Source organism: Homo sapiens, chromosome 8 (genome assembly GCF_000001405.40).
Source record: "Homo sapiens chromosome 8, GRCh38.p14 Primary Assembly".
Taxonomy (NCBI): Eukaryota; Metazoa; Chordata; class Mammalia; order Primates; family Hominidae; genus Homo; species Homo sapiens.
Window position 1 is genome coordinate 73372667 of NC_000008.11, and position 570477 is coordinate 73943143.

The 570477-nt window shown below is 39.6% G+C and overlaps 2 protein-coding genes, 2 long non-coding RNA genes and 3 pseudogenes across 15 annotated transcripts, besides 21 other annotated features; 3 read left to right on the forward strand and 4 right to left on the reverse strand.

The window, feature by feature from the left end:
* Nucleotides 1–47407: 47407 nt before the first annotated feature.
* Nucleotides 47408–68852, forward strand: STAU2-AS1 (STAU2 antisense RNA 1). The gene is made up of 3 exons (NR_038406.1): nt 47408–47573; nt 66266–66438; nt 67124–68852. It is a non-coding gene; the product is annotated as an STAU2 antisense RNA 1 (long non-coding RNA).
* STAU2 (staufen double-stranded RNA binding protein 2) lies at nt 47703–374814 on the reverse strand. 7 transcript variants are annotated; one of them, NM_001164380.2, is made up of 15 exons: nt 374117–374174; nt 367090–367202; nt 365618–365683; nt 336366–336496; nt 315988–316147; nt 300441–300576; nt 244626–244785; nt 243009–243116; nt 241078–241290; nt 231060–231197; nt 222500–222631; nt 210104–210164; nt 179346–179653; nt 49948–50036; nt 47703–48799 (listed from the first exon to the last, which is right to left on the reverse strand). In NM_001164380.2, the coding sequence occupies exons 4-15, from the start codon at nt 336477–336479 to the stop codon at nt 48706–48708; spliced, it is 1713 nt and encodes a 570-aa protein (NP_001157852.1). In that variant the 5' UTR covers nt 336480–336496; nt 365618–365683; nt 367090–367202; nt 374117–374174; the 3' UTR covers nt 47703–48705. The 7 variants fall into 7 exon arrangements, with proteins under 7 accessions (NP_001157852.1, NP_001157854.1, NP_001157853.1 ...); NM_001164382.2 differs by lacking the exons at nt 315988–316147; nt 336366–336496 and adding an exon at nt 155025–155138; NM_001164381.2 differs by lacking the exon at nt 336366–336496.
* Nucleotides 148000–148139: an enhancer, noted in NCBI's record as "active region_27532". NCBI's record gives its function as "activates an Ori minimal core promoter by ATAC-STARR-seq in GM12878 lymphoblastoid cells {active_cell/tissue: GM12878}" and the evidence as "EXISTENCE:reporter gene assay evidence [ECO:0000049][PMID:35858748]".
* Nucleotides 215553–216054: an enhancer, noted in NCBI's record as "OCT4-NANOG hESC enhancer chr8:74500454-74500955 (GRCh37/hg19 assembly coordinates)". NCBI's record gives its function as "activates a minimal SCP1, AML or CMV promoter by ChIP-STARR-seq in naive H9 embryonic stem cells {active_cell/tissue: H9 hESC(naive)}" and the evidence as "EXISTENCE:reporter gene assay evidence [ECO:0000049][PMID:30033119]".
* On the forward strand, nt 278315–279474 carry VENTXP6 (VENT homeobox pseudogene 6; annotated as a pseudogene).
* Nucleotides 292808–293102: a silencer, noted in NCBI's record as "tiled region #7553; K562 Repressive DNase unmatched - State 12:CtcfO". NCBI's record gives its function as "represses a minimal TATA promoter and a strong SV40 promoter by Sharpr-MPRA in K562 cells {active_cell/tissue: K562}" and the evidence as "EXISTENCE:reporter gene assay evidence [ECO:0000049][PMID:27701403]".
* Nucleotides 298471–298660: a silencer, noted in NCBI's record as "fragment chr8:74583372-74583561 (GRCh37/hg19 assembly coordinates)". NCBI's record gives its function as "represses an EF-1alpha promoter that drives an FKBP-Casp9 reporter gene in an ReSE screen in HepG2 liver carcinoma cells {active_cell/tissue: HepG2}" and the evidence as "EXISTENCE:reporter gene assay evidence [ECO:0000049][PMID:32094911]".
* Nucleotides 309125–309325: a silencer, noted in NCBI's record as "peak7072 fragment used in MPRA reporter construct". NCBI's record gives its function as "represses an SCP1 promoter by STARR-seq MPRAs in K562 erythroleukemia cells {active_cell/tissue: K562}" and the evidence as "EXISTENCE:reporter gene assay evidence [ECO:0000049][PMID:32103011]".
* Nucleotides 373577–373636: a silencer, noted in NCBI's record as "silent region_19288". NCBI's record gives its function as "represses an Ori minimal core promoter by ATAC-STARR-seq in GM12878 lymphoblastoid cells {active_cell/tissue: GM12878}" and the evidence as "EXISTENCE:reporter gene assay evidence [ECO:0000049][PMID:35858748]".
* Nucleotides 373747–373926: a silencer, noted in NCBI's record as "silent region_19289". NCBI's record gives its function as "represses an Ori minimal core promoter by ATAC-STARR-seq in GM12878 lymphoblastoid cells {active_cell/tissue: GM12878}" and the evidence as "EXISTENCE:reporter gene assay evidence [ECO:0000049][PMID:35858748]".
* Nucleotides 374217–374306: a silencer, noted in NCBI's record as "silent region_19290". NCBI's record gives its function as "represses an Ori minimal core promoter by ATAC-STARR-seq in GM12878 lymphoblastoid cells {active_cell/tissue: GM12878}" and the evidence as "EXISTENCE:reporter gene assay evidence [ECO:0000049][PMID:35858748]".
* Nucleotides 374387–374676: a silencer, noted in NCBI's record as "silent region_19291". NCBI's record gives its function as "represses an Ori minimal core promoter by ATAC-STARR-seq in GM12878 lymphoblastoid cells {active_cell/tissue: GM12878}" and the evidence as "EXISTENCE:reporter gene assay evidence [ECO:0000049][PMID:35858748]".
* Nucleotides 383433–383522: a silencer, noted in NCBI's record as "silent region_19292". NCBI's record gives its function as "represses an Ori minimal core promoter by ATAC-STARR-seq in GM12878 lymphoblastoid cells {active_cell/tissue: GM12878}" and the evidence as "EXISTENCE:reporter gene assay evidence [ECO:0000049][PMID:35858748]".
* On the reverse strand, nt 407430–506196 carry UBE2W (ubiquitin conjugating enzyme E2 W). Of its 6 annotated transcripts, NM_001001481.4 has the most exons (7): nt 506142–506196; nt 497603–497635; nt 457715–457806; nt 452481–452583; nt 437808–437963; nt 432985–433060; nt 413553–421449 (listed from the first exon to the last, which is right to left on the reverse strand). In NM_001001481.4, exons 1-7 carry the CDS (start codon nt 506154–506156, stop codon nt 421436–421438), a joined length of 489 nt encoding a protein of 162 aa, NP_001001481.3. In that variant the 5' UTR covers nt 506157–506196; the 3' UTR covers nt 413553–421435. The 6 variants fall into 6 exon arrangements, 3 of the variants coding, with proteins under 3 accessions (NP_001257944.2, NP_001001481.3, NP_060769.5); NM_001271015.3 differs by lacking the exons at nt 413553–421449; nt 497603–497635 and adding an exon at nt 407430–407851; NR_073119.3 differs by lacking the exons at nt 452481–452583; nt 497603–497635 and adding an exon at nt 423125–423248.
* Nucleotides 458816–459028: a silencer, noted in NCBI's record as "fragment chr8:74743717-74743929 (GRCh37/hg19 assembly coordinates)". NCBI's record gives its function as "represses an EF-1alpha promoter that drives an FKBP-Casp9 reporter gene in an ReSE screen in HepG2 liver carcinoma cells {active_cell/tissue: HepG2}" and the evidence as "EXISTENCE:reporter gene assay evidence [ECO:0000049][PMID:32094911]".
* RN7SL760P (RNA, 7SL, cytoplasmic 760, pseudogene) lies at nt 461107–461376 on the reverse strand (annotated as a pseudogene).
* Nucleotides 471186–471913: an enhancer, noted in NCBI's record as "H3K27ac hESC enhancer chr8:74756087-74756814 (GRCh37/hg19 assembly coordinates)". NCBI's record gives its function as "activates a minimal SCP1, AML or CMV promoter by ChIP-STARR-seq in naive H9 embryonic stem cells {active_cell/tissue: H9 hESC(naive)}" and the evidence as "EXISTENCE:reporter gene assay evidence [ECO:0000049][PMID:30033119]".
* Nucleotides 499828–499987: an enhancer, noted in NCBI's record as "active region_27533". NCBI's record gives its function as "activates an Ori minimal core promoter by ATAC-STARR-seq in GM12878 lymphoblastoid cells {active_cell/tissue: GM12878}" and the evidence as "EXISTENCE:reporter gene assay evidence [ECO:0000049][PMID:35858748]".
* Nucleotides 500588–501087: an enhancer, noted in NCBI's record as "H3K4me1 hESC enhancer chr8:74785489-74785988 (GRCh37/hg19 assembly coordinates)". NCBI's record gives its function as "activates a minimal SCP1, AML or CMV promoter by ChIP-STARR-seq in naive H9 embryonic stem cells {active_cell/tissue: H9 hESC(naive)}" and the evidence as "EXISTENCE:reporter gene assay evidence [ECO:0000049][PMID:30033119]".
* Nucleotides 504879–504928: an enhancer, noted in NCBI's record as "active region_27534". NCBI's record gives its function as "activates an Ori minimal core promoter by ATAC-STARR-seq in GM12878 lymphoblastoid cells {active_cell/tissue: GM12878}" and the evidence as "EXISTENCE:reporter gene assay evidence [ECO:0000049][PMID:35858748]".
* Nucleotides 505405–506282: an enhancer, noted in NCBI's record as "H3K27ac hESC enhancer chr8:74790306-74791183 (GRCh37/hg19 assembly coordinates)". NCBI's record gives its function as "activates a minimal SCP1, AML or CMV promoter by ChIP-STARR-seq in primed H9 embryonic stem cells {active_cell/tissue: H9 hESC(primed)}" and the evidence as "EXISTENCE:reporter gene assay evidence [ECO:0000049][PMID:30033119]".
* Nucleotides 505405–506428: a biological region, named in NCBI's record as "H3K27ac hESC enhancer GRCh37_chr8:74790306-74791183".
* Nucleotides 505669–505928: a silencer, noted in NCBI's record as "silent region_19293". NCBI's record gives its function as "represses an Ori minimal core promoter by ATAC-STARR-seq in GM12878 lymphoblastoid cells {active_cell/tissue: GM12878}" and the evidence as "EXISTENCE:reporter gene assay evidence [ECO:0000049][PMID:35858748]".
* Nucleotides 505949–505998: a silencer, noted in NCBI's record as "silent region_19294". NCBI's record gives its function as "represses an Ori minimal core promoter by ATAC-STARR-seq in GM12878 lymphoblastoid cells {active_cell/tissue: GM12878}" and the evidence as "EXISTENCE:reporter gene assay evidence [ECO:0000049][PMID:35858748]".
* Nucleotides 506139–506428: a silencer, noted in NCBI's record as "silent region_19295". NCBI's record gives its function as "represses an Ori minimal core promoter by ATAC-STARR-seq in GM12878 lymphoblastoid cells {active_cell/tissue: GM12878}" and the evidence as "EXISTENCE:reporter gene assay evidence [ECO:0000049][PMID:35858748]".
* LINC01617 (long intergenic non-protein coding RNA 1617) lies at nt 506316–510408 on the forward strand. Its single transcript, NR_147034.1, has 3 exons — nt 506316–508031; nt 509361–509496; nt 509664–510408. It is a non-coding gene; the product is annotated as a long intergenic non-protein coding RNA 1617 (long non-coding RNA).
* Nucleotides 520545–520624: an enhancer, noted in NCBI's record as "active region_27535". NCBI's record gives its function as "activates an Ori minimal core promoter by ATAC-STARR-seq in GM12878 lymphoblastoid cells {active_cell/tissue: GM12878}" and the evidence as "EXISTENCE:reporter gene assay evidence [ECO:0000049][PMID:35858748]".
* GYG1P1 (glycogenin 1 pseudogene 1) lies at nt 531933–542440 on the reverse strand (annotated as a pseudogene).

Below are 570477 nucleotides of genomic sequence, written 5' to 3' on the forward strand. Positions count from 1 at the left end.
TGATCTGGATGTGAGACATGGAGTCAAAGGGGATCACTTTGGAACTTTAAGGTTTAATGACTACACCATTTGGATTTCAGACTTGTGTCGGGCTTGTAGCCCCTTTGTTTTGGCCAATTACTCCCATTTGGAATACGCGTATTTACCCAATGCCTGTACCCCCATTGTATCCAGGAATAACTAACTTGCTTTTGATTTTACAGGCTCATAGGCGGAAGGGACTTGCCTTGTCTCAGATGAGACTGTGGACTTGGACTTTTGGGTTAATGCTGGAATGAGTTAAGACTTTGGAGGACTGTTGGAAGGGCATGATTATGTTTTAAAATGTGAGGACATGAGATTTTTGGAGTGGCCAGGGGAAGAATGATATGGTTTGGCTGTGTCCTCACCCAAATCTCATCTTGAATTGTAGTTCCCATAATCCCCATGTGTCGTGGAAGGGACCCAGTGAGAGGTAATTGAATCATGAAGGCAGTTAACTCCTTGCCATTCTCGTGATAGTGAGTGAGTTCTCATAAGACCTGACGGTTTTATAAAGGGCTTTTCCCCCACTTTGCTCTGCATTTCTCCTCACTGCCGCCATGTGAAGAAGGACGTGTTTGCTTCCCCTTCTGCCATTATTGTAGGTTTCCTGAGGCCTCCCTAGCCATGCTGAACTGTAAGTCAATTAAACCTCTTTTCTTTATAAATTACTCAGTCTCAGGTATGTCTTTATTAGCAGCATGAGAGCAGACTAACACACTACTCATATTTGAAGATCCTTCTCTCCCATCATCTCTCCCTGCAATGATGGTCTTTTCCTCCTGCAATGATGGTCAGCCTCATTTGGCTTTTATGCTAATTTTTCTATCAGTTTCTTCCTTTATTTCATGAGTCTTATTCTCCCAACCAGTAAATATTTGGGTTCAAAGAGCATGTTTTATTTGTCAGTGCCATGCCTGACAAATAATGCCTTACAGTGTGCATGGTTGATAGTCGATTGATGAGCTATTTCTCCTCTGTCGGCAGTGAGGGTTTTAGGTAGTTTCCACTTTACATACAAGTAACAGGCATAACACAGGTTAAAATTTGCTCAGGCAAAGCGTAGAAAACTGGAAATAGTCATGGAGCAGCTCTCTATATTATTTCCATAAGTATGTATTGAATGCCTGCTTTGTGTCAGGTGCTGTCCCATGCTCAGCAACAGGAAGGCAGTTGCAGAGTGGCCACTCTCATTAGATCTACAGCAAAGTGCTGGGGTCACAACTCCAGCCCCATTGCCCAAGAGCAGTATGGTCTTGTACGAGAAACTTAACTTCTGTGTGCCAAATTTTTCCATCTGAAAAATGGGGATAATAATACCAAAAGCACAGGCAAGAAAAGAAAAAATTGATAAATAGGATTTCATCCAAATTAAAAACTGTACATCAAAAGACACTGTTGAGTGAAAGGACAACCCACAAAATGGGAGAAAACATTTGCAAATCATGTATCTGATAAGGGATTAATATTCAGAATATATAACAAACTCCTATAACTCAACAACAAAACCACAAATAACCCAACTCAAGATGGACAAAGAGGCCAGGTGCAGTGACTCACGCCTATAATCCCAACATTTTGGGAGGCAGAGACAGGAGAACTGCTTGAGACCAGGAGTTTAAGACCAGGCTAGGCAACATAGCAGGATGCTGTTTCTAAAAATAAAAATAAACAGCCAGGTGTGGTGGCACACGCCTGTAGTCCTAGCTACTTGGGAGGCCGTGTGAAGCAGGAAGAATCTCTTGAATCTAGGAGTTTGAGGCTTTAGTGAGCTATGATTTAGTGCAGGCTAGAGCTGCACTCTAGCCTGGGTGAATAAACACAGGAAAATATGCTCAACACTACTAGTCATTAAGGAAATGAAAATCAAACCACAATCAGATAACACATCTCACCCATTAGGATGGCTATCATCAAAATGGTGGAAAACAATAGCAAAGACATGGAATCAACCTAGATGCCCATCAATGGTGGACTGGGTAAAGAAACTGTGGTACATAAACACCATGAAATACTACACAGCCATAAGAAAGAAATGATGTCCTTTGCAGCAACATAGATGCAGCTGGAGGCCATTATCCTAAGCAAATTAACACAGGAACAGAAAACCAAATACTCCATGTCCTCACTTACAAGTGGGAGCTAAACATTGAGTACACATGGATATAAAGATGGGAACAATAGACACTGGGGACTAGTAGAGGGAGGAGGAAGGGAGAGAAGTGAGGGTTGAAAAACTACCTTTTGGACACTATGGTCACTACCTGGGTGACAGGATCATTAGTATCCCAAACCTCAGCATCATGCAGTATACTCATGTAACAAACCTGCATATGTACTCCCAAAACTAAAATCAAAGTTGAAAAAAATGGTGGAAAATAACAGGTATTGGTGAGGAAGTGGAGAAAGCAGAGCCCTTGTGCTTTGCTGATGGGAATGTAAAATATTGTTCCCACTGTAGAAAACAGCATCATAAGTCCTTAAAAAGTTAAACGTAGAATTACCATATGATCCAGCAATCCCACTTCTGGGTATATACCCAAAAGAACCCAAAGCAAGGACTCAGACTACCTGCTCATGCTAGTAGCAGTATTCATTCACAATAGCCAAAAGGTAGAAGCAATCCAAATGCCCATCAATGAATGAATTGGATAAATAAAATGTGTATACATACATATATCATATATTTACACACATACATACATATACGAATATTACTCAGTCTAAAAAAGGAATCAAATTATTTTTCCCTCCTCTACTCTGAAGGAAGAAAAAAGAATGAAGTTCTGATACATGCTACAACATGGATGAACCTTCATGCTAAGTGAAATAAACCAGTCACAAAAGGACAAATATGATTCCACTTATGTGAGGTACCCAGAATAGGCAAATTCATAGAGACAGAAAGTACAATTGTGGTTGCCAGAGTCTAGGGGGAGGACAGATGGGCAGTTATTGTTTAATAAATATGAAGTTTCTGTTTGAGATAGTAAAAAAGACTGGAAATGGGTAGTGATGATGGTCACACAACACTGAATGTGTTTAATGCCACTGAATAATAAACCTAAAAATGGTTACAATGGTAAATTGTATGTGATGTATATTTTACCACAATTTAAAAAGCATGGATAATAATAGTCTACTACACAGGTTGTTTTAAGGATTGAATAAAATATTATTTGTAAAGCACTTAGAAGAATGCCTGGCACGTACAAAGTTTGGTTAAATAAGTAGGTGCAAGGGTAAGACCAATTGATTTAATTCTAGGTATTATTTCCCCAAACTGAGCCATGCTGCTGCCTAAACCCTGCAATCACAAGATAATTTCCTTTTTTTTTTCCCCCTCCAGTCCATGTAGGTCCCACTTTTCTCTGCACCTCTGATATGGTTTGGCTGTATCCCCACCCAAATCTCCTCTTGAATTGTAGCTCCCATAATTCCCACGTGTTGTGGGAGGGACCCAGTGGGAGGTAATTGAATCATGGGGGTGGGTCTTTCCCTAGCTGTTCTCTTGAGAGTGAATAAGTCTCATGAGATCTGATGGCTTTATAAAGGAGAGTTCCCCTGCACACACTCTCTTGCCTGCCATCCTGTAAGACATGACTTTGTTCCTCATTCGCCTTCCGCCATGATTGTGAGGTCTCCCCAGCCATGTAGAACTGTGAGTCCATTAAACCTCTTTCCTTTATAAATTTCCCAGTCTCAAGTATGTCTTTATTAGCAGTGTGAGAACAGACTAATACAACTGCTGACCTATGCAGTGCAGTAGTCAAGTCTGTAGCATCTCTGTCATCCTCTACTTGTTTCAGCATGTTAGTCCTGTCCACTCAGGTTGGCTGCAGGTTTTTGAGGACAGAGACCAATCCACGCATCTCTGTACAGAGTTTGGCAGTGCTGGGTCCATTGTCACCAATAACGAAACAAGTGTCATCCAGTAGATCCTCTGAATTCAGTTCTGCATTTGTGGCTTATCAGAATAAGGTGAAAAGGGATGAAAGGAAAGGTGAGCATCTGTCATACACAGTCTTCCCGCAGCTCATTTGTTCATTCATTAGTAGTGAGCATGATTCTTTTCCCATATACCCTGTTATGAAAGAAAATAAATGTATTTTCTTATAGCTGTTCTGAGTTTCCAGCAAGGCTCCCTGGGTGTAGGAGAAACTTACTTGCAGTCAATCTAGAGTTTTCCTTCCATCTCCCCAGGTTGGATCTAAGAGCTGGAGAGGCTTCCATTGCTCTATAGCTGGGGAGGGGAGCTGGAGATGGAGGCCTGGTCCTAGGTGTGATCTAACCTCTGTGAAGGACTTGCTGAAACATTCCCGGCTTCTATGGCTGGTCACAGCTGTATCCACCCACTTTCTCAACCTCAAGGCCTCCAAGTGACTGTCAGTTCCCTGTGCTCTTAGGGTGCCACAGCCAGCCCGAGGGATGTTCTGCAGCTGGGCCCACAGAGCAGGCTGTCCACCATTTATGCCACCCTCGGGCTCACAGAGAACATCCTATGGCTCCCAGGTGAGGCCTGCACAGCCATGTCTGCTCTGGGGCCTTGATTCCACCTCCTCCTGGGCTTAAGCAGAGGCTGGGGCTCAGCTCTCATCTCTGTCAGGTTCCTCAGACACACCTGGGGTTTCTCTTGTCATGTGTTCACCTGGGATGTGGCTTGTAGGAATGATGCGGGAGAGAGGGCAGGGGATTCATCCACGCTCTCCTGGCTTCTCACTTCTCTGCAGGACATCTAGTTCTGATTAGAACAATACTTGTCCTAATCAATGGTTTCTGCCCTGAGTTTCCTCAAAAGTCCTTCCTTCCCAGTCACTTGTTTGCCAAGACAATCAGCTCTATTCTGTGGCTGCCTAAATGGGGTATAGCAAGGGTTATGGGGTAGAAGGAAGTGTTGGGGAGAGAAGATGTTAATATTTTTAAATTATGAAATGTCTCACACTCATCCATCTGACAAATATTAATCGAGCATGCTTTCCACATGACGGGCACGGTGCTAGTGCTGGACAGACCACAGAAAGAAAAATGGGGACATCACTGCTCTATGGAGCCGACAGCACAGTGCAGAGCTTCCAGTCTGGAGGCAAAGAGCTATGGATCCCTCCTATGCAGAGGAAACTCTTAGCAGAAAACTGCAATCTCAAAGGATTTAAAAATGACTTCTTAGACAGAGGGCAAGAGAATCCATTCAATTTTTTATTTTATGTTTTTTTTGGACAGAGTTTTACTCTGTCACCCAGGCTGAAGTGCAGTACATTCTGGGCTCACTGCAGCCTCTGCTTCCCTGGTTCAAGGGATATTTTTTTTTTTTTTTTTTTTGAGACGGAGTCACCCAGGCTGGAGTACAGTGGCACGATCTTGGCTCACTGCAAACTCCGCCTCCTGGGTTCATGCCATTCTCCTGCCTCAGCCTCCCGAGTAGCTGGGACTACAGGTGCCTGCCACCATGCCCAGCTAATTTTTTTGTATTTTTAGTAGAGACGGGGTTTCACCATGTTAGCCAGGATGGTCTCGATCTCCTGACCTCGTGATTTGTCCGCCTAGGCCTCCCAAAGTGCTGGGATTACAGGTGTGAGCCACTGCGCCCAGCCTCAAGGGATCTTTAGGCCTCAGCCTCCCAAGTAGCTGAAATTACAGGCATGCGCCACCATAGCTGGCTAATATTTTTTTTTTTTTTTTTTTTTTTTTTTTTTTTTTTTTTTTAGTAGAGATGGGGTTTTGCCATGTTGGCCAGGCTGGTCTCAACCTCCTGACCTTGAGTGATCCACCCGCCTCAGCCTCCCAAAGTGCTGGGATTACAGGCATGAGCCACCATGACCACCCTGCCATTCAACTTTTATTATAAATAAGAATTAAAAGAAAAGACAGCCCCTGAGAAGAACTAAAGCATTGTATGGGCCACACTTGTGTGCTTACAAAATGCACACACACAAATACGTGGTGAATAAAATACCCATCTCTCTGAGCAACGGCATCCCACTTCCTTAAACTCTCCTCCATTAGGATTAAGATGCTTGGAGGTGGGGAAATGTGTGTGGGTGCTGCTGCTTCCCTGATCCCTTTTTTGAAAATAAAGGAATGGAGGATCGGGGTCCTCTCACGGGCAGGTGTGTTTCAGCTCCCAAGGCCTCCGGCAATGGGGGTAGCCAGGGAGACCAAGGGTGTCAACTAGGGGAAGAGAAAGTTGAACTAGAATGAAGAGAGGAAACCAAGTCCTGCAGTGCCCGGGCTCCGGCCTCAGGGTGTCGGGCCAGCATGGCCCTGAGGATAACACTGCCCAGAAGGATCCTCACGGAGGGGCAGGGGACAAAGCAACACAGGACACCAGCTACATTCTGAGAAGAGCGGAAAAGAGATTATGAAACTCCCTGATGGCCCAATACGGAAAACGGGGATTTGCTTCTCTAATGCCACAGAAATGCATCCAGAAAATACTAATTTTTTACTCTGATTTATTTATGATTGCGAAGGAAAGGCATGTTGATTTCCGGCTCTCTGTGATGTGCTTTTGTTGATGGAACTTTTTTTTGAGACAATACAATTGACCCTTGAGCAACATGGGTTTGAACTGCGTAAGTCTACTTAAATATTCAGGTTTTCTTCCGCCTCTGCCATCCCTGAGACAGCAGAGCCAACCCCTCCTCCTCCTCAGCTCGCTCAGTGTAAAGAAGATGAGGATGAAGACATTTATGATGATCTACTTCCACTTAAGGAATACTAAATATATATATTTTTCTTCCTCATGACTTTCTTAATAACATTTTTCTCCAGCTTATTTTATTGTAAGAATACAGTATATAATACATGTAACATACAAAATTCGTGTTAATCAGCTGTTTACATATGGGGAAGGCTTCTAGTCAACAGTAGGCCGTGAGTAGTTAAGTTTTGGGGGAGTACAAAGTTATACACATATTTTTGACTGTGCAGGAAGTGGAGACTAGTGCCCTTAACCCCTGCATTGTTCAAGGGTCAACTGTATATCACACATTAAATTATTAACAGAAAAATAAATTTGTAGGCCAGGCACGGTGGCTGGAGCCTGTAATCCCAGCACTTTGGGATGCTGAGGTGGGCACCTGAGGTCAGGAGTTCGAGACCAGCCTGGCCAACATGGCGAACCCCTGTCTCTGCTAAAAATACCAAAATTAGCTGGGTGCAGTGGTGTGCACCAGTAATCCCAGCTACTCGGGAGGCTGAGGCAGAAGAATCACTTGAACCTGGGAGGCGGAGTTTGTGGTGGGTGGAGATCGCGCCACTGCACTCCAGCCTGGGTGACAGAGTGAGACACCGTCTAAAAAAAAGAAAAAGAAATGTGTAAAATATTTATTTGAGGAAGTCTGCATTTTTCTCAAGCAGTTCTTACCAGCTCCAATGAGAATCATGCCAGAGGAACACAGCGGCATTCTTGTATTTGTCAGTGTTGGTTGTGTGGCCCTGGGCATTGCTAGATACTGGGATAAAGATGGGTAAGACAGAGCCTGGGTCCTCAAGGAACTTAACAGCCAACAGGAAGGGGAAGATAAATACTCAATGAGGAAGGAAAGAAGTGTGTGAAGAAGGAGGAAGAGGTGGTTACATTCTTGGAATAGCTTGCATACTCAAAACTCTCCAGTGGCTCCCATCTTGTTCTGAGTAAAAGCCAATGGCCTTTTACTGAGATGGCCTCCAAGGCCCTGCTTCAATGGCCTCCAAGGCCCTGCTCCACCTGCCTGGCTCTTTTCCTCTCAGGCCTCATCTCCTCCTCTCTCACTGCTCTCTTTTTCCCCTTCTTCCCTCCAGCAAGCCAGCCACAGTGGCCTTCTGCCAGACACAGCAGCCTCAGAGGCTTTAAACTTGCTGTTCCTGCTGGAACACTCTCCCAGGGACGGCTCAGGATGGCTTCCTAACCCCCTTCAGGCCTTTGTTCGGCCATCACCTCCCTGTGAGGCTCTCCTCCCACCCCAACATACTGCATTATTCCTTCCTGCATCACAAACCCCCCAAAAGCATTTGGGGGACCCTCAGGGGCCCATGGACCCCACTTTTTGAGAACCACTGAACTGCAATTCTCTCGAGGAGACTTGTTTAAATCCAACTCCACTGCCTGCCCCTTAGAGATGCTGTTTTAGTGGCTCTGAAGAGGAGCCTGGAACTCTGCATTTTAACAAGCAGCTCAGAGCCAGGCACGGTGGTTCCACTTATAATCCTGGCACTTTCGGAGGCTGAGGCAGAAAAATCACTTGAAGCCAGGAGCTCAAGGCCAGCCTGGGCAACACAGTGAGATCCTGTCTCTACAAAAAAATTAGCGGGGCGTGGTAGTGTGTGCCTGTAGTCCTCGCAACTTGGGAGGCTGAGGCGGGAGGATCAGTTTCAGGCCAGGAGTTCAAGACTGCAGTGAGCCATGATCACACCTCTGTACTCCAGCCTCAGAGACAGAGTGAGACCCTGTCTCAAAATAAAAAATAAATACATATATAAAGCAGCTCAAGTGATTCTAATGGCTAACGATATGATCCAAGGCCACATTTTGCAACAATAATGGGAAGCCATTGAAAGGCTTTTAAAGTGGGAGTGACAAAATTAAATCAGGCCTACAGGGAGCCCTAAGGGTCTTAATCCCAGAGAAAGATCCGAGGAATCTAAATCAGGTGCCAGAAAACTACACCCTGGAAGGTGAAACCCTGCCTGCTACCTGCTTTTGTAATAAAGTTTTATTGGAACACACAACCACACCCGTTCTTTTATATACTGTAATTGTCTATGGCTGCTTTTGTACTAGAATCGCAGGGTTGCATCGAGTAGTCTCCCCCCTTATCCAAGGGAGATATGTTCCAAGACCCCCAGTGGATGCCTGAAATTGAGGCTAGATATATACTATGTTTTTTCCTATACGTATGTACCTATGATAAAGTTTAACTTATAAATTAGGCACAAAAACAATAGTACGAGATGAACAACAACAATAATAAAATAGAAGAATTATAGCAATATACTGTGATAAAATATTTTATCGTACTATACTCACCTATTTTTGGATTGAGGCCAGTTAATCGCAGAAAGCAAAACCATGGAGAAGAGGGGAACTACTGTAGTTACAACAGAGAGTGTGAGGTTGGCAAAGCAAGAAATAATTACCTGACACTTTCCAGAAAGAGTTTGCTGACCTCCAGTCTAAAGCAAGAGCTGGAAGGCAGGGAGAAAAAGTGACCAGTATTTAGAGACAGGATTAGAGGAGTGGGTGGGATGCAGTGGGGGTGGGAAGGGAGCTGAGCCCCTGAGGATGGGTCCTGACTTTCCAGCTCAGCCCACGGGGGAAGGTGACAGCAGCAGATGAGATACATGTTTTTGCAGGAAGAAGCCCAGAGTTGAGTGAGGATGGTAAGTATGTTTGGGAACACATGTTCCATATATTCTCCTGGCTTAATGTACAGCTTCATTGAGATTTTCTCTACTTTGTCCCTATTGGCTTGGTATTTACTTTCAGAAATAAGACTAATAGCTATAGCAGAGGAACCCTAGGCACTAAGAGAAAATGTGTTATCTCATTCATCCTCATCACCCTAATGAAAAGGTACAGTCATTTCCATTTTACAGACCAGAAACATGAGGTTTATTGGTTAAATGACTTGCCCAAGGACAGATCTGTCAGACTCTAGAGTTCTTAACACCGCCTTTTGTAAACCCGAAGATCCGCATACTTTGTATGGTTTACAAAAGCAATTTTTAAAAGGCCACTGCTGAGTACAGGTAATGGAGGATTCTGTTGTTGGTGTGTTTCTGTCCAGAGTTTGCCTGTACCCTTTGCTTCCTGTTTCTAAGTCAGTTTCTGATCCATACCAAAACATTACACTTAATCCCATCTACAGTAACGGAATATTTTTATTACTAGTTGTTGTGGAGCCTCGCCAAGGCTTTTGATAAGCTAAATAAAATAGACTACATCCATTGGTGATTTATTCCCTCTCATTGATTCCTTCAAAGCTGGAGTAGGGGATGAGCCTCAGAGCAAGGGAAAGTTCTGCCATCAAGGTCTAATCCTCGGTGCCCCCCACAGCAGCATCGGGGCAAGCACTTTATAAAGGAGATGAAATGCCCCCCAAGCTGGTGATGGTCCCACTGAGTTTCAGCACAAACTCCACTTTCATCACATTAAAGCCTGAGTTTATTTCCCAGCCAAGAGGAAGAAAAAAGAAATATTACTCAGATACTCCATTTCTTTTCCACCTTAGCTAAACAGCACTGCAAAGCTGCTACCAAGCAGTAAAATAATGAAAAGAACTGGATTTATTTGCCAGGTTACTTCAAGAAAGGCCATAGAAAAATCTCTCGATAACCTGGGATTACTTTCCTACAAAAGATCAAGACTGAAAATAAAGGAGAAGGTCGTAACAGGAAAAACAGTAAATAATATTTGTTTAAATAACACAGTAAATGATAGTTCTAGAAGATATCCACTTCCAAATTTGTTACTGTTAAGAGCCTGCCCCAATCGCTGACTCCTCCCCTAATCTCATCCCTTCCTGGCTTCTCACTGCAAATAAAATGAAATTTGAATTCCATACTGTGGCCTTCGATCCCCTAACGATCTGGCCCTGGTCTCCACATTGGCTTCTGTGGGATCCTCAAGGCTGTGTCTTCTCCACCTCAAGCCTCTGACCCTCGGACCTCTGTCTGAAACACTCTCTCTTGCTCTTCATTCTCTGGGTCTTGGCTCCAGCTGGACTCCTGGAGAGGCTGTCCGGAAGTGCTCAGTCTCTCAGCACTCTCGGTTTTCTTCCCTTGTAGCATTTATGACAATCGAAATATCTTGTTTCCGTGTTGGTTTAATTGTCTCTCTTTTGTCCGCCCCACTAGAATGCAAATTCCCTAAAGTTAGAAACTGTGTTTGCTTTTCTTCTGATAGGTTTTGACTAGAATAATGTTGGGCACATATTAGGCATTCAAAAACTCTTAGCTGAAATTCCACACCTTTGCCCTTACGTTTTATTTTGTCTCATTTTTGTAAGTCTTTGAAAATATCTGTGTGATGTTTCCCAAATTAGTCTGTAAGTTTAAAACAGTTTTAATCAAAATCCCAACATAGTTTTTCATAGCCCTTGACAAACCAATTGTAAAATTCACAAAGAAGAGTAAATGTTTAAGAATAACCAAGATAATTGTCCCAAAGGGAAGTGGAGTAAAGATTTACTGCATGAGAGATCAAGACACATTACAAAGCTAAGGTAATTAAAACAGCATGGGATTGGCACAGGAACAAATAAAAAACATAGATCAGGAGTATGGACATGGGACGTTGGTGCATGGTAGAGTTGATGTTTCAAATCAGTAGGGAAAGAGCAGATTATTCAATAAGTGGAGCTGGGACAGTTGACTAGCTGTGTGAAAGAAACAAAAATCATCTTGCATCTCACACACACACACACACACACACACACACACACACACAAACTTCAGATGGCTTAAGAGCTGAGTGTAAAAAATAAAACATTAAAATTATTACTAAGAGAAAAAATTATTAGAAAATATAGAAATTATCATTATGATCTTAGCAATACTCTGGAAGTAATATTAGGGAAGCCTTACTAATCTAAGGCCCCAAAAATGCAAACTATAGAGAAAAAAATGATTTTGACTACATCAAAATTAAGTCTTCTCTCCAACAAAAGGCATCATAAAAAATGTCAAAATTTTAGCAACATGACCTGGCACGGTGGCTCACGCCTGTAATCCTACCACTTTAAGAGGCTGAGGCGGGCAATCACTTGAGCCCAGGAGTTCAAGATCAGCTTGGGCCACATGAGAAACCCCATCTCTACAAAAAATAAAAAAATTAGCTGGGCATGGTGACATGTGCCTGTAGTCCCAGCGACTTGGGTGGCTGAGTTGGGAGGCTCAGTTGAGCCTGGAAGGCAGAGGTTGCCATGAACCAAGATCGCGCCACTGCACTTCAGCCTGGGTGACAGAGCAAGCCTGTCTCAAAAAAAAAAAAATTGCAACTTGGTGAGAATTTTTTTTTTTTTACATTTTATGAAACAAAGGACTAGGAAAAAAGTAGGAATGTAAATTAATAAGAAAGAGACCATCAAATTTAAAAATGATCATATAATATATATAGTTTTAAGATGGAAATGTAAATGACCAATAGAGACATAAGTTACTCAGTCTCCTTAGCAAACAGGGAAATGCAAATAAAACAATGAGATGCTAGTTCACACCTATGGGACTGGCAACATTTAAGTCTGATATTATGTAGTGCTGGTGAAGATGTGGGCAAAGAGAGATCTTCAATTGAAATGTTTCAATTGTAGGTTAGCACACTCTGCTCTTTGGGGACAGCAATTTAACTGTATCTGTTATAATTAGAGTTCCTACTCCACCACCCAGCAATTACACTTCTAGGCATCTTCTTTAAAGAGACCTGAGCACAAAGAGGTACATGGAAGACTGTCAATGCAGCATTGCTTGTTAATGTGAAAATTGTAAATGTATATCATGAAGGCAAATGTCTAAATAAGAAAATACACAGTACATTAAGAGAAATGAATCAGGTCTATAGGGATTAATATAGATAACCCTCAAAACCTATTACTAGGTGATAAAAACAACTTTCAAATTATGTATACAGTGTGGTAATCATTTATACAAAGACGCCCACATGAAACAATACTATGCATTTTCTGGGGTGCATATAAATGCATGCAAAGTGGTGAAAGTGGTCTGGCTGTATACCCACCAGTTCATGACCATGGTTTCTCCTGGAGAGAGGAGGAGTGTGGTAAGATTGTGGCAAGGTGCTTGAAGAGCACCTTAAGAGCTAAGTGTAAAAAATAAAACATTAAAATTATTATTAAGAGAAAAAATTATTAGAAAATGTAGAAATTATCATTATGATCTTAGTAATGTGCAGTGCTATGTGTAGAAGAATGTATTCATCTATCTCTTGTGTAATTGAAATGTTTAGTAAAAAATACTTTGTATTTAAGAAAATAAACTAGTCCTCCATGAGCTGGGTACATAAATTGAGAGTAACCCATTAGAAAATTGTATTGTGATTTGACATTGCCTCAACATTCAATCTCATGATCAGTGGGCTCATCTGGAGAGCTTAGACCAGCCGTTAAGCTCAGCAAGAGTTTTCCCCAGCTGGGGACACAAGAGAAAGGTCAAGAGATTCCAAGTGAGAGCAGGATTCAACGCATTGTTCATGTGAAGATGGAGTGGGCACGTGAGAAAGAATGTGAATGGCCTTTAGTGGCTGAGAGAAGGTCCTGGATGATGGCCAGCAACAAAACAGAAACTTCAGTCCTGCAACCACAAGGAGCAGAACTCTGCCAACGGCCTGAATGAGCCTGAAAGCAATTCTCTCCCTGAGCCTTGAGATAAGCCCAGCTGGCATCTTGATTTCAGCCTTGTGATACCCAGTGGAGCCCACCTGGCCTTCTGACCTATGGAACAGTGTGCTAGTAAATGAGTGTTATTTGGAAAAAAAGCAAAACAAAGCAAAAAAACTAGAGTAAAACACCATGATCAAGAATATGTTTTCCTGGGATGGATCTTTCCCAAATATTAGGAAGTTGGTACCCACATAGGCCCTCCTTCAGCTCTGTTTTCTTTTGTTTAAGCCTGTGGTTCTTAACTGGTATGGAGAAGAGGTGGGGAGTGCTCCCTTCCCAGGGGATGGTTAAACATGCTTTTAGGAAAAAAAAAATTGTAGGCATTTGAGATTGTCACAATGACTGGGGGAGGTCGCTTCTGCCACTTACTGTGAGCATTGAAGAAGCTAAACCCTAAACATCTCGTAATGCAGGCACTATGCTGCCCCATGAACGGTCTTGCCATTTATGAAAAACGTTGGCTTTAGGTGAACCAAACTGAAACTCACATATGTAAAAAGGTCTGGGATTTTCTTTTTTTCTTTTTTCAAATCCACAAATGTAAAATTGGTTGGAGAGGGCCTATGAAACATTTCCACACAGGCTGCTCCTCTGTGCAGTTGGGGCCTTATCATCATCTAATAAGACTTAATAGTGGCTGAGCCAAGCTTACACATCGCTCAAAATCAACGGGAAGGAGGAAGGGTTAGTGCCATTGGCAGCCGATAGCACACCCAAATTACAGTCCTGTTTACTTGTGGGTCGGTGTGAATTTATGAGGAAGGCCACAGGCAGGGCGTGAAACAATGAGCTGCTGCTTGTGGTGTAATAGATTTGCTGCTGAATATGCGTTACTGGGAATGGAAACTGGAGTCTGGAGAAGGCACCACAATGTCCTGGGGTGCAGGGCAGTGTGTTGGCAGCCTGAACTCAGCCCCACAATAACTCAGCCCCCATGGGCAGTTGGGCCAGAGAGATTTATAGACCCCAAGGAACTCGTGCGACCAAGGTTGCTCAGAGGAGGCAATACATTGTGAGATTCTGACTGTCAAATAACATGTTGGGGTTTCTTCAGTGGTCCCAAGACTTAGAGATTACATCTTTAACACATCAATAACTTAGCCTCTGGTTAGCAAGGCTCACTGGGGCATGACTAATCAGTAGATGAAAGTGTCTTTGTGGGGATTAACTTTAATGAAAAGAAAAAGGATAGTTATTTGGGGAGTTTGAAATCTTCCATAAATCAAAGGGAACACTGACAAAGCAGGTTCATAAGGTAAGAATGAAGCCATTGTGGGGAAGATTAAGGAACAGCTACTTTTTATATAAATCACAGATCAGGGCTACATTGGTTGAGGATTCCATGGGAACAGGATTGTTTGACTTCTTCAGGTGTAAAGGGGTGATACTTGGGGAAGCTCTGCTCTCCTTAAGGAAAAGCAGATGTCCTGTGTCATTAACACCTTCCTATTGGCTTCCAGAATATCTGGCAACTGGCTAATTAAATATTTGAGGGAGTGATCTCCACTTATTCCAAATGCAGCTTTCAAAATACATCCTGAACCCATCCCTTACTAAAGGGCCCTGTAATTCAAAGTCTATCCAGGAAACCATGGGAATGACTCCACGCAGCCCATGGACTAGATAAGAAAGATGATTCTCTGTCTCCCTGAGAGCCATAAGAATGAACCAGAGATGGTCTCCCCCGTAATCAAGTGATCAAGTTTACTCCACCAGTAATGGCTGACATCATGACCCTCTGTGGGGTGCACTGAGAGGGACACATCACCAATGTCCTCTTCCTGCCAAAACTGTGTAACCTAAATCTCATCATGAGGAAACTACCAGATAAACCAGGTTCAGGTAAATTCTACTAAACAACAGGTCTGTTCTCTTTTTTAAAATGCCAATTTCATAAAAGACAAAGAAAGTCTGAGGAACCATTCCAGGTGAAAGAGATAGGATGACTAAAATGCAAGGTGTCAACCTGGGTTGGATTCTTGTCAAGACAAAAAAGTATTCCCGTAAAACAGCATTGAGACCATTACTGAAATGTGCATATGACCCATGCTTTAGATGATACTGCTATATCAATGTTAAATTCCTGACTTTCATAATTGTATAGTGGTTATGTAACAGACTATCCTTGTTTCTAAGGGATACACATGGAAATATTTTGGGGTTAAAGTTCATGGTATCTGCAACTGACTTTCAAAAGGTTCAGAAAATTGTTTTCATATATGTAGAGAAGATGAGAGAGAGATACAGCAAAACATTAACTGACAATTGGTGAATCTAGATGAAAGGTATCCAGGAGTTTATTGTACTATTTTCCAACTTTTGTGTAGGTTTAAAATGTGTTCAAAATAAAAAGCAAAAAATGGAGCCAGGTATATTTAAGAACAGTAAATGCAGTGTAAATGCACAGAATATTCAAACAGCAAAAATGCAGTAAATGCATAGAATCTTAAAACAGCAAAATGTCTAGCTGAGTTCTGGTTGTTGCAGTCACAGTCCACCAGGGAAAGAGTGTAGCATGAAAGAAATGCTTCAAAAAGTATCCATTAAGAATGCTTTTGGGCTGGACATGGTGGCTTATGCCTGTAATCCCAGCGCTTTGAGAGGCCGAGGTGGGCGAATCACCTGAGGCCAGGAGTTCGAGATCAGCCTGGCCAGCTTGGCAAAACCTTGCCTGTACTAAAAATACAAAAATTAGGCGGGCATGGTTGTGTGCACCTGTAATCCCAGCTACTCTGGAGGCTGAAGCAGGAGAATTGCTTGAACGTGGGAGGCAGAGGTTGCAGTGAGACGAGATTGCACCACTGCACTCCAGCCTGGGTGACAGAGTGAGAGTCCATCTCAAAAATAAAAATGCTTTTGACTTCAAGTTTTATACAACCCAGCTTGAGCAAATAGGAATCTATCTTTCCCACACTAGCTATTCTGGAGCTGGGGAGGAGACTTCTAGGCTCCTGTCTTTTCACTGTGCCATTTTTAGTGAACTGGCTTTTTGCCCGCAGATGCAAAGTGGCTACAGCACTCCCAGACATCAGATCTTATTTCTAGGAGGGAGGAAGATAGAAGAAGAAAGATGGGGCAACACCTGTTTAGAAAAGCAAAAGCGGTCCCATAAACCTCTGTGACGCAGTTTTAGGTAAATGTGTTCAAAACACATCTATTCTCTGCTTACCCCTTCCTTTGACCATGAAATTACGGATGGTCACGTTTCAGAGAAAGAGTGATAACTAGAAGCCCAGAGGCTGGCATCAGTTCTGGTTCTGTTTTTCACTCTATAGATGTCACTCAACTTTTTCTGGGCCCCAATTTCCTCATTGCAAAATGAAAGAGCTTTAAACTGAATTATCTCAAGTTCCTTTCCAGCAATAACAATCTATGATTGGATAATCTTTCCTATTGTTTAAGGGTGCTTTTGTCTGAGGTTCACCAAACGCTGACTTAAACTGGCTTCAACAATTAGAAAATTTACTATCTCACGAAAGAGGAAGGCTGGGTAGGGCTGGATTCAGGGTGTTTGATTTAACTGCTTAAAAGCAGCAAACAGCTTGCACAGTTCTTTTTTTTTTTTTTTTTTTTTTTGAGACAGAGTTTCGCTCTTGTTGCCCAGGCTGGAGTGCAATGGTGCAATCTCAGCTCACCACAACCTCCGCCTCCCGGGTTCAAGTGATTCTCCTGCCTCAGCCTCCCGAATAGCTGGGATTACAGGCATGCATCCCCACACCTGGCTAATTTTGTATTTTTAGTAGAGATGGGATTTCTCCATGTTGGTCAGGCTGGTCTCCAACTCCCGACCTCAGGTGATCCGCCTGCCTCGGCCTCCCAAAGTGCTGGGATTACAGGCTTGAGGTTCTTTCTGTTTCTTAGCTTCATCCCCATGCTGCTGATGTGGCTGTTCCCGGTAGTGGATCCAGATAAGACGATGTGCATAGGAAGGAACACAGTGTCGTGTCCTTAGTTTTCTTAGAGGAGATGGGTGATTTCCTCAGAAGCCTCCTAGCAGATTCTCTTATGTCTTATGAGACAGAATTGGTTTCTGTGTGGGTCCTGAACCATCATTGGCAAAGAGGACAGAATTTCATACAGCAAAAGGGATGGAAATGACAAATAGGTACAAACTCTGTGTCCTCCCATGACAGAAGAGCAGAAGAGAGTAAACCCACTCACTCAAGCCCTTTGACAAGGGCTCGAATCCTAACCCTATTCATGAGGGCTTTGCCCTCATCCCATCATTACCTCCTAAAGGCCCCACTTAATGCTCTCACATTGGCCATTAAGTTTCAACATACAAATTTTGGGAAGCACATTCAGACCATATTACCCCCCAAAAATTCACATGTTGAAATTCTAATCCCTCAAGGAGAGGGTATTAGGAGGTGGGGCCTTGGGGGGTGATTAAGTCATGGGGGTGGAGCCCTCATGACTGGGACTAGTGCCCTTATAAAGGAGACCCCGGCCGGGCGCGGTGGCTCTCACCTGTAATCCCAGCACTTTGGGAGGCTGAGGCAGGCGGATCACGAGATCAGGAGATCGAGACCATCCTGGCTAACACGGTGAAATCTCGTCTCTACTAAAAATACAAAAAAAAAAAAAATTAGCCGGGCGTGGTGGCGGGGACCTGTAGTCCCAGCTACTCTGGAGGCCGAGGCAGGAGAATGGCGTGAACCTGGGAGGTGGAGCTTGCAGTGAGCCGAGATCGCGCCACTGCACTCCAGCCTGGGCAACAGAGCAAGACTCCGTCTCAAAAAAAAAAAAAGAGAGACCCCACGGGCTGGGCGCAGCAGCTCGTGCCGGTAATCCCAGCATTTTGGGAGGCCGAAGTGGGTGGATTGCTTGAGGTCAGGAGTTTGAGACCAGCTTGACCAACATGGTGAAACCCTATCTCTACTAAAAATACAAAAATTAGCTGGGCGTGGTGGTGCACATCTGTAATTCTAGCTACTTGGGAGGCTGAGGCAGGAGAATCGCTTGAATCTGGGAGGTGGAGGCTGCAGTGAGCCGAGATTGCATCACTGCACTCCAGGCTGGGTGACAGAGCAAGACTCTGTCTCAAAAAAAAAAAAAGAGAGCCCAGCGAGATCCCTTGCCCCTTTCACCATGTGAGAACATAGCTAGGAGTGTGCAAGCCAGGAGACGGCCCTCACCAGAACCCAAAGGTGCTGGCACCCTGATCTCGGACTTCCAGCCTCCAAAACTCTGAGAAATACATTTCCGTTGTTTACAAGCCACCCAATTTGTGGTGTTTTGTTATAGCAGTCCAAACAGCATAAGACAAGGTCTATGTAGCCACAGGGGTAATTACGATGGTTGTTTTCATTTCTGTAATCTTTAGCTATATGATCTTATTCCTACACATTCGTTCTTCTTACTTGTATGATAAGAGCTACAAATTTTCCTTGAACATTAATGTTGAGTCCCTAGGGTGTCCCATCTCTAAGAGTCTCCCTTTTACATCTACGGGTTTTCTTACTCTAATCATTCTCTGCCTACCTCAAGAAACAAGTATCCTCTAGGAAAATCTGGGGCTCTTCTCCCTTAAAAATGACTTTCCTCATAGCCTAATCAATATCCTTTCTATATTTGGTTTTGATACCTCTCAAGAGTACTTCGTGACTTGGGGTAAGTCTCAGTTTTCCATTTGTTAAATGGGGCTCAGAATGTCAACTTTATAGACTTGTAAGAATCAAATGTGATAATGTTTGTGGCAGTGCTTTGTAAACTCTTAAATTATATATTGATAAAAGTTATTACTAAAAGGAGGTTATATTATCAATTGTAGTGGTAGAAACCTTCAAAGAAGGGGCTTATCTTTGAGAAGATCAAAGTCTAATAGATGAAGGCCTGCCTTGATGTTATGCATAAGTGAAGTAGGTACTTCCTATGTGGATTTATACTCTAGGGACTGGGAAAAACAATGAGGTAATGAAGGCCGGGCATGGTGGCTCATGCCTGTAATCCCAGCACTTTGGGAGGCAGAGGCAGGCGGATCACCTGAGGTCGGGAGTTCGAGATCAGCCTGACCAACATGGAGAAACCCTGTCTCTACTAAAACTACAAAATTAGCCGGGTGTGGTGACTCATGCCTGTAATCCCAGCTACTTGGGAGGCTGAGGCAGGAGAATCACTCGAACCCGGGAGGCAGAGGTTGCAGTGAGCTGAGATCGCTCCATTGCACTCCAGCCTGGGCAACAAGAGTGAAACTCTGTCACAAAAAAAAAAAAAAAAAAAAGAAGTAGCTTCCATCAGCCTCCTGAGGGCCAATATTCTACCATTTACTTTCATTCTTTAGCCTAAGTCTTTGGTTACTCTTCAAATACAAAAATTCAAGTTTCAGGGTTTTTTTGGGACAATAGTTTTTGGTATGTATGTGCAGGCTATTTTGGAAGCACAGATGGCCTGCCACACTTGGAAATGGAGAGTTGGGAAGAAGTTAGAGAGAGGTCCCAAGGACCCTAATAGCCTGAGTGGATCCATGAAGAGAACAGCCACAGAATGGGGAGGCTGAGGGAGTGGCAACAATGCTGCCGTCATCATTTTGTCCTAAGTCGGCCCTGGCGCTAGCACTGCCAGTAAAGCCTGAACTTCCGGAGTTCAGGTTCTAGTCCCAGCTCTGCTGCCAACTGGCTACATGACCTTGAGTATGGCACATACTTTGTCTCATTCCCCATTTAAGATCCTATTATATACCTTCCTTTTATAATTCTATGGCTAACTAGGAGTCCTTTGAGGCCCTCCTACTACAGGGCAACTATATTCTGCATTAAACACACCCTTTGATTATTGTTGCTCCCAAGAAGTAAGTGAAGCTTCCCAGGCCCCATCTACCCTAGCTCAAGCTATGGATGCTAGGAGCTGGGACCAGAAGAGTAGGCAGATCTTAATGGTAGATTGCCATGAGTGTAGATTCCTGAGTTTTGGGCCCGAAGATATGTAGGGAAGCTGAACCTTGGATTTCAGTGCTGAGCTGAGACTCTTTATGTACCATAGTGCCTGGTAGAAGCAGGACTCGAACCTGAGCACCAGAAACCCAGGTTTTGCTGGTGGTGCTGGTGCCAGAAGCAACTTGGGTCAAAATGGCAATGTCAGCACTGTTTCAGTCCCCTCAGCCTCCCCATTACGATCTTTCTCTTCATGAAGCAAAATCCTTTCTTGAAGAAATATTGCTCAGTTTAGACCTGCCAGATTCCCAGAGAATAAGAACAATGAGCTCACAATCAAAAACCAGTAAGTACGTGAGAAGATAAACCACTCTCAGTGGAGTAAACAGAAACTATAAACAACAGATTTTTGGACCACAAGGACTAAAAATATTGGAATTGTGAAATATGTATAAAATGTTTTTTAAAATAAAGACTGCAGTCACAAAGATAAGTAATAATCGATATCAGGACAAGACAGATTTTGAAATAAATATATAACTTCTAAAAATTAAAAATATAAAATTTTAAATATAAAGCCTAATGGAAGAGTTAAATATCAGACTAGACACACCTGAAGAGAGAATTTGTTAAATGAATGCTATGTTGGAAGAAATTATGCAGAATGCAAGGCAAAGAAAGATTGTCAGACTGGATTAAAAATGCAAGAATAGGCTGGGCACAGTGGTTTGTGCCTGTGATCCCAGCACTTGGGGAGGCTGAGGCAGGAGGATCACTTGAGCCCAGGAGTTCAAGAACAGTTTGCACAACATAGTAGGACCCCATTTCTACAAAAAAAAATTAAAAATTAGCCAGGCTAATGTTGCCCAGGCTGGTCTTGAACACCTGGGCTCAAGTGATCCTCCTGCCTCAGCTTCCCCAAGGGCTGGAATCACAGGCATGAGCTACTGTGCCTGGCCAATTGTGACTTTTATATTATAAACATTTTACCAACATTTTCAAAAAGTGAAAAAAAAAAACTTCAGTAGTAAGAGAACAACCTGATTTTCAAATAGTCAAAGCAGTTAAGTAGACATTGACCAGAGAGGTATATAAGTGACCAGTAAGCACAGGAAAAGATGCTGACTTTGATTAGCCATTATGGATATGCAAATCAAAACCACAATGAGATACTAGTACACAGACACTGTGATGTCTGTAATTTTAAAAATTAATGCTACCAAGTGTCGGTGAGTACGTGGAGAAACTGAAATTTTCATATATTGCTGATGGGAATATAGAATTATACAGCCACTTTAGAAAACAGTTTGACAATTTTTAAAACTAACAATTTTTAAAAATTTGACAATTTTTAAAAATAACATATACTTAACTATATAACACAGCAATTTTACTATGAAAAAGTTGTCCACACAGACTTGCATAACTAGCATCATTAATCATAACCAAAAACTAGAAACAACCCAAATGTTCATCAACAGGTGAATAAATGACATCTGATATAGCCATACAATGGAATAATAGCAATAAAAACAAATGCACTATTGATGCATGAAACAACATGGATGGACCTTAAAACCACTAGAATAGATTTTTTAAAAAACCAAACACAAAAGACTGTGTATTGCATTTGTATGAAATTTCTAGAAAAGGCAAATTCATGGAGATCAGTGGTTGCCTGGGGCTGGGAGTGAGAGTACGTATTGGCTAAAGCAGGTCATGAGGGGACTTTTAGGGGTAGTGAAAATGTGTGGTTGCACAACTGCAAATATTTACATGCACCAAACTGTACACTTGCAATGGATGAACTTTATGGTATGTAAATTACATAAGAAAACTGTTAAAAAAGTAAATAGATTGGCCGGGCACGGTGGCTCACGCCTGTAATCCCAGCACTTTGGGAGGCTGAGGCAGGATCACGAGGTCAAGAGTTCAAGACCAGCCTGGCCAAGACGGTGAAACCCCTCTCTACTAAAAATACAAAAATTGTCCGGGCGCAGTGGCAGGCGCCTGAAATCCCAGCTACTTGGGAGGCTGAGGCAGGAGAATCGCTTGAACCCAGGGGGCAGAGGTTGCAGTAAGCTGAGATTGCGCCACTGCACTCCAGCCTGGGAGACAGACTGAGACTCCGTCTAAAAAAATAAAATTAAATAAATAAATAGATTAAAGAGATGTAACAACCAAATACAAATGATCTTTGATTAAATCCTGGATCCAAAACCAAAACTTATTCAAGGAAATTCAGGGACATTTTTGGAAATATGAATGTGGGCTCTAAATTAGATGGAATGGTAATTTTTGTAGTAGTAGGTTATGTAAGAGAAAGTCTGGCTTAAAAGATGTCTGCTGAAGTCCTTAGGGATGCAGTCTCAGGGTTCTACAACTTGTTTTCAAATGACAAAAAAAAAAAGAGAAGCGATAAAACAAATGCAGCAAAATTTGATGTGAATATAAATGAAGGGAAAATAGATGTTTATTGTATTAATATTCAAGCTTTCTTTAGATTTAATTTTTTTCCAAATAATATTTGAGAAAAGAACAAGAAACACATGCTTATTCACAATAATGAAACTAGAATACCAAAGAAAAGTAGGAGATATTAAGAGCAGACAGAGGAAAAAAAAAGACAGATTATCTACAAAGGAATGACATTTAGAATAACAGCAGATAAGAGCAACAATTTTTTTAATGATTTAATTAATGTTTTTAAGATACAGGGCCTTACTCTGTTGCCCAGGCTGGAGTGCAGTGGTGTGATCCCTGCAGTCTTCACCTCCTGGGCTCAAGGCATCCTCCCACCTCAGCCTCCTGAGTAGCTGGGGCCACAGGTGCATGCCACCACACCTGGCTAATATACATACATACATACACACACACACACACACACACACACACGTGTGTGTGAGCCGCACCTGGCCTTGATATTTTTTAAGATTTGAGAGAAAATAACTTAAAATCTACATTTGAGTACCCAGCAAAACGGTCTTTCCCAAGAGAGTGGACTGCACAGGACATTTAATAAGAAACATCTGAATCTAAAGGACTATGCTTCCGCAAGAAGGAAGGTTTACCCATAAGGAGTTTGAGATGGAATGCTGGGAAAGAAAAGCAGAAAACATATGTGTAAAAATAATAGTAAAAATGGTCATGTGATATCACATTTGTATGGTTGATAAAAGGACAGATTAAGACCCTGGACCACAAATAAATTGGGAAGGGATGATCAGAGGGAAAACATTCTAAGATGGTTGCATTCATTTGGGAGGGTAAAATATAGTTTAACTTTAGACTTTGTTAAGATAGATGGGCATTGTGATATTCCAAGAGAAACCACTAAAATACTAAAGGAAAATATAAATTCCAAACTAGTAGAAAGAATAAAAGTAGGGGGAAAAAAGAGAAAGAACCAAAATACCTAATTAAACCAAAAAATATATCAAGTTCAATAAAACAGAACAAGGAAGTATAGAAACCCCAGGAATTATAGACATTTAAAAAGCAAGATGGAGAAACAAATCCAAATGTACTGCCAACCAAAGTAACTGGAAATGTATTACATTCATCAGTTACAAAAACAGAGATTGTCAGATTGAATTAAAAATAATTCAGCTGTATGTTGTTCACAAGAGATGCACCTAAAATAAAAGAACATGGAAAATGTCAAAGGAAATGAATGGAAAAACATATGCGAGGTAGATGCTAACCAAAGGAAAGCTGGCATAGCCATATTAATTTCAGAAAAAAATAGTATCAGGACAAAAATCATTTTAAAGTATATATGAGGACGGGTACGATGACTCACACCTGTATTCCCAGCACTTGGGAAGGGTGAGCCGGGCGGATCACCTGAGGTCAGGAGTTCGAGACCAGCCTGGCCAACACAGTGAAACCCCGTCTGTACTAAAAATACAAAAATTAGCTGGGTATGGTGGCGGGCGCCTGTAATCCCAGCTACTCAGGAGGTTGAGGCAGAAGAATCGCTGGTTGGGAGGTGGAGGTTGCAGTGAACCAAGATGGCGCCACTGCACTCCAGCCTGGAAGACAGAGTGAGACTGTTGCAAAACAAACAAAAAAAAGTGTATATGGTAATAATGACTCAGTTCAACAAGATGACATAGCAATTTTAAACATAAAAATTAGAGTCTCAAAATATATAAAGCAAAAAACCTATAGAGCTATAAGAAATTTATGAGTTCATCTTGAGAGTGGCAGATTTCAACATATTTCTCAATTATTGATAGATCAAGCAGACTATATATATGTAAAAAATAGGAACAACTGAAATAACGATGCTCTAACTGACATATATAGGACACTATGCCAATTAGGGAACACAGATTCCTCTGAAGAATACGAAACATTTGCACAAATGGATCATGTAATGGAAGTCTCAATGAATGTCAAAGAATTTCTGCTTATTTTTCCTCATTGCAATTAGTTAGAAATCAATAAGAAAAATATAAATAATAAAGAGAAAAATACTTTTAGATCTAAACAAATTAGTAAAAATAGTAGTACATGGCAGATCTTGTGGGATGCGGTCGAAGCTTTACTTAGAGAGATATTTAGGCCTTAAATATTTGTATTAGCAAAGCAGAATCAGCCAGACATGGTGGCTTGTGCCTGTAATCTCAGCACTTTGGGAGGTCGAGGCGGAAGGATTGCTTCAGCCCAGGGGTTAGAGACCAGCCTGGGCAACATAGCATGATCCCCATATCAAAAAAAAGAAAAACCTTAGCCAAAAATAACAACAACAAAAATCAGTGCTGCATGTGGAAACTTGAAAAGAAAACCAGAAAAGCTGGAAGTTAAGTGTCTAACTTAAGAGGTGGGAAAAAGAACAAAATAAATCCAAATAAAATAGAAGGATGATAAAAGTAAAAACAAATACAAAGCAAACCTACAGTAGAGAAGATCAAGAAGCTAAAGTGACTGCTGTGTTCTGAATGTTTATCCACCCCTCCCCAGCCTGCACTCGATGTTGAAATCCCAGCCCCCATGGTAATGGTATTAGGAGCAATGAATTTCTGTTGTTTATGAGCTTATGGTATTTTGTTACAGCAGCCTGAACAGACTAAGACAGGGACAAACTTCTTGTCACTTGTCTAGAGGTGTCATTTGTCAAGAAGAAAAAGCAAACAGAAAAGATGTCAGAAATGAAAAGGGGACATAAAAATGGAACAAAAAATTAAAAACATAATCAGAAAATATTGTGAACATATGGAAACTAATTGAAGCCAGGATAAATGGCCAAATTAATAGGAAACCAAAAATAATGACCCAAGAAAAATTAGAAACTGTGAAGAGCCCTAAAGCCAATCTAGGAACTGAATCAACAGCTAAAATTTTCCCACATTTGATTTCTTCAATAAATAAATAATTATTATTATTATCATTATTTTGAGACAGGGTCTTGCTTTGTGGCCCAGGGTGGAGTGCAGTAGAGAAATATCGGCTCACTGCAACCTCTGCTTCCCAGGTTCAAGCGATTCTCCTGCCTCTGCCTCCCGAGTAGCTGGGACTACAGGCTCGTGCCACCACACTTGGCTAATTTTTGTATTTTTCATAGAGGTGGAGTTTCACCATGTTGTCCAGGCTGGTCTCAAACTCCTAACTTCAAGTGATCCGGCTGCCTCGGCCTCCCAAAGTGCTGCAATTACAGGCATGAGCCACCGCCCCCAGTCGTTCAGCACATAAATTATAAGGGAGAGACAGAATGAGAGAACATAGAAATTTTAACTAACACAGCAACCAAACCCCAAATGGAATGTATAGACCTTATTTGAATCTTGATTCAAACAATAAAATTGTAAAATATGTATGAATAATTGAGGAAATTTGAACACTGACTAGATATTTAACAATATAAGGAATTATTGTTACTTTTGGTATGATAATTATATTTTGGTTATATTCTAGATGTCCTTATATTTAAGAAATACATCCTGAAATATTTGTAAATGAAATGATATGACATCAACATACTTCAGTGGGGAGGGAATTGGGATTATTGGTGACAAAAGATTGGTCATGATTGGATCATTACTGAAGATGGGTGACAGGTATATATGGGGTTCAATATTTCATTTGCTCTACTTTTTTACATGATTGAAATATTTTATAATAATACTTACATATAGAAACATTCCTACATCCATACCTGTAACTTTCATATATATACATATACATGCACGCACACACACACACCTGGTGTCAGAGAGGAAGTGGGGTAATGGGGAATTCTTTTTTTTTTCTTTTTTTTTTTTGAGACAGCATCTTGCTCTGCCACTCAGGCTGGAGTGATGTCGTGCTATCACAGCTCACTGCACTCTCAACCTCCAAGGCTCAAACAATCCTCTCTCTTCAGCCTCCTGAGTAGCTGGGGCTACAGGCGCGTGCCACCACGCCTGGCTAATTTTTGTATTTTTTTGTAGAAATAGGGTTTTGCCATGTTGGCCAGGCTGGTCTCAAACTCCTGGGCTCAAGTGACCCACCCCCTTCAGCCTCCTCAAGCGCTGGGATTATATGCGTGAGCCACTGTGCCCAGCTGAGTGGGGGAGCTCTTTATACATTACTGATAGGTGTGTAAAAGTAAGTCCAAACATTTTTGAAAACTATCTCCAATTGTTTGAGAATTTGCACATCTGCAGGTCCTACTAATCAGCAATTCTATTCTTTGCACATATGCACACTGACAAAAAAGTGGATACATTGATGGAATGGTATACCCGTAAGTGAACATAAATGTACTACAGCTACATTCAATGTGGAAGTATCTTAAAAATGTTAAGAGAAAAAAAAGAATCAGAAGACTACATAAAATAGTGTGATATCATTTTTATAAAACTCAAGAATAAGCAAAAGTAAGCCATATGCTTCCATTTGTGTGTGTGTGTGTGTGTGTGTGTGTGTGTGTGTGTGTATATATATATATATATCACAGTTTCTTTATCCACTCATTGATTGATGGGCATTTGGGTTGGTTCCATATTTTTGCAATTGCAAATTGTGCTGCTATAAACATGCGTGTACAAGTATCTTTTTGTATAATGACTTATTTTTCTCTGGTTAGATACCCAGTAATAAGATTGCTGGATCAAATGATTTTATACATGCAAAGCAGTGATACAGTGATACAGAGATACACTCCCAAATTTAGGATAACAATGACCTCTGTGGAGGAGACCTGGGGCTCCTGGATGGGGAAAGAGCATCAGGCTTATGCCTTATTGGCAATGCCCTAGTTCTTTGGGTGATGGGGCCACAGATTTTCATTATATAAGTAATCTGTATACAGTAAACACATGTGATATATATGTATATCTATATATAAACAAATATTTTTAAGATAATTTTTTTCAAATAAAAAAAAAATCCCACGACGTTTTGATTGGCCGCTCCCGTGGGACTGCCCTCTCTTGGTGAAGCTGTGCTGCATTTCTTAGAAATCACAGGGTTAAGTGCACAGGATCCTGACTCCTGCAATTATTCTGTGGGTTTGAAACAGAGCGTGTTTTACCAGGCCAAGAGCCCACCCTCTGGCACCCCTCCTGGTTCCTTCTCACTATTCATCTCAATCAGTCTGCATTCAGTGGCTTTATAATGTTCCAGAATTTTCCATGAAGATAATTTCCAGATGAATGAGCCATGGGGTTTGGACAGCAAACTCATTGGCTCACTCATTGCCTCTGCAGGACTACCAGGGAATGGTCTGGCTATTCTCACCACCTACATGACCTGCCCAGGCCTTGGAGCTCACTAGCCTCATCTCCCAATGTCTTGGTAAAGAGGGGAAGCCACAAAGCCATCTCTGCCTCCTGTAGCTGAACTTCAGCCATCACCACTTTCTAGCCTTGGGCAACTACACAGCAGGGCCTCCTGGGCTCTCCACACAACCACTGCACACGGAGAAGGGGTGGCACTTAATGGAGGCCTGACTCAGATGTGTGACCTAGGCCGACCTTACTCCAGAGCAGAATCCTAGTCCCATGCCTAAATCTGGTCCTCCACTACTTTTGTAAATAAAGTTTAATTGGCACACAGCTGCACTCATGCATGCATTGCCCATGGCTGCATTCTTGCTGTAATGGCATAGTTGAGGAATTCTGAGAGGCCCTGAGGCCCACAGAGCTATTTACTATCTGGCCCTTTTACCAAGCCACTTTGCTAACCTCTCCACCATTCTGCAATGCCCAGGACTCTGTTTACCCCTTGACAGGGAGCCCCCTGTATCAGACCTATTAGCTGACAAAAGCGAGAAGTAGCATGTGGGGTGAGGGTAGTTGTGAGTGACTGTCCTCACCTCAGCCTTCAGAAGACCTGGGTTTGGGTCCCTAATCTGCCACTGACTGGCGAATCACTGAATTTCTCTCTGCTTCATCTACCCATCTGATAGATGGAAAAGACAATCCCTGTGACAATACCAGTCACTCTGCCTTTCCCTGTGAGGATCAGATGAAATACTATCTGTCTGAGCTTCTCAAGCTGAGAAGCACAGAGTCAAGAGCAGCAGCTCTCCAACCTCAGCAGGCATCAGAATCACCTGGAGGGCTTGTTAAACTGTAGCTTGGGGGCTCTGCCCCCTGAATTTTGGATTCAGTAAGTCTAGGGTAGGGCCAGAGAAAGTTGTGCTTCTTTGAGAATCTCTGCCCTAGTGAGTGGTTCTTCACCATGGCTGCACATTAGAGTTACAAGAGAGCTTTAAAAATCCACAAAGAAATAAAATACCTAGGAATACAGCTAACCAGAGAAGTGAAAGATCTCTACAAGGAGAACTAACAAAACACTGCTCAGAGAAATCAGAGATAACACAAACAAATGGAAAAATACTCCATGCTCATAAATAGGGAGAATCAATATCGTGAAAATGGGCATACCACCCAAAGCAATTTATAGATTCAATGCTATTCCCATTAACCTACCAATGACATTCTTCACAGAACTAGAAAAAACTACTTTAAAATTTATATGGAACCAAAAAAGAGCCTGAATAGCCAAGGCAATCCTAAGTAAAATGAACAAGCCTGGAGGCATTGTGTTACCCGACTTCAAACTATACTGTAGGGCTACAGTAATCAAAACAGCATGATACCAGTACAGAAACAAACATATAGACCAATGGAACAAAATAGAGAACCCAGGAATAAGGCTGCACATCTACAACTATAAAATCTTTGACAAATCTGACAAAAACAAACAATGTGGAATAGACTCCCTATTTAATAAATGGTGCTGGGATAACTGGCTAGCCATCTGCAGAAGATTGAAACTGGACCCCTTCTTTACACCACATACAAAAATCAACTCAAGATGGATTAAAGACTTAAATGTAAAACCCAAAACTATAAAACTCCTGGAAGACAAGCTAGGCAATACCATTCAGGACAAGCAATGATTTCATGACAAAGATGCCAAAAGCAATTGACACAAAAGCAAAAATTGACAAATGAGATCTAATTAAACTAAAGAGCTTCTGCACAGTAAAAGAAACTATCAACAGAGTAAACAGACAACTTGCAGAATGGGAGAAAATATTTGCAAACTATGCATCTGACAAAGGTCTAATATCCACCATCTATAAGGAACTTAAATTTACAAGAAAAGAAAACCAAACAACCTATTAAAAAGTGGGCAAAGGGGTCAGGCACGGTGGCTCATGCCTGTAATCCCAGCACTTTGGGAGGCCAAGGCAGGCAGATCACTTGAGCTCAGGAGTTCAAGATCAGCCTGGTCAACATGGTGAAACCCCGTCTCTACTAAAAAATACAAAAAAAAAAAAAAAAATTAGCCAGGCATGGTGGTGGGTATCTTTAGTCCCAGCTGCTCAGGGGGCTGAGGCATGAGAATTGCTTGAACCCTGGAGGCAGAGGTTGCAGTGAGCCAAGATCATGCCACTGCACTTCAGCCTAACCAAAAAAAAAAAAAAAAAAAGTGGGCAAAGGACATACATATATATTCTGATATTTTCCAAAAGAAGACATATGTGCAGCCAACAATCATATGAAAAAAAGCTCAGCATCACTGATCATTAGAGAAACGCAAATCAAAACCACAATGAGATACCATCTCATACCAGTCAGAATGGTTACTATTAAAAAGTCAAAAAATAACAGATGCCAATAGTGGAGAAAAAGGAATGCTTATGCACTGTTGGTGGAAGGTAAATTATTTCAACTATTGTGGAAGACATTGTGACGATTCCTCAAAGACCTAAAAACAGAAATAACATTTGACCCAGCAATCCCACTACTGGGTATATACCCAAAGGAATGTAAATCATTTTATCATAAAGACACATGCATTGTGTATGTTCATTGCAGCAAATTATCCACAATAGCAAAGACATGGAATCAACCTAAATGCCTATCAGTGGTAGACTGGATAAAGAATATTTGTTATGTATACATCATGGAATACTATGCAGCCATAAAAAAGAACAAGATCATGTCCTTTGCAGGAACATGAATGGAGGTGGAAGCCATTATCCTTAGCAAACTAACGCAGGAATAGAAAACCAAATACATGTTCTCACTTATAAGTGGGAGCTAAATAATGAGAACACATGGATACATAGAGGGAAACAACTCACACTGTGGCCTATTGGGGGTGGGAGGAGGAAGAAGATCAAGGAAAATAACTAATGGGTACTAGGCTTAATACCTGGGTGACAAAATAATCTGCACAACAAACCCATATGAAGCAAGTTTACCCATGTAACAAACCTGCACTTGGACCCTTTAAGTTAAAACAAAAGCTTAAAAAATCCAGATGCCCAGGTCACAGCTCAGGACAATTAAATCAGAACCTCTGGGAGAGGGGCCCAGGCATTAGCATTTTCTGAAGCTCTTCCAGTGATTTCAGTGCACAGCCAAGGTTAAAAACAACTGACAGTGTATTAGCTAGTGACACTGGGAGGAATATCTGGGTCTTTTTCTTGTTTATTTATTGATGCTATAAGATTTATACTTTTAAAAAATCAGATTGAATACAGATACATTATGGAATAAAATGCAAAATATGCATGAATTTTCAGGCATTTTCTGTTTGCAATGAACTGCTTAGGTTACATCCTGCTACCAAAAAGTATCTTGCATTTTGAAAGAAGCTGAGGTTGCGCTGCCTTATCCTGAGCAATCTTTGTCTAAATTCCTACACAAATGTGTATCCAATGCAGCCACTGATAGCATCCTAGGGCTACCTTCTCTTGCATCCAGCTAAATCAACTTCCTCCGAAGTGCACTTGCATCTATTTCTCTCCTCCACCATCCAAGCCACCATCACTTCTCACCTGTATCCTGCAATGGCCTATTAATGAGACTTCTGGCCGCTCTTCCCTACATTGCCTACTGACAACAAGAGCAGTTTTATGAAACGTAGAGCTAGTATGTCTCTCCCTTGCCCCAAAACTGACAGCTCTTTCCCATTTACACAGAATAAAATCTAAACTCCTCACCTGGTTTATAGCTTCCACCCACAGCCCACCTCCACACCCGTGTCTTGATTCACTCTCACTGAAATGCCCTTGACACAGGGCTTCGCCCAGCTCCTCAAACAACCCAAGTGCAGCCCCACCCAAGACCTTTCCTCACCCCAGCACTTTTCCCCACATCTCTGCATCCTTCAGGACTCAGCTGAAAAATACTGGCCCGCGAGCACTTCCCACCACCTTAGCAAAGGCAGTCAGGCTCTCCCCACCTACATTACACTCCATCGCAGCTCCTCTTTCACCCTGTCCCTTTCCTTTATAACAATGATCACAGTTTGTAATCATTTTTTTTTCCTTTTCTTTTTCTTTCTTTCCTTTTTGGACTGTCTGCCACTCCAGAATCAAAATTCCTTCAGAAAAGGAACCGAGAAACTTTGTTCTCCATCCTGCCCCTAAAACAAAACACTGCTCAGTCAATATTTATTGCATTAAGGTTAATTTAGTGTTTTTATCAACCACCCTTGACTTCTCCATCTTGTCACCAAGGGACATGATATGCAAGGGTGCAGCGTCCATGCCCGTGGTGGGGAGGCAGGAGTGAGTGAGGCTCAGGCTCCGAGGGGGCTGCTGCCCTCATTCCTGCCAACTGTGGTCAGGTAGGCCCATGGTTGCCAGATCCAGATTTTTATGTGATCTTAAAATCTTGGCAACTAAACTAAACTTAAAAAAAAAAAAAACACCATTGGGAGGCCAAACAAAACACACAACACATCTGTGGGCTGCATTCAGCCCAAGGGCGGCCAGTTTGCAACTTCTGCTGAAATCCAGATGGACCGAATTTCTCTTGTGATCTACCAGCTCAGTTACCCTATCAAAGGAGGAATGAGGTTAGATGTGGTTCAGATTATCAGTGTTTCCTAAGAAAGGACAGTTCTTTGAACCATGAATTTGACTATGAACTTCAAGGGCTGTAGACTCTGTGATGGGGCGAGCTCGGCCAGCCTGTCATTCGATCAACATTCCTTCATCCCTGGTATGTGCCGGGACCAGGCAGCCCTTTGGGTAATGGCTGATCAAAGCCTTAAGCCATGCTGCCTCCAGCCAGGCCCCCAGTGCACCCCTTCCCCACTGTGGCCCCCACTGAAGCCCAAACTTTACTCCTGACCTGATCCTTCTCACCAACAGCAAAACTCATGGCTCCCACCTCACCTATCCCCTTCCTGGCCCCTTAGAAACCTGCTTGCCCTCAAGGACACCACCTCCTCCCCCACATCCTTGTCAGAGGAGACGTTCATCCTTCCAGCTTCCCCTTCCCCAACAGTGGCAACCCTTAAGGTAAATGCAGTAGTTTGGGGTAGGGGGTGGCCAGCACAGTGACTTTGTTTTGTTTGCTTCATTTTACTATGATTCCTCCATCACTTATCTATCCATCCATCCCTCTCTCCATCCATCAGTAAGCTTTCCTTTCTGAGGCATTTCAAAGCAAATTGCAGACATCAGTACCCTTCGCCATGCATGTTACTAATATTCAATATTTGTTAGTGATTTCTTTTTATTTGAGATAAAATTTGCCTCCAATGAAATGCACAAACCTTAAGCAGATAGTTGCTAAGGTTTGACAAATGCATACAACTGGGAAACCCAAACTCTTGTTGATATACAGAACATTACCATCATCTCAGGGAGTTCCTGAATGCCCCTTTCCCACTCACTGTCCCCACCCCGTCCCCCAAGAAGCAAGCACTGTTCTATTTTTCACCATAATGAGTTTTGATGACTCCAAGACTTCATATAAATGAAATCATGCAACATACACTATCTCGTGCAAGGCTTCACGCAGTGTTATGCACTTGAAACTCATCTGTGGTATCTTGTGTATCTGTAAGTTGCTCCTGTTTATTGACAAGTGTGCCATTGTATGTTTCTCCGTTTTCCTATCTATGGGCATGTGGACTGTTTCCCGTTGTTGGCTATTGTGAATAAAGCTATTATGAGCATTCTTGTGCAGGCATTTTGGTGTTCATTTCTCTTGGGTAAATACTTAGGTGTGGAATTGCTGGGTCACAGAGTCAGTAGATGCATGTGTCACCTGGCTGTGATGGGAGTTTCTGTTTGATCAAATGATATCAGCAATCACAACTCAGTTTCTTCTATGGGCCAGACCTGGTTGGATATTTCCAGCAAACGAAAGACAAAGCACTTGGCCTCAAGGAGCTTGCAGTCTAGTGAGGGGGACTGATGAGCACATGTGACTACTTAAATGACAACACCTGGGACATGGGGCTCTTCATCTGTTAAAGAGAGAATGAATGAGGATGCCCTGCTGAGCCTCATGTTCTGAGCAGGGAGAGGTCCCAGCCTCCAGGAGGGCTTCTTGCAGGAAGCAGTACTTAAGCTGCACCTGGAAAGGAGGGCAAGAACTGGGCAGGGGGAGGAGAGTCATGCTAGGCTGGGGAGGCGAGGAAAACTTGGGGGCAGGACAGGGCCAGGCATGTCCCAAAGACAACTGGCCTGGCCTAGAAGGGCCTGGGGAGTGGAGTACCGTAAAATCAGGCTGCAGGATGTTCAGGGCACAGATCTTTGAATTTCAGAGTAAGGAGTTTCGGGTTTTGAAAGACTCTTCTTCCCTTGTAGAGCACAGTAAACTGGGTTATCAGTCATTTTAGCCCCCAAAACAATACTCAAAACATCTGGACACAGCCGTGAAATGTTTAAGTTTCTTAGAATTTCCAGTTGCAGAAAAATGAATCTGTCATTCCAACACTGCTCCAGTGACATCTTGGTTTTACTTTTTAGTTTTTCAGTTAAGTGGTTAAGCTTCACAAGAATTGCATAGAGCTGGGAGTCTCTTGTCCTAGGATCAAGTGGTTACTACAATTGCTTCTCAATCACCCCCACTTTGGGACTTCATGCCCTGCTCTCTGCTCTGTGCTGCCTACAGTTCTGAAGGCTGGAAAAGCAGGATTTTGGCCACAGTAGTTAAGTGAGAACATCTCTAGTGCTCATGTTCCATCCTCAGCAGCCTGGGCCACAGAACAACATGCTCCAAACTGGCTGGCATTGTCTTGAGGCTTCTACATGACAAGAAAGAGATTGTGCTCGAGGATTTTTGCATTCTTTCCCGGTAGGACAAATCATCTCTGGGCAAAAACAAATGGCTCCACTCCTTAAAGTCTGTGTATCTTTTCCAGACTTAGCAAAGAAACTACCAGCAACTAAGCCTAGCTGGGTCTCTGACTCAGAATCCTATAAAGACACTTAGATGGCCTTGGGCAGGAGAAAAATCTGTTGACCAGCTCTTGCGATCTTACAACACACTTGGGTTGGCAAGGCTCCAAAGTGGCCTTCTGATGTGATTGGCCAGGTTGTAGAAAGTGGGCCGCCTTGGGAGGTGCACCCTCAAAGAAGAAATGGAGGACCGCCATGTGAATAACCGACTTTCCTGCAGGCCTTCACACACCATTTATTCTATTTAGAAGACAAAGCTCACCAAAATAACTCAGATAGGTTCCCTGGGTCCAAATCTCAGATTTCATCACGCTGGAGAGTACAGGGAATAATTGCCTAAATTTCCTGGGGTGGCCAGACAGCCCACGGCTAGAGGGCAGCTTGTACGGAATAGTAGCGCCTTTGCGATTTCCTCTCCCCTGCTCCTATCGAGTAGACTGTCCCAGTTTGCTTGGTGTTTGTGGTTTCGGCACTAAAAGTCCCATATCCCAGGAAACCCTTCAGTCTTGGGCAAACTGGAATGGTTTGGTCATCCTGTAAACAGCAGTAATCCTAAAAAGCACTTTTCTCTAAATAAAACTTGGGCTTTCTAAAGCATCGGTTAAAAGAAGTCTTCTCAGGGGGATGTGCTGACAGCTACCACCCCAAATCCAGAGCCACCTCACCACCCAGCGGGGGTGGCTGAGTGAGGCACAGCCATGGCCCTCCTGCAGCCAGGCTGTCAGTAACTTGGGCCCTGGGCCCTGGAGGATGCGCTGGTGGTCACGGGAGAAGAGTCAGGGCCATGGTTTCGGCTGCAAAGACGGTTTCTGGATCAGTTTCCACAGTCTTTGATGAGGCAATAGATCTTACATGGCTGTTTTATTTGCAGATTTCAGAGGAAGCAAATGATCTACAACCAGTGAGCCTGACTCTGACCTGCGGGTAGGAGGTCAGGTCATTGCAGCCCTTTGGAGGCCTTCACTCTGTGCTGGGTTAGGAGAATGTGTCCCCTCTTCCACCTAGAATAAAGATGACACAGCTTTGGAGGGTGATTTGTTGCATCCTGCAGGGTGAAAAGGAGACAATTCATCTATGTAGCTTTTATTTCTGGAAGGTCATTCTCTTGTATGCCTGTTCCTCTCCACTAGACTTAAAGGGTCTGAGATTCTTGCTGCCAAGGAAGCCACTTTTGTCCTCCAGATATGTCAGTGTTGCTCCTCAGGCAGCAACCTCAGAAGCCAGTGCAGATCAGAGCTCTGAGTGATCCCTCTCCTAAACCGCATTTGAGGTATGGTAGAAGTTTAGGGAATCCCATCGTTCCACGGGTATTGGGCCAACTAGTCTGAAGCAGATGTCATAGTCTAAACACAGATAAAGTATAAAGTGTTCCAGGAGCTTCCTCCCATCCTCTATCCTGCCCTCTACCACACACACACACCTGATATTGTGACAATGCACCATTAACAACATCACCAATTGTCCCTCGAGGATGCAAAGCTGAGCTCAGTGCCTACAGCTCTCGGACAATTGTGGGCACATGTCCTCTCCCACTCATGCCAGCCAAGACACACAATGTGTTCTGCGTTACAGACTAGACAGGGGGTCTGAAGAACAAGGAAATAATTCAGTCTTGCAGGCTGGGGTGAGATTGCGAATCAAAAGAACAATTTATGAGATCATTCAAACCTGGATGTGAAATTAATACCACACGGGATAACTCACCACAGACCACCTTGTTTGATTTTATTTTTTTCCTAGGAATAGGGTCTTCCTCCTGCTATCATTTATGTTTCAGACATTATAAAAACAACACAACCCTCTTGCTAGAAATTCCTGTAAGTCTGAAGTGCGAAGAGTTATGGCAGTAGCCTGAGCTTGAAGCAAATTTTGTCTGTTGTAAATGAATTCACTTTAGTTGAAGAGACTAAGTGTGTGTGTTAACCATTATCAAAACCCAGGAAGAAAAGTGCAACTTTGGTCAGGGTAGTTGAACCAGAACTTTCCAAGTCACTTGTTTAAAGCTCGAAGCCCTGGTCCTCAGGACCCCACTCTACTGGTCTCTACTGGTGAACTGGCATGTTCTCTGGGCTCCCATGAGACAAAAAGGAAAGCGCGTCAGCCTTTTGTCATTCCTTCCTAACCTGCCACACGGTCCAGGAGCCAAAACGAGTCCTGGTCCCACCCTGGAAGAGCTCAGGGCTGAGATTTTGAGGGGTTTGGAGCAGGCCACAGGGCTGAACAGGGTTCACAGGGCTCCAGAGGCTGCAGAGACTCAAATCCATGGTGCTGAATTAAGCCACAACCCCATAGTTACTGGGATCAGGTGTCACATCATGTCACTAAAATAACCCTCAGTGCAAGAAAGAAAGGGAACGTAGTCATCTGGGCCCACCTAGTCTGGGCATTGGGCCCTCTCCTATGGAGACTGAGACAAAAAAAAGGCTGCTGCTTTCAGCCTTCTGTGTAAAAGCGGCCCCGCCCCCAGCGGCTCCGCTAACCCATTTGTAGAAGGTCCTCTCTTCTCCAGGTGGCTTTTCCCAGTCCCTCTGGGCCTCCACCCCACACCTGTGACATTCACTGCACTGGATGCTCCTACAACAAGGAGACAGAGAGGCCAAAGGAACGCCAGCCCTCTTGAGCTACTTGAAAGACATTGTGGGCAGGATTGTGTGCCACACAGATGGATGCTAATGGGTAATTTAAAGTTTGCTTTTGTCAGTTTACTCCTGCAATTGGGAAACAGCTGTATGGAAAATACGAATTAAAACAGTTCTGGTTATCTACAAACTATCCCCCCACTTAGTGACCCAAACCAGCAACTCTTCTGTTGTTTCTCAAAAGGCTGGGTGCTGACTGGGCTCTGATGGAGGGCATTTCTGCCCCATGTGATGTCGGCTGGGGCTGAGGTCATGTGAGGCTTCATTGGGTTGGCACATCCCAGGTGACCACTCACTTGACTGGCAGTGGGTCCCGGCGGTGAGTTTGGAGCTGAGCTGAGGCTGCTGACCACAGTGCCTACGTGTGGCCTCTTCGTGTGCCTTAGGCTTCTCATGGTCACTGGGTTCCAAGAGTGAGAGTCAGAAGAGGGAGTGGCCCAAAGAAGGAGGAGGCAGGAGGCTGGACTCAGAAGGCAGGTCCTGAGACGGGCACAGTGCCACTTCCCCTGGGTCCTACTGATTTAGCAAGTCCAGGGCCAGCCCAGCTTCAAGAGGAGGGAAATAAACTCCACTTCTTAGTGAAGGGATTGACAATTTACAGCCACCTTTAACCCAGCACCATAACCTAAAGTGTAGCCTTTCCAGAGAAGACAATGTATGCTAGTCTGTGCCCATACAAACCCATCCTCTCAACCTACACAGCCCTTGCGAAGGGTCCCGAAGCCAGGCTGACTTCCCATGGAGTTTAAAACCAGTATTCCCAGCCTGGGCAACATGGCGAAACCCAGTCTCTACAAAAGATCAAAAACTAGCTGGGCATGGTGGTGCACACCTGTAGTCCCAGCTACTTGGGAGGCTAGAGAGGAAGGATCACTTGAGCCTGGGAAATTAAGGCTGCAGTGATGCAGTGAGCTGTGATCACCCCACTGCACTCCAGCCTGGGCAATAGGATGAGACCCTGTCTCAAAATAAAATAAAACCAATACTCCGCTCATGGCTCTTCCCTTGAAGTAGAAGCACTGTCCTTAGAAGGTGAATCAAAACTGGTGGAGTTAAGACCACAGCCACCAGAGCAAAGGACAGCTCATTGTCAAGGTGGGAAGAAGACTCCCCCTCAGGACACCTGCGTGGGGCAGCACCTGAGGGCTGGGCAGCAGCAGTTGCCATCTCCGAGGGCAGTCACCACACTCCCCAGTCACAGGCCACTCTCTGAAGGAGTCACTTGTTTTCAAGTTCCTGTGGGCACTGACTCCTGCTACAGCACTGACAGCCCAAACAGGTGTCAGCGCTGGGTGGCGAGTGGGCAGAGATCGCTGACAGCAGCATCGTTTCTTCACTCAATATTTGGATGCACACTGCCAAGTTGTCCTCTAGAAAAGCTGTGCCAATTGCTAGTCCTTATATCTGGTGTACTGGTATAGCTAGGACCTGGACAACAGTGGGCTTAGGACTTAGCTAGAGGAGCTGTCTAGCACCCCAAAGGAGTGTCAGGCTCCCTTCCTTGCATCCTCCTCCTCCTGTCAAAGTCACCCGTGACCTGCTGGTGCCAGTCCTGACGGGCTCCCTTCCATCTTTGCTCGTTCACTTACCTCCTCATTGTGGCGATTGATGCTCCTGTCCACCCCATCCCCATGGCTGGCCTTTTCTCTTTACTCCAGTTCCTTCATGAGCTCCTCTCTTTTGCCTACCCCTTGAACATAACATAGATGCTTCCCAAGGCTTTGCCCTTGGCCTTTTGCTCTTTTCTTATTCCAAGGGGGGAATGCTGTTAATTCTCATGTCACTCATTACCACCCGGGGGCTTACTGCTCAGACACCTTCTCTTCAACTTAGATGTCTCTTTCCATATTGTTTTGTGTTTTTTTTGGAGGGTTTGTTTGTTTGCCTGTTTGTTTTTGGAGGCAGGGTCTCGCTCTGTCACCCAGGCTGGAGTGCAGTGGTGCCACCACAACTCACTGCAGTCTCAACCTCCAAGGCTCAAGCAATTCTCCTGCCTCCCAGCTGGAACTACAGGTGCCCGCCATTACCCCCGGCTAATTTTTGTATTTTTTTGGAGAGATGAGGTTTCATCATGTTGCCCAGGCTGGTCTTGAACTCCTAGCCTCAAGCCATCCACTTGCCTTGGCTTCCCAAAGTGCTGGGATTATAGGCATGAGCCACAGTGCCTCTCTCAATGTTTGATTCTACATCCTCAGTTACCAGTGAAGATCTTTCTTGGGATGTCTCACAGGCATGTCAGACTCAACAAGTCCAGACCTGAACTCCTTGCCAACGTGCTCTTCCCTGGATTTCCTGTCTCCATGACTGGCATTGCCACTCGGCCAGGTCCCCACACCAGGGCACTGGAGCCAGCCTGGGGGACCTTCCCATCTACACCCCCACAGCCATTTGGTGATCAGAGCCTGTTGAGTCTGCCTTCTTTGTGCTTCCAACTCTCTCTGTTCTCCCTCTCTGCTACTAATGCCCTCATTCAGACCCTTATTACCTCAAACCCTTTGGAAATGATATTTTATCACCCACTATGCAGTGCTTCATGGGTCTCTAATCTTCTTTTATCAATGCACCAAGAAACAATGTAGAAGGACAGTGCAATGGCACTGTTTGTAACCAGATAGAGTTACAAAGAGTGCGTTTCCCATACTGGCCAGGAGGGATGGGCTATTTACAGTTCCTTCTCTTTACCTCTAAGAAACATACCAACAGACACTAAGCCCTGCTTGGGCCTGATATTTCAGAACCACCTCAACAGCCTTGGTTTCTCTGACTCTGGGGCTGTGTGTGCCTTCCTAGGTCATTGATAGCCTTCTTCTCCCAGCTTCCCCTGGCTCCCCAGGGAGCCTAGGTCAGGAAGTGCAGCAGGAGGTGTGTGGGGAATGTGTAATCCCTTTTTCAGAAATATTGTCTGACTCATGCATCTTTCTCACCAAACCAGGCCCAAGAGGCATTTGGGGCCACAGGTATGGAGAAGGCATCTCAAAGATGATCCTAGGGTCTGGGTGGCTCACAGGACTCTCCTGCAGTTGCTCCCTATTCTGGGTCTGAAATCATTCAGTTTGGGGTAATACTTGCTTGTATGCATGGTTTATTATTATTATTATTATTATTATTATTATTATTATTATTCTTGAGATGGAGTTTTGCTCTTGTCACCCAGGCTGGAGTGCAATGATGCGATCACGGCTCACTGCAACCTCTACTTCCCGGGTTCAAGTGATTCTGCCTCAGCCACCCGAGCAGCTGGGATTATAGGCGCCCGCCACCATGCCCAGCTAATTTTTTGTATTTTTAGTAGAGACAGGGTTTCACCATGTTGGCCAGGCTGGTCTTGAACTCCTGACCTCAGGTAATCCACCCACCCCGGCCTCCCAAAGTTCTGGGATTACAGGCGTGAGCCACCGTGCCTGGCCATTACTTGTATGCATGTTTTATGATGTCTTTAAGAAACCAAAATTTCATGATGCAAAGCAGCTGTGCCTTATTCCTCTCTGCCCCTTTCTCTTCTTAGCACCTGGTTCTAGTTTCTGGCACACAGTCATTGATCAATAATTATTGACATTCATTGATTGGCTTTTGGTCAATCATAACTTATGTTTATTGAGTACTTACCTGTGCCACATACAGTTCAAAATACTTTAGATATATTAACTCATAAAATTAACTGATTGAGTCCATGTAACAACACTGCTATCCTCATTTTAAAGCTGAGGGGAGTGAGGCTTGGAGAAGTGAAGGTAACTTACTAAACACGTAGAGTGAATTAGAGGGAAAGCCAGGAGCTGAATCTAGGCAGTCTGATCCTGGAATCCAACTCTTAACCATACCCAACACTGCTTTTGTGGTACAAGGTGAATAAGGATTATGCATCAGTAGTTGGAAAGGTTGTTGGTGGTGAAAGTGGTGTGGTAGGGGGGATGTTGGCTCATAAAACCTCAACTGTCACAGGGATTTACCCCAGAAAAAGGAAACCTGCGAACTGGATTCCTATAGCACTTTGGTTGTATTAGGTTGGTCAGGTCACAGATTTGAAAAAGCAGGAGTCTGGGTAAACATTCTATTATTATATTTTAGACAGGGTCTCACTCTGTCATGGAAGCTGGAGTGCAGAGGTGCGATCTCAGCTCACTGCAACCTCCGTCTCCTGGGCTCAAGCAGGCCTCCCACCTTAGCCTCTCGAGTAGCTGGGCCTACAGGTGTGCACCACCATGCCTGGATAATTTTTGTATTTTTTGTAGAGACGGGGTTTCTCCATGTGGCCCAGGCTGGTCTTGAACTCCTGGGCTCAAGCAATCATCCCCACCTTGGTCTCCCAAAGTGTTGGGATTACAGGCATGTGTCACTATGCCCGGCCTGGACACTCTTTTCTATATTAAAGCCCGGGTGATTGGCCCAAGTGTCCCCATGAGGCTTATGAGAAGCAGGAGATGCTGAAATCAATTCCTATTGAAGTGCATCTATTTCTACCTTCTTGCATTTTCTCTCCATATCTGGTTCCTCTTTCATCTCCCAGTTGAACCGGAAGCCTTTGAGGGTAGAGACCTTATTTCAGGTTTCATTTGGTTCCTCACAGTGACTAACTCAAGGATGAAGACTCAATCCATATTTGCTGGCTCACTGATAGATTAGAATTTGGTTAAGTTTGGAACCTAGAAGGTAAGATATGCTTAGCCAGACTAGCCAGGCTAGTCGTCTCTTCTCTTCCTATGACAGAGGGAGTAGCTGCAGTGGAGCTGAAGGCACACAGCTGTTGCACATTATGTTGTGATGACTGTGAAAGCAACTCCAGTTCCAGACCAAAAAAAAAAAAAAATTTAAAGGTGCTGACTTTCCCTGATGTCAGAGATGACCCATTGGCTAGATTCTCTCCTCAGACTTCATATCCAGGCCTGGTCTTTGCCAAAGATGGAAGTTTATTAATTACCTTGAGTTGGTGAAGTGGGATCTAGTTCCCTCCCCTGTACTCAGAAAATATGGAAGGACTAGTGGCCAAACACCACTCTGGAAAATTACTACCCATGAAGGAGATTTTGTGGCAGGCTCAAGAGGAAATGGAAGATTTTGACTGCTCATTCCTGAGCTAAGGAGAAGGCATTTAATGACTTACCTGTAGGGAACACTTAGTCTGCTCCCATCACAGATGCCTTCTCCAGAGCTTCCTTTTTCCTCATTCTTCTCCAGTGCTTTTTTTTTTTTTTTTTTTTTTTTTTTTTGAGACGGAGTTTCACTCTTGTTGCCCAGGCTAGAGTGCAATGGTGTGATCTCGGTTCACTGCAACCTCTACCTCCCAGGTTCAAGCAATTCTCCTGCCCCAGCCTCTAGAGTAGCTGGGATTACAGGCATGAGCCACCATGCTGGGCTAATTTTTGTATTTTTAGTAGAGACGAGGTTTCACCATGTCAGGGTGGACTTGACTCCTGACCTCAGGTGATCTGTCTGTCTCAGCCTCCCAAATTGCTGGGATTACAGGCTTGAGCCACCGCGCCTGGCTCCAGTGCATCTTGGCTTCCTCATCCATTTCAGTTTTCCATCCAAATTTCTGATTCTTTCTATCATCTGCCTCCTTCCATCACCTCAAATAACCAAGTCTCCCTTCTTCTTTGGGCTCTTCTGAAAACTTATGAGCAAAATTTGAAAGAGAATTAGATCAAGTTTGCCTCTGTCTCTCCCAACCTCAGTTGTAAGAATCACAAAGTCCCTTATAGTTAAAATCCACTCAGGCTAACAAAGCAGGGAAGTGGCCTTTGGTCTTTGGGTCTGTAGACATCGCTGAGGATGAACAACCACTCCACTGCCTATGCTTCTCATTATCCCTGTGTGCCTGAGGAAATGAGGCTTTTTAAAAATATACTAATTTGAGATCTCTGGAAAAATCTCGGTTTTTATTCCAGGTAATTTTATGACTCATTCAGGATAGTTATGTGGTTCATCAGACCTTTGAAACTAAAGACTGAAAGAATTAAACAAAACCAAACAAAATACTACAGACTTCGCAAACCTGAGAGCAATCTATGACATTTGAGAGAAGTAACTCAGTTATTTAAGCTTCACTGTTAATGTTGAAAATAAGAAGTAGCACGTGGTTATAATAAGCTTTGCCCTCTGAAAACTGTGGGAAGTGGCTGAGGCAGATATTTATTGGGTTGTCTCCCAAAACAGTGATTATCTCTTCTCCGATGATTACTCCACCGTGCCCCATAAGGGTAAGCTTGGGGCAGCCATATTTATGCAATGTGGGCTGGAGTGAATGCCTGGTTCAAGATGGGTCAGTCAGTGGCTCCTTCCTAAGACAATGGGAATGAAATCAAGAGGGACATTCAGTGTTTCTTCAGGTGGCTGCAAACTTGGGTTCTATTGGTAACCCTGTTCTCTGATGTGTGTACTTGAGAAGCAGGGCTAGTTTACAGAGAGATAGAGAGGGAGAGGGAGAGAGCATGTGGAACTGAGAGAGAACTTCCAGGTTTCCCCACAGCCTTCCACTTCCTGGCCCCAGTTCCTTTCTACATTTTTGCCAGGAGGTTCTGTGAAGCATCCCTCTGGCTTTATAATAAACTTCCCCTTGCTGGTTTGAATCGGTTTTTATCACTTGCAATCAAAAGAATCCTAATTGGTATAAGAGTGATATTTTCCTTCCAGGTATTTGATTAAAAATCACATGTATTAGAGACAAAATTTAAATATAAGCCTATCACTATAGAGGTACTAACAGAATCACTAACAGGAAGATTGGTCTAGAGATGCAGTGCTTTTAGGGGCCATCATTTAACACACGTGGAAACTGAGGCCCAGGAAGGCCACATCCCTTGCCAAGGTCAAGTCTGTGTCCGAACCAGGCCCCTAGACTTGACTCCAAGACCATTACTCTTCCCCTAATACTCATTCACTTTGATTGAAGTATTGTATTTACATTCACAACTTGTGCACTTTTAAAAATAGTCGATATAGTCCTGCATATTCTTATCTCCAATTTTTGCTTGAAAAGCTGAAACTTGAAGATGCTAAATGACATCAACAAGGCTACACACTAACAGAACTAGAACTAGAAGCTTTCCCCCAGGCAGAAGGTTTGCCCCAGGAGGCCAGATTTCTCCGTCCATGCATGCAGGTCGACATTGATGCGGTTAGATGAGCAGATCTATCAGGTAGAGTTTTTGGGGTGATTCATCTATTCAACAAACATTTATTGAGTACTTACTGAATTAAGGTGGGCATTGTTCCTGGGTCAGGAGATATGGTGAGGAATAAATTAGGTTGATTGGTCTTCTGAGTGTTTGTGAGCTTAAAGAGCTTTAAACCTAATATATGTATATGTGGGAGGGGGGGTCCACAGATGTTTGGGTTCTGGGTGGCAGTGAGAGATCCCCACTCAAGTGTAAGTTCCACGAAAGCAGAACTGGCTTATTTGACAGTGTCACCAGAATAAATAGCATGGTGCCCAAAGCATGGTAGAGTGAGTGAGGGAATGAATGTGACCGACCCAGAGAGCCAAGGAGGTGAACAACTACTACAGCACAGTGACTCTGAGTACAGAAGGCTCAATTATCCAGGCTCATCTCCTTATCTGTCTGTTTTTCCCAGTTGCTAGAGTGTGACTTCTTTGGAGTGAAGTTGTTTTGTTTGTTTATTTATTTTCTGAATTTCCAGCACACATCAGAGTGCGCTGGGGATACAGTCAAGGAAGCTCTTAATTGGGACATAAGAAGCAAGCTTCCTCAACATGGTAACTTTTAAACAAGTCTTGGCAAGGTGAGATGGAACTTGGGTAGTGTCTGCCAGAAATGGACAGTTGGGTTTGATCAGGTCTAAGGCAGTCTCTGTTTTGACCCAGATATTACAAAGTCCCTCCTCACGAAGATATGCACATGTGATTGTGGAAACAGTGGAATGTATCTGGGATTAGAATGAAATCTGCCAGCTGATGGAAGGAATATAAATACAGAAATGGGAACATGGGGGAAGGATGGTTCCATGGGTCCGAAGTCCTTTGAAGTGAGGGCTTTTTGGACTTGCCATGTTCTTGATTTAAAAATGTCACGGTTCCCCTTGGATTGCAAATATAATATCTGACCAACAGCAAAACCATTGTCATGGGTGCCTGCCTCTGTGTCATGTAAAAAAACAGTGAGATTTAACATGTATTTCTTCAATGGGTGTTGAGTGATAAATCATCCATTCGTCCATTTATTCAATGTATGATTTCTACATTTATCTGGTGCCTATATTATGGTGGGTCAGGCTATGGGCAGCTCAAAGATAAATTTACAGAGGACTATGCAATTAACAGCTTGTCAGCTCTGTGTACAAAACTGTTAGATTCTCTATCATTCTTGGCCATAGTGGTAAGAGGTAGCCTTTGGAAATTAAAAGGTACGAAACAAACTTTAGGCAATTGCAGTGATAACCCACCTGCAGCAGGATTTAAGTACCAGTCAGTTGGTCTGGGCCACGTTTCCAAAGTCACTAGGAGCCCTGAAAACCTCTGTATAATAAGGTAAGTTTTTCATTAAGCTATTTTTATTTTATGGTACAGGAAATTGGTTGAAGCTGTCAAAAAGAATCACTATTAAGCATGTTTTCTGGGGAGAAGAATTCTAGGACAGCTTATCAGAGGGGTCACCCCAGGAAAGGGGAGAGATGTCTGTCACAGCCTGATGGGTGGTGTCTCACCATTGATCTCTGGCAAGTTGTCCTGGAAAGGATGGTCAGAGTTCCAAAGTACAATATTATATTTCCAATTAAAATGTAAAAATAAACCTTTTTCATAAAACACATTGGCCTCGGCTCTGGAAAGCGACTACAAAGCCCAGTGCTTTGATTGAGACAAGCTGAAAGCAGACACTGTAATTGATAACGGAGATAAGTCAATCTGTGTCCTTTAGAGAATAATGAGTTCCATTTTTCATCAAAAAGATCTCCTTGTGCCGAAGAAACATACTTTCAATAAATCTACTTAATGGTTTCCCTCTAATGATATATAACATTGCTCTTTGGAACCGAGCGTTGCAGCGGGTCCCTGCCAACAACTGCAGGCCACCCATCATCTGCATTGGTAATTCAACCCAAAGAAAACCCAGGCGGTTCCCAGGAAGTGCTGCTGTGCAGGAGAAAATACCCGAAGGCCTTCCTGGACTCTGTGAGCAGGTAGAGAGGATGGGATTTGAATAAATAAGCTATCACTAAGCTTGAGCTCCTATGCAAATTTCCATTCCCTCGCCCCCACCACCATTGCTGTATTCATGGATATATCGGGTCTAAGGGTGACTTATCTAAGGATAAGCTGTGTCAGACAGCTCAAGAGTTAAATCCTTCAGATACGTGCGTCGTGAGAACTGATTAGCTGGGTTTGTTCCCGGAGCTCATTGCTCTCCTATAGACCTGACAGCCTTGGTGTAGTTTGATGTGGGCTGCCGGAGGGAGCCTGTGTTTATTGCATTGGGTAAACTGAAGATCCACTTCAATGATCCTGCCTGAAGCAGTCCCTCGCCCCATTTGAGGGTCTAAACCTCAGGTGGCGAAGGCCTAGCAGAAGGAAGGGCCTGCGCCCTTCAAAGGGAATGATTTAGGGCCATCTGCGCCCTGGTGTCAGGCAGCAGGACTGGGTTTCCATCCAGTTTACCTTTGTGAGCCCCAACTTTACAAATGTGCTGCTTTTTTTCGCAAGGACTCAGCTTTATGTAACATAACCTATTTCCTCCAAGGGCACCCAGCCCTCCCAATACTGACGGACTTCCCCACATGGGAATCATTAAAAACAACCCTAGAGTTATTTCCTTATGTTGCTGTTTGTTTATTCTCCAGTCGCGTGTGAGTCAGCCAGATCATGATTTGTGGTGGTTTTGCTTGTGAAATCTTACATAATTATATTCCTATTGTCATGTTGGGTCGAGCAGTTAGACCATGTAGTGTTTTCTCATTGCACAATGTTTGCAAATCAATAAGGAGAAAGCCTGAACAATGCGATGACGTTGGCCAGGAACCCGGCCCGAGTCACCCAGGAGGCGGCTCTGCAGTTTCTCAGGTACAGCCTATCCATTCTCTAATCCCACTGCTGGGCAGTGACTAGGCCGGGTGGTGGCCTTTCGGATGGGTTTCACGGAGGTGATATTTAAAAGATGAGAGTGAGAGAACAAAAGAACAACAACAGCGCTTCACACAGAAACCAACCACATTTTTACTGCATCTGCTCCACGCTGGATTCCAACATGCTGGCCCGGAGCGTGGCTGGCTGGAAGCAACTCCAACAGGTTTTTCCCTTCCCCGTCATGTACATTATTTATTTTTGATCCTACTCACTGTCCCAAGTCCAGAGGCAGTTACAAAAAACACTCTTGATGCAAACCGTGAGTGGCTACAACACACGGATGGGGGTGGGCGCGATTCCCACAACAGGGAGTGGAATCCGGGAAGATGATATATAGGGGCAAGACGCCCCCTTACTTGCTAAGAGTATATGGAGCTCAAAACCCACAATTGCTTTGTTTTGTTTCTCAGTTCCTGGAGTATGTTGAAACTACTTGCTCTTAACATTAGTTCGTATTTTTCATCAGATATCTGACCTGATTTAAAACATGTTTGTTTGCATACATCTTTTTGTAGTGCACCTTATAGTTATTCCTACTGATATAGGATGAAGATTATAAATATCTGCATAAAAAGAGAAACCATGTGACTCTATATGAAGACAACCATCACATTCCACAGCACATCATTGGTTCATTTTCGAATTGTCAAGCAGTATTTGAAATGAGAGAGAGAGAGAATATAACTGAACACAAGCACCACGACAAAACAATCATAACAACAGAACCAAACCCAACTTCTCTATTATTAATCATGTTAAAATTTTAGCTTTGTTTCTAACACTTTTCTTTACTTGTTATTTTAAGCTCCAGTAGCAGGATCAGATTTCTGCTGCCTCTAGGCAAATGAGTTATGATCTGATCTCGAGTTCCAAGGGAAATGCTCAAAGTTTTATTTTTCCCCAGTTGAATAAACAGTACCATGTATATTATCTCTCGTGTTAGAATAGTGTTGTCTTCACATAAGACTCAAATAATGGTATTAGTCATTCATTTCCCTGAACACAGACACCCTCATGCGTGCTGACAGGTTTATAAGGATGCGGTGGCAGCCGCGGGTTCTGGGAGCTGCTAGACGGCCGAGTTTGATTTCTTGCAGTCCTGAGCGATGGAGCCCGGGGGTGCCTGGTTATTGTCCGCTTTCTCTCTCAGATGCTTGGCTTGTCTGAAAGATTAATACATTAACAAGAGCTGAAGGCCTGGGGTTGCACATCTTCAGACATGTTTATTAGCAGATGGCACAGAGGATTCAAAGGTCACCACAAAAGTGACATTTTAAAGTGAAACAACAATATTTATGTTCAGATAGTCTACTGATGAGATCATGTGGAAATGTTTTTGATTAAATTAGCTTATAAATGGTTGACAATCTATAGACAACTTAAAATGCCATGTCTGTTTACCAAATGTTTTCTTCTCACGCTCTCACCTTCTAAATATTAACAACCAAATGCTGTTTTTTCTTATTAAAAATTTTTTGGAATGCTCATTTAACTGTAAGATCAGTGTATCTGGTTTTTACTTCCTGGGTTGACTATTTTTATTTTCTTTTAAACCTAAAAATGTTATCTCCTGCATGTGTTCTGAGATCCTACCTGCTATTATTACTGCTTGGAAAGAGGTTGAATTCTACTATATAAATATAACCCCTTTCCATTTTTTTTTTTTTTTTAGTATAAATTGAGTCTCTGGAGAGACCCCAAATTCAGTCTCTTTGGTGAGACCTTCTGTTCACATCTCATTAAAGCAAAGCTATGAGCTGGATTTCAGAAATAATTACGACAGCTGCATCTTTTGCCCGTGTAGCCCTTGGGAGCCACACTTTGTGGCAATGTGTGCTGGTGTTTCATAGAAAACAACACGGAAAACCGAATGCAGCCGAGGGGAGGGGCGCCTCCTCTCAACTTCTTTTTCTTTTCTCTCCGCTTTGCCCACAACTTAGCAGGAATGTGAGTGAAAACTTTCACCGCTGAAAATGGCTTAGCCAGACAATGCTCTACAGTATGAAGTGAAAAACAATGTTTTGTAAGTTTTACAAGTCTCTACAGTCAGGACAATGCACAAATATTTCCAACAAAGCAATGAAATGCAAAATCAGTGACCAATTAGTAGGTTAAAACTTTCACAGAAATATTACAGGAGATGTATATGGCCATATATACTGGTTTTCATTTCTTTACATTTAATTGTATTATTAATAATTGTGTAAGATGTAGATACTATTGTCGACTTTTTAAAACATTATTATCTATGTCTTATCTTTTGTACAGTTACAATTAAAAGTGTAAGAATACTGACAGGGGATTTACTCACTTTTCAAGAGAACCTTTTTCGATATTCATTGCTCCATCGATTGGATCCAGTCCTTGTTCAGAAAATTGTTTCAAGGCACTTAAGGCTGCCTAAAAATGAAAACAAACAGAGAGAGCCATTCACTGACTCTAGTGTAATGAACAAGTAACTGAAAGAAAGCTGAGATAGAAAGACTCATTTTCATTAGTCTACATAATTTTTTTTTGCATTGTTTAACAAAAGTACACTAGAAAGTCTGCATGATCAGGCAGCAGTGTATATACATAACCGGAACTAGAAGGGCTTTAAGTCTCCTGCCTTATCCCTTCTCCACAGTTTTGCAAAATTGTGATGTTTTATCTGCAAACATGGCAACACCTCATATAAGCTTAAAATACTTCCATGGTGACATTGCATAATTTCTCACGTTACTGAAACTACACATTCTCTTCTCTCAGGTGTGACATCCAAATTTTCCACCTTGAGTATTCTTTCCAAAGTAAGCATAAAGGTATTGTTCAAATTGATAGACACTTAGCCCCAGTCAAGGTACAGAATGTCAGCAGAGGAATGGACAGTAGGTCCTCATGCAGACTGAGGGGATGGATGGTAAGATGGGATCCTGAGAGGATGAGGAAAGAGAGAAAGTTTGGGCTGGTCATGTTCTGGGGAGGCAGGCCTGCCGGGCAGAGCCTCCCGAGGTGTTGATAGGCTCGGGGTGCGTGGGAAGCCGCAGGGTGTGAACAGGCTGGTGGAGCCTTGCTGTATAGCTGGGAGGCACCAAAAATGCCATGCTGATAAGATCTACATAACTTGTTGACACTCTTGTGCATGTTCCAAACTGTTATTTCTTTGAGTAAGAATTTGGGTCTTCCTCCCCTCCCCCAAGCCCGACACTGCTGAGTGAGATTGGAAGGGCTCTGCTGAGTCTGAGATGGGCATGAGCAGGCAGGGCTGTTTTCATCCTGGGGCATCCCGCTGGGTCACACTTGGGGCATCTGTGTCTTCTCAGCTGCCTTTGAAAACGAGCTAGCTCTTGGCGGTTTCCCAAACTTTTATCTGCCAAGAGCTCCTTTAGGGTAGCTGACTAAGTGCATGATTTCCTTTAAGTTTCTTTATTCAGAATATATTTTGGAGGTGTGATTCTTTTTTAGTTAATAGTCTTGTGAGGTTTACAGAAAACTTGGGCAGGTAGTACACAGAGTTCCCATATTCTTCCCTCCCCTAAATACGGTTTCCCCAATCATTAACATCTTGCATTGGTATGGTACATTTGTTATAGCTGATGAACAAATATTGATAGCTTATCATTAACTGAAGTCCATGGTTTACATAAGGGTTCACTCTGTGTGGTACATTCTGTGGGTTTCAACAAATGCCTAATGGCATTTATCCACCATTAGAGTATCATATAAAATAGTTCCACAGCCCTACAAATCCTCTGTGCCCCACCTATTCACCTCCCCCCACCCCCACCAGCCCCCTGGCAACCACCAATCTTTTTACCATCGCTACAGTTTTGCCATATAGCAGTTGGGATCATACAATATGTCACCTTTTCAGATTGGCTTTTTCACTTAGCAATGTATATTTGAAGCTCCTCTATGTCTTTTTTTTTTTTTTTTTTTGACTGAGTCTTACTCTGTCGCCCAGGCTGGAGTGCAGTGGCACGATCTGGGCTCACTGCAACCTCTGCCTCCTGGGTTCAAGTGATTCTACTGCCTCAGCCTCCCAAGTAGCTGGGACTGCAGGCCTGCACCACCACACCCAGCTAATTTTTGTATTTTTAGTAGAGACGGGGTTTCACCATGTTGGCCAGGCTGGTCTCGAACTCCTGACCTCGGGTGATCCACCCACCTTGGCCTCCCAAACTGCTGGGATTACAGGTGTGAGCCACTGCACCCGGCCCCTCTTTTTGTGAACGATATGGCTTTTCATAAATGAGCTTCGTAGCTCCTTTTTATTGCTGAATAATGTCCCATCGCATGGATGCACCACAGTTTGTCCGTTCACTTATTGAAGGACATCTTGATTGTTTCCAGTTTTTGGCAACTATGAATAAAACTGCTATAAACATCCATATGTGGAATTTAATGTGTAATATTCATAATACTTTTTTCTTTCTTCTCTCTTGCTTTTCTATTGTTGCTTTTTAATCACAAATCCTATATCCAAGCAAAAGTCGGCATGCGTCCTTTCTTTTTCTTTAGATTACTCCTTCCTTTCAAATCTTTAAATCAGGCTTCCTAGATCAGAGGTGCTAATGTGAGTGCCCATGCAGATCTGCAGCCCTGGCCCGGGCATCCCGAAGCAGGGAGGATGTGGTGCTCAAGTCTCAGTTATCATCATAATCTCTTTGGACCTGGAGTGCTGCAGGGAGAAGGTCAGTGATGCCACCCCATAGCTCCTGATCCTGGCCCATGCTCATGCTGGACAACAGCCAGGTGGGTTTTGATGGGAGGTAGGCGCTAACTTCAGTGGGGTGGGAGCTGTGTGGCCATCTCCCTGGATACTGTTATAGGTCGAATTGTGCTCTTCCCCCAAATTCATATGTTGAAGTCCTAACCCCCAGTATCTCAGAATGGGGCCTTATAGAATGTGGCCTTATTTAAAAATAGGATTAGTACAGATGTAATTAGTTAAGATGAGGTCATACTGGAGTAGGGTAGGTCCCTGATCCAATATAACTGGTATCCTTATAAAAAGAGGAAACTGGAACACAGACCCACACAGGGAGAACGCCACGTGAAGATGGTGGTAGGGGCTGGAGTGATGCCGCAGCAGCCAAGGAACACCAAAGATTGCCAGCAAAGCACTCGAAGTGAGGAGAGGGGCCTGGGACAGATTCTCCCTCACAGCCTTCAGAAGGAACCAGCCCTGCCAGCACCTTGATCTTGAACTTCTAGCCTCCAGAACTGTGAGACAATACACTCCTGTTGATGAAGCCACTCAGTTGGTAGTACTTTACTACAGCAGCTCCAGCAAACTGTACAGGGACCTCATAGCTTCTCTTTAAGGATAGCAAAATCTCTCTCTCTCTCTCTCTTCTCTCTCTCTCCCTGTATTATTTTTTGTTATAAAAATAGTTTTTTGTTACAGAAAAGTCAGAATATATAGACAAGCAAAAAGAATGTAAAAAGTATCCACAATCCTGCTCACCATTCACATCTTGGCGCACGTCTTTCCATATCACTTGTTTTTTTTCTCTCTTTTTTTTTGAGATGGAGTCTTACTCTGTCACCCAGGCTGGAGTGCAGTGGTGTGATCTTGACTCACTGCAACCTCCACTTCCTGGGTTCAAGCAATTCTTGCACCTCAGCCTCCTGAGTAGTTGGGATTACAGGCATGAGCCACCACACCCAGCTAATGTTTGTACTTTTAGTAGAGACAGGGTTGCACCATGTTGGCCAGGCTGGTCTTGAACTCCTAGCCTCAAGTGATCCACCTGCCCCAGCCTCCCAAAGTATTGGGATTACAGGCATGCGCCTCTGCCCCCAGCCTCCATATCACTTAGTATCCTCTCCCCATGTCTACAAACTGTAGCCTGGATCATGTCTTAACACTGTAGGTAACCTGCTTTTTTTTTTTTCAATGATAAATAATAATTGTACACATTCATGGGGTGGGTAACAATGTTGCAATACACATAATGCATAGTGATCAGATCAAGGTAATTAGTACATCAATCATCTCAAACATTTATCATTTCTTTTTGTTGGGTTCATACAATATTCTCCTTCTAGCTGCTTGAAACTATAGAACATATTACTGTTAACTATAGTCTTTCTACAGTGGTATAGAGCAATAGAACTTATTCCTCATATCTAGCTATAATTTTGTATCCTTTAATAAATTTCTCCCTATCCCTCTCTTCCCCCTACCCTTCCCAACCTCTAATATCCTCTGTTCTACTTTTTACTTCTGTAAGATCAACCTTTTTAGCTTCCACACATGAGCAAGAACAAGTGGTGTTTAACTTTCTGTGCCCTGCTCATTTCACTTCACATTCGCCCAGTTTCATCCACATGGCCATAAATGACAGGATTTCATTCTTTTTTTACGGCCGAGTAGTATTCCATTGTATACATATACCATGGTTTTTTGTCCGTTCATCTGTTGTGTGCTCTTTTCATTGAATGTGTGCAGTATCAACAGAAACATTTCGGTAGCATCATTTCTCATGACTGCACAGTATCCTATCGATATCCTGTGTGATACCAACACTGCATCAAATTTCCTATTGGTTCAATCTTTATGCATCATCTCAATACTTTCCTTATGATAAATTCCTAAAATTGCATTTCTGAGCCAAAGATGATGTCCATTTTTAAAGATTTTTTTTTTTTTTTTTTTGAGACAGAGTTTTGCTCTTGTTGCCCAGGCTGGAGTGCAATGGCGTGAACTCGGCCCACCACAACCTCTGCCTCCCGGGTTCAAGCGATTCTCCTGCCTCAGCCTCCCGAGTAGCTGGGATTACAGGCATGCACCACCACGCCAGATTACTTTTGTGTTTTTAGTAGAGATGGGGTTTCTCCATGTTGGTCAGGCTGGTCTCGAACTCCCGACCTCAGGTGACCCGCCTGCCTCAGCCTCCCAAAGTGCTAGGATTACATGCGTGAGCCACTGTGCCCAGCCTTAAAGATGTTAATATGAGCTCTCTATCCACCCTTGGAGAGGTTGTGCCGGCAGCAGCAGTGGGAGGAGGGTGTTACTCTAGGTGCTTCTGGAATTACCTCTCAGAACCATTTTGTGGGTCAGAGAAGCAAACCAGTTTTGTCATCTTTTGGCCCCACCTTATTTTAATGTGTTCATCCTGGTTGTTGACCTTCTTCACTAGACTTGGCTTTGTCTGAAGTTTTGCTGTTTTCAAAAATTAAACTCACCCTCAAAAGACTGAGGTTTGGACAGTTCTCCCCACCCTCCCTGCAAGAAAGGAATTCACAGAGGAATTTGACTCTCAGGGAGCTTTGATTCAGTGACTCTGAGGTCCTTTTAAGTCCTGAAGTGCTAAGGCGGCTATGCTGAGGGCAGTGCATGTGCCCACAGCCTGTGTCCATCAACCGGGGCCCACTGTCCCACCTCACACATGCGCGTGGGGCGCTAAAGGCCAGGCTCACTCACTTGTAGGCTCCAAGGACCAATCCATGCCAGACCTTTTTCCAGATATTCCCATTTTCACGGAGTGGGCTCATGAACTTCAAGTTCTTTGTATATTCAACAGTTTTAACAAAAGACCAGTTACTTTTCTTCTGAGCCATTAAAATGTGAATTATTGGCATAAATTCTGAAATTTATGAATTTCTTCCAAAGTGGACAATTACATTTGAAATTTTATTATTTTTTGTAACATAATGATAAATTATTTAACATTTTCTGTGATGACAACACCTGAAATATACTCTCAGAGCAATATCAAAATGTGCAGTACTCAACTGTTAGCTATATTCACCACACTGTGCAGTAGATGTCCAAAAAAATCAAACTTATCCTTTTTATCTGACTGAGACTTTGTACCCTTTGACTATCATTTTCCCATTCCACCTACCCCCAGCCTCTGTACCCACCACTGTACTCTCTGCTTCTGGGAGTTCAATTGTTTTATATCTCACATATAAATGAGAACATGTGGGATTTGTCTATGTTTGGCATATTTCACTTAGCATAATGTTCTCCAATTCTATCCATGTTGTTGCAAATGACATAATTTCTTCCTTTTTAAAAGCTGAACATATTCCATTGTGTCTATATACCACATTTTCTTTTTCCATTCATCCATTAATGGACATTTAGGTTGATCCCACATCTTTGCTATTGTGAATACTGTTGCAATAAACATGAGGGTGCAGATATCTCTTGACACACAAATTTCAAACTTTTTAGGTAAATACCCAGATGTGACAGTGCTGGATCCCAAAAGCACCATCACAGAGGGCTACTGAGAGCCAGGAAATGGAACTGTGCAATGTGATACTGCTGAATGGGGTTCCTACGAGCTCTAGGGCTTCTCGGTCCTGTTTTATTCCTAGCAAGGGCAAAACAACAACTAAAAACAATTTTTAAAAATCTTTTAAAAAATCGTTTTTAGGCTACTTATAGCCTGTTTTCACTAGGTACACTGGGAATACTTGGTTCTTAGTGTGGCCTGAACACCAGAACCAAATGACCTGCTTCACCCAGTCCAGGACCCATGGCACCTGCTCTCTTCCATCTGAAGAGAACTGCATATATGAGACGAAGGCCAGGTCTCAGGGAGCAGCTTCAGCGTTTTAGCTCTTGCAAAATCTCCTGGACGATTTTATCAACATGCCAGGCAGGTCCCCCGTGCACTGTCAAAATGATCGTCATCCCTCCAAGAATGTCCTAGAGTCTGGAATGGCGGCGTGCTCTCTCACTTGATGCCACGAATGGATTTTCAGAATTCTTGCGTGGCTGCTCTCCTCCACAGGTATGCTTAAAAGCTTCCAAGGGGCAGTCCCTTATCTACCTGATCAGATAACTCAACCCACATCTCACTGATAACCCTGAATACAATAGCTTATAAGTATGAGAGGGATTTCTTTTCAATTTATAAGAGGCAGTGGTGACCGATTTATCTTAACCTATGTAAACAGTAATAGCTACCATTCGATGAGCATCACTCCGCCATTGTCATGGGACTGGCCCTTTACCTGCCATGACCTGAGTTGTTATCACAGCCTTGTGAGATAGTTCCTACCCATAAGGAAACAGAGGCTCAGAGAATTCAGTAACCTACTTAAGGTCACACAGCTAATAAGTGGCAGAGCAGAGATTTGAAACCAATCTATATTCTTGCTCAGGTCTTTTTTTTTTTTTTTTTTTTTTTTTTTTTTTTTTTTTGAGGCAAAGTCTCACTCTGTTGCTCACGCTGGAGTGCAGTGGTGTGATCATGGCTCGCTGCAGCCTAGACCTCCCAAGCTCGAGTGATTCTCCCACCTCAGCCTCTCAAGCAGCTGGGACTACAGGCAGGCACCACCATACCTGGCTAAATTTTTTTTTTTATTTCTAGTAGGGACAAAGTCCTGCTATGTCACCAGGCTGGTCTCAAACTCCCAAGCTCAAGCAACCCTCCCGCCTTGGCCTTTCAAAGTGCTGGGATCACAGGCGTGGCTCATGTCTCTTTATTTCCTCCAAATTTAAAGCCGCTCACGTTCCAGATACCTGATTTCAGCAGAGTTTCTTTTAATATTAATATTTCAAAATCACTCATTACCTCTTCCACACTCATTCTATTGTTTCTCACAAATAATTACTTGAGGTAAGCTCATAAAATTATCTCCATTTTCTAGAAAAGGGGTTGATTGTTTTGTGGGGAGCACACAGTGTCCCGTCAGCAGTCCGCTTCCAGCCCTGGGTTGACTTCCGAGGCTTCGCTCAGCACTTCCGTAACACTTGCAATTTTGGCTAAAACTAAATTACTAATTATTTTGTCACTTGGGTTTTGTTACCCAGTGGCCAGAGACAAGACTACTGGATTCTCCATTTCTTCACATTCTGAGTATCTTGTTCCCTCCTCCATTTCTCTGAAAATTCTTTTTCATTTCTTACTTTCCTGTGGTTTCTAGCAGGAGGGAGAAGCCCCAGGGTTTTGCTGGGCTTGTGGCATGTAGGATGCTGCAGTGAGAAGAGGCACTGGGATTGCAAAGGTGAAGCGAATAAAAATCAAGGGTGAAGGGTTTAACTGTGATGTACAGATAGCAACAAGCTCAACATGTTCAGGAAAACAGAGTGGGCAGGGCCTGCCGACCAGGTACCCCTCTCACAGGTACGGACAGAACCCTCAGAGCGGCTGCCTCCCTGCTCACCATGAGCTCAAGGAATCAGGGCTCTCCTCTCACACTTCATCACCCCCTATTTTCCCAGAAACAACACTTTACAGATTAAAGAACGCTATGGAAAGAGATGAGTTTGCTTCTCTTTCTACAGGATCATGCCAATACCTGTAAGAGCCACACTACCTTTAGCAAGACCCAAGTATATACTGAAGCTGGCAAGCAGAGTGAGCTTTTGCTATCAGATTGATGATTTCAAAGAACATATAATGTAGTGGCTTTGTGAACAAACACTGAAATTTAACAGTCCACAAAAATGTTTTACTACATACCTCCAAACCTGTTCAGAAGATGGTAAAATCAACAATATCCTCATGTTTAAACTACTCTAACAGAATAAATTGTTAACTTGCTAGAGGCCAGTTGCTTTAAAAATTCAAAGCATTATAAATATGCTACATAATATTAAAAGACACTTTGGAATGAGAGAAAAAGCAAATAACCTTCATTTTGGAAGACATACTTGAAGCCTGATTAAGAAGCAAGCTCTAAACTTTGTATTTACTGAGTGGGTAAATTGATAACAAGGTGTTTAAATCCTACCATCTGCAGTTCACTTTCAACATGGACAATTTGCTGTGTAGTAAGTGTAAACTAATCTTGGGGAGTTGTGGGAAGAAGGCAAATCTGGGTTCCTTAATGAGGAACATCCTGAATGATGCTTAAATCCAAGCTGTGTAACTTCCCACACGCCGCAGATTAGAGAATTTCAAAGATACACTAACATAAGCATCCAGAACGCTCCATAAGTCTTTGGCCATAAACAAATGGACAACTAAATGATTTCATTTCCCAGCTCAGAAGATGTTTTCCTAGCAAATCAAAACAAACACATTTAGCATCTACTTGTATTTTACCACAGCCTACTAACTGGAATCTTAAACTCAGCTTTATGACAATTAATATGTTCCAGGATTTTAAAAAAAGAAATAAAAGGTACATCTAAAGCAATAAATGTAGCTTCCTTTGAAGGAGAAAAATTAAAGAAGCATTTTAGAGAAGTGGATGACATTTCCTTTCCTTATTCCTGTCTTTTCAGGTCAACACATATTCATTTGCATGTGACTGTGTGTGCGTATCTGTATGTGTGTCCGTCCCTTAGAGGAAAGCATCTGCATAGATACAAGAAATATTTTTGTCCCCCAAAGATTTTACAACTGTTTTGTGAGTAAAGCCCCACAGGTTTTAGAACAGGTGTCTCTACCATTTCATGTATCGCTTGTTTTGTACGTAGTTATAGCAATGGAGAAACATGATGCCAATAAGATACTTTTCATGCCTATTTGTTGGCCTTGGTTTGCGCACGCACGCCTGTGTGTGTGTGTGTGCTCACAGAATGGAGGTGAGTCCAGTCATGTCTGTAATTTCTAACTTTCCTGTTGTCAATTAGCAATTTGCAAATAGTGTTGAAACCAGCCCTGCTTCTTTCTTCAGGACTAAACAGTTTGTAACGACAATGTAGCAGCATTCGGCCATTCTCTGAGAGATAATGGCAGTCTTCATTAGCAACATGTGGGTATTAACTTATCCCCTTGTGACACGTAGTTCTTTGTGGAGTCTTTGAGCATTGATGTCCAATGGATCTTTTTATTTTGTCTTTTTCCATTTCAGTCTTTCCCCACTGACGTCATATTCTGGTTCCCAGAAATAGACAAGTAGTTCCCATTAAAGTCGATGGTAACAAAATATGTCTAAATGTGGCCTTCATTTTTTAAGTGTTCAAAGTTTGGTTTGTTTTGCCTTTTCTCCCTGAAAAGCTTGTTCATGTTGAACTCCTCCTGGGAGCTGATCTAACTGCTAGATTCACCTCAAAATGAACACAGTAGTCATATATGCAGTTAATTAAATCCGTCTCCTTTCACAAGGAAATGAGAGGTTTTGAATGTAAATGTCTTCATCTGCAGTTGAGTATTCTCCTAATTTCTCATCCCAGCAATCTCTGATACTGAATCTATATTAAATCATAAAAATAACTGAAAAACCAGAAGGTTCTTCAATAAGCTTGAAAGTTTATTGTCCAAAGTATGTCAATATTAATATTTCTAAGTTATCCTTTTCTTTCTTTGAAAGGTCTGTAATTAAATACTGTGTCTCTTTTTATATAAAATAAGAGAAACCAAAAAGACATTTGTATATTTCTAAACTTAAAACTTTACGATAGGCTCTTCAGTCTATTACATTTCAGATGAATCAATGATATGACTTTTTGTTAAATAAAAAAAGGATTATATTGAGCTTGAGTTAACCCACTTGCTGCCCTGTTTTCTAATAATTTCATTATAGCCTGCACTTTTTATTCATGCTTCCACGATCCTATCAGTTCAGGTAATTTCCATAAAATTGGTACTTTCTAAAACGGCTTACCCTTGGAACAAAGGAGCATCTGCCTGCTAAGGTGGTGGTTACTCATAAAAAAAATAGAGGAGTAGGTGGTCGGAGAGACACATAGATTTTAGACAGTTGCCTAAGATGAAGAACAGGTGTTTTCACTCTAGAATTTGGGGAATTCATTTAAAATCGAGCACTTAAATCACAGACCTAGCCACTGCCTTTATTTCTGCAGTCAAGCTCTTAGAAGGATGATGGTGTAGCTGCTAGCCTTGACAACAACGCAGAGTGGAACTGACAGCAGGAGTAACTGCACAGAATGTGTTCTGTGCTTAGAACAAATGTTGAGTGCAGAGTCCTCGCTACTAGGCCTTCCTCTAACCAGGCTGTTTTCCTAATATTATTCCTTTTCAAATTCCTGGGTTTTGTCATTTATTTATTTATTTATTTTTTGAGATGGAGTCTTGCTCTGTTGCCAGGCTGGAGTGCAATGGTGCAATCTCGGCTCACTGGAACCTCCGCCTCCCGGGTTCAAGCGATTCTCCTGCCTCAGCCTCCCAAGTAGCTGGGACTACAGGCACCCGCCACGACACCCAGCTAATTTTTTGTATTTTTAGTAGAGATGGGGTTTCACCATGTTGGCCAGGATGGTCTCGATCTCCTGACCTCATGATCCGCCCACCTCGGCCTCCCAAAGCGCTGGGATTAAAGGTGTGAGCCATCACGCCCCGCCTTTTTTTTTTTTTTTTTGACAGAGTCTGGCTCTGTTGCCCAGGCTAGAGTGCAGTGGCACAATATCAGCTCACTGCAATCTACGCTTCCCGGGTTCAAGCGATTCTTGTGCCTCAGCCTCCCGAGTAGCTGGGATTAGAGGCGTGCATCACTATGCCTGAGAAATTTTTGTGTTTTTAGCAGAGACATGGTTTCGCCATGTTGGCCAGGCTGGTCTCGAACTCCTGGGCTCTCAAGCGATCCATCTGCCCCAGCCGCCCAAAGTGTTGGGATTACAGGCGTGAGCCACCGTGCCTGGCCTATTTAATTATTTTTGATTCAACACAAAGTCCCCTTTGTCACGGGGCTTACTGAAACAGAGCTGCGGGCACATCCACCTGCTGCTGAGGCACGAGTCCACACGGCACGCTCACTCTGTGTGGCGGGCAGAATCGTAGCGCCCCAGATGCCCACGTCCTAATCCTCAGAGCCTGTGAACACATTACTTCCCATGGCAAAAGGGACTCTGTGCATGAGATGAAGGTATGAATGGTGACGTGGGAAGGTTAGCCTTGGGTTCTCCCGGGGTCCACTGCAATGACACAAGTGCTTAAAGTCAGAGAACATTTCCTGGCTGTGGTCAGAGAGAAAGATGTGGCTAGGGACAAAGGGTCCAAGAAAGGCAATGTTGCTGGTTTTGAAGATGGAGGAAGAGGGCTTTCAGCTTCTAGAGGCCACTCACATTCCTTGACTCAACACAAGGAATGTGAGTGGCCGGCCTCTAGACGCTGAAAAAGGAAAGGAGGTGGATTCTCCCCTAGAGCCTCCAAAAAGGCAGTGCTGACTCCTGATTTTAGCCCAGTGAGACACCTGTCTGACTTCTGGCCTACAGAATTCCAAGATCACACATTTGTGTTGTTTTAAGCCACTAGGTCTGTGGCAATTCGTTAAGGTAGCAAGAGAAAATGAATACACTCTCCCTGTCACCTGAACAAGGAAGGGAGAGGGCTTGGCATGTGGAGTCTGTTAGACTTGGATTAAAACTCCAGCTCTACTGCAGACCAGCTGTGTGTCCTTATGCAAGTCATTTTATCTCTCTGAGCCTCTTTTTCATCATTTGTAAGCTGAAGGCTACGTGACTGCACCGGATTATCTGAGAGGTGAATGCCTTGACCATAGTGGTGTTTAATAAATGAGGGCTTTCATTACACATCTTTCTCTCTTTTGCTCTCTCTTGAGTCCAACATCCAGTCATGAAATTCTTTACACTCCCTTTCTCACTCCATATTAATTTAAGTTCAATTTCCTTTGTATTTTTGTTCATTCCTTCAGCCCATTGCTCTCTCACTTGTCTTCCTAAGAGAATCCTATCATTAAGCCACTCTCTCAATCAAAAGCCATTAATAACTCCCGCCCCTAGAATCACATTCCATATCTTTGCCCCAGCATTCAAGGCCCCCATTGGCTGGCCCCATTCTACCTCACAACCTCATTGAGTGCCAGTCCATTTCCCAGAGTGTGAACCCCAACCCAGGAGACCAGTCCCTAGCCTCAGGAACACCTGGCAGATGTCAGCGTTATCCACACGCTCCCTGGCCAGCTGGTATGGAGATGCCCCCCCTGGACCTTCTGCCCTGCTGAGGTTGGTCTGCCCACTGTCTCCACACCTTCGCCCCTGCAGTCTTTTCTGCTTCTCCAGGTGGATGTCCCTAATTTCCCACCTGCCTCCCTCTGGGTTCCTAACAGTGCCTGCCATTTGCCTCTCTAAACTGTGAGTCACCTTTGATATGTTTGCGTCTTGTCTCCCAGGTAGCTGGTAAACCCTTGGCTGGTGGGGCCCCTTCCCTCTTTGAAATCTCCACAGTGTGTCCACAGAACATCCTCAAAAAATATTCCTCAGCTGATGACCCATCCACTTCCATCTGAAGTTCCCCCAGGAAGACAGGTGCTCGCAGACAGGGGTCTTATTCTGTTCTGTCTGTTCTCAGAGCCAGCATCTTGCCCTGGTTGGCTTTCCTCTCAGCAGGTAGCACTCCATATTTCTCTCCGCCTCTAACACACCCCTCAACCCCACCCTTGGGCTCTGCGGCCAAAATGCAAAGGGATAAAAAGTCCTAGGAAGCAGGACTGGGTTGTATCTATCTTGTCCGAGAGAAATGTTCCTGCCCCATAATTTACCTCCAAGGAATATGGATAATAGTTACTGTCTTTTTGAGATGTCAGTCATCTGAGATCTCAATCTTCTCTCATCTTCGAGGTCTGAAACAAGTGTTTTGCCCTCTTCAGGCCAGTCTGGGGTCTGCAAAGGAGATGCCTGGGAAACCTTATCTGGGAGGACTCCACAATTGGGGTTTTGCCTAAAACCTTGGTGGTGGCACATCCTGAACCAGAGGGACCTGAGGGAAGCACCTCTCGCCCGAGAGGAGCCTGGGTCTGTAGGGCAATCATGGCTGAGTTCTGCCTCCACCCCTCACCCCTCACCACTTGGAAGGTCTGTTTGAGATTTCTTGGTCCTTTGATATTCGACTCCAACAAAAATGTGAAGCATTCCTGCTGAACATGGGCACAGACAGCTCTACTTAGGAATTTCATTTTGGTTTGAGTAAGCAATTGATAAAACCTTACATTACGGTTATTTCATCATTTTTGCTGCACTTAGCATATTCCTGGATTGCATGTGGGAGGGCTGGGGAGAGGGGGTGATGGTCAAACAAGATAAGCTTTGAAGTTCTGTTTAATTCTGAATATTGGTTTTATTGAAATAGAGGCCCCAGCATAAAAGATGGTAAAGGCAGTTTCTCTCAGTGGGTGAGGGATGCAGTGAGCCTGACGTTTTTCTTGGGACATTTGGTGGCCATCCTAGTGGTGGGAGGACAGCAAAGACGGAGCTAGAACAGACCTTTGCTCCGTCCCAAATTTCTCTCCTTAACCTCCTCTTATACCTGATTTTACACGTATATTTATCTATTTATATTTTTCAGCTTTTAAAAATAAAAGTTCTAAACCTTTGCAAAAGTACAAAGGATAATAATACACTGAAGCTCCCTCATCCATCACCCAGATGAATTATCAGTATTTTGCCAATTTTTTATTTATTTATTTATTTATTTATTTATTTATTTTGAGACAGAGTCTTACTCTGTCACCCAGGCTGGAGTGCAGTGGCGCGATCTCGGCTCACTGCAACCTCCACCTCCTGGGTTCAAGCAATTCTCCCTCCTCAGCCTCCCAAGTAACTGAGATTACAGGCATGCACCACCACACCCAGCTGATTTTTGTATTTTCAGTAGAGACGGGTTTTCACCATGTTGGCCGGGCTGGTCTCAAACTCCTGACCTCAGGTGATCTGCCCGCCTCAACCTCCCAAAGTGCTGGGATTACAGGTGTCAGGCACCGTGCCTGGTCTATTTTGCCAATCTTGTTTCAGGTGTCTCACTCCATGTTTTTCCTGTAATATTCCAAATCAAATATCAGGTAAAGATACATGCCATTAACACACCTAACAATATTAACTCTAAATCCTTTATATCATCTAAATTCCTATGCGAACATTTCCTTGATAGTCTCAACAATGTCCTTTAAAGTCAGTTTTTGAATCTACATCCTGACAGTTCACACACTGTATTTGATTGATTGATCCTTTAAGATCTAGGAGTTCTGTTGTGGGCAGGATAAGGGCCCCCAAAGATGCCCATGTCCTAATCCATGTCACCTGTGGTATGTTACTTTACCTGGCAAGGCAACTTTGCAGATATCATCAGGTTAAGTACCTGGAGATGGGACAAGTAGCCAGGATTATACAGGTGGGCCCAATCTAATCACACAAGTGCTTAAAATTAAAGAACCTTTCCCAGCTGAGGACAGAGATAGAGACATGATGATCGGAGAAGGGTGTGAGGGATGGGTCATTACTGGCTCTGTACTTGGAGGAAGGGGCCATGAACCCAGGAATGCAGTGGCCACTAGAATCTGGAAAGGCAAGGAAACGGCTTCTCCCCTAGAGCCTCCAGAAAGGAACTCAGCCGTGGGGACACCTCAATAGCTCCAGCGAGTCCATGGGAGACTTCTGACCTATAGAACTGCAAGATCACACATTGCTGTTGGTTTAAACCACCATGTTTGTGGCAATTTGTCACCACAGTCATGGAAAAATGAATATACATCTTTTTAAGGGGGACTGAAAGTCACACTGAGGTGTAAGGTTGGTGATGGGCCCAGGGAAAGGTAAGGGTCTGGCTGAGATGCCTGGGGAGGGGAGGCTGGGCCTGAGAAGAGCGGCCCAGGTGCCAGGGGACCTTCGGTTGCCTCTGCCCACTCCTCACGGGCCAGTCAGGCAAGAAGAGAAGAGCTCGCCCTCCTGCTGCAGTGGCCTCTTCGCAGCAGGATCAGGCCACCTCCCACCTACACCCTTCAGCAGCCTCCCCTGCCCTTGGAAGGCAATCACGCACCATGCCCCCGTTACTCCTCCGCTCTGTGCTGGGCTCCTTTCTGTCCCTCTGCTGGGACAAGCTCCCTCCTGCCTCAGGGATTCCCGCTGGCTAGTCCCTCTGGCCATCCCTTCTCCACTGGCTGCTCATCAGCTCCAGGTCTCAGCTCCAGGGAGGCCTCCACTGACCACTCTGTCTAGAGTGTGCCCCCCAACAAATCACAGGACTGTGCTTATTTCCCTCATAGCACTTGTCTCAGTCTGTCATTATTTCTGAAGGAAGGGGCTGGCCTGTCTGACTCACTACTGGGGTATGGCCATGCATTCAACAAACACTCATGGAGAACCAGGCACCACGCTGGGCGCTAACAGACAGTCATCACCTTTCCATGGCATGTGTCCCAGCAGGGAGACAGGCAGGACAGCGACGGCAGTGGAACCAGACAGCTGTGAGGAAAGGACATACAGCAATGACACCAAGAGGTGGTGCTCAAGTCACCCTGGAGGAAATGGAGGTGTCCCAGAGAGGCAGCATTTGGGGTGAGCCACAGGGAGCTGGGGCGCAAAGCCACTCAGATTGGCTGCAGCCACCAGGGCGAGTGGGAATCCAGGACACCGTGAGTGTCCCAGGCAGTTTCAAAGCTGTGGTGCAGTAAAGGGCAATGCCTTATTCTGGGGAAGGCTGGGCCAAGCCCAGGGAGTGGAAGCTGCAGGCAAACGGATTCGGGCTCAAAACAGGAAGGAATCTTGTGTCCAGCGAGGGCAAGCTAGATGCTAAGACTGGGTGACGCCTACTACCTTGGGCCAAATGTCAGATGGGAGGCAGGTGGCTGTGTAGGCCTCTCATCTTTCAGGCTCCCTGATACTCAGGGTTAGGCCCGCTAACGGGGACAAGGCCACATAGGTAAACAGCACCAGCAAATTTGCAACGTGAGAAGGGCTATCAGAGAGGTGGCGTTCAGAACTACCTAATGTGTGGGGAGCTTGATTTGCTGGTAAAAGCTGTCTTCCTTCCCGCTGTTAGGAGGACACATTTGGACCTGACCTTCACCACTGGTCATGTGAGAAAGCCTCTATACCTGGTTCCTCAACGTCTCCGTTTAGAAGACTGCATCAGCAAAACCATCCTACCATGGGAATTAACTGATGGATGTGTCTGGACTTCCCAGGGGGTTCTCCATGGACAGTATTGTGCTGGTAAATATTTAACAACTGACTCTTCGTGGGGAGAAAATCACTAAGTGTAGCATCTGTTAACACCTCCACCCTGGCTGATGCGCAGTTGGGAAGACATGTGCACAGCTGGCACCGTGAGCTGGCAGGAGCTGCTCCAGCACCCGCATTGCATGCAAAAGTCAAGCACTATCTCCAGCTCCCTGAATCCTGTGTGAAGGCAGGACAGCAAGCTGGTTAAGAGGCTAAGATTTGACTGGGCATGGTGGCTCATGCCTGTAATCCCAGCACTTTGGGAGGCCGAGGCGGGCAGATCACTTGAGGTGAGGAGTTCGAGACCAGCCTGGCCAACATGGTGAAACCCCATCTCTACTGAAAAATACAAAAATTAGCCTCACATGGGGGTGCACGCCTGTAATCCCAGCTACTCAAGAGCCTGAGGCAGGAGAATTGCTTGAACCCGGGAGGTAGAGGCCGCAGTGACAGGGGTGGGAAAGAGGCTGAGATTCGCAGCTGAACAAACTTGGGCTCAATGAGCAGCTCCAACTCTTACCGGTCATATGACCTTGAGCAAGTACAAATCTCAATTAGTAAATAGGAAAGCATCTTCTGCTGATGAAGCATTCATTCTGTTCTAAGGACTTGCCATCTCCTAACTCACTTAATCTTCACAGTAACCACAACAGGTTGGTTTGACTCTCATTCGCAGTTAAAGACGAGGAGACGGAGACCTAGAGGAAGTCATTTGTACAAGGCCATATGGCTTGCTCCTGATAGATCTGGAATTTGGACTCAGGCAGCCTGGTTCTGGAGCTGAATTCTGAACTACCTATATCATCCCACCTCAGTCCAGTGAGAGAACGTGTCACCTGAGTGCTCAAGATACATCAAGAGCCCGACCATGTCCTGGAGCCTCTTAAGAGCGAAGCTCAGGGTGCAGGACCTGAGAGGGTGTTAATCAGCCGCTTCCATTTTTTTCTTAATATGGGAAGACCAGATTTTGCTTGGCTTCTGGAAACCGCTGCCATCTTGCTTTTCCTCCTACTTCAGCTCTTGGTCTCCTGTGCAGCTGGCTTTTCCTTCTTCCTGACTTTTCAAGCCCATCCTTGGACCTCTTATCTTCTCCATCAAAATTCTCTCCCTGGATGATTTCACTGAGGCCGATGGCTTAAATCCCTTAGAAATACTGATAGCTCCAAATCCCTATCTTTAGCCTGGCCTCCTGCCCTAGAATTCACTTGTCTAAGTGCCTAGTGGATTTCTCCACTTAGATGTCTCATAAGCATTTCAAACCTGCCCAAAACGAAACTTGATTACCATCCCCAAACCACTCTTCCCTAAGAAAATGGTGTCCCCGTTCCACCAGTTGCTCAGGCAAAAACCCTAGCAATCAGCCTCACTTGCTTTCATTCTCTCTCATCTCCCACATCAAACCCATTAGCAAATTCTGTTGGTTCTTTTTTGAAATGTACTCGGAGGCTACTTCTCACCACATGCTCTGCTATGGTTCTAGCCCAAGCCACTGTCAGTCTCTCCCAGAGACACAAGCTGTACCTTCCTAACTCGCACCCCTGTGTGCATCCCTGTGTGCATCCCTGCTCACCCAAAGCCAACCCTTTGCATATAACCAGAGTGATTTTTTTGAAATGTAAATAAGAACCGGTCACCACCCTATTCAAATCCTCCAGGGGCTTCTCATTTCTCTTAGAACAAAACCCAGACTCCTGACTACAGCCCCAAAGCCCTACATGATCCTGCCCCATTTACAGCTCCAGGCTCATTACCTACCTCGTGCTCCCAGCCCACGGATCATCGCCTACCACATGCTCCCAGCCCCCGGATCTCCAGCACATCAGCCTCTTGGCTCTTCTTAGAACTCCCTGAATTCACTCCTGTCTCAAGGACTTTCCTGTGCTTTTCCTTAGACAGGAGACACCCCTCCCAGTTCACATGGCTCACTCGCTTCATCCAGGTCTCTTCTCCAGTGTCCCCTCCTTGTGACCCCTGGATCTAAAGGAGTTGAACCACCCCACTCCTACCCTTATATTCTCATAGCTCCTCACGCTGCCTCACTTTTAGCAAGATTTCATTAAAATTTTATTGCTGTCTAAAATTCTATTATATATTTAACCATTTACTTGTTTAGTATCTGTGTCTTCCATTAGCAAGTAAGTTCTGGCCAGGCGTGGTGGCTCACACCTGTAATCCCAGCACTTTGGGAGGCTGAGGCAGGCAGATCACCTGAGGTCAGGAGTTTGAGACCAGCCTGGTCAACGTGGTGAAACCCTGTCTCTACTAAAAATACAAAAATTTGCCGGGTGTGGTGGCATGCACCTGTAATCTCAGCTACTCGGGAGGCTGAGGCAGGAGAATCGCTTGAACCTGGGAGGTGGAGGCTGCAGTGAGCCAAAAGAAAGAAAGAAAGTAAGTTCCATGAAGGCAGAAATTTTCTGCTTTATTCATTGCTGAATACTCAACATCTAGAATTGTAGACCCTCCATAGACACTTATTGGCTGAATGACTGAAAGAATGAATGAGTGGTTAGAAACAGTACCCATGTGGAAGAATATATAGCCACCTCTTACACACAGTTTCATTAATTCTCAGAAGTTTTCTATGGCAATTAGGGAGCAGATTATTTCGCCCGTTTATTGAAACCCAGAACTAACGATTGATGTTTAAAGACTAATCCGTCTGGAGTAAGTAGCTGCTGAATGTTGGCCGTTCAAATGAAGTAAGTTAAGTATTATGTGTCTCTAATGTATTTTAAACTTGTTTTATGTCAATTATATTATCACAACTTTGGAAGAAACTTTATTAGGACAAACTTTAATATTTTTTTCTAGAAAGTATTTTTTTTAAACTAACACAAATGCAAAGTCACTGTAAAGTTCAAGAAGTAAACGATATCTTCTTTTAGTTACAGCTGAAAGGAAAGCACATCACTAATAATACCAAACTTGGTTTGGCAATTTTTAGAAACCCCATTTAGGCCAGGCGCAGTGGCTCACACCTGTAATCCCAGCACTTTGGGAGGCCGAGGTGGGCGGATCACGAGGTCAGGAGATCGAGATCATCCTGGCGAACATGGTGAAACCCCTTCTCTACTAAAAATACAAAAAATTAGCTGGGTGTGGTGGCGGGTGCCTGTAGTCTCAGCTACTCGGGAGGCTGAGGCAGGAGAATGGTGTGAACTTGGAAGGTGGAGCTTGCAGTGAGGCGAGATTGCACCACTGCGCTCCAGCCTGGGCGACAGAGCGAGACTCCGTCTCAAAAAAAAAAAAAAAAAAAAAATTAAAAAGTAATGTTTAAAGTCTATACTTAAAATAACCATTTCAAAGAAAAAGCTAGTATCCTGATTTCTGCAAAATATCCTCATTAAGACAATTTAACCATACGAAGAGATTTACTCTGTGTTTGAATAATATGGTCACAAGTGGTCTCCCTTACCTACCTCCACCCCTAAATGAGAAGAAATTTAGTATACTCATGGGGATATGAGTTAGGCCTGCCAAATACTTTTGGAAAAAATTCTGCTAAATTGTTTCTAGAAACTGCTAGTACTGTTAAGAGGGTTGACACATTCTAATATAGCCAAACACAGTTTTTTCTAATTGCTTGGCTGCAAATGAACTTGTAAGGTTAAAAGTATAAGAATTTATTCCATGATCAGTGATGGAATCCTAATCCATCTTAAGTTGCGTGCATGACAACTGGCATTTCCTAATATGTATTACGAGACAGAGAATTTTTTAAAATTTTTGCCTGAGGGTACATTCCCTTTCAAAAGCAGAAGATTTTCTTCTTTTGCTTTCTCAAGATATCACGCTAAACTTCATTCTTGATGGTTCATCGATTAAGGAAGCAAGATAGAAAGGAGAATCCATGATAGATTTATAAATTTGGGGCAAAATGTAACACAAAGCATTCCAATACGCAACTTCAAATCAAAACCTCAACTTGGGCAAGGGATGTTATATCAACCAACAGCATTCTTTAGAAATGCCTGACATTCAATTGGATAGAATTATATATTGAAATAGATTGTAGGCATATTGCGAATGTTTTTCCTCTAGCATCTGGTAGTATCAAAGCCCAGGAGGAAAAAAAAGGGTGACTGTGCCAGAATTAAAAAGCTGCCTCTTTGGATAAATATGTGGAAAGGTTATGAATTAATTTATCAAAAGGCTAGAAGAATTTGCTGGAAGTCGGAGGGAGAAGCGGTTTCTAAAAGCAATAAGCTATTTGGAATTTGGCAGCATGCAACTTAGTGCTTTGTATAGCTAGTATTATTAGCCAAATAAGGGTAAAATGACATTTCAAAGGAGGAAAACGAATGAATGAATACATGCATAGAAAGCAACAAGGCAATATCCTAATTTGTAAATGTAAGTAGTAGTCATAGTGTCTGAGATGTAATGTGGGATGAGCCCCAAGGGAAATCAGGCACCTTCTCAATGAAGCCTTTTTAGACTTCAAAGAAAGTAGTGGCTGGGTGCAGCGTATCACACTGTAATCTCAATGTTTTGGGAGGCCAAGACAGGAGGACTGCTTGAGGCCAGGAGTTTGAGACCAGGCTGGGCAACATAGTAAGTCTCTGCCTTTAAAAAATAAAAATTAGCTGGGTGTGGTGGCATATGCCTGTAGTCCTAGCTACTTGGGAGGCTAACGTGGGAGGATTGTTTGAGCCCAGGAGTTTGAGGCTGCAGTGAGCTGAGATTGCTCCACTGTACTCCAGCCTAGGTGACAGAGTGACACCCTGTCTCTTAAAAAAAAAAAAAAGTAGTGACTTGTGATTTGTGATCTGGATACCAGTTAAAGTTAGCTAACTGCTAAACAAACACTCCAGAACCTCAGTGATTATGGAAAGCCCAAGTAGGTGTTCCTGGGCAGTAGACCCTGGTCAGTCAGGGACCCAGACTCCTTCCATGTTGTGACTCTGCTCTCCTCTAGGCTAGCATTATCGTCCTCTCCTTTTAGCCAGTGGAAGAGAAAATAAAATGGAAGGTAGTGCATAGGAGGATATTATGAATGAAGAGTGACAGCTGGGTGCTGCGGCTCACGTCTGTAATTCCAGCACTTTGGAAGGCCGAGGCGGGCAGATCACTTGAGGTCGGGAGTTCGAGACCAGCCTGACCAACATGGAGAAACCCCGTCTCTATTAAAAATACAAAATTAGCCAGGCATGGTGGTGCACACCTGTAATCCCAGATACTCTGGAGGTGGAGGCAGGAGAATCGCTTGAATCCAGGAGGTGGAGGTTGCAGTGAGCCGAGATCGCATCATTGCACTCCAGCCTAAGCAACAACAAGAGCAAAACTCCATCAAAAAAAAAAAAAAAAAAGAATGAAGAGCGAAAGCCCTCATATTCCATTGACCAGAACCCAGTGACATGACCACACCTAACTCCATGAGAGGCTGAGGAGTGTAGCTGTGAGCTGAGAATTCTGAGGAAGCAGGTGTGAGTAATTAGTTTCTACTGCAAATGGTACCATGACATTGTACTCACTTGCTGAGGAATCTCTGTTCTATCCCCCCATGGTAAATTGTAAGTTCCTAGAACAGGATAGAGTTAGGTCTTATGTATCTCAGTATCTTTAACACTAACACTGGCATGGAGTTGATGCTCCATTTGTAGTCAGTGGATGTGGCTGTCTGGCTCACAAAGCCCAGCACAGTGACCTGGTGATGTTAAGACTGGTGTTCTGTGTTTTAATATTGCCAAGAAATACTTGCATTTTTCTCCCCTCCTCAAGATGGCTTCCCTGTGAAGACACTTCCAGAGGACACAGGGACCACATGCTAACAGTAGGCAAGGGGCACATACTTTGTTAACTCTCATTGTGTCTTCAAGCTAGGAGAAGCCTTCAGAGGAAGGCATCCTCGCACTCTTCACCTCTAGAAGGAGCGCCTAGATGGGGAGGCTGTGTTCCTGGAAGACAAAGAATAGGGCGGAGGGTTTCTAGTGAAACCCAACCTCATGAATAAAAAGAGAGCCAAACTCGAACCAGACGTCCTTATCAGCCAAGAAAGAAGTCAGAATTTACAAGTGAGTGAGCAGGACTATAGAACTTTAGACAAATCCAGAATCTTATTCTGTCTCCATTTTATTTCACTTAAAACAGGAACAGCCCCCACATGAATATTCAGGGACCAGAGAGGAAGGGGTTTCTGCAGGGTTGCACTCCACTTTGCAGTCAGGCTAGGAGAGGATGAATCCTAAGGAAGAGATGGCGGCAGCAGTCCCTTATTCATTTTTTTATACGAAAGTACAAAGCAAAACAAAAACAAAAACAAAATCACAAAACACAAAACAAAGCCCCCAAAACAAAATTACAAAACAAAAAAAGTGCAAAATTACAAAACAAAAAACAAAATTTTAAGCTTTATTTTTTAAAACACAATTACCATCAAGGAAAAATGGATACATTGGACCTCATCAAATTACAACTTATGCTCTGTGAAAGACTCTATAAGAGAAGGAAAATGACAAGCTACAACAGGGAGGAAATATTCGCAGACCACATATCTGACAGAGGGCCAGTATCTGGAATGCATGAAGAACTCTCAAAACTCAACAGTGGAAACAAACAATCCAATTAGAGAATGGGCAAAGGACATGAAGAGACATTTCACCAAAGAGGATTTACGGATGGCAAACATGAAAAGATGCTCAATATCACTGGCTACTAAGACCATATTATACACCTGTTAAAACAGCTGACATAAAAAGTAGTGACACCACCATACGCTAGAGAAGATTCGGGGGAACTAGATCCTCAGCCACTTCTGATGGGAATGTAAACTGGCTCAGCCACTCTGGAAAAATAGCGTGGCAGTTTCATAAAAAACTAAACATTCACTTACCATACAACCTAGCTATCATACTCCTGGGCATTTATCCCAAAGAAATGAAAATTTATATCCATAAAAAAACCTGTACACAAAACTAGAAACAACCAAAATATCCCTAAGCATGTGGTGGGTTACAAATTGTGGTGCATCCATACCATGGAATACTACTCAGCCATCAAAAGGAACAAACTATTGATATAACTTGGATGGACCTCAGGGACATGAAGCTGAGTGAACAAAAGTCCATCTCAAAGAGTCATGTTATTATGATTCCATTTATGTAACATTTTTATAATGATAAAAGCATAGAGATGGAGAACAGATTCATGGTTGCCAGGGCTGGGGATGGTGGGGAAGTAGGTGTGAGGGGAGAATAGACAGCACGAGGGAGAGCCTCATGGTGACAGAATAGCTTTGTATCTCGATCGCTGAGTGGTTGCACAAATCTTACACACGTGATAAAATGGAACAGAGCTGCAACATAAGGTGTGTTCTACTAATATGGATCTCCAGGTTTTGGTACTGTCCTACAGGTCAGTGAGATGTAACCACTGGAAGAGACTGTGTGCAGAGTACGTGGGACCTCTCTGTACTATTTCTACTACATTCTGTGAATGTTTAATTATATCTAAATGCAAGGTAAAACAAGAACAAAATTAAAACTGTGCTTTTGGAAAAACAGTATTTTACATTTTTAATTTAATTTAATTTAATTTTTTTTAAAGACTGGGTCTCACTGTGTTGCCCAGGCTAGTCTCGAACTCCTTGCCTCAAGTGATCCTCCTGTCTTGGCCTCCCAAAGTGCTGAGATTACAGACGTGAGCCATTGTGCCTATTTTTAATTTTAAAATTAATAACTCTCATTGTAAAGTGTTTAAGACTATTTAAATGTTAAAGGAAAGTCCCCCATACTGTCTCACCCTTCAATCAACTCCAATCTCATGTCACAGAATAACTACTATGAACAGTCAAGTGTGGTGTGCATCTTATTTGTTATATTCTTTTCTGTTTGTTTGTGTTTTTGAGACACAGTCTTGCTCTGTCACCCAGGCTGGAGTGCAGTGGCAAGATCTCGGCTCACTGCAACCTCCGCGTCCCGGGTTCAAGCAATTCTTCTGCCTCAGCCTCCCAAGTAGCTGGGACTACACAGAGGCATGTGCTGCCACGTCCGGCTAATTTTTGTATTTTCAGTAGAGACAGGGTTTCACCGTATTGGCCAGGCTGGTCTCGAACTCCTGACCTCGTGATCTGCCCGCCTCGGCCTCCCAAAGTGCTGGGATTACAGGCATGAGCCACCGCAACCAGCCAATTATTATATTCTTATATACACATATATGGACTTTTGGTTTTTTCCTCAAATGGAATCACTATGCTAACTCTTCTGCAACTTTTTTTTCCCACATAATAATAATACATCTTGGACATCTTTTCAAGACACCATAAACAGCTCGATCTCATTCTTTTTAATAGCTGCATGGCATTGCATCATATGGCTGTGCCATAATTGATTTAATCAGTCCCATAATAATAAATATTTAGATTGTGTCCAGTTCTTACCAAAAATGCTGCAATGGATATTCCTCTACAAACATTTTGTGCAAATACTACATCTATAAGACAAATATATGATTTTGATAGATAATGTCAAATTGCTTTCTTAAAAATTTGTAACAAGTTGTGGGTAAAAGCAGCTTTAAAGAGAACAGGAGGGCAGCTGCATCCCCAAGGGCCTGGAAGGGAAGGGACCCGAAGGAACCTCGCTGACCACGAGGTGGAACCCCTGGAAGAACCAGGGCGCCTCCCACCTGTACTGGTGGGGACACCAGGCTTATGGAAAGTTAGCAGTCGTTTTCCTTTTCCTCCCCCCTCTGGGTGGCTAGGGGACACTTCATCTTTATCAGGAAATGAAGTGAGATTATCTAACATGAGAGGATCTATCTTACCACCCTCTGGAAAGCGACAGCAGGGCTAGTCTTTCCTCTCAAGACACACCGGGACATTCCCATGAGTGCACACACTGGCTACGGCATCCATCGATGGGATTTTTAGCCAACATCTTCCAACTTCACTTCCTCGTTTCCACCACCGACCCATTCCCAAAACAATTCTAGTTTGACTTTACACTGGACTAACCCGGGTGCAAAGTGACTGGACCCTCCCAAGGAGGACCCTAGGCAAAATCCTAAAATGGGCCTGCCATAAACTGATCCTCTCCCTCCCAGCTGCAGGTACCCATGAGTGTTAAACTAGAGAAGGCAAATGTTGGCATAATCATATTGGCTTACAGGAATTCATGGGTCAGGGACCATTTTGGGAAGGAAGGATATAAGATTTTAACGTTTGCTAAAAGGAGATACAAGTCTTTTTTTTTTGGAGTCTCGCTCTGTCCCAGGCTAAAGTGCAGTGGTGCGATCTTGGCTCACTGCAACTGCTGCCTCCCAGGTGCAAGCAATTATCTGCCTCAGCCTCCCGAGTAGCTGGGACTACAGGCGCACGCCGCCACGCCCGGCTAATTTTTTGTATTTTAGTAGAGACGGGGTTTCACCCTGTTGTCCAGGCTGTTCTAGAACTCCTGAGTTCAGGCAATCAGCCCGCCTCGGCCTCCCAAAGTGCTAGGATTACAGGCATTAGCCACCACGCCCGGCTAGGAGACACAAGTCTTAAAAGGACTGAGCGACACTGATGTGTTCCTGAGCTCACAGTTGCTCAGAAACTGGGGTCTCAGTGAGGTCATGGGACTCATCCACGTCACGGGGCTGGAAGATGACCCACCTGGCCTTGAACCCTGGTTATCTGTTTCCCAAATCAGAGTTGGTGGACAGAGCAACGACAATCCAGCTGGAGCGATGGTTCAGGGTATGTGTTCACCCAGCCCTTTCGGGACGTCGCGTGCCTGCACTGTGGGAACGCAAGTGGACAGCCGGTCCCTGCCGTGGGCGCTAGGGGCCAGTGCTCAGCGCGGGAATATTCCCACCGCCACGTGCGCGCGGACAGCGGGTACTCTGAGGAGGGGCCTGCAGCCCGGCTGGGGCTGGGAAGACTTCCTGGACGAGGGGCAGCCCGGGTTTTCCTCAAGGATGAGCTGGAGTCGGCCCCCGGCGCAGGAGCAAGGTGCCGGGAGAGGGCCGAGCTGGGTGAGAGGCCTGGGCCAGCCAACAGCGGCCTTCGAGCAGGGACCGCGCAGCTCCGTGTCCCCGCAGTGGGAGGGCGGCGGGCAGGGGCCGGGCGAGTTAGGCCGCAAGCATCTGCTGGGGCCGTCGCAGCACCATCCCACAGACCGCCACTGAATCAACAGCAGCCAGTTCTCCCTGGGCTCTGGAGGCCGGAAGTCCAAGAGCAGGCATCAGGATGGGTCCCTCCTTGGCCTGCAGGTGGCGGCCTTCTGGCTGCGTCCTCCCAGGGCCTTCCTTCTGGGCAGCACACCTGGCTGCTCTGTGTCCTGATCCCCTCTTCTGAGGACACCAGGCAGATTGGATTGGGGCCAACTCTTATGATCTTATCGCCACTTTACCTCTTTCAAAGATTTTATCTGCAAATACAGCCACATTCTGAGGTACTGGGGGTTAGGGCTTCAACGGATGAATTACAGAGGTGGGGGCACAATCCAGTCCGTAACAAGGCTTTTGTGTCATTTCCAGGGGCACAGATTCTCCCAGGCACCAACTGGAACCAGGGCAGCAGCGAGCTCAGATTTGTTTTTGGAAGGCCTGTCTGCCCTGGGGCTGGGTGGGCAGTGGGACCACCGGCAAGAGGCCTGCAGGACAGATTAAGCTCCCTCTTGACTAAGCTCCTACACCAGCCCACCCCTTTCTTGTTACAACCACTTTTGCTGCTTGGCTCTCTGGACTCCTGAGGCCCAGGAGGGCTTAGGGTGGGGGTGAGGCGGGGAGACACCTCTCCTGGCAGCCCCCTCACTACTCCTGCCTCTGGCAGGAGGAGCTCTGCAGGGTCACTATCTGGACCCAGCCCGTTGGGCACCTTCTGCAGACTCAGAAGGGAGCAGCACTTCCCCACCAGGGCTACAGGGAGGGCCAGATACCTTCCAAGAGGCAGTCCTGGACAAAGGCAGCAGGATATGCCGGGCTGGCAGAGGCAAGGGATCAGTGGACAACCAAATGGCCTTCAAACCAACAGAGGATGGGTAAATTTGGATGCATGGATTTGGGGGCTTTATGAATTTAGACATTTTAAAATATGTATTAATAAGTAACAGAAACTTACTTCTTTAGGCACAATATTAGAAATATTGGAAGTATATTAGAAGTTATTAAACCAACTGGAGATCTTTTTAGCCAATGTTTTAAACACATTTATGACTAGAGCAAAAACTTACTTTCAAAATATTGTGATAGTTGTATGTCGACATAACTTAGGAAAATTGCACACATTTTTATCTTATGTAGTTTAAAACTATTCTTCTGTGAAGAGGTGCATAAGTTTCACCCGATTGCCAAAGAGTCCATGGCTCAAAAAAGGTTAAGAATCCCTGTTTAACCAAAGCCACGGATGAGATGAGGTGGAGTCCAAGGAGAGGAAACTAAAGACTCATTTTACCCTCTAGTAATAAGACGTTTGGGGGCTAGGACTTCAGAAAAGTTCAACTGCTCTGGAGCAACTGGAAAGTTCAGGGCTTCAAAATATAATACAGGTAAAGAAAAGCAAAGTATTGGTATTCTTCTGATGACAAATGTTCTTTGATTTTCATCATCCTTCTGAACACAAGTCACAAGTTTGAAAACCTGTATAATGCTGATCATCTCAAGTACCCTCTGCCTTCAATCTTGGGTGTGTTTATTTGAAACCTAACAATGTGTGCAAAACCAGGAGAAGGCTGGGGAGTGAGGGATTTTGCCAAAGTCACACAAGTGTGTGTGCTGTTTTTGCTCCAAGCTGATTAGATGCTTCTATTGTTATGTATCAAGACATCTCAGGGTGTGGTTGCCCTAAAGGAGACAGTGAGGCAAGAAGGTGACGGCATTTGTAGTTACCAGCCACCCTCCTGCTCTTTTAGGATGTTTGTGTATACACACCCTAATGCCAGCACATGAGGATGTGGAGACCAGGCCCAGGAGGAATCCATCCTCACAAACACTGAAGAACCCAGTTATCCGTGTGCTGATCCACACGCTGCCGGCAAAGCCTGTAGCTGGCAGGCATCATGCCACATTTCTCTCCCAAAGCAACCCTATAAACGTAATCCTTGAACAGGGCCTTCTCATTTCCAGCAGCTCTTTCATAATTTTGTGCTTTCTACTTTTTGAAATGTTGTCTTGGCTCATCCCACTTGAACCTACAGCCGTCAGCTTCTTTAATAGGGGTGTCTATAAAGAACTGCCCTAAAATATGCTTTTCCAGTGCACTTAATGTCTTTCCAATTACATCCAGATGTGAAAAGCTGAAGGAACAGTTCTCAGGACTGGACAAGATGACATAAATCTTGCAGCTGACAGAGATCCCACTGAGCTCAGTTGGGGAAACTCACAGAGAACTTGTTTGGGGCCAGAAAAGCGGCTGGGTATAAAGACAGATGTGTACACTCGGATTCAAAAAAATATGTTAAGAGAGAGAAAGCGTTCCTCTAACACAGTGCCTACAAATACGGCTGAGGCATGAAGCAGGCTGGGCTACCCACCCCCCGCAACTAGATCAAAGGAGGTGATTGAAAAGGCTTTGGAGAGAGCAGACCAACTCAGCGATGCTTCCTGGTCTCCTTAATTGCTCTTCTCAGGGTGAGGAAGGTGGGCACTCCTGACAGACCTTGCTGGAGGAGAACAAGGGCTGTTTGTGCAGCTGAGGACTTGGCTTTTATTTTTTTAATGATTAGGTTTTGTACACTTTCCAGAATGTTCCTTTTAAAAATAGTATATTCTTCCTTCTCTTCTCCAGATGCTAGGAAGTGCAGGTTCAACCCAAACCGTGTCTATTTCAAAGGGACACAAAAACCCAGAGCTGGAGTTAAAGGAGCTTGGCGGCATGCTGCCCAAGGACTGAAGGCTTTGGTTTTCTTTTACCTTCCCAAGTAATTTTGTTTTTGAAGGTTGGAAAACAAATTCCACAGAAGGATCAGCTTCTGCAGGATACAGCCTGGAGCAAGGCAGAGCAAGGAGCTGGGTGCAGGGCTGAGCCAGGACCAGGGCAGACACGGTCTCTCAGACAGGTGCCGCCCTAGACAGACAGCTCCTGATGCATCCAGGGGCTCGCTTTCTAGTATTTCAGGTTCCCAGGGGAGGAACTGAGGGTTTTCTTTTTTCTCTCAAGAGGCTCCCTCCAATTATCCACTGCCTCTTCTCTAACTCTTCTCTCTCTCTCTCCCTATCATGACACCCGGCTCTGTGACAGAGGACAGAGGGGCTTCGCTGCACACTTGCTCTGAGGAGGCTCAAAGGGCCCATTTGCAGCACCTGGTCAGGGCCACTCTTGCAAACCTCGCCTGGGCCCAGCCCACCCAGTGCTGGAGAAGCCCTGTCCTCCTTGGCTGAGACCTTTTGCTTTTCCTGCCATGCATCCCACGGAAGGCCTGATGATGGTGCATTTCATTGACAATTTTATGACCCTGGCCATTTCCCCCTGTAACAATATCTTTAAAATGGCTCCTTGTCTTCAGGTGGGTGAGAGCAGGGCTGTGCTCTTCCCTCTCCTTCCTGTCACTAAACGTCTGTGCCTTAAGCAATAACACTGAAGTAGTAGAATGTGAGTTCTGGATCACAGAACTGCACACATAACTTTGACCACTTTTGTTTCCATCCTGAGATAAAAGCCAAAACGTATTTTTTAAATTTATGTTTTACATCTTTTAGTTGGGCATTGCTTTTCTGAGTGAATTCTAAGTATTGTAAAGATGTCTTCAAAGACAGACAACCTCGACTCTAAAGAAATTAATGCAAATTACAGTGTATCTCAGTGACATGCTAATTTATAGCACCGTAAAGGTACAGTTCAAAGCTCCAACGAGCCAGAAGAAAGTCGGTGGATTGATGGTTTGCAGTAAGAAAGGTTTAGAAACAATAAAATGTAACTAGGATTTTAGTTTGGAAATGAACTAGGGGTCCATTTGTTCCACGTTACTGAGTTTTTAATTTAGATCTGCTGTTAAAACCTAATGCATTTTGTATTTGTGGCTAGTAAATGACTCTGACTCGGTGTCTTCAAGGAGACATTGAAAAAGAACAGGAACAATTCTCAAAGATAAGACTTGCAGCTGCAGGTTTCTTAACAAAAAATATAATCTCTAGATCTCACCTCTAAAATGTGATTACAAAGCAGAAAAGTAAAATGAAACAAAGAAACAAACAAAAGAAACACCTGTGATTTTTAAAAAAGAGGTTGGCAATTATTGTAAAAGGGAAAATGCATTTCTGTAGAAGCAAAATTCACTTGTAGTAGCATATAAAATATCATGCTGTATATTCATGAACTGGCAATTATTAATCCCAAACACGTGAATTTGAGTAAGAATGTAAAAGCTATCATTTGATGTTACAAACAATGACTATGTAAGCATATCTTCCCATTTCTTTGCTCAGTAATCCTATCATTTACACTCTACATGGACACTGAATGTGCAAATAGATTCAGCAAACACACTCTAGATTCTAAGAGCTGTCTGGGAAAAATCAAGGGGCACCTTGTTACCTACCCAAACCAAACTGGTGAAAATTGGCACGAGTGCTTAGGTGCTTTGAGGCCTGAGTAGCTAAACCAGTTTGAAAATAGATACCTCTTTTTAGAGCACAGAAGGAGAAAAAAAATTTTTAAGAGGCAATTAATTTCTTAGGATAAGTAGATTTTTGTTTTAATTTTTATACCAACAAGAAATTAAACTCTGGTAGTACAAATAACATCTTTTTTTTAAAAAAAAAAGATACAAAGCTACTGATCAGGCATGTATCTGTTTTGTTTTAAGAAAGCAAATTCCCGGGTGTGGGTCAGTGTAGCCCTCTCTCTGTGAGGATGACAGTTTTCTGAAGTGACGACTTGCTCCAGCAGCCACTCCACTCCAGAGGGCTGAGCTTCAAGCTGCCACTTGGATGCATGTCTGTGTAGCCAGAAAACAAATGTACACTTTTACTAAATGTTGTGTTCCTTTTACTCAAGATCACCTAATTCTAAATATATTTTTTACAAAAAAAAATTCAGAATATTAGACTATTTAAAAATTAGTTATCCTTAATGAATATAAAGGTTAATAAAATTATTTCTCAATAGAGCAAGCTGTAAAAAAGGAATTCCGTTCCCCAATCTAGCAGTCACAAATTCTGCACTTTAGGCTGTTAGTTTTTAAAATGCCACACATTCATAAAGTTGTGTTTTGCTACACATGCCAAAATATTACACAGTAGCTGTGATATGACACCAACCGGACAAATTTAAAATTTGTGGAACCCTGAAGAATTACATTTCTTCTTGGATTATCTTATTGCTGATTTCATTTGCAGCTGTAACCTAATTTTTACAATGTTAAGTGGGCCTACCTTCAACTCACATAGTTACTTTTGCTTCTTGATAATATGATCATAAAACCGAATTTGAAAGACTTCCTTTTGTGATCTGTGTATCTGTATGGAGGGATGTTTTCTCAATCCCTGAATCAGAGGTGGCAACAGACAAGGGTAGTGAAGATTAGGACTCAATAGAATGGGGTCCTAGGTCACTCTGTCCCAACAGGACATGCCAATCATTTATCCATCCACTCTCTTCTTCAACACAGAAATAGCAATCACAGACCATGATGACATCTTCCATTTGAATGGCATTTTACATTTTCTTATTTTTAAAGAGAGAAGAATAAGAGTATTAGGCAAGGAAAAGACTAACGATGGCATTCTTTCAAGCCGTGATTAATATGCATGGTCTGTAGATGTATATTAACACACACAGATCATGGATTTAAATGACTTTATAGTAAAGCCACAGTAGGACTGTGCCTCCCCACAAGACAATGGTGCCCAGTGAGAGCTGCAGCCTATGCAGATCTGGGAAGCTGTGGCTGTGGAGAGGTCGAGTGGTCCTCCCACCACTAGGAGAGAGGTAGTTTAGGCAGGACCTTGGAGTCCAAGCCAGCTCATGCTTAGAGATAGGATTCAGCTTCAACTGGAGATGGAAACATTTAGCCAGTTCATCCTACTCAGTGTTTGCGGCATGACCCTAGAATTCTACCATGTGCAACCCTACCAAAAACATGCCTTGGTGCAGGCAGAAGGGCCATCTGGATCCCATCTCCTCATACAAAGGTGCAGGTCACAAAGCCTCCTGCCCGCTCTGCTTGGGCTGGCTCTGAGACTCACAGCTATCTATCTAGAGACTCACAGCTATCTGATGGTAAGGAAGTTTACACTTGCAAAGGCTCAGGAAGGAGAGGTTGTGAGATTGATTTGGGGAATTTAGCAACTTGGTCTCTGGTCAAACTACTACTCTCTCAGGGGCTGTGCGGTCAGGGCGAAGGTTTTGGGAGCCAGGAGTACAGGTTGGGAGTCAAAGGCCATCATGTTTAGGAGGCTCACTGTTGCTGCAGCAGACACTGACACCAGACCTCCCTTGACCTAGAGAGAATGTGGGACTTGTCCCCATTGGGCTCTGGGGCAGCCTCAGCTCAGGGCAGTCCAGAGCAGCCCAAACCAGGAGTGCGAGGTATGTTCACAACCTCCAGAGACAGGCCCAGGGGTGCTCTGTGCCTCTGCTGAGGTTATTCCCTATCCTTAAAAGGCCCTAACCTCTTATCTTCCTCTGAAAAACCACCGTCATTTCCTCCCCTAAAGTGCTCTCCAAATTTCGTGTCTGTCCTTTGCACTTCCAGAATGCTTTGCCCATATATCTGTTATAGTTTTTTTTATTTTTTTATCACACTGATAATATGTGAGACTACAACGTGTCTCTGTACACCACCTGGCCGTGGTCAAGGGGGGTGATGTACATATCTCTCTAGCCCCAACACATAACCTAAAACATAGTGGATGTTCAGTACATATGAGATGGATGGACGGACGGATGGATGAGAAGCTGAGGTTTAATGTCTGAGTGTGTCATCCAAATCAAAGTTCACTGGCTGTTTTTAGAGTTTAAGAAGATGGATTAAATGTCTAGACCCATGTCAGAAAGGATCCATGTACTGGTACAAATGAATGACGATGGGACATGCTCTCCAGTGGGCAGACTCAGGCTCAGCAGTGAGACAAATACCCTTAAAATCTTCAGATCTGTGAACAGCACGTGTTTCTATCTTGTTGTCATGGAGCATTGTTCAGTTAAAAACCGAAAGTCAAACGGAATAAATAAATGTGCCGCAGGAGATTAGGCACAAAAGGGCAATCGAAAATATACAGTGTGGTCTATTTAAAACAGGTCCCAGTTGGTGATATAGAAGACTTTAAATAGGGCCTCTTTAAAACAGGTGAACCTAAATTAATCCAGTGTAAGAACTGGAACCTCTCATCTTCCATTACATGGAGAAAGAATAACTGAAATCTGCCCAGAGTTATCAATCATTCATTCAGTCAGGTATCTTTTGAACACCTCCTAAGTGTACAATATAGTCCCTGCTTTGCTGAGGATGTAAAGAAATTGGAAATGTGGACATGAAAGAGGAAGAGTTTGCTAAGTGGGAGGGGGAGGGAGCAGGTGCTCCTCATGGCAGGAAGGGAGGGGGCAGAACAGTCCTGGTGTGGAGGCAGGAACGAGCATGGGGCCCATATTCGGAGGTCTTGGGGAGTTTCTATTGCATTCCGTCTTACCAGATAATTATTCTCTTCCTACCGTTCCTATGTGGGTTACTGGAGCTGATAACATTCTCTATGTTTACAGCCACTGATATTTTCTCTATGATGACATATGTTTCAAGTATAGAAAAATGTATATGCAAACACATTTGGGCATCTATTTAAACAAGGAAACAGTACAGGGGCTGCTAGATTCAAATTCCAGGAGTTGTACAGAACATTTTATTGAGTAGGGAATCACACGCAGTGTACCGAGTAACAACATTTACCAAATGAAACCAAGGTCTCTTAATGTTCCCAAATCTTTGATTCTCTAATACAATAAATATATTGCTACTCAAACATTCTTTTAGCCCTGACATCTTTAACTTGCATTGGGAATTCTTTGAAGTTGAGTTTTCCTCAGGACATATTATATCCATAAATTAGATTTTTTTCATAATCCTCTCTGGCCTTTTCTAGCTCATCAAGGGCACTGAAAGGGATAGAAACGATGACTGTGCAGTCAGATATCTGTTTTCAAATGGAAAATGGCGAGAATACTAAAGAGATCTACCCCAGCTTAGAAACACACAGAAAGAAATTTCAACAACCAAAAACCACCTCCCTTCAGATGTTACTATCTACATGACAATCAACAATCCAATACACTGCAGGTTGGTGTCCAAGCCCAGGCCCTTGGAGGCTGCAGCCCTCCCAAGGACCCCATTAGGATAAGGGCCAACAAGGCTGCCCCCAGGGGCTGTGTGGCCTCCACACTCTTACACTCTTACATGCATAGTTGAATCTTCATCTCGAATGAACCGCTTAGGCTTAGGCACCCTCTCATATTTCCATTGGTGATGCTGTCACAAGGGAATTTCATTTTATACTTTCCAGCCTAAGAGATTTGGTACAAAAAAGATATGCCGCCAAAATAAAAAGATGGGGGAGGAAAAGAACATCTCCCACGTCCCTATGACGCCAAGGCTTTGCTCAGAATTTATTTAAGTCTGGGTTTAAATACCATTCTTGGCTTTTTCTTTGGTGTAATATTTGTATTTGCCTGACTCTCCTCTCCATTGAAGTATCCCTATTTTAGCTGTTTTTATTCACATAATTTCCATCAGGATAGGCATGATATGCAAAGTACTTAACAGGTAGGGAGTGCATGGGCACCAACTGAGCAGAACTAATTGCCACCCTGGGCTGGGGCAGAGCCTGAGATACTCCCTTGTTGCACTGGGTGTGATCCCTTGAGTAGCTGGGTCTTGTGGAGGTGAATGGGGTCTCAGGAGAGGGACCTAGGCACGGGGTTGGAGGAGGGCACTGAGGACTTAAGGCCATAGCTACTTACCAATAGCAGATAATTGGCAACATGGAAGTATTTCAATATTTTAACAACCTATATGGACATACTAAGGCACACTAACACCAACCTGCTGAATATCACTCCCATTAAAATCTACCCTTAAATTTCATTCCTAAATTTGACTTTTAAAATTTCCTTCCCAGGAACCTCACAGGAAGAACTACTTCATTAAAATTCTCAGCTTTACTTCCATAAAATAAAATTGGTCCTAGGATTGACTTGGAATTTTGGTTTTCACCATTATGATTTTCCTCATTAGACAATTCAGCTTCATGATAATGGATTTGAATCTCATGGTTTCCACTTTGATCCCTGTTCAGTATTATTCTAAGAAATCCAGGAATCGTACTCTTATTCCTTCTTTCATTTAATGTACAAACACCTTTTTACTTTATCAGTTCTTTGGGCTTAATCCTGTCTAGTAAGTTTACAGAAACAAGAAAGAAAGAGAAAAAAGCCTGCAGTTTCAGTAACAGTTGCCAGACATTCTCTCCCAATACTTGTGAAGCAAGGCTCAAGGAGAAAGCTAAAAAACTGAGAACAACAACAAAAATCACCCAAAAGTAGCTACAGTGTAGAAGCTTCTTTTAAAAAAAAATTCACTAACTTGAATATTTTCTCTAACTGCAAAAAATGTTGGTTTATTCTGAACCCATTCAAAGATATGAGAAAGTTACCTCTTGTTACATGAATCTGATCCTTGTCAGGTATATTCTCAAAAGAGGAAATCAGCATTTTATCCAGATATATTTGGAACCAAAGTGGTATAAACCAAGCTCTGAATACAGAAAGAACAGGAAGAAGTTGATGCTGGTCAGTGGGTGGGTGGCACTGGAGAAGGGCAGTAACACTTGACATTAATTATACATTGCCCCATCCGATCCTAGTCAGGGTATTTGCCAAGAAGTTCTTACATTCCTGTGGCCAGGGAACAGGGCCACACTAGAGTTTCGTGGAAAACAACAGTGCATTATAAAACATTTAAATCATTCCAACTCCCTACAATGACTAAATGATTTGACAAAATTATTTTATCGAATGGAAGCCTACTTTCATGAAAGTAATCACATTTTCATCTTAAGGATTTTTTTCAAAAAGAACTTTCCTATATTCATTTTTCTTTAACAACTAACGGCTGCTGTTTTGGTGTTAACTTGCCAAGGTTTTTATATTACTAAGGTAAATGCAGAGACATAATTTGAAAAAGAATAATAACATTTAAAGGGTGCTCCTACTTTGAGAGTGTATAGTCACAGAAGAGAAGCCAAGAAACCAAGCTCCTCTTCTAACATGAAGAATAAATTCCTAGTGAATACAGATAATATGAACTATTTCAGATAGGCTTTATTATTAGATTTGCACCAAAAAAGCCATATTTTTCCAGTCTATAGAAATAGCCTTTGAGAATACATTTTCCATATAGAAATCAGAAACCCCTAAATACATTCTGAGAGCCATCTTGAATGTCCAAACTTTTTAAAAGGGGAACTTTAAATAGTTGGAAGCACTCTGGTTTCTGGAGCTGCATTTTTACCCTTCACCCTGTCAGGAAGGGGGGCCTCCTGTGTGAAGTCGCCTCTCGTTAAGGTGATCCCCTCCGCGAAGACCTCAACCAGCAGCCCTACCATGTGCAGAGCTCCCACTGAAATCAAAACCCAACCTCAAGCTCACGCAGCTCCGCCTCCACATATCGTCACATCCCACACATGCTGCTGTCATCACACCCACGCTGTTGTCACAACACCCAACGGGCTGTTACTAAGGGCCCTGGTATGCTGCTGAATATATGCATTCAATAGGAATTTTCAAAACATATTTCAGGAATACTTGTCCTTGGTTCCGCATCATCTGCTCAATGCAGCCACTGTCTCTGGAAGGAGCAACTCCTATCGGGCACGGCTCCTTTGACTCTTGGGGCCTCCTGCGTCCCCAGCCCCAGCCGTGAATACACAATGGAGATCAGAGGAATGCTGCAGGAGGAATCTAGGGCAGTGCTTAATTGGATCATTCCCCTTCTATTAGACCATTCATATAGGTCAGCACATCTCACTTCACCCTCTCCCTCTACTCAGCAGTGGCTGCCAACCCAAGCTCAGATGCAATTCAAGTTATGTATCTGTATCTTCTTAAGATTCCCAGGGTCTTAGCCTGAGGTACCTGACAAGTTATGTTTCTGGCAAAACATTCCTTCTAGCCTCTTCGATGCTACGGAATAGCTGTGGTCTCTATATTTAATCAAACAAAAACTAGAAGAAAATGGGGGCAGGAGGGCATTGTTGTTGTTTTGACTAAAGTGGTTTGGGCAAGGTCATCTGTTCCAGGTTAGAAGAGAGACATTATTTGACAGACAGCACAAATTACTGATTCAATACTTGGGGGCTCTTAATTCTTGTTAAACATGTATGGTGAATTACTACAGGGGACGAGAGAGGTTTTGAACAAGTTTAAACACATTTGACGACATCTAGCTTAAAAACTCCTTGTCACCTTTCCTGGAAATTGATGTGAGTACCCAACAGAGGTAAAGGATGGCTAAATAATTATTACATTGGCCTTTTGAGGAAAATGCCTAAGTGGCAGGGATGACTTGTTCTCTGCTAAGGCTCTGAGTACTCTTAGATCCATGGTCTTCTAGACTTGAGCTGTCTTGTGCATTCTCTAGTTGCTTTGGAGGTCTCCATTTTGGTGACAACAGAGGCATTATCAGTTGCTTCTGGAATGACAGCCATAATTATTTAGTGCCAGACACTATACACAGCTTTATTTTTATATATATTCTTCAAACCAAAGTCACAAGGAGCTCTAAGATTGTCCTAACATTATCTTATGGTAGGTTGGTCACATCCTTCAGATTTCTCATACGCTTCTGAGAGCAATTCATTCCAATGGTTTAGCCATTGACACAAGAACCAGCTTAAGACCGAGAGCCTGAACTGTAGCTCTGAGCTTCTGTTTCTGGGGTGTGCCTGCTCCTCTCCTCTCTCCACACTATTTTCCTTCTTTCAGTTGAGTTCACCCAACATACATTGGGTAACTGTGTGCCAAGTTCTTTCGAATGTATTGGGTAGTGGGTGGTGATACAGGCTGTAGAGTCAGACCAACCTGGCCTGAAACCTGGCTAGGAGACTTAGGGGAAGTTACTTTACCCCTCTAAGTCTCAGTTTCTTCAATGACTATCCTCAAATGAGACAATGCACACAAAGTATTTAGCAGAGTGCTTGGCACACAGGAGATGTGCAGGACATAATATCTCTCACTATTACACAGATATACACGACAGATCAAAAACAGCTCATGAGCTAGTGGGAAGGAAAACACTACAGGCCATCTGAGTATTTCCTAGTAAGGGCTAGTTTCAAAGGAGTAATAATTATTCCAGCCTTAGTAAGTGGGTAGGTGGAAGATGGGGCTCAGAGGAGTAATACAGGAAATGATACCTGAGCTATGCTTTATTGGATAAGCAGTGGAAGCCATCCTCTGTGGTTTGAAAGACAATCATAAACCTTGTAGAGTCATAAGTAACATGGCAAATATGAGGTGACTTTGGAAGCTCCACACCATTTCTTCTATGTATTAAATGCACATGCTAAGGAGAGGATACCACTTGCATCATGTCATGCTGGTGGCAGCAAAGAGGCCAACAGAGAGCACAAGCACAAGCACGGCAGCAAGTAGGAGGAGGATGGAGACTGTGTAGGAGGGAGAGAATGAGGTGGGGAGAAGCAGAAGCCAGGCAGGAACGCAACCGCGGGCTTTCACCAATCTGTGGAATGTAGGGGAACTCAAACTCAGAGCCTGCAGGGATGGAACTGGACAGTCCCCAAGAACTCTGCACTTGGGACTCTGCCCAGCCGTGTGGCCACACCCAGGGCCCCAGCTGTCTGGTTCTCAGCAGCTCTGCCCAGGCTCTTCACCTTTGTCAATCCGATCTTCCTGCTTCTTTGTCTGCTTTGATTACCTAAGCCATGCCTGCCACATCACCCCATCCCTCCATCTTTTCTCTTATTATCCCCCATATAGAATGACTTTTTGTTCACATCTATCGGTAAAAAAATTTCACCTATTTTATTTTTATTTACTTATTTATTTGTTTTTTTGAGGCAGAGTTTTGCTTTTGTCACCTAGGATGGACTGCAGTGGCATGATCTTGGATCATTGCAACCTCCACCTCCTGGGTTCAAGCAATTCTCCTGCCTCAGCTTCCTGAGTAGCTGGGATTACAGGTGCCTGCCACCACGCCCAGCTAATTTTTGTATTTTTTTTTCTTTTTTTTTAATAGAGACAGGGTTTTCCCATGTTGGCATGTTGGCCAGGCTGGTCTTGAACTCCTGACCTCAGAAGATCCACCCGCCTTGGCCTCCCAAAGTGCTGGGATTAAAGGTGTGAGCCACCACACCTGGCCTATTTTATTTTTTTGACAGGGTCTCGCTCTGTCACCCAGGCTGGACTTTAGTGGCATGATCATGGCCCACTGCAACCTCCCCCTCCTGAGCTCAAGCTGTTCTCCCACCTCAGCCCTCCAAGTAGCTGGGACCACAGACATGCACTACTATGCCCAGCTAATTTTTGTATTTTTTTTATAGAGAAAGGGTCTCCCCATGTTGCCCAGGATGGTCTTGAACTCCTGGGCTCAAGCAATCCTCCTGCCAGGCCTCCCAAGGTGCTGGGATTACAGGCGCGAACCACCACAGCTGGCCAATAAAACATTATAAACCTAAAAAATATGTAAAAGATTTTCCTTATTCCTGCTGCATCTATGCACTTCAAGCCTTGCCTATATTGTGATATGCCAAAATATGTGTTAGTCAAATTTAATGTCTTTATGATATCTAGTATTAAAAAAAGACAACTTCTTTGAGTGCCTTTAGAGTATACACAGCAAAGACTATGGGATTCCAGAGGGTGTAGCCAATGATGGTGAAGAAACCTTCTCTGAACATGTTTTTGCAGAATAATGACTTCTTTGAAGGCAGTCATATGAAGAAGCAATGGGAAAGCCCCTTCTTCTTCCTTCCAGGATGCCTGCCTGCCGGCCTCTCCACTTGCACTTCCTGAGGCACAGTGGAGAAGCAGAATCTGGTAGACTTGGGTTTGACCCCTGGCTGTGTGATCATGGACAAATTATTTAGTAGTTATGATGCTTACTAGAAAGTGACAAGATGAACACTGTCCAGTTTTATCTGACTTTGTACCTTCAATGCAGTATGCTGGTCTTTAGGAATGAAAATGGCCATAGACCTTGTGCATGGCAACATGCATGTGCTGGACTTTTGCTGGTCTATTTTTACTTTCTTTTGACCTGCCTCGAACTGATGAAATACAAATTAAAAACACTTTTATAACAATGTTGTCCAGAAAAACTGTATTCCCCATATCTACTTCATTTCCTATGTGCCAGTTCTGGAGAGTAAATATGGTTTCTGTATGAATTTCTGAGTACTTGTTCATAAAGGATACTGCTTCATAAGAAAGACTACAGAAAAATAAATCACTGTAATGATTACAGAAGCTGGTGTTACTAATGTTCACAGTTCAGGTTGCTAAGTTTTTCTAAGTGCTCAAGGCCTTAGTCTGATGCTCTTTGCTTTAGGTTTACCGACTGATGTGCAATCCAACATTTGGACCCTTACTTTTATGAGAAGCATGTTCAGAAAAAGAAATCAAGGTATATGTACTTCATTTGGGGAGGAGGCTTTCAAACAGGAAATTTCCTCTGTTCCTTGTTTATCTCATATCTGGAATGAATAAATTTCATTTTTGTAAAATGATTTCTGCTGAGTGGCAACCACGAGGATATTCATGAACTGTGGTATGCAGGACGAGATAAGGACAGTACCTTATGTCTCCTGGAACTGACTTTGAGGGATCTTTCATTTTCTCCTTCCACACAGATTTGCTCACCTTGTGTGTACTGAGAAGGAAGTGGGGTTGGTGGCTACAAAAGACTTCAAAGTGGTGTTAATACATCATAATTCTTCTCACTGAAGGCCAGATTTATTAGGAAACATCTTTAGTACACCTATTTTTTCCTTTTGGTAAAGAATTTGGATTTCGAGACAACAGTTTACAATGGGCCTGATAATCTAGCAATTTCTAGCTTTTGAATAAACTTTTCCGGGATATTGCCTGAAGTAAAGGGCCCTGTTTTTTGTTTGTTTTGGATTTGTCTTTTTGCACACAGCTCCTAAGAAACAGGCTGGCAGATAGATCAAGCAGAACCCAGTTTTGAGAGGCTACCCAATCTTCTAAGCTCACGTCAAGCTAGCAAATTGGTTCTCAGAAGTCTCCATTTTCCCTCAGAATTGTCTCTGAATGAAGGTCCTTGCGGCTGCTTACTGTTCTTTTAGAGGGTGACACCTATTCTCTATTCTCCTTCACTTTGAATATCATTTTTCAAGCTTTCTGAGAAGCGCTGTTACACTTCTATGAAGAGACTCCAACTGCCAATCTTGAAATATTCTTTGAAACCAGTAACACCAGGTGCTCTGTCCAAGAAGCAAAGGAGGCAGCTCCATATAATAGACAATGCAACATTTGTTCACAGGCAGCATTGGATTTAAATACGCACACACAGAAATGCACACGTGCATGTGTGCACGCGCACACACACACACACACACACACACTGCAGCCTTAATAGCTCAATGTTTCTCTTGAAACACTCCAAGGGTTTCAGGAAATGCAAGGAAACTTTCAAAAACAAAGTGTAAAAAAAAGGAAACAGAATAATCAAAGGAAAGATTATAAAAGGAATCCAAATTGAATATAGCTTGTAATAACATGCTTAACAGAAAGGAAGTTGGGAGGTTAGATGAAGTTATATCACCAACCTGCAAATAAAAACGATCTCTTTCAGAGTGATTAAAGATCTACTCTTTGTAAGCAATTTCAGAGGCATGGATTTGTTTTGTGATATCATATTAAGAAGATACAGCTAAAATGAGGTCATTGCCCAATGGAGGATGCCACCATTTTCTCAGCATAATTTATGTATGAAACCAAAAAACTTATAAGAATAAACAGCAACATGATTCTCTGTACTCTTGCTGAGAAAATACTTAATTTCGTTTTGAGTTTTTAGACAGTCTTGCTTATCAAAGAGCAGAAAAATGCAAAGGAGAGAAGTCAGGTGAAAGAGAAATGAGCCCACCCCGGCCCACACTGACAGCTGAGCTGGGCCCCTCAATTTCCCGGCCACGGAGGCAGTGTGGCCAAATAGCACTGGGGTGTCCTCTTCAGTGCTCAAGAGTCATTTCCATTTCTTTTGGGTGCCTATTTTGTGTTTTCTAGCACACGCAATAATATCGTAGTAAGTATTTAATGGCATTTTTTACCACAGTTCCTTTACAATATCCTAGAATATAGCCCATTGTCCTTAATTTCTATATTTAATAGGAATGTTTTTGACTAGAAAATATGTTATACTCACTTTCTTTGTTAGTAGAGGTATTAGAATGCCTCACGTATTACTGTATTTCTTAATTATGTCTTCAAACTAATTATCTCTTTCTAACTAGGCTTGGGTGGCTGCATATAATTTTTTGTTTGGGATGTTTAACTTCCCTCTTTGCTTTTATAGGAGAGTGTTTTTAACCTCTTTCTGCTCCTTTTTTGAGTTTGTTGTGACTGATGCTGAACACCAATCATTCTGTGTCTGCATCACTGGCTTGCTTGGTTGGAATCCTTTTAACTGTGTGTGCTCACTGGCGTGTGCATATGCATTGCTTGATTAGACCATACAGGACTTGGTGTCCCCTTCCCTTGTTGTCTTTCATTCTATTGCAGCCTATTTCTCACCCCTGTCTTCATTTATTTATTTACTTATTTTGAGATGGAGTCTTGCTCTGTTGCCCAGGCTGGAGTGCAGGTGCAGTGATCTGATCTCAGCTAGCTGCAACCTCTGCCTCCTGGGTTCAAGCGTTTCTCCTGTCTCAACCTCCCGAGTACCTGGGATTACAGGCGCACGCCACCACGCCCAGCTAATTTTTGTATTTTTAGTAGAGACAGGGTTTCGCCATGTTGGCTCACCCCTGTTTTCAAAGGCAGTGTATACTGGTGTAGGGTCATGCCCAGATGCTCTCATCTTAAACTCTTGACTAATTCATCGAACACAAGAAATGCATTCTTGCATTTTAGGATAGCACACTTGTAGACCTCACAAATGTAAATGGAAACCCATACATTACATTCCTTTAAGCCAAAATACCATGGTTCAATCTTAGAACTGGTTTTCTGGGTTTTAGACTCATGGAGTTACCCATGCATCTTTATTATTTTCAGGTTCTATTCATTTTTAATGTGGCTAGAAACTGGAGTTCTGTGTCTTTAAAAAAAATAATCCCTGGTGTTTGTAATAAAATTCCTCTAGAGGAGAGGTGAAAGGGCTTGAGCAACGCCTTTCTACCCTCTGGCTTATTAGAGAGGATGAAGGTTTCTAGGCAGGATGAAAGAAATAATCCAGGAAGGAAGCCAGGAAGAAAAAGGGGGTGGAGGTAAACTTAAGCCAGTGTCAAGAGGTTGGCGAATGGAAGAATGTGACACAGAAGAGGGGGAAAGGAGAAGCCACTCTGATAAATCTCACCATCCTTCCTTAAAGGCCTGTTTCAAAGGCCTCTTGCCATGGAGTTGCCCTGGCCTTTCCCACTCTCTCACTCTCCCACCTCATGTCAGCCTCCACTGGAATCCCAGAACGTTTTATCTACATCTCCCTTACAGCCCTCATCAACTTCTACTTTGTGCTGTGGATATTTATGTGACTTCCTGTAAGCCCTCCACTGACTCGCCATTTAATAAACCATTATTGAGCACCTCTCTGGGTGCCGGGCGCTTTGCTAGATGCCAGGGATACACAGACGGTTGTGGCACCGCCTCAGCTCTCAGGAGCCTCCCAGTCTTGGCATGGCTCTGGTCTACCAGGCCCACCATCCATTGTGCCCACCATGGCCTGTTAGTGCAGTCTCCCCTGCCTGAAATGGCCTTCCTCTCCTTTTCTCGTTTGTCTTTCAAGGCCTTAGACATAAACTGTTCAGGAAGTTTTTTGGGAAATGTTGAGTTCCTATAGAATATGCACACACCTCTTTCAGCACTTCCCATAAGTTGACATCTTCCATTTACAAGTCTATCTCTGCCACTGGACTCAGGGCAGAAGTCTCACTTTTTAATCTTTGATTCTCCAACTTCAAGAGCTATGCCTGTTCTATGGTAGATAGCCACTAAATATTAGTTGAGTTAATAATTGATTAGTTCTTCTCGGCCGGGCGCAGTGGCTCACGCCTGTAATCCCAGCACTTTGGGAGGCCAAGGCAGGTGGATCACGAGGTTAGAAGATCAAGACCATCCTGGCTAACACGATGAAACCCCGTCTCTACTAAAAATACAAAAAATTAGCCGGGCATGGTGGCGGGCGCCTGTAGTCCCAGCTACGTGGGAGGCTGAGGCAGGAGAATGGCGTGAACCCGGGAGGAGGAGCTTGCAGTGAGCCGAGATCGCGCCACTGCACTCCAGCCTGGGAGACAGCGAGACTCTGTCTCAAATAAATAAATAAATAATTTAAAAAAATTGATTAGTTCTTCTCACACTGTCCCTCTAAGGTGGGGTGGGAAAGATATCATTTGTCCCCTTTTACAGCTAGGAAAACAAAGGGGCAGAGAGCATCAATAACTTGCCTCCAAATTTAAATGATGGTAGAGCCAGACAAGAAGCCGTGTCTGCTCTATTCTCCAGGCTAAACAGATCTGGTATTAGAAAAAGGTGTACCTGTTTCCCCTGTGTCCTTTTACAAACCACTGCTCAATGAAATAAAAGAGGATACAAACAAATGGAAGAACATTCCATGCTCATGGATAGGAAGAATCAATATCATGAAAATGGCCATACTGCCCAAGATAATTTATAGATTCAATGCCATCCCCATCAAGCTACCAATGACTTTCTTCACAGAATTGGAAAAAACTACTTTAAAGTTCATATGCAACCAAAAAAGAGCCCACATTGCCAAGTCAATCCTAAGCCAAAAGAACAAAGCTGGAGGCATCACGTGCTACCTGACTTCAAACTATACTACAAGGCTACAGTAACCAAAACAGCATGGTACTGGTACCAAAACAGAGATATAGACCAATGGAACAGAACAGAGCCCTCAGAAATAATACCACACATCTATACTATCTGATCTTTGACAAACCTGACAAAAACAAGAAATGGGGAAAGGATTCCCTATTCAACAAATGGTGCTGGGAAAACTGGCTAGCCTTATGTAGAAAGCTGAAACTGGATCCCTTCCTTACACCTTATACAAAAATTAACTCAAGATGGATTAAAGACTTAAATGATAGACTAAAACCATAAAAACCCTAGAAGAAAACCTAGGCAATACCGTTCAGGACATAGGCATAGGCAAGGACTTCATGTCTAAAACACCAAAAGCGATGGCAACAAAAGCCAAAATTGACAAATGGGATCTAATTAAACTAAAGAGCTTCTGCACAGCAAAAGAAACTACCATCAGAGTGAACAGGCAACCTACAGAATGGGAGAAAATTTTTGCAATCTACTCATCTGACAAAGGGCTAATATCCAGAATCTACAAAGAACTCAAACAAATTTACAAGAAAAAACAAATAACCCCATCAAAAAGTGGGCGAAGGATATGAACAGACACTTCTCAAAAGAAGACATTTATGCAGCCAACAGACATATGAAAAAATGCTCATCATCACTGGCCATCAGAGAAATGCAAATCAAAACCACAATGAGATACCACCACACACCAGTTAGAATGGCAATCATTAAAAAGTCAGGAAACGACAGGTGCTGGAGAGGATGTGGAGAAATAGGAACACTTTTACACCGTTGGTGGGACTGTAAACTAGTTCAACCATTGTGGAAGACAGTATGGCGATTCCTCAGGGATCTAGAACTAGAAATAACATTTGACCCAGCCATCCCATTACTGAGTATATACCCAAAGGATTATAAATCATGCTGCTATAAAGACACATGCACACGTATGTTTATTGTGGCACTATTCACAATAGCAAAGACTTGGAACCAACCCAAATGTCCAACAATGATAGACTGGATTAAGAAAATGTGGCACACATACACCATGGAATACTATGCAGCCATAAAAAAGGATGAGTTCATGTCCTTTGTAGGGACATAGATGAAGCTAGAAACTGTCATTCTCAGCAAACTATCACAAGGACAAAAAATCAAACACCGCATGTTCTCACTCATAGGTGGGAATTGAACAATGAGAACACTTGGACACAGGAAGGGGAACATCACACACCAGGGCCTGTTGTGGGGTTGGGGGAGTGGGGAGGGATAGCATTAGGAGATATACCTAATGTAAAGGACGAGTTAATGGGTGCAGCACACCAACATGGCATATGTATACATATGTAACAAAGCTGCACGTTGTGCACCTGTACCCTAGAACTTAAAGTATAATAAAATATATATATATATTTAAAAAAAAAAAAAGAAAGTGTGTCTGGATGGAGACTGAGTAGAAGGACTGAGTAAGGAGACGGGACAGATGTGGTAGGAGGCCTATTCGGCAAAAGAGAGGTCACTGAATCACAACCACTTCTTGTTGTCTCTAAAGAAGACAGGTTGGGGGTTAATGCTGCTGCGTGGATTCTATCCACGGTCAGTTCGAGAAAGGAAAAGAATATGGGTGAGAAAAACAAGGGTGAAAAGCAGATTAACAAGTGGCTGCTACTGGATAAGAACTCACAAAAAAATATCCAGACAGAGGGCACCTGGGGAGAATCAGATTAAACCTCGAATTAGAGCGAGGTTGTTTGACAAACAACACTGTGACCCAGGAAATATGGGAAACCGCTGAGCAGATTTATGAGTGAGTTTCTAATTGATGTGGCTTTTAAATGTGCAGATATATTTTTGTTTTTATATAAGGGTAAACAAAAGGCAGCACAAGCAGTGGGAGGGGCCTGACTGATCCATCTGAAGCGAGAAGCCCTGGATTTAGGTCTCTCAAAATGTACAGGCTCTGTGACTTGGGCAAGTGACTCAGCTTCTCTGAACCTTAGTTTCTTTTTAAACAGTGGGTAAAGGTGATGCTTTTGCAGGGATGTGGTGAGGATCAACTCTTCTTTACACTAGTGAATTCGCATTTGTTTTTCAAATGATTACATTCAGGGTTGGATTAGGTTGTTGGCCAGCTTTCTCAGAGGCTTCTAGGCAGATGTGTCTTCATGTCTCCTTGGGAAGGCTTCAGTCGTGTGGCTATCCCTGACTGCAAGGGAGTCTGGGAAAAAGATCCCCAGTTTTGCTTTTCCTTTGGTTTGGCTTCTATAAAGGGAAGAATTTAAGGCAGAAGAGAATTAGGAAAAGCTTTAGATTAGTCAACATAGGCTATAATACCCAATACAGGGTAGCAACAGCACATGTGTATCTGCACAGAAGAAAGGGATTATGAGACTAATAAAGCAAAGTCGTAGGCTGGGGAAGGTGAATCTAATTAAATAGTAAATTAAAAGTAGTAGAGGCCAGGCGCAGCAGCTCTCGCCTGTAATCCCAACAATTTGGGAGGCCTAGATGGGAGGATTGCTTGAAGCCAGGAGTTCAAGACCAGCCTGGGCAACACAGCGAGATCCTGTCTCTACAAAAAAAATTTTTTTTTAAATTAGCTGGGTGTGGTGGTGTGTGCCTGTAATCCCAGCTACACTGGAGACTGAAGTGGGAGGATTGCCTAAGTCCAGAAGCTTGTGGCTGCAATGAGCTATGATTGCACCACTGTACTCCAGCCTGGGCAGCAGAGTGAGATCCTGCCTCTAAAAAAAAAATTTTTTTTTAAATAATAGAGATAGTGGCATGAAGAGCCCAGTAAGAAATTACTGAAGCAGTGCCACCACTAGTTTCTAGGAAAAATAACACATAGGCATGTTTCCTGCAAAACTGAGTAGAGATTGAGTTACTTTTTCAGGGTCTCCCTTTTTCATCATCTGACATTACCATTTGCTTTTTATGTCTTCTCTTTAACCTCCACTCCCCTCCCCAACTCCTAATAGTTTTTAGTTCCTCTAAATCAGTACTCCCTAATGCTACTTTATAGTGAACTCGATTTTCCAAGGTTTTTTTCCTCTTTCTTTCCCCCAATAACTCAACTGTCTTATATTTAATTTTCTGACATTCTAATTCTCTCTTTTTTTTTTTTTTTTTGAGACAGAGTCTCACTCTGTTGCCCAGGCTGCAGTGCCATGGCACAATCAGGGCTCACTGCAGCCTTGACCTCCCAGGCTCAAGCAATCCTCCAGCCTTGGCCTCCCAGGTAGCCAGGACTACAGGCACACACTAATATGCCTGGCTAATTTATTTTTTTATTTTTATTTTTTTTTTAGTAAAGATGGCGTTTTACTATGTTGCCCAGGCTGGTCTTAAACTCCTGGACTCAAGTGATCTGCCTACCTAGGCCTCCCAAAGTGCTGGGATTACAGGCATGAACTACTGTGCTCGGCCTCATATTATAATTCTTGATTCCTCCTTCTGTAATTAAAAAAAAAAAAAAGGCTGGGCATGGTGGCTCACGCCTGTAATCCCAACACTTTGGGAGGCCGAGGTGGGTAAATCACCCGAGGTCAGGAGTTTGAGAACAGCCTGGCCAATGTGGTGGAACCCTGTCTCTACTAAAAATACAAAATTAGCCGGGCATGATGGCAGGTGCCTGTAATCCTAGCTACTTGGGAGGCTGAGGCAGGAGAATCGTTTGAGCCTGGGAGGCGGAGGTTGTAGTGAGCTGAGATTGCGTCACTGCACTCCCGCCTGGGCAACAAGGGCGAGACTCCAACTAAAAAAAAAAAAAAAAAAAAGAGAGAAGAAGGAGAAGGAGAAGGAGAAGAAAGAAATTCACGTTAAGACGTAGGTAGGTTAGCACTCTCTTGTAATACTTGCATTTAAGTAGGGAGCATTGTACGACAGAACCAGTGGAAGAGGGACTTTCAGATCCCTTGAAATTTGTCAGATATTACATACCTACGTTGTTTGAGCTAAATGCTAACACTATTAACAAAACCCAGGAGTGGAGGTGCAGGAAGGGAATGCAGAATGGATTCGCCTTTCATCAGTGTGTGGTGTGATAGGACAGGGCGGTAGTGTACTAGAATTGGGTGGAGAGGGACAAATCTGTCAAAACATGAGAAGAAAAACTGATGTGCTAAGAAGAGATGACATTACGTTTAAAATAAGGCTTCATGAAAAGCTATACAGTTGGGTAACACCCAATCAAAATAGTGCCGCTAATGGACTAATGATGAGCATGGAGATATAACTGTGAATTATACATGGTAACTGAGGGAGGGGAGTGGGTGTAGAGAGAACAGAACTGGGGAAGGATATATAAAGGGAAAGTGAAAAGTTGGCCCCACATACACCAGGCCAAAGTTACAGAAAATGCCTTTGCTTTGCTTATTCTTCAGTAAAATACATTATTTTTTTCTCCTGGGTGTTCAACTGTAAGTGTGCACTATTAGAAAACCATCAATAAAAAAATTGATAAACGAGGGAATAATTACTTAAAATATAAAATAATTACCAGCTTTACAAAAGAATTCTCTTCAAGGCTTAAGTGCCATTTAAAATAATGTTCAACATGCCAAAGAAATTTTTTTTTTGCATATAGTACAAACTTCAAAGAATTCTGTTTCATAAAGTAAGGATGGCTCATATAATAGAGAGATAAAAGTTGCAGTGGATTTGGTTCAGCATTAAAAAAACAAAAAACATACACTGCTAATAGATAAAGGAGACAGAGAAACACAACCCACCTTCGGCTGTATTAAGGGGTCATTTTATATGTTGTGCCAGTAAGCTCCTGTTTCACCAAGAAGAATTCATTAAGTGAGAGCAAGTCAATGAAAATGAGCTTTATTAAAAAAGAACTGATGTAATTAAAGGTATTGGTGAAAACTAGCTCAGTTATGAAGGGGAAATGACTCAGCAGCAAATTTAAGAAATGAAACCATATACATTAGAATCTTTTCCCAGTTTTAAGTTATTTCAGAAAAAAATATAACACTCCACACAATAGCCAAGGTGCACGCCAGCATGAAGGAGGAAGAAGTGCTTATATAAAACTGTCATTCTTCACATACTAGTGAATTATAGCATTCATATGCTGGCAGGCCGAGCAGTCAATGAGGAGAGTAAGAAAGCCTGAGACTCAGGCTGACCCGGCTTCAGATGGGCAGTGGTGACTTTCATCAGTGCTGTTCTACATGGTACAGTCTAAATGAGAATACGTGACCTCTGAAATACTCAAGAGCTGTATACTGGGGAAAATACGCCTAAGACTCTTGGAGCATCCCAGATCCAATAATATTTCTGTCAAAAAAATGTATAGGTAAGTCGAATGATAGAATATCCACAGCAGAATGGCTGTGCAATACGGTTTTGAAAAAGAATCATCCTATCCAAGTTTATGTGGTCTTAGTCACATGGCCTGAATATGGGACAAAAATCCACACGCCTCAAGTCCAAGCAATGTGCACACTGGGCGTTTTTGCAGACCTCAGATATATGGATATGCGATGAAGCCAGAGGGCTGTGTGAGGACTGGCACCTTCTTCCCCGGGAAGCCCTCAGCTTAGTGTTGTCTTGTGATCTGAACATTGGCCTGGAAGGAGAGAGAAACGGCCAGAGGCTTGGATTTGCCAGTGATGCCACATGACAAGCCACTGCCTAGTCTAACACCTCCTAATACAGCACCATCACAAGGATTAAGTGCTCACTAGCTAAAAAATAAAATTAAAAGGTGGATCTGAAGGTGCTTTGAGTATTAGAACACTTAGACCCACCTCACCCTCATGCCAAGGATGGCAGGCAGAAAGCGGGAGGAGTGAAGAGGAACATTGTGAGAAAAAAGGAGATGGAAGAAGGTTGGAAATTTCCAGCTACAAAATAATAAATAACCCATAGTAGACTAAGTTCCAAGTGGGTGGCGCTTTGCAAATGAGAATGTCATGTTTTCATACACTCTGTGATCCACATAACCTTTTTGCCCACCTCAGAGAGTTGCTAAGACCAACCAATGAAATATTGTCTGCAAGAGTGGTTTTTGAACTACAAATCCCTTAATAATTTGCTGTGGTATGTGGTCTAAATGGTTAAAAAACAAAACAAAACAAAACAAAAAAACAAAAAAACCCACAAAACCTGGGAAGCTTGAAGAGGAATACCTGAAAATGGTTAGGCCTTTAGCAAGTCCCTGGAGTCTGCAGGCATTTTCTTCTTGAAATGTCTGCCAGCATGCGTTGGAACTGAATATTCTGGGGTAATAAAAGGGATATTTCACCTTATAAAATGCAAATAAAAGTTGAGTGATCAAGTTTGGGGGATGGGTTACTTCATGATCTAATTACTGTTGACTTATTGTGATATGTAAGGAAAGAGCGCTAGAAAAAGTCTCAGTGCATCTGAAACTTTATCTTACCTAAAGAATAAAAAGACCTTCAACACTTTCTACTCACAATCCGCTGCTCTATTAACAAACAAAAGCAAAACCAAAGCCCACCACTTTCTATCTCTGAGCATTGTTATGGTTGGGTGTCTCATGGCTTTGTTCCATCACTCCTCAGGTAGAGGAGGTGTATTCTGTTCATCTTAATGGGTGTGTCTTTTAGGGGAGGAAGAAAAAAAAAAGTAGGCTGGTTTGAATTTAAGTTAATCCCTGCCTTCTGATATTTATACAGCTTATTTTTATTTAATGTTCCAACAGACAAGTAGCCTATATGCCAAAGTAGCAGAAAAGGCAACATTTAAAAAATGGGCCAGTCTCCTCAATAGAATTGGGTACACACGTTCACCAAAAGATAAAAATAACAGTGTACGTCACAATATTATTCAACATAGCTAAAATCTAGAAAGGTTACATAAATTATGAGACAGCCACATAACTGAATATTATACAGGCATGAGAAGAATAACCTGTGACTATAAACAGATACAATATTGAGTGAAAGAAACAGAAAACAGATTCAAGATTGAGTCACCAAAGAGTATTTACAGTAAGATTTCACTTACGCAAAGTACAAAAACAAACACAACTAAATTATGTTGTTGGGAGACAGAACAGTGGTGACCTTTGGGGAGAGGGTGTGACTGGAAGGGGATCATGGGGTGGGGGCTTCTGGGAGGCTAGCGTGTCTCCTGAGCAGGATACTGATTACACAGGTGTGTTCAGTTTATGAAAATACATTAAATGTACACTGATGTACACTTTTCTGCAGTATATTGTATTTCAGTGAGAAGTTTTTCAAAAAAAATGGAGCAGCCTTCTAAGTTGGCAGGATTCAGTTAGACTTGCTTTGACGTGTGCTCTGAGGCCATCTGTTCTCAAACCCCCTGTTCCCACAGATCAGGATGCAGCTGAGGCACAGAAGCTTGATTTGCTTCGAGGCTTTGCAGCTGAGACCCGGAACATATGAATGAGTATTTTACTCTTACTGTAAATCATTGAGTCAGTAAATAGATCTATAAATTCAGTGGATGCTATTTTAGTAATATGGATTTTGTTCCATTTTTGAGATGTCTTAAAAACCTTAGAGATTTCACATCTCCTGTACGAAAGAAATCATCTATAAAAACGGTCTATTGAATTTATTTAAGTCAACAAAGGATTTTCTTACTGATATGTGATCAGGGTCTCATTTAATACTAATTTAGAAGGTCCCTTTGGAAACAATCATGCTATGATTTTAACTCCCTCATTTTGTGGGTCAGGAATCTGATACCCAAAGAGGTTAAATGATATGCGTATGGCCATGCAAATATTCCAAAGCAGAATATGGACTAGAATTCAGGTTCCCTAACTGCTAAACCAATTTACTTTTCATTCTAGCTTTCTGGCTTCCACATTATTGTTGATTCACAGAATTATGAACAACTAAAAACAGATGATATAAAATTGACAATGTAATGACACTAAATGTTTACTTCATTGTGACAGTCATATTTTCTAAAGAGCAGGGCCAATAAATTACGTGGCCCTGAGTAATTACTGGTTTTTAGAAATTAGCTAACACCAGTTTAGAAATTAATATGTTAACAGTACTTGAAAAAAATGGAATACTCTTATATTGGAAATGATTGTTACCAATGGGAGCGATATGGGCACCTTTATTTTCTTATTCAAGAACATACCTTGTCAGAGGAGCACGAATGACCTCAGAGCACCCAGAACAGAATTTATCAGGCCCTTCTACACACCTCTGAGGACATTTAGCTGAGATGAATCTGGTGTTATTATGGAAGTTCTTGCCTTAAGAACATTTGGATTATTTTTATCTTATGATGCTCTTTCAAGGACTATTTACTTGCTGTGGGTCATTTCTATTTGTAAATGGTAATAGTCACCTGAAATTGAAACTGTATTTACCCATGTCCATTCTGTTTCCAAGAATCTAGATTGCTCTAACTCACTTGCTATAGAACAAAAGAAGTTCATTATTTTTCAACTGCCTTACTTTCTGTATTATGGGTAATGTACTATGACTTTGTATTATGACCCTTATCAGATTAAAAATATATGTTTCCTTGATCACAGCTGTATAACATTTATGGTCTGATTCAGTACACTTCTAAGAATAGGAAATGCAAGATTAAACTAGGCTTTAAAAACAACCATTGATGAAAATGAATTAACAACGTAAATATCGAGGCAGACGTTAGTATCTTACCGCATTCTCATCCTAAGGCCCTCAGATCACTGGGGGGTGTAGATTGTACTTTCCTCTCAAATCTGAGGAAATGGTTACATCTTTCATGGCATTTATACCCACAGATGACTTGCTGGCCAAAGGCCCAGTGGACACATGGAGACAAACGCTCGTGAGAGCAGCCAGACTAAGAAGTGGCTTCTAGGTACCATAGAAATGTCAGCATAGTGAGAATATTGCATATATACCATCCCAGTTCTAATTAACAACTGCAGGGGCATAATGTGAAGTTAATTCATTCAACAAGTATTACTGAGCACCTACTCTGGCAACTGGAGCTCAAATGAGATAATCCACGTGAACAGCAGGATAACACTTCCTGTGACACTGAAGAACTGGAAGAATTAACCGGGTAGGTGGGGGTGGAGTGGAAGAGAGTAGTGCCACCTGGGGACACTAAGAGGTTCAGGAGAGTGGAGCCATCAGACGGGAGGGGAAGAGTTGGGGCTACAGAGATGAGCAGGTGGCAGAGCATGGACAGACCCATCATTCTTGTTACAGAGGTTGGTTTTGATCCTTTGGACAGCAAGAATTCTAAAAAGCAATGCTTTACACACCGTAGGATCTCATCTATTAGTTAGCTCTGAAATAACTTTCATGGGGTCCAACCAGCACTACTTTTTCAACAAAAGAGATCAAAATAGAATAGGATAGAAAAGGACAGAAAACATAAAACTTGTTCACATATATATATTGATATGAGTATTGGGTCATGATGTTAAATTCATTTTTTATTGTGAGTCACAGTCCAGAAAGTTTGAAGGTCACTTCTTTGAAAGCATTTAAGCAGAGGAATGATATGAACAGCCTTGTGCTTCAGAAAATCAATTTGGCTGCTGTGCAGAAAGGACTGGCGGCAGGCCTGAGTACAGGAAGAACAGTTGCCATAGTCAGGCTAAAGAGGACAATGCTAACTGAGGGCAGGGCCAGTAGACGGACAGAAGTTCTACAGAGGGATACCAGGAGGGATACACTGAGGAGGACAAGATTTAGCTGAGGAAGGTGTCCAAAATGCAACCTGGACTGTCTAGGTTTCTGCATTAGGCAATTGGGTGGGTCTTGCTGCCCTTCTTTGTGGCAAGTAAGGAATGCCAGAGCAAAAGCAGTTTTAGGGACAGAAGAAGATTATTAGGTTGAGACATGTTGAGATAAAAAGTTGAAAACATGGAGAATAAGTACAATTTTGATAACTTTATAGAAACAAATTCATTATACTGCTCTACAAACCAATCATGATCAAGTGTCTATTGTCTGACACACTGAAGTGTGATACTAATGTTAGAAATATATATATGTATATATATATATTTTTTTTTGTAGTAAGAAAATGCAGTAAGTACAGAAGGGATTTGCAAGTGCTCACAATTTGGGGACAAGTTTTTATAAAGATCTTTTAAAGCAAATGCAAGAACACTTACAGATAAGGGCTATAAAGATTAAAGATAAAGTATATGAGCATGTACAGGGGTGTCCAATCTTTTGGCTTCCCTGGGCCACATTGGAAGAATTAAGAATTATCTTGGGCCACACATAAAATACACTAACACTAACGATAACTGATGAGCTAAAAAAAAAAAAAAAAAAAAAATCGAAAAAAAAATATCTCAAAATGTTTTAAGAAAGTTGATGAGTTTGTTTTGGGCTGCATTCAAACCTGTCCTGGGCTGCATGTGGCCCATGGGCAGCAGGTTGGACAAGTCTGATCTAGCACAATACCTGACGCAGAGTAGATGCTCTAAAAATAGTTTTTTTTTTCCCCTCCACTTTTTTATACCTTGTCATTAAGTCTCAAGATGCAGCAATGCAAACTATTTACATAAGTATATTTCAAGTCACTTGATAGCTAGAGTTAGCAAATGATGCTCTGATTCACAAAACGGTTTATGTTCTTTGTTTTACAAGGGCTGCCAAGAAGTTAATGGGCAAATTCATGATGCATCTCTAGTAAATGTACAGAAACTCAATATATGCATTTTGCATATTTCACCTATCCTATTTTTAAGCCTTTTTCTCAATTCCTTCACCCCCCAAAAATCATTAAGAATTGTAAAAAATCACTTTAAATATTTTTCTGAAATAAGCCAAAGCCTATAGACAGGTGGGTAGATGGATAAATAGATTAGATAGACAGATAGATGGTTGAAACTGACGGATGGCTATATTTTAAATTATTAATCAAATATCTACGACTTTGGGTAGCTGAATCAGTTGCCTGAACCTTGGTTTCTTTTATTAAAAATGTATTACATATCATAATGTAGAGAGAAAAGTATAATGAACCTCCATGAACCCATGCCCCAGAGTCAACAATTATCAATTCATGGCCAATTCTGTTTCATCTATACCTTCACCCACTCCCCCAACCCCTGGATTAATTTAAAGCAAATTCTAACCACTACATCATTTCATTGGCAAAATGTGTTAGTATTAATCTCCAAAGAACAAGGACTCATAACTACATCACTGTCGTACCTTTAAAAAGTTAGTAATTCCTTAATACCATCAAACATCAGTGTTCAAATTTCCCCTACTGTTTCTTCATTTTTTAAATAATTTGTCTGAATTTTAGATACTGATTATTTCTGGGTCAACTTATAAAACGATTTCTCAGAAAGTTAAACTGAGGACCAGAATAGAGCTTTCCCAAGGAACCTTCCCTTCACGGCATGAGACTGGGATTCCTCTAGCTGTTCATTCAAATCCCCTCTCTCTTCCTGCTTTCTCCCTATTCTGCACACACACACACACACACACACACACTCTCATACAATGGGGGAAAGCTTTAAAACTTGTGCTACATGTTAGGCTGTATGAAAATGAATGTTTAACATTAAAATAAAAATGATAATACAGTAGAAAAAAATAAACAAGCACTTAAGAAAACTAGTCTTAAGAATTATCAAATTTTTAATTAATGACAACTATCAAAACTTTGAGCAGGATATCTTCCAACAAAGATACACTTAAATATACGTGTGTGTGTGTGTGTGTGTGTGTGTGTAGACCTAAAAAGAACACTTTACTGTGCATTTTGAAATAAAACATCCTACTCCAAAGTTTCTGAAGTTTTATATCCATTATATCTCTCAAAGTATCTTCAGGAACGTAGACATATTAAAATGAATCGCTTCAGGAAAAACAAAAAAAAGCATCCCACACTGTCAGATGCATCTTTCCTTCTACTGCTCCCGTCTTCCTACTGGTTTCCCTGTCTCCAGTCTTTCCCTCCTTGGTGTCATCTAGATGACACCATCTAGATGACATAGATGCTAGCAAAGTTTGTTTTCTAAAACACAGAACCAAAATCTCATGTCTTACTTAAAAGTCTTCCATTGTTCACCACTGTCTACAGAATAGAGTTCAAATTTCTAACAGTGGCAGTCAAAGACTAATATAATCTACCCCCACCCAATTCTCCAGTCTTCTATCCCACTGCCCTTTCCACCCCAATATCCTCAATGCCCTGGCTATGTTGGAATAGTCCCATTCCCTGAACATGTCTTCCTTATGCCTCTGTGGTTCTGTTCATGTTGTTCTCTCTGAGATACAATATTCCCTATGTATCCAATGTATAATAAATGTGAGCTTGCAATGAAGAGATAAAGGAATAAGACATGAGCTTTTCTCTCAAGAAGCTCACAACCTCATTACAGACAGAGATAAGTAACTTTCAAGAGAGGTGTGATAAGTACAGACATATTAAGATGTTCTAGGTTTGGTGACAACACGAAGAGGGATTTTGCTGTGGACATGAGACTATTAGCATTTGGAAACACAATGTGCAGAAAACACATGGAGAAAGGAGGGTCCAATGGATGACTTAAAATCCCCCAAAAGTGGACATGTCAAATTAATATATAGCCACGGGATGGTTATATCCAAGAGATAACTGAAAATCATTTGCAGCTGATCACAGGTAATGCCTGTGAGAGACTGTAATTGCAAACTCAAATGTAATCAGTTTGCTTCTTTTAAGAAGCCTTTGCTATCAAATAAACACGAAATATGTAGGAACCAAACTGGAAGTGCAGGATGGTAAAGGGAGGCTGAGCAATCTGACTTACGCATGAAGAAAATGAAGCAGTTACTTCCAACAAAGAATGAAGCATACTAAAGTACACACTCAGAGAAGGAAGAAATTCAATGTGATACTAACAAATCAAGCTGGCTTAAACTTAAGTGTGCCATACTTGCTGCCACATTCACTCTGACATCGTTTAAATCATGTAAATATTTTAAAATTCTTGTCATAAAAAGTATAACACATATAAAAGAATACATATATGCTGTTTTATTTCAAACTCACACATACTACACACAAGTATTCATGTACCCACCTGCCAGGTTAAGAAATAGAACATTATCAGTACCTTGGAAGCCCTTAGAATCCTCCTGTCCAATTGCCTTTCACTCTCTCCCTCTGAGTGGGAACCACTGTCTTGCTTTTTGTATTAATCATTCCTTTACTTTTCTTTATAACTTCACCACACACATTTTTACCACCTAGAAAACACTTGGGGTTTTAGTTTTGGAACCCTGCACAGCCAGCGCAAAGCCAGAGTCTAAGGAAAGCACAACATTGCCATTATAGATGGAGGGCTGGGAGAAAAGAAACAGCAGGGGCCTGCCTCATCTGCCTCAGGTTCTCTGAAAAGTCAAATTGCACTTGGGAATTCTGATACATGCCAAAGTTTGAGAGCCACTGGCTAGGGTCCCTTCTAGCTTCTGATTCTAGAATAAGTATTTGGATCAAAATAAGCCAAAAAAACAAAAAAACAAAAAAAAAAAACACTTTTTTTGAGTGAACCAAACTAAAGCATTCTCTAGCGAGAACGGGCTTTCTGCAACCCCACATTTATATAATGTTGCTCCAACCAAAGGCTAAATTGTTGTATGTTAGTTATATACTAATAACAACTATGCAAAGAACTAAAATGTTTTAAATAGGATTGTATTTCAAAAATATGGGGAAATATTCATTGCTTTGAATTTTTAGCTGTGATTCTTAAAGGTAGGAAATACTGCTTGTTGAAACATTATAATGAATTTTCACTACATGTAACCAGTGAGTTTTGGGGATGAATCACAGTTGAGTATGACTCAAAAATTCCCTCCTCTTAAAACAACTCTATAGGGCAGCGCTTTTGTTTTCCTTTAGGTCTAGTACAGTAGGTGGGCCATTTTCTGAGTCCAGTTTCCCTACTGTGAAGTTAGTCTGTGTGTATATAGTCTTTTGAGTGCTATCCCACAGAGGTGGGGTTCTTTTTCCTTTTATTTGAATTTACTTTTATACCTGGAGAGATTCTTTTGGCTGCGGCTGGTTTATACTGTTTGAGCGCCTCCGAGGTGTGGGGCCACACTTGGTGCTTCACACCTATTATCTCATCTAATCCCCACCATAACCCTGCTGGATAGGTGTTGCATGCCTCATTAGAGACAGGTAGAGCACTGGCCTGTGATCGCATTGCCAGGAGTCTCTTGGTGAGCTGGCAGATAAACTCCCTGACTCCAACTCCTGGAGAATTCCCACCGGGGCCACCATAGCTACTGGCTACAACTTCAAAAAAAATAAAGAATAAAGAAAACAGAAAGATTTATGATCTTAAAAAAAAACTGTCTTTTTTTTAGTTGAAAAATTTAATAGACATTTGCACATATGAACAAATTGGTTTATTTTCAGGTATCTCTAGGTATGAAAGGAATCCAAAGGAAGGAGAAGAAATCCTTCGCCTTGGCACTTTGCAAACTGACTACTTGCAAACACACACTCTCATACGAGCAGTCTATGCCAAAGAAGCTCTTTTAGGAGACAGTAACAGAAGTGATCTCAGTATTCTGCCCTGCATTTAACATAGACCACTTATTTGTGTTAAAATGTATTTAAGTTTTATTTTTAACAGAAGTCTTTTATTTGGGTTACAAGCTATATATACTATTAAGAAATTTATTTTCATGGTCAGAGAAATTAAGAATTACTAATTGTGACAGATATTTTAACATGTAGCAATAACTGGGGGTTATATTTATAGTTTGTTAATTGATTGAAAACACTCAAAAATAACACTTCACAACTTCATTTGCAGGATCATGTTGAGAAATTAGGACCAGCTACTGTGTACTTACACCAAGGTTCAGGTGTTAAAGTACAGATGCTATTTAACCAACTGAGATGACTTAATTGGTGGTTTTCTCTATAAAGAATGGTAAACAGAGCTCCCATATCTCTTATAATTTCCTTGTATCAGAACCAAAAATAATATTTAATATTTGCTTTGCACCTTACACAATAAATTTTTAAAAAGCCCCATACACATCAGTGGTCAGCAAAGAATGTGCAAGCCTATCACAGACTCTGGAGGGTGGAGTTGCTGGACTTTTTCCTCTGGTCTCTAGTAGCATAAAAATGGAGTTACAGAAAAAGTGCTTTCAACATGCTGATAAAAGATTAAAAAGAATCACTTGGCCTGAAGGAATTTTAACAACATAACATTAAGGAGAAAAGAAGCTGTAAAATAAAACCAAAAAGCATGTCCACAAGAACTTAAAGAAATCAGGGGGGAAAAAACCTCACAAATTGTCTAGGCAGTCGTGAGCAATCATTGACTTGGTTTGTTATAATTTTAAATTAACTTCCCTTAAAATATGTGATTTATATGTGACCATTTATATAGCTCTTATCTATGATTTCAAAGGTGATCAGTTCAAAGCTTAATGAATTTTCTTGATATTGAATTTTTCAACCTTTGAAATCTTATATTTCAGTAATGTACTATTACCTTAACATTTAAGCAAAGCTGCATGATCTAGAGAGAATTCAATCTCTTCTGATGATTAAATTTCAGTAATTGAACATAAAAACATTTGGAACAAGAAGGACTGTATAAATGAACTGTCAGCATATATTACAACATTACAATGTTGCTTAGGTAAGAAAATGCTCCTTGAAGAAGTTGGCACAACGAGAAGCCAATAGGAAAAACAGAGGAAGTAAGCTATCACTGAAATAATGAGCAGGAATTCCATTAAGGCTCCAGGCCAGGTATGTGAAGGAGGTGTGATTGATACGCAGGACTTGGAGATTAACTGTGTGGGACTTGCTGAGGCCATGCCTACATGCATCTAACATAGTGCTATATTTGGTATCAGACTTTGACTGAAGTGGTGTTTACAGAGTCACTGCTCTTGCTAGTTCTTTTCTTTTAAATGCTAAGGATTTTGTTTCAGCCACAGCGTCAGGAAGGGAGCATTTTCACGAGGCAAAGAAAAATATAGTCATATCCGGAGTTAGTCTCACATTAAGATGCAATTAGTGTTCACTTTTAGTGTCAACAACTATTTAAAAAGCTACATTTCATACAAACACAGGGATGACAATGACCATGAGGTCATCAAGTCCCTGTGTTCCTATCAGTAGGTCCCCTTGGATATTGCTAATAAATGATAAGATTTCAGAAGCCAACATAATGATATGATATAAAAACAATGTCAAAAATTTGATATTTATGAGTATGGCAGTATGGAAGAAGACAGTGTTCTGAGGCTGCTTCTAGAATTGCTACAGAGGATTGGAATCTAGTTCAAGTTAACGTAACATCCTTGAAAGGTTAAAAGACAAAGGTTACTTCTGAATATATTATTTCTATCGCAAGTGACTACATAATGGAATAGAGGTCAGCTTGGTGGATCTGGAAATTCTTAGTCTTTAAAACATTCTTTCTGGAATAGAAATGAAGCCCTGGAAATCTTGCAGAGTAGAACTCGGCTAATGAATGGCTTTCTATGATACGATTTACTATATAGTGAGGGTTAAATAATGTTCTATCAGATTCACCTATTACTTACAATAAAAGGATATTTAAAAAGTATAACAAAAATATCTTAGTTTGTAAGGTGGATATCAGCCTTGCTTACCAATACCCAAGTTACATAAAAGGGTCCCATTTTCCTGTTTATGGCTCCTGCTTTTCCCTAGAAGAAATGACCAGCCTGTGATTCCCAGTTCTGCCACTAGCTCACTGTAAAACCCTGATAAATCAATCACTCGGCACTCCATGGCAATCACAAACTCAGATGTGAGCACACTAGAGGTTAGTTCAAATTACGTACAAAGGTTTCTCTAATAAAATAAGGATTGACAACTGGGGCCATGACAGAAGAGAAGTCACTTTAAGGTATTTACCTTTTCCATACCTTATTAATTAGTTGACAATTTTACATCATAATTACACTTGATCCTTCTTCCAAGACCAAATTCAGGTAGATACATTCTAATTTCACAGGCAAAAAACCCAGAACAGCCCCTGTTGTTTGGATTCTATGATGCATTCCTCAACCCCAGCAACTGGTATTACAGGTACTGTTTAAAATGTTGCTTTGTTACCCTGAGAACTACATCCTTACTCTTTTTTTTTTTTTTTTTTTTTTTTTTTTTGAGACAGAATCTCGCTCTATCACCCAGGCTGGAGTGATAGTGGCACACTATAGTGGAATGTGCAGTGGCACAATCATAGCTCACTGCAGCCTTGAACTCCTGGGATCAAGCAATCCTCCCACCTCAGCTTCCAGAGTAGCTAAATTATTTGTTCTAAAATTATTATTCATATAACACATGAGCATTGATTCTTTCCAAGACAGGCACAATTCTGTGAATGTAAAAGTTGGTGCTCTGCCCCCGGGAAGTTTACAATCCAATTACCAAGTGGCCTCGTGAGAAAAGTGCCAAGTGCAAGTAGGACCACGGAAGGGAGAGATCCGAACCTGCTAGAGAATTAAAATACATGCTTCTGGATAAAGGTGGCTACTGCAATGGGATTTCAAGAACCAATATAATGGCAAGCTCGGTAGCTCAGACCCGTAATCTCAGCACTTTGGGAGGTCCAGGCATGTGGATTGCTTGAGGCCAGCCTGAGCAACAGAGCAAGACCCTCACCTACAAAAAATAAAAATATTAGCCGGGCATGAGCACAAGCCTATAGTCCCAGCTACTCAGGAGGCTGAGGCAGGAGGACTACTTGAGAGCAGGAGTTTGAGGCTATAGTGAGCTGTAATAGTGCCACAGCACTCCAGCCTGGACAACACAATGGGACCCTATCTCAAACAAACAAACAAACAAACAAAACCATGATAGGCAAAAGTAGGGAAAAAGCTGTCCAAAACAAGGAAAGGCAGAGTGAAATAAATAGTCAGGAAAGCCCAAGGAAAATTAGGTAATTTGGCCAAAGCCAAGGACTGTGTGGGGGTCCAGTAGAGGAAGAGGCTGACAGGAAGTTCAGGGTATACTCTTCAGGGTCTTGGCTTCTTCTCTTAAGGAGTCTAGACAGAGGGAACAACATAGAGGCCAGACCTCTTTCTATAAGTAACTAACCTGTTAACTTTGCCAATTAGGTACATAATAGAATATCCTTCCTCTTATTGATTGTGTGAACTCCGTGAACACAAGAGTCATGTTTTCTCACTACTGAATCCCAGGGGCTGCCATTAGTAAACACTCCACTTTTTTTGTTGAATAAATAAGTAAATGAACAAGTAACTAAATTGATTCATTAAAGGTACATATAAACACTTTAATTTTGCTATTAGTATTCTCTTAGTAAAAATAAGTTCCTGTGTAATTTATTTCAAATAAATGAACACTTGAATAATCCAGCAGTTTCTTCCCTCCACATTACTTTCTTTCCAGGTTACTCAAAATGTCATATAACTAGAGAAATATTAACAAATTTTATATGCAAGAAGATGATGTCACAAACATACTTCAGACTGGTTTTGCATATTATCAACTAGCTATTAGTATAAAAAGTAGAACAGCTACTCTATCAAACATGACCGCTAATTTTAGAAAATCCTTTCTCTTTTTCCTGAAAAATATCCATTATATATATATATATACACATTTATAAGTAAATATATATATATATATTTTTTTTTTTTTTGAGACAGGGTCTTGCTCTGTTACCCAGACTGGAGTGTAGTGGCATATTATGGCTCACTGCAGCCTTTACCTCCTGGGCTCAAGTGGTCCTCTCACCTCAGCCTACCAAGTAGCTGGGACTACAGGCGTGTGCCACCACACCTGGATGATTTTTTTATTTTTTGTAGAGACAGAGTCTTGCTATATTGCCCAGGCTGGTCTTGAACTCCTGGGCTCAAGTGATCCACCTACCTCAGCCTCTCAAGGCGCTGGCATTACAGGCACAAGCCACTGTGCCCCACCTCATATCTGTTTTTAACAGGGTTATTTCAAGCTGGAAATATAAGCAAATCTTTTTATAATGGCAACAGAAAACTATATGTAATATTTCAAAACTTCCCTTTCTCACTGGCCATTGAACTCTTGAGACGTCTGGAAGTGGTAAAGGCAATAAGCTCTTGTGACATTATCCAAGCACGAAAGCATTTTCATGAAATCATGGCCTAAGAACACTCTTGTCTATCAGGCTGCCAGTGCTATCTGTGGGTCAGTTAGGAAAATGATGCAAAGAACTTCTTTTGAAAGGATTCTCCAGAATTACCTCTAGGAAGGACTCTGGTGCTCAGTGCCTATAATTAACTCTGGTGGGTGGTAGGAGTGGAGGTTGGCAAATGTGTGTCTTGACTGGCATGTGAGTGAGGGAATTTGGTCTTTCTCTCCCACTAATAGCCATTGGAAATTAATAAGAAAGTGAAGAGGTGACTTGTGAATTTTATGTAATAATAGAGGAGGCTCCCAAACATTGCAATGATTATGAATGAAGAATTTACTTCTTTCTCCTTTTTCACATAAACACACAGAAGTGCCCTTCCATTTGATAAAGAGGGTGATAGGAGATCTTCTGGTTTGTTTGTTTAATGTCCAAGTCTTGCCTGATCCTGCTGCACTCTGCAATTTGAAAAGGAACACTTTTCTTATAAATAGCCCACATAAGGCATCTTGGGACATCTTAAGAGCTTTACATATATCTGTACAAGGCAATATTGTGGCATTATTATCAATGTTGAACAATGGTTCAAATAATCCCAGGACAAATTAGCTTAATACAGATTAACCACTCCTACCACAAAAGAAAACCAAAATTTGGGATCCAAGAAAGGAGAGGTTAAGTTCCAAAAACCAAAAATAAATTTTTATTAGGTACAAACTATAATAAAAAAATTAGTATATCACAACCTATGTTAGCTGATTGAGATAAAATATTTGGAAGAATCCGTGATTCTGAAATACAAATTTTCTTACATATATTCTTTGGGAAAAAAATCTGTTTACCATGAACAAAAAAACATTTTGTGTGGCTCAAATATTTAAGCTAGGCCAATTAGTTTGTTTAGTGGCATACAGTTTGCACTCAATAAATGTTAGGGAATATATGTGTGAATGAATAAAAAATGTACCATAAATACTTTTTGTCTCTTGAAAATACAAAGGGCTAATATAATTGTACTCTTTTACAGAGTAGGAATTTTTTAATTACCTTAACTTGTAAACATAATTTCAAATTCCAAATAAAATGATAAGACTAAAATCAGAAAACAATATATTATGTTCTGAATTTTTACAGCGCTTTTGACACTATGTTTATATTCCAGTTGTGAATGTTCAAATATAAAAATGGGTTCAAGTTTTCTATTTAGAAGACCAAATTCACCATAAAATAGCTTTGGATCAGACAGATCCCAGCATTTATGTCTTGCTGGTTCAAGGAAATAAAGCTGTAGTAAAGGAAATAAAGCTGTAATAAATCGCTCCAAAGCAAAGGCAAAATGACCACCCAATTAAGCTATAACTTTAAAAATCACCTTGAGGTTACCCTGGGAAGAAATATGAGGAAAAGGGCAATTAAAGATCAGTCTTTTAAATCTGAGGTCTCCTCATTGACAATGAAAGATTCAGTTACTTAAACTGTTTTTCACTGTTTCATTTATGAGTTGCTTTTAACAATATTTCATCCCTCAACAGAGGAAATAAGAAATCCTTAAAAAAAAAAAAAGCTATACCAGACTATCAAAATCGTTGCTAAGGAAAATAAACTAATCAAGATTGATCTCCTGGGTCCTCAGAAGTTCACCAATTCCAAATGTTCTCATAAGTTTCAAAAGAGAATAAAACAATTAAGCTTCCTTATAATACAATGCTTAATAACTCATTGTGGGTCAGAGGAATTAATGACAGTGGCATTTTATAAAATACATTTAACTCTAATTAAAAGTACTCATTTATTTCTTTTCTGAATAACCTAACTGTCTCTTTCCCACATACTAAAAAGTCTGGGTCAATTTTTTTTTCTATCAATTCTTAAGGGATTTTCTAGAATAGTTTTAAAGAAAAGATGGGATGTACTGCTGTTAGCAGTACTTTCAGCAGAAGGAATTTTTTTTTCAAATTTATTAATTTTTAAAAACGAACAACAATGTAACTAAAGAAAAATGTCTACAAAGCAAACAAAATGGTGACTTCCTTTATATGCAAGCACAATGATCCATTATTTCCTTTTCAAGAGGCCTTCAATATTAGTTACTGAGAGAGCAAATGACAATGAAAAAAATATTAATTGCATTACTGAAAAGAGACTATAAGGCAATAAGCTTATTTTCCCTCATTTAAAAATGCTCTTCCTGCTTCTTTTAAATTCCATTAAAAAAACATAGTTTGCTACAAATGACACACAAATGGGATGAATAAATAGTTAAGTACAACTGATGGAGGTCTTAATCTAATGTACCGTTGTCTGTCAGCTAATCTCTCCTGGTTTAACAATCTGAGTTTAACTACTTCATGATGAATGAGACAGGGTGCAAATGACCTGAGTGTTTCAGCCCATAAAACAGGCTTAGGGAAATAAAACCTGCAAATTTGATCACCAGACTTAGATTGACCACCATTGGCAATGCAGTTAGGGTTTTAAAGCAATTGTCTACATGTAATATTAAGTAATGAAGTTCCAATCATTTATACTTAAAGTACCATTTGCTCTAAAGCAGCTTACTATTATATGCAAGATTTGCCGTTACATAACTGAAATTCAGATAGCTCTGAATTCAAAGGTGGTGAGCTAATTGTCAGAGGACCTCAGTGAGGCTGAGAGTTTTATAGACTCAGTTCTGCAGAAAGTTTCTTAGGAGCATTAACATGTACTCACATTAAGCAAGAAAGACTCCAGTTGTTAACAGCAGTAGGTCTATTGTTCAGGAAGTAATACTTTTCATGAGATTCATTATGAAAGAGAGGGGGGAAATCCTTTTTGGCATTCTGCATATAAAATCTTCTCAGAAAGACATCTGCAGTTTAAAAAAATTCCACCTACTTTTACTACTACAACCTTTGTTAATTTGCTACAGTTCTCTGCTCCAGTAACTTAAAAGTCATTTCCTTAAGAAAACAGATGACAGACAACTTGAGTGACTGATTATATTGTGCCATCACTTTGTTTTTCTCAGAGGCCTTGGTTTAAGAGGATGGATGTTCGTGTAAATGACAGCAAGGGGAGCTTCGCATAAGATTTCACTTCTGTTCAAAGACAAGCTAATGTAACCTCACTGCGGTGCCATCAACTTGACAAATGGACACCGCGCAACCCTCTGCCTCCCACTGAAACCCGAGAGCCTGATTTACACAATATTCTCCCTGTAGATGGAAAAAGACTTCATGCTGCTAGGCTGTATAATGGGTTGATCTGATAATTCTTTGCATGTAATGAAATTTGATAATATGAAGGTGAGATGCATCTCAAAGAATGAGGCAAGCTAATGAACTTGTAAAACTACACTTAAGTCTTTTAAAACCTGAATAAACATTAAAAGGGACTTAGCTCAATCCATGTTGAGAAAACGTAGCAGTTCTCATGTTTTAACTCTGCAATCAAAGATACACGGCCTTTACTTAAAAGGAATAAAAGATTCCAGCTCCAAGGAGTATAGCTCTATTCAAACAATTCAATATGATCTGTAGAAATTGCTGTGCCTTATCTTTACCATCAGATTTTGCTGGTCCTCAGTTCCTTACCTCAAGAATTCTACATTACTTTATCCTGTTAAATTATTTTCCTGGGAGCTCAATATTCTTCCTTCTAAAGTAGGAAATTTCTTAAAGAATTGATAAATAATGCCATGCAAAATTAACAAATAGTTCATCTGGAGATTTAAACGTACCTTAAACTGGCACAAAAATCACAAAAATTAGAGCTTCATAAGAAACATCCACTTCTGTTTTAAAGTCGTAAGTTCTTACATATTCAAAGTATGAATGTTTAAATAAAGTATTCTGAAAAGAAATTCATGGTATAGTTTATTTTATAGGCAAGGCTGATCTCAAATCCTCGGCAGTAAAACTGTCTATTAGTATTAATGCCTGGAAATAAACACCATGAATGTAAACTACAATCAGAAGCAGTTTTAACACATGTAAATGTTGAATGAGGTAGAATTTTAGGCTTATATTTACTTTGCTGTTGTCACAAATAAAAAAAGCACTTATGAAAACATTTCATGCTGAAGTGAATGGATCTCAACAGCTGCTGATTTGGTGACATGGAGAACCCCAGAGGAGACATCCTGCTGAATTAACGTTTTGGAAATGTTAAAAAGAAACTTCAAACAGACCTTGTTTAGCAGGCGGTCAAAGATTTTGCTCTGTGGGGATCATGTGAAGGCTAGCAGAGCAGTCACTCAGCCATGAATCAGACTTGTCAATAGTTGCCTATTTTCTCAACAGGTGACTTAAATAGGCACACAGTCTATTTCCCCTAACATTTCTGTGTGTACTTGTGCACAAAAAAATCATCCTAGACTTTGCTCTGGGATTTATTTAGGAAGGCACAGCATGCAGGGATGGGGAAATAGTTGTTTAAGGGGTTTAGACATATTTTTTAAATGTGTACTTTTGCTTTTTTTAACTAAAAAAATTAGCTAAGTTACATTTAAAATCTTATTTTCAAACAAACTTTTATCCTAAGTTAGAAACCTGGAACAGATTCAATCAAATAATTATAGGACAGTAAAGAACCTTGAAGATAGCAAAGATCAAACCCATTATTTCACAGATGAGGAAACTAAGGCCTACAGAGCTTTAAGTGATTTGCCAAATATTTACTTGTTCATGTGTTCGGACTAGAACTTCCATTTTCTGACTCCTTGGTTCAAAATTAGTACACTAAACTTATCCTTAAGAAATAAATGAGAAGTAGTCTTCTTTGAGCAATGTAAAAATACGCAAGAGAAGAAACCATTAAACTGAGTAAGATCTCATGGTTCAGTGTTTTTCTGATTTGGCGTGTTTTGATTATTTTCCTTTATGCTGGCCACAGAGAAAGAGAGAGAGTTAATGGAAAATTCCTTCCCCACACCACCAAGAAGTAGAGGTGGGGGCTGGGGTGAGAAAAGGCCCAGTACCAAGATGTGTTTTCTACTTTCAACATTTAGGAGTTTAGTGTAAATGTAGAGTACAAAAACAATAAAGCATTTCTTTGTTACTGACTCAGATTGGCATTGTAAACTATGCCATACAAGCTACTATTATGTCAGAAAATTACCAGGTATCCATTAAATGAGCTCAGACTGTTTTCTATTGTTAAGAATTTTTTAGTTGTTTTGGAAAGCCTAAGTACAGAGTTCAGTGAAAGTTCTCAGAGGTGACTCCACAATCACAGCAGTACTCATTACCTTAGTCAACCTCTCCTACTGCTTCCATCAATGCACGGTCATTACCAGCCAATGCTAAAATGGAATCCGAGGCTTAGTAAATCACCTCCAATTGACAAGATGCTTCCTAGATAAGTACTCTCTTGAAAATACTTTCTACATGATTCAGAGTTAAAAATTAGGAAGAAAAGCAAATGCCAATGCCATCAACATACACACACACATATACACAAACCTCTTAGGACCCAATTCCTAAGAATTCACTGATTCTTGTTATTAAAATTCATCTTTTGGAAGTTTAATTCTTCATATGGTATGAGGAAACAGGTACTCTAATGCAAAGGTTGATGGGAGTGTAAAAGACAGATTGGATTTATACATCAAAATGAAAAATGCACTCATCCTTTGACCCAACATTCCTACCTATAGAATGCTGAGGAGATAATTCAACAAGTGAGGAAAGATATATGTGCAAAGATTATCATGGCAGTATTTTTTATGGTAGTACAAAGCTGGAAATTAAGTTGGTGGTTAAATAAAGGTATATACATACACTGGCATACATGCAGCTGTTAAAAATCACTATTCACTTAATATAAAGCTACAGTAGTAATAGCAAATGGATCAATGGAACAGAACAGAGAACCCAGAAACAGACCTACACTTACTTGGTCATTTGATTTTCAAAAAAATGCCAAGGAAATCCATTTATGTCAGAATAACTGAATATCCATGTGGAAAAAATAAACTTCAACTTCTTCCTAACATCACACACAAAATTTAACTTGAGGTCTACCTTAGACCTGAATGTAAAAGCTGAAACTATAAAGCTTTTAGATGAAATCAAAAGAGAAAATCTTCACAAATTGAGAATAGAAAAAAGTTTCTTAAAGATAAATAATCATAAAATAAAAAACTGATAAATTGAACTGCATCAAAATTTAAAAATTCTCCTCATGAAAACACATTGATAAGAAAATGAATAAGGAAGCCTAAGAGACTAAGAGAAAACAGACTAAGAGAAAACATTTGCAAAACATATATGACAAGGGTTTGGATAAGATATATAAAGAAATATAACTTAATAATGAAAAGACAAACAACCTAATTTAAAATGGATTTAAATTTGAATAGACTCTTCACAAAGAAATATAAATAACCAATAAACACAGGAAAAAGTACTCAATGTTATTAGTCATTAGGGAGTAACAATTTAAAACCCTAATGAGATACCATTACACACCCACCAGTATGGCTAAAATTAAAAGGTCAGTAGCAAATGTTGGCAAGGATATGTAGCAACTGGAAGTTTCATACGACGTTGGTGGGAGTGTCAAATGGTGTCTTATACAAAACACACACCTACCCTATGACCCAGCAATTCCACCTCTAGGGATTGATGCAAGAGAAAAAAACATGTCCACAAAAGCCTTACACAAGAATGCTCACAGCAGCTGTATTCATGATAGTTAAAAAATGGAAACAGTTCAGGTGTCTATCAAAAGGAAAATGAACAAACAAACTGCATTTATGCAATGAAATACTATTTAGCAAAGAAAGAAACAAATTATGGATACACAGAACAGGGCTGAATGTCAAAAGCGCTTTACTGAGTAAAAGGAACATTACATTTCATTTACATAAGGGCTGGAACAATGATTGCCTTTGAGGGTCGTGTGGGCTGAGATTTACTGAAAAGGGACGTGAAGGAACTTATTGTGATGATAACGTTTTATATCTTGACAGGGGTTTGAGTTGTACAAGCATATGATCAGAACTTGTCAAGTGGTACACTTAAGATTTGTACACTTTGTTGTTTATCTCAAAAGAAAAAAGGAACTCACGTTTATGGACGCCCATGCTAAAGTACTCGGGGTGGAGGGAGTATACAGATGTCTGCCTCTTTCTTTGAAATCCAATACAAAAATGAGATGGGTTAATAGAGACCCACTTAAATAGAGAGATGAGGTGAACAAATATAGCAAAATATTAATTATACAATTTAGGTGGTAGGTATGTGGGTATTCACTATAAAATTCCGTCTCTCTTATTCTCTTGGTGTGTGTGTGCATGCATGATTGCAAGTGACTTACAAACAGCATGTTTAATTTTTCAAAATACCATTTTTCCAAACTGACATTTTAACCTCTATTAATAGACACTTGTTTATTTTTGTACTCAATGAAGTTTAACTTCTCCTAAAACATAGAATAATTAAATAATTTTCAAGTTCATCTATGGCAAATGTCAAAGGAAGATATACAATAAAACTGGTTCTGCTTGATCAGTTGATTTGGATATTGAAGTTTTCCACATTTTTAGACAATATGAAAGTACAGTAGTTTTGCACCACCTTCTATTAAAAATCTACAACATGGCTCAGAGCAGAGACTCTTTTAAAAATGATCAACAACAATAAATTGTAAGCCACTTGTATTGTAATTAGGAATCCCAAAACTTTTATGAAATATTATCTTAAATTTTAACGGAAGTTTTGTTAACAAATAACATTATAAATTTTGTAGATTACTGATTTACATGCATGTGGAAGGAAAAGCAAAATCCTTCCAATTGTGCTGAGCCATTAAAATGGAGATGAACCATAAGATACTGCAAAGCCCAGAAGGTCATGTGTAATTAAGCACATATTCTCCGGCTTCTTTTATCATATATTCATATTAAAAACTTAAACTGTATTCCACTTATAAATCAATGGATTCTGCTGATAAAGATGGGAGTTTTTAATTCTTATTTGTTGGGTATGATTTTTTTCCATTTTCAATGGAAATAATAAATCTCTACTTTGTATCACATTCTGGGATGGTTGGGTGTAATGCAAAAATATCATGTAAGGAAACTGATATATTCAAATTAGAAGTGAGTTGGTCTCTCCAAAGGTATTTGGTACTTTTTTAAGTACCTGTTAAGTGCTGTTAGAGTATGCATTTTCCTCTCAGGTATACAAACACTGAGCATCATATATCAAATAAAGTAGAAGTATTCTGCCATTTAATTGGAATTGAGGATTTTTAAATGGTTAATAAGAAATAGTCAAAATGTTAAAGGCAGTTTATCTTAAGCATTTACATTTTTCTTCTAACAAGTTATTTTTTAAAACATATCAGTTACTTTACTAAATGACTTAATTCTTTATTTAGTGCTTTATCTGCTAATATACTATCATAGAATCTTCCAGTGTTCAAATAAAATGTCAATAAAAACTTATACTTTTTATTAGTCAATATGCCCACATTTAACTATATGGTCCCTTACTTAAATCATAAACTACTCTAAGGAATGATTCATAAAGCCAAATATATATATATATATATATATATATGTATAGTTAACACTATTTATTGGATTTACCTAACAAAAATGTGACTATAAAACAATGATTAAAATATCTAAAAGATTATATAAATGAGTATTGTTTTATGATATTAATCTACGGAAGCAACAATTGATTCATACAGTTGTAGAATTCCATTTTGGAACTTTCTCTCACAAGACTGTCCACCTCAAGTTTGTATGTTCTCTTTTGTCTCCCCGCACACATATATGTACACACACAAAGCTGCTCTCTTTTATAAACACATTTTGTTTCAGACACAGTATTACTTAGCAGACACCTCCAAATAACTTGTAGTTATTTCTAAAAATCAAAATCAGATTATACAGATGTCTGCCTCTTTCTTTGAAATCCAATTCAAAAATGAGATGGGTTAATAGAGACCCACTTAAATAGAGAGATGAGGTGAACAAATATAGCAAAATATTAACTATACAATTTAGGTGGTAGGTATGTGGGTATTCACTATAAAATTCTGTCTCTCTTATTCTCTCGGTGTGTGTGTGTGCATCAAAAATACACAAATTTGCTATCAAAAGAATGTTTAGAAAATTCCAAGATGTTTCTGAAAGTGGAAACCTAAATGTATTACTAAAATATGCATACACAGCCTCCTCCCCAGATGTGAAGATGACCACTTTGGAGGAATCAATGCTTACTTAGATGTATATGCTCTGGAATGTGTATGTGTCTGTGTGTTGTAACTGCCACAACTGAAGGAAGTGTGCTAGAATGGAAAGAACTGTATCAGGTATCACAAAGCCTGGGTCTGAGTATCAGCTCTGCCATTTATAAGTTGTACATGTTTAGATCAATCCCTTTACTTCTTTGGGCTTCAATTTCCTCATCTTTGACATAAAAGTGTTGATCTAGACCAGCACAGTCCAACAGAAATATAGTGCAGGCTACATATGTAATTTTTGTAGCCACATCTAAAAAGTAAAAAGAAACAGATGAAATTAATTTTAATAATATTCTTTATTTAACCAACACAGTATACCCAATATATTACCATTTCAACATTTAATCAATAAAAACTTATTACTGAGATCATTTACATTCTTTTGTTTTTTGGTGCTGCCTTTCAAATCCAGTGTGCATTTTATGCTTGGAGCACACATCCCAATTTGGATGAGTCAAATTTCAAATGCTCAATAGCCACATGTGGCTAATGGTTAACGTATTAGACAGCACAGACCTAGACAGTTGCTAATAGTCCTTTCAGTTTTATAATTTTTATTACTTTGTTGTTGAAAATAATATATTAATAAAATTAGCATCAAATTCAGTGCAAGTATATAAAAATCATAGATCAAATGCTTCCATGGAACATCTACTTTCATCAGGAAAGGTTCATTAATTCTTATCTGGCAGTTTAAAATTCTGGATGATTTTTTTCTAACATTGAACAATCATTAAGAAGCAAAGAACTGGCAATTATCTTCTGAACTCAACCTCACAGAAAGTGGATTACTTCATCTATTAAATTGGCTTAAGTCTATTAAATAATTGCCAAGTCCCCATTTCACATTCTATGATGCAGATTTGGCTCTAATCTGAAGCTTTAGATCTTTATGTAATCATAAGAATTGCAAGACTGGTTTTAAAATGAATAAACATCCAAAATTACTGCTATAGCAGTAAAGCTTATTTAATTTCTGCTTTGTTTCATGTAGTCTAAATTATGAAGATTATTAAAGGGCTTTATTTTAGTGAACCACATTTATATAAGCAAATCAATATTCAATAATAAATATTGCAATTCTTGGCAAAGGATTGGGAAAGGCCATGTTCATTAAAACAGGTGATATAAAAGCTGATACTCAGGTTCTAACTGAGAAAAATGTATAAACTATTAGCTATGAAGTATCCCTCGGTAATAAAGACTGAAGTAGAACCTACTTGCATCACAGGACAACTTTTCGAGTTATCAATTACACTTGTAATAGAACCTCTGCAAGTTATTTATCTCCAGGTAAAAATCATACATAATTTCAACTAGCTTATCAGTTTTTATACCAAACTTTACAGAAATTATATAAATGTTCTCCCTGATGTTACTATAATCTTTTGACCCTTTTCTTCCCCCTCAAATTTATAACAGACTAGTAATAACACACTCGAGTGTTTCTTTATCAGTATAATTACCATAACAGAATTATTTCTTAAAAAGAAGTGAATAAAACATCTCACATGCTTTGTCAAAATACAAAAGGTGTTTCTGCAAATCTCTAAATTTTGTTTTAACAAATACACAGTGAAAGCTGGTAATGATACAACTTATGTACACGTGGCAACATAATATACTGATCTCTTAATGTCTAGCACAGGACACATTGTGTTTGTAAATTTGCCAGTAAGATAAAAATCATGTCCGTTGAAGTTAACTTTCTACATGATTTATATTATTTAATGAACATTTAGCAGAGCCAGCCTGCCACATAATACTACCTTATTTCTGGGGGGAAAAAGGTAAACATTATTGCTATGCTGTAGTCACCTATAATTCCTCCAGGCAATTATCTATTACATGTCAGAGACCAGTGAAAAAAGTAATAAAGGCAAAGGCAAAGAAACTCTAAACATAATATGGCCCATGCCCAGCACACTGCCTGGCATTTAGGAGACATTCAGTGTTTGTTGAATGAATGGCCATAGAACATATGTACACAGTACAGTCTACATGTGTGTATACACTGTAGCCTGCATTGATTCCATAGGTAAATAAATACACTATACATTTAGTAGGTATGCATGTTTACTTTTTTTTTTGCTAGAAAACTTTTATCCTGATTCTGAAGTCCAAATCTAGCTCTTCCTTGGGGTGACATAAAAACTCAAGTCTCTTTCCTGCTTTCATCATTAAGTACTTCATTTGTTCATCAAGTATTTGTGTAACTGGCACTATGATAGGCATGGCGCTGACATAAAAAGAAAATCATAAAGACAAACACATAGACTAATAATTATAGTCCTTATTTTGTAAACAAGGGAATTGCTATTTGGGGAGATTAAGAAACTTGCCCAAGGCAACCCAGCAAGTGAGTATATGAACCAAGTGTCAAAGCTGTATCCATATGTTTTTCAACTACCCCATGAGACATAAACATTGAGCAGCTAAGGGAATGTGACGGTTAATTTTATGTGTTAACTTGGCTGTGCTGTGGTGCCCAGTTGCTTGGTCCAACACTAGTCTAGATGTTCCTGTGAAGACATTTTGCAGATGTGATGAACATATATAATCAGCTGATTGAATAAAGCAGATTACCCTCCATAATGTGGGTGGACCTTATCCAATCAGTTGAAGGCCTTAAGAGCAAAAACAGGATTCCCAGAGAAGAAGGAATTCTGCCTTAAGACTGTAACACAGAAATCATCCCTGAGTTCCATCCTGCTGGCCCACCTTCAACTCAAACTGCAATATTAACTCTGCCTGTTTCCAGCCCACTTACCTGCACTATAGATTTTGCACTTGCCAGCCCTCACAATCATGTGCACCAATTATTTAAAATCAATCAGTCTCTCCCCCACCTACTCTCTCAATACATCTATGTCCTGTTGTTACTCTGGAGAACCCTGACTGACACAGGGTGTCATGGCTAAATATGGAGGTTGAGAGGGCATCAAAATGTGGCTAGTAGTGCAATACTTGAAAGTGGATAGGACCCAAATGGACCCAAGATACCAAGGATAAAGCCTTGAGCACAACAGCATTTAAGGGGCCAGCAGAAGTCAAAGAGCCAAAAGGAAGAGATAAGTCAGTCATGGCAAAAGAAGGCTTCACAAAGGAGGGAGGCAATCCTGCAGAAAAGGCAAGTAGGAGGAAGTCTGAGCATAGGCCTTTGTATTTGGCAATCAGTAGGACAAGGGTGACTGTGGCCAGGTCAGTTGCAATGGTGACTGGGATGGTATCCATCCTGTATTCACTGTATTGTCTACCAGTGAATAAGAGGTGAGAAACTAGAAAAAGGTTGGCAGTTGAGGAAAGGAAGAAAACAATAGCTCAAAAAGGACAGAATGGTGGAGGTGGAAGACTGTGTTAGAATTAGGGAGACATTTGTAAGTTGAGGGAAAGGTGTCACTGGAGAAGAAGATAAAGATAGATAGAAACCAGTGAGAAAACAAGTCCCAGGAGTAAGATATCCTTGCATATGGGCTCTAGACCACGGGAGTATGGAATAACTCTAATCAGAAGTGAAATACCTCTGTCAAAGACAAGCAGTGATAGTCAAGAGATTGGCGCTCTCACGGATTGAGCTGAAGCTGGGGCTCCATGCCTTTATTTTATTTATCTTATACTTTTCCAGGGAATTAAGAGGTGAGGTCATCACTGAGAGTTCTTATTAAATAACATATATGTGTCTAGTACCATATGGGATTCAAAAAAGCACAAGACCCATTCTTTGCCAGTCTATCTGTCAAGCTATTATGGTCCAGTATACAGTCTCTCAGAAGCAATGGAGCATTGGTTCCAGGAACCCACATGGATACCCAAATCCACAGATGCTCAAGTCCTTTATACAAAATGGCATAGTATTTGCATATGATCTATGCACATCTTCTGTATACTTTAAATTACCTCTAGATTACTTATAATACCGAATACAATGCCTACCTACCACTTCGTTGGTGTGGATTCAACATACTACTTGGCACATGGCAAATTCAAGTTTTGCTTTTTGAAACTTTGTGAATTTTTTTTTTCCAATTATTTTTGATCACTGGTTATTTGAATCCACAGATGTTGAGGGCTCACTGTAGTTAAATTATCCCTAGTATTAAGTTACACAGTATTTTGTGGGAAACCTTTAACAAACTATGCTTGTTTCTGCCAGTGATTAGTAAAAAAAATATTGTTGGCCCTGTTTTTCATCATTTGTGCACTTTAAAAAAATAGAAGCTTGAAAATGTGATTTCTGCTAGTTATATTTTCGATTAGAAAATTAACCATATGATCTTAGTGGCAATAAGAATATGACCGTGATAAAATTGCACAGTATATTTTAATCTTACTCTGTTCATATGTTTAGAAGACTAAACTTGAGACTAATTATATGATCAATGTCTCCTGTTTTATTATTTTACCTCAGAATATTAAAGTGATTACACAAATAATAAGTAATGATATTTTTCCCTTAAAATATAAAGGAATTTGCACAATTTTCTCACATTCTGCTAAACAAGGAGATGAATGGTTAGAGGCTAAAATCTTTAAGTTCTCCAATGATGCATTAACTAAACCAAAGAGACAACTTTACTCATTTCAAAATGTTTTATTATAACAGCAGTCTTCGAAGGCAAACACAAAAGATTCTACTATGCTTAGATTTTAAAACATAACCAATTTAATGCATCACTAATGATGTACAATAGATGTCTTCTGCAGTACCAATTCAAATAAGAGACTGATGTAATCTGCCAGATACTTCAAAGTAACTAATTTGGTAATAAGAAAATACTTCTTTTGTGCAAACTTTCCTACTTAAAAAAAAACTGCAGAAACCCTCCCAGTTGAATATTTACTAAATAAAAGTACTGAACCCTCATTAAAATGTGATTTAATAAGAAAAAGAGAACCATGTACTTTAGGCCTTCAAAATTTATCTTGAGTAACATTAGGCTTTTAGATGGAAATACATCTCTATACAAAGAAAACAGATATTAATAGCAAATTATGATCTATTTTAGAATTGTGTATTTATATTTGACATCTTAAAATTTTAAATATCTATTACATTTGTTGCTATTATGTTATACACCCTATATACACACACTCCAGATGCCTTATCTATGAAAGTATACTAGTACATTTCACTTCTCTATAAATCTTCCCCAGTATGTGTAAGTAAAACATTTCCCAGACTCTAAACCTCTAAAGGTAAAAGCTTAGGTCAGAGTTTCCTGAGCATATTCTACTATGATGTTAATATGTTTTCCTGGGGAAAGAATCTTAGATTTCTCTTTGCCTTTGTTCTCCCTTACCCATTAGAGAATTCAAAATTTTGGCCTTAATGGGAAAAGAAAGTATAAAATTCAACAAGTATTTCCAAAAGCAAGTTCAATGCAATAATTATTCATTGGCCAAGATATTTGTCAATTGCTCTTTTGGCTCACAAATTCAACCAAAATATAAATGTAAATTAAGATGTTTTCAATTATCTATTGCTTCTTCTCCAGCAGCAGCTAATCCTGAGAAAGTACCTATTATTCCAGAGAGGAAAAAGGAAGCAGGAGTTTCCATTTCTGTTGGCCACTTGGGGGTAGGAGTGTGTGTGCAGAACTAGGACACAGGAGATACTTCTTAGGGCTCCTTCTGCTGATATTCAAAAAACCCAGAATCCAAATTACCTAATTTGTGGAAAACATTTTCTTAAAATTGGATTTTTTTTATGGCTAATAATTGGGCAGAATTAGCATCCATGAAGTTACAGTAGGATTTTCCTTTATTACATCATATTTTAGGATATATGTTCCCAATTAAATAAAAAATTATTGATTTGAACCACTTATAATGTTACCAATAGAGCATTATTATGATACCTATTCTACAGAATTGCAGAAGCACCAGAAAAAAAATTCCTCATAAGAATTTGCTAACTTCTTACTTCATATTAACTGTTGATACATGTCCTATACCAGTGCATTAGCCATAATGCTTGCAAATTTTCTTGACTTCCCCTGACCCACTAGATAGCATTCAAATTCGTCATCCTAGTGTCCAAGATGCTTCACTCTCTGACCTGTACCTCACATTCTAACCCTTGTTCCCACTAATATCCAAAGATCAACCCTATACCTCAACCAAAAGGTCTGTCAAATAAATGACCTTGTGCCTCCCCACTCAGTGTCTGGGCCCATGCTAGCTCTAGCTAGTAAAAGGCCCGAATGCCTTTTACTAAATGCGTTTTTTCTCTATTGCCTAGAGGGAGCTCTGGTTCATCCTTCAAAGGTCACCTTCTGCATAAAATTCTCTTTGTGGAAATCACTCCTGCCCCATCTCTAAAATTCCTTAAGCATTTTGCTTATATATCTCATAGGCCAGTTATGTGTTGTTGTTGTTGTTGTTTACATTACAGATTTTCTTCTAATTATAATGATTAATTTTTAGGGACAGCATCCATTTTTTATACACATTTTAAAATCCACATGGGCACATATTGTCACACTGGCTTACATGAGGCAGATATTCAATAAAGGTTTATTGAATGATTAACTTTTATGTTATCATAATTTTGTATTTGGATTTATTCTTATTTGAGCAATCATTGTAGAAACCAGTGGGAAAAACTGCTACTGCCTGCAATCTCCTTTCAAAAGCAAACAATAGAAATGATTAATCTCTTAAGTTACAAATTTGATTGGAAGTAAGAATAGAGATCAACCTCATGCATAAAATGAGACAGCAGAAGCCCATAACAAGACTGATGTCAGGAGCTAAGCAAAAGGTCTGAATGACAGGTGCCCTCATAGCTGTGGAAAAGACACGCTGCATAGCACAGTGTACATGGGAGACACCATTTGGCATAAAACATAAATGAATACATAGTACATCGAAGTGCTTTATAATGAAGTTATGCTGAATATATTTTTTTACTACCCTATTGAAGTGGTCAAATTTTAAAACCTCCAAATCAATGAGGCTTAAAGTAATAGCAGGGCTCATTTCCTTGGATGATACATGATTCTCTGTTGGGAGTTCTATCATCTACATAAACTGAGAAGCCGGGAATGGAAGAATTAATAAAATAGGGTTTCTTTTCATGGAATTGACCTAAACAGTGAATTACTATTTGAAAATTACTCATCTAAAACAAGAACTAAACACTCAAATGCCTTGATTCTTGTTTAAAATCCAACAGCACTTTTTTTTTTTTGGCACATAGGGATACTAAATGTTTGTTGATTTTGTTGAATGGATAAATGAATGACTAGCTGCTTTTTAAAATTAGAATATTAATCACTTCTTGGCCTTTTGGCTAAGACCAAGTATAAAATTAGAATATTAAATAATTAAACAAGTGATGCAACGTTAATATCTGAGCATGTACTTCAGGGGAAGAAAGTGAAAATTTGTCTCTTGGCTGAGACTGAGAAATGTTCCCCTAAATTTTATACTGTTTCTGGCTTTGTAGGACACCACCTCCAGGGAAACTCTATTTCTCTTTGACAGTCCCAGGGGCCTGACCAACCTTAGGGAGGGACTCAGTTTCTATTAGAATGAAAGCAATAGTCTGCTGCCCATCAAAGATATCTGGAGACAAAAGGACAAAGTAAAAGACATATAAAAAGAAAGAAGAGGGAAATTGCAACTGATGTCAATATTAAAATGAAAGTGGACCATTATTTGGTGACCTTAATAAAGAAAACCTTTGAATAGCACACTTTGAAAATGCTATTTTGTCTCAGGTCATTTTTACGCATATCCCAAGACCCATATAGTCAGTAGGACCTCCAGAAACTTTTCACATTCATGAAAGCCCAGAGGGGGAAGCAACCTACAGCGATATTAGCTTAAAAATGACTTCTAATAGCTTCCTACCAGCTACTATCAGATACAATAGCTTACTTAAAATGGAACTGATAATTTGGCACCAGGTTCTTCAATACTTGGCATTTCCCAAGGACTCCTGAGACAAAATTATCAATGACCACAGTCATTTTTTCTTTAGTGTTTCATGTGAAAGAAATACTAAGTTGTCACAAAATATTCATATTGCTATCAAAAATCAACACAAGTTGTAGATTCATTTTTCCTTCCTTTATTTTACAGACTTTAGGGATTACATAGACTATACATTTCAAATGTATAGAGTGTTTGAATTTTTCAAAATGACAGTTTTGGGGACGCACCGCTTAGGAAGCAGAGACAACACAGGGTGTGGGAGCCTAGCTGTTAGGTCTCTCTCTGGCAGCTTACTTTTGCCACCTAGTGGGGGAGGCAGTTTCAGAGTCAGGTTTTATGTTTTGTATAAATAAGGTTGTCTCCTTTAAGACCTAATGATCAGCTGATTTGAAAAAAAAAACAAAACTTGTTTTTCCTAGTGAGGATTTTATATAGATTTTTAAAATAACCTTAAATAATTTCTCCAAATTGGTTTATTCTATGGCTATTGGTTTTCTTTCAAGCAGTTAGTATTCACTACAATGATTAACTTAGAGAATTCAAGGTAAAAATAAAACTTTTTTGTATACATCTATAATTTGTAACTATTCAGAAGAAAAAAGGCCTTTTCCTGGTTTCCAGTTATTTTCTATCCCTTGACTTTGTAGTATCTCACAAGATCTATCTTTTGGCTCATTGTTGTTCTTTCTACTTAGGTGGGGACCAAATCTATATCTTTATCCCTAATTTCTCACTGTGGCTACAATCTTCAATCTTCAGTTATCCACCAAATCATCTCTGGAAGACATTTAATATGGCAAAAACCTAAGTCATCGTTCTCCAAAAGGATCAAAGAATGGGCTCTCCTTTTGAGCCAGTGTGGCAGGCTTAATCAGAGCTAGAGTGCAGCCCAGGGCTAAAAATGGCAGAAGAGATTTTTTTAAGCAAGTAAAAATTAATAAAACAGTTAAGCAAAAGGAACAATCAGAAGTCAGGATCAGTTTACTGGGCTGGGCAGGAGGAAACACAATGATCAAGAGAGGGTGGAGCAATAATAGTGAACAGGAATTGAGGTCAGGAACATGGGAAATTTGAGGCAGGTCACAAAGTTAAAGCTAAAAAAATTGGAAATAAGAAGTAAAAGAGGTTGGACGGAGTACCACAGCTCAAGTCCTGAGGCTTGAGTCCAAGAGGACCCCCTGAGACATGGAAGGTTTGGACCTAAAAATGCATGGTGACATGTTTTTCCACTCTTTCTTCAAATTATAAAAGCCCCTAGTTCCCATGGAGAGTCAGTCTGCTGAATTTCTTGAAGTTTCTGACCTAAATAAATTATTGCTTATGAAAATTTCCATGATCATGAATGACCTTATAATAGAAGCTTAGAAAACTACTTCTTAACTGCTTTATTAAGGTGTAACTGACATACCATAAAGTTCTTCTGATACGGTGTGGATGTCTGTCCCCTCCAAATCTCATGTTGAAATGTACTCCCCAGCGCTGGAAGTGAGGCCTGGCAGGAGGTAACTAGATCGTGGGAGCAGATACCTCATGAACGGTGTAGCATCATCCCCTTGGTGATAAGTGAGTTCTCACTCATCACATGAGATCTGGTTGTTTAAAACTATCTGGCACCTCCTCCCTCTCTCTCTTGTTCCCATGCCCGCCATGTGACACGCCTGCTCCCACTTAGCCTTCTACCAGAATTGTAACCTTTCTAAGGCCTCATCAGAAGCCAAGCAGATGTTGGTGCCACCCTTGCTGTATAGCCTGCAGAACTATGAGCTAATGAACCCTATTTTCTTTATAAATTACTCAGCCTCAGGTATTTCTTTATAGCAATACACGAATGGGCTAACACGTGTTCCATTGTGAGTAGTTTTAGTAAATTTAGAAACTTGTGCAAATGTCACCATAATCTAGTCTGAGAACATTTTCATCACCACAAAAGTTCCCCTGTGCACGTATGCAGTGAGCCGTTGCTCCTAATTCCTAGTCCAAGGCAGCCACTGATCTGCTTTCTGTTTCTGAAGATACAGACTTGCCTCAGAGACATTACAGGTGAGGTTCCAGACCACTGCAATAGAGTGAATATTGCAAAAAGCAAATCACACAACTTTTTTTGTTTCCCAGTCCATATTAAAGTTATGTTTACCTACACTCCAGTCTATTAAGTGTGCAATAGCATTATGTCTAAAAAAAGAACATACTTTAATTTTAAAAACAGTTTATTAGAAAAAAATGCTAACAATCATCTGAGTCTTCAGAGTTGTAATTGCTGGTGGAGGGTCTTGCATCAGTGTGGATGGCTGCTGACTGATCAGGGTGGTGGTTGCTGAAGACTGGGGTGGCTATGGTTAAGTTCTTAAAATAAGACAACCATAAAATTTGCTGCACGGACTAACTCTTCCTTTCACAAAAAATTTCTCTGTAGTATGCAATGCTGTTTGATAATATTTTACCCACAGTAGAAATGTCTTTAAAAATCGGAGTCTATCCTCTCAAACCCTGCTGCTGTTTTATAAACAAAGTTTGTGTACCATTCTAAATCCTTTTTGTCATTTCAACACACTCACAGTATCTTCACCAGGAGTAGATTCCGTATGAAGAAACTAGTTGTTTTGCTTATCCATAAGAAGTTCAAGTTTCATGAGATTGCAGTAATTCAGCGCTATCTTCAGGTTCCATTTTTAATTCTACTTCTCTTACTATTTCTACCACACCAGTAGTTACTTCCCTCACTGAAGCCTTAAACCCCCTCCAAGTCACCCATGAGGGTTGGAATCAACTTCTTCCAAATCCCTGCTAATGTTGATAATGTTGACCTCCTCCCATGAATCACAAATGTATCTTAATGGCATACAGAATGGTGCATCCTTTCCAGAAGGCTTCCAATTTACTTTGTGTAGATCCATCAGAGGAATAACTATCTATGGAAGCCATAGTGTTAAAAAATGCATTTCATAAATAATAAGACTTGAAAGTCAAAATTACTCCTTTACCCATGGGCTGCAGAATGAATGCTGTATTAGCAGGCATGAAAACAACATTCATCTCCTTGTACATCTCCATCATGGCTCTTGCATGACCAGGTACACTGTCAATGAGCAGACATCTTTTGAAAGAAGCCCTTTTTTCTGGGCATATGGTCTCAACAGTGGGCTTAAAATACCCAGCAAACCATGCTGTAAACAGATGAGCTGTCATTCAGGCTTTGCTCTTCCATTTCTAGAGCACAGGCAGAGCAGATTTAGCCTAATTCTTAAAGGCCCTAGGATTTTCAGGATGGGAAATGAGCAGTGGTTTCAACTTGAAGTCATCAGGTGCCTTCACCGCTAATGAGAAAGTCAGCCTGTCCTTTGAAGCTTTGAATTCAAGCATTGACTTCTCCTTTCTAGCTATGAAAATCCCAGATGGTATCTTCTTCCAATAGAAGGCTGTTTTGCCTCCACTGAAAACCTGTTTAGTGTAACTACAGTCTTCAATGATCTTAGCCAGATCTTCTGGATAACTTGCTGCAGCTTCTACATCAGCATTTGCTGCTTCCCCTTACACTTTTATGTTATGGAGATGGTTTCTTTTCTTAAACCTTATGAACCAACTGCTGCTAGCTTCTTTCTTCTCTTCTGCAGCTTTCTCACCTCCCTCAGTCTTCATGGAATTGAAGAGAGTTAGGGCCTTGCTCTGGATTAGGCTTTGGCTTAAGAGAATGCTGTGGCTGGTTTGATCTTCTGTCCAGACCACCTGAACTTTCTCCATATCAGCCATAAGGCTGTTTTGCTTTCTTATCATTTGTGTATTCACTGGAGTAACACTTCTAATTTCTTTCAAGAGCTTTTCTTCTGTACCCACAACTTGGCTAACTATTTGGTACAAGAGGCCTAGCTTTTGGCCCCTCTCAGCTTATGACATGCCTTCCTCACTAAGCTTAATCATTTCTAGCTTTTGATTTAAAGCAAGCAATATGAAACTCTTTCAGTTGAACACTTATAGGCTGTTGTAGGGTTATTAATTGGCCTCATTTCAATATTGTTGTGTCTCAGGGAATAGGGAGGCCTGAGGAGATGGAGAGAGATGGGGGAATGGGTGGTCAGTGGAGCAGTGAGAACACACAGAACATTTATAAAGTTCACCATCTTATATGGGCATGATTTGTGGCACCCTAAAACAATTACAATAGTAACATCAAAGATCACTGATCACAGATTACCATAACACATACAATAATCATAAAAAAGTTGGAAATATTTCAAGAATTACCAAAATGTGACACAGAGACATGAAGTGGGCACATGTTGTTGGAAAAATGGTGCTGATAGACGCTCGACATAGGGTTGTCACAAACCTTCAACTGGTAAACAATGCACTTTCTGCAAAGCACAATAAAATGAGCTATGCCTGTAATTTACCTTTTCTGGAAATTTCATATATATGTAATCATACAATATGTGGTCTCATGTCTATTTTTCATATAGCATGTTTTTGAAGTTCATCCATGTTGTAATATAGATGTAGTTCAAAATAGTGCAGTAGTTCCTTTTCATTGCTGAATAATATTCCATTATATGGATAAATGACATTTTGGTTACCCATTAACCAGTTGATGGACATTTGAATTGTTTCCAGTTTTTGACTACTATGAATAATGCTGCTACTATTATTTATATACAAGTCTTCCTGTAAACATATGTTTATTTTTCTTAGGTAGATACTTCGAGTGAAATTGCTGGATCATGTGGTAAATTTACATTTAACTTTTTAAAGAAACTGCCAAACTATTTTCCAAAATGCTGTACATTCCTACCAGCAATCTACAAGCTTCCTATATAAAGTTTCTCCATATCGTCACCAACATTTATTATGGTCTTTTTGAGTACAGTCATCTTAGTGGGGTGTGAAATGGTATGTTATCGTGATTTTACTTTGCATTTCCCTGATGGCTAATGACATTCAGCATCTTCTCAGGTGCTTATTAGCCAACTGTATATTTTCTTTGGGTGAACTGTCTGTTCATATCATTTATTCATTTTAATTGGGTTGTCTTCTAATTATTGAGATATAGGAGCTCTTTATATAAACTACATACAATTCATTAATCAAATATATAATTTGTAAATATTTTCCTCTAATCTGTGGCTTTTTAAAAAACATTTTATTTTAAAATAAATTTTTAAAAGCAGAGGGTCAGAAAACATCAGTGGCTGCCAGGGGTGGGGAAGAGAATAACTGCGAGGGGGTAGAGGGAAATATTTTGGGTTATGCAACTGTTTAATGTATTGATTAGTTATATAACTATGCATTTGCCAAAATTCACAGATTGGATATTAAAAAGGGTGATTACTGGGTGTAAATCGTAACTTTCTTTTTTTAAGAGAAAGATACTGAAAAGAAAGGAGCCACATATTTTCCTTATGTGAAAAAAAATAGGGTTTATGGTTTTCTCTGGTAGATAGTAAAAACAATTACTGGGGAATTATAGTAAAGAACAGTAAGATGAGAGATTTCTTCAATATACAACTGGTAAAAAAAAATTAAGAATAATATGCTTATGCAGAGGAAATTTCTTTTTTGTATTTGAGTTGATAATTTGACCTGGAATTTTTCTGTTGGCATAAAACTGTTAGAAATGCTTATTTTTTAAATTTCACAAAATTCTCAGGTAGTAAGCAAAGCATTAGAACAATAAAGGCCTCTACAACTAGTTCCATACAGCATTTTGATGTAAAAATATGCATAAATCTTTAATTGGAAAGTATATTTCTTTTTCTTTTTCTTTTTTTTTGAGACTGAGTTTCGCTCTTGTTGCCCAGGCTGGAGAGCAATGGCGTGATCTCGGCTCATGGCAACCTCCACCTCCTGGGTTCAAGCGATTCTCTTGCCTCAGCCTCCCAAATAGCTGGGATTACAGGCATGTGCCACCACACCCAGCTAATTTTGTATTTTTTTAAGTAGAGATGGGGTTTCTCCATGTTGGTCAGGCTGGTCTCGAACTCCCAATCTCATGTGATCCGCCCACCTCTGCCTCCCAAAGTGCTGGGATTACAGGCGTGAGCCACCGCGCCTGGCCAGAAAGTATATTTCTTTACAGTAAAAAATTAATAATATTTGGACAAATAGTCAAATTTGTACAAATAGTACAATTCAGATGTAACACACTAACTATAAACTATGTATTTTTACAAGAACTAATTTCAAAATATACATATATGGATGTATTAGTCCATTCTCACACTGCTAATAAAGACACACTCAAGACTGGGTAATTTATAAAGGAAACAGGTTTAACTGGCTCACAGTTCAGCATGACTGGGGAGGCCTCAGGAAACTTCAATCACGGCGGAAGGGGAAGCAAACACATCCTTCTTCACATAGCAGCAGCAAGGAGAAGAATGAGTGCCCAGTGAAGGGGGAAGCCCCTAATAAATCCATTAGATCTCCTGAGAACTCACTCACATCATGAGAACAGGATGGGGGAAACTGCCCCCAGGATTCAGTTATTTCCACCTGGTCCCTCCCACGACATGTGGGGATTATAGAAACTACAATTAAAGATGAGATTTTGGTGCCAAGCCTTATCAATGGATTTACACAATTGATATTTAGAAGCTCTTCAAATCTATTTGTAAATTTAAAAGTTAAGTAGAATCATCTCTGCCTTGCAATTGGGAGCTGCAGAAGGTCAACTGGCAGCGCCTGCCTGCGTGGGCAACGTTCTTGGTGACCACTGAAGGCAGTGTGGGCTCACCAAAGCGAGGCTGCTCTCTGGGTTCCTTCCTCTTTGGCTACTTATGGTGTCGGTGCATGAGATGCTCTATCTTATCCACGAAGGGAAACAACCTACTGGACATCTGAAAAAGTGAGGAAACTAAACATGCAGTGTTGTGCTTACTTCTAAGCAATGGAGCTAATCCAGAAGGGTCCATACCAGGCTGATTAAAGCACTTCTCTTTTGGTTTAGTATTCACCTTCATCAACATCACTTTCACCATCATAGTCATTCTACCCCTCCTCCTCATCTTCTTCTTCCCTCCTTTCCTCTTTAAGAACTTTCAGGTATTTACTAGTGGAAACCTTCTTTGGCAATAATACACCTTCAAGAAACTGAAAAATTTCTGATTCCTCTGCTGTATTTGCTAAATTACTGTTAGTGCTTTCTTCTTTCTACTGCCATGACCGTAGGAATAGATGGTTAGAGACTTAACAAAGAGTTGTGTGGCCTTGGCCAGGAGCACCTCGAGGTTGATGCACAACACCATGGGAGAACTCTTCATGATGACCAGATGTGGGACAGGGACAGCAAGAGAAGCCACTGCTCCCTGCACTTGTCTTTGCCCACAACCACGTCCCCCACTTTTCCGCCCCTCCCATGTGGGTGGCAGCTGGTGCCCCACCATGAGGTGGCTCTCAATTTTCATTTTCTTAATAATGTTGTTAATGCAAAAAAGTTTTAAGTTTTGGTAAAGTCCAATTTACCAATTTCTTCTTGTATGGATCATGATTTTGGTGTCATATCTAAGAACTCTTTGCCTAACCCAAGATCATGAACATTTCTCCTATGGTTCTTTGAGAAGTTTTAAAGTTTTGGGTTTTACATTTAAGTCTATTATCTATTTTGAGTGAATTTTTGCATATGGTATGAGGTAAGGCTCCAAATTCATCTTTTTCATATGAATGTTTTATTTTCCCAGTACCCTCTGTTGAAAATGTTATTCTTTCCTGATTAAATTTCCTTGGCATTTTTATTGAAAATTGATCAAAAATAAATATAAAAGTTCATTTCTGGACTCTCAATTCTGTTCCACTGATCTACATGTCTATCCTTAATGCCACTAAGTAGAGTACTGTAGTTTTACAGTAAAACTTAAAATTCAGTAGTGTAAATGTTTCAATTTTGTTCTTCCTTTTCAAAACTGTTTTAGCGATTCTGGTCTCTTTGCATTTCCATACACATTTTAAGATCAGCTTGTCAACTGCTATCCCCAAAAGCCTGCTGGGATTTTGACAGGGATTGTATTAAATCTATAGGTCAATTTAAGAGAAAGTGCGAACTTAACACTAAAGGTTCATCTAATCCATGAACATTGAATACCTCTCATTTGTTTTAGATCTTTAATTTCTTTTAGCAATATTTTATAGTTTTCCATGTGCAAATCTTGCATCTCTGTGTTTAAACTGATTCCTAAGTATTTTATTCTTTTTGATGCTACTGTGAATGAAATGGTCTTAATTTCATTTTTGGTTTTTTTTTACCAGTATATAGAAATACAACAAATTTTTGTATATTCATCTATAAATTATATCCTGTCTGTAACTGAACTTGTTTATCAGTTCTAATAGGGTGTGTGTGTGTATGTGTGTGGGGGGTGGGTATTTCTCAGGATTTTCTACATACAGGATCACATCATCTGGAAATAAAGAACATTTTGCTTCTTCCTTTCAAAGCTACACGCTGATCTATCTTGAAGTTTATGGGTGTGGGTTCTTCTGCCATCTCAAATCTGTTATTGAGTTACTCAAGTGAATTTTTCATTTCGGTTATTGTACTTTTCAACTCCAGAATTTCCATTTGACTTTTTAAATAATTTATCTTGAGATTCTTTATTTGTTGAACCATTGTTGTTATACTTTCGTTTAATCCTGGTTTTCTTTAATTCCTTGAACATATTTTAGCTGCTTTGAAGTATCTGTCTGCATAGTACATCTGAGCCCACTCAGAAACACTCAGCTTCTGCTTCCATTCACTGCTTTTTCCCCCTAAGTATTAATCACCCTTTTCTTTCTTTAAATATCTTGTAATTTTTTAAGCCTGAATTTTAGGTACAATATTGTACTAACTCTGGATTTTTATGTTCTTCCCTCGGGATTGTTGTTCTTGCTGTGGTTTTCTTTTTTTGTTTATTAAGTTGCCTAAACTAAATCTGTGGAATCCATCTCCTTCATGGTGCATCGCTGCTTATCTCTCTACTTAATTTTTTAAAACTTATTTTTGTTTTTATTTTTAAGCCTGATTCTTAGGGGTCACTCCCATGTCTGCATAGCTTAGTGGTCAGCCAGTAATTAGTCGGTGGTTATGCTCAAATACCCTAAGCTAGTAAAGCTTTTACCCTCTGCCCATGGGTCTGTGGTTGGGTTGGGGGAGCCCATTAAAAACTCAGGCAGTTTTCAAGTCTGCCCTGGCATTTACTTTCTGCCAGGCCTTTTTGCATCTTCTCTGCATATGTGCAGATTTCACAGTCATCCAGGGTGTATAGGTAGCTTGAGCCCTCTTTGATATCTCCTGCTTGTGTTTGAAGTGTTTTGGTGAGTTTATCAAGGCTCCCTATCACTGTGCCATTTTCCCAAATCTCCCTGATAGATTTCTGGCTAGTCTGCTGATACACTGTTGGCCCCAACTAGGAATGTAACCTCAGGTTCACTGAGTTGCTAGCTAGCCTTTCTTGTCTCTTACCGAGATGTCTACTGTTACTCATAATGTTGGTGGGCATGGGGCTTTCACATTCCATTTCATATCAAGGAAGGCCACTCCATCAGTGAAACTGATGGTTTTCATGGCCTTCTTTACCCTTGTAGAACTATTGTGCTGAGTCTGCAGGTGGGGGATGGGAGCACCCGCAGGCAGAAACACCACAAAATCCTAATTAGCTTACTTGGAGCACTATAGTTTGTCTATGAATAAATGCTTCTCAATTTGTTGAGTGTCTTTTATCAATTTTCAGAGTCCTAAAGTTGCTGTTTTTGACAATTTTGTCTAGTTCTGTTGTTTTTTGGAAAGGGAATTTGTTCAGCTCTCACTCTGTTCTTTTGGTAGTCTACCTTTAGAACTATTGTTAAGAGCTTTTTTTCACTCTTTCATACTCAGCTGGTCATCAAGGCCTGCTGATTTTTTCTCTGCAATGTCTCTTTAGGAGAGATGCTGCTTTCCTTGCCATTTTCAGAGTCACACCCATCAAGGTGATCAGTATCCATTCCTAAATTCCTATGATAGAAGCCTTCCTCCTCATCACAGTCAGTTCTGCATCTGGCTGCTAGATTGATCTTATAGACACCAGCATAATCACATCCCTTGTTCCTGAATGAAGAACGGCTCTTTGTTGCAAAGAACATAAATTTCATACTGCTCAGCCTACCTTTCAAGAATGTATTCAACTGCCTTGATCTCATGTACAATCATTTATGTCTGGAACTCCCACCAAGTTGAGTTTTTCTATCCCCACATATTCTTTGTCAACTTCCATTTTTCTACCTTTTCTCATGCTGTTTCCCCTATGTGGAATGTCCTTATAATCTGCCTTTCAATTTTTGGTCCATCAACTCCTAAAAGAAGCTTAATCAGATTAATTCTTCTGTTGTTGATCATTCCTATACTCCATAGCTCTTCAGTATTCATATGTAGATTTTTAAAACATTTCTGGCACAAAATCTTACTGGTTTGCAATTGGTCTTCAATTGTTTCTGTATATGTTTTATTTTTTCTCCAACTTTTTTTTCCTTTTTAAGGATTTATTTTTTAGAACAGTTTTAGATTCACAGAAAAATTGAGCACAACTTACAGAGACTTCTCATATAACCCTTGCCTCCAACTTTTAATTATAATCAATTTAGGACTTTATTTACAAAATAGAAGATACTTCTTAGCATCTAGTACAGTGGTGGACATGCAGCTGGTGGTTAAAACATGACTGTTGAGTGAATAAAATGTTTCTTGATCTTCAATGAAAATTCTAAAAACTCTTTGAAAATGAACACTTTTGGATTTTTTTTTCCTGAAGACCTTAACTCTTACATATACCTCTGAAAGCAGCAGTAGTATTAAAACTATTTAATAGTGTGCCATGAAAACTGAAAATAAAATTAGAAAAGAAAACAGAGTCCTGAAAACTGCTGGGCCAAATAATGACCTATTAGTTCCTAGACCATGGGGAAGTCCCAGAGGTCCTGGACATGAGGCCATGAAGGCAGGGGGTGAAGCATGAGGTAGCAGCTATTTGCCATGTGGAATGAAAGTATTTAAACATTTTAACAATTGGCACGACAGTATCAGGGGACAGCCTGAATGTCGGTTCTGCCAGCAAGTAGACTGATACTCTCTGGATTTCATAATGGCTATAGAATATCTATAAAGTGGAATTCTGTCAACCTTCAGCAGTTTTGGATTTGGAGAGAAATATGAGAATAAGTCCCTGAAATGTAAAGTGCAGACAAGAACAGTCAGAAGCCAGTGTCAAGGATCAGTTAAACAGCAAAAGATCATAGAGTACAAAAGTACCATAGGCCAAGACAAACCAACAGTGGAGACCCTAGGTAAGTAACCAGAAGTCAGAGTTCAAATTAAGTAGGTGGAACAAGCCAAACAAATAGTAAGGAAATTCTAGGTGAGGATCCCAGCAAACAGTTGTCTAGGAAGCAGAAATGCATGGATAAGGAGACTCTGACTTCAAGGCAACCTTCTCCCTGTGCTGAAAAAATTTCTCTTTTTTTTTTTTTTTTTTTTTTTTTTGAGACACGGTCTCACTCTGTCACCCAGGCTGGAAAGCAGTGGTGGCTCACTGCAACCTCCACCTTCCAGGTCTTCAGCATATCAGTCTTTTAGAGTAAGACATTTAAGTGTGGGTCTTGATAGGGCACTGACTCTTTTTTTTTTTTTTTTTGGAAAGAGAGTCTTGCTCTGTCACCCAGGTTGGAGTGCAGTGATGTGATCATGACTCATTGAAGCCTCAAACTCCCAGGCTCAAGCAATCCTCCCACCTCAGCCTCCTGAGTAGCTGGGACTATAGGCACACACCACCATGCCCAACTAATTTTTTTTTTGGTATTTTCTGTAGAGATGGGGTTTTGCCATGTTGCCCAGGTTAGTTGCAAACTACTGGGCTCAAGCAGTCTGCCCACCTTGGCCTCCCAAAGTGCTGGGATTACAGGCACAAGCCACCATGCCTGACCTAGAGCAGTGACTCTTCTTACCAAACAGTAGAAAACCTGACCTAGGTTTGCTCGTAGCATTATCACTGTTTCATCTATGGAGGGTAACAGAAGACATTTTTTTTTTATCACTACCTTGCCCTTAAAATTTAATTTTCACATATTAAATTATGTGAAATTAAATTTCACATATGTCTAGAATATTTGGGGGTTTAAAAATGCCTTCAAATTTCTTCCATCAGAGGATGCAAACGAGAAGCCAATTAACTAAAGGGTATTTAAAAAAATATGTAATCTAAAAAGGCATTCAGTGCCAACTTAGAAACAAAGAGAGTAGGCCAAATAACTATTAGCAATGAAAGAAAAATATTGAAATTTTTGAAAAATAACCAGTAACTGGTTTGTCTAAAAAGGAATTTTGGACATGGGGAGAGGCATGACTTAATTGAAGGTGTATTGCTAAGGGAGAGAAGGTTACCGCTTTTCAGTTTTAAATAGTGTAATAAATCATACGCAACACCATAATTTAAGTTTATGAGGAAGGTAATACTCTTTAGGTTGTAAAAGTGACCTCCAGTGGGCAATAATGCTCTCAAATCCGTGGCCTAGGGAACTATATTCCATTGATCATCACTTTAAAAAAGTCTATATAGGCAACAGTTTTCCACTATAACTTTCACATCTATTTAGCAATTATATACATATGGTTATTTATTGGTTTAATAATGTATCTGGTTTGATTCATTAGTAGTGAACTGTTAACAGAAAGGTTTTTAGAATATTTCCCCAGTGATCTTCAAATCAACATCAAACATAGAGGCATACAGAATAGTAGGAATAGTAAATTCCTACCTAAATATTTTTAATTTAGAGGGGACACTAAGAATTAGAATACTGAATTTAAAATGAAGAAACTGGGCAGGCATGATGGCTTATGCCTGTAATCTCATCACTTTGGGAGCCTGAGGTGGAAGGATCAATTGAGCCCAGGAGCTCATGACCAGGCTGGGTAACTAAGAAAATAAAAGAGAAGAAAAAAGAAAAGAAAAGAAATTAGCTTATTAGGTGTGCTGGCGTGTGTCTGTAGTCCCAGCAATTCAGGAGGCTGAAGTGGGAGGATCACTTGTGCTCAGGAGTTTGAGGTTACAGTGAGCTAAGATTGTGCCACTGCACTCCACCCTGGGCAACAGAGTGAGTTCTTGTCTCAATAAATAAAAATAAATAAATAAAGGAACTACTGATAAGCAGCATATGTGCAGGTCCAAAACTGAACAAAACTTACTAGAAAATCTAGAAAACACTTTGGGTTCTATTTATACTTTGTCTCCTATGAAATCATGAACATCAAATTATCTTCAGAGATAACCTGTTATGAAACACCAAGCTACAGATAACTGAGGTACAGATTAAATAACCACATTTTTAGTCTTTTTTAGTGTGAAAAGTTAGGTTTTTTTAATTCTAAAATTTCACACTTTTTGCCCATTAAAATAGCTGTTATTCATCATTTCAGGAAAAAAAAAAGTGGGAGAAGGAAAGCAATAAGTAAGTTCGTGGCCTTTGACTCTAGTCCAAAATTATTTTATAGCTCAAATTAATAAGTCACTTGTGTGCACAATATCACTGGATATATGCAATCTCTCAGAAATGTGGTTATGCTGTTCTAAGCATATATGAAATTATAAGTCAGTTATAAAATACACAATATTCAATCTTCCCACTAGCTTCCCCTATAACTCACTGTTGGTTCTGGAAACTGCTTATACATCTGAAATGAAAAAAGTGAAAGATCACTATGGAAATAGCAGAATATTCTTTATTACTTAAAAAAAAAGTTCTGCTCAGAAGTGTTTCTAAATGGAATTTCAGCAAGGAGAGAAAAGTAACCTTTGCCATAGGCAAACTTTCTTTTAACACTCTGATAAATACTGATGAAGACAGACTTATTTATTATTCCTTCAGAAAATAAAATTGGTTTCCACTGTAAATAAATTCAAAATTCAGTCAAGTCTAATTGTGCTATAAAATGGGCAATACTTCCAGAAAACTGGCTTCTTTCCAAAAGAGAATGGACTCTGAATAACCATGTTTAAGGCAATATTTGATACAAAATTCAGAAGGTGAATTTTTAAGGCTTCTTCCTTCTAATCCTAGGATTGAACTAGCAAACTTTTCCTGTAAAAAGTCAGATAGTAAATATTTTAGGACGTGCAGGCAATAAGGTCTCTGTCATAACTACTCATATCTGTCATCATAGTGTGAAAGTGGCCATAGGCAATACCAAAATAATGGTTGTGGCTGTGTCCCAGTAAAGCTGTATTTACAGGCACTAAAATTCAAATTCCATATAATTTTCACATGTCACGAAATACTATTTTTCTTGTGATATTTTTCAGCCATTTCAAAATGTAAAAGCCATTCTTAGTTCAGGTGGTGGGCTGAAGCTGACTCACAGGCCATAGTTTACTGACTCTTGTTTTCGTCCACAGTCTATTTTTAGTCTATTATTTAGATAGAATAATATCTATCCTGTGGTGAGAAGCTCCTGGTGACTTTTCCTGCTGTAATTTTGTTTAAGATATGATTAAATTCCTTAACTATAAGATATAATTTGTGTAAAACGAAAATTGTATATAATAAAGTTAAATGTCAGCAGAAGACATTTTAGTTCTAAGATCAAGGGACAAGTTTCGGAGGGAGGACCATTTTGAAATATTTAAAAAAATCAACAAATACGAAAGCACTTTACCAAAGCAAACATTAAAGTTGATGTTCATTTTTAATATATCTGTCTTAGCACTCTAATTCATAAAAAATAAACAAAAATCAAGTTATATTTTGAATTTTGGCAGCTCCAGGACCTCCTGGAAGTTGCCAGCGGCAGTGATTATACCCAATCTTTCCACACCCCACAGCACTTGGCGCTGCTGACGTACAGAGCAAGCAAAGCCGCTGAAGTTCAAAACCTGCACTGAATCTATCTCAAACAAAGAATGCCAGGACCCACTGCAGTGACCCCTAGGATGAAGACATGGAATCTGTTATTATGCAATGTCACTTAAGTATGTCTTTTATATTAATAAAAAAGTTCGTCTTGGTAAATTCTTGCTCAAACCTATGACGTCTCTTTAGATTCTGAGGAATGCAGTCATGAATGACATTATTCAGTGATTAGTGACTTGTATACTAATAAGGAGGCTGCCCCTGGTACTTGAAGAAAGTAATTTAGGACGCCACGAAAAATGTACTCATATGCATAATATGTTAGAACAATGAAAAGTTATAAACAGAGAAAAGAACTAATGGAGATATTATGATGGATTTCTAAGGCCAATTACATGTATTTACAGTATGTGAATACACCAAGATCAAGCTCTGGGATTCTTTCACAAAAAAATGTCCTTATAGGGCCACCACTAGAAAAAGCTTACTAGGCCAGACATTCTATTTCTCTCACTAATTTTACCAAATGAATTTTACCAAACCTAAGTCATTCTAATTTTCTTAGAAATTCAATTTAATTCCATCCTATAAACACATATCAAGTGCCTCGTAAGTGCAAGAGCATAAACACTGAGAATACTGAGGTGAGCAAGACTCTGCCCTGTATCTCAAGGAGATCACTGCCCAGTGGGGTAGACCAACATGAAGAGATCTTGGGAGACAGCTTGATAAGTGTAACAATGGGATAATGTACAAAGTACAGATAGAGCTCAAAGGAAGCAGAGTTTTAACTCTCTCTTGGTTTGGGGAAGGCCTATTGACTGGAGTGACATCTTGGCTGAATCTGACAGAACAATTAAAATTACCCTATGAGCAATGAGAGAATGGGCCAGGCAGAGGGAACACACATGCAAAGATACACATGTAAGAGCATGAAATATGGTAACTCAGGACTGCTAGAGCATAAAGCGTGGGTATAAGTACAGGGTGAATGGTAAAAGATGAGATTGGAGACATAGGCAAAGAACCAAATCACAGTCTCCTGAGATTTCATCCTACAGACTTGTGCATCCAACACCCATGTGGCTACTGAGCACCTGAAATGTAATAGTTTTAAATCAGATGTATTATAAGAATAAAATACATACCAGATTTCAAGTATGAAAGAATAGTATCTCAATAATCTTAAAAGTTGATTATATGTTGAGATGATATTTTAGATATATTGGGTTAAATAAAATGTATTATTACAATTAATTTTAACTGTTTGACTTTTTAAAATACGGCTACTAGAAAATTTAAAATTGCATATGTGACACTTGATCCCTTATGTAGTAGTCCTTGCGGTTGATTCCTCAACAACTACTTCACCCCAAGCATTTAAACCAGAAGTGATTACTTCTCCTGCCAGCAACTGGTGTAGAAATGGGCACATGACCAACCCAACCCAGGCTTATAAATTGAGGGAAAGATAGCTGGAGGGGTTCCTGGTACAGATGTCTTTGCCCAGGACACAAGAAGATCAGCTCTCTCCTTCTGGATGTGGTTATACTGCACACAACACAGAGAACTCCTGTGGCTATCTTTCTGAGTCAGAGGATGAAGTGGAGGATGTCAGAGCTAAGAAATGGGAATAACCTGAGTCCTTGCTGACATCATTGAGCTGCTTTATCAACCAACCCTGGAGCTCACCCTTCCTTTGAACTTCCTGTTATGTGAGATAATGAGGTTCGTTATTATTTAAGCCAATATGAGTCAGGTTTTCTGTTACTTGTAGCCAAAAGCATCCTGGCTGATACACTCCATTAGACCATAATTACCTCAAGGGCAAGGGAATACAGATACTATCACTTAAGACCATCTCGTACTGCAAAAGCTCTGTACATAGTCTACAATCAATATATTATTGTTGTGATAATGTATATTGGGGTAATATGTGGGAAGGCTTTCCCTTTCTTAGTTCTAAAATATCATTAGTTGTAAGACATTACAGCCTAATGACTCAGGCGAGGAGAATTTTAATTAATCAGAGAATAACCTACAAGCAGAACTTAATCAAAACTAGAATACTCATTAGATTTGTAAATTGTTACACTTCATGAATGTCCTTTCATTAAGAGGCCTGACTTGAATCCTAGTCAAAGCATACACATTGGAAACAATTCAGCTTAATTTTACTAATCTGGACATAAACCCTTAAAGGTGATTTAGCAAATATACAACTGCTAGAGTTTATACCTCATTATTCTGAGAACTAAGCAAAATAATGTACGGAGAGCCTAGCACATATGTATATGTATGTATACGGTAAACATACTACATATAGATTTGGTTCTTGCTTATTTTCTCTTGTAGAATTGGATTTTTATTCAAAATACAAATGGTTCCCAACTTACAATGATTCAACTTATGATTTTTTGACTTTAAAATGGTGATACACATTCAGAAGGAACTGCATTTCCAATTTTGAACTTCCTGGGCTAGTAATATGCATACCATACTCTCTTGAGATGCTGGGTGGCAGCAGCAAACTGCACCTTCCAGTCAGCCACTTGATCATGAGGAAAAACAACTAATGAGGTAGGCTAAGCTAAACTAAACTATGATATTCAGTAGGTTAGGTGCATTAAATCCATTTTCTACTTATAATATTTTCAATTTAGATGGGTTGAAGAGCATTTGTAATATATGAAATATGCAGTCATTTACTCTATGTGGTAATCTTGCTTTTGTTGACTAGAAGTCAGATTACAGTAAATACTAATATACATATGTTAAACTTCATTGGCTAGTTAATGCTTGGTTAGGTGGTTGATTTACTAATTCATTCTTTCATGTATATGAAGCAAGTAAGCTCAAGATCTAACCTCAACACAATAAGGCAGGCAGCAATAAAACTATCAACTAGAAATTAGAAGCTATAGTGTTTTTACTAAGCTACATCTACTTACCCAATCTTTGTGAGATTTGGTGATATTGACAATGCAATCAGAATGAAGATGAATAAAAAGGAAACAAAGATAGGGAAGGAAGTTTATGACTTTGGGGCTGTAATTAGAAGGTGACTAATGTAATTAAAGGAGACAGGAAAAGATACTTAGTAACATCTAAAAGTGATGAGGAAACATATAGAAAGGGTGTCATGACAGAGTCAAGAATAATACTTAGTGAGTTATATCAAGCTAGGAGATTACAAAACCCTCCTGAACTATCACTAAGTATGTTGCTTTTAATAACATACACTAACCAATACAACCAACTTCCAAATAGGATATGCTGAAGAATATTGAGCAAAACCCTCACCAGCTCAATCTTAAAAAATAAATGACTGACAAGTTCAAAATTTCATAAGACAATTGGCTCAGCAATTGTAAATCAGTGACCTTTGTATGCACTAGTGTCTAAAGGAGTATTCCTACATACAGTTATTCACAGTTAGCTCATGTTTGCTGAGAAATCTGTATCTGAAAATTTAAGCTATGTTTTTGTTCTGGACAATTGAACTAATTTGAGTGTGAATTTCTAATATCATATTTGTTGTGATGAATAAGGTAAACATGAGAATGTCAAAACATTCTCTCCAAGACATCACGAGGACCTCCAGGCAAACCCAGCCTGAATGACTGCCCACTGTCTGGATGAGAATTCAGGGTTTCAGGATGGGAAACTCTGGCCTACAGACGTCTTCGCTAAAGCCAGACAGGAGTGGGCTTAGACCACTTTTTGTAGACTGATAATTACTTTAAGAAGTCTGGGCCAGGTGCAGTGGCTCACACCTGTAATCCTAGCACTTTGGGAGGCCAAGGCGCACAGATCACGAGGTCAGGAGTTCGAGACCAGTCTGCCCAACATGGTGAAACCCCGTCTCTACTAAAAATACAAAAATTAGTCAGGTGTGGTGGCGTGCACCTGTAATCCCAGCTACTCAGGAGGCTGAGGCAGGAGAATCACTTGAACCCGGGAAGTGGAGGTTGCAGTGAGCCGAAATCACGCCACTGCACTCCAGCCTGGGTGACAGAGCAAGACTTTGTCTCCAAAAAAAAAAAAAAAAAAAAAAAGAAAAGTCTGAAGCAGGCCTTAACTAATCACTGGCATTTGGAGAAGCTCTAAACCAGGCTATGGGTTAAATTTAGTGCATTCCAAGGTGGAGCCAACACACCAAGAGAGCACAGGAGAGGCAAGAGGATGGCATCCACATTTTCTCAGAATCAGGACTGCATACGAGTACGTGATAAAGCAATGAATCTGGCTGTTTTTTTAACATTAGGCTTAATCTAGTATTATCTATATACAGTAAAATTTACCCTTTTTAGAGTGTAGTTCAGTGAATTTGACAAACGCAGTCATGTTTCTACCACCACAATTAAGATGTAACACATTTCCATTACCTCCCAAAACTCCCTCATGATACTTTGTAGTTAATCCCTCTCCATACCCCCAGCCCCTGCAACCACTCATCTGTTTTCTATCCCTATAGTTTTGATTTTTCCAGAATGTCATATAAATGGAATCTATAGTATGTAGCCTTTCGAATGGTTTCTTTCACCAACCATCATGTAACTGACAACAAGGCCAGTGAGACTCGGACACAACTGATGAACTGGAAAGTGGGAGGAATTGAAGTTGGATAAGTGGAGGGGGCCAAATCATAGGAGTTTGTGTGCCATAGCTAAATTTTTTGCATTTTATAGGAGGTGTGATGGGAAGCCACTGGAAGGTTTTGTGTAGTTGAGTCAGGTAATCAGATTAATTTTTCACACCTATAATCCCAGCACTTTGGGACGCTGAGGTGGGAGGATTGCCTGAGCCCAGGAGGCTGAGGCTACAATGAGTTGTGATTGTGCCACTGCACTCCAGCCTGGGTGACAGAGCAAAACTCTGTCTCAAAATAATATGTGAAAGAGAGACTACAGTGGAGCAAAGGTAGAAAAAATGAGGCTAATTTAGAGACTGCTGCAGTCATCTGGGTTAAAAATGATAGGGACTTAAACTAGAATGGTAAAATTGGAGGTGGTGAGAAGCAGTCAGGTCAGAGACATAATTTAGAGGAAGAGATGCTGGGACAAGGTGTAGCATGTGACGGGGACTAGGGGTTCAAGGAAAGCTCCAAGGATGGTCTGAGCAACAAGGTAATGATGGTAACATTCACTGGGACAGAGGAAAGGACAGAAGAGGTAGGAGCAGGCATGGTAGGGGGACGCAGGGAACAAAGAGTTCCATAAATTTGGGCATCATCAGCATATAGATGGTATTGAATCTTTCCCCTGATCATTTTGCATATCCGTATCAACTTCTGATAGAGAAATTTCACTTAACAGTCTCTGTCCTGTTACCCTTTAATACAGCAAATGAATGCACCAGGTAATGTATTCAATTTCCACTTCACTAAGTTCCTAGAGTTACATTTTTAAAAAATAAGAAGATAAGCTATAAAGGCTCAAGTCTAGAGAGCTCTTCCATTTCTTGCCTTTGTTTTCCACACAGGTAAGAACAACCTGTGTTTCATAAGAAGGACCACTTCCAAATTTCACATATACTTTTTTTCTCAGAATACCAATTCTGTTTGGTCAACTGCATTGGGCCAAATGGATTATGAATAGAAACTTTAAAAAAATGATTACAATTTTTCTTGCTTTAAAATGTTTCCCTATTTACTAGCATTTACAAATTAATGGGTGAAAAAGCATTTAGTGGTCCAAGTTTTCCACCTTATGAGATCAAGTTGATGCTGCTACGGTGAAGGAGTACCTTTTGCTTAGACAGACCCTCAGGTTGGGGAGAGGGTAACGGCAACATAATGTAGAAAAGCCAGAGGGTGTGAAGTGGGGATTTACTTTGTGTCTCCTTTCCCCAGGGAGCCCAAATATCCAAGAACAAGAGAGGAGCAGTGATCACACCCCCTACTTTCTACCTCCTAGGCCACTACAATAGTGTTTGATGTACAGGATGATTATTCCTGTCCAACATTTATTCCAGTCATTTATTCATCTACCAATGTGACCATCATCAACACATTTCCTGAAAGTTTCTATCTTAAAATTTCATGCAAATTTGTCATCTATAAAATAGTTGTATTTGCTTTAATATAAAAATGTCTTAATTTATCATTGAGTGCAATTGACATTCAGTTAGATATAGTGAGACCACTATGTACAGTCGTGCAGGTGTACACTGCACACCTCAATGGGGTGCATTCACACCGCAGTTATTGTAGACTTATTACAAAAATTTTCTGTCAGATGGCAGTAAAATGCCTTGAGGAAGAGGCACTTTTTTTTTCTAATTTGTAAAGGTGTCATATGGGTGAACAGTAGCCCTGAACTTTGAGTACCTTGGCATAGGAACTTGGCACAAGCCCAAACTAGCCTCATTATCTTATATATGAAGAAGCCAAGTCCCCAAGAGGTGAAGAAACAAGGTCCCAAAGCTAGTTCAAGGCAAAATTGCATTTGATCCCAGTCTGCACTCTCACTCCAGTGTTACAGCAACATGCCACCTCTGTGAACAGTGGGTTGCTCTTTTCAGAGGTGTGGGTTACTGATGTGCTTTTTCATTTCTTTGCTCAGCCTTAGAAGAGACCTTTCCAAGAGAGGTATCCCACGCTGCTTTTGACATTTGCCTCTACCATGAGTGGATACATAGATAGATATAAAGTTAGCTACACTGTACTTGCCCAGTATTCAAAAAGGTGGAGTTGCTAGACTGTAAGCTCCATGAGAGCAAGAACCATGTCTGACATTCTCCTCATGTATCCTTAGCACCTAGCATACAGTCAATTTGTAGTTTACACAAGGAAACATAATACTCTTCTGTAAGCTAATTTAGGCCATGCCCCTCAGGTTCCTACTGCACTCTCTTCTACAGCTAGGGCATATGTCAATGTAAAACCCTGAGAAGCACTGGAGTGGTCTCTAAGCTGCTTTCCATATTAATATGCTACAACTGTTTATTTTTGGTTGGGCTCATTCAACCTGGATCAGGAAGATCAGTTACAGAATCATAACAGCACTGGAATGGATCTTGTAAGTCATCTAACCCAACTCCTTCATTTAACATAACCAGGAAACAGAGTTGCAAGGAAGTAACAGAATCCATCCAGGTAGCTGCAGCAAACCTATACTATGGTCCATTCCTAAAACTCAGATTTTCTGACCACCAATTACATGATCTTCCCTAAATATCACAATACTTCCCCACCAATGAATGAATAATGATTGGAAACAAACAATGTCAGAGGCATTGTGAACTAGAAAGGTATGTCCTTAAGAATGTTTTCCAAAGTCTTGTTTGAGTTGGACAATGATAAATCATGAGTTTGAGAAGATAGACTCTTTATTCTTTCCAAGCAAGAAGTACTAGTGAGATAGAAGAAAAGAAGATTAGTTAGGTAAGACTATTAGAAGTCCTCAAATTTACTGAAAAACGGATATAAAGCTGGATTATAGTTGTTCTGTACATGAATGGCTAATTTAGAAAGCATAACTGGTTAGTCATACAGAAAACATGTATGTCTACTTACTCTGACTCCAAGCCAGAAATTCTGTGATTTAGGACATTAGTTTAGTCTAAAGTGATTATTTTAATGAAAAATATGTATTCTGTTGTAAACAGGATGTATTCTCAAGCTGCTATCTAAACAATAAAAGGAATTTGTTTATTAAGAAACAATACACTTTTCAGATTTTTAGCTTTATTTCAGAAATAAACCTTTAAAAGTAAAAACAATACTGGAACTTTATTTCAATAATATCCCAAGTTATGGGACTAAGTTGATGGTTCTGAAAGTTTACACAGTTGTTCTACATACAGTCACATGCTGCATTATGACGTTTTGGTCAATAACAGACCACAAATATAATGGTGCTCCCAGAAGGTTACAATACCATATTTTTACTGTACATTTTCTATGTTTAAATATACAGATACCATTGCATTACAATTGCCTATGGTATTCAGCAAAGTAACATGCTGTACACGTTTGTAGTGGGAGCAGGAGGCTCTACCACATAGCCTAGGTGTGTGGTAGGCTCTAGTATTTAGGTTTGTGTAAGTACATTCTGTGATGCTTGCACAGCAACAAAATCACCTGATGATGCATTTCTCACAACATATCCTTGTCATTAAGTGACGCATCACTGTACATTCTATAATACAAAACTCTTTTTAACAGAACCAAATGAGTATACTACAGCGAGACTCCAGTGTTATCTATATTGTTTTGTTGACCCTTCCTCTCATATATAACTATTAAAGATAAAAATAACCTGTGGGACAACTATTTTTCATATAAAATAATTCCATATTTAAAATAATAATGAACTGCAAACAAGAAGTCTAAAATAATTTAAATCTACTATGATATCAATTTCCCAACACAAACAATTTTGATTTTTCAAGTCTAGCAGATGGTGCTAGCAGATAATGTATTAAGGAAAGCAAAGCTGCATGTGCGCACATAGCTTCCATTTTGATGGCCTTCCATTTCCGAGCTGGGCCATAACACAGCAAAATGGCAGTGGCATATTATACCTGATCATGGCTGGCTTCAATGGAGCTTCCAATAGCATGGAAAGTCATCTGCACAGGGGCTAATGTCAGACAGGTCACACACTCTTTGCCACTTTGTCTATCACAGTAGTGAACCTATAACAGAACACACGCAATCCACTGAACACCATTTTCAGAGGGGACAAGATGCAAATAGGTCCTTTTGCAAAGGGTCTAGATTTCACAGAACACACTTTAAATATTTAAAACCTTATTGAACCCCTCCAATATCTGGGACTTGAATTGAATCTATTAATTCCATCTTAAGTCTTTTTGAGGATTTAAGGGAGTTTAGGAAATGCTATGCAAAGTGCTTTTACATTATAGCTAGTAGAAAAATTCACAACTAAATGCTATACCTATCTTTCAAGTCCAGCTTTTTATAATACATGATCCATAAAGGGCTCAAGCATAAGCGTAAGTCAAAGTTCATCTGATTCTAATGTAACTTTGTCAACCTGAATTTTCTCTCTTCTTTGACTCCATGTGTATGTGACTGCCACATAATTGGTACTGACACTCTTCTATTTCTACAGTATAGTCCCTACAAAACCACTGTTGAATATATATCACTATATCATGTTCTGTTTGAAATTGTGACATTACAATCAAATTGAATTAAATTGAAATGATTTGTAATGTGCAGACCAAAATAAAGTGGTCACAATATTATCTTTCATTTAGTTAAATACAACTAACCATTATTAAAGCCACATGTAAGACACTCCACATCAGAGGTAAGGTACATGGGGAAGGGGGAAGAGTTTGAGTCCGTCTTCCCATTAAGAAAATTTCCATCCTTCCATTTATCCACTGTCAAAAACTTCCAGGTTTTTAAAATTGTAAGCTAATAAAGTAAAAAGAGCATCACTTTCGTAATAAAATTAATGAAAATATGCTTATAGAATAAATTAGGGATTCCTATTTATTATATTAGAGAGAAAATTGGTTTTATTAGCTATAACTTGCTCAATTTGTTAAATGTGTATAGATTTAGGATAAAGGCTTAAGTGAAAATTTTGAATTTGTGAGGAAGAAAATTAAAACACATACCTGAGTTAGTTCCTTGTCTTGGTTTTTATTGTATACCTGAGTTATTCCCTTGTCTTGGGTTTTATTCTAATTGCTGCATAATGTCCATATATTTTTATTGCAGAATATGGCCTACGTTTATTTAATCATGTATAATATGGATCTGACTGAAAATTACAATATGAGCCCTAGTCTAATGGCTTAATAATTCAAGTTTTTTAAACCAGTAGGGTTGTTAAGAATGGCCATCATTTTCCCTGGAGGTAGGGAAACTTCTTCCTGGGAATCTATAAAAGTAGTTTAGAGCTCAAATCAAGTCAACATAAAAGCCTTATTCCCAAAGTACTATAAAGATTTTGTTATAAAAAATATTTTTACCAAGTTAACCTTGGGGAAAAAGGTTTGACAACAGTTCTAATTCACCATCCTACACTTCCTGAGCAAATTAAAAGCTCAGTCAATGTATACGAGTTCAAGAATGTGGAAGTGTTGTTTACTACACAGCAACTAGGTATAAGGGGAAAAATGAAACTTATCACATAATAGGTTTATGTAAAAGCCAATAAATGCTGGCACTAAAATAATAGCAACAGTTCACAACCATTTATGGCATGGTTAAACTATTATGTCTGATATAGTGCTATTATAAAACATGCTCTTTTAAAATTTAATAAAATATAATTACCCTTTCGACACCAACTGAAAGTCTGTATGAAAGACATGACAATCTCCTAAATATACAGTGACAGTAAACACACTTCTATGTCAGCTGACTTAATGTAGCTCTATTCTTTCTCTTAGAGAAATGAAAATTAGAAAGGACAAAAATAGGACAATTGCAGTCAAAAAAATAAACTTTAAACTTCGTTTCCATCAGTGACTCAGATACCATTAATGAGACATATAATTTTTCTCCCAACTGTATACAATTCACTGTGAAGCCTGCAAGTACTAATAAAACATTGTGCCTTACAGACATTCAATATTAGTGTGTTTACATATATAACTCATATATGAAAGATAAATGTAAAGGTGCAAGTTAGCACACAGCTCCAAAGATGTCACAGCACCCAATGATGTGACAGAGACTGCTAGTTGTCCTCCAAGATTCTTCCACCGTAATTCTTAGCCAGGCACTTGGAAGCTCAAAATAAAAAACCATATTTTCCAGGCTCCCTTGCAACTGGCCATATAACTAAGTAGACTGTAAAAGAAAGAATTATGTGGCAGCTTCCTGAAAACTTTTAAAAGAGATTTCAAGTGCGTGCCTTTTGCTTTTTTACCCATTTAGCCAACCTGCTGTTTGGAGTATAGATATTATCATCTTGACTGCGAGGACAAAGGCCAAAACCTAGATGAGAGTAGTGAGTTGGAAGGGAACTGGGTCCATGAGGACTTCATGGAACAGAACCATCATGCCAGCTGTAGCCTGCAAGCTTATGGACCTTTAAGTGACAAAAAAATAATCTCTATATTGTTTAAGCCACTGGGCTTTTTATCACTCACAAAAGAACCTAATCTCAGTGAGATTTTCTCCTATTGGCCCATAACTGACACCAAGACTCATGGCCAAACCAAAAGAAGCTCTAGAGAGCTGCCAACATTTAGGGCTAGGCTTTCCCCTGAACCCCCTTGTAAAAGTCAGTACAACTGGTCCAATCACAAAGAACACACAAAGGAACAAAGGATGGGGGAGTACAACAGGAGGGAATCATCTGGATTGTCAGCCTGATGAGAAATACAGTATTTCCAGCTAGTGGGTAGCTCTAAGAGAATAGCTGATACAGAGTGGGAATACCTGCATGAAGGGGAGGCTGACATATCACTCCCTGGTGGGAGGCTTGCTGAGAACTGAAACTGTAGGCCCTTTTTGAATAGAAATTTTGACTGAGTTTGCTGTATATCCCTGGCAGTTTAGAAGCACATGAAAATACAGAAATTGGGCTTGGAGGTATCTGAGAGCTTATTGAAGGAGTCCTAGGTAGGTAGTGTACCTGAAAAAACAAAAAGATAAAGGAAGATATGATCACTGCCTACCTCCATGGCCTTTGAACAGCATGAGAGAATCCCAGCAGAAGCCAAGGGGCTACTCAGGCCAGCCAAAGTAACACTCACCAACAGAGGAGGTCAGAGCACAAACCACTGGTAAAGCCAAAAGAAAACGTGGCTGTCCCTCAGGGCCAGAGGGGGCCACTGACTCAAGACACATGGACATGGTGTACATGGAAAAGCACAATGGAGGCCACCAGGAGTGGATGAAACCAGGATGAGTAGCAGCTTCCTCTACCCTAGTCACCCTCTAACCCTCCAGAGCAGTAAGCCCATGAAATAGACGTAAAGTGTGCAGGAAGGTGTCTCAGAGCCAGGTTAAGCTCTGACCCCACCAATCTCAAATACATATGCTTGAGTGAGATGAGGAGTGAAAGAGATCAGTGTACACTGTCCCTCCTCTAAGTCTCTGGAGCCAAAATGAATGGCTTGCAATGGAAGGGTATGAACTTGGAGTTCTACACTGATGCATTAGATTTTTAAAAACTAAAAGCTAGCCAGAAAACTATGGAATTTGCCAAAGATATCACAAAGGAACATGAATGGGAGATGTGGCAAGGCACGGAGGAAGGGGGTGACTGGAGAAATATAAAATCATTCTGTGTTATATCCCCACTGCATTGAGACTGCTCAGTAAACCAGATAAAAATATGTAGGGAAAAACATGAAACTCTTGCTTGAGGACCCAATTTCAAATTAAACGTAATAATATGCTGATAAAAGGCCTTAAGAAAAAGTCACATTTTACATACTCAACCAATGACTCATAAAGACAAGTTAAATATGGCTTTCTTCAGGTATATATTTTCTTCCTGGAAATAAAAATATCAGTGTTCATGAAACTGTGAATTAAAAAAAATATGTAAATGACATTTTGAAATTCACTCTTCTAAGTCTAAAAATGCTTCTTATGATTCAAAGCATTTGCAGGAACCAGGAATCTTAGAACACTATATTAAAATAATTAGGGCAACAAAATTCCATTCATTGTGTCTGTAACACACAAATCTTCAGAACTGACTGGGTAAACTCTTTCTGCTAGAACAAAGCAGTGCGTTTCTACAAACGTGGCCTGAAAAATTCCAATACACAATGTCATAGGACCTTGATTTTGATGAAAGAAAAATGAATAAAGATAATTATAGAAAATTACAAAAGAGTCATCACCCTATGTTTTGTAAACCAACAATAAAATCCTAAGGCCCCTGCAGCCAACTTAATAGACCCCCTCTGAGTCAAGGGGACCTCAGAGAAACCTGAAAAACTGAATTCCCAGCCATGACAGAAAGGGAGGTTGGATATGCGCAGTCATTTTAGGCATAACTAACCAACATTAACATTGAAATAGAGGTCATAAGACTGATGAAACATGTTATTTGTGGCAATAAGATTCTAAGTTCCAACCTGACTCTAAGTTTCAACCATAGCATCACATGACAGATAGCAGTCCCTGAAGGAAATTAAAATATTTTACCCCAATATATATTTAAATGACATGCCTTGAAATGGCCCTGCAAAGCAGTACCTTGTGCGGGGAACGTGCACCTGTACAGAAACTCCATTAAGCCTCCCCTTTTTAGGCCTTTCCTGGGTCTAAGAGATTAAATGAGAGTCTGGGATGAGCATGGTGGCTCACACCTGTAATCCCAGTGCTTTCGGAGGCCAACAGGGGAGGATCCCTTGAGCCTAGGAGTTTGAGACCAACCTGGGCAACACAGGAGACCCCATCTCTACAAAAAAAATTAGACAGGTGTGGTGTGCCCAGGAGTTTGAGGTTGCAGTGAGCCATAACTGCACCACTGTACTCCAGCCTCAGTGACAGAGCGAGACCCTGTCTCAAAAATATAAAAAATTTTAAAAATGAGAGTCTGGCAACTTTAAGCTCTGAAAAGAGACATTTACCATCTATTCTCTCTAAAGGCTGTCACCTATGAGGCTTCATCTACATAACAAGAACCTTGGCCTCCACAACCACTCCCTTTATCTTAAGCATTTATTTCTAAACTGACTTCAAGTCTTTAGACAAAGCTTAATACTTTCAACCAATTGCCAATCAGAAAATCTTTGAATCCACCTATGACCTGTAAGCCACGCACCTCCTCCACTCCCCACCCAGCCCCTTCCACAGCTTCAAGATATTCTGCCTCCTTAGGTTGAACCAATATGCACCTTCCATGTATTGATTTGATTTTACCTACAATTCCTGTCTCCCTAAAATGTAACTCCAACACCCAGTGCACACTTTCTCAGGACCTCTTGAGACTGCTCCTTGGGCTATGGTCACTCATTGGCTTAGAATAAACCTCTTTAAAAATACTTCAGAGTTTGGTTTATCAACAGTTTAAGATTTATTATTTATAAATTAAATCATTTTGCTGCCTTTGGTACTCTAAAATGTGAGCAACCAATCTTGATTTTTATAATGTTATAGAGCTTCTTCTGGATTTATAACACCATCAACTACTATAAATTGATATTTTGTTTCTTTCTCATGAATTTACAAAAACTATTCCACTGAAAGGTGAGTTATAAATTTCAATATATCAATTAAATAAGACGGCTTTCTTTGAAATTTGCAAATCTATAACTTTTAAGATAAGTTTCCTAGTTTGATTTGTAATCTCATAAACCCAGATGAGATACTATACTTGAGATGGTATACTAAGTTTCCTAGTTTGATATGTACTCTTCTAAACCCAGATGAGATACTATACTTTTGCATTCTGATATTGACTTTGCCAGTCTAAAGACTTCCTTTTTTCTGAAGGGAAAATCAGGAAGTATTCATAGAATCACTTGAAATATTCATAGAATTTAAGAAATAGACAAGGCACTGTGGTTCACACCTGTAATCCCAGCACTTTACAAGGCCAAGGTGTGAAAACTGCTTGAGGCCAGGAGTTTGAGACCAGCATGAGCAACAGAGAGAGATGAGACCCTGTTTCTGTCTGAATGAATGAATGAATGTCTTAAATTACATAAAATGCTAGGTGTGTGAATTTTTTTCATGCTGTTTTGAAAATATGAGGGGCCATCCAAATAAAAATTTAAATTTCCTACCCCCAGCTCCGAAAAGAAGTTGAGTCAAACTACTTCCTGCAGAGCTAAAAGTCCTTGATGTTGCATGACTACTAATTTTACTAATCTCAGCAGGGAACTGGGTTAACTGCTTGTCTGTCGGATGTTTTTAATGGCCACCCCCTATGGAACAAAAATGAGGAGGGTATAAAAAAGACCTATGTTTAAAGAAAGTTGCCTGTTAGATCATTAAGGTATGTGATACATAGCACAATCACTGTGTTAAGAAAACATGTATTTGATTAGTACACCTCAGATCCATTAACTGTGGAGTTGACTTCACAGCAGTAGGTAGCAATTCCACTGTAGCTACTGCACAGAAGCCTTGCACAGAAGAGTACAGGCAGCAAGGAGCTGAAGAGTGACAGTTGAACACTAAACCTTAGGAGATTCAAAACATGCTTGATTTTCGCAACGTCTGCACCTCAGTTGTACAAAGTTGTACAAATAAAGACCCAAATCTTAAGACAAAATAGCATGTTCTTGGCAAGGCACAAAGCAGCTTTCTTTCATAAATATTGACCTAAATAAGTAGATTAAGTTGGTTTCAAAACTTTACTACTTTTTTTGATCACTTGATGACATGTAAATTATTGTATTTATTTAACTACAGTCAACAGTACAAATCTACATGTTAGTTCTATTTATAACTAATGAATTAATGTATAAGTAAACAAAATTAATTTAGGCATGAAAAGTATACAGAACTGTAGCTAGCTCATGATTAGCATTAATAATAACTATCAGATAGTCTTATAACACATCCACTCATAATGTAATAAAATAAATTACAAGATATATAATTATTGAAAGTAATATTAAAGAGAATAATATCTGTTACTGTCTCTTCAGTTTTTTCCCAGTCCTTTCCATAACTAACAAACATCACATCCACTCCTTTGTAACAAAAATATGAACATACATTTAACATGCTTGGTCATGTACCAGTGTTTTAGTTGATGCATAATGTTTCACTCTAAATGCAATATGCTTGTCACATTAATGCCTCTAAAGGGACATGGATAAATAAATGAATGAAATTACATTACACAGACTGAGACACAACTTGGAATTATCTTTTCTCTCTTTTAAAAATCCTATGTTTTAGATAAGCTTTGAAAATTACATGCTTATATTTGATAATCAAAATCTGGCAGTAATGTATAAAGATTTTTTTGTGCAAGCCACGGATAAAAATTGTCTAACAAATGAAACAGATGTGTTGTCAGCGTTGTTTAGGGGGATAATAACATTCTTACTGTAAGTGACAAGCATGTACATGACAAAAATCCTAAACATTTGATCTTTGCTTTTTTTTTTGAGACGGAGTCTCACTCTGTCGCCCAGGCTGAAGTGCAGTGGCGTGATCTTGGCTCACTGCAAGCTCCACCTCCCGGGTTCACGCCATTCTCCTGCCTCAGCCTCCCAAGTAACTGGGACTACAGGCGCCCACCACCACGCCTGGCTAATTTTTTGTATTTTTAGTAGAGATGGGGTTTCACCGTGATAGCCAGGATGGTCTCGATCTCCTGACCTCGTGATCCGCCCACCTCGGCCTCCCAAAGTGCTGGGATTACAGGCATGAGCCACCGCCCCTGGCCGTTCTTTGCTTTTTAGTTTCCATTAACTATGCCAGTGAAGGTCTAGGGAGACAGCTAGTTAGGACATAAATTACACTTACACACACACAAACAATTATTTTAGTTTTACATTTCCATCGAAAGAAAACACTAAGTGATTCTTTAACAGTTTCATGTCTACCAGAAAAGGCACTTCCCTATTTTGCAGTGTGCACCCATGTTTTGACATACCTATATACATCATTTACATACGTAAAAGAAGCCACATTAAACGGCAGAGGGCTTTGTAAAGAATTAACCTTTTAATAAGAAAAATTATTTTCAACATTAAAGGAAAATTGTGGTTACACAGGCAGTCAGTATACCATCAAACTAATACAAACTCTTCTCTCTATGGGGCAAACTCTACTATTTCTAATGTATTACAATTCTATTGTATTGAATATCACTTCAAAAAATAGGTATCAAACACAGGACCTTACAAATCTTATTATATACTGACTTAATTCATAATGGCATTTAATTTTTTTAAAAAAAATATTTTAACATGGTGCTTTCTACTCAGGAATTACAGATTTTCAAAATGTATAATATATACTTGAATTTAAAATAGTTACATTTATGATGACAGACCATTTATGATTTCCACATCCAGACAAGATGAGATAGATTAACTTTTTCTTATTTTTCCTGCTTAACTACAAAAAGCTCTGGACGCTATATATAAAATAAGCATAATTCCAAAATGTGGAGAGAAGGAGGAAGACTGACTAGGGTCTTTGGGACCCAAGGAATAATACAGTAGTGAATTCCTAAGTTTTCTTTTTGCTTTACATATCCTTGGCTGGGTACCAGAAAAGCCAGCAACTTGAGAATGCCAATGGGTACAGGTGGGGAAAAAAAGCCCTAAGAAAGTCTGCTCTTTCTAACCAAAGGACCAAAAAAATAATAATATAACAACATATAAATCTTTTAGGCAATAACTGCCCTACTCCAGGGAAACACCATGGAAAAAATGGCAGATCCACCTCCATCCCCAACAGCAAAAGTCAATTTGGAAGCCTACACTTTCACCTTACCAGACTGTAATGAGGCGACCCAATTTCCTTGCTAAAGTTGTGACAGAGAAGGCCAAATGGGGAGTTAGGATTTTCATCCCTGTTGGATCCCTGGACAGTCACCTATACCTAGTGATGATGGGGCGTCGTACTCCTCCTTGCCAGGGTGGTGTCAATAGAGGCATGGTGGAAGGTCAGGACTTTCACCCCCACCCAGCTGTAACAATATCCCTCCTCCCAAGAAGATGTCAACAGAGGCTAGGTGGAAAATGTGAACTTCCAGTAACAAGGCAGCACCCCTATTCCCTAACTGGTACAATGTCAGAGGAGCCTTACTGAAACAGAAATTTTAGGAACATAGTACTCAAAATGTCCAAAATTCAGTAGAAAATCACCCTTATACCAAGAACCAGAATAATCTCAACTTGAATGAGAAAAGGCAATCATCAGATGCCAACAAGATGTCACAGATGATAGACTTATCTGACAAATATTTTAAAGTAGCCATCATAAAAATGTTTCAATAAGCAATTACATACACACTCTTGAAACAGATTTTAAAAAATAGTCTCACGAAAGAAATACAAGGTAACTCAGTAGAAGGGCTTCATAGCAAAATGGAAAGAACAGAAGAAAGTATCACTGAACTTGAAGATAGAAAAATATAAGCTCCCCAATCTGAAAAACAGAGAAAAAAAGACTGAGAAAAAAACAAATAGTGCTTCAAGGGTCTGTGAGATCATAACATCTAATCTGATGACTTGTGTCATCAGAGTCCCAGAAGGAAAAGAGATGAGTGGGACTGAAAAAAATTCAAAAAAGTAACAGCTTAAAATTTACCCAGTTTTGGTAAAAGATAAACCTATACCTTTAAGAAGCTGGGTAAGCCCCAACAGGATAAAAACAAACAAATCAACAGACAATCAAGCTTCTAAAAATTAAAGCCTAAGAAAAATCTTGAAAGAAGTGAGAGAGAAACAGCTCATGACCTACAGAAGTAAAAGAAAGACAGCAGTTTCTCAACAGAAACCACGGATGCCAGAAGGAACAGGCATAACGTTTTCCAAGTGCTGAAAGAACTGTCAGCCCAGACTTTTATATCTAGAAAAAATATCCCTGAGGAAGAAAGGAAAACCCAAAACATTCTCAAATACAAGGAAACAGTCTGTCACCAGCATACCTACCCTGAAACAATGGCTAAAATTAAGTTATTGAAACAGAACGGAAATGATAAAAGCAGGAAGAACAAACATGAAAAAGAGTATGAATATTGGTAAATACAACAGGTTTCCTTTCTCTTTTTGAAGTTTCTAAATTATATTTGACATTTGAAGTAAACACTATAGCACTGTCTAATGTGGTTCTAAAAGCATGTAGAGGAAACATGTTATAAAGAGTCACATGAAGAGCACTAAGATGGGCACAGTATCACTTCTGTGATAGTCTTACCAAAAATGCACAACCTCAATCTAATCATTTGAAAACATCAGGAAAACTCAAATTCAAGAACATTTTACAAAATAAGTAACTGATTTTCTTCAAAAGGGTTAAGATTGTGAAAGACCAAAGAACTGATACTTGATTGGAAGAGACTTGAGAGACTTGACAACTAAATGCAATGTGGATCCTAGACTGGATTCTGGACCAGAAAAAGGACATTAGTAGGAAAACTGGCAAAATTTGAATAAAATCTGTACATTAGTTAAGAGTTTTATATCATTTTAAATTTCCTGGTAGTGATAATTATACTATGGTAATATAACCAGTAACAATAAAGTCAGTACTATTTTTTTTACTTTTCTGAAAGTTTAAAATCCCTTTTTAAGGGCCATTTACAATACGAAATAAAATCATTAGTGCTATGAATTAAGGAGAATTGAAAGTAGCCAAGAGCCTATTAAGAATAGATAATAAACTTAAGTGTTTCTTTGCATGCCAGAATTTTATATTTAAAGAGTCTTCAATCAATGAAAGAAGGGAATCTGTGGGGACTAAATTTTCTCTTAATTAGAAAAACAAAGTCAGTGGGGCAATGTGGTACTGTCTACCTCTGATATGGAAAGGAAAAAGGGTACAGAAAAAATTTCTAGTATAAAGGCCTGGAGACTTGTAATATTGAAAGCTTCATGAAAAAGAAGAGTAAAAGCTTTCTCCTTAAGTCAGAGTTTTAGAAAAAAAAAAAAAATAGTAACATAGGCCTATGCATGAGAATCATAGTAATGGGGACCAAGAAACTTAAACCAAGAAACATCAATACTTGCTACTTGATTTGCAAAAGATAAGAAGAAATAAGTTGGTGCTTAAACTACAAATCCAAATTGGTAGCAAATACCACTACTTATGACAGGTTCTTTTTTAGATAGTCCTATTTTTACTCTAAGAAAGCATTTCTACCACTACCTCAACTTTCTCCCCTATCATTCACTTCAATGAAAAAAGTTTGCACTAAAGACACCCTAACAGGGAACAGTAACCACATAAATACCAACTCTATTAGGTTTTTCTGTGCAGCATTTGACACAGAATTTGATGGAGAGTCAGGAGAGGCTACTGCCCCAGAAACTAAGAGAAAAGAAAGTCCAAGAAGAAAGAAGTTTGGATTTGAGTCCAGCCAGATTAAGTGCCTCAGAAAATAAAACGCAAAACTATTCAGAGGACTGTAAACAGAATCCAAAGTCTCTATAATGTATTATTCACAAATGTTAGGATGCAATCCAACATTACTTGCCATAGAATAAACAGAAAAAGGTGATTTATACTCAAAAGAAAAGGCAATCAATAGACACCAAACTCAATACATCTCTGATGTTGAAATTATGGGGATAAAAACGGTGTTTAATGCACCTATGCTAACTATATTTGAGCATGTAAAGGAAAATACATCTGCAATTAATGAATGGATATAAAATCTCTGCAGAGAAACAGAAACTAATGAAAAGGACCATATATAAATTCTAGAAATGAAAAATATAATTACGCAAAATAAAAAAAAATTTACTGGATTAAGGAGACAGGAGTCACTGAACTTATAGGTCAATAGAAATTGTACAATCTGGGCCAGGTGTGGTGGCTCATGCCTGTAATCCCAGCACTTTGGGAGGCCAAGGCAGGTGGATCTCTTGAGCTGAGGAGTTCGAGACCAGCCTGACCAATATGGTGAAACCCCATCTCTACTAACAATACAAAAATTAGCCAGGTGTTATGGTGGGTGCCTGTAGTCCCAGCTATTCAGGAGGCTGAGGCAAGATAATCGCTTGAACCTGGGAGGCGGAGGCTGCAGTGGGCTGAAATTGCACCACTGCACTCCAGCCCTGGGCGACAGAGTGAAATTCCATCCCCATCCAAAAAAAAAAAAAAAAATTGTACAATCTGAAACTAAGAGGAAAAAAATGAATAACGCCTCAAGGAATCTGTGGGACAATATCTAAAATGCATGTAAATGAAGTCCCAGAAGGAAAAAGAGAGAAAAAAGGAGACAGAAATTATTTAGGGAAAAAAATGGCCGAAAATTTCCCAAATTTGATTAAAATAATAAATATACAGATTAAAGGAAAAAAGAGATATACAGTGAGATGAACAGTGTACCCTAAAAGATATATCCAAGTGTGTAGCCCTAGTACCTTTGAATGTAACCTTATTTGAAAATAAAGTCTTTGCAGATGTAATTAAAGACCTGGGAATAAGATCATTCTGAATTTTGGGTAGACTCGAAATCTAATAACAAGTCCCCTTATAAGAGACAGCAAAGAAGAATACACATACACAAAGGAGAAGGCCATGTGAAGATGGAGGCAGAAACTGGAATGATGAATCTACAAGCCAAGGAAAACCAAGAATTGCCAGCAGCCACAAAAAGCTAGAAAAGAGGCACAGAACAGATTCTTCTTCAGAGCCTCTAGAAGGAACCAACCCTGCTGACACTTTGATTTCAGACTTCTGGCCTCCACAACTGTGAGAGAATAAATTTCTTTTGTTCAATCCATTGTGTTTTTATGTAACCAATTATGTAATGAATATCTTACATTTAGAGATTTTCCCAAATTTTGAATTATTTTATTTGAACAGATGTCAAGTTTACCAGTTAGTAATTAATTAGTCAATTCAATGAATATTTTAAAAGAATTGGTAGAGTTCCAGCTTCTGACAACAGGAGAATGAATTCACTGGACAAAGTCTTTTGCAGATATCAAAGTAAAATATAGACAAAATAAAAAATATTTGAAGACACTAGAATGTTACCAAAATCAAGCAGATACCACCAGGGCAGAGATTTCCCTGGAAAGATCAAAATGTATGCAGTAAGAATTATGAGTTTTGACTTTTTTTTTTCCATCTGTGCTTCTTATAGTTCTACTGGTGGAAAACTGCAGTCTTACCCACTGGAGGACGCAGAGGAAAGAGTTTAGGGTTGGCAAATGAGCTAGACATTTTGGGAAGAAATCCCAGGAGAAAGCTGCAGAAGTGGCACAACTCTAAATCTGAATCTTTTACCCAAATTCCAGCTGACTGCTAAACTTCACATGCACAAGGGAGATCTTGGAAGGCCCAATGGAAAAGTAGGCAGAAACCAGTGAGAACTGGTTGAGATTTGAAAGTCTGCTACTTTTTGAATAGAGTGCAGTCCCTAATCTGAATGCAGCTCAAATGATTGAACGCTAAAGCTTTATAGGCCTGTAGTATCAGTGGGTGTGTGGCTGGCAGATCAGCTAGAAATTTAGAGGAGGAAATGCCAGAAAGAAGAAAAGGCAAAAAAAGTGGGCCCCAAAATATAAGCATAAACTCAGCCCAAATAATTGGCTTTCACTATATGATGCAGGCACAGAGGAGACCATAAGAGAAAATGCTGCAGTTATAAGGTAGAAATACTGAGTAGACTGTATCAGCTGAGGGATACCACCATGGAGAAGATAAAGCTTGCAGTTTTAGCTTAAGCAACTTAATCAAAAACCAAAACCAAAATAAAAATATTAATCTGGGGAAGAAATGATGATCCACAGTTGCAATATGTTATCCACAATGTCCATTTTTCAAACAGAAACTAAAGACATGCAAAAATCAGGAAAAAGGTAAATCACACTCATGAATAAGGCAGTCAACAGAAATTGACTCCTAATGGGCCCAGCTGTTGGATTTAGTTGACAAAAAACTTCAAAGCAGGTATGATATAGATGTTCAAAGAATTAAATGAAAATACAATCTCAGTAACTATACAGATATGGAATCTCAACAGAGAAAAGGAACTACAAAAAACAACCAAATGGAAATGTCAGATGTGAAAAATACAACAAAATGAAAAATTTATTATAGGGGCTCAAGAGCAAACTGGAGAGGATGGAGGGAAGAATCTGTAAGAATCCAAAACTTCAAGGTAGATCAATAGAAATTACATAATCCAAAAGACTAAAGAAAAATAAATAGAGCCTCTGAAGCCTGTGGGAGAATAACAGGAGATTTAACACATGTGCAACTGGAGCTCTAAAAGGAAAGGAGAAAAAGGTAGAAAACTTTTTTGGAAAAAATAGTGGTCCAAAACATTCCAAAAATGGTTAATAAAAAACACCATTTTTTAACCATTATTTTACAGTTCTAAGAAGCTAAATGTATCCCAAACTAGATTAAAAACACTCCTACATGTACCATAATCAAATCGGTGAAAAACAAAGATATACAAAGTATCTTAATGCTTTAAGTATTAAGAGGAGAGATTCCTTGCTTAAGCCTAGACAAAACACAACATGACATACATGGTCCTGTAACAACTGGCTATCCTATGAGGAAAAAAATAAATTTCAACTCTTACCCCATACCATACATTAAAAATTAACTTTAAGTGGGTCTTAGCATTAAATATAAAAGCTAAAAGCATTAAATGTCCATAAGAAAACTTAAGATAAAAAGTCTTTGTGATCTTAGGGGTAGTCAAAAGATTCCTCAGATTAGACTAAGAAGGCATAAACCTTAAGGGGGAAAACTGAAAATTTTACTTCATTGAAATGGAAAAACCTCTGTTTTTCAAAGGATCACGTTAAGATAACAAAAAGACAAGTCATAGGGAGGGAGATAATATTTGTAATGCAAATGACTTATGGCCAGGATACAAAGAACTTGTGTAAATCAATAATTATGGGGGAAAATCCCAATTAGAAACTGAGTAAAAGATGTGGACACTTCGCAAAGATACACAAATGACCAATAAGCACATGAAATGAAGCTCATATCATTTGTCCTCAGTGAAATACAAACTAAGATATCAATGAGACACCATTATACTCTCAATAAAATAAGACTGACCATATTAACGTGTACAACCCTCACACATTGCTGGTAGGAATGTAATGTATGTAATACATTAAAATAGAATCTGAAAGTTTCTTATAACATTGTATGTACACTTACCATGTGATCCAGCAATTCACTCTAAGGTATTTTCCCAAGAGAACTGGAAACATATGTCTGCACAAAATATTGTAAATCAATGTTCATAAACAGCTTTATTTATAATGGCCCCAAAGTGAAAACAACCCAAATGTCCATCAACAGGCAAACTGAAACAATTTGTGGTATATATACATAAAATAAACTAATTCTTAGCAATAAAAACTACTGATACATGGAACATGCGTGAATTTCAAAATATACTGAGTGAAAGATGCCAGATACAAAACTGTGAATACTGTGTAATTCCACCTATATGAAATCAGTGAAAAGACAAAACTAATTTTTAGTGCCAGAAAGGATTTTGTGGTTGTCTGGAGGTGAGGAAAATCGGCGGCAAGGGCGGAGGCAAATCTTTTGCAATAAAGAGTCCCATCTTGATTATGGTGGTAGTATACATTTTGGTGACTATATACATTTTTCAAAACTCATCAAACTGTACAATATGGGTGTGTTTTATCACATGTAAATTATACATCAATAAGGTTGATTAAAACACTTAAGTGTAGTTATCTCTGACACAACTGAAGACACTAAGTCATGGTTTATATTTTGCATAATCATAAGTAACCTCACAATTAACTAATTTCCAAGCAACTGTTACATTAGGAGCTTAACACCATTTGAATTTATTGTATGTGTTCAGATGTGTTTATCTGCCCTTGCACCTACACCAAACCCTCCCCTCTTCCACACTACCATTCTGATGTTAGCTCATTGAGGGCAGAAACCCTGGCTATCACTTTCATGTTATATACTCAGTGCCAAGTCGTGTACCTGGTCCATGGCAGGTGCTCAATACACACTGGTTGAATTCATGAATAAATGAATCCCTTACATGTTAGTATGCTTCTGGAATCTCTTGTAGGCCTTTGTCCATTCTCCCTGGGCAATATTAACTGTTTCTATGGCTTCAGTTATATCTATACACTGATGACTCTCAAATCTGTATGTACCATGTTCTCTTACTGATCACCAGACCGATTTCAACTGCCTACTGGACAAATCCATGTGAATGTCCCACAAGCAATTCGAATTCCACGTTTAAAATGGAACTTGTTAAGTTCCTCTAAGTTTATTCATCTCATCCATAGTAAAAATAAAACTTTGCCTAAACATCTCACACTCATACTATCTCACTTACTCCTAAAATGGTCTCTACTTACTTTTCAACATATGTAAATCCAGCTTCCACCCTAACCAGGCCAGTGAAAGCATCCTCTCTGAAGTCAGCACAAGAGATCATTTAATTTTCTCAATTGAACCTTAGACAACTGTACCCTAGATCCACTCCTCCATGCCCAACAGCTTTGTCTTAACTCAATCTTTATTCTTTCTTTCCTGGATTCATGAAAAACCATTCTAATTGGTCTTTCTATTATCAAGTCTGTCTCTTTCTTGTCTAGTTCATCTTGTACACTGCTGACAGAATTATCTTTCTGTTAACCAATCATGTCACATCTCTTTTAAAGATAAGTCAGTGGTCTTTGTCTAATGGCTAAAAAAATTCTAACTCCCAACAATACACACACATTTTTTTCAGCCTCCTCACTAGCCACTTCCACTTTAAATTATTTTCTAAAACACCATGCCCTTTTATGTCTTCAGTGCTTTGATGCTTCTGCCTATAATTCCTTTTCTTATCCACCTTAAAATCTGAAGTATTCTTTAAAACATATTTCAAATATTCCCTCTGCTATGAACTCTTCCCTAATTCCTTCAGCCAGAAATGTTCATTTCCATTCACAATTCTTGACATCACTAACCACACTTCGAGTTAACATTTATCAGGTTATACTTACTATGTCATTTATTATGTGGGGTAGGCATTACAAACATTATTTCTTGCACCATGCTACAAACATTTAACTATTTTTATAAGACCATTGTGTAATGTTTGAACACTGATCCCAGGAGACAGGATTTGTGGCCGTGGGTTATCTTCTTCTGCATATTGATTTTATTTGCCTGTCAGTCTCCAACTTGACCATAACTCCCCGAGTCCAAAGTTTAGCATGTTTAGCAAGTTTAGCATGCTACCCAGCATTTGTAGGCCTTTAATGAGTACTGCCCAGTGTGAGCAAACAAATGTTCCATGTCCTGTGCTTCAGCTGAATCAGTTCCAATGTTCAACGGGATGGCATTCTATGGGCAGATTAACTTCATATCCATCTAATTCTTCATATACATGCTGAAATTATGGAAACCTCTTCACAATATACTATCTACCACCTATCTTTCCCTTAGTAAGAGTTTTTCAAACTGTAAACCTAGTACTGTTTTCCAGCAATGGTTCAAATGTTCCATTTTAGGACTTGATTCTAGACTTTATTTTGAGACAGAGTCTTGCTCTGTCTGTTGTCCAGGTTGTATTACAGGTGTGAGCCACCTCATCCAGCCTGTACTTTTCTTATGCTTTTAAAAAAATAGATAATACTACAGATAAAAAAAAAATTTGGAAGTTTTTCAAGTATGTGTTTTCTCTGACAGTTAAATCTGCTTTTTGATGTGACTATATTAAGATGGCAGAACTTTCTAGAACCTAAAATCTGTCAGGGTTTAAAATCAAGTAAAAACAAGTAAACTACATTACTAATATGATGTTTGATGTATGTATTCCCAAATGTGTTTACATATAAAATTTTACATTAGAATAAAATCTAAAGTCCCTTCCATCTCAAAGGAGTCAGAATTCTTTTTTTTTTTTTTTTAATATATATTTTTTGAGACAGAGTCTCACACTGTCGCCCAGGCTGGAGTCCAGTGGTGCAATCTTGGCTCACTGCAAGCTCCGCCTCTTGGGTTCACACCATTCTGTTGCCTCAGCCTCCCTAGTAGCTGGGACTCCAGGCGCCCGCCACCATGCCTGGCTAATTTTTTGTATTTTTAGTAGAGACGGGGTTTCACCGTGTTAGCCAGGATGGTTTCGATCTCCTGACCTCGTGATCCGCCCGCCTTGGCCTCCCAAAGTGCAGGGATTACAGGCATGAGCCACCACACCTGGCCCTATTGATTTTTTTGAAACAGGGTCTTGCTCTGTCATCCAAGCTGGAGTGCAGTGGTGGGGTCTTGGCTCACTGCACTTCCGCCTCCCTGGTTCAAGCACTTCTCCTGCCTCAGTCTCCCAGTAGCTGGGATTACAGGTGCCTGCCACCATGCCTGGCTAATTTTTGTTTGGTTTTCTTTTTTTTTTTTTTTTTTTTTTTGGTAGAGACAGAGTTTCACCATGTTGGCCAGGTTGGTCTCAAACTCCTGACCTCAAGTGATCTGGCTGCCTTGGCCTCCCAAAGTACTGGGATTACAGGCATGAGCCACCATGCCCAGCCAAGGAGTCAGAATTCTTAAATGGCTTACTCAGTTGTATATATAGTTGAGGGCAGAAATAAATTTATTAATGAAATCTATGACAAAAACAAACCAATATCCAGAAGACTATGGGCCACCACCACACATTAGTCCTACTTACAGGGACTGGTCTTCAAACATTATACAATAGCTTTCTTCAAAATCAAATAAAAGATTTGTAGGCAAAAACATACCAGGTATTCTGAAATAATATATGTAATGCCTACTTCACTATGGGATATGTGAGTCCATCAATAACTGTCAGTTTCCTCCCTAGTTTATCCATATATCCCCTAAATGCATGCCCCTGTTATGTCAGAGCAATTTTTTGAGTATGCAAAAATCTTTTACATGCAACATTCCACATACTGTTCTTTCTTAAGAGTTGCCTTGGGTGAGAAGAGAACAATACATATGAAATTTCAGCCACTGTCATTTGTGGGGAAAAAAAAATCTCCTTAGATATAGCTGGATGCTGGAGAAAGGGAAATGCTGGACTCACTTCAACATGACTTGGAATGAGTGTAGGTATACAGCTGCCATCCACCTGAAGAGTACCATAATTAATTATATGTCAGGAAAAATTACATCATTGTCAATCGTTTCTAGCAAAAGGAAATGTAATGCATCTTTAGATGAAAAATAATTTTTTCCTTCAAATACTTGATTTTTCAAATAATTCCAAGTAGTAGAATTTTCATGTTGAGTTGAAATCTCTTCTGATACAAACAGAAAAGGTTATCAGATAGTTCTACTTGGAAAGGACACGAAATGATAATCATCTTTTTCTGTATCATGATGGCTCATTTCAGATCTACATTAAAGTTTCTTTGGTTGGAAAAGCTCTTACAGTGTTTGTATATTACTTAGATTTTGTTGAACTATCTTGTGTGTCTTACTATGTATGTGCTGGTGCATAAAGGCTCAAAATAAGTATCATAGCAACATAGTTTACGCAGTAATAATGGACTGTTTTGCTCAAGGCCTGCTTGATTCTTACCTGTATTACTGTTACTCATTGTAGTTTTTATATGCACCAGGATTTCTTTCTTCAAACATAGTATTTTTTTTTTACAGGGTTTAAAATTTCAGTAAAATGAGCTGATCTACAATTCTGCTGGTTTTTATGGAAGTACAGGTGTGTGTTATGTTTGCATATCCCTTGGACTTTGGCCTGCATATCAAAGTCTAAGGACACCAGACACAACAGGTCAGTTTGCATGAACTGGGGCTGCCCACTGGAATAACAAACCTGAGTGTTAATGTCACTAAAGGAAGACCAAGCCTTCAAGAGAGTTCTAACACATACTTAAGTCTTTCCAAGGTCCTTGGAAGGTAGTAGAGGTCAAATTCAAGAGAGCTTTTTAAGAATTTTTAAGATTTTAATGGCAAATCAGAGCAGTATCTGCTGACCAAACCCACAAATGTGTTTTGCTCATTGTAGTCTAAGTAATTTATTATGGTTTTATACATTTGTTTAATAGCCTACATGAACATTTGGTCTCAGAGGCAACACAGTAAGTTATGTTTCAATGACAAATTAAAAATAAGGGAAAACACACAGTTGGGCCCTCCATATCCATGGGCTATGCATCCAAATATCAAAAATATTAAAAAAGAATTGAAAAAAAACCACAAAAAAGCAATATGGTATAACCATTATTTATATAGCATTTACATTATATTAGGTATTATAAGGCATCTAGACATGATTTAAAGTATAAGGGAGGATGTGTGTAGGTTATATGTAAATACTACAACATTTTATATAAGGGACTTGAGCGTCCATGAACTTTGGTATCTTTGGGGGTCCTAGAACCAATCCTTCCTGCAGATACCAAGAGACAACTATATTCCTAAATGTGGGTGTGTATGTACATGCATTATTTCTTTCTCCATATTCTCCTAAGAGGAATTTACAAAATTGTACTTGTATTGATCTCCTAACAAAAATGAATACCTTATTCTAAAAAAAAAAAAAAAGCTGCTGCAAATAGCCACCTTGATGATAACTATATGGATTGGAAAACATGAGGTATAGGAGAGATAAGAATAAATAGGTGAAAGGTTGATTCTCAGATTCTCAGGGAGACCAGCCACCACCCCCCCACTTCCACCAGCCCCATCCCAATATAACCTATACTAAGTCATATTGTTAAAAAATAAATACTTAAAAGAAGCCTGTGGCTATAAAAACCTGCTATCATCATATTAAACTCCACAAAAGGAGGCATATGAGTTGAAATGTATTCAGCGTGAATTATATTTGAAAAGGAAGATTTTAATTTAAGTGGACAATCTCATCTTGCTGGAAATGGCATGATTATGATCAATAATGAAATGCCCCTCCATAAAACACTCCCTGATTTTGGACAATAAACTAATTATAGTTTAACTAAAACACCAACTAAGTGTTTCTTTATATTATTTATGTGAGGGAAAAAACCTAGTTTGTTACACTATACTCGGAAGGTTTCACAAACAACACTGTTACAGTGGATGATGCTCACAGGAGAGGCACAGAATAGCAAACTGAAATGAAATCCATCTAGAAGGGACGATTTGCTAAAATAATCCACTTTCATTTTCAACCTAATTTTTAATGACTAGTTTAAACAAAGAAACCACTTATATTTATAGATTTCTAATATAATTAGCATAGAAAAGCATATTAAAGATGTGAAAACTTAAAATAATGCAAAGTACAACATGAAACAAATTCTTTCACTTCAGCTCAAATGCACAGCATTTCAAGAGTGTCTTTTGCATAATAAGTTTCTTTAAAAAGCTGAATGATTTTGAAACATTTTGCCATTATAGTAAAAGTGTACACAACAAGGAACCCTGAAACACTATGGTAGGACTACAACTTTGAATGAGTTCTTATAAAATGTGTAGAAGTTACAGAAGCATACGATTAGGCTGAACAACAAAGTCTGAAGTTCACAGAACTACTGAATAAAACATTTAAAAGAATATAAATAAAACGTATTAATACTTGATAAAACTTGAAAGAAATAAACATTCATTTCTGACAGAGATCCAAAAGGTTCGATTCTAAAATACGATAAAAACTTTAGGTGAGACCAAACAAGAATAACAGAACTGCTGAGAATGTGTAAGTGTTCGGTCACATTCTGCTCTCTTAAGTCAGTTTTATTAATAACTTTAATTGTATAATAATTTTACCTATTTTGTAGGTTTAAAAGAATTTGAGCTTGGATACCTACATTCAGTTGATCAAAGTAGCTTTTTGTAATTTATAAATTCAAATTAAAGACTGGGTGATGAAACAAAATTAAAAGTTAAAACAACTTTGTTTTCAATACACTCATATATTTTTACTTTGTAATACAATATAGCTGTCACATACAATGGCTCTAGTAGGCTTAAATCAAATTGCAATGGGCAAGGAAAGCCAAAGAAGGGTTTACACAATATTCAATAAGCAACAGTATCTGTTCAGTGTGCAATAAAATAAAAAAGTTCTAACCTAGAAACACAGAAAAAGAATTTATTGTTTTTAAGTTTCAGAAATAAAAGTAACAGAATAGTGTATAATCTGTAACAAGCTGGTCCTGTAATTTCTAAACTACAGTCCAATTAAAACATTTAAGTAATAGAAACAATCTACATGTTTTTCTACCAGGTAAATATACCTGAGAGGGTTACCTATAAAGAAATAGGCTTTAAAACTTTTAACCACAAAGAACCTTCTGCTGCGACATTATGAAGATGGGCTATGCATGTGGCCAGACTAAGTCATTTCCCGGAGATTCTGCTCACTGCTTAGCTGCAGGTAGTGGTCCATCAATGACAGAGTATTTTACATCAATACCAGCTCATTCAACCAAAGAAGCACAGTAATATTTTAAAATCACCTGTTTATATTCATTAGTATGTAAAAATCACAATACACAGATTTGGAAACATATAACGTGTCCATAAAAAAGAGTATATTATGTAAGCATAAGCTTTTTAAAAAGGCCTTAGCAATGCAATAATGAGGGAAGCAGACTCTACATGTTGACTACAGTGAAGATATGTTAAAATTATAATTATTGTCATTGCCAAGAGCTTAGAAATAAAAACAAATTTAAAAAATTAAGACATTCTGGTAGCAAAATTACAGCTACTGTAACAACAGCTCCAAGCAAAAAATCAATTCAGAGCTTGAATGCAATTTGTGCTTTGTTTCTATAAGAATGCAGTGTTACTCTCAGACATTTCTAAATGATTAGATTCATAAATAAGCAGTTAATTTCTTTTCATCACAATTTATTTCTAATTCATCCTACGGAGATTATAGATAGAACTAAAAATTACTTAGCTTTTTTCCAGTACTTTATATAAATTGAGATCTTTTTTAAACAGTGATTTATTGTGTTTCTTAAGGTAAAACAACAAAAACAAATTCTAAAATTGTAACTTTAAATTAAGTGGTTAAAATTTCAGATGACAGAGCCGATAACTGGTAACAGCTTCTTGAAGTTCATATTAAGAGTCCAATTAGAAACACTAACAACTACCTGGCAATAGTTTGAAAGAATCAGAAGGGTTCGGTGAAGTGAAAAAAAAATCCGAACATGCAAAATACCCCCCAAAACACATGACCTTCTTTTTCATTTTATAATCTAAACTTGTAAAATATTTATAAATACATGATCATTCTACACAATACAGATCTTCTAGAGCATTTCTAAAGGATATTACAGTTTTTGGTCTTAAGGAATAAAGACTAAGATGGAAAAGGAGATGAAAACAGTGAAATCTGAGGAAGCAATACACTCTCTACACACAAGCAAACTAGTTCATCCAGTCAAGTTAGCGGTTACAGTTCAGTACATGATTTTCAAGGCAACTAAGAAATCAAGACACAGATATTTCCCCTTCCTAGAGTTTACAATTCTTTCAAAAGCTCCAATGTATCCATAAAGGAGTGCTGATTTTTGTGGGGTTTTTTCCCAGAAGGAAACAAAGAATAAATAGGGGAAAAAAAGTTTCCATCCCTAAATTCACATACACAACAAGTTAAGTTAAACTATAAGCTAGTTTTAGACTACCCAGTGAAACAGAATTGTTGGTACTATCTGAGGCAGGTGCTACCCTCCCTAGTCAGTTCAAAACATGATCCAGTAAAACAAATACACATTGTTATGCCTCAAACAACTATAAAGCATTTCATTATTCTTCAAATATCATGTTTAATTAACTCCTAAGGTAATAGACTTCTAGAATGTTGTATCTTAATGGTGTACCTGAATCAATACTAGCAATAGAATGCAAAATTCAAAATTGCTATAAAGGTAAAATCATCATAAAAAGAAACTCAATCCTTATGTAAAAAAAGGGAGAACTGAGTGTGAAATACTAACACCAAATGTCTGAAGGCAGAATTTTTGTTTGTGGAAGACAGAGCGAAGAGATAGATGCACCTAATCAAGACCAAATAGAAGACAGTGAAGAATATGAAAAATGCTTAAAAAAGAAGAAGGAAAATGGAGAAGAGACAGGCAGCAAAAGAATTACTAGATAGATCAAAAATAAGAGAAAATGAGGCATGTGCATATGGCTTTTTTGTCTGTCCTTTGTGTTCCTAAATAACTTAAAACGTAAGTGGCATGTAGGCCATACTAGCAGGCAAGAATGAGCCTTGTGATGTATACAGATGAAGAATCTGAGGCTAATGAATTGTTTTGTTTTTTGTTTTTGCTTTTAATTCATACCTGAAAGCCTTGAATCCTTGCTAAATATTCCAGTTGTTTTGAAGGTTGTACTGGAGAACAAGGGGGAGTAGGAGAACTTCCTTTTAAACCTATGGCTTCAGCTGTAGAAGATGTTCCATTCATAAGGAGTTCCCTGGCAATTGTAGCTGAACTATTCGATGTGGGAGATATACTGAAGAAAGAGCTTGAAGGTTGGTTCATATCTTTGGGTGACAAATAGCCTAGAGTAGTGCCAGAGATTACTTTGTGGCGGCTGGCTTCCATCTCTTGATAAACATCAGGAGACAAATGAAGAATTCCTTTTGGAGCTATAAATAAAATGAAGAACACTGTTATTACACTTAAAATAACCGAAATAGAAACATAGCATTATTAACTCAATGGCTTTACTTGGTGTAGTAACAAAGAAATGAGAAACACTGCCAAACAAGTATCTTTGTCATACTGTAGAGGCAGTTGCAGCTTCTATTGAAAGGTGAATAATGTCTATTTCAATTTTCCTAAAATTAGAGGTTTAAAAACATCCAAAAAAAGTGGTTTCAATGGGACTTATGTGTAGTAGTGAAGCTATAAAGGGACAAGGGAAACTGAATGTGTGGAAGTATAATGGGGCAGAAAATCAGGAATGTGCAGTGTCTTCACCCTGCAATTTAATATTTTATATCTCATAAAAGAGGCATGAAACCCCAACACATACAGCAATTGAGGCACATCAGGTAAAATAAAGGCTGAATCAGTCCAAATTTCTTTGGAGGTACAAACGCATGTATTCAACAGCCTAGTGATCCTCTCACCTCCACAAGGATGTCCCACAGACAACTCTAACTCACGAACACATAAAAAAGCAAATGGGTATCATCTCAAAACTAGCACTGTCTCTAACTTGCTTTGCTCATACTACCATGTGGCTGCTCATGACCCAACCTAGACTCCTGGCAACCATCTCTGATTTACTCATAAGCAAGTAGTTATCGTGTTGCTCAAACATCTCAAGAATATGACCATTGTAGGGATTATCTAGTGCATTAATTCAAGCCAGGCCATGGACAGGTTCTGAAATCAAGAGGAGTGGGGGCTATGTCATTAGTTGATGGAGCTTAAACCATATTAGAGAAGCACTTTCCTTTGACTATCATTTGTCTCAGAGAAGTTTCAAACCACATTTCAAACTGCTTATTCTTATCTTTTGATCAGGTATCAATAACTCTCAAATGATATTATCTTTTAAAATTATTGGTAAGTCACCACTCATAAAGAATGTGCTCTGAGAGACACAACTTAATTTCCTGTTCTTGCCCCTTCCTCTCCTGATGCTAACCTTCTGATTCAAGCTTTCAATGTTTCTCTGCTGCTAGTATTCTCAGTGTCCATTTCCCAAAATGTGTTCTATAACATGGTCCCCAAATAAAATGGTTCCATAAATAAAAACTGAAAATAATGCAAATTACATAATACAAATGCCTTTTGTGAAATTAAAAATACACATTAGCATAGTGAAGAATCAGAAAACTCAAAGAACAAAAATCTATTCGACTTGGTTTAACTCAGGATTCCTGAGTTTACTTTTTGTCCAAGCCTTTAACATAGCATGAATAAAACAGCTAACACTTTGGGAAATGCTGGAGGCTAGCCCAACTCTCCTCTGACTCAGTCATTTCCAATGACCTGTCTTTGAGATTGATGACCTTTTCTTCTGCTTGACATTGTCTGCTATTGAATCCCTCTGGTAACTTTTTCAGTTTATGGTATTTTTTAGCTCCATGCTTTCTGCTTGCTACTTTTTAAAGTTTTCTTTTTGTTGAAATTCTCACTTTTTTTCATGCATTGTTCACCAGACCTCAGTGGGAATGTTTGTAAGGATTACTTTGAATTCTCTGTCAGGTAAATCACATATCTCCATTTCATTAGGGTCAGTTTCTGGAGCTTTATCTCATTCCTTTATTTAGGAAATGTTTTCCTGTTTCTTCATTTTTCCTTGATTCTCTGTGTTTGTGTCTGCACAAACTGGCCTCATACTGGAGAAGATCCTAACCAATCAGCCTGGACAGAGATTCTGGAGGCCTCTCAAACTTTTATGCTAGTCTAATCCACTTTCTTTGTTCTTGGCAGTCCCCAGGCATCAGTCCCTTGCTTGTCTCAGTCCCATCAGAGCTCTGAGACAAGCAAGACTGAAGCCAATTCTTCAGGCAACTCCCAGATAAGTTGGGTCATTGGATACATGGTGCTCCTCTTTGCCTCTCCAGGAAAAAGCTGAAAGCTGAAGCTTTTCAACAGTTAGCTTTGTGCTGGGCTGAGCAGGGGATGGTTACAGTGACCACCACCACCAGCCACCTCTTTCTTCATTGGCCCCGGGGTTGCTAAAATATGCCATGTCCTGTCAGCACTCTGAGACTGGCCAGACAGAAGCCAGTCCTCTGGGTAGCCCCAGAAAAGCTAAGGCATTGGATGCGTGGTATACATCTTTCCCCTTCTAGGCAGAAAGAAGCTGGGAGCTGGGGGTGGAGGGTGGTTGTCCTGATTGTATGGCCCTGCACTGTGAGGAGGGATTATGGCATGAGGGTATCTTAAATTTCCCTGCCAATTAAGATCTGGCTGGTTTCATGCTCACCCGGCATACAGGAGCCTCTTAACTGGTTTCTGGATTTCTCACAAAGAAAAATTGCCTATAAATTATTGTTGAATTGCTGTGTTCCAGGGCTTCCTATTCTACCATCTTGCCAAGGCTAGAACATTCTCTTACTTAAAGGTCTTTCACCAGTTTATCAGTTACACTATAGAACCCAAACTCCTTAGGATAACCTAGGAAGCCCTTAATAATCTGGCTCCTACTTATCGCTCTATCTTCATCTACGAAATATTTCATGAAGATCCCATGCTCCAGTTACACAGATATATCCAATACTCCAGGCTGTTTGATCCCAACACATCTTTATTTCTATTGTTCGGTTACACACATGCACATACTCTCTTAGTTAAGCTCCAACTGCTATTGTGCTAGTTAAGCTTCAGGCATCGCACCAACCAATACTGTCCTGACCTCAAGTCATGCTCAGTCTATCAGGAGAGGAACGAAAATGGATAATACAATGTGATAGGGGTCTCACTAGAGACAGGTGTATAGAGCAGTGGGAATGGGAAAGGAGAAGTGCTAAAAGCTCAGGGAAGGCTTGCTGGAGATGACGATGACAGTAAATTTCAAAGGATGAGGAGAATACAGTCCAGGAGGAAGAGGACTGAGAGCAGATGGCCAGCAGGAGCAAGGGCAGGGACCTGGAGGGTTTGTGTTCTAGGAAACCTCAGGCCATGCCTTATCACAAGAGCATACAGAGTCAGAATTGCAAATGCAGGTGGAGGCACGCAGGGGCCAAGGTCCAGGGAACTTTATCCTGATGCCATTAAGTATAAAAGAGTTTTGTAAGTTTTTTTAAAAACACTTTAAATAGCTTAAAATAATACAGACAGTCCTCCGCATGCATGAGTCCCATATCCCTGGATTCAACCAACTGTGGATAGAAAACATTTGCAAAGAGAAACAACAACAACAAAAACAACAACAAAAAACCCCACACACAATAAAAAATAATGCAACAATAAAAAAAAATACAAAATTTAAAACTAATACAATATAATAACTATTTACATAGCATTTATATAATATTTGATGTTGTGTAATCTAGAGAAGATTTAAGTATACTGGAATATGTGCATAGGTTATATGCAAATATGATGCCATTGCCATTTTCTATCACGGACTTGAGCATCTGTGGATTTTGGTATCTATAAGGTGTCCTGAAACCAATTCTTCACGGATATCAAGGGATGACTGTATATCAATCCTATTTTATGTATTTTCTTTATTCCTTTATGTTAGCTTTCAAATTCTCTACATTAACATGTGTTAGTTTTTTTATAATCAGGAAAAAATTTCAATAAATTTTTTTACAAGAAAACATTATGTACTGAAAAAAGTTAAGATAAATCTCATCAGCCAGAGGACATTACTTTCAACATTTTGCTTTAAAGATATGTTTTTAATCCTGTTTTATCTATGCACTTTTTAGTTGTTGTTTACTTGAAAAAACAAGTTAAATACATAGGAATAAAATATGATCCTGTCACTGTTTATAAAACAATATATTTCTACAACTAATACTAAAAGTATAAAATTTCATTATATGAACTGTTTCTTAAAACAATTCCATATTATCAGACATCTAATTTATCTCCAGTTTTTTGCAATTATAAACACAGTGATGAACATTCTTGTAACTCAATCCTTATTCACATGAAAATTTATTTCCTCAAGTTAGAAGCGGAATTGCTAGTTGAAAGGATATTTTAGAGTTTTTGACACTTAACAAATTGCCCTCCAAAGAAGCTGTACCAATATCAGACGCCCACAGAGATATATGAAAGTATCTTGTTTCCTATTTTGGTATTGGAAATTACTATAAAAAATCTTAAGGCTGGGTGCTGTGGCTCATGCCTGTAATCCCAGCACTTTGGGAGGCCGAAGCTGGCAAATCACGAGGTCAGGAGTTCGAGACCAGCCTGGCCAACATGTTGAAACCCCGTCTCTACTAAAAATACAAAAAATTAGCTGGACGTAGTGGCAGGCGCCTGAAATCCCAGCTACTTGGGAGGCTGAGGCAGGAGAATCGCTTGAACCCGGGAGGTGGAGGTTCCAGTGAGCCAAGATCACGCCACTGCACTACAGCCCAGGCAACTGTCTCAAAAAAAAATCTTTGCCAGTTATCAACAGTAACAGAAAGCAGGTCAGTGGTTGTCTGGGGAGTGGAGCTGGTGGGAGTGACAGATTGCAAAAGGGCATGAGAAATCTTTTGGTGAGATGAAAATGTCAAGACTGATTAAACTGTAGACATTATGTGCAGTTTATTATACTTCAATTATACCTCAATAAAGTTGTAAAAAAAAATTGCCAATTTGACAAATGGAGTGTCATATTACTGATTTTTGTTTTTTACTATCTGCATAAACATTATATATATTTTAGTTTAAAGAATAACTTAAATGTTATAATTCTAACTTCTATACTCAATTTAAAAAATCAAGAAACTTAACAGCATTACTTCAGTATTGTTATTATACAGGACTAATGGGTTTGCCAATAGCAATATTATAAAGCAACAAAAATGCTCTCCACACTCAAGAGAGGCATTACCTCACAGCATAAGAACGTGGAGTTCAGGCTCTCCTATTCTACAGTAAAGCCTAAGTGGACTTTTCTTCACAAATAAAGATTACTTTCTACAGAGTTCAACTAACAGACTAGTCATAGAAATAGCATAAAAACATAGATTTATGTGGTCAAGAACTGAATGACTTTTAACTTGAACATCAGTAACAGTATTTGGATGGGTGTTAATTCACTTAGGATCTTCCTGTTGTAAATTTAAGTCGCTTTTCAATAGTATAAAGATCTAAAAGTAGAATCAAAGAGTAATTTAGGGTATGCATATTTAAGGACCTTATTTTGCTAATTAGGTTTCTCCCAAAAAACTACCCCAGTTCATACTTCTATTAGTAGGATGTGACTGTTTTCCCACACTTCTCCCACAACACGTTTCAGTTACTCTAAATAATCATTGCCACTCTACAATAATTCATTGTTAATTTATTTTTGTTTGGTTACTGCTCAGGATAAACTTTTTCTCATGTAGCTACTTTAGGTCTGTGCCTTCTTTGACCTCAATTTTGCTCATGGACTTCAACCACTACACTTCCCTCGCTCAGGCTTGTAACATCCATTATATTCATTCACCCTTTATCTGAAGAGGTCCTGAACCCATTCTGCCATCATCTATCTTTTGTCCCTGGTTTTGCCTTTGATGCTCCCATCTTGGTACAGTCTATAACTACAGTACACAGTTACAATGCAGATACAACATGGGCACTGTTCTAGTACTTTACTTCTCATTTAATTCCCATAACAACCATATGAAATGGGCATTATTATTTTCCTATATTAGAGATGAAAAAAACTGAAGCATGGAGAAGATATGAAACTCTCCCAAGGTCATATGGATAATAAGCAGCAATGCTAGAATTTGACTCCAGGCAGTCTGCCTCTAGAGTTTGAATACTTAACCATTACCTTAAATAGCCTCCTAAAAGAACAGGTAGGAAACTAAATGCAACATCTCACCAGCTCCAAACCCCTAAGGCTTAAATCCAGTAAGTAAATGCCCGGGGTTTGCCCAGATTGGTTCCAAGGATGACCCATGTCATGATGGTTGTCCCTAGATGTTCCAGAGATGAGCTCACCAAAATCTCACTGAAGTATACAGAGTTTATACATGATTTTAAAGGTCTAAAGTTGCCAGGGACTGTGATATCTTAACACCAGGCTATTGTACCCACTTGACATGTTTTTGCTCAGTAGATCTGTGCTTCTTTCAGATGGGTATATGAATCCTCTGGCACACAAATCTTCCTGGAGCATCTTTATGGAGCTCCAGTTCTTACTGAAGAGTTGAAGAGGGACTTTTGAATTGGAGAGCTCTTAAAAGGTTTTATAAGCGAACTTAGGAGAACCTTGCCTTTCAATGATCACTGATGTCATGATTCTTTCAGAGATGCTGAAGAAGATAAGTGTTTGTGAGTAGCAAGTGGTATCAGAGGTATTAAAACACAGCAAGCCAGGCAGCAAGAAAGATAATGCCACTGATCCAAATGGTTACTGCCACTCCACTGGAACTCCCAGTTTCTCTGGAAGTCCTTGGAATGGGCATAGCTATTTCACAACAAATAATTTCTTTTCATTTTTCACAGAAAAGCTTTGAAAAAAAAAACTTTGTTTCCATTGCCAGCTTGAATTTACGCCTCAACAATGTTGGACTATAAATTTGTTTATAAATACCCAAATATCCAATAATACTCAGGCCCACTTTGCTACAGTGAGTTTTTCACAATAAAAAATTATAATTAAAAATTCTTAAGAACTAGAAACAGGGGCTTCTGGTTCAAAACAGGAAATGTGAGAAAATTATGAACAACAGCATGATTATCTGTCTCTAGTGATTTTTAAAAATCATTTATATGAGAACTGGTAGGCTCTAAGTAAGGTCTGTAGTCTAGTTCATTGTATTATGACAATTTCCTAGTTTTGAAAATGTACTATAGTTATATAAGACATCACCACTGGAAGAAGCTGAGTGACGGGTACATGCAACCTCTTTGTACCATTCTTATAACTTCTTGTGAGTCTATCATTATTACACTTTTAAAAGTTTTTTTGAAAGCACCGTTTTATGCTGCTTTGGGCCTCTCCCTCAACATAGAGACCCCAGAACAGGGTGGTGATGGGGACACCAAAGTGGGAAGGACTGGTGGCAGCACCATTCCTAGATATAGCTCTGAGGATAAGCAGGGCTGGCACTGGCAATGCCTGCTCCTTGACAACTTTGCTCACGGCCTTTGCCTAATGCACAGGCCCTGGCTCCCCAGGCTCTGGGTGCTTGACTTTTAGCTACATGAAAGCAAGGGAGATCCTGATGACAGTGTGGGCCTCATAGCCGGGACCTTGTTCTCTCCCAGGGTAGCCTGAGGCCACGTATTAGTTAAGAGTACATGTGACCCAAGGGAGCCTACTGGACCACCATGGTCATGTCCCTGAAGGTCAGGGACAGGTGGAATGCATCCTTGGCATGATCTTTAGCTACTAGACTGATGTGAGCTACAGAAATCCCCCTTCCTGCTGCCCTGTTGTTGGGATCAAATCGAACAGGTAGTATTTGTAAGTGACTCCACCTCTTCTTTTACACACAGCTCACTGCAAATCTGGTCTTCCAGATAAGGCCCTCAGACCCTTAGTTCTGCCTAATTTTTAAGCCAAATATATACTACTTATGAAATCAAAAATCAACAATGCAAAATATAAACTCTTGTGGAAAACTAAAAAGAGAAAATGTTAGCTAACAGCAAAACAATGAAAAAATAAAAAAATAGGTAAATAATTTGTTAGAGGTTTCTTCTTAAGATCAGTTTCAGAATCACCTTGGAAACGAAAAAGACACACTAAAAAAAGAGTCATTACTGAACAGATTTTTTTTTTTTTTTTTTTTTTTGAGACAGAGTCTCGCTCTGTCCCCCAGGCTGGAGTGCAGTGGCGCCATCTCGGCTCACTGCAAGCTCTGCCTCCCGGGTTCACGCCATTCTCCTGACTCAGCCTCCCGAGTAGCTGGGACTACAGGCTCCCACCACCATGCCTGGCTAATTTTTTATATTTTTAGTAGAGACGGGGTTTCACCGTGTCAGCCAGGATGTTCTCGATCTCCTGACCTCGTGATCCGCCCACCTCGGCCTCCCAAAGTGCTGGGATTACAGGCGTGAGCCACCACGCCTGGCCAAAATGATGTATTTTAATGTGCTCAAAAAGCATAACCTGAACAGTGGTGAAAATCAACCTTGCTCTTACCCTTAGAGTTGAACGGAAGCACTGATTTTATTAATTTGTGCATTTTATTGGTCCTTTTTTTCCTGCTACATTTAACATAATGATGTATGTGAAGGGTTCTTAATTTGGTGAATGTTTATGAATAAAATTACTGACAAAGAACTTTTCAGGAAGATGTTTGCCTTTTGGTGAACACAGTACCAACGGGAAAATGCACTTAGTCCAGTCTTGCCCCCAAAAAGGCAGAATCCCAGGTCATGACATAGCATCCAGCACACCTCCAAGAGGAAGAAGGAGGAATACAAAATAGTAAATAATACATATTCCTCAAAACACCAATAATGAACAGAAATAACAGCAATAAAGGTTTTTCAAAAATGTTTTAAAGATCAATTTATGATGAACTGGGAAATGCCTTTGGAAAGCTTGTACCTTAGTCAAATAAAAGTGCGAGTGAGTTTTCAAATTCAGGACTGGCTGCTATTTTTTCTTTAAAACAGGCAAATGGAAAGTATTTAATAACAAAGAATATAAACCTGGGTATGGTGAATAAATTCATCATTCATCTTTTTTTTTTAAACCTTACACAAATGCAGTAACTTATACTTTTGCCAGAAATTTTCTTTAACAAGAAGATTCTGGAGCCCAAAGTGAGTCATGCAAATCAAAGAACAGTCTGGCACAGGGGTTATTAATAGTGATCCAAGGGCCCCTAAATAGTTTGAAATAGGTTGACTTCACAACAAGGGCAGTGCACATTGTATATGACTCAGAGTCAGTGTGGTGCAGGGAAGTGATTGGGGAGTTCAGGAATTCCCCAGAAGCGCATTCACCACTCATCTTAATAATAAGGAAGATTTCACTTAGTTGGCTTATTTAGAAGAAATTTTTTTCAAGGCTCAGCTTTTCAATAAAGACACAACTGTGACTATTTCTACCAAGTAAGACAAAATAGTTGCTGTGAAAATGATGTTTGAGAGCACCTTGTGAGGATAATGAGTCATCTTCAATTTTTAGTTTATTTAAGTGGGGTTAAAATGTTGCTCGTAAAATAAAGATCGTTCTTCTTGGTTATGATTCTTCTCAGAAAAACTCCATTAGTTATGATTTCCCTACGACAGAAAAACACCAAAAAATGGATTATATAAGTCTGACATATGACAAAAGTGACCTGATCTCTCAGCAGGAAGAAACACATACTGAAATGTCTACCGCAGCAGCTTCCAAACACTGCACCACAATACTCCTCTGCCAGGATTCCTATTGCTTCCTAGTCAATACCTGCAAACGGCTCACAATACAATAATAGTACAATACAATAACAATAATAATTCTGGCTAAAACTCATAGAGTCCTTACTAGATATCAGGCTTGTTCCAAATGCTTTGCATATATTAGTTTAGTAATCCTCACAATGACCCTCAAGAAGTAGGGACTATGAATATTCCCATTTTACACTTGAAGGCCCTAAGACACAGGTGATATGACTGGCTTAAAGTCACAGCCAGTAAGTGGCAGGTGTTGGGGCAGTATCCAGGCATCTGGCTACAGTCAGCAAGTATAACTACCTTTCAGTAGTAAAACAAATAAACCAAGAACTACTGTTCTTATATCTATACATTTAAGAAGTTCTGGGCATTTAGATTCTTGAAATATTCTAACACCATGATAGAGACAAGAAACTGTCAAGATATTGAACTTCATTTCTTCATTTCAGACCTATTTTCTAGGCTCAATGAACCTCAGTCTCCCCTCTCATAGTAAAAGAAAAGATGGAGGTCAGTGCAGTGGCTCACACCTGTGATCCCAACACTTTGGGAGGCCAAGGCAGGAGGATCACTTGAGGCCACAAGTTCAAAACCAGCCTGGGCTATACAGCAAGGTGCTGTCTCCATAAAAAATTAAAACTTTAGCTGGGCATGGTGGCATGCACCTGTAGTCCCAGCTACTCAGGAGGCTGAGGTAGGAGGATCCCTTGAGCAGAGGAGTTCAAGGCTGCAGTGAGCTATAATGGCAACTCTGCACTCCAGCCTGGACACACTGTCTCTTTAAAAAAGATAGAGAGAGAGAGAGACTGAGATTTTTCTCACTGTAAAACCACCCATTGGGAAAAATGTAAAAATAATGCACTTGGCTATTTTCACAATTTTGTTTGTGGGAAGAAAATAAATTCAAATATTAGGTTCACACAAAGAAAAACTTAAGCACAGCCTTAGGATGAAAGAACTTAACCCACAAAACACTTTCTTACAATTCTCCTTATATGATCTAATTATGATTTAACAATTTACTACACATTAGTCTATTATTCAGTCTATTATATATTATTCAGAAACTTATGGAAGAATCCACAATATTATTAATAAAAACAACTAACTGGAACTGTATAAATATTAAGTACTGGGCTGGGTGCAGTGGCTCACACCTATAATCAGCACTTTGGAAGGCTAAGGCAAAAGGGCTGCTTGAGCTCAGGAGTTTAAGACCAGCCTGGGCAACACAGCAAAACCTCATCTCAAAAACTGTATTTTTAAAATAATATATATATATAAAGTACTTATCCAATTTTTAAATTTTCTTGTAAAAATAACAAATTCACTTTTTAGAACCAGGAAAGAAGCAGCCTAGCAAGAAATAAAATTTAGACAAAACACACCTTAGTCCAGCCAAATACACACAAAAAAACCTGTTCTCCCACTTTTATCTATGTATCAAAGGCAGAGAGGGACTTTCACCCTTGCAAAGCTGTAACAACTCTCCCCAACTTCCCTGATGTGGTAGTGTCAGAAAAAACTGAGTAGGCAGCTTGGACTTTCATCCTAGCCCCGTGGTGTCAGTGGAGATCATGTAGGGACACTAAACTTCTACCCCCACCTAGCAGTAATAGGATGCCCCCCACCTCCGTGCTGGAGTGGTGTCAGGAGAGAATAAAGGAGAATCAGAACTAGTGGGAACAAGGTCACCTCACTATGGTGTCAGTGGAGACCATATGGGGACCAGAATTTCCACTCAATCCAGGGCTGGGGGTAGGGGAAAGGGTATGGCTATAACAGCACAACATGAGGAACTCTCATGGTGACAGAACTGTTCTGTATCATATTTATATTAATACCTTAGTTGTGATATTGTACTATAGTTCTGCAAGGTGTTACCAGAGATAAACAAGGCAAAGGGTCCATAGGATCTCTTTGTATTAATTCTTACAACTGCATGTGCATCTACAATTTTCTCAAAATAAAATTTTTATTAATTATTTTAAAATTTATTGTAGAGACAGGATCTTGCTATGTTGCCCAGGCTGGTCTTAAGCTCCTGGCCTCCCACTTCAACCTCCCAAAGCATTGGGATTACATGCATGAGCTACCATGCCTGGCCATCAAAATAAAAAGTTTAATAAAAAAGAAGTCTTGGGTGACACCAGCAAGATGGTAGAACAGGAAGTCCCAGCCCTTATTCCTAACTCATACATTGATTTAACAATGATATACAGACCAAAATACCTTTTTGAGAATTCCAGAATCCAGTTAAGAAGTTGCAGTATCCCAGATGAGCACAAAGCCAAGAATGGCCACACTGAAACATGTAAGAACAATTTCACTTTACCCACACCACCCCCCTAAGTCAGCATAGCTTAGTGCCACATAGCTTAGTGCCGGGAGAGAGCATTCCAGATCACAACTTCTCCCTTGGGGTAAAGGTGAGTGGAATGTGCATCCAACATTTTACGTTTTCAGAGGGCTTCCCAAGGGACTAATTTTTGTCTTGCTTCACTTGGAGTGCCGACAGAGCCAGCATATTTTGGATACCTGGGATATTTAGTTTTCCCGGCACCATTTGTTGAAAATGTGGTACACATACAGCATGGAATACTATGCAGCCATAAAAAAGAATGAGATCATGTCCTTTGCAGGGACATGGATGGAGCTGGAGGCCATTTTCCTTAGCAAACTAACACAGGAACAGATATTAAATACTGCATGTTCTCACTTACAAGTAGGAGCTACATTATGAGACCACATGAACACATAGAGGGGAATAACACACACTGGAGCCTATCGAAGGGTGAAGGGTGGAGGGTGGAGGGTGGAAGGTGGAAGGAGGTAGAGGATCAGGAAAAATAACTAACAGGTACTAGGCTTCATATCTGGATGATGAAATAATCTGTATGACAAGCCCCCATGACACAGTTTACCTACATAACAAACCTGCATGTGTACCCCTGAACTTAAAAAATGAAAGTTAAAAAAAAAAGAAAATATACTCAGTGGGTCCTCAAATAATGTTGTTTTGTTCAACATCATTTTGTTATAATATTGATGAGAAAAAAAATCAAATCCCACCTGGGCCACTGTCTTATGTGGAGTTCTCATGTTCTGCCCATATCTGCACTGGTTTTCTCCAGGTCCTCCAGTTTCATCCCACATTTAAAAGATATGCATATTAGGTTCACTGGCAGGTCTAAGTTGTCCCAGTATGGGTGTCGTGTGTGTGTGTGTGCGCACACGCGTGTGCACATGTGTCCTGGAATGGAATGACATCCTGTCCAGAGTTGGTTCTTGCCTTTGCTCCCTAAGCTGCTAGGATAGGCTCTGACCAACCTCAATCCTGAACTGGAATAAGTGGGTTAGAAAATGAATGACTGAATGTATACAAATGAATGTAAAATTAAAATCTGTAAAATGCACAATAATCATATAATATGGTTTGGCTCTGAGTCTGCACCCAAATCTCATGTGGAATTGGAGTCCCAGTGTTGGAGGAGGGGCCTGGTGGGAGGTGATTGAATCATGGGGGCAGACTTCCCCCTTGCTGTTCTCCTGATAGAGTGTTCACAAGATTTGCCTGTTTGAAAGTGTGTAGCACCTCCCCTGCTTGCTCTCTCTCTCCTGCTGGCCATGTGAAGATGTGCTTGCTTCCCCTTTGCCATCTGCCATGACTGTAAGCTTCCTGAGGCCTTCCCAGAAGCAAAATCCTGAACAGCCTGCAGAACTATTATCCAATTAAACCTCTTTTCTTTATAAATTACTCAGTCTCAGGTATCTCTTTACAGCCCTGCAAAAACAGACTAATACATTACACAAATGCACAACAATAAACAATGCAGTATAAAAGTGTTCAGTGAGCCCACCATATTTGTTATTGTTTGTTTTTTAATTGTGTGGTGGTAGGAAGTACTGCTTACAATTTTCACTTTGCAAACATTTATACTTTGATTTAACCCACCACCACCATGACTGCTATCACTCACTTATTCACCCCACATTGAGTAAACAATTATCTTGTTTTTATTAAACTTTCTTAATTGTACATGTAAGCTCATATTTATTTCAATGTTTAATATTACAATTTGGGTCTTTATTGAGAAGTCTGGTGATATTTCTCTAACCACAAATATGTTGTGAGAACTTAACTCTTGTTTATATCAATCAGCCTATGATAAAACTGATTTCGTTATATGTCATTTCACTTAAAGTAGTAGTTTCCAAGAACCTATCAATGATGTTAAGTAAGAACTTACTGGATTTAATTTTTTTAGTGGTAAAGCAAAAAAAAGAAGTCTAATGTTCTGTATTAACACAAAATGTAATAAAGTAAAAACAACAATAGTACATTGGTAAATGCACCAGACTGGAGCCCAGCTATCTGGGTTTGAGTTGAGGCAGCAGATATTCTCCTTATCATGCTTTCTTCATCTGTAAGATGAATTAGTCTTAAGGAACTTTTCATTTCTTTCAGCCCTAATAATCTATGAATCATCTTAACACAAACCAGAAAGCTTGGAATAAAAGAACACACTTGAATAACATCACCCAAAAAGCCTGTTGAGTGTTTTTTAAATTTGACTATTACTAAAGTTTTTTTAAATCTTAAGAAAAATCAAGTAATGTAGATGGCTGTGTCACTGATGTAATAATAGTTAAAACAAACATTTCACATAGTTTCTCAGCCATTTAGTGTTTTTACATGATCCACCCAAATATCAATCTGGTATCTGAAACAATAGTTTGAACATTTTCCATGTAATAAAACATCTTAAATGTTTTATAAAAAAAGATTCTGGTACATGATATATAAAACATTCTTTCAAAAAAATGCGTACTTAATTTTAATGGAATTTCTTAAAAACACTATTCTCTTTTTTTCCTTTAATTATCAGCAAATGATATATCTAGAAATAAAGGTGCTGTCTAGTGGCAACTGCAGAGACCCTGGAGTCAGAAGACATGAGTTCAAGTCTTCACTACCTTTAACTAAGAGTGTCTTTAGACCCGTTATAAAATCAACTGAGCCTCAATTTTCCTGTATGTAAAACATGTGAGGTTGGACATTCTCCAACCTTTTCACACTTAAGCCTCCTTATGTTGTTTTTCTTCTATGTATACCATGCTTAAAGGATCTGTCTTTCAGACAGACTGCATTTATTAAGTAATAATAAATCATCTTTCAAAGACTGCCAACCTGAGATTCAGAACATCTTGAGGTCTGAATTCAAATAAAATTCTAATCCAAAGCAAAGCAATCTACTAAGAGTAACTGTATTACTTCCATTAGGTTGCTGAAATACTAATTATGCCAACCATTATTATATTGAATCCAACAATACCACGCTGAGAATCTCAGGTCTGGATCACACCTAAATTCCTAGAATTCTAATTGTTATATGTTATAAACTACTCAAAAGATCATTAATACAGTGGGGAAAAAAGTGAAAATGCAATTCTTGCATTTGCTCAAATACTGAGCACCAACAATGCCAGACACTGTGCTATGTGATTTACTTTTTAAGATTAAAAAAAAGGCCGGGCGCAGTGGTTCACGCTTGTAATCCCAGCACCTTGGGAGGCCGAGGCGGGCAGATCACCTCAGGTTGGGAGTTTGAGACTAGCCTGACCAACATGGAGAAACTCCATCTCTACTAAAAATACAAAATTAGCCAGGTGTGGTGGCATATGCCTGTAATCCCAGCTACTCAGGAGGCTGAGGCAGAAGAATCACTTGAATCCGTGAGGTGGAGGTGGCAGTGAGCCAAGATTACACCACTGCACTCCAGCCTGGGCAACAAGAAAACGATTAAAAAACGATTAAAAAAATTGATTTTTTTTTCAAATAATATTTGTCTCTCTCTCTTTTTTTTTTTTAAGATGAAGTCTCACTCATTCTGTGGTCCAGGCTGCAGTGGCACAATCTGTGCTCACTGCAACCTCCACCTCCCAGGTTCAAGCAATTCTCCCACCTTGGCCTCCTGAGTAATTGGAATTATAGGCATGTGCCACACCATGCCTGGCAAATTTTTGTATTTTTAGCAGAGATGGAGTTTCACCGTGTTGGCCAGGCTGGTCTCAAACTCCTGACCTCAAGTGATCTACCCACCTCAGCCCCTGAAGTGCTGGGATTACAGGCATCCCACCTTTTCTTACTCGCTGGGGGGGAGGGGGGAGTTGGGCAGGATGGTGGTGTTTATCTTAAATATGGACTCGTCTTTCAATAAGCAATTTCATCTTTAAAAACTACTGAAATCATCAATAATACCAAAAAGGGTACATTATAATAAACAAATACTTTCTAAAAAAATGAAAGAATGAATGATGCATTAACATTATACAAAGAAGTTTTAGGGAAACTATCTGCACTGCCTTCCTGAACCTTAATAGTTTTCAACCATACAGTTAGTTCCCTGTTGCTTATTTTAGTGCTTCATAATTGATGCTTTGACTACTCTCACATCTCTTATTTCTGTTGCCAAGGAAGGAGATTTTTGTCTTTTCAATTACTTGTACTCCATGTAGTACGTGCAAGAAGATTACAGACCAAGTACATCTTTATTCACATTTGTTTAAAACACACATTACTTTAAACTGACTCATGTTAAAACACAAGAAAGACTCAATGATTAAGCTGGGTGCAGTGGCTCATGCCTATAATCCTAACACTTTGGGAAGCCAAGGCAGGATGACTTCAGGCCAGGAGTTTGAGACAAGCCTGGGCAACTCCACAAGACCTTGTCTCTAGTCGGGGGAGTGGGGGCAAAGCTGGGTGTGGTGCCACGTGCCTGTAAAATTAGCTACTTGAAAGGCTGAGGCAAGAGGATCCCTTGAGCCCAGGAGTTCAAGTCTGCAATGAGCTATGATCATGCCACTGCACAACTGACAGAATTTTGCTAACAGAGTGAGACCCTATCTCAAAAAAAAAAAGACAACGATTAAAACTGGCACATAGATAGTTAGATGAACAGAGGAGAACAGAAAGTCTGGAATAATACCAAATTCATAATCTTAGTATATGGTAACAGTGAACTCTCAATGCAGTGGGGAATAAAGTTGGGTCCATACTTTCAGTATAAGTAACAGATGGATCAAGACTTCAAGATTTCAAAAAATGAAACTATAAGAGTTCCAGAAGATAACTTAAAAGAAATGTTTTGATTGGAGGTTCCAAGATGGCCAGATAGGAACAGCTCCATGCTGCAGCTCCCAGTGTGAGCGATGCAGAAGACGGGTGATTTCTGCATTCCAACTGAGGTACCAGGTTCATCTCACTGGGGCTTGTCGGACAGTGGGTGCAGCACACGGAGCAGGGTGGGGCATCATCTCACCTGGGAAGCGCAAGGGGTCGGGGAATTCCCTTTCCTAGACAAGGGAAGCTGTGACAGATGGTACCTGGAAAATCAGGACACCGCCACCCTAATACTGCGCTTTTCCAACGGTCTTAGCAAACGGCACACCAAGAGATTATATCCTGCGCCTGGCTCAGAGGGTCCCATGCCTACAGAGCCTCGCTCACTGCTAGCACAGCAGTCTGAGATCAGACTGCAAAGTGGCAGTGAGGCTGGGGGAGGGCCGTCCGCCATTGCTGAGGCTTGAGTAGGTAAACAAAGCAGCCGGGAAGCTCGAACTGGGTGGAGCCCACCACAGCTCAAGGAGGCCTGCCCGCCTCTGTAGACTCCACCTCCGGGGGCAGGGCATAGCTGAACAAAAGTCAGCAGAAACTTCTGCAGACTTAAACGTCCCTGTCTGACAGCTTTGAAGAGAGTAGTGGTTCTCCCAGCATGGAGTCTGAGATCTGAGAACAGACAGACTGCCACCTCAAGTGGGTCCCTGACCCCCGAGAAGCCTAACTGGGAGACACCTTCCAGTAGGGGCTGACTGACACCTCATACAGCTGGGTGCCCCTCTGAGACGACGCTTCCACAGGAACGATCAGGCAGCAATATTTGTCATTCTGCAATATTTGCTGTTCTGCAGCCTCCACTGGTGATACCCAGGCAAACAGGATCTGGAGTGGACCTCCAGCAAACTCCAACAGACCTGCAGCTAAGGGTCCTGACTGTTGGAAGGAAAACTAACAAACAGAAAGGACATCCACACCAAAACCCCATCTGTACGTCACCATCATCAAAGACCAAAGGTAGATAAAACCACAAAGATGGGGAGAAACCAGAGCAGGAAAGCTGAAAATTCTAAAAATCAGAATGCCTCTTCTCCTCCAAAGGAATACAGCTCCTCGCCAGCAACGGAAAAAAGCTGGATGGAGAACGACTTCTACAAGTTGAGAGAAGAAGGCTTCAGATGATTGGTAACAACAAACTTCTCCAAGCTAAAGGAGGATGTTCAAACCCATTGCAAAGGAGCTAAAAACCTTGAAAAAAGATTCGACAAACGGCTAACTAGAATAAACAGTGTAGAGAAGACTTTAAATGACCTGATGGAGCTGAAAACCATGGCACAAGAACTACGTGACGCATGCACAAGCTTCAGTACTGATTTGATCAAGTGGAAGTAAGGGTATCAGTGATTAAAGATTAAACTAATGAAATAAAGCGAGAAGTTTAGAGAAAAAAAGAGTAAAAAGAAATGAACAAAGCCTCCAAGAAATATGGGACTATGTGAAAAGACCAAATCTACGTCTGATTGGTGTACCTGAAAGTGACGGGGGGAATGGAACCAAGTTGGAAAACACTCTGCAGGATATTATCCAGGAGAACTTCCCCAATCTAGAAAGCCTCCAAGAAATAGCAGACTATGTGAATAGACCAAATCTACGTCTGACTGGTGTACCTGAAAGTGACGGGAAGAACGGAACCAAGTTGGAAAACACTCTGCAGTATATTATCCCAGAGAACTTCCCCAACCTAGCAAGGCAGGCCAACATTCAAATTCAGGAAATACAGAGAACGCCACAAAGATGCTCCTCAAGAAGAGCAACCCCAAGACACGTAATTGTCAGATTCACCAAAGCTGAAATGAAGGAAAAAATTTTAAGGGCAGCCAGAGAGAAAGGTCATGTTACCCATAAAGGGAAGCCCATCAGACTAACAGCGGATCTCTCGGCAGAAACTCTACAAGCCAGAAGAGAGTGGGGGCCAATATTCACCATTCTTAAAGAAAAGAATTTTCAACCCAGAATTTCATATCTAGCCAAACTAAGCTTCATAAGTGAAGGAGAAATAAAATCCTTTACAGACAAGCAAATGCTGAGAGATTTTAGTAAATGGGCTAAATGCTCCAATTAAAAGACAGACTGGCAGTTTGGATAAAGAGTCAAGACCCATCAGTGTGCTGTATTCAGGAGACCCATCTCACATGCAGAGACACACATAGGCTCAAAATAAAGGGATGGAGGAAGATCTACCAAGCAAATGGGAAACAAAAAAAAGCAGGGGTTGCAATCCTAGTCTCTGACAAAACAGACTTTAAACCAACAAAGATCAAAAGAGACAAAGAAGGCCATTACATAATGGTAAAGGGATCAATTCAACAAGAAGAGCTAACTATCCTAAATATATATGCACCCAATACAGGAGCACCCAGATTCATAAAGCAAGACCTTAGAGACCTACAAAGAGACTTAGACTCCCACACAATAATAATGGGAGACTTTAAACACCCCACTGTCAACATTAGACAGATCAACGAGACAGAAAGTTAACACGGAAATCCAGGAATTGAATTCAGCTCTGCACCAAGTGGACCTAATAGACATCTACAGAACTCTCCACCCCAAATCAACAGAATATACATTCTTCTCAGCACCACATCGCACTTATTCCAAAATTGATCACAGAGTTGGAAGTAAAGCACTCCTCAGCAAATGTAAAAGAACAGAAATTATAACAAACTGTCTCTCAGACCACAGTGCAATCAAACTAGAACTCAGGATTAAGAAACTCACTCAAAACCACACAACTACATGGAAACTGAACAACCTGCTGCTGAATGACTACTGGGTACATAACGAAATGAAGGCAGAAATAAAGATGTTCTTTGAAACCAATGAGAACAAAGACACAACATACCAGAATCTCTGGGACATATTTAAAGCAGTGTATAGAGGGAAATTTATAGCACTAAATGCCCACAAGAGAAAGCAGGAAAGATCTAAAATTGACACCCTAACATCACAATTAAAAGAACTAGAGAAGCAAGAGCAAACACATTCAAAAGCTAGCAGAAGGCAAGAAATAACTAAGATCAGAGCAGAACTAAGGGAGATAGAGACACAAAAAACCCTTCAAAAAAAATCAATGAATCCAGGAAGCGGTTTTTTGAAAAGATCAACAAAATTGATAGACCGCTAGCAAGACTAATAAAGATGAAAAGACAGAAGAATCAAATAGACGCAATAAAAAATGATAAAGGGGATATCACCACCCATCCCACAGAAATACAAACTACCATCAGAGAATACTATAAACACCTCTACGCAAATAAACTAGAAAATCTAGAAGAAATGGATAGATTTCTGGACACATACACCCTCCTAAGACTAAACCAGGAAGAACTTGAATCCCTGAATAGACCAATAACAGGCTCTGAAATTGAGGCAATAATTAACAGCTACCAATCAAAAAAATTCCAGGACCAGATGGATTCACAGCTGAATTCTACCAGAGGTACAAAGAGAAGCTGATACCATTCCTTCTGAAACTATTCCAATCAATGGAAAAAGAGGGAATCCTCCCTAACTCATTTTTTGAGGCCAACATCATCCTGATACCAAAGCCTGGCAGAGATACAACAAAAAAAGAGAATTTTAGACCAGTATCCCTACTGAACATTGATGCAAAAATCCTCAATAAAATACTGGCAAACCGAATCCAGCAACACATCAAAAAGCTTATCCACCACGATCAAGTTGGCTTCATCCCTGGGATGCAAGGCTGGTTCAACAAATGCAAATCAATAAATGTAATCCAGCATATAAAGAGAACCAAAGACGAAAACCACGATTATCTCAATAGATGCAGAAAAGGCCTTTGACAAAATTCAACAGCCCTTCATGCTAAAAACTCTGAAAAAACTAGGTATTGATGGGATGTATCTCAAAATAATAAGAGCTATTTATGACAAACCCACAGCCAATATCATACTGAATGGGCAAAAACTGGAAGCATTCCCTTTGAAAACTGGCTCAAGACAGGGATGCCCTCTCTCACCACTCCTATTCAACATAGTGTTGGAAGTCCTGGCCATGGCAATCAGGCAGGAGAGAGAAAGAAAGAAAGGGTATTTCATTAGGAAAAGAGGAAGTCAAATTGTCCCTGTTTGCAGATGACATGATTGTATATTTAGAAAACCTCATTGTCTCAGCCCAAAATCCCCTTAAGCTGATAAGCAACTTCAGCAATGTCTCAGGATACAAAATCAATGTGCAAAAATCACAAGCATTCCTATACACCAGTAACAGACAAACAGAGAGCCAAATCATGAGTGAACTCCCATTCACAATTGCTTCAAAGAGAATACAATACCTAGGAATCCAACTTATAAGGGATGTGAAGGACCTCTTCAAGGAGAACTACAAACCAGTGCTCAACAACATAAAAGAGGACACAAACAAATGGAAGGACATTCCATGCTCATGGATAGGAAGAATCAATATCGTGAAAATGGGCATACTGCCCAAGGTAATTTATAGATTCAATGCCATTCCCATCAAGCTACCAATGACTTTCTTCACAGAATTGGAAAAACCTACGTTAAAGTTCATATGGAACCAAAAAAGAGCCTGCATTGCCAAGTCAATCCTAAGCCAAAAGAACAAAGCTGGAGGCATCATGCTACCTGACTTCAAACTATACTACCGAGCTACAGTAACCAAAACAGCAGCGTACTGGTACCAAAACAGAGATATAGACCAATGGAACAGAACAGAGCCCTCAGAAATAATACCACACATTTATAACCATCTGATCTTTGACAAACCTGCCAAAAACAGAAATGGGGAGAGGATTCCCTATTCAACAAATGGTGCTGGGAAAACTGGCTAGCCATATGTAGAAAGCTGAAACTGGATCCCTTCCTTACACCTTATACAAAAAAATTAATTCAAGATGGATTAAACACTGAAATGTTAGACCTAAAACCACAAAAACCCTAAAAGAAAACCTAGGCAATACCATTCAGGACATAGGCATGGGCAAGGAGTTCATGACTAAAACACCAAAAACAATGGCAACAAAAGCCAAAATTGACAAATGGGATCTAATTAAACTAAAGAGCTTCTGCACAGCAAAAGAAACTACCATCAGAGTGAACAGGCAACCTACAGAATAGGAGAAAATTTTTGCAATCTACCCATCTGACAAAGGGCTGATATCCAGAATCTACAAAGAACTTAAACAAATTTACAAGAAAAAAATCAAGCAACCCCATCAAAAAGTGGGCAAAGAATATGAACAGACACTTCTCAAAAGAAGACATTTATGCAGCCAAAAGACACATGAAAAAATGCTCATCATCACTGGCCATCAGAGAAATGCAAATCAAAACCACAATGAGATACCATCTCATACCAGTTAGAATGGCGATAATTAAAAAGTCAGGAAACAACAGGTGCTGGAGAGGATGTGGAGAAACAGGAACACTTTTACACTGTAGGTGGGACTGTAAACTAGTTCAACCATTGTGCAAGACAGTGTGGCCACTCGTCAAGAGTCTAGAACTAGAAATACCATTTGACCCAGCCATCCCATTACTGGGTATATACCCAAAGGATTATAAATCATGCTGCTATAAAGACACATGCACATGTATGCTTATTGCAGCACTATTCACAATAGCAAAGACTTGGAACCAACCCAAAAGTCCATCAATGATAGACTGGATTAAGAAAATGTGGCACATATACACCATGGAATACTATGCAGTCATAAAAAAAGGATGACTTCATGTCCTTTGTAGGGACATGGATAAAGCTGGAAACCATCATTCTGAGCAAACTATCGCAAGGACAGAAAACCAAACACTGCATGTTCTCACTCATAGGTGGGAACTGAACAATGAGAATACTTGGACACAGGGTGAGGAACATCACACACTGGGGCCTGTCATGGGGTAGGGGGCTGAGGGAGGGATAGCATTAGGAGATATACCTAATGTAAATGACGAGTTAATGGGTACAGCACACCAACATGGCACATGTATACATATGTAACAAACCTGCACATTGTGCACATGTACCCTAGAACTTAAAGTATAATAAAATAAATAAATAAATAAAATAAAATAAAAATAAAGAAATGTTTTTAATTTCAGAGTCGGAAAGGTATTATTTATTATACCCAACTTACACATGCTATAAAAGAAAAGACTATTTTAAAATGTCATTCAAATATATTAAAAAGAAAAACCAAACTTTAAAAGAAAACAGAGAAGAATTTTCATGTCATAAAGGCACACAGATGCACACAGTCCTACCAAGTAAAAAAAAAAAAAAAGAGAGAAAAAGACTAACCAATCTAATGTCCAAAGGGACATCAGATATGGTTATGTCATTCACAGAAAAAGTATAGAAATGGCTCATAGATCTACCAAATACATAGTCTCATTCTTAATAAGAGAAATGCAAAATAAAACTATACTGAATACCATATTTCAACTATCAAATTGGCAAAGATTCAAAACTTTGATAGCACACTGTGTTCCTGAAGCTGTAGGGAAACAGGAAATCTCCTACACTGATGGTAGAGACGTAAACTGCTGTCTATTGACAGTACTCTGGCAACATCCATCAAAATTAAAAGGATACATACTCTGTAATGGAGTAATTCCATTTGTAGGAATTTCTCCAACAAATATGCTACCACATACGTAAAATTACTTATGTATGAGGTTTTTACATGGCAGATAATAGGAAAATACTATAAACAATCTAAATATCCATCTGTGAAAAATTGATTAAATAATAATAAATCCCTATACATATCAATAGGAAAGGATCTTCAGGACATACTGTTAAGCTAAAATAAAATGGGTAGAACAGCATGTTCAAAAGGCTAGGGGATTGAATAATATATATTTGAATTTGTGTGTGTATATATGTGTGTATAAAATGTATATACATTTATACATATGTATATAAATCATATATATAAATTCTGGGACAATACACACACAAAAAACCACAAGTTACCTGCTTGAAGGTCAGGGTGGCCACTGCACTAATGAGGACAAAAAATACGGAGAGCTGTTTTGCATTTTTAATTTTTCCCCATTTAAAAACCCCAGTAAAAATAGAAAATGAAAAATAAAATTAATGAAATAGTGGAATTTGAACTAAACTTCAACTAAATTCATCATCAAAAATGAAATTGAAGGTAAAAAACGATAAAAGATTTCTACTTGTTACAGCATGGAAAATTAGATACTTTGAAGGGCCCTCCCACTATGAAACAACTGGTATTTCTTGTAAATTTGAACTTACACATATTATATTCCACTCCCAGAAACTCTTATACATGTGCACCCATAGAAATGTTCAAAAATGTTCATAATAATATTGTTTATAATCACAAAATCCTGAAAATATCCCAACTGTGGACCAACAGATGAATGGATAAATCATTATGGGATATTCACATAGTGGATGAAATACTTTATGTAACAAAACAAAATAATCTTAAATTGCAATCTTAAGTGGGGGGCGGGAGAGGGCAGAATTCCAGAGGGCAATATACCATACGACGCTATTTTTCTAAAGTTTAAAAAAAAAAGCAAAATTAAATAAGTACTGATAAGGACTCATTTATTTGATGAAATTATGAGGAATAAAGGGTGGGGCGACTACATATAAAATTCAGAGATAGTGGCTACTTCTGCTGGGGGAGGCATAGCCAATGGGGGATATGAAAGAGGAGAACAAAGGTGAAGGTAAATATATTGGTAATGTCTAGTTCTTAAATTGGGCGGTGGGTTCATGGGTGTTCATTATCTTGCTTCATAAGTTATATAAGTGTTAAATACGTTATGCATCAAATATTGCCTATTTTTCTTTAAAAATAATAGCAGTTAATGTTTCTTCACAAATTGTAATACACTTTAAGATTTTATAAAACTCCATCTTTCTAGACAAACTGAATGAGTAATTAGGAGCATTACCTTTATTTTCTCCTTATGCTTACTGTAAAGTTTCTTTGCTAACAGAGAAAAGCAATTAAGTAGTTCTTAATACTTCAACTTTGAATTTCTGCAAGATATTTATCTGTGTTATCATTACAGTCTGCTCCTAATTTTGAAAAGACTAATTTTAAACACCTTTTGATCCCCATAGACCTCTTAGAATACACAGTACATATTCTAAATTTCAGCATACATTTCAGAAATTGAAATTTCATTCAGACTCTAGAAAACTGTTTCTTCTTCTTTACCTTCAGAAAAGTTTCCTCAAGACTTCAGTATACAGATAATTCTGCTTCCCTAGCTGTTTAAATATAATATTTATGGCCGGGTACACTGGCTCACGCCTGTAATCCCAGCACTTTGGGAGGCCAAGGTGGGCAGATCACAAGGTCAGGAGATCGAGACCATCCTGGCTAACACAATGAAACCCCGTCTCTACTAAAAATACAAAAAATTAGCCGGGCGTGGTGGCAGGCGCCTATAGTCCCAGCTACTGGGAAGGCTGAGGCAGGAGAGGGCATGAACCCGGGAGGCGAAGCTTGCAGTGAGCCAAGATTGCGCCACTGCACTCCAGCCTGGGCGACAGAGCAAGACTCCATCTCAAAAAAAAAAAAAATTATATATATATATATACACACACATATATATAATATTTATGTTTAAATGCAGTCAGATTGTGTATTTCAGGCCAAAGTTTGTAAATGTAAGTGTTTTAAATATTCATTTTTTTCTGATTATAAAACCAGTATATGTTCATTATGGAAAACTAATCTATTTTTCCGTATGTTTTAGCCAAGCCCTACAAAGAAATGGGCCTAAGCTCTGTATACTTATGGCTAATTCCCTTCAGAATGACAATAAGTCAGAGTCCCATCAGCAGCATGTGACAGTCTGTTTCCCCAACAGTTGGAAGTATCATTTTTAAATCCCTGACAATTTGCGTGGATCAGAAATTTCATAACATTTATTTTTAATCCCCATTTTCCTGATTGCTAAACATTTTTTCATGATTTCTTATCTGCTCTTTTTAAATGTCTTCTTAAGACCTTTGGCCATTGGGGTGTTTGCCTTTTTTTAAAAAATTGACTTTTATGTGTCCTTTGCATATATTCAATTTGTTGCTATGCTGCAATTTATACTGTCATTTGCCTTTTTATTTTCTTATGCGGCTCCTTGAACTTGTTTTTAGCATTTACGTATATAAATCCATCTTTTTTACTTTATGGTTTCATCCGTTGCTCTTATGCTTAGAAAAACTATCATACTGCAATGAATAAATGCATCCTAAAAATGCTCATATTATTTCCATTTTTAAAAAAAATGTATCTGATATCTTTTTACATGTAAAAATGAGCCAAGCGAGTTTTTAAAATCACAATTTAAATTCATTAAATCTTTCCGGAGAATATTGCAGAAAAACATGTTATCTGTGCTAATCTGATTAAAAACTTACTCTCTAATTTCAGATTCTTTTTCCTTTAAATCAATGGATCTTCAGAGACAGACTCAACTGGTATGACTAAAACAGAGGCAAGCTTAACATTACCTCTAATCTTCCTTCCTAGCTTCAGTAGGCAAGAAAGGAGAATTCTTGTCAATGTAATTTTTTAAAGACTATAGCTTCTCACCACTCAGGTAGGTCTAATATACAGTCATCAATGTAAAAGAAGGATGATATCATTCTGAAATATTTGGATCTTTCCTCCTGTGTTCAGAGGAGAAGCAGCAATTCTACCTGCAGGCTCAAATGGACAGCAATGAGAATATGTATGTTCCCATTGCTCCCAATTGCTTCAGATAGCCCTCTATTTACGGGACCTTTGTTTGAAAACAACCAGATATTCAGGGACTGGGCTGCCCAGTACAAGTAACCCACCAATCCTTCTAAATAAGATCACTAAAAGCTGGCTACATTCTTACATTTCTAACACAGTATTTATGTCTAAAGAAATAATTAAGTTGGATCACTCAGCTTTATATTTACATCCAATTGGCTCCAACTGTTTTAACTGTCTCACTACAAAGTGGTTTCTACTATGGGAACCCCAAAGGGAATTTGTTCAGGGAGCTCTCTCAAAACACTATTAAAGAAAGTATATATTAATCTGTCACCTTAAAAGTCCAACACTTATATACCTCCCTTCTATCTCCCACCCCTACCCACCCCCCCAAAAAAACCAAAAAAACACTAGAGGTTCTAAATATAGTACATAGCATTTGGGAAACCAGCAGGCAATCTACCCAATGTCATATCACTGGGACAGTGTAGCCTCCTGGTTTCAGGATGTTCAGTGTTTAATAATACATGCATATGAAACAAAAGTGACAAAAATATTGGTAAGTCAACTAAGATCCTAAAGAGGTCAATAAGAATGCTATCTCATTCCACAAGTATTTGTCTTTGGTCATCTCTAATGAACCTACAAGTGCCAGCATATTTCACAGGGGCTAAATAAAACTTTTTAAAAGGTTAACGGAAAAATATTTATGTGAAAAATGCCTCCGAATAATCTTTTAGTGGGTGGATTTGGCACATACCAGTGAATACCTTTGAGCTTAGTCCAATCTTGAATTAAGCTACAGTTCACCTTCAAGAAACTATGAACCTGCTTTTAAGTAAAAGCCTGTATTAATAAGAAACATGGAATGTGAATACAAAAAGAGATGTTATCAGCTGAACTGTATCTAAATATTTTACAAAGTTTTCCAAGAGCCGTGAGCTGTCAGTAGATCTTTAAAATTCATGATCTTTTTTTAAAAAAGTTATTCATTCATCTGTAAAAATCTAGTTTTTTATGTGTACACCAAGCATAAAATTGCCCTATGCTAAACTTAACATAAACCTCACATTACAGAGTTATGTGTTTTTATTCTTCAACATAACTATTACAGTGATTCAAAGGATAAAAACACACTTAGAATAGTCTACCTTCTGCTGCATTTCAGTACAATGAAGAAAGCCTGAGCAGCACCCAAAAACTAGGTCCATATTTTAAATCTGCAGGCAATCAAGCAAGGAAAATAAATTGAGGAACCAGGCTATGTAATCACAATCACTTGCAAAACCATTTAAACTATTTTCTAGTTGTAATTGTTAGCAGTTTCCTATGACTGTAATCTTTTAAAAAATATCTTCCACTTAAAAAATTAAATGCACATGTACATTAATGTTTTTTGTCTACTTATAGTTAGGTGCTATGCCAGATTAAAATTCCCCTCTTTCCCCTTTCCAATTCTACATTCCCTTTTCATTTTTGTACATTATGGTTCCAAGCTAATTTCGTATTATTTATCCAAATAATGGGTGGCTAAAAATTTGATCTTTAAAACTACAATTTTGAAGCAATGTAGAGTTTAACAAAACATAACAAACAAAAAACCATAGTGAGTTAGCCATTTCATGATGACAGTGTTTTTCACAAAGTAATATGTTACCTTTTCAGATGTTATTCAAGGATGGGTAATCATTTTATAAATGTTACATAATTAAAGATTCTCAACATTATAAATTAGTATGCATAACTCTTAACAGAGAAAATTGAATAATAAGATGTAAATTGAGTTGTTCAAGGTCAGACAGTATGTCAGTGAGGCAGCCAGCACTGGCAATCTCAAATTCCTGTCTTCCCCCACATGTGCCATCCCACAAGATCCCTGCTCTAACCTTTGCCTGCAAAATGCTAACTCTGGTATTCTTCACAGGACAGAAACCATTTAGAATAGAATTTCAAACTTAAGAAACTGATTAAGAAGTTAACCTAAATATTACCATAATATATGAATTTAAATTAATTTTCAGCTAATTGGTCCATCATCTGAATGATCAATTCCTAAGCACAGTCCAACTTCTTCCTAATGTTGTATTTAAGTGCCAATGAGCTGGCTCAAGGGGACTCAGGTTTCACTTGTGAGAACTAACCCTTGGGGAATGAAACAGCTACTTTTCAGAGCTGGGCTGCCCTTATCCTCTATCGTAATCCAAGGAAGGGACAATCCAGTGTTCATTCAAAGAACTCTTAGAGCAGCTTTCTCACCTCCTTACAGCTGGGAAGAGATAACAGAACATTCTTATTTCAAAGCCTTAATCTGAACCATTGTAGACCATGAATTCCTAAAGCATTAACCGTCTGGTTAAGATTTAAGCTGGCTTCAAATAGTTTTCTCACTTCTAACTTTATGTCTCAAGCAAACCCGTTATGCATTCTTACACATTTCTGATCACTTAAACTCACTGGCCTCTTTGTGATATTCCTTCCCATGTCTGCACAGGACAGAAGTATCCCCCACTTGTCATCCCATGAGATGTATCCCTTAGCAAGTTAAAAAAAAACAAACACATAAAGCTAGGGGCCAAAACATCATTGTTTAATGATGGAGCCTGCAGGTTATCTATAAAGTGATTTCACGTTAAAATTGTCAAGTTAATAACTATTTGATCTTTATATTAAAATACATAAAGTTTATATTCTTTGAAAAAAAAGTTTAGTGCCTGAATGTAACTATTCAATAATAAGCTATATATTCTTGGTCACCATATGTATGCACAAACCATCTGACAGACAAAAGTATAAGAATGGAATTTCTGGCACGCCTACATAGAATAGTATCATTTTTATAAAAGACAAGAGGGAGGAGGCATGGAAGGAAATCAACATTCATTACGTGCTTACTAGGAAACAGGTACTGTGCTAAGTACTTTACATAAAACTGCAATCAATTTCATGTTTATTACATTCCCTCACCAAATCATTATAAACCAATATATTCAAACATCAAAGGAACTGAACACAAACTCTAGGAATCCTGAACTGATTCCATTTTTTCCTTGGGCTATGTGCTAAGGCCATCATATTCATCACCCCTATTTATACAGGCCAAGGGCTCAGAAGCACATTAATTTAAATTATTCCCAGAAAGCAGCCCCAAAATGCCATTACCTCACTGAAATAATTCTTTTCAAGAGGCTAGTTTTGATAATCCAAGAATTCAATTCTTATGAGCATACTTTGATAAGAATTTGTTACTAATTTCATTATACATCAAGAGACGAGCCACTAATATCAAAGACTAAAACCATGGATTACGATAATTTACAGATTTAAGCTTTTTCAGTGCCCAGAGGTTGTAAAGAAGATAGATAGGGTTGGAAATGGGATAGACTGGGTGTTTTTACTAGCCAAATGTTTTGATTCACTGATTTACAGTAAAATGTTAACTTCAGTGAAATAGATACTTTTCAGGAAGTGAGGGAGAGTATTAAGGAAAAATGTCTAAACGTCCAATGTAAAATATCTTGATCATATACATTTGAAAAAAATTAGTAAACTGAAATTGTTTTTTAAGTGTTTGACAATACTGTAAGTGGAACAAAGCAGCAATTTTATTCTTACACTTCTGACATTTCACTTAGTGACTTTAATAAAATATTAAAATTCTAATGACTCAGCAAAACGCAAAAAATGCTTAGGCAATGTTAAGTGAAAACAATAAAATTTTATGTATATCATAATTATATAAAAATTTGTGTGCATAAAAAATAATTGGAACTTTGAAAGTTGATTTGACAGTATAATCAGCTTATAGATAATTACTTCTTTATTTTTATTATAAAAATTATTTTTATATTATTTAAATTATTTTTTATATTTTTATATTTTTTATAATGTTGTTTCAATAAAAATGGCAACTTTAAAAAAGCATGTGATCACTACATGTATTAAATGGCAGTCTGTCTGCAATGGCTTAACTGTGTTAAGTGTATCTGTGTCTTAGTTTTCCAGCTATTCTGTCAGTTCCAGGAAAGCAAACACCAGGACTCCTTTGTACCCTCCAAAATACTTAACACAGCCTCTCAGACCCAGACAGACCCAACCAATCCCAGTGACAGCTAGTCACTGAGCCACTGATGAACACCAAGTGCAGACAACATAAAAATGAGAACTTACTATTATTTGTTGGTTCAGGAAACCCAGGCTTTGGACCACTCCATCCTTTGTTTTCCCCTGTCTGAAAGATTAAATCAATCGTTCAAATCCAGAGAAACAAGCTTATTCAAAAAGAAAAAAAAAAAGGTGACCAATTAAGCAAAGGCAAAGTCCTCTCACATGGTTATTCTGCATATTATCTCTATCTTTGACCCTGGGATGATGGCTACAAAAGAAACTAACATGAAGGGTATCATTTATTCCTTTTCTGCACCTAAATCTACTTATGTCCTTCTACTTTTGTCTGATCATGTAAATTTATAATTCAAGGCATAAAGCCAATATTCAATATATGTATTATTAGAATGTAAGCTCTAGCTAGGTGGTGAAAAAAATAAATCTTTTTTTTTTTTTTTGAGACAGAGTCTCATTCTGTCGCCCAGGCTGGAATGTAATGGCTTGGTCTCAGCTCATCGCAACCTCCACCTCCTAGATTCAAGGATTCTCCTGCCTCAGCCTCCCGAGTAGCTGGGATTAGAAGTGCCTGCCACCACGCCCGGCTAATTTTTGTATTTTTAGTAGAGATGGGGTTTCGCCATGTTAGCCAGGCTGGTCTCAAACTACTGACCTCAAATGATCCACCCACTTTGGCCTCCCAAAGTGCTGGGATTATAAGTGTGAGCCACTAAGCCTGGCCAAAAAGTAAATCTTATTAAAATAGTAAATAATAATCATCACCACAAATGCTTAAGTGACCAAAAGAGCTTTTGTATGATTCCCGAGGTCAAATTAACAACCTAACAATCAAACATTTCTGTAGACAAAAATGTTACTATGTCCATCTAGAAAAGTCCTATGGTAAGGGTCACCAAATACTGCTATAATGACATATACAAAAAATACAAATATAAAAAAAATAAAAAAATAAAAAAATGACATATACAAAAAAATTGAAAACTAAGTCCTAACTTTAAGTCCTAACTTTAAGCAAACTAAGTCCTAACTTTAAGCAAAACATGTAATATTCTGACTTTTGCCAAATGATTAGTGTTTGGTATAAAATACATTCTGAAATGTAGATGCTTTGAAGTAGTAAGTATTCAAATCAAATTAATAAGTGACTTTAGTTATATTATCTTTCTGTACAGCTGGTAACTTATCTCTTATGATGATCAGCATTTTATATTTATGTTAACGGTCAAAGGTCAAATAGATAATTAAGCCTAGATATAAACACAAAATACAATTGCTGCAAATAGTTTACCCATGTTCATTTTTAAAAAAAAGTTGTTCTTATTGAATTCATTCCTTTTTAATCATACATCTTAGGGTGACAAGGAAATATATAGTGGCAGACAGCAGAAGCAAAACTGAAAATAAAGAATCCTGAAGAGTAAGTTGACAGTATGTTAGAAACAACCAGCAGCTTCATATGAACTAGGGAGCATCTCTTTCTCTCTCTAATTAGCTCTTTTATCTCTTTAAAACACAAATTCCTGTCTTCATCAACATTTACCATCCTGAGAGATTGCTGCTATAACCTTTGACTGCAAAATGCTAACACAGGCATCCTTCACAAGAGAGAAATTACTATGTAATAAAATAGACTGATAGTAGTAATAGCTAATAGCTAACACTGAAGATTTAAAAGTGGGGTTGCTAATGCGCTAAGTGTTTTGCATAAATATGGATTATCTCATTTTCATCCTCACAAAAATTTGGTAAGATAAGTGATATTAACATTCAATTTTACAGACAAGCAAACAGGGTTAGAGTTCCTGTAATTACTCTAAGGTCACACAGATAATATGCACAGGTGCCAGGACATCAAACTACATCTTCTAACTAGAGGAGAGTAATCATGCTACCTTTGTACTGCCATTATCAGGAGAGAAAAAAGAAGCTAAAGAAAGGAATGAGCAAAAAAGTTACAGATTAAGTAAAACTGTGCCATCTAAGAATGAAAAGAAAAACAGTGAGATGAAGAACAGAGTTTGGAACTATTAAGAAGAATGCTCTAAAGGTACGGCCAGGATGGAAAGGACTACTGCAAAAACAAATGAGAGAAAACAGAAGTAGACCAGTTCCAAGGGATGAAAGAAATTTAAAAGATTTTGAAAAGCAGCTAAAATAATTATTCACATGAAAACCTGGTGAACAGAAAGAAACAAAGTATGTTCAATTTTTCTTTTACATTCCTACCATACTTTTAATTTTATTCATACCTCCAAAACATAGCCTGTACTTATCAAAGTGCTGACAACTGTTTAGGTTCTTAGAGAAATAATTACGTTTCCAGAATCCTGGAGCAGTTCTACAATTAGCCACAGGATTCTAGTCTTTCTAAACAAGTTTTTCATTTTTAATAAGTGGAATTAATAAAATCTGTTTTATTTGACTAAACTAATTTCTTCTATTCTTACCTTATGTTACCTCAATACTATACAATTGGCTGGATGTGGTGGCTCAAGCCTGTAATCCCAGCACTTTGGGAGGCCGAGGCGAGCGGCTCACCTGAGGTCGGGAGTTCAAGACCAGCCTGACCAACATGGAGAAACCCCGTCTCTACTAAAACTACAAAATTAGCCAGGCATGGTGGCCCATGCCGGTAATCCCAGATACTCAGGAGGCTGAGGCAGGAGAATCGCTTGAACCCGGGAGGCGGAGGTTGCAGTGAGCTGAGATCGTGCCATTGCACACCAGCCTGGACAACGAGAGTGAAACTCCGTCTCAAAACATGTATATATTATACAATTTATCCAGTAGGTAACATATGATTTTCATCTGAGAGCTATGCCTAACTTCAAAATTTCTTTCTTTTAAAGATCATTGTTTGAAGAGTAAGGGGAAGAGGTCAGGAGAGATGAGGTCAAAGTAATTACTACGAGAACTTCTCTCTTGAAAAGGAGAAACCCAGCAAGCACAAAGTACAGTTCATCTCCCAATCCTTACTTTCTGTATTTCTTCTACTGTACCCCTCAGACACAAACGAGAAATATAAAAGGAGATGATATGGTTTGGCTCTGTGTCCCCACCAAAATCTCACCTTTAATTGTAATAATCCCCACGTCTCAAGGGTGGAACCAGGTAGAGATAACTGAATCAAGTGGGTGGTTCCCTCATGTTGCTCTCTTGATGGTGAATGAGTCTGACAAGATCTGATGGCTTTATAAGGGGTTTCCCCTTTTACTCGGTATTCATTTCTCTTTCCTGCTGCCCTATAAAGAGGTGCCTTTTGGCACAATTTTAAGTTTCCTGAGGCCTCCCCAGCCAGCCCTGCAGAACTGTGAGTCAATTAAACCTCTTCCTTTATAAATTACCCAATCTCTAGCAGTTCTTTATAGCAAACAAATATAGGAGGCAACAGCAGGAGGTAAGTCAAAGTCTGGAAAGTGGAAAGCAGATGAAGAAGTTGTAGCTAGCTTAGCAGATGTGAGTAACTGAAACCTAACCTGCAGAGGAAGAAGCCAACAAAGAGCTCACAGTAAGGTGATGTGTCACCCAGAACCCTAGAAAGCCTCCAGAATTAGGAGTACACCTGGTACATTTAAAGATGAATCCTGGAAGGGGCTGAAACAGAAAGATTTGTCTGGAAGTCTTTTCAAGGTATTATGAAATCTCCCTATCAACTCTTTGACCCCATGCAGTCAGGTGCCTACCCCTTCCTAATAGGGGTTTCCTGTTGGGAGAGGCTAAAACAGAGAGGCTCTGGATACCAGGCATAGTTGAGGGTGAAATCCATGTGTCACCCTGCAAATAAGGAGATGGGAGTTCCAAGGTTTCATACTGAAAAATAAGATTCCAAGACTCTTTTCTCATTTGCCCCTCAGAAGACACATCCAGGGTTCCAAACCACAGGAACAGAAAGATAATGAGGAGAACAGAAGAAAAAAAATGCAAAAAAAAAAAAAAAAAAAAATCCTCAGGCACATAAGAGAAAGACTACACCCATTAAACAAGAATAGGAAGGCTTAAAAGGAATATTCTGAGAATGAGGAAGAACTCTGGGAAATCAAAAATAAAATAGCTGATGTGAAAATGTCAGAGAGGGACTAGAAAACAAACTTGAGGAAATCTTCCTAGAAAACAGAACAACAACAAAAACAGAAAGAGGGGGAGAAAAGAAAAACCACAAGACCATCCATAAGATTGGCATCTCAGAAATAAATAACAGCAAAAATAAAAGTAAAGAAATTATTAAAGAAATAAGAAATTTCTCAGTTTAAAGTATATGAATTTCTAGATTAAAACTCAAATGTCCAACACAATTTATCAAATACACATATAAAATACACATATCTCAGAACCCCTGAGAAAATAGAAAAGCATCGAGAGGGAAGAGAAGGGTAAAAGTTTCATATACAGGCTGAAGAATCAGGTGTTGAAATTTTAACAGCAATGCTGGGAGGTACAAGACAAGGGTGCGATGCCTTCCCAACTCCGTGAAAATTTACTTCCAATTTAGAATTACAGCTTAGAAAAAAACTATCAAGTGTGTGGCAAATATAAAAAAATTTCAGACCACAAGATCTCAAAAAAAAAGTTTACTTCCCATGTATCCTTCACAGGGAAGGCCCTAAAGTATGTACTCCATTAAAACAAGAAAGTAAACCAAGAACAAGGGAAACTGTCCAGAAAATAGTCAACTCAACAAAGGACAGAGGCCAGAGAAATTTTCAGGATAATGGTGAAGAGAAGAACCTTAACAGCAGCTCTGCAGCAGGCATATCGATCAATCTGCAATACAAGAGGAGGATAAAGAGCTCTAAGGGTTGGGTAGGGTGTACGTTGGGAAAGGAACGAAAAAAACTGCATGATGTGCTTGACTGGTAAAGACTTTGGGGACAGAAAGATGTAGAAAAGTGTATGTGTGGAGTATGTACCAGAGTTAAACCCTCATTTTCCATAGCAGAAAGTACATTTAATTTTTTTACTTTTATATTACTTCTCATAATATTTAAACATGAGAAACCAAGAGATAGCACAAACTACCCATAGTGGTAAGTAATAAAATAAATAGTTACAATAGGTGGTAAAGTGGTTGCCTCTGGCAAAGGGGAAGCAGAAATGGCCAGTGGCAGGGAAGGAGAACAGGATATTTTGGTATTTTAAATTATAAACCTTGAGTTTTTATACTATTAATCTTGTATAAATTCTGCCTTTTTATATATGTATTATTTTGAGTATGAGTACTACTTTGATGAATATAATGATCAAATACAAAAAAGAGTAGTCATGTCTTGACTTCAACAAACTCCAAGATATTAAGAAAAACTCTAAGATATCTGAATGAAGAAAATCAAGATGCAAGAATGGCATATAAAAAAGAGGTGAAGAGAGTATTCCACTTTTCCTTAGAATCTGGAAACATAACAATGACAAACAGCCAATCTGAAAAAGACAATTGCAACTTTTCTTGAACCCTTTAGAGACCTGAGATTACAAGGTAAACAAGCAAAATGAATTCTAGTGAGTGATAAATCCTTCTGGGAGAGATAGGACTCACAAAAATGTTAACAGCTTTGGCAGGGCAGGGATAGCAGAGATGACTGCCATGAATGTAAGTAAGAAGAAAGTAGATGAAATGTTAAATTCTTAAAGCCTGAGTATGAGCTAGCATGATAGTTTAGAAAAACTGGGAGCTCCAGACAGCAGCTCTTTTCCATTGTCCTGCCCTGGATTCTCAGAAGGACAACTGGGGCTACAGCTGCAGACCAGAGAGAGCCCAACTTGGTGCAGGAATGCAGCTGGTTAATGGCTGCACTGAGGGATAAGCACAGAACCTTGCCACTTCTCTAGGCCATTCTCCAATACAAAACAAAAAATTTAAGCCACCGGGGGAAGGGTAGAAACAAATCCTATATGCCGTTGGGGCAAAGGCAGGAAATTCTCTGGTCCTAAGAGCTCAGTAAAGCTTCATTGCTTCTGAAGAGGATTGAAAGCAAAAGCTATATGCTCCTGGGGAAAAAAAAAGATAGAAAACCTACTTGAGAGTAAGACACTACACCAGTATAAAGCAGAGGTCTGCAAATGCTGGGAAATGTACAGGAAACTCTCTCATGCCCAAACTGCCCAAAAATCCAAGATAAAATTTGGTTACCACAGAGAAGACAGCAAAAACAGAAAGATCCACCTCTGACATCCAGGCTCACAGAATCTGCCAGAAAATGAAGCTGGACAAAAAAATCAAGAACTATGACACCCACCACAATCCCAGGATTAAATAATAAATAGCAGCAGTCTACTACAGAGCCTGAAGAGAGATAACCCCATGCCATGACACAGCAAAGAAGAGACCTCTAAACCTGAGGGCTGAGCAGAGAAACTGTGAAAAAATCCTCTCAAAACCTCACATTACACAAAGCATGGGTAACAGCATATCACTATTGAAGGAATTTGTAGTTAACAGTGACTATGGCAATAACAAAACCCAAAATGAATTCAGTTAATAACTAGACTGATGCAACCCTCGATCCAAAAAGTCTGAGAGAGAGACATATGCTGATTTCTCAACAAATACTATTTGACTTAGCCTCTACTATTTTTCTGTTGCAAGGTCCAACACTCATTCAAAAATTATGAGATACCCAAAACTGCAAGAAGAAATAAACCACTGCCAAAACACAGGGAAGTCAACAAAACAGGGCCCAGGGATGACCCTGATGCTAGACCTTTCAGAAAGGTATTTTACAACACCTATGATTCATAGGTTGAAAGACCAACTGGAAAAAGCAGATAACATACATGAGCATATGGGGAATTTCAGCACACCAATAGAAACCACAGAACAAAAACATAAGGAAATCCTAAACGAAAAATATTAGAGATCAAAACATTGATGTCATTATTAATAATGCATTAATTCAGACTGCACACAGCTGAAGAAATATTGTTGAACTTGTAGACAAATCAACAGAAATTACTCAAACTGTTTAATAAAGAAAATCCTATAAGACAATACCAATGGTCTAATGAATGTATAAATGGAAACTCCAAGGAAAAGAGGGAGAAAACAAGGAATAAAATATATTTTAAAAGATAATAGCTAAGAACTTGTCAAAATAACTGATTCCATGACATCAAATCACAGATCCAAAATGCTCAGAGAACCCTATAAGGACAAGGAGGATGACAAAGATGAGGATGAGGATGAGGAAGGAAGAGAAGCAGGAGGAGGAAGAGGAAGAGGAGGAGGATAAAGAAGACAAGGAAAAGGAGAAGGGAAGAAGAAAGAGGAGGGAGGAGGAGAAGGAAGAGGGAAGAGGAGAGAAGAAGAACAATAGGGAAGGAGGAAGAGAAGAAAGAATAAAGAGGAGATAGAAGAAAGAGGAGAAGGAAGTAGGGGGAGAAGGAAGTAGGAGGAGAAGAAAAAACGAGAGAAGAAATGAGAAGAAGGAAGGAAGAGGATAAGAAGGAGAAGAAGAAAAGGTGGAGGAAAAGGAGAAGGAAGAAAAATAGAAAGAAGGGAGGAAGAAGGGTGGGAAAAGAGTACAGGGGCAGAGGAGAAAGGAAGAAACAAAAAAAATCAATTAGATACATCACAACCAAATTGTTGGAAAATAAAGAAAAGAAATATATTAAAGGCTGAGAGAGGAAAAAAAATACATCAACAAGAACAAGTAAGAATTACAACAGACTTTACATTGAAAATTATGCCTATCAGGAGACAAGGGAGCAAGATCTTTAAAGTACTAAAAGAAACAGGAAACCCAGAATCCTATATCCAGAAAAAAATAACTTTCAAAAATGAAGGTGATTCATTGGAGGCTTAAAAAAGAAAAAATAACGTGAAATTTTCTGCTAGAGCAGTCACTGAAGAGCAGCAGCCATAGTTCTGCATTACCCCATGCCCATGGGCCTCAACCAGGGCCCAAGGTGAACAAGAATATGAGCAAGCTGAGGCAGGGCTGCCACCCTGGACACCTTACCAAGCACACAAAGCTTGTGTAAGACATCATCTGGGAGGTGTGTGGCTTCCCCCTGAAAGTGGCATGCCATGAAGCTGCTCAAAGTCTCCAAGGACAAGCGGGCCCTCAAGTTCATTAAGAAAAGGATGAAAACACACATATGCACCAACAGGAAGCAAGAGGAGCTGAGGCAATATCCTGACTGCCATGAGGAAAGCAGCTGCCAAGAAGGTCTGAGCCCCCACCCCACTTTGTGTATAATAAAACCTGCAAAGAAAAAAAATGAAAGTGAAATAAAGACTTTTTTGGCAAACAAAAGCTGAGAGAATGCACTGCCTACAGATCTGCTAAAATAAGTAATATTAAAGGAAGTCCTTCAAGCAAGGAAGGGGTATAATACCAGAAAGAAATTTGAATTTACACAAATAAATGAAGGATATTGAAAATAATCAAAATGAGAGTAAATATAAAAGGCATTTTCTGCTGATTTTAATCACTTAAAAAGATAACTGACTATATAAAGCAAAATTAGTAACAGTGAATTGTACGGTTTGAAAAATATAGAAAACTAAAATGTATAGCCACAATAGGAGGTCAGAGAAACTTAGAGAAGTAACCTATGTGACCACAATAGAGGTCAAAAAAGAAAAAAAGTAAACAGAGTAAGTGCGGGGAAAAAAAAAGGCAACTAATAAAATGGTGTGTTTAAATACAACAATCTCAATAACTTCAGTAAGTGCAAATGGTCTAATCACCCTAACTAAAGGGCAAAGTTTGTCAAATTAAATTTTAAAGAACAAGACCCAATTATATGCTTTCTAAAAGAAACCAATTTAAAGATAGGTTAAAAGTAAGCACAGGGAAAAAAATATCCCATGCAAACACCAGTCAAAATAAAACTGGAGTAGCTATATTAATATCAAACAAAACAGATTTCAGAACAAGGAATAAAGGGAAATATCCAATAGAAGTGGTCAAGTCAACAAAGACACAACACTAACTGTATACATATATAACAACAAAGTTTCAAAATGCATAAAACAAAAACTAATAAAACTGTAAGAAGTAGAAGTAGGAAAATCCAAACTTATAGTTGGAAACTTTAACACTGGACAAAACAAGTAATCATAACAGATACAGGGCCTGAAAGAAGAAATCAAGAGGGAAATCAGAACATATTTTGAGTTGAATGAAAGTAAAAACCCATACAGCGTGTATCCCAGAGGTAAAAAAAAAAAAAAAAAAAAAAAAAAAAAAAACAAGAGAGAGACAAGAAAAACCCAACTTGTCAAAATGTGTAGGGCAGAGCTAAATCAGTACTTAAAGAAAAATTCACAGCATTAAATGCTTATATTAGAAAAAAGAAAGTTCTCAGATGTATAGCCTAAGCTTCTACCTCACAAAATTAGAAAAGAACAAAAAATTAAAAACAAAAACAAGTGAAGGATAAAATAAAGAGCAGAAATCAAAAAAACTGAAAATAGAAAAACAGAGAAAAATCAATGCAACTAAAACCTAATTGTTTGAAAAGACTTAAAATTTTATAAACCCCCTAGCTAAACTGAACAGAAGAAAAAGAGAAAAGAAATAAATGATCAATATCAGAAATGAAAGTGAGTATCATTACAGATTCTGCTACTACTAAAAGAGTAAAGAAATGTTATTTAGATTTTGCCACTATTAAAAGAAAAAGGGAATGTTATAAACAATTTTATACTAGTAAATTCAACAACTTAGATGAAATCAACTAATTCTTTGAAAGACTAAAACTGCCAAAGTTCATTCAAGCAGAAGTAGGTAACCTAAGTAACCCTATCTATTTTTAAAATCTGAGTTTGTAGTTAAAAAACCCTTTCCACAGAGAAAATTCTAAGCCCAAAAGCCTTCACTGGTAACTTCTACCAAATAATTAAGAAATACCAACCAGGTGAGGTGCCTCACGCCTGTAATCCCAGCACCTTGGGAAGCCAAGGCAGGCGGATCATTTGAGGTCAGGAGAGCAAGACCAGCCCAGCCAACAAGGTGAAACCGCTTCTTTACTAAAAATACAAAAAATCAGCCAGGCATGGTGGTGCACACTGTAATACCAGCTACTCGGGAGGCTGAGGAGGGAGAATCGCTTGAACCTGAGAGGCGGAGGTTGCAGTAAGCCAAGATCGCACCACTGCACTCCAGCCTGGGTGACAGAGCTAGACTCCGTCTCAAAAAAACAACAAAAAAATCCTGTTTTTGCTGGTTTTAAATATTGCTTTTGCCACACTCATCAAAAGTCTTATTGATAAATCAATATATTCAGTCCTCTTATTTGATCTCTCTGCAGCATCTGACTACCACCTAGCAGTCATTCTCTATTCCTTTTTGCAGGTAGTCTTTCCTCCTCTTTTTTCCTGTACCTTGCATGCATCTTATCTACTATTCAAATCTTACCCATTACATTTGTGAAATATCTCTGGAGTCTTTCCATTCCTCCTCTCTACCTTCACTGTCTCAGTTCAGACCCTCAATATCTCTCACCTAAACAACTCTGGTTGCCTCCTGACTGGCCTTTCTGCCTTTGGTTTCACTCTGCTCAAATCCATGCTCCCCATTACTTAGAGTTATCTTTTGAAGAATGCAAACCAGATCAATTCACATTCATGTTCAAATCTTAAATAAGCATTTCTTCAAACCTTCTACTTCGCATAATAACAGTGACCTCAGCTTTTCCTGACTTTCCAGGTTCATCCTCTAGTTTTGTTATATGGTTAAAATTCCTCACTCCCTGCACTTAAAGAACGATCAGCTCCTTGAGTGCAGAGACCAAGTCTCAGTCATCTTATTAAAATCAGTCATTTTAAGTGTCTGGCATTTAGTGAGTGTGATGATTAACTTTACATGTCAACTTCTCTGGGCCACAGTGCCAAATGGTCAAACATTATTCTGAGTGTTTCTGCAAGAGTGTTTTTGGGTGAGATTTACATTTAAAGTGGTGAACTCTGAGTAAAGCAGATCACCCTCCACAATGTGGGTAGTCCTCATCTAATCAGCTGAAGGGCCTGAACAGAACAAAACGCTGACCTCCCTGGGCAAGTGGGAATTTTCCAGTAGACTGTTTTTGGACTGAAATTTCAACTCTTTCCTGAGTCTCCATCCTGTCAGGCTGTCCCATCAGATTTTACACTAGCCAAGCCTCCACAATCACATGGGCCAATTCCTTAATATATATACACAGACAGACACACACATACACACACACACACACACACACACACGTTGATGGTTCTTTTTCTTTGGAGAACCCTGACTTATACAGTGGTTATGCAAAAAATGTTTTTCAAATTAATGAAATTAATTAATGCTGGTTTTTTGTTGTGTTTGCTTTCACTTAATTTACAAATACATGTCTGTGAGGAGATTTATTTTGACATATTTTTATAGATCACTCACCAGTTTTAAGTCAATATAAATGTGTTAAGTTAAAACAACATATATACAATATAAGGACTATAGAAACTGGAACACATGTTAGGTTTCACGTTACAAATACTTTTAAAAGAAGAAAAAGTGTTGACTAGCCAGGTTATAAAAACAGAATTGAAATCTCTAGCAATAATACACAGACAAAGATTTTTTAAAATCATTCAAAAGAATTGCCTAGAAAACAAAAAAGTACATCTAAGTGTCTTTATATATTTTTGTTTCTAATTCTAAACTTTTAAAATGTGTTCCTGTAGAAACTAAAAAAATCTCTGAAACAGAATTCTTGTGTGAGAAGATGGCCTGGTCTAAAGCATATTACTTTTGATAAAAGTAATTAGTAAGCCTGTTTTGTGAATGTTCACATAAATAAAATGTTTGGTAGAAATAATGTCTACATATCCACAGATAACAAAATGATACTTAATACAAAATGGAAATAAGCCAATTTCTGCCAAGTTATCTGCCAAGTTCTGAATTCAGGGTTCTCTGCTTCCCTTGTAACAGATGTAGGTGTTAATGATGTCATTAACTGTTGCAGAAAAAATAGGGGACCATGAACACAGGTCTTGGCAGAAAATAAACAACCTATGAGTTCACCTTTAAATTTAAAGTAAATAGAAAAATTAGTTTATAGAGTGTCTGTCCAATACAGTTCCTGCCCTAAAGGGATAAGTCAGAATTTTTATTTCCAGTGTTTTCAGCTGTATTCCAAAAATAAAGGCTAACAACCTGTGTTCTTAAAAGGCACAAATTAAGACTGTGTCTATATGGCAAAAACAACCAGTCAACAAGTTAAAAATGTTAAATTGGTATTACATAAAATATGTACAACCATACAACAAACTTTTTGTATTTTCTAATCATAAGATTATAAATACTCATTAATATCTCATCTTACTCCATATGTTATTTTGTGCTTGGATCATCTATCTTTGTATTGCCTCAGAAAAGTTAAAATTGACATTTACTTTAATATCAGTTAAGATCAAAATTTATTAATCACTTTGATATTATGACAGATAGGATACATACATGTAAACTTAACTCTTACCTTCTCAAGTTGATCCTGAAGATTAGTGGATGCTTTATAACCAAGTTGTAACAGCATTGCTTCTGCAGCATTTTTTTTGGCTATCTTTTTATTAGGTCCTGTTCCTGTAGCAACTTCATTGCCTACCTTCACCTGATAAGATTAAAGAAATAAATTAAAGAAATACATTTATGATAAATTTAAACAGGAAGTCCTTACATCATAAAGCAATTCTACTCTCTAGCATTTGAAAACATAAAGTTCAGTCCAAAGTAAAAATGGCAACTAAGATAACATTTATGTAATGTTGTATATGTACATGAAAAAATGGTCCTTAAAGTATCAATGGAGGATTATCTCAGGATGGTAGAATTTTATAGAATTTTTACTTCCATATATATTTATATGCTATTTGATTTTTTAAACACTAAATTTATATTATTTATATAAGCAGAAAAATAAAATTTACATTTTAACAGCGTTCATGTTGGTTATGACTACATTTTAGCATTCTTATATTTCAATTAATAAACTGAAAAGGCTAAAATTCATATTGGTGCCATTTAAAATAATGTTCAAATTGCAATATTATGTAAACATTCAAGTTTACAAAGATTTATATTAAATAGTTCCTGAAGAGAATTAATATACAAGTGTTCCTACAACATTATGATTAAAAACAAGGCTTCTGGCCAGGCGCAGTGGCTCACAGCTGTAATCCCACTTTGGGAGGCCAAGGCAGGAGGATCACAAGGTCAGGAGTTTGAGACCAGCCTGGCCAATATGGTGAAACCCCGTCTCTACTAAAAATACAAAAATTAGCCAGGTGTGATGGAACACACCTGTAGTCCTAGCTACTCAGGAGGCTGAGGCAAGAGAATCGCTTGAACCCAGTAAGTAGAGGTTGCAGTGAGCCACGATTGCGCCACTGCACTCCAGCCTGGGGCCACAGAGCAATACTCCATCTTTAAAAAAAAAAAAAAAGGCTTCCAAGTCAGATTGGGATATGAAACTCAACTCTATTATTTCCTAGCTGTACGAACTGGTACAAATTATTTAATATCTCTAAGCCTCAGGTTTTTCATCAGTAAAGCCGGGGTAATACCAACTACTGCACAATGTTGCTTTGAAAATTAAACAAGATAATGTATGTAAACCACAGCATTTAATCCATCACAATTGCTCCAAAAAAAAGATTTTTATCATTAGAACTATTCTACAGTTATCTTCTGTGAGCAATTTATACATGTACTTAAATACACATCAACCATACAACTATAAAAAGTAAAGTAGATAGCAAAAAAGGATAGAATTACAAGGAGAAATAGAAAATACACAACTATAGTTGAATTTCTTTTTACACAGTGGTCTCAGTAAGTGATTGAAGAAGTAGTTAAATAGTTAATCACAACTTTGGAAATTAAACAGTGTAATTCTGGTCAGGTGTGGTGGCTTATACCTGTAATTCCAACACTAGGAGGATTGTTTGAGGCCAGGAGTTTGAGACCCGCCTGGGCAATATAGTGAGACCCCATTTTTACAAAAAAAATTTTAATTAGCTAGGCATGATGGTGCATGGCTGTAGTCCCAGCTACTTGGGAGGCTGAGGTGGGAAGACTGCTTGAGCCCAGGAGTTCAGGGCTGCAGTGAACCGTGATCACATCACCACACTGCACCCTGGGCAACAGAGTAAGACCACATCTCTAAAAAAATTAAAATTAAAAATTAAAAATTTTATAAACAATGTAATTCCAAATTACCTAAGGGCAAAAGAAGAAATTCCAGTGAAAACTAGAAAATATTTTAAATAATCCATGGACATATATCAAAACTTGAAGGACACAGCAAAAGGAGGGTCTAGAAGAAAATGCATAGCCGTTAACAGCTTACAGGAGGGCAAAAAAGTAATGAGCTAAACATCCACCTCAAGAAGTCCCAAACATATCAGCAAAACAAACCCAGAGAAAATAGAAGAATAAAAAGCAAAAAGGAAATACAAAACAAAGTACAATAAAGTTAGAAAAGCCAAAAGTTGGTTCTCTAATAAGACTAATAAAACAATAAACCAAAAGTAAGACTGATCAAGAAAAAAAATACGAGTTCTTCTCTGAGATGGGTATTTTTAAAAAAGAAAAGAAGAAGAGAAGACACAAATAAGAAATGAAATAATTAAAAAGGGAGATTACCATCACTTCTGTAGCATTACAAAATAATAAGGATTACTGAGGCCGGGTGGAGTAGCTCACTACCTGTAATCTCAGCACTTTGGGAGGCCAAGGCAGGTGGATCACTTGAGGTCAGGAGTTGGAGGCCAGGTTGGCCAACATGGTGAAACCCTGTCTTACTAAAAATACAAAAATAAAAAAAAAAAAAAAATTAGCCAGGCATGATGGCAAGTGCCTGTAATCCCAGCTACTTGAAAGGCTGATGCAGGAGAATTGCCTGGACCCAGGAGAAAGAGGCTGCAGTGAGCCGAGATCATGCTACTGCACTCCAGCCTGGGCGATAGAGTGAGTCTCTGTCTCAAAAAAAAAAAAAAAAAAAAAAAAAGGAATACTGAGAGCAATTTCATGCTAAAATTTAAAAACATATTTAGATACAATGGAAAAATTCCTAGACAATACAGATTACCAAATTGCCACAGAATAAGCCTAAAGAATATGACTAAAACTACTAATGAAATCAAACCATAATTAAAAACTTCGCAAAAAGGACTCTTCAGATCTTCTCCATAAAGTTCTACTCAATATTTAAGGAAGAATTATGCTATTCTTTTCATCCAAATTCATCCATAAAACACGAAATGAGAAATCAGTCCCCAATTATTTTATGAGCTCTCATTTTGATTCCAAATCCCAACAAGAACAGTATAAGAAAATTTACAGAACAGTTTCACTCATGAACATAGATGCAAAAGTTTTAAACAGTATAATGAATAAAGCAATATAGAAAAAGAAAAAGATTCATGACAAAGTTAGGTTTATTGCAGGAATGCAAGTTTGGTTTAACATTTGAAATTCAAACTAGAAATCGACATTTATTCATAATGAAAATTATTAGCAAACTAGGAAAAGAAGAAAACTTTTTTTTTTTTTTTTTTTGGGATGGAGTCTCACTCTGTCACCCAGGCTGGAGTGCAGTGGCACAATCTCGGCTCACTGCAACCTCCACCTTCCGGGTTCACGCCATTCTCCTGCCTCAGCCTCCTGAGTAGCTGGAACTATAGGTGCCCGCCACCATGCCCGGCTAATTTTTTGTATTTACAGTACAGATGGGGTTTCACCGTGTTAGCCAGGATGGTTTCGATCTCCTGACCTCGTGATCCGCCCACCTCGGCCTCCCAAAGTGCTGGGATTACAGGTGTGAGCCACCACGCCCAGTAGAAGAAAACCTTTTAAATATGATAAAGGGCATTTTACAAAACACCTACAGCAAACCTCAGGAAACACTGTACTTAATGTTGAACGAAACTAATTAGAAACAAGACAAGGATGTTCCCTATTATTACTACTGTTTAACAGTTTACACAAATCCTAGACAGAGAAATAAGGCAAGGAAAAGTAAAAAAAGAAGCAGAAGGGAAAAGAACTCATTATTTATAGATGTGATTTCATATATAAGGAATCTAAGAAACTCCACAGATGAATTATAAGAATTGATTAGATTGTAATAAGCTCAGTATGAAAAAGAGGACTGCATTTCTACATTCCATCCACATTCAAGTAGAAGATGAAAAATATTAAAAAGATAACATTTACATTAAATGAAAATCAAATACCTATGATGTGCAAATCTTCTACATAGAAAACAAAGTCTTATTGAGAAACTTTAAGAAAAACCTCATAAACAGAGCAAAATGCCATGTTCATGGATTGAAGACAATACTAATGTAATAGTATCAGTTCTCTTCAAATTGACCTAAACTCAATTAATTGAACTCAATGAAAACTCAATCAAAATTCCATATATCTTTTTACAATACTTGAACAAGATGATTCCAAAATTTACATGGAAATGTGAAGTGCTAAGAACAGCCAAAATCCTTTTGAGGAAGAGCAAGGTGTGGGACACTTATTTGTCTGGATATCTAGACTTATTATGAAGTTAATATAAAGAAAAAATTTAAATTTGACTACACTAAAAATTACTCTTGTTCTTCTAAAAGCATTATTTAGAAAGGAAAGTCACAACACAAGAGGAGGTATTTAAAATGCCATATAACTGCAAAGGGCTTGCATCCAGAATATACAGGAGGTTCCCATATATCAGTTTTTTTAAAAAACGAGCAGAAAAATGAGCAAGAAAAGTGGGCAATCCATATCTGAAAAGTTGAATTGTTTTACCAGTTATCATTTTACTTAAAAAAAAGTTAGAAAGTTTCAATAATAGTTTCATGCCACTTTAATACATTTCACAATGACAACAAAATTCAGTTTTCAGCTATACAGCATGATACTCTAACCATACTTTTCTTTTTTGTCTATTGTGTAAAATCATAATATTGGCTGTTTCATCTGTCCCAGAACATACAGATTCCCATTTGGTATCCACACTTGAGTACTGTTCATCATTTATTCTTACATCCTTATTTACAGTTTTTATTTGTGTTATTATTTCCAACAGTACTTTTTTTTTTTTTGAGACGGAGTCTCGCTCTGTCACCCAGGTTCTGGAGTGCAGTGGCGCAAACTCGGCTCACTGCAAGCTCCGCCTCCCGGGTTCATGCCATTCTCCTGCCTCAGCCTCCCGAGTAGCTAGGACTACAGGTGCCCACCACCATGTCCGGCTAATTTTTTTGTATTTTTAGTAGAGACGGGGTTTCACTGTGTTAGCCAGGATAGTCTCGATCTCCTGACCTCGTGATCCACCTGCCTCGGCCTCCCAAAGTGCTGGGATTACAGGCGTGAGCCACCACGCCCAGCCTCCAACAGTACTTTTAAGCTTCAGTGAACCACCCAATTTTAAGGAACTGGGAGAATATACAACAAAATGGTAAGAAAATACAAACTTAAACATAAACAATGTACAAATGATATAAAAAAGGTGCTGTACTCTCTTTTAACAGAGTTTCAGTAAAGACAAACTAAATGACAGTTCATACAGCACATGAAACGCTGAAAACATATTCATTACAGAATTTCTGTAACAACTATCACAAATTGCATAGTTTAAACCTGTGAAATATTTTTTAAATATTTCATTGCCTTTTTTTCTGAAACTGGAAACCACTATGTCGTGACAAATCAGAAGCAGTCTTTGGACCTCACTCTGAGAAGGACAAATCTAGTACAGTCAGACCAGGTACTCAGAGCCAGATGAATACACACCACCTGCCGTAACAGTGTCTGCCTCAACATGGCAGGCCCTATGGATAATCTACTCAAATCCCTGGCTAGAGTACCTCTGCTCCCTGTTATTTTTTCCAATGCTTTGTTTGTTCCCCCAGCTTCATCAGTCCCTATGTTGCTGCTGGAATCCTTGCTGGTGAAAAGATTAGGCCAGTTATGTCAGAAGCTTCCTCTACTGCTCTGAGGCCTGGTCTTGGACTTGTCAGCTGTAATGCTGTTCCCATTCCTGTATTCACCTTGTCTCTCCGTCTGCTAGATTTCCATCTGGCCTATTCTGATACCTTCAAGACTTACTTCTTCTAAAACAAGTGCTTCCCAGATTCATTTACCCATTCACCCAGCCCTTGCCTCATGCAAATTTTAATAATCGCATGGTTGAATAGTTTGTAAGCAGTTATCCTAATTTGTTAATATAAAAAGACCACATTGCCAAAGGACTTTCATTCCCTGCTAATAAACACAATGGTCACTCAAAACATCACTTTATTATAAAAGTTAAGTAAGTTTATAAATTTCACAAGTCATCTTCCTTGAGAAGTCACAAATTTTATAACTATTGTAAATATGGTCTCTACATTTAAATGTTAATTTCTATCTGTAAAGAAGCTCAATTATTTTACCATGCAGTAAATTTAAGACTGCCAAATGTTTGTCTTTAAATTTAACAGCTCATTCACATGAATCAAATCCTCAAAAACCTAAGAAACTAAAAAGTTCTGAAATAGGATTTACCAAAAACTTAATTTTTATTTATTTTTTAACAACCTGGTGATCTCAATCACAGGCTGAAAAGTTAGTAATACAGTGTGCTGATATGCAATTTGGTTTAGTTATCATTATTTTCTGTTTGAAAGATTAAAATACTCCTCACCAAAAAAATGAAAAGCTTTAAGAAATCTGCTCTGGAATAAAATACCCAAATAATGTCATCGGAGATTTTCTTTCGTTTATCTAGTAATCAACATAAGTAACTGCATCCATTTTTTAATATATAGACTTTTTCTTTGGTAACAGATAAAAATGAGCATCTCATCTCTAGATATTTTGCTGCCACATTCAATTATAACAAATGATAACATTGCCTAAGTAGTTTATACAAAGGCCGTTACTTTGATAAAATTGCTGCAATACTGTAATGAATCCACTGGGGCTTCCAGAAGGGGAAAAAACAATATGAATTCAGTGCGAAAACATTTAAAAGCACAGCCAAATGTCCCCATTTGACTAGAATGTTTATGAATACCCATAAAATGGAAGCTGGCCTAAGATATGCTAAATTCCTCTTTCAAAAGGGGTACTCAATATACTCTGTAGAAAAGGATTTGTTTAATAAAGCCAAAGCCAGTTTATATTCCCAATACATGTCTAAAATTCAGGCGATTTTTTTCTTCAAGCTTTGGCATTCAAAGTATATGTTCCAGAATTCTTCAAAGTTAAGAATGTTAAGGAAAAAAATAGTGAACATATTTTACCAGTGAAAATAATGAAACAATCATGTGCTGGATCCTAATAACATCTTGACAATAATGTGATTACTAACCAGAGAATTCCCCTCTTTTTGGATATCTGGGTTCCCAGGAGTGACTTATCTATGACTACATTATAAGTTAACATCTCCAAAAAAAAACCATACAGGCAGAAAGGCAGGCAGCAAATATCTATCAAATGTTTATTAAGGTCCTACTATTTACAAACCACTGTATTGGGTACTGAAAGATAAAGAAACATGGAGATTATAAATTGGGAGGGAAGGCACAACTTAGCTATACACTTAAACTTAATCAATATGAGACACTGTATTTGAGTGCCAAAATGTCTACCACATGGTCAGCACTTAATATTTGTTGATTTTATCTAAGTTACATAAAATGTGAGATCCTTGGATTTGACTAAAAAGTTTCTGTGACTAACCAATTATTTAAAAAACAGTTTGAGACTAAGCACAGTGGCTCACGCCTGTAATCCTAACACTTTGAGAGGCTGAAGCAGGAGGATCACTTGAAGCCAGGAGTTTAAGACTAGCCTGGGCTACATAGTAAGATCCTGTTGCTATAAACAACAACAATAAAACAACATTTAATTAGCTGGCCATGGTAGTGTATGCGTGTAATCCTAGGCTACTCAGGAGGCTGAAAAGGGAGGATCTCTTGAGCCCAGGAAATCAAGGCTGCAGTGAGCCATGATCATGCCACCGTACTCCAGCCTGGCTGACAGAACAAGACCCTGTTGCCCCACCAAAAAAAAAAAAAAACAAAAAATTAAAAAACAGCTTGGGGAAAATAATAATTTAAATATAGACTGGGTATTAGATGATTCTAATGAATCATGTCTAATGTAAGAAAAGCTTTCATATTTCTTAGAAACATACACTGAATATGTAAGGCTGAAATGACATGTAGTTAGAAATTATCTTTGAAATACTTCAGTAAAAGAAGAGAGAAAGGAAGAAAGAGAGGGAGAAGAGAAAAATTAATAGCTGAATCAAGTGTGGCAAAAATCTTAATAACTGTTGTGTTTGAGTGATGGGCATATTAATGGTCCATTATTATTCTCTCCCCACCTTTGGATATGTTTGAAATTGTAATAAAAAAGTAAAAGAAAAATTTCTTAAGACTGGAGTTTGAGCTGGCAAATGAAGATGAATAGGTAGGGGTTGAAAAGGAGAGCATTTTAGGCATTCTACTTCATTCCTAGCCCATCTGCCAATACACTAGCAGCCATTCCTTGATTTTCTTGGCTCCACAATGCAGCAGTCAGATCTCAGCAATCCTGAGTGCCTCAGCCCCCACCATGGTTAGCTAGCCTGCTTACTCTCTTTTTCTAACTTTCCTGACAGCCCACAAGCTCAGGATTTTGGCCCTGATCCATCTACTACATCCATCCTTCTAAATTTTGTTTCTAATTCCATGTGTCTCCAATTCCCAGTAGTTAACAGACTCCGGCTACAAAATGTAACACAAAAAGTTAAAAGATAGGCATTAAATGATAAACTCCATGGTAAATAACCTGTGTGAACTCAGAGTCCCTTGGAAAACTCATGTTGTCTATTGTAACATGTCCTTGACACTTGAATGTTTCCACCAAGTTGGTAGGTGAGCCTGGACAGAATGAATGCTTTAACTGGAAACAGTTTTACTTTCTGCTCTTAAGTCCTAGTTTGCCTTTCGCCCAAATGCCTATTCCATCCTGGGGATTTCTAAATCTTTTCAATAGTTTTAAAAGGTTAGAAATACCTGCATCACAAATTCTCGACGTCGAGGCATTCCTCTTTCTGAAAGCAAAACATAATCCGGCTCCTTTTCCTTTTTGGCCTGTTGAATTTGCGCCAGGCGGCTAATAGGGTTCATCCCTTGGCCATATTCTGGTCCGGCCTAAAAATTAATTTAAGAAAAAGTTTTAAAATATGCTTGTGAAACCTGTTATTGAATCCTTAAAGAAACAGTGCTTCTTCCCTCCACCCCCACACCCCAAAACTGTGACTAGAAAAGATAAATGAGTCATTTATGAATATTTATAAAGGAAAATCATAAAATAGACCTGTAACCAAGGCTTCTATGGGACTTGGGGCTTAGATGTATTAATGGCAAGGTGTCAACTATGCTTTTTAAATTGGGCACACTCTTCAGTATACCAGAGGTGCTTCACAACTTCTGTTCATCAAGAAACATCAAAAAGAACAGAAGAAGACCAACCATGAACTGGGAGGAGATCTCTGCAACACATTATCATTTTATTTTATTTTATTTATTTTTTTGAGACAGAGTTTCATTCTGTCGCCCAGGCTGGAGTGTGGTAGTGCAATTTCAGCTCACCACAAACTCCACCTGCCGGGTTCAAGCGATTCTCGTGCCTCAGCCTCCCAAATAGCTGGAACTACAGGCGCGCCCACACCATGCCCAGCTAATTTTTATATTTTTAGTAGAGATGGGGTTTCATCATGTTGGCCAACCTGATCTTGAACTCCTGACCTCAGGTGATCCCACTGGCCTTGGCCTCCCAAAGTGCTGGGATTACAGGTGTGAGCCGCAGCACCCGGCCACAACACACATAATTTTAAAAAGACGTATCCGGTATCCAAAATATATTTTTTAAGACCCCTAAAAAGTACTAAGAAAAAGAGAATATAAAAGGGAAATGGGCAAAAGAGATAAATACTTCACATAAGGAAAAACTCAATATATGAAATGATAACTAACCTCTAGGACACAGAAAATACATATTAAAAACCTCAGTGAGTTACTATTTCACATCCACCAAATTAGCAAAAATTAAGAAGTCTAACAGCCCCAAGTGGTGAGAATGGGGAGTAACAGAAACTCTTATAAAACACTGGGAGTACTATAAATCGGAAAACAACCTGGCAATGTCTAGTAAAGCCTGAGATGGTACATCCTACCCCAATTAGCCTATTCCTAGGCACATATAAACCCTAGAAAACCGTAACCCATGCACAGTAGCTCATATGTACAGGAATATCCACAGATGCATTATTTGAAATAGGAAAAAAAAACTAGAATATTCATCAATAAAAGAACAGATAAATTACAGCATGTTCATATAATGGAATGGTATATAGCAGTGAAAATGAATTAATTATTGCTACATGCATCAAGATGAATGATTTTCAGAAAGAATAGTAAGTAAAAAAGGCAAGCTACAGAATAATATATATATAGTATATTTTATGTAAAGCCTGCTAAAACTACAAAATACTGCTGAAATTAAGATCTAAATAGTCAATACATCATGTTCATCGATCAGAAGACTCAACAATAAGATGTCAATTCTCCTCAAAATCCCAGTAGGCTTTTTTCCTTTTTTTTTTTTTTTTTTTTTGGCAGAGTCTCACTCTGTTGCCCAGGCTGGAGTGCAGTGGCATGATCTCAGCTAACAGCAACCTCTGTATCCTGGGTTCAAGCGATTCTCTTGCCTAAGCTTCCTGAGTAGCTGGGACTACAGGCGCACGCCACCATGCCTGGTTAATCTCTGTATTTTTCATAGAGACAGGGTTTCACCATGTTGGCCAGGCTGGTCTCAAACTCGTGACCTCAAGTGATCCTTCCACCTCGGCCTCCCAAAGTGCTCAGATTACGGGCATGAGCCACCGCACCTGGCCCCCAGTTGGCTTTTTAAAATTTAATGTGTAAGCTGATACTAAAATTCATATGGAAATGCAAAGGACAAAGAACCAAAATTTTGGGGGAAAAAAAAAGACTCAGACTACCTAATTTCAAGATTATAAAACTATGGCATTCAAGACAGTGTGTGTAGTATTGGTATAAAGACAGACAAAGGGACCAATGAAACAGAATAAGTGCCCAGACACAGATATATATACACACATACACATACACACACACACACACACACACACACACACACACATACACACACACACACACACACACACACACACACACACACACGGTCACATGATTTTCAACAAAGGCACAAAAGGAATTCAGTGGGGTAGTCTTTTCAGCCAATAGTGTTGGGACAATTGGCTATTCATATGTAAAAAGAAAAAGAAAAAGAAAAAAAAATCTTCAAGCCAAACCTCATAACATTTATAAAAATAATTAACTCAAAATGCCTCACAGACGTAAATGTAATTTCTAAAACTATAAGATTTCCAGAAGAAAAATTTTTGTAACTTGGTTAGGTAACAATTTCTTAGATATAACACCAAAATCACGTTCCATGTAAAAAAACTAATAATAATAAAATGAAACAATATAAATAATAATAAAATAAACATAATAAATCTTCAAAATTAATAACTTCTGCTCTTTGAAAAAGACAAGTCACAGACTTGAAGAAAATATTTGCAAAGTACATATGTAATAAAGCACCTGTATCCAGAGTATATAAAGACCTCTAAAAATTCAATAATAAATTTATTATTATTTGAAATAAGCAATTAAAATTTGTTAAGCTGGCAAAAAATTTAAATAAACACTTCATCAGGCCTCATGTGACAGTAAACACATAAAAAATTCTTGATATCATCTGCCACAGAGGAAATGTAAATTAAAACCAAAATGAGATATCAATACCCATCTACATGAACATCTGAAATTTTAAAAACTATGCTAGGTGTTAGCAAGGATGTGAAACAATTGGAGTTATCACACACTGCTGATGAGAATGTAAAAGTGCACAGCTGCTACAACTTTGAAAAACTAAAGTTGACTATATACCTACTAAATGACCAAGCCATTCCACTTTGAAGGATTTACCCAAGAGAAATGAAAGCATATGCTCTTAAGATACACACACAAATATTCATAGCTGCTTTATGAGTAACAATCAAAAATTAGAAACAGCCCAAATATCCACTGACAGGTGAATGGATAAACAAGTGGTGGTATATCAATTCAATGAAATATTACCTGCAAAAAAACAGAACTACCAATTCATGCATGCAACAATAAGGATGAATCTCAAAATAATTATGCTGGGTTAAAGAAGCCAGCCAAAAAAAAGAGTGGTTTCTCGGCAAATTAAGGTAGAAGATTACAAAGGGGCATAAGGAAAATTCTGGGAGGAATGGATGGGTTCATTATCTTGATGGTGGTTATAGTTTTACACATGCAAACAAATACGAAAACATATCAAACAGTGCACTTTAAACATGTACAAGTCACTCTATGTCAATTATACCTCAATAAAGTTGTTTAAAGGAACTAAACAAATAACTTTAGAAAAACAAACATAGTAAAACTATAAGGTAGGAAATGGTCATACAAAACTAGTGATAGAGGTTGCCTAGGGAAGGTTGCATGAGGACGTGATGGAAGAAGAGCATACAGAGAGCTTCAAAGCTTATTGAGAAATGTTTTATACTCAAGTTGGGCAGTAGGTCTTTCTCACACTTACTTAGTATGCTTTTTAACTTATACACAAGTTTATATATAGCTTTTTGTATGTATTATAACATAAAAGCAAAAATTCAGGCCGGGCGTGATGGCTCATGCCTGTAATCTCAGCACTTTGGGAGGCCGAGGCGGGCAGATCACCTGAGGTCGGGAGTTCGAGACCAGCCTAACCAACACAGAGAAACCCCATCTCTACTAAAAAAAAACATACAAAAAATTAGCCGGGCATGGTGGCACATGTCTGTAATCCCAGCTACTAGGGAGGCTGAGGCAGGAGAATCACTTTAACCTGGGAGGAGGAGGTTGCGGTGAGCCAAGATCACACCATTGCACTCCAGCCTGGGCAACAAGAGCGAAACTCCGTCTCAAAAAAAAAAAAAAAAGCAAAAATTCTTGGAAACCAAATTATCTTTCTGCATATGAACTTTCTTCATGTATTTTTCCTAGAAATAAAAGTCTGCGTATATCATACGGTCAAAACTTTATTTCCACCTATGAAAATTTATTCTTGTCTCTACTATCTGTAGAGACATGGAGACATGGATAATCACTCTGTTACAGATTACACGTTACACTAAACTTATGTAAGAGCCACTATGCAGTCTTAGCTCTTCCGGATGATTGCTGCCATTTCATCTTGACAATCTGTAGTTTGGTGCTCCAGGTACAGCATCCAGGCAGATCCCTCATGGTCTTTCAAACTATGTTTAGGATTTTGGACTTTATCCAAAGAGTAAGAAAATTACTAAGAGGTTTTAAGCAGAGGCATGATATGATTAGACAGGTGTCTCTAAAAGATCATACTTTTTAAACGATCATTTGGTGTCAAGAGTACTTGTAGCCAGTTAAAACCTTAACTGTAGTAGTTCAGGTTAATAGATGTCTGTGAGTTGGACAAAAGAGTGGCAGAAGGGATGGAAAAAAAGGAACCAACTTAAAAAACATTAGGTGACAAGGCCAAGCACAGTGGCTCACTCCTGTAATCCCAGCACTTTGAGAGGCCAAGGCAGGGCGGATCACAAGGTCAGGAGTTCGAGACCAGCCTGACCAACATGGTGAAAGCCCGTCTCTACTAAAAAAACAAAAATTAGCCACGCGTGGTGGCGCACGCCTGTAATCCCAGCTACTCAGGAGGCTGAGGAAGGCAGGAGAATTGCTTGAACCCAGGAGGCGGAGGTTACAGTGAGCCAAGATCATGCCACTGCACTCCAGCTTGGGTGACAGAGCAAGACTCCGTCCCATAAAAAAAAAAAAAGAAAAAGAAAAAAAAGAAATATTAGCTAACAGAGTAATAGGACTTAATGACTGATAGGACGTAAGGGGTAAGAGAGAAGTTAAACGTCGGGCGCAGTGGCTCACGCCTGTAATCCCAGCACTTTGGGAGGCTGAGGTGGGTGGATCACAAGGTCAGGAGTTCAAGACCAGCCTGGCCGACATGGTGAAACCCCATCTCTACTAAAAATACAAAAATTAGTCGGGCATGGTGGTGGGCACCTGTAATCCCAGCTGAGGCATGAGAATCGCTTGAACCCAGGAGGCAGAGGTTGCAGTGAGCCGAGACAGTGCCATTGCACTCCAGCCTGGGCAACAAGAGCAAAACTCCATCTTCAAAAAAAAAGAGAAGTTAAAAATGACCCCCAGCAGTTTCAGCAGCTGGATGTTTGTGCCAGTCACTGAGATAAAGAATGCTGCAGGAGAAAGAGGTTTAGAAGGGAAAATGATGAATTTGGGCCCAAAACTTGAGGCACCTGTGAAATACTAAGTGGGGATGTCTAATAGGTAGTGCAGAGCATACGGTATTCAGGAATCATCTATTTAAAGATGAAATTGAACCCCCAGAAGTAGAAGAACAGCTTAGGGAAAGAGGAGGAAAAAGACTGAGAACTTCACTGTTGCAATGGTTAGATGAAGGGAAAGGAAAGAGCAAAGGAAACTTTTAGCTTTTGATAAAATACTGGTTTCAACTTCCACTTATATCCTGAAAAAAAAAATTAAATAAAGGGCCGGGCGCGGTGGCTCATGTCTGTAATTCCAGCACTTTGGGAGGCCGAGGCAGGTGGAACATGAGGTCAGGAGATCAAGACCAGCCTGGCCAACATGGTTAAACACTGTCTCTACTAAAAATACAAAAAAATTAGCTGAGCATGGTGGTGTGCACCTGTAATCCCAGCTACTCGGGAGGCTGAGGCAGGAGAATCGATTGAACCCAGGAGGTGGAGGTTGCAGTGAGCCGAGATCATGCCATTGCACTCCAGCCTGGCAACAGAGCGAGACCCTGTCTCAATTAAAAAAAAATTAAATTAATTATAAGGGGAATGAAGAGGGACTGATGAGAAAAGACAAATCCACATAATAATTTATAAGTCTAAGATTGAAATCCCAATGAAAAGGTAAAGAGAAGCTCTGAGTCTAGCACTAGAAGTAGTATGCCCAGTTCATGAAGATGTTAAATAAGTAGGAATGTGTTTCCAGTGGCATACTGTCTTTATTTCTGTTTAATTTGACTCAAAGAATGTCTCTGAGTTCCAAGGAAATTATTGTTGATATAGATTGCAATGAAAAGAATCAGATACATAAATCCAATTTAGATAATGATGGAGTTCAGTGTACATTAAGAATTGCTTGGGGCTGGGCACAGTGGCTCATGCCTTTAATCGCAGCACTTTGGGAGGCCAAGGTAGGCAGATCACTTGAGCCCAGGAGTTTGAGACCTGCCTGCACAACGTTGCAAAACCCTGTCTCTACAAAAAATACAAAAAATTAGCTGTGCATGGTGGTGTTGTGCCTGTAGTCCCAACTACTTGGGAGGTGGGAGGATCACTCGAGACCAGAAAAATCAAAGCTGCAGTGAGCTGAGATCCTACCATTGCACTCCAGCCTGGGCAACAAGTGAGACCCTGTTTAAAAAAAAAAAAAACAACTCTGGGTGGCAAAGGCAGGCAGATCACTTTAGGTCAGGAGTTCAAGACCAGCCTGGCCAACACAGTGAAACCCCATCTCTACCAAAAAATACCAAAATTAGCTAGGTATGGTGGCACATGCCTAGTCCCAGCTACTCTGGAGGTTGACATGGGAGAATCGTTTGAACCCAGGAGGCAGAAGTTGCAGCCAGCCAAGATCATGGTGCCACTGCACTCCAGCTTGGGAGACAGAGTTAGACCCCGTCTCAAAAAAAAAAAAAAAAAAAAGGCAGCGGGGGAGGGGATGACTTGGTTTCTTGCTCTGATTGAAATGAACTACCAGCACCCTTGACAATTAAGTTATTCCTTGGACAGCAAATCTTAAATCATCATTCTATATACCAATAAGGACAGTCTTGTAATAATTGTGTCCAGAACATTTGATCTCTAAGATTAGAAAGCCTTCTTTGTAGTCTCGTCTTATAGAGGAGAATTACATTTAAAAACAGAATGTAAACACAAAGACATTATCAGGGCAGTTTTACATGTTAACAGGATAACCCTATACAGTGACTCTGAAAATCCAAAAGTTCACAATTAACCAATATCAAATGGGCACTGGAGTCAGATGTGACAACTGGATCTGAAAGCTGATTCTGCTACAGGATCTTGGATAGGTTTCTTAAATATAAAGGGCCTCATCTGTAAGATGGAAATGAATGCTGCATCACAGAGTGATTAAGTGATCAAATGAGACAATGTGATTATTTTATTACTTTAAATAAAACCAAGGCAAATAATCATAGATATTTTACCTGCTTCCATTGAGTGTAACAAACTATAGACCCTCAATGTATAAGCCATACAAGGAAGTGAGGAATATGCTAAAAATCAGGATACTATTCCAAGCTGATCCATTTACTGACATATTATAAGGTATGAACATACTTAAAATTATCTAGATTCCAACTCATTATACACATGTTGTTCTCTCAAAATAATCTTACATTTCAGAGGGTATCTACAAGCTTTATTTTAACATAAGACAGACATGGCAAAAGTAACTCCAAGTGTGATGTATATGAGGAAAAATGCAGGAGGCTAACCTAGTCTGGGAGTAGGAGAGGACCAGAGGAGTTCCTAAAAAAGTCAAGTTTATGCTGAGATCTGAATGATGCATAGGAGGGAAGTTCTGGGATAATATTACTTATATACTGGAAGCAGTAGCAAATAACTGAGAATTCAAAATGTTTCTCCTGTCTCCCACCTCTGGGGAATAACATTTAAATAATAATCTTGCTTTTAATAGCTATAGTTAAAACAAGAGTTAGATTTATATCCTACTATAGAAATGTACAGATCTTTTCCAGCCTAACAGTTTATTATGATGATTATTATTATGATTATTATTATTATTATCATTTTGAGATGGAATCTCATTCTGTCACCAAGGCTGGAGTGCAGTGGCAGTGATCTTGGCTCACCTCAACCTCTGCCTCCTAGGTTCAAGCGATTCTCATGCCTCAGCCTCCTGAGCTGTAGCTGGGATTAGAGACGCATGCCACCACAACCGACTAATTTTTGTATTTTTAGTAGAGACCAAGTTTCGCCATGTTGGCCATGCTGGTCTCGAACTCCTAGCCTCAAATGATCCACCCGCCTCAGCCTCCCAAAAGTGCTGGGATTACAGGCATGAGCCACCGTGCCCAGCCTGGTTTGCCTGGTTTATTATTCTTAATTTATCAAGATAAAACTTAGTTTAATAGAGCAGACAGAAGTTATGTGACCAGTTTTGTGCCACCATTCCAACATAAAATGCTGTTCCTCCATCACAGAAAAGCCATAGATTTTATATATTAATAGATTTAAGAAAACAGTTCATGGATATATTCACATAAACATAAAATGTGAATAGGTAGTATTAGATACAAAATACCAATAGTTAATATGTGTTATTTATTATAGTATTTGCATTATCATTAATAACAATGAATACTTAATAATTACTAATGCATTTTGTGCATTGTTTCAGTTAATACTTATAACAATCCCATACAGCAAGGTCAGTTACTATTCCCACTTTATAAATGAAGAAATATTTTTAAAGTTAGGTAACTTGCTCAGGCCACAGGGATTCATACTCAGAACTGACTCCAAAGTTCATTCTCTTAATAGCTATATTCTACTCCTGACTGTGTAGGAGGAGCATATGAATGAAAGTGCCAGTCCTCTTTGGAACCACTATGACTCATGATAAGTGGATCTATTTGTATTTATTTTTAGTCTACCTTACATATAACATATAATTCCAGTTCAGGGAATGCATTACCTACTACATCTTCTAAGTGAAGTCATGTCAGTATTCATTAAAAACAAATATTTAAGTAGTTATTTTTGTATATATGTATATATGTATTTTAAATAAAGGTACAAAGGTATAAAACCTGTAAAAATACCTAAATTGTGCCATTGTGCAATCAAAAGAAATCCATTGAGATTAAATATATTTCTTATCTGTAATCCTTCATTTGTATAGCCTGATCAGAAGAAGGCTGCTAAATCAGTGAGGCTGAGCCAGCAACTAAAATGCTGGCAATTTAAGGCTTTCTCTGGAAACACAGAACTCTAGCTCCAGACATGTCATACGTGTCAAGCATTCACAGGCACTGTCCTGTACTAAATGCTGATTCATCTCATTCCTCTGATATTTACCTTGCTTCTCTTATTAATGTAAATAAATTCTGACCCAATAAAAGAGTCACAATATCTTGAAAAGCTGTGTGCTCTATATTCTTCTTTGGCAAGGTATACACATCTGAACGAATGGCAACAAAATAACACCATCTACTTCATATGGTTGCTATGTGGATTAAATGTGATTAAAGCATGCAAAGTGTTGGGACAAAGTCTGGCACATAGACTGCTTTATGATTTCCAGCTGCTGTAGCTATCATTGTTAGTATTAGTCACATGATTTTTTTGTGTGTATCCTGTTACCATTTCATGATATCCTAAGAAGTTACTATGCAACAGCCATGTGTGCAGAAAGAACACTGGATTAGAGATCAGAGCGGTTCAGGAGGTTTGACATGATTGCTGAATAAAAATGGGCAAACTCTTTGAACACGTTTTGTAAAATCTTATTTGTAAAATGAGGGCTAACATCATCTACCTTATACGGTCATGAGGGGGATTATAGTAAAGGTGACATGAATGGTAAAGCACTTTTTAAACAACAAAGAAATACATAAATACCTAAGGTATTATGATTATTTGATGTACAAATGCAGGTGCACAGGTATTTAAAAAGCAAAATAGAATTGTCATTAATTTATAGTCACATGTCCTGCCCTCATTTCAGGACTGTATATAGTCCATAAGTTCAGGGATCTGCCTTATAGAAAAATGCTTATCTATAGCTACTATAATATTTATTTAGTAAAACTGACTGATGTTCACAAATATAAACTTACCTTTACTATTGTTTTAGGGCGTTTTTTAAAAAATAGTTTTGGCTTTTCCACCACAGGAAGAGGTGGAAGTTTTTTAAGCTCCTGTAAGACGGTGGTCGCAGCGCGCTTCTTGGAGAGTTTTTTGCTATTTCCTTCTCCTTCTGCAGAGAACTCTCCTACTGACACTCGAGTAACAAAGCTTTTCATATGTGGTGGTCCACTTTCTTTAATAACCTATTAAATACAAGTAAAATATTAAATAATGGATAGGCACTTGAGATGTATTCTTAAAGTATGACTTAATATTCATATCAAAACCAAAATTAGTATTATGCCAAAATTATAGTATTTCTTTAAGAAAGCTATTATGAAGGTATTATACTGGGACTATTTATGACACTTGATGCTTAATGCAATTGAAACAAAAGAAATCTAAATAAACACATTTGATTCATAGTCAAAATGATTTATTACTTTAAAACAGATCATTCTAATTACAGTTTCTCCATGTCTTATGGAACACAAATTTAAGAACATCAAAGATACCATTAGATTAGATACCATATTAGATTGGTCATCTAGAATGATAATTTGTATATAATTACATACCTAACTTCCTCCTATGTACGAGTAAGTTGCTGGAGAAACGAGTAGTTCTATAAACCACAAGGCACTGTGCCTGTGGAAGCCTCTCAAAAACAGTCAATGGATAAAAATAAGCTGTTTTTGATAGGGATGTCAAAAGCTGTTTTACAGAAAGGGATATTTATTCTTGTGACACGATTTTAAAAAGGTAAGTAGGTATGCCAAAAAAATTCCTAGCTTTCTAGAGTAATGAGTTATGGACCTGTCAACTATGAATGTAATGTTCCTAAACCTTGTTTAATCTGCAATACTAAATATTTAACCTTTAATTGTTCACATTAGATCATCATTATAAACATCAGATATCCTACATCATAATATATTGATGTTCCCAAGAACACCTAAGAATAATAAAACTGTCTGTTCTTACTCATTGTAGCCTTTAAAAAAAATCCCAATAATTTTTTAGTATAAGCAATTACTTTTTACAGGTTTTCCAAATTTTCCGTATCATTTCTTGCTGGACCAATAGGATCTCAAGTACATTCTCTCCCTGACTTCCTCATTTTGCTGCTTTTAACAAGCTGTGGACCGAGAACTGAGATAATGCAACTTGTAAGAATGTGTCCAAGAGAAAGCAAACAGTTTCTCAGTCCAACTCAGATGATCCTGCCAATGAGTAAGATGTGGGAGCTTTCTAGTAGGTGAATGTCATACAATGTGAGGGAAGAATCTCCACAACTCTTTCAGCTTATTTCCTGGTTCTTGTCTACTTTCCAGACATGAGTTGTAAAATTAGTGACCTCTTAATAAAAGAAGTATTATAATAATTATTTTTTTAAGTTTTCTTTTTTGAAATTTCATACAATTTTATGAATATATTTGCAATATATTTATCTAGCTGTTAAGTCAAGAGTTGCTTCATTACATCTTACTTCTTGGTGATTTTGTTAGTTGAGGTTAAAGTGAAACATATTTTGGCCTCCACACAATTGAAAAAAAAATTGGATATTAACATGTATGTCACTAAATCTTAACTTGAATAAATTTAATTTAATCCTATTTAAAATGCCAAATCTTATAGGATACCACAAATTATCTATACCCAGAAAATAACTTTTATAATAAAAATTGAAATACCATGTATACAAAAGGCTTAATACAGAAAAGAAAAAAATCAGAAGGAATCTGTGTTATCATCATGATTTCTATTTTCACCAGGGCCTAGATCATTTCATAATACTGGGTTTGAACATATAGAAGCACACTAACTCTTGCAGGATACTAATACACCAGTTAATTTGATTTGTTTGTTTAAAATAACCACAGCAAGGGAAAAAATGGGAAGATCTCTACCGAGTACATACCTCAAAACTGACAGGCATATTTCGCTTCAGAGCAATTTCAAACACTAAGCTGATCTCAGACTTATTTGCATCTTTGTCATCATCCACATCCTTTCCTGATTCACCATTCTAAATCACAAAAAATAGGATAACACTGAATCTTGACATTATAACAAACTTTACTTTTATTCTACAGTCAAGATGGCCTATTTAAATTACAAGAAGAAACAACAAACTATATAGACTGTATCTGCTGCATTCTCCTGTAACCACAGCGGTCAAGGGCTTTGCTGCCAGGCTTTTTGTTACTCGATTTTTAGCTTGTTTTCCTTGAAGGAAAAGCATTTAATGCAGACTTTGGAAATCTTTTACTCAACCATACACTAATTTGAGTTTAGCCTACATCCCTAAACCTGGCACTCTTGTTTTAGAGTTCTCTACCCACCCAACCCCCAACACCCAGGAATTCCCCCACTGGTGTTCTAATGTGATCTATGAGGATGAAGTTACAGAAAGAGTACAGGATGCAAACCAGGAGCATCCTAATTGGAGATCTATGTCTGGCACAGGCATTGGTTTACTTTATTCACTTATTTAACACATACTTCTGGAAGGCCTCATATATGCTGAACTTACTATAACTATTAGAAAGAGACAGTATTCCTTGCTGTCAAGAACTGGGAGAGAATGATCTAGTGGGAAAACAGATCAAGAAATAGATAGGAGCTCTCATGAAAGAGTACAAGCAGAAAAACACCTAAGTCTGCCATTAAGATAAATATCAAAGGAGAAAGAAACAATTGGTTTGGGGAAAGGAAAACTGTAGAGGTTGAACTGTAGGGTAAGTAAGAAGCTCACTATGCTGCCGGGCATGGTGGCTCACGCCTGTAATCCCAGCATTTTAGGAGGCCGAGGCAGGCAAATCACGAGGTCAAGAGATCGAGAACATCCTGGTTAACACAGTGAAACCCCATCTCTGCTAAAAATACAAAAAATTAGCTGGGCGTGGTAGCATGAGCCTATGGTCCCAGCTACTCAAGAGGCTGAGGCAGGAGAATCGCTTGAACCCGGGAGGCAGAGGTTGCAGTGAGCTGAGATCCTGCCACTGCATTCCAGCCTGGGCAACAGAGCGAGGCTCCATCTCAAAAAAAAAAGGAAGCTCACTATGCTATGTATAGGACATGCCTGAGCTAGAGATACTATTTTGAAGTCAATCAAGAAAGTAGCTGAAGCCATGAGAATGAGTGAGATTACTTAAGAACAGCCTCAATGTCATTTGTAAAACAAAAGAGGACTGAAAAATCCATAAAATCTCTTCCACTTTAAATCCTTGATTCTAGATTCACACAATGTAATCTATATTCAATAAACATAGTATGAAATATAAGCCAAATCAATGTTATTTCTCATCCTCATATACATCCCCAAATCCCCAGTTGCCTGGGAAGTGAACTCAAGGGAAGAACCAAAGCTCTGAAAGGTAGTCACCCTGCAGGAACACATGAAGCAAGACTGTCAGGTCTTCACTCTAGTATTCTTCCCTATCAGAACAGATTATTTATTTTAATTATAAAATGCTCTGATTTGTTTCACTGGGAAAGTAGAAAGAACAGACTGTCACATGCAGCAGCACCACACCTGAGGAGATCTTTCTGGAATAGGTTCATTCTGCAGTGCTTGGAGGGCTTTCATTGCAGCATTGTGTCTAGCAGCTTGTCGAGTCTTTCCTTCCCCAAAAAATTCATTATTTCCTACAGTGAGCTGAACATAAAAGATCTTAGGCACTGGGCAATGATACCTAAAATAAGAAAATAAAAACATTAAAGTTAGCTTAATAAAACCACTCTATAATCATTCATAAGATTTGTTTAAAATGATACCAATTATATAATGTGCTATACTCTTAATAAAACTTTAACCTCAAAAACATACTTTTTTGATAAAATGTGAGTCAATACATCTATAGATAATAGCTTATACTGATCTCCATGAAAAACATATATAGAATACAACATTAAACATAAAACAATACAGTAAAAATTATTTAATTATATCACAGGATACTTCCTGGTGAGAAGTTTTCGGTCAGATTTTGACAGAAGTAAGAGAACAGTCTGATGAAGCTACAACAGAGGCTGGGTCAGGCAAGACTGTTCAGGCGACAACATGTAGATTACCGTGCTTTTTGCAGAAGATAATTACGATTAGAAATATAGATTAGAAATGGACCGACTACAATGCAAAGTAATAAGGAGAGCAGATTCAGCATAAGAATAAGGAGTTTAGGCCAGTTCTTAAGCAGGAAGTGTTATATTCATACATTTTACGGTGCCTGAGGTAATGAGGCTAATGAGGTGTGACTAAAAAGCTGCAATAATGCAGATATGAAGAGATAACAGAGAATGTAAGAAGAAACAAAAAAACCAAAAGAAATTAAGCAGAAAAAATTAAGATATGTAATAAAATCCATTAATTCAACAATTATTTATGGAGCGTCTTCTATTTGACAGGGGACTATGACAATGAACAACAACACTTAGAGTGGGGAAGATAAACAATAAGAAAAATATGTAGAATACCTAGTATGTTAGATGTAGATGTAAGAAAAAGTAAAGAGGAAAGGGTTCAGAAGTGTCAGGGAGGTAGGTTTTAGATAGGGTGGCCAAGAGAAGTTTCATTGAGAAAATATCAATTGTGTAAAGACATGAAATAAGTTAGGGAACAAGCCATGCAGATCTCTGGGACAGTGCATCTGAAGCAGAGAGTATACCAGCAGCAAGGGCAGCGAGGCGGGAGTGTGCCACACATGTTCAAGTAACTCGGAGGAAGCCTGTCTGGCAAAAGTTTAGGGAGACAGGAAAAGCTAGATGAGAAGAGGTGGCAAGATTCCATAGGGCCTTCCCTACAAATTGCTGTAGGCATTTTTAACCCAAGTGAAATGACCAGCCACTGGAAGGTTCTGCACAGAGAAGTGACAAAATCTGACTTATCTCTTGGAATAACCATCTGACTACTATTTTGAGGACACACTGTAGGGGAACAATGCTGGAAGCAAGGATATCTAATAGGCTACTGGGATAATCAAGGGGAAAGGTGACAGTGGCCTGAACTAGGGTGTAGCAATGGAAGTAACGAGAAGTCATTGTTTCTAGATGAATTTTGAAAGTAGAGATGATGGGTTTACCCAAAGACTGGCTATGGAATATGAGAGGGGAGTCAGGGATGACATCACGGTTTCGGAACTAAACAACTGGAAAATGGAGTACCCATCTATTGAGACAGTGAAGATTGCAAAAGAAATGGGTTTGCTGGGGGTGGATTTCAACAGCTCTGTTTTGGGGATATTCAATTATTAGACCTATTAGATATCCAAGTGTAGATGTCAACTGGACAACTGAATTTATTAGTCTGGACTTCAGGAAAGAGGTCCAAGATAGAAATAATATTTGGGAATCATCAGTATATAGGTGGTATTTAAAGGCATAATATAATGAGAACTCTGTGGGAGGGTGTGATGGGAGAAAAGCCAAGCAAGCACGATGTCCTTCCTGAAAGTCAAACAGGAAAAAAGTCTATCAAGGAGAAGGGAGGGATTAACTGGATCTAATGCTACTAACAGGTCAAGTAAAATGATGACTGAGAAATATGACCACTGAATTGAGCAACTTAGCAAAATAAACAGAATCGATTTTGATGGAATGGTGGATTTACAACTGCAATGCTGAAAAAAATGAGTTAAAAATCACTCCAGTCCTAAAAAATGTTTGTTTCCAAGCAAAAAGAAGTCCAATTGAGGTCCTACTATATTTTAGATAATTACTGCACATCCAAGTAGTGACGCTCTATGTCCAACCTGAGATAAACTGGATAGAGCGCATCATGTAAGCATTCACCAGGCAGATGGGACTAATCAATGAAGGTTTACTGAAGGTGAAGAACTAGAAATGTTGATTGGTACTGAAGATGCAGATTTGTGAGGCAATAATTGAAACCATGCAAGTGGATAAGCACCTGGAAAGGGTAAGTGTAAAGGAATCAAAAAAGAGCCTAAGGCTCGGAACTGATTAATGCCTGTGATCAAAGTGCAAGGGAAACAATAGACAGCAGTGAAAGAGATGAAAAAGGGTCAAAGTTAGAAGAAAAATTACAACACAATGTCAGGGACAGGAGTAATTAACAGTGTCAAATGAAGGAGAGGAATTCAGAGTATGAAAAAAAAGAAAAAGTTGCTGTTTTAAATGCTTAACCTAAAATCAATTTTCTTGAACTACAGTTTTCTATTAATTTAAGATAACGCATTTTAAATGTTTTTATTATAAACAAAGATTAAAAAGCATTAAAAAACTATAATCTTTTTTGCTTTTTGGTTACAACAATTAAATATTGTGTACTGAAGTGCACAATTTCCTATCATCTATTTTATTTTAATCCCTTTAATGCAGAAATTTATTTTAATTCCTTAATGCAGAAATCTGACAGACTAATATGAATAACGCCGGTCATCTTCACTTCATATTTCTCAAAATTCAATTTTCCCACCTCCACATAACTTTGTTTATTTTTAACTGGTGGTACTATAAAACTTTAAAACAGACAACTTGAAATCAGAAATTTACTCCTGAAGTGAGATCTCATATGGCAAACTTTCACCATAGAGCAAATGTTTACAATTAATTATAAACTTCTGAAAATAGAAGGTCCACAACTGAAATGCTAACAGACCTTTAACTACAGTAGAGGGAGTGGGCGCCACTATAATCACTAAGGCCTGCTGACAATTACAAAACTCATTTTGGTTTGCCACAGAGACAAACAAAATTTCTGTTCATTGTAACTTTACTGGAATATGATGTCATAACACATAACCATACTGAAACAATCTGCTGATTTTCTGGCCAAAATATTAATTGCACACCAAAGAGCCCTTGGGGCCTCTCCCTTTTTGGTCATCAAATATGGCTCAATGTATGTGTATGTGCATGCATGTGGATATATATGTATATATAAATTATATTGTGTAAGTATCAGAGGAAAAATTAAGTATGTTGCATTTTTAACATAAAAGGTAAAAATTCTAGCACTAACAACAGGAAATACCAAGACTGGATGCCTGACTTATTTCATTCTGTTTCACTTCATCCTCTTACTTAACAATGATTCTTAATAATATACCCCACATGGTTTGAATACCTTATATATCACATCTCCTCATACCATCATGACAATCAAGATTAGCCAGAGCACTCTCATTAATTGCATCCAGATTGAATTACAGGGGAGATGATGCAGAATGGTTTTTGTGTGATAGGTCTGGTCTCAAAATACTTACTTCCTTTGGTAAAGAAATACCCAAAGTTTATTAATTATAAAGATCGATATGTTCTATTTAGTGGATTTCCTTCTACTTTCACTTATTTCAAGTATTAAGCTCACTTTTAGTAAGGTATTTGATATGGTTTGGCTGTGTCCCCACTCAAAATCTCATCTTGAATTGTAATCCAAATTGTAATCTCCATGTGTCGTGGGAGGGACCTGGTTGGAGGTTAAGTGAATCATGGGGGCGGTTTCCCCCATGGTATTCTCATGATAGGGAGTGAGTTCTCACAAGATCTGACGGTTTTATAAGCGTCTGGCATTTCCCCTGCTGGCATTCATTTCCTCTCCTGCTGTCCTGTGAAGAGGTGCCTTCTGCCATCCTGAGGCCTCCCCAGCCATGCAGAACTGTCAGTCAATTAAACCTCTTTTCTTTATAAATCACCCAGTTCAGTCTCGGGTATTTCTTCACAGCAACATGAGATCAGACTAACACAGTAGGTATAATAAGTGATGTACATATTTTTACAAATTAGTATATTTACCTAAGCAGACATAGCTATTCTTGAATGATTTTTCTCAAGTAGAATTCTGTGGTCAATGTTTAGATCCCCATAATGATTACTGTTAAAAGATGAACCACGAAAACTCCCCCATCCAAGTTATTTAAGTTTCAGGGTCAAATGGTTGCATTTCTTTTAAATCCCAAAAAAGTCTTGGGATTTGAAAGATCCTACTTTCATCAGAATTATCTTCCATGCTTGTTAAAAATGAAGATTCCTGTGATCCAAGCCTGATCTGCTGCATCAGAGTTTCTGAGGATGGAACCATAATTTTAAGCTGCCCTGCTGACTCTCTGCACGATAAAGGTCCAGGATTATCACCACATCCCACAATGTGGCCCATGTGACTTGGCAATTGCTTCAGAGTCCATTCAAGGAGACCACACACAATGCTTACTGCACAATGGTTAGGTCTTTCTCTCTTTTTTTTTTTTTTTTTTTTCCTGAGACGAAGTCTCGCTCTGCTGCCCAGGCTAGAGTGCAGTGGCTAGATCTCGGCTCCCCGCAAGCTCCGCCTCCCGGGTTCTCGCCATTCTCCTGCCTCAGCCTCCCGAGTAGCTGGGACTACAGGCGCCCGCCACCATGCCCAGCTAATTTTTTTTTTTTTTTTTTTTTTGAGACGGAGTCTCGCTGTCGCCCAGGCTGGAATGCAGTGGCGCAATCTCGGCTCACTGCAGGCTCCGCCCCCTGGGGTTCACGCCATTCTCCTGCCTCAGCCTCCCGAGTAGCTGGGACTACAGGCGCCCGCCACCTCGCCCGGCTAATTTTTTGTATTTTTAGTAGAGACAGGGTTTCACTGTGTTAGCCAGGATCGTCTCAATCTCCGACCTTGTGATCCGCCCGCCTCGGCCTCTCAAAGTGCTGAGATTACGGGCGTGAGCCACCACGCCTGGCCAGGTCTTTCATATCTCTTTTTCATTTAATCCTCACTACAGCCTGGTGAGGCAGGAGATGTCCCCAAGGTCACCTTAAGAGGTAACAAATGTCCCCAAAAGAGTTGCTGGGAACCAAATTTAAGTCTGCCTAACTGCAGAGTCCAGGAAATTCCGTATGGAGCTTCCTAAAAATCTGCTTTATCTTCTTCCATTTTTGTTAATTTTTGTTTATTAAATTGTCTATCTTCATGGAAGGCCAGAGAACCTAATGCAAGGGATCTAAAGTAAGGCCCACTGATAGACTTCAGAGATGTTTTATTGAGTGAATGGCTGCTGAAACAAACAGACAACCATGATGAAACACTGTGTTTCTGCAGCATGTCAGATCAAATAGACACAAGTGCATGACGTAAAATCAAAGTGAAACATCAAAATGAACAGCGTTGTGTGCCACATTACTTAACAGACTAAATCTGACAAATGCTGCTTGCAAGGCCTTTTTATCCCCATGTCTCCTTGCCTTCTAACTGCTGGAAGTCTTGCAAAAAATAAATAAAATTGTAAATAAAATAAAATAGAATCTTCCTTTCCTTTAGATCCCAAACAAGTCTTGAGATTCAGCCTATCTTCAAGATACCACAAGTCAATACAACAGTAAGAAAGAATGTATACTGGTTCCTTTGATTTAATACTTGATATTCCTTACAGTTTTTTTGAGTAAAGGAAAGATTTTACATTCACTTATATCTGACTGTTAGTTGTAGCAACTTTTTATACCACATATCCTTGCCAACCTCCCTAAAGTTACTTCATTTAATGCCCTCTTTATGGACTCATTTTGTATTATCTTTCTAAACAACTAAAATCCCGTATGTCCTCCCTACCATTCTGTGACTGTTTTATTCTCCAACATCTCCACTTTCCTGAGTATCATTTTTACAAGGTGAGAAAGACATATCCCAAATAACATTAGGATTTTTACAAATTGAAAAATAATTACCTCATTCTATTTGATAGCATTATTCATAAATCTCAACACAGCTTAAACATTCATATCTCCCCTACAGACTTACATCTTAAAATATATGAAAATGCTATCTTCCGATCTAATAAGGAGAGGCTTTGGATTTCTGTGTTTATTTCTAACATTGACTGGAAACAGAAATGTCACTTAACCTTTCTATCTCAGTTTACTTATCTACAAAATATTTGTAGAATTTATGTTTAAAGGACCCTAAAGGCCAAAACTAAGAATTCAAATGACATGTCGATTATTTTGACTCTTTGTACACTTTTTGGCACTGCTAAGCATTCTTTTTCTTGCTGTAGAAAAACAGCAGGTTTTTATCATAGAGCTATAAAATAGTCCTTGGCACATTTTCAAACTTGTATGTATATAAAATATCTAGATAGAAGACAGTTCTTTCTCTATTCATATCTACAAATTTTGAAAAATATATCTTTTATGAGATCTAACTGTTAATTCTTGAGGAATTTCAAATATTAGGACTGATTAGAAAAGATTCACAGGTCAGATGAAAATATGCTTTAAAAGAGGTGTATGGATATTCTATTTGTAGAATTACTGTAAGTATGTTTTAAATGCCTAGAGGAAATATAGAAAGATATGCACTAAAAGCTAGGATAGGGTGTTTTGAAATGATAGCATTATAAATGATGTTCTTTCCTCTCATAATTTCAAGTTTTAAAAAATAATACGGTACACTAGAATAAAAATGGAAAAAAAAATACTTAATTGAAGGAAGTCTAGTCCCTATCCAAACAAAGGTAAATCTGTGTTTGAAATTAAATTTGATAAACTAGTGGAATGATTTATGGAATACAGAACACAAATCAAGAGAATAAGTAACTTGTACTGTATCACTGACAGTAGTGCCATAATCAGGACTATGCAAAGCACAGCACGTTATCAAAGAGCCCCATTATTGTAAACACACAATCACCACCCTCAATCTCATACTTGGAACCAACATAAACTTGTTCTTGCCCCTTCTCTAAATGGATATATAGATAAATCATTATCACATCACCATTATCATAATTAGAGCTAAAACATACAAAGCACTTACTATGTGCCAGGCACTATTCCAAGCATTTAGATACTAATCTCACTGAATCCTCACAACCCCACTTCATTTTACAGATGAGGAAACTGAAGAATAGAGATATTCACTAACCTTCCCAGGGCCACCCGACTTGAGCTCACATTTGAGCCCAGGCAGTCTCACTCCAGAACCCATGCTCATAACTGCTATACCATGCTGCCTCTGAATGAACTGGATAGATGAACACTATAAACTGCAGAAGTACTAACTATAAACTCTGAAGAAGTCATGCTGGACTGGGAATATCAAAGCAACTTAAGTCTCTCTAGATGTATGAGATCTGGCAGATTCTGAAGATCTCTGTACGCCAAAAGTCAGGTGCAGGATATCAGCTGCCAAAGGCAATGATGGGGACACTGTAAGTCTAGAAGACCAAGTTGACTGCAAAGTCCTATTTCCTCTCTGCTCATTTTTTGTCTCCTCTTAACCCACCCATCTGGAGCCCAGGTTTAAATGTTCTCATTAGGGAAATGCAAATCCAAACCACAATAAGACACTACTTCACACACCCACTAGGATGGCTATAGTTTAAAAAAAAAAAGTCATAAAGACATGGCAAATTGGAACCCTCATACATTCTGGTGGGAATGTAAAATGGTGCAGTTGCTATGGAAAATAGTTTACCAGTTCCTCAAAAAATTAAAAGCAGAATTACCACTTGACCCAGCAGTTTCACTTCTAAATATATACCCAAGAGAAATGAAAACTGGGGTTCAAACAAAAACTCGTAGGTAAATGTTTACAGCAGCATTATTCCTAATAGTCAGAAAGTGGAAATAACCCAAATGTCCCGATGAATAAATAAAATGTGGTATGTCCCCACAATGGAGTGTTTTACAGTCGTACAAAGGAATGAAGTATAATTACATGCTACAACATAAACGAACTTACATTATGCTAAGTGAAAGAAGCTAGATACAAAAGAGTATATACTCTATGATTCCATTTAGACAAAATATCCAGAATAGGCAAACCCATAGAGACAGAAAGTAGATTAGTGGTTGCCAGGAGCTGGGAGGATGGAGTTTGAGGAGTAACTGTTAACAGGTATGGGGTTTCTTTTAGGAGTGATAGATATGTTTTGAAATTAGACCACGGTGATGGCTGTACAACACTGTGAATGTACTAAATGCACAATGAATTGTATACTTTAAAATAGTTAATCTTGTGTTACGTAAATTTTATTTCAATACAAATCATTTTTTTAAAAAATGTTGATACTCCCTAGGGTTCTATTTTGTTTCTCACTGACAAGACAGTTTTTGTAGGTGATCTCACCTACTCTCATTCACATTCTTGGCAGACTCCCACAAACTAGCCTACCAAATTTTGTAAAGGGAAGTGTAAAAGACCTCCCTTTTGCACTCTAGGATGTTACTGACCTGGTCTTCTTCCTACTCTTGTCTAATTGCTAGGGGGGTATGTGAATTACATTAATAATTCAACATATACTTATTAAAGGCCTACTTCATGCTGGGATGGAGTTTTAGTTTCTAGAGATGGAGGACTGCCCTCAGGAAACTATCAATCAAGTAAGTACACATACACACACACACACACACACACACACACAGACACATACACATCAACAAATGAGATGAGCTAGGAAGAAAAATAAAGCATGGTATAGAAAAAGATTAACAGGGGCTCCTTTAGGAGGTGACATTTGAACACAGATTTGAATAAAGTGAGAATTCTAGGCATGGAAATGCCAGAAAGAAAAAGTGCTCTAAGCAAATAAGACAGCAAGTGCAAAGGCCCTGCAGAAATAACATGTTGGTTGGTCCATTTTTGAGAAAGGGCAAGTGTTCCTTGTACCTGACAAGCCCTGAGTCAAGGAATGATTAGTAGGAAACTAGGTCTGAGAAGTCACCAGGCAGCAAATCAGAACTTAATTCCACATGATGGAAGCCACTGGAAAGTTTTAAGCAGGAAAGTGGCACAATCTGACATGATTTAAAAGGATCTTGTTGCTATTTACCCGAGGAGAGGCAAGAAGAGAATAGGTGACAAGCCATTCCATAGTGCAGGAAAAGTCATCTCTAAAAATAGGAGACTGAACTGCTCAAGAAAATATAGGATTGCAGGCAGTGCTACAATTTCACTTAAGGATTGTGGTCATTATATCAAGGTGGACTAGTCAGCATAGATGTTTTTCTGTAGCTTCCTAGGAGCAACTGCAGCAGAGTCAGAGGAGCTGGAATTAACCAGTTACAGTTTTGCCAAGCATCGCTGCTCATTCCAACTGGGAGGCAGTAGAACACACAGGAATTAGGTAGCCATAGGACTAGTGAAAAATGGGTGATCAACTCTAGTGAAAAGCAGCCACGCTGAATCTGGCAGGTGAGGAAAGGGTGCACCCAGCCTGGAGGTTCTGCTCAAAGTCTTCAGGTGCTAAAGGACACCACCCTATTTCTTGCCCTCCTGGTGGTCAGACAGTGTGTGGCAGAAGCAGTAAGATGTGCCTCCCCTGTGGTGGCTGACAAGCAAAGCAGTGCTGGAAGTGTTCCTACTTTGCAACTGTGAAGAAGGGTCCCTGGCAAGGCGATCTGGGGGCCTCTTCTTCCAGTGTGCTGCCACTGTGTTCCCCTGGGTGCTGCAGCAGGCCTGTCTGAGAGGTAAATGGCTAGCACTGTGGAAACCAGCAGAATTGTGGAGTGATGCTGCAGGAATACGGCGGGGGGGGGGGGGGAGGGGGGGGCAGGAGGGCGGGTTCCCTGGAGTAGTATTTCTCAAGTGGGTCCCACATAGAAAACACTGGAGTCTTCCTAATGGGGTCTAGAAACACTTGCTAAAAAGCAGATTCAGGGCTGACCAAAGGGATTCAGGATGGAGTCCAGGAATGCGCACATTACCTAACAGCCTAGGTGGTTTGCACACATGCTACAGATTGAGAAGGGCCTCGTCACAGGGGCCTTCTTCCCTGTTTGTGAATACAAAGGCTTCTGATTCCTGAATATCAACTTTGTACTCATCTGCCTTACAGAGTGCTCTTCCTGTCTTTAATGGGATTTTAGTTAATTCTCTCACCATTTGTTTCATAAGAAAAAATTAGGATTTTCCTATTATTTCCAGAATTTGTTTTTCCTATTTATTTCCACAATTTATTTTGCTAATTTTGTTGATCCAAACTTCCAAAAGAATACTAAATAGCAGCTGATAAAGAATATTCTTATTTCTTACTTGAATGGGAACACGGCTAGTAAATACTCATTAAACCTTGTTAAAAAAAAAAAAAAAACACTGACAGTGTGGACAGAGGAAAATATTTTTAGGTTTAGAATAAGATCTACTGGATTTAAGTTCCAGCTACTAGATCTATAAAGACTTTGGGCAAGAAGCCTTATGTTCTCTAAGAGCCATCAGTAATAAGAACAATTTTGTCTGTATCAACTTTCAGCTTTATTCAAGTGACAAACCAGTTGAAAATTATTATACTTTTCATGAAATATAGCATATCTGTGTACTGAGGGACAATTTTCAAATAGATATATATGTTCACACATATACTCTGCAGTTCAAAAACATACAATTTTTTTTAAAATGTAAGTTTTTTTTTTTTGAAACAGGGTCTCGTTCTGTCACCCAGGCTGGAGTGCAGAGCATGATTATGGTTAACTGCGGCCTCAACCTGCTGGGCTCAAGCAATCCTCCCATCTCAGTCTCTCAAGTAGCTGGGACCACAAGCATGTGCCATCATGCCTGGCTAATTTTTTTTTTTTGTAGAGACAGGCACTCCCTATGTTGCCTAGGCTGGTCTTGAATTCCTGGGCTAAAGCAATCCTCCCAACTCGGGCGCCCAAAGTGCTGAGATTATAGGCATGAGTCACTGTGCCCAGCCACTTTTAACTTTTCAATATATATTCACTAAATACTGCATGCTAGTAATCTAATAGCAGAATCTTACGTACTAAAAACTTATGGAAAATATGGCTTATTGTTTCTTTGAGTTGTAAGAATATTCCTATTATTTAATTCCAGCAGCAGATATCATCTTTGGTTAAGGGTTCTCTGAGAATGCACTTTGAAAACAACTAGTGTAGAAAATCTCTCAAGTCCTTCCCACCAACAAAAGGATTCACGAAACGAGCTCTAGAAAATACTTATAAAACTTCTATCTCTCCATTAAGTCCACAAGCATATGTTTTTGAAAAGTTTGTTAGAAGTATAAAAAGCATGAAAGTATAAAAGATACAAACATACTGGATTTTTTAAAAGAGGGTTTACACTCTTTTTCGATAAATTAATTTTATAATGTCTATAATAAAAGATTCAAATGGATGATTACGTTTGCACTAAAATCTTCCAAGAAGTTTAAAAACTGTTTGCTTTATTACAACGTCCAGCCCAGGCATCTACTCCAGTGCTTTTGCTGATCAGAATTAACTATCAACTTTGGATGTTTGCCCACTTCACATACTCCCAAAAGTAACATGGAGACATTACATCAGCGGTATTGCAGAAAGATTAATGTGCTTTGTTTGGAGATGCAAACTAATTATACTTACTGCATACTTCTAGTATTCTGTCTCTTTCACTCAAATCTAAATGAATTTAGTCATACATTTGCATACAGTTTAATGATAACAATAATGTATAGTTAATAGATACTCACTGGAACAGAAAAAATTTACTTGGCATTTTCCCAGCTAATTGTTTTTACAGCTTGACTTCACTTTATACATTAGGTGCATTCATAAAAAGGTTTACATAAAGCAAATATTTTCATACTAAATCCCATTTTCCCACTGTTGCCCAATATTAAATCTTGAGTTATATTTCTACAGGAAAATGCTGGCTCCAACACATCATAAAAATTATAATTAAAAATCTAAACATACATGCCAAGGAATAGGTATGTTTAATACATTATTTTACAAAACACTTTATCCTCTCACCTGCGATAAGAATTAATCTAAAAGATAATCATTTTGTTTCATAGTCTCACAATCATTAGAAGGACACGTATGTTTTAAAAAAATTGCAGGGTTTTAAAGTAGCTTCGTAGAAACTAAAAGTAGAAATATAATTTATTAGCTGGAACTGCCACATGGAGATCTCCTGTCAGATTTTAGGCAATGCAAATAGTCTCAGATTATTGACAGTAATCATTTAAGGGTCTTAGAAATTTCTTCGGCTATGAGTAACACACTTTGGGGGGTTCATTACAATCCAAACCAGATGATTTACTGGAATTATACAGATGCTCTGGAGCCAATACCACTGTCTGACTCGAAGCCCACTTTTCTTTTTTGAGGCAGGGTCTCCCTCTGTCACCCAGGCTGAAGTGTAGTCGTGCGATTATGCCTCACTGCAGCCTCAACTTTCAAGGCTCAAGCAATCCTCCCAAGTAACAGGAACCACAGGCGTGCACTACCACACTTGGCTAATTTTTTTTTATTTTTATGTTTTATAGAGATGCTTTTCAAAGAAATAGGAAAATGAACTTTGCTCAACTACCTGGATCCTTTCATACTGTTTAATATTAAAAGTGTAAAAAAAGCAACATTTGCTAAAATAGTACAGTACTTGGAACTTTAAGAAAACTCTTCCACTTTTAAAGTACCTTGGATTAACGTTAAACAATTTATAATTTTCAGTCATTTTAAATTAATTTGTAAAATTTTTCCTGCACAAATCCTCTGGGGAATGCACTATGTGGATTTCAATTACCTATGCTCTCCTTTTCCTGCATTGCTGCAGATACGCAAGGTATGCTTTTACATCGGTTAGTCAGTGTGAACTGTCTCTTATTCCAGGATGCACACTAAGCTGAGAACTATCCAATCCTCTTTATCTTTGCCATGTACCCTGAGGTAAAACACAGCAACAAATAAGGGAGATGATATTGGTAGAGACAATATTGATATCCAGTCTGACTACCACACATAGGAAGAGGCTGAAGTAATACTTAGAGCTTTGAAAGGCTAACAGTTTTGGCCTCGGGTTATGATGGTTTACTCCTGTTCACAATACAGATACGTGTATTTTAGTCACACTAAATACAAAGTGTGGCCAAAGACATTCTTTTCTGTGGACAAAATAGTTTTTGAAGATATTCTGAAATAACTCAGTCATCATGACATCCTACTATTCCCAAAGAGTGGATGTTGACATGAGTTAGTGTAGCATAGCAGAAAAAGCACGAGCTTTGATGACATATTACTCCTGGGCTGGAGGGCCAGCTCAGCCCTTTACTAGCTGTGTCACCCTATGCAAGATACATGCTGTGTCAGAACATAGTAGCCCCAGGAAATCATAGTTGTTGGCCTCTTTCCCTCTTGACAACTAATCCATCAGCCTTCTTTGATATTCTACAATGTTTCTATGAAGCTGCAGCATCTCTAAAGCTTTTGGTTATTCCCTGTAAAGAATACCCTTAGCTGTGGTTATGCTGGCAGAATCTCTAGACTTTCATTTCACACGCTCAGTGGCACCCCTAGTTTCCCATTAGCGCTTGTACCATACCCGGGAGAACATCACTTCATGCCTGTCTAGGAGATCTGACATTTGGTTCATTGGTCACTCAAGAATGCCAATCTAGGCCAGGCACAGTGGCTCACACCTATAATCCCAGCACTTTAGGAGGCCAAGGCAGGAGGATCACTTGAGGCCAGGAGTTTGAGACCAGCCTTGCCAAAATAGCAAGACTGTCTCTACAAAAAACATAAAAAATTATCTGGGCATGGTGGTACACCCTTGTAGTTCCAGCTACTCAGAAGCGGAGGCAGGAGCATTGCTTGAGCCCAGGAATTCAAGGGTACAGTGAGCTCAGCATCAAATGTACCCTTGCGGTTTGAGTACCACTGCACTCCAGCCTAGGCAATAGAGTGAGACCTCATCTCTTAAAAAAAAAAAAAAGAGGAATAAAAAATGAACACCAATGCAGTTCAAAACACCAAGCAGTGTGCAGAAGATAAGCTGATAAATTCAGATACTATAAAAACCAGTAGAAATCAACTAAATAAGCCTCTGGAAGAATTTAATGTAAAATAATAAATAACATTACTACAATTTTTAAAAATTGTAAAGGCCATTTATTTACATGTTTGGGGTTCTGTTCTACACAGACTGTTCTGTATAGACTGTTCTGTGACCTGTCAGTCAATTACAGTACAGGAGTCTAGTAACTCATTTATCTTTAAAGAAGTGCATCTTGACCAGAGAACATGAGAATGTCAACAAATCATAAGGAAATAAATAAAGCAAGTTGGTCAAGGTCCTTGTAACTGAAGCCAAGAAAAAGCCTGGGAAATTAATGAATAATAAGCTCCCAGGAAACTCAAACTGAGAAAAGCAGTAAGCCATGATGAGAATAATACCTGAGATGATTAAATATATAGTCCAAATATTACTGCCTACGATCCTAAATCTTACCCACCCGCAAAAGAGAACAGCCAAAAAGCTGAAGTTGCTCATTTTTATCTCAATGAGAGAGAGGAGGGATAAGGACGAGGCAAGAAGGGGGGAGGAGAGGGAGGGAGGGAGGGAGGAAGACAGAGGGAGGAAAGGAGAGAGAGACAGCACACGAACACGAGCAAGAGAACAAGGGCAAAAAATACTTGCTGACAGTAGGTATGATATTAAGAATATTGTATTATATTGCATTAGAAATATAGACGATTGAAAGCTGACATAAAGAACTGATTTGGATTTAGAAAAGATCAGAATATAAGATAGTTTTATTTCCATTTTAAAATGAGTATGTAAACAACTATTAAGTTCAGTACATTAAAAAAAAAAAAAGTCTTGCTGCCTTTATTGATTTGGAGAAAGCCTGCCACATACTCTTACAAAGACAGGATGTCAAGCAAACCAATAAGTCATTCAAACCCAGTGTATATAAGGTTCCTTAAGTATTTGAGGAATCAACATGGAGAATTCTGAAAATCTGAGACCCACATGGGAGTAAAGAAAGAATGCATCTTAAGCAAATTTTACTTATTGTTCTCTTTGTTATCCTGAAAAAGTCACTCAAGAGAACAAAAAAGGGTTTGCAAATAAGACCATATAATCCTATTTGCAGAGGATGACACTTCTTATGAGACTTAGAAACCTGCAATACAATCTGAGCTTATAAGACTGAGAACTCCAAAGCAGGAGAGTGATCAAGACTGACAAGAGTATGACCATGGTGATCTCTCAGGAAGCTAAAATCACCCCAGTTATGCATAAGAAATTCTGGCCAGAAACTGAACACTTCAGAGCTGGTGAACTCATGATAAAATCAAACAGATGAAGAGCTAAACTTATAATCTTAGTTGTCACTTGACTCTTGTTTAATCAAAATGTAATTCTAATATAATCAAAATAAGTATATCCTGTTACTTCTCAAATTTAGAAAGGCCAGACTCCCCTGCAAATGCTTGAGAACCCTGTATTAGACCTCATAGTTCCTCAACAAAGGGAAAAGTTTAGAGTAAATGATACGCATGCTATTCCAGGAATAGTGTTCTAGGAAGGCTACAAAAGGGACAATTTCTGCTTATACACAGGGAAAAAGGGAGTTGTATTCACTGCAGCCCTAGTGTATGGTATCCAGCATGATACCTAGCACTTAAAAGGAGTCCACTACATATCTGTTAAATGAAGGAGAGGTTATAGCTAACAATTACTGAGTGGTTTACTATATGCCGGCACTGAGCATGCAGTAACTCATCTAATCCTCACAATAGCCTGATAAGGCAAATACATATTGTTATCATTTCCATTTTACAGTTGAGGAAACTGAAAAACAGAGAAGATAAGTTGCTTGGCCTAGGCGGAACCAGGTTTCAAATGAAGATAGAGTGGCTCCACAGCACCCCCTAACCTCAATACTACATTACTATATTCCTCTCAACTTAAAAGTGAATGATTGCAAGGGAGAGACAGGACCAGCAAGGGCCAGGTTCTCAGCTATGTGGGAGTAAAGCAATCAGGACTAGCAGAAGGACAAGTTCAAAGTGAAAGGATGCATGTGAGATCTGAATGGGGAAGTGCTGGGAGTGAATGTACTTTGTGACTATAGACTCCAAGTACCTCTTAACATTGGGCATGATCTGACCTTGAGGCGGCTACAAGATGAGGATGGGCTAGATCAGTGGTTTCATCTTTGCCTATATACCGGAAGTACATGAGGAGCTTTAAAAAATACTGAGGACAAGTCAGTAAGAAAAAGACCACTGAGGCCAGGCACGGTGGCTCATGCTTGTAATCCCAACACTTTGGGAGGCCGAGGCGGCTGGATCACCTGAGGCCAGGAGTTCAAGACCAGTCTGGACAACATGGTGAAACCCCATTTCTACTAAAAATACAAAAATTAGCCAGGCGTGGTGGTGGGTGCCTGTAATCCCAGCTACTCAGGAGGCTGAGGCAGAACTGCTTGATCCCAAGAGACAGAAGTTGCAGTGAGCCGAGATCATGCCACGGAACTCCAGCCTGAGTGACAAAGCGAGACTCCATCTCAAAAAAAAGAAAAAGACTACTGAATCAGCACAAAAACTAGCACAGGTTATACACTTACAGACCACAGAAAAGGAAATATAAATGATTTTATGCATATGAGAAGATGTTTGACCTCATTCATAATCAAAGAAATGCAAATTAAAATGCCAAAGAGGTATCATTCTTCACCTAATTATATTGGTAAAAAACTCCAAAACATTCAAAACAGCCTCGTCTCTAGTCTAGATTATTGTAATAACCTCCCAACTGCTCTCTTAATCAGCAAAACGGTTTTTATTTATTTATTTATTTATTTTTTGCTCAAAACCTGCGTTGGCCGGGGTGGGCGGATCACGAGGTCAAGAGATTGAGACCATCCTGGTCAACATGGTGAAACCCCATCTCCACTAAAAATACAAAAATTAGCTGGGTGTGGTGGCACACACCTGTAATCCCAGCTCCTTGGGAGGCTGAGGCAGGAGAATCATTTGAACCTGGGAGGCAGAAGACATAGTAAGCTGAGATTGCGCCACTGCACTCCAGCCTGGCAACAGAGTGAGACACCGTCTCAAAAAAACAAAAAATAAAAAAACCTACATTGGTTTTGCATTTCATTCATAGTAGCCAGAATCTTTACAATGGCCTACAAGGCCTTACATAAATCAGGCTCCCAGTCACATCTCTGGCTTCTTCTACCACTCACCTCTTCACTTACTCTTCTCTAGCCACACTAGTCTCCTTTCTGCTCCTCAAACTCACCATATAAGCCTCCACGTTAGGGCCTTTACAATGGCTGATCTCCTGCTTCTCCCTCAGACATCCTCAAGGCTCACTCTCTCACCTTCTTAAAGTCTTCGCTCAAATCTCACCTCTCAGCAAGACCTAATTCAAATTGTGATTCCCATCCTTTTACTCAAACAGGGCTCTATTCTTCCTATATAAGCACTTTTCACTTTCTAATCTACTATACAATGTACTTGTATTTATTTTTTATTTTCTATCTCCCCCAACTAGAATGTACACTTCATGAGGACAGAAATGTCTGTTGATGTACTCCAAGTACCCATAAGAATGTCTCACCACGTGTATGTATAAAGATACATTCTGCAACACTGATAACATCAGAAGATTCAAAACAACTAAATGTCCATGAATACAGGACTAAGAAGTTAAATAAATTACAGAGAAATCACACAGTGGGATACTAAACCGTTCTTAAATAAATAAAGCAGTAACCCTATTTCCAGTATGGCCAAGTAAACTCTCACTGAACTGATTCTCCTGCAGGAAACAATAAATTCTGAACAAACTGTAAAAAAACAATCATCTAAAGGTACCAAAAAGTCAATGAAACAGGTGGACACTGGAGGCAAGTTAACATCTGGAAAAAAAGAACAGCATAGGATGCATTTCTCTCCCTTTTTTTTCTTTTAATAGCTTGAATTTGAAGGCAAGCCCATCTATTCCATGTGAAATAGCTAAAATGCCACTGGAAAATAGTCATACTGGTTTGAAGACCCAGCGATAAGGGCTCATATTCCAAAGCCCCTGGAATATGGAGGAGGAAATATTAGAAATAAAAATCTGAGGCCGAGGGCGGTGGCTCATGCCTGTAATCCCAGCACTTTTGGAGGCCAAGGTGGGTGGATCATGAGGTCAGGAGTTTGAGACCAGCCTGGCCAATATGGTGAAACCCCATCTCTATTAAAAATTTAAAAATTAGCCAGGCATGGTGGCAGGCAACTGTAATCCCAGCTACTCGGGAGGCTGAGGCAGAAGAATTGCTTGAACCCAGGAGGCAGAGGTTGCAGTGAGCCGAGACCGCGCCACTGCACTCCAGCTTGGGCAACAGAGTAAGGCTCCGTCTAAATAAATAAATAAATAATCTGGAGAGAGAGGGAGCTTCATATTCTATGTATAAAACTGTTCGAATCTCTATCTGACCCCTGAACCACACACACACACACACACACACACACACACACACACACACACCCCTGGAACCAATTCAAAGAAATTTAGCTACGAGATTAGAATTTGAGGTGCCTGCCACCCAATGCAGAAAAGTTTTGTTGAGACCCCAGCCAACTAACTGCCTGCCTAAAAAATTTTTTTGGCCAGGCATAGTGGCTCACGCCTATAATCCTAACACCTTTGGGAGGCCAAGGCGGGAAGATTGCTTGAACCCAGGAGTTAGAGACCAGGCTGGGCAACATAGCAAAACCCCATATCTATAAAGATAAGACAACAAAACCCCATATCTACAAAAAATTAGCTGGGCATGGCAGCATGTGCCTATAGTCCTAGCTACTCAGGAGGCGGAGGTGGGGGGATCACCTGAGCCTGGGAGGTGGAGGTTGCAGTGAGCCAAGATTGCACCACTGCACTCCAGCCTGGGTGACAGAGTGAGGGCCTGTCTAAAACATACACACACACACATACACACACTTCACAGGAACATAATAGAATCTAGGTTCTACAACATATAATTTTACAATGTCCAGAATACAATCCAAAATTATTCAACATATGAAACAGGAAAAAATGATCCATTCTCAAGAGAAAAAAAACTGTAAGCAGAAAACTACCCTGAAATGACCGAGATGTTAGAATTAGCAGCAAAGGGCCGGGTGTGGTGGCTCATGCCTGTAATCCCAGCACTTTGGTAGGCTGGGGTGGGTGGGTCACTTGAGGCTATGAGTTCGAGACCAGCCTCACCAACATGGCAAAATCCTGTCTCTACTAAAAATATAAGAATTAGCCGAGTGTGGTGGCACACAGCTGTAATCCCAGCTACTCAGGAGGCTGAGGCATGAGAATCGCTTGAACCTGGGAGGCAGAGGTTACAGTGAGCCAAGATCACACCACCGCACTCCAGCCTGGGTGACAGAGGAGACTCTGTATTCAAAAAAAAAAAAAAAGGAACTAACAGCAAAGTTATACTATGTTCAAAGAGATCAAAGAAAATATGCTTTTAATGAATAAATGTATGGAGAATTTCAGCAGAGAACAGTAATTATAAAAAGTAGCCAAACAAATTCTAGAATATGATATTCAAATTTAAAATTCACTGGATAGACATAATAGCCAAAAGGAGATGACCAAGGAATTAAGATTAATCAACAGAAATTATACTACCTAACTATTAGAAAAAAAGAAGTTAAAAAAATGAACTGAAGCTTAGGGACCTGTTAGACAAAATTAAAAATAATTAAAATTAAAAAAAAGGTCTAACAGAAGGAGAGGAGGAAAAGGGGGGAACAGAAAAATATTAAAAGACCTAAGACCCAAAAATTTCCTTTGGTAAAAGGCATATTTACATATTCAAGAAGCTCAGTGAACTAGATTAATATAAAGAAAACCACACAAGATATGTTATAGTTTAACTGCTAAAAGCTAAAAAGACATATTATTTATGGGGAGCAACAATTCAAATGATGGATGACTTCTCAAGAGAAAAAATCTGAGGCCAGGAGACAAGTGGAACAACATCTTTAAAGTCTTTATAAAGTGCTGAAAGTAAAAAAAAAAAAAAAAAAAAAAAAAAAAGAAAAGAAAAAAAAGAAAAACTGTCAACTCCGAATTCTATATTCAATGAAAATATCTTCAAAACTGAAGGCAAAATAAAGATGTTTTCAGTAAACAAAAATTCAGAGAAATCATTGCCAGAAGACCTGCACTACAGGAAATACTAAAGGGTGTTCAAACTGAAGAGAAGTAAAGCCAGACAGAAATCTGGATCTTCAGAGAAAACAAAAACAAAAACAAACACAAACACAAAAACAAAACAAAAAAAGGGAAATGATAGATATGTGGGCAAATAAATTCAAGACCTTTTTCTCTTAATTTCTTTAAGATATAGACTAAAGCAAAAAATCATAACATTGTGGAAGTTATGATCTATATAAATGTAATACAAATGACATCTATATATGGGGTGGGAGTTAAATAGACCTATATGGTTGCAGGGTTTCTAAAATTTTCATAATCAGTTTAGAAAAAATAATGCAGCTTCTTACATACTGACATGGAATGCTGTTTAAGGTATTTTTCAAAGGAAAAAAAAACAGATTCGGAATACTATTACAGAATGATACTTTCTTAAAGTAAATACATATACATATACATATCCAGAGAATATCCTGAAAGGATAATACATGAAACTGGCAGGGGCAGGGGCAAAATTGGGTAACTGGAATGCAGGGGTGGCATAGTATTTACATTAATATTTGAATTTTTTATATTTTATACTGTATAAAATAAATACAAAAAATTAAATACCCACAAAAATAAAAAAGTAAAGGCTCTGAGAACTTCTACAATAAGAAAACGTTTAAATTTTCCTTGATCCAGCATTTTACAAACCTATATGACTATAGGAAACTGACTCCTCTCCCTTTTTCAAATAATAGCTATTTCTATCCCAACAGTGACTGTGTATTGCTTACACCATATTAAAAAACACTTATTTTTTTAAATCAATTTTTTACTAGTTGTACCAACTAAATCTAGTAAGAATATAACCCAGGTCATTTGAAATATTCTTTTTTTTTTTTTTTTTTAAAAAGAGTCCATCAGAGTAACTTCAAATATAATTGCAATTTCACTGGCAGTCTAATAAAATTCCACCCACTAAAGTTCTAGACTTAATATTTTCCAAGACATTCTTAAATTCAGTCACTGTCCCATGCTTACCTGTTTTTAAAAACTCATTAGGTACCTCTGTTATTACTGTCCAAACTGAATGATATCAACTATTTCTGAAAACATAAAAAATTGCTTGTTGAACATACAAATGATTCCATAAGAAGATGCCACAATATATTTTAGTTGCTAAAGATTAATATGAAATGATCACATGACCTGAGTCATATTCTTACTAGATTTAGTTGGTACAAGTAGTAAAAAATTGATTTAAAAAAATGTGTTTTTTAATATGGTGTAAGCAATACCAGTCAGTGTTGCAACAGAAATAGTTGATTAATATGAAATGATATCAACTATTTCTGAAAACATAAAAAACTGCTTGTTGAACATACAAATGATTCCATAAGAAGATGCCACAATATATTTTAGTTGCTAAAGATTAATATGAAATATAACCATTATTTTGATACAAAAAAGAAAAACAAACCCACAAATTCTTGTTAAAGTTCAACAGATATTATTTAAATTGTAGTATCTTGTTTTTAACAATTTAACAGTTTAATAGTGAAAATTTTTTCTATGATACATTAATTTCACTGGTTCGAGTTTCTAAATCCACTTGAAAATTTTCTTTAATAGTATATTTTATTCAATTTATCTTTGTACCTACACTAACAAAGGAAAAAGAATACAATTTGTGAATACCCAGAAATTCCTTAATCATGGAGAATGTATACAATTGTTTCTATGCTCTTTGAAGGGAGGACATGATCCTAGTTTCATTTGTGCTAACAAGGAGAATTTATTACCAAAACATCTGGGAGATGAATGAGATGCTAAAACGAAAGACATGGAAGCCTAGCAACATATTCTAGTCTAGCTAACCCTTCCTAAGAAAAAAAGATAGTACTAATAGTAAGGTGCTAATGAGCCGTACTTGGTACCCTCATGCTCGACAACCTTCTCAGATCACTCAGGTTGAAAATAAACTTCTGTATTACAACTGAAACTAAAAATTACACTGAAAAGGACGTGTTTAGCACCGTAGAGGCTCCTACATATTTAAAGCTACTTCTTTAAAATTCCATGTTTTAGATGTTTGAACAAGACATCAATAATTCCATTATCCTTGTTCTGGTTTGATATTATTTTTATCTCTCCCAAACCATAAAATTTGCAAAAGAAAAAATTCAACTGCAAAATTATTCAATATTTGGAAACGAAAATTTAACAAACCCTCTTAAGAACCAATAAAAGCTATCAAATAGAATACAAATAGATACATAAAATTTTATACACTGGTAACAGCATTCAAATCAAAGAGGTGAAGTATTCTAAGAATATTTACTCCAGTTGTGTTAGGAACAAACTAAATTATGACTTCCTCGGGCCAACTAAATCCAGTAAGAATAACATTCTGTTGCTAATATGATCATATGAAATAATTATTTTTAAAAAGAACTTAGCCTATCAAAGTCAACTTCAAATATAAAAAGTGTTCCCCATCAATCAACTGTATAGAAACAATATAAAATTATTCAAGATTTATTTTACAAAGATACTTCTCAAACCCAAGTGCTTCCTATAATAATACACATCATATACTGTTTACTGATCAATAGGAAAAAAGAAAAAAATGAAACAAAATTAGAATAAAATATACAACTTCTACCAGAAAAAAAAAGAGACTAGAACCAGCAGGGACAAATAAGTGGAACTGATTAGAAGACACTGACTTAAAGAATTGGTTATATATAAAACATAGCTTCCTATATTGGATATACCTAAACTTATAATCCCATACACTCTATTATTCATTAATACAGACTAGAGGTCCACAAACGTTCTGAAAAGAGCCAAATAGTAAATATTTTAGGCTTTGCAGGCCATAAGGTTTCTAACACACCTTCTCAATACTGCTGTTGTATTGAGAAAGCAGTCATAGACAATACATCAACAAATGAGGGTGGTGGTGCTCCAATAAAATTTTGTTTTTATGGACACTGAAATCTGAATTTCATATAATTTCTACACATCACAAACCAATCTTCTACTAATTTTTTCAATGATTTTTAAATATACAACCTTAGATCATGGGACATACATAAAAAGAAAGCTGTGGGCTCTAGACTGCCAACCCCTGCCTCATCTAGAAATACATGAAAAGTAGTTACTAGAAATACTTTCCAAACATTCTTTCTAATAACTGAATATCAATAATGTTGCATTTTTACTATGCCATTATTTTTACCATATGTAAGTTCTAAAACAGTATAATCTGCCAAAATAATGACGGAATCAAAGCTAAGAAAGCTAAAATGAAGTATTCTTAATATTTCAAAGCCACAAAAAAGAAGCAATAAAAAAAACAGAAAAGTGTTGTTTCATTACACATTCCTAGGTCATAAATTTCACGTAGACTTAAACTAACTCTATATAATACTTGCCCACTGAGTGATACAAAGTTATTAGTTATATTATGCCAAATTTAGAATTTCATTAATTCCAAATGTAATATAGTATTAAAATGTGGCCAAAAGAATCCTGGAGCCTGGGTGACATGGTGAAACCTCGTCTCTACAAAAGACACAAAAATTAGCCAGGCATAGTGGCCCTTGGACCACCTGGTCTATATTAACGAGCTACTAGGGAGGCTGAGGTGGGAGGATGGCTTGACCCCAGAAAGTGGTGGTTGCAGTGAGCCAAGATGGTGCCACTGCACTCCAGCTTGGGCAACAGAATGAGACCCCTGTCCTCCTACCCTTGCAAAAAAAAAAAGAATCCTGGTAGTTTCATAGTTAACACTGTTTCATATGGTAATACTGAAATGTCTTAGAAAACTCAAAGGACAAAGTTGTGAAAACTGTATTTTAATTATAGCTTACCCTTTAACTAGTTGTTAAGATCTTCAGCAAATCATGTCAGCCAGCATTTCCTAAAGTTTGCCCTGTATCCACAGATCATTCATTAATGTAACAGGATCTATGGCCAATTGAGTCTGAGAAATGCTACACATTATATACATCTCTAGAAGATTTATAATGTACTTAAGCAGATCATAAATTCTGAGAAGTTCCGCAGTAAAGAAAACTGTTGGTTTAATCTGGTATTGTCCAAACTTAACCACTTTTTGTGTGTCATACTTATTAACATCCAAAAAAACCTAAAATTTCTTAAAACATACTTTAGAAAATTTTCTAATCTCTAGTCGAAATCAGATAAACATCCCTTTGGGTTCTAAATTTTAGAATTCTGTGAGACTAATTCTAAGTGGTAATTTTGTGAAAGCTGTTCAACTATTAAGTTCAGGTTTACAAACCTGGAACCTCTGGATCAAATGTACTCTTTTATACTCCCACAACACTATGAACTTCCTCTACTAGAGCACTTATCTTTAAGTAGACATCATTTCTCTAACTTTCTAGACTTACTCCTTAAGTGGGAGATGGAACCATCCTAGTTTCTTCAACACTTAGGAGAATGCTTGGATCACTCACTAAATGTGTTTCGGTTTTGGTTTTGTTTCTATTTTATTGCAATAATCTCCCACTTGATCTACCCATAACCACTCTTGCCTTTCTCCTACTGCTTCTCTATGCAAACATGGTCAGGTCTCCCCCACTCAAAAACTTTCATCTTTGCCAGGTGCGGTGGCTCACGCCTGTAATCCCAGCACTTTATGAGGCCAAGGTGGGTGGATCATGAGGTCAGGAGATCAAGACCATCCTGGCCAACATGGTGAAACCCCATCTCTACTAAAAATACAAAAATTAGCTGGGCGTGGTGGCATGTGCCTGTAATCCCAGCTACTCACGAGGCTGAGGTAGGAGAATCTCTTGAACCCGGGAGGCGGAGGTCACAGTGAGCCAAGATCGCGCCACTGCACTCCAGCGTGGCGACAGAGCAAGACTCCGTCCAAAAATAAAAAAAAAAAACTTTCATCTTCCACTCTTCTGAAAATGAAGACCAAATTTCGTAAAATAGCCCTGGAGGATCTAGTCTCTGCCTACCCTCTCCTGCTTTACCTCTTTTATCACTGCTTTTCTTTATTTTATCTGCTTTAGCCATACAAAGCTAATAAAGATGAAACTAGACGGCATAGAGAAAAAAGCAAGGCAGGGGCCTGGGGAATGTCAGGGTAGGACAGGGTGGAGTGGGTTGGGGTGAAATGAAAGGCAAGACTGAAAAGGTTACATTAGACCTTGGCAAATGAGAGAGAACAGAAAATAAATACCTCTAAAATGGGAGTATACCTGACTTGTTTGGAAACTGCAGCCAGTGTGGCTGGAGTGAAGTTGGAACAGCAGGGAGCAGCAGGTGGGTTAGAGAAGTAATAAAGGTCTGAAAAAGCAGGGCTTTGTAGGGTGATGTATATGCAATCAACTCCCATAGTTACCTCTCTCATCTAGATCTCTCCTGAGTCCAGTCTCCTACATGAAACACATATTTGACAACTCCTCTTGGATGTCTTACAGACATGTCTATCCCCGAAGTCTTAACTGCACTCCAAATCTGTTTCTTCTCCATTCTTTCCCATCTCAGTAAATGGCAGTAACCTCTATCCACTGGCAAAAGCAAGAATCCTAAAAGGTTCTCCCACTAAATTTAGAATAGACATGAAATTCCAATTAAACATCCTCCACACTAGGCAGCTATAGCCTTTAATTAATATAGCAAATATGGTAAAGACCCTAATCCCATACATACAGTACTCCGTTAAGTATTACCACCCAGTCACATATTACACACATACAAGAAGGAAATCACTTGCATCTGAGTCCCAATCAAGGAGTTCACATTCCTATGGGGGCAGAGACTAGGTGAAGTGGGACAGTGAATCTGCATATCCTCTGAAATGCCCAATGTCCATCTAAGACAAAATGGTACCTGTACCCAGAGGGTTAGCCCAAATAGTATAATAGCTTCGAGCTAAGAGGTAGCCATCATGGAGGAAGAGGTCCTTATGGCCTCTGACAATATCAATTTAAAAACAGGAGGTCCAGTGAGCCCATCAAGCAAGATCAACATACCATATACCTGTACTTTTATACTCTAAAAAGAGATGGGAACACAGACTAGGAACTACTGCCGTGTTTGAAAATGCCCCCATGTTTGTTTTCTGTGCTACTGTCTGTTACTTCATAGTGACTAGAAACAAACTCTACAACAAAAATGACAATACATTATGGTGTATTACTACAGCAGAATACTATGTAAATTTATTAAATAGTTGTACACTTAGTTACATGGAAACTCATAACACATTCTGAAGTGAAAGCATAGTATATAATTTGCATAAATAGATACACTCATATAAAATGCTACAGCTGCACCTCTGGTAAGCCAAAGGTTTGTATGGACTTGTCCTAGAAAGCAGGAAAGTGAGGAACTAAGAAGGCAAAATGAAAAATTAGAAATAGATTTTGAAAAGTAAGTTTTACAAACTTACCTGACAAATTTAAGAGAAGTGAAATTATACATAGTGTATTCACTGACCACAATGGAATCAGACTAAACATCAATAACAAAGATAACAGGAAAAATCTCCAAACACTTGGAAACTACACTTCTAAAATAATCCAGGGGTCAATGAATTAACAAGGGAAATTTTTAAACTGAACGAAAATAAAATACAATATATCAAAATTTGTGAGATGCAGAAGTGAGAAAAATTCATAACACTAAATACATAGATCAGAATTAGCCAGGTGTGCACCTGTAGTCCTAGCCACTCAGGAGGCTGAAGCAGAAGGATCACTTGAGCCCAGGAGTTTGGGGCTGCAGTGAACTATGATTATGCCACTGCACTCCAGCCTAGGCAACAGAGTAAGATCCTGTCTCTTAAAAAAAAAAAAATGTTATGAAGAATGGTCTGAGAAAAAAAAGAAAGAAAAGACGAAACGTTTCAAATAAATAATCTAAGCCCACACCTCAAGAACAAAGAACAAGAAGGGGAAAGTAAATCTAAAGAAAGCAGAAGGTAGTAAATCTAAGAAGAGAAATCAATAAAACTGGAAACAGAAAAAAACTATACATAAAAGCAATTAAACAAAATCTTGGTTCTTTGAAAAGGATAATAAAACTGACAAACTTCCAGCAACACTGACAAAGAAAAAAGAAGACACAAATCATCAATATCAGAAAAGAATCAGGGATTATCACTAGAGATCCTGTAGACATCAAAAGAATAAGGGAATACTAAGATCAATTCTACACACAGAAATTTGACAATTAGACAAAATGAGCCAAATCCTCAAAAAGCACAAGCTATCACAACTTACCCAATATGAAGATGACTTGAAAAGCCCTATAAGTATTCAATAAATTGAACTCATACATTTAAAACTCCTAAAAAAGAAAATCTCCAGTTGTGGGTGTTTTCAGGAAGAATTCTGCCAAACTTTTAAAGATGTAATGTCTACTCTATAAAATCTCTTCCAGAAAACAGAAGAGGAGAGAATGTCTCCCAACTCTTTTTATGAGTACAATAGTATCCTGATATAAAAATCAGAAAAAGAATGCCAAAGGGGTTATGGTGGGGGGAACTACAGACAAATATCGTCCATGACTATAGAGACAAAAAACCTTAATAGAATATTAGCAAGTAGAATTTAGCAACATACATAAAGAATCTTAGACCATGACCAAGTATCGTTTATTGCAAGCATACAAGGCTGGTTCAATGTTTAAAATTCAATCAATGTAATCTATCACATTAACAGGTCAAAAATGAGAAATCATATGATCAGTTAATTGATGCAGCAAAACATTTAACAAAATTCAACACCCATTCACGATAAAAAAAATTCTCAAAAAACTAGGAAGAAGAACATGTCCAGTTGGATTTAAAATATTTACTAAAAATCTACACCTAAAATCAGACTTAATGGTGAAAGACTGAATGTTTTGTACATGAAGAATGAGGCAAGGAGGTCCACTCCCACTACTCTTACACAACACAGTGCTTGAAGATCTAGCCAGTGCAATAAGGTAAGAAATGAAACACGTATTAGTCCGTTCTCACATTGCTATAAAGAAATACCTGAGACCAGGTAAATTATAAGAAGAGTTTTAATTGGCTTATGGTTCTGCAGGCTGTACAGGGAGCATTGAGGCTTCTGCTTCTGGGAGGCCTCAGGAAATGTACAATCATGGTGGAAGGCAAAGGGGAAGCAGGCACATCTTACATGGCCAAAGCAGGAGGAAGAGAGAAAGGAGGGAGGTGCTACAATTTTAAACAACCAGATCTCATGATAAGTCACTCATTATCACGAGAACAGCACCAAGGGGATGGTGCTAAACCATTCATGAGAAACCATCCCCATGATCCAATCACCTCCCACCCCACCCAACCTCCAACATTGGTACAATTGAATATGAGATTTGTGTGGGGACACAGATCCAAACCTTATCAAAATGAAAGGCAAGCAGATCAGAAACAAAGAAATAAAAATGTCCCTATTTAAAGATGAAATAATTGTCTGTGTAGAAAGAAACATATTTTTAATTACCTAGAACTAATAAGTGAATTAGCAAGTTTATAGGACACAAGATCAAAATACAAAAATTGAAATGTAGGTCTACATACCAGCAATAAATGCATGGAAGGTGAAAGTAAAAATACAAGAAAAGATTTACTCTAAAATTTACATGGAAAGGCAAAGAAAGCAGAGTATTCAATTTTGAAAAAGAATAAAGCATAAGAAACCACTCTATATTATTTTAACACTTATTATGTAACTTCAGTAATAACACTGTGAGGAGTTGGCAGAGACACAGAGTTCAACAGAACGTAATAGAGAACCCAGAAACAGACCCACACTAGTGTGGCCAACTGTCTTTACACAAAGGTGAAAAAGCAATTCAATGGAGGAAGGAGAGCTATCCAACAAATGGTGCTGAACAACTGGATAACCACAGGCAAAAAACCGAAACAAAAACCTTTGACCTAAACATGACACCTGATAAAAAGAAGCTAATTCAAAATGTACATTTAAATGTAAACCATAAAACCTTTAAAAGAAAACCTAGGAGAACACCTTTGGGGATCTAGATTTGGTGAGGAGATTTAGACTTGATACCCAAAGCACACTCACAAAAAAAACTGATAAACTGGACTTCATCAAAATAAAAAACTTCTGCTCTATGAAAAACTATGTTAAGAGGATGGAAAGACAAACTATGAACAGGGAGAAAAGATTTGCAAACCACATATCTAACAAAGGATTTATATCTAAAATATATACAAAACTCTCAAAACTCAACAGTAAAAAAAAAACAATTTTATAGAAAATGTGCATAAGACAGAGATATTTCACCAAAGACACACAGCCAGACACACACACACACACACACACACACACACACACACGAAAAGATGTTCAACATCCCTAACCATTATGGAAATGTCAAATTAAAGCCATAATGATATATAACTACACATCAGAATGACCAAAATAAAAATAGTGACAACCACAAATGCTGTGGAGGATGAGAAGAAACTGAATCTCTCATACATTCCTGATTGTGATGCCAGACAGTTCAGCAACTCTGGAAAATAGTGTAGCAGTTTCCTAGAACACTAAACATATATTTACTACACAACTGAGGTATCACACTCCTGTGTATTTATCCCAAAGAAATAAACATTTATGTCCATACAAAACCCATACATAGATATTCACAGCAGCTTTATATGTATAGCTAAAAACTGAAGAAAAACAAAACATCCCTCAATAGGTGAAGGGTTCAACAAACTGTGGTACACAGAACACTACTCAAAAACATAGAATACTATTCAAAAAGTCACATACTATGATTCCATTTATGTAATATTCTTGAAATGACAAAAGCATAGAGATGGAGAACACATTCATGGTTGCCAAGGGCTAGAGATAGTAGGGTAGCAGAGGTGAAGAGAAGAGTAGTTAAGGGACAACATAAGGAAGAGCTTTGTGGTGACAGAATAATTCTGCATCTTTTTTTTTTTTTTTTGGAGACAGTCTCACTCTGTTGCCCAGGCTGGAGTGCAGTGGTGTGATCATGGCTCGTAGTAGCCTCAAATTCCTGGTATCAAGCAACCCTCCCACCTCAGCCTCCCAAGTAGCCAGGACAACACACATGTACCACCATGTCTGGCTAATTTATTTTTATTTTTGTAGAGATAGGATCTCACTATGTTGCCCAGGCTGGTCTCACACTCCTGGTCTCAAGCTATCTGTCCCACCTGGGCCTTTCAAAAGAGCTAAGATTATAGGCATGAGTCACCATGCCTGGCCGAGTTCTGCATCTTGTTTGCTGCAGTGCTTGCATGAATCTACATGTGACAAAATGAAACAGAACTACAACACATACATTTACCAATGTCAGTATACTGGTTTGAAATATTGTCCTACAAGTCTGTAAAATGTAACCAATGGGGGAGACTGAGTGCAGAGTACATGGGCTTCTGTGTGCCATTTTTACAACTTTCAGTGAATCTCTAATTATTTCTAAATAAAAAGATTTTTCAAAAGGAAGACAGAATAACTAAATCAATAGTAATTAGCAGTATCTACATTCTCAAGTTTCCAAATACGTATCTTGAAAATTTACATCCCACATATACTATCATTCCTAGTATTTTCTTGAATGATTTTATTTCATGGTGATTTTTATTCTAGAAAAAATACGTTCTGAAGTGAGGCTTCGAGTGTTTTACTTCACAGTATCCAAAATACCCAATAACAAAATTATTTTGTAAAATGGGTTTGAGTCTTGCAGAAATAGATTTATAATCCAATTCTATAACTTACTTCATAAATGATACTGAGCAAATTAAACTTGAGTCTCTGTTTCTTCGTAACTAAAACAGGGATAAAATATATATACCTTGGAGAACCACCACGTCTGTGTATAAAGAAACTGGCAGTGTTCTACACACAGTAGACTACATAACTTTTACTGTTATCATCTTATCTCCCTGAAGGTAACACACATTCCTATGGGCAGGAACAATTTCATGTATTTCCCTTGAATCACCTTACTGCTGTCAGCATGGTGATAAGTATACAAAAAATACCCAACATGCAATTTTCTTTGAACTTTTAACTTCTGCCATTAAAATTACCCTTTTTCTTTACTGTAAATGGTTATCCTCTGATTTTCTGAAAAGGGTTAGGTTTGGAGTCTTTCAGTTGTGTCTTGTTTTTCAAATGCGAGTTTTCTTGTTTTTGTTTTTTAGAGACACAGTCTCTCTCTGTTACACAGGCTGGAGTACAGTGGTACCATCATAGCTCACTGCAGCCTCAAACTTGTTGGCTCAGGCGATCCTCCTGCCTCAGCCTCCCTAGTAGCTGGGACTACAGGCCTGCACCACATGCCCAACTTATTTTTTAATTTTTTGTAGAGACTAAGTCTTGCTATGTTGCCCAGGCTGGTCTCAAACTCCTGGCCTCAAGCAATCCTCCCACCTTGCCCTCCCAAAGTGCTGGGCCACCAGGCCAGCCTCCAATAAGAGCTTTTTGATGAAGCTAATATGTAGTTTCTAAAGGCATCAAGCCAAGAAAGAGTAGTTCAATGGTGTAATAGTTCAGAGATGCAAAACAAAGACCGAGATTTCCAAACATTCTGCACATCCCATATTCTTGTTTCTAACTCAGCCAGTTAAAAATATTTTTTTGATATCCAATAAGTGGCATTTTTCCAACGTCTCATCACTTCATACAGATCATTATTCTTGCTTACCATTTAAGTAAAGACTTCTATTTGTATTTAAATTGACTAACACTGCTCCCCATTACCCCTTTCTCAACACAGAGGTCCAGGTTGCCGACCCTGATCTTTGCAATTTTCTAGAAATTATCTCTAAACTCACCTATTCCTCATTATATTTGTTCCATCACAATAGAAATTATAAAAAAGATAATACCAGCCCCCACTCTGTAATTTGGTATCTTCTCTGAAGAATTTATTCTACTAATTCTTCTCCTAGTTCTAAACTCCTAAAAGGAACTGTCAAGTAACTATCAAATAGGATTAACAAACTCAACTTTAATACTGCTCACTAAGCTTCTTTCTCTTACTTATAAAAGTCATATTAAAATGTACTATGATGGACAGGGCAGTTTGTATGATATTATCATCAATATATCACAACAAAAGTTCCAAACACAACGCTTTAGATGTCTTTGAGAAGGTTTTAGATATCTTTGAGAGCACACTACTCAAAGATGCTCTTCTATATTTAATTTTTTATAAGTTAGTATATATGTCTTCTATATAATTTTATATATATATATATATATATATATATATATATATATATGGTGCAAAGATAGCACAGAGTTCCCACACACCCTTCATCTAGCTTTCCCTAACATTAGCAACTGACAAAAACACAGTAACACTGGTCAAAACTGGAAACTGAACATTGATACAACAGTATTAAGTAAATCGCAGATTTTATTCAAAGATTCTGTACTTTTTGAGTAACTGGTGACACTGGACTTCCAGATATGATGGGGATAACTGAATATCCAGATGTCTTGGGAGAATTTCTATTATCATTCCTAATTTAACATGGTCCCAGCTGCTCTATGATGAGCTTTGATTCTCTATGAGAGCATAGAGTCATGCTAACATAGAATCTTATGTTGGATGAAACCTTGGAAATCATTTAAATTTTTTTTAAGTATAAATTATGACCCATTAACAGGTCATGAAATAAATTTAATAAACCACAACTATAATTTTTTAATAAAACAAAATAGAAAATATTAGAGTATAATACAGATGTTATCGTATCATAAATTTTTTGTTTTAGTGATATATGTAAAAATGTATATGTGTGTGGATGTAGGTATGTATTTATATACTGGGTCACATTATTTTTAAAAATTCCTTAGCAAAGGTCAGAGTCAAAAATGTTTTAAAAGTCACTCATCTATATCAAACCAAAGAAAGTTCTCTTTAATATTCCTGACAAATGATAACCCCCATCTCTAACTAAACACTATTAAAGGTAGAATATTTGCTACTTATACATCAGACGGTAATACGTATTAGGACATTTTTAATGTGGAACCAACATTTCTCTGTTGACTTTTGATCTACAACTCACAAAAAGGGTGGGTTTTTTCCTTCTAAAGAAAAATACTGTGCAATCCTATTTCTTTTTTTCCATCAAATTAGTGAACAGAAGTTCTTACACCTAGAAATCAAAAGTTCCAAAAGAAAGTTTCCTTTTCAGTTCCCAAGAAGAGACTCTGAAAATAAAGGGCAATAATAGAAGAACAGAAAAATATATATGTAAGGACTCTAAATGGGAGAATAGAAGTAATGCCAAGCAAAAACGTCAAGTCGATAAAGGAACATCTTTGAGGAAATGATATAAATATTGGATCCTGCCCCTGGCCAGCCCTGCCCGGCCATGCGTCCCTCCTCCTCCCCACCTTGTGGCGGGCAGCAGCCCTCTAGCTTTGGCTCCGTGGACTGGCTCTCCCAAAGCAGCTGCTCAGGGCCGACCCACACCCCCAGGCCTGCCGAGGTCTCCCTGGGGAGCCTCCCTGGCCCGGACCAGGCATCGGGCCCCGAGGAGCCCCCTCAGGCCGTCAGCATCAAGGAGGCTAGGTCCTCAAATCTGCCTCCGCCAGAGAGGGCTATGGCTGGGTTGAGGAAAGGGCCAAACGCCTGGCGGGCCCCACTGTGTCCACACAGCCTTCACCACGGAGCAGGTCCGTGGCTTGGAGGGCATCTTCCAGCACCACCAGTACCTGGGCCCTCTGGAGTGGAAGAGGCTGGCCAGGGAAATGCAGCTGTCGGAGGTCCAGATAAAAACCTGGTTTCAAAATCGCCGCATGAAACACGAACGGCAAATGCAGGACTCCCAGCTGAACAGCCTCTTCTCGGAGTCACTGCACGCACCCCTGGCTTTCCACTCACCGTCTTCTGGCCTTGCCAATGGCCTGCACCTGCTGTGCCCTTGGGCACCCCTGCCTGGGCCCCAGACTCTGATGCTGTCCCCTGGCTCCTTCTGGGGTCTCTGCAAGTGGAACAAGAGGCCCTGGCCTCTGAGTGGGCCTGCTGCTGTGGGCAGCCTCTGGCGTACCACCCCCCAAAGCCCAGGAAGTGGCATGCATACGCTGGGACCAGCCCTGTCCACGGGGCCCTGGGGCCTGGTGTGCTCTGCCGGAGACGGGATGCATTTTGAGGAAATGCCTCTGACTCCAGGCCTCCCATACAGGTCTGTGCAGATTGCACCTGGCACCTACCCAGAGAACTCAGCTGTTCTGTTTACATTGTGGAGGCACCTCTCACCCTGACCCACGCAAAGGTTCTGGAGATTTCTGGAGAATATATTTATTAAAGCCACCTCTTCACCAAAAGTTACCAAAAGGGTTGGTTTAGGAAGTAAATGAAGGGTCAGTGTAGAGTCAAACGCAGAAGTGGGCTTGTTATAGGGAGGGCTTTCAGCATATGATAAAAGGGTAATTTGTTTTTTAAAAAGTGTTGGAAAAACTGGTTTTCCAGTTGGAAAAAGTAAAGGTTGTAGGCTTTGTGTGTAAAAAAGAAAACCATGAAGGATTGGAAGGGGGAAAAAAAAGAAATTATATAAATAAAATTATCAAACTCAGGCAGATAATTTCATAGAAGTATGCATTACTTACTAGCAAATCTTCTCATTTTGGAAAATGTTTCACTTTTTAATTTTTTTAGACACACAAATAAGAAGAAAAACTTCCACATTCAAAAGAAAGACTAAACCATGCACAAATGAACCCTTTCTGTTTCCTTTAACATACAAGAAAGTGATTTCATGAAATTTATTAAAACTGTTATTTCTGGCCAGGCGCGGTGGCTCACGCCTGTAATCCCAGCACTTTGGGAGGCCAAGGCACACAGATCACGAGATCAGGAGTTCCAAGACCAGCCTGGCCAACATAGTGAAACCCCATCTCTACTAAAAATACAAAAAAAAAAATTAGCCAGGCGTGCTGGCGGGCATGCTGGCAGGCGCCTGCAATCCCAGCTACTCGGGAGGCTGCGGCAGGAGAATCACTTGAACCTGGGAGGTGGAAGTTGCAGTGAGCAGAGATCGCGCCATTGCACTCCAGCCTAGGTGACAGAGCAAGACTCTGTCCCAAAAAAAAAAAAAAACTGTTATTTCTGTCCAATTCCAAGCAACCAAAGTACTTCATGTCATTAAATATGTATGTGTAACACACATACACATACATATATACATATAGATATTCACCAAACCATTATTCAACTATCTGGCCACTTCATTCTACTCAAAATGCAGATCCTTAGCAAAATTTATGACAGAAAAAAATAAATTCTGAAGTAAAAAAATTCACCAACTAGATAAAACTCGATGTTTTCCACAGTTAAGGGGACATCTTAGGGCGTAATTAAAGCCCTGCTACTCTTACTTTGCCCCAAATTCAAACAATAATATCGGTTTTCAAGATAATAGCAATTGAAAAGCATCAAAGAAAGGAGCAAGCAATATGCAAAGGTGCACTGACAAAAACAAGAAATAAGATGACAATCTGACTGACAACAATGATTTGGAAAGTAACTAAAAGCACACTTGGGTACTCTAGAAACAGATGTCTAGGATTATCTGGTATAAGGACAAACCATGTACATATCTCATGAGGCTTGTAATACTTATTGTTTATAAGGTTGATAATGAGTCAACAGCAAGGATTCTTCATGCTAAGAATTGTGGCATTTTCTATTTAAGGATATAAAAAATATATGCCATAACTTTTAGAAATATTTCTATCCAAAATTACTGAACTAAGTAAAGTTTTAGGTTCCAAAAAAAAGTGAACCCTCAGCAATGTGGGGAAGCTAGCTGTCCAGAACAATTATCCTTAAGGAGTGTGGTTAACTGTAATTCTTCCCTTCTTCTTTACTTCTTTCAAAAGTTCTATGACTATTCAAACCATCTCATAATCTTTGATGTTAATAGAGGGTAATGTGTTTTGGGTTGTGGGGACCAGTATTTAAATGACTGGACATAGAATTACTTGGGGAAGTTTTAAAAAACAGTGCGGTTCAAGCTCTGCAACCAGAAATTCTGATTTAATTAGTCCACATAAAGTCTGGGCATCAGAATTTTTAAAGCTGCCCAGGAAAGCCTGATGTTCAGTCAGTGTTAGGAACCACTTAGGTAAACAGTTTTCTTCATGACACCTTTAGGAGTCTTCAAGAGAGATACAGTATGCAGCATTTCCAAAATTTGTCTTCAAATCCCTTTTACCATGGAACATCTTATAACACTGACTTAGGTAACTCTTCATCTGAAAATCAAGGTAAATATTAAGTTTAGAATCAAGTTGTATAGCTTTTCAAACTTTGTAAAAGTTCTAATGTGGTTAGGAAGAGGGAAGGGGAGGGAAAAAATAAAAGGATGACTTACTTTTATCTTGCTACCACATTTTTTATATTACAAAAATTCCAAATGAAATATTTTAATTTTAACTTAAAATTTCATAGTTTATTTTAATCATGCTTATATTAAGCCTGTGACTCAAAAGCATTTACATGTTGTGAAAGCTAATTTCAAAGATAAAACCGTGCTGCCCTCTAATGGTTCAAGATAAATATTTTTACCTATACATAGTAGTAAGGTGATAAATACAATTTTATTATTTTATAAATGGGAGGATTACATTATATACCAGAAAAGAAAAATAAGATTTCAATTTTTGGTATAACTGAGCCCAAAAACTTAACTATGACTGCTATGTTCAAGCTCAAGACCCTTTTAACTGTCCAGGCACACTGGCTGACCCCTGTAATCCCAACACTTTGGGAGGCCAAGGCGGGAGGATTGTTTGAGCCCAGGAGTTTGAGACCAGCCTGAGCAACATAGTGAGACCCCATCTCTACAAAAAATAAAAAATTAGCCAGACATCATGGTGTCCCAACTACTAGAGAGACTGAGGTGGAAGGATCACTTGAGACCAGAAGGTCATGGCTGCACTGAGCCGTGATCATGCCACTGTACTCCAGCCTAGATGACAGAACAAGATTGTCTCAAAAAAAAAAAAAAAAAAAAAAAAGAACTCTTTTAATTATCAAACCTTTTTTTTTTTTTTTTTTTTTGAGACGGAGTTTCGCTCTGTCGCCCAGGCTGGAGTGCAGTGGCACGATCTCGACTCACTGCAAGCTCCGCCTCCCGGGTTCACGCCATTCTCCTGCCTCAGCCTCCTGTGTAGCTGGGACTACAGGCGCGCGCCACCATGCCCGGCTAATTTTTGTATTTTTAGTAGAGACGGGGTTTCACCGTGTTAGCCAGGATGGTCTCGATCTCCTGACCTCGTGATCTGCCCGTCTCGGCCTCCCAAAGTGATGGGATTACAGGCGTGAGCCACCGCGCCCGGCCCAAACCATTTCTTAAACCACCACATTTGCCTATGCATGTGTAAATCAGGATAAAAATGTACACCTCTTCTGCATTCTGCAATAGCCATCTCTAACTTAGCTTCTTTTTCAAATAAATCTATGGCAGTAGTGTTCAAACTTGAATGCTTGTACCCTACAAAAACATTTTAGAAAGTTACACATATTCTTGCATATTTCTTCTTACAGCTAAAGTTTTAATTCACATTTTTAAAATTTCATTAAGTACTTGCAAAGGATGTAGTTTCTAATTTACTGTAAATATTTACATTTTAAAATAAAATTATGTCACTCTTTTAAGTGTATCCAAAAACTGAACTATCATAGCAAGCTGACATCCACCTTTATCTACTCAAAAAATACATAAATTCTGTTAAATACAACAGAAATTTTACACCAGCTGTATCTTGTTTAACTTGCATTTTACTGCACTCTCTCCATTTCATCCTAATTTCATATTTTATAACTAAAAGTCTTTTATTCCTCATTCTACCATAATTCTATGCAACAAAAATAGATATATTAATTAAAATTATAGGAGTTTGTACTTCCATGTAAGTTAGAAAATATTTTGTGCAATGAGCCATTATTGAAATTATTAGCAGATAATGAAACAAATATTATAATTTTAATACATCTTTTTTTTTTTTTTTTTTTTTTTTTTGGAGACAGAGTCTTGCTCTGTCGCCCAGGCTGGAGTGCAGTGGCGCGATCTCGGCTCACTGCAAGCTCCACCTCCTGGGTTCACGCCATTCTCCTGCCTCAGCCTCCCGAGTAGCTGGGACTACAGGTGCCTGCCACCACACCCGGCTAATTTTTTGTATTTTTAGTAGAGACAGGGTTTCACCGTGTTAGCCAGGATAGTCTCAATCTCCTGACCTCGTGATTCGCCCGCCTCGGCCTCCCAAAGTGCTGGGATTACAGGCATGAGCCACTGCGCTGGGCTAATTTTTTTGTATTTTTAGTAGAGATGGGGTTTCACCGTGTTAGCCAGGATGGTCTCAATCTCCTGACCTTGTGATCCGCCCGCCTCAGTCTCCCGAAGTGCTGGGATTACAGGCATGAGTCACCGTGCCAGGCCACATAATTTTTAAACAAAAAGTAAAATATTAATGGACATGAAACTCACTGACATTTACAGAGCTTTTTTTCTTTATATTGATGTATCTAAGAAAGAATATTTCTTACTGCTAAAATGAGATAAGTTCTCAATTCTACTCTTATTTCACTTATTTCAGGTATAATCACTAAGAAATGTAATTCACATTAAAAACTAAATCACTCTGAGTTTTGTTATAACAAGGTCACTCAATTTTTTCTATGCCAAAACACACACTGTGATCTACCATCAGAAATTATTTTTAATGACGTGGCAATTGATGTTAAGTCCTCTCACAATTTGCTGAAAGCAAGTAACCAGAAACTACCTGACTTACAAAGGATGCATTACACATTTGCTACAATTATTCAGATTCTCCATTTCTGGGAAATATTCCAAAACAGTATTACTATGACTTATCAAATGATTATGAATTATACCTGCTATTGTTTCCCTTAGCAGTTTAATTTTATATAGTCCAAAAGGGTAGAAAACATCAAAATATTGTTAATTCCAATATCCTTTTGCTGAAATAACATTTGTTTTATAAAATGTTTTGATCTTATCATACACTTCAAATATATTTTACCCAAATGGTAGAGCTGCAAACAGCTCATTTAATTTATGGTAAACACCCGCTGTCAACCAAATGCCAAATCAAAATCTGCCTTTATTTCTCAACTCAAATACATTTCAGGCTTAAACAAAAAAGATTTTAAATTTGTCTCATAAAACAAGGCCCAAATATACACTACATACAAGAGACACCAAAAACAGAGAAAAGCTAAAAAGTTGTACTAGCTTAATGAAAACGGAAAGCAGTGATTGTTATGCTGATATCAGACAAAGCAGAGTTCAAGCAAAAAGGTATTAATGGCGAACACTAGGTATTAATGCTAAAACCTGCAATTCTTCAGTGATATATAACAGTTATGAATACCTATGCACCAAATAATGCAGCAGCCACCTGAAGCCAAAAACTACAGGAGATGCAAGGAGATATAAACAGAAGCACACAAATACTAAGAGATTTTAACACATCACTCTCAGTACAACACAGATCAAGTGGACAAAAAAACATATAAAAGACCAAAGCAACAAACTCTTACAGAAGATGTTATGCTGTATATGTGTGTACATATGATCCTCCATTTGATCTCAAAGAAAGCATAAGGAAGTGCCACAAGGTGGAGATATTACAGTCTCAAATCAAAATATAACAAACTAGAAATTAATAACAAAATTTTAAAAAGCAAAGGGCCCTTCTACTTGAAAAATAAACCTTTTATTAAGTAATTTGTACATGAAAGGGAAAATACAAACTAGAAAATCAATACTGAAAGAATAATAAAAATACTACATAGCAGAAACTATAGTACAAATGTAAAACAATGGTCGAAGGAGAATTCATAACCTTCAACAGTTATAGCAATAAACGTATTCAAATGAATGAATTAAATTCAACATAAATTTTTAGAAGGTATATATTATTACTAATTTCATATTAGATTTTATTTGCTCATTTTTTTCTTCTATATTTATATTGGTATTAGACTGCAACTTCCTTTTCTGTACTGTCTTTACCAGGTTTAGGTGTCAATGACAACTTTATTTGCTAAAAAGAATTCAGAGGCCGGGTACAGTGGTTCATGCCTGTAATCCCAGCACTTTGGGAGGCCGAGGTAGGCAGATCACCTGAGGTCAGGAGTTCAAAACCAGCCAGGCCAAAATAGTGAAACCTTGTCTCTACTAAAAATACAAAAATTAGCTGGGTGTGGTGGCGCACACCTGTAATCCCAGCTACTAGGGAAGCTGAGGCACAAGGATCGCTTGAACCCAGGAGGCGGAGGTTGCAGTGAACCAAGATTGCACCACTGCACTCCAGCTTGGCGACAGAGCAACACTCCATTAAAAAAAAAAAATATTTAAAAGGCACAATAGTCACACTCAGTAACACGGGGTTTTAAGAACTATCTTGGGGGACTGGGCACGGTGGCTCACGCCTGTAATCCCAGCACTCTGAGAGGCTGAGGTGGGCGAATCACCTGAGGTCAGGAGTTCAAGACCAGCCTGACCAACATGGTGAAACCCCATCTCTACTAAAAAAAAATTAAAAAATTAGCCGGGCGTGGTGGCCCACGCCTGTAGTCCCAGCTACTTGGGAGGGTGAGGCATGAGAATCTCTTGAACCCAGGTAGGGGAAGTTACAGTGAGCGAAGATCGTGCTATTGCATTCCAGCCTGGGCAACAGAGCAACACTCCATCTCAATTAAAAAAAAAAATTATCTTGGGAAGTTCACCACCATTTATCACAATGTTTCTATGAGAAAATACATTCCAAGTTTCCAGTAATCAACATAAAAACAAAGTTTGGAACAAGGCCTATTTGATGATCACCCAAAATCTTACCCAGAATTTATTAGACACAATATTACATTTCCAAGAAATTATGTTATTGCAGAAACTTCTATAAACATGTAACATAAACCCTCATTAATAGTCAAAGCAAATTTGTTTTAAAAACCATACTTATGCCGGGCATGGTGGCTCATGCCTGTAATCCCAGCACTTTGGGAGCCCGAGGCGGGTGAATCACGAGGTCAGGAGTTCAAGACCAGCCTGGCCAACATGGTGAAACCCCGTCTTCACTACAAATACAAAAATTAGCTGGGCATGGTGGCACGTGCCTGTAGTCCCAGCTACTCTGGAGGCTGAGGCAGAAGAATCGCTTGAACCTGGGAGGCGGAGGTTGCAGTGAGCCAAGATCAAGCCACTGTACTCCAGCCTGGGCGACAGAGAGAAACTCCGTCTCAAAAAACAACAACAACAACAACAAAAACAACAAAAAAAAAAAACCAACCATACTTAAATTGCTTTCTAAATCCAACGGACACTAAAACTTCACAAAACCTTCACTGAAAATCAGTATTTGAAGAAAATGCATAAAAAGTGATTGAGCATTAAGGAGAAACAGCTGGTGGATAACGTTTTTTGATTCATAAAGGAACCCTCCAAAACAAAGCAGAAAAAAAAGCTTCAAAAGTTTTTCGGAATTTTTAGAGCAATGACTGGCAACCTATATAAACCTTTCAGAATTCTGAATACTGAAAGCCCACGTATTTATATGTCACATGACATATTAAAAAGAGCTTCATGGCCTAGCTTGGTGGCTCATGCCTGTAATCCCAGCACTTTGGGAGGCTGAGGCGGGCAGATCACCTGAGGTCGGGAGTTCGAGACCAGCCTGACCAACATGGAGAAAACCTGTCTCTACTAAAAACACAAAATTAGCCTGGCATGGTGGCACATGCCTGTTGTCCCAGCTACTCAGGAGGCTGAGGCAGGAGAATTGCTTGAACCCGGGAGGCGGAGGTTGCAGTGAGCTGAGATCGCGCCATTGCACTCCAGCCTGGGCAACAAGAGCGAAACTCTGTCTCAAAAAAAGAAGAGCTTCATAATTTAAACTGTCATTGTACCCAGATTTTTTTTTAAACACAAGTAAATAAACATTGCTAAGCAAGATTTTGCTCAACTGAACAAAAAAATAAAGATATTGGTGAAAGAGCATTGCTTCAAACACAAAATAAACCAAGTATTTTTCAGAGCTTGAGCAACAGATTAATAAAACTAGCCTCAAATAAAAGAATAGAGAATGCTATTTATTTCTCCCTTTCTAGACAAAAGTTGTTAAAATTTTTAAATAACTTTAGGACTAGAAAGATAGACCCCTTGTTGTAAAAACATTACGAATTCAGTATTAATCAGATTTAAGTCATGGCTATATTTTCCTAAATAATCGCAACAAACTTGAGGGGAGAAAAACTTACGGTAATTATCTTTTTGTTGCCACTTTGTTTATATTCACTTTTGTAGAGAATAATGCTTAAACTTTTAGCATAAAGAACTCAAAAAGGATTTCAATAGCATTAAAAAAAAGTGACCAAATGAAAATCAGACTAAGGTCAACCCAAAATTATAGACATTTTTTAATTTAAGAATTGGCTCTGTTTACTTATGCTTTTGTTTTTGTCTAAAGGGGATATGAAAAATGTTAAACTTGTGTGACATATCCTGTAATCCCAGCACTTTGGGAGGCTGAGGTGGGCGGATCACAAGGTCAGGAGTTCAAGACCAGCCTGACCAACATGGTGAAACCCTGTCTCTACTAAAAACACAAAAATTAGCTGGGCATGGTGGTGCATGCCTGTAATCCCAGCTACTCAGGAGGCTGAGGCAGGAGAATCACTTGAACCCGAAGGCGAAGGCTGCAGTGAGCTGAGATCGCATCATTGCACTCCAGCCTGGGTGACAGAGCGAGACACCGGCTCAGGACCAAGATTAAGTGGTGATCCCTGGGCCTGCCTGGCTGCCTCTAAAAACAGAACAAAGGAGCATGGAGTCCTGAAGTTCTATCATGGTAAATGTATTACCAAGTTATTAGTACTTGAATACTAACTCTGTGGCAAGAAAACAGACCAGATATTCCTTGGGAATGAACGCTGAGAAAGCTGAAAGACCAGCTTGAATGGCTATCAAGCTAGACAAGGCAGAAGAGGTATGTGTATAAAATGCTGCATATAATTACACAAAGGCCACAGATTTTCCAAAGCTCATGTTTAAATCCTAACTTAATAACTCCTGATATGCGCAGTTTTCTAAGGGAGAAATGATTCTCTGGGTAACATTATTCCAGGGTCAAGTAAATTTTAACACGGGCCAAAAATATCCATATGCAATAGAGAATCAGCCATTCCTCCTATAAAGCATACACCCAGAAATAATAACAGAATCACAGCCTGATTTAATTTTTTTAATTAAGCAGATGTAAATTCTTTTAAATCTCCCACAGTAACAATGTCCAGTACAAATACACTGATATTTAGATTCTTTTAAAGGAACTCAAAACACTACAGTAAAGTAAGGTAAAGGGTCATGCATGGTCACTGAATTACTTTATTAAAACCTGAAAACAACACTGTAAGGAAGCGTTATTTATTCTCCTAACTTACAGGTGAATTAACCGAGAATTAGAAGTCGAATAACCTGCTCAAATCCACATAACTATGATTCCAACTCCAGAGTTTGTACTTGTAACTAAACAAGCTAAAATGCAATAAAGGCTAACAATTATAATAACAATCAGTGCACAAAGGCAGAAGCTAAGCAACTGAACCAGCCTATCATTCTGTCCTCAAACACCCTATAAGGTAAATATTATTTTAACCTCTAGAAAAACATTTACAATGTTTTTGGCCAAATGCTTGAGAAGCAAAAATCTGGCGCTTTCTTATAAATATTTTTAGCCTCAAAGAAAATGGAGGATTACAAAATGTTATTTTTTAAATCAATGTTATTGAGGTAAAATTTACATTTAATGAAATGTGCCTATTTTAGGCTCAGAGTTTGATGAATTTTGACATACACTCATATTAACAATCACCAAAATGAAAATACAGAACATTTCTATCACCCCCAAAACTTTCCTTGTATAGGAAATTCCCAGCCCCAAATCTAGACAATCAAAGAACCTCTTTCTGTCACTACGGATTAGTTTCGCCTATTCTAGAATTCCACAAAAATAGAATCTTACAGTACCTACACTATGTATCTGTCCTGTCTTCTTTTGCTCAGCATATTGTTTCTGAGATTCATGCATATCATTGGATGAATCACAAGTTTTGCTGTTGAATAGTATGCCAAGTCATGGTTACATTACAGTGTAACCATTTACCTAGTGGTAGATATTTGGGTTGTTTCCAATTTGGGGCTATTATAAAGAAAAATGCTACAAACTTTCATGTATAAGTCTTTGAATGGCCATATATTTTCATTTATCTTAGGTAAATACCACATGGAATTGCTGGGTGGTAAGATAAGTACTACATGCTTAACTTCATAAGAACATCATAAACTCTGACAAGGTGCCTGTACCATTTTATATCCCCAGCAGCAATATATGAGACTTCCAGTTGCCCCACCATGACACTAGGTGTTGTCAGTCTTTTTAAACTTTAGCTATGGTTTTAATTTGCATTTCCCTGATGACTAATCACTTTGAGCATCTTTTCATGTGTTTATTAGCCATTCTTATCTCTATTGTCTATTCAAAAATATTGTCCATTTTTGCCTTATTAATGAGTTGTAGGTATTCCTTTATATATTCTGAAGTCCTCTTTCAAATATATGTATTACGAATGTTTCCTTCTAATATATGTCTTGCTTTTTCATTTTGTAAAAAGTGTCTTTCTAGTACCAGAAGTTTAAATTTTGATGACTTATAATTTCTCAATTTTTTCATGATCCATGTTTAAATTTTGATGACATGTAATTTCTCAATTGTTGCATGATCCGTGCTTTTTGTGTTCTAAGAAATCTTTGTCTATTTCCAAAGTAGCAAAGTATTTTCTTCTGGAAATTTTACTTTAACTTTTACATATATGTCTATGACCCATTTCTGATTTATTTTTGTCTGTGGTGTGAAGTCAAGGTTCAGGGGTTTTTGTTGTTGTTGTTGTTGTTGTTGTTGTTGTTTTTGAGACAGAGTTTCACTCCTGTTGCCAGGCTGGAGTGCAATGGCACAATCTCAGCTCACCACAACCTCTGCCTCCCGGGTTCAAGCAATTCTCCTGCCTCAGCCTCCTGAGTAGCTGGGGTTACAGGCATGCGCCACCATGCCAGGCTAATTTTGTATTTTTAGTAGAGACAGGTTTTCTCCATGTTGGTCAGGCTGGTCTCGAACTCCTGACCTCAGGTAATCCACCTGCCTCAGCCTCCCAAAGTGCTGGGATTACAGGCATGAGCCACCGCGCCCAGCCCAGGTTCTTTTTTTTTTCTGTCAGAAAGGCCAATTATTTTACTATTATTTGTTGGAAAGAGTATCCTTTCCCCATTAGCACCTTCACTGGAATTAATTTTGAAAGAATTAAATTGTTCATATATGGATTGATCTATTTCTTGCCTCCATATTCCAGAGATCAGCAAACTTCTGTAAAGGGCCCAATATAAAATATTTTGGGCTTTGCAGGCCATATGATCTATTACATCTATTCGACTCTGCTGTTGTAACACAAAAGCAGACTATAAATAAGCAAGTATATACAACACATAAGCAAGTGACTGTGGCTGTGTTCCAATGACACTTTACTGACACACACTAGAATTTCAATTTCATCTAAATGTCATGTGTTGTAAAATATCATTTTATTTTTGATGTTTTTCCAACCACTTGCAAATGTAAAAAACATTACTTAGCTTGCAAGCCATACAAAAACAGGCAAGCCAGACGTGACCCATGGGCTATAGTTTGCCAACTGCTGTTTTATTCTGTTCCACTGATCCATATATCTGTCCCTATGTTAATTTTCTGCTGTCTTGATTATTGTAGCTTTATAGCAAATCTTGAAGTCAGGTAGTGTGGGCCAGCCAATTTTGTTCTTTTCAAAATTGCTTTGGCTACTGCAAAAACAATTTGCAGTAGCCAAATTGTTTTTTTGCATCTCCAAATGTCAGCACTACTTTATTAATTTTACCAAAAAAAAAAAAACTCTACTATGATTTTTGTTACAACTGCATTGCATCTTCACATCAACTTTGAGAGAACTGAAATCTTAAATAATAGAGTCTTCTTTAATTTGAGCAGTATTTTATAGCCTTCATTATACAGGTTGTGTACCTATTTTATTAAATTTATCTCTGAATATGTTTTCACGCTATTTAATTCCCCAACTGCTCATTACTATTTACTAGAAATACCACTGATTTTTGTATACTAACCTTGCAACTTGTGGCCTTACTAAATTCACTTATTCAGTAGCTTTTCAGTACTTTTGATTTATTATTTTCTACATACAGAATCATGGTGTCTATGAAGATAGTTTTATATCTCCTATTCCAATATTCCCCCATTTGTTTCTTCTTATTGTTGCACTTGATAGAACTCAAGTATAATGTGGGGTTCTTTGTTGTTTTTTTGAGGTGGGGTCTCACTGCGTTGCCTAGGCTGGAATGCAGTGGCGATCACAGCTCACTGAAGCCTTGACTTCCCAGGCCCAGGCAATCCTCCCACCTCAGTCTCCCAAGTAGCTGGGACTAGAGGCACACGCCAACAGAGATGGGGTTTGGTCATGTTTCCCAGGCTGGCCTCAAACTCCTAAGCTCAAGCAATCTGCCCACCTCGACCTCCCAAAGTGCTGGGATTACAGGCATGAGCCACCGTACCAGTCCTTAAGTATAATGTTGAACAGAAGTGATAACAGTGTGTATTACTGCCTTGTTCCTGATCTTACAAGTATTCAGTCTTTCACTATAAAGCATAATGTTATCTGGAGGTTGTTTGAAGAAGCCCTTTATCAGATTAAGAAAGTTCTCTTCCATTCCTAGTTTGCTGAGTCTATATCATTAGTGAGCGCTGACTTCTGTCAAATGTTTTTTCTGCACCTAATGAGATACTGATATGGTTGTTCTCCTTTATTCTATTAATTGGGTTAATTACTTTGATTACTGAATACTAAATTCATCTTGCTTTCCTAGAATAAACTTCATTTAATCATAATGTTATTTAAATTCGGCTGAATTTAATTTGCTGATATTTTGTTAAGAATTTTTATCTGGCTGGGCATGGTGGCTCATGCCTGTAATCCCAGCACTTTGGGAGGACGAGGTGGGCAGATCACTTGAGGTCTGCAGATCAAGACCAGCCTGGGCAACATGTTGAAACCCTGTCTCTACCAAAAATGCAAAAAATTAGCCAGGTGTGGTGGCATGCGCCTGTAGTCCCAGGTACTCGGGAAATTGAGGCATGAGAATCGCTCGAACCTGGGAAGCAAAAGTTGCAGTGAGCCAAGATCAGGCCACTATACTCCAGCCTGGGCAACAGAGCAAGACTGTCTCAAAAAATAATAATAATAATTTTTATATCTGTGACCATGGGGGATACTGATCTTAAGTTCACTCTTCCTCATCCTTGCTTTGGTAACTTGTTCAAATTTTCTTCTCTGGTTTATGAGAGTTTTAAAAAGACATTTCTAATGCGTCTTTGTTATGGGTTTAGGTTAATTTCTCCCAAATAAAAAAAAATCCTAATTTAACATTAATGTTAATAATTTAACATTATTTTTAACAAAATATTTAAAAAGTTACCTTGCTGCCTATCTTTCAGTTCTACATCTATTCTATAAAGTGATATCTACATGAAGTAGAATCAGTTTAAGAGTTCTGACACACATTCCATGTGTAAAGCATATGAGAAAAGAGAAAAGAATATATTCCCCAAACCAAGGGATGTAGTATACAAAAGGCAAAGTTCTATATCTATTGAAACAAATTGGGCTTTTCACCACTTTATGCTTACTTCATTTATCCAAGAGAATTTAATGTTGTATACTTGGATGACTTTTTCCTATTGGGTTGAACATATGAAACTGACATATTTGTAGGTCAAAGAAACGTCAAATATTGGCAGTTTCATACGGTTTAACCTCTAATTTAATGGCCTTGGAATAGTAACCAAAGTGAGCTCACCCAGTCTGTATGTTGTTTGATCAGTATACAAGCACCATCTGGTGGCAGAAACCAAAACTGTAGGTTTGTAACTGTTCATATCACTGCTGGTACAAATACAGTCATCCCTAGGTTATCTGTGGGGAATTGTTTCCAGGACCTTCACCCTTACCCCCTACAGATACCAAAATCCATGGCTGCTCAAGCCCCTGATATAAAATGCTCAAGTCCCTGATATAAAATATTAATATTTTAATATTTGCATATAACCTATGCACATCCTCCCATATACATTAAGTCATCTCTAGATTACTTATAATATCTAATACAATGTAAATGCTATGAAAATAGTAGTTACACTGCGTTGTTTAGGAAATAATGACAAGAAAAAAATGTCTGTACATGTTCAATACAGATGCAACCACCCTTTTTTTCCTGAATATTTTCAATCCACAATTGGCTGGATCCATGAATGCTGAGCCCATGGATACAGAACCCAGGGATACGAGGGGCCAACTGAATATTCAACATCAACTGTTGTACTTTCCAATATGCTTTTTAAGAGGGTGTTACAAATGAGTGAAAAATCTTATATGCAAAGTTTGAACAACCTCAGAATAAATAGCACACCAACATCACAATACTTAGCAACAAATCATCAGCCTATATAACATAAACTGAAATGTAATAAACAAGCTGTTTTCATAAATCAGAATCTTGGCTATTATTAATTTTACTGATAATTAACATAATGCAATCAAGTCAATTTGGATGTTTCAAAAAACTTCTTTCGCCCTATCAAATTTCCACTGATAGCCATCACTATCTGTAAAATGATTTCCGTGTCTCACAGATTTATTTCACAGGGGTACAATGAAAAACCAAGAAGCCTTAAGTAAGTGTCTAATTCTGGCCATAGAAACAAGTAACATTCAGGCAAAATAGTCCAAATTGTTTTCTTCTTGTTTAACTTGCTATGACTCAACATATATTAAAAGAAAATAACTTGACCAACCTAGCTATAAGAGATTGGGCCAAGAACTGGATACATTAGCTAAAGGTAACCTTGACATAAAATATACTAAACACATCTAATGAGAATGTAGGCCATAAACTTGTTCCAAACTGAGTGTTAACAAATAAACAAACCCTTTGGGGAAGAAAGGATACACCTTCAATGAACAAAGAGCTGATAGGTCACTCAAACTTGGGTTGAATCCTAAACTGCCATTTTCTTAAGATATATTACACAAACCTATTCTGAAAGCTCTAGATGTTATACTACCTCTTGCCACGTCTACTTCCAACAAGTCTTTAAAGTCAAAGATAATCTTTGCTACCCTTCATTGTGGCCATAAAGAGTGATAAAATGACTCCTAAATACTTCGTAGGCAATTTAAATGCAACATAGTGCAAATTAAACTCTTCATCTTTCCAAAAACCTGCTCCAACTACTCTTGTGGTGAACAGTATTACTAGCCATCCAAATATCTGAAGTTATCCTTAATACCCCAAATGCAATCAAGTCTACCTTCTAAATATCTATAGACACTGTCCCCTCCTCTCCATCTGCACTATTCCAGGCCTGCATCACATTATGCCTGAATTACAACAACATTGTCGTAATTCTTTATCCCTTCAAGTTTTAGGAATATTGCCAAAGCAATATTCCTAAAACATATATCCAATTATTTTATCCCTCAGCTTAAAATCCTTCAATGACTCCCAATCACCTTCAGAATAAAATCCAAACCTCGTGGCATGGACAATTCAGGACATTCAAATCGGGGCCCTGCCTAGACTTCACTCTTCTCATTCCAGACTTACCGAACTGTTTCTAAGTCCATGAATGAACTAAACTTCTCAGGATTCCTAGCCTTTGTTGCCAAAATCTGTATTACTTTTCCTTGCCCTCCTCACCTGGCTAAATCCTAGTTAACCTTGAAGATTCAGTTCATCCCTCCTGGAAGGCTTCTTTGGTGCCCCAATCTGGATGGGGTGCTTAGTTCCTTCCTAATGTTTCCATAGCACCATCGGGGCACATCTATCATTCTGTTCTTTCGTTTTCCTCTTCTACTAAACTTAAGTCTATTAGACTGCCTGTCTTTCCTCAAAGTCTCTACTCAAACACAACATGTGGCAATGAGTAGGCATGCAATAAATGTCTGCTGAATGAAGATGACCTCACGAAAGTCCTTCATTTGCTATTACTATCTCTGTTTTGCAAATGAGGAAATTAATGGAGGTCCAGAGCCTTGTGCAAGATCACTTAACTAAAAGCATCAGAACTAGGAACTGAACCAAATGTTCTGACTGTAATGGAAATAATTTTCTCTAAAAATCTTTGCTTTTGAGGAACCGCTCCATAAAATAATTGTACCCTGCGGAGTAGTTTGGATGGGGCTAACCTGTTTCTCCAGGTTGGACATATAACCCAGGCTTGGCTAAAGTAAAGTATGTCCCTACCCCCAACCAAGTTTGAATGATTAATTCCAGGATGGACAGTTTACTCCAAGTGTTTGTGGGGACTTTTCTAATGACTATCAAAAAAAAAACTTCACCTTCTTCACTACAAGTCTACAGACTATACAGTGTATGAAGTATAGCAAATGGGAATTGGCTTATTTGAAAACAAAGTAGAGAAAAAAAGAAACAAGAGCTAGAAAGAGAGAAATAGAAAATGAGGAAGAACAACACTAAAGCCCTACATCCAACTATGCCTGTACATCTCCCCAAGAGATATCCCAGTTACATAGCTCAAAAATTCCCATTTGCACATAACCTAGTTTGAGTTTTGGCCCCATGGAAATCTACACCAGCAGATCAAGGGGCCATTTGGTCTGCTGGTCTGCCATTTTGGCCATTTGCTAAGCAATAATATTTTTTTATCTGTGAATATACAAAATTGAAAAACTGTCTAAATTCAGCCATTCTATTTCTCTAATGTACATAATTTTTATAAGAAAGATGGGAGAACAAAAGCACGAAGTGTTCTCCAAGCTTTACCTTGTACTTTGTCAAATGAATTTTTATATGCTTTCTGCTTCATAATATATCTGTTAGTGAAAAGTGCCTCAAATGATAAAGAAAAATACATAACCGGATGTAATTATTGTCAAACATCTTGGGCATAATAAAAGGAGACAGGTACTTCAGAATCCAAGTTGTATCTACAGAGTTTGCTCATGGATAAATGTTTTTTTCTCCACTCATCATTAAAAAAGAAGAAAAATTCAGTTCTTCTTAGGCCTTTGAATAAGTTCAAGTGGAGAAACATCATCAGTAGAGGGTGGTAAAACAGCATAGGTAATACCTAATTTTGCTTAATATTACTTTAAGTAGAAAATAAAAGGACCTTTTCAAAAATCCCTCTAAATGATACCTGTTTCTTGGACTTCACCTTTCATTCCCTGCCTTAAGAAGCTAATGATTAATCTGGGTTCTGACAAGGAAAAGACATCTCCTTGGATCTTTGGCTCCAGAGTCCCTGTAATCCATTCAAGTGTTGCCATCTATAAATTAAAATAAATATGAGAAATCATGGTTGTAACAGCCTACTGAGTAATGGTTAGGTCTGCGCTTCTGTGAGCAGAAAGAGCTTTTCAGTTGAAACATGGCTTGGTAGCTTACTAGTACTTTCCGATATTCTTTTTACCTTTTTGTGATCTGCAGAATATCATAAAATAAAGACACTCCAAAAAAGGAAAAGTCCATATTATCTATTCATGGAATGGCCTAAGGCACATCCTTTATTTATGACTTTGGAGAAATCATAAATAAAATTATTGTACCCCTCACAACAACCATAAGAATTAGATCTTGGAACTAGAAACTGCCAACAAAGAAAAAATGCCGACATTCTTAACAGAAAATTTAGAAAAGAAAAAAAGAAAATCAAAATCACATGATCCCTGTCTAATTTCACATACTAACTCCTCTCTCCCTTGGTTCACTCTGATCAAGCCACATTGGCCTCTTGAGGCCAATGCCAGGCACACTTCTACTGCGGGGAGTACTTGCTATTTCTTGAGCCTGGAATTCTCTCTCTCTCTCTCTCTCTCTCTCTCTCTCTCAACATTCACACTGCTTTTTCTCTCTCTTCCTTTGAGGTCTTTATCAAAAGCAACCTTCTCAGTGACTAACCACTTCTTATTGACTGACTACCTCCCCTACAAGAACATGAGCTCCATAAGGACAGGGATTAGTGTCTGACTTTTCATTGCTTTAGCACCAGACTTTTTAAAAGTAATAAATTTAGAAGTAATAAAAGTAGTTTATTTCCATTTAAAAGTAATAAATTCACTAGTCAGAACTGTAGCAAAATTTCAATAAAGGACCACAGATACCAAAATAAAACAAATATAAAGATGTAATACTCTCATAAATCTATTTACTAGAGTACATTAGCAATAAAATTAGTATATAATAGGCTAGGTGTTCCTTACTCAGGTGACTAAAGATATCTACTGTGTTGAAGTGGGCAACTAGCTTTATTTATTTACATTGGGGAACGTCAGATTAAACATAAAGGCAATGCGTATATTATACAGAGAAAGAGAAAATAAAACAACTACAAGAGAAATGTGTTGTCCCTTGTGCCTCCTATGCGGTGTGGACACCAAGCTGAGGGCTGGGAAGCCTGCCATTGTATGCATCACAATTAGAAGCAGAGATGTTACAGGAGAGAATGAAATATACCAAGGAAGCCAAGAAAAGCTGAGGGTTTAGGCCCATTAGCAAGGGGAAGATAGTAGATACACTCTGGAAGCATTACCTAAGGGAGAAAAAGACGGACTAGATGCCACCAACTGCAAGTTTCCACACCTCGTGGACAAGGCACACGACCACAAAGAAAAGAGGAACTAAAGGACAACACAAGATGCCTCTACAGAGGTGAGGTATATAGATGCCTCTCCCTTCCTAGCATAGAGAAAGCTCCCCCAGGCATACCTGAGAGGAAAAGGGAAGGGCAGAAGTCTAATACAGTGTGCAAATTCTTCTTAGAGAACCTAAACAATAATATTTAAAGGAACTATTTACAATTGAATAGAACTAAGTTTTAAATGGATACAATTAAAGATAATTTTTCCCCTAGCAAGCAAGAAACCAAAAAGTATCAGATTATTTATGGACTAAATAAATATCTTCCCTACACATCTAAGTTATGGTATCAGTAAATACATAAAACCATAACAAAAGCACCAGCAAATATCTGATCAAATATAGGAAAGAATTTCTCAGGCATAAAAGAAGTGAGAGAAATAAAGAAAAATCAATAGATAAGACCACATAAAATTTTAAAACTACAGGATATTAAAAACAAATACACAATTAAAAGCCAAATTTTTTAAAGCAGGAAAATTACAACAAACAAAATAGACTGAAGGTTAACATCCTCAACACATAAACATTTGAAAACTGGTGAAGCAATGGAATAAAAATCAGCAAATTAAAATAGACAAATCAAAAAGGATAACAAATATCTAAAAAAAAAACTGTTCAGCCTCACTAGTAATCAATAAAATTGAATTTTAAAAACTACTACTTGATGGCCACGTGAGGTGGCTCATGTCTGCAATCCTAACACTTTGAGAGGCTGAGAGAGGCGGATAACTTGAGGTCAGGAGTTTGAGATCAGCCTTGCTAACATGGTAAAACCCTGTTTCTACTAAAAATACAAAAATTAGCCGGAAATCGCTTGAACCCAGGAGGCGGAGGGTGCAGTGAGCTGAGACCACACCATGGCACTCCAACCTGGGTGACAGAGTGAGACTTCATCTAAAAAACAAACAAACAAACAAAAAAAAACAAAAAAAACACTACTTTTTAACTACCAAAGAAGACAAAAACCTTTTTAACTCAGTGTTCTCAGAATAGAATAAGCATTCTCATATACTGTAAGAAATTAGTACAAACTTTAGTGCAATTGGGCAATGCTTTATTCTTTTTAAAGAATATTCCCCTTATAGTAATATAAGGAAGGAAATAATCAGTGATGTGAACAAAGATTTACATAGTGATTATTTACTGCAGCAATCTTAACAAAAAAGAGGGCATAAACAACCTAGATAAAAAAATAGACATACATTTATATACCTTATGAAGCCATATGAAGCATTATGTAGCCATCAAAATCATTTTGTGCCAGGCACAGGGGCTAACGCCTGTAATCCCAGCACTTTGGGAGGCCGAGGCGGACAGATCACTTAAGGTCAGAAGTTCAAGACCCCCAGCCTGGCCAACATAGTGAAACCCCATCTCTACTAAAATACAAAAATTAGCCAGGCATGGTGGCAGGTGCCTGTAATCCCAGCTACTCAGGAGGCTGACACACAAGAATCACTTGAACCCGGGAGGCTGTGGGTGCAGTGAGACAAGATCACACCACTGTACTCCAGCCTGGGTGACAGAGTGAGACTGCGTCTCAAAAAAAAAGAAAGAAAAGAAAAAAAAATTCTTAAATATATGACAAATGGCCACTATATTAAGTGAAAAGAGAGTGCTTGTTTTGCATATACAAGATACACAAATTATGATATATCCATACAAAGTACACTAACCAGCAATAAAAAAGGGCAAAACCCAGATATAAGCAACATGGATGAATCCCCAAACAAGAAAATCATTATACAAAGTAAAAGAAGCCAGATGCACATAAATACTGTATGAGTCTAGATATAAAAAGTTCAACAACAGGCAAAAACTAGTCTATGATAATAAAATAGTGATTATTTCTGGGAGAAGGATGTGTCAAAGACAAAGAGGTCTGAGGAAACTCTCAGAGGTGATTGGGAACATTCTGTATCTCGATCTGAGTGGTGATCACGTGAGGCTATACGTATGTAAAAAGTCATCAAATAAAGTATAAATACATATATACATACATAAAATAAAGTCATCAAGAGGTATACTTAAGATTTGTACATTTTACTGTATGTCTATCATACCTTCATAAAGTACTACAAAAACTGCATATAAAGGACAACTTCAACTTGGTTAAATATATTTAAATGCAAAGAAAAAAAGAATGTAAAGTACATGAAAATATAAAAGGTGGCAAATTCTGGGATTACATTATTTACATTTTTTCTTTTTTCCCTATAAATTACAAACATTCATGTTCACTAATGTATTTAGACAAATCAAGAAAAAAACTGAGCTCTGCTTGGTAAATGAATGAGAAAGTCAACACTATAAACTGTGAAATGACTTTAAGACTTGGTCTTCCCTGCAACAAATACAGGGCCCTCATGACACAATAAAAACTAGTTCCTTCAGATCTTTTACGTTTGTGGGGTAGGGGAAAAAAAAAAAAAACTAGTTCCTGAAAACTGGGTTTCTTTAAGTTATTAATTTAAATATTCCTTGTGAACCTGCTTTATCTAAATTCCATGCACAATGCCCAAGGTCAATTAGATTTACAATGAAAATACTCTTTTGAGTGTGAGAAACTTTTATAACATGGATAAAATAATAATTAAGAACAAAACCAAAAAAGACATACAAACCTCTGATTGTACATGCCCCGAAAGTTGTAATTAGCTCTATAATTTGGGAATGGCTTTGGATCTAATGGCCTGTAGATGGCAGGCTCTCCCCTTTTCATAGCAAGCCCATTCAGTTCCACAGTTGGAGTTATACTGCCTGTTTAAAAAAAAAACATTAAAGGCACACAAGTGAAATATCTTCACAATTAAACATGCAAGCTATATTTATACAACGCTTAAATACCATGGAAGAAGGTAAGAATGGATGGACCACCTGTATGATTTTCTAAGGAACTGCGAAAACAAAGTAAAAAACCAAGAAAATAGTTCCTAATAAAATCTTGGGATTTTGCAATGTTTTCTGTACATTAATGACAAAAAATCTGAGTGTGCAATCATTACTATCAAAACATAGTAAACAGATGATTCTTAGATTGCTAACCGTGAATATTATTTTTTAAAGTACTGCATTTCATCATTACTTACCCCAGAAAGCTTGCATGTATTTAATCATTAAAAACATCATCTGTGAATATTTTTATTTATACTTTGGTAATTAAATAACTAAGCATTGGCAAGAAAGTCATCAGTGGTTCTTGGACTTATCTAATGAAAAAAGTTTTTTGAATTTTTTCTATAACCAACAAAACAGAGTAAATATAAGCAATGTTTCCTGAAACTAAAATGTCATCGAATATATTCCTAGCAAATATTAAAGATACGTACAAGTAGCATTATCGATAAAAACAAAAGACTGAAAACAACCTAAACAACCATCAATGCAGCATCAGTTATATAAATGTCCATAGCATAAAACACTGAACAGCTATAAAAGGAGGAAGACTACTACACACCTTGCTTCTTTTATTTTACTTAATATACCTCGGAGGTTATACCTTAGCAGTGTAGGGTATAATGTTAAACGAAAAAAAGCAAGGTACCAAATAGTGTGTGCTTTATATTATCTTTTGTCTAAGAAAGGTGAAAATGAAAATATAAATATATATTTGCTTACTTTTTTTAAAGAATAAACCCAAAACTAAAAAAAAAAAAAAAAAACTTACTTAGGAATGGAAGCTGTATGTCTCTGAATGTACACTGTTTCATAGATTTTATTTTGAAAACATGAATTTTTTGCATAATTACAGAAATCAAAATTTCATCCAAAAGGGGTGGGGGAGCAATCTCTAAAATCGAAAGAAAACTGGAACTAAATCTATCTACAGTGACTTAACCACAAAGAGAATTATTTCAAAAGACTTAAAAAACTGTAAAATAGCCATGAGATCCTAAAGAGAAAAAAAAATCTTAAATTGTTTTCAGTAATCACATTGTTAGTAACAAGTAATATGCTTTTACTTAAGTCAAACAAAATTAAATAAAAATGGAGACAAAGTAATCTCTATAAAGAAAACAAAGCAATTAAAACCTAATTGATTGGTGGCCCTAATCATACGAAGAACAGTTATTTCAAATAACTTTAAAATATAGTCAAATAACCACATATTCTAAAGATTTTTTTAAACCCTGCAAATAAATCATAAACTATTTTTAGTAATCATGCTGTTAGTAATATTGGCGTCCCTGTCTCACTGCAATTGCTATTATAAAATTATTTTATATATATATAAAATATACATAAAATAGACTAAAGAATTAATGTCAGAAACAAAGGTTTTTAGCATAAAGAGACACAAATATAAAATCAAACACACTACCTAAAACCCTGTAGTTTTAAATCCTAACTGAAATCCTAACTGAAAATATAGTCTTAAATCCTAACTGAAAATATCACAATGAATTCATGATGTATTTTCTCTTAAGGAAAAAAAAAAGTACTAGGTATTTCCTAGCTTAAGTATCCACTTAAGAGGCCTAAAAGCCATAACCCAACAACTGCAAAATGCACATTGTATTCATCAACACATGGAACATATTCCAAGACAGACCACATAAGCCACAAAACAAGTCACAGTACATTTAAGAAAATCAAAATTATATCAACTACTCTCTCAGACCACAGTGGCATAAAATTGGACATCAACTGCAAAAGGAACACTCAAAAAGCATGCAAATACATGGAAATTAAATAACCTGCTCCTGAATGATTGTTGGGTCAACGATGAAATCAAAATGGAAATTTAAGAATTTGAACTGAATGATAATAGTGACACAACTTATCAAAACCTCTGGGATACAGAAAAAGTGGTGCTAAGAGCAAAGTTTACAGCACTGAATGCCTGCATGAAAAAGTCTGAAAGAGCACAAATAAGACATACATGTATACACACACACACACACACACACACACACACACAGGCTCAAAATGTCTCCTCAGAAAATACTTATTACTTACTATTCAACAACAAAACATACGGATTAATTAACTTTACAGCAAAGAAGCCTGGCATACTCCTCACCGCATGACAAAAGTCGTCACTGATGGGACAAGTCAATCTCAGGCGTCTCCTCATAGAAAGCACTAAGGTAAGTCCAAGTCATTTTTCTGGTATTCATGCTAAAATGCATAAATCATGAGGAAACACCAGACAAACTCAATTGAGGGGCATTCTAAAAACTCTGTGGTCCCATACTCTTCATAAATATTATGGTCATAAAAGGTAAGAAAGACTGAGGAACTGTTTGTTACAGATTGAAGTGGAATGAAGAGAAATGTTAAGTACATGTAACACATGGTCTTGATTAGCTCCTGGAGCTGTAAAGGTTTGGGATGATTAGTGAAATCTGAAATGGAGTCTGTGGATTAAATGGTAATATGGATCAAAGTTAACTTCCCGATAGAACGGTGTCCGTGTCCTTAAGAAATATACATTGAAATATTAAGGGGTAATGGGACATCATGTCTACAACTTATTCCCAGATGGTTCAGAAATGCTATCAATGGGGAATAAAGGTGAAGGATACATGGGAAGTCTATGTACTATTTCCACAAATTGTATATAAATCTGAAATTACTTCCATAGTTTAAAAAAAAATAAAAGGGAGAAAGCAAAACAGTTCTATAATATATTCCCAATTACTAACAGATCAACCATGCTGCAAATGAACTTAACTCCTCATTAGGATATAACTTCTTTTTAAGACCCATCTACACACTGTGGAGTCAAGACTGGATCTTTCCTCCACAGACCTATTACTTCTCAATACTGAGTTACAGTCACCAGGTTTATAACAAAGGTGCCACTACACTGCAGAGGGGAATGGACTATCTTTTCAATAAATGGTGCTGGATTAAATGAATGTCCATATATTTTTTAAATGAAGAAAAATATTGAACTCTACCTCACATCATACATTAAACTCGATTCCTGACAGACTGTAGATCTAAACTGTAAAGATCTAATAATACTGCTTCTAAAACTAACATGAGGTTATCTTCACAAACTTGTAAGAGACACAGGTGTATTAAATGGCACACCAAAAAAGCGCTAACTATAAAGGAAAAGACTAATAAATTAGCTTCCACTAAACAAGAATTTTGTTTTTGTTTTGTTTTGTTTTTTGTTTTTGAGACGGAGTCTCGCTCTCACCCAGGCTAGAGTGCAGTGGTGCAATCTCAGCTCATTGCAACCTCCGCCTCCCAGGTTCAAGCGATTCTCCTGCTTCAGCCTCCTGAGTAGCTGGGATTACAGGTGCACACCATCACGCCCAGCTAATTTTTGTATTTTTAGTAAAGTTGGGGTTTCACCATGTTGGCCAGGCTGGTCTCAAACTCCTGACCTCAAGTGATCCACCCACCTTGGCCTCCCAAAGTGCTGGGATTACAGGTGTGAGCTACCGTACCTGGTCTCATTGAAAAGAATTTCTATTCATCAAAATGTACCCTTAGGAGTATAGAAAGATATTTGCAATATACATATCTGATAAATTATATGAATCCAGAATATGTAAGAACCCTGTAAGCCAGTAAAAAGTAGAAAAAATTTTAAAACAGACAATGCAGATTTTTAAGTGGGAAAAACATTCCAACCAGCACTTTACAACAGAGCCTAGCCTAATGCCAACAGGCATATGGAAAGATGCTCACCTGCATTTGTTATTAGAGAAATGCAAATTAAAAACACAATGAATTACTATTATACCTCTCAGCATAATAGCTAAAATTTTGAAAGCTGGAGATATCAAATGTTGATGAGGATGTGGACAGCTCTCATACCGCTGGTGGGAAGGTAAACTGACATTCTTTGACATTATGTATTAATACCAAATACATTCATAACTATGACCCAACAGTTCCAATCCTAGATATATTCCCAAGAGAAATGTATGCATTTTAAGAATACTGTTCACAGCAGTATTATTTCTAATAGCTCAAAACTGGAAACAATTCAAATACGTATAATAGTACAATGAATAATATGTAAATTATGTATACTTATGCAATAGAATACTACATAGCAATGAAATACTATACCATTAAATGCAACATAGATGACTCTCACACACAATATTGAGAAAAATGAGCTATCACAAGAGTCTACTGTCTGATTCCAACAAGAAGGCACAACTAATCTGGTAGAAATCAGAATATTGGTTTCCTTTAGAGTTGTTTAACCAACTGAAGTGGGCATGAGGGAAGCTTCCATAGCACTAGTAAAACATGTGGTGAAGTGTTCACAGCATAAAAATTCATCAAGCTCTATAACTGTAATGTGCCCTTGTCTGTATACAGTATTAGACTTTATTTTAAAAGTTTACACCAAATAATCGATTCATTCTCTCAGCTTACTATAACACTCAACCATGGAAATTCTTATCTCCACTGGGGCCTTTCAGACACTCTCCTGTTTCCTTCCTCTGACTCTTGCTGGTTTACTTCCTGCTATAATCCTCTAAATATGGACTTGACCCAGAGCTCAGCACACAATTAACTGCTCTTGCTTTACATTATATGCCTTTGCTTTACATTATATGCCTTAGACAGCTTGTTCTGTTCCATTCCAAATGCCACTCTCAACACTCCTGCAGAGCGGGAGGCATACAGTACTCAATGCACGTGAGTCTCTTTCTTTCTTCACCCATAAACTATGACAATGGTTTTTTAGTGTCTCCCACCTTCCCTTTACATGTCAAACTGAGCTTCCTAAAATACTCCTTTAAATGCATCATGCACTGCTCATGAATATTAATTCCTCCCAGCTACGTATAAAACTTAATCTCGTAAAGCTGGCATTCAAGTCGTCCCAATTCACTCACTAACTACATCTCCAGTCTTACCTCCTACTAGTCATTTACCTGCTCTAATTAAAAACCATCTATAAAATTTTTTTTTTACCAAATCCATTGTCCAGATTCCTACTTCAAAGCCTTTCCTCATAGTATTCCCTCTGGCTAAAATATTCTTTCCTCTCATCTATAACTGCCTACTTTTCGGTCAAGGCCTGTATCTTACTTCAACTACTTCAGTCCATGTTTATCATTACCTGTAATACTGATGGCTGTTATTGTCTACTTGGCACTTAATCTTTACCATCAAATTACGTGTTCATATATAAGACTGTAAGACACTCACTGAAAGGGACAATGTTTTATTTCTCTTAGATATGTAAAAAGCAAGTGTTAAATATATCATGGTGGTGGTATGCTACTAATGATCAACCAGTATTCTGAAGAGGCTTTTAAAAATTAAAGAAATGGACAATCTTTTAGGAACTTCAAAATGAAGAGAATAAGTTTTTTTTCTATTGTAATAATATTTTGGCTTATTTAAGCTTAATAAATACTGCAATCAGTTGAACAGAAGCAGAGACTTGCAATCAGAAAGCCATGGATTCTGCAGAGTAGTCCTTGAAAGAGCAGAGAATGTCAACCTAGCACAGACCACATGAGAATGAAACAAGTGTCTATGTGATTTGATTATGAATATAACCAAGTAGAGAATGATTAAATACATTTTAGAGTTATTGTTGACAGGCACAAAATCTTTCTTAACCTCCATAACAAAAATATCTAAGGCGAAATTAATATTGACTAGAAGGTAACCACTTGAATTAATCAGTTAACAAATGAATGAGTAAATGGATATATGGCTGGTACTAAAGTTATAGTAATTCCATTAACCTAATGTTATCAATTAATACACTATGTCCAAAATACAGGTTTGCCTTTCCCAATAGATAACGGGACATATAGATTCACTGAGGTCACCCGGAGAAAATGATGGATATCAGGCAGGACTAACTTGAGGCTCCCACTCAGGACAAAACAGCATGTGGAGACTCACAGTGTAAACTCTGCTCCAAGAACCACCACAAGAACATACCAGGAAAACTGAAAGAATTCACAGACCCTTTGAAAGAAGCAGCTTGCCGCTGCAAACTCCATGAGACAGCCAAAACACCGTGAGTGCCCAAAGTGTGAGAGGGGGAAAGTCTGCCTCCAAACACACATCCTCACTGGGGAACCTGAAAATCCAGATCACAGAAGAATTTAACCTTACCTAGGACTGAAACAAATTTAGAGAGCTGAGCGAAATATAAAAGTAGAAGAAGCAGGCCAGGAATGGTGGGTCATGCCTGTAATCCCAACACTTTGGGAGGCCAAGGTGAGTGGATCGCTTGAGCCCAGTTTGAGACAAGCCTGGCTAATATGGTGAAACCCTGTTTCTACTAAAAATACAAAAAAAAAAAAAATTAGCTGGGCAAGGTGGTGCACACCTGTAATCCCAGCTACTTGGGAGGCTGAGGCAGGAGAATTGCTTGAGCCCAGGAGGCGGAGGCTGCAGTAAGCCAAGATCAACGCCACTGCACTCCAACCTGGGTGACAGACTGAGACTCCACCTAAAAAAAAAAACAAAACAAAAACAAAAACAAAAACTAGAAGCAGCAGCGATAAGAGACCCCTGTAGACACTCCCAGTCCCTAGGGAAGCCATTTTTTTTTTTTTTTTTTTTTTTTTTACTTTCATCTCACAGTGGTCCTTGGGGAAGGCAGTCAGTGGAACTAGGGAAGTACCACAGTGAGAAAGACTTCTAGCTGAACGCTGTCATAATTTTGACTGAATGCAAATTTTCCTGGGCAGAATCTGGGTGGGGGGTGGGGGAGGAGGTGGGAATAGGGGGCCGGCGGGAATAGGGGGCCAATGGAAAGTACAGATATGAGAACAGAAGCCACTGCAGGCATGGAAGGGCAAGGCCTGAAAGCCCTGCTTGCTTTCTTAGCAGGAAGACTTCTAGCCTAGGGCAAATGCTTTTTCTGCAGACACTCCCCAATACCAGCCTGGAGTCCAGTAGCTCCACTGGGTAGCTAGACCCAGAAGAAAAATAACCATCGCTGCAGTTCAGCTCTCAGGAAGCCCCATTCATAGGGAAACGGGGAGAGAACCACATCAAGGGATCATCCCGTGGGATAAAAGAATCTGAACAGCAGATTCAAGATCTTGCCTCTGACACAGTATATCCAAATGAGAAGAAACCAGAAAAACAATTCTGGTAATATGACAAAACAAGGTTCTATAACACCCTCAAAAGATCACACTAGTTCACCAGCGATGGATCCAAACCAGGAAGAAATATCTGAATTACCAGAAAAAGAATTCAGTAGGTCGGTTATTAAGCAGCTCAAGGAGGCACTAGAGAAAGGTGAAAGGCAACTTAAAGAAATTTTTAAAATAATACAAGACATGGATGAAAAAATTTCCAGAGAAATAGAATCATAAATAAAAAAGAGTCACAACTTCTGAAAATGAAAGACACACTTAGAGGCATGCAAAATATACTGCAAAGTTTCAACAATAGAATCAAACAAGCAGAAGAAAGAACTTCAGAGCTCAAAGACAAGGCCTAATCAAATTAACCCAATCTGACACAGACAAAGGAAAAAGAATTTTAAAAAATGAACAAAGCCTCCAAGAAGTTTGGGATTATGTTAAATGACCAAACCTAAGAATAAGTGGTGTTCCTGAGGAAGAAGAAAAATCTAAAAGTTTGGAAAACTTAGAGGGAATAATCAAGGAAAACTTCCTGGCCTTGCTGGAGATCTAGACATCCAAATACAAGAAGGTCAAGGAACACCCAGGGAATTCATTGCAAAAAGATCATCACCTAGGCACACAGTCAATCAGGTTATCTAAAGTCAAGTCAAAGGAAATAATCTTAAGATCTGTGAGGCAAAAGCACCAGGTAACCTATAAAGAAAAACCTATCCGATAAATAGCAGATTTCTCAGCATAAAATCTACAAGCCAGATGGAATTGAGGTCCTATCTTTAGCCTCCTTAAATAAAATAATTATCAGTCAAGAATTTTATGTCCAGTGAAACTAAGCTTCATTAATGACGGAAAGATAAAAGTCTTTTTCAGGCAAACAAATGCTGAGAGAATTTGCCACTATCAAGTCAGCACTAAAGAAGTAATAAAATGAATTATTAAATCTTGAAACAAAGCCTCAGAATACACCAAAACAGAACCTCCTTAAAGCATAAATCTCACAGGGCCTATAAAACAATAACACAATGAGAAAAAACAGACAAAAGGTATTGGGGCAACAACTAGCACAATGGATAGAATAGTACCTCACATCTTAATACTAATGTTGAATGTAAATGGCCTAAATGCTCCACTTAAAAGATACAGAATGGCAGAATGGATAAGAATTCACCAACCAAGTATCTGCTGTTTTCAAGGGACTCACCTAACACATAAGGACTCACATAAACTGAAGGTAAAGGGGTAGAAAGAGATATTTCATGCAAACAGACACCAAAAGCCAGCAGGAGTAGCTATTCTTACATCAGATAAAACAGACTTTAAAGCAACAACAGTTAAAAATGACAAAGAGGGACATTACATAATGATAAACGGACTAGTCCAACAGGAAAATATCACAATCCTAAATATAAATGCACCTAACACTGGAGTTCCCAATTTATAAAACAATTACTACTAGACCTTAATAAATGAGACAGAGGGCAAAATAATAATAGTGAGGGACTTCAATATTCCACTGACAGCACTAGACAGGTCGTTAAGACAGAAAGTCAACAAAAAAACAATGGACTTAAACTATACCCTACAACAAATGGATTTAACAGATATATACAGAACATTCTACCCAACAACTGCAAAATGCACATTGTATTCATCAACACATGGAACATATTCCAAGACAGACCACATAAGCCACAAAACAAGTCACAGTATATTTAAGAAAATCAAAATTATATCAACTACTCTCTCAGACCACAGTGGCATAAAATTGGACATCAACTGCAAAAGGAACACTCAAAAAGCATGCAAATACATGGAAATTAAATAACCTGCTCCTGAATGATTGTTGGGTCAACAATGAAATCAAAATGGAAATTTAAGAATTTGAACTGAATGATAATAGTGACACAACTTATCAAAACCTCTGGGATACAGAAAAAGTGGTGCTAAGAGCAAAGTTTACAGCACTGAATGCCTGCATGAAAAAGTCTGAAAGAGCACAAATAAGACAATCTAGGGTCACACCTCAAGAACTAGAGAAACAAGAACAAACCAAACCCAGCAGAAGAAAAGAAATAACAAAGATGAGAGCAGAACTAAATGAAATTGAAACAAAAGAAATACAAAAGATAAATAAAACAAAAAGTTGGTTCTTTGAAAAGATAAACAAAATTGATAGAACATTAGCAAGATTAACCAAAAAAAGAAGACAGAAGATCCAAATAAGCTCAATTAGAAACAAACAGGAGATATAACAACTGATACCAGAGAAATACAAAATATCATTCAAGGCTACTATGAACACCTTTACACACACAAACTAGAAAACCTAGAGGAGCTGGATAAATTCCTGGAAATATACAACCCTTCTAGGTTAAACCAGGAAGAAACAGAAACTCTGAACTGACCACAGCAAGACTGAAATGGTAATTTTAAAACTGACAACAACAATAAAAAAAGCCCAGGACCAGACGGATTCACAGCTGAATTCTAACAGACTTTCAAAAAAAGAACTGGTATTAATCCTATTGGCACTATTCCAAAAGACAGAGAAAGAGGGAATCCTCCCTAAATCATTCAATGAAGCCATTATCACCCTAATACCAAAAACAGGGAAGTACATAACAAAAAAAGAAAGCCACAGACCAATATCCCTGATGAACATAGATGCAAAAAATCCTCAACAAAATATAAGCTAACTGAATCCAACAGCGTATCGAAAAGGTAATTCACCATGAACAAGTGGGTTTCATACCAGGGATGCAGGGATAGTTTAACGTCCACAAGTCAATAAATGTGATACACCACAGAAACAGAATTAAAAACAAAAATCACATGACATCTCAACAAAGAAAAAGCATTTTACAAAATCCAGCATCCCTATATGATTAAAACCCTCAGCAAAATCGGCATAGAAGGGACATACCTTAAGGTAATAAAAGCATCTATAACAAACCCATAGCCAACGTTATACTGAACAGGGAACAAGTTGAAAGCATTCCCCCTGAGAACTGGAACAAGACAAAGATGCCCACTTTCACCACTTCTATTCAACACAGTACTGGAAGTCCTAGCCGGAGCAATCGACAAGAGAAAGAAATAAAGGGCATCCAAATCGATAAAGAGGAAGTCAAACTGTTGCTGTTTGCTGATGATATGATCGTATACCTAGAAAACCCTAAAGACTCAACCAAAAAGCTCCTAGATCTGATAAATGAATTCAGTAAAGTTTCAAGATACAAAATAAACGTACACAAGTCAGTAGCTCTGCTATACACCAACAGCGACCAAGCTGAGAATCAAATCAAGAACTCAAACCCTTTCACAATAGCTGCAAAAAAATGAAATACTTAGGAATGTACCTAATGAAGAAGGTGGAAAGAACTCTACGACAAAAACTACAAAACACTGCTGAAAGAAATCATAGAGGATACAAACAAATGGAAGCACATCCCAAACTCTTGGATGGGCAGAATCAATATTGTGGAAATAGCATACTGCCAAAAGCTATCTACAAATTCTATGCAATTCGCATCAAAATACCATCATCATTTTTCACACTACTAGAAAAAACAATGCTAAAATTCATATGGAACCAAAAAAGAGCCCACATAACTAAAGCAAGACTAAGCATAATGAGCAAATCTGGAGGCATCACATTACCTGACTTCATACTACATTATAAGGCTATAGTCTCCAAAACAGCACGATACTGCTATAAAAATAGGCACATAGACCAATGGCACAGAATAGAGAACCCAGAAATAAAGCCCAATACTTAGAGCAAACTGATTTTCATCACAGCACACAAAAAATATAAAGTGGGGAAAGGACATCCTATTCAACAAATGGTGCTGGGATAATTGGCAAGTCACATGGAGAAGAATGAAACTGGATCCTCATCTCTCACTTGATATAAAAATTAACTCAAGATGGATCAAAGACTTAAATCAAGGCCTGAAACCATAAAAATTCTAGAAGATAACATTGGAAAAACTCTTCTAGACATTGGCTTAGGCAAAGGCTTCATGACCAAGAACCCAAAAGCAAATGCAACAAAAACAAAGATAAACAGATGGGACTTAATTAAACTAAAAAGCTTCTGCACAGTTAAATAAATAATCAGCAAAGTAAACACACAACCCATAGAGTAGGAGAAAATCTTCACAAACTATGTATCTGACAAAGGACTAATATCCAGAATCTACAAGGAACTCAAATCAGCAAGAAAAAAATAATGCCATCAAAAAGTCAGCTAAGGACACGAATAGATAATTCTCAAAAGAAAATATACAAATGGCCAACAAACATGAAAAAATGTTCAACATCATGAATTATCAGAGTAATGCAAATCAAAACCACAATGCAATACCAACTGATATGGTTTGGCTGTGTCCCCACCCAAATCTCATCTTGAATTGTAATCCCCATAATCTCCATGTGTCAAGGGAGAGACAAAGTGGAGGTAATTTGAATCATGGGGGCGGTTTCCCCCTTGCTGTTCCCATGATAGTGACTGAGTTCTCACAAGATCTGATAGTTTTGTAAGGGTTTGGCAAGTTCCTCCTTCAGTCTTTTTCTCTCTTGCCACCTTATGAAGAAGATGCCTGCCTCCCATTCACCTTTAACCATGACTGTAAGTTTCCTGAGGCCTCTCAAGCCATATAGAACTGTGAGTCAATTAAACTTCCTCCTTTCCTTCATAAATTACCCAGAATCAGGAAGTTCTTTATAGCAGTGTGAGAACAGACTAACACACCACCTTACTCCTGCAAGAATGGCCATAATTTAAAAATAAAAAAATAAAGGATGTTGGCGTGGATGTGGTGAAAAGAAACACTTTTTTTTTCTTTTTTTTTTTTTTGAGATGGAGCCTCGCTCTGTCACCAGGCTGGAGTGCAGTGGTGCGATCTCAGCTCACTGCAACCTCCGCCTCCCGGGTTCACACCATTCTCCTGCCTCAGCCTCCCAAGTAGCTGGGACTACAGGGGCCCGCCACTGCCCGGCTAATTATTTTTGTATTTTTAGTAGAGACAGGGTTTCACCGTGTTAGCCAGGATGGTCTCGATCTCCTAACCTCGTGATCTGCCCACCTCAGTCTCCCAAAGTGCTGGGATTACAGGCATGAGCCACTGCGCCCAGCCAAAAAGAAACACTTTTACACCACTGGTGGGAATGTCAACTAGTAAAACCACTATGGAAAACAGTATGGAGATTCCTTAAAGAACTAAAAGTAGAACTACCATTTGATCCAGCAATCCCACTACTGGGTATCTACCCAGAGGAAAATAAGTCATTATATGAAAGAGACACTTGTATACACATGTTTATAGCAGCACAATTCACAATTGCGAAAACATAAAACCAGCCCAAATGCCCACCAATCAACGAACGGATAAAGAAAATGTGGTGTACATATATACCATAGAATACTACTCAGCCATAAAAAGGAATGAAATAATGGCATTTACAGCTAACTGGATGGAGTTGGAGACCATTATTCTAAGTAAAGTCACACAGGAATGGAAAACCAAATGTAGTATGTTCTCATAAATGGGAGGTAAGCTACAAGGACACAAAGGCATTGAGAATGATACAATGGGCCGGGCGCGGTGGCTCACGCCTGTAATCCCAACACTTTGGGAGGCCAAAGCAGATGGATCACGAAGTCAGGAGATGGAGACCATCCTGGCTAACATGGTGAAACCCTGTCTCTACTAAAAATACAAAAAAATTAGGCCAGGCACAGTGGCTCACACCTGTAATCCCAGCACTTTGGGAGGCCGGGGTGGGCAGATCATGAGGTCAGGAGATCGAGACCATCCTGGCTAACACAGTGAAACCCCGTCTCTACTAAAAATACAAAAAATTAGTCAGGCGTGGTGGCACATGCCTGTAGTCCCAGCTACTTGGGAGGCTGAGGGAGAAGAATTGCTTGAACCCGGGAGGCAGAGGTTACAGTGAGCCGAGATTGCACCACTGCACTCCAGCCTGGTGACAGAGCGAGACTCCCCCTCAAAAAAAAAAAAAAACAATGGATTTTGGGGATCTGGGAGAAGGTTGGGAGGGGAATGAGGGGTAAAGACTACACATTGGGTACAGCATACACTGCATGGGTGATGGGTGCAACAAAATCTCAGAAATCATCACGGAAGAATTTATCAATGTAACCGAATACCACCTGTTCCCCAAAAACTATTGAAATAAAAAAAAAAAGATAATGACATATAATGTTGTTCGTATTGTATGCAATTAGAACAACTCTTTAAAATTATTCTTAGGAGCTTAAAATTAGAACAGTAATTTACTTAGCAGTATTTTACATGCAGGTGGTTTGCGGAATTTGTGATGGGGTTTCTTTCTTTTTTTTTTTTCTTTTGAGACAGAGTCTTGCTCTGTCGCCCAGGCTGGAGTGTAGTGGCGTGATCTCGGCTCACTGAAACCTCCGCCTGCCAGGTTCAAGCAATTCTCCTGCCTCAACCTCCTAAGTAGTGGGGACTACAGGCACGCGCCACCATGCCCAGCCAATTTTTGTATTTTTAGTAGAGACGGGGTTTCACCATGCTGGCCAGGCTATATATAAATATATAGTTTTATATATTATATAAATTTATATAAATTATATTTATATAATTATGTATAATTATATAATATATACAATATATTATAAATTTTTTAATTTAAATATAAACTTAAATATAAATTAATTTAAATATAAATTAATTTATATTTCTATTAATTTACATTTATAAAAATTTATATTTATATTTATAAATATAATTTATATTTATATTTATAAATATAATTTATATTTATAATTTATATAATATAAATATAATTTATAATTTATATTTATAAAAATAATATATTTATATTTAAATTAATTTAAATATAAATATATATTTATAATATATAAATATATAATATATAAAATAAAATATATATAATTATATAATATATAAAATATAGTTTTTTATATATATAACTATATATTTAAACTATATATTTAAAAAGAGAAATTAATCATTTTTTGTAATTTTTTTTTTGCAGGGGTAGAAACAAGGTCTTGCTATATTGCCCAGGCTGCTCTCAAATTCTTGGGTTCAAGCAATCCTCTTACCCAGGCCTCCCAAAGTGCTAGGATTACAGGTGGGAGCCACTGCACCAAGCCACTATCATTTTTGTTTGTTTGTTTTTTGAGACAGAGTCTCGCTCTGTCGCCCAGGCTGGAGTGCAGTGGCACGATCTTGGCTCACTGCAACCTCTGCCTCCCGGGTTCACGCCATTCTCCTGCCTCGGCCTCCTGAGTAGCTGGGACTACAGGCACCCGCCACCATGTCCAGCTAATTTTTTTGTATTTTTTTAGTAGAGACAGGGTTTCACTGTGTTAGCCAGGATGGTCTCAATCTCCTGACCTCGTGATCCACCTGCCTCGGCCTCCCAAAGTGCTGGGATGACAGGCGTGAGCCACCGCGCCCGGCCTACTATCTTTACTTTAAAAAAAAAAAACTCAGTCAAATTTTCTGTGCTTTGTATTCAAATATGTTTTTGCCAACATTAAAAAAGTAAACAATGCACTTTTATAGTATCCACTAAAGCAAATTTTAAAAACAATTACAATTACTTTCTTCATCCTCTCACCTTCATTTTTTTTTTTTTTTTGAGATGGAGTTTCGCTCTTGTTGCCCAGGCTGGAGTGCAATGGCGCGATCTTGGCTCACTGCAACCTCCATCTCCCAGATTCAAGCAATTCTCCCGCCTCAGCCTCCTGGGTAGCTGGGATTATAGGCACCTGGCTAATTTTTTATATTTTTAGTAGAGACAGGGTTTCACCATGTTGGCCAGGATGGTCTCGAACTAATTACCTAACATGATCCACCCGCCTCGGCCTCCCAAAGTGCTGGGATTACAGGCGTGAGCCAACGCACCAAGCCTCCTTCAGTTATTTTTATGCTACCGTGTGTGTGTGTGTGTGTGTGTGTGTGTGTGTGTGTGTGTGTAGGTATGGGCATATGTGTACTATTAATACTTGCTCACTCTGTTACTAGCCTACTATAAATGAAACATACAACAAGCAGAACACACATAGCAGACAACATAACAGAAGGAGTCACTGCCATACCTGGGTTATTGTTAACATTACTTTTGGGTGGCTTCTGAACTGGTTTGGGAAGCGTAGATTCAGTCAAAGCTTTATTGGCAACAGCCTGCTGAGCCTTCTTTATACTGCTGCCTTCGGATTCCCATGTCTGCTCACCAAGACTCAGCTGCACTGAGAACATCTTAGAAAAACATAAATAGACAAAGAAAACATTAAGACTTTTCCAAGAAATAAAATTGGCTGTCTGAGAGAAAAATAAACATCATAGAATCAGAATTTTAGAGCTAGAGGTGACCTTACCTACAGATCATCTGCAACAAAATCTTACTCTACCTAGTGAAGAAATTTTAAGAGAGTACCAAATTCTGTTCTATCCTATCCAAAAGCTTAGTAGCAGATCTAGGTGTACATTCTGGGTAGAATAAATCAAGAAGCAATCTTTCCTCTAAATGGAATCACAATGTTAATGTCATTCAAATGGTCCTCACAAAAGCAGAATAAGTAGAAATAATAAGAGAAACTGTAAGAGAAGCCAAAAGACCATGTGTCTATAATACTTTCATAAAATCTAATTCCTTGAATGTTACATTTAGCACAATCTAGGCAATGAGTCAGGCAATTCTATTAAATATTATACTACCAAAAAACTCTGAATCTCCACAACAAACATTGAGCCAATCACTAAATTCTGTCCATTTTAACATCATAAATATTTCTCAAATCTTCTTCCTCTCTCTGCCAACTGGATCCAGCCTTTCATCATCTTTAGCTTGGACATAATATTCTTCCAGCTGATCACTGCTAAAACTATCTTTCTAAAACACAAATCCAACTTCATCACCCCAATCAACATCAGGTTAAAACCCTTCAACTGTTCCTGTTTTAGCATGGCACAAAGGCTCTACCTGTGCATCCTCATCTCACACACATCCTTCCACTAACATGCTCTGAATTCCATTCTCACTGTATTTCCATATGAGCCCCCAAACCTATTCTTCACCTTTAAAATTCAGAATCAAGTTACATGATATGCGCATAATTGGTTTCACTCCAGACTGCATATTACTTTCTAGGAATACTAAGTATTAACTTAAAATTACTTATTACAAAAAAATATATATTATTGTAGAAAGGAGATCAGATAGAAAATACCTTCACTAAGTTAGCATCACCAATAATCATACAAATTGACGTCATGTGCCCCCTGATACAATCCAGTGAGAAGTATATATCAACAACCATGTACAATTCTTGGCCAAAAATGTTTAATCTGAATCTAATCACAGGGAAACAACCAGAGAGATCTAGATTATGGGACATTCTATAAAACAAATGGCCTAGGCTCCAAAAATGTCAATGTCATAAAAGGAAAAAAAAAACAAAGAATGCAGGGAGGACACTAAAGAGACATGAAGGCCGTGCACAGTGGCTCACGCCTGTAATCCCAGCACTTTGGGAGGCTGAGATGGGCGGATCACAAGGTCAGGAGATTGAGACCATCCTGGCTAACACAGTGAATCCCCATCCCTACTAAAAATACAAAAAATTTAGCCAGACGTGGTGGCGGGTGCCTGTAGTCCCAGCTACTCGGGAGGCTGAGGCAGGAGAATGGCATGAACCCAGGAAGCGGAGCTTGCAGTGAGCCGAGATTGCGCCACTGCACTCCAGCCTGGGTGACAGAGCGAGACTCTGTCTCAAAAAAAAAAAAAAAAAAGGAAAAGAAAAGAGACATGAAAAGACATGATAAATACCATGCATGATCCTTCATTATATCTAAAATGGGAAGGGGAAAAAAGCTGTAAAGGACATTCAGAGGACAACTGGGGAAATGTGACTATGAACTATACATTAAGTAATAGGTTTAGCCAGGATTAAATTTCTTGTGTGATTAACAGTATTGTGATTATGAAGAACGTCTTTAGTCTTACAAGATAGATATGTAAGTATTTAAGAGTGAAGTGTCATGGTAGCTGAAATTTACTTTCAAATTGTTCAAGGAAAAATTATATGTCAATATAGAGGGAGCAAGAAATAAAGTAATGTGGCAAATAAATTAACGATCGGTGAATCTAAACCATACATGAGTGTCTATTACACCACTCTTTCCATTTTTTCTGTAGATTTTTAATTAATCAAAATAGAGAATTGGGATTTGTCATTTGAAATTCACAACATAAACATACCTGTTTAAAGTGATTAAATTTTCTTTTATTCTAATTCAGTTTAAAATATATACCTAAAATGTATCTTTAATACTCTCTCTGGTTTCAGAATGATTTTTCAATGACTAGCTCTTTTTCTTCAAATTTTGGTATTTAACAAAGAACTTTGCCACAAAGTAAGAAAGTTCAAAGGTTTCACATGATATATATAATATACATAATCTTGCATATAGCTCATATGCTTGAAAACAGAAATACCCACATAAATGACCTTGAGATTCCTGATTGCATCAGGAAAGCATATTAAATTTACTCTGCATGTCTCCAGACCTGACCTCTCCTAAACAACAATCACATAAATCTAACTGTCTACTTGGTATTTCCACAAACTCAAGAGGTAAAAGGTCAAACAAAACACTGCCTCCTCCACTCTACCCCCTCCAAATCAGTTCATACCCCAAAATGTTTAATCCATTATCTCCCAATAGTTCAGGTTCAAACCTCATTAGTTTCGTTTATCCTTGCCTTCCTAAGGCTTATTTAACATCTCATAACTCTTCGTTGTAATTTATATTGTCACCTCCTTGGTCTAAGGTTTCTATAAACTCAGACTCAGTATACTTCATTTAGCTCCTATCTCTAATCTTTCCTGCCTCCTAATCATCCAGATGTCACCATTTTCCCAATCTCATGAGCCAGACACCTTTGAGAGGTCTTCCCTTCTCTCCTGCTTGCAATTAACAACTACTGACTCAACTTAAATGTTTTTCAGACCTGGCCTCCTCTCTTTATACTAAGATATATACATGCACCAATGTCTTTATACTAAGATATATACATGCACCAATGATATGTGGACAATATCAGTATCTCTCCCCTAAACTACCACAACACCACCTGTGGTATATAAGAAATATGTATTTGGTCTCCGGCCCTGGTTCCTAACACAGAGCTCCCAAAACCTTGTAATTTCCGGAAGGACAGGAGAACTAGGAGCATTTTTGTTCTAATATTTGGTCTTTGATCCCAATTTCTAACACAGAGCTCTTAAATTCCTTGGAATTTCCTGGGTGATAGGAAATTTTTATTCTAATGAGCCAACTCTTGGCAGGCCCCTGGATAGAGAGCTAGTCTGAGGGCCAGTCACCAGAAAAACTAAGCCATGGTTAGAAACTTCATTTTTAGCCCCATCCCATTCCTATCCACCACGGAGGAAAGAGGGGCTGGAGACTGAGTTAATAATCGATCATGCCTATGTGACAGAGCCTCCATAAATATCCCTAAAAGATAGGGTACAAAAAGCTTGCAGGCTGGTGAACACACTGAGGTGCTGCAGGGTGGCACACCCAGACAGGGCTTGGAAGCTCCATTTCCCTTCTCACACACTTCATCCTACGTACTTCTTTTTTTTTTTTTTCCCCGGAGATGGAGTCTTGCTCTGTCGCCAAGGTTGGAGTGCATGGCACAATCTCGTCTCATTGCAACCTCCGCCTCCCAAGTTCAAGTGATTCTCCTACCTCAGCCCCCCAAGTAGCTGGCATCACAGGCACAAGCCACCATGCCGGGCTAATTTTTGTATTTTTAGTAGAGACGGGGTTTCACTATGTTGGCCAGGCTGGTCTCGAACTCTTGACCTCGTGATCCACCCACCTCAGCCTCCCAAAGTGCTGGGATTACAGGCGTGAGCCACCACGCCGGCCCTCCTATGTACTCTTTATCTGGCTGTTCACCTATATACTTTAGAATATCCTTTATAATAAACTAGTAAATATAAGTATGTGTTCCCCTGAGTCTTGTGAGCTGTTTTAACAAATTATGGAACCTGAGAAGAGGGTGCTGAGAGCCCCCGGTTTATAGCCAGTTGGTCACAAGTTTAGAAGACCCAGATTTGTGACTGTCATGTGAGGTGAGAGCAGTGTTGTGGGACTGAGCCCTTAACCTGCAGGGTCTGCACTAACCGTGGGCAGTTAGTGTCAGAATTTAGTTAAATAGTAGGACATCCAGTCAATGTATGGGGACAATTGCAGAATTCGCTGGCGTGGAAAAAAACCCCACATATTTAGTGTCAGAAATGAAGTGTTACAGCCAGGTGTGGTGGCTTATGCCTGGAATCCCAGCACTTTGGGAGGCCAAGGTGGGAGGATCACTTGAGCTCAGAAGTTCGAGACCAGCCTGGGCAACACAGGGAGACCTCAGCACTACCACAAATGTAAAAAATTATCCAGGCATGGTGGTGCGCACCTATAGTCCCAGCTACTGAGGAAGCTGAAGCAGGGGGATCCCTTGAGCCCAGGAGATGAACGCTGCAGTGAGCTATGACTGCACAACTGCACTCCAGCCTAGGCAACACAGCAAGACCCTATCTCGGAAACAAATTTTTTAATTTAAAAAAAAGTGGGCTGGGTGCGGTGGCTCACGCCTGTAATCCCAGCACTTTGGGAGGCCGAGGCGGGCGGATCACGAGGTCAGGAGATCGAGACCATCTTGGCTAACACGGTGAAACCCCATCTCTACTAAAAATACAAAAAAAATTAGCCGGGCGTGGTAGCAGGTGCCTGTAGTCCCAGCTACTCGGGAGGCTGAGGCAGGAGAATGGCGTGAACCCGGGAGGTGGAGCTTGCAGTGAGCCAAGACAGCGCCACTGCAGTCCAGCCTGGGCGAAAGAGTGAGACTCCGTCTCAAAAAAAAAAAAAAAAAAGTGTTGGAAGTATAGAAAAAAATTTCTTTTTACTATCTTAAAGCAGTTCCCTTAATATGACCTTCCCATTCAAACTACCATTCTTACCACCATCGACATGAACATTCTGTAAAACCATCAACATGAACATTCTGTAAAATATAAGTATTTCCAAGGCAATCCTATGCTTTTCTACAATCTCTCTTAAGATTCCTACTACAGTAAAAAGTGTAGTAGTTTTAAGACGGAATGCTGGAGACACACTGTTTATGAATTTAAGCCTTGGCTTCGCCATTTACTATGTACAACACTGGGAAGTTAATTATTCTTTCTAACTCTCAGCTTCTTACCTCTTTAGTGAAATGAGGCTAATAAGAACACATGGTTAGTTGTGAAAATTAGAACAAAATGGTGTAAACACCCCCACTTGAAAGTCAGAGATTGTCAAACTAGATAAAAATGCAAAATCAAACTACATGCTACCTACAAAAACTGTACTTCAAATATAAAAGCACATATAGTTTTAAAGTAATGAGAAAAACATATACTGACATAAATCAAGGAGAAATTAGAATGGCTATATTAATATCAGACTAAGTGGATTCCAGAGTAAAGACTATTACCAGTGGTAACGAAGGTCATTTCATATGAATAAAGAAAGCAATTAAGAAGACATTGATATCCTAAACATTTAGGCACCTAATAACACAGCTTAAATAAATGAAGCAAAAACTGACAAAACTTAAACTATAAAATTGACAATTAAAGTCAGATTCAATACTCCTTATCAAAAACTGATATAACAAGCAAAAAAAATCACCAAGAATATAGTACAGTTGAACAACACTATCAGCCAACACAATCTTATCAACACTGTTAGAATACTCCAACCAAGAAAAGCAGAATATACACTTGCTCTCAATTGTTCACAGGACATTTACCAAGACAGACCATATTCTGGGCCATAAAATAAGTCTCAATAAATACAAAGAATTCAGACCACACACAAAGTATGTTCATTGGGTAAAGTTACAGAAGAGGGTAGAGTAAAATTACAGAGGAGGGTAGAGCAAGATGGTGGAACAAAAGCCTATATATCATTCATCACCCCCAGTGGAACACCAAATTTTAACAACTATGGACACAAAAAAGCACCGTTACAAGAAACAAAAATCAGGTGAACAATCACAGTGTCTGGCTTTAACTTCATATTGCCAAAAGAGGCATTGAGGAGGGTAGGAGAGTCTTGAATCACCAACATCAACCCTCTCCCACACTCCCAGCAGCAGCCATGTGGCGTGGAGAGAAAATCTGTACACTTTGAGGGAGGAGAGCACGGCTATTGGAAAACAGTACATTAAACTCAGTGCTGCCCTGTCACAGCAGACAATGAAAATGTGCTGGACTCAGCCAGCACCTGCACAGGGAGGGAGGATTTGGACCAGCACTAGCTGGAGGGGAATTGCCCATCATAGCAGTTGGAACTTGAATTTCTTGGCAAGACTTGCCACCACAGGCTGAAGTGCTCCGGGGTCCTAGATAAATCTGAAAGGCAGTCTAGGACACGAGACTGTGCTTCCTAGGCAACTCCTAGTGTGAGGCTGGGCTTAGAGCCAGTGAACTAGGATGGCACGCAACCTAGGGAGACACCAGCTGGAATGGCTAAGGGAGTGCTTATGCCATCCCTCCCCTAACCCCAGGAAGTGCAACTTGTAGCAACGAAAGTATCTACTTCCTTCTGCTTAAGGAGAGGAGAGTGAAGAAAAAAGAGAACTTTGTCTTGCATTTTGGATATCAGCTAAGCCACCATAGGATAAGGCACCAGGCAGAGCCGTGAGGCCCCCATTCCAGGCCCTAGCTCCAAGATAACATTTGTAGACACACCCTGGGCCAGAAAGGAACCCACTGCCTTGAAGGTAAGGACTCAATCCTGGCAGGATTCATTACCTGCTGACCAAAGAACCAATGGGTCCTGAATAATCACCACTGATACCCAAGGAGTATGCAGTGGGCCCTGGGCTCTGACATGTACTGGCTTCAGGGGTGACCCAGCACATTCCCAGCTGTGGTGGCTATTGTGAAAGACTCCTGTTTAAGAAAAGCAGACAGAAAAGTAAAGGGAACATTGTCTTGTGCCCTAGGTACCAGCTCAGCCACAGCAGGAAGAGCAAAAAGCAGGCTCTTGGGGTCCCTGAGTCCACACCTACGCTGGACAGCATTTCCGGATCTACTTCAGGGAGCCCACTGCCCTGAAGAATGAGCCCATGGACCAGTGGTGGTGTTGGTGGCCACACAAGGAGAGGTTCCTCTGCCTGTGGAAAGGGGAGGGAAGAGTGGGAGGGATTTTGTATTATGGATTGAGTGCCAGCTTAGCCACAATAGAAGAAAACATCAGGTAAATTGCTAAGGTTTTTGACTCCAATCCCTGGCTCTCAGACAGCACCTCTGGACACACCTGGAACCCAGGGAAAAACCCGCCACCCTGAAGGGAAGGGCCTTGGGCAAGGCCAGTGCTGTGCTGGCTTCAGGTCTGACCCAGAGCAATCCCAGGGATGATGACCACAGAGGTGCCTGCATCACCACACCCCCAATTCCAAGTGGCTTAGCACTCCATTTGTTTGGGAGAAAGTAAAGAAAAAGAACAACAATCTCTGCCTGGTAATCCTGAGAATTCTTCCGGATCTTATCCAAGGCTGCCAAGGCTGTACCTCTAACAAGTCTCCAAAAGCCACAGCATTGTTGGGCTTGGGGCCCAAGTCCCTTCAAATTCCTGGGAAAGCCTTCCCAAGGACAGGCATAAACAAACTCAGACTCTGAAGACTACAATAAATACCTAACTGTTTAAAGCCCAGACACCAACAAGTATCTACAACCATCGACACCATTCAGGAAAACATGACCTAACCAAATGAACTAATATAAAGCACAAGGGATCAATCCTGGAAAAACAGAGATACATGACCTTTCAGGCAGAGAATTCAAAATAGCTGTTTTGAGGAAACTCAAAGAAATTCAAGACAACACAGAAAGGGAATTTGGAATTCTTATCAGATAAATTTAACCAAGAGATCAAAATTAAAAAGAATCAAGCTGATATTCCAGAGTTTAAAAATGCAACTGACATGATGAGGACTACATCAAAGTCTCTTAACAACAGAAATGATTAAGAAGAATTAGTGAGCTTGAAGACAGGCTATTTGAAATTACACAGTTAGAAAAGACAAAAGAAAAAAATTAAAAAGCAATGAGGCACACCAAAAACATCTAGAAAATAGCCTCAAAGGGGCAAATGTAAGACTTACTGGCCTTAAAGAAAAGGTAGAAAAAGAGATAACAGTAGAAAGTTTATTCAAAGGGATAATAACAGAGAATTTCCCAAACGAGAAAGATAACATTCAAATACAAGAAGGTTATAGAACACCAAGCAGATTTAACCCAATGATGACTACCTCAAAGCATTTAAGAATCTAATTCCCTAAGGTCAAATATAAAGAAAGGATCCTAAAAACAGCCAGAAAAAAAGAAATAAATAACATACAATAGAGCTCCAATACAACTGGCAGCAGACTTTTGTTGTTTTGTTTTGTTTTGTTTTGTTTTGAAACAGAGTCTCACTCTGTCACCCAGGCTGGAATGCAGTGATGCGATCTTGCCTCACTGCAACCTCCACCTCCCAGGTTCAGGCAATTATCCTGCCTCAGCCTCCTGAGTAGCTGAGATTACAGGCGTGCACCACCATACCCAGCTAATTGGCAGCAGACTTTTCAGTGGAAACTTTAAAGGTGAGGAGAGTGTGGCAAGACATATTTTAAGTGCTGAAGGAAAAAAACTTTCACCTAGAATAGTATATCTGGTGAAAATATCCTTTAATTATGAAGGAGAGATAAAGTCTTTCCCAGACAAACAAAAGCCGAAGGATTTCATCAACACCAGACTTGTTCTACAAGAAATCCTGAAGGGAGTTCTTCAATCTGAAAGAAAAGGATATTAATGAAAGAAGAAATCATCTGAAGGTACAAAATGCACTGGTAACGGTAAGCATACAGAAAAATACAGAAGAGTATAACACTGTACCTGTGGTGTATAAACTACTCTTAACTGAAGTAGAAAGACTAAATAATGAACCAATCAAAAATAATAGCTACAACAACTTTTCAAGAAATAGTGTAATAAGACATAAAGAGAAACAACAAAAAGTTAAAAAGCTGGCAGCGGGGACAAAGTTAAAGTGTAGAGTTTTAATTAACTTTCTTTTTGCAAGTTTGTTTCTGCAATTGTGTTAAGCTGTCATCAGTTTAAAATAATGCGTTATAAGTATTAGTATTTGCACCGGCGCAGTGGCTCACACTTGTAATCCCAGTACTTTGGGAGGCCAAGGCAGGTAGACTGCTTGAGGTCAGAAGTTTGAGACCAGCCTTGCCATCACGGTGAAACCCCATCTCTACTAAAAATACAAAAATTAGCCAGGTGTGGTGGTGCACACATGTAATCCCAGCTACTTGGGAGGCTGAGGCATGAGAATCGCTTGAACCTGGGAGGCAGAGATTGCAGTGAGCCAAGATCACGCCACTGTACTCCAGCCTGAGAGACAGAGCAATACTCTGTCTCAAAAAAAAGAAAATTAATTTAAAAAAGATAGTATTTGCAAGCCTCATAGTAACCTCAAATCAAAAAACATACAACAGATACACAAAAAAATAAAATGCAAGAAATTAAAGCATACCACCACAGAAAATCACTTTCACTAAAAGGAAGACAGGAAGAAAGGAAAGAAGGAAGAAAAGACTGAAAACCACCAGAAAACAAATAACAAAATGGCAGGAGAAAGTTCCTATTTAGCAATAATAACACTGAATGTAAATGAACTAAATTCCCCAGTCAAAAGACATAGAGTGGCTGAATGGAGAAACAAACAAGATCCAATGATCTAAACACACCCCACCTATGAAGACACACACAGACAGAAAAGAGAGGGATGGAGAAACATATTCCATGGCAACGGAAACCAAAAAAGAGCAGACACAGCTATACTCATATCAGAAAAAGTAGTATAGATTTCAAGACAAAAACTGTAAGGAGAGACAAAAAAGGTCATTATATAATGATAAAGGGGTCAATTCAGCAAGAGGATATAATAATTGTAAATATATATGCAACCAACACTGGAGCACTCAGATACATAAAGCAAATATTATTAGACCTAAAGAGAAAGACAGACCCCAATACAATAACAGCTGGAGACTTCAACACCCCGCTTTCAGCATTGCACAGATCTCCCAGAAAGAAAATCAACAAAGAAACATCAGAGTTATTCTGCACTATAGACAAAATGGATCTAGTAGATATTTACACATTTCATCCAATGGCTGCAGAATACACATTTTTCTCCTCGACACATGGATCATTCTCAAGGATAAACCATGTTAGGTCACAAAACGAGTCTTAAAACATTAAAAAAAAAAAAAGAGAGAGAGAGAGAAAAAGAAAAAAGAAAGAAAACCTAAAATAATATCAAGCATCTTCACTGACCACAATGGAATAAAACTACAAATCAATAACAAGAGGAATTTTGGAAACTACACAAACACATGAGAATTAAACAATATGCTCCTGAATGACCATTTCAATGAAGAAATTAAGAAGGGAATTGAAAAATTCCTTGAAACGAATGGTAAACCAAAGCCTATGGGATACAGCAAAAGCAGTACTCAGAGGGAGGCTTATAGCTACACACACCTACATCAAAAAAGTGGAAAAATTTCAAACAAACAATCTAACAATGCACCTTAAAGAACTAGAAAAATAAGAGCAAACTAAACTCAAAATTAGTAGAAGAAAAGAAATAATAAAGATCAGAGCAGAAATAAATGAATTTGAAATGAAAAAATTATACGAGATCACTAGAACAAAAAGTTGGTGTTTGAGAAGATAAACAAAATTGACAAACGATTTAGCCAGACTAAGAAAAAAAGAAAGAAGGCCCAAGTAAATAAAACCAGAGATGAAAAAGGAGACATTACAATGGATACAACAGAAATTCAAAGGATCGTTAGTGACTACCGTGAGCAACTATATGCCAAAAAATTGAAAAATCTTGAAGAAACAGACAAATTCCTAGACACATACACCCTACAAAGATTGAACCCGGAAGAAATCCAAAACCTGAGCAGACCAATAACAAGTGAGGAGATCAAAGCAGTAATGAAAAGCTTCCCAGTAAAGAAAAGGCCAGGACCCAACAGCTTTACTGCTGAATTCTACCAAATATTTAAAGTGGAACTAATACCAATCCTACTCAAACTATTCTGAAAAATAGAGGAGGACGGAATGCTTCCAAACTCATTCTGTGAGGCCAGTATTACCCTGATACCAAAAACCAAACACACATCAAAAAAAAAAAAAAAAAAACCTACAGACCAATACCTCTGATGAATATTGATGCAAAAACCCTCAACAAAATACTAGCAAACCTAATCCAACAATACATTTAAAAGATCATTCATCATGACCAAGTGGGATTTATCACAGTGATGCAAGGATGGCTCAACACACACAAACCAATCAATGTGATACATCACATCAACAAAATGAAGGACAAAAACCATACATTTCAATTGGTGCCAAAAAAGCATCTGATAAAGTTCAACATCACTTTGTGATAAAAACCCTCAAATAACTGGGCATAAAAGGAACATGCCTGAACATAATAAAAGCCATATATGACAGATCCACAACTAGTATCATAATGAATGGGGAAAAACTGAAAGCCTTTCCTCTTAGGTCTGTAACACAACAAAGATGCCCACTTTCACCACTGTTATTCAACATAATACTGAAAGTACTAGCTAGAGCAATCAGGCAAGAGAAAGAAAGAAAGGGCATCCAAATTGGAAAAGAAGAAGTCAAATTATCATTGTTTGCAGATGATATGATCTTATATTTAAAAAAACCTAAAGACTCCAACAAAAAACTATTAGAACAGATAAACAAATTTAGTAAAGTTGCAGGATACAAAATAAATATACTAAATCAGTAGCATTTCTATATGCCAACAGTAAACAATCTGAAAAAGAAATCAAAAAAGTAATCCCATTTATAATAGCCTTAAATAAAATTTAATACCTAGGAATTAACTCAACCAAGGAAGTGAACGATCTCTACAATGAAAACTATAAAACACTGATGAAAGAAACTGAAGAGGACATGAAAAAATAAATTGGAAGAATCAAAGCAACCTACAGACTCAACGCATTCCCTATCAAAATATCAATGACATTCTTCAGAGAAATAGGAAAAACAATTCTAAAATTTATATGGAATCACAAAAGAACCAGAATAGCCAAAGCTATCCTGAGCAAAAAGAACATAACTGGAGGGACCACATTATCTGACTTCAAATTATACTACAGAGCTATAGAAACCAAAACAACAGGGTACTACATAAAAATAAACACACAGACCAATGGAACAGAAGAGAGAATCCAGAAACAAATCCACACACCTACGATGAACTCATTTTTGACAATAGTGTCAAGAACATACACTGGGGAAAAGACAGTCTCTTCAATAAATGGTACTGGGAAAGCTAGATATCCATATGCAGAAAAATGAAACTAGACCCCTATCTCTTGCCATACACAAAAAAAATCAAATCAAAATGGATTAAAGGCTTAAATCTAAGACCTCAAACTATGAAACTATTACAAGACGACATTAAGGAAAATTTTCAGGATGCTGGAGTGGGCAAACATTTCTTGAGTAATACCCCACAGGCAGAGGCAACCAAAGCAACAATGGACAAATGGGATCACATCAAGTTAAAAACCTTCTGCACAGCAAAGGAAACAGTCAACAAAGTGAAGAAACAACCCACAGAATGGGAGAGAAATATGTGCAAACTATCCATCTGACAAGGTATTAATAATCAAAATATATAAGAAGCTCAAATAACTCTATAGGAAAAAAATCTAATAATCCAATTTAAACAACAAACAGGTATATGAAAAGGTGCTCAACATCACTGATCATCAGAGAAATGCAAATCAAAACTACACTGAGATATCATCTTGCTCAAGTTAAAATGGCTTTTATCCAAAAGTCAGGCAATAATAAATGCTGGCAAGGTTGTGGAGAAAAGGGTACCCTCATACGTTGTTAGCAAGAATGTAAATTAGTACAACCACTATGGAGAACAGTTTGGAGGTTCCTCAAAAAACTAAAAATAGAACTACCATGCAATCCAGCAATCCCGCTGCTGGGTATATTCCCAAAAGAAAAGAAATCAGTATGTTGAAAAGATATCTACACTCCCATGTTTTTTAGGAGTGCTTACAATAGCTAAGATTTCGAATCAACCTAAGTGTCCATCAATAGATGAATGGATAAAGAGTGGTATTTATACACAATGGAGTACTATTCAGCCATAAAAAAGAATGAGATCCTGTCATTTGCAATAACATGGATAGAACTGGACGTCACTATGTTAAGTGAAATAAGCCAGGTACAGAGAGACAAACATCACATGTTGTCACTTATTTGTGAGGTCTAAAAATCAAAACAATTGAATTCACAGAGATAGAGAATAGAAGGATGGTTACTAGAGATTGGGAAAGGTAGCAGGAAGGTTGAGGGGATGGGAAGATGGTTAATGGGTACCAAAAAAAAATTAGTTAGAAAGAATGGATAAGACCTAGTATTTGACAGCACATAGGGGGACTACAGTCAATAATAATTTAATTTTACACTTTAAAATAACTAAAAGAGTATAAGTAGATTGTTCGTAACACAAAGGATAAATGCTTGAGGCTTTGGATACCCAATTTCCATTATGTGATTATTATGCATTGCGTGTCTAATCTATGTGAAAAAAAGATTAGTAGCTGCCTGGGGTCTCAGGTACAAAGAGAGATGATTACAACAAGGAATGAGAAAATTTTGTGGGACAATGGAAATGTTTGTTCTTTTTCTTCACATAGATATTTTGGTACATGCAACATACCAAATACGTTGTATGCATTGGGTATACCAAAATATCTCATGTACTTCATAAATATATATACCTCATAAATATATATACCTACTATGTACCCACAAAAATTAAAAATAATTTTTTAATTAAAAAAGAGACAAAGAATATTATTATTGATAAAAGGGTTAATTCATCAAGAAGATAAAACAATTATAAACATATGCACCAAACAACAGAATAAAGAACTTCTCAAAACTGAACAATAAAACAAACCCAATAAAAAATAATGGGCAAAGATCTGAACAGACACTTCACTAAAGGTATACACTGATGACAAACACACAAAAAGATAGCCAGCATTATCAGTCACTACGGAAGTGCAAACTGAAACCACAATGAGATTCCACCACATACCTATTAGAATGGCTAAAATTAGAAAGGCTGACTATATAACCTGTAGGCAAGGGGGCAGAAAAACTAGAACTCTCATACACCGCTGAGGGGAATGTAAAATGGTACAACTATATTTTGCAAAAAAATTTGGCAATGTCTTAAAAAGTTAAACATGCACCTGCTATACATTCCTGACACTCTTATTACCAAAGAAATAGAGAAAATAAAATAGAGAAAGAGAAAAGGTAATATATGTCTGATATGGTTTGGATCCGTGTCCCCACCCAAATTTCATGTTGGATTGTAATCCCCAATGTTGGAGGTGGGGTCTGGGGACTGGATCATGGGGGTGGATTTCTCATGAATGGTTTAGCGCCATCCCTTGGTACTGTCCTCACAATAGTGAGTTATCATGAGATCTGGTCATATAAAAGTGTGTGGGACCCCCCCAATCCCCACATTGCTCCTGCTTTTACCATATGACATGCCTTTTACTTCCACCATGATTGGAAGCATCCTGAGGCCCCCCCAAAAGCAGATGCTGCTATGCTTCCTGTAGAGCCTGCAGAACCATGAGCTAACTAAACCTCTTTTCTTATAAATTAGCCAGTCTCAACTATTTATAGCAATACAAGAATGGACTAATACAATGTCTATATGAAGACTTGTATATAGATGTTCAAATTAGCTTTATTATAATAGCAAAAAGCTAAAAACAACCAAAATATCCATCAACAGATGAATGTCCAAAAAACAAAGTGTGCTATATACACATAATGGACTACTCCTCAATAATAAAAAGGAAGAAATACTGACACACACAAAACATGAGCAAACTCAAAATAACTATGCTAAGTGAAAATAGTCTGGTAGGAGTACATACCACTATATGATTACATTTATATAGTTTTAGAAACTGCAAACTCATCTATAGTCACAGAAAGCAGATTAGTAGCTGTGTGGGGTCCCAGGTACAAAGAGAGATGATTACGACAAGGAACGAAAAAATGTTGTAGGACACTGGAAATGTTTGTTCTTTTTTTCCCACACAGATATAAAGCAGAAACAATACTTTTGGCATGGGTTAAATTATGAAAGAAGTCAGTTTGCATTGCTTCAAAAAATGTTCTCCCATCTTTTTAGTATTTTCTCTCTCATGACTCTTTACTACATTTCCCTTCCACTATCCTCACTCTCTTATCCTATACTTCCACTGCAAATGTACATAGAAAGAAAATGATGATTTCATCATGCCTGAAAATTATGTATTCAAGAGGCACATCCTACAGCTCAAAATCTCTGCTCTAGCCCAATACTCATCAACTGATGAAATCCCCTCATATAACAATCACTACATACAATCAGCCAAATTCAAGATGTAGAACATTTTATAGGACAAATTACTCTATTTCTCCAACAAATCAATGTCATAGGAAAAGAGGGGATGGGGATAAAAGGAGTGTTAGTATTAATAAATAAAAGAGACCAAAGAGACATAGCCACCAAATGTAATACATGATCCTTGTTTGGACCCTATTTGAACAAACCAAATGTAAAAAGACATCTCTAAGTCTAATTAAAAAAAAGATGGATACAGACCATGTATTACATAATATTTGGGCTTCTTAATCTAGTCATAATGACGGTGTAGTGCGCTATTTTTTTAAAGGTCCTTATCAGTTACAGATGCATACCAAAGCACTTATGAATGAACAGACATAGTTCTTTTAAAAACTTTAGTTCAAAAAAGTGGGTAGGGGATGGTAAATAAATTTATCTTGGCAAAATATTCAACGTTGGTATCTATTTCAAATTTTTCATAATAAATTAAAAGTAAGATTTTTGTTTGTTTTTTGAGATGGAGTCTCCCTCTGTCGCCAGGCTGGAGTGCAGTGGCGCGATCTCAGCTCACGGCAACCTCCGCCTCCCAGGTTCAAGCAATTCTCCTGCCTCAGCCTCCCGAGCAGCTGGGACTAAAGGCTCGTGCCACCACGCCTGGCTAATTTTTGTAGTTTTAGTAGAGACAGGGTTTCGCCATTTTGACCAGGATGATCTCAATCTCCTGATCTCATAATCTGCCCACCTTGGCCTCCCAAAGTGCTGGGATTACAGGCAAAAGTAAGATCTTAAGATGTTGTGGGTTTCATAATGAATGTTATGAGACAAAACTCCTAACAGCATGATATGCACCTTATTTATTTTCAGTGCAGGAACAGTGCCTGCCACATAGTAAATACTCAACAGACCTTTTACTAAGGGGTTGTTTTAGTCCTATATATGACTAATAAGCAATGATATAATTATTTGGGTACCTCCATCATCAACACAATGCTTAAGAACTTATAAATCGTCACTCCATTATACCACTTTATGAGGTATTATATTACTCCATTTACAGATAAGAAAACTGAGACTTTAAATTAGTTGTTCAAGGTCACATAAGCTCGGCAATGAAGGGCAAAGATCAAGCTGGGCAACTCTAGCGAAGATTTTTTTTTAAAGACTACTTGGCTTAAGGGCCAGTGGATGACATTGCCTCCCTCAGTGATACCCATTCCAAAGTAAACCATCTCAAAGTATCAGCACTAGTACAATTTACTTGAAACTTAGCCAGGCTTACCAACAAATTATCAGAATAGGAAAATAATGGAAAAGAAGAAAATACCATTTTATGTTATTCATGGCTCTCTTCCTCATATTCTAATTAAAACAGCCTTCTTTCGAGATTTGAGCAAACCAAAACAATAATCTGTAGAAAAAATAACTGTATACAGGTACCTAGGAAATAAACTAATATTACAATAACTCCCATTATTATAAGGTATACTAACTTGTTTCAGAGTTCAATTAAAAACTGAGCAGAAAAATAAAAGAAGACAAGGCAAAGACTAAAATAATTATTATTTTAATAGTCACATATTACAAGTTGTTCAGAATTTGTGATACTCATGGGGGAAGGAGGAAATCATGTAAACGTAAGATAGGTCACTACCTGTCAGCATGATATAAGAGAAGACAATTCCATACCATACTGAAGACATTAACCTCTGTCCTGTGTTTCCAAACTCTGGCTGTACTTTTGAGTCATTTCAGAGCTTTAAAAAATTCCTGATGTGTGTGCTTCACCCAAGACCGATTAAATTAACGGGATGAGACTCAGGCATAAGTATTTTTTAAAGCTCCTGAAATGATTCCAATTAACAGCCAAAGTTGAGAACCACTTCTCACCTATGTCAGCATATGTGTAGTATGTGTGTGAATTGCCATATAATTAATGTACCAAGAAAAAAAATTTTTTTTTTGAGACCGAGTCTCACTCTGTAGCCCAAACTGGAGTGCAGTGGTGCAATCTTGGCTCACTGCAACCTCTACCTCCCAGGTTCAAGCAATTCTCCTGCCTCAGCCTCCCGAGTAGGTGGGATTATAGTCACGCACCACCACACCCCGGCTAATTTTTGTATTTTTAGTAGAGAAGGGTTTCACCATGTTGGCCAGGCTGTTCTCAAACTCCTGACCTCAAGTGATCCTCCCGCCTCGGCCTCCTGAAGTTCTGGGATTACAGGCATGAGTCACCATGCCCAGCCCCAAGAAAATTAATGAGTTGAAACTAGGTTTAAATTTTTCTTACCAGAGATTATCATTAATTTCATTAAAATACATTTTATGTCTCACCTAAAGGCCACTGATAGACATACATGAATGAAAATGATTTTGCTTTTCACAAAAAGGATCCAGACTTAGCCAATTAGGATTAATATTAACTATATTATTATGTGAACTTATCAATATCATGTTTCACTCAACAACATGCCAATTATTCTAGTACTCTTTTTAAAAATAAGCAAGCTACAGGCTAAGGGGGGTGGTGTATCACCAAAGCACCTACAGCAACTGGCACAGGTTGGCAAAAGGGATCTCCAAATCTCCTTAAAACCAAGGGAATCCTGGGACTATTGAGAAATAAGAAGAGACCCACTGTCATCTACTTTCATCACAACCAACCTGTTTAGCCTTTAAAACCCCAGCAGTGAGACAAGGAGATAGATAAAAGGTCAGTTCATAAACCCTTCCAAAAATTACAATGGATTCCTAAAGAATCTTAATGAAAACCAAATCCTCCTAAGAGTCCTCCAGAAACTTCCCAGGTAGGCTGACCTTCCTTTACCATATATAGAGGATAGGGATGATGTCACTAACTGTTAAAGGCAGTCTAGCTCTTCACTCTTGGGAGAAGAAGGCAGAAGAAGCAAAACTGGAGAAATGGCCTTGAAGAGGTGAAACAGGTTGGGATCCAGGACACAATGGAGGAGCTGGGCAAGTCAGCTGAGGGTACCTACATAAAAGGCACACAACATTTAAGCAGGTTAAAGAGCTATGTGAGGATTGGGGAAAGAAAGGAATAGTAAAATGGTGGCAGAATCAATGGATCTGCAGTATGAAAGGACTGTGGAAGTCAAATTACTAGACGGAATGAACTAGAAAGTTAAGAGGCAAGTGTCACAGAAAGATGAAAGACTGAAATTAACATTATGCAGTTATTGGTAATGATAAGGTCAAGAATGTGATTATAGGCATGAGTGGCTGAAGGACAGTAGAGAACAAGATCACCGGAGATGTTAAAGAAACTAAAAGGTCAACATGCTGGAACAATCATCTATTTAAGTGTTGAAATCACCAAAAATTAAAATGGGGAATGCTAAAGAGAGTGAAAGTGAGCCATAAGAAATGTGATGGAATCACCCAGATGTAAATGACAATCATGAGGGAATGTGGGAAGTGTGTCTGCTAATATGAAACTCAAAACTGGGGGACTGTCTCAAGGAAGAATACCTGGAATTGGCAATGAGGAGCAAAGAGTATATACTACAGGGACCAAGAAATGTAAACGAGTAAAATACACACCCAAAAACAAGCTCAGTCTAGCACAAAACTAATGACCAACATATATTACTGTACTATAACACAGTAACGGCTACCACAGAGAACTATAGGTCCCACTGGAGGCCCAGTAGAGGAATCAGAGGTTTCACAAACGTGTGGAAGATGTAACATGGAGCTGAGTGCTCAACAATGAGTAAGGGCAAAAGCACCTTCAAGGCAGAAAGACACTACAACTTAGGCAAAGGCAGAGAGATGTGAAAAGAACATAAAGCGTTCTGAGAAATGCAAACAGTTCAACATGATTAAGGGCAGAATGAGTCAGAAAGAGAGTCAGGACATATAGCTGGAAAGGTAGACCAAGGCTACAACTATTTTTTCTGTTAAAGCAAGAACAAAAGATATGAACAAATTAAATTGTTGCCCCTAAATCCTTCATAAAAACCATTAATAGAAAACAAAATTGACAAATTGTAGTTTCCTCTTATTTTCCTTAGTTTGTAGGAGATGCCAGGATGCAAATAACCTAATAGCCAGTTGCTTTAAGAAGATTAATCAACCCTTAGAGAACAAATGCTGCCACATTATATACAAATTTTATGATCATTATGATAATCTCCAATAGCCAAGATATAAATGTGCCATAGAAAATTATGCACAACTAAGATATTGTAAGCAACTGAATAGAGCTCAAACATAAATGCATTAGTTGTAGATTTGTAACATGTATATATGCAAACATAAATGTATACAGCTATATATAAATAAAAATTGCTTTCCATTTAAAAAAACAATATAAGTGAATGCAGAGATAATAAGAACAGTGGTATATACAACTTTTATAAATGATTAATGTTAGAATTAAATATCACATTGGAAAAGATGTCTCACTAGGTAACTGTTGGTATATTTACTCTGTCTCCATTTCTACTTTAGCAGCTGTGATTTAATGGAAAGCACACCATATTTGGGAGCCAAAGAAAATATATTCAAGTACTGGCACTGGCACTTATGAACTATTAAGCAAGTCACTTAACTTTCCTGTGCCTGAGTTTAAATTACAAAATGGAAATCAAAAATCCATATATCATGTGGTTTTATTAAGATTTATATGAAGTACTATATCTAAAAGAGCTTTGTAAACCACAGTGAGCTACAAAATAGTTTAGTTACATACTTTGAAATATTATTAATGTAGAACTAAAAGCCTTCAAGCCATCTGCTGAACCCCCACTCCCCAAAATAAAGCACGATTAAAATCTGAGATGATAAATCTGTTAGTCTGATAAGTATGTCTCACCACCTCTCTTCATAACCTTACCTTTGAATGAGCAGGCCCTCTTTCATTCAGAAGTTTATACTGGGGTTGGACTCTATTGAAACGGGCTAACTCATTTACCAGACACATTGCAGTTTTCTCTTTTGGGTTTGCCATTTTATCTTGGAGAGAAGCTGTAAATAAAAAGGCTATAAAGTTTTTGTGAAGAATGACTTTACAAAATGGAAGAAAAACTAGTTTTGACTTTGAAGGTAGATTGTATATTTAAATTATTTTCATGAATTTTGTATTTTAAAAATTCAAATTACCTAATGTCTTCCATTACATGCAACAGAAATATGTATCACATTTTAAACAATAAATTAAGGTAAAATTTTTCCTAAGTACCTAAGTTGTTCTATGTATATAACAGCATGCTTAAAGATTTTAAAGTAAAATTATAATAATTTTTTATCTTAAAAACTTTCCTTTCCCCTCAAAAAATTTACTAGAAACACATACGTTTCCTGGTTCTTATTACTATGAAACTAAATTTTGTCTACCTTCTTGATCGTTTCATCTCAATTTTTTTCCTTCTCATTATGAGGCAGTGTGTTAGAAAAAGCTCTAGTCTTGGGAATCAGGTCCTAAGTTTAAGTACTAGCTCTTCCAACTACAATTTTTCGGTAACTCTAAACAAATTAACTCCCCTTTCTGTTTTTTTAAATAAATTTTCAAAGTTGTAAAAAGAATAATTTAACAAGTGCCCATGTACCTAACACCCAGTGCTTATTAACCATGTTCCATGTTTAACTCTTATTAAAAAAAAAATAAGTGGTATTCCATTCCTGTTAAGTTCCTTATTATCTTTTACAGAGTATTGATGTATGTGGTTCTAGACTCACATAAATGGTATTATAGCATTATAATAAACATTCTCACAGTTTACTTTCTTCACTCTTCATTGTGTTCTCAAGACTTTTACTTATATAAATCTAGCACATTAATTTTAACTACCATAGAATTTCTTTTACAATATTGCACCAGTTTTTTTATCCACTCCTCTACTGAGACACTGGGTTGTTTCCAATTCTTCACTCTTAAAGAGAGCATGCTGTCAAATAGCTCTCAAAATGACTGTACCAAATTACCTTCCCCTACCGTTTCTCCTCAAGCTCAAAAACATGGAATATAATCAAATATTTTAATTTCTGATAATTTGATATTTGACAAACAGTATCCCATTATTGTTCTTTGCATATTTTTCTCCACTACTATTTTATGTTTGTTTGGGTTTTTTCTTGTTCAGAGACAGTCTCACTATGTTGCCCAGGCTGGACTCTAACCCTGGGTTCAAGCTATTTTCCCTACTCAGCCTCCCAAGTAGCTGAATTACAGGCTTCTATCCTTTTTTTTTTTTTTTTGTATTATAGTTACCAACTTTTCCTTTTATGGTCTGTGCTTTTTACGTCTTGTTTAGGAAGTCCTCTCTAACTGTCAAGATCTCAATGATTTTACTTAAACTCACTAAGCCTTCTATTCTTTCTATAAAATGAGAGAAATAAATCTATCCCGCTTAAGTCCCAAAGTTGTTGTGAGATTAAGAGTTGTAAATGTATGATATGGTTTTCTAAACTATATCGCAAATACAAGGTACTATTATAGCTTCAGAATATTTTTCTAATACCACATTATTTTAACCTATATTTTTCCTTTCTCTCATTTATAGACACATTTAATTACTTTTTTCTTTCACTTCCCATAAAAAATGCCAAAATATATTTTAAAATCTAAGCATAAAACATGCAAGTGGATTACTTCCTGCTCATTTAAACTATAGTCACAATAAATACAGTTCAATTGTAGCCACAAGAATACTTAAAATGAATGAAAATGGCTGGCTTTAGGAACTTCATCTACAAACTTCCTAGGCCAAAGTTTAATATTAAAAATAATATTCTTTTACATTTCTAATACTCTTAACAGGCCCAATAATTTGTACAATGGCTTGATTGTGATAATTATGATTAAGAAACTATTTTATAAGAAAACTACGTAAGCACCTGGTAAGACCTAAGTAAAAAGAAGGAATCTAAGCAACCAATTGTAGGGCCAAGACAGCTGACAGTAGATTCTACAATTAAGCCATTGTAAGTGGCTTGCAAAAAAAAAAAAAAAAAAAAAAAAAACTAGTAATTATTACTTTTGGGAAAAGTACAAAAAAGACAAAAGTCAAGACAGTTTTGAGAAAACCTGCATTTTACCTATTCCATTGCATGTCACACAAATTTTATAAAACATCCTGTTCAATTTGGAAAGTCAGTCGTTATAAGAAAATACAAGGTAACCTGAGACGATAATCAGTTTTGGCCTTTGCATACCATTGCATGAATTCAAGTGCAACAGACAGCACAGCCAATTTAATATCAAAAAGCAAAAGCAGAATAATTGGTTAAAATGAGAAAATATTAAAGTCTGATAAAAATCAGCCAATTTTGCATAACACAAATAGCATTTATACCACCACTGTGTAATTTTCATAATTCAGTAATGCTGCATATTCATCTGTTACAATGCAAAACATATTAGAAGCATACAAACATAGTGTGAAAATTTTATACTATGAAAATTGCTAATAGCATAGGTTCTACACATATTAAACAGCGATTTAAATGGTTCATTTATAATGAACCCGTTTGGTATGAAAACCTAATCTAAATCCTCTAAAGGAAAATGTTAACAAATAACATGGTATAAAACTTATATTCCATTAATTCTGACTTCCTGCTTCATAAAAGTTAACATGAATCCAATAACACATTTTAATGGGTGACTGAAGTTTTAGTGTGAGAAGGGTCCAAGATCCCACTTTGATAAAGCTTCAAAATTAAAATCAAAATGTTTAAAGTTGATAACTTAGGAAATAATTAGTCATAGTTGTTTTATTTTAAAAAGGGATTAAAACAAATAGTTGTTCCTTTATTTAATGAGAAATCTTAATAGGATTCTTACTTGACAGAGAGCTCAGTAATACAGCAATAACTTTTAAATTACACCAAAATTTAGATAGAGCATCTATAAAAACAAACTGGTCTATAAAATCTGAGACACATAAAAAAGTTATATAAATCTTTTTTAGAGAAGTCAATAGTGCAAAAAAGTGAGAAATGCACATAATGTTACACAGGTATGCATTTTCAAAGACCTATAGATGTTATCACTGAAGATAGTTTGAAATAGTCTTCAAGTCCATTTGGTGGCTGGAATAGTAGAGACCTACTTAGAAGTAAATAAAATTAATAAAAATGGATTCACAATCTCAGACTCTGCCACTTTGAAAGAACAACTGCCACATGATGGTTAAGAGCCTGTTTTGGATATCTCTGTCACTTACTAATATCTGTGTGACCTTGAGAAAGTACTTAAATCTCACTTTCCCACAAAGTAAAATAGAGATAATAGTTGTTCTTATCTCACTAGATAATTGCATGGATTGAATGAGATAATACCAAACACTGTTAACAATGATTAAAAATTCATTATTATTCTGATTTAAACATTTGTTAAAACAATTACACTATCATCAAATATTAAAACAGTGACATAAAAAGTCATGAAAAAAGTTTATAAAACTAAGTAAAAATATTCTTAGCCAAAATATTCTGTTACGATAAATTGATTTTACTCATACAAATATACTTCTTGGCTGGGCATAGTGGCTCACATCTGTAATCCCAGTACATTGGGAGGCAGAGGCGGGAGGATCGCTTAAGGCCAGGGGTTTGAGAACAGCCTGGACAACATAGCGAGACCTCATCTCTACAAAAAAATAAAAATATTAGCCATATGTCATGGCACATGCCTGTACTCCTTGACACTCAGAAGGCTGAGATAGAAGGATTGCTTGAGCCCAGGAGTTCCAGACTGCAATCCAGCCTGGGTGACAGAGTGAGATCCTCTCTCAAAACAAAACAAAACAAAAAACAAGTATATTTCTGTAGTAGTCTGTGAAAAGCATGTATTTGTTATTATTTTTTCCACTGACTTATAAACCCATAAGTTCGTTTCCACTGAAAAATTCTCAAATATGATATAAATTATATTAAAGGTTTACATGTGCTAGGAAATATTCTACCTTCACTGATACGAAACTTGGTTAGATATAACTTACAACTTTGATAAGAAACACTGGTAAAATACATATTTATAATAACAGTATTTGCATATCCAACAAAAACATAAATATACTCTATTTTTAGATTCACTCTATTTTTATGTCTTCACAAAATGTCCTGGACTCTGGAATTTGAATCTTCATTTTGCCTGTTCATTTGTATGTGTAGGAACCAGTGAAGAAACACAGCAACTGTGTTCAAGTCACTGAACAAGCTACAAAATAATGTAGCTCACAGGCAAAATGATCTGTCCCCAAAGGAGTTCACAGTCTGATAGAAGAAACAGACACAGACAATAGACAAACACAATAAATCACAATATAAGTACTATAATAAGGCTGTTACAAAAACTCCTTAGACAAAGGGTGTATGGAAAGGCAAGTTTTAAGAGGTGGTGATTAGATAAGGAAAGCAAAAATTCACTTAGGTAACAAGGGAACGTGAGAGACAGTCCAAGCTTTTCAAGGAGTATAGACACAGGAGAAAGCACATAAAACAACATAACTTTCTGGCAAATGCAAGCAGAAAACTGGCAGAATACAGAACGCATGAGAAAAAACAGCAGAATAAAACTATGTGACCAGAATTCACTAGAACACCAAAAGTTTCCTAAACCAGAACTTAAAGTAGCATTTTTTAAAGTAGCTATATTCCAGCCAGAACTGTTGCTACTAAGGTCACAGACTACCTCGCTTCGCAAGGCAAATCATTCCAAAGAATCCTTTCCATCCTTGGTCCCAGAAATGACTTAAACACGGTTTCTTTCCTTTTTTTTTTGAGACAGAGTTTCACTCTTGTTGCCCAGGCTGTAGTGCAAGGGCGCGATCTCGGCTCACTGCAACCTCCACCTCCTGGATTCAGGTGATTCTCCTGCCTCAGCCTCCCGAGTAGCTGGAATTACAGGCATGCACCACCACGCCCAGCTAATTTTGTTTTTTTAGTAGAGACGGGGTTTCTCCATATTGGTCACGCTGGTCTCGAACTCCCGACCTCAGGTGATCCGCCCACCTCAGCCTCCCGAAGTGGTGGGATTACAGGCGTGAGCCACCACGCCCGGCCTTAAACACAGTTTCTATGTCTCTTTACTGGTTCCCCTTTCTCTATTCTCTGCTATTGGAGGGAACTCATCCTAATTCCCAAGTAAAATAAGAAAGAAAAAAGTCAAAAGAGCAAAGGACCCTTTCATGGGCTCTTGCCTTCTAGGAGCAATCTGACAGATATGTCCCCAGCTATTAACTAAAACAAACCCTCTATTTTCAAATTAGACCCTAACATAAGGCTGTCCAAGCAAAATTATCGACAAACTACCCAGGCATCAAACTGCTCCATTTTTAACAGTCTGTCCATTAGGAAAAAATTTAAGTTCCTCTCTCACATAAACACAAAGATAAATTTCAGAAATATTAAAATGCAAAATACAAAAATTTCACAAAAACTAACGGAAATTAGCTAAATATCTGTCATACTCCTGTAACACAGAAGGCCTTCCTAGATATGAAAAGGAACCTAGAAGCCATAAAGGCAAAAACTGATAGTTAACAACATAAAAATAATAAAACTTCTCTAAAGCAAAACATACCACATATGACACTAAAGTCTAAGCCATTTTGAGTTACTTTTTGTATACAGAAGAAATACTTGCAATATGTGAAGAAAGGCCAGGCGTGGTGGCTCACGTCTGGAATCCCAGCACTTTGGGAGGTCAAGGCGGGCAGATCACCTGAGGTCAGGAGTTCCAGACCAGCCTGGCCAACATGGTGAAACCCCGTCTCTACAAAAATATACAAATTAGCCAGGCATGATGGCGGGTGCCTGTAATCCCAGCTACTCAGGAGGCTGAGGCGAGAGAATCACTTGAACCCGGGAGGTGGTGGTTGCAAGTGGAACCAAGATCGCACCACTGCACTCCACCCTAAGCAACAGAGCGAGACTCCGTCTCAAAAAAAAAAAAAAAAGTGAAGACAAACTGTTAACATTCATAAAATAAAAAGATACTATAAATCAATTTTTTTAAAGCCAATAGGAAAAAAGGGCAAAGTTACACACAATTCACATAATTTCTTGAGTAAATATACCTGTTCAAAAGAATGTTAAAGAGCCTGGCCAACATGGTGAAAGCCTGGCCAACATGGTGAAACCCTGTCTCTATTAAAAATACAAAAATCAGCCAGGCATGGTGGCACATGCCTGTAGTCCGAGCTATTCGGGAGGCTGAGGCACCAGAATCGCTTGAACCTGGGAGGTGGAAGTTGCAGTGAACCGAGATGGCACCACTACACTCTAGCCTGGGCAACAGAGTGAGACTGTCAAAAAAAAAAAAAAAGAAAGAAAGAAAGAAAAATTCAAATTCCAGTGATATATAATTTTCCCCTATTAGACTGATAAAGATTTTTTTTAATAATCATTTAAGTATTAACAAGTATGTGGGGAAAATGGGTGAGAATTCTGTTGGTGCAAATACAAATTAGTACAAAATTTCTGATGGGCAACATTGATTAAAGTTTCAATTGTACCTATCTTTAAAACAGCAATTATTAATCTGAGGATTCATACTACAGGAAGACATTTGCAATGATAATCTGGAAAACAAGACTATAATAGCAAAAACTATAAATGAGATAAATATTATTATTTACCAAAAATTGGTTAAACTACATGAATCATGCAGCTTTGAAAAGAGAAAGAGGTACAGAGCTTATGAATCAACATGGGAAAACTTTGCAAACTGGTGAATGACAAAAGTTACAGCAGCTTACTGTGTGATCGTATATTTATCTTCTTTTTTTTTTGAGACGGAGTCTCACTCTGTCACCCAGGCTACAGTGCAGTGGCGCAATCTCGGCTCACTGCAAGCTCCGCCTCCCAAGCTCAAGCGATTCTTCTGCCTCAGCCTCCTGAGTAGCTGGGATTACAGGCATGCGCCACCATGCCCAGCTAATTTTTTTTTCTTTTTTTTTTTTTTGAGACAAGAGTCTCGCTCTGTCACCCAGGCTGGAGTGCAGTGGTGTGATCTTGGCTCACTGCAAGCTCCGCCTCCCGGGTTCACGCCATTCTCCTGCCTCAGCCTCCCAAGTAGCTGGGACTACAGGCGCCCGCCACCACGCCCAGCTAATTTTTTGTATTTTTAGTAGAGACGGGGTTTCTCCATGTTGGACAGGCCAGTCTCGAACTCCTGACCCCAGGTGATCCACCCGCCTCGGCCTCCCAAAGTGCTGGGATTACAGGCGTGAGCCACTGCGCCCGGCCAGAGTAAGTTCTTTCTAGTCTTGACAGTGCCACCATGGTCCTGAAAAACAGAAAAATAATGCTCAAGGATCTGATTTAAAGCAGGCCATGTTGTGCCTCCATCTCCAACTTTTCCAGTGAAGCTATCTAGAGATTTAAACAGGACAAAAACACAGTGTGTCCTTACCAGTATTTAGTTTGGTCAGTCTTCTTAACTTCAGTCATTCTAAATATGTGTATAATGATACCTCGTGATTTTAATTTGCATCTCCCTAATGAATACTGTTAATTAACTTTTTTCATTTGCTTATATGTCATCTGTATCTCCTGTGGTGAAGTGTCTGAATATTTTACTTTTGATTTTTTTTTCTTATTGCTGAATTTGAAGAGTTCTTTACACATCCTACATACAAGTTACTGATTAGACATATGCTTGGTAAAGATTTTCTTCTAGGCCAGGCGCGGTGGCTCACGCCTGTAATCCCAGTACTTTGGGAGGCCAAGGCAGGTGGATCGTTTTAGGTCAGGAGTTCAAAACCAGTCTGGGCAACATGGTACCCCGCCTCTATTAAAAATACAAAAAGTAGCTGGGCACGGTAGTGTGCGCCTGTGATCCCACCTACTCAGGAGGCTGAGGCACAAGAATCACTTGAGCCCAAGAGGTGAGGGGCTGCAGTGAGCCAAGAAGGTACCACTGCACTCCAGCCTGGGGAACAGAGCAAGACTCTGTCTCCAAAAAAAATAAATAAAGTAGTAGGAAAAAGATGAATTGCTAACAAAGTTGGAGCAAATGGACAGTCATCTTAGAAAATAATAAAGAGGAATCACTACGAAAAAAATAAAAATTTTTTTCCCAAACTGTGGCTTTTCTCTTTATTCTCTTACCAGTGTCTTTTAAAGAGCAGATTTTAATAGTCTAATTTATCAATTTTTATAGTTTGTACTTTTAATGTATATCTAAAAAATTATTACCTAACTGAGGTCTAAAAATTTTTTTCTCCTGTTTTCTTCCACGAACATTATAGTTTTAGGTTTTACATTTAAGTCCAGAAGCCATTTTGAGTTAGTTTTCCTATACAGCGCAAGGTATGAATCCATTTTTTGTATATCAATATCCAATTGTTTCCAACTGTGGAAAAGGCTACATTTCTCCCACTACATTGCCTTTATGTCTTTGTCAAAATTATTAGTTATCTACATATAAGGAGTTTATTTCTGGACTACCAATTCTGTTTCCACTGATCTATTTGTCTTTTGTTGTTGTTGTTGTTGTTGTTGTTGTTGTTGTTGTTGTTTTGAGACGGAGTCTCGCTCTGTCGCCCAGGCTGGAGTGCAGTGGCGCGATCTCAGCTCACTGCAACCTCCACCTCCTGGGTTCAAGCGATTCTGCCGCCTATTTACCTATTTTTACGCCAAACTATTTTACAGCTTTTAATTCTTGAAATCAGGTAGTGTTGGCTCCCACACTGTTCTTTTTCACAGTTGTTTAAAGTTCTTTAAATTTCCACATGAATTTTAGAATCACCCTGTGCAGTTCTATAAAAAAGCCTGCAAAGATTGAAATATAAGTCTCTTAAATCTATAATTTGGTGAAAATCAACATTTTAACAAAGTTGAGTATTCCAACCCATGAAAAGGATACACAGTCACTTCTCATTATTGAGATAATAATATGTCAATGACTGTTATGTGAATCAGCAATTATAGAGCCATTGCTCCCAGGGGAACTAACGTATTAGGTTCTTGCAAGCTTCTGCTGACATTTTTGTGAACTGATCATATGTCATGTTTTATGTGTTTCTGTTTAGAGACTTCTTGTTTAGTATGTATTACTAATATATGTTACTGATTCATTAACATTGAACTCATGTCCAATAGTACTGTTTAACTCCTGCCTGAATAAAGCTTATCTAATGCACATATATTCTCCGTAAGGCATATCAGAGCCTCCTGGTACTTAGAAACACTATATGGCACTTAAACATTACACTTTAAACATTTTAAACATCAAAATAACCATCTTTGTAAACATCAAAATAACCAACAAAAAGCACAAACATGCAAAAAATGCAGCACTAAATAAACCAAGAAAGGGCTACTTGCTTACAGTATGAAACCCAAAATAAGAAAGCAGAGCATTGTCTTGTTTGATCCCAGCTGGGTATATACATGTGCACTGGGTGATTCAAAATGTTTTGCCCCTGCAAGTGTCTGAGAATGACCACAAAAGCACTGCAAGTATTGGTTTTGGGGTTACAAATAAAAATTAGTGAGTAAGCCAATTCCTAGGTAAAGAATCCATGAATAATGAGAATCAACTGTATCTTATTCAGGTATCCTTTAATTTCTTGCAGCAGTATTTTGTAGTTCTCATTTTCTTTAACATATTTTGTTAGACTTATCTCTAAGTAGTTCATATTTTTGATGCTTTTGAAAATGCTACTCTTTTATTTTCATTTATGATTGTTCTCTGCTAATGTATAGAAACACAATTGGTTTTTGCATACTGCTCTTCTATCCTGCAACTCTGCTATAGTAATTTATTAGTTCTAGTAGGATTCCATCAGATTTTCTACATAGACAATCAGGTCATCTGTGAATAAGGACAGTTTTATTCATTTCTTTCCAATCTGAACACCATGCATTTCCTTCTCTTGCATGATGGCATGGGCTAGAACCTCCACGGCAACGTCAAACGGAACTGGTTAAAGTGGACATCCCGTCTTCTTTTTTTAAAATAAGTGTCCAGTTTTGGCCAGGTGTGGTGGCTCACGCCTGTAATCCCAGCACTTTGGGAGGCCGAGGCAGGTGGATCACAAGGTCAGGAGATCGAGACCATCTTGGCCAACCTGGTGAAACCCCGTCTCTACTAAAAAATACAAAAAAATTAGCCAGACATAGTGGCGGGTGTCTGTAGTCCCAGCTACTACAGAGGCTGAGGCAGGAGAATGGCACGAACTCACAAGGGGGAGCTTTCAGTGAGCCGAGATCGTGCCACTTCAGCCTGGGCAACAGAGCGAGACTGTCTCAAAAAAAAAGGTGTCCAGTTTTTCACCAATAAGTACAAGGTCAGCTAATAAGGTTTTTCATAGAAGCACATTAGCAGGCTGGGAAAGTTCACTTCCACTTCTAGTTTGCTGAGAGTCTTTATGATACTGAATATTAGATTTTATCAAATGATTTTTCTGCATCTATTGAGATGATCATGTGATTTTTGCTTTTTAGTTCATTAATATGTTAAATTACACTACTGATTTTTTGGAACACTAAACCAACCCCACATTCCTGGGATAAACCCCACATGGTTATGACATATTATCCTTTTAATAAACTGTTGAATTAGATTTGCTGAAACTTTGTTTAGATTTTTGCAATTATATTTATGAGACATACTGGTCTGTAATTTCCTTAAAATGTATTTGTCTGATTCTGGTATCCCAGTAATGCTGGCATCATGAGCCTTGTAAAAAATTCCTTCCACTTCAATATTTTTAAAAGCATATAAAATTGATATTATTTTTTCCTTAACTTGTATAATTCACCAGTGAAACTATCCGGACCTAGAGTTTTCTTTTTAAGTAGACTTTTACTACAATTTTTATTTCTTTAGCATATAAAAAGCTACTCAGGGCTAGGCATGATAGCTCATGTCTGTAACCCTACCACTTCAGGCCAAAGCAAGAGGATCACTTGAGCCCAGGAGTTGGAGACCAGTCAGTACAACATGGTGAAACCTTATCTCTACAAACATTAAAAATAAAAAAATTAGCCAGGCATGGTAGCATGTGCCTGAAGTCCCAGCTAGGAGGCTGAAGTGGGAAGATCACTTGAGGTCAAGGCCACAGTGAGCTATCATCGGACCACTGCTCTCCAGCCTGGGCGACAGAGTGAGACCCTGTCTCAAAAAAAAAGCTATTCAGGTTATCCATTTTCTTCTTCTTCCTTTGGGATTAATTTGTTCTTCTTTTTCTAGTCTTTTAAGATGGAAGCTGAAGTCAAATATTTGAGCTATTTGAGTTCATTCTTCTTTCAAAATATATACATTTGGAGCTATAAATTTCTCCCTAAATACTGTTTTAGCAATATCTCCTAATGTTGTATTGCTGTTGTCATTTAGTTTAAAATACTTTCTTTTTTTTTTTTTTTTTTTTTTTTGAGACGGAGTCTCGCTCTGTCGCCCAGGCCGGACTGCGGACTGCAGTGGCGCAATCTCGGCTCACTGCAAGCTCCGCTTCCCGGGTTCACGCCATTCTCCTGCCTCAGCCTCCCGAGTAGCTGGGACTACAGGCGCCCGCCACCGCGCCCGGCTAATTTTTTGTATTTTTAGTAGAGACAGGGTTTCACCTTGTTAACCAGGATGGTCTCGATCTCCTGACCTCATGATCCACCCGCCTCGGCCTCCCAAAGTGCTGGGATTACAGGCGTGAGCCACCGCGCCCGGCCTAGTTTAAAATACTTTCTAATTTACCTTTCCTTCTTTTTAAACCATAGATTACTTATATTTTTTAATTTCCAAATATTTAGAGATTTCCCAAGAATCTTTCTGTTAATGATTCCTAATTCCACTGTAATCAGATACAATTTTTTAATGACTTGAATCCTTTTGAATTCATTTAAGACTTGTTTCATGGCCAGGCACCATGGCTCACGCATGCAATCCTAGGAGTTTGGGAGGCAGAGGCAGGAGGATCACCTGAACCCAGGAGTTCTAGACCAACCTGGGCAACACAGTAAGATCCCAACACTACAAAAAAAAAAAAAAAAAAAGAATATTAGCTGGGTGTGGCGGCACACATTTATAGTCCTAGATACTCGGGGAGCAGAAATGGGAGGATTGTTTGAGCCCAGGAGGTCAAGGCTGCAGTCAGCCATGGTGGTACCACTTCACTACAGCGTGAACAAAGCAAAACCCCACCTCCAAAAAAAAAAAAAAAAAAAAAAAAAAAAGTCCTTTATGGCCCAAAATACAGTTTATCGTTGCAAATGTTTTGGATAAACTTGTGAACAAATACGTATTCTACTCTTTTTAGGTAGAGTGTTCTATAAATGCAATTAGGTCAAGTTGCTTAACAGTTACTCAAGTCTACTATATCTTTGATGATTTTCTGTCCACTTCTATCAATTATTGACAGGGGTTACTAAAATCTCCAATTATGACTGGATTTCTCAATTTCTCCTTGCATTTCTATCAGGTTTTGTTTCATGTGTTTTGAAGCTCTGTTATTAGGTGCATAAACATGTAACATCATTATGTCCTCTTAACTGACCTCTTTACCATTATAAATGAAATGACCTTCTTTATCCCTGGAAATATTCCTTGCTCTCAAATATACTTTAATATTAATATAGCCACTCCAAGTTGCTTTTGACTAGGTTACCATATTATATCTTTTCCCATTCTTTCACTTTTAACCTGTTTGTTTACAAACTATTTCTTGTAGGCAAGCATATAGTTGGATCTTGCTTTTATATCCAATCTGACAAATTCAGCCTTTAAACTGGAGTGTTTAGACAATTTACATTTAGTGTGACTATTCATATGGTTAGGTTTGATTCTATCATCTTGCTATTTATTTTATATTTTTCCCATTTGGTGTTTGTTCCTTTTTTCTTCTTTTTGGACTTCTGTTGAATTATTTTGTGTGACTCCATTTTATCTCCTTTTTATTGGCTTATTAGTTGTAACTCTCTATTTTGCTATTTTAGGGGCTAGAGTTTACAGTATACATTTTTAACTTACCACAGTCTATCTTCCAGTGATATTATCACCTCACACAGAGCAAAAGAATCTTATAACAGTATACCTCCATTTCTCCCTCCCTGCCTTTTAGCTATTGTTATCATGCATTTTACTTTTAGATAAGTTATAAACCCCACAACAGCTTGTTAATATTTTTGCTTTAAGCAGTCACTTATCTTTTAAGGAGATTTAACTGATAAGAAAAAAAATCTCATGTATTTACCCAAGTAGTTACCATTTCTAGTGTTCTTTCTTTCATGTAACTCCATATTTGCATCTGGTATCATTTTCCTGCTGTCTGAAGAATTGCTTTTAAATTTTCTTCCAGAGGGGAAATGTTAGCAATAAATTCTTTCTGCTTCTGTGTTGTAAACATCTTTATCTCATCTTTATTTTAGAAACATATTTTTGTCAGATACAGAATTATAGATTGACATTTTTCATCTTTCAGTACTTTAAAGATGCTTCCCCAGTTTGCTTGCTTATATCGTTTCTGATAAATCTATTAAGATAATCATCTTTATCTTTCTTCCTCTACACACAAAATGACCATATCTCTTTCTCTGACTGCTTTTCAGATTTTCTCTTTATCATTTGCTTTCAACAATTTGATTATAATGTACAGTAAGTCCTCACTTAACATCATCAATAGGTCCTTGGAAGCTGCAACTTCAAGTGAAACAAAGTAGAACAGAACCCAATTTACCATGGTCCAATCGACATAAACAAGTGTTAAGTTCCTACAGTGTATTTCTAGTTACAAAAACATCACCGAACTTCTAATACCAAAACACTTCTAATATTAAACAATGAAATGAATGTGAGCTACACATACACTTAAGAAAGATTAATAAAAACAAGTAAGATAATTATTCACCCAATTTTTCTAGTTCAGGGTCACAGGTGGTCAGAGCGTATCCTAGCCGCTCAGGGCACAAGGCAGAAACCAGCCTTAGACAGAATGCTATTCCACACTAGAGTGCGTGCGTGCCCACACACCCACACACACACACACACATACACACACACACACAACAGACTAACTCATACTGGAACAATCTAGAGAAGCCAATTAACCTAATGCTCACATCTCCCTAATGTGGGAGGAAACTGAAGTCCCAAAGAAAACCCATGCAGACATGGGAAGAACATGAAAACATCACACCAATACTGGCCCCAGCCAGGAATCAATTCTTTTTCTCTCATCAACATTATGACAAAATGATGTTGAAAGAAACATTATTTGAGGACCTGCTATACCTTGGTGTAGTTTTATGTTTCTTATACTTAAAACTCATTCAACTTCTTTATCTGTAGATTTATGGCTTAAGTCTAAAACATTTTTGGCCATTATTTCTTAAAATATATTCTTCTGTATATTATGTCCCTTGAGAACTACAATTATTCATCTATTTGGCTGCTTGAGTGTGTCCCACAGCTCACTGACTTTTTTTTCTTCTTTCTCTATGCTTCATTCTGGATGGTTTCTATTGCTCTGCCTTCAAGTTCATTCATAATTTTTTCTGCAATGTCTAATTTACCATTAATCTCATACCGTATATTTTTCATCTCAGTTGTAGTTTTCATCACTGTAAGTCTGATATGGGTCTTTTTGTCTCTTCTGTATCTCTAACTTTTTGAATACATGGAATACAGTTATAATGTTTTAATGCCCTCTGCTAATTCTATCATCTGTGTCAGTTCTGTGTCAATTTTGACGGAAGATTCTCATAATTATGGGTCATATTTCATGCTTCTTTGCATACATGGTAATCTTTAACTGAATGACATACCTTGTTAATTTTACCTTGCTATATGACTCCTATAAATCTTTTTGGACTTTGTCCAGGCATACAGTTGAGTAATTTGGAAATAGTTTGTTCCTTTCAAGTCTTGTTTTTATAATTTACTAGTTCGCTCCAGAGCAGCAACATCTTCTCAACTCAGAGTCTGCCAGACTCCACATCTCAGTTTCTACTCTCTATGTCACATCCTGGAAAATCTCTCAGTGCAGTAGGCCTGGGGCAATTGTAGGACTCACCTTGTTTGTTTCTTCTCTCTCAAGAATCACTTGATTCTTGAGATTAAGACCTGAATGTCTTAATCATTGTTGTTTCTACATATTTTGTTTTTTTGGAGAAGAGGGGTAGGATTGTTTCAAGAGGACAGTAAACACGATCCTTGTTACACCACATGGACCAGAGGCAAAAGTCCCCATCCGTCCTTCTTATTTAATCTATCTGTATCTATTTGAGTTTCTTGTAAACATCATAAATATACCGTCCCTGACTTACGATGGTTCACCTTATGATTCAACTTTACCATAGTGACAAAGTGATATGCACTCAGTAGAAACCATACTGAAGTACCTATATAAGCATTCTATTTTTCACTTTCAGTATCACATTCAATAAATTATAATGAGATATTTAACACTTTATTATAAAATAGGGTGTATTTAGATGATTTTGCCCAACTGTAGTCTAACTTAAGTGTTCTGAGCACATTTAAGGTAGGCTAGGCTAAGCTATGATGTTCAGTAGGTTGTGTGTGTGTGTGTGTGTGTGTATATATATATATATATTTTTTTTTTTTTTCTGAGTCAAGGTCCCACTCTGTCACCCAGACTAGAATGCAATGAAGACTATAACTCACTGCAGCCTTGACCTCCTGGGCTCAAGCAACCCTCACACTTCAGCCTCCCAAGTAGCTAGGACTACAGGTGCACACCACCACATCCAGCTAATTTTTGTATTTTTTGTAGAGATGGGTTTTCACCATGTTGTCCAGGCTGGTCTTGAACTCCTAGGTTCAAATTATCTGCCAGCCTTGGCCTCCCAAAGTGCTGGGATACAGGCATGAGCCACCATGCCCAGTTAATTATGTGTATGAAATACATTTTTGACTTTCAATATTTTCATCTTACAATGGGTTTATCAGGACCTAACACCATCATAAGTCAAGGAGCATCTGTACTTGAGTCTTGCTCTTCTATACAATCTGACAATCTTTGCCATTTAAATTGAGCATTTAAGTCATTTACATTTAGTATAGTTGTCAATATTACTAGATTTATATCTACTGTTTTGTTATGTTTTTGTCCTTTTATTTGTTCCTTTCTTCAACTTTATCTTCTTTTAGACTGATTATTTTTAGTACCCATTTTATATCCTACATAGGCTTACTATTTTTATTTTGTCGTATAGGAATTGTTCTAAAACATACACAGCCTACCTTCAAATATCATTCCACTTCATGTTTGATATCAGCACCTAAAAATTCTATACTTCCCTTTCCCTTATCCCTTTCTTTATGCTACTGACATCAATTAATTTCTATGTATAAGCCCTCAAGGCACTGTTAGTATTTTTGTTTTAGTCAATTATCTTTTTAAAAGTTAAAAATGGGCCAGGCATGGTGGCTCACACCTGTAATCCCAACACTTTGGGAGGCCAAGGTGGGCGGATCACTGGAGGTCAGGAGTTCAAGACCAGCCTGGCCAACATGGCAAAACCCCATCTCTACTAAAAATAAAAAAATTAACTGAGCATAGTGGCTCATGCCTGTAATCCCAGCCCTTTGGGAGGCCGAGGCAGGTGAATCACTTGAGTCCAGGAGTTGGGAGACCAACCTGAGCAACATGGCAAAACACCTTCTCAACAAAATATATAAAAATTAGCCGGATATAGTGGTGCATGCCTGTAATCCCAGCTACTTGAGAGGCTGAGGTGGGAGGACTGCTTCAGCCTGGGAGGTCGAGGCTGCAGTGAGCCATCATCGTGCCACTGCACTCCAGCCTGGGAAACCTGTCTCAAGACCTGTCTCAACAACAACAACAACAAAATTTTTATTTCAATACCACCAATTTTCAGCTATTTGATTATGATGTGCGTGGTTAGGTTTTTTTTTTTTTTAATATTTCTTCTACTTTAGGTTGACTTCTTACCATCATCTACAGGTTTATAGTTTCTACTAAACAGAGAACAGAGGTTTAAAGTCATTATTTCTTAATGTCATTCGCAGCAACCTGGATGGAACTGGAGACTTATTCTAACTGAAATAACTCTGGAATGGAAAACCAAACGTCATATATTCTCACTCATAAGTGGGAGCTAAATTTGTGAGGATGTAAAGGTGTAAGAATGATACAATGGACTTTGGGGACTTGGGGAAAGGGTGAAAGTGGTATGAGGTATAAAAGACTACACATTGAGTACAGTGTACACTGCTTGGGTGATGGGTGCACCAAAGTCTCAGAAATCACCACTAAAGAACTTATTCATGTAACCAAACACCACCTGTTTCCCAAAAACTGTTGAAATAAAAAATAAATAAAAGTCATTATTTCTTATAATATTTTCTGTTGCCCCTCCCTTCTCCTAGGATTCTAATTACACGTCTTAGGCCACTCGATATTTCCCACAGCTCACTGATGCTGTTTTTTTCTTTAGTCCTTCCACCCTGTGCTTCATTTTGGATAGTCACTATTGTTATCTATTCAAGCCCACTGATGTGTGTCTTATCTGCTATTAATCCCATCCAATATATATTTTATTTCAGATACTGCATTCTTCATCTCTATTTTTATATTTTCTATGTATTTCCACATCATCTTTCTGTTTTCCCCTCGTGTCTTGAACATTTAGAGCATATTAGTAAGAACTGTTTCTATATCTTTGTCTGCTAAACCATCTTTATCATTTCTGGGTCTCTTTCTTTTCAGAAAATGTTTAAATCCTGGCTATGGGTCATATTTTCATTCTTCTTTGTAAGCATTTTAATATTTTATTGAGGTAGAATTGACATAATATCTAATTAATCCATTCAAAGTGAACGTTCGGCTGGGCACGGTGGCTCACTCCTGTAATCCCAGCACTTTGGGAGGCCGAGGCAGGTGGATCACTTGAGGTCAGGAGTTCAAGACCAGCCTGGCCAACATGGTGAAACCCCGTCTCTACTAAAAATACAAAATTTAGCTGGGCGTGGCGGCAGGTGCCTGTAATCCCAGCTACTGAGGAGGCTGAGGCAGGAGAATCCCTTGAACCCGGGAGGCAGAGGTTGCAGTGAGCTGAGATCACACCACTGCACTCCAGACTGAGCGACAGAGGGAGACTACATCTCAAAAAAATAAATAAATAAAAAATAAACTGAATATTCCAGTGGTATTTAGTCCACTCACAGTGTTGTACAACTACCACCTATACCTAGTTCCAAAACACTGTTATGACCCCAAAAGGGAATTCAACACCCATTAGGCAGTTGCTTCTCATTCACCCTTAATCCCAGGCCCTGGCAAGCAACAATCTACATTCTGTCTCATAGATTACCTATTGTGGATATTTCACATAAATGGAATCATACAATATGTGACCATTTGTGTGTGTCTTCTTTCACTTAATATGTTTTCTAGGTTCATCTGCATCGTAGCATGTATCTGTACTTCATTTCTTTACTGCTAGACAATTTATGGAATACAGACTACTGCAATTTGTTTACTCATTCATCCACTGATGGACATTTGGGTTGTTTCCACCATTTAGCTATTGCAAATAGTAATGCTATGAACATGTGTGGTCATATATTTGTTTGAGTACCTGCTTTCAATTCTTCAGGGTATATACCTAGGAGTGGAATTGCTGGGTCATATGACAAGTCTATGTGTTCCTTTGAGGAATTGTCAAACTCTTTTTTCCACAGAGGCTGAACCATTTAACATTCCCACCAGCAACATACGAGGGTTCCAGTTTCTCCACATCGTCCTCAAAACCAGTTACTGCCCGTCTTTTGATTCTGGCCATCCTAGTAGGTGAGAAGTGGTATCTTACTGTGGTTTTCATTTGCATCTCCCTGATCACTAATGATGTTGAGTATTAATGATGTGTTTATCTTCTCAGAGTAACTGTCTATTCCAAGTCCTTTGCCCATTTTTTAGTTGAGCTTTTTTTTGCTGTTGAGTTGTAAGTTTTCGTTCTTGTATTTTGGCCATTGGTCCATTATGAGTTAATTTTTATACATGGCATGAAGTAGGGGTCCAACTTTATTGTTTTGCATGTGCATCTCCAGGGGTCCCCAAACCATTTGAAGAGATTATTCTTTCCCCACTGAATCATCCTGGCATGTTTGTTAAAAATCAATTGCCTACATATATATTAATTCTGGACTCTCAATTCTATTAGTCTATACATCTATCCTTATGCCAGTACCACACTATTTTGATCATTGTAGCTTTGCAGTAAGTTTCTTAATTGGGAAATATGAGTCCTCTGGCTTTATTCTTCCTTTTTCAAGATGGTTTTGGCTATTTGGATCTGTTGCAATTCCATATGAATATGAGGATCAGCTTTCCAACTTTTGCAAAAAAAAAAAAAAAAGGCCAATGGAATTTTGATAGAGATTGCATTGAATCTGGAGATTGCTTTGGACAGTATTGCCATCCTAACGGCAATGTAAAGTCTTCCAATTCATGAACACAAAATGTCTTTCCACTTATTTAGGTCTTCTTTATTTCAACATGTTTTATAGTTTACAGTGCACAAGTCTTTCATAAGCAAGTCAACTCCTTTAGGCTTTTGGATGCTATTATAAATGCAATCTTTTAAAATTTCTTTTTGTATTGTTCATTCCGAGTACACAGAAACACAAATGCTTTTTGTGTGTTACCTTGTACCTACAACTTTGCTCAAGTTATTTATTAGCTTTAGTGGAGGTTTTTCTGGATTCTTTGGGATTTTCTATATATAGGACCATGTCATCTGCAAACAGAGACAGTTTTATTTCTTCCTTCCAAATCTGTATGTCTTTGTTTCTTTTTCTTGTCACACTGCTCTGGCTATAACTTCCACTACAACTTGAATAACTGGTGAGAATGGGTATCCGTGCCTTGTTCCTGATCATAAGGGCAAGGATTTCAGTCTTTTACTATTGAGTTGGATGTTAGCTGTGGGTTTTTTCATAAACGCTGAATGTTGAGGAAATGTTTAAAAAAAAAGTTCCCTACTATTCCTGATTTTGAGCCTTTCTATCAAGAACAGCTGTTGAATTTTGTCAACTGCCTACTGTATCAATTGAAACAATCACGTGGGGGTTTTCCCCGCTTCATTCTATTAATGTGTTGTACTACACCACCCTTGCAATCCTGGGAATAAGTCCCACTTGGCCATGGTGCATATTCCTTTAAATATGCTGCTAGATTCAGTTTGCTAGTATTTTGTTGAAGATTTTTGCATCTTTATTAATAAGGAATATTGGTCTGTAATTTTCGCATTACGTCTTTGTTTGGCTTTGGTATCAGGGTAATAATACTGGCCTCAAAGAGTGAGTTAGGAAGTATTCTTACTCTCTCCTCTCCAATTTTTTGGAAGAGTTTGAGAGCGATTCTCATACTCTTTAAATATTTAAATATTTGGTATTCTTCTTTAAATATTTGGTAGAATCCACCAGAGAAGCAATATGGTACTGGACTTCTGATTGGGAGTTTTTGTTTTGTTTTGAGATAGGGTCTCACTCTATCACCCAGGTTGGAGTGCAATGGCATAATCATGGATCACTGCAGTCTCAACCTCCCAGGCTCAAGTAATCTTAGTTTGGGAGGTTTTTTAACTAATTCAATCTGTTCACTTGTAAGTCTGTTATATTTTCTGTTTCTTCTGAGTCAGTTTTAGTAATGCGTATTTCTAAAACTGTGTCCATTTCATGTAGGTTATCTAATCTGTGCATAAAATTGCTCACAGTATTCTCTTTAATCCTTTTTGTTTAAGGTCAGTAGTAATGTCCCCACACTCACGTCTAGTTTTAGTTATACCTATCTGTGTTTTTTCTTTGTCAGTCTAGCAAAAGGTTTGTCAATTTCATTGATCTTTTCAAAGAATCAAACTTTTGGTTTCACTAATTCTCTATATTATTTTCCTATTCTCTATTTCATTTATCTCCACTCTAATCTTTATTTACTTCCTTTTTTCTGGTAGCTTTGCATTTTCTAGTTTCTTTAAAATGTAAAGTAAGATTATTTATTTGAGGCCTTTCTTATTCTTTAATGTAGATGTTTATTGCTAATAATTTCCCTCTCAGGACTGTTTTCACTGCATCATTTAAGTCACATATATTGTTTCCATTTTAATTTATTTCTAAGTATTCTCTAATTCCCACATATTTGTAAATTTCCATATATTTGTAAATTTTCCAGTATTCCTTCTGTTAATGATTACTAACTTCATTCCACTGTGACTGGAGAAGATACATAGCATGATTTCAATCTTTTTAAATTTACTGAAACTTGTTTTGTGGCCTAATACAGCCTGGAGAATGTTTCATGTATACTTTAAAAGAATATATATTTTGGCAGGGTGCAGTGGCTCACGCCTATAATCCCTGCACTTTGGGAGGCCGAGGAGGGTGGATCACCTGAGGTCAGGAGTCTGAGACCAGTCTGGCCAACATGGCAAAACCCCGTCTCTACTAAAAATACAAAAATTAGCTGGGTGTGGTGGTGGACACCTGTAATCCTAGCTACTCAGGAGGCTGAGGCAGGAGAATCACTTGAACCCCGGAGGCAGAGGTTGCGGTGAGCCAAGATGGAGACATTGCACTCTGGGCTGGGTAACAGAGCAAGACTACGTCTTTCAAAAAAAAAAAAAAAAAAAAGACAAAAAAAAAAGAATACATATTTTGCTGTTGCTGAATGTTCTGTATATGTCTGTTAGGTCTAGTTGATTAATACTGTTGTTGAGGTCCTCTAGTCCCTTACTGATATTCTGTCTAGATGTTCTATCCATTGCTAACGTCAAAGCAAGCATTTTTTGACTGAATGACAAAAACTAAATTTTACATTGTTGGGTTCTGAATTTTGTTGTATTCCTCTAAATAGTGTTCTGGTGCAGTTAAGTTACTTGGAATCATTTGGAGCCTTCTGAGGACTCTTCCCAGTGCCCCATGTATTCTACAACATACTTTACTCTGCATAGTAGGAACACGACTATTTGAAGCCTTATTGTGAACTCTGGAAATTGTTTTTCTTAGTGCTTTCCAAGTGTTTTCTTCTCTGGCCTCAGGTAGGGCCTGTCAAGCATCTACGAAATCAGAACTCAGCAAAAGACTCCAGGAGAACCCTCTGGAGATCTCCAAAATGCATGCTCACTTGTTCATGCTCTCTTGCTTTTTAGTTTATGCCTCCCCAACGCCAATCCCAACCCCCTTAGCTCTTTTTTCTCTGGTACTCTGCCCTGTAATTCTAATCGCCTTGATCTTCCCAAATTTTTATCTTTGTCTTTTTATCTCAGTAGGACTGCTGGGCTCTGTTTTGGTTCCTCCACACCTTGCACTGCAGCCAATAAACTGCCTCTAGGCTCTGCAGTAAGCTGTTACAATTGAAGGGCTTTACCTTCACTTGTTCCTATTCTCTCAGGGATCACAGTCTGGTGCTGCCTGTCATCAATGTCTAAAAGCTATTGTTTATATATTTTATAAATTCTCAAGTTATTTAAAGAGGAAGAGTAGATTTTTGCTACATAACAAATTACCTCCAATTTTGTGGCTTTAAAAATCAAGCATTGGCCAGGCACGGTGACTCACGCCTGTAATTCCAGCACTTTGGGAGGCCAAGGCAGGAGGATCACCTGAGGTCAGGAATTTGAGACCAGCCTGCCCAACATGATGAAACCCCATCTCTACTAAAAATACAAAAAATTAGCCAGGTGCGGTGGTGCACGTCTGTAGTCCCAGCTACTCAGGAGGCTGAGGCAGGAGAATCACCTGAACCTGGGAGACAGAGGTTGCAGTGAGCTGAGATCGTACCACTGCACTCTAGCCTGGGTGACAGACCAAGACTTCAACTCAAAAAAAGCTAAAAAAAATTTAAAAACAAACAAAACAAGCATTTCTTTTTTTCACACAGTTTCTGAGGGTTGGCAATCAGGGAACAGCTTAGATGGGTAGTTCTGGCTCAGGATCTCTCATGAGGTTGCAGTCAAGATGTCAGCAGGACAGATGTTTAGGACTGGAAGCTTGACTAAAGCTGAGACATCTGCTTCCAAGAAGGCTCGTTCACATGCTGTTGGCTAGAGAGGCCTCAGTTCCTTGTTGGCTGTTGGCAGGAGGCCTCAGTTTCCCACAGCATGGGCCTCCCCATCGGGCCATTCACAACATGGCAGCTAACTATTCTCAGAGTGAGTAATCCAAGGTTGGGGGTAGTGAGGGGAAGGAGGTGGAGCCACATTTGTATTATAAATAACCTATCCTAAGAAATGATCCATCACTTCTGTTACATTCTATTGGTTCCACAGATAAACCTCAATACAGTGTGTATGGGGATTACACCATGGTGTAAATATCGGGATGCCGGGATCATTGGGGGCCATCTTGGAAGCTGGCTACATATAAAATAAATCCAGTTCCCATTATACCAGCATAGGGGAAAGTAGAAGTCTTTCTTACACATTTTTAACCTCCTTATGTTTACTATTTTTCTTATCCCCTAACTGTAGGCTATATTCTATGGCTACAAGAGACATGAGCAGATTACAGAGCTCCACACCCAGTCTTGGAAAGAAAAGTAACTACTACTAAGTAGCAGCAACTTTTAAGAGAAAAGAATAGAGTTCCTGGTGCTTGTGGCAAGAAGCAGGAGGACCTTGAAGCCAATCTGGGCTTGAGAAAGTGGTTCATTCCCCCAAATACTTCACTCAATGATCTACCTAAATGTCTGCCGTCTGCCCTCCTTTCCCACCAATTTCCAGTCAGGCAGCAATAGCCAACAGCAATATTAATAGTAAAATTAATAGCAGTAGTACCAGCACCAATGCTAAGCATTTTGCCTTTGTTATCTCAATTACTCCTCACAACAAACCTCTGAGATAGCTGTCATTATTCCTTACACTCTAGACTTTGTTTCTTGGTAGTCATACTCTGGTCTTACACTATCCAGTGTAATAAAAACTTTTTTTTTTTTTTTAATAACACCTGGCTCCCTCTTGCCCTACACGGTTCTGCTACTCCTTCGACACGGAAAAATTCTGTCTTGTCCTGCCTGTCATCTCTTCCACTTCAGTTAGGCCTTAAAGCTTCCTCTTAGCTACCATGTTCCCAATATCTACTATCAAACCTCACTAAAAAGAATCACCAGATTATTTTGATCCCTGTAAATTCCCAGTTGCTAGGCTCTCCCAATACTACAACCGCCTAATATAGACTTTTCCAATTCCTTAGGACACACTGACCTGTCAAGCCTACCTCACCAGCTAATCTCCAAAACTTGGCCCTACTTCAGCTACTCATTTAAAAATATTATTCACAGCATGTATCTTCGTAATTTATATTTGCTGTAGCTTACTGCTAAAATGAGTTCCTTTTCCCGGGGGACCTATAATTAATGATCAGGGAGAAAGGGCCAAAATATACCATACTGGTAAATATTATGGTACCCCAGAAACCAGTATACTCCCGTTGGTTATCTGTTGAATAATGACTGAAAAGTATAAAGTAATGATTATAAATACTAACTCAGAAAATTATCAGAGGGCATAATCCAAAGAATGTTATTTACAAATAAAAAGAAATAGATGACAGTAGACACATATAAGCAATCCACAAAAGGCAAAACACGAAAGAACAAAAAATATTTAAATATTATAGAAACACAAAATAAAATACCACCTTTTGTCAGACAGATAAGCAAAGACTGAAATTTTGTCAAGGAAGTAAGGAAACAGGTAGATACACTTCTGGCAGATATAATTTTGTCTTTTTGGGAGCTATACACCAAATATCTTTAAAATCCACATACATCTTTGACTAGTATTTCCATTTCTAATAATTAATTCTAAGAAAATAATTGGACAAAGAGATATACATTTAAAAAATTTACTATGGCACTAACTACAATATAAAAATCTGTCCAACAATAAGGGCTTGGTTAAATTTTAGTACATCCAAACTAAGAATTATTATTAAATCACTTCAAAACATTACATATTGTATAATCCCAGTTTTTAAAAAGTAACATATATTCACATAAAAACATACCTGCATAGAAAAAAAATCTAGAAGTATACACCCCAAAATGTTACCAGTGATTATCTCTGTAATAGAAGTGGAATTTTTTGTGATTTTTTTTGTTTGTTTTTCAGGGTTTGTTTTTTTTTTTTTTTGCTTATCACACCTAATTTTCTACAGTAAGCATAAGTTGCACATGGATAATAACACACATTCTTAAAAGGCAAAAACAACAACTATGATCACAATTTAAAGGCAGAAAAGTGCTATTATCTTAACAGAACATGGAACATCCATGTTCTATGATAATAATAAAGTTAGGCAAAGTTAATATCAAATAACCTGATATTCAATAGCCTAGTTTTTAATTAGTTTTAGTAACACATATGGAAGAATCTGTTATGAATAAAAAACCATGTAGGCCGGGCACGGTGGCTCACGCCTGTAATCCCAGCACTTTGAAAGGCCAAGGCAGGCAGACCACGAGGTCAGAAGTTCGAGACCAGCCTGACCAACATGGTGAAACTCCATCTCTACTAAGAATACAAAAATTAGCCGGGCGTGGTGGCATGCGCTTGTGATCCCAGCTACTCAGGAGGCTGAAACAGAAGAATTGCTTGAATTCGGAAGGCGGAGGATGCAGTGAGCCAAGATCATGCCACTGCACTCCAGCATGGGCAACAGAGTGAGACTCCATCTCAAAAAATAAAAAATAAAAAAGCATCTAATTCAGGTATTTTAAGAAAACAAAAGCCTTCCCAAATAAAAATGTAGTACTAATCCTAGAGACAACGTTGAAAATCACGTAGTAAAAATCTCAACTCTTTCAAGCTGAGAATCAACTTAAATCCCCTTTGCATGCCTAGGGTCTCATTCTGTTACCCAGGCTGGAGTGCAGTGGTATGATCACAGTTCACTGCAGCCTCAACCTCCCAGGCTCAAGAGATCCTCCACCCCAGCCTCCCAAGTAGCTGAGACTACAGGCATGTGTCACCATATCTAACTTTTTTTATTTTTTGTAGAGACAGGGTCCTACTATGTTGCCCAAGCTGGTCTCAAAATCCTGGGCTCAAGCAATCCTCCTGCTTCAGCCTCCCAAAGTGCTGGGATTACAGGCATGGGCCACCACACTGGGCCCCTTTACACATTTACCTTGAGAACCCTCACTGTTATGAGAAAGTGGTTGCCCAGAAAGTAAGATTCAAAAATCACTCATGAATTTAAGAATTCAACTCTATGTTTAGCTGAAGAGAGTCTTCATCTCAGACTTGAACAGTTTGGGGGATGACAGTTATAGTCAGTAACAAGAAGGGGGGGTCTCTTAAATTGTTCTAGGAATACACTTCTGTTAAGATTGAGCATCCTAAATCCAAAAATCTGAAATCCAAAATCTCCAAGATTTCAAACTTCTTTTGTACCAACATAATGCTCAAAGGAAATGCTCATTGGAGCATTTTGGATTTTCGATTTTTGGATTAGGGATGCTCAACCTGTAGGCAAAATTCCAAAATCTAAAAAAATCTGAAATCCAAAACACTTCCAGTGCCAAGCATTTTGGATAAGGAATACTCAACCTGTACAATTTAAGTATGTATATCTCCAGGCACTGTGTACGATTTCTAGCCAACATCCAGGGAATTGCTTGTGGCCATGTAGAGAATTGCCTAGGAACTGTTTGCAATGCCTGATTCAACATGACCTGCAACATAGCCAGTCAGTAAATCCTCATTAGGACTAATCCATAAACTATAATTTTCAATGAAGTTGGCTAGCATAAAATGGTCATTTCCAAATGTCTGTGGCAGAAGATGAAAAATTATTTTAATTGTAACCAAATAATTAATGGCAGGTATCCATAGAAAGTTATTTAGTGGCAACTTCACAGCTATAACAGTTTGCAAATAAGGTCTCATAATGCTTCCACTGGGATTTGAGAGCAGCTGTGAGGAAACAGGAAGCACTAAGCACAGGACAGCACTACGATTTCTTTAAATTATTAGTAATGTTTTTGATTAAAGTAATTTTTGTTGCACTAGGGAAGTTTCTAGTACAGGAGAAAACTAAATAATAACTTTACATGAGGGAGAGTTAGTTGCATTTGTGTAACACAAGCAGCATATAACACCAAAACTGACAACATAATTACGTGGTTATTGTTGAAAAATAAATATCTCCTTGCTTTAGTGACAACTCTAGCACCATTCATATATTCATACACCCAACAAATAAATGTATGAAAACTATTTACATTGTTTATTCTAGGACCTGGAAATATAAGAGTAAACAAGAAAAGTCACTGTCTTCATGAAACAAACTGTCTAACAAGGGAGACAGATGTTACAACAAATAATTACATATTTGACTATAACTACAAATGTCATGTTATTAAACTAAAGAGCAAGGTGCTATAACAGCATATAGCAGGACTGCAGTCAAGCAAGCCAAACCCAGGGGTGGGGAAGAGAGGTCCAGCAGAGGAAATCTGTGCAAATCCCTGTAGCCAGAACAACCTTACCCAATCTAGGAACTGAAACGGTCCAGTAAAACTGAAGCACTGAGATTATTTCTAGGGCACACATTAAGTCTAAGATGTATAAAGACATCCAAGAGATCAAGGTGGTAAATGCTACATGAGTTTGGAGCTCAGAAAAAAAAGGTCTAGACCAGGTATAAACTTAGAAGTCATTAGCTTAGAGATGGCATGGGATGCACAGGAACTGGAAATTTCTTTGGCAAGGTGAGCAGGACTATATGTCGGAAGGCAGGGGGTCAAGATTACTTTCTTTTTTTGGAACGCATCTCGCTCTGTAGCCCAGGCTGGAGTGCAGTGGTGTGATCTCAGCTCACTGCAACCTCCGTCTGCTGGGTTCAAGCAACTCTTCTGCCTCAGCCTCCCAAGTAGCTGGGACTACAGGTGTGCACCACCATGACTGGCTGATTTTTTTGTATTTTTAGTAAAGATGGGGTTTCACCATGTTGGCCATGCTGGTCTTGATCTCCTGATCTCAGGTGATCTACCTGCCTTCGTCTCCCAAAGTGCTGGGATTACAGGCGTGAGCGACCACGCCTGGCCAAGATTACTTTTGTTTTTTTTTTGAGACAGTCTCACTCTTTTTGCCCAGGGTGGAGTGCAATGGCACGATCTTGGCTCACCGCAACCTCCGCCTCCCGGGTTCAAGTGATTCTCCTGCCTCAGCCTCCCGAGTAGCTGGGATTACAGGCACGCACCACCATGCCTGGCTAATTTTGTATTTTTTAGTAGAGACGGGGTTTCCCCATGTTGGCCAGGCTGGTCTCGGACTCCCGACCTCAGGTGATCTGCCCGCCTTGGCCTCCCAAAGTGCTGGGATTACAGGTGTGAGCCACCGTGCCCAGTCGATTACTTTCTTAATCACAGGGGAAAAGAAAAAAAGTTTAATTACTTCTCTGTTGATTTGCAATCAAAAGAAATAAAAGTATTTTGTTTCTTTCCTTTTTTTTTTTTTTGTTTTTAAGAGACAGGGTCTTACTACGTTACCCAGTCTGGCTCAAACTCCTGGGCTCAAGAGATCCTCCCACCTCACCTCAGAAAGTGCTGGGACTACAGGTTTGAGCCACCCAGCCTGGCCAAAAGTATTTTCTAACACTATAGTTATGATACAATGTTCTATTTGATCGGGAAAGGTAAAATTAAATGTATAAAGTTCTTGGAGAAACGTCAAGAACTAAGAAAAGCACTTCTTTCAGTGAGTCTAAAGTATTAAATGCTGTAGTTTATCAGGGCACTTCCTTCTAGTGTTTTTCAGTGCCCTGGAAAGTGAACTTTAAAAAAAAAAAAAAAACAGATACAACTACTTCACAAGATTTGTCACTAAAAATGCTTTGAGTCTGCAGAACTGCCACCTACTGAAGCTGTATCATGATCATAAGCATTCTGAACACATTAACAAGTCCTAAAGGGATGTGACATCAAGAAGAACAGACAAACCTTCTGCCTTGCACAACCAGAAGTTATCAACTTTCAGAAGATCATTCTAATCCTTAAACAACCTGCCCTACACAGCCTCCAATGATGACTATACAGTAGGTAACTGCTTTAAAAAGTGATGAGTCAGGTTACAGTTATAGAAAAGAAAAGCTGAGTTAAAATGTTCCACAATTTACAGCCAAAGCACCATGTAAGCATGAAAAATGCCTTAACACAAACTCACCTGATTTATTTGAAGCATGTTAAGACAATATTGACCAAACTGCTGTATCCCTCACGGCTCCAAAAACTGGAAAACGAAAATGAAGAAATAAAGTTCAACTTAGCTGATAACCTCAATGACTGGTATTTTAAACACATGCCCTTGATCAAAATCAAATATAAAATGTAATTTATCCAGATCTCCATAGAACTTTCTATGATGATAAAAATGTTCTGTACTTGCACTGTCCAATCTGGAAGTCATTAGCCACATGTGGCTACTGAGCACTTGAAATGTGGCTAGAGCAATCAAGAAAATAATATTTAATTTTCTTTCATGTTCACTTGAATAACTACGTCACTAGTAGCCACCATACTGGACAGTACAGATCTGAACAAAGCTCCTTCTGCTTCTAGACTTCTAAGACAATCCCAACAAAAGTGAAGCTGTTAAAAATAAATCTGAGAGTTTCAGGTTAATATTTAATGTATACTTCCCTTTTTGCAGTCCTGTTTTAAACAGCTTTGTTCCCATCTTCTATACGATAAATTAATCCTAAAGAAGATGCAACACCACAAGTATTCTCTTAGATGGTATGGAAAAGAGCATATAGTACAATTATCTTGCTGAATAGTTTCTTTTTCTCTGTCATTTTGTCTGTTATCATCAGTATAAAAATAGTATGTATATTAAAATTTCAGGCTGGGCGTGGTAATCCCAGCATTTTGGGAGGCCAAGGTGGGTGGATCATTTGAGTTCAGGAGTTCGGGACCAGCCTGGCCAACATGGTGAAAACCCTGCCTCTACCAAAAATACAAAAATTAGCCAGGCATGGTGGCGCGTGCCTGTAATCTCAGCTACTCAGGAGGCTGAGGCAGGAGAATTGCTTGAACCCAGGAGGCAGAGGTTGCAGTGAGCCGAGATTGCGCCATTGCACTCCAGCCTAGGCGACAGAGCGAGACTCCATCTCAAAAAAAAAAAAAAAAAAAATTTTAATTTGAAAACAGATGCCAATGAAGGGCAGGAAAGTCCAAATTACAAATAAATAAATCATGGGATCTTGTAATGAAAAAAAGTTTATATAAAATATAAATTATATACAGACCTCTCCCCTAAAAATTATCTAAAGCAACAACACAATTGTGATACACAGCAAAAGGCCTATATCTAATCACCTGTATAGAAACTGTTATGCTGCTAAATTTTAATATTGAACTTTCCCCTGGAAGCAAACGTTTTGTAAGTACACACATACATACACAAACACACACCCATATTTGGCTACCATTTTTTCAAGATGACAAACTAGAGTCCATTCAAAATGACTTTGAAAACTTTAATATTTTTCTTACAATAGTGTCCTCAGCATCTGCATCAATTTTTATTTATTTTCTAATTACTGTCACATTTCCTATGAGAACGGGATGCTGTATAAAGAGCACACGGCCTGGATATTGGTGAATTTGAGTTTTAGTCAAAGTTCTTCAGATTACCTTCTGAGCCTTGGTTCAAATTACTTTGTGTATCTTTGAGTTCTTCTTTTTCTGTCTTCTTTTTTTTCTTCAATCTTTAAAAAGTAAGCTAAAGTCCTTGTGGTAGGCAGCCTCTAACAAATAGAATATAGCAGAAATAATGAGATACCACTTCCAAGATTAGGTTATAAAAATTCTTAGGTGTCACCTTCTCTCACTCATTTGCTCAGAGGGAGGCAGATGCCAAACTGTGGTGCCCTTTGGAGAGGCCCATATGGCAAAGAACTGAGAAAAGCCTCTGGCCAACAGCCAGCAACAATTGATTTCTTCAGTCCAAGAGCCCCAGGAAACTGAACCCTGCAAGAGCCACATGAATGAGTTCAGAAACAGATCTTCCACCAGTAGAGCTTCCAGATGTGACTGCAACCCCAACTGACAGCTTGACTACCACCTCTTTTATGAGCCACAGGCACCCAGCTAAGCTGCACCCAGATTTCTAACCCACAGAAACTGTAAGATAATGTTTGTTGTCTTAAGTCCTTAAATTCTGGTGCAATGTGCTATGCAACAATAAATAAGACTATCCTGTCCAACTCTATAATTCAATATTCCCATGGTGCTTTAGGTATTAATTAATATTTGGATAGGCAAAAAAATAAAATAAAATCCCTGTTCAACATGAGCAAATGAGTAACATTAGAACTTCAAAGTGGCAAATTATAAAACTTAAACATTTATATTTTCAATTCAAAAAATGAGATTATTCACAAGTGTAGCATTAGTCACATGGTGTTAAAATACACCCGCTTTCAATAGGAATGGAGTATCTCATTAAAAAAATACACTAGCTATAACTTAAAATACAAACACAACCAATCATCTTTTTTTTTAACTGAAAACAGTTCATTTAAAAAGTAAAGTGTGAATAACCACTAAAGCATCTCAGTGACTTAGTGTCCCTTGCTTTCTAGAATTTATCATTACTGGTCGGGTGTAGTGGCTCACGCTTGTAACTCAGCACTCCGGGAGGCCGAGGTGGGGGGATCACCTGAGGTCAGGAGTTCAAGACCAGCCTGGCCAACATGGTGAAACCCTGTCTCTACTAAAAATACAAAAATTAGCTGGGCATAGTAACACATGCCTGTAATCCCAGCTACTCGGGAGGCTGAGGCAGAAGAAATAAATGCTTGAACCCAGGAGGCCAAGGTTGCAGTGAGCCAAGATCATGCCACTGCACTCCAGTCCAGGTGACAGAGCAAGACTTCATCTCAGAAAAAAAAAAAAAAAAAGGCCAGGCGCAGTGGCTCACGCCTGTAATCCCAGCACTTTGGGAGGCAGAGGCGGGCGGATCATGAGGTCAGGAGATCGAGACCATCCTGGCTAACACAGTGAAACCCCGCCTCTACTAAAAATACAAAATATTAGCCGGGCGTGGTGGCGGGCGCCTGTAGTCCCAGCTACTCGGGAGGCTGAGGCAGGAGAATGGCGTGAACCCGGGAGGCGGAGCTTGCAGTGAGCCAAGATCGCGCCACTGCACTCCAGCCTGGGCGACAGAGCAAGACTCCGTCTCAAAAAAAAAAAAATTAACATTATTAAGCATTCACCAACTTTGAAAAACTCCACTTTGTCTTTATTAGTATACGTTGCTAAAGTTACAAATGCTTATCTACAGATCTCTATGTATTTCTTCAATATTAGAGGCTGATAACACTGGTGGCTGATTCCAAGAAGCAAGCAGAGTAAGATATTGGGGTACCTTTTTGAAAGTTCTAACCTTTTTTTTTTTCTTTTTTTTTGAGACGGAGTCTTGCCCTGTCACCCAGAGTGGAGTGCAACAGCTCAATCTCAGCTCACTGCAACCTCCACCTACCAGGCTCAAGTGATTCTCCTGCCTCAGACTCCCCAGTAGCTGGGGATACAGGTACACACCACCATGCCTGGCTAATTTTTGTATTTTTTGTAGAGACGGGGTTTCACCATGTTGGCCAGGCTGGTCTCGAACTCCTGGCCTCGGGTGATCCATCTGCCTCGGCCTCCCAAAGTGCCAAGATTACAGGCGTGAGCCACCACGCCCGGCCCGAAACTTCTAGTCTTCTGACACGGAAAAGATATTCCATGAAGTAACAAAAAATAAAACTTTATGAACATAAAATTAACCATACGATTTAAATATTCTGTAAGCCTTTTCTTTACAATATAAAGAGCTGTAGAAATTAAAACACATGAAACTAATGTCTATAACAGCACTCTGTAATTGGCTAACATTCTGAAAATTATACTTTTTTAAGCAAACCAGTTATTTTAGATTTACATCAATTTAAAAATTGTAGTTTGTAATTATACCATGGACAATTCAGAATGTTCACAGTGGCACGTCTTTAAGACTCTGTTTCTACTTTAAAGACACGCCCAGTCTACTGTCACATATTTTAAACAATTTGCTAAAATATCAAGACATATCAATAAAATGCAGAGCAGTTTTATACTACCTTTGGTTTCATAAAATCCACCTCCTCAGCTGGGTGTGGTGGCTCACGCCTGTAATCCCAGCACTTTTGGAGTCTGAGGCGGACGGATCACCTGAGGTCAGGAGTTCGAGACTAGCCTGGCGAACACGGCAAAATCGTCTCTACTAAAAATACAAAAATTAGCCAGGCATGGAGGCACGCACCTGTAGTCCAGGTACTCAGGAGGCTGAGGCAGGTGAATCGCTTGAACCCAGGAGGCGGAGGCTGCAGTGAGTGGAGATTGCGCCACTGCACTCTAGCCTGGGTGACAGAGTAAGACTCCATCTCAAAAAATAAAAATAATTAAAAAAAAAATCCACCTCCTCTATCACAAAAGTTTCCAGCTACAGTTGATTCCAATTACAACTAAGCGCTTTTAGAGAAATGTATCCATGCGTCCCAAAAATGCCCTATCTGGTCAGGCATATGAAGACAGGCAATTCTAGATTCCAAACTACTAAATGAAAACAAGCAGGATTATAGGGAGACGGCTGGGGAAGACGTGATGCTCATGAAGAATGGCCCAACCTGTAACTGCAATGTACTGCTGATATAAGTCGTACTTTAATTATGAATTACATTTTGCCCATCTGAGAAATTAAAAGCTGCACAGAAATCTATATAATCCCCAATAATTAAACTGCTTTATAAAACGGCACTGTTACTAAATATGTATAAATTTTTTATATCAGCACCCATCCTACAGTTGATAGGCAATTCTCACTTAAATGTCTTATTTGACAACATGAAAAGCAAAAAAAATTTACTATCTCTACTCTTAGACTACAAACTGCTACAAAACTATCAATTCAATGCTTATTACTCTAAAAAAGATATACGGTCCTTTAAAGAGCTTTTTAAAATGTTTTTCATTTTGATTTTTCAAAGTGGGTACCCAAAAACACTGCTTTTATGTAAGGAAAACAGAAGTCTTACGCCACAAACTATTCTAGTGGAAAACTCTAAATAACACAGGCCAGAAAAAAAAAAAAGGAAACTAACATTTTTCAGACACCAATTGTATACGCTAGGTGCCACATTTTGCCATTTTTACATCAACTCATTTAATCCTCATCATCTTGGGATGTAGGCATTATCTCCATTTTTCTAGAGGTTGGGTTATTTGCCTACAGTCACATTGCTAGGTTTAGAACGGTTCATTCTGGCCCAAAGTCGTCTTTTCTTCACTATACACCAAATTAAAAAAGACTTGCCTTCTTTTTAATTTTTTTTTTTTTTTTTTTTTTTGAGACGGAGTTCCACTCTTGCTGCCCAGGCTGGAGTGCAATGGGCACCATGTCGGCTCACCGCAAGATCCGCCTCCTGGTTTCAAATGATTCTCCTGCCTCAGCCTCCTGAGTAGCTGCGATTACAGGCATGCGCCACCACGGCCGGCTAATTTTACATTTTTAGTAGAGACGGGGTTTCTCCATGTTCGTCAGGCTGGTCTCGAACCCCCAACCCTCAGGTGATTCACCCACCTCGGCCTCCCAAAGTGCTGGGATTACAAGCATGAGCCACCATGCCCGGACATTTTTTTTTTTTTTTGAGACTGAGTCTCACTCTGTCACCCAGGCTGGAGTGCAATGGCGCCATCTCAGCTCACTGCAACCTCTGCCTCCCGGGTTCAAGCGATTCTCCTGCCTCAGCCTCCCGAGTAGCTGGGATTACAGGCGCGCACCACCACACCCAGCTAATTTTTGTATTTTTAGTAGAGACGGGGTTTCACCATGTTGGCCAGGCTGGTCTCGAACTCCTGACCTCCTGATCCACCTGCCTCGGCCTCCCAAAGTGCTGGGATTACAGGCATGAGCCACCCCACCTGGCCAATTTTTTTTATTTTCTATGATCAGCTTGGTGAAAAATAAAAGATTTGCCTTCTTATAATTTTTCCTGGAACAAAGTCAAGGGCTTGACCTCTAGGACAACATAATGGCAAAGCTCCTATATAGAACTTGGGGAGGATTATTTAAAATCAAACGATGCACACATAAATAAAAATGATAATTATTACTGATTCTAGACATCTAGTATTTTGTGTACCTATAAGAGGCACAAATATATCTATATGTGAATAATCATACTGTGCGTGTCTCAAACTATGCAGTCTAAGAGAATTCAATTTTGCAGTATCTAGAGTTTTCCCTCTTTATTATGATCTGTACCTATAAATGATCAGATTCCCAGCACTGAACGTGCACAAAACAAGATAATAATAGGAATAAAGAGAAGGGTAGGCACAAAGGAAAAAAAAAAAAAAACCTACCATATCTTCTAGAACCTAAACAGGAAAACCGCTCTGCCTCGATTTCTGGATTGTTTGTATATTTAAAAGCTTGATGACTATCTTAGATTTTTTTTATATTCATACTATTTGTTGAAAAGCAAACCAAGCCACTCTTCCTAGCACTTCATTCCAGACAAGCCAAGTAAGCTAAAATGTAAAATTTGCATGGTTTTCCAAGCTCAAGTATTTAGGAGTTAAGGATCACAATGTATGTAACTTACCCTTAAATGGTCCAGGGGAAAAATATTTTGTGTGTGATAGAGAGCAAATAATAAATACATAAAATGTTAACAGGTGAATCTGAATAAAGGTTACAAAGATTTTCTTTGTATTATTCTTATTCTTGCCATTTGTCTGTAAGCTTGAAATTATTTCCAAATAAAGTTAAAATTTAAAAATTACACAGCATTTTATTTGAAATTAACAATACATACTTGGATTACACAGCAACATTCTTACAAATACAAAACACTGGTTTTTATGGGGAAAAATGCAGTAATTTGTGAGCAAGTATGTACCATATCCTACCAACTTATCATCACTTAGGAATAAATTTCAGACTAGCCTACCATATAATAAAATATGGCAATAGTGACTTGACTTGAAACCATAGCAGGAAAACACAAACACACCAGATAGTTTGGCATAACTGCTTCGCAAATTTAATACAGGCCTGCTGCAAAATGCAGCAATCTACAATTAAAGTGTTATGTGATATCTCTTGTTTGCAGTAAGATACAAACTGAACAATGAAAATCTGGCCATACTACAAAACAGAGATGGAGAGTAAGTCTTGGTTTTGGTAGTTTTATTAAATAAGATTTTTCCACCGCAGCTGAGTTCACAACAGTGTACTTGAATCATCTAAAGAAAGCAAGGACGGGGAAGAAATATCCTGGAGAAATGTTGAAATCTTTTCTCCTCCAAGGTTACTATCACCCTGCCTGTCCATCACAATTTTGATTTCAAGTATTCACGATGCTGGTCTGAAACACAGGATGCATCAGAAGCCAAGTAATGCTCAGCAAAAGTTCACCAAAATTGTGAAAGCAAACATTAAATAAAAAACGTTTTCAATTAACAGTAAAATATCTTTAAAGGATCATCTCTAGCCTTTCTTTCTGCAGGATCCACCCACTTTAAAATCCTTTGGTAAATTCCCAGGTCTACCCTAATTGAATGGTCCCTCTCTATCTGCTCAAGCAGTTCTTAACCCTTTGGAGTGGGGATGGGGGTAAGGGGACATCACAGCAAATATGGACCCTTACCAAAGAAAATTATTCACAAATGCAAAATTCTACACACATTTCCAAAGACTTCCAGAATCCCACGGCCATTACCCCCACCGCCTCCCTAAGAATCCCAGAGTGGCGTGCTTCTCAATGGCCTCTGCGGAGCACCCCCAGCCCCCAAGCCACAGCCCCCGGCTCGACCCCGAAGAGACTAGAGTTCCTGCTCTCACACAGCGGATTCCGTAACTGAGCTTTGTCTCCTCGCCCAACTCCCTTCACCCCGGCAAGGTCACTACCGCCAACTACCCCTTTAAGCCGAGCCATCACGGTAGGAGTTCGTAACAGCCACAGCAGAACTTGCCTGTCATAGGATATATTTTGTCCCCTCGGCCCCACCTACCCTCCCCATTTCGGCAAGTTACGTCTTTACCACTAGCCCATTCTACAGAAATAGCTGCCGCCGCCACCCTCCGGCGCGCCCCGGCCCCGCCGCTCCGCCTCCAGCGCCCCCAGGCCCATTTCCCGCAGACCCTCCCCGGGCCGCCCTCCCCTGCCCTACTCTAGGCGCTCCCTCTCCCTCGCAGCCACACCGTGGCTGCACTCGCCGTCCTCTCTTCCGGCCGCTACCACCCCGGCCCCCTAGAACCCCAGCCTCCCGCGCCCGCAGCCGCGTTCCTGTCTCCCCGACCTCCGCACCCCCACTTGGCCCGGCCTCCTCGCCTTCCTCCCGGCTCCTCCCCTCAGGACACCTGTGTCGTCCCACCCCCTCCACCACACACGCACCCCCCACCCCAATTCCTTCGCCTCCCTGTCCTCCCTCCCCCGCCGGTCTCCCCTCCCCGCTGCTGCCCCGAGAGCCCGATGTGGGAGGGAAGGCGCGGGGGAGGGGAGGCCGCGAAGGGGGCTGCTTTTCTCCGGGTTCCCCGTGCTGCGGAACTGCAGGGCTCCCCAGCGCCCTCTGCCTTCTTCGCCGGCGGCGCGGAAGTCGGGGTCTCCCGGACGCCCCCGATGAGGGTATTTACCTTCTTGCCGGGGACACTTTGCAGACGGCTCCAACATTGGCAAACACTACAGAGAACTGACCCCGCTCGGCCGCCGCCGGCTTCCACCCCTCGGGCTCCCCGCCCCCCGCCTCCGCCCGCCTCCGCCCGCCTCCCCGGCGCTCCCGCCGCGCCCTCCCGCGCTCGCGCCGCGCGCCCCCGCCTGCGCAGCCGCTCCCGCGCCCCAGCACGCCCGGCCGGCGCGCGCGCCCGGCACCGGCTCTACCTCCACTCCGCCTCCCGCCGGCCCGCGACCAAGCGCGGCCATTGTTCGCGACGCAGCTCCCGCCCCCTGGCGGCTGCCGGGCCCCAGCAGCTGCAGGCTCTGCGGGGCTAGCGGCGGCGAGCTGGGCCCCTGGGCGAGGGCCATTCCCGGGGGGCTTGGGCACGCGGGCGAGCGACTGCGCAAGGAGCGCGCCCGGTCCGCAGTCTCCTCGTCCCCGGCGCGACTCCCCGCCCCCTCGTCTGCCAAGGGTGGGCCTGGGGCAGCCCCTTCCACACCTGCAACTCGGCAACTTCCTTCCCCGCCCGACTGACCGTCTGCTCTTTCTGGTCCGCACCCTGTGCTCTGATTCCCCGCTCGTACCTTTCCCAGGCTCTCCGGCTGCCCCTCTGTGCTGTGCAGGGGACGCGCGACCATCCCGCGTCTGCTCCGGCCGCCGCTGTGCAACGCACGGTTTAGCGGATCTTGCACCTTTCTAGACGGGGGAGGGGGCGGGGAGGAGGTTGCTTCACCGTCTCGCCCAGCAAACACCAGGGATCCGTGATCACCTGCTCGCCAAGACCCGCGGCGTGGCCAGACCTCCTCTTCTACCGAAAATATTAGTCACATGAAAAAGAATCCTTGGAGCCAAAAATGAGAACCATTGAAAACAATGCCCTGAATCCTAGATTTATGAGGCAAGAGTGCCAGAAAACAGAAATTACGTCTTAATTCGTCCTGGTTTTGATGTGGATTACTTTTGTCTAGATAACTTCAACCCAGTTAAGCTCAATGAAACTGAACACTTCGTTTAGTAACCGGCACCAAAAATAATCTGACAAAGAAATTTCGAAATAGAACTATTAGTGTGTTTTCACAAACTTACTCGTTTGCAACGTTATTTCTAGGGTTTCTTCCCAGTGTCACTTCTCTGACTGAGAAATGTCTCCCAGGCCGGTGATTTCAGTCATCATCTAAAACCAATCTCATGTCTGCACCTGGGAAGGTAGTGTGTGTCCTGGTTAACCGCAAGGGCGCCAGAGTCAGATAACCAAGGCTGGATATCCGCTTGCTAACTGGTGAGGAGACCACGGGCATGTTACTTATCCTGTGCATCAAGAGGAGACTACATGTGATAGATAGTTCGTATTTAAATGTGACAATACATATGAAGCCCTTTAAATAGGACCGGGTATGTAGTACCTCTCCTGGTACAATGTTAGCTACAGCTATATTTTTCCTCCCAGAACTCTTTCCTATGCTCCTTTCCCCCCTTTTCACCTCTGCCAGTTCCCTCGGATTTAACATGTTGCATCCTCCCTAAATTTGCTGTGCTCCTTCTAGCGGCTTACGCACCCAGTCAGCATTCTAATACAGTCATGCCTTACCTAGCCACAAGGATATGTTCTGAGGAACGTGTCATTAAGCGATTTTTGTTGTTTTGCGCACATCATAGCGTGTTCTTACGCAAACCTAGGTAGTCTAGCCAACTACTTGCTTTGGCTATATGGTATATAGCTATTGCGCCTAGGCTGCAAACCTGTACAGTGTGTTACTGTACTAATACTGTAGGCAATTTTGCAACACAAGGGTATTTGTACCTAAACAGAAAACCTACAGTAAAAGAACTATATAATCTTTTTTTTTTTTGAGACGAAGTCTCGCTCTGTCACCCAGGCTGAAATGCAGTAGCACAATCTCAGCTCACTGCAACCTCCACCTCCCGAGTTCAAGCAATTTTCCTGCCTCAGCCTCCCTGGTAGCTGGGATTACAGGCACATGCCACCACGTCCAGCTAATTTTTGTATTTTTAGTAGAGACGGGGTTTGACCATGTTGGCCACGCTGGTCTCGAACTCTTGACCTCAAGTGATTCCCCGCCGGCCCCCCCCCCCCCCGCCCCTCCCCACCACCTCGGCCTCCCAAAGTGCTGGGATTGCAGGCGCCCGGCTTAAAGAACTGTATAATCTTATGGGACCACCGTTGTATATGCAGTCCACCTGTCCATCATTGACTGAAAGAAGTTGACCAGAAATTGTTGAATATTTTGAATGAATACCTTACTTTCCCACCAGCCATACCAAGGGTCAAGCTGCCTACCTCTGTGTCTTTCCATAGGCTATTCTCTCTCCCTTCAGGCTACCCTTCTCTCGCCTGGTGAACAAATAATCTTTCACGGCATTCAAAAATCACCTTCTTGGCCGGGTGTGGTGGCTCACACCTGTAACCTCAGCACTTCGGGAGGCCGAAGCGGGCAGACCACGAGGTCACGAGTTTGAGACCAGCCTGGCCAACATGGTGAAACTCCATCTCTACTAAAAATACAAAAATTAGCTGGGCGTGGTGGCACACACCTGTAATCCCAGCTACTTGGGAGGCTGAGGCAGGAGAATTGCTTGAACTCGGGAGGCAGAGGTTGCAGTGAGCTGAGTTCGAGCCACTGCACTCTAGCCTGGGCAGCAGAGCAAGACTCCATCTCAAGAAAAAAAAGAAAAAAAATCACCTCCTTGAGAGGCATTCTCTAACACTCCTCTGAGCAGGCGAGTGCTCTTCTCTTGTACCTCTCTTCTCTGATATTGTAGGTATGTTAGAATTTTTTTTTTTAGCCTGTCTGTATCTACCAAACATTGCATTGTTGAAGGGCAGGCTCTGTGTCTCATGCATATCTGTAGTCCCAGCATCCAACAGCAAGTAGGTGGACGGTAAATCCTTTGGTATAAATGGATGAGTTTATACTTTTGGAAAGAACTCTGGGGTGGTCAGATTTCATTCTCTTTGATTCAGATCCTTAAAGTTAATTGAAAACTTTATCCCTCCCGTAACTGTTCCTCATAACTGATTTTCAGTCATTGGTAAACCCCAAATAGAATGAATTTTTCTAAGTCACAATTATCAGAAAGGAAATTGTTTTTTAATTGAATCAGCACTTTCAGTTGCTCAAGGTATATAGTATCAGTACATGAAATCACCTGAGTGACATGGAAATCCACACATCACTCTACAATCATTTTAGGATTTACTTTAAAATAAAATATTTGTATAGGAGTTGAAAATAATGAATATTTAAAGAGCGGTGGGCCAGCCGGCTGTGGTGGCTCACGTCTATAATCCCAGCACTTTGGGAGGCTAGCGTATCACCTGAAGTCAGGAGTTCGAGACCAGCCTGGGCAAAATGGCAAAAACCCCATCTCTACTAAAATTAGAAAAACTACCTGGGCGTGGTGGTGCGTGCTTGTAGTCCCAGCTACTCAGGAGGCTGAGGTGGGAGGATCACTTGAGCCTGGGAGGCAGAGGTTGGAGTGAGCTGAGATCACACTACTGCACTCCAGCCAGGGCCACAAAGAAAGACCCTGTATCAAAAAATATAAATAAATAAAGAACAGTGGGCCTATTAATAGGCAGCTGATTAAAGCAAATGAGGCCAGGCGCAGTGGCTCATGCCTGTAATCCCAGCACTTTGAAAAGCCAAAGAGGGAGGATCTCTTGAAACCAGGGGTTTGAAACCAGCGTGGGCAGTAAAGTGAGACCCCACCTCCATTTAATTAAAAATAAATTTAAAATTAAATTTTTTTTTAAAAAGCGTCTGTTTTATCAACACATTTTTACCAGTCACCATTGCAGTGAAATGTTCAAGCATCAGGAAAAAGATAATGCTTTCAAATTCACCATTATCGGATTTGAGCAGTTTGAATGGGACAGATTCCAGAATCACAAACTCCAGTTTCCTTCTATGTCCTCTTCTTTCTTATATTATATCTTATATTATGATGCCCTTTTCTTGACATTTATTTTCCTGTAAAATTCATCTAGCCCCCAGCACCCACCATAGAAGTTACCCTCCTTTATTGATGATATCTGAATTTTTTTAAATTCTTTTTTTGAGACAGAGTTCTTGCTCTCGCCCAGGTTAGAGTACAGTGGTACAATCTTGGTTCACTGCAACCTCTGCCTGCAGGGTGCAAGCGATTCTCATGCCTCAGCCTTCTGAGTAGCTGGGATTACAGGCATGTGCCATCAGGCTTGGCTAATTTTTGTATTTTTGGTAGAGACAGTTTGTTTTGCCATGTTGCCCAGACTGGTCTTGAACTCCGGGCCTCAAGTTATCTGCCCTCCTCGGCCTCCCAAAGTGCTGGCATTACAGGAATGAGCCACTGCATGGCCCTGAATTTATTTTTATCACTACACACTATTTATGTGTTTCTTCTACTATATCTTAAGCTCCTTGAAGGCAACAACAATGACTTTCTCTTCTTTGTTTCTCTGGGACTTAGCACAGTGCTCACTAAATGCTTGTCAAATGAAGGGATTAGCAAATTTGACCAACATTTACTGAATACCCACTATGGGCCAAGTACTATTCTTGGCCTAGGGATGTGTAGCAACGAAAAAAATCTGCAAAATCTTTGTCCTCATGGAACTTACAGGGGAATGAATGAATAACAAATGCATGAAATAAGCACTTCCAAACACTGTACTTTATTAGAATAGCATTCTGAGGCCGGGCGCGGTGGCTCACGCCTGTAATCCCAGCACTTTAGGAGGCCGAGGCAGGCAGATCATGAGGTCAAGAGATCGAGACTGTCCTGGCCAACATGGTGAAACCCTGTCTCTACCAAAAATACAAAAAAATTAGCCAGGCGTGGTGGCACACGCCTGTAGTCCCAGCTACTTGGGAGGTTGAGGCAAGAGAATCGCTTGAACCCGTGAGGCGGAGTTTGCAGTGAGCTGAGATAGCTCCACTGCACTCCAGCCTGGGCAACAGAGTGAGACTTCGTCTCAAATAAAAAAAAAACATTTTGAAAATTCCCAATATATTTATGTGTTCAGTAATAAAAGTATTGCTTGAAACTCAACTTGTTTTCATAATAATGTCAAAATAATTATTAAGGTATTAGCCACCTAAAACGCTGCTAAAAAACAGTAGAAATATATTTTACAAAGTGGGCTAGGTGCTGTGGCTTGTGCCTGTGACCCCAGCATTTTGAGAGACAGAGGCAGGAGGATCGCTTGAGGCCAGGAGTTCAAGACCAGCCTGGACAACATGGCCAAATCCTGTCTCTACAAAAAATAAAAAATTAGCCGAGTGTGGTGGTGCATTTCTGTAGTCCCTGCTACTTGGGAGGCTGAGGTGGGAGGACCACTTGAGCCCTGGAGCTCAAGGCTGCAGTGAGCCATGATCACACCACTGCACTCTAGCCTGGGCAACAGAGAGAGAACCTGTCTCAAAAGAAAAAAAAAGGTAATCAATTATATATAAGAAACAAGCAGGTATATGAAAAAATGCTCAAAATTACTAATCATCTGGAAAATGCAAATCAAAACCACAATGAGCTATCATCTTACCCCAGTTAGAATGACTGTTATCAAAAAGACAAAAGATAAATGCTGGCCAAGATGCAGAGAAAAGGAAACTCTTGTACACTGACAGTGGGAATGTAAATTAGTACAGCCGTTATGAAAAACTGTATGGAAGTTTCTCAAACAACTAAAAATAGAACTGCCATACAACCCAGCAACCACTACTGCATATTTATCCAAAGAAAAGAAAATCAGTATAGCGAAGAGATATCTGTACCCCCATGTTCATTGCAGCACTATTCATAATAGCCAAGATATGGAATCAACCTAAGTGTTCATCAGTGGATGAACCGACAAATAAATGGGTATAATGGAATATTATTCAGCCTTATAAAAAGAGATCCTACCCATTAAGACAAAATATATGAATCAAGGATATTATGCTAAGTGAAATAAGCCAGACACAGAAAGACAAATATCACATGTTCTCACTCATATGTGAGAGCTAAAAAAGCTGATCTCATGGAGATAAAGAGTAGAATGATGGTTACCAGAGGCTGGGAAGGGTGAGTGGGGGAAATGAAGAGGGATTGGTTAATGGGTACAAACATACAGTTAGATAGAATGAATAAGTTCTAGTGTTCAATAGCACAGTGGGGTGGCTATAGTTAAAAATAATTTATTATACATTTTAAAATAGCTAGCAGAGAAGATCTGAAATGTTCTCAATACAAAGAAATGATAAATGTCTGAGGTAATGGATATCCCAATTACCATGATTGATCACTATACATTGTATGTATGTATCGAAATATTACATGTACTCCATATACATGTACAGATACCATGTATCAATTAAAAAAGAAAACTCTCAACTAATAAGAAAAAAAATAAGGAAACAAAAATATACTTAATGAAGTATGGAAAGATTCTTTTTTAAGTCTTTTTTTTTATCCCCCTGAGACAGGGTCTTGCTCTGTTGCCCAGACTGGAGTCCAGTGGCACAATCATGGCTCACTGCAGTATTGACCTCCTAGGCTCAGGTGATCCTCCCTCCCCAACCTCCCAAGTAGCTGGGACTACAGGCACGTGCCACCATGCCTGGCTAATTTTTTTAATTTTTAGTAGAGACGAGGTCTCACTAAGTTGCCCAGGCTAGTCTTGAAATCCCAAGCTCAAGTGGTCCTCCTGTCTTGACCTCCCAAAGTGTGAGCCACAGTGCCTGTCCTCTTTTAAGTCTTATGGCACATGGTGTTAAATAATTTTTTTTGAATACAAATAATAGGAACTGGGTGTGGTGGCTCATATCCGTAATCCCAGCACTTTGGGAGGCCAAGGTAGGGGGATCACTTGAGGCCAGGAGTTCAAAACCAGCCTGGTCAACATAATGAGACCCTGTCTCTACAAAAAACAAAAAGTTTTTAATTATCTGGGCATGGTGGCATGCACCTGCAGTCCCAGCTACTCAGGAGGCTGAGGTGGGAGGATCACTTGAGCCTGGGATGTCAAGGCTGCAGTGAACTGTGATGGTACCACTGCACTCCAGCCTGGGTGATAGAGCGAGACTCTGTCTCTAAAGAATAAAATTAAATTAAAAATATATACAAAGAATAAAAAGAAAAATTTGCCGAGCATGATGGTGCACACCTGTAGTTCCAGCTACTCGGGCTGAGGTGGGAGGGTCTCTTGAGCCCAGGAGTTGAAGGCTGCAGTGAGTCATGATCATGCCACTGCGCTCCAGCCTCAGAGTAAGGCCCTATCTCAAAAAAATAAATAAGTAAATAATAGGGACCCAATTATGCTTGTAATGACTTTTCTTTTTTCTCTATAACTATCATCTTGTCTCTGAATTTTTTTTTCTTGGGGATATTCGCATTTTCCACCATGCCAGAAATTTGGTTGTCAGCCAGTCTATCTAGTATTTTGATTCTAATTTTTTCCTTAAATTTGTAATGGCATCATTTAAGTCTTGATTTCATTCTTAATTAAAATACAAGACAAGATAGCTTTACAGTCTGCCCTTTCAACTCAATCTGTGTTTTATCATCTGTAAGTTGAAGGTTTTTTAACAGAATATACAGATTCTACAAACCTTGGCATGTCCTTGTCAGGTAGCCCGTTTGAAGAGACGTCAGCTGCCACGTCAATGAGTCAGGGCTTTCATGACTAAGTCATCCTGGGACCCCATGGAGAGCTCTAGTGGGGAGGAGAGTGAGGACTGGGACAAGCCCATAGAGGTTCCCATCCTCTCTGTGCATCCAGTGGTCACCAACAAGATAAAAGTGAACCAATTGCAGCCACAGTGGGGAGCCCCCAAGAATTGCCCCCACCTGAAAGACTGCAGCACACCACGATGTGGGATTACACTACTGTAGAATTGGTGGAGCTGGGAAATAGGTTCAGACACAAGGGGAGCATCAATAGCGGGGTGGCTGCTCCATCTAGGAGTTGTGGAGATGGAGGAAGCTATTATACTCCCAAGACTCAGGATGAGTAAAATGGCATCCATTAGAAAACCCATCAGAAAAATATGTTACATTTTTCTGTAGTGCAAAGCCTTCATAGAAATAGTCTTCTGTTCCATGAGGTATTTTTCTTCTAACTTGAGTTCTTCCTTTATCTTTTGAATACAGTGTTCCATTTATTTGTTTATTTAGCTATAATAGTGGCATAATTTTTTTATTTTTATTTTTATTTTGAGATGGAGTCTTGCTGTGTCACCCAGGCTGGAGTGCAGTGGCGCCATCTCGGCTCACTGCAAGCTCCGCCTCCCAGGTTCACGCCATTCTCCTGCCTCAGCCTCCCTAGTAGCTGGGACTACAGGCACCTGCCACCACGCCCGGCTAATTTTTTTGTATTTTTAGTTTCACAGTGTTAGCCAGGAAGGTCTCGATCTCCTGACCTTGTAATCCGCCCGAATAATGGCATAATTTTAACATAATTTATTCTTATTTTGTTCATATTTAATCTGGGAAACTGTACCCAGATCCTCTATTAGCTTAGCTTTGCCCAGTCTAATGGGCTTCTGGAGAAAATAAGATTTTATTTCATTAGTTTTTAGGAGTGGGAAAGGTTCTAGAACCTGGTTTTATTCCACCCTGTTTACCTTAAATATCGAATACTTTTCTTTGAACTATACAAATATATTATATATGTAACAAAACCTAGAAGTGTAACTTGTTAGTTATTATTTGAATGTCCTTGCAGTGGAAATAAATTTGTGACATCTCTGCACACAAGAGAAGGAGGAGGGGGCTAGGGGAGAAGGGAAAGATGGCAAGTATTGCTTTTTAAACAAGTACAATGACTTCTTTAAACACTTCTTAATTGTGACTGTTTTGACAGACATCATCTTAGCAATCACTTCATCTTTCCTTTCCAATAACTTTTCCAAAAGACTTCATTATAAACTTCATAAAACATTGTTTTTCTCTTGCCAATTATAAAGGAGGAAAAAAACTAAAAATTTCAGCTATGTATACCTGTATTGAAGAGGAACAATTCCAGAATTCCAGGAACTGAGGATAAAGGGGCAGACAAGTAGATTGGCCACACACAATGCAGTGATACAGAGAAACTACAGACAATATCTGAACAATTTTCTGTAGTCTCTCTGTATCACTGCCATTGTGTGTGGCCAATCTATTAATATTTATCTGTCCCTTCATCCCAAGTTCCTGGAATTGTTGCTTCTCATTCTTTCTTTTCTTGGCTAATTGTCAATAGCATTCTGAATTTGAGACATATTGCAGTGTAATATGGCACCCCAAAATGTAGCAGCTTCAAGCAACAATTTATTTAGTTCAGGCAGGGCTCAGTATCCTGTCTCTGCCCCATGCAGTATCAGCTAAGGGCACCTCAAAGGCTGGGAGCCCAAATCATGTAAGGACTCACTCATCTATAGTTGATGATGGTTTTCCACTGGGACCGCAGCTGGGGCTGTCAACCAGAACACCCACATGTGGCTTTTCTATGTACCTGCAGATGTTGCTGGGGTAGGGCTGAGAGAGGAAGGAACAAACCCTGAGTTTGGCCCCCTCACAGCATGGTGGCTGGGTTCCAAGAAACCAGAAGTAAAAGTCACTACTTTCTTAAAGCGTGGCCCAGAATTCAAATATGCTTTGAATTCTGCCCATATTCTACTGGTCAAATCACACAGTCCAGATTCAAGGGGAGGGCACCTGATCCTTTCTTTCCGTGGAAGGCACGTCAGAGGATCTTAGAATCACATTTAAAACTCCACACATTTTCCTGTAATCCCAGCACCTTGGGAGGCCAAGGCAGGCGGATCATTTGAGGTCAGGAGTTCGTGACCAGCCTGGCCCACATGGTGAAACCCCATCTCTACTAATAACACAAAAATTAGCTGGCCGTGGTAGCAGACGCCTGTAATCCCAGCTACTCAGGAGGCTGAGGCAGAAGAATCGCTTGAATCCGGGAGGCAGAGGTTGCAGTGCACGGAGATCATGCCACAGCATGCCAGCCTGGGTGACAGAGTGAAACTGTGTCTGAAAAACAAAAACAAAAAACAAAAACAAAAAAAACAAAAAATACCTCCACACATTCTCTGAAACATATCACCTTGTCTTTTCACCATATTGCTCCTATGTTAATATAAAGGTGACATAGAAAATTTCCTTCCATTGGTACCTACGCTTTTCTGCATGAATCATCTCAGCTGGCTTAATTCATTTAACACCTTTCTTGTGCTGAAGACAGATAGGCACACCTGCACTGCAGAGATTACAAACACCAGATTGAAGTGGAACAGGCCTTACTAGTCTTTTCTAGTCTATTCTCCTTCCCAGGTCAAGGGGGATGCTTTAGGCAAGTTAAAACAGTCAGTAGTTGCGGTAGCAGCCGAGATGAAGGAGTAAGTTGGAAGCTGGAGGAAACTCCCAGGCAGTAACATGCAATATGTAACATTTAGTCATGGCCTGTTTCTGGGACATGCTGTAGCTGGAAGTGGGCCATGATCTCAGTGGGGAAATGGCCTAGGGAGGGACCAACGGAAGGCTGTCTGACAAGGTCGGGCCAGGCTACTAGTGTCAGAGTGCTCAGTACCCAGAGCAGGGTTTGTTCCTTCCTCTCCCAGCCCTACCCCAGCATCATCTGCAGGCCTGAGCCCTTCATTCATTTTCTCATTGAACAAACATGCCTGCCAGTGGCAGTGCAGCCTGCTGGTGTGTTCAGATATTGTCTCTAGTCTCTCTGTATCACTGCCACTGTGTGTAGCCAATCTACTTGTCTGCCCCGTCATCAAAGTTCCTGGAATTGTTGCTTTCTGCATCCTGTTGACTGCTCTCCAACACACACACACACACACAAACACACACACACACACACACACACCACATACCATTTCTTTTTTCCTTTTTTTTTTTTTTTTTTTTTTTTTTGAGACAGAGTCTTGCTCTGTCACCCAGGCTGGAGTGCAGTGGTGCAATCTCGGCTCACTGCAACCTACACCTCCCAGGTTCAAGCAGTTCTCCTCTCTCTGCCTCCCAAGTAGCTGGGATTACAGGTGCCCGCCACCACACCCAGCTAATTTTTGTATTTTTAGTAGAGACTGGGTTTCACCATGTTGGCCAGGCTGGTCTCGAACTCCTGACCTCGTGATCCACCCACCTCAGCCTCCCAAAGTGCTGAGATTACAGGAGTGAGCCACTGTGCCCGGCCTCTCTTTTTTCCTTTTCAACTTTTATTTTAGAATCGGGGGTATACATACAGGTCTGTTACAAAGGTATATCACACACACACACCATTTTTAAATATCTAATATACAACTTTCTCCTATCTAGGACCTGCTGGCCTCTATGCCTAGGGCTGAACCCAGCCTACTCTCTTCCTCTCCTCTAAGGATATCATCACTTCAGTGTTGTCCCAGACATCCGTGAACAATAAAACCACGGCTACCTCAAGTCTTGTATGTTGACCCACTCTTTTCCTTTCCTCCTCTACTCCAGCTTTAACCACCAACCTTTGCTTAGTTTGAATTGAGTTTATGATACCTTCTCAGAGTTGTTCTAACCTTTTGGGGACCTCTGCTCCTAGCTCCCTAATTTGCTTGGAACTGCACTAAGAAGTATACCCTTGACTTTTCCAAAGTCACTCTGGCCAGATCACCACTATGTTATACAGTGTGTTTGTGAAAATTTTTTTAAAAGTACCTCTCTAGGTAGTCACAGATCTTTAGGTACAAGTGTTGCTGAGTAAGCCTCACCTTTGTGCCTAGAGAAAAGGAGTGAGCAGAACATGCACAGTCTACGGTATTTTGTTTTGTTTTGAGACAGGGTCTTGCTCTGTTGCCCAGACTGGAATGCAGTTGCACGAACACAGCTCAATGCAGCCTCAACCTCCTGGGCTCAAGCAGTCCTCCCACCTCAGCCTCCCGCATAGCTGGGACCACAGGTGCATGCCACCACACCCAGCTAATTTTTTTTTTTTTTTTTTTTTTTTAGTTGAGGCAGGGTCTTGTCATCTTGCCCGGGCTGGTCTTAAACTCTTGAGCTCAAGTGATCTACCCACCTCAGCCACTCAAAGTGCTGGAATCACAGGCATGAGCCACTGTGCCCAGCCAGTCTAAGGTATTTTGTTATAGCAGCCCAAATTTACTAAGACAGAGCCCCTTTGCTGGGGCTTTTGTGAACAGACAACCCAGAACACTACGCATATTGTCTTTGGGCCGTCAAGCTCAGTCAATTCCCTTAAGCTAGTTGGTAGTTTCTCAATACCCTTACCTTAGAAATGGTCTAGAGGCTGGACACAGTGGCTCATGCTTATAATCCCAGCACTTTGGGAGGCCAAGGAGGGAGGACCACATGAGCCCAGGAGTTTGAGACCAGCCTGGGCGACATAGCGAGACCTCATCTCTACTAAATTAAAAAAAAAATTAGCCCAGTGTGGTGGTGCATGCCTGTAGTCCTAGCTACTTGGGGGACTGAGGCAGGAAGATTGCTGGAGCCCGGGAAGTTGAGGCTACAGTGAGCCCTGATCGTGCCACTGCACTCCAACCTGAACAATAGAGCAACCCTGTCTCCAAAAAAGGAAAACAGAAATGGTCTAGTCTTTGCTGTTTCACTCCCATGTTGGTGCCACTTTTCCACTTCTTCTAGTGAGTGTCTGTCTCCCACTTCTTATAAGGAATTAAAATACTCGTCACTAGATCCTATCAGGTCACAATTTTCCCAGCACTTCCTTTAGAGACAGGGTCAATGAATACTGTCAGAATTATCCTTGGATCCTCTAAAATGAGAACACAAAGCCAGAACCAGTCTAAAGACAGGGCTAGCAATATTAAGCATGGAAAATTTTAACCTATGGATTCCCAAATCCTAGATAATAAGCAAGACTGATCCAGAACATCATGTAGCATAATTCCATGGAATCATTACACTGAACATTAATAGATGTTATGTCAGTAAAGAATTCTTTAATTAAATACATCCAAGAAGCTGTGAATTCAACAAAGTTAAAGAAGCTTGGCCTGGTGCAGTGGCTCATGCCTGTAATCCCAACATGTTGGGAAGCTGAGGAGAGAGGATCCTTTGGGCCCAGGAGTTAGAGATCAGCCCGAGCAACAGAATAACACCCCATCTCTACAAAAAGTTTAAAAATTAGCTGGGCATGGTAGCGCATGCCTGCAATCCCGGCTACTCGGAAGGCTGAGGTGGGAGGATTGCTTGGGCCCAGGAGTTGGAGGTTGCAGTGCACCACTGCACTTCAGCCTGTGTGACAGTAACACCCTGTCTTTATGAAAATAAAATAAGAAGTTTTTTTTTTTTGATTGCAGAACTTCTCAAAATCTTCTGCCAATATAAGTGAAGTTTGCAAGAAAGGGATTGGATCTGTTCTATACCCCAGGCCCATTTGACCGTAGGAACTTTTTGGCAGGAAGCACATCAGTGGAGCACATTTTGGGAAACACAAAGGCACAGTTGGAGATCAAGCAGAAGGGTTCTACCTAGGGTAGAACAGAAGTCTCTGATGTTCAGCTAAGAATGGGAAGATTTCTGGTAAAATGAAAAAGATCATTACGTTGCTGATTTTGCCCTCCATCTTTAACCATCAATTGACTTTTATAGGCTTTCTCTCTGTTCTCTAGTAGCTCTACTTTCTTAATTTTGAGCTTTAAAATGTCATCTTGGACTATTGATGGTCCACTCAAGATGTACAACACCAACTCTGGAGGCAGGTGATCAACCTTTCATTAGAAATTAAACAGTCAAGACAAGTAGAAGACATGACAATGTCTGCAAACATAGATTTCAATGCTTTAAAGCAGAGGTCAGCCGGGCATGGTGGCTCAGGCCTGTAATCCCAGCACTTTGGGAGGCCGAGGCAGGTGGATCACAAGGTCAGGAGTTCTAGACCAGCCTGGCCAACATAGTGAAACCCCATCTCTACTAAAAATACAAAAATTACCCGGGCATGGTAGTGCGCACCTGTAGTCCCAGCTACTCAGGAGGCTGAGGCAGGAACTCACTTGAACCCGGGAGGTGGAGGTTGCAGCGAGCCAAGATCTCACCACTGCACACCAGCCTGGGTGACAGTGCGAGACTCTATCAAAAAAAAAAAAAAAAAAAAAGCAGAGGTCACAAAAATAAATAAATAAAAAATAAAGCAGAGGTCAGCGAATCAAATCTGGTCTGCTGCCTGTTTTCGTAAATAAAGGGCTTTTGAAATTTAGCTATGCTCTTTCGTTTACACATTGTCCATGCTGGTTTTATAAATCTGCAGAATTGAGTACTAATAGAGAATCTAGGGCCCCACCAAAACAAAAATACTTACTATAGAGCTCTTTATAGAAAAGTTTGCCAGCCCCTACTTACAAGAGAAAATAGGCCAGGTGTGGTGGCTCACACCTGTAATCCCAGCACTTTGGGAGGCTGAGGCAGGCGGATCATTTGAGGTCAGGAGTTTGAGACCAGCCTGGCCAACATGGTGAAACCCCGTCTCTATCAAAAATGCAAAAATTAGCCAGGCATGGTGGCATGCACCTTTAATCCCAGCTACTCGGGAGGCTGAGGTTGGAGAATCACTTGAACCCAGAAGGCAGAGGTTGCAGTGAGCGGAGATGGCGCCACTGTTCTCCAGGCTGGGCAACACAGCAAGACTCCATCTCAAAAAAAAAAAAAGAAAATGAAAGGTGATGTTAGTTCAAAACTCAATATGTGTCCTTTTCAAAGTCATATTTCAAGGAGTTTTGGTAAGTTTAAAATAATGCAATTAATGATATTATGTGTACTGTAGCCATTTCTGTGTAATCTGAAGCATTTCCTTTCTCTTTTCTTGGATAGCTCCTCTTCCATATATAAACCTCTCTCCTAAATTTGAAAGGCATATGGAAATCACTTTTTCAAATTGGTACTTCTGGCTTAAAATGGCAGACTGAACACATCCATTTATCTCTCCTCCCTCCAAAGTCTTATTATAATGAAGTGAAGAATTTAAAAGGCATATGCCCACAAAGACAAATAGAAGAAACAAAGTGCATGGAGAAATAATAACTAACTTAATGAGTCTAGGAAGCGGAAGCCTCACTAACCAATATAAAATGAGCTGATTTTACAAGAAGAATCTCGGCAAAGCTCAGGAACGAAGGCACCAGATAGTGTTTAGAGGAGATAAGGCATTAGGCTTATAGCATAACTGAGGGAAAAATCTGTATAAGGAACCATTAAATTAGTTTCCACCCCCACAGCAAACAACGACTCTCTTGTCTCAGCCTCCCAAGCAGATAGGAGGTTTATTTTCTGGTGAAACTGACCCTGGAAAGAGGCCTAGGGCTCACAAACACCAGGCAGAGAGCCGGCGGCAAAGGTAAAAGGCCGACGACAACGGACTTGGTCCAGGTGAACCCACCTGACAGGCGCACGAAAACTTCCCTTGCCCTCCCCGGCTACTCGTTGTCCACCGAAATTCATTCTCCTGACTTCCACGACAATTGAGTTGTAGCTAGGCAGGTAGGATGTCAGGTTGGGAGCACACAGCCAGCTCACTGCAGGTAAGTGTGACCACACAAGGAAGCTCTACCGGAGGAATGGACACAAACACATTCTTGCTCCTCAACTGCTCCTTACTACTCTTTTCTCCTGCTTAAGCATACGCTAGCCTGAGGCCCTGTTTCTACCACAAAAAGGACAATGCCCTAGGGCAGCGTTTCTTTTCTTTTTTCTTTTCTTCCTTTTTTTTTTTTTTTTTTTTTTTGAGACAGGGTCTCACTCATTCTCCCTGGCTGTAGAGGTGTGATATCAGCTCTCTGCCTTGATCTCCTGGGCTCATGTGATTCTCCCACCTCAGTCTCCTGAGTAGCTGGGATCACAGGCATGTGCCACCATGCCCAGCTAAGTTTTTGTATTTTTAGTAGAGACAGGGTTTCATCATGTTGCCCAGGCTGGCCTCAAACTCCTGACCTCAGGTGATCCACCCACCTCGGCCTCCCAAAGTTCTGGGATTACAGGCGTGAGCCACAGCGTCCGCCTAATTTTTGGATTTTTAGTAGAGACAGAGTTTCACCATGTTGCCCAGGCTGGCCTCAAACTCCTGACCTCAAGCAATCCACCTGTCTCAGCCTCCCAAAGTTCTGGAATTACAGACGTGAGCCACCACGCCTGGCCTTTTTCTTTTTTTAAAAAAACTACTTTTGTAACAAATGAAGGAGCTTCTTTCTGAGGTGATGAAATGATCTGGAATTAGGTTGTGGTGATGGTTGCACAGCATACTATAATGCACTGCACTGTACACTTCAAAAGGGTGAATTGTATGGTATATGAATTACTGTATCCCAATTTTTAAAATACATGGAGATAAGTATCAGTAGCCATAACTAAAATAGGTGAGAAGGACCAGTACAGTGGCTCACGCCTGTAATCCTAGCACTTTGGGAGGCCAAGGTGGGCAGATCACTTGAGATCAGGAGTTTGAGACCACCCTGGCCAACATGGTGAAACCCTCTCTCTACTAAAAATACAAAAATTAGCCAGGCGTGGTGGCATGCGCCTGTGGCTCCAGCTACTTGGGAGGCTGAGGTGGGAAAATTGCTTGAACCCGCCCTGCATTCCAGCCTGGGCAACAGAGTGAGTCTCTGTCTCAAAAAAAAAAAACAAAAAACGAAAAAAAGAGAGAAAGTGGTAGCCTCTGGAAAGCTCAACTGGCACGTAGGAAGAGATAGAGCTGATATCTCCTGCTTTTTCTTATGTCTTGTGTTTGACATTTTAAGCTATTTGCATACATTGCTTTGATAAAAATAAAACTTACTTTTAAAAATCACTGTGTCAAAAGTCTCCCTAAGCCTCAATGGAGTCCAGAATTGAAATTAAAACAATGTTAGTTAATTATGTAACTCCTTTCCAAAAAATGACTTTTTACTTTTGGATAGTAATGGAATCTATTTTCCTGCCTGAACAATATTTTCTTGAATTTAAGATCTAGGAAAGCATTGGGAAAAGGAAGCACAGAAATAGAGGTGGCACTGGTTAAATTGAAGCCAAGAAGAATCTAAATTCAGGGAACAACTTAGGTTGAGCCAAGAGCTTTTTACTTATAAAACTGGTTAAACACTTATGCTTGAAAATGAAGTTGAGAAAAGGAAGGTATTAAATTGTAAAATATACTCACTTCCCAAATGAAGATACAAATATTCTGATTGAATATGAAATCAGAAATAAAGTACTTAGCAAGCACCCGAGAAGTTTGTCTTAAACTAACTGTACTGAAGTACTTTTTTTTTCAATCATGGACTGATACTTGTATAAAACACAATAAAAATGAATTACCAGGTCAGGTGCAGTGGCTCACACATGTAATAGCACTTTGGGAGGCCAAGGCGGGCAAATCACCTAAGGTCAGGAGTTTGAGACCAGCCTGGCCAACATGGTGAAACCTTGTCTCTACGTAAAATACAAAAATTAGCCGGGCATGGTGGCGGGCACCTGTAATCCCAGCTACTCAGGAGGCTGAGACTAGAGAATCACTTAAACACAGGAGGTGGAGGTTGCAGTGAGCTGAGATCGCGCCACTGCACTCCAGCCTCGGTGACAAGAGTGAAACTCAGTCTCAAAAAAAAAAAAAAAAAAAAGAATTACCAGAAAAATGAAAAAAACAAACAAACAAACAAACAAACACATACAAACAATAAGGCTGAATTTTCATTCTTAGCTTAAACAGGTATAATATCACTCTGACAAATTGCTAAATATGTTTCTAAATATGCATTCTCAATTTTTATACTCATCTCTTCATAAACTGTTTGTTGTTTTTTAGGGACAGGGTCTTGTTAGGTTGTCCAGGCTGGTCTTGAACTCTTGCACTCAAAGGATCCTTCTACCTCAGCCCCCTAGGCATCTGGGACTACAGCACATACCACCATGCCCAGTCTTTATAAATTGCTAAAAAATAGTTCATATAGGCTGGGCGCGGTGGCTCACGCCTGTAATCCCAGCACTTTGGCAGGCTGGGGTTGGGAGTTCGAGACCAGCCTGGCCAACATGATGAAACCCTGTCTCTACTAAAAAAAATATAAAAAATTAGTCGGGTGTGGTGCCGGGCACCTGTAATCCCAACTATTCAGGAGGCTGAGGCAGGAGAATTGGTTGAACCCGGGAGGCGGAGGTTGCAGTGAGCTGAGATCATGCCACTGCACTCCAGCCTGGGCAACGAGAGTGAAACTCCGTCTCAAAAAAAAAAAAAAGGTCATATAATGGCACAGAGCCATGGACCAACTTTGAAAAGCACAGCTCTAGAAACTATGGAATTAGATCCTTGCAATTATTGAGTAAATCTTCAAATAGTTTCAGAAGCAAGAGGCTACTAGAAGCAAAAATTTAAAAATAGCAAGGGAAATAAAATTGTCTGATAGTTCTATATTACAGCATTGAATAAATACCATTCACTTGCTAAATAAATACCATTCACTTATAGAAAGGGCTGCAATTATTTTACAATGGCAAAAACTGGGTGCAAGCTAAATGGACATCAATGAGAGATGGTTAAAAGTTGTAATACATCTATACTATGGAATTCAGCATAGTTTTTGTTTGTTTGTTTGTTTTTGTTTTGTTTTTTGAGTTGGAGTCTCACTCTGTCACCTAGGCTGGAGTGCAGTGGCTCCATCTCAGCTCACTGCAAAGTCTGCCTCCCAGGTTTAAGTGATTCTCCTGCCTCAGCCTCCTGAGTAGATGGGATTACAGGCACATGCCACCATGCCCAGCTAATTTTTGTGGGTTTTTTGTAGAGATGGGGTTTCAGCATGTTGGCCAGCCTGGTCTCGAACTCCTGACCTCAAGTGATTCACCTGCCTTGGCCTCCCAAAGTGCTGGGATTACAGGTGTGAGCCATCGCGTCTGATGCACATAGCCTTTTAAAAGAAGATGTATTCACATGTATTAGCCTGGAAAAATGTCCTTGTTACATTATTGAATGAAAACACACAAACAAAAACAAGTTCCACAGCACTGTATATAGAATGCAATCCCATGCATTAGAGGGGGAGCCCAGGATATGTGTACATATTTACATTGTAAAAGTGTAGAAAAATATCTGAAAAGAGATGCACTAGACTGTATACCTTCATTACCCTTAGGGGCTGGAAGAAAAGGGACAGAAAGTGAGAAACTTTCACCAATAGTTCATTCATTGGACAAACATGTACTGAGTACCAACTGCCCTAGGTGGCAGGAAAATAATGACGACAGCCGATAAGCAAGTAAACAAAGAACTTGAAGGAATATACAAAAATAGGAATGAGAGAGGAAAAGGGGAGGGAGGGAGGGAAGGGAAATAAAAGCAAGTTCCAGAACATTAGAGAGTATTTTGTCCCACATATTAGAGAGTGGGCCCGGCTATATGTCAATATGTATATAGTGAATGCATAGGAGGAAGGCGGGAAGGGAGAGGAGGGAGGGAGGAGAGGAGAAGAAAGAGAAAAGGAGGAGAGGAGAAGTAAGAGAAAAGGAGGAGAGGGAAGTGAAAAGGAAAGAAAGCAAGGAGGCAGGGAAGAATGGAGGAGGGTACATTTCAGATGGTTTGAAACAAAGGCAGTGAAAGGAATAAAGAGTGACTGGGAAAAAGGCAGGGACCAGGTAGTGGTGCTAGTTTAGATACCACCATCAGAGACATGCCATAGGAGCTAAGAAAGTGGATAATAAAGGCTGGGCTTGGTGGCTTCCTCCTATAATCCCAGCAGTTTGGGAGGCTGAGGCAGGTGGATCACCTGAGGTCAGGAGTTGGAGACCAGCATGGCCAACATGGTGGAACCTTGTCTCTACTAAAAGTACAAAAATTAGCCAGGCATAGTGGCACGTGCCTGTAATCCCAGCTACTCAGGAGGCTGAGGCAGGAGAATCGTTTGAACCTGGGAGGTGGAGGTTGCAGTGAGCTGAGATGGCACCATTGCACTCCAGCGTGGGTGACAGAGCGAGAATCCACCTCAAAAAAAGAAAGAAAGAAAGACAATGAGAAGAGATGTGCAAAGAGCCTCGAGAAGTGTAATCTGTGTGCCAAGTATATACATCTGTTTCAGCAGGCATCCACTACTATTAGATTTTTTTAAACCAATAAAACGTTTCAATTTTTATTTTCATTTTTTTTGGAGACAGAGTCTTGCTCTGTCACCCAGACTGGAGTGTGGTGGCGCGATCTCAGCTCACTGCAACCTCCACCTCCCGGATTCAAGTGATTCTCGTGCCTCAGCCTCCTGAGTAGCTGGGATTACAGGCACACACCACCATGCCCGGCTAATTTCTGTATTTTTAGTAGAGAAGGGTTTCACCATGTTGCCCAGGCTGGTCTTGAACTCCTGACCCCAGGTGATCCGCCTGCCTCGGCCTCCCAAAATGCTGGGATTACAGGTGTGAGCCACCGCGCCCGGCCTCAAATATTTTTTAATTAAGAAAATGATCCATTGTAGAAGTTCTATAGCATTTTGAACTCTGATCTCATTTTCTTATGGATACAAATATTCTAAGTGGGTATTGGGCTCCTAGACAAGACTGCAGAAGTCTATTTAATCCTCAAAGGCTATGTGTAGTGAACAGATGGTGGCTGCTAAAAAGATAGCTCCGCGTTCTAATCCCTGGAACCTGTGATTATCACCGTATATGGCAAAAAATGTGACTCACATCCTGAAAGGAGAAGCTTATCCCAGATTATCTGGTTAGACTCTACAAGCAATCACACTCATTAGAGAAAGGAGGGGAAATTTTGGGATAGACACAGAGAAGACATACAGAAGAGGAAAAGGCAATGTGGCTACAAAGGCAGAGATTGGAGCGACGCGACTGTGAGCCAAGAAACGCTGTCTCTACTAAAAATACACCGTCTCCACTAAAAATACAAAAATTGGCTGGGTGTGGTGGCACGCGCCTGTAATCCCAGCTACTCAGGAGGCCGAGGCAGGAGAATAGCTTGAACCCGGGAGGTGGAGGTTGCAGTGAGCTGAGACTGCACCACTGCACTCCAGCCTGGGCAACAGAGCGAGACTCCATCTCAAAAATAAATAAATAAGTCAGTCAGGTGTGGTGGTGTGTTCCTGTAGTTCAGCTACTCAGGAGGCTGAGGCATGAGAATTGCTTGAGCCCAGGAAGAGGAGGCTACAGTGAGCCGAGATCACACCACTGCACTCCAGCCTGGGCAACAGAGCAAGATTCTGTCTCAATAACAAAAAAAAAAAAAATAACAAAACAGAAAACTAAAACAAAACATAAAATGAATAAAATTGAGGAAAATTTTAATTAATTTTTATTAGAGTTGAAGTGGTGGAGAGGAGGTTTAATTAATAATGGCTGGCTGGGCGCAGTGGCTCCGCCTGTAATGCCAGCACTTTGGGAGGCTGAGGTGGGCGGATCACGAGGTCAGGAGTTCAAGACCAGCCTGGCCAACACAGTGAAACCCTGTCTCTACTAAAAATACAAAAATTACCCGGGCATGGTGGTGTGCACCTGTAGTCCCAGCTACTCGGGAGGCTGAGGCAGGAGAATCACTTGAACCTGGGAGGCAGAGGTTGTGGTGAGCCGAGATTGTGCCACTGTACTCCAGCCTCAGCAACAGATCAAGACTCTGTCTCAAAATAATAATAATAATAATAATAGCTAACATTTATAGACAATTTACTATAAGTGCTTTAATGTGTTTGCTCATGTACATGCTATAACAGCCCTAGGAAGTAAGTATCTGCTGTTTTCAATATTTGAAAACAAAATCCAAGGGGCAGAGGTTAAGTAACTTGGCTAAAGTCACACAGGCATAAAGGGAAAGGGCCAGTATCGGAACCCTGGCAGCTTGACCCCAGGGCCCCTCACTCTCCACTACTGCCTGCCTGCAGATAATTTTTTACCTTTTTTTTGTAAAAAAAAAAAAAAAAAAAAAAAAAAAACTCTGGACACTCTCAAGGGTTTTAGAGATAATAGCACTGATTTTTTTTTTTTTGAGACGGAGTCTTGCTCTGTCACCCAGACTGGAGTGCAGCGGCGTGATCTTGGCTCCCTGCAAGCTCCATCTCCCGGGTTCACACCATTCTCCTGCCTCAGCCTCCCGAGTAGCTGGGACTACAGGCGCCTACCACCACGCCTGGCTAATTTTTTGTATTTTTAGTAGAGACAGGGTTTCACCATGTTAGCCAGGATGGTCTCGATCTCCTGACCTTGTGATCCACCCGCCTCAGCCTCCCAAAGTGCTGGGATTACAGGTGTGAGCCACCGCGCCCGGCTAAGCACTGCTTTTTAAAACAAAAATCAATAGACTTCATTTTTTAAAGTAGGTGTAGGTTTACAGAAAAATTGAACAAAAATTAGACTTCCCATATGCCTCCTCCTCCCTTCTCCCAGCTGAACATCCTCCATCAGTGTGGTACACTTGTTACAAATGACGAACAAACATCCATACACATTCTCTCTCTCTCTCTCTCTCTCTCTCTCTCTCTCTCTATATATATATATATATATATATATATTTTTTTTTTTTTTTTTTTTTTTTTTTTTTTTTTTCTGAGATGGAGTCTCACTCAAGTGATCCTCCCACCTCAGCCCCCCAAGTAGCTGGGACTACAGGTATGCACCACCACGCCCAGCTAATTTTTGTATTTTTTGGTAAAGATGGGGTTTCCCCATGTTGGCCAGGCTGGTCTCAAACTCCTGATCTCAAGTGATCTGCCTGCCTCAGCCTCCCAAAGTGCTGGGATTACAGGAGGGAGCCACTGCGCCCGGCCCACATTGTCAATATTTAATGCCCATAGTTTATATTAGGGTTCACTCTTGGTGGTGTACATCCTATGGGTTTGGAGAAATGTATAATGACATGTGACCACAATTACAGTATCTTGCAGAGTCTTTTCATTGTCCGAAAAAGCCTCTGTGCTCTGCCTATTCATTCCTCCCTACCCCAACCCCTGACAACCACTGATCTTTTTACTGTCTCCATAGTTTTGCCTTTTCCAGAATATTACATACTTGGAATCATACACAATGTAGCCTTTTCAGATTGGATTATTTCACTTAGTAATATGCATTTAAGTTTCCTCCATGTCTTTTTATGACTGGATAGCTCATTTCTTCTTAACACTGAATAATATTCCCTTGTCTGGATGTACCACGATTTATCCATTCACTTACTGAAGGACATCTTGGTTGCTTCCAAGTTCTAAGTAAAGCTGCACATTTGTGTGCAGGTTTTTTTGGTGAACGTAAAGTTTTCAACTCATTTGAGTAAATACCAAAAAACAAGATTGCTGGATCATATGGTAAGAGTATGATTTAGTTTTGTAAGAAACTGCCAAACTGTCTTCCAATGTGGCTGTACCATTTTCCATTCCCACCAGCAATGGGGTTCCTGGGTTCCTGTTGCTCTACATCCTCACGAGCATTTGGTGTCAGTGTTCTGGATTTTAGTTAATTCTAATGGTGTGTAGTGGTATCTCGTGGTTGTTTTTAATTTGGAATTCCCTGATGATACATGATATTGAATCACACTGCTTTTTAGTGCTTGATTTTAATCCAATACTAAATTTATGTATATAGTTGTACATAAACATGCCTCTCTATATGAAGTTTATGATATTATAGCTGAGAAATGGAATTATTGGTGGCTTTTATTGTCTTTATACTTATTGCATTTTGCTCCTGTGCATGTAACAGATTACAAGCTTTATTAAGATTTTCAGAGGGGCCAGGTGCGGTGGCTCCTGCTTGTAATCCCAGCACTTTGAGAAGCTGAGACAGGCAGATCGCTTGAGCTCAAGAGTTGGAGACCAGCCTGGACAACATAGTGGGACCCTGTCTCTACAAAAAAAAAAAAAAAAAAAAGAAAAAGAAAAAGGCCTGGCATGGTGGCACATGCCTGCGGTCCAAGCTATTAGGGGCTGAGGCAGGAGGATCGCTTGAGCCCAGGAGATCAAGGCTGCAGTGGGCCATGTTCATATCACTGCACTCCAGCCTAGCTGACAAAACAAGACACTGTCTCAAAAAAAAAAAAAATTATCTGGGCATAGTGGCGTGCACCTGTGGTCCTAGCTATTTGGGAGGCTGAGGTGGAAGAATCACTTGAGCCTGGGAGGTTGAGGCTGCAGTGAGCTGTGATTGTGCCATTGCACTCCAGCCTGGGCAACAGAGGAAGACCCTGTCTCAAACAAAAAAAAAGAAAAAGAAAAAAAATTTTTCAGAGGAAGAATTATTTTTAAGACTTGTGATTTATGATTTATCTATGCTGGGTAACTGGTTGTTATTTTTTCTTTTGTAAAATTAATACAAATCTAGTTAGTATGCTGAATCATGTATTTAATGCTTTTAATTAATTGAAAATTATTTGGTTTATTAACAAAGGTTCCTTAATATTGGCGATAAAAGGTTTATAATTTCCAGTTGTCGTTTTTAAAAGTTGAGCACAACATCTCAAAATCAAATTTTAGGAGTGTCTTCTGATTATTGTAGTGTTCACTGCAGTGAGCCAACACTTTTGTGACTTTCCCAATATGTACAGAATCACTTCATATATATATACACACACACACACACACACACACACACACACACACATATTTTTGAGACAGAGTCTCACTCTATTGCCCAGGCTGGAGTGCAGTGGCACAATCTTGACTCACTGCATCCTCCACTTCCCAGGTTCAAGCGATTCTCCTGCCTCAGCCTCCCAAGTAGCTGGGATTACAGGCATCCACTGCCACGCCCGGCTAATTTTTGCATTTTTAGTAGAGATGAGGTTTCACCATGTTGCCCAGGCTGGTCTCAAACTTCTGACCCCAAGTGATCCGCCTGCCTTGGCCTCCTAAAGTGCTGGGATTACAGGCGTGAGCGACTGCGCCTGGCCTCCTTCTAGTATTTTAAACAAAACATGTTGAATGAAGAAATAATGTGTAATTTAAATAATCTCAATTATCATAGTAGCATTTGAAAGTTATTTCTAGTTTGCTAATTTTAGCACAAATCCTGTCATTTCCTCAACTGCTTATACAACATGGGCTGATACAAAGGACAAAATAGTCCTCAAGTAACGTATAACCTATTTTCTACACTATATTTTATCGAAGCTCTAGTATTTAGCATATATTTAATAACTTATAAGATTCAGTTAGCATACTGTATTTAATCTGTCTTGTCTCAGGTTTATGATAGAACAGCAAAAATTTGAAAATACACTTGAATTAGTGCATTTTCAAATTTAAATTAGCCTTTAGTAGCATCTTTGTAGGTTTTATTGAAGTGTTGAATTAACACTTTGCTTTCACCTCTTTGTCTTTGAATTCTTAGGTTATAAAAATTAATCCATTGTAAGTGACATGTTATTCCTTTCATGTGCTGTAAGCTCATAATTAATTTTATATTTTAACACATTACAGAAACCTCTCATGTCACATCATGTTTAATTTTAAATCACCATTTAAATGAAACTTAAATCATTATGTAACTTAATATATCATATATATCCCATAACAGGGCTGTGTGCATTGGATATCCATCGATTCTTTTAAATAGTGAAATTCAAGGGAATTATATTATGCGTGTATTATACTAATACATATAATTCACCTCTAAATTACATATTACGCGAACACGTGATCTCCCCCTAAAATATACAATATGTTTCATTATGAAACATATCAACACCTCTTACAATGTCCATTATCAACATCTTTCCAACATTCCTCAGTAGAAAGTACAATTAATGGGCTGGGCACGGTGGCTCATGCCTGTAATCCCAGCACTTTGGGAAGCCGAGGCGGGCAAATCACGAGGTCAAGAGATCGAGACCATCCTGGCCAACATAGTGAAACCTCGTCTCTACTAAAAATACAAAAATTAGCCAGGTGAGGTGGTGGGCACCTGTAATCCCAGCTACTTGGGAGGCTGAGGCAGAAGAATTGCTTGAACCCGGGAGGTGGAATTCGCAGTGAACCGAGATCACGCCATTGCACTCCAGCCTGGGCGAGAGAGCGAGACTCCGTCTCAAAAAAAAAAAAAAAAGTACAATTGATGGTCAGGCGCGGTGGCTCATGTCTGTAATCCCAGCACTGTGGGAGGCCGAGGTGGGTGGATCGTTTGAGCCCAATAGTTCGAGACCAGCCTGAGCAACATGAAGAAACCCCATCTCTACCAAAAATACAAAAAATTAGCTGGGCGTCTAGCAGGTGCCTGTAGTCCTAGCTACTTGGGAGGCTGAGGTGGGAGGATCACTTGAGCCCAGGAGGTGGAGATTGCAGTGAGAGATCACGCCACTGCACTCCAGCCTGGGTAAGAGTGAGATTCTGTCAAAAGAAAACAAAAAAAAAGGAAGGAAGGGAGGGAGGGAGGGAGGAGGAGGGAGGGAGAGAGAGATAGAGAAAAGAAAGAAGAGAAAAAGAAAGAAACAATTGATAAAATAAAGTGTCTAGTGACTTTGTTAAGGAAATGCTAGAGAGCAGGCTTCACTATAGGCTTTACTGTACATTCTATATGTATGTTTACCAACAAACATAAAAGGAAAAGTACTAACTTTACTTCATCATTTAAGTATAACTTAGCAAATATTTATTTATTGCTCCATAGTGGAAAAAAAGTATATATATGGTAGAGAAAGCACAGGCATAAGCCACTGCAGTCTAGGTGGTGGGGCTGCCTTATCTGCGTCCCTGCTGCCTCCATCCCCACTCCCCAGATATTTTACTTTCATAAAAACCTCATCAATTTAAATATTTTATTTTATTTCTTTTCTTTTTTTTCTTTCTTTCTTTTTTTTTTTTTTTTGAGACAGTGTCTCACTTGTTGCCCAGGCTGGAGTGCAGTGGTATGACCATGGCTCACTGCAGCCTCAACCTCCTGGGCTCAAGCAATCCTTCCACCTCAGCCTCCCGAGTAGCTGGGCCTACAGACTACTGTAGTAGCTTTTGCCACCACACTCAGCCTCCTGCCTCGGCCTCCCAAAGTGCTAGGATTATAGGCATGAGCCACTGTACCTGGCCTGGTTAGAATTCCTTAGATAAATACACACACAAATTTAGATCTATTAGCTTCCACTTGGTCAATAATCCTGTAGTAGTAGAGAAAGATAAATGTTCTCTTCTCATCAAAGTTCCCCAACTCCTTTGTCATTGTGTTGGGAAACTCCTCCTCCAATTCCACATGGTCCTGATGGGGCTGTCACCCCCACCACTATAGAGACAGCCCTAAGACCCAGGCCTGGCCAAAGCCATCTCCCCAGCCTCAGTGATGGCTGAGGGAGGCTGCAGTCATAGGCTCCAAAGAAGACCAACCAGTATCTTCTCTGAGGTTGATACACAAACACTGGGAAAGAGACGTTTGTTTTCTGAGTTGCTAGGCTGAGAAGATAGAGCTATCAGGGACACTCTTGGCCACCATTTCTGGAGGCTCTGTCTGTAGAATAAAGCGAAGCAGAGCTGGGAACGGGAGCCAGAACCTCGTGACCTTCTTTGAGCTCCTGCCTCCAGCTGTTCTGAAGCCAGTCCCCACCCCTAGACTCTCCTGTTTTATAAACCAGCAACTCTCTTTTAGTTTACACTAGTTTTATTTGCAACCCATAATAGGCCTAATACAAAGTGGGTCCAACTTGAAATGTGGAGAAACAGGTGGATGTTTGGGAACATTAAAAATATGTGTATTCCTAGAGCTCAGGAAGCGGAGGCTGCAGTGAGCTGTGATTGCGCTACTGCACTCAGGTGGCAGAGCGAGACTCTGATTTTTTTTTAAGTGTACTCTAACCTGAAATTTCTTTTTGAAGACTAGGAAGATTTTGCCACTGATCTCAAAACAGTTCTGTCAAGTAAAATACCATCTTTATTCTAAATAGAAATCATATTTCCCCTTAATTTTTTGTTAGCTGCTTAAATTACTTCCCCTCTTTCAGCAAGAGAATAAACTAAAATGTATAAACTGTGCTGTTGTTCCCTTGCTGTATTCTCCCCCAAGACTGTTGACATTCCTTATGCTGAATTATAGCTGAAAATCACTTTCGTCTTCTGACCTCCTGGATTGATGTCGGAAAGAGAAATATTACTTGTATCCTAAGAAACCTGGAAGTGAGTTAAACAGTCATTCTCAAACCTGGCTCTGGATCAGAATCAGCTGGGGGAGTTTCATTCCCCTAAAATATGAAGTCTGCCCTCATTCCAAATCTCACTGGAAAGAGATTGAGTTGAATTTATCCAACATTCAGCAATGCTCTATTTAACAAAGTCATATTTTTTTTCCTGAAGAGACAGAGATGTAAAACAATATCTCCTTGCTTTGAGCTCCTGAAAGTCTCTCTTCAACTTTGTGAATAAAGCAAACACTTTGGCCATCTAAAAATTTGAACTAGAGGTATAATTTTAGGAACATCAAAATGGGAATAAATTGGAATTTGATATTTGAACTTAAGGTTCAGAACTTTTGTTGGTTTAATCATTAGACAAACATTTATAACAGGAAATATGCAAGCAACTGCGGATAAAAGCAGAAAGACATATTGTTTACCTCAAGTCCAAAATCAAGTAAATTTCCATGACTTAAGTCAAATTTCCAGAAGTATTGTTATTTTTGCTCCTGTTTAGTTATATGTATTGACACTCAATTCTTCTTATGTACTACAGAAGGCAACGTTTTCCAAGAAATTCTTATCTGTTCTAGAAACTACGTTCATAGCTAGGAATTATCTCTAAAGGTCTTTAACATTACTTCTTAGGAAAAAAATATGTTCAAGGAAAATTAGAATGTATTGTAGTCTAAATCCATAAGAAATTGCCTTGAGTGGTCTATTCTGGATGGTTGAGCTGGAAATTAGGGTCAGTTGCGCCTACCAAGATGACCTTCTTTACAGCCTGCTTCTGGACACAGGAATCCAAGTACTAAGACAGTAGCAATAATTTAGAGTTAAATGGGACTCTTTTTTTTTTTTTTTTTCTGAGACAGAGTCTCGCTCTGTTGCCCAGGCTGGAGTGCAGTGGCGCAATCTCAGCTCACTGCAACCTCCGCCTCCCAGTTTCAAACAATTCTGCCTCAGCTTCTCGAGTAGCTGGGATTACAGGTGTGTACCACCACGCCCAGCCTCAATGGGACTCTTGCGGTGTTTCCTGGCAAGAATGGAACCCCTTGGGTGGGGGCCATTGTTCCAGGACCCATATATTCTCCCTATTAGAAACAATGCCCCATAAATAGGCCTGTGAGTCAAGTGCAAATACAGCATCTTGGAAGATGGCACCCATCTTTGGAGAGTGTTGCCTCCAAACCGATAAGTCAGCTGTTCCTCCAGTAAGCAGTGCTAATGTTCTTTCAGGTTGATTACTTTGGGTGGTGCTGTGTGATAGGGACAGGTGACCTCTGGAGCTTTGCTGTGAAGTAAGTGTCCTGGTCAGATGCTCTGTTGTGTGGGATCCATGCCTGTGAATCAGGCACTCCATAAGACCCCAGACAGTGATGCTGGCTGATAGACTGCACAGGCAGAAAAGGTAAACAAATACCCAGACAGTGTTATTCCAGTGAGAATGAATTGCATGCCCTTTGTACTAGTTTGCTAGGGTTGTTGTAATAAAGTACCACAAACTGGATGGCTTAAACAATAGACATTTATTTTCTCACAGCTCTGGAAGCTAGAAGTCCAAGATCAAGGTGCGGGCAGGGTTGTTGTCCTGTGAAGACTGAGAGGGTAGGGTCTGTCCCAAGCCTCTCTTTGGTTTATAGATGACCATCTTCACATTCTTCCTGTATCTTCACATCTTCTTCCCTTTGTGTATGTCTCTGTGTTCAAATTTCCCTGTTTATAAGAACACCAGGCTGAGTACAGTAGCTCATGCCTGTAGTCCCAGCACTTTAAGAGCCTGAGGTGGGTGGATCACTTGAGTCCAGGAGTTCAAGACCAGCCTGGGTGACATGGCAAAACCCCATCTCTACAAAAAAATTAACCAGGCATGGTGGTGCCCACCTGTAGTCTCAGCTACTCAGGAGGTTGAGGTGGGAGGATTGCTTGAGCCAGGGAGTCGAAGGCTGCAGTGAGCTGAGATTGTGCCACTGTACTCCAGCCTGGGCAACAGAGCAAGACCCTGTTCCCCCACCCAAAAAAGAAAGAATACCAGTCCCACTGCATTAGAGCCTGTTCTAATGACTTCATAATAACTTGATTAACTCTGTAAAGACTTTGTCTCCAGATAAGATCACATTCTGAGGTACTAGGTGTTAGACTTCAACACAAAATTGAAGGGCATAGCCAGGGACCACACGAACTAATGGAGAAGGCATCTCACTTCAAATTTGAAGGGCACACAGTTCAACCCACAACATCCTTCTAGGACAAAAGGATCCCAATGTAGATAATGTGATATCAGCTGGAATGTTGGGTCCTGAGTGTATATATATATATATGAATTTATATATAATTATAATTATTTATATATTATATACATAAAATACTTGCTAGAAATATTCTAGAGCTTTGTTCTGCAATGTAGTCTGGTTATGTGGGAAGAGTGTAATCCTCTTGAGACTTGCTTTTTATGTTTTTTTAGAGAATTCATTAAGGATTAATTTTTCCTCAATAATAGGCAATGCTTTCTGAATATTCCACCCTATGCCCCCTGAATTGCACGGTTTTGCATTCTGGCTGGAGGAACACAAGCTCTTCCCAGCTTTGTGTGATCTCTGCCTATCGCTCATTTTGGTTGGTTCCTTCCCCAGCTTCACAGCCCCCACACATGCTGAAGCCGCACTGGCTGCCCTCTGAGATCCCTGGGGCCCTCTTTCTAGAAAGCCCTCTCCTCTTTAGTACTCCCACCTGAGGACTCCAGTCACCCTGGGCCTCCCTGGACTTCCGGCTTTGTCTCCCCAGGTCAGGAGGATGGCTGGGCTACGCCTGCTTCCCTGCGATCCAGCAGTGAAGCAGGTGTAGGGCTCACTCCATCTGTTTTCCTTCGTTCAGTGACTGATGCCCTTTTTTGCTTGCTAGCCAGTGTTTTGAAAATTATTGTTTCATATATTTCATCTGAGTTTTTAGTTCTTTCAGGCTTTTTAGTTCTTTAAATCCAGTCCCCGTTGCTTCATCTCGGCTCGATATAGAAGTTTGTAATTAAAAACATGCCCTCTGAAATGGAGTCCTCATTGTCAGACAGACAGTGAGTGATTAGGTCTCAATGCCCCATTTAGCACCTTCCTCGTGCACCACACCCAGTGCCAACTGTGTTGATTTGGGTCCTCCAGGAAGCAGACACTGGAGTTAGGAGGGCAAGAGGTTTGTTAGGGGAGTAAGTTTGTGAAAGACAGAGGAAGAGGATTGGGCTAAGAAAACCAAACAATGATGCAGATCTGAAACCTGGAAAGGTAAAGAAGAGGCAAATTTGGGCAGACAGAGCTTTGGACTGGAAGGCAGATCTGACAAATTCTCGCCAGCCAATGTGAAGGTTTAGAGCAAGGATTACGTGTTAGAGAAGTGCCACGCTGAGCAGAAATGGCCAGGCCCCCACCATGCTCAGTCATTGGCTGGGGGCTGTGTGGAAGAAGTGTGGCCATGGCTCTGAAACTGAGGCAGATCCCACAGCAGCTGCCGCACTGCCTGCAGCTTTCCAGCAAGTTCTTTCATGGAGGCAGGGCAAGGCAGGTCCCCACAGCTGCTGCACTCGCCTCACACTCACTCAAGACACTTTTTTCTTATACTAGAATGTGTATATTTCAACAGACCAGAAAATGGAAAACAATATGTGTGGAGTTCACTAATTCAAATAGAAAGCAAAGGAATGACTATTTGGAACCTGCTTGAACTCACCAAAAACAAGCCACACCAGAACAACCAGTATCTCCTTTCTAAATTTACATGGCAGTTCCCTCTTATCCACGGGGGATACGTTCCAAGACGCTCAGTGAATTGCTGAAACTGCCAATAGTACCAAATCCCTTATATACTATGCTTTTTCCTACATAGACATACCTATGATAAAGTTTAACTTCTAAATTAGGCACAGTAAGAGATGAACAATCATCACTAATAATAAAATAGGCCAATTACAACAATATACTGTAATAAAAGTTATTTGTGAATGTGGTCTCTCTCTCTCTCAAAATATTTTATTGTATTGTACTCACCTATTTTTAGACCTATTTTTGACTGTGGGCAACTGCAAATATGGGAATCAAAACCATTAATAAGGGGGGCTACTGTATAGAAAGATGACCCGAGTGATAGTAGCATGATGTTTGATAGTAGTTACAATGCTTAAATAATATGCTGAGCTGAAGACACTAAATGAGATAATAAATGGTATGCTGTAGGCTTATGTCTTTGCTTTTAAACACTGAAAAGGCGAGGCAGGTGGATCACCTAAGGTCAGGAGTTCAAGGCCTGCCTGGCCAACATGGCAAAACATTGTCTCTATTAAAAATACACAAATTAACCAGGTGTGGTACGTGCCTGTAATCCCAGCTACTTGGGAGGCTGAGGCAGGAGAATCACTTGAACCCAGGAGGCGGAGGTTGCAGTGAGCCGAGATCACACCACTGCACTCTAGCCTGGGTGACAGAGCAAGACCCTGTCTCGGCTGGGCACAGTGGCTCATGCCTATAATCCCAGCACTTTGGGAGGGCAGGGAAGGTGAGGCGGGCAGATCACCTGAGATTGGGAGTTCAAGACCAGCCTGACCAACATGGAGAAACCCCATCTCTACTAAAAATACAAAATTATTCGGGCGTGGTGGCACATGCCTGTAATCCCAGCTACTCGGGAGGCTGAGGCAGGAGAATTGCTTGAACCTGGGAGGAGGAGGTTGCAGTGAGCCGAGATCGCGCCACTGCACTCTAGCCTGGGCGACAAGAGTAAAACTCTATCTCAAAAAAAAAAAAGAAAAAAGAAAAAGAAATGTTTTTTGAGCTTGTTTTCAACAGCAAACACTTTCTCCTAATGCAAACGTCTATAGAATATCAATATGAAATATACTCACGTGTGCCCCTGAGGTAACTGCATGAAACTCCTAAAGCTCTGAGAAACAGCTTGAAAATCCTTGCTCTAAACCACAGAGCAAGTTCTATTCTCTTTTGTATCTTAGACTATTTGAAGTGGTAAGATCAGTTCTGGTTACTACACTTTAAAGCATCTTTGAAAATCTTGACCCTACAAAAGAATGATGCAAGGATTTGAAAATGTATCATATTAAAAACCAGTAAAGGAAATGTTTTCCTCACTGTGTCATGAAATATGTTCTTGAAATATGTTCTCAAAACACCTGAAAATATATGGAAAAGAAACCAGGACTTATTCCGTGTTTCCAGAAGACAGAACTAGAAAAAAGAGATAGTGTGTGTGTGTTTGTTAGGGCTGCTATAACAAAGTAGTTCAAACTGGATGACTTAAAAGAAACCAGACATTTATTGTCTCACAGTTCTGGAGGCTGGAAGTCCATGATCAAGGTGTCAGCAGAATCATGTTCTCTCCCACAGCTCTAGGGAAGAACATTTCCCTGCCTCTTCCAGCCTCTGATGTTCCCAGCAATCCCTGGCATTTGCTGGCTTGTTGATACATCACCCCATGACTGCATGGTCTTCTCCCCATGTGTCTGAGTCTCTTCTCCAATTCTTAGGACACCAGTTATATTGGATTAAGGCCACATTCTACTTCGGTATAACCTCACCTCAACTAATGACATCTGCAATGACTCTATTTCCAAATAGGGTCACAATTTGAGGTACTGGGAGTTAAGACTTCAACACATCTTATTGGAGGACATGATTCAATCCGTAATAGATAGTATGAAGGCAGATTTCAGTTCTGAAAAAAAAATTTATTTATTTATTTATTTTTTGAGACAGTATGTCACTCTATCTCCAGGCTGGAGTGCAGTGGCACAATGCAACCTCCATCTCCCAGGTTGAAGCAATCTTCACACCTTAGTTTCCAGCTACTTGGGACTACAGGTGACACCACCACATTCAGCTAATTTGTTTGTATTTTTTTTGTAGAGATGAGGTTTTGCCATGTTGCCCAGGCTGGTCTCGAACTCCTGGACTCAAGAGATCCACCTGCCTCAACCTCCCAAAGTGCTGGGATTACAGGTGTGAGCCACGACGCCTGACCTGGAAGAAATAACTTTCTAATAATCAGATTTATTCAAAAGTGCAATGATTTTCTGAGTTAGGTTAATCCCTGTAAATGAAGGTGATCAGGGTGATCGCTTCAAAGACATTCAGAAATAATTTATTCATTGATTAGGCTTTTGGACTAGAAAGTATTAAATTCCTGGCTGAGCGCGGTGGCTCACGCCTGTAATCCCAGCCCTTTGGGAGGCCGAGGCAGTTGGATCTCTTGAGGTCAGGAGTTCAAGACCAGCCTGGCCAACATGGTGAAACCCTGTCTCTACTAAAAATACAAAAATTAGCCAGGCATGGTGGCATGCGCCTGTAATCCCAGCTACTTAGGAGGCTGAGGCAGGAGAATTGCTTGAACCTGGGAGGCGGAGGTTGCAGTGAGCCGAGATCGCGCCATTGCACTCCAGCCTGTGCGACACAATGAGACTCAGTCTCAAAAAAAAAAAAAAAAAAAAGTATTAAATTCCTTTCCAGCTATTAGTTAATGGGCAATTAACCCATAAACTGAGTAAAATCATCACACTAAATATTTCACTATCATTGCTACCTAAAAACTTCAGCTCCCGTCTCCACTTACTAATTGACTATATAAGCTACCATACTCGGTGCAACGGGGGAATGCAAACACATCTCCTTTTCTCCCAAACCTGCTTCTTCTCTTTGTACTTTGGTGAAAACTATCACCCTCAACTCATTTGTCCAAGCCCAAAACATAGTGGTTATCTCAAGTATAAGTGTACTGACTTTCAGCATGGATTTTGGAATTTGTCCGACTCAGGTTTGGGTTTTTTTTTTTTTTTTTTATTTTTAAACAGTGTCTCGTTCTGTCATCCAGGCAGGAGTGCAGCGATCTTCTTACCCCAGCCTCCCAAGTAGTTGGGACCACATGTGCAGACCACCATGTCTAGCTAATTTTTATATTTTTGCAGAGATGGAGTTTCACCATGTTGCCCAGGCTAGACTCAGGTTTTAAATTCTAGCTCCATCACATTTAAAGTGTGTGATTTTGGACAATTTGATTATGGCTGAATTTGTCCACTTTCTCATACCTTATTTCAGGCAGCCATCATCCTGTCTTTATTACTAAAAGCCTCCTTTTTTTTTTTTTTTTTTTTTTTTTTTTTTGAGACAGAGTCTCGCTCTGTCACCAGGCTGGAGTGCAGTGGCATGATCTTGGCTCACTGCAACTTCCACCTCCCGGGTTCAAGCGATTCTTCTGCCTCAGCCTCCTGAGTAGCTGGAACTACAGGCATGTGCCACTAGGCCCGGCTAATTTTTTTTTTTTTGTATTTTTAGAAGAGACGGTGTTCCACCATGTTGGCCAGAATGGTCTCGATCTCTTGACCTCGTGATCTGCCTGCCTTGGCCTCCCAAAGTACTGGGATTACAGGCATGAGCCACTGTGCCTGGCCAATTGTGTTTTTTTTTTAATTGAGGTATAATGTACAATAATCTACAAATAAAGTGTATAATTTGATGAGATTGACATATACCTCTGTGAAACCAAGACAATCAAGATAATGAACATATGTATCATTCCCAAAAGTTTGTTTCTTCCCCTTTGTAATCTCCCCTTCCCGCCATCCCATTTCCCTATGCAAACATTTATCTGATTCTGTCACTGTAACTAAGGATGCATTTTCTAAAATTTTATGTAAATAAAGCCATACAGGATGTATGCTTTTTGGCCTGGCTATATTCACTCAGCATAACCGAGATTTATCAGGATTCATCAACTTCATTACATGTATCAATAGTTTGTTCCTATTTTATGACTGAATATTATTCCATTGTATGGAGAGTTGCTTATCTGTTCACCTATTGATGGACATTTGGGATGTTTCTAGTTTGGGCAGATTACATAAAACATAAAATGTTTTATGTTTCATATAAACATTAGTGTACAAGGCCTTTTGTGGACATATGCTTTCTTTTCTCTTGGGCAAATAGCTAGGTGTGAAATGGCTGATTTGTATAGTAGGTATGTGCATAACTTTTAAAGAAACTGCCAAATTATTTTCCAAAGTGGTTATACAATTCTAAATTCCCACCTGCAGTGTAGGAGAGTTTCCATTGCTCCACATCCTTGCCACAACTTGGTATGGTCAATGCAGTGGGTGTGTAGTGGTATCTCATCATTGTTTTTATCATTGTTTTTATTTGTATTTTGCTAAGGACTAAAGGTGTTAAGCAGCATTCCACGTGTTTGTTTGCCATTCCTATATTCTCTTTGGTTACATATCAGTTCGAGTAAAAAACAAAATCACCCATTACTTCATTGGGTTTTGTTACTGAATTTTAAGTTCTTTAAAAATTATAAATATATCCTTTATCAGATATATTTGCAAAGATATTGTCTTGTTTTCATAGTTTGTCTTTTGAAGAACCTGTTTCAAATTTTGATGCGTCCAACTCATTCTTTTAGAATTTGTGTCATAGTTAAGAAATCTTTGTCAAATCCAAGACCTCAGATTTTCTCCTTTTTGAAGTTTTATTGTTTTTGCTCTCAATTTAGGTCTATGATTCATTTTGGGCTAATTCTGTATACAGTGTTAGGTAAGATTTTTGTTTTTTGCATACGGCTTTCCAAATGTTCTAATGCCTTTCGTTCGATGGAGTATTGCTTCACCCACAAGTGCCTTGGCATCTTTTTTTGAAAATCAATTGACCGTATTTCTGGACTCTCTATTCTGTTCCACTATGTCTATCTTTATTCCAGTAGTTCATATTATAATCAATTCAAGCCATCATCCTTTGTCTGGATTACTGAAAAAGCCTCTTGGGTTCTGCTCCCATCCCCACATCCCCAGCTCTGTGACTCTTCCAATCCATTCTCCAGACTACAGCCAAGGCCAAGGTAATTTGTCCAAAGTGCAAATCTCATTCCACCAGTCCCTTTGCCCACACAATATTAAGTCAAAACTTTATAACATGGTTTTTGTTTTTGAGATGGAGGCTTGCTCGGTTGCCCAGGCTGGAGTGCAGTGGTGCGATCTGGGCTCACTGCAACCTCCGTCTCCTGGTTCAAGCAATTCTCCCACTTCAGCCTCCCAAGTAGCTGGGATTACAGGCACATGCCACCAGCCTGGCTAATTTTTTGTATTTTTAGTAGAGACAAGTTGGCTAGGCTGATCTCAAACTCCACACCTCAGGTGATCTGCCCGTCTCAGCCTCCCAGAGTGTTGGGATTACAGGTGTGAGCCACCACACCTGGCCATAACATGGTTTTTTACCACTCTAATTCAATGCTCCCACCACACTGTTCTTTATCATACCCGGGTCTTTGCAGTGTGTGCTTATACATGCCCTCATCTTCACTCTCCCACCTTTACCTGGCAAATACTCATCCTGCAGTTTGTCATGTTCCCTGAATTCTTTCTTGGACTCCATGTGTTGATTTTTCCTGCCTTGATGCTCACCCAGCACTCTGTGATTACCCCAGGATACCAAGTGTCAAACTGTATTTCAATTACCTGTCTGCCTTCCCTGCCTGATCATAGTTCCTTGAGACTCAGTAGGCATTCAATATTTAAATGAGTATAAAGACAAACAAGATAGGTTCTCATTCTTCAGAAGATCCCAAGTTAAGCCAGGCAGATCAGCAAACCATATCAGATCATGTCAAACTCCTCTAATGCTTTCTAGGTCTGTTTATATTTCTGCTGGCTGTTAATCATGGTGTCTTATTTCCTAGAATGTGATAACTTTATGTCCTAGGAAGAAAGTATCTTCCTCCAGAGAGGATATTCATTTGCTTCTGCATGTCATCTCCTGAGGACACTGCCAGTCAGGGACCACACCTTAATCCAAGTCCAAGGCTTGACATTCCCTGAACCACCCTAGAGTGGGTGCAAGTCTGAATGATGGCTGGTTTACTTAGCTGATCTTTACTATGAAGTAGACCTACTGGGTCTAGCTTTAAATTATTTCTTGGTGGGTGGGATGCTGGGGTAGTACTTCAGACTCCTTGTTTTAGGCATATCCTGGGCAACTATCCTTGTGATACCGCCCACACAGTAGCTCAGTTTCATAACTATTTCTTCCCAATTGATAAATTTCCTGAGGACAAAAGCAACTCTTAGTTGCTGGGCTCATCTCTCAGCTAATGGAAACTGAAGGACCAAATAACTTCAATCTTACCCTGACTCACAAGGACCTACATCATTCCAAATACTCTGCTCATCCTGAACCAGTCCCACAGTCCTTTGTACTGATCTTCATGCAAACTCCTCTCCTGTCCTAGCATTTTGTACTTGGGAACTCTGTTCTTGCCTGAAACCCATCTACAAAGTTTACATTTTTCAGGTCATGACAATATTTTTATTTTTTTTAGATGGAGTCTTGCTCTGTCACCCAGGCTGGAGTGCAGTGTGTGGTCTCAGCTCACTGCAACCTCTGCCTCCCGGGTTCAAGCAATTCTTGTGCCTCAGCCTCCCAAACAGTTGGGATTACAGGCATGTGCCACCATGCCCAGCTTTTTTGTATTTTTAGTAAAGATGGGGTTTCTCCATGTTGGCCAGGCTTGTATCGACCTCCTGGCCTCACTGATCCGCCTGCCTTGGCCTCCCAAAGTGCTGGGATTACAGGTATAAGCCATCATGCCTAGCCCATGACAGTATTAAAGAAAATAAATTCAGGGGGTACACGTGCAGGTTGGTTACACAGATCCATTGCCTAATGCTGGGGGTTTGGGCTCTATTGAACCCATCGCCCAGATAGCGAACACAGTACCTAATATGTAGTTTTTCCAACCCTGGCACCCATCCACTCTCTTTTAGAGACGGAATCTCGCTCTGTCCCAGGCTGGAGTGCAATGGCATGATCTTAGTTCACTGCAACCTCTGCCTCCCGGATTCAAGCTATTCTCCTGCCTCAGCCTCCCAAGTAGCCGGGATTACAGGCGCCCACCACCACGCCGTTATTTTATTTTTAGTAGATACGGGGTTTCACCATGTTGGCCAGGCTGGTCTCAAGCTCCTGACGTGATCCACCTGCCCAAAGTACTGGGATTACAGGCGTAAGCCACTGTGCCTGGCCCATCTTTATGCATGACAGTACTTTTCACAGACATGTTTCTTTGATAATCAGAAACTATCTGCACCTCTTAAGGCTTGTCACATTTTATATGATATGCTTTTCTATTTATTATCTCCCTTATTACATATGCCCTTTGAAGATATATACCTCATCTGCCATCCTTCTTGGCATATGAAAGGCACACAATAATTATCTGCTTAATGCTGGTTTTTAAACTCTATGTCAGGTTTACCTTTATGATTTTATGGTTCCTGAGATGTATTTAGTTTAAAACAATTAATTTGTGACAAGCAATTTGCCTCAGAGATAAAGATATGAGAAACACCTATAAAAAAAGCCAAAACCAATGAAGAATGATTAATGATTTATTTAAAAGTAGTTTTCTCAAACTCTCTGGGATAGAAAGAGCAGGGTCCTGTTATACATTTTACTCAGGTGGTGGTTCTGGATATATGTTTCAAAATAGCTAGCACCTAAGTTTCTTTGAGAAAGCTAGGATAAAAATACAAGCATAACCAAGTTAATTCAATACACACTTATTAAATGCCTATGTGCTACAGGTACTGTATACTAGGTACTGTGTGCTACGTGCTGGGGACACAAACACAATTGCAACACTGTCCCTACTGTTAAAAAGTTCAGGATAGATGACTGGTAGGGAGAGAAGAAAGGACAAGGATGATAACCTTTCAGCTACCTTTGAACTAGACCTTTCAGGTAGAAACGCAGATCATGAACATTCTAGGAGGGAAGAACATTAGCAGACGGCAGTGGAAGCTTGCATTGCTACTGCTTATGAAACAAGGTTTGTGGACAGCTGAAGAGCAGCCTAGGGACACCAAGGCCAGGTAGTGAAAGGCCCTAATGGTAAGGAGACTGGAGAGAAGGTAGAAATCTCAGAGACATTTTAAAGTTACACTCAACAGGACTTGAAAAATGCAAGGAGAGGACTACTGAGTATCATTGCTTGATTAAGTTGGATGGGAATGTCATTAAATTATAACAGGATAAAAGAAATATGTTTTCATTGAGGTATGGAAACATAAAATTTTAATGTTGAATTGGCTATCTGCAGGATACAGCCATCTATATTAGGATCTTGTCTAATGACATATATTCACCCACATTAAGTCCCTGAAGGCCAGATACAGACATGAGAAGATATTTCCTACCTTAGTTGATAAACTTTCCTTATTATTTCCATAATCCACTTAACTGTAAAGGGCGTAGGGATTCCCACTTATGTATTTTGCATTATGCAGGCAAACATTAAAAATAAATCTTACAGGCAACTAAAAAAATGGTTGAAAGGGGCTCCCAACAGGACAGATAACCACAGTGGCTTTGAGCTTTGTTGTCCAAGTACACAAAACTCTTAGCTGTCTCACTTGCTTCTTCAATTTAGCTTATGTTTAATTTTGTTACGTGTTATGTTAGTGTGAAAATGAGTAAGAAATATAGGGAGGACATAAACAGAGTCACTTATCCAGGGTAGCTTAAACTAATGGAGAAAAGTCAAATCCTACTATGGAAAGTAGAAATTAAGGATTATAATAAAGGAAAAGGGCATCATCAAAGTACAAAAGATGGTTCATATATTTATCTAACCATCTACTAACATAGTTGTGTAGGACGGCAGGAACAGCTTGAGACATGATCGTTTTTATGGCAGAATGGCTGCCTCAATGAGGACTAAGGTGCTCCTGGGGCAAGCAGATCCCCTGCAGAAAAGCTTAGAATTACCAGCAGAGCATATTTAATTCCTCCTGTCAGGAATAACAGATGCTGAGATAGCCCCTTCTTGTGGTTATTTCTTTCCTCTTCTTGCAGCTTCAAGAGTCACTCATTTAAGTCATTAGTTGATCTGTTTGTATACTCCAGAAAGCATCCAGAAGTTCTTAGAGTATGCCCTTAATTGTACAACTTGAAGTTCAGGAACATCGGACTCACGATAACTCTAAGCAAGTGCCTGGGTCTCCATTTCCATCTTCACTGAAAACACTCAGTCTTTAGTTGGGACTTATTAAAACACTAAAACTAGCTACATATTACATAAAGGTGATGTGTTAAATAGATGGTTTAAGTGACTATCTTCATTCTGTTGCACTCATTTTGGAAATGGACATGTTCCTGTTTCTATAATCCTTTAAAATTCAGTCTTTTGTGAAGAGAAACTACTGTACAAATACTTTTACGTCATAAACCAAAAAGAGGTCTGGTATCTATCCCATTTAGTATTCAAGTCTACAGAAAAAATCCAATAACAACTGCTTTATTATTAAAAGTTATGAAATTCCATAAAGCAAAGTAATCTGCATTCAACTAACAAGTCTGATACATGTATTAAAAAATATATAACATAGATTTGTCTGTTTTAACATTTATATTCTATTTAAAAAGTAGTGACTTTACATATTTTGCAACTTGAGTTTATAAAATATATACATCCACCCTATTCAAATCCTCAAGCATGAGCTTTCATTCCTATTAATAAAATGCACACTCTGTAGTTCTGAATAATAAAAGGAAAATGGCACCAACTAAAACAAACAAATTCATTTTGACCTGAACATGCATTTAGTTTTTGGCTACTAATCAACCCAATAATCCATTTTACCTTGAACCTGACCACCAATTTGCCTTTACATAAACAATCTGTGGTTAACTATGAAAAGATGCATTTTCATGGTATCTGACACAATTTACCAAGTTCCTTATGGTAGATTTCAGGCTTTAAATTGTAAGTTTCAGGCTTCAAAAGAGGCAGGATTATTAAATCTTTCCATACACCAGAAAATCTGACAAGTGATGTCATTTTGAAATCATGCTTTTGCCTTTGAGAAAACAACTTAGAATTGTTGTAGGACCAATGAGAAAACAACTTAGAATCGTTGTAGGACCATCCTTTTCTCAAAACCCAGAGAGTGTATGTGCCAAGGACTAGAACAAGAATTGGATCTCTCCTTTTCCCAGTCAACTCCTCACTCACCATATTAAAACTGGAGTTCTTGAGGTATGTTAAGATAGATCAGCTTCTATTCAGGCATTCCTTCCACATACTCAAAATACCCTCAGATATTTTATTAACAAAAAATTTTTCATAAAAAAATAGTCATTTAATCATTCTAGAGACTCATCACAAAATACAAGTCACAATATTAACATATGAAAATTAAAATTACAATTAACATCTCACCAGGATCAAAGAACCCTAACTTCAACTTTCAGGATAGAGAGCTAAGTTTCAAGTACATGTCTAGATTCTATGTGCCTCTAATGATAATGATGTACATAAACCTGTCTTAAATCGGCAAACAGACGAGGCATGGTGGCTTGCACCTGTAATCCCAGCATTTTGGGAGGCTGAGGCAGGAGGAATGCTTGAGCCCAGGAATTCAAGATCAGCCTGGGCAACATGGTGAGACCTCGTGTCTTTAAAAAAAAAAAAAAAAAAAAAAAAAAAAAAAAAAATTCTATCCATCCAGGCATGGTGGCACACACCTGTAGACTCAGCTACCCGGGAGGCAGGAGGATTGCTTGAGCCAAGGTGGTCAAGGCTGCAATGACTGTTCCACTGCACACTCCAGCCTGGGCAACAGAGGAAGACCGTCTCAAAAAACAAAAAACAACCCACACACAATTTATGTTGAGAAAGCAAGTCTCCCACAAATTATTTTTAAAAAATGATTCCAGGCTGGGTGTGGTGGGTCATGCCTGTAATCGCAGCACTTTGGGAGGCTGAGGTGGGCAGATCACTTGAAGTCAGGAGTTCAACACCAGCCTGGCCAACACGGTGAAACCTTGTCTCTACTAAAAATTAGTCAGGTGTGGCAGCACATGCCTGTAATCCCAGCTACTCAAGAGGCTGAGGCAGGAGAATCGCTTAGACCCAGGAGGTGGAGATTGAAATGAGCCAAGATCGTGCACTGCACTAAAGCCCGGGTGACAGAGCAAGACTCCGTCTCAAAAATAAATAAATAAATAAATAATAAAAATAATCATTCCACATCTCAAAATGACTTAGAAATTTAAATGGAAAAAATAAATAATTTGCTTGGACAATAATTTGGCTTTGGGAGAGTCCTCATCCGAAAATAACAAAATTTCCTTAATATTAGTACTAAAGAACTAATTACAGCTAACAGCTCATTTACCAAGTAGTCAATTATTCAACAAATTTAGCCATCTACTGACAAACTGAAATTAGTATCAGAAACTCCATGTATTTTATTTGTAGGAGAGCATTTTAAATTTTTCAAAAATTCATGGCATAATTTTAATAATCGTCCTTCTGTAGAATCCCTAACCTCAGAAAAAAAAAAGAGAGAATAAATTAGAAGTGAGAAAAGGAAACTGCGGAAGACTGACACATTGGACATCAGTGGGAAGAGGCAGAAAAATAGGAAGAAAAATAAAGGACAGATTTAAAACAATTTAAAAAGGACTACAAAGAGGATTGGGGCCAGTTGGTGCAGATTAAAAGACACCTTCTTCACAGACCTCAATCATGCACAGGCAGTAACGGCATTACTATAACACAGAACAGTATAGTAGCTGATTCTGATAATGAATCCTCAGAAAAGAAGAATATGGTTAAGCTTCAGTTCTTTTTGAAAAGCAATTTACATACACAATTACAAATAATTGTAAATTTTAAGCATTCAGCTAAGATATGTACAAAAAAATTAATGAAAGTGAGATCAAGAAATATAAGCAGCAGTAACCATAAAGGCTTAGAACTAGTGACACTGAATTCTTTATTTAAAAAAATTTTTGTAACACACAGTACCTCCTCTTCTCTTCTATTTTTAGGAAGAAGTTATAACAAGTTTTAAATATCTCAATTCTGAAAAACAATAGGCTTTTAAAAAATAAGACTTGATTACCAGAAACAAGTAATATGTAGTTACATAACCATTTTCATATCACTACTCATTTCCATTATTTACCAATTCATCTTTGATGCAACTTGGAAACAATTAAGCAGTCACTAGACACCTGTTTTAGAATCTGAAGAAATTATTATCCACCACAGGAATCTAATGATATATATATTTGCATATATTTAAAATTTCATGAGGGAAAAGGTAATAAACTATTCTAGTTATTTTATACCAAATATTGATATTCCTAGTCAAAACAACAAGGAATTAAGATCTTTCTCCAGGTGAACTGCTGACTATATAGAAGCTATTTCCAGCACTTTCTTCTGGGGATTAAAAATGATTTATTTCCCTGCTGGCTAAAATGATAAATTATATATTACAAGTAAGTCCTTCAGAAGTGAATATTAATTCCTTAAGAGAACCATAAAATGTATTTTTAAAAAATTCTCTTAAAAACTGAAAACAATCCTTCTCTCTAAACCTATGGCATTAATCCCTACTTGACCAAAGAAAAAAAAAAAAAAGAAGGGCATCATGTTCATGATCTAAGCATGCATAAATAAGGAAGCAAATGTATCACTGTCTTAATAGAATTTGGCAAACCAGAAGAATGGCCTAAAAATAAATAAATAAATAAATAAAAGAAGAAGAGTGTACCTTATCTTCTAAGTATGAAAGTCTAATTCTGTAGGCCTATGTCGCAAATAGTGCCCCACGAGGAAATGCAGGGAGGAGGCAAGTAGCATATTCCTATATACATTTTCTTGATATTCTGGTTGTCTTTCAACAATGCATTACAGAGAAATATTCTTTTTATTATTACAAGCCATTAATTGCTCTCTGTAGAGCAATGACTCAGATAAATGCCTTATGACTTTTAATAATGTAACTAACATATAAATTAAATCTAAGTGCAAGGAGTTTTCAATGATTCCTAAATTCAAGAGAGTGTTGTTAGCCTGATTATGAATTTTAAATGTCTGTGCTCCTATATTTTAGGATATTTCATCTTATTTTCTACTCTTTAAACCATAAGATGTACCGAAATTATTTCATTTTCCTCTACTTTCCTCTGTGTCATTTTAGTTTACTTTATGGTATTTATATGTAGAGAGAGAGGTATGTTAAAATATTGTCATAAAAAACTCAATTGAGGCTATATATGACCTATTACTCTATAGTATAGCATTGTTAATCTTTGACTCAGTATATTAATTCCTTTGGTGAATAAATGTCACCGGTCATTTCTTTATAAAAGCATTTTGGTAAGAGAACCAGCAATATGGAGACAGATTTCTCCCTAACCCCCAGAAGAAGATCAAGTCAAACAGTAGTGTAGAGCAGTTACGCAAAATATGAAAATACATAATTTACAGCTGCAATTTTCATATTAAAAGCAGTTTAAAACTATGAGTAATTCAAAGACTTTCTGTCTTGGTTAAACAGGCCAACTAATAAAACTGACAGAGATCATTGTGAGAATTTATCTAGTCAAGATAGAACAAAAACGGTTATAATTTTTTAAAAGTGGTAATTGTTAACTAGCAGTATATAAACAGTGTCCACAATTTGGTGGCTGGCCACGGTTTTAATTTTTTTTTTCAAGTTATTTCTATAGCAGACATATTTTTGAAGTCTACCCACCCCTGAGTTCAGCAATTATACTTTGAGTGTAAAATTATATGCCCTTAATTAACAACATGTACAAAGCTACAAAATGTCATCTATACAGATTAAAAACAATTTTAAAATATTATTTACCAATTATTGATTGAATGGTTTTACTGGGGTACGTATTTCAAACCTTTCAGCCAACTGGCTTTCAGTTTTAAGCCCAAATTGATTCATATATTCACTGCAGGATATTTCAAAAAGAGTGCAACAATAAGGCATTAGTAAAAATAACATTGTAGTAGAAACAGATTTTGCATATGTGAAAAGGTAATTTATAAAATACATTAATCACTTTTTAAAAAGAACTTAGTTGTAGTATCATTAACTCACATGGTACTGAGAACTGGACCTTTCAACAATTTTTTTTTTCTATAGAAAGTTTCATCTAGCTGTAAGCAAAGTCTTTTCAACAACAACAAAACAAAACCCTCCAGGAAAAACTATATGGCTGTGTGAGACAAATAAGCAACCATTTGATAGTGACTTTTGCCTAAATTTTAAAATAAAAATGTCCACACTCTTTTGTTAAAACATTAAGCCTCTGTCAAAAATGTATTTCTTATTTTAGGGTACAGGATTAAAGGACAAGATGATACTCACAAGTAAAGAAAATTTACAAGAAAAAACTTAACAAAAGTTTCAATAAAAGTATTGTAACATTCAAACTTGACTTATAACAAAAGAAACAAGATTGCAAACAAAAATGTTTACGGGGTTTCCAAACATAAATAAATGAAATAGTGTTTAGGCAGTAGGGCTCATGCTGATGGCTAGCAGGAAGTTAACAGAGTGTAACTTACTTGGAAAAAATCTTTAATGTACAAATAACAAGCCCAAATTATGGACTGCAGCAATTTAATCATCACTGCCATTTTTCTTACTTCCAAAATAAAGCCTTGATTAAACCATTCATACCCTATATTACTCATACCTTTACTTCAGAGATTGAGGAACTATATACAACAAATTAATTTATTTTCACCATAGGGATAACATACTGTACCTCTCTGCCAATGTTACTTGAAAATCTTCCATGTCAAAACAACTTGACAGTAGATATAAACAATTCAATAAATATGCAATGATCTTTCATTACAGTCCTTTAAAGACGCATGTTAATTCATGCTGTTAACCTTAGGATCACAGTGCATAGAATCCAAATATAAACAGTTGGGGTGACTTTTAAAGTAATGTTGGATCCCTCACTTTATTTATATTCCCACTATAACCAGTAAGTTCATTTCATAGGCCCTATCATGCATTAATCATTGAATGGCAGGAGTTAATGAAAACTTTTCCTGTTACAACGCCCATTGCCGGCAATGAACGTACCAAAACCGCCAAGGAAGTCATTGTTATTGCACAATACATGAGGACCTGGAGCTTTTCCAAAAGCTTAAAAAAATAAAAATAAAAAATGGAATTATATTTGACATTTCCTGACACCTGCATTAATACTGTATGACTAATAAAAGCATGTCAGTTGCCTGGACTGAACCAGCGATCAACATGCGCCCAGAATGCACACGAGTAAAAATGCAGTAAAAGGAAGTAGTCTTCATTGCCTATAGGTCACTTCCAGTCAAAGGTTAAAGTTCAAAGACTGAATGATCAAAGTGCTCATTTTCTCAGTAGGACTATCTTCTGCTAGGAGGATGATAACAGTGGCATCAACAAGTATCATCTTTAAGAAAAGGAGAAAAAAGATAATTAAAAAGTCAAGCATGTATAAGTAAATTCTACAAGTCTGTTTAATGTAGAAATAATTTCAATTAGCAAGAAGTACATAGTTTACATGTCTGATCTGCCTCCCCCAAACCTGTGAATACAAAGTGCAATATATGTTCAATTATACAGTGACAAATTTTTATTCTTTCAGAGAAATAGTTCACATAAACCTTAAAATGATATGTTATTAGCACATTCTATTTAAAATAATAAACTGACATGACATGTTAGTACATAGTCAGGATGTATCAATCTTAAGAGAATTATTTTATGGGCAACAAGTTCACATTGTAATGAGACAGAAGTAAACTCCTGATCAACAGTGCCATGCTATTTAACACAGAATAATACACAATTTGTCTTTAGACTGTGAAGGAAGTAACTGTTCTTTACCAATGAGATACAATCTCCAAATCAATAAACAGTTAAGATTAATTTCCCTTTAGAAAATAAGTTTTCAGGCCGGACACGGTGGCTCACACCTGTAATCCCAGCACTTTGGGAGGCCGAGGCGGGCGGATCACTTGAGGTCAGGTGTTTTGAGACCAGCCTGGCCAACATGGTGAAACCCTCCCTCTACTAAAAATACAAAAATTAGCTGGGCGTCGTGGCACACATCGGTAGTCTCAGCTACTCAGGAGGCTGAGGCAAGGGAATCGCTTCAACCTGAGAGGCAGAGGGAGGCTCTGTCTCATAAAAAAAAAAAAAAAGAAAAAAAAAAAAAGAAAATAAGCTTTCAGCAAGTATAGATACATATGCAAATGGGGTCATTAAAAAACTCATGAAATTATTTAATAATAACTTCTGGTAGCCTCAACACATATATATGTAACACAGACAACTTTAGGATTATTTATTTTACAAAATTTATTTCACAAAACATATCTGAAAGATTTATTCTGAGGATGAGTTATTCTTCAGAAGGAAGCTACATAAAGAAACTAAGACTGGTGGCCAAGAGTTGTGAAAGCACTCAAGGAAAAAATTCTGAAATCCTAGTCAAAATATTTTACAGACTGATATGGTTTGGATATCTGCCCCTTCAAATCTCATGTTGAAATGAGTGATCCCCCATGTTGGAGAGGGGCCTAATGGGGAGGTGTTCGGGTCATGGGGGCAGATCCCTCAGGAATGGTTTGGTGCCCTCCTTGCAGTCATTAGTTCACATGAGATCTGGCTGTTAAAGGGGCTGGGACCTCCTTCCTGTCTCTTGCTCCCTTCTATTGCCATGTGACTTGCCTGCTCTCCCTTCACCCTTCCACCATGAGTAAAAGCTTCCTGAGGCCTCACCAGAAGCAAATGCCAGCACTATGCTTCTCTACAGTCTTCCAAACTGTGAGCCAAATAAACTTCTCTTCTCATAAATTAGTCTCAGGTACTTCTTCAGAGCAACACAAAACAGATTAATACACTATCTCATGTTAGAATTGATATACTGCTAATTAAAAACCAGTAAAATCTGACTTCTAAGCTGGGCAAACTCATAGAGTATTCCATGATCCAGTAATTTCAAGGGGGAAACAGACTGGAGTTTAAAAATAAATCATCCCTAATTCATTAGACGCCTTAAAATAAATAAGAATAGTATCTTTAAGAAAACAAGTAGTTTATATCCTCTAAAGTTCACTCACAATTTTCTTGGCAATGCAAAGTGGCTCACGCCTGTAATTCCAGCATTTGGGGAGGCTGAGGTGGATGGACTGCTTGGGCCCAGGAGTTCAAGACCAGCCTAGGCAATACGGCAAAATGTTGCCTCTACAAAAAATACAAAAATTAGCCTGGCATGGTAGTGCATGCCTGTAGTCCCAGCTACTTGGGAGGCTGAGGCTGAGGTGGGAGGATCGCTTGAGTCTCAGAGGTTGAGGCTGCAGTGAGCCGTGATCCCTAGCCAACACCATCTCCAAAAAAAAAAAAAAAAAAAAAAAGGGGGATGTTCTTTAAATTATTGTGGTACTTGAAACAGACAGAGAAGATATACTTGTTATGGATATAAAACAAACTTAGGAATATTAATAAGTTCCTTAAAACATCGCTTCTGCAATAGAGTAACAATAGGGTTGGTCGCTGAAACTAACACTAAAACTAATCATACTCAAATCTCTAAGCTAAAAGATGGCACTAAAATTCTACCTAATATGTCAAACTACTGGGGATAAATTTTAAGGTGATACAAGATAACAATATATACAATAAGAAAAGTGACAGATAAAATTCAATTTGAACATAATGTTATCCAGTTAACTACCAATAAACTTGTATCTCCAAAGACATACCATCTTTGACAGGTGGTAGCACAAATGCATCTTTATTTACTAACTTGTTCATTGCAGAAGGTTTTTAGTATAGTAGGTTTTCTGTAGAACGTGCTACCAAAATGATTAGGAAATCTTTGTGAAGCTACTTTCCAGATCCCAATCCCTGTTTCTGACTGATATGATACTACCCACCTTTGAATACCCTCGTTTTGAAGAAACAAATGATCTGTAACAGCTAGATCAACAGGGACTTGCGGGACTACGAATCCATGATGGCTATATGTAATCAAGAGTTTATAAGCAAACTTTAAGTATAGATACAACTATGAGCCAAAGCCATCGCCATCCTTTTTCTAAATAGGATGGCCATAACTAAGAAGCAAAAAACTTATCCGTTACTAGAAAGAACATAGTTTGCTAGCCAGATGAAAGTATTATTGGATACCAGGACAAACTCACCCCCCAACCAAAAATAAATAAATAAAAAATAAAAAAAATCAGAGTAACCCATTTTGGGTCAAGACAAATACAGGCTGACAAAAGGTGGTAAAAGAATGGTATATTTAATCTCTTGGTTAAAGCATTTGTAACAAGATAATGGCCTGAAGAAAAATCTAATTATTAACCATTTATATTTTTCCTGGAAATTCAGAAGCCTCTACTAAAATTACACTTTCAAATATAACATACAAGCTGCCAGTTTCAAAGAGGTGACACCTACCATGGCTAACTTCACTGGGCTTCTGAGAAATGTAAATGAGAAAGAACTATATTAGAAGAAGGTCATTTAGTTTTCTCCTGAGAATAAAAACTATCATATAGTTTTCCAACTATCATGGAAACCCATCTCCTTGGATATCCCCAGGGACAGAAGACTAGAAAAAAAAGGAACACAGTAATACAGGTCAGTGGATATGAAGTGGATGCTACCTCCAAGAAAGAGAAAATATTTAGTTTTGTCTCTCAACAATTTAGGGAATTAAAATTTTCCTTTAACGAACCAATTCAAGAGATATTTCAAAGTAGGCAGACAAAGACTTGTTAATCAGCAGGAAACAGAAGGCACAAACAAACTGAGTAAAAGTTTGGACTCAGGAATTTAGTAAATGGTTTTATAACTCCAAAAGCTGGTACAAATAAAAAAGTTCACAACACAGGTAAATCTATGGACAGCAACTATACAGCAGGAAGAAAAGGAGTTTGATACTACTAGTCTGAGACAATTTTATGCTTCTGCCCTCTTGTAGTCTTTATACTTCTATAGAAATGTTCCAGCTGAACAGAATCAGAATGCAGTCCATGGTTTTTAAAAACCGATATTCCTCTACACCTTCCCCAAATTACAGACTCATTTTGTTGGATATGCCATCTAAACATTGTGCCAATTCATTTCCTATGAGCTTAGGTCTCTGAAACCAATCTTCAACAAACAGGAGCCTTAAGTTACACGGGGTGAGCATCCCTAAATCCAAAATCTGAAACTTTTTAAGTATCAACATGACACCACAAGTGGAAAATTCCAGACTTGACCTCATGATGTTAAACAGTTAAAACTCTGTTTCATGCAAAAAATTATTTAAAATGCTGTATAGGTCCAGTGTGGTGGCTCATGCCTGCAATCCCAGCACTTTGGGAGGCTGAGGCGGGCAGATTGCTTGAGTCCAGGAATTTGAGACCAATCTGGGCAACATAGTGAAATCCCATCTATACCCCCCAACAAAATATACAAAAATTAGCTAGGCATGGTGGTACGTTGTCTGTAGTCCCAGTTACTCGGGACACTGAGGTGGGAGGATCACCTGAGCCCGGGAAGTTGAGGCTGCAATGAGCCATGATCATACCACTGCACTCCAGCCTAAGTGACAGAGTGAGATTCTGTCTCAAAAAATAAATGAAGTTTTGTATAAAATTACCCTCAGAATATGTGTTTAAGGTATATGTGAAACATACATAAATTTCATGTTTAGACTTGGCTCCCATCCCCAAGATAGCTCATTATGTATATGCAAATATTCGAGAAAAACAAATTGAAACCCAAAACACTTCTGGTCCCAACCATTTCGAATAAGGGATATTCAACCTACAGTTTATAACCAACCATTCAATTTTCTAACACTTTAAGGAGAATGGTTCCAGCCAGCCACAGATCTGTCCTCCCCGCTGTGGAAAGCAAATCATTTATGAAACTAAGTTGTATATGCCTGATACTGACCTCAGAAAACAAATGGACCATACAACTAATGGACTTTAGTTGGCTACTTCACTGAAATTATTTTTATGGTCTCACAAAGAGACACATTCAAAAGATACTTTCTATCTTTCCCAAGAACAATTATCATGTCTGTTTTATGATATAGAACTCTGAGGCCTCAATCATTCATTTATTGGTGCATAGAACTGTATGCAGATCTGTTTTCTAAGGAAGATTCTAGCACTGAATCATAAGAAAATTCCTTAGCCCATCTATATGCTGAGGTGAGTTGTCTATTTTGCATACCTATTTTGGTTAGGCTTGTTTTTTTTTTAACCCTATTCTCCCTGCTCAATGGATTATTCAAAGCATAAGAATCCCCTCCCACTCCCGCACTGCCTTAACTGGCAATGAATAAATTTGCATTTCAAAGCAGGTATGACTTCAATTTCTTAGTGAATAGAAACTATAAAGGAATTCTGGAAAACACATTGATAGTCAACTACAAGTAAGTAATAAAGAAATGTGCAGTCACTATCAATACAACTTTTTATTTAATATATCCAAAGACCTCTAAACACTAATGAGGTGACTTTTTACATGGTAATAAATCACTGTGTGGTAAATAAGAACCTCAAAAGAAATAAATACAAGCTATGATGCAAGCAAAGACAATAACAGTGGGGTAAACAGTGACTGGCCTAATTCTTAAGGGATTCTAACTAATAATGTAGAAAACCACAAATTTAAGCTGAGAGAGGTCTCTTCCAAGAACTTTACAAGACCAGTGCTCTAACCCCTGAGCTATGGAGCCCTTGTGTCTTCTTCCAAGAACTTTAACACTGGTATTTGGCAGCTCAGCTTTAGCATGTCAGCAGAGTCCTCCTCTTATAAAACCAGGAAATGAAGCAAATTTCAGATTTGTTGTTTTTCATTAACTGTGCCTCCATCCTGCATCCAGCATCCAGGAAGTATATATACAATCACTAATCTAAACCAAACCTCTCTTGCCTCTTTGCTTAGATCTGACAAACACTGACTCACCTTGACCCAAGTATGTCAGGAAGCACCACACAGGAGGACTGTGGAGCTTGAGACCTGAGGCACACAATTCCACTTAGTTTCTAGAAACTGAAATGCTAAGTGTTTCAGTGAGTTTATCCAATTCTTAGTAAGCTTTTGTTCAGTTTCTGATCTTTCTGCCTAGCCTTGAAAGTCACATAAGGAAACTGGCCTGTTCTGTAAGCCTTTGAAAATTAGATGATGCTAAGAAACATCAAGAGTCCATATGTCTTGGTAACTAGGTGTTATACTGGAACAAAGCAGTATAACACCTAGAGCTAAGCAGGAAAAGATACTGACTTGTGGAAAGTTCTAATAAGAAAATTAATGTGTTATACTTTTTACAAGCGTATGATTATCTTTGTAAGATTACCCAAATTTACCTATAATGCCAGGACAAGCTATTATTCACATTGCCTGTGACTGCTATTCTGATATATATAAAGGAGAAGACAGTATGTGCTACACAGCTGAAATGCATTAGCTTTTTAAAAGTGAAGGAAAAAAAAGTGAAGAAAAAGTTCAAAGAAGATTCTCTGCAGCCATCCTAGTTGGATGACAGAACAGCTGCTTTACCATCTCAATGTGTAACAAATATTTCCATTCCTTGATTGCTATGAAACTCACTTTCAAAACAAAGTTGTCCCTTAAAAGGAGAATGGTGGAGGGGAATGATTCAAACATTCAGCATTCAAGCAAGAGGAGAAAATATATTAAGAGATAAGAATGGTCATCGCAAGTCAATGAACCAAGGATATTTTAAACAAAATTATCTGTAAATGAAAAAAAAAAATTTATGTACCCAGGACTGGGGACTGGAGTAGAACAGTCATAATTCAGGTGAGTAAGAATCCAGTGCCTTTTAAAAATAGCTCATTTGCATTGGGGGAGCGGGGAGAGGTGAAAGAGGAAAGGATAACTTTAATCTGTTTATTGGAAAAACTAATTACTGTATGAACTTCAGACTATTTTATATTATGTGAAAGGTTAATTTGGTTTGAAAGCCTATTTTTTTGGTACTTCTCGGCTTACTTGGAGATTACGTGTCTCCAAACTACTAAAAAGAACTTTCTACTTCAGTCAGCAAAGTATGGATTTCTCAGTAACATAAAAACTGTTAACTCTAAGAAAAATAACTTCTATTGGCTGGGCGCAGTGGCTCACACCTGTAATCCCAGCACTTTGGGAGGCCGAGGGGGCAGATCACCTGAGGTTGGGAGTTCAAGACCAGCCTGACCAACATGGAGAAACCTCATCTCTATTAAAAATACAAAATTAGCCGGGCGTGGTGGCACATGCCTGTAACCCCAGCTACTCGGGAGCTGAGGCAGGAGAATCTCTTGAACCCAGAAGGCAGAGGTGCGGTGAGCCAAGATGGCGCCACTGCACTCCAGCCTGGGCAACAAGAACAAAACTCCGTCAAAAAAAAGAAAAAGAAAAAGAATAAGAACTTATATTTCTATTATAAATTCTAATTTAAAGAATTAATCCTTATATTTCTGGTTTTATCTTTCCCCATTTCTTATTCAAAAGCAGGTAAGAAGAAACTCTGAAGTATTCTTAGATGAAAGACTTCTCATAAATCCTTTCAACCATATAACCCAGCATTAGAGGGGCTAGAAAACCGATTATCTTTTTGAACTTTCTCCACTAGGGAGTAGTAAATAAGGAAAAAATAGGAATACCCTCTAATAATGGCATGAGAAAGTAGGAGAGAGGGTTGTACTTTAAAAAATGTGTACTTTTAAAAAAACTCATCTTCTAAAACACAATGTCCCCTGAAGTTGCATGAAAAACCTCAAGGTGGTTTAAAAACACTTGTAAAAAAGAAGAATCTTTCAATTACTAGTGAGATTGAATCTATCTGAACCAGAATTACTAGAGTCTTAAAAACACTGACACTTAAAAATAACTATGTTTGTCAATATTCCTAATTGGCTAATCTTAATTTTTGATGCATGTGGGAACTCACTATAGTAAGATAAAGGAGTTTCTGACACTCAAGGATTTTTTTTGTTTGTTTTTTAAGGCTTTTTTGTAAAGGCATGAAGAAGCGGCTTAGTGTTTGGTCCTAAAAGGCAAAAGAATGTAAGAAAGAATTAGGCCTGTTAATTAATGAGTCTATTTGGAAACCTTGTCAAATAATCTCAGAAACAATAGTTCTCAGAAGACTAGCTACATCAGAATTATCTGAGGGTATCTTAATGTAAACAAAACCAGCATTCAAGTTTATTAGGTTCCTCAAAGGAGGGAGTACTTAACAAGGCTTTGGTGAAAGAGCTCCTAAGAAGAGAGGAGTTGTGTGTGTAGTAGAATTAATTTGAGGCAAATAGCACATGTAGAGGTAACAGATGGCAGACTAAGAAACTGAGTATATAATAATAAAGTACTACACTGAATATTTCATAAATAAAACTTTTCTTGTGTTAAGGATGTTTTTTAGGACAGATTCTCTGAAGTTTAATAACTAAGACAAATGTTTGCTCTTGAATTTTAAGCTTGCTAAATACTGCTAAACTGCTTCCTTAAAGGATTACACTAACTTGCTACATACCGCCAGCAAGTATGAAAACAATTTTATTCTACCCTTTACTCTCCCCTTCAGTATTGCATTTGTTTTATAAAACTCTGCAGATTCAGAAACTGTTTCAAAATCTTAAACTGGTAATTATTTTACTGAGCTGCACTTTTTTGCCTATTTTGTTTTTTATCCTTAAGTAACTTTCATAAACGGTTTATTTTTAATAAGCTATAAACATTTCAAAATTTTTTCAAACTTTATAACGATAGTGCTTTAAAGTTAAAGAAGCTGTACATTTTCATATAATTGAATGTTTAATTTCTTTGTGATTCCTTTTAAATTCAGAAATTCTTCCTTTCTCCAGAGAGCTGATACCCAACATTGAAAAAAAACATTTTTTTGGTTATATTTTAAAAATAGGCCAGGCGCAGTGGCTCACGCCTGTAATCCCAGCACTTTGGGAGGCTGAGGCAGGCGATCACCCTGAGGTCAGGAGTTCGAGACCAGCCTGGCCAACATGGCAAAACCCGTCTCTACTAAAAATACAAAAATTGGCCGGGTGTGGAGGCTCATGCCTGTAATCCCAGCACTTTGGGAGGCCGAGGTGGGTGGATCACGAGGTCAGGAGATCAAGACCATCCTGGCTAACACAGTGAAACCCCGTCTCTACTAAAAATACAAAAAATTAGCCGAGCGAGGTGGCGGGCGCCTGTAGTCCCAGCTACGCGGGAGGCTGAGGCAGGAGAATGGTGTGAACCCTGGGAGGTGGAGCTTGCAGTGAGCCGAAGTTGCGAAACTGCACTCCAGCCTGGGCGACAGCAAGACTCCGTCTCAAAATAAATAAATAAATAAACAAAAATAAAAATAAAAATACAAAAATCAGCTGGGCATGGTGGCGCGCCTGTAATCCCAGCTACTAGGGAGGCTGAGGGCAGGAGAATTGCTTGAACCCAGGAGGCAGAGGATGCAGTGAGCCTAGATCACGCCACTGCACTCCAGCCTGGGCAACAGAGCGAGACTTCATCTCAAAAAATAAATAAAAAATAAATAAATACAAATACTGAACCCACAAGAAATATTTTATGCAGTGAAAATATTCCTTCTCCAAAGGATTACAGATTTTCCAAGATGATTACTTACTAAATAATCCTTCCCCTTATCACTGATTTGTAATGCCTTATCATATATTCAAATGTTATATTCAACTGGGCCTAAATAAGAGGAACTGTATTTCAATGATCTGTTCTTCTATTAGTATTTTTAGTGTCCTGTCTGGTAGATTAATTCTCCATTACCTTTATGGCTCAAAATTCAAACTTTGTTCTTCTCATCTACTATTTTTTTCCCAAACTTTTCAAACACCTATCTCCCTTCCCACCCCCACAATCATTCACTGGATTTGTAATGAACTCCATCGAACCTACAGTTTGTAAAATACACGTATTTTTATTTCACAGCTCTTAAAGTTTTGCCATTTTCTTCTTCTTCTAAGTCATATGTATTTCTTATTGATATTACCCCAAATTTTCACATTTCTGTCTCTCAGGAACAGCATATTTCTTTGTTTTCTTTTTTCTTTTCTTTTTTTTTTTTTTTGAGACGGAGGCTTGCTCTGTCGCCCAGGCTGGAGTGCAGTGGCGCGATCTCCGCTCACTATGAGCTCCGCCTCCTGGGTTCATGCCATTCTCCTGACTCGGCCTCCCGAGTAACTGGGACTACAGGCGCCTGCCACCACGCCCGGCTAATTTTTTGTATTTTTAGTAGAGACAGGGTTTCACCGTGTTAGCCAGGATGGTCTCAATCTCCTGGTCTCGTGATCCACCCACCTCAGCCTCCCAAAGTGCTGGGATTACAGGCATGAGCCACCACGCCCGGCCACTTCTTTGTGTTTTCTAATTTTTAACTACTGGCATAGTTCTATTGCACTGACTCGGGTCATCTTTTCGTTCAACACCTGGGGAACTTTTAAGTTTTTAATTCACTCAATTTAGGTGAGGATACAGAAGGCTTCACACTGGATAGAAGATACGGGGAGAAGGTCATAGTTCAATTAGTTTTTGCTAGTTCTAATTTATTATCAGGTTAACATTAAAAAAAAAAAAAAACCCACACACATAAAAAACCCCAAAGGCAATACTCTTATGTATACAAAAATCACAGGGGATGGTTTTTGTTTACTTGCTTCAAAAACTACATTGAAGAATACAGACTTTTTGTTTTTAATTTCAAATAACTCTTCAGGGAAGCATTAAGGTTAGTTTAGAAATACTAGCAGCTCTGAATTATCATTACCATCCCAACAAATACAATAGAAATTTAAAATTAGAGAGTACTTTATTAATACAACTACAATCAGCAGAATCTCACTTTTTTTTTTTTAAGGGATAATGATTAGAATAGAGAGCTTTCTAATTTAATGAGGTACCCCTTACTGTGACTCCCGCCTCCTCCCGGCCATGAATACTACCAGAACTAAATGAACAAACAAGGCATCAAAACTTCTATTTCAAACAACAGACTTCCCAGTAACTAGTTCTTTTTTTTTTTTCCTTTGGAGATAGAGTCTCATTCCATCACTGTCACCCAGGCTGGAGTAGAGTAGCGTGATCTCAGCTCACTTCAACCTTCGCCACCAGGGTTCAAGTGATTCTCATGCATCAGCCTCCAGTGGAATTAGCTGCAAGCCACCACGCCCATCTAATTTTTGTACTTTTAGTAGAGACGAAGTTTCACCATGTTGACCAAGCTAGTCTTGAACTCCTGACCTCAAGTGATCTGCCCACCTCTGCCTCCCAAAGTGCTGGGATTACAGGCGTAGGCCACCATGCCTGGGCTCCCAGTAAATAGTTCTAATTTGATCTAAAGATTATTAACAACTTCTTTTCTGTAATACAATGGTAGAGTCTCCGAATGTCAAAGTAATTTTACATTTTACTTTTATGATGGCTATGATTTTGTTTGCCCCATTAAAAATCTGGTGTAGTGCTGGGCGTGGTGGCTCACGCCTGTAATCCCAGAACTTTGGGATGCCCAGGTGGGCAGATCACCTGAGGTCAGGAGTTCAAGACCAGACTCATCAACACACAGAAACCCCATCTCTACTAAAAATACAAAATTAGCTGGGTGTGGTTGCACATGCCTGTAATCTCAGCTACTTGGGAAGCTGAGGAAGGACAATCGCTTGAACCCAAGAGGCAGAGGTTGTGGTGAGCCAAGAATAACACCATTGCACTCCAGCCTGGGCAACAAGAGCAAAACTCCATCTCAAAAAAAAAAAAAAAAACAAAAAAAACTAGGGTAATTCATCCATTAAATATATTAGAATATTTTAAAGAATTTTCTTCATATAACATAAATATAACACCAATTATAGCTTCTCTTCTTTTTCCCAAGTCTTATAGCAAATATATATAATCTTCATATCAAAATGCTAAAAAGTTATTACAAATTCAAACTGCTTACCATGATACCACCATTTTGTTTTCTTTGGATTCTTGTTACATGTTCGCACATAAAAAGAATTATCCGGTGGTCGTCTCTGAAACAAAAAATAATTTAAATAGGTTGAAAAACAGAAAAACTGAGAGGGTGACAGTTTTAATAAAAGCTTAAGAAAAATTAACAGAATGCATAAAAAACAATATAAACATGAATAGTATATCTAAAAGAATAAAAACTATAAATGTATTCCAGGAAATGTGTATGCTTAACACCTAAATTTAAAAAAGGAATAATAAGCGTGTTTGAGTGTGGTCTGTGTTAGGTTCTAGCCTGGCCAACATGGTGAAACCCAGTCTCTACTAAAAATACAAAAAAATTAGCTGGGCATGGTGGTGCGTGCCTGTAATCCCAGCTACTTGGGAGGCTGAGGCAGGAGAATTGATTGAACCCGGGAGGCAGAGGTTGCAGTGAGCCAAGATTGTGACATTGCACTCCAGCCTGACAACAGAGCGAGACTCTCGTCTCAAAACAAACAAACAAAAAATTAAATAAATTATAAAGGGAATGAAAAAGGACTGATGAGAAAAGTCAAATTCACATAATAATTTAAACATAGCCGGGCGCAGTGGTGGGCATCTGTAATCTCAGGTACTTGGAAGGCTGAAGCAGGAGAATTGCTTGAACCCAGAAGGTGGAGGTTGCAGTGAGCCGAGATGGTGCCACTGCACTCCAGCTTGGGTGACAGAGTGAGACTCCATCTCAAAAAATAAATAAATAATAAAACAAAGGGCCAGGCGCGGTGGCTCACGCCTGTAATCCCAGCACTTTGGGAGGCCGAGGCGGGTGGATCACGAGGCCAGGAGATCGAGACCATCCTGGCTAACACGGTGAAACCCTGTCTGCTAAAAATACAAAAAAAAAAAAAAAAAAAATTAGCCGGGCGTGTTGGCGGGCGCCTGTAGTCCCAGCTAACTCAGGAGGCTGAGGCAGGAGAATGGCGTGAGACTGGGAGGCGGAGCTTGCAATGAGCCGAGATTGCGCCACTGCACTCCAGCCTGCGTGACAGAACCAGACTTCGTCTCAAAACAAAACAGAAAAGTCTACTAAACTAGATTTGTTGGGAGAAGTATAGCAATGTACAAACCTCCACAAAGAACTGTTTTTACTGTAATAGAATACCATCAAAGATAGACCAGAAGATTCAGTTTCTAAACAATATTTAAGAGAAAAAATGGGAAAAATATATATTGGCATTTCTACTATAATTGGCCTTTCTGCTGAACATATGCCCTGACTAGAACAATATATGAGAAATATATGGCAGCTCCGCAAGGGAGCTACCGCAGATAAAGTGATGCCAACAACACTGAAGATATATTATGGAAGAGACTTTTCCTGAAATTTGTTGCATACTGCCTAGACAAAAGAAAATGTTACCCTCTACAAAGACTTGGAAACATCAAATTTATATTAAAGCTATATTAAAGTTTATAGATACTATGATAGATATCCTTATCCTTTAGTCTCCTTTATGCCTTTCGGAATCATTCCAATAACTTGATTATTTTCCTATCATTAAATATTGTATAGTGTATATGCAGGATTTATTTTCAGACTTAAATCTGCTTAGCTAAGCTAATGAAAATGAGAGATTAAGGGAATCCTCTCCTCTACCTGAGGCTAATGAAAATAAGTGAATTTGGTATGACATCATTTAAGGAAAGTCTAACCAGAAAGCAATCGTGAGTAGGACTCTGTGATAGCAGGAAGGAAAACAGTTAGTCCATTTGGCACTTCTAAAACTCATATATGTAACTATCAGTCTAGTTGAGCCTCACAATGCTCTTATGTGTTAATATTAGTAATTTCATTTAACAAAAAGAAACATTAGAGCATAAGACAGTCAAGACATTTAGGTATTCCAAGTCAATCTGTGGACACAATTTGAGAAAATTCCTAAAAAATGAATATTATGAAATTAGATGCCTGACTACTTCAAGGAAGGGATGATTCTACAAAGTTAAATCTATGTTCATATGGAATTGGTACTACTAGAGCAGATACTTTCACAAACTCATTTTATGTATATGTTGATTAGAACCCAAGAATCATCAGAAAAGTCTTCAAAAAATACATATTTAGAAAAAAGAAATACTCAATTCTATTTGCTTAAATCATTTATCTCCCTGACAAATGATCAGGGAGATACAGTTCTTGGAAAAGAAACTATACAAAAGAAGTCTTACGAAATTGTTTTAGGAATGGGATACAAACTGAAAAGTTTGAACAATGTAAATATATTACAAAGGCATGCAAATAAAGTGGAATTTACTGAAAGTCCTGTGATCTCAATATCAGAAATTATCTTTAATCCACTACAATCTAATGACATACTGGATTTAAATACCTTCAGTTTATGGAACCACTCCTGACTGTGTAAAAGGAAATTGGAATAGAAGAATTATGACTAAAGTCCCAAACACCTAAAGTAAAATATTTAATAGTAGTAGAATTAACAAAGTAAAGCCCATAGAACCATGTCCACTACGGAATAAAATTTACCCGTTTTAATAATAATAAAACGTGTAGATGGGTATTTAAAATACTTTTCTTTTTTCTTTTTTGAGACAGAGTCTTGCTCTATTACCCAGGTTGGAGTGCAGTGGCGTGATATCAGCTTACTGCAACTTCAGCCTCTGGGTTTAAGCAAGTCTTGTGCATCAACCTCCCAAGTAGCTGGGACTACAGGCATGCGCCACCACGCCCAGCTAATTTTTCTATTTTTAGTAAACAGGGTTTAGCCATTTTGCCTAGGCTGCTCTTGAACTCCTGGCCTCAAGTGCTCCACCCTTCTCGGCCTCCCAAAGTAGTAGGATTACAGGCGTGAGCCACTGCACCTGGCCTAAAACACTTTTTAAGGTTTCTTTGGAGCTTAGATCTCTCTAATGCCAGATCGTCTCAATGCCAAGGCAAATTTCCTCTTCATCTTTGTAACTTATCACTTAGCACAGTAAAAGTAGCACATACTAGGTACCTAGTAAATGTTTTTTGAATTTTATCGTATTTCATGGAAATCTTGATTTCTGTATTATCATCTTGGTTAAATATTATACAACTATTACAGTAAAAACATAGTTTATTAGTGCTTTAAATGGAATGATTAGTCTTATACTAAGTGTACAAGAAACACTAGTAGCAGACAACTAGAATGTAAGGGGAATGGTGAGGGTTAGAGGAAGATGAAGGAAGTACACAGAATATAGTCATTCTCTAGTTTTTAATAATAAATCATTATATTTAAATGTAAATAAAATCTAATAATCATGAGGCACATGCAAGACTATGTACAGATATCGCTGACATTAATCTCTTAATAACTTTCTTATTAAATACTGTTGTTACCGTCTCACCTTTCTATAGTCTTTAAGCGTAACAGGAACATAGAAGGCCTTGTACCCACAAACTGCTTTGCCCTACACATAAAAGTTTAAAACGTGTGTGTGTGTTGGGGGTGGGTGAGAGGAGAAAATATAACAGCAATAAGCAACAAATGAGTAAAAAAACAAAACAAAACCAATTTAACCTATTATTTCACATGCTGTGGCTTAGAGTGCTTCAGATTCTAAATAACCTATCATTAAAAAATGAACTATTATCTTAAAAGTTCTCCAAATACTAATTTAATAAAAATGACAATCAGTTCAATTTGGAGAAAAGGAAAGAAAACTGTAAAACACAAATAACTCCCTAACCTCTAGGGCAAAGCTGTTTCTCCTTTAAACAGAATGCAAAAGGAAAACCCTCATAGGGATTTAAGAGGGGTTTTAAAATGTAGAAATACATAAATGTTATGCTATACTAACCCTTAAGCAGGAATGACAAGAGTGTCAGAAGTGTACAGAGGATTCAGATACATTTAAAGGGTATCCTAAATTTATATGTATATTTTAAATTTATTTCATTATTATTTTCTTGAGATGGAGTCTCGCTCTGTCACCCAGGCTGTAGTGTAGTGGCATGATCTTGGCTCACTGCAACCTCCTGGGTTCAAGCAATTCTCCTACCTCAGTCTCCTGAGTAGCTGGGATTACAGGCATATACCATCACACCCAGTTAATTTTTGTATTTTTAGTAGAGACAGGGTTTCACCATGTTGGCCAGCTGGTCTCGAACTCCTGACCGCAGGTGATTCACCTGCCTAGGCCTTCTAAAGTGCTGGGATTACAGGTGTAAGCCACCGTGCCCAGCCTACATTTTAAGTTTAATTAAGTGATTTTTTTTCTTTTTGTTTTTTTTCCCCCCACTTCCATCAGACATAGAATCTGTGGATTAATAAAGGAGAACAGGAAGAAACGCCCTGAAAATTCGACTGGTAAACTGGTCTTCCTCCTTCAACCTAATCATTAGGACAGGGAAGCTCTGGTTCCTGAAAAATTCCCTGAAACAGGTTGATCGGGTGGGAGCTGGCAGAGGGGAGAAGGAAGCTATGATGCACTTTTCTGAGGCTTTCCACTGTGAAATCTACAAAAAGAATTTCTTGTATACTTTTACCTGTGCATGCTTTTGGGAATAAAATCAGCTTTAAGAAAATACCGTACATTTCCTGTTTAAAAGAATATAAAACAGTAAGTCTGGCTTCTACCCCATTCAACATGTAAAACTTCTATTTGGAATGAAAGGTATCAAAATAACTTTCCAATTTATTACTAAACATGAAATTCCCTATAATTTTCAAATAAAAAGCATAAATCCTTCCTCCAAATAAAAATAATTACATATTAAAATTATTTATCTACCTAACTGAAAGAAGAGATATTATCTGGAATAATTCTGAAAAGTCTTACCTTTTCCTTGCAGCTGGAAAGCATGCTAATAATGCTAAGACAAACTGATTGGACTGAGAGCGCTGGGGACCAGTCTTCTGTTAGAATGGATAAACAGATATGACCATTGCTATAAACATGAGGATGAACAGGAATATTTTCACCAGTAAACATGACCTAAGAGAGAATAAAATTCCATTAAAACTCAAATATTCTCTACTACCAAAAACTAAAATATTCTCCACATATAACAAATATTGATTATAAAAAAACAAAAAACCACCAAAATCAGTGCCAGGAACATGATAAACAACTGCTTATTTGTTTACTCTCATTAACTCAGTAAGTATTGGTTTCACTGAACGAATAACCACATAGTAGGGAAAAGATGCCAAATTATTTTTTATTTCGGTTATTTTTGATAAATTCTCCTTAAAAATTCTAAACTACGTATTTTTTACTAGTGAAAGACAACTACATTTATAAGAATGATTTTTCAGATTTTGCTCATTGCTCTCTGCATATAAAAATCAAGTATGATAAAATTCCAAACAAAAATATTCAATTTTGGGAAAATATGAATGACAGGTGGTAGGAACATTCCTCCTACTACTACCTGTTAACAATGTTAGCTCTAAGGCACATGTGCAAAGGGAAATGACTGTTATATATTCCACCTCCTCTAAACTTACACATCCATTATGATGGGTACAAGTTACTAGCTGTTAATCAGTAAATAACTATGTGCCTAGACGAAAAATACAAAAGTTGACCAAGTCTCCCAATTTGCAGTTTTACTCTCCTTTCCCTTTTACTCAATTCTTCTGTAACACTGTTTTTCCTTTCTCTATCATGTCTCAGCAATGTTTTGAATGGTAATAAATCTATTATTTCCTTCCTTTGCTCTAATAATTCAACAAATATCTTAAAGTAGTTTTTCTTAAACTTATTTACCTAAGCAAATAGGCAGGAGAATAAATTCATATATCCTGAGGAATCTGTAAGCATAGTCCAAAGTTGCTCGAAGAAAGCAGAAGTCTTATGTTTACACTGTGTACTATATTTATTCTACAGGTTAGCAGTAATTCCTAATTCCTGACCTCGCCAAAAATCAAACAAAAAAACAAAAGAACACATAGTTGGAAGATCTGCTTAAAAATACAAATTCAAGTGTCCTGCTTTCACAGATTCTAATTTAGTAAGTATAATTAGATTTTTATAAAACCCATCAGATATAAACCAACAATTCCTAAATCAGATTTACAGTATCTCAGCCCTGCAAACTGCCTCATACCCAAGTACAACAGAATATCAGTAAGGAGAAATCTTACCTTAAGTTATAGCAGAAACTGATAAAAGATATACAGTATTGCTTTAGGCATACCCTTTTTTCTCTTTATAGAGCAGAAAAAAGAACCAGTGAGGTAAATATGAATAGAATAAGGTATGCTATAGTTTAATATGGAATATGTTATAGGAAATTACCATAAGCTAAGTTTTATATATATTTTAAATATCTAGCTATGAATCTGATTTTGTTACAATGTTACAATTTTACAAAGATTTACATGTTAATAAAGCAGTCTTTCATATGAGTAGAGTCTTCTAATATTTCAAATATATTAACTAACATATGGGACACATTTCCTTGGCTAAGACTAGATAAGACAGCAAAAGGCATTTTTTTCCCAAAGGAACGATTTTCCATACTTGCATCTATTTCTTTTTTTTCTTTAAATTCTGGACATCAACTCTCCATTCCCACTAATAAAAAAAAAAAAAAAAGCTAAAAAACAAAAGTAAAGTCTCAAAATAAGAGAAATCAAGTCACTTATCCTACCTAATTGCAGAAGACTCCCTGAAAGGACTTTGATTTTGTAATGGCTACGCTCTATGCATGACATTTATCTCAATTACATCTATCGGTGCTAGTACCCTCTTCATTACTTTTTGCTAAAAAAAAGTATTGCTCTGTAAAAGAAAACAAATGCTTACATGGTCTTATAGTTCCACACTGGAGTCTGTCCACAACTGTTTTTTAATGAAATTTTATTTTTCATAAATATGAACTATAGTTTATTACATCATATGCATCTGATACTCCCATGTGTTGTAGATGTACAGAATGGGAGTTTACAAATCTTACGGACATCTACCTTGAGGTATTCATTTTGCCATAAAAAGCCATTTGACCAGTAGGATATTTTCATTAAAACACAAGCAATACCCAAGAGTTTCTTCTTTGGCCACAATTATTTTTTTAAAAGATATTTTTCGGTGTGGCTCATGCCTGTAATCCCAGCACTTTGGCAGGCCGAGGTGGGTGGATCACCTGAGGTCAGCAGTTTGAGACCAGCCTGGCCAACATGGCGAAAACCCGTCTCTACTAAAAAATACAAAAAATTAGCTGGGAGCGGTGGCACGTGCCTGTCATTCCAGCTATTTGGGAGGCTGAGGCAGGAGAATTGCTTGAACCCGGGAGGCAGAGGTTGCAGTGAGCTGAGATCGCACCACCGCACTCCAGCCTGGGCGACAAGAGCGAAACTCGGCCTTAAAAAAAAAAAAAAAGATATTTTTCCCAGTAAGGTCTCTATCAAGAAGTCAAGAAGAATAGTGATCTGAAAGTGCCACAAAAAAAAAAAAAAAAAAAAAAAAAAGAACAACTGCCAAATTATCTTCTTTGGCAAAACTGAATCACCAACCTTTAAAGAAAATAGCAACACGAAGGTTACTACATCATGTTTCACCCAGCCAATTCAGAGCACAAGGAGAACAGTATTTTTCCTAAAGAGAAATGGTTATAAACTAAATCACTTGGCCTGAGAGCCAGTAAGTAGGCATGAACCAAAAGGTACTCAGGAGAGAAGAGAAAGAAAAGCGATGAGTAGCAGTAGAAAACACCTACAGCAGATGCAGCAGATATTCTGTAAGCAAAGAGAACCAGTAATGAAGAAGACAGAAACAACTGTGAAGTAGAAGAGGACTGAGATAAAAATAATTCAGATCTCAATAACCTTTAAATAAAACAGCAGGGGCTTTTTAACATACTGCATGCAGGGCAAATGCAGCCACCCTAAAACTTTTAGCAACCAAAACCAGGGGAATTGCATGTAATAGGTAACCCTTAGGGCCTAACCTGCCAGATACAGAATTTTAGAAGTTTGTCTAAACATATAAAGGGTGAATTTACATGCCAGAGGTGAATTTACATGCCAGAGGTGAATTTCTGAAATAAAAGGAAATTTTTTTCAATAGTTCATTCACATAAGGGGCAAATAAGCATAGTTTCCACAGATGGTTTTTTTTTTTTCTTTCCCCAGATAGAGCTTTGCTCTTGTTGCCCAGGCTGGAGTGCAATGGTACGACCTTGGCTCACTGCAATCCCCGCCTCCCAGGTTCAAGTGATTCTCCTGCCTCAGCCTCCACCTGCCACCACACCCAGCTAATTTTTTGTATTTTTAGTAGAGATGGGGTTTTACCACGTTGGCCAAGCTGGTCTCGAACTCCTGACCTCAGGTGATCCACCCACCTCAGCCTCCCAAAGTGCTGGGGTTACAGGCATGAGTCACTGCACCCGGCCCACAGATTGTTCTAATGTAAACTTTGCTAATCTGGTTCTCTGCATGGGGAAAGTAACCAAGGCAGAATTTCTTCAACTGCATACTGTTAGCCATCCTCATTTATTTAATACTCACTACAAGCCAAAGGAGAAAGTGAATGTTTCAGTTTTTTAACTCAGTCAAGTAGTTTCTACAAACAAGAAATTATTAAGTTGTTTCTAAGGTTCAAAAAAATTTTTTTGGAGTTTCAAGTAGCTGACAAAACTGACTAGAACCGATGTGACAAAACAACTGAACACAATAAATTTGAAACCATAGCAACTTTGCGAATGTATTCAAAATAGTCATATGAACAGCCAACGATGGAGACCACGGACATTCCTCGCTGCGTAAATTACACTAAGTAAAATGGAATTACAGATTTTTAAAGAACGATTTGATGGAAATACAGTTTTAGAAAAGGATCTTAGACCGAATGTACATGAATCAAGTTTGAAGTTGCATTAGAAACAGTCTTTTTTTTTGAGATGGAGTCTCGCACTGTTGCCCAGGCTGGAGTGCAATGGCCCGATCTCTGCTCACTGCAAGCTCCATCTCCTGGGTTCATATGATTCTCCTGCCTCAGCCTCCCAAGTAGCTGGGATTACAGGCGCACACCACCACGCCTGGCTAATTTTTTGTATTTTTAGTAGAGATGGGGTTTTACTATATGTTGGCCAGACTGGTCTCAAACTCCTGACCTTGTGATCCGCCCGCCTCGGCTTCCCAGAGTGCTGGGATTACAGGCGTGAGCCACTGCACCCAGACTGGAAGCAGTCTTTAATTATTACTACCTTTCCAAACATCTCCCGAGCAGTATGGCTTATTCAAAAGCAAGTGAGAGCTAAGAGAGAAATAATTATGCTCAGGGTATGTATCATTTTGGAGATAAGTATGTTTATCCCACAACCAACCTGAAATTTTAAGCAGGCCAATCTCTGGGTAATTTTTGGGTACTGTGAATGTAGTGCCTTTCATAAAACTACTAAAATCTACACTGAAAGCCACCATAGTGATAAAAATAAAAAATAAGAATGAACAGGGGTTGGGGATGGTGACTCACACCTGTAATCCTAGCACTTTGGGAGGTCAATGTGGGAGGATCACTTGAGCCCTGGAGCTCAAGACCAGCCTGGGTAACAAAGTAAGATCCCATCTCTAAAAAAAATAGTAACTAGCCGCATGTGGTGGCATGCTCCTGTAGTCCCAGCTACTCAGGAAGCTAAGGTGAGAGGATTGTTTGAGCCAGGAGTCTGAGGTTGCAGTTGAGCTACGATAGCCCATGGCACTTCAGCCTGGGCAACAGAGTGAGACCCTGTCTTGGAAAAAAAACAAAAAACAAAAAACCTCACTCAAAGTTGGTGTAGTCAGAGAAATAGCTCAATATTATAGCTACCAATATTTATAATGACTTAATAAAAATCAATAATTGAAAGTAGACTTGTAATTGTACACTTCTATATGTTTATACAGTTTACCAAAAACCTCTGCATTATTGCTAAGAACAAAATAAAGGATGGGTATCAGGTACCTTTCTAATATGAAATTCAAGAATTTTCAAACATCAAGCCCAATACTGAAAGGCCTTATGGTACTGAGATCTTACCACGAAGGAGGCACAACTACTGTTCAGACTAGAGTTGCAGAGGTAGTTAGAAAGTCTATAACCTAACATGGTGTCAAGCTAGGTCAAAACACAGTGTATATAAACGAGCAGTAAAAAACAGAATATAATTATAAAAGCCAATCTACAATATGGATACCAAGGTTTTTCCAGGGACAGTATGAGGAAAATATGTTCTCTGATTACAATTATTATAAGATAGTATTTAATGCAGACAACAGTACTTAATGTGTAACTACATAAACTGAACATACAAGCAATCAGTTTATTGTTGTAATGGAAACTAAATCAGATATTTATGTATAACATACAATATAGGTAGTCTACCATAAACGGTATTTGACAAAAATGACTGGAGATTGGAATCTTAGCATAGCTTTCCATTCAATTCTCCCTTTTTAGTCCTCTCATACACAGCAAGCATCCATAAGTGTTCCCTGATACTCTGTAATAACGAGTACCATGCAGCTATAGTGCAAAGACAAAATTATTGGACACAACGAAACTAAACTTGGATTGTCTTGGATGGTAATCATTCTCTTCCCTTTATACTCTATGTTCTTTTAGCCTACTAGTCTAATCCTCTATCTTCCTTCCCCTTGACCCCCAAGGCTTCAGTGAATAGGGTTCACTGTTAACCTTCTTGTCAGGTGTCCAAGACGCTTGTCAATTTAAGGCAATAAAAACTGTTATTCAAAGACTTTGGAAAGCTTGAACATCACCCATGAAAGAGGATGGAAAATCAGACCAGGAAAAAAAGACAAGATGAGGACATCACGAACATAGGTTCTGGATCTCTGCAAAGAATGAATTTTGAGCAACAGAAAAGGGTCCGTGGTAAGGAGGCATGAATAGGAGGGGGGAATGAGGATGAAGAGGAAGGTAATTACTCTTTTGCCTCAGTACTTTTAAAGCTTTACAATCAAGGCAATTGTACTTTCAGCACCACTCTTAGCAACAAAATGGCTTCTAATCAAAGAGACACTGTCCCCTTCCCTCTAAAATAAACATTTTCCCTATTTCTAAAATACTGAAAACGTCTTCATCAAAAATTAGCTAAAAGTCTCTAAAACAAGGCCGGGCACGGAGGCTCAAGCCTGTAATCCCAGCAGTTTGGGAGGCCGAGGTGGGCGGATCACTGGGGGGTTAGGAGTTCCAGACCAGCCTGGCCAACATGGCAAAACCTTGTCTCTAACAAAAATACAAAAATAAGCCAGGCTTTGTGGTGCGCGCCTGTAATCCCAGCTACTGTGGAGGCTGAGGCAGGAGAATCGTTTGAACCCGGGAGGCGGAGGTTGCAGTGAGCCAAGATTGCGCCACTTCACTCCAGCCTGGGCAACAGAGTGAGACTCTGTCTCAATAAAAAGTGCCCAGGCATGGTGGCTCACACCTATAATCCCAGAACTCTGGGAGGCTGAGGCGGGCAGATCACAAGGTCAGGAGTTTGAGACCAGCCTGGCCAACATGGTGAAACCCCATTTCTAACTAAAGATACAAAAAAAATTAGCTGGGTGTGGTGGTGCACGCTTGTAATCCCAGCTACTCAGGAGGCTGAGGCAGGAGAATCACTTGAACCCAGAAGGCGGAGGTTGCGATGAGCCAAGATCATGCCACTGCACTACAGCCTGGGTGACAGGGCGCAACTCCATCTCAAAAATAATAATGATAATTAATAAATCAATGTAATAGATGTATTTCAGATTTCTTTCACTCAAATAGAATGCTTTAACAGAGGAAAGGGGTACAAATACTGGATATGTAAAGGAATGGAAGAACTTTCTCTTGGATATAGAAAGGAAAAGTAGTAATAGAGTCAAGATACTAAGCTTGAGGACTTCAGAGGTTTTTTTTGTTTTGTTTTGAGATGGAGTCTCGTTCTGTCGCCAGGCTGGAGTGCAGTGGCATGATCTTGACTCTCTGCAACCTCCATCTTCCAGGTTCAAGCAATTCTCCTGCCTCAGCCTGCTGAATTGCTGGGACTACAGGTGCACACCACCATGCCCAGCTAATTTTTGCATTTTTAGTATGGGTTTCACCATGTTGGCCAGGTTGGTCTCAAACTCCTGACCTCAAGTGATCTGCCTGCCTTGGCCTCCCAAAGTGCTGGGATTAGAGGCATGAGCCACCACGCCCAGTTGTGGACTTCAGAGTTTTGATGGAGATGGGCCATCCCTCCTAATACCTATGATAGAAACGTCAAACTTCTTTCACACTGCAAGACCCTTTTTGATAAGCCCCAAAATAACCTTCCACTCTCATCTCCTGCTGTAATCCCCCATGTATCGACACATAAAACTACAAGAGCCCATGCTCACAAATGTAAGGAGGCCAAGTCCTTTCACACCTTGCCCTATACTTTTCACATAAACTCTTTTTGTCCTTTAAGGCCCAGTTCTACCAGTTCAAATAGGTTTTTCTTTGCCCCCTTAGAATATTCTAAATTGGTTGCTTTCCCTTTTGCCCCCAAAGCATACAATTCACACTTCAGTTGTCTGTACAGTTGCATATGCCAAAAATCATGGAGTCTTCCTTGACTCCTCCCCTCCTTCAATCATACTCCAAATTAATCCATTAGCAAATCCTGTTGATTTCAACCTTTAAAACAGGTCCAAAACATGACCACCTTCCAAAACGTCCACTGCTACCCTTCTGGTGCAAGTCACCATCATCTCTCACCTGGGTTACTTTAACGGCCTATCTGATCTCCCTGCACCTTTATGCCCTGAACGGTTTATATGCCACACAACAGCCAGACTGTTCCTTTTAACTTTAAATAGGACTATATCGTTCCTCTGCTCAAAACCTTCCAAAGGCTTCCCCATCTCACTAAGAGTAAAAAGTCAAAATTCTTACAAGGGGCTATAAATGTCCTATATAATCTGTGATGACCGCTCCAGCCCAAATGATCTCTCTGACTAATACAGTTTGGATGTTTGTCCCCTCCAAATCTCATGTTGAAATGTAACCCCCAATGTTGGAGGTGGGGCCTGGTGGGAGGTGTGTGGGTCACTCTGGGTGTGTGCTCTCATGAATGGCTTGGTGATGTCCTCGACAGTGAATGAGTTCTCTTGAGATCTGGTTGTTTCAAAATGTGTGGCACCTCGCCACTGACTCTTGTTCCCACTCTCGCCATGTGAGACACTGCTCCCTCTTCACCTTCTGCCATGATGGTAAGCGTCCTGAGGCCAACACCAGAAGCAGATGGTGGCACTATGCTTCTTGTACAGCCTGCAGAACTGTGAGCCAATTAAACCTCTTTTCTTTATAAATTACCCAGCCTCAGGTCTTTATAGCAGTACAAAAATGGCCTAATACACTGACCTAAGCCTTACACTCCCCTTCCTGTTTATACACCACTCCAGGGACCCGTCCTACATATTCCAGATTTAGAGCCTTTGCATTTTGTCTTCATCTGTTCTTTCTCTCAACCCTTTCAAATGGCTTACTCCTGCACATCTTTCAGATCTCTCCTCCAATGTCACCTTCTCAGTGAAATCTTTCCCAGTGACTCTATCCAATATTTCAACACCCTCATCTCCCCTTCTGTACTTTTCCCTCACCATCTTCCATACTATATGTATTCTACTCGTTGCTTACTGTCTCTCCCCACAAGAATGCAAACTCCATATAAGCAGGGTTTTTGTTGCTGTTGCAGTTTTGGTCATCATTGAATCACCAGCACCCAGCACAGTGTCTGTCCCATGACACATCCTCAAGAAATACGGAATGAATATTTACCTATCCAAATACTAAACAGATTATAAACTGTTTAAAGGCAGGCCCAATGCCTTTTAAAACTCTGTACTCTCTCCCCTCTCTCAAGAAACAGTATTTGATACATAATTCATGCCCAATACATGTTGAATTAACCAACCATTTACCTGTATCCTAGCATAAAAAAGCAGAATATGTACATAGAAAGCTATTTTCTGTATGGCTGACAGTAAGTGTACATTAGCGGCAAGCAGTGATGAAAAGATGCCTCATCTCTGTTTCCATATTAACAGACAAATTGTTTGTTGTTATTCTTTCTTTTAAGGCAAATGACTGAGCCAAACATATTTTAGAGAGGTAACTTTTTCATTATAAGGCAGGACACAACATGAGACATAAAATATAACTGGCAGGAAGAAAAACACAACAAACCATAATGGTGTGTGACAGTCTTACTGATCTCATTTACAGGTACAAAAGCAGTAATTTCACAATGAGATTCATCTATTCTAGAAATATTTTCCAAATTCTACTCTTGTAACTAGTGATAAACTCAGTACTGTTCATTGCATAGAAAGATGAAAGACTTTTCTTTCTTTTTTTTATTAGAGATGGGGTTGCCCTACGTTGCCCAGGCTGGTCCCAAAACTCCTGGGCTGCCTTGGCCTCTCAAAGTGCTTGGATTACAGGCATGAGTACCATGCCCAGCCAGAAAGATGAAAGACTAATTTAGGTAACAAGTGCTAATGCTACAGAGTTTCATCAAATAAAATTTTGGGGGAATTTTACTGCCCTAGAGGACTGGTTCTAGCCACTTTCCCAGGGCAGTGGATCTCTGCAAAGTTTCAGTTATTGGAAAAATCTTGAAGTCTATAAGCACATCAAGCATTGATGTTTGACCCATTATAATTATGTTAAAACTATATAGATTATGTATAAATACATTTTAAAAAATTTTAACGTATTACTGGCCTCAGAGTAGTTCTGCCATTTTCCCAATCAATGGATATTAGAATATACAACCTCTATGCCATGTGAGGGACTACAGAATTAACTGATATTAAAAAGGAATCCTCACTGGGCGTGCCTATGATCCCAGTACTTTGACAGGCCGAGGCGAGCAGATCACTTTAGGACAGGAGTTCAAGACCAGCTGGACCAACATGGTGAAACCTTGTTTCTACCAAAAATACAAAAAAAAATAAGCCAGGCATGGTGGTGCATACCTGTAGTTGCAGCTACTCAGAGAGGCTGAGGTGGGAGAATGGTTTAAGCCCAGGAGGCAGAGGTTGCAGTGAGCAGAGATCACACCACTGCACTCCAGCCTGGGCAACAGAGCGAGACTCTGTCTCAAAAAAATAAAAAACAAACAAACAAACAAACAAACAAACAAAAAAACAAAATAAAAAAACCAAGCCAGGCATGGCGGCAGATGGCTGTAGTCCCTGCTACTCTGGAGGCTGAGGTGGAAGGATCACTTGAGCCCAGGAGTTGGAGGCTGCAGTGAGCTATGATTACACCACAGCATAGGTAGATGACAAAGGGAGACTCTGTCTCCGCACCCCCACCCCACCAAAAAGTAAATTAAAAAAGGAATCCTTATATTTCAAAAAGAGTGAGAATAACTGACCTAGAGCTTTCAAAGGTACCATTCATTCCACATATAATCTTTCACTTTCAGAGAGAAAATTACTACATAGATAAATAGGCATTTTTTCCACACCGGTACTCGCATCTAATTGGCAGTATGGCAAAGGAGGAAAGGAAAGACTTGGGTTTGGGTCTTGACTGTCCTATAAACTAGGTATTAAAACGTGAACAAGGCACTTCACTTCTACAAGTTTCAATTTCTTCACATATAAAATGAGGATGAATCTACCTCCCCTAACCACTTCATTAAAAGATGTTAGAAAACAAAATCAGAATGGAAGTTAAATTATGAAGTACTATATAGAAATATTACCATACAGAATGCATGCAGGTGCAGAAAAAGTTAAGTTTGGATGTGACTATACAGGGACTTGAATGCCAGGCTAAAAACTTGATTCCATAGGAAATAAACATTAAGAGGTTTTACTGTCAGGGGGTGAGGAATTCTGGGGATGGTGGAGTGAGACAGAGTGTGTGTGTGGTGGGGGGGTGGAGTGGGGTGTGGGAGTGTGTGTGTGGGGGGGGGGGGATGTGTGTGCATGTCCATGTGTGTGGTATGTAACCAGTGAGATAACTGTGCCTTCAAACAAATCTATTGGCACCGTGAAAGGATGTAGGAATTCAAAGAACTAAAGGCTACTGTAATGGTTCAAATAAAAGATAAAAACCTGGACTAGGCCAGGCATGGTGGCTCACACATGTAATCCCAGCACTTTGGGAGGCCAAGGAGGTGGGCTGATCGCTTGAGCCCAGGAGCTCGAGACTAGTCTGGGCAACATGGCAAGACCCCATCTCTACAAAAAATATAAAAATTAGCTGGGTGTGCCATCAGATGGCCAAATCATTATTTACTGGACCAGACCTTTTCAAAACTATCAAGCAGATAGTCAAGGCCTGTAAAGTGTGCCAAAGAAATAATCCCCTGCACTGCAGGCCATACATTTCAATCCCTCTATCTTTAACCTCCTTGTTAAGTTTGTCTCTTCCAGAATTGAAGCTGTAAAACTACAAATCGTTCTTCAAATGGAGCCCCAGACAGTCCATGACTAAAATCTACCACAGACCCCTGGACCGGCCTGCTAGCCCATGCTCCAATGTTAATGACATTGAAGGCACCCCTCCTGAGGAAATCTCAACTGCACAACCCCTACTACGTCCCAATTCAGCGGGAAGCAGTTAGAGTGGTTGTCGGCCAACCTCCCCAACAGCACTTGGGTTTTCCTGTTGAGAGGGGGCACTGAGAGACAGGACTAGCTGGATTTCCTAGGCCGACAAAGAATCCCTAAGCCTAGCTGGGAAGGTGACCGCTTCCACCTTTAAACACAGGGCTTGCAACTTAGCTCACACCTGACCAATCAGATAGTAAAGAGAGCTCACTAAAATGCTAATTAGGCAAAAACAGGAGGTAAAGAAATAGCCAATCATCTGTTGCCTGAGAGCACAGAGGGAGGGACAACGATCAGGAAATAAACCCAGACATTCGAGCTGGCAACAGCAACCCCCTTTGGGTCCCCTCCCTTTGTATGGGAGCTCTGTTTTCACTCTATTAAATCTTGCAACTGCAAAAAAAAAAAAAAAAAAAAAAAAAAAAAAAATTAGCTGGGTGTGGTGGCATGCACCTGTAGTCCCAGCTGCTTCGGAGGCTGATATGGTAGGATCACTTGAGCCCAGGTGGCAGCAGTTGCAGTGAGCCAAGATTGCACCACTGCACTCCAACCTGGGTGACAAAGCGAGACGCTGTCTCAAAAAAAACAAAACAAAAACAAACAAACAAAAAACCAGACTACAGCACTGACATTAAGAAAAGAATGGGCTACCTTTCAAATGTAGGAGGGAGGAGTGTGGAAAAGAGAAAAACTGAGCACAAAAATAGACAGGTGGACAGTAACCCAGGATAAAGAAAAACAAAATGTTCTTTGTTATTGGAAAGATCAAGTTTAGTTGTGTTAAATTTGAGATGTCTGGAGGTACTCAAGTATTTCAACAAGGGTGTGAAATTAAGCCTTAAAAAAAGAAGTGTTCCCAGAGCTGTAGATCTGGGAGTTAGCTGCTTAAGGTGACTGAAGGTGAAAGAAGAGTGAGAAGAGTAACACAGTGCTGAATAAAGAACCTGGATAACACCAATGTTAGAAGAACAGACAAATAAAATCAGGGAAGGAGGATAAAATGAATTTGAAATAGGACAATAGGGAGAATTTATTACAAATGCTGTAACTTACAGAAATATTAAAGAAGAAATTCAACATAATGTTTAAGTTTGATATTTGATTTAGAATTAAATATTAAGGAAAGAGTTTAGAGAACACATTTTTGACTTGGTTTCATGCTTACAGAAATATTATTTTCCTCTGGTGAAAAATCTGTAAGCTCCCAGAGTAAGCCTTCCCCCAATATCTCCCTAGTCAAAAGCTTTTGAATTGGTGTGAAATATTCTTCCTTCCCATACCATCATTGAACTTAGTTGAAGGTAGACAAATAGGCTGATGATGAAAACAGACTGAGATCCTGTTGTCTCCACACATTTACAGTCAGAAATGATGCTGGCCAGCCAGAAAGCAACAAAAGTGATGACAATCTTCTGGAGAGAAGATGTTTGTTCTTTTTATTATAGTCTACAAATGCTTATTGTAGACATCTAGAGGTCACAATAGCACATACCCTTTCACTTTAACTTTTATGAAAATGATAAAAATAAGTCCTAAAAGTCTTGGTAGTTTTCTGCTCATATGAAAATTTTAGAACTTAAGGAGTCAGTATCCATTTAAATCTATGCTTTAAAACAATTATCTCTTTACTTATAGCATGATACAATAACTGACTTTATCTCTTCTCTTACATAACTAAGAAAAGATTAAGCTGTGTTTGGTATATTGTTTAAAGTGACAATGAAATATGATTTTCCTCCAAATAGTACATTTCAGCACCCAACAAGCAAAATTTTCAGTATCTGGGAAATATTTCAGGTATTTGGTTGTATTTTCCAGAATAGCTCATTTGCTAGCAATACTAGAGAGAGCTGGCATCATGTCTTACCATTTTAGCCAACGGATCTCACAAGCCTCAAATTTTAAAAATGAAGTGCTTTGTTATAATTCTCTGAAGAATAAGTAATTATAGTAACTCATTTACTTATCTTACCAAGCCAGAAACCTGGAAGTCATCCTAGAGTCTTCCTTTCTCTAACCTGATTAATCATTTACTATAGTTAAATAGCTCTCAAAAAACATTTCTCTACCACCATTATCCCTTGTCTAAGTATTAAGCTATTAACTAAACTCACTGGGCATCAAATTATAATAATCAGACTTTGTGCTGATGTTTAGATATTTAACATCTGATGATGTACTCTGCCCTTCCTGTACTAAAAGGCTGCAAGGACAGCATGTCAATGCAAAATCATAGTACTCCTTCCAACAGAGAACTTTTCTCTTCACCATGTGATTCTACCATCTGACCTAGGAGAAGTGCCTCCAGTTATTCCAAAATGTCAACTTCTCCGATGGCCTAGAGCAGTGGTCCCCAATCTTTTTGACACAAGGGACCGGTGTGATGGAAGACAATTTTTCCATGGATGGGGTTGGGGATTGGATGATGGTTTTGGGATGGAACTGTTCCATCTCAGATCATCAGGCATTAGATTCTCATAAAGAGCGTGCTATCTAGATCCCTCACATGTGCAGTTCACAATAAGGCTCGTACTCCTATGAGAATCTAATGCCATCGCTGATCTGACAGGAGGCAGAGCTCAGGCAGTAATGCTGCTCACCTCCTGTGTGGCCCGACTCCTAACAGGCCATGGACCAGTACTAGTCCACAGCATGGGGGTTGGGGACCCCTGGCCTAGAGGCCTGGTTAGATTTCTATTCCCTTTTCTGTTAGCATTTATGGATAAGCAACAAATGAAACAATTTTAGAAGCAAAATGCAGTAAAGCCCTAATCCCAATAAAGTGTAATGTTCATATCTTGATTATATGACAAATAAGATAATGAAATAACAAATCCATCTACATACGTATAACTGATTTATATGTTTTTACTGAGTCAAACATCTCTGGCATTTAGCTATCTAAAAATACAAAAAAAAAAATTTAAAGCAAGGCAATTACCTGAGGAGAGTCAAAAGGATATCGACTACTAAATTTAAATAGAAGTTGAAATTTTTCCCCTTCATATAAGGTACCTGGTGCACCTTCCATGTCTACAATCCACCTAGAATAGAAAAGGCAAATTAAAAACTTAAGATAATAGAGACTGGGGTAAGGAGGAGAAAAGAGGACACCAAGTACTTCCTATACACTAAGCACTAGGACAAGAGTTGGTTATGTGTAACAGCACATGCCAGCCTCCCAATAACTCTCTTACTGTTAATTCTCATGACCTATCCCCTTCTCTGACACTCAGCGGTGAAATAACCAGATCAAGGTCAGACAGCTAGCAAAAGACAGAGCCAGGTCTAAAAAAGCAAACTAAATAAAACCCAAGGCCGGGTGTGGTGGCTCACACCTGTAATCCCAGAACTTTGGGAGGCCAAGACAGGCAGATCACGAGGTCAGGAGTTTAAGACCAGCCTGACCAACATGGTGAAACCGGTCTCTACTAAAAATACAAAAATTAGCCGGGCATGGTGGTGTGCACCTGTAATCCCAGCTACTCAGGAGGCTGAGGCAGGAGAATCGCTTGAACCCGGGAGGCAGAGGTTGCAGTGAGCCAAGATCATGCCACTGCACTCCAGCCTGGGCTACAGGGCAAGACTGTCTCAAAATAAACAAACAAACAGACCTCAAACTAAGGTGCACTGACACCAAAGCCTGTGCTCCTCCTAATTGATTTATACTACCTTATTTTTTCAAAGTACCATTTCTACAATGCTGATATTACGTATTCTATACATAACATCAAACAAAGCAACTGCCTCTGATTATTACTGGTGGAAGCCATGGAGAAATACGTATAGACAATGACCACAGAGAACCGTAGCTGTCAGACTTATTTTTTTCATCAACATCCTAGAGAAGATTAACAGGGCAAGGGGAGCTAAATTGACATCAGTCCACTTACTCTGATGATTAAGCAAGGCTTTGTGGTGACTTTCCTTTATCTCTCACTATGTTTCAATTGTTTAATAAAGCCCATTTCTATGCCATCTATGCAAGCCTTTGTTTTCATATATAACAATCATAAACATAAATGTGTTATTTACAGTTTATATACTATTCTTGTTATTTTCTTTAAGATGGGAAGAATAAGGGATAATGACAGCAAAGATAACAGGGCAGCATTAGAAGCAAAAGTGAATTGAAGTCATTAACAATGTGTTCCTAATTATAGCTCTGTCACTTATAATTCTTGTACACCTGGGCAATTCTCTTGAACTTTTCAGTTATTAAACTTTCTTGTATTTAAAATACAAGAAAACAAAAGGAAGATAGAAAATACAGTGTTGGGATTCTAGTCATCACCACGCATACTATGAACCTTGGATTATGTAAAATAATAAATGTACCTATTCTCTAAAAGAAATCAGCTACAGTATACAGACTCTTAAGAGCATGGCTATTCATTTTAAGAATGCACGCTGAGTACCATACATGGTAATAAAAGATACGACCACAGACCCAAGAGACAATATTTTATAGTGAAATTAGACAGTTATAACTGAAGTTATACTGAAGTCGCAGTTATAGTTAATCTTAACTCATTGTGTGAACAAGTTATGTTATCTCTCCAGTTTTAACTACCTCAATAATAAAACAGAAGATAATCACCTCATAGTGTTGTTGGAAAGATAAATGACCCTACATACGTAAAAAACCTAGCACATTCCTGACTCAGTCAATACATGGTAAATTAAATGCAATGCAAAAGCTGCATACAAAACAAAAAACTATCTCTTTATATATTAGGTCCTTCTTAATCTTCGAAATTCCTTTCTTATTTTTCCACCCACATCCACTAGGCACAGTGATATTCCCAGGAAAAACGGTGGTCTTTCATTCTGTTTATATGGTAATTTTAGGACACATAACATAAATTAACATGTAACCTATACAAACAAGCACAGCTTTTAAAAATAAAGAGCTAAGCAAGTATCTCATCAATCCTTGTAATATCTGCATGACATGCAGATACTGACACGAGGTCAAAGGCAGCATAACTTTCAACATGGTGCGTGGTACTTTCTTTTTTTTTTGGTACAGAGTTTTGCTCTTGTTGCCCAGGCTGGAGTGCAATGGCGTGATCTCGGCTCACCGCAACCTCCGCCTCCTGGGTTCAAGTGATTCTCCTGCCTCAGCCTCCCAAGTAGCTGGGATTACAGGCATGAGCCACCACACCCGGCTAATTTTTTGTATTTTTGTAGAGAGGGTGTTTCTCCATGTTTTTCAGGCTGGTCTCGAACTCCCGAACTCGGGTGATCTGCCCGCCTCGGCGTCCCAAAGTGCTGGGATTACAGGTGTGAACCACCGCACCTGGCCTGTGCATGGTACTTTCTAATAATCCTTTTGTTTTGAGACAGGGTCTCACTCTGTCACCCAGGCTGGAGTACCGTGGTGCAATCAGGGCTCACTGCAGCCTTGACCTCCTGGGCTCAAGTGACTCCCCCACCTCAGACTCCCAAGTAGCTGGGACCACAGGTGCACACCACCATGCCCAGCCAACTTTTAATTTTTTTCTTTTTTTCAGTAGAGATGGGATCTCCCTATGTTGCCCAGTCCGGTCTTGAACTCCTGGGCTCAAGGGATCCTCCTGCCCCGCCTCAGCCTCTCAAAGCATTGAGATTACAGGCATGAGCCACCATGCCAGGACTAATAAGTTTGTATTAGTTAAAAAAGTTAAGATATGTTCATTGTAGAAACTTCAGAAAAGTATAAACAAAAATCACCCAGTGATAACCACTGTTAAAGTTTTTGGGGGTATATTTCATTCTAGTCATTTTGCTGTTTCCTATACCATCGAAGCCTATATGAAATGGCAGCCCAGTAGCTGCATTTTGTGCACACTTAAATTACATCAATTTAAACCATCAGGGTTTATGATTCCAATCACAAGCATATGCCCCAGAGTAAGGATGCAATGAGACTACACGTGTTGTTCTCTCAATTAGTCTCAGTTCTTTAACACCCGTGAGTACCTAGTACTCTGTAATTCTAATGTTTAAGCATTAGAATTTTTTTTATTTCTTCACATATCATGGTTCTTAATCAAAGACACAACCATCTATTCCACTCTGGAGGAAAAACTGGCTTTGGTGGATTTATTAAAAGAGGATACATACCAGTAAGGTCTTCCTAAAGGATTTTTCAAAGGTAATTATAACTATACAAAATTTTTACCTTACATGCTGACTACAGACTATAATTCAAGTGATGCCATTTCACTGCACTGCCTTGACAAACCTTTTCCATATTATTGACATTTACACTATTCCCAAATTATCCCTAGAATTAGCAATGTCGAAATGAGTATAGTTAGTTCTAAGTCTTTTTCTAGATCTGTTACTTTCCTAGGATGGTGTATGGTAGGTCAAACATGATAGTATTCATATTTTTTAAGGTCTCAATATATGCTACCAAATTTCTTCCAGAAAATTAAAAAAATTGTTTTTGTGGGTACAAAGTAGGTGTATATATCTTTGGGGCACATGAGATATTTTGATACAAGCACACAATGCATAATAATCACACCAGGGTAAATGGGGTATCCATCACCTCAAGCAGTTATCCTTTCTGTTACAATCCAATTATACTTTTAGTTATGTGAAAATGCACAATAAATTATTGTTGACTATAGTCACCCTGTTGTGCTCTCAAATACTAGATCTTCTTCATTCTATTTTTTGTACCCATCAGAAAGCTTCTTAATGTGCTTTCATCATCCTCGTTATGGATCTTCCACATCCATATCCACATTTCATATACTCTTAACAATCTGATTCTTTATAAGACTATTTTATAGCCTAGAAGATGGCACAAAGGTAAAAATTTTATGGTTCATTTACAATAAATTATTTTAAAAGAAAAATTCTTGCCTGACCAATATCTCGATATAATAGGATTTACTCTACAACAAAGGTATTGTTGCTTTGGCTGTTATAATTTGTGGTATAACTACCTGGTAATCTATTAAAATGTTTCTATTTGTAAAAATTTAAAACAGTCCTTTAACTTTTTATAAATTATTGTGTTGTGTGGTTTCCCCATCCTCCCAAAAAAATAAACGATGAAAGAAGAAGTAATCTCATTATTATCACTTTCCTTGAGAACTATAGGGACAGCTGTTACAGGATACTCTGAGGTAGGTTAAGAAAAGGAGAGAGGAAAAAGATTAAAATGGGATATAATCTGCATCAGGATGAAAAAAGAGTCAGTTTCATTTGTTTAATAATATGCAACAAATGCCACTCTAAATGTATGCTCCATTTTTGGTTGTTTTAGAACAAGAGTTTAATATTTTCTATGTATGATATATACAAAAAATCAGTTTAGAACTCAACAATATTTTTAAGTGATTGTTACAGAGTTAAAGATGTGTATTACATTTTTTTTTTTTTCCAAAAGAGTCTATACATCCATTCGTAATATGCTTGTTCTTAAAGCTTTGACCCCTGTCTTAGGTACTGATACAAATGCCAAAGTCAAAGGTACCCAAAACTGTTTCCTCTGAAAGGGTAAGTTATATGAATTTTGGTCACTTTCACTCCCTGGACCTAGACTACACTAAATATTTGAATTGGCTCATTTGTCCTACAAGTTGGTTTACAATCAATTTTTATCTTATTGGCCACTTTTCCTTTTCTTTTTAGAGGTTTTTTTTAAGTGGAGGATAAATTATTTTAGATTTCTCCATGATTTCAGAACATTTACCACTGTCTAATAAAATTATTAAATGACTGCTGAGAGTCACACTTTCACTTTGTTGCCCTTCTGTACAGGACGCAATTGATGTTTTTAGGGCATGGGATACCTTTTGACTATTACTCTCTTCATATGCCTAAATAGATACATATTTTTAATTTGATAAAACCTCACACCAAACAGTTCTTTAATATTATAGATGAGAATCACTTCATAAACAAAGTCAGTGCTACTCAGTTAAACAAAATTTTTTAAAAATGTACCAAAGATAGTTTAAAAACAGCTTTACAAATTATGCAACAATGTTTATAATGCCGTAAAACAAAATTGATTATATATATAAATGCACAGAATAAGATCTGTTTACTCTATTTACCTCTTGGTGAAAGAATGAAATGTGAAAATAATTTTGTAGTTTTAAAAAGCGGGTGAACATTCATACATTATTGGTAATAAAACAAAGAGCCCTTTTAAAATTAAATACTTACTGTGTAATTGAATTTTGAACACTCTTCTCATTTAAGGTCATTCCAGGAGGTGGGTCATTTTGCAAAGCCAACAGTTCTTTCTGTAGTCGTTTCTAGAAAAGAACATCAATAATAATTTGTCCTTTTTGAGACTAGGTCTGGGTCACCCAGGTTGGAGTACAGTGGTGTGATCACAGCTCACCACATCCTCAAACTCCTGGGCTCAAGGAATCCTCCCACCTCAGCCTCCCAAGTAGCTTGAGACTACAGGCACACACCACAATGCCCAGCTAATTTTTTTTTTGGTAGAGATGGGGTTCTCACTTTGTTGCTCAGGCTGGTAGTGAACTCCTGGCCTCAAGCAATTCTCCCAACCTCAGCTTCCCAAAGTGCTGAGATTACAAGTGTGAGCTACCACACTCAGCCTGCACTTTTAAAAAAACAACATAACATCTTTCCAGTTATCCTTGATAATATCCTTCTACAATCTGAAATCATTAAATTTCCTCCAAATGTTCATACCTTTCTCTTTACTAGCCCCTTATATATTCTATATACATATTGCTCAAAATTTGAATAGCCTGTCCTATAATTCACAATCTATTGTCAAACTATTTCAACACTAGAGCTTCCAGGCAGCTGAATGTATGGAGTTTCCTGGAGGGTGGCACATCTGGAACGGAACATGGAAACTCCACATCCCTTCCCTCATGTACTTCTTCATCTGTATGCATTATAATATTCTTTCCTATAAACCAGTAAATACATCTATGGCAGTAATAGTAGTTCTGGCAGCAGCCACCAGAGCCTCAAGAGCACAGCCAAATGGGTGGCTTTCCTGGAGAATCTGCTGGAAGACCTAGAAGGCATGAAAAGATTAAGGAAATTTTTTAAAAAGATATTCAATGAAGAAAATATTTTGTTTTGGCTAGCATGTAAAGATTTCTTTTTTTAATGCAAGATAAGCAGATGCAAGAAAAGGCAAAGGAGGTCTACATGACCTTTCTTTCCAGTAAGGCCTCGCCACAAGTCAAAAAGAATATATTTTCACTCAACAAAAGATCTTTTCACTCAACAAAAAGATCCTGGAAGAACCACATCCTCTGATGTTCCAGGAACTCCAGGACTGGATTTTCAATCTCACGAAGTACAACAGCTACAGTAGCTGCTTAAAGTTTGACTAGGTTTGTTGTTGTTTATTTTTTAAGAGACAGGGCCTCACTCTGTCACTCCAGCAGGCATGCAGTGGCACAATCCTAGCTCACTGCAGCCTGGAACTTCTGGGCTCCAGCCGTCCTTCTGCCTGAGTCTCCTGAGTAGCTAGGACTACAGGTGTTCAACACCATGCTTGGCTAATTAAAAAAAAAAATTTTTTTTTTGTAGAGACAGGGTCTCACTATGTTGCACAGGCTGGTCTTAAACTCCTGGCCTCAAGTGCTCCTTCCACCCTGCTTTCTCAAAGGATTACAGGTGTGCGCCACTGTGCCAGCCCTGATTTGCTTTTAAAATACAAGCAAACTGCAAAAGAAGAGAAAGTTCAACCTGATGCTCAAACTACAGCTAGAAAAGCTTCTAGAATTTTTAACACGAGTTCCCAAAGACTGGCAGATTTATGAAGGAAAGAAAGTAGGCTACGTGTGGTGGCTCATGAATACAATCTCAGCGCTTTGGGAGGGAGAGACGGGGAAAATGCTTGAGCCCAGCAGTTTGAGACCAGCTTGGGTAACATAGTGAGACCCTGTCTCTACAAAAACAAACAAACAAAAAAAATAAATAAATATATATATATATATTAGCCAGGTGTAGGGGCATGCACCTGTACTCCCAGGTACTTCAGAGGATAAGGTAGGAGGATCTTTTGAGCCCAGGAGGCCAAGGCTGCAGTGAACTATAGTTGTACCACTGCACTCCAGCCTAAGTTACAGAGTGAGATTCTGTCTCAAAAATAAAACAAAAATTAGAAAAATCATAACAAAAAGAAGCAAATAAACTTTCAGGGTTTCTAATTGCCTTGTTATGTACAAAAACTGAATGGGATATGTGTATTCTCTTCAATGGGATACGTGTATTTTATTAACTGCTTGACCAGTAAGTTTTGCATAATGGCTAATCTTACATTAAAAAAATAGCTTTGAAGTTTCGGTTCACAAAACGAATCGATTTCTTCCACACTGGAAAAAATATTTCAACACTGATGCTGTAAAGCAGTTATGACGAATAGGCAGTTACCTATACAACATCAAGACATCATAGCTACTATATTGAGGTTGTAGGTCGAGTAGCCATTATCTGAACTGCTTGTGACCAGAACTGTTTCGGATTTACTGGTTGAGCATCCCAAATCTAAAAAGCCAGAATCTGAAATGCTCCAATGAACATTACCTTTGAGTGTCATGTTGCTACTTAAAATGTTTCAGATTTTGGAGCATTTCACATTTCAGATTGGGGATGCTCAACCTGCGTAAGGTCTTAACAGCTTGAGTTAAAAGTGCTTAAAAGTTTTAGCAGTGCTTCCTTTGCTGCTTTCTAATTATAAAACCCATAGTTCGGCTGGGCGTTGTGGCTCACGCCTGTAATCCCAGCACTTTGGGAGGCCAAGGCGGGAGGATCGCAATGTCAAGAGTTCGAGACCAGCCTGGCCGATATGGTGAAACCCTACTAAAAATACTAAAAAAATTAGCCAGGCGTGGTGGCGCGTGCCTGTAGTCCCAGCTACTCAACAGGCAGAGGCAGAAGAATCGCTTGAACCCGGGAGGCAGAGGTTGCAGTGAGCTGAGACTGCGCCACTGCACTACAGCCTGGGCGACAGAGTGAGACTCCACCTCAAAAAAAAAAAAAAAAAAAAAAAAGCCATAGTTCTCCATAATCCTTAAAGAATGTCATTTCACAGACAAGCTTTCCAGAGAAACTCTAAAAGTAACCCTTTATGCAAAAAGCCTTTCAAAAATTTTATGCCTTGTGACGAGAATGAAATAAGAAAAAAGAAAAGAAAATATTAATAAAATTTTAAATGATTTTATATGTATAATTTTTAAAAAATTTTAAAGTAATTTTAATATATAATGATCACCTGCACAGTTTAATATTTCAAGGTTATTGTTAATGAACATCGTTTATAGTAGAACATCAGAATACAACATATTATGATCTGAGATATGTTAAGGTTTTCTTCCTACATATTAGGTATCCTAAAATGGCTACGTATTTTGCACGCTTATTTGTACAGCTTTTATTGTACACCTCTTCCCTTGTTATCATCAGTGGACATACTTTTTCAGTGTACAACCAGGCAAAAACAAAACAAAACAAAACAAAACACAGTAGTCCCTAATTTATGAATTTTAAAACCAAATAACTAATGTTATTAAAATTGCATGCAAGATTATAAAGGGTCTTAATATGACTTTTTTTTCAGAGACAGGGTCTCGCTATGTTGCCCAAGCTGGAGTACACAGGTGCAATCCCACTACTGATTGGCATGGGAGTTTTGACCTGCTCTGTTTCTGACCTGGATCGTTCACCCCTCCTCCTGAGACAACCTGGTGGTCCCTCGCTCCCGAGAGGTCACCATATTGATGCCGAACTCAATGTGGACACCCAATCGACATAGTGCATGACAGCCCAGAACTCCTGCCGCAGCTTTCCAAATAGCTGGGACAACAGGCACCTACACTACACCCAGCGTAAGTCTTTTCTTAAAGTGAAGAAGACAAGTATGGATATCTGTTCATTTCTTAAGAGTACTCTGCTTAAAAATTGGTTTCTGTTTTTTCTGGACAATGAAATATTACTATCAGTAAGTAATGTTTCTACGTCTTTTCAATTTATGTCACTTAAAATAAGCTTAGCCATCCAACACCACTACAGATAGAAAACTGTGTTGTGAATCACTGTAATGGACTTTAAATTTGCTTAAATAATTTGTTTTGAATAAAGACAAATTTATGCAAATTTCTGTTTGAACAAGGTTTTAATTATTTTCTACTGATATTCACAAATGAGGGTTCTGTGATCACGTACATTTTTTTAAAAACTGGGTCAAACAAAGAACTGGCTTCTTCAACAGAACTTTCCATATACTAACTTGTACAGTCATTGTCCAAAGGCAAGATGACATAAAGAGGTTTCCAAAAATAGCTGAGCACAGTGATGCATGCCTGTAGTCCCAGCTACTCAGGGGGCTGAGGCAGGAGAATTGTTTGAGTCTAGAAGTTGGAGTCCAGCCTGGGCAACACAGCAAGAACTTGTCTCTAATAACATTAAACAAGGCCAGGCACAGTGGCTCAAGCCTGTAATTCCAGCACTTTGGGAGGTCAAGGAGCATGTAATGCCTGAGGTCAGGAGTTCAAGACTAGCCTGGGCAACATGGCGAAACCTCGTCTCTACTACAAATACAAAAATTAGCTAGGAGTGGTGGCATGCGCCTGTAATCCCAGCTACTCGGGAGGCTGAGGCACAAGAATAGCTTGAACTCGGGAGGCGGAGGTTGCAGTGAGCCTAGATCACGCGAATGCACTGCAGCCTGGGCTATAGAGTGAGACTCCATCTCAATAAAATAAAATAAACAAAAAACTCCCAACAACAACAAAAAAGAGGTTTCCAAAGATAATAGAACCCTTTGTAGAGCGTCTCAAGCCTTGTTTCAAGGACCATATTTTGGGAAACACTGCTGCAGAAATCTTCCAGATCTTGAGAACTTTACTAAGTCAAGAAGGATAATCCTTCTTAGTAGGAGAAGCAAGAATATAAAGGAGAATCAATCTGCATAACTACCAAGCGAAACACAAGACAACAAAAGCAAACTAAACTAAAAAAGCGCTTTATTGGTATATCATCCCTGGTCTCCTGAACATAATGGAAAAGGGTTCTATAGAAAAAAAAAAAAAAGTTTCTCCTTACCCTTAGACTTCTTTCATCTCCACAAAGGAAGGGACCTATGATAGCCAACTTTCAAGATAATTCCCAACAAACTCTAAAGGTCCTAGTATTCACACCCTTGTGTAGTTCCCTCCCTCAGAGCTGATCTGTGTGACCAATGGAATACAGCAGAAATGGTGTGTCACTCCCAAGATTAGATTATTTTAAAAACTATGGTTTCTGTGGCCGGGTGCGATGGCTCATGCCTGTAATCCCAGTACTTTGGGAGGCCGAGGTGGGTGAATCACCTGAGGTCAGGAATTCGGGACCAGCCTGACTAATATGGTGAAAACCTGTCTCTACTAAAAATACAAAAAATCAGCTGGGCGTGGTGGCATGCGTCTGTAATCTCGGCTACTCGGGAGGCTGAGACAGGAGAATTGCTTGTACCCGGGAGGCAGAGGTTGCAGTGAGTGAGATCAAGCTGCTGCACTCCAGCCTGGGCGAGAGAGCGAGACTTTGCCTCAAAAAACAACAAAACAAAACAAAACACTATGGTTTCTGTCTTGGTAATTCTCTCTCTCAAATCACTTGCTCTGGAGGAATCAAGCTATCATGTTGAGAACAGCCTAATTCAGAGGCCTTCATAGTGAGGAACTGAAACCTCCTACCAATAACCATGTGATGATTTGTAGGCAAATCCTTCAATTCAAATCAAGCTTTCAGATGACTACTATCTTAGCCAGTACCTTACCTGCAAACTCAAGAGGGACCCTAAGCCAGAATCAAACAACTATGCCTCTGATTCCTGACCCTCGGAACTGTGAAATAACATTTGTTGTTTTAAATCGCTAAGTTTAAGGGTTTGTTACGCACTGATAGATAATACAGGACCACTGCTCCATCCTCCCCTCCATCCCAGAAGGGACTGTCATCTACTTCCTCATCAATATCACTAAGTCACAATCTAAGACATTCACTGGACCATGCTTTTTTACTGAGGGGGTGGAATTATTACATTAAAAAAAGACAATTCATGCCAGCCCCCAGCCTTCTTAGCTACTAGGCAATAAACTGCCTTGCATATTCACATCCCCTGAAATAGTGAGAGAGAAGGGCCAGCATTTGGGGGGTTAAATGAGTACATACTACATTCACAAATAAAACATTTTTTAAAAAGATACAAACAGTGAAAGGTCAAGCAATGTGTAGTATCTGTTCTGCAGATTCACAAAAACAGAATTCACCCTTAGTTGCATTCTTCCCAGAACAACAGTTCATTAGACAGGGCAGGAAAAATCCTGAAGTCGTGATTCTAAAAAACTAGTTCTAAGTTTCCCAAATGTAGACATGGAAGAGCTGAAAGAAAATGATTTAAAGAGCTGCATGTAAAGATAAATGAAAATTCACATTTTGTTTGTAAATATGAAGAACTAGTATGACCTTTTAGAGGTCACACAATCCAGAAAGCTATAATCACATGAGGCTGCATTCACCTATAAATGAAGACAAAGTATTAACAAATTTGTTAAGAAACACTAGTATTTAGGACAGAACACTTGCTAAAGGTATGACACCACTGGCTTATAAAACCATCATGGCCATACTGGCCTGCTTTCCCAAGTGGTAGGGAAAATGGCAGCTACAGATTGAGATAACTACAAAATGGAAAATAACTGCAGAATGTTAAGTACTGTAAGTAAAGCAGCAGAAACACCCAGAAACCATGGGGGAAAAGGGAGAAGAGGACATGAGAAATTAGGTTCCAGTGGTTCATAGCCAAATATTACCCTTGTCTGTCCCAAAATTGGTGAGGTATGGGAAAATTAACCACAAATATACTACTCTCCTCTGAATCTAAGACACGCCATCAATTGTAAGATGCATCATCATTTTATGTGTCACTAGGAAAGAAAAACTGCTGCCAATTAAACAATGACACACCTTCAATAACACATATCCTGATTTGAAAGATGTTAAAATATGGAAAAAGTGCATTTAAAAAAATGAAGTGGGTCGGGTGCGGTGGCTCATGCCTGTAATCCCAGCACTCTGGGAGGCCGAGGCAGGTGCATCACCTGAGGTCAGGAGTTCGAGATCAGCCTGGCCAACATAGTGAAACCCTGTCTCTACTAAAAACATAAAAATTAGCCAGGCGTGGTGGTAAGTGTCTGTAATCCCAGCTACTCAGGAGGCTGAGGCAGGAGAAATGTTTGAACCCAGAAGGCGGAGGTTCCAGTGAGCCAAGATCGTGCCACTGCACTCAAGCTTGGGCAACAGAGTGAGACTCTTGTCTTAAAAAAAAAAAAATTATGAAGTGGTATTAAAGAGTTTAATTTTCCTAAGTCTACTGAAAAATAAAACTTCGAGTATGTTTCTGAGTTAACTTTTTAAAATTGATTTAAAAATATATACTTTGTAGAGACAGGTTTTAGCTGTGCTGCCTGGCCTGGTCTCAAGTGATCCTCCCACCCCAGCCTCCCAAAGTGCTAGGATTACAGGCGCAAGCCATTGCACCCCCAGCCCTGAGTAAATTTAATAACTGATTCTTATCTTGGTATTTAACACCTACCCCAAAACACATGACTTCAGCAAATCTTTAAATATGCACTTTATTCCCAGAATTTGCATAGGAGTGCACAGACATCTATCCTCCCCAGGGCGAAAAGGCCTAAAGTTATTTGCAAAAGAATCTCATTCCAGAAGAGGCTGTTTCCTTTTTTTTATTCTTCCATCCAAAAAAGCCAGTCAGGTCCAGAATGTAAATGTTTTGAAGCATCTCAAATCTGGAGAAAACCTGAAAACTCTAGCCCTTACCTTGTGTTGGTTCAAGTCTGCAAAGCACCCAAGAATCTGAGCTCTTCTAAGATACCCAAGGTTTACAAATTCAGTAAGAAGGATTCTGATACATCTAAATACCAATAATGGTATGTAAATGATTACATACTTTCAGAACTGGCTCGGCTTTTCAGTGATTTTATAGTCCAGCTAGCAGCCAGCTCCCTTTCTCTCCTTCCTCATCATAAAAATAAATGATATGAAACCACACTAATTTATTCCTTTTTTTCCCCCCGGTAAGAAAACCATTGACAAATTCCATAATTAACTATTGTCAATGTATTGGGACATACCACAAAACGGAATGCCAGATCTGTATGTCATAATACCTTGGTTGAAAATCTCTACTCTAGATCACTACAACAGCCTGCGATATGCGACCCTAAACTTAAGAGTGACACCAGCCCAGGCACAGTGGCTTACACCTGTAATCCCAGCACTTTAGGAGGCCAAGGCAGGAGAATTACTTAAGCCCAGGAATTCGAGACCAGCCTGCACAACAAAGTGAGACCACGTCTCTAGGGAAAGAAAAAGAGATGACACGGGTTCAGTTCCTAAAACTTTTTTCTGCTTGAATGCATGTGAAGGATTATTCCTGAAATTTACTCTCCCCTATGACTGGGAGTTACTACAGGGGTTGAGGTGTAAATTTAAGTTAACATCAAAAGGATGCTCAAGAGATTAATATACCCACTTCTCCCTATTTTGCACTGTCACCTCTCCAAGAATCACTGTAAAGGTTGCTTCACATCAAAGGTCAATCAGATGTTTGCACAGGACTGTAACCTTTGTAACATCACTTCAGCCTCTGATTGACTGCTTTCTGCAACTAATCAGACTGATTGTGGGCCACCACTTCATTTACATGAAGTGAACACCAAGTGGCCAATGGGAAACCTCTAGGGGGTATTTGGACCCAAGAAGATTCTGTATCTGGGGCCCTTGAGCGGCTGCTCTGGCCACTCCAACCCTGTGGAGTGTACTTTCATTTTCAATAAAGCTCTGCTTTTGTTGTTTCATTCTTTCCTTGCTTTGTGCATTTTGTCCAATTCTTTCTTCAAAATGCCAAGAACCTGGACACCCTCCACCGGTAACAAATGCCCATATTTACATATTAGTTTAAGTTTGCTATTTCAGAGAGCTGCGATGATAGGTACATCAGTACTGAAAAAGCACTACTACTTGGTTCTTCAGTAGGGAACATTACTGTTTAGAATGAATACTACTACATCAAATGAAATGATCCTGGTTATTTTGAATCATGGAAGACATTTTTTTAAAATGCTCCTAGTTAAAAAAAAAAAAAAAAAAAAGTATTTTGGCACATTGGCTCACACCTGTAATCCCAGCACTTTGAGATGCCAAGGTGGGTGAATCATTTGAGGTCAGGAGTTTGAGACCAACCTGACCAACATGGTGAAACCCCATCTCTACTAAACAAAATTACAAAAAATCAGCCGGGCATGGTGGCACATGCCTGTAATTTCTGCTACTCGGGAGGCTGAGGCAGGAGAATCTCTTGAACCCAGGAGGCAGAGTTTGCAGTGAGCCGAGATCACGCCACTGCACTCCAGCCTGGGCGACAGCACAAGACTCCATCTCAAAAAAAAACACAAAAAACCCACAAGTATTCAAAATAGCATCCTAAAAAGCTCATTCATTTCTTTTTTGGTTTTTTTTTTTTTTTTTTTTGAAACAGAATCTTGCTCTGCCACCCAGGCTGGATGGAGTACAGTGGTGCAATCTCTGCTCACTCAGCCTCTACTTCCCGGGCTCAAGCGATTCTCATGCCTCAGCCTCCCGAGTAGGTGGGACTCCAGGCATGCATCACCACACCTGGCTAAATTTTGTATTTTAAACATGGTGAGATGGGGTTTCACCATGTTGGCCAAGCTGGTCTCGAACTCCTGGCCTCCAGTGATCCACCTGCCTTGGCCTCCCAAAGCACTGGGATTACAGGTGTTGAGCCACCGTGCCTGGCCAAAAGCTCATTCATTTTTCTTTTCTTTTTTTTCCCCCCAAGAAGGAGTCTTGCTCTGTCGCCCAGGCTGGAGTGCAGTGGTGCGATCTCGGCTCACTGCAAACTCTGCCTCCAAGGTTCACACCATTCTCCTGCCTCAGCCTCCTGAGTAGCTGGGACTACAGGTGCCTGCCACTACACCTGGCTAATTTTTTGTATTTTTAGTAGAGACAGGGTTTCACCATGTTAGCCGGGATGGTCTCTATCTCCTGACCTCGTGATCCGCCTGCCTTGGCCTCCCAAAGGGCTGGGATTACAAGCATGAGACACCACATCCAGCCAAAGCTCATTCATTTCTAAATTAGTCTGGCTTCTAAGCTAATTCATTTCTGAAAGTATTATCCCACATTAACACATTTTGAAAATTAAAGCACAAAAAATTCAAATGATACTCTTGTGGTTATGAATCAAAACTGGAAGAACAGAATATATCCTTCTGAGATGCTAATAATGGCAAAATATCAACCAAGAAATTGATAAAATTCCTTACTTTGTAAAAAACTTACTTTCCAGTGAGGGAAGAGATAGTCAATAAATAAAAACAAAGCAAGTAAGTATCCAGTTGTTCTTCTGTATCCTCAGGAGCTTGATTCCAGCCCTGCCCCTTTTGCATACCAAAATCCACATATCCCAGGGGCTGAACCCGCATACAGGTAAGTCAACTCTCCGATACTCAGGTATAAAATGCTGGCAATTGGAGGAAAAAAATCTACATAGAAATGGACACACAGAGTTCAAACTCGTGTTGTTTCAAGGCTCTACTGTACTATATGATATATTAAAATATGAAGAAAAATAAAGCAAATTAAGGGGATGGGGGAGGTATAGAGGTCTCACATTTTGTAAAGTTTTATCTCAACTTGACATTTTGAGAAACTATCCTAAAGGGTAGAAATCCTCATTCAGGGAAGTTAAAAGTACAAACAAGAGAAGAAAAAACATTAAAAAATGTGGGAATATATAATGGTTGCTAATACAACTGTATATAAAATGACCAAGAATGTTTTCTCCAATTTCATCTAACAACCAACTAAAGATGGAAAGTTAAAAATAGGAGGGTATGATGGAAAAAACAGAAACACCATTCACATTAATATTAATAGCACTGCACTAATAAGTAGATATTATTTTTCCCTAACAACATTAAGAAACAGAATTCTAACAGTGGCCACTTCTCCTTTCAGAGGGAAATGTGAGGCAATGTATTAAATTTACTATTTTTTTTTTAAAACAGAACTAAACTCAGGCTGAGTAAGGAAGCATTTTCCCTCCTACTGAATTCTGATGACATTTCTAACAGTTACTTATTAAAACTGTTTTCCCTTTCAGGAAAGAGAATGCAATGTAGGTATTCATTCTTAGTTTAAGCTAAACTTTTTAAAATTCTGACAAATGAAAAAGTGTCAAGACTTAATGATTTCTGCTCTTAAGAGCCCACAGCCCACAAAAGGAGACAAATGTGCCAATAATTTCTCCATGCTTTCAGAGTACAGTAGTGTCCAAAAGAAGAGTGGTAAGAGGAGAAAAACCAGGACTGTGGTATGCACAAAGCCAAGGAAGAATATGTTTCAAGGACTAACCAGACTTTCTTTTCCAGCACAATGGCAGAGTATATACCCCGGATAATTACAGAGAAAACAAAGACAAAGTGAACGCAGGAACTCTGAAATGTAAGGATTAGGACTGGATTTTGCCGTGGAGATTTCAAACAAATCCAATAGCAAAACCAAAGTGAAGATGCTAACAGAGGAGCTACCTGAAACTATGATCCCTCAGTGTAAAGGTGAACAAGAAAATGGGCAAAGAGACAACAATGAAATTTGCCTACTTTAAACTGAAAAAAATTCTCCCCTGAAATTTCATAACCTCAACCCACATGGATTCATAGCCTGAATTCCTGCTACCTGAGAACATTAAGCAAGGATTTAATAAAAAGTAGTCCAGGAAGTGGTGGCCTCAAAGCAACCAGCAGAAACGAACACAAATATAAATCCTGGAGAAATCCAAGTTCTGTCCTTTGAGGCAACAATTTCACTGCTCAGAATCGTAGAAAGATACATATAAAATAGCTTCACTGTAAACAAAATCTAGAAATATATATCCATCAATAGGTAAATTATACAAATTATAGCATAGCAAACTAAGACTATGCAACCGTTAAGAATGACGTGGGGCCGGGCACAGTGGCTCACACCTGTAATTCCAGCACTCTGGGAGGCCGAGGCGGGTGGATTACGAGGTCAGGAGATTGAGACCATCCTGGCTTAACATGGTGAAACCCTGTCTCGACTAAAAATACAAAAAATGAGCCGGGCGTGGTGGCGGGCGCCTGTAGTCCCAGCTATTCGGGAGGCTGAGGCAGGAGAATGGTGTGAACCCGGGAGGTGGAGCTTGCAGTGAGCCGAGATGGTGCCACTGCACTCCAGCCTGGGCGACAGAGGGAGACTCCGTCTCAAAAAAAAAAAAAAAAAAAAAAAAAAAAAAATGACGTGGACGTGAGTACTGACAAAAAAAATAATAAAGAACTCCAAAACCTACTGAAATAAAGAAAAAGCAAGCCTCAAAAATACATGTAATTTGTTAAAATAAAAGAGGTGTAATTACACAACATATAAATGCACACAAAGGACCAAAAACACATTCAATTATTTTGTACTTGGAAATGGCAGTGGAGAAAGAGGACATACTGTTTGCACTACATGCCTTTATATTATTTGGCTGTTTTACAAAAATGTAGAAGTGTATTTTTTGTATAATTAAAAAATAACTCAATGGATGATGAAAACACATTCACACAAAAACATATATACAAACATTCATAGCAGCATTATTCATAATGCCAAAAAACAACCCAAATGCCCACTAACTGAAGAATGAACAAAATGTGACAACCATGCAATGGAATTTTATTTCGCCTTCAAAAAGAATGAAGTACTGACTCATTTTACAACACAAATGAACCTTGAAAACATTATGATGTTTTTGAATGAAGCCAGTCACAAAAGACCACATATTGTATGATATCACTGATATGAAATGTCTATAACAGTCAAATCTGTAGAGATGGAAGGTAAGCTGGTGATTGCCAGGGGCTGGGGAAAGGAGAATGGAGAGTGACTACTTATGGACACAAAGGTTGCTTTTTGGGCATGATAAAGATGTTCTAAAGTCAGATTAAGGGTATGGTTGCACAACAGAGTAAATAAATTTAAATTATCGAGTGTAGAAATGGGACTATTTTATGACATGTAAATTACATCTAAATAAAAATTTTTTCACCGAGCACAATGGCTTGTGCCTGTAATCCAAACACTTTGGGAGGCCAAGGCAGGAAGATTACTTGCAGCCAGGTGTATAATACCAACCTGGGCCACACAGCGAGACCACATCTCTACAAAAAAATAAAAAATTTGCCCGGCATGGTGGTGGTATGCACCTGTAGTCCTAGCTACTCCGGAAACTGAGGGGGAAAGATTTCTTGAGCCCAGGAGTTCAGGTTATAGTGAGTTATGATCTAGCCACTGCACTCCAGCCTGAGTGACAGAGAGAGACCCTGTCTCTTTAAAAGAAAAAAGAAAACCTCAATGAGTAAAGAAACTAAACACAGGTGAAGAAAGAATTTCTACTTAGGAAGATGGCCTGAAGAAATTACCCAGGATATAACTCAGAGAAACAGATAATGAAAATATGAAAGGTAGAGACACCAAAAAAAAAAAAAAAAAAATTAGAGAACAGAAAGCAACATTTTCTATAAATGTTTCTTAAATAATAATGTGTGGTGGTGCACACCTGTGGTCCCATCTACTCGAGAGGCTGAGGCAAGGAAATTGCTTGAACCCGTGAGACGGAGGTTGCAGTGAGTCAAGACTGCGCAACTGCACTTCAGCCTGGCAACAGAGCAAGACTCCATCTCAAAAAAAATAATAGTAACAACAATAATAATGCCTGAGAATCTCCCAGAATTGTTAAAGACATCAGCCTTCAGGTCAATGAAGCCCAATTAATTCTAAGCAGCATAAACAAGAAATCCAAACTTAAACATCACTGTGAAAGCATAAAACACCAATTAAAAAGAGCTAATTCCCCTCCCCCTCCCCCTCTGCACGGACTCCCTCTGATGCCAAGCCAAGGCTGGACTGTACTGCCGCCATCTCAACTCACTGCAACCTCCCTGCCTGATTCTCCTGCCTCAGCCTGCCAGTGCCTGGGATTGCAGGCGCGCGCCGCCACACCTGACTGGTTTTCGTATCTTTTGGTGGAGACAGGGTTTCGCCGTGTTGGCTGGGCTGGTCTCCAGCTCCTGACCGTGAGTGATCTGCCAGCCTCGGCCTCCCGAGGTGCCGGGATTGCAGACAGAGTCTCACTCACTCAGTGCTCAATGTTGCCCTGGCTGGATTGCAGTGGCATGATCTCGGCTCACTACAACCTCTACCTCCCAGCCGTCTGCCTTGGCCTCCCAAAGTGCCGAGATTGCAGCCTCTGCCCGGCCGCCACCCCGTCTAGGAAGTGAGGAGCGTCTCTGCCTGGCCGCCCATCGTCTGGGATGTGAGGAGCCCCTCTGCCCGGCCGCCCAGTCTGGGAAGTCACAAGCGCCTCTTCCCGGCCGTCATCTCGTCTAGGAAGTGAGGAGCGTCTCTGCCCAGCCGCCCATCGTCTGGGATGTGGGGAGCACCTCTGCCCCGCCGCCCCATCTGAGATGTGAAGAGAGCCTCTGCCTGGCCGCGACCCCGTCTGGGAACTGAGGAGTGTCTCTGCACCGCCGCCACCCCGTCTGGGAGGTGCGGAGCGTCTCCGACGGGCCACCCCGTCTGAGAAGTGAGGAGCCCCTCCGCCCGGCAGCCGCCCGGTCTGGGAAGTGAGGAGCCCCTCCGCCTGGCAGCCGCCCCGTCTGGGAAGCGAGGAGCGTCTCCGCCCTGCAGCCGCCCCGTCCAGGAGGTGGGGGGCAGCCCCCGCCCGGCCAGCCACCCCATCCGGGAGGTGGCCAGCCCCCGCCCGGCCAGCTGCACCATCTGGGAGGTGGGGGGCAGCCCCCGCCTGGCCGCCGCCCCGTCTGGGAGGTGGTGGGCGCCTCTGCCCGGCCGCCCTGTCTGTGAAGTGAGGAGCCCCTCTGCCTGGCCACCACCCTGTCTGGGAGGTGTACCCAACAGCTCATTGAGAACGGGCCATGATGACGATGGCGGTTTTGTCGAACAGAAAAGGAGGAAATGTGGAGAAAAGAAAGATCAGATTGATACTGTGTCTGTGTAGAAAGTAGTAGACATAGGAGACTCCATTTTGTTCCGTACTAAGAGAAATTCTTCTGCCTTGGGATGCTGTTAATCTATAACCTTACCCCCAACCCCGTGCTCTCTGAAACATGTGCTGTGTCCACTAAGGGTTAAATGGATTAAGGGCAGTGCAAGATGTGCTTTGTTAAACAGATGCTTGAAGGCAGCATACTCGTTAAGAGTCATCACCACTCCCTAATCTCAAGTACCCAGGGACACAAACATTGCGGAAGGCGGCAGGGCCCTCTGCCTAGGAAAACCAGAGACCTTTGTTCACATGTTTATCTGCTGACCTTCCCTCCACTATTGTCCTATGACCCTGCCAAATCCCCCTCTCCGAGAAACACCCAAGAATGATCAATAAATACTAAAAAAATTTAAAAAAAAAAAGCTAATTCTAATGCCATACACAAAAGATAGATTAGCTACAAAGTTATAGAAATTAGAAGGCTACCATTTTAAGAACAATGATGTCAGCACTAGAAATCAGTAAAAATATATTTTATGTAAGTAAAACCACCAATTTAAACTCCTATACCAAGCAAAACTAAGTTTAAAAAAAAATGGATGAAATAAAGATATGTGCAGACAAAAGTTTTACTACCAACAGTAACCAACAAAAGATTAAACCCTGAATTCCTTCTGGAAAATGATCCCAAGGGACAGATCTGAGATGAAAGAATGGTGGGCAGATACTTAAAGTGTGTACATCTAAACAATGAATAAAACAATACAGGCCCACAGTTCCTTACGAAACAGCTCTTGGATGGGCACAGTGGCTCACACCTATAATCCCAGCACTTTGGGAGGCTGAGGCGGGTAGATCACCTGAGGTCAGGAGTTCGAGACCAGCAGGACCAACATGACCAACATGGTGAAACCTCACCTCTACTAAAAATACAAAATTAGCCAGGTGTTGTGACTGATGTCTGTAGTCCCAGCTACTCAGGAGGCTGAGGCAGGAGAATTGCTTGAACCTGGGAGGCAGAGGTCGCAGTGAGTCAATATTGCACCACTGCACTCCAGCCTAGGCAACAAGAGCGAAACTCCATCTCAAAAAGAAAAAGAAAAAGAAAAAACTCTTTGGGGCAGATGTTTCAGACTTAAAAATTTTTTAGATTTAAAAAAATTTTTTATAAAGCAGCACACCACCAAACACATTAGTAATCAGCACTAAAATATGTGAATACTTAAAATATACAGGATTTTTAGGAATACTGCAATCTAATGCCCCAAGGTCACAGGCTTTGCCACCAGGAAAGTTTGTGACCAACTTACAAAAAAAATTTTTGGTTTTTAGATCTTTTTTAAATTTTGGATGGGATAAGAATATGAGCACAAAATGTCTAATTTGTAAAATAAAACAAGACAGAACGAAATTACAAGGCATTCAACACATAAATTTGGAAGCAGGTGATGGGGAGTTAAAGCATTTTAAGGTCGTAGTGTTTAAGAAGAGTGCAAACATGCAGATAAACTTTAGATTATAATAAGTATGTTAAATTAGCTACCATAATGGCTACAAATCATTAACATAAAAAACTAACTGGGCCAGGTGCAGTGGCTCAAGCCTGTAATCCCAGAACTTTGGGAGGCCGAGGCGGGTGGATCACGAAGTCTCAGGAGATTGAGACCATACCGGCTAACAAAACCCCATTTCTACTAAAAATACAAAAAATTAGCTGGGCGTGGTGGCACGCACCTGTAATCCCAGCTACTTGGGAGGCTGAGGCAGGAGAATTGCTCGAACCAGGGAAGCAGAGGTTGCAGTGAGCCAAGATTGCGCCACCGCATTCCAGCCTGGGCGACAGAGTGAGACTCTGTCTCAAAAAACAACTAACCAAACAGAAAAATAAGCAAAAGTCTAGAATTCGTAATTCACAAAAACACCATAATGGCTAATAAAAACAGGAAAAGAAACGCAACCTCACTGGTTATCAGATAAATGCAAATTAAAGCCACACTACAATAAGTAATGGTTAACACTCAACAAACTGGTAAGACCAGCTTGGTAGGTATGTACGGGAACTGAAGTTCTCATACATGGCTGGTAGAAGTATAAACTGGTAAACAATTTTATAAAACTACTTGCTTTTTTTTGTAAACTTGGATATAGAAATATGCTCTCACCCACCAATTCCATTCCAAGGTATACCCAGCATATACGTTCAACAAAACACAGGTACAAGGAGGATGTTTGTAGCAGCATTATATGTGACCAGGCCCAAACAAGAAAAAACTCAAATGTCCATCATCAACGGTAAAACGGGTATATTGCGGCCGGGTGCTGTGGCTCACACCTGTAATCCCAGCACTTTGGGAGGCCAAGGCAGGTGGATCACCCGAGGTCAGGAGTTCAAGACCAGCCTGGCCAACGTGGTGAAATCCCATCTCTACTAAAAATACAAAAATTAGCCGGGCATGGTGGCAGGCACCTGTAATCCCAGCTACTCGGGAGGCTGAGGCAGGAGAATTGCTTGAACCCAGGAGGTAGAGGTTGCCATGAGCCAAGATTGTGCCATTGAACTCCAGCCTAGGCAACAAGAGTGAAACTCTGTCTCAAAAAAAAAATAAAAACAGCCGGGCACCATGGCTCATGCCTGTAATCCCAGCACTTTGGGAGGCTGAGGCGGGTGGATCACCTGAGGTCGGGAGTTTGAGACCAGCCTGACCAATACAGAGAAACCCCATCTCTACTAAAAATACACAATTAGCTGGGTGTCGTGGCGCATGCCTGTAATCCCAGATACTCGGGAGGCTGAGGCAAGAGAATCGCTTGAACCCGGGAGGCCAAGGTTGCAGTGAGCCAAGATCGTGCCATTGCGCTCCAGCCTGGGAAAAACTGTGTCTCAAAATAAATAAGTAAATAAATAAATAAATAAATAATTGGTAAATTGTATATTCATACATGGCAATAAAAGTGAATTACAACACAGATCATAGATCTCACAAATTAATGTGAGCAAATGAAGTCAGACAGAAAAATAAATATACAGTATAATTTCATTTATGTAAAGCTCACAAACAGGCAAAAGCAATCTATAGTATTAGAATCAGAATGTAAGCTGGGCATGGTGGCTCATGCCTGTAATCCCAGAACTCTGGGTGGCTGAGGTGGGAGGATCGCTTTCCAGGAGTTTGAAACTAGCCTGGGCAACACAGGGAGACCATGTTTCTACAAATAATAAAAAAAATTAGCCAGGTATGCTGGTGTGTGCCTGTGGTCTCAATTACTCAGCAGACAGGAGACTAAGGTGGGAGGAACACCTGAGCCTAGGAATTGGAGGCTGCCGTGAGCCGTGATCTCACCACTGCACACCAACAGGGGTGACAGAGTGAGATCCTATCTCAAAAGAAAAACAAAAAAGAAATCAGGATGTGATTACCTTTAGGAGAGGGAGGAAGTAGTGCTTAGGAACGGACATAAGGGAGGCTTCCAAGGTGGAGCTACCATTTTATTTTTTCATGTATGGTGATTACAAAGGTGTATTCACTTTGTGAATATATGAACTTTACATGTAGATTTGTGCATTTTCCTGTTTGTTGTATTTCAGTAAAAACATGTATCAAACTGATCTAAAATTGACTGGTGATAGTTGCATAACTCCACGAATATATTAAAAGTCATTTTAAATGGATGAGTATATTATGTGAGTTGGTTCACAATAAAGCTGTCAACAAAAGCAAAAAAAAGTTTATTAAACAAAAAAAGAAAAAGCAAATATGGAAAATGTTAATTGTTGAATCTACACAAAAGCTACAGAGGTGTTAACACTGTTTCTTTCTACTTTTCTGCATGCTTGAGATTTTTCGTAAAAGTTTTCAATAAAAAATAACAGTAAAATAAGTGCAAAAAAACAGCTACAGTAACATCTAAAAAATATTGTAGGCCAGGAGCGGTGGCTCACTCATGTAATCCCAGCACTGTGGGAGGCCAACGCAGGTGGATCACCTGAGGTCAGGAGTTCAAGACCAGCCTGGCCAACGTTGTAAAACCCCGTCTCTACTAAAAATACAAAAATCAGCTGGGCATGGTGGCGGGTGCCTGTAATCCCAGCTACTTTGGAGGCTGAGACAGGATAATAGCTTGAACAGCGGAGGTGGAGATTGTAGTGAGCCAAGATCGCGCCACTGCACTCCAGCCTGGGCAACAAGAGTGAAACTCCATCTCAAAAAAAAAAAAAAAAAAAAAAAAAAAAATTGTGTGTAACTTCCAAACTAGTAGAGGTATGAAAAATAGAATAAGAAAACTGAAAAAGAACTCAATCCAAAATAAGGAAAGACACAGACATAGGAAGAAAAGACAAATGAAAAGTACTTAAAAGGAAAGAAATAAATCCTATTATATTACTCATTAAAAATTTGACTAACTTCTTTAGTAAACAGTAAAGAATATTAGATTGGTTAAAAAGTATAGTTATTTGAGTTTTTTTAAAAGATATTACTAAAATGTTAAGAGTACAGAATGGTTCAGAGTCAAAGGATAGAAAAAAGATACTAGGATAAGTTTTAAGAAACAAAGCTGGCATTGCTATGTTAATATCAAGTGAAACAAATGTTAAGGCCAAAAATAATAAAAGATAGAATAACTATATAATGATATAGTCACCATGAGCATAAAACCTGTATACACTTAGTAACAACCTCAAAATAGATAAGCAAAGGACAATCTACAAGTCTATCTTCATAGAAGATTTTAGTAACACCTCTCAAAGTAATGAACAGCTCAAGCAGACCAAAAAGCAAACAAAAGGATAACCGAATTGAGAAAGTCAAAAGTTAAGAATAGACATTTAATAGAAGAGCCACAAATGCCCCAAAACACATACAATTATACTCAATTATTCTTATTAGCTAAGGAAATATAATAGAACCATAAGGAGTATCTTTCACCAAAATAAGTCCAGTGTTGGGGAGAATGTGGTATACCTGGAACTCATGTACTATCAGTAAGAGCATAAACTGATGTAATCACTTTGGAACAGGATGGCATTATCTAGTAAAACGGAACAGACATGCCATAACCTAGCACTTGCATTTGTAGGTCAATACCCTAAGAGAAAACCATGAAAATGTGTTACAACATTTAAACCAGCACTGTTCATAACATGTTAGGAGTAAAACTGATCAAATGTGATAGTTTATACCATGAAATACCACTTACTTAGCTTTAAAAATATACTGCTACAAAGATGGATTAATCTTGAAATGATAAAAGTCAGAAAGAATTACTAACAGTATGAGTCCATTTACCTAAAGTTTAAAAACAAACAAAATATATTGTTTAAAGTAAATATAAGGAAAAATAAAGGATTACAAACATAAAATCCAAGACAGCAATTTACTGTGGGAAGGAAATAGTGAGGTACAATCAGCAGGACATTAAAAAAAAAAAAAAAAAAAAAAAAACAGGACACAGAAGGGGCTTCAAAGGTAATGGCAACTTTTATTCCTTAAGCAATGTGAATATTTTATAAATATTCTTTAAAATATTCACCTATGATTTCTATTTTTATATTTTTATTTAACTTTTTTTGAGACAGGGTCTCACTCTGTTGCCCAGGCTGGAGTACAGTGGCGCAATCTCGGCTTAATGCAACCTCTGCTTCCTGGGCTCAGGTAATCTTCCCACCTCAGCCTCCCAAGTAGCTGGAAACACAGGCATGCACCACCACACCCTGCTAATTTTTGTAGAGATAGGATTGCGCCATGTTGCCCAGGCTGGTCTTGAACTCCTGGGCTCAAGTGATCCTTCCACCTCAGCCTCCCAAAGTGCTGAAATTTTAGGTGTAAGACACCATGCCCAGCGTCACCTATGATTTTTAAATTCTTCTGTATGCATGTTTCATTATCTTTTTTTTTTTTTGACACTCTTAAATTTGATTGTGAAGGGAAAGAAAGCAACAGGGTGGTAGCAGAACTGAGGCAGAGGCAGGTGTTTGTTAGGAGAAACTTCTGCATATGTAAATATTGAAGAGACGGGTAAAGGCTAGAGAAAGGTGGTGATAAATGAAATTGTAAAATATCTGAGAAAGAAGAGATCAGCTAGATGCGGAGTACAGAATTAGAGACTTTACAAGGGATTGTGTTTTCAATGGGTGTTACTACTCTACACAGGAAAAAATATACATTTTTAAAAATTAAAATCACCCCTTAATCTCACCATGCAGTGATCTCCTTGGGACAGTGATTTTTCTTTCCATGAATCTGTATTTTCTAATATTTGGCAATAAACATATGTAAAGTATTTTTAAATAAAAATATGATCATGCTGACAACAATGTGGCATATGTACTGGAGAAGTTAAGACTGAAGGCAGGAAAGACAGGCTGAAAACTACTAGAAAAAAATTACATTTGAGACATTACTAATGAACAACTGGAGGAATCAAAGGACTTACTTAGGATGCAGAATGAACTAGATTTGGTGACAAGTGGATGTGCAAAGTGAGAAAGAGAAGAAATGAGGCTGACCCCAGAGTATTAGTCTGGATCAATGACAGGAAGAAGCTAGGCATGGTGGCTTCTTGGCCTATAATCCCAAGTACTTGAGAGGCTGAGGCAGGAGTTCAAGACAAGTCTGGGCAACACAGTAAGACCCAGTCTCTCTTTTTTTTTTTTTTAAAAAAAAAAAAAAAGGAAAGAGAAGGTGGAGGAAGGGAAGACAAAAATGAAGGGGGAAGGAAAAAGGAGGGATGGGGAGAAAGAAGAAAGGAGAGGGAGGGGAGAGGAAAGAGGAGCAATACAGATAGCTGGTCTGTTTATGAAGGGTTGGAGGCAACTGAGATTAAGATTAGTTTTGGACCTGACCAGTTCAAGTTCCCTGTGAACATTGAGATTGACAGAACAAAACAACGGAACCAGCCAGAAATGAACAATGACTATTCCCTTTAAATAGAGCTGCCCTCTTTAGGGTGGGTATGCTGTCTACCATGAATCCAATGTATGTACATGTACCTTAAACCTGCTTGGCTCCAAGAGGCAAAGAGTTTACTACCCTAGAATCAAATTTTAATTTCTCAAGCTAGTTCAGAAGTTATCTGTCTAGTATTCAGGAAATGAACACTCCAAATGAAATATTTGTTTTCTGAAAACCTTGACTCAGAATGAAATAAAATACAGTTCTGTATCTTTCTCTCATTGATCCCTGCATTTCATGCCATAGATGAAAAGCAGTAATTAGCACTAAGCCTGACAGAGTTAATGTTTCATTTAAGCCAACCATTTTTATTTTACTTTGGAAGAATAAATTTTTTTTCTTGTAAAAATACAATTCAAATTTTTTTACCTTCCAGGTTTCAGCAGGCTTAGCTACCTTCAAAGATTCTGATATATATAAATTAAGAGTTACATAAATGTCATAAAGCATGTGGTGAAAAATCTACAGCCAGGGTCTAGCACAAAGTATTAGATACGCTGAATAAAATGACTGATAACGCCACCTTCAAAAGGTGGGAAGTTTGACTTGACCAACAAATTGAACTACAAATCTCACGAAAGAACTATGTAAACTATGTATTAGTATACTAGGGTATGTCATGTCATGTATTTCTTCAAAATGTAAGCAAAATGCAAACTTTAAGACTGTAAGTTAGGTGCTGTAAGGGATATTCTATGGTCTGAACATTTATGTCCCTCCAAAATTCATATGCTGAAATCTAATTCCCAAAGTATTGGAATTAAGAGGTGGAGCCTTTGCGAGGTAACTAGATCATAAGGGTGGAAAACTGGTGAATGGGATTAGTGCCTATAAGAAGGCAGAGAGCTAATTTGCCTTGCTGCCATGTGAAGATACAGTCAGAAGGTGCCATTCTGGACTACTGAATCTGCTGGCACCCTGGATCTTGGACTTCCCAGCCTCCAGAACTGTAAGGATTAAATTTCTGTTGTTTATAATTACTCAGTCTAAGGTACTGAGGTATAGCAGCCTGAAAAGAAAGATAAAATAGTTGGTTAGATGGATTATTTATTTGGCAAAGTCTTAGTTGCCCAGGATGGAATACAGTGGTACAATCATAGCTCCCTGCAATGCTCCCGCCTCAGCCTCCCGAGCAACTGGGCTACAGGTGCGTGCCACCATGCCCAGCTAGTTTATTTTTTATAGAGACAGGGTCTTGCTATATTGCCCAGGTTTGGAATTTAACTCCTGGCCTTAAGCGATCCTCCTGCCTCAGCCTCAAAATGCACTGGGATTAGAGATGTGAACCATTGCGCCTGACCCAGCAAAATATATTTAATTGGAAACTCAATCTCTGATTTGTAGGAGTGTATAATACATGCAACTTTGGATAAGTAACAATGTGTACCTTAGTATCTTCATAATTAAATACCTCAGATTGTTATTGAAAGAACACAATGAGATGGGCTGGCAGATACAACTATTTTCAAGCTTAAAGTTCCAAATAAACATATTAAAGTAGTATTAATATTCACAGATGACAATAAGGAAAAAAATAAAATGGGAAATAAAAAGAAAAGATGATCCTAAAACAGTTTACCCTAACCAACTTTCTTGTAAAGTAAATAAAGCCAGCATGGTGGGTCATGCCTGTAATCCCAGCATTTTGGGAGGCCAAGGTGAGAAGATCGCTTGAGTCTAGGAGTTCAAGGCCATCCAGGGCAACATAGTAAGACCCCCATCTTTACAAAAAATAAAAAATTAGCTGGGCGTGGTGGTGCACGCTTGTAGTCCCAGCTACTCAGGAGGCTGAGGAGGGAGGATCACTTGAGCCTGAGAGGTCAAAGCTGTAGTGAACCCTGATTGTGCCACTGCACTCCAGCATGGGTGACAGCATGAAACTCCGTCTCAAAAAAGAAAGAAAGAAAGAAAGAAAAATATTGATTCTATGACTTAGTAACACCATTCTTAAAAATTTATACTAAAGAATACCATAAAATTAGGGGAGGCAATACAAATGCCTAGGAGTAAAAAATAAATAAATAAATAAATAAAGTGGAAACAACAGTAGATCATGGCATATTGTTAGAATAAATATTGATGCTCAACTCTTTACCAATCAAAAGGCAGCTTCCAGAGCTTTTAAGTTCTATGACTTAAAAAGAAATCTAGGTTAGATCTTTCCTTCTAGTAGATTTAGTCTCAAAGGAATAAACATCTGGTGATTTGTATTATAATGAGCATTACTGTTAGAACATTCTTCTAATAAATCTATTTTTTAGAAAAGATGTACTGCATTGTCATTGCCATTTTTATTGCTGAGGTCAATATTTTCCAGTGAACATAAAATCTAGTTTTCTAATAAACTCATCTCAGATGGATAAAATTGGTACCATAGATTCTCTGAGAACATTTTTCTTCTGTCAAGTAAGTAGTGTTCTCTGAAAAGTATGAATTACAAATACAGTTAACCCTTGAATAATTTGAGAGTTGGGGAACCAAGCCCCAAGCAGTCGAAAACCCACATGTAACTTCCGACTCCCCCAAAACTTAGCTACTAATAAACCTGTTGACCAGAAGCCTTCTGTTATTTGTCAGTTACATAAAGTCAATTAACATGTTTTGTATATTATATACTGCATTCTTACAATAAAGTGAGCTAGAGAAAATAAAATGTTAAGAAAATCGTAAGGAAGAGAAAATACATTTACAGCACTGTGCTGTATTTATCAATACGGTAAATTTATGTCATCTGTTTATAAGATGGAATCATCTATCTGAAATGGTGGGCAACCACAACTGTAAATCTACAGTATGTATGAAGCAGTTCAACTTTTTCTGGCAATGTCATGACTTTCCTCTGCTTCTTTGGAGTACTTCCAGCATCACTGGTGGCATTTTGTATGGATTCCATAGTGTTTGATTCAAAGTTTGCAGTATTGCACTAAAACACAATGAAAAATACACCAGAATAGTGAGAGAGCACTTTTTACTGTGATATGCAATTTAAATGCGAGACAAACTGCTCATGCAGAGGGTCATACAGCATGTTAAGTGGATATTCCCAACACTTGAGCTCACAGCAATAGCAACAGAAGGTGATTATGAAATTTGATGCAGTTATGATTTGATACTTCATCTTTATATTCTACTTTCTTTTTTTTTTTTTTTTTTTTTTTTTGAGACAAGGTCTCACTCTGTCACCCATGCTGGAGTGCAGTGGTGCTATCTTGGCTCACTGCAACCTCCGCCTCACGGGTTCAAGCAATTGTCCTGCCTCAGCCTCCCAAGTAGCTGGGCTTACAGATGCACGCCACCACACCCAGCTAATTTTTTTTGTATTTTTTGGTAGACATGGAGTTTCACCATGTTGACCAGGCTGGTCTCAAACTCCTGACCTCAAGTAATCTGCCCACCTCGGCCTCCCAAAGTGCTAGGATTACAGGCGTGAGCCACAGCACCCAGCCCTGTTTACATTTCTTGACTGTGAACAGTGCTGTATATGGTCTGTAAGTGTGTAGGTATGAAAGTTTTGTTACCTTCTGGACCCAATTTTTTGTTAATAAAAAAATCATTTAATTATTAATTAAATCATTACTTATTAAATGATTCTTAAAGTTCCTTTTAGTTTAAAAATCCCAGAACCTAGGTTATTCTACTCATTTTCACAAGTTAAAGCTTTATTGAGAGTCTTTTTACATATTGTTCAGCCTAATTCAATCATGTATCTGTAATTACTTTTCTATAGTTTTATACATAGTTTATATTCTCATTATGTTTTAGTACTTTTCTATATTACCTTCGTCTAATGCTATTGTTATTTCCATATATCCATATCCTTAAACAACTATAATGGTTTAAAATGTTCCAAAAAAACTAAGTAATAAATTTGGTTTTAGTACAAACTGTTTCAGTCAACCAAATAAACAAATTACCATTTTGATAACAAATAGATTAAAACTCATGTCATCATTACCTTGTATCTTGTCCTAAGTAAATAGATTACCATTTTCAATTTAACATTGTAGGAAACGCTACTCAGTGTAAACAACTCCCCCCTCCCCACTTTCTACCTTTAAACACCCACTTAAACATAGACAAATTATATACACTTATGAATTTTTTTTTTTTTTTTTTTTTTTTGAGATGGGAGCCTTGCTCTGTCACCCAGGCTGGAGTGCAGTAGCACGATCTTGGCTCACTGCAACCTCCACCTCTCAGGTTCAAGCAATTCTCCTGCCTCAGCCTCCCCAGTAGCTGGGATTACAGGCATGAGCCACCAGGCCTGACTAATTTTTGTATTTTTTGTAGAGACAGGGTCTCGCTGGTCTGGCTCGAACTCCTGACCTCAAGTGATCTGCCCGCCCTGGCCTCCCAAAATGCTGAGATTACAGGCATGAGCCACTGTGTCTGGCCACACTTATGCATTTCTAAGCACTCTTTACACAGAAGATTTCCATCAGCAGGAATAAATTTTTTTTTTTTGAGACAGGGTGTTGCTCTATTGTCCAGACTGGAGTGCAGTGGTGTGATCTCGGCTCACTGCAGCCTCCGCCTCCTGGGTTCAAGCCATTCTTGTGCCTCAGCCTCCCAAGTAGCTGGGACTATTGGCATGTGCCACCACACCTGGCTAATTTTTTGTATTTTTAGTAGAAAGGGGGTTTTGCTATGTTGGCCAGACTGGTCTCAAACTCCTGGTCTCAAGTGATCCGCCCACCTTGGCCTCCCAAAGTGCTGAGATTATAGACGTGAGCCACCATGCCCAGCCTAAAATCTTAAAATGAACCGCTAACTTTATGGTTCCAGGGTAGTTACTTTGTCAAGCCCAAATACACACATAATAACAAGACAGTTTGGGAAACTTTTTAATTCAAGGAAGAAAGTGATTTGTTTTCTTCTTTATCATGCTCAGGTATACTATACTGTGATTTTAGGGATTTTACCAATACTTTCTCCTGACATACTAGGTGGAAACTTGTATATGCTGGTCAGAGTCATCAACAAGTAGGAAAAAAAAAATCACATTTAATTCTTACAGGAAGATTTTCTAAGCTGAAAAATACAGCAAAAATGTTTAAACCCTGGCACTTAAGGTAGATAGCAAACTAAAGTATCTCATACATAGAGAACTGACCAAAATAAAAATACCAACTTTTTTCACTACAATAGTTTCAATGTATGTGTTCTAAAATATAATAATGTATTATAAAAGATTGCAAGTATGTAAGAGTATGTAAGATCAGTATTTTGATAAAGAGCAAGTTCAATCTTCTAAGCCTTCTTAAAAACAACTTTTGGGCCAGGCGCAGTGGCTCACACCTGTAATCCCAGCACTTTGTGAGGCCGAGATGGGCAGATCACAAGGTCAGGAGTTCGAGACCAGCCTGGCCAATATAGTGAAATCCTGTCGCTACTAAAAATACAAAAATTAGCCAGGTATGGTGGCAGACGCCTGTAGTCCCAGCTACTCAGGAAGCTGAGGCAGGAAAACTGCTTGAACCCGGGAGGTGGAGGTTGCAGTGAGCCGAAATCGCGCCACTGCACTCCAGCCTGGGTGACAGAGTGAGACTCCCCGTCTTAAAAAATAATGATAAATAAAAATAAAAATAAAAAAACCTTTTGCTTCAAAGTTTACATAAACTTGGGCCTCAGTTGCCAAAAGTAGCCATAGAATGATTCTGAGATTTTCAGAATACCTTTAAGCGGCTGGGCATGGTGGCTCACGTCTGTAATCTCACCACTTTGGAAGGCTAAGGCAGGCGGATCACCTGAGGTCAGGTGATTGAGACTAGCATGGCCAACATAGTGAAACCCCATCTCTACTAAAAATCCAAAAGTTAGGCAAGGCATGGTGGCTCACGCCTGTAATCCCAGCACTTTGGGAGGCCGAGGTGGGTGGATCACCTGAGGTCAGGGGTTCAAGACCAGCCTGGCCAACATGGTGAAACCCAGTCTCCAATAAAAATACAAAAATTAGTCGGGTGTGGTGGTGCACACCTACAGTTCCAGCTACTTAGGAGGCTGAGGCAGGAGAACTGCTTGAACCTGGGAGGCGGAGGCTGCAGTGAGCCGAGATTATGTCATTGCACTCCAGCCTGGGTGACAGAGCAAGACTTCATCTCAAAAAAAAAAAAAAAAAAAGAACATAAAATATATTTATGACAAGTTTCATTCTAAGAAGGAATTAAGAAATATGAAAAGTACAAATACTGACTTATAAAATCAGTTTTGACATCCTACGTTGCCAATTCAAGAAATTATCAGTTTAACTTTCAATCATTTTCAATTATTAAAACTACAGCAGCTGAATTTTTAAAAATTCAGTATATTAACTGTTGCCAGTTCATGAAGATTTAAAATAATTTAAAAATATATTTTTAAAAGAAAAGTCTGACTTCAGTCATAAGCAGACACCAAAAAAAAAGTCAATGTTAGAAAAAGTGCTAAAAAAAAAAAAAAAAAAGCAGCAGCTAGTACCTTTTAACACTATTTTTACTATTTAGGATCATGGGTAGTCCTTTCCAAGCCATCACCATTAACTGTCTTAACTTTCTGTTACTTGTACTTATTTTCATCACGAACTTGCAAGGCTTGCAAGGACTGAACCAACCTTCTCTATCATTAGGGGGGTTTTTGCGTGCGTGTGTGTGTGTGTGTGTGTGTGTGTGTGTTGGTTTTTTTGCTTTCTTTTTGGTGAGTCTTCTAAACTGAGCAATTTCTTCAAGCACAGGGGGTTTTTGCGTGTGTGTGTGTGTGTGTGTGTGTGTGTGTGTGTGTGTGGTGGTTTTTTTGCTTTCTTTTTGGTGAGAGTCTTCTAAACTGAGCAATTTCTTCAAGCACAGCTGACCCTCAACAACACAGGTTTGAACTGCACAGGTCCACTTATACATGGATTTTCTTCTGCCTTTGTCACTCCTGAGACAGCAAGACCAAACCCTCCTCTTCCTCTTCTCAGTCTATAACAAGGATAAAGATTTTTGTGACTAGCTGGGAATGGTGGCTCACGCCTGTAATCCCAGCACTTTGGGAGGCTGAGGCAGGGGGACCACTTGAAGCCCGGAGTTTGAGACCACCCTGGCCAACATGGTGAAACCTCATCTCTACTAAAAATACAAAAATTAGCTGGGCATGGTGGCGCGAGCCTGTAATCCCAGCTACTGGGGAGGCTGAAGCAGGAGAATCACTTGAACCCAGGAGGTGGAGGCTGCAGTGAGCTGAGATTGCGCCACTGCACTCCAGCCTGGGTGACAGAGTACTTAATGAATAGTAAATATATTTTCGCTCATGATTTTCTTAATAACATTTTTTCTCTATCTTACTTTATTGTAAGAATAGAGTATATAATACATATATCACACAAAATATGTGTTAATCAACTGTTTATCTTATAGGTTAGGTTTCCAGTTAACAGTAAGCTATTAGTACTTAAGTTTTTGGGAAGTAAAGTTATATACGGATTTTTGACTGCACAGGTGGTTGGCTTCCTGTTGTTCAAGGGTTAACTGTAAATTAGAAGAATCTGAAGTAAAGCTCTGTCATCATGCAAAAGCTGTAACTATGTTTCAGAAACGCAATCTGTATTTCATAGACATTAACAGATGTTCTGTCCTCTGCAACATCTAAAAGAACCAAACACAAACTCCCTATACCAAAATACTCCCATCTCCCCTAAGCACACACAGTTCTACTCTCAGACACACCTTAAAAATAAAACATTTGGAAAAGGAATACCATTTCAGAAATGAGGAAAAGTATACAAAGACACAACACATTTGAGTTTGGAAAGAAAGCAGTCACATAATCTTACCATCAATGAAGCAAGACCTAAAATTACTTGCTAAATTACTTGCTGTCAGTAAGGGTTACATACAGGAAGCTTAAGAAAAAATCTACTATGGGGGGCAGGGGGCGGGGGAAGAAAAGATACTCTCATTGAAGCATTATCTGCAAAGTGAAAGAATTACCAACCAAATATTAACTGGGCTGAAAGATGTGTATCATTAACAGGAAGCTTACCCTGATTTTTAAATGCTGTATAAATTTTCCTTTTCAACCCAATTCTTTACTTTCTCTAACTGGGACAAGGCAGAAGCAAAAGATAGACAGCAATGGAATCAGAGATAAGGCAAGAAGGCAATATACTCAACTGTGTTTTCCTATCACTTCTGGCCTATTTTGAAAACAGTACTATTTATCTTTGTTCTATTTATTAACCCAGAAAACATCTGAGTGATGATGCCAGTAAGCACTGCCCTCATTGAGTTAAAAATCTAATAAAGACAAAGTGTCTTTATAATAGCTACAAGGCAGAAGTGAAAAACCCTACGAAAGAGGTAAAACATGATACGGAGGCACACAAGGTACTAAAAAGTATGTACAGCTGTGAGGATGAGGCTAAGGTTGGTGGATTTATGATGTCAAAGTATTGAGTTACAAAGAACTAAAGTGGATTTTGAGTAAAATTTGAATTCAGGAAGAAAGTTCAAAGAGTGGAGGGGCTAACTAAATGATCTGCTAGGTAAGTTTTAAAAACAAACAAACAAAAAACCTAGGAACAACAAAAAAACAAGACAGGGAGCTATCAAAACAGCCCAAAATTCAAAATGAAAGTTCAGGCTAGACATGGTGGCTCATGCCTGTAACCCCAGCACCTCAGGAGGCCAAGGGAGGAGGATCGCTTGAGGCAGAGTTTGAGACCAACCTGGGCAACATTACAAAAAATTTTAGAAATTAGCTGAGCATGGTGGCATGTACCTGTAGTCCTAGCTACTTGGAAGACTGAGGCAGAAGGATCCTTTGATCCTAGAAGTTCAAGGTTACAGTTAAGGTACAGTTGTATCACTGCATTCCATCCTGGGCAACAGAGTGAGGTCCTACTTCTAAAAAAATAATAAAAATAAAATGGAAATTCAACATAAAAAGTCACTAATAATAGTTGCTAAATACTCCTAGCAAGTAAAGGATACTGACAGAATCTCCACATATGCAGTAATATCCATAAGGACAAGAGAGATATAAGCCCAGGGGCCAGCGTCAAACAACTTGATTCTCAAGAATTTTAGTGAACTGATAAGTTCAGCATAGGTTGTAGAATGAGAGATACAAGGACTAGCAATAATAATGACCCCAATGAAGGGCAAAAAGACTTAAAAACAAGAATATCATTCCAAGTACCTAGAAAGGACTATTCTTGGTACGGGGCCCTGATATGGTTTGATACAGGCCCCTAAGATTACTTCTGTTGTTATTTTTTGTAGAGATGGAGTCCTGCCATTGCTCAGGATGGTCTCAACTCCTGGCTCCAAGCAATCCTCCCACCTTGGCCTCCCAAAGTGCTGAGATCCCAGGCATGAGCCATCGTGACCAACCCAGATTACGTTTTAAATGAGATTTTTATGCATATTCAACTCCAACGATTCATGATATAATAAAATATTTTTAAATTTTGTTTAGGTGGACTCTACCAGCATTAAAGAAGAATCACTGAGCTCATAACTGAGCCTATGGAACCGCCCCATAGCCACATCTTAATGTACTCAGTTCACTAAAACTGCTCCACAAAAAGCTCTCATGACAGCTATTTTGTTTGTTGTATAAAATGGCCATCAAACAAAACATTTTACTAAAGCTGATAGGACAGTCAATAAGTGCTCAGATATGTACAGGAAATGGGTGGTCTTTGACAGAACTATAATTATGTAGGAACAAAACAAATATAGATCTTTCCAATCTCGAATTTGATTCTTAAATCTTTCAAGAGGATTAAACTTTGAAATGTCTCCTGAACTCTAAAACAGGTACAAGGAGATGTATTACAACTTACCCAATTTACATAATTGGCACACCTAAATTCCTGCATTGTAGTGAAGACGAGTCTACAACTTTGGCTGCACATTAAAATTACCTGAAGGCCAGGTGCAGTGGCTCATGCCTGTAATCCTAGCACTTTGGGAGGCCAAGACGGGCAGATCATGTGAGGTCAGGATTTGAGACCAGCCTGGCCAACATGGTGAAACCCTGTCTCTATTAAAAATACAAAAAATAGTTTTAGGTCTAACGTTTAAATCTTTAATCCATCTTGAATTGATTTTTGTATAAGGTGTAAGGAAGGGATCCAGTTTCAGCTTTCTACATATGGCTAGCCAGTTTTCCCAGCACCATTTATTAAATAGGGAATCCTTTCCCCATTTCTTGTTTTTCTCAGGTTAAACGTTAGACCTAAAACCATAAAAACCCTGGAAGAAAACCTAGGCATTACCATTCAGGACATAGGCATGGGCAAGGACTTCATGTCCAAAACACCAAAAGCAATGGCAACAAAAGACAAAATTGACAAATGGGATCTAATTAAACTAAAGAGCTTCTGCACAGCAAAAGAAACTACCATCAGAGTGAACAGGCAACCTACAAAATGGGAGAAAATTTTCGCAACCTACTCATCTGACAAAGGGCTAATATCCAGAATCTACAATGAACTCAACCAAATTTACAAGAAAAAAACAAACAACCCCATCAAAAAGTGGGCGAAGGACATGAACAGACACTTCTCAAAAGAAGACATTTATGCAGCCAAAAAACACATGAAAAAATGCTCATCATCACTGGCCATCAGAGAAATGCAAAGCAAAACCACAATGAGATACCATCTCACACCAGTTAGAATGGCAATCATTAAAAAGTCAGGAAACAACAGGTGCTGGAGAGGATGTGGAGAAATAGGAACACTTTTACATTGTTGGTGGGACTGTAAACTAGTTCAACCATTGTGGAAGTCAGTGTGGCGATTCCTCAGGGATCTAGAACTAGAAATACCATTTGACCCAGCCATCCCATTACTGGGTATATACCCAAATGACTATAAATCATGCTGCTATAAAGACACATGCACACGTATGTTTATTGCGGCATTATTCACAATAGCAAAGACGTGGAACCAACCCAAATGTCCAACAATGATAGACTGGATTAAGAAAACGTGGCACATATACACCATGGAATACTATGCAGCCATAAAAAATGATGAGTTCATGTCCTTTGTAGGGACATGGATGAAATTGGAAATCATCATTCTCAGTAAACTATCGCAAGAACAAAAAACCAAACACCGCATATTCTCACTCATAGGTGGGAATTGAACAATGAGATCACATGGACACAGGAAGGGGAGTATCACACTCTGGGGACTGTGGTGGGGTGGGGGGAGGAGGGAGGGATAGCATTGGGAGATATACCTAATGCTAGATGACGAGTTAGTGGGTGCAGCGCACCAGCATGGCACATGTATACATATGTAACTAACCTGCACAATGTGCACATGTACCCTAAAACTTAAAGTATAATAAAAAAAAAAAAGAAAAAAAAATACAAAAAATAGCCAGGCATTGTGGTGAGTGCCTGTAATCCCAGCTACTTGGGAGGCTGAGGCAAAAGACTCACTTGAACCTGAGAGGTGGAGGGTGCAGTGAGCCGAGATCATGCCAGGGCACTCCAGCCTGGGTGACAGAGACATCATCTCAAAAAAAGAATTAGCTGAAGAGCTAAGAAAAATGACAATACCCAGGATGCATTCCAGAGCAATTAAATCATAACGTGGGGATGGTATTTTTTTTAAAGTTTCCCAGGTGATTTCGATGTGATATCAAAGTTGGAAACCACTGGTTTGAACTGCATGGTTAACTCAAAAACAACAACAACAAAAAACAAAAAACAAACCAAAAAAAAAAAAGGAGGAAAGTATGATCTACAGTAGAAAATGAGAAAATGAAAGCAGAATCAAACAAGAAACCTGGATGTAGCAACATTACCTTTTACTAGTTTTAACAGGACTTCAATACTTCCAAATCAAAAGTATACTGAAACTTAAATCAAAATACAGCTGGGCAGAGTGGCTCACGCCTGTAATCCCAGCACTTTGGGAGGCTGAGACAGGCAGATTGCTTGAGGTCAGGAGTTCAAGACCAGCGTGGCCAACATGGCGAAACCTCGTCTCTACTAAAAATACAAAAATTAGCCAGGCATGGTGGCACATGACTGTAATCCCAACTATTTGGAAGGCTAAGGCACGAGAATCACTTGAACCTGGGAGGTTGCAGAAAGACAAGATCATGCCACTGCACCGGGTGACAGAGTGAGACTGTCTCTAAAAAAATTTTTTTTAATTAAAATACAGTCATTTCTCATTATTCACAGTAGTTAAGCTCTCTACAAAGTTGTGGCAAACACTAAATAAGTAAATATGGAATCCATGGTTAGAGGAAATACAGGGTTAGATTCCTGCCAGCCTCTGGTCACATTATTTTCTTCAACCAATCAAAAGTAACTTGTTTGCATTTGTCTAAAGACTTTCTTTTTGAGACAGAGTCTCGCTCTATGGCCCAGGATGGAGTGCAATGGCATGATCTTGGCTCACTGCAACCCAACCTCCACCTCCTGGGTTCAAACAATTCTCCTGCCTCAGCCTCCCGAGTAGCTGGGATTACAGGTGCATGCCACCATGTCCAGCAAATTTTTTTGGGGGGGGGGGGCGGGGGGGGCTGAGGGGATATTTTTAGCAGAGATGAGGTTTCGTCATGTTGAAGCTGGTCTCAAACTCCTGACAAGTGATCCACCCAACTCAGCCTCCCAAAGTGCTGGGATTACACGAATGAGCCACCATGCCTGGCCTCTTATTTACTATATATTGTTGATTAATATCAAACTCACAGCCAAAAGCACTATAACACATGCCTGAACAAATTTTCTCCAAAAGGCACAGCACAGCCTTCACGTATACAAAGGAACACTAGACAGCACATAAGTTAAACAGTGAAATTACCAACAAAAAGCACAAAAAAGCGAAATAATGTGGCACAAAATAGACCTCAAAAAGTCTTGTTTGACCTCAGCTGGGAGTGTGTGCATAGAATGACAAATTCTTCACTGCTCTTTAAGTGTGCAAACGTCAAAAAAAAAAAAAAAAAAAAAAAAAAAGCACTGCGAGTATCAATTTTAGGGTTACAAACAAATGTTACGAAGACGTGAATTCACAAATATGGAACTCATGAATAATGAAGCCGGACCATAGAAACAATCAAGGTAACCTAAACTAATTGTTATAAAGAAATGAATTCTATGTCTGTAACCCCAGCACTTTGGGAGGCTGAGGCAGGAGGACTGCTTGAGCCCAAGAGTTCAAGACCAGCCTAGGCAACATGGCAAAACTCATCTCTACCAAAAATACAAAAATTAGCCAGGTGTAGTGGTGTGCACCTGTAGTCTCAGTTACTCAGCAGGCTGAGGTGGGAGAATCGCTTGGGTCCAGGAGGCCAAGGCTGCAGTGAGCCGTGACGGCACTACTGCATACCCTAGCCTGGGTGAGAGTGAAACCTTGTCTCAAAACGAACAAAAAATATGCCCAACAAGGTAATTTTCTCTACTAGAATCCTTAAATTGGTTTTCCTAAGAATGTAACAAGTTTTCTTTTATCAGATCTCTCTATATATTTTTAAAACCTATTACTCGATTTCCTTAATATATATATGTTCCTTTCATGTAGTACAAAAGACTATTCTAATTTTAAAATTTTTTAAATTTTATCTTATGGACTATCTCTAATCATAAAATGCAGCAATATTTAAAGAAAAGGCAAGGTGGTTATACTAGACAACACCTGAGATGCCCTCTGGCTCAAAGGTTTTGTAAGTCTAAAGACTGAAGTTGATAACGCCTCTTTTAATTACAATAAAGGCTTATAGGTGAACACAAACATATTCTCAGCAGACCAGGAGCAGTGGCTCATGCCTGTAATCCCACCACTTTGGAAGGCCAAGGCAGGTGGATCATGAGGTCAAGAGATCAAGACCATCCTGGCCAACATGGTGAAACCCCGTCTAAAAATACAAAAATTAGCCGGGTGTGGCAGCGCGTGCCTGTAATCCCAGCTATTCGGGAGGCTGAAGCAGGAGAATTGCTTGAACCCGGGGGGTGGAGGTTGCAGTGACCCAAGATTGTGCCACTGCACTCCAGCCTGGTGACAAAGCAAGACTTGGTCTAAAAAAAAAAAAAAAAAAAAAAATATATATATATATATATATATATATATACTCAGCAATATTTTATACTACAATCACATTTTTTAGTAGTAGGACTGCAATATAAATTCTTATCTGAGGAACAGCTCTCCACTCACCCAGAGAAGTAACCTGAATCCAACTTGATACTATCAAACCTGATGGACTCTCAGCTTGGTCCTATACAACTTCAAATGGAAAACAAGCTGCCATATTAATACTATGAAACTAAATAATCCCTACATTATATGCAAAAATGAATTCAAAATGAATCAAAGACCCAAATGTAAAAGCCAGAATTATTATATTTTTGGAAAAAAACTTAGATGCAAATCTCCATCACCCCCTGGATTAGGCAATGATTTCTTAGATATGACACCAAATAAACAAAGAAAAAAACATAAATTTTGCCAAAATTAATTTTTGTGCTTCAAATGACACTATCGGAAAATGAAAACAGCCCACAGAAAAAAAGTAAATTGGCTGGGCGCGGTGGCTCATGCCTGTAATCCCAGCACTTTGGGAGGCAGAGGTGGGCAGATCACAAGGTCAGGAAATCGAGACCAAAATCAGCTAGGTGTGGTGGCAGGCACCTGTAGTCCCAGCTACTCAAGAGGCTGAGGCAGGAGAATCGCTTGAACCCATGAGGCAGAGGTTGCAGTGAGCCGAGATCACGCCACCGCACTCCAGCCTGGCGACAGAGCGAGGCTCCGTCCCAAAAAAAAAAAAAAGAGGAAATTTTTGTGAATGTAATAAATAATGTCTAATAAAGGACATGTAGTCTAAATATATAAAGAATTCTTATAATTCAACGAAATGACAAATTGTTTAGGACCAGGTGTGGTGGCTCACGCCTGTGATCTCAGCATGTTGGGAGGCTGCAGTGGGTGGATCACTTAAGGCCAGGAGTTCGAGACCAGCCTGGCCAATATGGCAAAACCCCATCTCTACTAAAATATAAAAACTAGGGCTGGGTGCAGTGGCTCACGCCTGTAATCCCAGCACTTTGGGAGACTGAGGCGGACGGATCACAAGCTCAAGAGATAGAGACTATCCTGGCCAACACGGTGAAACCCCATCTCTACTAAAAATACAAAAATTAGCTGGGCATGGTGGCACACGCCTGTAGTCCCAGCTACTCGGGAGGCTGAAGCAGGAGAATCGCTTGAACCTGGGAGGCAGAAGTTGCAGTGAGCCGAGATCACGCCACTGCACTCCAGTCTGGCAACAGGGCGAGACTCTGTCTCAAAAAAACAAAAAACAAAAAACAAAAAATTAGCCAGGCGTGGTAGCACGTGCCTGTATTCCCAGCTACTCAGGAGGCTGAGGCAGGAGAATCGCTTGAACCTGGGAGGTGAAGGTTTCAGTGAGCCAAGATCATGCCACAGCCACTCCAGCGTGAGTGACGGAGTGAGGCTCTGTCTCAGAAAAAAAAAAAAAAAAAATTATTGGGCAAAAAATTTGCATAGATATTTCTCCACCGAAATACCAATATGCACAAGAAAAGACACTTAATACATCATTAGCCATTAGTGAAATGCAAACCAAAACCACAATGAGATGCCACTTCACACTAGGATGCTATCATCAAAAAACCACCATAATAAACACTGGCCAAACATAGAAACTGGAGTTCTTGCACAGTGCTCACAGGAATGCATAATGCTGCAGTTGCTGTGGAAAAGTTTGGCAATTCCTTAGTGTGGTATTGCGATTTACAACAAGAAATATATATCTTCATCCAGCTCCTAAAACCCTTGGAATCTTGGAAGTTATAAATATCCTTTTATATGTTAATACCATGACTGGTGGCTGGGGGCTCCTGGAGAGCCTCAGAAGGGAGACTGGCAGCCAAAGGAACCAACCATGTGATTAGAGGGTGGAAACATTCAGCCCCACCCCATCAATCTTTGGGGAAGAAGGGGGGGCTCAGGGTTGAATGGAACACCAATAGCCAATGATTTAATCAATCATGCCTAAGTAATGAAGCCTTGTAAAAACCCGAAAGGAGAGTTTGGAGAGCTTTTGAATTGGTGAATAAGAACATAGCCACATACCCCACGGGGCCAAAGGCTCCTGGGTTCATGACCCTTACAAACCTCACATATGCATAGCTTCATCTGTCTGTTCAATTGTATCCTTTAAAATATCCTTTATAATACATTAGCAATTGTGAGTATACTGTCTTCCCCGGTTTCTGTGAGCTGATCTAGCAAATTAATGAACCCAAGAAGGGGGTTGTGGGAACCTCCAATTTGTAGCCAAGTCGGACACAAGTCGTGGGTAACCTGGGAACCTACAACTTGTGACTGGTGTCTAAAGTGGGGGCCAGTCCTGTGAGACTGAGCCCTTAACTCTGGTTAGTGCCAGAAATGAACTGCAGAACACCCAGCTGGTGTTGAAAAATTGCTTGGTGTGAAAAAAAAAAAAAAACCCACATATCTGGTGTCAGAAAAGGAGAATCAAGTGTTGTGGGCGAGTACATAAGAAAAATCATTGTTTTTTCTCTATAGACTTAGAAAGTTAAAACACAGAGTTACTGTATGACCCATTTGTTCAACATTTACTGAGGTCCTCCTACATGCAAGGTATATTAACAAAAACAAATTAAAACACAAGCCTACATAAAAACTTGTACATACATGTTCACAGCATTATTCATACTAAAAAGGGGAAACAATCCAAACTGTCAATTAATCCATTGATGAATGAAAACAGGAAACACAAATATCTGATATTTAAATAACTGGTGAATGGATAAACTGCAGTACAACCAAAAAATGGGCCATTACTTGGCTACGAAAAGGAATAAGTATTCATACAAGCTACAACATGGATGAACCTCAGAAACATTATGAACTGGGCATGGTGGCTCAGGCCAGTCATCGCAACACTTTGGGAAGCCTAGGCAGGAGGGGTGCTGAGACTGGGAGTTTCAAGATCAGCCTCGGCAACACAGTGAATCTGTCTATATAAAAGCTTTTTTTAAGGCCGGGCACAGTGGCTCATGCCTGTAATCCCAGCACTTTGTGAGGCCGAGGCGGGCGGATCACAAGGTCTAGGAGTTCAAGACCAGCCTGGCCAACATGGTTAAACCCCGTCTCTACAAAAATACAAAAATTAGCTGGGCACAGTGGCTCACACCTGTAATCCCAGCACTTTAAGAGGCCAAGACAGGTGGATCTCTTGAGGTCAGAAGTAAGAGACCAGATTGGCCAACATGGTGAAACCCCGTCTCTACTAAAAATACAAAAATTAGCTGGGTGTGGTGGCGCACGCCTGCAGTCCCAGCTACTCGGGAGGCTGAAGCAGAAGAATTGCTTGAACCTGGGAGACGGAGGTTGCAATGAGCCGAGATGGTGCCACTGCACTCCAGTCTGGGAGACTGAGCAAGACTCTTGTCTCAGGGAAAAAAAAAACTACAAAAATTAGCTGGGTATGGTGGTGCATGCCTGTAGTACCAGCTATTACGGAGGCTGAGGCAGGAGGATCACTTGAACCCAGGAGGCAGAGGTTGCAGTGAGCCTATTGTGCCACTGCACTCCAGCCTGGGTGACAAAATGAGACCCTGTCTCACCTGTCTCAAACAAACAGCTAAGTGAAAGAAGCCAGGCACAAAAGGTCATATATAATATAATTCCACTCTCACAAAATACCCAGAATAGACCAATCCAGAGACAAAAAATAGATGAGTGGTTTCCAGACACTGGGGAAAGGGGGAAATAGGGAGTGACTGCTAATGGATAAGGAGTTTCTTTCTGGGGTGATGAAAATGTTCTGCAAACAGCAGTGATGGTTCTGAACAGATTAAAAACCACTGAACTGTATACTTTAAAAGGGTAAGTTTTATATGTGGATTATATTTCAATTAGAAGAAAAAATTGTGCATTAAAAGGATGTCAAAATGGACTTTAATAGCTCACAATTTTATTTGACTAATTCTCAAGTTTTGAAGAGGATTGGCAAAAAAACACACACTTACTGGAAACCATACTTCCACCCTCCTTCCTGTGGTCTGAAAATACAAAGAAAGACCTCATGTAACACATGGTCATAAAGGAAATCTATTTTTTCCATTGATAGCTAGTGCAGGGACTAGAAATCAGAAAAAAAAAAAAGACAAAAGCATCTAGTAGAGCTAGCTTAAAATGGGAAACATAGCATTAAAAGATAATTCACCAATTCCAAAGATCCAGGAAATGAAATAACCTGTTTTTATCATCCCTATTTTATATTTGGAGGTGGGAGGTTACACAGCTATTAAACAACAACACTAGAATTCAAACCCAAGGTTATCTGATTCCAAAAGCTGTGCTCACTTATTCATTTATTCGACATTTACTGAACTCTCCTACATGTCAGGCACTAGGTTACATCCAAGAAAATAGAAAATAAGCTAATTAATACATAGCCAAAGGTATGAAGAATTTATCAAGGTAAAGGAAATTATTAGCGCTGGGATGGGAGAGCTATTTTATATTGGGTAGTCAGGAAGGGCTCTCTTAAAAAAAAAATATTTGAACAAAGCTATGAGTGAAAAGAAAAAAAAAAAAAAAAAAAGGAAGCCATCCAGATCATCCAGATGTGTGAGAAGAGCATTCCAAATAGAGAAAACAACAAGCAGGAGTAGCAAGGAGGACAATAAGGCTACAGAGACATGAGTACCTGGGAGAGGTTAAGACCTCCTAGGCTATAACATGGATTTTGGATTATATTCTGAGGAAGAGAGGGAAGTCATAGTAGGATTATGAATGAAATGACATGACTTTTGTTTAGAAAGAATCTATTGGGAATCTAAAGAGATAAGTAAACGGATGAGGGCAGAAGTAGGAAAACCAGTATGACACTGCTAATATAATCCAGGCAAGAAATGAGGATGTCATCTGTATTTACATCAGGAATTCAGAAAATCAGTTGAATTCTGGATATATTTTGAAAGCAGAGCAGATAGAAATTTGCTAATGGTTTGACTGTAGGGTGGAATGAACCCAAGGTTTCTGGCTGAGCAAATGGAATGAAGTTGCCTATATACCAACATGGGGAGTACTACAGAAAACAAGTTTGGGTAAGATAAATACAAAATGCAGTTTTATATGTTTATCTATCTGCTAATCTGTTTTTGTCTACCCACTACACTCCATAATGATTTCTGTGCAATATAGCTTTTTAAAAAGTAGTGAAACAGGACCTGAATTTGGGTCTTTTCATTACAGAGCCTGTGTTCTTTATCTCTAATGAAGTTTTACAAAAGCAGCTAAATGAAAGTAGAGTATTTTCTTAGAATAAAACAACTCAAAAGCATGCGCTGTTTTTTGGTGATCCAAGAACTACATTCACAAATAAAGGCTTTCAAATGAGGACACTTTAATACCTGACAAACATGAACAAGTATTTTGCAGATACTACTCATAATGAAGCAGACAGCAATAATATAAAGATGGAATAAAATTCATCTAACAAATGCTTAATTTAGGTAAATACTAAGGAGAACTATATTTTCAGAGAGATGCCAGATCATCCCTTTATTTTTTATTTTTATATATACTTTTTGAGACAGGGTCTCACTCTGTCACCCACGCTGGAGTGCAGCGGCACTTTATTTTTTATTTTTATATAAATTTTTTGAGACAGGGTCTCACTCTGTCACCCATGCTGGAGTAGAGTGGCACAATCCTGGCTCACTGTAGCCTCGAACTCCCTGAGCTCAGGTGATCCTCCCACCTCAGCCCCCCAAGTAGCTGGGACCACAGGAATGTGCTACCACACCCAGCTAATTTTTGTCCCACGCTGGGATCATCCCACCTTAAAAACTCTCCTTGATAATGAAGATTATCTTTGAAGGCCAGGCGCGGTGGCCAGCCTTGAAGGATAATCTGATATTACTTTCTGCTTTAGATTTCCTGCTTCATTAAGGCAGGAAAAAATACTTTCCCTCTATCCCTTAAATGTGCACACAGTGACTACCGTAAATATTTGTCCATTACTTAACACTTCAAAAAGCATTCCTAAATAGCTAATTCTGCATTAGTTTAATTCTATTTTAGGTCAGTCTATTAAGCAGTTCTACAATAGTAAGGTTCAGTACCTATAAAGGAATAATTTAAAATTCATATTTATATAATATACCAAAAAAGTGGCTTATTTTCTTGCTGCATGCGTTTGCCATAACTGTAATGTTCTTCATAGTATCTTCATATTCTTTATAAAAAAGGAAGTCAACTAACCTAATTTCATTCTAATAGAGACATAGCAGTAACTGCTGGTAAGTATGTACTTATTTGGAAAGTGACTTACTCAAAATTACACAGTAACTGAGTAGTGAAACTAAGCTCTGAAATCTGTTGATGCTGTGAAGGTGTAAGTAATGAACACAGTTTGGCATCACAGAGAAATCATTGGTGTAATTATGTAACTTTTCAGTCAAGAATTAAGCATTTACTAAACTACTTTATAGTTTTTATAGCTAAAGAAAAGAAGAAATATTCCTGAGTTTATAACACAAGGTTACTTTATGTATCATATTTTAAAAAGAAGTTCTCATGTGTATACTTGTGTACTGAGTAAAATTATAATTGTAAATTTTTACTGTTCAAAGATAATCCTTTTTTTTTTTCCTTTTTTTTTTTTTTGTTTTAGCTGGAGTCTCACTCTGTCGCCCAGGCTGGAGTCCAGTGGCATGATCTCCGCTCACTGCAAGGCGCCTCCGCCTCCTGGGCCCAAGGGATTCTCCTGCCTCAGCCTCTCAAATAACTGGGATTACAGATGCGCTCTACCACGCCTGGCTAATTTTTTTTGTATTTTTAGTAGAGACTAGGTTTCACCATGTTGGCCGGGCTGGTCTCGATCTCCTGACCTCAGGTGATCCACTCACCTCAGCCTCCCAAAGTGCTGGGATTACAGGCTTGAGCCACCATGCTGGCCTATTTTCTAACTTTTAATTATGTTGTAACCCTTCCATACTGACATCAACAAACAGACGTCGTATCTAACTGTCAAGGCAACATGACTACTACAACAGTAATGTCTGTAAGAGTCCATGTTCCATCTCTCTCAATCACTATAGCCAATTACTTGAGCAAAGAGCAGTGGGCTGGGGGCAATGGCTCATCCTGTAATAATCCCAGCACTTTAGGAGGCCAAGGTGGGCCGATGGCTGAGTCCTGGAGTTCAAGGCCAACTTGAGCAACAGGGAAAAAACCCATCTCTACAAAAAATAAAAAAATTAGCCAGGCATGGTGGCGTGTCTATAGTCCCAGCTGCTTGGGAGTCTGAAGTGGGAGGATCACCCGAGCCTGGGAGGACAAGGGTGCAGTGAGCCAAGACCACGTCACTGCACTCTAGCCTGGGTGACAGAGTGAGACCCTGTCTCAGAGAGAAAAAATTTTAAAAGCTGTGAATAATCCAAAATAATGCATTATTTCTAAGTCTGAAAATAAGCACACATTCATACTTTATCTCCTGTTATTAAATCTCAACCTCCTTCCATCCCTACAAATTGACAGTTAACAGTCTAAGACCCAGCTAGGTAAGAGAGGAAGTAAATGCAGAAATTTCACAAGGGTAATTCAACTGACCATTTCTCTCAATTATATCACTGTTTTTAGAGTTGACAAACATCAACTACTATGCACTGACTTTCTAAGATCTTAAGACACAACGTAACAGGAGGTTTTATCTAAAATTAACAATTCTAGAATGTCAAATTAGAAAATTAGACAGCATATATGTTAAAATTGCTAACTTACGAGAAGTCTGAATGAAGCAGTTAAATTCTAAAATCAGAAATTATATCCAGGAGGTCAAGTACTTCATAACATTAAATAATACATAGGAAAGAAAAAAGGTTATAAAATTTAAAAACACGGCCGGGCGCGGTGGCTGACGCCTGTAATCCCAGCACTTTGGGAGGCCGAGGCGGGCGGATCACGAGGTCAGGAGATGGAGACCATCCTGGCTAACACAGTGAAACCCCGTCTCTACTAAAAATACAAAAAATAAGCCGGGCGAGGTGGCAGGCGCCTGTAGTCCCAGCTACGCGGGAGACTGAGGCAGGAGAACGGCATGAAGCCCGGGGATTGGAGCCTGCAGTGAGCCGAGATCGCACCACTGCACTCCAGCCTGGGCGACAGCGAGACTCTGTCTCAAAAAAATAAAATAAAATAAAATTTTAAAAAAGCATTTAACAACAACAACAAAAAATTCAATTTTAGGATTCACCTGAGAAAAGAATACCTCAATACTGCTACACTTTCAAAAATGTTTAGAATCACATAAAAATTCACTTCAATAAAAGAATGCTTCTGCAGTTTGGGGATAAAAGTTTCTACCAAATAATCAGTCCCTAAAACGCTAAAACTAAAAATTTGCTACAAGAAACTTTTCATGTAATATTTAAAGATTTTTAGAATTACCAAAATTAAATGTAGATCTGTTTAACTCCTATCAATTTTAGGTATCACCACAAATATAACATTCTCTTAATGATGGTTTCTTAAGACTGGGCACATAGGCTCACGCCTGTAATGCCAGGATTTGGGGAGGCCAAGGCAGGTGACTGCTTGAGCCCAGGAGTTCCAGACCAGCCTGGGCAACATAGTGAAACCTGTCTCTACAAAATACAAAAACCTGTAGTCACAGCTACTCAGGAGGCTGAGATGGAAAAGATCACTTGAGCCCAGGGAGGTTGAAACTGCAGCAAGCCGAGACAGCGCCACTGCACTCCAGCCTGGGTGACACAGTGAGACCCTGTCTCCAAAAAAGAAAAGGTTTCTTAAAACATAATTTAACTGTAATCTTACTTGGTGATACATTACTTTTTTCTAGGAAGAAACAATAGGAAGGAAAAGAAAAAAAGAAAATGAGTAAAGAATGTCTCAAAGGGATCACATAAGTCTGAAAACCACTATCTTGAATTGTATATGGCAGAACTCTAGCAATATTAGGGAGTAGAGCGTCCCCAGCATTTACAGGTGTGCCAGAATATTGATCTCCCATCCCGGGAGTTTCATGAGGTGCTGCCTGCCAGGTGCTTCTAGCCTCCCAATCTCATCTACTTTAGTGTACTATTCAAAACTTACTTTCTATGTGGGCAGAACCTAAAAGATGGTTGAGACGCACTGACAGAATACATTAAAGCAGTTACTAGCTCAACTTTAAAATACATACTCTCCAATAAGAAATTCAAAGTCTACCCTTACTTGTTTTACTCATTACCAAGTAATGAAATCCCATGTTACATTTGTATAATATGGCATTTTAAAAAAAATACAGTTCCTCTTAGAGCTTAAGTAACTTCAGCAGCAGCAGCAACATCCTGGTGTGGGTTAGATAAATCTACTAAAAGCTTTTTGGGTTAAGGACATGGTCATTCCATGTTACAGCTTATTTTTTCCTAATCGAAATCCCCAAATGATCAATTTCCTAGTCTTCTTCCATGCTTTTTCTCCACTGCACTATCACCTTCTAATATAATAACACACTTGGCCGCGTGCAGTGGCTCACACCTGTAATCCTAGTACTTTGGGAGGCCGAGGCGAGTGGATCGCCTGAGGTCAGGAGTTCAAGACCAGCCTGGCCAACATGGCAAAACCCAGTCTCCACTAAAAACACAAAAAAAATTACCTGGGCGTGGTGGCCAGCGCCTGTAATCCCAGCTACTCAGGAGACTGAGTAGGAGAATTGCTAGAACCCTGGGAGCGGAGGTTGCAGTGAGCCAAGATGGCATCACTGCACTCCAGCCTGAGCAACACAGCGAGACTCCATCTCAACACAAAAAACAAGAACAAAACACAATTAACTTAAATATGCTGTTCTTATCTGTCTCTTCTTATGAGACTATTTATTATTAAATCCATGAGGGCAGAAATCTTGTCTGCTTTTGTTCATTGCTATAACCACAGCAACTAGATAAGTGTCTGACACATAGAGGTCCCCCAAAAGATAACTGGCTCAGTGAATAAACAAAGTTGATAATTTTATTGAAGATTTATGTATAATCTAGTTGTCTTAAAAGAGCCAAATGTTGCCATTAAGATAGTCAGGATATAAATTCTGTATAACAAAGATACAGAATAACCACACAGAAAGTAGGGTTGTCTTTCAAAAAGCTTGACATATATATTAAAATATTCTTAAAGATACTACCAGCAAATCTGCACTAGATATTTTAAAATACAAATAAAAAGGGAAAGACTTTTCAATAAATATAGGAAGCATCCGTTTTCCATTCCTCTAACCAGAAAACACAGAAGAATAGAGAGTGATAAGATTTCGATGGAACAAGGTGAAGGAAAAACTTAAAAGGGTGGTAAGAGTCTGAGATAGTAATACTTAGGGCACAGAAAAATGCACTATTGCACTGTCAATCAAGTATTTGTTTCCAATTCTTAAGACATCATGTAGGCCAGGCACGGTGGCTCACACCTGTAATCCCAGCACTTTGGGAGGCCAAGGCAGGCGGATCACCTGAGTTCGGGAGTTCAAGACCAGCCTGACCAACATGAAGAAACCCCGTCTCTACTGAAATACAAAATTAGCTGGGCGTGGTGGTTCATGCCTGTAATCCCAGCTACTCAGGAGGCTGAGGTGGGAGAATCGCTTGAACTCGGGAGGTGGAGGCTGCGGTGAGCCAAGATCGCCCCATTGCACTCCAGCCTGGGCAACAAGAGCGAAACTCCATCTCAAAAAAGAAAAAAGACACCATGTAAAGTTCAAGTTCAAGATTACCAACCTCTCTCTTACAAACAAATCTGCCTTTTCCAGATACTAAATCTAACGAGATGACACACTACGTTCTCTTGTCAAATACAAGTGTTGTGGATTTTAATCTTAATGTTTAGCCTCAAATAATGTTTTAATCTTAATACAGATAATAATCTTAAACTTGTCATAAAAAATGTTTTAATCTTAACACAGATAAAAATCTTTAAGTGGTAATGTAGCCTATTGCATCTACTGTTCAACTAGCATTCCACTGTTCCTTTTTTGGCCTCAAATGACGAAACTTCTCCAACGTCTCTGGGGAGACTAGTGTAAAGTATAATGTTTCCTGAAATTGTTCCTGTTTTTTCCCTGCACCATTCGTGATATCTCTTCAACTAGAAATGTTACATAAAACTTTTCTGTTCTGCAGGCAAGTCCAGAGGGAGAAGCAAGGTAAAGAGAATATTGTAAGGAAAACAGGTTGAAAGGGGAATAACATAAAAGCACAGGAGTAAATGTGAAGCAAAGCTATATTTGTACAAAAGAGGAAGAAGATGCAGAAAAGGGAAGAAAAACACTTTTAGCAGAGTAAAGAAAAAAAAATGGAGGAGGAACAGAGACTTGCTTCTTCCAGAAACAAAAGCAAAAAACACTTCTAAGAAAATGTGGTCTCTTTACCCAAGGGGATATTATGAAAACGCTAAAGGGTACTCAGCTGACACTCCTATTGAGCGTTCTACTTTCTCTTCCAATGCCTTTGATACCGCTAGTCTTCACCTGTGAATTAAATGCAGGCTACAGATAACGCACTCAATCCCTGCACAACTACAATTGTGGTTGCCATCTTTGCCTGGAAACAAAAAACAAAAAAACCCACAACTCCCTAGATTCGGGAAAAAGGAGTAAATTAAGTTGGAAAGCCAGAAAACCACGCCTTGCTAAGTCGGGGGGATATGGCACAGGTTAACAAACGCCTCCTACCAAACTAAGGTTCCACTAAAGGTCTGGGAATAAGGGCAAAGAGATGTATAGCCTTATCGCGACCGCAAGGGTGGGGCCTTGCAGTGGGAAACAAAATAGAAGGCAAGCTATCCCGAGAGGTTTAAGGGGGCTGAGGACTCGGCTCTCGGGAGATCGCCCATCAGGCGGTGGACACGGGGCAGCTTCGAGAGGAAGGAGACAGTGGACTGCTGGAGGAATGTCCGCGAGAATACCGAGGCTGATGGAAATAGAAGATACCCACGGGCACAGGATTAAGAGTCAAAGGGAAGAAGAGAGGGACGGGGCCGAGCAGTCTGGGGGGCCCGGCGTGGGAGGCCGGAGCAGAGGCCGCTAAGCGCCGTCCGCAGCCAGCCGCCTTCTCCGGAGACGCATTCTCGGCTCCCGCACACTCAGCCCCCCGCCGCCCCTGCCCCGGCAACAACCGCGGGCGCAGCTGTTTCCGTCGGGCCAGGGACAGCGGGGGTAAAGGCAACCCTGGGGCTGGCGGGCAGCAGACTGGCAGCGCCCGTGTGTGTGTGCGGGGAGCCGATTCTGAGACCGCCAACGCCAGACTTTGCCCTTTCTTCCCCAACCCTCCTTTATCACCCAACTTCCCGGCCGGCTGGTGTCCGCTTCGACCGACGGATACCGCACCCCCCACAACGCCTCTCGCCGCCTCTTACCCCTCCCCCGACGCCCTGAGCTGAGGGAAAACAGGCCACCCGGACCGATCCCGAACCCGCCCGGGTGTCCCCGAATCGCGGACGCCACCCCCGCCCGAACGCTGGCACTCTCTCGGCGGCTCCCTGGCCCGCCCAGATGCAGCAAACTCCTCTCACCTGCATTGACGCCATGATGGAACCATCCCCCCAAGACCGGCGAGGCCAGAGACGCAGGGGGAGGAGCTGCCGTGCTCGCGTCACGCCGCGGGGGCTCAACATCCCGGGCGCGGGGGCGGGGTCTGCGATGGGAAGGGGATGGAGCGAGGGGATTGGCTGGCGCGCAGGGCGGACGGGAGGAGGGGCTACGGGGCGGGGCGAGGGCGCGGTAAATGGCGCTCTGAGTACTTTCTGTCTCAGTCCGGCTGGCCGCTCACGCGTCGGGCCCCCATTTACTCTCGTTACTGAGGAGACACGGCTCCAGTTTTGACCCGACTACGGTTGTTTTCTTCGTGTGTACCGCGAAATGCTGATGACGTCCGGTTCCGCGCAGTTTTTTTCCTATTTCGTTTCCAACCACAGTTGTGCGGTTCACAGATTTTTCCCTTGGGATGTGTTTTCCATACCTCCAAGCCCACTCTCAGAGCCTTGGGGCCCCATAAAACTTCATGCGCAGCTGCTTTCTGGTATTTGCAGACCTGGAAGGCTTCTCGTATTCTTAATTTGGGGAAGAGAGACATAGGTTTCCTTGTACAACGGGATGAGGATTTAAGAGCAGAACGACACTGATATTTTAAAGGCGAGGGTATTTAGATTTGTGGAGCTGAAACTTGCCTGAAAAGGGAGACAAAATTTGGAAGTTTGTTGTGTGCAGTTTCTGCCCCTTACCCCCGCCCTTCACTTTTAAACTGCGCATATATCAACAATAGTTACGGTTGTTGCAGCAGTCTAAATTTGATTATCAGAATTGACCCTAGGCATGAATTTTTTTTTAAATATACCAATGTCGTGTTATATACACTTATACCATTATGTCCAGACTTCTCTTAAGCATAGTTCGTGGTGGGCAGTTTTGTGGTCATTTAGGGATGAACTTGGGTAGGGAAAGCTGAGCATACATAATTTATTTTAGGAATGCACCAGTTCTGCCAACATTTATCAGAAGTCACGTTTTTAAAAAGCTATTCTGGAACTGAAGATGTCATTGGTTTATAAGAGGAAAATGGAAGCCAAAAGCTTACACCTCATGCTCTATCTTTAAAAATTAAGGTGGCAGACACAATGAGTAGAAGGCTTTTATGTTACCAGAATGAAGGCTTAAAATCTGTCATTTTATTGACTCGGCTTTCTTTTTAGAAATTTCTTTAAGATATAAAAGCAATGTGGAATATCACTCTTTCACACTCTTAAAATAGATTACGTTCTCTGGAACTTCTCTAATCTGAAATGTGTTCAAAAAGGAAAAAGATCTTTAAAATACGCCAGTTAGTCTATGGTATAATATTAAACACTATTCATCACTAGAGAAGTTATGGTGGTATACCCTCCCCTTTCTCAGATGTCCACCTTAATGCCAGAAATGAGCGGAGTTTCCCTTTGTTGTGCAAAATGACTGTGTCCTTGAGGGATGTTTGGATGCTCTTGGTAAACCGGAATCAGCCAGAAGCATATCCGGTGTTAGCCTTGTTGTGTCATCAACATTACAACAGTGAGGAAACCCACATATTCCAATGAAAGAGGAAAACTTAAAGAAGAAGTTTCCAGTGTATTTTCTTTGAGATATATTTATTCCTATGACCTCAGAAGATCAGCTTTTACCGTCCAAGGTTCACTTTGCCTAAAAGCTGATTGTTCCTGTGGAAACAGTAGCATCGGATGACCCTACAAACAAAGCATTATGACATCATCAGAGCCAACAACCTGGCATGACAGATACTAATAAGGAAAAAAGAGGTTACAAGAATTCTGACACTCATCACAGTGGATCCAATATCTGGTCCCTTGGGTTTCATATATGTTAGAAGTATCTTCTCAGGAGGGAAAAGTCAATGCCAGTCATATCCTTTCTAGGTAATACTAAATAGCACATAATAACCTGTCTTCTTTTTTTTTTCTTTTTCTTTGAGACGGAGTCTCAGTCTCACCCAGGCTGGAGTGCAATGGCGCGATCTTGGCTCACTGCAACTTCTGCCTCCCAGGTTCAAGTGATTCGAGTAGGTGGGATTACAGGCGCACACCGCCACGCTCTGCTAATTTTTTGTAATTTTTTTGTATATTTTGTAGAGATGGGGGTTTCACCATGTTGGCCAGGCTGGTCTCGAAGTCCTGACCTCGTGATCCACCCGCCTCAGCCTCCCAAAGTGCTGGGATTACAGGTGTGAGCCACTGCGCCCGGCCATTCTTTTGTTAATATTTAATAAAAAGATCCTGACATAGGAGCCAAAACAGTGACTTACAGATGGTATGGGGGGTATATAATTATCTCCAGTGAGCATGTAATGTTAATATCTAAAACACTATTATGCCATGTTTGAAGACTAGGCTCATATTTCTACAGAGCGAGGCTTACTATCATTACTATCAGATAGGCAAAAGTTAAAATGTCTGACAGGATAATGCCAGTGCACTCCAGTCTAGGTGACAGAGCAAGACCCTGTTGTCTCAAAAAAAATATCTGACAATACCAAAAGTGAGAGAGGAAGTGGAGCTCTCATAAACTCTATAGGAGTGACACTAGTGCAATCACTTTGGAAAATAGTTCGGCAATAATGAAGTTAAAGTTTCCCATATCCTTACTGGATCTTCTTAATAGCATCATATGAGTTTTATATATATTTATATATATATTATAAATATATATATTTATATATAATATAAAATATATATATTATATATTTATATATATATTTATATATATATATATATTTTTTTTGAGACGGAGTCTCAGTCTGTCACCCAGGCTAGAGTGCGGTGGCGCGATCTTGGCCCACTGCAACTGCAGCCTGCCGGGCTCAGGTGATTCTCCTGCCTCAGCCTCCCTAGTAGCTGGGACTACAGGCATGTGCCACCACACCTGGCTAATTTTTTGTATTTTTAGTAGAGACGGGGTTTCATCATGTTGCCCAGGCTGGTCTCGAACTCCTGGCCTCAAGTGATCCACCTGCCTTGGCCTTCCAAAGTGCTGGCATTACAGGGATTACAGGCCATGCTTGGCCACGTAAGAGTACATTGAACAAATGCATATGTTAACATTGTTTGGATCTAGATTCAAACAAACTGTAAAAGAGATATTTTTGAGACACCTGGAGAAAATTAAATATAGAGTAGATATTAGAGGATATTAAGGAATTATTATTTTTGTTAGATTTGATAATGATGTTCACTTTTTCATTTCCACAGCTATTAGAAATGTCCATCAGCTTACGAGGAGATTCTCCCTCATCTCACAAACTACCTGCATCTCCACTTCCCTGGAAGAAAAAAAAAATCTGGACATACCCAAGCTGTGTATGTGCCTGAGATCTTCCCTTCCAAGGTAAAGAGAGAGCCTGAGACAGGTCTAAATTAGCATCTGGACTTTCTGCTAGTAAAGAAAAGGAAATATGGGAAACTAAATAGTAACATTAAAGGACCCACAAAGGGACTACTGGGTAAGTGCTATAATGGATAATGTAATGTGATTTATGAATGCTTTTGTTCTAGTGATTTATTAAACTGGGAAGTCAGAAGCAGTCCTGTGAACATTTGTTTGTTGAAGCATGAAAAGGCAGAATTGATGAGTCCTTGCTTGAGTCTATGCCTCCACCCAGTAGTTTGTTCTTAGTCTCCTAGGGGCTGATCTCAGCAGAGAAATGGAGACAGTTCAGTCACCAACAGTTTGTTACTGGATTTTGGAAAAGGTACCAAAGTAAGAATCCAAGGCTTGTATTCTTATCTTAGCTCTGTGATTAACAAGCTTAGGTAAGGCTTCTAATCTTTCTGGGTTTCTTTCCTTATCAATAAAATGCGCAAGTCAGACTGCATAATCTTTATGGTTTCTTCCAAATTTCAAATTCCATGCATCTATTAAAGAGAATCAAAATTGTGCATGATTTGTCTAAAATACCATGTTAAAAAGTCTAAGATAAAATGAAATGGGAATTACATACCATTTTGAGTTTAAAAATCACTTTTGTAAATATATTAAGGAATGAACTTGGTTTTATTGCAATTTATGTAGAAATACTGGGAAGTAGAGGGGGCTTTGATTAACAATTTTAAAATGCTGATGCAATCCAGTCGAAATATAGATGGGATTTCATAAAGTAGCAAAAATTCTATATTCATAATTCAGAGTGATAACAAATGCATATCTATAAAGCAAAAGTGTGTTTTTAAAAGTAATTTTAAATCCCAGTCATTTCATTTAAGTCTTCTAATAAAGGATGAAGAAGATGAACAAAATAACAATGGTTTGTAAGTGTGACTTATTTTGAGTGTGACTTATTCTACGTGTCAAAAATAGTTGATTTATATACACATATAGTTTGCAAAGAAAACTGTGAATCAGGAAAACTTTTACTTTATTCCCCATCTTTGCCCTTCTCTAGCAAGAGTTCTTTTACCCATGTCTGCAGCCCTTGATATTCCCTGTTTATTTCTCACCTAAACCTCTTACCAAACATGTTCATAGCAAGCCGTTACTTGAAAAGACTGTGGTTCCTTTTTATTTATTTATTTTTGCCATGGATCTCATTAAAAATCAAATGAAAGCCATGGACCCACTCCACAGAAAAATACATATACCCATGAAAATTTGTATTTCAGGAAGCTTCCTGACCCTTAGAAGTTCATCCATCAGGGTCAGGCATGGTGGCTCATGCCTATAATTCCAGCATTCTGGGATGCTGAGGCAGGAGGATCGCTTATGCCCAGGAGTTTGAGACTAGCCTGGGCAACATAGCAAGACCCCATCTCTAAAAAAAAATTAGTTGGGCATGGTGGCATATGCCTACTACTTGGAAGGCTGAGCTGAGATGATCACTTGAGCCAAGGGCATCAAGGCTGCAGTGAACTGTGATCATGCTACTGTACTCCAGCCTAGGTAAGAGTGAGGCCCTGTCCCCTGACCCAAAAAAAAAAAAAAAAAAGTTTATCCATCAGATCAGCAGCATAGGTGTATAAACCTCAAGATAAGGCTGGGCTTGGTGGCTCACACCTGTAATCCCAGCACTTTGGGAGGCTGGGGGCGGGGGAGGGGGTGCAGATCACCTGAGGTCAGGAGGTCGAGACCAGCCTGGCCAACATGGTGAAACCCTGCCTCTACTAAAAATACCAAAAGTAGCCAGACATGGTGGCATGCACCTGTAATCCCAGCTACTAGGGTGGCTAAGGCAGGAGGATAGCTTGAAGCCGGGAGGCAGAGGTTACAGTGAGCCAAGATCACGCCACTGCACTCCAGCCTGGGTGACAGAGGGAGACTCTGTCTCAAAAAAAAGAAAAAAAAGAAAAAAGATAAGACCACTTTTCCTTTGTGTGGAAGCTGGATTTTAGGCCAGGCATGGTGGCTAACACCTGTAATTCCAGCACTTTGGGAGGCCGAGGCAGGCAGATCACTTGAGGTCAGGAGTTCGAGACCAGCCTGGGCAACACACTGAAACTCCATCTCTACTAAAATTACAAAAAATTAGCCAGGCATGGTGAGAGCACTTGTAATCCCAGCTACTCGGGAGGCTGAGACAGGAGAATGGCTTGAAACTAGGAGGCGGAGGTTGCAGTGAGCCAAGATGGTGCCACTGCACTCCAGCCTGGGTGACAGAGTGAGACTCCATCGCAAAACAAAAAACAAACAAACAAAAACAAAACAAAACAAAAAAGCTGGATTATAGGGGAAAAAAACACTTTTCATGAAGAGATGAAGATAGATACCAGCTCAATCTCTTGCCCTTCTAAAATTTTCTTTTCTTTTCTTTTTTTTTTTTTTTTTGGAGACATAATTTCATAACACTTGTTCTCTTCTTGTTCAGTTGTTTGTTTTCTGGTCTTCCTGAAAACCAAGATGCTGTGCGAAAAACCCTGGATTGGGAACCAGAAGAGTTGAGTGCTCATCCTGATCCTTCCCAGGAGTGATACTAAACTTGTTTAACAACAGGTGTGGCAAAGGTGCCAACCATTCAGAACGAGGCTGCTTATTACTGGTGTGGGGTCCTGAAAAGTCTCTGCTGAGTGGGCTGGGTATCTTTAGTCAGACCATGGGGAATTCCAGGTTGCAGGGGCGATTGAGAGGCTATGGATAGGAGGTTCTTTGGGAGTCTGAGGCCAATAGCTATTTACTCACCACTGTAGAATGATTTCAATGATTTCTTTTTGGTGTGATGGAAATATCACACCAAATGAGTTGGTCGTTTAACTTCATTAAACTTTAGCTTCCTTATTTGTAAAGCGAGAACAAAATTTCCAACACATGGTTTATGGTGGGGTCTAAATAAGATCATGGATGTGAAGGATCTTTGTGAATTGCATAGCACCACATTGACGAGAAGCGATATCTAGTTTTCCTTCCTCATTACTCAGTGCTCTTTGTCCAGTAAGCAGGTGCAATGTTGACTGGAGATAAGGAATAGGGTATATGACAGTGACTGAAAAATACCTCTGCCAATATTCTCAAATTTCATATCACTTGTGAACATAGAAGAGTCTGGGCAGGCCAGGCGCGGTGGCTCACGCTTGTAATCCCAGCACTTTGAGAGGCTGAGGTGGGCGATCACCTGAGGTCGGGAGTTCAAGATCAGCCTGACCAACATGGAGAAACCCCATCTCTACTAAAAATACAAAATTAGCCGGCGTGGTGGCACAAGCCTGTAATCCCAGCTACTCAGGAGGCTGAGGCAGGAAAATCACTTGAACCCAGGAGGCAGAGGTTGCAGTGAGCTGAAATTGTGCCACTGCACTCTAGCCTGGGCAACAAGAGGGAAACTCCATTTCAAAAAAAAAAAAGACCTCATAAAGACCCTCATAATTCCCACTGTGTGAGGCACAGCAGAAAGATAGCTGTTGATGAACCAGTAAGTGAGCCCTCATTAGACACTGAACCTTCCAGTGCCTTGATCTTAAATTTGCCAGCCTCTAGAACTGTGAGAAATAAGTTTCTGTTGTTTATAGGCTGCCTAGTTGATGGTATTTTGTTATAACAGCTCGAATGGACTGAGACACTTTGAACGGAGCTTGCTATCGACAAAATTTCAAGGTTGGAGCCAGAGCAGTTAGGCAAGAGAAAGAAAGAAAAGGCATCCAGATTGGAAAAGAGGAAGTCAAATTGTCCCTGTTTGCAGATGACATGATCTTATATATCAAAAAAACCTAAAGACTCTACCAAAAAACTCTTAGAACTGGTAAATTAAAGTTATGGAACATAAAATAAATATACAAAAATCAGTTGTGTTTCTACACATGAACAATCAACTAGCTGAAAAGGAAGTCAAGAAAGCAATCCCATTTACAGTAGCTACAAAAAATAAAATAAAATACCTAGGAATAAATTTAACCAATGAGTGAGGAAAACTACAAAACACAAATAGAAGAAACTGAAGAGAATACAAATTGAGAGACATCCCATGCTCATGGATCAGAAGAGTTAATATTATTGAAATGACCATACTACTCAAAGCAATCTTCAGAGTCAGTGCAATCCCTATCAAAATCCCAATGGCGTTCTTCACAAAAATAGGGGGGAAATCTCTAAAATTTGTATGGAACCACAAAAGACCCCAAATACCAAGGGAATCTTGAGCAAAAAGAACAAAGCGGGAAGTATCCATCCTACCAGACCTCAAAATATACTACAAAGTTGTAGTAACGAAAACAGCATGGTACTGGCATAAAAACAGACACACAGACCAATGGAACAGAATAGAGAACCCAGAAATTAATCCACATATCTACAACCAACTTATTCTTGACAAAGGTGCCAAGAATACTCACCAAGGAAAGGCCAGTCTCTTCAGTAAATGGTGCTGGGGAAACTGGATATCCACATGCAAAAAAATGAAACTAGGCTGGGCACAGTGGTTCACACCTGTAATCCCAGCACTTTGAAAGGCTGAGACAGGAGGATCAGTCGAGCCCAAGAGTTTGAGACCAGGCTGGGCAACACAGCAAGACCCCGTCACCACAAAAATAAAAAAACCAGCCAGGCATGGTGGCACATGTCTGTGGTCTCAGCTACTTCGGAAGCTGAGGTAGGAGGATGGTTTGGGTCCAGGAAGTTGAGGCTGCAGTGAGCCATGACTGTGCCACTGCATTCCAGCCTGGGCAACAGAGTGAGACCCTGTCTCAAAAAGAAAAAGAAAAAAAATTGAGTGAAATTATGAAATTAGACCCCCAACTTTCACCCTATAAAAAATTAACTCAAAATGGATCAGAGACCAAAATGTAAGATTCAATATCATAAAACTACTAGAAGAAGACATAGGGGAACTGCTTCAGAACATTGGTCTGGGAAAAGGTTTTATGAGTAAGACCTCAAAAGCACAGGTAACAAAAGCAAAAATAAACAAATGGGATTATATAAACTACAAAGCTTCTGCACAGCAAAGAAAGCAATCAACAGAGTTAAAAGACAACCTACAGAATGGGAGAAAATATTTGCAAACTAATCATCTGACAGGAAATTAATATCTAGAATATACAAGAAACAAATTTTTTAACTTAATTTTATTTTTTGAGACAGGGTCTCACTCTGTCATCCAAGCTGGAGTGTAGTGGCACGATCATGGCTCACCACCTCAACCTCCCAGGATCAAGCAATCCTCCCACCTCAGCCTCTTGAGGAGCTGAGACTACAGGTGCACACTGCTGCACCTGGCTAATTTTTTATTTTTCTTGTAGAGAGAAGTCTCACTATGTTGCCAAGGCTGATCTTCAACTCCTTGACACAAGCAATCCTCCTGCCTCAGCCTCCCAAAGTGCTGGGATTACAGGTGTGAGCTACCACGCCCAGCAGAAATGGAAACATCTCAACAGCAAAAAACCCCAACAATCTGATTTTTAAAATGGGCAAATGATCTAAACAAACATTTCATAAAAGAAGAAATGGCCAACACATATATGAAAATATGCTTAGCATCATTAATCATCAGGGAAATGCAAATCAAAACCACAATGAAGTATCAACTCACCACAGTTACAATGGCTATCAAAGACAAAAAGTAACAAACACTAGTAAAAATGCAGAGAAAGGGAAACTTTTATACACTGTTGGTGGGAATACAAACTAATATAACCACTATGGAGAACAGGCTGGAAGTCCCTCAAAAAAACAAAAATAGAACTAACATATGATCCAGCAATCCCTCTTCTGGGAATTTATCCAAAAGAAAGGAAGTCATTCCAGCAAAGAGACATCTGCACCCCCACGTTTATTGCAGCACTATTCACCAGAGCCCAAATAGGGAATCAACCTAGGTGTCCAAGAACAGACGACTGGATAAAGAAAATATGGTACATATATACCACAGAATACTATTCGGCCATAAAAAAGAATGAAATCCTGTCATTCATGGCAACATGGATAGAACTGAAGGACATTATGTTAAGTGAATTAAGCCAGGAACAGAATGTTAAACAATGCATGTTCTCACTCATATGTGGAAGCTAAAAAAATTGATTTCAGAAGTAGAAAGTAGAACAGAGGATACTAGAGACTGGGAAGGGTAGGAGGAAAGGAGGGAGAGATCTGTTAAAAGATACAAAATTACAGCTCAATAGGAGGAATACATTCTTGTGTTCTATAGCACTGTAGGGTGACTATAGTTAACAATAATATATAGTTTTGTTACACTGTAGTCAGACATGAGCAGGGCAGGAAAGTGCCCCCCACCCCGACCAGGAATGTCAGGCAACCATCAGGTGATGGTCAGGCCATTGTTAAACTGTCTCTCTAAACTAACAATTGGTCGCAGCCAGCACCAGGGAAAGGCAGCCTCCCAATAGATAGAAACACCTGAAACTGGTGATCAGTAGCTTCCTGATAAGATCTCAGGAGTTGGGCAAGTAGGCTCAAGCATGCACACTAAGAGGCAAAATGGGAGTATTTAGCTGGTATATGACCTTCTTCTAGGAACACTTGACTGGTAAGGCAAAAATGCCTCAAGGGAGCATGTGCACAGTTTCAGTAAACACTGTGCATGTGGCCCCTCCCAAGTGCTGGCAGGCTACTGTACATGTGGACAGTCCACCCCAAGGGAAGAATCAGGAGAAAGGATGCAACCCTCCCGGAGAATGTCAATGTAAAAAACCCCTAGTCAAAGGTCAAACCATGCACTTGAATCTCTCAAGTGGCCTGCTTGGTCCTCTTCCAAGTGTATTTTACTTCCTTTTGTTCCTGATCTAAAACCTTTAAATAAACTTTTACTCCTGGTCTAAAACTTGCCTCGCAAAAAAAAAAAAAAAAAAATAGAAGGAAGGGCCAGGCACAGTAGCTCACACCCCCAATCCCAGCCCTTTGGGAGGCTGAGGTGGGTGGATCACTTGAGGTCAGGAGTTTGAAACCAGCCTGGCCAACATGGTGAAACCCCATCTCTACTAAAAATACAAAAGTTAGCCAGGCGTGGTGGTGGGTGCCTGTAATTCCAGCTACTCAGGAGGCTGAGGCATGAGAATCGCTTGAACCCAGGAGGTGGAGGCTGCAGTGAGCTGAGATCACGCCACTGCACTCCAGCCTAAGCGACAGGGTGAGACTGTCTCAAAAAATAAAATAAAACAAAAATAAAATAAAACTTGCCTCAGGCTCTCACTCTGCCTTATGCCCCTCAACTGAATTCTTTATTCTGAGGAGATAAGAATTGAGGTTGCTGCAAACCCTTATGGATTCTCCACTGCTAACAGTTTCAGATAGCTAGGAGGAGGATATTAAATGTTCTCACCACAAAAAAGGATAAATGTTTGAGATGATGGATATGCAAATTCCTATGATCTGATCACCATGCAGTATATGTATTAAAACATCACTGTGTACTCCATGTATATGTGCAATTATTATTTGTCAATTTAAAAAACCCAATAAAACAAACAGGCCAGATGTGGTGTCTCGTGCCTGTGATCCCAGCACTTTGGGAGGCCAAGATGGGAGGATCGTTTGAGCTCCGGACTTTGAGACCAGCCTAGGCAACATGGCAAAACCTTGTCTCTACTAAAAATACAAAAATTAGCCAGGTGTGGTGGTGTGCGCCTGTAGTCCTAGCTACCAAGAAGGCTGCAGTGGGAGGATTGCTTCAGCCTGAAAGGTGGCGGTTGCAGTGAGCCAAGATTGTGCCACCCTACTCCAGCCTGGGTGACAGAGACCCCATCTCAAAAATAAATAAAGAATACAATAAAACAAAACAAAAAAAATTAAGGTTGGGATGTTGCCTCTCCTCACCCACCAGTGTGCAAAGGTGGCCTCATTATTGTTCTATCTTCCCTACATATGGCATCTTCCCAGACCCGCCTTTATTAATGAAAATGCTAAAAGCAAACTTGGATTGAATATTTATATATGCCACATAAGCACTGTGAGAGGCACCTTGTATTTCTTGTGTAGGGGGAAAAAGTGCTTCCTTTTACCCTCCTAGGTTCAGATTCTTTGGCTGGTCTACAAATTAAATGGACATAAGGCAGATTAACAGAAAAAAACCATTTTATTTTATATTTATTTATTTATTTTTTTTGAGATGGAGTTTCACTCTTGTCACCTAGGGTGCAGTGCAATGGCGCAATATGGGCTCACTGTAACCTCCACCTCCCGGATCCAAGAGAGTCTCCTCCCTCAGCCCCCTGAGTAGCTTGGATTACAGGCATCTGCCACCATACCCAGCTAATTTTTGTATTTTTAGTAGAGATCGGGTTTTCACCATGTTGGCCAGGCTGGTCTCGAACTCCTGACCTCAGGTGATCTGCCCACCTTGGCCTCCCACAGTGCTGTCATTACAGGCGTGAGCCACCTCACCTGGTCAGAAAACCATTTTAATTACACACCTGCACGCAGGAGTCCTGCAAAAATGAGACTTAAAGAAGTGGCCAGATGATTGAGGCTTCTATGTAATGCTGAGCTACAAAAAGGGTTAGAGGTTTCTGGGGGTTGGTGGGGAGAGTGGAGACAAATTATGGGAGGGTGATGGGAGGAAACGTGATGAATAAAGGTTGCCTTGTTATACAGCTAAGTCTCTCAGGTGATAAAAGTTGTTTCAGAGTAGCTCTCTTCCTGGTACAGATGCCTTTATAAATGAAAATTTACTTTATATTTCCTTTACCAAGTGGTAACCTTTCAGAACTTCTGTGTCTGCAGTTCTCCAAAATAATATGCTAAACAAACAAACAAACAAAAAACAAAAACCACAGTCTATTTTAGGATGGCATATTCTGGTCTTCTACAGTCATATTTCAGAGTCAGGGTTTCTCCGTGTTGCCCAGACTGGTCTCGAACTTCCTAAGCTCAAGCAATCAGCCTGCCTAGGCCTCCCAAAGTGCTGGGATTACAGGCCTGAGCCACTGTCCCAGCCAATTATTTTATATTTAAAACAGTACAATGAAGTACATAAAATGATTTCCTTCTTACAAATAAGGAAACAGGCTTAGAGAGGCTAAATAATTTGCCAAAGTCACCCAGTTTATGAATAGAAAAATCCAAATTTTATCTTGGGAATTCTATTTTTTTTAATGTTGCTTTTTGTTTGTAATGATGTCCACACAAAGGATCTACCTTGGGAATTCTAACTCTAGGACTCTAAAAATCGAATTCTCCAACCAGTGCACATATTATCTTTCAGAATCCTTTCATTTAATGACCCATATCAATAGGTTTTAGAAAAAAAGTAATACTGATCAAGTTTATTCATTTTGAACTACAAAACTTAAGTTAAACTTAAGGTAGGATGGATTTTACGTTTTACCAAGGATATCTATGCCCCCAAATATATCTAATTGGTGAATTTTCAGTTCAACAAAATTCTTAAAAATGTAATTTTGTCCAACAAGCCTATATTGAATGCCAGACACTAGAGATATAGAGATGAATAAGATACAGTTCCTGCCCTCACATTGCTTATACTCAGGAAGATGGATCTAAGAAAGGATTTAACAGAATATGGGAAAAGTTACTTACTGGCTATGATGGAAGCAAACGGTAGGAGCATTTGACCCCACCTGGGAGCTAAGGACATGTGTCTGGAAGAGCCGACATCTGAGCAGAGGTGCAAAGGGGTACAGGAAAGGAATTGGGAGAGGAAACATAACTAGGTGATTGGTGTTTACAAGGGATGACAAACAGATTGGTATTGCCTAACAGAAATTGTAAAGACAGAGTGGAAGATGTGACCAAAGAGGCAAGTAAGACCAGGTCATGGAAGGTTTTATTTATTTAGCCTGTGACACAGCCTTGAGGTGATTCTCAGAACATGTGCCCTTCATGGAAGGTTCTGTTGGCTAATGAGGGGGCTGGACTTGATCTTAGAGATCATTTGGCACATTCGAGGTATTTCCAAATAGAAAGTGGTAAACCAGGCTGGGTGCAATGGCTCACGCCTGTAATCCCAGCACTTTGGGAGGCTGAGGAGTGTGGATCACCTGAGGTCAGGAGTTTGAGACCAGCCTGGCCAACATGGTGAAACCCCGTCTCTACTAAAACTACAAAAATTAGCCAGGCATAGTGGTGCGTGCCTGTAATCCCAGCTACTTGGGAGACTGAGGCAGGAGAATCGCTTGAACCCGGGAAGCGGAGGGTGCAGTGAGCCGAGATCATGCCACTGTATCCCAGCCTGGGCGACAGAGCGAGACTTCATCTCAAAAAACAAACAACAACAACAAAAACAAAAACAATAAACCAGACTTGTGTTTTAGAATGATTGTTCTAGTGGATGAACAGATTTGATCAGGTAAAGTCAGCAAAGAAAAATCAGGAAAGTAAGCTATTGCCAAGGAGTGAGAAAGTGAGGATGGACTAGGACATGTATGGAAAGGAAGGGAAGGGCTCTAGCGACAGGAGGGAGAGCAGACAGGACTGAGAGATCTGTTGTTTGTAGGGAAGGAGGAGGAGGAAAGAGTTGAGTGCTAGATTTCTGGTTTGAAAATAGAGGAGTTAGTAGAAATGGAGGCAATGAAAGTAGAAGAGGAAGAAAAAAGAATTCCCTTTTGGACATGTTTGAGATTTTCAAGTTTCCTATAGGTCATCTATTTCAGTCAGGTATTTTTCAAGTGTAAGTTGTAAAACCCATCTCAAATGAATTCAAATAGGGAGGGGAAAATAAATTCCTTAAGAAATTGTGGGAACAGAAGCTTAGCTGAAGTGGAGGGCCACTTTTTCTGTGTCTCTGTGTGAACAAAATAACCCCCAGTCTCCAGGCTCATATCCCTCCTACCAGCTCAGCAGCCCCAGGGATAGTTCTAGCTACAAAGATCTGATTGGCTTTAATCAGCTCCATCTCTCAACTAATCATCATAGTGATGAAGGAAGTGAGGTATTTACTCTGATTGGTTAGGTCTTGGCTGACTCTTACAGCATTGTGGCTGCAGTGTGGGGGTGGTCAGCCCCGCCCAGGTCACGTGTAACGAGACATCCCAGAAGGAAGAAGCTTCTTAAACTAAAATGGGAGGAGATAAGAGATGCCAGAGAAACATAAACTACAGATGTCCACTACTACAAGGAATATATTCAGTATATTCAGCAGACAATTCTACACCACAAGTTTCCGGCCCTTAAGCTGAGAGAAGGTGGGGAGAAACTCTCATTTAAGTAGAAGTTTTTGATTGTGATAACATTAGATGGCTTGAACATTTTAATGTCTGATAAGAGGCTGTTCTTGTGATAGAGGGACTAGAGCAGTTCTGGCAACTTTCTGAGATTTCATCCAGGGCAGAGAAAGCCCATCAAGCAGGTTTGAAAGGATAACAGGCAACAGCACCACATGGAGTCCAGCACATTCAGTAAAATGATTACATTTAAACCAGGAAAATAAAGAGATCACCCCAATACAGATTAGGAAAGAGAAGAACATGATGCTGAAGTCAGAAGCTAGGGGAACATGAGCATTTAGAAGCCAAAAAAAGGTCCTCAGGAATCAGTACTCAGTAGCGAGTACCATATTTTCTGTTGGAATGAGTTGTGGCGTGAACTGGTAACTGAAGAAATAGATACATCAAGAAGCTTAACTGAAGCCAGGTGCGGTGGCTCACACCTAAAATTCAACAGTTTAAGAAGCAGGGAGGGGGCAAGATGCAGTGGCTCACGTCTGTAATCCCAGCACTTTGGGAGGCCAAGGTGGACGGATCACTTGAGGTCAGGAGTTTGAGACCAGCCTGGCCAACATGGGGAAACCCCGTCTGTACTAAAACAGTACAAAAATTAGCTGGGCATGGTGGCGAGAGCCAGAAATCCCAGCTATGGGGGAGGCTAAGGCAGGAGAATCGCTTGAACCTGGGAGGCGGGGATTACAGTAGTGAGCGAGATCTTGCCACTGCACTCCAGCCTGGGCGACAGAGCAAGACTCTGTCTAAAAAAAGAGAAGAAGCAGCTGGGAGGGGAGGATTGGGATTGCTTGAGGCCAGGAGTTTGAGACCAGCCTAGGGAACACAGGGAGGGCCCCTCTCCCCATCTCTATCTACAACAAATAAAAAATTAGCTGGGCAAGGTGGTGCATACCTGTAGTCCTAGCTACTTTAAAGGCTAAGTTAGGAGGATCCCTTGAGCCTAGGCATTCAAGGCTGCAGTGAGCTAGGTTTGCACCAGGGCACCTCACTGCTCTCCAGCCCCGGCAACAGAGCAAGACTTTGTCTCAAAAAAAAAAAAAAAAAAGCTTAATCTGAGAAAAGAAAGTGGGAAATGAGATAAATGCAAAGTCAAGAGTAGGGAACAGTTTAGTTTTTTATTTGCTTATTTTAGAAAGAGATTTGAGCATTTTCATTGCCTAAAGAGAGTCTGAGAGGTCAAAGAATAAGGAGAGAGAGAAGTGTTTCAAAATGCTAGGAGTCTGAAGATGGAAGGCTGTGTGGGTGATGTACATTGGTTTTGAGGTGGAGGAAGACTCCTAATAGCTTTTTATGTTATAATACCATAGGACTGGGGGACATATTCTCCTATGATATGACATAGGAATTATAAAACCACAAGATAGACATGGTACGTCTCTGTAGAACAAGAATTTTACTGTTTGGTAAGTTATTTAAAACAGAGTGGGCCGGGCGCGGTGGCTCACTCCTGTAATCCCAGCACTTTGGGAGGCCGAGGCGGGCGGATCACAAGGTCAGGAGATCGAAACCATCCTGGCTAACACGGTGAAACCCCGTCTCTACTGAAAATACAAAAAAAAAAAAAAAAAAAAAAAAAAATTAGCCGGGCGCGGTAGCGGGTGCCTGTAGTCCCAGCTACTCGGGAGGCTGAGGCAGGAGAATGGCGCGAACCCGGGAGGCGGAGCTTGCTGCCGAGATCGCGCCACTGCACTCCAGCCTGGGGGACAGAGCGAGACTCCGTCTCAAACAAAAGAAAACAAAAAAACAGAGCGTTCTTCAGACTCTGGAATTCAAGTTCACACTCCAGTGGAAATTGAGAATCATTGAGGTAGATGTTAAACTTCATCATATTGCTTCCTTTTACTTAATTGGCTGTATCAAATGAAATGAAAAATAACAGTTTAAAAGGATTAGAGAAGCTGGCCTTGAAGAGGGATCTTACTGGCTGAAGATAAGTTTGAGCAACAAAATAAGGAATGTGACAAAATGAAACACATAACTATATACATAGACGTATCTATACATAATATAAATATGTATTGCACATAAAAGCAATGAGAGATTTAAAGAATAATAAGTTTGCAAACCCTAGTAAAATAATGGAGTCTGGCATTGATCTTCAATTCGTGTTAAAACCATTAGCTGAAAAGTTGAGGAAGAGTCTAATAATGGATGAATCACACGGACACACATAAATTTATTGATTAATTTTAATGTCAGTAAAAGTGGGACAGCCAGATATTATGTGCTTCCTGAAGGTGGTTAGGAAGTAATAGATTAAGCACTCTTACCAAAAGAATGTAATCAAGACCTATATCTCATGATCAGTCTATAGGAAATACAGAGTGAGTGAAGTGCAAAATAGAGGAACTTGTAAAACCACATCAAGAGGCTGCAAACAGCCAAAGTCAGATTATAGGAAATTCTACAGAACAAATGACTTAGTTTCTTCAATAAATGGTATAAAAGGGAGATCGAGGGAAACTCTCATAGATTAAAAGATACCCAAGAGACATATTAAACAAATGCAATATGTTAACCTCGTTTGGATCCTGACTCAAAGAACTAACTGTAAAAATACATTTTTAAAACAACAGGAGAAATTTTTTTTTTTTTTCTGAGATGGAGTCTCACTCTGTTACCCAGGCGAAGGGCAGTGGTGTGATCTCGGCTCACTGCAACCTCCGCCTCCTGGGTTCAAACGATTCTCCTGCCTCAGCCTTCCGAGTAGCTGGGACTACAGGCATGCGCCGCCACGCCCGGCTAATGTTTTTGTATTTTTGGTTGAAACGGGGTTTCACCATATTGGTCAGGCTGGTTGCAAACTCCTCACCTCAAATGATTCACCCGCCTCGGACTCCCAAAATGCTGGCATTACAGGCGTGAGCCACCGTGCCTGGCCAACAGGAGAAATTTCAACACAGGCTGGATATAGTTTGAAAAGACAGAGTAAAAGAACATTAGATATGATAGATATGAAAGTCACAAAAGTGTTATTAAATATATAGGCATAGATGATGGTTTCTGCAGAAAAATAACATGAATGGAACAGAAAAAATATGTAAAAGATTTGTGGCATAATGAGAAATATATATTTGGTCTTTGTCCTCAGTTCCTGACACAGAGCTCCTAAAACTCCTAATTTCCTGAGTGATAGGAGCACCTTTTGTTCTAATATTGTGACTCTTAGCAGGCCCCTAGATAACTAGCTTCAGGTTGGAGGCTAGAAAGATGGCACCTTGGCCGGGTGCGGTGGCTGATGCCTGTAATCCCAGCACTTTGGGAGGCCGAAGTGGGCAGATCACGAGGTTAGGAGATGGAGACCATCCTGGCCAACATGGTGAAACCCCGTCTATACTAAAAATACAAAAATTAGCTGGGTGTGGTGGTGTGCGCCTGTGATCCCAGCTACTTGGGAGGCTGAGGCAGGAGAATCAATTGAACCTGGGAGGTGGAGGTTGCAGTGAGCCGAGATGGCATCACTGCACTCCAGCCTGGGCAACAGAGCGAGACTCTGTCTCAACAACAACAACAACAACAACAACAACAACAAACAAAAAAGAAAGATGGCACCTTGATTAGAATCCTGGAACTTTCAGCCCCCCTCACCCCCAAACGTATAGGGAGAGGAGAGAAGCTGGAGATTGAGTTAATAATTGATTATGGCTGCATGATAAAACCTCCATAAAAAGTCCTAAACAATGGGGATCAGAGAACTTCCAAATTTTCATCCATATGCTGGGAAGATGGCACACCCCAACTCCACAGGAACAAAGGCTCCTGTTCTCTGGGCCATTCCGGACCTTGCCATCTGGCTGTTCATTTGTATACTTTGTAATAAATTGGTAAACATAATTAAGGTATGTTCTGAATTCTGTGAGTCCTTATAGCAAATTATAAAACATGAAGGGAGGCCAGGGGAGGTGGCTTATGCCTGTAATCCCAGCACTTAGGAAGGCTGAAGCTGGAGAATTGCTTGAGCTCAGGAGTTTGAGGCTGCAGTGAGCTATAGTCGTACCAATGCACTCCAGCCTGGGTAACAGAGCAAGACCCTGTCTCTGAAAAGAAGAAAAAAAGAAAAAGAAAATGAAAACATGAAAGGGGAGTCATGGGACCCCCTGATTTACAGTCAGTTGGTCAAAAGGACAGGAGGCCTGGGATGTGTGTCTGGCATTAGAAGTGGGGGCCGTGTCATGTGACTGAGGCTTCAATCTGTGGTGTCTGCACTAACTCAGAATAGTTACTGTCAAAATTGAGTTGTTGAATATTTGCTTGGTGCCCAGAGAATCGGAGAATTGGTTGTTGGTACCAGAAAACATCCCAGAGCAACCTAATAAATTATATATCCCTTAGTCATAAAACTAGCACCCAAGGAAATGGGAAAAATGCTAGCAGGAGTCCCACCAAGATCTGGAACAGGTACAAGGTGCACCCATCTCTATTACTACTTAACATTGTATTTGAGGTATTAGCCAGTTTAATCAGACAAGAAGGCAATTCTAATTGTTTTAATTTTGCATAATTTTTTTTTTGAGACTAAGTTTCGCTGTTATCACTCAGGCTGGAGTGCAATGGCGTGATCTCAGCTCACTGCAACATCCGCCTCCCAGGTTCAAGTGATTCTCCTGCCTCAGCCTCCTAAGTAGCTGGGATTACAGGTGCCTGTCACCACGCCCCGCTAGTTTTTGTGTTTTTAGTAGAGACGGGATTTTGCCACATTGGCCAGGCTGGTCTCAAACTCCTGAACTCGTGATCTGCCCGCTTTGGCCTCCCAAAATGCTGGGATTACAGGCGTGAGTCACCTCGCCCGGCCTAATTTTGCATAATAATTGAATAGAAAAAGTTTAAGCTTTCTATGTGTAGATGATATAACGGCATCCCCAACAACCCAAGATAATTCAAGATAAAGCAGAATAAAGTAATTTAGTAAGCTAGAAGGATAGAAGATCAACATACAACTATTAATACCTTCACATATGCAAAAAATAACTAGTTAACTTTGGAAAACAATATGATGGTTTTTCCATAAATGAAAAATATAGGCCAAGTGCAGCAGCTCATGCCTGTAGTCCCAGCACTTTGGGAGGTAGAGGCAGAAGAGTCACTTGAAGCAAAGAGATCAAGACCAGTCTGGCCAACATAGTGAGACCCCATTTCTACAAAAAATTAAAAAAATTAGCTGAGTGTGACAGCATGCCCATGTAGTACTACCTACTCAGGAGGCTGAGGCCGGAAGATTACATGAGCCTGGGAATCAAGGTACAGTGAGCTATGACCTCATCACTGCACTCTAGCCTGGGCAACAGAGCAAGAACCTGTCTCTATTAAAAAAATACATACATATATATGTATATATATTTTATATACATACATACATATGTCTGTATATATATTTATATACATACATAAAATTACCATATGATACAGCTACTCGGCTTCTGGATATATACCCAGAAGAATTGAAAGCAGGGTCTCAGGCCGGATGCAGTGGCTCATGTCTATAATCCCAGCACTTTGGGAGGCCAGAGTGGGTAGACTGCTTGAGTTCATGAGTTCGAAACCAGCCTGAGCAAAATGGCAAGACCCTGTCTCTACCAAAAAATAAAAAAATTTAGCTGCATATATTGGAACATCCTTGTAGTCCCAGTCACTTGGGAGGCTGAGGTGGGAGGATTGCTTGAGCCCAGGCTGGTGGAGGTTGCAGTGAGCAGAGATTGCGTCACTGCACTCCAGCCTAGGTGACAGAGTAAGACCCCTGTGTCAAAAAAAAAAAAAAAAAAAAAAAGAATTGTTGAAAGCAGGGTCTCAAAGATAAGTTGTACGCTCACGTTCATAGCAGCATTATTCACAGTAACTTAAATGTAGAAGCAACCCAGGCGTTCATTAACAGATGAATAGACAAGGAAAATGTGGTGTACACATACAATGGAATATTATTTAGCCCTAAAAAGACAGGAAATTCTGACAAATGCTACAATACGGATAAACCTTGAAGACATTATGCTAAGTGAAATAAGACAATTACAAAAAGGCAGTCATGTGCTGCATAACGTTTTGGTTAATGATGAACTGCATGAATGATCATGGTCCCATAAGATTATAATGAAGCTGAAAAATTCCTAGCACCTAGTGATGTTGTAGCCATTGTAACTTTGTAGCTCAATGGATTACTCATGTTTGTGGTGATGCTAGTATAAATAAATCTGTTGTGCTGTCAGTCATATAAAAGTGTATAGTAGTCCGGGCACGGTGGCTCACGCCTGTAATCCCAGCACTTTGGGAGCCAAGGTGCGCAGATCACGAGGTCAGGAGATTGAGACCATCCTGGCTAACACAAGGAAACCCCATCTCTACTAAAAATACAAAAAATTAGCCAGGCATGGTGGTGGGCACCAGTAGTCCCAGCTACTCGGGAGGCTGAGGCAGGAGAATGGCGTGAACCCAGGGAAACCCCATCTCTACTAAAAATACAAAAAATTAGCCAGGCATGGTGGTGGGCACCAGTAGTCCCAGCTACTCGGGAGGCTGAGGCAGGAGAATGGCGTGAACCCAGGAGGCAGAGCTTGCAGTGATACAAGATCACGCCACTGCACTCCAGCCTGAGCGACAGAGCGAGACTCTGTCTCAAAATAAATAATAAATAAATAAATAAATAAATAAAATAAAAATGTATAGTAGCCAGGCCAGGTGCGTGGCTCATGCCTGTAATCCCAGCACTTTGGGAGGCTGAGGCGAGCGGATCACTTGAGGTCAGGAGTTCGAGACCAGCCTGGCCAACATGGCGAAACCCCGTCTCTACTAAAAATACAAAAATTAGCCAGGCATGGTGGCATGTGACTGTAATCCCAGCTACTTGGGAGGCTGAGGCAGGAGAATCACTTGAAACCAGGAGGTGGAGGTTGTAGTGAGCCGAGATCACGCCACTGCAGTCCAGCCTGGACAACAGTGAGACTCTGTGTCAAAAATTAAAAAAAATATATGTATAGCAATGCCCTAGGCCTTCACATTCACTCAACACTCACTGACTCACACAGAACAACTTTCAGTCCTGCAAATTCCATTCATGGTAAATGCTATCAACCTAAATAATAAACAGAGAGAAGTTCTTTAAAAGAAAATGTGGCCGGGCACAGTGGCTCATGCCTGTAATCCCAGCCCTTTGGGAGGCCAAGGCGGGCAGATCACCTGAGGTCGGGAGTTCGAGACCAGCCTGACCAACATGAGGAAACCCCATCTTTACTAAAAATACAAAAATTAGCTGGGTGTGGTGGTGCATGCCTGTAATCCCAGCTACTTGGGAGGCCAAGGCAGGACAATTGCTTGAACCCAGGAGGTGGGGGTTGCGGTGAGTCAAGATTGTGCTATTGTACTCCAGCCTGGGCAACAAGAGCAAAACTTTGTCTCAAAAAAAAAAAAAAAAAAAAAAAAGAAAAGAAAATGTTTATTTTGGAATAGGGCATTGCAATGGGAATACATGTACCAGAGTAAACTATGTGTGTATTCAGGGAGGTAAAGGAAGACAAAGGTTTTTTAACTCTTTTCCCATTTGGCCCAAGAATACTTGCCAGCAGTGCTTGCGGCTGCAGCATACCCCAAGATAACTTTGCCACAAAATATCTGGCTTTTATTAATATTATTACGTTTGCATCACTCCAGTGTGTTGATTTTGGAAACAAAAGACATCATTCTATTTGTAGCATTCTGTTTTTAACAGTGGTAGTTCGATTTACACACAGTAATTCTCGATGGTTGAAAATCAAATCCTAGAAAATGTAGCATTCCTATATGTGATGTTAGTTGTTCTCAAACAGTTGTTGGCCGAAGAGTTATTTGATGAATCTGATTTTTCCTAAATAGACGATTCTGGTGATTCAGACAATTCTGATGTTAGTTCTGTTTAGAAATAACTCCAAGAATACTTTTTATGTTTTATTTTCACATTGAAAATCAGTCAGATTTGCTTCAGCCTCAATGAGCTTGTTTATGTAAAATTAAATGAGTGCTGGCAGCAAGCTGCACCTTTTTTTCCTAAGTGGGAAAAGGGGTAAAGGAAAAATGAAGAAGATGATTACTTAATAGTTTTGAGATGATTATCCTTGGCTACAAGAATCAATAACAAGGGCGATGCCAGTCTGATCAATAACCAGGGTGATGCCTGCAAATGGATAGGCAGTTGCTGGGCAGATAGCCTCACAGAAGTATATTTTTGTGTAAAGTTGTGATGGCCTTTGTGTAGGGTTATGGGTTTGGCAGTCTTTTGTGGTAATTCTTGTAGTTAGGCATTTTTTTATTTTATTTTTTTATTTTTATTTTTATTTTTTTTAGACAGAGTCTTGCTCTGTTGCCCAGGCTGGAGTGCAGTGGCTGTGATCTCAGCTCACTGCAAGCTCCGCCTCCTGGGTTCACACCATTCTGCTGCCTCAGCCTCCCGAGTAGCTGGGACTACAGGTGCCTGACACTATGCCTGGCTAATTTTTTTGTATTTTTAGTAGAGATGGGGTTTCACTGTGCTAGCCAGGATGGTCTCGATCTCCTGACCTCGTGATCAGCCTGCCTTGGCCTCCCAAAGTGCTGGGATTACAGGAGTGAGCCACCGCACCCTGCCGTAGTTAGGCATATGTACATGAGAACCCTCCCTTCATGGCCTTCCCTGGCTCTATTTGTCAGGGCCTTGTTTTGTTTTTAACATAAGTGACTCTATTTTAATTCTGAGAACTTTTACATTCCCCTCTTTGAGAAAGATCTTTCTCCAAAAGCATCACTGATCAATCATCCTGTAGGTAGGTTTTGATTGTCCCTTGGTGCCAGGGTGGACCTGCCCCAGGTTGCTGGTCTGGTCCCATGTTGAAGAAGTGATTGGTGACTAGGAGTCAGTGTCAAAACCTTTGAAGGCACATTTGAGCAACAACGGAGGTTTGAAAAGAGTGGCTGTCAGGCTAAGTGTACCTGGAGTTTATTGTTAAGTCCAATTTTGTCTGTTCTGTAGTTTTTGCTATAACCTCAAAGTTCAGGACCAGAATTATTCTGTTAGGAGTTGTACTTCTGCAAAAGTTTAACAGGTAACAGATACAAATTTTAAAAGGTAAAATATAAAGTAAAACTAATAGTGTTATGACAATCCCAGTTAGCATAATGGTTTTGAGCTATGAACTAGGCTTAAAAGCAACCAATTGAATGAATCAAACGACTGTTATCCTGTCAAGTGGAAAGGTAAGCATTAAGAGTCTCATGGGCCGGGCACACTGGCTCACACCTGTGATCCCAGCATTTTGTGAGGTTAAGGTGGGTGGATCGCTTGAGCCCAGGAGTTTGAGACCAGCCTGGGCAACATAAAGAAACCCCATCTTTTTTAAAAATAGAAAAATTAGCAGGGCCCGGTGGTGCACACCTGTAGTCTCAGCTACTTGGAGGCTGAGGTGGGAGGATCACCTGAGCCCAACAATCAGAGGTTGCAGTGAGCCAAGATCACGCCACATCACAGCATTCCAGCCTGGGCGACAGAATGAGACCCTGTCTCAAAAAAAAAAAAAAAAAAAAAAAAAAAAGAAAAGAACAAGAAAAAAGAAAAGAGTCTCATGATATGGAGTCTTGTTCTGACCTCTTGAGAAAAGCGGTCTATAGCATGAAAATATCCTGGTTTGCAGTATGAATATCTCTGATGATGGCATTGAGCAGTGTGGTGAACTTTTTATGTGGTCCATATATCAGTCATAAGACTTATTCTTAAAATTCATCTAGTTTTGAATTATGGGGCTTCGGGAACAGAAAAGTTCTGATTTTTAGTATTTTCTCTCTTTTTTTTTTTTTTTTTTTTGAGACAGAGTGTTGCTTTGTCTCCCAGGCTGGAGCAGTGGCGCAATCTCAGCTCACTGAAACCTCTGCCTCCTGGGCTTAAGTGATTCTTCTGCCTCAGCTTCCCAAGTAGCTGTTGGAATTATAGGCACACACCACCATGCCCTGCTAATTGCTTTTTTTTTTTTTTTTTTTAGTCAAGATGGGGTTTCACCATGTTGGCCAGGCTGGTCTTGAACTCTTGACCTCAAGTGATCCACCTGCCTTGGCCTCACAAAGTGCTGGGATTACAGGCGTGAACCACCACACCCGGCCCTGTTCTTAGTATTTTCATGGAAGAAAGTTGGATTGGAGGAATGTAGAAGAATTTAGAATCTACTCTTGGCTATAGGTAGATAATAAGAACTCAAAAACAATGCACAGGGCTACAATCTAATAACAGGTGTATTATAGTTTTTCTTTTAGAAATATTTCCTCTCTACATTGATCACATAGAAATGTCAGATTTAAAAACTTCTTGGGGCTAAGAAGCCAAAACCAAGGAAGACTTTAGATTTTCCTCCAGTGTGAAGGTTCCTGGGCCTGCCAGGAAGTGATAAGAGTTTACTCATGTCACTGTAAGGCTGAGAACTCTTGAAACCAGGTATTCTATTCACGCTTTTAAATACGATATTTTAGTCAAGGCATTGGTAATATAACCCATATTTCCAATGGTATCCTGTTATAAAGAGAGAACAGATTTTTACTGAACTTATGCAAATAACCATATTGCCATAAGAAAACTCACAAATAACTTCTGAATTTTGGAGGGATCAAGTAGGGAGAAAAAGCACATGCTTCCACCTTTGTTCACAAAAAGTATACTTTACCAAATTGCTGTAAACTATAGATAGCTTAAAAGAAAATTTATTTAAATCTGGAAAACAAAAAGTTTAAGTAAAAAACCAAGTTTTAAAATAAAAGTCATAAAAACATTATCTTCATCAGTTATTCAATTTCATGAAATTAATTTTTGTTTCCTTTGATCTTAATTAGCAGTTTTGTGAATTTATCAGAGTTTTGGAAAACTTTTATTTAGTCTATTGATCTTAAAGTTGTTAGAAACTTGTCTTAGGAATACTTGTTAGAATCTTTTCCATGAATCTGATTAGATGCCACTAGAGAAAAATCAAAACCATGGATGATAGAGACAGACTAGCCATGTTTAAAATCTGATGAACATTCATTATAATCAGCAATTGACAAGTAAATGTACTCATTTTTGAGACATACAACCTAATAACCAAAATTATGACTGATGATATACTAGACTTTTAAGAATTCTATATTACTCTAGAAAATTTATATCAATAATATACCCATAAATGTAACTGAAAAAAATCTAGTATGACTTATTATTTGACAGTAATAATGACTTTCTATAAATTTAATACATCAAACAAGCTTAATTATTTAACATCTCTACAAAATGAGAGATACATCCTTTATTTTATTTTTCTTCATTTTTCATACAGGGTGCCACCACAGGTAACCATCAGAGAACACACTGCTATTTTCAAATAAACAGAACTGAACAAAAGCATTTTAGCATGGTGTCTATGGTATCTTACTGTACATAGAAAACTGGTGAACATCTTCAGACACTAAGAGCAGGAAATAAAATGAGTGAATGCTATTTGTTGATACGTTTATGAATCACTCAATAGTGTTAATATAGGCTATCTTTACCTGAAAGCAAAACTACAATTACTGACTCTGGCAGCACTGGACAATTCTAAAATGCAGGTCTAATGAAAAGTAGGTACAACCAGCAAGCAAGCAAGGGACAGATGCCATGTCTGCTTCCAAAGGGCATGACTGATTGGGAACCAGGCTCTGCAGATTTTAAGAGTTGTTATAGTCATCTTAACAGCTTAATATTAAGTTTCCCTTACCTTGTATGTTGGCAATCAACAAAAGTGAGAATTTCTGAAATGAGCTAAATAGGATTAAAAAGCAGAACACTGTCCATATAACAGAATTGCTGCTTCACAACTTTTGCCCAGTTCTCACCTGTTGTCCTACAAAAACCTCTCATCTGATAAATTTTAGTGAAAACCTCTGCCAACTGTAACAGACTTTCTCAGCCCAGCTCTAGATACTTAGTATTTGAAACAAGGCTTGTGAAGTGGATGCATCCACAGGAAAATGCAGTGTTTCTACTGGAGGTAGGTGTCAAGTTTCCTTTTTATGTTGTCAAAGGAATCTGCTCCCATATAATCAGCCTGGCCCTGTTCCCACTGCTCCTTCCATTCTTCTGAGGATACAAAAGGCTGTGCCATAGCTGGGATCTCGCCAAGGGACAGATGTGATATGGCTCCAGAGACATCTTCCACATTTACATATGAGCAGGTGTCTTTGACAAGGCCAAATTGTTGAAGCAGAGGTAAAACGTTGCTGGTAAACATGTTCCACCATAGGATGAGAAACTCTGGATAAGTTATGTTGGGATCATGGGAATCACTTTTGACACTTTTTGTTTTGGGATCATATATATAATTCCATGGTTTGACTTGTCCCAGGAAATGCACAACTTTGGCACTTACACCAAACACTTTAAATGCTGGGAGATGGGAGTATATAGAGATGCTGCTTAGGTTATAAATAAATGGCAAGTGTTTTCTGATATCTGTTGTTGCCCAGCTGCTAAAAAATGTGTTCAGGCTGGGTGCAGTGGCTCATGCCTGTCATCCCAGCACTTTGGGAGGGCAAGGCGGGTGGATCACCTGAGGTCAGAAGTTCAAGACCAGCCTGGCCAACATGATGAAACCCAGTCTCTACACAAATACAAAATTTGGCCAGGCACGGTGTCTCACACCTGTAATCCCAGTGAGAGGTAAGGCCAGCTGGACTTCCTGGGTCAAGTGGGGACTTGGGGAACTTTCTTATCTTACAAGAGGATTGTAAAATGCACCAATCAGTGCTCTATAAAACGCACCAATGAGCACTCTGTAAAATGCACTAATCAGCACTCTGTAAAACGCACCAGTCAGCACTCTGTAAAATGCACCAATCAGCAGGATTCTAAAAGTAGCCAATCATGGGGAGGATTGGAAAAAGGGCACTCTGATAGGACAGAAATGGAACATGGGAGGGGACGATAACGGAATAAGGACTGGACACCCCAGCCAGCAGTGGCAACACACTTGGGTCCCCTTCCATGCTGTGGAAGCTTTGTTCTTTTGCTCTTCACAATAAATCTTGCTACCACTCACTCTTTGGGTCCGTGCCATCTTTAAGAGCTGTAACACACAGTGCGAAGGTCCACGGCTTCATTCTTGAAGTCAGTGAGACCACGAACCCACTGGCAGGAAACAACTCTGGACACATCTTGGGGGCTCGTCTGCGATGTTGCAATGCAATGGTCTGGGTACCATCGGACCCCTTTCACTTGCTATTCTGTCCTATTTTTCCTTAGAATTCAGGAGCTAAACACCGGGCACCTGTTGGCCAGTTAAAAGTGACTAGTGCGCTGCCAGACTAAAGACATGGGTTTCAGGCTATCTGGGAAAGGGCTCTTCAACAACCCCCGACTCTTCGGAATCAGGAGCGTTGGTTTGCCTGGAACCAGCTTCCACTTTTCCTGCACTTCTAGGCTGAGCTGAGGGTCAACAGAGAGGAAAGCCATTCAGCTCTGGGGTCCCAAGAAGAAGTTGGTTGTCCCTGCAGCCCTGAGCAGAGCTCTCAAAGTTACGTCACCCAAGTGAGACTCGCCTATCTATCCTATCTATCATGACCATTGCCTCCTGGGTCCTAACGCCTGTCAGACAAACTTCCTGTTGCCTCTCTTCTCTGAGGCTAGTCCTGCTTCTGAAAATCACTCCCTAGTTTCTTCTATAAGGATGATTTCTAATATAGATTTTGGGACTCTGTTCCCTTCTTTAGGCACCCAGGCTCACCAATCAGAAAGAACCCAAATTGTTCAATGGGAAATAAGCACCCTGGGGCACATAATTTTTGACCAGAGCCCCGTCAGGGGGGACTATCTGGAATACCGTCTATCCTTTTAGGATCCCTCCTCAGACTAGCAGAACTAACAAAGGCTATTCCCAAAGCTAGCATATGGGGAGCCTCAGAAATTATAGACTCCTAAATTGGGGGGATATGCTTCCTATTCATATGATGAGAAGTGAGAACAAAAGGCGTCACCCTTCCAACCCTGGAGATCCCTTCCCTCCCTCAAGTTATGGCCCTCCACTCCATTTTGAGGCATGTCATCTTTATAGGACAAGGGTAAGGTCCCAATAACAACAGGAAAAAACACTTAGGACTCTAACAGGTTTTCAAGAATGCATCAGTAAGGGCCACTAAATCTGACCTTTCTCAGTCCTCTTGTGGTCTAAGAGGAAAGGCAAGTGTACAGGTTTTCAAGAATGTGTCGGTAAGGGCCACTAAATCTGACCTTCCTCTTTGTAGGAGGAAAACAAGGGTTTCCACTGCTGCTTCAGTGAGCGCAACTATTCCAAACGGCAGGGTCCAGGGACTGTTGTGGGTTCTTGGGTGGGGGGAAAAACAGACAAAAACCACGGGTGGTTTTTTCTTTCTGTTTTAGATGGGAAACACTCAGGCATCAACAAGCTCACCCTTGAAATGCATCCTAAGCCATTGGCACCAATTTGGCCCATAAACCCTGAAAAAGAAGTGGCTTATTTTTGTCTGCACTACAGCCTGGCCCCAATATTTTCTCTCTGATGGGGAAAAATGGCCACCTGAGGGAAGTATAAATTACAATACTATCCTGCAGCTTGACCTTTTCTGTAAGAGGGAAAGCAAATGGAGTGAAATACCTTATGTCCAAACTTTCTTTTCATTGAAGGATAATCCACAACTACACAAAGCTTGCAATCTACATTCCACAGGAGGACCTCTCAGCTTACCCCTACATCCTAGCTTCCTTACAGGTCCCCTTCCTATTAATGATCAGCCTCCTCTAATCTCTCCCACCCAGAAGGAAACAAGCAAAGAAATCTCCAAGGGACCACAAAAACCCCTGGGCTATTGGTTATGTGCCCTTCAAGCTGTAGGGGGAGGGGAATTTTGCCCAACCCGGGTACACGTCCCCTTCTCCCTCTCTGATTTAAAGCAGATCAAGGTAGATCTGGGGAAGTTTTCAGATGATCCTGATAGGTATATAGATGTCCTACAGGGTCTAGGGCAAACCTTTGACCTTACTTGGAGAGATAACATGCTACTGTCAGATCAAACCCTGGCCTTTAATGAAAAGAATGCGGCTTTAGCTGCAGCCTGACAGTTTGAAGATACCTGGTATCTTAGTCGAGTAAATGATAGAATGACAGCTGAAGAAAGGGACAAATTCCCTACCGATCAGCAAGCCGTCCCCAGTATGAATCCCCACTGGGACCTTGACTCAGATCATGGGGACTGGATTTGCAAACATCTGTTGACCTGTGTTCTAGAAGGACTAAGAAGAATTAGGAAAAAGCCCATGAATTATTCAATGATGTCCGCCATAACTCAGAGAAAGGAAGAAAATCCTACTGCCTTTCTCGAGTGGCTATGGGAGGCCTTAAGAAAATATACTTCCCTGTCACCCGACTCCCTCAAGGGTCAATTGATCCTAAAAAATAAGTTTATTACCCAATCAACCACAGATATCAGGAGAAAGCTACAAAAGCTAGCCCTGGGCCCTGAACAAAATTTGGAGGAATTATTAAACCTGGCAACCTCAGTGTTCTATAACAAGGACCAAAAGGAACAGGCCGAAAAGGAAAAGCAAGATAAGAGAAAGGCTGCAGCCTTAGTCATGGCCCTCTGACAAACAAACATTGGTGGTTCAGACAGGACAGAAAATGGAGCAGGCCAATCACCCAGTAGGGCTTGTTATCAGTGTGGTTTGAAGGGACACTTTAAAAAAGATTCTCCAATGAGAAACAAGCCACCCCCTCACCCATGTCCAGTATGTTAAGGCAATCACTAGAAGGCACACTGCCCCAGAGGACAAGTGTTCTCTGGGCCCGAAGCCCCCAACCAGATGATCCAACAACAGGACTGAAGGTAACTGGGGCAAGTGCCAGCTCATGTCATCACCCTCACTGAGCCCTGGGTAAGTTTAACCATTGAGGGCCAGGAAATTGACTTCCTCTCGGACACTGTCACAGCCTTCTCAGTGTTAATCTCCTGACCCGGACAGCTGTCCTCACAGTCCGTTACCATCTGAGGAATCCTGGGACAGTCTGTAACCAGGTATTTCTCCCACCTCCTTGGTTGTAATTGGAAGACTTTGCTCTTTTCACATGCCTTTCTTTTTATGCCTGAAAGTCCCACACCCTTATTAGGCCAAAGCTGGAGCTATTAGCTACATGAATATGGGGGACAAGTTACCCATTAGTTGTCCCCTACTGGAGGAGGGAATCAACCCTGAAGTCTGGGCATTGGAAGGACAATTTGGAAAGGCAAAAAATGCCCCCCACCCCAGTTCAAATCAGGCTAAAAGACCTCACCACTTTTCCTTATCAAAGGCAATACCCTTCCGGCCTGAAGCTCATAAAGGATTACAGGATATTGTTGACATTTAAAAGCTCAAGGGTTAGTAAGGAATGCAGCAGTTCCTGCAACCCCAATTTTAGGAGCACAAAAACTGAATGGTCAGTGGAGACTAGTGCAAGATCTTAGACTCATTTATGAGGCAGTAATTCCTCTATGTCCAGCTGTACCCAACCCCTATACCCTACTCTCTCAAACACCAGAGGAAGGAGAATGGTTCACTGTTCTGGACCTCAAGGATACCTTCTTCTGCATTCCCCTGCACTCTGACTCCCAGTTTCTCTTTGCATTTGAGGATCCCACAGACCACACATCCCAACTTATGTGGACGGTCTTTCTTCAAGGGTTTAGGGAAAGCTCTCATCTGTTTGGTCAGGCACTGGCCCAAGATCTAGGCTACTTCTCAAGTCCAGGCACTCTGGTCCTTCAGTGTGTGGATGATTTACATTTGGCTACCAGTTCGGAAGCCTCATGCCAGCAGGCTACTCTAGATCTCTTGAACTTTCTAGCTAATCAAGGGTACAAGGTGTCTAAATCAAAGGCCCAGATCTGCCTACAAGTCAAATATCTAGGCCTAATCTTAGCCAGAGGAACCAGGGCCCTCAGCAAATAATGAATTCAGCCTATACTGGCTTATCCTTGCCCTAAGACATTAAAACAGTTGCGGGGGTTCCTTGGAAGCACCGGCTTTTGCCAACTATGGATCCCTGGATACAATGAGATGGCCAGGCCACTCTATACTCTAATCAAGGAGACCCAGAGGGCAAATACTCATCTAGGAGAATGGGAACCAGAGGCAGAAACAGCCTTCAAAACCTTAAATCAGGCCCCAGTACAAACTCCAGCCTTAAGCTTTCCCACAGGAAAAAACTTCTCTTTATACATCACAGAGAGAGCAGGGATAGCTCTTGGAGTCCTTACTCAGACTAGTGGGACAACCCCACAACCAGTGGCATGCCTAAGTAAGGAAATTGATGTAGTAGCAAAAGGCTGGCCTTACTGTTTATGGGTAGTTGCGGCGGAGGCCATCTTAGTATCAGAGGCTATCAAAATAATACAAGGAAAGGATCTCACCAACTGGACTACTCATGATGTAAATGGCATACTAGGTGCCAAAAGAAGTTTAACCGCCTGCTTAGATACCAGGCACTACTCCTTGAGGGACCAGTGCTTCAAATATGCACTTGTGTGACCCTCAACCCTGCCACTTTTCTCCCAGAGGATGGGGAATCAATCGAGCATGACTGCCAACAAATTGTAGCCCAGACTTATGCCGTCTGAGAGGATCTCTTAGAAGTCCCCTTAGCTAATCCTGACCTTAACCTATATACTGATGGAAGTTCATTTGTGGAGAATAGGATACAAAGGGCGGGTTATGCCATAGTTAGTGATGTAACAGTACTTGAAAGTAAGCCTCTTCCCCCAGGGACCTATGTCCAGTTAGCAGAACTAGTGGTGCTTACCCGAGCCTTAGAACTGGGAAAGAAAAAAAGAATAAATGTGTATACAGATAGCAAGTATGCTTATCTAATCCTACATGCCCATGCTGCAATATGGAAAGAAAGGGAGTTCGTAACCTCTGGGGGAATCCCCATTAAATACCACAAGGATATCATGGAGTTATTGCACGCAGTGCAAAAACCCAAGGAGGTGGCTGTCTTACAGTGCCAAAGCCATCAAAAAGGTGAAGAAGAAAAGGCAGAAGGAAACTGTTGGGCAGACGCTGAGGCCAAAATTGCTGCCAAGCGGAACCTCCCATTAGAAATACCTACGGAAGGACCCTTGGTATGGAACAACCCTCTCCAAGAGATTAAGCTGCAGTATTCCCCGACCAAAACAGAATGGGGAATTTCATGGGGCCATAGTTTTCTCCCCTCTGGGTGGTTAATGACAGAAGAGGGAAAGGTATTCATACCTGAAGCCAGCCAGTGGAAAATACTTAAGTCCCTCCACCAAACTTTTCATATGGGTATTGAGAATACTCATCAAAGGGCCAAATCCCTAATTATAGGGCCAAATCTCCTCCAGACCATCCAGCAAGTAGTCAAAGCCTGTGAGGTGTGACAAAGGAATAATCCCTTGGTCCATCGTAAGGCCCCTCTGGGGAAACAAAGAATAGGGCGCTATCCTGCAGAGGACTGGCAGTTAGACTTCACCCATATGTCTAAGTCAAGGGGATTTCAATACTTGTTGGTCTGTGTTGATACCTTTACAAATTGGATACAAGCCTTCCTCTGCAAGACAGACAAAGGCTCGGGAAATGGTTAAAGTCCTAATTCATGAAATAATTCCTGGATTTGGGCTTCCCCAAAGCTTACAAAGTGACAATGGTACAGCCTTTAAAGCCATGATAACTCAGGGAATTTCCAGGGCCCTAGGGATACAATATCACCTTCACTGTGTCTGGAGGCCACAATCCTCAGGGAAGGTTGACAAGGCAAATGAAACACTTAAGAGGCACTTAAGGAAACTAACACAAGAAACTCGTCTCCCATGGCCTACTGTCTTGCCCATGGCCTTGTTGAGAAACCAAAATTCTCCTCACAAAATGGGGCACCTACTATCCCTTCAGTGTAACTACACCCTACAACTTTAAGCCCCAACTGATCATAGTAACTTCTGAGTCACCCAAACAGCTCCATTCAGATGGCTTGTCCACTTCTCAGTTTGCCCCAAAATCATCACCACCTCCCTGCTTAACAAACAGTCTAGGTTTTGTAATGGCAAACATACTCCCTGCATGACCATTCACCCCTGGAGCCCCTGCAGCAGCGCCCCCACCACTAGTGAATGTCTTCTTATCCCCTCTTTCAATCACTCTCTTGAATGATTCCTAGTAGATATAAAATGTTTTTTTCTCCAATGGGAAAATAGAACACAGAAAGTCACTCAGTTTGCTCCCAATACCCCTTTCTAGCTGCTCACCAGAGCTACCTTGGCAAGTACTCTAGGAGTATGGGAAAATGAAAACAACAAACTCACACACTTTTTAAACATACACAACCAGCCAAGGCATATTCCTCTTATGTGGAACTTCAACCTATATCTGCCTCCCCACCAACTGGACAGGCACCTGCACCTTAGTCTTCCTAAGTCCCAACATTGACATTGCCCCAGGAAATCAGACCCTATCAGTGCCCCTCAAGGCTCAAGCCCATCAGTACAGGGCCATATAACTAATACCCCTACTTATAGGGTTAGGAATGGCCACTGCTACAGGAACCAGAATAGCCAGTTTATCTACTTCACTATCCTACTACCACACACGCTCAAAGGATTTCTCAGACAGTTTGCAAGAAATAACAAAATCTATCCTTACTCTACAATCCCAAATAGACTCTTTGGCAGCAGTGACTCTCCAAAACCACCAAGGCCTATACCTCCTCGCTGCTGAGAAAGGAGGACTTTGCACCTTCTTAGGGGAAGAGTGTTGTTTTTACACTAACCAGTCAGGGATAGTGCAAGACGCTGCCTGGCATTTACAGGAAAAGGCTTCTGAAATCAGACAATGCCTTTCAAACTCTTATACCAACCTCTGGAGTTGGGCAACATGGCTTCTCCCCTTTCTAGGTCCCGTGACAGCCTTCTTGCTATTACTCGCCTTTGGGCCCTGTATTTTTAACCTCCTTGTCAAATTTGTTTCCTCCAGGATTGAGGCCATCAAGCTACAGATGGTCTTACAAATGGAACCCCAAATGAGCTCAACTCACAACTTCTACCGAGGACCCCTGGATCAACCCACTGGCCCTTTGACTGGCCTAGAGAGTTCCCCTCTGGAGGACACTACAACTGCAGGGTCCCTTCTTTGCCCCTATCTAGCAGGAAGTAGCTAGAGCGGTCATTGCCTAATTCCCAACAGCAGTTGAGGTATTCTGTTTAGAGGGGGGATTGACAGGTGAGGGCAGCTGGACTTCCTGGGTCAAGTGGGGACTTGGGGAATTTTCCTGTCTTACAAGAGGATTATAAAATGCACCAATCAGTGCTCTGTAAAACGCACCAATCAGCACTCTGTAAAATGCACCAATCAGCAGGATTCTAAAAGTAGCCAATCGCAGGGAGGATTGAAAAAAAAGGGGACTCTGATAGGACAGAAATGGAACATGGGAGGGGACAATAAGGGAATAAAAGCTGGCCACCCTAGCCAGTGGTGGCAACCCACTCGGGTCCCCTTCCACGCTGTGGAAGCTTTATTCTTTTGCTCTTCAAAATAAACCTTGCTACTGCTCACTCATTGGGTCCGTGCCATCTTTAAGAGCTGTAACACTCACTGCGAAAGTCTGTGGCTTCATTCTTAAAGTCAGCAAGACCACGAACCCACCGGCAGGAACCAACTCCGGACACACCAGTGCTTTGAGAGGCCAAGGCGGGTGGATCATGAGGTCAGGAGTTCAAGACCAGCCTGGCCAAGATGGTGAAACCCCGTCTCTACTAAAAATACAAAAATTAGCCGAGAGCGGTGGCAGGTGCCTGTAATCCCAGCTACTTGGGAGGCTGAGGCAGGAGAATTGCTTGAACCCAGGGGGCGGAGGTTGCAGTGAGCAAAGATCGCACCACTGCACTCCAGCCTGGGCAACAGATTGAGACTCTGTCTCAAAAAAAAAAAAGAAAATACAAAAATTAGCCAGGAATGATGGCGGGTGCCTTTAATACTTTAATACTAGCTACTTGGGAGGCTGAGGCAGGAGAATCGCTTGAACCTGGGAGGTGGAGGTTGCAGTGAGCTGAGATTGCGCCATTGCACTGCAGCCTGGGAGACAGAGCGAGACTCAGTCTCAAAATAAAAGAAAAGAAAAGAAAAGAAAAAAATGTGTTCAGTAAGCCTTGGTCCCCACCATCAAAACTACCTTGCTCAGAAGCAAGATGCAACAGCTGATTATATATTTAAACTGAAGGCTGATAAACGAAGACTTCGGAATTGAAGCAGTCAGGCCACCTTGGGTCTGGTCCTGCTGACAATTCTTCTCTCTCAAAAAGATCATCAATATTTGCTAGGACCAGAGTATCCGCATCCATAAATACACATTTTGAATACTGTGTAAGCAACCAGCAGTGGAGCTTTGTCAGCGTGATACCCAACTCTGGCCTCTTCATTAAGGTTAGATGAGCAGAATTGTGCCGTCTGAGACATCTACCATGATGACTTCATCAAAGACTGTCTCTAAAACTTTTCTCATGGAGTCTCAGACCTGAGGGGTGGTGAGTATGACCAGTCTCTTGGTGGTCCTGTGCTGTTTCAGAGATGACCCCAGGGCCAGGACACCTTTGGTGTAGGCATCATTCGTGGTCAGTGTCACAAAGGCCTGATCTGTCATGGTGCTGCTGGGGGTGCAGGCAGCCGGGGCAGCCGCAGGTTGGGAGGGAGCAAGGGCAGCACGGAGGGAGCAAGGGCAGCGAGGAGGCACAGCGGGACTATCCTTTAAAACTCTGCAGGGGTTCAACTGGAAGGTGCCAAAGTTAACTCTAGATCAAAAAGAAACTATAGAATTTTGATCTTAGAGAAGTCTGCCAAGGATTCAAAAGCTTCAAAACACTTGATGAAAACATGACCACAGGCCATTGTGAAATAATACTCATTCATTTAACCAGAGTGATATCAAAGACTTAAAAAGCAATACAGAAAATAACGTGGATGTAAAATCCTTAACCCTTTCAAAGCTCAAAAAAATCTAATAAATATAACAGGAAATTATCTTGACAAAATGTAAAATCTTTCTTTTTTAAGGCTTCTCCTTACTGGAAGCTCATTTATCCGAGCTTGCAACAACCTGAAAGTCATACCTGATGAGAAGGTACTTGAATTCAATCAAACACGGGAAACATATGTGTCCAAGGTTATATGTATACAGCATATTATACAAAAATGTGGCCGGGTGTGGTGGCTCGCACCTGTAATCCCAGCATTTTGGGAGGCTGAGGAAGGTGGATCACCTGAGGTCAGGAGTTCGAGACCAGCCTGACCAACATGGGGTCAACCCCATCTTTACTGAAAATACAAAAATTAGCTGGGCGTGGTGGCGGGCACCTGTAATTCCAGCTACTCAGGAGGCTGAGGCAGGAGAACTGTTTGAACCTGGGAGGCAGAGGTTGCAGTGAGTCGAGATCTCGCCATTGCACTTCAGCCTGGGTGACAGGGTGAGACTCCGTCTCAAAAAAAAAAAAAAAAAGAAAGAAAGAAAGAAAAATATAAATAAGAACTAGTATCTTGAGCAGAGGAATACGTGGCTCTTAGTAAAACCATGAGAAATTTCTTGGTTACATGAAACAATTCAGATACATGGAAAAAAGCCAAGAGGGCCAGGCGCAGTGGCTCACGCCTGTAATCCCAACACTTTGGCAGGCTAAGGTGGGTGGATCATGAGGTCAGGAGTTCGAGACCAGCCTGGCCAACATGGTGAAACCCCGTCTCTACTAAAAATACAAAAATTAGCCAGGTGTGGTGGCGGGCACCTGTAATCCCAGGTACTCGGGAGGTTGAGGCAGGAGAATCACTTGAAACTGGAAGGCAGAGGTTGCATGAGCCGAGATCGCGCCACTGCACTCCAGTCTAGGTGACAAGAGGGAAACTCTGTCTCAAAAAAAAAAAAAAGAAAGAAAGAAAGAAAAAAGCCAAGAGTACACAAACCAACTTACAGTGAAGAAAAATATTGCTTTTCTAAGACTTTAAGACAGAACATCAGAACATTTCAGTGTCAGGTTATAACAGCAGAGTTAGAACTGGAGAAAAAAGTTACAGGAGCTAACTAAAGAGTTAAAAGAGAGTTATTACCCAAGTTGAGCAAAAATATATAGCTTCTGAAGGGGAGAAAGAAGAGCTGATGGCAATGATGCATGACCTGCAAATTGTGTAGCAGGATACCACAAACTTTGAACTTCTGAGGTATGAATTTGAGGAACTCCAAGAGGAAAACTCTACCCCAAGAAATGAAATTACTATTTCATTATTATTATTATTATTATTTTGAGACAGAGTCTCGCTCTGTCACCCAGGCTGGAGTGCAGTGGTGCAATCTCAGCTCACTGCAATATCTGCCTCCCAGGTTCAAGCGATTCTCCTGCTTCAGCCTCTTGAGTAGCTACAGGCACCCACCACCATGCTTGGCTAATTTTTTGTAGTTTTAGTAGAGATGGGGTTTCACCATGTTGGCCAGGCTGGTCTCGAACTCCTGACCTCAAGTGATCCACCTGCCTCAGCCTCTCAAAGTGGAAATTACCATTTTAAATAAAAAAGACAGCAGTTTAAACCTTGAATTAAGAAAATTAAATGTAAATGTAAAACAAAAAATGTGCAGAGAATTAAAAATCAAAGCCTCTTGCAAATTTTACTAACAGCAGATCAGTATTTCGAGAAAAGATTATTGTTCTAACATAGGAGACCAAATTTTTAGTTGTATCAGTGTTTTCGTGTGTGCGTGTGTGTGTTTGTGTGTGTGTGTGATGGAGTTTCGCTTTTGTTGCCCAGGCTGGAGTGCCATGGGGTGATCTCTGCTCACCGCAACCTCCGCCTCCCAGGTTCAAGCGATTCTGCTGCCTCAGCCTCCCGAGTAGCTGGGATTACAGGCATGTGCCACTGTGCCTGGCTAATTTTGTATTCTTAGTAGTGATGGGGTTTCTCCGTGTTGGTCAGGCTGGTCTCAAACTCCCGACCTCAGGTGATCTACCTACCTCACCTTCCCAAAGTGCTGGGATTACAGGTGTGAGCCACCACGCCTGGCCCAGTGTATTTTTAATATTAAAGTTCAATCTTTAAAAGACAAATAATTGCCTTCTTATTGTAGTCAACTTGGTTACACACAGAATTTCTTTCATAAATCCATTATTTGTGATCTTTTACAACCTGCACAGACCTTAAATGACATGCTTAGAATTTCTGCTTTTTCCAATACTTCCTCTTTTCTAAATAACTAGTCATTTTACTTTAGGACAAAAACTGACCACATAAGATTCTTTCTCATACAAAATTATCCTCTTTTCTTTTTAACCTTCCTGCCCAAAATACTTTTTCCTCCCTATAACTTTCTTTACATTTCCTTCCTACTTAACTGCTTTCTTTCTATCTTCTTTCTATTCCTTTCCTAAGCACATATTTTGAAACAACTTTTAAATAAACTCTGATTTGAAAAGAGTTTTAGTTTTCTCAATAAAGAACACAGTTTTGGCTGGGTGTGGTGGCTCATGCCTGTAATCCCAGCACTTTGGGAGGCCAAGGCAGGTGGATCACTTGAGATCAGGAGTTCCAGATCAGCCTGGCCAACATAGCAAAACCCTGTCTGTACAAAAAATACAAAAACTAGCTAGGCATGGTGGCAGGTGCCTGTAATCCCAGCTACTCAGGAGGCTGAGGCAGGAGAAGCGCCTGGACCTAGGAGGCAGAAGTTGCAGTGAGCTGTGATCACACGACTCTACTCCAGTCTGGGCAACAAAGCTAGAGTTCATCTCAAGAAACAACAACAACAACAACAACAACAACAACAACAACAAAAAACACAGTTTTTAATGCCTTTCTTATAAGTTTTATAATTAAAAACACATCTGGTCAGGTGCAGTGGCTCACGCCTGTAATCCCACTTTAGGAGGCTGAGGCAGGCGGATTGCTAGAGGTCAGGAGTTCAAGACCAGCCTGGCCAATGTGATGAAACCCTGTGTCTACTAAAAATACAAAATTAGCCAGGCATGGTGGCAGGCACCTGTAGTCCCAGCTATTCAGGAAGCTGAGGCAGGAGAATCATTTGAACCTGAGAGGTGGAGGTTGCAGTGAGCCAAGATCGTGCCACTGTACTCCAGCCTGGGTGACAGAAAGAGACTTTGACTAAAAAAAAAAAATCTAATTTTTTTTGGTATGTTTTATATACAGAATTATATCTATCTATCTATATCTATAATACACACACATTTATACATATATGAATTTTTAATTCTTAGTAACCTCAGTTTCTAGCAATAACTTTTTTTTTTTTTTAAGACGGAGTCTCACTGTCACCCAGGCTGGAGTGCAGTGGCATGATCTTAGCTCACTGCAACCTCCGCCTCCTGGGTTCAAGCAATTGTCCTGCCTCAGCCTCCCAAGTAGCTGAGATAACAGGTGCCTGCCACCATGCCAGCTATCTGTTTTTTTTTTCTAGCAAGAGATTTTGAACTGTCACATATCAGTATTTCATAGATGAGAACCATTTCATAATTTTTATTTTTATTTATGTATTTATTTATTTGAGACAGAGTTTTGCTCTTGCCACCCAGGCTGAAGTTCAGTGGTGTGATCTCAGCTCACTGCAGCCTCTGCCTCCCAGGTTCAAGCGATTCTCCTGTCTCAGCCTCCCAAATAGCTGGGATTACAAGCATGCGCCACCATGCCTAGCTAATTTTTTTTTTTTTTTGTATTTTTAGTAGAGATGGGGTGTCACTATGTTGGCCAGGCTAATCTCGAACTCCTGACCCAGGTGATCTGCCCACCTCAGCCTCCCAAAGCACTGGGATTACAGGCGTAAGCTACCATTTCATAATTTTAGAAACATGTTTCCCAGCTGGGCATAATGGCTCATTCCTATAATCCCAGCACTGTGGGAGGACAAGGTGGGAGGATTGCTTAAAGCCAGGAGTTTAAGACCAGCCTGGATAACAAAATGAGACCCCATCTTTACAAAAAATTTAAAAAATTAGCCAGGCATGGTGGCACATGCGTTAGTCCCAGCTACTCAGGAGGCTAAGTAGGAGGATTGCTTGAGCCCCAAAACTTGGAAATGATCTGGATATTTATGAGTACCTATCACTTAATTTAACATAACATTAAGATTTCAAGTTACATGGAAACTTAATTTATTAACATTTATCTCATATACATTTACCTAATTAATCTATTTGTAATTGTTATAACAATTATACCTAGATTAGTTAGGAAAACTGATATATTAGATAAAACTAGTCATCTTTTCAAGTTGTTTCCCTGTTAACCATTTTTATAGAGTGTGACCATCAGGTGTTCACCTAAGAACCTTAAATTTAAATATATAGGTATTTTGCCTACAACTCAGAAGTTACAGTTCTTTTCTTTTCTTTTTTTGAGGCGGAGTTTTGCCCTTATTGCCTACACTGGCGTGCAATGGCATGATCTCGGCTCACTGCAACCTCCTCCTCCCGGGTTCAAGTGATTCTCCTGCCTCAGCCTCCCGAGTAGCTGGGATTACCGGAATGCACCATCATGCCCAGCTAATTTTGTATTTTTAGTAGAGATGGGTTGCCTCCATGTTGGTCAGGCTGGTCTCGAACTCCCAACCTCAGGTGATCCGCCCGCCTCGGCCTCCCAAAGTGCTAGGATTATAGGTGTGAGCCACCACGCCCAGCCTGATACAGTTATTTTCATTATACCAACAATATTGCACAAGACTATTCTGTTTTTAGGTTTAATTTATAGTTTGATAACTTTTGTGACAAGCCCTTACAGTTAAAACATCTAGTGGGAACAAATATAAAACTGTCTGACCAGTAAATCCAGGCAAAAATGTATACTGAAAATTCCGAAGATATTTTTATTTTTATTCTACTACCAAATTTAAAATCAGCTTCTTTGTCAAAATTTACTTGTCACATTAATTAAAAGGCATTGAGTTAATTATTATATATGTTACTTGAATGCTCATTTATCTAAGCCAATCTGAATAGAATTTCTTAAGGGAACTTTGATAATGCCATATTTTACCATGTAAACACAACATATAACATAATACATATGCATGTACATAAACATACCTAAACACATATACACACACAAGGCTCTGATAGCTTTCGTTTTAGAATTTTAGTCATAAGATAGTAAAACAAACATGAGTTCAAAAAAGACAGTTGGATCCAAATTACTTTTTGACAAAATGGGACCTGTTCACATGGCTCAGTTTTTATTTGACCTGAAAGGTAACCTAATGAAGGCTGTGAACCAAAATTTTGGGCAAAACAGTTCCCATAGAAGTTTCAATTAAAAACAAACACTTTTTACTCTTTTAACAGTTTCAAATGAGTTTAGGGTTAAATATTTAAATGTTTACATTTTAGTTGAAACTGGCTGAATTGTGTAAGAAATACAAAATCTCCAAGTGGCCTTGAATTCGTAACAAATCTTTCTTTTGTTTACTGGTCTGGCTTGCTTGACTAGTCAATGCAGGCAGGGAAACATTTTAGCAGTTTTTTTCCATTGGCTTTTGCTTGTTTTAGCCTCTGTGTGGCAGACAAAACAATGTTTATGCTGGACAGAGATTTATTATTATTGCTCTGAACTCAAGATTTCAATCTGTTTAATCTAAGATTCTAACTTTTATAAATATTTATTATCTAGTTCTTTTTTTTTTTTTTAGGATATCAATCCTTCAATTAACTGTTCTATTACCCTAAGCAATTGTTAGTCAGGCAAACCTACTTTTACATTTTCAAACAGTCTCCTGGTTGTTGGTTGTCATGGAGTTGTTGTAATTTATAAAGCCATTAATTTCAAAGCACTTTAAGACTTTTAAGCCAGGCATGGTGGCTCATGTCTGTAATTCCAACACTTTGGGAAGACAAGGTGAATGGATTGCTTGAGCCCTGGAGTTCAAGACCAGCCTGGGCAACATGGGGGAGATGCCACTCCACCAAACCAAACAAAAACCAAAAACCAGAAATTAGCTGGGTGTGGTAGCACATACCTGTAGTCCTGGCTACTTGGGAGCTGAGGTGAGAGGATTGCTTGAGCCTGGGAGGTAAGGCTGCAGTGAGCCATGATCATGCCACTGCACTCCAGCCTGAGTTACAGAGTGAGACTACATCTCCAAAAAAAAAAAAAAATGTGGCCAGGCACAGTGGCTCACGTCTGTAATCCCAGCACTTTGGGAGGCCAAGGCAGGCAGGTCTCTTGAGGTCAGGAGTATAATACCAGCCTGGGCAACATGGTGAAACCCCATCTCTACTAAAAATACAAAAATTAGCCAGGCATGGTGGCACATGCCTGTAATTCCAGCTACGTGGGAAGCTGAGGTGGGAGAATCACTTGAACCCGGGAGGGGGAGGTTGCACTGAGCCAAGATTGTGCCACTGCACTCCAGCCTGGGAGACTGAGCAAGACTCTGTCTCAAAAAAAAAAAAAGAAAAAAAAAATCTTGGCTAGAATGCCATAAGCAGTGAGTTTCACCTCAACACCTGAGGAAGAGTCAGCTGATTCAAAGTAGGCAGAAAAAAAATAAAGAAATAAAGAGACAGAGAACTTTGAAGGCCCAACTCTATAGTTGCAGGACTTTCTTTAGCGTATTCAAATAATGATCATATGAGCTCTGAATTTTCACTGATGTAATTTACCCATCAGTTTTTGTTTTTTGTTTGTTTGTTTGTTTTGTTTGTTTGTTTTTGAGACAGAGTCTCGCTCTGTCACCCAGGCTGGAGTGCAGTGGCGCCATCATGGCTCACTGCAACCTCTGCCTCCCGGGTTCAAGTGATTCTCCTGCCTCGGCCTCCTGAGTAGCTAGGATTATAGGTGCGTGCCACCATGCCTGGCTAATTTTTGTATTTTTTTTTTTTTTTTTTTTTTTTTAGGAGAGACGGGGCTTCACCATGTTGGTCAGGCTGGTCTTGAACTCCTGACCTCGTGATCCACCCACCTCAGCCTCCCAAAGTGCTGGGATTACCATGCCTGGCCTACCCATCAGTTTTAAAATGTGCATGAGAATGAGCTGCAATATAGCAAGCTGGAGTCTCAGAAAACCTAGTATGCCTTAATGTTTGAAAATCCCATCCTATTTCTTATAAGTTCTCAAGAGCAAAGAAAATCCTATAAATCCTTTTAGAGAATGTCAGAAGTTGGACCAATGTTTTAGATGGTGGCAATCATCCTAGTCATTTTTAATTAGCCATACTGCACCCACCATTGAGAATGTTTGTTTTTGCTCTTGGGAGATTATTAGAAACAAGGAAGGAAAAAGAAACAAATAATTTAGAGGCACACATAAACCAAAATGAAACCAAAATCAGAGTGCTCACAAAAAATTTAACCCAGGCATGCAGATCAAAATATTAAATCAGATGTGCAGGTAGAAACAAAAATAAATTTACCAGAAAAGACATGTGTCAGAGACAGAATGTAAATTCTGTAAACAGAGTATTCAGATAAGAAGAACTTTTGTCTGTTTTTTGTTTTGTTTTGTTTGTTTGTTTGTTTGAGACAGAGTCTCACTCTGTCACCCAGGCTAAAGCACAGTGGTGTCATCTTGGCTCACTGCAATCTCTGCCTCCTGGGCTTAGGCGATTCTCCTGCCTCAGCCTTCTGTGTAGCTGGGATTAGAGGCATGCACCATTACACCTGGCTAATTTTTGTATTTTTAGTAGAGATGGGGTTTCACCATGTTGGCCAGGCTGGTCTCGAACTCCTGACCTCAAGTGATCCACCTGCCTCGGCCTCCCAAAGTGCTGGGATTACAGGCTTGCGCCACTGTGCCCAGCCAACTTTTGTCTTTATATCAGAATGGATTTGCCAGAAAACAGAAAAAGTCTTTAATCATCCTAGGAGAAATTTAAGGTTTTATATTAAGGCTGCCTTATATCCAAAACAAATCCGGAATGAAGTCAAAGTGCCTCTACTAAAAAAGGAAGATTTGGCCTGGGAGAAGATTCACCAGGGCGGAAAAGGTGAGCTATGGAAGCAGGGAGCTCAAAGAGCTCAAGTGAGTACTACACACTGATTCCAAGAATTGCTGATTCCTTCTTCTTTTTCTTTGAGCCAGAGTCTTGCTCTGTCGCCCAGGCTGCAGGGCAGTGGCACAATCTTGGCTCACTGCAAACTTCTCCTCCCAGGTTCAAGTGATTCTCGTGCCTCAGCCTCCCGAGTAGCTGGGACTACAGGCGTGCACCACCATGCCTGGCTAATTTTTGTATTTTTAGTAGAAACGGGGTTTCTCTATGTTGGCAAGGCTGGTCTCAAACTCCTGACCTCAAGTGCTCCGCCGGCCTCAGCCTCCCAAAGTGCTGGGATTACAGGCATGAGCTACTGTGCCAGGCCATCTTTTTTTTTTTTTTTTAAGCTGCAGTCTTTCATTTCATTTTATTTTTTTCTTGTAAATTTTTTGTTTGTTTGTTTGTAGAGTTTCGCTCTGTTGCCCAGGCTGGTCTCAAACACCTGGGCTCAAGCAATCCTCTGACCTTGGGCCCTCAAAATGCTGAGATGACAGGTGTGAGACACCGCACCAAGCCCTGGTTTTTGTTTGTTTGTTTTTTGAGACAGAGTTTCACTCTTGTCACTCAGGCTGGAGTGCAATGGCGCAGTCTGGGCTCACTACAACCTCCGTCTGCCAGGTTCAAGCGATTCTCCTGACTCAGCCTCCCTAGTAGCTGGGATTATAGGTGCCCACCATCACGCCCGGCTAATTTTTTGTATTTTTTTAGTAGAGACGGGGTTTCATCATGTTGGCCAGGCTTGTCTCGAACTCCTGACCTCAGGTGTCCACCCGCCTTGGCCTCCCAAAGTTCTAGGATTACAGGCGTGAGCCACCGTGCCCAGCCAATTTTTTTTTTTAATCTTTTATAGCACATTTGCACTGCACCTTTTCTATGGTTAGATAGATTCAGATACACAGACACCTACTATTGTGTTATAATTGCCTACAGTATTCAGTACAGTAACATGCTATATAGGTTTGCAGCCTAGGCGCAATAGGCTGTACAATATAACCTAGGTGTATAGTAGGCTAGACCATCTAGGTTTGTGTAAGTACACTCTATGATATTCACACAACAAATTGCCTAACTATACATATCCCAGAATGTATCCTTGTCATTAAGTGACAGACGACTTACTGTGACTACACTTAAATAAAGTACTTAGAATCGTAAAAATCATAAATTAAGACAAAAAGTAGAATGATGGTTTTCAGGGGCTAGGTGGAGTGGGAAATAGAGAGTTATCGTTTAATGGGAATATTGTTTCAGTTTTGCAAGATTTAAAGAGCTCTGGAGATACAGGGTGGTGATGGTTGCACAATATGAATGTACTTAATACCACAGAACTATACAATTAAAAATAGTTAAGATGGTAAATTTTGTGTTATGTGCATTAACTGCAGTATAAAATATTGAAAAAAACTAGTCAAATGATATAATGAAAGAAAGATGCATGTACACAGCAACAAAAAGAAAAAATACTTGAACATATACTTAATGAGAAATGTGAAAACCTATATGAGGAAAATGTTAAAACATTCCTGAAAGACATGAAAGTAAGCTTGAACAAATAGCCATTATTTTTTTTCTTTTTTTGGGGGGGTAGGGAAGACAGAGTCTTGCGTGGCTTACACACGTGAGCCACCACGCCCAGTCAATTCTGTTCTTTTTTAACAGGGCCTACCCTCAGGAGAAACTACTTGATAGTTTCTGTGCCAGAAAGTAGGAAATTGATCACAAAATGACGAGGACATATTAAAAGGACCCATGATCCCTCTTCAAGGGATTCCCATTGGCCATATTGAGACGCTTTGGATATTCAAAGCAATAATAATGGTAATGGATTGCCGGGCACAGTGGCTCACGCCTGTAATCCCAGCACTTTGGGAGGCCGAGACGGGTGGATCACCTGAGGTCAGGAGTTCGAGAGCAGCCTGGCCAACATGGTGAAACCCCGTCTCTACTAAAAATACAAAAATTAGCCAGGCGTGGTGGCAGGAGCCTGTAATCCCAGCTACTTGGGAGGCTGAGGCAGGAGAATCGCTTGAACCCGGGAGGCGGAGGTTGCAGTGAGCTGAGATCACGCCATTGCACTCCCGCCTGGGGGACAAGAGCAAGACTTATCTCAAAAAAAATATATATATATATTTCTCTATGTATTTCTCCATCTCTCATTGTATATAATATAAATACATATATTTGTGCATGTGTTCACGAAATTTGTATTATAGGCGTGAGCCACCGCGCCCGGCCTCTATAGATAATTTTGATGGTTAATTTCTTGCCTTTTTTTTTTTTTGAAACAAGGTCTAACTCTGTTGCCTAGGTTAGAGTGTGGTGTCTCGATCACTGCTCACTGCAGCCTTGACCTCCCAGGCTTGAGTGATTCTCCAACTTTAGCCTCCCAAGAAGCTGGGACTACAGGCACATGCCACCATACTGAGTTAATTTTTGTATTTTTAGTAGAGACGGGGTTTCACCATGTTGCCAAGGCTGATCTGAAACTCCTGGGCTCAAGCAATCCGTCTGCTTTGGCTTTCCAAAGTGCTGGGATTACCAGCGTGAGCCACTGTACCTGGCCTGATAGTTAATTTCAAATGTATATTCTTCCAGGCTATAGTACCTAACATTCAATCAAACACTAATTTAGGTGATGCTGTGAAGGTATTTTGTAAACCTAGTTAACACGTATAATCTGTTGACCTTCATAAAATTTACCTTCAGTAATGTGTGTGAGGCCTCATTCAATCAGTTGAAGGCTTTAAGAGCAAAAACAGGTTTTTCCTGGAGAATAATCTCCCTTAAGATTGCAGCATCAACTCCTTCCTGAGTTGCCAGCTTGCCACCCTACCCACCAGATTTCAGACTTGCCAGCCCCCACATTGCATGAGCCAATTCCTTAAAACATATATGCAGATTGAGAGAGAGAATTATTTCTATATAGAGATACAGATAGATGATAGATATTGATACAGATACAGTCTCTTGGCTCTGTTTTTTTGGAAAAACTTGAATGATAGAATAATATAGATACATATATACATAACAGACACATATATGTATATATAAAGACAGACATACAGCAAATGTGACAAAATGTTAACTGACACACGTAAGTGAAGAGTATTCATTGTACTGTTCTTTTAACTTTTTTCAAGGTATGAAAATTTTTATAATAAAAAATTGGGAGAAAAGATTAAGAAATGTAATTTAGGCCTGGCAAGGTGGCTCACGCCTCTAATCTCAGCACTTTGGAAGGCCGAAGCGGGAGGATTACCTGAGGTCAGGAGTTCGAGACCATCGTGGCCAACATGGTGAAAGCCCGTCTCTACTAAAAATACAAAATTAGCCAGGCGTGGTGGCGGCGCCTATAATCCCAGCTACTTGGGAGGCTGAGGCAGGAGAATTGCTTGAACCTGGGAGGGGGAGATTGCAGTGACCCAAGATCATGCCACTGCACTCCAGCCTGGGCAACAGAGCGAGACTCTGTCTCCAAAAAAAAAAAAAAAAGTAATTTAATAAAATTGTTTGTTAGGGTAATACTGATCATTCAGCTCAGAAGCGACAGAGGGAGTGTCTGTCTCAAAAAAAAAAAGTAATTTAATAACATTTTTTGTTAGGATAATACTGATCAATCAGCTCAGAAACTTATCCTAATGCAAATAACAAAATTTAAATATAAGTGAAAACTCCTATAGATACTGACTTAAAAAAAATCAAGAACAAATCAGTCTGGCATCAGAATTCTCCACTGTAGCTGGGTTCAGTGGCTCACGCCTGTAATCCCAGCACTTTGGGGCGCTGAGGCGGGCAGATCACATGAGGTCAGGAGTTCTAGACCAGCCTGGCCAACATGGCGAAACCCCATCTCCACTAAAAACACAAAATTAGCTGGACGTGGTGGCGCATGCCTGTAGTCCCAGCTACTCGGGAGGCTAAGGCAAGAGAATTGCTTGAGCCTGGAAGAAAGAGGCTGCAGTGAGCCAAGATTATGCCACTGCACTCCAGCCTAGGTGACAGAGTGAGACACTGACTCAAAAAAAAAAAAAAAAAAAAAAAGAAAAAGAAAAAGAAAGAAATTCTCCATTGTATTACTAGAAAACGGTTAACCAGTATCTAAAAGAAATTCTCCAAAGAAAGAATAATGTGACCCCAAATTTAAAACCCTCTAAGCAAAAGCTCATGGAATTTAGTTTCAGAGCCCTTTTATAACCAACTAAAAAAAGAAAAAACATCATCTTTGAGACAGAGTCTCGCTGTTGCCTAGGCTGGAGGCAGTGGTGTGATCTTGGCTCACTGCAACCTCCATCCACCTCCTGGTTTCAAGTGATCCTCCTGCCATAGTCTCCCAAGTAGCTGGGATTACAAGCGTGCACCACCATGCCGACTAATTTGTGTGTGTGTATATATATATATATATGTATATATATATATATATGTGTGTGTGTGTGTATATATATATATGTATATATATATATACACACACATATATATATATATATATTTTTTTTTTTTTTAGACGGAGTTTCACTCTTGTTGCCCAGGCTGGAGTGCAATGGTGCAATCTCCGCTCATTGCAACCTCCGCCTCCCGGGCTCAAGCAATTCTCCTGTCTCAGCCTCCTGAGTAGCTGGGACTACAGGCACCCACCACCATGCCCGGCTAATCTTTGTATTTTTTAGTAAAGATGAGGTTTTGCCATGTTGGCCGGGCTGGTCCTGAACTCCTGACCTTAGGTAATCCACCCGCCTTGGCCTCCCAAAGTGCTGAGATTACAGGTGTGAGCCACCTCACCTGGCATTTTTTAATTTTTAGTAGAGACGGGGTTTCACTATGTTGGCCAGGCTGCTCTCCAACTCCTGACTTCATGTGATCTGCCTGCCTTGGCCTCCCAAAGTGCAGGGATTACAGGCGTGAGCCACTGTGCCTGGTCTTCTCATTTGCTTTTATTTGTACATCAATTTTAGCATGTATTGCTATTAGCCTTAGATCATAAGTAATTACAATTATGTGTGTCTATATCATTGCATAGTTGCATTTGCCTGTTTCTCTTACAGATTGTGGCACACTAGACATTTTTATTTCCCATAAATCCTAGCACAGAGACTTGTACACAGCCAAGTTGATAAATATTTACTCTCTTTAACTAAGTTGAACCTACAGATTGCATATCCATGGGGCTGTGTGATTTAGAGAAAAAGACATGATTGAATATTGGCTGTACCACTAATTTACCTGCTGTGTGACCTTGGCCAAGTCATTTAATTTCTGAGTGTGTTTCCTCAACAGCAAAACATGGGAATAGTTATCTGGGTGTGGTGGCACGTGCCTGTAGTCCGAGCTACTCAGGAGGCTGAGGAAAGATGATTGCCTGAACCCAAGAGTTCGAGGCTACAGTGAGCTATTATCATGCCACTCCAGCCTGCACAAAAGAGTAAGACCCTGTCTCAACAAAGGAGGGTGGGGTAGGAGAATTGTTAAATACCTTCTAGTTTATGATTACATGACATAATATGTATAAGGGCACCTAGCACAGAGTGGTCTCAGAGTACAGTTTTTTAAATAGAAAGTTTTCTTAACTACAAAAAGGAACATAGAATTAACACATGTTGGCCAGGCGTGGTGGCTTATGCCTGTAATCCCAGCACTTTGGGAGGCCGAGGCAGGCAGATTACCAGAGGTCAGGAGTTCAAGACCAGTCTAGCCAGCATGGTGAAACCCTGTATCTACTAAAAATACAAAATTAGCTGGGCGTGGTGGTACGTGCCTGTAATCCCAGCTACTTGGGAGGCTGAGGCAGGAGAATTGCTTGAACCCGGGAGGTGGAGGTTGCAGTGAGCTAAGATTGCGCCATTGCACTCCAGCTCTGGGCGACAGAGCAAGACTCTGTCTCAGGAAAAAAAAAAATAATACATATTAAATAACCTGAGCTACCCAAAAATAAATAATTGGGAAATAAATGAATGCTAAATTTTCCATCATTTTCTGCCTGATAAAAAAATATCCTACAGTATTACAGTAGGGGTATTTAATTGAAGATTTTAACCTGGGCTAGGCGTGGTGGCTCACAGCTGTAATCCCAGCACTTTGGGAGGCTGAGGTGGGTGGATCATGAGGTCAGGAGATCGAGACCAGGCTGACCAACATGGTGAAACCTCATCTCTACTAAAAATACAAAAATTAGCCAGGCGTGGTGGTGGGCGCCTGTAATCCCAGCTGCTCGAAAGGCTGAGGCAGGAGAATTGCTTGAACCTGGGAGGCGGAGTTTGCAGTGAGCTGAGATCGCACCACTGCACTCCAGCCTGGGCTAGAGAGAGAGACTCGTCTCAAAAAAAAAAAAAAAAAAAAAGGAAAGAAAGAAAAGAAAAAAAAAACCCAAATCAAGGGAGCAATCCCAGTACTTCACCTTCATATCTGCTCCAACAAGATAATTCTGAAAGAAATAATAAGGAATGATAGAAACGGGCTGCTACAGGATGCAGGGGCCTCAGTTCCCTAGTTCATGAGAATTGAAGGAGTCCAGTTTGAGCCCTACACATACACAGTAACCTAAGGCACCTCTGCAGTACAGCAGGGAAAGAATGGCCTTTTCAGTCAATGATACTGGGTCGACTGGATATTAATATCAAAGAAAATAAATCTTAGCCAACCTCTAATACCATATAGAAACATTAATTCTAAATGGATTGTAATTCTAAATGTGAAAGGGAAAACTACACTTTCTAGAAGAAAACGTAAGAGAATAGCTCTGTGACCTTCAGGTAAACAAAGATTTCTTAAACAGAACAAACAAAGCACTCAACAGAAAGAAAAAAATTTATTTATTTTTATTTATTTGTATTTCTTGAGACGGAGTTTTGCTCTTGTTGCCCAGGCTGAAGTACAGTGGTGTGATCTTGGCTCACTGCAACCTCGACCTTCTGGGTTCAAGTGATTCTCCTGCCTCAGCCTCCCAAGTAGCTGGGATTACAGGGATGCATCACCGCACCCAGCTAATTTTGTATTTTTTTAGTAGAGATGGCATTTCTTCATGTTGGTCAGGCTGGTCTTGAACTCCTGACCTCAGGTGATCTGCCGCCTCAGCCTCCCATAGTGCTAAGATTACAGGCGTGAGCCACCATGCCCAGCCTAAAAAAATTATTTATTTATTTATTTTTATTATTATTTTTTGACATGGAGTCTCACTCTGTCATCCAGGCTGGAGTTCAGTGGCCCCACCTCACTCACTGCAACCTCTGCCTCCCAGGTTCAAGCGATTCTCCTGCCTCGGCCTCCCGCGCAGTTGAGATTACAGGCACGCCATCACCATGACCGGCTAATTTTTGCATTTTTAGTAGAGATGGGTTTTCACCAGGTTGGTCAGGCTGGTCTCAAACTCCTGACCTTCAGTGATCTGCCTGTCTTGACCTTCCAAATTGCTGGGATTATAGGCATGAGCCACCATGCCAGGCCTAGAAAAAAATAATCTAAATGATCTTATAATTAAGAACTTTTGTTCACAAAAATTCAACATTAACAGAGTGAAAGCCAAACCACAGACTGATAGAATATATTTTAATACATATAGTAAAACAAAAAGTATATATATAAAGAAGTCCTACAAACCAATGAGAAAGAGACAGGCAACCCAACGGAAAACCAGGAAAACAGTCTGGTGTGGTGGCTCATGCCTGTAATCCCAGCACTTTGGGAGGCTGAGGCCAGTGGATTGCTTGAGCCCAGGAGTTTGAGACCAGCCTGGGCAACATAGTGAGATGCCCCATCTCTACAAAAAATACAAAAGTTAGCCAGCTGTGGTGGTGTGCACCTGTGTTCCCAGCTACTTGGGAGGTTGAGGTGGGAGAATTGCTTGAGCCCAGGAGGCGGAGGTTGAAGGGAGCCGAGATCACAGCACTGCATTCCAGCCTGGGAGACAGGAGACCCTGCCAAAAAAAAAAAAAAAAAAAAAAAAAAGGCTGAACATATGCATTCCCTATGAATCAGCAATTTTACTTCTGGATATTTCTGAGTATTTACACAAAATGCATATAATTTGAGCACCAAACGTCATGTACAAAAATGTTCACAGTAGCTTTATGCATAACAGCTCAAAACTGGAAACAACCTAAATGTCTATCAACAGTAGAATTGATAAACTTGTGTCACACACATGCACACGCACACACACACACAATGAAATACTTCACAGCAGTGCAAAAAAACTATTTCTAAATGCCACAGAGATGAATCTCACAAACAACGCTGAGCAAAAAATGCCAGAAATGGCTGCAAATGGGGGCTTAAGATTGTAATCCCAGCGCTTTGGGAGGCTGAGGCAGTCAGACTGCTTGAAGCCAGGAGTTCGAGACCAAATTTGGGCAGCATGGTGAGACCCCATCTCTACAAAAAATACAAAAATTAGCCAGGCGTGGTGGTAGGTGCCACACAAGTGCCAGCTACTCGAGAAGCTGAGGTGGGAGGATCACTTGAGCCTGGGAGGTCAAGGCTGCAGTGAGTCATGATTGAGCCACTGCACTCCAGCCTGGGTGAGAGTGAGATCCTGTCTCAAAATAAATAAATAAATAAATAAAAGAGCATTCAGCTGCCTGATAGCAAAATTTCCCTCCTATATCAAATACAGTTTACCCCTTGTAGACTTGCACTTCTGGAAAAAAAAAAAAAGGCTACTGCCTAAAATAATGTAATGATTCTTGTGTAATAAATAATGCGCCAGCCATACCCCCACAGAGGAGCAACTGAATGTCTTGGCAATTATTAAATTTTTTTTTTTTTTTGAGGTAGAGTCTTGCTCTGTTTTCCTGGCTGGAGTGCAGTGGCACGATCTCTGCTCACTGCAACCTCCGCCTCCCGGGTTCAAGTGATTGTCCTATCTCAGCCTCCTGAGTAGCGGGGATTACAGGGTTGCACCACCACACCCAGCTAATTTTTGTATTTTTAGTAGAGACAGGGTTTCACCATGTTGGCCAGGCTGGTCTCGGACTCCTGACCTCCGGTGATCCACCTGCCCTGGCCTCCCAAAGTGCTGGGCTTACAGGCGTGAGCCACCTCGCCCGGCCAATTATTAAATTTTAAAAAATTATTTACTTTTTTGAGACAGGGTCTCACTCTGTCACCCAGGCTGGAGTGTAGTGGTGCAATAATGGCTCACTTCAGCCTCAACCTCACCTTAGTGATTCTCCCACCTTAGCCCGCTAAGTAGCTGGGGCTCTCCCTGCAGGGTAATGAGCTCACCCTGCAGGTAACTCCAGGTAAGGGTGTTCCTGCTTCTTCACTCCAAGAAGATGGCAGCAGATTTAGTCGTTGAGGAGAGTCATTGGGTTGGGAAAATGAATCCTGTTTAACTTTTGAGGTTCCCACTCTTTTCTCCATCAATGTGCCATATTTTACATGGCAAGTATCAACTCAACTGACACTTTAATTCAGTTTCTTATTTGATTAAACTTCAAGTTTGCTTTTTCAATTATCAGAAAGTTGTCTGTGGCTGAAGAAGAGTACTAGAAATTTCCTAGGAAGATTCTGACTGTGCCTGGCAAAGAGACTCAGAGATTTAAGGTTATACTCTTTCTTTAATCCATCCAGTACCATGAAAAGCAACCATTTCACTTCTCAGGCTATAAATTATGAAAGTTAATTCTTCACATTTTCCATCCTGGGTTTTTTTCTTTTTTTCATTAAATAAGAGTTTAATTGAAGCAAGATCAGCCACACCACTTGGGAGATGGAGTTATTACTCAAATCAACCTCGCTGAAGGCTCAAAGGTTAGAGGTTTTTCAAAAACAGTTTGATGGGCAGCTGGCTAGTGTATGGGTGCTACTGATTGGTTGGGGATGCAATCATAGGGGTGTGAAAAATGGTCCTCATGCACTGAGTCTGCTTCTGGGTGGAAGCCACAGGACCAGTGGAGTCACAGGTCCAGATGGGGCCATCCGGTTGTTAGAAATGCAAAAGCCTGAAAAGACATCTCCAAAGGCCAATCTTCATTTCTACAATGGTGATGTTATCTACAGGAGTAATTGGGGAAGTTGCAAATCTATGACCTCTAGAATAATGGCTGAATTCAGGCTACTCTCATTCACCTAACTTGGTGGCCTTTTATTAGTTTCATGAGGGCAGTTTAGTTTTGGGGAGGATGATTATCTTTTTTTTTTTTTTAAACTTTTAAGTTCAGGGGTACATGTGCAGGATGTGCACACAGGTAAATATGTGCCATGGTGGTTTGCTGCACAGATCATCCCAATACCTAGTTACTAAGCCCAGCATCCATTAGCTATTCTTCCTGATGCTCTCCCTCCCCCAACCCCATCCTGTTTTATTTATTTATGTTATTATTATTTTTTTGAGACAGGGTCTTGCTCTGTCGCCCAGGCTGGAGGCTGGAGTGCAGTGGCACAATCTCTGCTCACTGCAACCTCTGCCTGCTGCGCTCAAGCAATCCTCCCACCTCAGCCTCCAAGTAGCTGGGATTTCCGGGGTGCGCTACCATGCCTGGCTCTGGCTAATTTTTGTATTTTTTGTAGATACGGGGTTTCGCCATGTTGCCTAGGCTGGTCTCGAACTCCTGAGCTCAAGCGATCTACCTGCCACGGCTTCTCAAAGTGCTGAGATTACAGGCATGAGCTACGCACTCAGCCCTATCCTGTTTTTTGATAGGTGCATTGCAAGCATCCAAAGCTCTGCCCTCAATGGGCACTATATGTATGTATATATACTTTTTTTTTTTTTTTTGAGACGGAGTAGCTGTTGCCTAGGCTGGAGTGCAGTGACGCCATCTCGGCTCACTGCAAGCTCTGCCTCCCAGGTTCTCCTGCCTCAGCCTCCTGAGTAGCTGGGACTACAGGCACCCGCCACCACGCCCGGCTAATTTTTATTTTTTATTTTTTGTATTTTTAGTAGAGACGGGGTTTCACCGTGTTAGCCAGGATGGTCTCAATCTCCTGACCTCGTGATCCGCCCGCCTCGGCCTTCCAAGGTGCTAGGATTACAGGTGTGAGTCACTGTGCCCGGCCTTCCTCCCTCCCTCCCTTCCTTCCTTCCTTCCCTTTTTTTTTTTTTTTTTTTTTTCAGAGTCTCGCTCTGTCACCCAGGCTGGAATGCAGTGTCGCGATCTTGGCTCACTGCAACCTCCGCCTCACTGGTTCAAGCAATTCTTCTGCCTCAGCCTCCGGAGTAGCTGGGATTACAGACGGGCGCCACGACGCCTGGCTAATTTTTGTATTTTTGGTAGAGAGGGAGTTTCACCATGTTGTTTAGGCTGGTCTGGAACTCCTGACCTCAGGTGATCCACCGGCCTTGGCCTCCCAAAGTGCTGGGATTACAGGTATGAACCACCGCGCCTGGCCCATCATTCCTTTCTTAAAATAAACATTACTTAATCATGGTGTAATGGTCCTTGACTACAGTCTGGGTTTGATTTGTTAGTATTTTATTCAGGATTATTGCTTCTATTTGCCTGTGGATCTCTTTTTTAGAGGGTAGCATTCTCACAGTTTGTTTATCAGGATTATGTCAGCTTCATAACATTGACTTGGAAATTTGCCATTTTTTTCTATATGCTAGAACAGTTTAGTGTGGGAATCATGTTACTTAAAGATTAAAATACACTCAACCATAAAACAGTCATCTCATGCCTCTTTGGAAGAGATCTCTTAAACTTTTCTCTATTTCTGGGTATATAACCTTTCTCATAGCAACATGTCTATGCATTTTTGCTTTCTTATTTTTCCCTTGGTATGTCCTACAAGTTCATCTACTGTTTTGAACCAGCTCTCTTATATTCTGCTGATTTACTGAGTCCTATTTTCTAATTGTTTCTATTTTTGCTAATTCTTTTATCCTACTTTCCTTAGCATTTTCTTCAGATTTTTTGAATTTAGTCACTTTTCTTTACTAGTTATTTTGATGTTTAAATGTTCAATGGGGTCTTTTGAGTTTATACCTAGCAGAATTGCTGATCATATGGTAATTCTATTTAACTTTTAAAAGAACTGCCAAACTTTATCATAGCAGCTGGACCATTTTACATTCCCACCAGCAATGCATACATCCTGGACAATATTTGCTATTGCAGCTATGGTATCTCATTGTGGTTTTGATTAGAATTTCCCTGATGACTCATGACTTGAGCATCTTTTCATGTATTGTTGAGGTTATTTGTATATCTTCTTTGGCGAAATGACTATTCAGAAGCCACTATCATTTTTCATAGAATGCCAAATATCTAGATTAGCCACTAACAATCTAGAACTCAGCTTTCCTGCTTCCAATTCAGTATCCTTTCCTGAAAGTGGGGGACTGGATGATGCGTAGACATCCCCAGTTAGGCTACTTAAGACCAAATCTTTTATTTCAGCACTTACACACAGATAGTTAAGATGTAACACCAAAGGACCCAGAGGAATATAATTGAGACACTACCCTTACACATCAATAAGCTTAATTTAACCCCATAAACGTTTACTGAATGCTCATTATGTGTAAAGCATCTGTGCTCGGCACTGGAGGAGATACTGAGATAAATGCTACTTCAAACAAACAAACAAACAAAGTCCAGGTGCGGTGGCTCACACCTGTAATCCCAGCACTTTGGGAGGCCGAGGCAGGAAGATCACAAGGTCATGAGTTCGAGACCAGCCTGGACAATATGGTGAAACCCCACCTCTACTAAAAATACAAAAACTAGCTGAGTGTGGCGGCGTGCACCTGTAGTCCCAGCTACTCAGGAGGCTGAAGCAGAAGAATCTCTTGAACCTGGGTGGCGGAGGTTGCAGTGAGCCGAGATCACACCACTGCGCTCCAGGCTGGGCGACAGAGTGAGACTCCATCTCAAAAACACACACACACACACAAAAACAAAAACAAGACACAAATTAGCTGGGTGTGGTGGCGGGCACCTGTAATCCCAGCTACTCAGGAAGCTGAGGCAGAAAGAACTGCCTGCACCCAGGAGGCAGAGGTTGCAGTGAGTGGAGATCGCACCACTGCACTTCAGCCTGGGCAATGGAGTGAGACTCCATCTTAACAACAAACAAACAAACCCCACTCCTACTCTCATTCCTGCTGTCTTACAATCTAGTCTTTAGAAGATATACATAGGACAAAAACTGCCACTAGGAAAATAATGAAAATGTAGTTACATTTGAAAACAAATCATGTAACTTTAAATTGTGGTTTCATAAGCTTTTGGCCTTTTATGACTCAAAGTACAGCCATTCCACTAGTCCATGTCACTTCATGGACCCAAATCTTTAGGAATAGGTTTTCATCAGACAATACCACCACTGTTGTGGTGGTACTTTATCAGGTAGATCCTATGCTTGTCCAGAAGAGGAAAATAATCTTTCAGTGTGATGTTACAAAAATACCAAAACGTTGGAAGCACAATGCTTAAATCCTGTCCACTTTGAGTGGAGTAACAGAGATAATGTTTTGCATTGTACAACAGCAGTTTTATAAAATCCATTTGAATTACAATTTTGATGCAGCTTCTTTCTTCAAAAAGCAAATGCTTGGTGACTGCTTTACCAAAGAAAATTGAATAGAGGTTACCTTGTGAAATTAGTGTTTTCACAAATATACTGGAAAGAAATATTTGAAGTCATGTTAAAGACAATTTGATTCATTACTTTTATTTCCAAAGTTAGGCTTGCAACTTTAAATTTTGTTTTGTGACGTGATGGCTAACTGAGCCAGTTACTGGCTATGTGAGAAAGCTACTCTAATTCCTTTAGTTGTGCATCTTCTTCCAACCCAGCCTGGCCACTCACCTCTATTCAGAAGGTGTGGACAAAAAATAGTTTACCGACTATTGCAAAACACTGAAAGAAAAGTATCTCCCACCACTGAGGCTATTCAAAAGAGCATTTATTATAAGCTCTAAAGGCAGTTCCAGAAACATTTTGAGCAACAATAGCCTTACTAAATGAAGGATGATGTTCATTTATATAGAAATATTATACATATATATTTCTTAAAGTATTTATGTTATAGGCACGTCTCATGCATTAATTCCTGACCTCAGTTTGCCATTTTAATATTCTGTATATTGTGTATTTGAATACTTTAACAAAGATGACTTTCACTTCTTGGAGTGGTTCTTTAAAATCTAAGCACCATGTTTGTTCTAATTAACCTGAACTACAATCTGGATCTAGAATCTCACTGCAAGTTAGCTTGTGACCTTAAACTCTCATGGTTTTGTCTTGGACCCTTGTTTTTTAAAAGAAACCTCCACACTGAAAATCAAAAGGGAACATAATGGGATACAAATGGTGGCTTTAAGAAACTAAAGAAAGCTGAATTTTCACAAATTGTTGAATGAAATTATGGAAAGACAAAAATTGCTCTTGATGGTCTGAAGAAAATGCACTTTCCAATTCAAAATTATACTTTGTGAAGGCACATTCTTGCCGTTTTCTACAGCAGAAATTACACTACACTGATTTAAAAGACATTTGATAAATCTACATCAAAATGCCTATAGTTAAAATCCTACTGATGTATTAAAAAAACAAAAACAAAAACAAAAAACTAACAGTGGATCTGAGCCAGTTAATACGTGTAGGCAGGATTAATCACAAGCTTTACTTCATGTAAAAAGGAGGCTCTGATGAGATCTTAGATAATTCTGATTAAAAAGTAACCAAATTTGAATTCTTATCCTCATCTGTCATCTTATGCATGCTTTTCTAAATAACGAAGCAACAAAACATATCTCAAGTCTTAGCATATAAAATATATGTAGGTCAAATGTAACAAAGTATTTTTTATATTAAAATAACTGCAAGCCTCTAATACTATAAAGAGGGTGATACGGTTTGGCTGTGTCCCCACCCAAATCTCATCTTGAATTCCCACATGTTGCGGAAGGGACCCAGTGGGGAGGTAACTGACTCATGGGGGGCAGGTCTTTCCCGTGTTGTTCTCATGAGTGAATAAGTCTCATGAGAGCTGATGATTTTAGAAAAGGGGAGTTTCTCTGCACAAGATCTCTTCTCTGGTCTGCTGGCATGTGAGATGTTCCTTTCACCTTCCACCATGATTGTGAGGCCTCACCAGTTGCATGGTTTTTTCTTAGTAAATTGCACAGTGTCAGGTATGTCTTTATCAGCAGCATGAAAATGGACTAATACAGTAAATTGGTACCAAGAGAGTGGGGCGCTGCTGAAAAGGTACCTGAAAATGTGGAAGTGATTTTGAAACTGGGTAACAGGCAGAGGCTGGAACAGTTTGGAGGGCTCAGAAGAAGACAGAAAAATGTGGTAAAGTTTGGAACTTCCTAGAGACTTGTTGAATGGTGTTGCCCAAAATGCTGATAGCAATATGGACAATAAATTCCAGGCTGAGGTGGTCTCAGATGGAGATGAGGAACTTGTTGGTAACTAGAGTAAAGGAGACCCTTGACATGTTTTAGCAAAGAGACTGGTAGCATTTTGCCCCTGCACTACAGATTTGTGGAACTTTGAACTTGAGAGAGATGATTTAGGGTATTTAGTGGAAGAAATTTCTAAGCAGCAAAGCATTCAAGAGGTGACTTGGGTGCTGTTAAAGGCATTTTTTTTAAGGCATTCAGTTTTATAAGGGAGGCAGAGCATAAAAGTTCAGAAAATTTGCAGCCTGAAAATGCAACAGAAAAAAAAAATCCATTTTCTGAGGAGAAATCTAACCCTGCGGCAGAAATTTGCAGTAACAAGCAACAAGGAGCGGACGTTAATCCCCGACAATGGGAAAAATGTCTCCAGGGCATGTCAGAGGTCTTCATGGCAGCACCTCTCATCACAGACCTGGAGGCCTAGGAGGAAAAAGTGGTTTCAGGGTGGGCACAGTGGCTCATGCCGGTAATCTCAGCACTTTGGGAGGCCAAGGTGGGCGGATCACTTGAGGTCAGGAGTTTGAAACCAGCCTGGCCAACATAGCAAAATCCCATCTCTACAAAAAATACAAAAATTAGCTAGGCATGTCAGCACGGCATGTGCCCGTCATCCCAGCTACTCAGGAGGCTGAGGCAGGAGAATTGTTTGAATCTGGGAGGCAGAGATTGCAGTGAGCCGAGATCGTGCCACTGCACTCCAGCCTGGGCAACAGAGTGACTCTGTCACAAAAAAGTGGTTTTGGGGACTGGGCTCAGGGTCCCCATGCTGTGTGAAGCCTAGGCACTTGGTGCCATGCATCCTAGCCACTCCAGCCATGGCTGAAAGGGGCCAACATAGAGTTTGGGCCGTGGCTTCAGAGGGTGCAAGCCTCAATCCTTGGCAGCTTTCAAATGGTGTTGAGCCTGTCAGTGCACAGATGTCAAGAATTGAGGTTTGGGAACCTCTGCCTAGATTTCAGAAGATATATCGAAATGCCTGGATGTCCAGGCAGAAGTTTGCTGCAGGGCAGGGCTCTCATGGGGACCCTCTGATAGGGCAGTGTGGAAGAAAAATGTGAAGTAAGAGTCAGGCATGGTGGCTCCCTCCTGTAATCCCAGCACTTTGGAAGGCCGAGAAGGATCACCTGAGGTCAGGAGTTCGAGACCAGCCTGGCCAACGTGGTGAAATCCCATCTCTACTAAAAATACAAAAACATTAGCCAGGCATGGTGGCACATGCCTGTAATCCCAGCTACTTGGGAGGCTGAGGCAGAATTGCTTGAACCCAGGAAGTGGAGGTTGCAGTGAGCTGAGATTGCACCACTGCACTCCAACCTGGAGAGTGAAACTGTCTCAAAAAAAAAAAAAAAAGAAAGAAAAGAAAAAAAAGAAAAAAGAAAAATGTGGGGTCAGAGCCCTCACACGGAGTCACTACTGGGGCACTCCTAGAGTAGCTCTGAGAAGGCCATCCTCCAGACCCCAGAATGGTAGATCCACTTGACAGCTTACACCGTGTGCCTGGAAAAGTTGCAGACACTCAACACCAGCCCATGAAAGCAGCCAGAAGGCAGGCTGTACCCTGCAAAGCCACAGGTGTGGAGCTGCCCACGTGAACTCACCTCTTGCATCAACATGATGTGGATGTGAGACATGGAGTCAAAGGAGATCATTTTGGAACTTTGACTACCCCACTGGATTTCTGACTTGCATGGGGCCTGTAGCCCCTTTGTTTTGGCCAATTTCTCCCATTTGGAATGGCTGTATTTACCCAATGCCCATTCCCCCATTGTATCTAGGAAGTAACTAACTTGCTCTTGATTTTACAGGCTCATAGGTGGAAGGGACTTGCCTTGTCTCAGATGAGACTTTGGACTGTGGATTTCTGAATGCTGAAAAATGAGTTAAGACATAGGGGGACTGTTGGGAAGGCATGATTCTTTTTCGTTGTTTTTTTTTTTGAGACAGTGTCTTCTCTGTCGACCAGGCTGGAGTGCAGTGGTACAATCTCAGTTCACTGCAACCTCCGCCTCCTGGGTTCAAGCAGTTCTCCTGTCTTAGCCTCCCTAGTGGCTGGGATCACAGATGTCTGCCACCACATCTGGCTAATTTTGGTATTTTTAGTAAAAACGGGGTTTTGCCATGTTGGCCAGGTTGGTCTCAAACTCCTGACCTCAAGTGATCCTCCCAGCTTAGCCTCCCAAAGCACTGGGATTACAGGCATGAGCCACCACACCTGGCCCATGAGTGGTTTTGAAATGTGAGGACATGAGATTTGGGAGGGGCCAGGAATGGCATGATATGGTTTGGCTGTGTCCCCACCCAAATCTTGAATTCCCACGTGTTGTGGGAGGGACTCAGCAGGAGGTAATTGAATCACGGGGGCAGGTCTTTCCTGTGCTGTCCTTGTGATAGTGAGTAAGTCTCAGATCTGATGGTTTTAAAAATGGGGAATTTCTCTGTACAAGCTCTCTTCTCTTTGTGCCTTTCACCTTCCACCATGATTGTGAGGCCTCCCCAGCCACATGGAACTGTAAGTCGATTAAACCTTTCTTTTGTAAATTGCCCGGTCTCGGGTATGCCTTTATGAGCAGAAAATGGACTAATACAGAGAGGAAAAAATCAAATTCTGATGTACCTGTGTCTGTCCTATACGAGAGTACCATCACACAAAAATACAAAATTTATAGAATAATTTGATGATTAAGACCATGAGATCTATCTCAAAGCAACTTTAAAATTTCCCCAGCTGGGTGCAGTTTTGTGTGCCTTTAGTCCCAGCTATGAGAGGCTGAGGCAGGATGACTGCTTGAGGCCATGAGTGGAAGGCTGCAGTGTGCTATGATTGTGCCTATGAACAGCCACTGCACTTCAGCCTGGGCAACATAGTGGAGACCATGTCTATTAAAAAAAAAAAATTACCAATTAAAAAAACCTGAGGGTGAAGGAACCAAACTACAGAATAAGGAGGATGTAAACTGAATACTCCACAGGGCATTAAAAATTCATCTTCTGTTTTCAGCTAGAGATCCACAAAGGAGATAAATCATGTATGTGCCTAATTCAGGATAACTTACCACATTAGTACATGAATGCAAAATAAGTTGGAGGTTCACCTGGCATTAAATACATTGGTATGAAATCATAGCACATAAATTTTCCTTTATGTCAGCAGTTACTGTCAACCAGAGCTAAAACAGGATTTTCTCTCTATATAGCAGGCAATAAAAACAACTACAAGAATTCTAAATTCATCTAGCTGACATATTTAGTAATGACTGTAATATTTCATGCCTAATCCAGAGGCAGCAAAAAGCCCCATTTTCTCTCTAGTTCATAATTCTAATCTGACCATCTGGAATGTTATACAATTTTAGGCTTAAGCAACATCCACAACACAATCTTGTTCATTAATTTTCTAAAAGTTGGTAAACATTACCTTACAGATAGATGTGCAACCTCCTAATTCTATAGATGTAAAATGGAGGCCCAGGGCCTTGTTCAAGGTCACATGGCTATCAACACAAGATCCCCGACTTTCTCACTCTCAGGTTGGTACGCTAATATACCACAGTATTTCTAGGCTAATAAATATTTGTTTAAATACACCATGGCTGGGGCGCGGTGGCTCATGCCTGTAATCTCAGCACTTTGGGAGGCCAAGGTGGGCGGATCACAAAGTCAGGAGATCGAGAAGACCATCCTGGCCAACATGGTGAAACTCCATCTGTTAAAAATACAAAAAAATTAGCTAGGCCTGGTGGCACGTGCCTGTAGTCCCAGCTATTCGGGAGGCTGAGGCAGGAGAATCACTTGAACCTGGGAGGTGGAGGTTGCAGTGAGCCGAGATCACGCCACTACACTCCAGCCTAGCGGCAGAGTGAGACTCCATCTCAAAAATAAATAAATTAATTAATACACCATTAGGTTTAATACTTAAGAGTTAAGCCTAATAGGAATATAAAACCTTATGACAAATATGACTGGCCTGGAAATAAACCAGATTTATATATTGCAAATAAAACACAACACACAAAAGATTAATGGCATCTCTGACTACCAGACATTAAGTGTTCTATCAATATAATCTATGTAAACACTCTTCACTTTTAAACAGCAATTTAAAAAAGAATTTATTTTTTTGAGATGGAGTCTCGCTGTCTCCCAGGCTGGAGTGCAATGGTGTGATCTTGGCTAACTGCAACCTCCACCTCCCGGGTTCAAGTGATTCTCCTGCTTCAGCCTCCCGAGTAGCTGGGATTACAGACATGCACCACCATGCCTGGCTAATTTTTACATTTTTAGTAGAGACAGGGTTTCACTATGTTGGCCAGGCTGGTCTTGAACTCCTGACCACAAGTGATCCGCTCACCTCAGCCTCTCAAAGAGCTGGATTACAGGCATGAGCCACTGCGCCCGGTCAATTTTTTTTTCAGAGG

What these genes read in the sequence shown, in the direction of transcription:
- STAU2 (NM_001164380.2), bottom strand. Translation starts at nt 336,479, where the DNA reads ATGGCAAACCCAAAAGAGAAAACTGCAATGTGTCTGGTAAATGAGTTA. An exon ending in GAGGGCCTGCTCATTCAAAG is followed by an intron (nt 316,148 to 336,365) that starts GTAAGGTTATGA and finishes TGTTTTTCTAAG; the next exon opens with ATGTTCTCAGTGCAGCTGAG. An exon ending in TTCCAGAAAGATCTCCTCAG is followed by an intron (nt 243,117 to 244,625) that starts GTGTGGTGCTGC and finishes TTTGTGATTTAG; the next exon opens with AATGGTGAATCAGGAAAGGA.
- UBE2W (NM_001001481.4), bottom strand. An exon ending in GGGTGGAAGTATGGTTTCCA is followed by an intron (nt 457,807 to 497,602) that starts GTAAGTGTGTGT and finishes GTTCTTTTCTAG; the next exon opens with AAACGACTACAGAAAGAACT. An exon ending in TTTCCAGCTGCAAGGAAAAG is followed by an intron (nt 433,061 to 437,807) that starts GTAAGACTTTTC and finishes TTTTTGTTTCAG; the next exon opens with AGACGACCACCGGATAATTC.